General features: G+C 39.6%; 1 protein-coding gene across 3 annotated transcripts; it reads left to right on the plus strand.

Annotated features, from left to right (window-relative positions):
* Positions 1 to 57771: 57771 nt before the first annotated feature.
* On the plus strand, positions 57772 to 423560 carry Pdzrn4 (PDZ domain containing ring finger 4). 3 transcript variants are annotated; one of them, XM_036209001.1, is made up of 10 exons: positions 57772 to 58359; positions 60874 to 60960; positions 62779 to 62886; positions 348671 to 348927; positions 351942 to 352044; positions 401246 to 401344; positions 403545 to 403607; positions 409900 to 410001; positions 414447 to 414563; positions 421246 to 423560. In XM_036209001.1, exons 1-10 carry the CDS (start codon positions 57772 to 57774, stop codon positions 422764 to 422766), a joined length of 3045 nt encoding a protein of 1014 aa, XP_036064894.1. In that variant the 3' UTR covers positions 422767 to 423560. The 3 variants fall into 3 exon arrangements, with proteins under 3 accessions (XP_036064894.1, XP_036064895.1, XP_036064896.1); XM_036209002.1 differs by lacking the exon at positions 60874 to 60960; XM_036209003.1 differs by lacking the exons at positions 57772 to 58359; positions 60874 to 60960; positions 62779 to 62886 and adding an exon at positions 268424 to 268734.
* The last annotated feature ends 153156 nt before the right edge of the window (positions 423561 to 576716 follow it).

Raw genomic sequence — 576716 nt, forward strand, 5'->3', positions numbered from 1 at the left:
ACTACAGGGGCACCTGCATGTGTCTGAGATGAACAAACTCTTACCCAGGCACATACACATAAGAACAACAATAATAAAATTTTTTAAGTATCTAAAAATGCAAAGAAAAACTATACTCAGAAACAGTCAGTTGCACACTGGAAACACTAATGAGTATCAATTGGTCTGCAGCTGAATATTAGGACAGGATTCTAGATGCCCGGAAAAAAAGTCTGTTTAATCTCGAGTGTGAACTTCATGGAGGAATTTTCCTAAATCCAAGAATCTAAAGACAAGGAGTCTGAAACAGATAAAATCTTTTCAGAGTCTGGAGCAAAAGTGAGCTTAGAATTCTGTCACTTGAGTTTCCTTTGCTTTTTTTGTTGAGTCCTTTTAATGATTTCTTCCTCCATCATTCTGATCTCCCTTCCTGGTTCATGAAGCTTGCTTCATTCTGTGTTTTTATTTTCTTTTTTAAGCACTGCCTCTATTTCTTGAACCTAAGTGTTATGTTACTTCCATTTTAATATTTTGCTTTTGATGTTCAAAAAACAAAGTTCAAAAAAAGTTGACACTGTTGCAGGCTTTGGATGATCCAAACTTTCAGTGAGGTTGGGTTCCACAGTAGAAGTTGCCAATCTGGATACCTCTCAGGGTCAGCTGGGGAAGTAGAAAAGATATGATGGATTCCTTTGCCTCCTATCTAGACTTACCAAGTTAGAATCTTGGAGTAAAGAACAGGAAGCTATATTTTTGGAGTGGTGTTTGGTTAGAAATCAGATTTTCATATACTAAAGATTGGTTACCTGAGAATTTTAGCTAAATCAAAGCACAGTTCAACTTTATATACACATAATTTAAATACATCTTAAGAAAAATGTCATTTCTACCACATTCTTGAAAATGTTGATTTATTTATAAACATTCTTTTCTTGTCAAAAACAGTAGCGTTTTGTGTAACAAAACATGTTCCAATTTGTTTGTTTGTTCCAAGAATCCAAGAAGTCAAGAGAATGCCCCTCTGATTTCTTTTATGAAGGAATGTAGATTTTTTATTTTCCTTTGTCTTTTTTTATTCCCCCATATGTTTGTCTCGAAATAATTAATTTTAATACCTAATATTACAAGACTATAATTTTCTGGAAAGTGCTAATTTAAGGAGTTGATGAAATATGCTCCTGTTCCAGCCTCAACATTTTTTTTTCTGAATAGAAGCAAGATAGTTTTTAATGAGTTAACTTTATAAATTAGTTTATAGCAAGCCAAGATTATGTTGCTACATTGGTTATCATATTTTAAAAACAGATTTTGCATGTTATTTTCTAGAAATAAATTTACTGCTCCAGGTAATATATGTCGGGTACTACAGTACTCTTATTCATTGGCTAATACTGCTCTGTCAGGATGACCCTTGGTTGAAACGGTGGTTGAACAGATTAGCTCTCCATCCATCTTGTGTTCTCATTTGGCTCACTGGCTTTCATGAAGAGCAACATCTTGGGAGCAATGCCCAAAGGCATCATATTTCCTTCTGATAGTTTCCTTGGACTGTAATTTATTCTATCACAATTCTAGAAGCTAAGTTAACTGTTCATCTTGGGATGGCGGTGAGGGCACATCTGGTCCTTTCTCCTTCTCCAATGCATTACACAAAGTGAAAGAGACTGGCTTGATCCACTTATATGACATTCTAGAAAAAGCAGAACTCTGGGTACAGAAAACAGGCCAGTGGCCAGGATTTAGGTTAAAGGAGAGGGCCTGATAGCACAAGAGCTACATGAAGAACTGGAACCTACACATTGGACAAGACACAAAACTGTTAGCAGGGTAAGTTTTACTATGTGTACATTCAGACTTTTAACTATGGGGACCCAGGAGGTGCCTCAACTGTTAAAAGTAGGTACCGATCTTAGCAGAGGACCCAACTTCAGTTCCCAGCACTCAAGTAGGTAACTTCATCAGGGGCTGGAATGTTCTCTTCTGGACTCCTCATTCTTGTGCACAGCCCCTCCTCTTCACACACACACACTCACAATAATTTTTTTAATGCAGTTATAGGAGGCTCAGGTCACTTGAGAGATCTATTTATGATAGTATTCTAATTTCCTTTTATAACCTGTGGGATTTTAAACAAGGAACATAACATTTTGCGGTTGTTTTCTTCCTTTGCCTAACAGAGATAATATTCCTTCATCATTCCAGATTCTTTCAGTTCCAAGTGATGATCAATTCAAATAAACCCAAGAACAGAAAGCAGTCTGTTGACTTAAGTGGTAAGTGGTTTACATGGCTTAGGTGATGCTTTTGGGGAGCCTCTTTCCTCTGGAGACTCTGGGTTTCTGGCATGCTGTTCCAGTGGCAGAAATCAGCAATGATGACAGCTCCAAGCCCAGATCCTCGTGTGTGATTTAAAGCAACAGCACTCCCTCTTCCTAATTTAGTGTGCATATCATACCTATTGAGACCCATGTGTCCAGCCTAGGCATCCTTTATTATGAGCTTCTACAGGCCCCTGCATTGGCAAAAAAAAAAAAAAAAATACATATTCAACCCATAAAATTATCTACTGCTAACAAGGATATCTAGATAAAGTAATATCACATACCAAATGGCCAGGAAAGAAAATATCCCAAACTACACAAGGTTATTTGAAAAAGTTGTAGTCCCTACCACTACGCAGTGAAACAAGCCATTATGAGCATAGACTATCAGGAGGTAAATGAAGTAACTCCTCTACTCACTGTGGTGTCCTAGATGCTGTCACCTTAGTAGAGAAGTGCAGCTGCGCTCAGGCATCTGGCGTGCTCTCATAGATCTGGCAAATACTTTTCTTACCACAGCTGTGCTCCATGAATGATGGTTTTGCCTTTACATGGCAAGGGTGACAATATCCATTCAAGGGACGATTAAGGAGATTTTGTATAATGCTAGAGCCTGAGATCACAGCACTCAGGATAGAGACAGGAAGATCACAAGTTCAAGATCAGCTTCTGCAACATTCCAAGTGAGAAGCTGTCTCAAAAACAAACCAAGATAACAACAGCAAATAACTGTGTTTATCTCCTTACAGATGCTGCCAACAAATGGTCATGAGTTTGGTGGTTTAAAATAATACACATTTGTTCACTCACAGTCTAGGAGTCCAAAGGTCCTAAACCATTATCATTGAATTACTTCTGGGATTCCAGCTATGCTAAAAGCTATCCTCCCTTTTGAAAGTCTGGGGAGCTGATAGAATCCTTTGGCTCCTAGCCAAACACCTACAATCTTTACCCTTTTGGCCACATTCAATTCCACTGTTCTATCTCCCTTTTAAAAGGGTTCCCCATTACATTTGGAACCAAGCCTTGTGAATATAGGTCAAGACTCCCATCTCAGTGCACTTAATCATACTTGCAAAGTCTTTGCCACATAAGTCAGTATTTGCAGGTTTCATAAGTTATTATAGGATATCAGTGTGGGAGGATTATTGAACAATCTACCAAAAAATGTCTTCCAACAGCTCTCTTTTGAGAATGTCAATCATCTAATTATCACAAGTGATTTAATTTTTCCATGTTTAATTGGATGTCAACATTCTGTTCTATAAATTACTTGGTAAAATTTTCAAACAGTTTTGGCATAGTTGTTCCTGGAGGTGTGATATTACAAATGGCTTGTGTCTATGTAGCTATTTCCTTCTAATTGAAATATTTTGTCTGACCAAAGGACCATAAGATTCAGTAAGCAAATCAGATTTACAAAGCCCAGAAAGCTCTTAAAACTTTCAAGACTCACAAAGCTATTCCCTGAGGTTATATGAGTAGTCACAACATCTAGGGAGATGAGATCCTTGGCTCCTGGTTGAGCTGCTTGAAGTTATACAGGGTGCCCATAGATGAGGCTTATATGACTCATAATGCTGATGCAGGCCCTTTGGTGTTTATTTTGGTTGGTTTTTAATGTTGACATGCGACAGATTGGAAACACCAGAGTACAGATGTTCACTTTTAGAACAGAACTGATTACCTTGATCTGATACAAGAAGAACCACCCACATTGTGGGCAGCACCTTCTAGGAGCACAGGAGAAGCCAGGAGACATGAGAGGAAACAAGAGGTGCAAGATGGAAGAGAGGTAACACCACGTAATAGAATGCAGATTAATATAAATGGGCTAATTTAAGTCACAAGTGTTAGCTAGGAACAAGCCTAAGCAATAGGACGAGCTTTCATAACTAAGAAGTTTCTGTGTCATTAATTGGGAGCTGGCTGGTGGGACAGAAAAAGACTTGGCACAACTTTGCTTTACTGGTTTTTTTTTTTTTTCTTGTTTGTTTTCTCCTGAACATAGATGAAATAAGCCACAAAATTTTGCACTTTTTAAAATCATCTTTGCAATAGAATAATTCTGTTTATAATAAAAGTGAATCATTAAATATGTAGCTTCTAACCCTGAATCTCCTAACCTTTAGTCTCTCGGGCACCCTGAGTCCTCTCTCTGGTCTACAGAATGCAAAATCAGAAAGGAACTAGTTCTTGTATTGACACCTCAATCCTTTCTAGACAAATGGCTTCCATGAGATTGTGACTCATCTGTTCCCAGAGAGGATACAATGTTACAGTCGAAATGCACCACAGGTACTTTCTCAGACTTGTTCCAGTTAAACATTCCCACCATGGCCTGGTTCTTGGCATATCACCCAGTTCCTGGCACTATACCTTGGTTCTTGGCAATGTCATCTAGTTCCTGGCACTTTCTTTCTTCATCCATCCTTGGATGCCTTCCTAACACACTGTGCATGGGAAAAGAACCATACAAACCCTAAAAAAACAGATTTTTTTTTAATTTACTCCTATATAGCAACAGACCTTATATCTAATCTAAGTGATTGGTTGCCCCCACAATATTTGTGCTGCTATTACACCCATGGCTGTATCTTGCCATAGTAATCATTATTGCAGTTTACAGGATTCACCAATGGGTAATACTCACCCTCTCCCCAGAAGCCTGTATAACAATGTCTGGTTCTGTCGTAAACTAGCTAGTAAGGAGGAAGCTTCCTGGCTAGTACCAATCTGATCTCCCCATATCCTGTGACCAAAGTGTGTCATGTTCATTTTATCATCAAGTTCTGATGGGCACAATAGTCTCTTGCTTTGAGAGTCTCCCAGACACCACTGGCCAATAACCCCAAAGAACATGTCTTATATCTAGCTTTGGACTTTTTATTTAAAAACCTGTATCTCCTGGGGAGAGTGTAATCCCCCACACCGGTGAGTTCATGAGCATCATAAATGGAAATCAGTGAGCTTCATATATAAACAAAAACAAAAGGACACAAAGTCAGGATGGAGGGAGAGTGGATCTTGGAGAAGTTAAGTGTTGAATCTAATCAACTTACACTGTATCCATATGTGGAAATTTCTCAAAAAGTCAAATAAAATATTATATTAACAATAGCTATATAAAATTTCTCTTGAGAGGAAACGTAATTCCTTAGTTGAGAGGCTCAGTTTCTTTTCACCTCTTCTGTCACAATGTATCCAACCTGTACTCACTCTGTTTATAACATATTCTCCTGTCTGTCTTCTTTATCTACCACTTGGAGCAGTTTGTGTAGAGTAACCCATTGGCTCCTTTCTGATAGGGAGGAAGTAAAGCTCCCTGAGGAACCAAAGCAAAACACCTAGCTTGCCTGCTTCACAAGTCAGCAAACTATAACAGTGTTCATGAAATAAATAGGAACATTGGTAAAAGCAAGCCACAGCCAGATTAAAGTTCATGAATAGCCCAATGCAGGCAGGTACCACAGCCTAGTAAAAGGACAGGAATAACCCAATGCATGCCACAGCATTTCTGCTGTTACGATGCTACCCTGCCAACAGCACTTTGAACCTGTTCTGCTAATATGCTGATTTTTCCAGTGATAAGTCAATCTTGTGTTTGTTTATGCTGGTAGATAGTCTATTTTTATATGTAGTTGATTTGATTGAGTAATATGCTAATAGGGATTTTGTGTGTGTGTGTCGATATCCATGAGGGACAGTAATTTCTAATGTTATCTTCTTTTTATAACTGAAGTTTCAGTGGCTTTGAAATCTAGACCTTGTTAAGTAAGTCAGAAATACTGCTTTTTCAGATGTCACAAAGAATTTAGGTAGGATTGTCATGTTTTTCCTTTCATCGCTGCAGTCCTCCATTTCAGTTTTTTTTGTTTTTGTTTTTGTTTTTGGAGACAGAGTTTCTCTGCGTAGCCTTGGCTGCCCTGGAACTCGCTCTGTAGAGATCAGGCTGGCCTAGAACTTATAGAGATCCACCTGCCTCTGCTTCCTGAGTACTGGGATTAAAGGTATGTGCTACTACCACCAATGCCCAGTAAAATAAACATTAGTGGACTAAGATAGGCTATAGGCACCAAAACTTGCTGCATCACTGTAAGTGGTGTGAAAGAAAGCACCTGAAATGGTAATACAGTTTGTTGATTCCCCTTTTTTTGTGGCTCAGAGAATTAAGAACACTGAGAAGCTGGATCCAAGGTGATTTCCCAGAGAATTCTGAATCAACATGATTTACGGGGCTGTGAGGATGGCTTGGTTGGCTGAGTGCTCCTGTTGCAAGCACAGAGCCCTGAGTTCAGTCCTCAGAATTACAGTAAAAGAATGGTGGCATTTAGCAGGGTACTTAGTAGCTGTTCTGGGAAGGTGGGTGCAGAAGGATTCCTCCGGTAACTGGCCAGCCAGTCTAGTTTAATTGGAGAGCTTCAGGTAATTGAGAAGCCCTAATTCAAAGAACCTGGCTGGTCTTCCTGATACAGACACCCACATTTATTCTCTGTCCTCCACATAGACAAGTGGGCGTCCAAATACAGATGTGTGTCTGCTGGCATACACATGCACATACAGACCACCACATTCATGAACATGCACAGACATGCACATATGCATTACAGATTCATAAAGTGAGAGGAATTTAGCTCAACATTTTTCACTTAATTTGCAAGAGTAATATTGTGACCAAATTTCAATGCACTGTTATGCTATATATAAAAAGCCTATGTTACAAGACATTATCCATATAATGAGAACTTTTCCCCAAAGGTTATACACAGTACTGCTATAACTTACATATAACATTTTATATGAGACCCATGTAACATAGAAAATAACTATTTCCTTAGTAGCCAATGGTTTTAGATTCTTATAAACTATTCAATGTACAAGGGGGGGGGGGGGAGACATGAGTAACTCTTTGTTTCACATGCTGATCCCATGTTCCTGAGAAGAACTGGGTAGTTTGCGACAGAAATTAAAAAAGATGGGACAGCCTTCTACAGAACATCTATCCTCCAAACAGATCCTCTGGTGTGCTGACCTCCAAAATGGCCAACCCCCTGGAGATCTCTCCACGGAGTCAGCAGAGGGGCATGTCCCTTACAGGTGGCAGTCTTTTTTTATTCCTCCTTTCCTCCTTTTGGGAAACAACAGTACACAGCAAACACCTTCCACTAGGTCTTTTGATACTTAATCACTCTTCACCCTCAGGGAATACCCAAATTCTGGACAGTGTGGAATCCCTTAAGACCTTCAGGACTTTATAAACAGTTCACATTTACCCCAAACATCCTGGTCCAGCACTGACTTCTTGCTTTTATTTCATGAGATCTTTGGAAAGATGGCATAACACATATATGGAACTTGGAGACATCTTGATTTTTTTGTTTGTTGTTTTTTGTGAGAGCTGAACTTCAATCTTGGGAGCAAAGTCCTAATTTTCTAAGAACAGCATTTACCCAAGTGATGGTTTCAATATACAAAACTGCTGAAAGAAGTGGAAATTCTGTATCTATAACTTTTGATTTGGAAAATAAGACCAATCATCAACCAAAACTTTTGACTTGCTGTCTTATTTCTCTATATAATTTGATTTCACATTTTTACCTTTGATTTGTTTTTTGGATTGGTTTATTTGGGTCTTTAAACAGATGTTGAAATTGATAAAAAAAAATTCACAAGTCCAGAAATACAACTTAAAGGTAGATTTTTATTTATATAACATGAAAATGAAATTATGTCTTTATTATTTAGGCTTTATATCAGAAATTTTTGAAACTATATAATTTGAAAATATAAAATCAAATACATGCAATGATTCAGAAGAGAGGGATCATTTCAAACTAAAATGTGCCAAGCATATTCAGAATATCTATGAGTTCACACAGTGTTCAGGAAGCATCGGCAAGCTCACACATAATCCATCTTAAGTGATCATGAATATGATTTGTGTGTAATGCAAGAAGCCACAAATGCTATTATTTTGGAAAAGCAACTAGCATAAATCATTGGTATTAAGTGAGTGCCACCATAGTTACCCTGCTAGTCTAAAGCTTATTCACATTTTGGGGAGAGGCATTGTTTATCCTTAGGCAAAGAAAATTAAATTAATTCTAATATCTAGGGCCATGTCATTTTACTTGGTAAGCAAACAGGAATCTTAAAGTAATCCATAAGATTGTTCAGCTGACTGAAGTTATTAGCTTAGATCCTCTTGGGCCAGTGGGAAAAGTTAGTTCTAAGAAAATTCATGTCCCATGGAAGCTTTCAAGGTGTCGATGCAGATACCATTTACATTCCAAGAATCATAAATTAACAAATAGTTTTGAAGGGTTCATAAAATACCTCATGAAATACTGAAAATACTGGAAAAGTTGATATTCTATCTGAATTATGAGTTAGGTGACACCTTGTTGTTATCTAGCGTTGGAATTTTATGGTTAAGGATGGTGGGTTCGAAGACAACAGTGTAGAGATTGCTTCAGAGCTTTTACTGCATTGTCATGGAACACTGCACACTGAAACCACCCTGCAATTCCACCTTAATTCCTAAGCACAAGGAATTTTTAAATTTTTTGATATCAAGTTCAAAATTCTAAAACACATATTGAGACTATCTTGCTTTTTTGAAGACTAATCTTCAAAAACTGACCCAAGAACTAAACAAGAGAGCATATTCTAGATAGTCACTGTAAAGAAGCATCCTGAGGGAGCAAGCTAGTGTCAAAAATATTGTCTTCTAGTGTGTTCTGAGAGGACAGACATTTCCTTTGTGTACACTGTGTCAAGTGCCTGGAGAGTGAAATGCAGCCAGGATAATGAAAAGCTGATTTTAAGTTTTACTTAATTTTAATCAGTTAATAGCTTGGTGTCCTCAGGTGATGGGTGACTATCATATTGATTGCAGAGCTGTAGGCTACATCTAATTATTAAATAGTCAAATTGTTGATAATCATAGGAAAAAGGAAATAATGAAATTGAAGCAATCCAGCTCGTCTGGTCTCAATATATCATGAACTCTACTTAGTTCATAATGGGGGAACTTGCAGCATGGCTTGTTGATTTGTTAACACACCACAGGTGTCCAGGTAACTCTGTGAAATGCTCAGCATTGGTCCAGAGGCTGTTCACCAATAATGGAGGTCCTTCATCAGCACACCCCCTGCCCCATTGTCTGACTGCCGGTTCAGTGACCAATGTGAAACCAGAGAAGCGGTGAGTTGAAGCCATACTTATCTTGATTTGCTTTTGTGTGAGAATGAAATATCTGCATCTATTTGGGGTTGATGTGCTTACTAACCTCATCATTGGCAAAGTGGTGAGCAACAGTGATGTTGCTATGGGGATGTTTGCCTACCTGGGGAGATATTCTGAAAATGCCGCCTAGATAAGCGAACCCTGCTTCACATTCTAACAACTGCCAACAAAAATACCTGTATATTTCTAAAGATTGAAAACTTAGTCCTAAGAAGAACTTACCACTCCACTCATATGTCAAAGAAGACAGCAGTGAAAAGGATTATATCTAAATGCTGATGTCTATATCTATAAAATCTACATCGATATAATTTGTAGAAAAACTGAAGCTTCATATCGCCTCCACTGAGTGAATTGTCTCCGGAAACATGAGGTCTGTGCAGAATTGTTGCCCCTTTAGGATATTTAGCAGTCTGTATTTTCTATGGTAATCCATCATACCTGTTCACTCACCCTGAGAAGTTCATACATATGTATCAACATATGGTGAAACCATTTTTTCAGTGTTTTAAAGATGTATTTATTATTTTTAATTAGCCTAGAAAGTAACAAGTTTCCTTGTAGCATTTTTATACATACTATATCTTAGCTAATCCTCCTCCTCCTCCTCCGATCCTTTTCACCTTCCTTTCCCCATGCCTGTTTGTATCCATCTTGCCCTCAGTATTCCCATTTCCACCTTCATGTCATATATGAGCTATTACTCCTCCTTAAAACTATTTGTCTCTTTTATAGCCCTCTATCTAACTTTATAACCTATACCCACACATACCCATAAATGCATATATATATATGTATATATATAAATTAGAGGTATATCTGCAAACAAACAAGAACGTATTTTCCTGAGTTACCTCACTTACTCTTCCCACTTTCATCCATTTGCCTATAGATTTCATAATTTCAATTTTCTTTACAGCCAAGTAAAATTCATTTTTGTATATTTTATATGTCCTACATCTTCATTATCTATTCATCATTGATAGATGCTGAGGATAATTGTTTTGGCTATTGAGAATATAGCAATAGTGAATATGAATGTGTGCATATCTGTTGTAGATAGAGAGTTCTTTGTGCATATGCCATCATAGGTGTAACTGGGCCATACAATATTTCCTATGTGATTGGCATTCCATTTACAAAGATCTCCCTCCTTGAGGCAACACCTCCCATTTTGATCTCTGATCGTCAGGTTTTCATTTAGCAAGAAAATCATTCTCCCATTGGTCTATATTCCATTTGACTCTTTACCTATATTCTATTCATTATCTTCACCACTATTTATAATTTACTATGAAATGAGCTCTTGGACCTGCCTCTGCCTCTTGCTTCAGCCCCTCCTCCAAAACTTCCTCTATTCTCTTGAGACTTAGACTCTTGGTACAGACCCAGACCCATTGTCCCCTTAGTTTTTCTTTGCTGACTTACAGCCACTCATGCTAGCCCACCCCCATCCCTTTCTGACTTCCCACCCTTCCACCTGTACTACTCTCTCTACCAGGGACCTAACAGCCACCACACTTGGATGGGACCTAGGTAGGTTACCTGTGCTTACCTTCTGATCTTCTAATACATTCTCTTTAGGGTGCCCACTCTTGGGCAGCAGCTGTAGTTACATTCCCCGGCCCCTCCTCTCAGTCCAACTCTATACCCATGGGACCTATCACCTTTCATGCCTAGACCCATGGAACCATTAGTTCTGCCTCTGCTGACCATTGTGGAGCCATACCCCAAATCCTACTGAAGAGTTCTCTAGAGTCAGTTCCCTTCTCTTATCTGCTTGCGTATCACACACTCCAACCTCTGGACCAACTATGGACTCCTTCGAATCTGAGCCCAGAGTTCCAGGCAAAGCTTCAGATATGGGACCAATCAAAGTCTGAACCCTAAAATCCAAAGTGGCTTCAAGACTGAAAACTGAGCATCATTTTTCTGATTCACAACCTGTCAGATTGAGGCAACAGCAACCAAAGAAGTGAACTCCAACCCAATGAAGGAAAGACCAGATATCTATACCAAGCAACACCACAAAAAGCGTAACTACAGATGCCTGGATCTCAGAGAAATAATGGAAAAATGAAAAATCAAGACGACACATCTACCCAGAAACAGGACCCATATTGTATATCCTCTGAGGAAAACAATGTAGCCAACACATAACACAGGAACTTCAAATTGCAATTATGAATAAGTTCAAGAACCTTGTAGAAGATGTGAATACATGCCTTAATGAAGACTATGAAGATACAAACAATTAAAAATAATAAGGTGGAATTTAACAATGAATTAGAATTTATATAAAACAAAAAAGAAAGAAAGAAAAGCCAAACTACATGAAAAACACTCATCAGGTCAAACAAATAGTTCATAAAGAAATGAAAAAGAGAATTTTAGGTCTTATTTGCAGGTGATATTATTTGTATATAAAATGCCTTAAGGAATCTACCCAGAAACTCCTACTAAACACTTTCAGTTAAATAGCAGATTTCATATTAATACACATAGCCAATAGCCTTCCTATATACAAATGGTATACATACTGAGAAAGAAATCAGGGAAATAGTACCTTAAAAAGTAAAATAAAATAGCTTGGGATAACTAAGAAATTGAAAAATACCTGTCTAAGGAAAATTTTTAGACATTGAAAAAAGAAATAGACTTCAAAAGATGGAAATACCTCCCCTGTTCATGGAATGAGGACATAAGTATTATGAAAGTGGAAATGCTACAAAAAGCAATATACAGATTTGATACAATCCACATCATACATTTCCAGCACCACTCTTCAGTGAAATTAAAGACACAATCTAAGATTTCATATAGGAACACACAACAATAATAACAATGACCCTGAATAATCAAAGATACCACCGCCCTATATTTCAAGTTGCATTACCAAGCTATAATAATAAAAACAGTATGGTGCTGGGCAGCAGTAGCACACACCTTTAATCCCAGCACTCTGGAGGCAGAGCCAGGAAGATCTCTGTGAATTCAAGGCCAGCCTGGTCTACAAAGCAAGCTCCAGGACAGGCACCAAAACTACACAGAGAAACACTGTCTTGAAAAAACAAAAACAAACAAAGAAACAACAACAACAAACCAACAGTATGTCATTGCCATAAAAAGATCATTGACCAGTGGAATCAAAATGAAGATTCAGACATAATTCCACAGACCTATGGATATCTGATTTTTCTTTACCAAGAAGCCAAAAGTATACACTGGAGATAAGAAAGTTATCTTCACCAAATGATGCTGGCCAAACTGAATAGCTACATATAGAAGAATGGAAGTAGATCCACATATATCAGCTTATACAAAACTCAAGTCCAAATGCATATATATCAAGAACCTCAACATAAGACCAGATATCTTGAATCTGACAAAAGAGAAAATATAAAATAGGCTGTAACTCATTGGTAGAAAAAAATGACTTTTCAGAAAGTGACCCTATTAGTACAGGCATCAAGACCAGCAATTAATAAGTAGTACCTTACAAATCTAAAAGTCTTCTGTACAGCAAAGGACAGCATCATTTGAGCAAATCCATCATCTGTGGCAGCCTACAGAATGGGAAAAGTATTTACTGATTATACATTTGACATAGGGTTAGTATCTAGAATATACAAAGATCTCGAACAAAACAACAGACTAAACGTCAAGAAAACAATCCAGTTAAAAACTGTGATATGTTCTCAAAAGATGAAACACAAATGGCTAAGAAATACTTAAGAAGTTCAATAAACTTAGAAACTGGGGTAAAGCAAATTGAAATTACTTGGAGATTCCATCTTCACCAGTCAGAATGGCTAAGATAAATAAAATAAACAGCAACAGATGTTAGTGAAGATGTGCGAAGAGGGAAATACATATTCACTGCTGGTGGTATGGGAATCTGGTATAGCCACTATGAAAAAATAGCTGAGATACCTCAAAAAGATGAAAATAAATTTACCAGTAGATATAGCTATACTGCTCTTGGGCATATTCCCAAAGGATGCTACATACTACTACTTGTCCATCTGTGTCCATTGATGATCTGTACATAGTAGCCAGAAATTGGAAGAAGCCTAAGACCAGTAGTTCTCAACCTGTGGGTCATAACCCCTCTGATGAATTTCTATCACCAAAAACATTTACATTACAATTAATAACAGTAGTAAAATTACAGTCATAAACTAACCACGAAAATAATTTTATGGTTGGGGGTCACCACAACATGAGAAACTGTATTAAAGGATTGCAGCATTAGGAAGGTTGAGAACCACTGGCTTAGATGATCATCACCTGATCAATGAGTAATTAAAATGCACATTTGTACAATGGAATATTATTCAATTATTAAGAAAAATGAGAATTTTCTGGGAAATAGATGGGGCTAGAAACAATCATCCTAAGTGAAGCAACCCAGACCCCTAGAGACAAACAGTGTGCTTTCTCTTATATGTGGGTGGTGGCTTTTAAGCTTTAGGTATGTGTGTATTATTTAGAATATTCCAAATAGAGGTTAGGTAGTCAGTGAGAGACTAGTGGAAGCTTCCTAAAATATACAAAAGGTATTTAAATGTACTTATCATGTAATTCAGGAGACAGCACCTCAAGTAGACATCATGCATCATGTGTTACCAAATAAAATCCCTGCTATCAGTAATGGGTTACATTTTGTTTAGTCACTGGCCAAGCAGTCCCCAAAGACACCCTCCAAACAATGTTACAGACTATTGCCAGTTCTATGATTATCCTCCGCAACATGAGAGTAAAGCCTTGCTGCTGAAGATACCACTTACTTATGTCATCAATATGGAGAAATCAAACCTGTGCTCAACCAAAAGCTTCACCCCTACTGACTAGAATTCAAAATACTAGAAAGTGTTGTACATGCTACTGTAAAAGAAAAGTAATCATCAATCTCACCCAGATAGTGTAAGATATCAGGTGCAATAGTAGCACAAATATTATAGGAGTAATCAAATACTTTTCAAATTGGCGTTAAGGCCCACAGCCTCCATGAGATGGGACCTTTCTACCTGACATTTCTAAAGTGGCCGAGAATCTGAGAGTAGCTTAGGTCATGGGCCCAAAGGGAAAACCAACTATTATATTCTGCTAAGAAAACAGCAATAAAGTGTTTCCTAATGACATAGTGCTATACCCATAGATCAATGTATCCTTCAAATCTCCTCAGAAAATCTTCTTTCAGTATATGAGTAATTAACATAGAAACCCACAGCTAGACAGTGTGCAAACAGGGAAGAGCTTTGGAACAGTCCTAAATGGGATATCTTCATCAAATCCTTTCCCTTGAGGATCAGGGGTCTATGAGGGAAAGGGCGTAGAAAAACTGTGAGAGCCAGAGTTGGTGGATGACTCCAAGGAAGCTGTCAGTGTCTTTCTGACAAAACAGGACCAATACACATATGAACTCACATGAACTCACAGAAACTGTGACAGCACACACATGATCTGCACAAATTCAAGCCAAACAACATCCTAGTGATGAAAAGGGGAAGTGAAAACCAAGTCCCACCCCTGACTAAGAAGGTATCTGCAATCAATGCCTGTTGGAAGACAGAAAATCCTTTTTCTCAAAATGAGTGACACTGGGTATAACAACCATATTCCAGGATAGGTCTCATGCTCTAGAGTAATTGGCTAACAGAAAACAAATTCCAAGTTTTTGTGTGTGATTTATTTTGTTATGGTTTGATGTGTTTTGATTTTCTGATCTTTTGATATGTTTGTTTGTTTGTTTGTTTAGAGAGAGAGAACATGGAGTTGGGTAGGTAAGGAACTAGAAAGAATCTAGGAGGGCTTGGAGAAAAGAATGGATATTAGCAATATATGTTGCATAAAAATATTAAAAATAAAAACAAAAATGAGACAAATAAGATGAAAAGACAGAGAATGAGTTATTATAATTCACTTCATCTTTCCCATAGATGTGATCCCATCCCACCCATACATCATCACATGTGTGTAATAATTTTTCAAATGAAATTTTATGTAATAGACTTTTACATTTAATATGTTGAACAGTTTTAATTATTTGTAACAAAACCTGCATAATTATGTTAATAACTACACCTTAATTCATTCAGTAAATAAGAAGCAATTGTCTACTATCCTTCATTCCAGTATTTTAATATGGCTATGAAGTGAATGACTGTGTTCCTTCAAACTTGATATGCTACAATCTAATTTCCAAAGTGATAAGTTTTAGGGGTTATATTTGTAAGTGGGGATTATACATCATGAAGATAAAGCCCTAGTGCATAAAGTTCATGTTCCTATACAAGATCTCTGAGAAATCCATGGCCCCTTTTACCAAGCAAAGACCTAGTGAAAAGGCAGATTCCAACTAGGCCTGGTTCTACAGGCTATAAATTCAGCTGTTCTGGAGGCTGAGGCAAGAGGATTACAAGTTCAAGGCATGACTGGGAAGCTTAGTAATAAAATAAAACAGAAAGATATCCATGCCAAAAAGTGGTGCCTCACCAATACCAAGTATGCTGCCCTTTGACTGAGGCCTTTCCAGCTCCCAAACGTCTACTATTCAGAAGTCATACAACCTTAACATTCTTTTACAAAAGCCTAAACAGAGATCAATATCTTCTTATTTGGGAAAAACACAGAACACAAATTAAACACACTGTTCTTATTTTCAGTAATCTTCTAGGTTTTTAAAATACATTATACATCAGTGTCTGCCTGAGGCTTGATCTATAATAATTAAATGCAAGTGTGGTCTGGCCTGTATGAGTAGAACACTTTCTGAAAAATAAATCAATAGGTATTTTTAAAAGATGTTTCTGCCTCCAAGAGCCCTACCCACATGGTCAACTTACTTCTCATGAGGACCACTTCTAAACAAAAAATCAGAATTATTCTCTATCATAGCAATTTCAAAAAAAGACGGGCATCTAGTTTGTTCACAGTGATAGTAAGCACACAGTAACATTGTTTTCCTATCTTATTGCCCATAGCTACAGCACTGGTCAAACTCTTCTGCCCCACCTGGCCTGAAAGTTGCTATGTGTACCAGGCTGGCTTCACACTCACAGAGATCAACCATTTGTAGAAATAAAAGAATTTCAACGGAAGATCCAGATCAAAATGAGCTAATCTGTAAGCAGAGAAAAAAGAAATATGGCTTCATTACGAAAGACACTGGCTGTGGCCTACAGTGTGAATTCGTTGAGATCTCAGGACCTTGGAATCATGTTATATAATGAAGACAACTATGTTCAGATGCAAATGGAAGCCTGGAGATATCGTTGTCCCACTATAACAATTTCAAGATTAGGGAGATTGTCTTATTCTCACCATTATTGATGGTACATTGTTGAGATTTGGGAACAGAACAGAAGCCAGAAACCAAAAGTCATGGCCAAATTGAAGCAGGAGATCAAACAGTGGCCAGCATAATATAGGATAAGTAATGAAATTTTTTGTCTGAGATTATCAAATGTTACTGGACTGAACATTGTTAATATATATAATGAAGTGTTTCATCTGAACCTGTCAAATGTTAATGGACTAGACATCATTAATGTAATTCTTGACTATATTGCATATACTTATTGGATATAGTTTTTCTTGTATTAGTTATAAGCTTGTTTAATTTTAGACAAAAAGGGGGAAATGTGGTGGTATTGTATTCCCTGAAATATTGTGCACCCAAATAAACTTATCTGGGGTCAGAGACAGAATAGCCACAATATTAAACATAGAGGATAGGCAGTGGTAGCACACCCCTTTAATCCTAGCATTCTAGAGGCAGAAATCCATCTGTTCAAGGATACAGCCAAACATGGTGACTCACGCCTTTAATCCCAGGGAGTGATGGTATAAAGCAGAATGGTATATAAGGCATGAAGACCAGGAACTAGAAGCATTTGGCTGATTAAACATTCAGGTTTTGGTGTAGCACAGTTAAGCTGAGATTCATTCTGGTAGAGGACTGAGAGGCTTCCAGTCTGAGGAAATAGGATCAGCTGAGGAACTGGCAAGGTGAGGTAGCTGTGGCTTGTTCTGCTTCTCTGATCTTCCAGCATTCACCCCAATACCTGGCTCAGGTTTTATTTTATTAATAAGCCTCTTTAAGATTCATGCTATACAGTGCATTCTTAACTGTTCTGAATAATGCACACTGCAATGCCATACACTTGCCTACCTTAGCAGTGTCATGAACTACTGCTGCAGCTGCATTCCCAACTCTGCAGGAAGCACTGGACACTGATTTCCCAGTGTAATCTGTTATAATGGAAGCTATTTATTTGTAAAGACAGTTAACTATGACTGTCTTGGCATCCACAATAGTACCTCATACACTGTCATAAATAGAGAAGAAAAACATTTACAAAGTTAGTGAATTCCTAGACAAGTTCCATGCTCCTGATCAATAATGGTAGAAAAGCCCTAAAACTTAGTGGCTCTATTTCACTGATTCCAAAGCATTTCCAGGAAAACATGTGCAAACACGTTCTCAGAAGGGTTCCTTCTCTGCAAGTGCCCAGGGTTTGCAAATAATTCTGTGAGCAAATGAATGTCAGGGCACAACACAAGACTTGGAATTAGACATGCTATCTTTACATCTTTCCAGGCTCAAAATTGCATTGTTCCTATTAAAGAATTGCCATCCTAGAAGATTTAAGAGCCAAGAGTTAAGGAGGACTGCTGTGAAAAGATGTCTGCTGGATATTAACAGAAACCACCACATTCATGAGCTCATGGCACATGTGATTGCCTGCATCCTACATGTATGATATCAAATCAGTCACATCCATGCATGGATGGAAGGCCCACCCTTAGCTCAGGCATTATTGACACCTGATTGCTGCTGGGGGAGAAAGAGCCAGTTTTCCAGAGGATGGTCTACAAGTATCCACATAACACTCATTGAATTGGAAGACAAGAGGAAGAGAGGAAGTCATGGAGTTGAAAGGGATGTAGTGGGATGTCTAGGAAGTACTAGTATAGAGTGGATCTGATCAAAAGACATGTATAAAATTCTCAAGGAATGAATCTATTTTTTTTTAAAATTAAAACCCAAAATAATCATATTCTCATAGCAGCCAGGTGAAAAGCATGTGGAGTTCTAAATAAACAAATGGAATTTTAAATGAGCCTGGGGACTATGCCAGAAAAGCAGAACCTACGCTCAAACAATAGAGCTGTGCCAGATCTCAGAGCTTGGGGAACTTTGGCTGTGCATCTCTAAGGACAGTGCCAATGAGGAAAGACTATAAAGTATAAAGATCAGCACCTTAGCCTAGAGATGACTGAGCAAAATGCTGCAAAGGAATGGTCACTACGACTCAGCAGTTACCAGGAATTACTGTAGAGCTGAGCGCCATATTTTAACATCTCTTATGGTCTATCAAAATATTTTCTTTTTTTTTTTTTTCAAAATCTTTTCAATATACATTGATAAGAGCTCTCGAAGGCTAGATTCACCATCCAGGAACTTGTGTCTTATTCTTATTTTCATGCTTGAACAAATCTCTTTCTCCTGTTCCTGCCTATAAAACAAAGCTAACCTTTACACAAAGTCATAAAAATTACTTCTAAACATCAAGTACTGTTATTGTGGTGGTCATCAAGGAACAGAATGCATTTGGTAAAATAATGTGTAGTCCCCGGTATGGCAATAGATCATAGATAGCAGGCAAACCTGTGGTAGAGGGTGCATGCCTGTCTGATCAGTCAGATGTCTTGAATGCTTCCACTAGGCTCCTTTTTCAGGTCATAGTAATTGAGACTGTCTTTCTTTGGTTTTCATGACTTTCTAGTTATTTTCTTTACATTTAATTTCTCAGTATAATTGTTGTCTGGGACCTCAGAGGAGCAATCTTCTACCTGACTGTGAGACCTGATCCCACATTTTGTCAATTCCAACCCAGCATGTCAGCATTTTCCACAAACAACTACTTACTAGATAGCCTACACATCATTACTACTAACAGCTTACCATGCTACATCCATCCACCCATTACTAAGATATAGCTATAGTTTTCCTGGTTCTGTTCAGCTCCTGTGGCCCTGTGGCCGGCCACTTGCACCCAAGTAAACACACAACTTATACTACTTAGAAACTGTATGGCTGTGGCAGGCTCTTGTTATCCAGTTCTTCATACCTTAAATTAACCCATTTGTATTAATATATAAGTTGCCACATGGCTCGTGGCTTACCGATACTTTACATCTTGCTTCTCATGGAGGCGGTGGTGGCTGACAGCATCTCCTGAGTCAGCCTTCCACTTCCCAGAATCCTCTTCTCTGCTTATCCCACCTATACTATACTTCCTGCCTGGCTACTGGCCAATCAGCGTTTTATTTATCAATCAATCAGAGCAACACATTCACAATATACAGCAAGACATCCCCAGCACTAAGATTATAAAATCTTTTCTTATCTTCTCTCACTCAGAAATCTGCAACTGTGTCCCATTAATCTCTGTCCAATGCAAACCTTTCTGTTTCTGAAGCACATTCACAACCAAGTCACCTGTTTCCCAAGGTTATTCTCTCTTTCTCTTGCTGAAATTTAATTGTCTTCATTCTTAACATTTTTTGTCTGCCAATCAAAAGCGGGTAGCCTTTATGTCTTTTTTCAGTTATGAGTTTTCCCATCATGATTTCACCATATCATCTGATTTTGATTATATTTCACCACATATGTTATATTTCAAGATGATTTAAGCAGGTGTAATGAAGCACAGAAAACTCCATTCCTGTTATGTAGAAGACAGCACAAAGCAATGCCTGACTTACAGTTACTAATTAGGAATGACTCTGAAAAGTGATTCAGAAGACTACAAACACAACAAGACCACTCCTGTCTGAAATTCAGACTCACAGACTTGCCCACTGTTGCTGCTCATTAAACTCCACTGGATGTTGGACTACTTCTCAAAATCAAAGTGAACACTCATGGAGATAAGCTACTTGGGATTCAGTCTGTAGGCTTACTAGTCATCATACTAAAGGAAAGAGAATCAGTTTAGACCCGTGCATTGTGTCTGCAGAAGTACATAACAGAATGAACATGAAGCGTCTTCTGATTTAAATGAACAAGGAGCTGCTAGAAACTCAGCAGTGCAACTTCTGGAAGTCAAAGCTATCCACCTGTGTTAGAGAGAACTGTATGCATAGGCCCTGCATGCATTATTTATATACTAAATAATGTATTTAGATTTATGAGGAATAAGAAGTCACACCACACCTAGAAGGGTGTGAACATGGAATGCTACACTCATGGAAAGATCTGGATCAACAGTATTTTTTATTCAAAGTTGTTCCCATAGTGATAACACGCTCTAATTTATCTGCATTTTTTCATGTTACTTGGATACTGAAATATGAAATGTATACCAAAGGCAGATAATGGACATGAGTTATGAAAGAGGCTATGAAGCTAATTATTTATCTAGGTCTAACTCTGTCATGGATTTTTATTTTCTAGTGGTGGATAAGTACATAAATATATTCAATGGTGGAAGTGTAAAACCCAGAATAAAGCCCCACAGCCTCAGAATGGTTATTCTAACTTTATAGAAGTCCTCTGAGATGCTATTGGGTCTATTAGAGTCACTATGTGATGTTTTTTGTATTTACAAGTTTTGTAATAAAGGGTATTTTGTGTATATATTTACATAGAACAAACACAAACCATGATGAATTTTGTGTTATTGAAAAAGACATACTACACTAAAGTTTCATGTTATTTATTCCTATGAAAATAGGTAGGACTGGATCTATTTTGAGATAAATTATCCCTCATAAAGATTATTTGCAGGACTAAGTTGTTCAGTAATATTTTATTTCATGTAAGTTATTAAATAAAATAATGCTCTTAATGTAGAAAAATGAATCACTCTACATTTTCAGAATTCTATTTTCTGATATAAAGATTATCAACGCTTTCAAAAACACTTTAGGTCTGAATTTCATAGTGAAATCTGAGAGGTGATGAAAAGCAGAGAGCAGTACAAAGAGGGTCCCACCATGCTTTCTGAGGATCCCCAACTCCACAGTTTTCGCCTGATACGTGGTGAAGATCCAGAGAATAAAGCCAGACTACAATGATGGCCTATCCAAATGAAAGAGGACCTGACTGATGCCTTCAGGCTGAAGAATGGCTTCTTGGGTTAAGTGACCCGAGCAACAATTCAGTACAACACAATTGCTTGAGATTCAGCACACAAAACACGGAAGATCAGTAAGTTATGCTGAGTGAAGGAATGGGCAAAGCTGAAGAGGAGGGGATGGTGGGAGGGTGTGGTCTCCCCAAACCACAGCTTGGCCTGGCAGACACGTCCATGGGGAACCAGCTCTCCATTAAATCCGAGAATAGTAAGTGGTGTACTAAAATAGTCTCCACAGTCTTGCCCTCCCAAGAAGACACACAAACAATTGTCCTCGAAATTCTATTACTCAAATAGTCTTATGATATGTTTTGGCTACATATTTAAATTAAAAATAATTGTTATGAATATCAACAAGTAATCATAAAGCTTATATAAATTAGTAGCATAATGTAAAGTAGCAATAACCTGAACCATACACCTGTCCATGTCAAGAACCCAAAGCAATTGTAATTTTACAACCACTTCACCAAAATTCTATGTCAAACTCCTAGTAAGTATTTATATAAACGTCACTCTAATAACACAACCATGAAGTCAAGCCAGCTAAAGCACTTCAGAGAGTCAGGTAAGTGACTTTCATGTTATAATTATATATTAGAAAAACTACAGGTCTATTACATCTCCATGTTTATTCTCCATCTGGTCACATAAACTATTATGCGACTTCATTTTCCCAAAGGAAACTTCAATTTCTCTGAATAGAATTATGAGAGTTGTGGCACTATTAAATCATAAGCATAGTTACACTTGTGATTTATTGATTTGGATGAGCTGTATGATATACACTGCCTTAACTGAGCTGGATAAAATCCAGAGTAATAAAATACTCATCTCCTCATCCTCCTAGATAAGCCATGCATTCATGTCTATGAAGAACATTATTTATTAGCACATTAGACTATGATCTGAAATACTCAAAAGTCTGTCAGCACTTTCTGCTAAAATCTTTGAATTGAATATCCCTACAAAATCCAACTTGTCTGCTTTTTTAGGGCTTCTCTCTCTCTCTCTCTCTCTCTCTCTCTCTCTCTCTCTCTCTCTCTCTCTCTCTCTCTCACACACACACACACACACACACACACACCATACACATACACAAACACACAATATTAGAGAGAGAGAATAAGAGAGAATGAAAAAGCACTCTTATACTTCCTAGTTTCAAGATGTAGTTTGTAAATTTGCTTTTGTAAATTTGAGTGCTCAAAGGGCTATCTGGACATTTTATCATATTTAATTTGGTGCTTGGCTTTTTAAACATTCTGATGAATAAGCAATCCATTGGAACTATATTTCTACTGGGACTTGATTCTCTGATTTCAAGAAGGAAATGCAATTTTCTAACCATGCATTCTGACAGCAGTGCTGTCGTGAGGAATTTTATGCATTTATTTCATGTAACAGATAGCTATTGCAGCACAATCAATAATCTCCTTCCTGTATCTACTCAAACTTCACCCTGGCAGGAAAGTCATTGAAATGAAGCTTATTTCCCTAAGTTACTTTTATTCGTGTCACTTATTATTATCATCTGACATATTTAGATTTTGCTGGATTATTTTTGCCCCATCTCTATTACATAATGCATGGTTAAACTCTTCCATGCCTCTCTAACCATATCTAATTACAATGCTAGAGAGAGCAGTTGACACCCAGTAAAAGCAAATAAATATATGCACAGTGAATGACTACATAAGTGGCTGACCTGTGGGTAATGAGCAACAACCACGGTCTTTAATGTCCCTGGAGAGGACATTGGTTTGCTATTGAGAGTGTGGCCTTGAGGTCACCATCTGTTGGCAATGTGGCCTTGGACAGGGTATTTAACATCCCAGGGCTCCTGTTTCAGTGCTTGAAAGATGGAGCTAATGATACCACCTCTCTCTTGAGTCCTGCATTTAACCAATGTATTTTTCCTTGGAAAAGTCTCTGATGCTCCACATGAAACATTTTCACTAACCCCAGGTCTTTGAGCAAGGTTCAGAGAAGGCACACGACGCTTGAAGTAGTAAAACAGAGCTTTAAAAAGAGGAGCTTCTGATCCTGGAGATAGTCTTTCCCTCTCTGCTTGCTATTTTGTTCTATATAATTTTATTGAATAGCACTGAACATGCTATTATTGAAAGCAATAATTGAATGTTGAGTTATTGCTGAATGTCAGTATTAGACTTAGCAAATAAAATACACTCCTCTTTTTTTAGAGAAGTGATTATGAGGAAAGATCACTTAGATGCGACATTACATTTGGATATGCAGTTCTCTCTAAAACCTTCGAATGCTGATCTTCTCCAACAGGTAGCCTCCCACTGCTTGTTTAGAAGCGTTACAGATGGGAACTGTTCTGTGAGAGCACTGTCATACAAAGGCTTTAGCAGTGCTCACAAGGCGCAGTAATTGTTGGCTTTATTAACATTATATTTGTTCTGTTATGCAATGACTTTTTCGGCTCTGCAGATTTTAAATGTGCTGTCACATCTACCTTCTACCTTTCATTCTGCATGAGGGTCACAGGGCAATATCTTTAGTGCTATCAATACAGTTTTGTTTTGTTTTGCTTCATTTTGTCCAGGGAACCTTCCAGAGAACAACTCGTTACAATGTACAATATACATGATATTGAAGTGAGAATTCTCTGGGTACAATCAAGATTAGCATCCCATCCAGTAGCTTCCTCTTTCCTGCCCAAATGGAGCACTGTGGCGCCCAGTTTCTTGTGCCACAGAGTAGACTCTACTTAAAGGACATGTTAGTAAGAAATGCAAAAATTTAAATGGACAGATCTTAGTAATTTACATGTATTTCAGTCCCAACAACCCACAGAGAAGTCATCTATAGAACCCTTTGCCACAGACATCTTTCTGAAGAAGAGATTTCCTGGCCCAAAGGAGAAAAATCTATGAAAAACTAATATGGAGTATGAAAAAAATGATCCAAAGACACAATAATTGGTAGGCACTCTAAGACATTTTTTATCTGTGTATACATCATCATTATTAACATATATACACAGTTTGATTTTGGTTCACTGGTTTTGGTGTTGGCAGTGTCCATGCTTTGCTATCTGTACTTTAGAAACCACAGGAAGCAGTGTACATTTCAGAAGCCTGAGAAAGCAATGATGTGGCCTCCAGCACAAGTCTGCAGCCTGAGGATCAGGATCCCAGGCATAAAATAGAGAAAATGTGGCCAGCTCAGTTGCCAGAAGATATCAGATCCCACCCACCTTCCCCTTTTGTTCTTCAGACCCATATTATAGTATATATTTACATGTACCAACTCAGGAGCTGGTCTCTTCCTCGAACACCCTACAAACATGCTCAGAAATCATGCTTATTGTACCAGCTTTCTGGGGACCCCGAGACCTTGTGGAAATGACATACACATTTAAGCATCACACTTCAGGTGAGTGTCAACTAAATTTTCCGTTTTTTAGTCTTCTCTTCCCATGGGCTGATTTGTTACCTTTTGCCCTGACGATCTCTAATGAATTCATTATAGAAGTCTCTGCCGGAGACACATCCCTGCCTTCTGACCTACTTAGGAGTGATTAGGAAAACGGCTGAAATATTAACCTATGTTTATTCTCCCTAGGTGTTTGCCACTTGCTAGCCTCCCACCAAAACCTACCGTACTTCCATCATCTTCCACATTTCAAGCATAAGCCCATCTCCAGTCTGTGTTAAAGTGGGAGAGAGTATGTGGATGGAAGAAAGGTCAAACATGCAGCCAGAAGGCAAGTTATTGTATTCTTAGAACAGTAATTTAGACTTGTGAGTGGAGTGAGTACTAGGGCCATGCTCCCCTGTCTTTAGAGAAGCTGAAGGAGGTATTAGTGTTCCATGTCTGATCCTAACTCACATTCTCAGAAAAGGACAACGCCACCACAAGACAGGGGCTGCTGGAAAAAAAGAGTTTCCTGTTGTGGAATATTATTTTAGCTAAGCAAAGACGTGCTACATTTGTTTATGCTGTGGAATATTACTTTAACTGTGTCAAGGTGTGCTACATTTGTTTATGCTGTGGACTATTACTTTAACTGTGTCAAGGTGTGCTACATTTGTTTATGCTGTGGACTATTACTTTAACTGTGTCAAGGTGTGCTACATTTGTTTATGCTACATTTGTTTAGTGCTCTAAGGCCCTGTATTTAATTATGTAAAGATGTGTTGCACTTGTTTCACCTTGCCTGGCTAAGACACCTGTTGGTCTAATAAAGAGCTGAGTAGCAATAGCTAGGCAGGAGAAAGGGTAGGTGGGGCTGGCAGGCAGAATAAATAAAAGGCGAAATCTAGGATCAGGGAAAGAATGAGAGAAGAAAGGAGGAAAGAACAAGAAAGATGCCCAGGGTCAGAAGCCAGGCAGCCACCAGCCAGCAGACAGGAGACACAGTGAAAGTAAGATATACTGAAGAAAAGTACAGTAAAAAGCCCTGAGGCAAAAGGTAGTTAAAGAAAAAGTAGATTAAGTTAAAAGAGCTAGCCAGAAACTAGCCTAGGCTAGGCAGAGCATTCATAACTAATAAGAAGCCTCCAGGTCTCTTGCAGGCTGCAAGAATATATCATAAAGATTCAGTTGTGTATTATAGCTGAACTTTGACTGGCCAAGGGTCTGTCAAAAGGCAAAGCCATTTATTATGAATATTTGGTGTTACCCAGCCTTTAATATTTCAACTGTCTTCTGCTATGAAATCATTGTGTGTCCAGACCAATTGGTAAACAGTTCAGCTCCCCAGACCTGCTGAACTTACTAAGTTAGTAACTGCCTTGCTGAGCTTAGGAGACAAGCTGACAGGAGACGCCTAGCTTTGTTTCCTGTGCTAATAAAGCTCAGACCATCCCCTGGCCTTGAGGGGGCCTAGTGGTTCTCCAGAGCACTTTGAGAACAAAAGAGGTTTTTACAAATCAAGTGAGAGATAAAACAACATTCCTGGCGAGGCAGGGAACCACTGTGCCCAGGGAAAGAAAAGGCAGGTATTTTCTGTAGAGAGAGAACAGCATGGAGAAGAGAAAAGGGAATGGAAGAACTAGATGGGTAAGAACTTGAGAGGAACAAACTGAGATGGGGAAGAACTAAATTGAAGGACTAGAAGAGAGTACTAGAGGAACGAACGAGATGGAAGATGAGGAAGAGCCAGATGGGGAAGTACTAGCTGGGTAAGAACAAGCTGAAAAGGACCTAGGTGAGGCAGAATTAAGATGAGAGAATTAAGATAGAACTTAGAGGGAGCAGTAGATAAGTATAGAGAGAAATCAGGCAAGAAAGGAGCTAGGCACAAGAACAGAACTGAAGCTGTGTATATAGGATGTTATGCCAGAGGAATTAAAGCAAGTGGACTATAGAGCTCGGTGTGCTGAGATTCTATTTCCCCAAAATAGTCCTCGCCGTTAGTAGTTCTCTCTTCTGAGCCCATGGCATGTATAATAGTAAGGCTGGTCCCTCTAATATTATACAAGACAGGTCATGATTTGGAAGATGGTTGATGGCCATAAAGAAAAAGCCTGGTACAGTTCAGTGTAGAGCCCTTTGCCTAGTAGAGTCCTGTCAATCTAGATGATGCTACTACCGTGACTAAGCATGGCTTTTCCCAGGTTCAGTACAATCCAAACTACTCAAAGCAAGCCAAGAGGTGGGGTGTTTGGTTCATTTTGTGCATGGTGTTTGTAGTCTAAAGTATATTATCTCTGCTGCAAAGCATTTACAATATTTACTTTAATAGTGGAATGTATTTCTGATAACGTCTAAGGTACACAATTAAGAGTACAATTACGTATTGTTTTCTCAAGGAGAATTATTGATAAGTTTCACTAATAAGTCATATTTCTAGTCACACCCATGGATGTTAAGGTTGACAGTGAATAGATGGTTTGCTGGTTAAGTTTTTGTCAACTAGACACAAGCTAGAAACATCTGAAAAGTAGAAACCTCATTTGAGAAAATGCTTTTATTAGATTGGCCGGCGGGAAAATCTGTTAGCCATTTTCCTGATTGATGATTGATGTGCAAGGGCGGGGTCCTAGATGCAATAAAAAAAAAAAAAGTAGGCTTATCAACCTATTGGGAGCAAGCCAGTGAGCAGCACTCCTCCATGACCTCTGCATCAGTTCCTGCCTCCAGGTTTCTGCTTTGCTTAGGTTCCTGCCTTCTTTGACTTCCCTCAATGATGGACCAATCTCTGCATGTGTAAGATAAAATAAAAATCTTGCCTCCCTAAGTTACTTTTGGTTATGGTGTCTATCACAGCAATAGAAACAAAGTGGGCACAGAAATTTGTACCAGGATCATGGGGTGTTGCTATGAGAGACTGAACCCTGTTGCTTTGGGAGAACTGTGGAAGGAGTTTGGACCTTTGGGCTAGAAAAACCATTTACTGTTCAGAGTTTAATGAGAGTTTGTGGGACCTTGGAAGACAATACTGACAGCTATGCAGACTATACAGGCCCAGTTTGTGAAATTTCAGTGTCCCTTAAAGACTCTATCAAGGGCCAGGCAGTGGTAGCCCACCTTTTATCCCAGCACTCGAGAGGCAGAGCCAGGTGGATCTCTGTGAGTTCAAGGCCAGCCTGGTCTACAGAGCAAGATCCAGGACAGACACCAAAATTACACAGAGAAACTTTGTCTTGAGAGAAAAAAAAAAGACTATCAAGGCCATTACATGGTATTTTCAATTAAGAATTTGTGGTTCTGGTCATCTGGCGCTGAAGAAGCAGCTGTTATTACAAAGGGAGCAGTGACCCTGAAGTGAAAACTTTGCTTTACTGGGACAATCAACAGCAGCTAGCTGGTGCTGGAGAACCAGCTGTGATTAAGAAGGTACCAGCATCCTTGAGGCAAATGACCAAAATCTTCTTGGAAGTGTTTCTCAAGTCTGTACACAGAAGCTGTCATCCAGAAGGAGCCAAGGCTTCACCTCATGCTGGCAGCCAAACTTGGAAATATGTCAGAGTTTCCACCTTTTACTGGTTTTACAGGTATTGGAGGGGCCTTGGAGAGCATCTGAGGTTTGGTACTGTGAGACATCAGAAAAGGTCATGGCTAAAGGAGTGGTCTCTCTTGCAGAAGAAGGCCCAGGATAGAAGGAGTCATAGAAAGGTTGAGGCTTAGCACCGTGTAGCAAGGTTGGGAGACTGGAAGAGAGGCCTGCAGAGGCTATTGGTGAAGGCGTAGTCTATAGAGACACCACTGTTTTGGAGATGCCAGTATTATGAGATGACCACCAAGGATAGAAGCAGCCACCATGAAGGAAGCTGGCTTGAGCCTTTGAGAGAATTTGTGTGTAATATAGATGGCATGGCCAGAGATGTAAAGCTACTCAGGCCTCTTGGAATAGAGGATGGGGAGTGGGTCCCAGATGTCAATGAATGAAGTGAACAAACATTATCAGGTGTATGTTTAAACTAGTTAAGTTTTAAGGTAATGGTAGTCACCTCTACCATTGTCCATAGACAGGAAGTAGATAACGATAAATGCTTATGCTCAGCTTGCTTTCTTCTTTTAATGTTGTCTGGAACCCTAGCCTGTGGAATGATGCTTCAGGGTGAGTCTTCCCACCTCACCAAACATAACCTAGATAACCTCTCACACATTTGCCTAAAGGTTTATCTCCTAGGTGAGTCGATATTCCATCAAGTTGTATTAAGCACCCATTATTTAATGATGAATGTCTTAGAAGTCATAAAACTAATGTCCAGCACTTCTGAAGAAATATCTGCTTCCCTCATCTTTAATAAATTACTTTAGATAATAAATAACTGTAGAATGGATTTCTACTTCATAAAGGGCTTTCAAATGTATGCACACATTTAATTGCATAGCGATTGTGGGAGGCACTCAAAGGAAGGTGGTGTTCTTATTGTGCAAATGAAGACACAGAGATAAAGTAAGTGACTTGTCCAATAGCACTGTCTAGTCAATGTTAGAACTAGAATGGACCGTCAGCTCATGGCAGCCAGCCACTCATTTTAGAGATAAAACACCATTGGGGCTATGTCTCTACTAGCTCAGGATTGGAATGACAGTAGCCAGCCCTTCTATTTCATGGCTCCCAGTTTGATGCACTTCTAGTAACCCAAATTATTTATCATTGTTTATATCATCTGCTATGAAATCATCATTTTCATTTTTCTTTATGCTACCACTGATAATATCTCTGTCTTAAAATATCACACCTCATCATCTTATACCTGGGAGGTGTTGCCTGCAGAAACCCTGGCTTGCCTGGCTTCTACATATCGATTTCTGCTTGCCTAGTTTGGGAGAGATTGTCTATCTGAGACAAGGGTATGTTTCTGTGCTTTTTCTACTTCATTGGTAAAACCAGGGCAATGAGGCAAAGCTTGCATATAAAAATAAAGTTGTGATCATGTCGTTTGTAACAAGAACATCCTCTTCAAGCCTGTCCTTGTGGCTGTTATTCCTTAATAATTATTCCCCAATAGTTACATTACTGAGGAAGATGTGAAATTGAAGAAAACATTGCACTTACCTGGTTATATACAATGTAGATGTATGCCTCCACCACACAACACCAGCCTCATCCAGGCACACATCTGTATCCATGATTAGAATACCTTCCACTCATCAGCTACCACTATTACCTCTAAATATTTCAAGAAACACATTCTTGATTATTCAAAGAGGTGATGTCTATATCTAATAGAAATGATAATCCCACACCTAATGCCTTACTCTATTGCTAGATTGGCTTTAAAAATGTTACATATTTTTAGATGACTAAAAGTAATGTAGAAACAATCTACTTTGAGTCTGTGGAAAATGTATAATTCACTGGAGATGAAAAAAGAAAATTTAAGGAGAAATATTCCTTAAAGGATTGTTGTCAATATTAATGGGTTGATGTTTATAAATCTTGCTAATTGATACTCTATCTTAAAAAGGTTCGCAGCCAAAAAAAAAAAAAAAAAAAAACACCAAATTTTATTGCATAGCTCTATTTCATGATGATAAAAGATGAATTTCATGTGAATGCAATGGAAAAGACACTGGTCAGTTCATGAGTTCTCCCCAAACTTTTCAAGCTAGAATTGAGTTTCAAGGGATCAAGCTGAACTCACAGAGGGTGCAGCTGGGCTGATCGTGAAGTGATCAAGACCTCTATCCATTTGTCTCTACTATTTTAAATGAAAGGTGTTGCTTTAAAGGCTGCCACCCAGAAGTGGCATCAAGGCCAGAAGGTTTGTAAATGAACCACTGGCTTCTGTACAGATTGTTCACTATGCTTGATTCCTTTGGATTCTGCAACTCAGCTTCCATTTATCTGGTACTTATGATCTATCAAAAAACTCAACTCAAAATGGATCAAAGACCTCAACACAAGCCCAAATATAAGCCTTGGACTCCTTGGCACATTAAGACTTCCTGAACAGAACACTGAAACATAGGACTAAGAACAATTAATAAATGGTTCTCATGAAACTGAAAATGTCAAAGGACACTATCCTTCAGACAAGCCACAGCCTTGGAAAAGATTTTTAACAACGACACATCTGATAGAGGGCAAATATCCAAAATTTATAAAGAACTCAAAAAATTAGACATCAATAAAACAAATAATCTAATTAAAAATTATGTATTAAGCTAAACAGAATTCTCAAAAGAGGGAACTCAAATGGCTAAAGAAACATTCAAAGAAATTTTTTTCATCATCGCTTGTCATCAGGAAAATACAAATTAAAACTAGTTTGAGATCTTATCTTACACTAATCAGAATGGCCCAAATCAATAACACAAGTGAAAGCTCATGTAGAGCAAGTGGAACACTCCTCCATTGCTGGTGGGAGTGTAAACTTGTACAGTCACTATGGAAATCAGTGTAATGGTTCCTCAAAAAGCTGGGAATTGATCTACCTCAAGTAAGATCCAGCTATACCATTCTGAACACATACTCAAAGGAAGCTTCATTCTATTACAGAAATACTTGCTTGATATATACCCAAATGTCATTATGAGTCATTTTATTGCTATGTTTCTTTAGAAGAACAATAAGTGTTTGATTTTCATCTAGGTCCCTGAACTATCCAGTCTCAGATTCCTGGTGACTCAAGCAGTATCTAGTATGGGTTTCATCTCATGGAGAGGACCTTAAATCAAATCAGATATTGGTTGGTTACCAATGTCAACTTTGATGTAATTTTCATATATGTATATGAATTTTCATATACACATATATATCAGGAAGGAGGAAGGGGAACAACAGAAAAACAAAGCCTTCTAAACACAGCCTTTCATTTTTACACACACACACACACACACACACACACACACACACATTATATATATACACACATACAGGGGCCTAGATTAAAATCCAATACTATTATTTTGCTAAGGAAACATAGTAATAAAATGACTCCTAGCAACATTCTGTTATTCTCATAGATCAGTTCCTTGTTCAGTCATCATCAGAGAAGCTTCTGCCTGCAGCAGATGAGAACAAATAGAGACTCACAGCCAGACAATGTACAAAAAGAGACCTTAGAAAACTGAGCTCTAAATAGAATGTGTCCGTTAAGTCCCTCCCTCAGGGCTCAGACAACTCTGCAGAAGAGGAGGCTGATGCTAAGAATGTGAGAGCCACAGGGGATGGGGAACAGCAAAGAAGCAAAGCCTTCTAAACACAGCCCTCCTTGTGACCCCAACAAACACACTCAGTTTTGCTTTTGTTCGCTTTTTCCAAATGTTTTCATGGTTGTCTTAGTTTATTTCCTGTTGCTATGATAAAATACCTAGCAAAAGCCTGTTTAGGCAGAAGAAGTTTACTTTTGTTCTCAGAGTTCTGTGAAAGAGAGTCTATCATAGCAAGGAAGGCATACAGCAGAAGCGTGATGCCAACTTACCAAGTTGCATCAGCAGTAGGGAAGAGACGGAACAGAAAGTGGGGCCAGACTTCAAAAACCCCAAAGCCAAGACCCAGTGATATGCCTCCTCCAGCAAGGAACCTTCTAAAGTTTCCATAATCTTCCCAAACTACCATCGGGAGACCAAGTGTTCAACCACATGAGCCTATGGAGGACATTGCATGTTCGTCAAACCACAGTAGTGTTGAACTGGCATCTTAGTTCACTCAAGCTGCCTTCATGACATCAGCTTGCTTTCTATTCAATGAACAAAATTAACAGGTCTCCTTTATTTATGGCTCCAGCCTGGTTCTCTGTGTCTAAATTTCATCAAGTTGCTCAACTTTGGGTAAATCTATAATTCAGCTGCCATCAGAGTGCTGTGGACTGCACAATGCTTAGATGATGTCATTTCTCATTACACCATTGCATCCTAAACTACTGTTAGGATAGCCAAGTGCCTTTCTGTGTGCAGGTTCAGGTAACTGTGTACAGAAACCATGATGATACTTAAGAAGAACCTGTGAAATTCCTTCCCCTCACATGTCCTCTTCTTGTTTACTTTCTGGGAAGTGATATTTTCTGGTCATAATTCCCATGGTTTTCCTTGTCCTCAAATCTCCACACTGTTGGAGTAGTCACCACTGAGCTTCTTTCTGCTTTTTGTTTTATATCCCACATTGTCTTTATCCAATATGTTGGATATTTTCGTGGGCATCAGGGACTGAATCCTCTACTATTATGTCTCATGGGTGCCTTTCACTGGGCAAGGATAGGTACTCATTAAATATTCATCGAAAGATTTTTTATTGACTTGGTGTGGCTTTTCCCACATTTTGGATTTGACTCATACACCATTTAATACATAACCCTTTTTAGTAAAAAAGAAAAAAATTACAAACTAAGATTTTTTAATCTGACTATATGCCTTTAATTATGCTTAACTGCCACTGTTCAGTTCCATTGCTGACCCAAAAAAAATACTTCATGTCAGTTATTTTCTGACCTGTGATTGATGCAATGTCATTGAGCAGCATTAGCTCATACCCTTTACAGACTCTGACTGCAAGTCTGGCAGCTACACCATCAATTAGCAATATTGATGATAACCTGTATTTTATATAGCAAGTCATTTGTTTTTCCATAGGAGCTTGGTGAATAAGAGGAGGAAATGGCAGTTATTTGTTGCCACAAACCATGGATAGTAAAAGCAATGTATTCAAAATCTTACTTAAACCTCCCAATCATCTCTTAAAATCTTTGTGGTTACATGAATGCATGCACACACACACATGGCCGTCTTTAAGAATTCTGCTCTAAATTAAGTATTAATTTAGTTTTATTACCCATTTTTAACCTAGCTATTTATTGTACCATTTTTTTAACTTAAATTTTTGGTTAAGCATGAAATATCTGTGTCACCATGGAAATGCCTCTGTCTTGAGATTCAGGGGCATTGACACTGCCAAGCTCAGGAGCTGCTAACTTAGCTTATTTTTTATTTCCCTTTTCATAAATGCATTATATTGGAGTACACTCAGTCTTCAGTGCTTCTATTTCATACTGTAAATTGGTATAAAGTCCTCATTTAGTGACTACTGGGAATCACATGATGTAGCAGGCACATACACATCTACAGAACAGGAAAATATAGACTGTAAAGTACTTGGAGAAAAATAATATATATGGCTGATCACATGCCAATATGCTTTCAATTCTTTAAGCATTTTCACTCACAGCTACTCCAGTTTCCATCACTGATGCAGACATTATAATCTTCCTCCACCTCCTTGTAGATTAAAACTGATGTTGACATCTGTATTTGTTTGCTTTTTCGTAACTATGATAATATACTCACTAAAACCAACCAGTGGACAGGGAAGATGGTTTATCTTTAGCTTATAGGTTATAGTCCATCATTAAGGGATGCTAAGGCAGGATCCAGGCAAGAACCCAAAGGCAGAAACTGAAGCAGAGATCATAGAGCAATAGTACTAACTGGCTTGAATAGACCTACTTTCTTATATAACCCAGATCTACCAGGGATGACACCACACGGTGTGCTGGGCTCTCCCATGTCAATCATCAATCAAGAAAATGACCCACAAACATGCACCATGGTGCCATCTATCTGATAGAGGCAGCTCTTCAACTGAAGTCACATCTTCCTTTGTGACTCTAGGGTGTCGGGTTGACAAAAACTAAGCAGCATAGCCTTGGGAGGTACACATTAAATAAATAGTCTGAGCCTGCAGTACTATAAATCCATACCCATAATTTGGAGTGGTTAATAATGCACTGGAATAGCAATGACTCAATATGTAAGTCTGAAGTACTGTCAGCAAACCATACCCAAAGGTCAACTTCCTTTAAAAAAGTGAGAAAAAAAATACCTTAAAACATTAGCATAATATCAATGTCTAATAGATTAAAACTGCATTTAATTCTCCTCAATAATTAAATGAACAATAGTAATATACCTTATTCCATTATGACATGTTTAAAACTTGTAAATTGCCATCAAATGTAATTCATATTCTCACAAATTCACATCACATACCTGTGACCAGTTGTGGAAGCATTTAACTGAAGGTAAGCATGAATCCACTAAAAGGTTTTATAATTCCTTGTCATGTGCCATATACTCCCACTCTTCCCTGTGGAAGGAACCCCACAGCTTTTTTTGGGGGGGGGGCAGGTATAGTGGTGGCACATGAGAAACTTACAGACAGAAAACAACTGGTTTCCACAGCTGCTGACCCCATGACCTTTCCAGATGGGGCTCCCCAATAGGAAGTCACTCATCTGGTGGGTTGACTTGCCAAACACTAGTTATTACCTGCTGTATAGTCCCACGGCCCTCAAAAGGCATGATTTATACTTTGCAAATTTAAAGTAATTTTGTTCCATAAACATTTAAAAAATATCCAATAAATAAGAAGACTCCTTGTTTCGATGTTATGTCTTCCTGTTCCCATCTAACTTTCTTCATTCTGCTATTCAGCATCATATGGACTTTTACATCCCCTTTCTGTTGTAATGTGGACACTTGGCTGGTTTTGATTTAAGAAATACTGGTGCCTTCTTGAAAACATTTTCACCATTTTTTAATGTGGATTCTTCATCTTCTAAGCTTTTGGGGATAACAAAGGCAACACACATTTATCTGCAAGCTGTTAGTGGGTTACTCAAGGGTTTGGCTATACAAACAATAGTCTTCCTCCATCTAGCTGAGGCATAGAGCTACATGAGCCTTGGCAATTACTCTAATGAAAGCGATGCAGGAGATTAAGGCCTCCAGCCAATGACTGACTGACCAAAATGTACAAAGCTTAAAAAGATTTTAAAAATGTGAAAGAAGAGGCAACACAATTCTGCTGACAGTGATTGTGCAGTAATCTGATCCCAGCGATATTAAAGTGGATGCAGTGCTAAATATTTCATAAGATGGATTATAGAGTGGAACATGATCCAGTGAGAGTATGTTTACCTAGTCCATGAGGCCCTGGATTTGACCTTGATACCCAACATACACACAAACACACACACACACACACACACACACACACACACACACACACACACAAATCCCACATCAAAATCAAAATGATTATAGAATAATCAGTAAATTCAAAGAATATTAAAATAAAATGATAAAATGCTCATTGATAAAATGGAAATAATGCAGAATATGAAAAAGAAATTTTGGGGATTCTGAAAAAAAATCAAATCTGAGAATAATGTTCAAAAATCAAATAAAAATTGGAGTGAAAAACCTTCAATGAGCTAGATTAGTTGGAACACAGGAAACCAAAAGTCACGTTTCAAAAATTTGAAAATGATACACTTAAAGGAAAAAATTTAAGTAACATGTGAACAGAACATGTAAGATGTTTGGGACATGATTAATAGACTAAACATTGTGTGCTTTCCTGTCATGTCTAGAAGGCATGACCTCACAGCAGACTTCCTAGTCCTCTGGAGCTTCCCTGGGTCTCTACCCTCTTCTACTGTGTTCCCTGAGCATTAGCTGCAGGCTTTATGCTGTAGATGTATCAACTAAGGCTAGGAAATCCAGTCAGTTGTTCTCTGCATTTTGAGCAGTTATGGCTTTCTGTCATGGTCTCCATGTTCTGCATGGTCTACAAAAACAAACAAACAAATAAAAAAAACAAAGCTTCTTTGATATGGGATGAGAGTTATAATTATCTATGAGTATAAAGATAATTAGAATGCAGTTAGAAATTATACTGGTTTGGGAAAATAGCAGTAACGGATTATCCTTTAAGGTCCATGGCCTCCATGCCAAAATGAATGGGAGAACTTCAGCGGTAGATGAAGAGCTACAGGCAATTAATGACTCTGAAAAAGAACACATTAGTCTTCTCTAATTGATTATCCAATATCAAGTGGTCAGTCTGAAGACCGTATGTATACAAGCCACATTAAACAGACTTATCAGGTTATAGCCAACTACTTGAGGCTAGTGAAGTCGTGGATTATAGAGGAGAACCCACAACCACCACTTTCCTAAACCAGCCTAATTCCTGGTTGCATTCTAAGTATTTATCCTTATACTCCCAGATAAATGTGGCTCTCACCCCAATTTATGCACAACATGGGAACTGTTGCTGAAAAACACAACTGATTAAAATTCTGAAAGCAGCTGATGGTGGGATGTAGATACATCTATAACACAGCACCTAAGTCTCAGGAAACACAGTGAAAGAGGAATGGAAAGATTGTAAGAGCCAAAAGACCAGAAAACACACTATGAGATTGAGTCTTCTAGGTATGATAGGGAAGCTTCATCCATGATACCTCAACAACATGGAGGCCTAAACAAGGACTGAAAAAAAGAACAATATGAATAGACATTCTAACATGGAACAAGGAAATCTCTCTGGGCCCTCATCTAGACAAAAGAACTACAGGTATCCTAGTTTCTCTTTCATTGTTGTGTAGAGACACCATGACCAAAGCAACTGATAGAAGGAAGCATTGAGTTGGGGGCTGGCTTACAGTTTTAGTTAGTCCAAGACTACCATGGTAGAGGCATGGTGACAGGCAGGAATTGCGGTGAAGCAGTACCTATAATGTACATCTGCTTTTTAAAACTTTTTATTTATTCTTTGTCTTTCACATCATGCATCTTGATCTCATTCATTTCCCCATCCCTTTATATCTGCCCTCTGCCCTTGCAACCAACACCCCCAAAATAAAATAAAATTTAAGAGAAAAAAGGGGGGAGGAAAAAAATCTCATCCCAGAAGCTATAGTGTGACACAGTGAGTCACACAATAAATGCTTTTGTCCATATATCTTTACTTGCTAGTGTTCATCGCAAAGGGTCATTGGTCTGGTTCCCTCCTCAACACTATCAATCCTGGGGCCTCACTGGGACTCCTCTTGGATATCCTATTGTTACCCTGTGCCATAAAGATCCTACAGCTTAGGGTCTTCAGGACCAGCCCCTTTATGTGCTCCCACAAATCATAGATGGGGTGGATGTTGCGGTGGGCCAATTCACAACCCTGGCTTTGGGACTGGGTAGTTGCAGGGTTGATCAGCCCATCAGCTCTTCCTGATCCTCATCATCAGCGTGAGCTCTCCAGCATTGACCCAGCTAATTCACATCTTGCGGCAATGAGCAAGGGGCAGTCAGTGGACACCTCTTCCACTTTTATGATCTCAGGGCCAGCCAAAGGTGGAGGAGAGTGAGGGGTGAAGGGGGAGCAGAGAGGCAGAGGCATCTCTCCCACACCCACACCACCATATGGTAGGGGAGAGGTGGAGCCAGAACCCTCAGAGAACATACATCTGATCTTCTGGGAGAAAGCAGAGAAAAGATATGAATGGAACTGGCATGGGCTTTTGAAACCTCAAAGCCCAACCTTGAGGGACACACCTCCTCCAACAAGGCCACACCTCCACCAACAAGGCCACACCTCTTCCAACAAGGCCACACCTCCACCAACAAGGCCACACCTCCTAATCCTTCCTTAATAGTCTAACTGGAACCAGACATTCAAATATATGAGCCCATGGGAGCCATTCTCATTCAGACCACCAGAGCAGGCAACTAAGGAACGCTGAGAGAGGGGTAATTCGTCTTTCACAGGTATGAACCCCTAACAGGTTATGTGATACAATGTGTTCAGTGCTGAAAGCAGATGCATACAAGCAATACTAAACAGACTCAGTTGATTGTAGTGATATATTTATGCTTATATTATATGTATAGGTACATATATATGGAAAAAATAACCAGAAAAGAGGTTGTGTATTTGAGAGGGAAGGATGAGGGAAATAGGAAGAATTGGAGGGAGTAGAGGGAAAGAGAAAACTGATGTAATTATATTAACTTTTTAAAAATAACAAATATTACATAAAAGTAGTTCAATATCTCTTTAAAAATTCAACATTTCTTCGTTGTGCACACCTATCAAATAAATACAGGTGAAGTGTTTCTTTATTTCAAAACTTGGGAATAAAAACAATCATCTTAAAGCAAATCTAAAACACAGCAGTATAAATCCAGATCCTATAGCTCAATGTCTAATATCTAGAATTTATTCATGATCTTCTAAGAGAAAATAATAATTTTTATTTATTTATACTTCCTATATGTCTAGGAAATTGGCATTACCCAACCATGAGTTATATAATCTTTCTGCTCTAATCATTATTTTATTCATTTTTAAAGATAAAATAAATATTGAGAAAAATTGCATAATATCTCACAGGACTGCAAAACAGATTAGCTAGTGTTTAGTTTAAATGGCCTAAGTAATTTAATCAAAGGACTGTTTGTCCTATGTGAGAAAGCACAGAGCCCTAGCAGTTATTGATACCTGTCATCCAACCCTAAGAGGATCCCTAGCAAGAACCATAGAGGTAGAGAACCCATTCACAAGGTATTCTGTGGCCGCCTTACAAATCAAACTTGCAGCCTGCTTAATTTATAGCTTCTCGCTAATTATGCATAACAGGATGAGTGGAATTTTCAGTGAAGAGAATTGTGAGTGAATGTTGTCATGTGAGCAGACTATGAATACCTATGGTTTCCTTGTCTACCCTAGATTTCTGGCTTAAGGACAGTAAACTACTTCCAGTTGAGAAGGAAATTGGGTACCAGGGGAAATGCTCACAGAGGAGATGTCAGACACATAGTTCCTTTTACAAAGAATAATGCATGCTCTTTTCAACTTGCAAAGATATATTCCAAACAGAACTTATCCATGCTTATCAAAGAATATGCTTCTCCTTCTCCTCCTCCTCCTCCTCCTCCTCCTCCTCCTCATTTTCTGAGATAGGCTTTCTCTGTGTAGTTTTGGTGCCTGTCCTGGATCTCATTCTGTAGACCAAGCTGGCCTCAAACTCACTGAGATCCGCCTGGCTCTGCCTCCTGAGTGCTGGGCTTAAAGGCATGTGCCACTGCCACCTGGCCAGACATGCATCTTAATATCAGTAAAACTCAAATCTTTAACAGGAATTCTAATAGGTCTTGTAATTAAAAAACAAAAACAAAAACAAAACAAAACAACAACAACCAAAGCCAGATATTGGGGTGATGCTGAAAGATCAGAGAGACAAACGAATAAGCCACTGCAACGTCCTACCTCTAGGACTACACAGCCTTAAAAAACCTCAGTTCCTGTCTTCCTACACATTATATACCTTTTTCTGCCCAGCCATTACTTCCTTCCTAGTACTAGGATTAAAGACAAGTGACTCCCAAGTACTGTGATTAAAAGTGTGTGCCACCTATGCCTGGCTCTCTTTCTCTCATAGACTGAGTCAATCTTATGTTGTCCAGGGTGGCTTTGAATGCACAGAGATCCAGATGGATCTCTGCCTCCCAAGTGCTAGGATTAAAGGTGTATGCCACTACTGCCTGGATTCTATGTTTAACTAGTGGCTTGTTTTGTCCTTTGATCTTCAGTCCATTTTTTTAGGGTACACAATATATCACCACACAAATCAATATTTAAAAGACATATATTATGAAAGAAAGGTATATAAAAGTATAAAGGGTAGGAATAATAAATCTATAAAGAAACATGTATTAAAGTACATGTTAAATTATTTGACTTATGAACAAAGAAGCATGCATTAACACAACAATGAGCTTTTTTGTTAGTCTTTGTTGGGTGTGTGCTGCATTTGGAGGGGATGGCATGAGACACCGTGTGTAAGTTGATAGAGTATTTCTGAGCTGCAATAGTGAAGGTGTTGTCAGATGCATGTGAAATGTCCATCAGAATCAACTGAGGGTTGGTAGCACCATTGAGAGGCGAATGGGCTGTAGAGTTCTGAACGCATGTATTAATTCATTGATGGATTGATAAGTTGACAGCATTATCATGATCTGATAGATGATAGATTATGTGAGACCTTAGTGGAGGAAGTATGTTATTGCGGTTTGCCCTTGAATGGTAGCTATGTCCCTGGTCTTACTTTTTCCTGGCTGACAAAAAAATAAGCAGCCTCCTCTGCTATGACAAATTGCTGTCCCTAGGAAACTCTACCTTCTCTCAAACCAAAAATGATGGAGTTTGCTGATCTTGGAATGATATCATTGCAACCAGGAGCCCAGGTGAACCCTTTGACCTTGATGTTATTTTTCTCCTGTGTTTTCTTCCATCAAAAGCAGACAAACGCAACAAAAAATACTTGTGTAACATATGCTATGTTTCAAGTATCTGTATTATATCCACTAACATACAAGTAAACAACTCAACTGGGTAGATATAATCATTATTCTCATTACACTAGTGGCAAAGCCAGGCTTTGATCCAAGCATTCTGACTTCAGAATTTACACCAACCCTCAATGTGATTTTTATAAGAATTATTAAAAAATTAATATCCACACCATTAATCTAAGTTCCCACTGACTGAAAATTTTCTAGGCATAAATATGACATGAGAAAAGACATAAAATAATGCTTATTACAGTGTTACTTATAATATATAAACCTAGAAGTAAGCTAAATCTATTCATACGTGTGGTGATACATTTTCTGAAAAATTTCTCTTGCCTTCAAAGAGACTGAACTTTTGCAAAGCCAAGTTAATAATCTGCCTTGAGATCATTTAAGACTATGTACTTAACCTGCTATCCTACTGTGTACTTGGACTATTTAAAGTTAATATGTCTTTAGGAGAACAATGTAACCAACCTAACTCTGTCTTGGATTTCCCATGTAAATATCAAATTATGTAGTCTTTCATACCCTTGACTCAGAATAGTGTGTGTGTGTGTGTGTGTGTGTGTGTGTGTGTGTGTGTGTGTGTGTGTGTTGTGGTGATTATTTGCAGAAAGTGGCCAACAAGCTGAAAGCAACCTGAAACAAAATAAACACCCTACAAATGTTGAAGCAACACATAGGTAAAGGTTGATGACATCTGTTTGTGGTGTTGAATGTTATTCTGGGTAAGTTGAGGGGTCAGTAAAATAACATTCCTTTGTAAAACTCTGTTAATTATTTCTGTAAAAATGCATCCTTCATTTCTTTTCCATACCATGTCAGTTCTGTTCACTAAATACAGATCAAAGCCCTTTGTTAGGGACAGATACAAATCACAGGCAGGTCATACAGAAAATAATGACAGACCAGAGACACAACAGATAGGCAACACAGACAGGCCACAAACCATAGGTGGATGGCAAGGGAAGAGGAGTAGAGAATTTCAATTTGTTTTCATTCTTGGTCAAACTATTGAAAAGGAGATTTCTGTTTTCATTCCTTAATAAGACATTGACACATTTTGGTGCCTCTGAGGTTTCTTTAGTGTATTAATTGACATTATGGATCTAACTTTATAGTATCTATCTGTATACAGATTGGTAGGGGATAATTTAAAGATTACTTTTCATTTTATAGTATGAAAACATTCTGAGTCTACATTGTGAAGTGAAGAAATACATCATACTTCCAGATAGATCATTTGATGTCTCCTATTTGGGGAGCAAAACTTCATAGCAAAAGCACAATAGTAAAGAAGTTATACAAATTATAATGGTTGTTATTTCTGTCTGAAGATAATTTTCAACAATAAATACATGCTTTATATAATCAGATATGACATAAAATAAGAAATTCGGTTTTTCTACTTAAGAAAAAAAGAAAAATGTGTCCTTCCTTATATGGATAAATAGGCTAAAATAGGCTATTAAAAATAGGCTAAAAGAATCTGACTTCGATTGATAGAAAATTCCTCATGAGTACAAAAATGACCTTTGTATCAATCTTTCTTTTAGTAGATTCATATTTCCATGAATTTATTTTAGTGATAACATTCTTACTGCAAGTTTTTATAAAAACAATTTCTGTCATTTAGATGATTATGAGATAAAACTTTTCTTAAGTATAAAGTTAACTTAATAGCCTATACTATTCAAAAACTATTTTTTGAATTTCTTGATTTTCTTGATTAATGACTAATCTATTGTAGGGAGTCTTTCTTTCTCCTGCCAGCCAGCTTCAAAATAATAACATGGAGACTTACTATTAATTATGAAAGCCCAGCTGATAGCTTAGGCTTGTTTCTAACTAGCTCTTATAACTTGAATTAACCCATATCTTTTAATCTACATTCCTTTACATGGCTTGGTTACCATACTCTGTATTGTCCATGCTGCTTCCTCTCCTGGCATCTCAGCCCTTCCCCTTCCCAGCATCCTCTGGGCCTGGAAATCCTGCCTAGCTATTGGTTGTTCAGGTTTTTAATAAACCAATCAGAGTGACACATCTTCACAGTGTACAAAACAATTATTCCATAGCAATCTATCATGTGTTCTTTGACCCTTCTACTTCATATGTTTTGTTTTGGTTTTTAATTATCACATGTTAGTTGTACCTATAAGTTGATTTCTGTGGGATGTTCTGCACATGCATTCAGTATTAACTGGTCAAATTCAGCTTTCCCTCTTTTCATATTCCACCCTTAACTATGTCTGGCAATTATTATTGTATTTTCAAGTTGATATCAGGTTTCCTTGTAAGTGAGGAAACAGTGTTTCTTTCTGTTTCTGGACTCTTTCACTTACAATGCCCTGGAGTTCCACCCATTCATTCTCTTGTAAATGACAGGATTGCATTCCTTCTTATGGTTTTAAAAACCTCCATCTTATGTGTCTACGTGTATCACATTTTCTTTGCCCATTAATTTTTTTGGTGGGCATCTAGGCTGAGGTCATATCTTAACTACTGTGAATAATGTCACAATAAGTATGAATGTGGACTGTTTTATTTCTTTGCATGCACACCAAGAAGTGGGACCACTAGGTTATATGGTTTTGTTCTGTTTGTTTGTTTTATTGGGAAGAAGAACTTCCATACTGTTCTCCATAGTTAGAACACTAATTTACCCTCTCATATATAGTACGTGAGAGCTTATTGTCTCTGCATATTTTACAGCATTTGTTACTGTCTTCATTAAAGTTTCTACTGCCGTGAAGAGACACCATGACAACAGCAACATTTTTAAAGGAAAAACATTTAATTGGGGTGGATCACTTACATTTTCAGAGGTTTATTCTGTTATCAGCATGGTATGACATGGTGGCATCGAGGTATATATGGTGCTAGGGAAGTAGCTGAGACTCCTACTTCTTGACTCAAAGGCAACAGGAAGTGGTCTGACACACTGGGTGTGGTTTGAGCATATATGAGACCTCAAAGCCCTCCTGCCCAGTGGCACACTTCCTCCAACACGACCACACCTACTCCAACAAGGCCACATCCCCTAATAGTGTCACTCCCTTCAGGGGTCATTTTCTTTCAAACCACCACACTTATTCTCTTGATGATAAACATTCTGATTGAAGTGGGATGATATCTCAATACACTTTTAATTTGCTTTTTCCTGATTGCTAAGAGTATTAAACATAATTTTTAAATATATTTTGGCAGTTGCATGAATATATATACTTGTGGGGTGTGTGTGTGTGTGTGTGTGTGTGTTGAGTCATATATAGTCACATAATTTGTCCATGATTTAAATTAGATTACTTATTTATTGTAGATACTTTCTCTTTGCCAAATGTTTCCCAATTCTGGGTGTTGTCTGCTTACCCTTTTCCCATGCTGTGCAGAAACTTCCAAGTACCCAAATGCCACATTCATTACCTTTCTTGTTTATTGTGCTTTAGGAGTCCTGCTTAGTAAATCATTGCCTGTACACTCTTTCTTTTCCTAGCTTCATAATTTATACCTAGGAATTTGAACCACCAGATTTTGATTTTTGTATGTGTTGAGAAGGAGGCCTAGTTTCAGTCTTCTGCATGTGTATATCCAGTTCTTCTGGCTTGTTTTTTTAATAAGCTTTCCTTTCTTCAAGGCACGTCTCTTGTGTCTTTGTTGGGATGTGGTGGCTGCTGAAGTGTGTGCTTGTTTCTAGGGCCTCTGCTCAGTTCCATTTGCCTGCATCTGATCTATTGATAATGCCATTGTGGGGCTCTGCATTGTCTTCACAAGGGGTTATGACCTGCCACTTTCATTCTTTTTCTTCAGTATTGATTTTATTATTTGGTGTTTGCAAATTAATTCTATACTTTTTTCTAATTCTTAAAAAAAAAATGGTATTTTGATGGAGATGTCACTGAATTTGGAGGTATCTTTTGGGCAGTATAAAGCTTTGATAATTTCCATTAATCCTAATCCAAATTTATGAACATGAAAGGTCATTCCATCTATTTTGTGTGTTCTGGAATTTTGCTCATTAATATTTTTAATTACCATCATTGTATTTATTTCTAAGGATTTTTTGGTAGCTATTGTGAAAAAGATTGCTTCTGTGATTTCTTTTGAAGAAAAAAGTATATTATTAGTGTATAGAAAACCTATTGTTTTAATGTTGATTTTTTATTTTAGTCTGATATAAATGAATTTGTCTTGAAGTGCTGTCTGGTTAAATCTTTAGATTTTTTTAATATGCAGTCATTTTTGTCAATGTTTATAAATGGTGGTAATTTGACACACTCATTTCCTACTTGTCCTTCAATTTCTCTCCTTAACCTGATTGATCTTGCTAAAATTTTAGTACTATGTTTAATAAGAGTTGACAGTTGACATGCCATTTTTATTCCTGATCTTAGGAAATAAAATACTATCATTTTGCCCATTCTCTATGATGTTGGCTATGGGTTGTAACACAGGACAGTGTGTGTTTGGTTTTGAGATATGGTTTCTTGGTGTTACCCTAACTACTCATAACCCTGAAATTTTTCTGCCTCTGCTGGAATTACAGGGTTACACAGTGAGACTGGCTCACGTGTGAGTTGCAATTGACTTTAAAGAAAATATTAAGCTTCTAAAGAAGTGGGAAGTAGAGTGATTGTGTTTACCATTCCCAGTCACTCTGCATTTAAAGCATATGACACTCAATGGTTTCATGTGAACCTATTTTAGAAATTAATATAACTATGTATAGTGATATTTTATTTGTATTGAAATGTGATTTTATTTATATGTTAATAAAGTTGCCTTGAGGTCAGAGCAAGCCAGAGCAGAAGCTGGGTGGTAGTGGTGCATGCCTTTAATCCCAGCACTTGGGAGGCAGAGCTAGGTAGATCTCTGTGTGTTCAAGGACACAGCCAGCATGGTGACACATGCCTTTAATCTCAATACCAACCATAGAAGACCTGGAGGTCTGTACAAACAGGCAGTGATGAGGAGGTCATATGGCTGGGTTTACAACCAATGAGAAAACAGAACAGAAAATCTATAAAAAAAAAAAAAAAAAAAAAAGGACACACAGAGGTAGCTCTCTTGCAGAGAGGAAGAACAGCAGAAGCAGTGAAAGGTAAGGTTTTCCCGCTCTTGCTCTGACCTTGTGGTTTTTAACTCTGCAATTGGTTCTGTGTTTCTTATTTAACAAGCCGGTTACATCTACAACTATGGAACAATATCATAATACATTTGCACAGAAGTGCCTGTAAACACATGTAGACAGCAGCAGATAAATTACCTGAGACTGAACTGGAAGATAACTTTCAAATAATTACAAAGAGCAAAAATTAGAAAATCTTACCGAAATTATCTAGGCCTTCATTCTGGAATGTTCAGTGGTCTCTGTATGTCATGGCTCAGCACTAAAATGATCAAAACGCATAGCCATATTAGTATTGCACAGAAAAATTATTAAGATTAATAATATCCAGATCAGTTTGTTGCAAGCTACTAATAAATGTGACTCTGGAAGTTCTCCCATCAAAGAAAGGGTAGCAAGAGAAGAGGGCTTTTAAACAGTGGAATTTACATGACTTCAGATTTTCTTTAACTCTCAACAGGATATGTCATGAAACCCATCATAAATTCCAAATACTATAACCCTAAAGCACATTTAGTATTCTCAGCCAACACCCCTGTCCACTTGTGCACAGAGCGCTATTCAGGCCATTGGTTTACTCTTGTGGTTGTACGGTCACTGAAAAAGTGGCTGAGTTCTGAGATCAGAGGCTCGTGCAACCGTGCCCAGCTCCTGCAGTGTAGCGATCCAGCTCAAGGACTCACTCATGCTAGGCAGCAACCTAGCAACTGAGAACTGCCTCCAGACCCTGAAGGGATAGATACATTTAAAGAGTTTGGGGTTAAATTCTGCCAGTTTCTATTTTTGTAGGCTGGGTCTAGGCATGGAGATAATGACAGTGTTCCTCCAAAGTGGTCATGGGGAAAATTGACTGCGATGATGTTTCTGACTAATACAAAGCTGGAGCTATAGCATTATAAAATTATTATTGTTAGATACTGGTTCTTGAAGTCAGACTTTGTGCCATACCTCTCTTTTGGTGACTATGATCTATAATGATATAGTATGAATTTATGGTTAACTAAATGTAAGATTTCCTACATATTTTCCCCTAAAAAACCACCTCTGACAATAGCCATATCTTAAATAGAATGATTAGTATACCTAAAATAATATCTCAGTAATGTGAAAAAAATCTGTCTATAATCTAATTAAAAGGCACCATACTTTTACTGAAGAAAAATATATACAACATTCTGACCATGTGTTACCCTCCTCCTCCAGCTCCTTTCAGAACTCACCATCCTTCACATTCTTTCTCTCTCTCTCTTTAAAATCCAGACAAAGGTAAGGATGCAAGGACACACACACACACACACACACACACACACACACACACACACACACGAAACACATACACAAGAAACACACACGATACAAAACCAGAAACCATAATATACAAGCAAAAAATCAGTAAGATAAAAAATATTGCCCAAAAATATATGACACAAAAAGTACACAAAACACCATTGAATTTATTTCTGTGGGATCATCTTCTATGGGGCGTGTTCTACCCTTAAATATAGTTAGCATACCTAGTGAGACTTCACTGGAGAAAATTAATTTTTCCCTCGAAAGTAGATGTCAATTAAAGAGAGTTTCTTGGTTAAGGGCAGGATGACTTGTCCTCTTTTCCCTTTCCTCCCCCTGGCCCCATTTGGCCTAAACCTTTGAAGGTCCTGAGCATGCTGCCACTCTCTCTGTGCATTCATACATTAGTCCTGATGTATCTGGAAGACACTGTTTTCTTGGAGTTACCCATCCCCTCTAGTTCTTACAGTTTTCCAGCCTCCTATTCCTCATAGATCCCTGAGTCCTGAAGGGAGGGGTTTGGTGAAAACTTCCCATATAGGACTGAGTGGTCCAAAATCTCGCACAATTGTCCAGTTGCAAGTGTCTGAGTTATTTCCTATCTAATAAAGAGGAAGCTGAGCTATGCACTAATCAAAAGGTACAGCAGGGTATCATTTGAAGTCATTTTATTGCTGTTTCTTTAGCAGAACAGCAGTATCTGTGTTTCTCATAGGCCCATGGTCTATCTAGTCTTAGGTTCTTGGTCATCTGAGCAGTGTTAGGCATGGGTTCCATCAGGGGCTGGTTGATTATTCCAAAAAGGTTTGTGCCAAATTGCACCAGCATATCTTGCAGGTAGGTCACCATTTTCGATCACAGAATTCATAGCTGGGTTAATAGTTACCGTCCTCCTCTGGTTGTGTGTGGAGTATGTCCCAGTAACATGAACACTAGTTAGTAGGGGTGAACTCAACTTCGCTGGGTTCAGTGAAAGATATAAATGTTGTCTTCAACAATAGGGCCTTAACATCACTTTATGGAGTGCAACGAATAGCCTTGGCAATTGTCTGAGATGTTTATGGGGTTTCCATGGACCCCTTTGGCTAACAACTCAACTGGATGTAACCCATCCTTGTCACTAGATATTTGACTTGGTGGCAAATGCTGAGTTGGGGCATTACCTTCCTCATTATTTGGCAACTCTATTTATTTCTTTCATCTATGTTTGTACTTTAGGAAGCCTCTACAGTAGTAGGTTTCTATATGACCCCTCAAATGACCCTTACTATTAGTTGTCCCTCACCATTTCCCTCTCTCACACCTTCTCCCTCCCACACTCTATTTAATCCCCCACACCAGTCTCCCTTCTTGTCTCCCCATAAATGTATATTCTAAGCGCCCTTACTTGGGATATCTTCTCCTCCCTTTTCCCTTACTCAATACCTAACCTCTATAGTTACACATATTGTAGCACACCTATCAAAGGCTTAAAAACTAACCTCTACATACAATAGGAAACAGAATATTTGTCCTTTTGGGTCTGGGTTAACTAACCTCTAGATTTTTTTTTTCTAGATCCATCCATCTAGGTTAATTAACATGTACCACATTTTCATTACCCATTCGTCAGTCGATGGGCATCTAGGCTGTCCAATTTATGGATATTATGAATAGAAAAGCAATGAACATAGTTGAGCAAGTATCTCTTCAGTAGTATGTAGAGTCCATTGGGTATATGCCCAAGCACTGTATGGTATAGCTGCATATTGAGGTAGTTCAATTCCCAGCTACCTTTAGGAACCACCATACTGATTTACATAGTAGCTGTACAGGTTTGCACTCCACCAGCAATGAATGTGTTCTCCTTTCCCAACATCCCTACAAGCATAAGCTGCCACTTGCTTTCTTGCTCTTAGCCATTCTGACTCATGTGAGATGAAATCTCAAGGTGGTTGTGATTTGCATTTCTCTGATGACTAAGGATGTTGAACATTTCTTTAAGTGTTTCTTAGCCATTTGTGTTTCACCCTTTGAGAACTCTCTGTTTAGGTCTAATTGGATTATTTGCTTTCTTGATATCCAATTTCATTGAGACCTTTATATATTTTACATATCAATTGTATAATTGGTAAAGATATTTTCCCATTGTGTAGCCTACCACATTGCCTGAATGATGGTACCCTTTACCACACAAAGACATTTCAGTTTCATATTGTCACAACTATTTATTTTCACTCTTAATCCTGTGTTGTTGTTATTCTATTCAGAATTCTTTTCCTGTGCCAGTGAGTTAAAGACTATTCTCACTTTCTCTTCTATCAGATTCAGGGCATCTGGTCTTATGTTTAGGTCCCTGATCTGCTGTGGGATATCTTTCTGTACTTTGTGAATATGCATTGCTCTGATTGGTTGATATTAAAGCTGCATTGGCCTATGGCAGGGCAGGATAAGGTTAGGTGGTACGTTCAAACTGAAGATGGGAGAAGAAAGGAGAGTAAGAGGAGATACCAGTCTGCAGCCCAAGGAGCAAGAAGGTGCCAGTAGACCAGTAATGCACAGCCACATGGCAACATATAAATTAATAGAAATGGGCTGACTTAATTTATAAGAGCCAGCTAACAAGAAGCCTGGCCCATAGGCCATACAGTTTGTAAATAATATAAGCCTCTGTGTGTTTACTTGGGAACAAGTGGCTGCAGGCTGCAGGTGGGATAAATTTGTCCCAATTGCAGGGCCAGGCAGGACCAGAGAAACTTCTGGCTACACTGATCCATTTGGAGTTGAGTTTTATGCAAGGTGATAAGTATGGATCTACTTGTATTCTTCTACATGCAGCCAATCAGTTTAACCAGCACTGTTTGTTGAAGATTCTGTCTTTTCTCTAGTGTATACTTTTGGCATCTTCATAAAAGTCCAGTGTCCACAGCTAAGATTTAAAGTACTATAATGAATAAATACTGAGAGAGATTGAAAAAAAAAAACAAAGAGCCTTGTCTTATTACTGATTTTAGTGGAAATGCTTTGTGTTTCTCTCCATTTAGGTTGATGATATCTGTGGGCTTGCTGTAAATTGACTTTATTATTTTGAGCTATGTCCCTTGTATCCCTAATCTCTCCAGTATTTTTATCATGAAAGCATGTTTGAGTTTGTTAAAGGCCTTTTCTGCATCGAATAAGATGATCAGGTATTTTTTTGCCTGATTTTTGGATTACTTTTATTGATTTATGTATGTTGAACCATCCCTGTCTCTCTGGGACAAAGCCTGCTTATTCATGGTGGATGATTTTTTTCAATGTATTATTGGATTCAGTTTGAAAGTATTTTTATTTAAAGTTTTGCATCTATGTTTTTAAGATAATTTGGTCTGTAATTCTCTTTCTTCATTGAGGTTGAGTCTTTATGTGGTTTAGATATCAGGGTAACTATGGCCTCATAAAAATGAATTGGGCAATGTTCCTTCTGTCTCCATTTTGTGGAATAATTTGAGGAGTATTGGCATTAACTCTTCTTTGAAAGTCTGTTAGAATTCTGTTCTGAAACCATCTAGCCTCAGGCTATTTACATTGGACTTCTTTGGTTGCTCCTGTTTTACTAGGAAGTTACAGGTTTGTTTAAATTACTTATCTGATCTTGATTTAGAAATGTCTTTTCCTTTTCACCCATTGTGATTGAAAAGTTTTGCTGGGTATAGTAGTCTGGACTGGCCTCTGTGGTCTCAGAGTTTGTAGAACATCTGTCCATGCTGTTCTGGCTTTTATAGTCTTTGTGGAAAACCCAGGTATTATTCTACTAAGTCTACCTTTGTATGTTATTTGGTCTCTTTCCCCTTTTAGCTTTCAATATTCTTTTTTGTTCTATATGTTTAGCATTTGATTATGTATCATGTAGAATTTCCTTTTTGGTTCAGTCTATTTGGGGTTATGTATATTCATTGTACCTTAATAAGCACCTCCTTCTTTAGGTTGGGTAAATTTTAGTTTTTAGGATTATGGAAAGTAATTTCTCTGCCTTTGATTGGGGTTTTATTTTATTCTTATTCTTCCTCTATTCCTGTTTTTCTTAGATTAGGTTTCTTTCATAGTGTCCCTGGTTCCCTGGATGTTTTGTTGTTTTTAGATTTGACATTTTCTTTGACCAATATATCCATTTCTTCTATCTTGTCTTCAGTGACTAATATTTTCTCTTCCATCTTTTGTATATTGTTGGTGAGCAAGCCTCAGTTCCTAAATTATTAATATCTGGTTTTTCTTTAGGCTAGGGTTTTTTATTGATTCTATTTACACTTTCATGCCTTGACCTGCTTTCATCTCATTCTTTTTTGTGTTTTAACATATATTATTAAATGATTTATTCATATCCTCTAAGGACCACTAACATCTTCATAAAGGCTATTTGAATTCTTTGTCTTGTGATTTAGCTATATTACATTTTCAGGGCCTATTGTAATAGGGTTACTGGGTGCTGGAGGAGACACACTATCTTGAACATTCAAATTTGTGTTTTTGCACTGGTGTCTAGGTATCCAGAGTTAGGATGATTGAGGTAATTCTAGGTGTTGTAGGTGTTGATATCTGTTCTTGTCTTTGTTGGTTTGCTGTTCTGTTCCTTGGTTTCTGCTACCCCATCTGGATCTTAAAAAAGTGTGGAGGCTTTGATTTCCTTGATAGAGAACTTCTTCTGGTCAGTAAGTGGCTGGGAGGAATAGAGATGTGCTGGAAGGGAAGGCTGAGATGGGCTGTGGGAAAGAGCTAGGGTAATCCTGTCTAAGCCAAAACATGGGCTCCTCTGGGAGTTGGAGCCATGGCGGGAGGAGAGTTTCTGCAAATATGCAGTAGTAGGACAAAGAGTATGTCTGGAGACACAGGGATGATGGGGCTTTGGAAACCCTGGGTCTATACCAAGAATTGGAATCTCCAGTGACTGGGGTTGAGGTGGGAGGAGGGACACCTTCGAGCAGGCTCCAACATGGTTGAGGGTGAAACAGGAAAGATCATAATGGATGACAGGAAAGATAGGATCATTTATCTGAGTCCCAACCTGGTATGGCCACCAGATTTCCCTGGGGAGATTGTTTCTAGGTATAGATGGCTGACACAGAGGAATGGAGTTGAGCTAAGCAGGAATGCTGACAGGTTCTTCAAGAAAGATCTAAGTTGGGTCCCAAGGAGGAGTTGTAGTCTCCAGGGAATGAAGACAGGCTAGAAGGGAGGCCTATAAAGGTTTGAAGGAGGGAGCTAAGCTAAATAGGGACCAAGAGCAGTTGCCACACTATTAAATTTAATTACCCCCCATTTCCTTCAGTGTTCTTTGATTATTTGTTCTCAAGGGGACTCAATGATTGTTGCAAATCATTTATTCTTTTTGGAGTGTGGAAGAGTTTTGTTCAGACCACTTCATTTCCCCAAACAATAGCATTCTGTGCTGTCATGATGTCCTTCTATGTCTTCATTTTGCCCAAAATCAGAAAAGCAAGATAATAGCAAAGAACTGATAATGTCAGCAGGCAGGGAGTGTAAGTGTTGAGAATGCTCTGCATTTTCTGGCTTTAACTGGTTCTTAATTTTTCTTAGAGTAAAGCATATATCTAAAATGTATCTCTCATAAAATAGTTCACATTGCTACTTTCTTGACGATTGTGTTTTCTGGGTCACGGTGACCTTCTTATTATCACAAGTTTTGTGAACACATCCATTCATTCTTCAAAGAACAACTCTGATCTTTGGTTTTGACATAAAATGACCAAGAGAAGAATATGTGTGCATGGTAAATTCAATATGAGACATACATGCATGATGTAGGAACTATGCAGGCCTAGAGTATCAGAGTATTTTGCCTCAGTTATTAAAGTGATTTTATAAAGTTATAGCTTCCATTTAGATCACTTTGAGAAAAGATGAAGATGACAGACAGGCTTCTGATATAAAATAAAACCAGAGAATTAGAGAAAATAAAATAGAAAAATTAAATTTCCTTTCAGAGACAATTCTTATGGGTAATTTAAAAATATTTTTATGTTAAAAGTAGTAAACTGTGCTATATTATATGTTAAATAAAAAACTTTATTTATTTAAATTATCATTTGAAATGTTTCCTCAAGCATTTTTATTTCATGGCTCTTAATCAAATGCCAAAGTCATAAGGAAAAACAAAATGTCTTAGGGTTTCTATTGCTGAAAGGAAACCCTATGACCAAAAAGCAGGCTGGGAAATAAAAGGTTTATGGGTATACACTTCCACATTGCTGTTCATCATAGAAGGAAGTCAGGACAGGAACACAAACATGGCAGAAACCTGGAGAAAGGAGCTAATGCAGAGTCCATGGAGGTGTGCTACTTTCTGGTTTGCTCAGCCTGCTTCCTTATAGAACCCAGGACTACTAGTCCATGGATGACCCACCCACAATGGTCTGGGCCATCTCCCATCAATCACTAATTTAAAAAATGCCTTACAGCTTGATCTTATGGAGGCCCTTTCTTGATTGAGCATCCCTCCTTTCAGATGACTCTAGCTTGTGTTAAGTTGACATAAGACTAGCCAGCCCACAAAACAAATTGCAAAAACTAGTTGGTTTAGGTTTAGTTGGTGGAGGGAAATTATTTCCCATTTCATCTACAGGTGTCACTTATCTGTCTTAGGATAACGTGCTTAGATGTTGGGTGTTCTAGGTCTGTCACAGTAACTTATGATTCCCAAATTCCCTACTGCTCTTTGGGAGCAGGTTTCCCTCTAAGCTGAGTTGGAAGCCTGCCTCTCCACACAAGAACCAGCCTAGGCACAGCCCGCTTTCACTGCTGTTCAAGAACAAGTACAGTAAGAAAGCAAATCAACGCTCTCCTTCATGAGTGTTGATGACTCAATGTTGGAATTAAAACCCAGTTACCAAGCTGAAGATCACGCAACCAATATGGTGTGCTTACAGGTATCTGGATCCATGCCAGAATTCTGAGTGAATCGGTTGTGTTTCCTTTTTCTGTCACCTTAGAGAAGCACATTTCCAGGCTGAATGAATGCTCATGGGCAAAGCACGTCTTGGCCACAAGTAGCAATACATCCAGAGATTACCTGCGCCAAACGTGAAACCAGGGACTTCATTTCCAGTTCTTCTACCACCTAACTATTCCGGCTGCAAATTTCACCATCTCTAGGTTCTCAAAAGATAGAAAATGCTGATTAGTAAAGGAATAAGCATATGCCCAAGGTTATGGCATAAGAACTTTTGCCAAAAGAGATCAACACGCTCCTGGATCTATTTTTGCTGAAATTTGTGTTTGCATTTGAAACTCATTCTGAGTTCCTTTGCTGACCTCAGATAATTCCTCCTTTTAGTGATTTCTCTTTATTTTTGATAATTTTATACATGTACACAATGTAAATAATCATTAATCATCTCCATTTTCCTCCTACAATTCTCCCTGAATCTACTGCAACCCGTCTCATCCAAATTTCATGTCTTCATTTTTCTTTCTTTTCTTCTTTCTGTCCTTCTCATTCTTCTTTCTTATAATCCACGAAGTCTAATTGTTGTTGCTCGTTGTGTGGTGTGGGTGTGGGGCAAGCTACTAGAGCATGGAATACTACCAGTGGGAACATCCTAAAAAACAAAGATAGCCCAGCTGCTGTCAATTGCCGGCAGTCCTCAGGTAAGGGGTGGAACATGAAGAGTAAGTACCTCCACTATCTATTCCAGAATTCTGGATGGATTGATCTTGTGCAGGAGGTCTTGTACAGGGAGTTATAGTTGCTGTGAGTTCCTGAATATGATAGCTATGCCATGTCCAGGAGCCAGCTTTTCACAGCACTCCTTCTATTCATTGACTCTTCCGAAGGCATCAGAGGAACATTACTTGTTTGCTTTTTTTAACAACCGAACGTCTCTATTTTTGAGTATTCCAATGAGATCATTTTAGATTCCACCTCTTCTTGCCTGGTCTTTTACAATGTTCTTGGCACTATCCTGCTTACTGTAAAACAGATAAATTACAAGACATATCTATAGTCATATCTATAAGACCAGGATATTATATGCTAGGAAAAAAACATTTTTTCCCACTCAGAACTGTTTGAATAATTTTTATAGTATTATATGCTTTCATACATATTATTTTATTTGTATTGAAATGGGATTTTATTTGTATGTTGCCTTGGGGGTCAGAGCAAGCCATAGCAGAAGGTGGGCGGTGGTAGTGCACGCCTTTAATCCCAGCACTTGGGAGGCAGAGCTATGCAGGATCTCTGTGTGTTCAAGGATACAGCCAGCATGGTGACACACACCTTCAATCTCAATACCAACCATAGAAGACCTGGAGGTCTGTATAGACAGGCAGTGATGAGGAGGTCATGTGGCTGGGTTTACAACCAATGAGAAAGCAGAACAGAAAGTATATAAAAAAGAAAAAACACAAAGAAGTAGGTCTCTTGCAGAGAGGAAAGACAACAGAAGCAGTGAAGGGTAAGGTTTTCAGCTCTCAGCTATTGCTCTGACCTCTTGGCTTTTAACTCTGCAATTGAATCTGTGTTTCTTATTTAACAAGACGATTACATCTACATATTTATCCATTTCACAAAAAAATGTTCTTATAAATAATGCTGCAAATTATTTCAGAGATTTATTGTTTGCCTCTTTGTAAAAAGATAAGCTGGACATGGAAGGGAACACTGAATCATAGCAGCAAATAAACTTTATCATATTTCCATATAGAACATACAATATAGCATTGTACTTTGACAAAAAAGAGAGGAATTATTTCAGATACCTGGAATATCACTTGTGGATTTCACTAGCTATTGAAGGTTCAGAAGGTTCTTCTGAGAAGCTATACTGTTACTATCACAAAGTCTGGAGTCTTTTTCATTGATGCTTTTCACATCTTACAGGAGCAGTATCCAACTTTCAGTGAGGGTGACTTATTTAAGAGTCCCTATCCCAAGCATCTGTCATGGTTTCTGGGTAACGATGGTAAGCAGGGTGCATCTATCCCAGAGTGAAGGGCTCTTTTTATGCCTAAGTTTCAAAAGAAAGTGAAGAAAACATGACCAGAGGGCCTGGAGGAAACTCCTGTGTGTTTTTAGGAGAGTCTGGCAGGCCAAACACTTAGAGCCGAACTGGGAGGGAGCCGTTCGAATTGATTCTGTTCTGGTTGAGTAGAGAAAGGCCCCGCTAAGGTTTTGGGTTTTTTTTCTGTTATACCACTATTTCATTCACGATTATTACCTTTTCTTTTGCTTCTAAGTGCTCAAAAGGTCACACCCCGTTCCCAGTATTATATAATATATAGTATATAATACGTCTGGAAGTAGAAAATAGTGTGAGAACTGAAGTTGAAGGAAAGCCGCAGCATTTAGTCTCTCCACTAAACAGGAGGCCTGTATGGCTGTTCACTGTCTTCCCCCGCCGAGAATAAGGTGTCTTCAGGGCAACAATGGGCCTTTCCCCAACCCTCGCTGACTGTTCAAAGATTACCCTTCTCTACATTCACCTGACTTCTGTATCTTGATTTGAAAGGCCTGGCTCTATGAAATTCCTAAGTGATCTTTTTGAAACGTGAAACTAATTTAGGATCACAGTTCTTCGCTGGTGATTTTTTTTAGTTAGCTCGTTTGAAAAAAGAAAAAAAACAGTATTTGTATTTCAAACATGGTTTTATTGAGGATCTGCTCAACAAGAAAGATCCTCATCTCTGGAATCTTCCATCCTGGTAGGTTTCAAAGTTCTCAGTATCAGTGCTGTACCCATCACCAGCTCTGCTCAGGCAGAACACCCCAGGGGACTTGAAGCTCTTGGCTCAGGGGAAAAATAAAGCTGACCCAAAGACCACGGCAAACTCGCCTCATTCGCAAGGATAGACTTGAAAGACCTCACATTGCAAAACCACAAAGAAGGAGGCTGGAGTGGGAGAGGATTCACCCAGGTGGCTTCTATTAGTGTCAGTATGGAGAAGTCAGAGGACCTAGCCAAAGCCAGGAAACGCCAAGCCAAACTTAACTCTGAGATCACACACACCTCCCCACAGAGTTCAGCAGCGGTGAGACCGCTGCCCCTGTCACTGCCTGGGGGTGCTCAGAAGAAACAGACACCCGTTTTGGCTCCCCTCCTCCCCCAGCGCTGTCATGGGCTTCGCTTTGGAGCGCTTCGCGGAAGCTGTGGACCCCGCTTTCCATTGCCAGCTGTGCGGCCAGGTTCTGGAGGAGCCCGCGTGCACGCCTTGCGGGCACGTCTTCTGCGCCAGCTGCCTGTTGCCCTGGGCGGCGCGGAGGCGCCGGTGCCCGCTGCAGTGCCAGCCGCTGGAACCGGGCGAGCTGTACCGGGTGCTGCCGCTGCGCAACCTGGTCCAGCAGCTGCGAGTGCAGTGCGACTACCGGGCTCGGGGCTGCGGCCACACCGTGCGGCTGCGGGAGCTGGCGGCGCACGTCCAGAGCTGCGCCTTCGGCCCTGCCAACCGCTGCGGCCGCCACTGGCCAGGCAGCTGCGGAGGCGGCGGGGAGGAAAGGCACCCGGCGACCAAGACCCGCCCAAGTGGGGACAAGCGTGAAAGGCCACCCGGGTCCGGCGGTCGGCCTCGGGTAGCCCCCTGCAGGCGGTTGAGGAAGACGCTGCAAACGCAGCTCGGCTTGCTGCAGCGCAGGTACCAGAAGTTGGCCCGGTCCATGGCGCACACACGCAACTTCGTCTTTGGAGATCTAGGAGGCCGCGGCTGGGTAAGCACAGAGGGAGCGGGCCCCCAAGCATGATTGGGGTGGGGAGAGAGGGATCTTCACGACCGGTGAGGATTCCTTCTAGGGGTGCCGTCCTTTTTCCCAGAGCCGCATGAGACATCCCCCCCCCCCAACCCCCCCCCCCGAATATGCTCTGCTGGCCTCCTCAGCACCTCTGCCCCAGAAACATTGCTTTGGGTGAAGGGAGTTGAACTCAACTCTCTCCCGGAGAAGGAGGAATTGAGAAAACTCTTCTCCTATCCAAACTCATGTTCCCATCTCCCACTCTCTTGCCCACCATCGCTGCCCATATTTTGTATCCTTGGCCTGTGCCTGAAGCAAATTCCACAAATAAACCAATTAGCTGTGAGCGGCTCATTTTCTCTGCCAAAGTAGGTCTATCATTTGTTTAACTACCCTTTGGTCAGTTCAGGGACCTCAAGGGATGGTGGTGTCAGGGAACCAGGGTGAGATTTCTTTACATCCCTGACTTTCTCTGATGATCCCTCCCTCCTGACCTCACCTGTGCTTATTGGTGGTGAGTGTGCATAAGGTGTGACCTGGGGACTTGTCCCAGGACAGAAACATTTGCGTGCTGTCACAATGGCCCATGAGCGCGCCAGGCAGCAAACTGTCTTTCCTACTTCTTGGAAGCTACTGGTCCTGAGCCACAGGCTGCAGCAGCCTGGGTCATCAGCTGTAACTTGCCCTCAGTACATTCGCACAGGTGTTTGATTTGGCTGGTCGCTGGCATAGCAAGAAGGGATTTAACTTGCACCCCCTTTCAGAGGGCTGTTATCATTCTGTGCTTCTTGGGGAGGAACAACAGAGGGCTTCCTCTTGAGGACTGGCTGCTTAGCTCTGACTCCGATTCTGGTCCTAGGTTTTAAGCTTCCTATCCCTAGCTTGAAAGCCACAGTCAAAATGAGATCAGCTGCTCTGATGAGGAAGCATGTAAGAAGAACCCTGTGCCCAACACACAAATTATACCTGTGTGAAACAGAATGCCATGAGCAGACAGTTAATGGAGAAATTTTTTTTAAAAAAGTCTGGATGCTGTATGAGTTCCCTAGTCTGCTTGTGTATAGAATAATCTTCAGATGGATGACAGAGAGAAAAGCACACAAATTTGATTTACACTGCCAGGTCAGGTTTCATCGTCGATGGAAAGGAACCAGCCTTAGAATTACAGGATAAAGATGTTCAGCATCAGTCAAGCTGTGATTCTCTGCCCGCGGTTCTTAACCTTCCTAATGCTGCAATCGCTTAGTGCAGTTCCTTGTGCTGCGGTGACCCCCACCCCCATCATAAAATTATTTCTTTGTTGCTTCAGAACTGTATGTAGTTTTGCTACTGTTAAGAATCATAATGTAAATATCTGTTATGCAGGATGTCTGATATGAGACCCATAGGTTGAGAACCACTGTTCTATGCAGTGCTTGGTTGACTAACTTTCAAATGCTGCCAGTGGGTGGTGCTTCTCAAAATTGTTTTCCACCTGCCTCTAGGGGCTGCTGTGGGCTCTGGAAAAGCTCGTGTGTGTGTGTGTGTGTGTGTGTGTGTGTGTGTGTGTGTGTGTGTGTGTGTGTGTGTGTCTGTGTGTGTGTCTGTGTGTGTGTCTGTGTGTGTGTGTGTGTGTGTGTGTGTGTGTGTGTGTGTGTGTGTGTGTGTGTGTGTGTGTGTGTGTGTGTGTGTCTGTGTGTGTCTATGTGGACTCTCACATGCGCAGGGGGGGGGGGGGGGGGTGGGGGTGGGGGTTGCTGCCTGAGGTTGCAGTGGGATGCAGTGAGCTTTCATCCCTCAGCGTCAGATGTAATTCCAGGTATTACAGTTCCTCAGAGAAGTTAATGTTTGTAGTGGTAACTACAGCCTATCTTGTCTAGCTACTTCTGTGACTGTTTAAATGGATCTTTGCTGACAAGCGGGGGACTGATATAATTTATATATGCTTAAATATTATTGGATCATCTAGAAAGAAATATACACTACTCTACCTAGCAAAACTCCTTTTGTTTACTTTGTAAGAATTATAACAAACCCAACAGGGATATTATTTAAAATCAAGACTGCTGCCTTCCAGTAGACCCTGTATTACAGGAGCTACCTGGATGTTCCTGTTGAGGGAACTTTATAAATAGCTCAGCATTTCTACAGTGAAAATTTACATAAAAATGTTTCTAATATCCCCTAACAGTTTATTTGACTTTTCTGTCACACAAGGATAAAAACACAGAGCCCTGCCTGGTGGATCCCAGAAGTCTGTTTGCAGTTGAGGTGAAGTCAGAATGAGATGCTGCCTGTGTGAAATGCAAATCCATATAGTCTTTTAAAAAGTCCTTTCCTTCTCCGATGCACTGCCATTTCCTTCAGGTGCATGCTTTTGACTGTGTTCTGGGAGAAATTTTGCCAGAGCCAACCATTCTTAAAATGCTGTCTGTTTACAGTAAAATGTCACTGTAGTGGTTAATTTTTCCTTGTATTTTTTTTACTAATCCACTTCTCCCCTTTTTCACTTAGGGTGGAGAACAGAAGTCATTCACTGTTGTGTTAGAAAGAGAAGATGATACTTTGGGATTCAACATAATAGGAGGCAGGCCAAACCAGGTGACTCCTTTGTTAATACAGTATTCGTTAAATGGACAAACAAGTGATGTAATCCTTAAAAGGATGCTTTGCCCAAATACCAGATTCTCAATGTAGATCTTCCAGTCCATATTCAGATTTTCTTTATGAGAGAATTTGAAAACAACAGAACCAAAACACCCCACAGTTGACCGTTTTGATTCTCTTAGCCATGGTCATAAAGGAGAGAGTGTGTTTTACGTTTCATCCACTTTTCTTGGAAAGCACCATGGGCAGATCTCTTGAGTACTCGTGTAGACATTTTCCATTTGCTCCACTCTTGTCTACTTCCTGTTCTCAAATGGCTCCATCTTTAAATGACAACCAGAGTTGAGAAACTGACAGTGTTCATTGAATGCAGAGTCAAAGTGAATTTAAATAAGAGAAAAATGAGGTAGGTGTGTGTGTGTGTGTGTGTGTGTGTGTGTGTGTGTGTGTGTGTATTTTACAGGAGTGTGTGTGTATGTGTATTCTCCTTCCCAAAATTTCTTAGGAAACTTCATACTAAAAAGACTTGATGTGAAACATTTTTGGGTTCCCAAATCAACTCATTATTTAACTGGATGAATAATCTCTACTTACTGTTCTCAGAGTGCATATTAAGACTTTACATACTGTAGTTACAAAATCCTTTGGCATCCTGCAATCCTACACTGTCTTAATTTTTAGCATAACTGGACAAAGTCATTGAAATTTAATAAAGAAATCACCTTCTTTAACTCTTTAGTTAGCTGCTCTGAGACATTACTGTCCCATGAGGCACCTGCTGTTTGAGGACTTTCTAGCCTGCTCTAAGCTGGGGTTAGGATGGTGGTGGACTATGCCATCCTGTGTCTCCTATGCAGCTAGCAAACCCAGCTATTAAAGACCACTGTTTTGCTTATGTTCTGAAAAGGTCCCAGTTGTTATAAAACAACAGAGGCATTTCTTCATATTATTTTCATTCTCCCTTCTCTTGGTGGTTATTTATAACTTCCAGTTAAAAATTTGGCATTGGGCATTTAAAAAAAATTATTTCCAATTCTGGTTGAATCAGACAAGTAAAGGAGAAGTTCTGGGGTTAATTTTATTTATCCCGCCATCAAACCAACTGACATTTAAGAATGCCCAATGTATTGTTACATGATGATGGACATCTACCTAAGCAAATCTTACAGGATTATTGGTTTCTTATGATGGGCTCACTCGCTGTTAGTATCAAAGGCAGCTTGTTTGAGGTGTGCCTATTCCCTGGGAAACTTGCACCTGGAACCATGTAATGATCAGATTTGATTGGGTCTCTTGGCCATGTAGAGTTGCTATTTTGAGATTTTAAAGCCACTTTCTGTCTCCTAGGTGGTCAAAACTATGATTCCAAATTTCTCACACTGGAAGCTACAATATATTTTAGGGCTATGACTGCGTCTAAATTGTTATATCCTGGAGGGTAAATTTGATTTCTTTCTCCTATCCTCCTGTCTTTTTTAAAATTTCCTGTATCACTTTATAGGTGAGAAGTTTTTTACAGCAGCACTGCTGATCTCACCTTGTATGTGCCCTTCTCTAAAGCTTTTCATGTGAATTCAAAAATGTAAAGTAAATAGATGGTCTTGTCAGAGCCGCTGGCCTCCTTCATTATAGCTGTCATCTTGATTAATGACTAGTTGGCATTAAGTGGGTTAATTCTGTGCCAAATTCCCAGCTAAGAGAGTTGCATGTTGGAGCAGAATTACTACTGTTACAGTTAGAAAAATTATCCATTACAAAATTGAAAGTTTGCTTAATATGTTTTTTTTTTCTGCTAACAATTTTTTCCTGTAGAATTGCCAGAAGCAATCAGCAACTGAAGGAATTTATGTTTCAAAAATTGTAGAAAATGGACCTGCGGACAGAGCAGATGGCCTGGAGATTCATGACAAAATCATTGAGGTAAGGCAGTAAAAAGGCAGGTGCACGTTTCATGATTAAGACTTTGTAAGGTGGCACCCACATTGCTCACCTTCTTATCAGAGTATAAATCTAACTGCAGTGGAGACTTTGCTGTTTATTTCTTCCTGAAAATGTAAAACTCTTTAGTGGTTCTTTATCAGTTAGTACACAATGGGATGAAAGTACAAAGTACCTTAAGTTTCCAGGTATATTAATGAACATCTGTATTTTAATACATTCCCTCCTCAGAAATCAAAGGAACTTCTCTGATTTTCATGGGATTCATTTTTATAACATTTCAAAAGGTGGCAAATCTGTGCTTGGGAACAGTTTTGAAAAGAAAACAATGCTTTTTAAAGCTTGTGATCAGTATGTACTTGTGAACACTGGTATTACCTATAAGGTGCCTTTTATCATCCTTTGGTGCACTCTGTCTTTTTGAAAGTGAGACAAATGAAGAAGTGTTCTTGCCCCTGGAGGGAGGAGCTGTGGGAAGCTCTTGTATGTGCAGCTGTGTTGTTGTGTTTGGAGTTTGTGCTGGGAATTGGGCTATGACAACAGAAGACTTAGTTCTATCTCTCTCTTTTCGATGTTCATTCACAGCTGGAGATATGATTATTTATTATTACCAAAAGTGACTAGATTATTTTTAATCAGTTAATTCATTTCCAATGTATTTATAAAGGCATAAATAGAAATTAAGAAAGTTTATTAGACTCCACTGTATTTTAAAAATGAATCTGTTTATCACTAGCATCACCTTTCCTGATTCGTGGCTCCTACTTCTCTTTATTAAACTTCAATACACTTTGGATTTGTATTCATTGCGTGTATGCTAACAAAGTTGAGTTTTGAAGGCATTGAGCTAGACTAAGAATAGAAGACAACTTTGCCTAGAAGAAAGCTTACTGGACACGTGAAGAGTGGGAGTTACCTTTGGGTGGAGACTGTGTGTTGAACTAAACGTGTCTCCAGATGAAGAGTGCTAACTGTGTAGCCAAGAAAGCACAGACAGCCTTCTGCTTGCTGTCCAGTTTGCTTCAGGTTACCTGCAGTAAACACTTATACATGGCAGTGGCTGTCATCAGAAGATGTCTATTCTCACTCCTGTGAATGTGCTTGCAAGGTATGTTTCCAAGGGCATACTCATTTAAACAAGAACAAAAAATTCTCATCTTCTGCATCATCTCCTAAGCATTCTAATGAAATGAAAGTCTGCATCTGACACTATTAAATCAAATAGTGTCTCATTGAATATATATGCTCAAACACACCCATAACCCATTGACAAAAATCACGAATGGGGACTTGAATTATTCTAGATGTTTGACAATGTTACATATGGTTTGTTAATGTTGCAATAAAAATGTAATGGAGTGAGAAAAGGGTGTTCAGCAATTAAGATGCACACTGCTCTTGCAGTGGCGTGAGTTCTGTTCCCAGCGCCCGTATCAGGTGGCTCACAACTGCTTGTAACTCCAGATCCCGGGAGTGACCCCTCTGGCCTCTGAGGCACCCCTCACACTTATGTGGAATACATTCACACACACACACACACACACACACACACACACACACACACACACACGTAATAATAATAATAATAATAAATATGCCTTTTTTAAAGGAAGGAATTTTCTTTATTTGGGTATAATACTTTTAAATATATATATTTATATACATATAAAATATACACAGTTGTCTGCCTGCATGTGTGTCTGCACACCAAAAAATGGCACCAGATCTCATTACAGATGGTTGTGAGCCACCATGTGGTTGCTAGGAATTGAACTCAGGACCTCTGTAAAAGCAGCCAGTGCTCTTACACTCTGAGACATTCCTCCAGCCTGGTATAATGCTTTTTTAAAGCACTCATTTATTTAGGATTGGAAGTGTGTGACTATGTGGTACAGTGTTTGGCTTGTATGCTCCATTTCAGGGGTTCCATCCACAGCACCAAAATTAGAATAAAATCAAATGTACAAAGTCTCATTTGTTTTCTTCCTGAGAAAAGTAATTTTACTTTAAAAAAAAATCTATGCTTCATAACAAGTTCATCTAGTGATCCATCCAATGTCTTTACTAATATTTGTCAAGCTAATCTTATTTAAACTCTACTAAGATAAAGTGAAAAATTGACTCATTGATGGGGAACTGATTGAAATTCATAATAAGCTGTGGTACTATTATTATTTATCTTGGTTAATAAACTAACAAGCAAAAGAAAGATCTTGGAATTTGTCATAAGGATATAAATTTGAGATTTCTTTCAGGAAATGAAAAATATTATATATAAGATACTTGTACATATATGTGTATATGTATATATATGTATGTATATGTATATATGTATATATATGTATATATATATAAAACATCTTGTCCAGTGCATGAATTATTTATTTATTTATTTATTTATTTATTTATTTATTTATTTATATCAGAAACATTCTGGTTCTGCAGTGGATTGATGAGACCACATTTGTTACCAAGAACTGAGTAAAATGATTTTACTATTTATAGCATTAACTTGTTAATTAGTGTGACTCTTTTAGAAAGAAGATGTCTAGAAATAAATCTCTAACACTTGGCTGCTTAGTGTTCTGTCAGCTCCTGGAATAGATACTCAGCAACCTTAGTATACATTCCAACAAGTCTTAAAGACACAGATGTTGTGGACAATCCTTACATGCTAATAAGAGTTAGAAACAGTTGATGTCTGTCAATCATTTTAATTCCTATGCTGAAGCTACTAATCAATATTATGTTTATATCTAATAGGAAACTGACAAACTATATTGATTAAAATGTGCAGGGTTGGATAAACAGATTTTTTAAAACAAGTCAAAAATATTTTTCTGCTTTATGATTTGATGATTGAAGGAATGCAATGAGAAATTAAGCCAGATTTTGAATTTATAAAGGCAATGTTGCTTTAAATGTTGTATGCAAATACATTTTTTACAGTGTAAGATCACAAAGAGGTGGTATATTATGAAGCTGCCCAGGTGACTTAACTGTGGCAATTTGACTTATTCTGTCTGAATGCTTTGAAATGAAAATAGTCAAAGCTGAAAATGTTATTTTTACCTTATATTCAAAATATGCCTAAAATATTGGGTGTGGTTATTAACCTAAAATATGCATGACAAATATAAGAACTGTGCTTATTAAAATACTCACAAATCACTAATTTGAATATAAAGTAGATATGTTAATATTTGGTTCTGTTAATGGTTATAGAGACTTTACTAATTCTAATACAATATTAGTTATAATGTTTTTGCCACAGTTCAGCAACAATCACCAACTCAAAAATGACTGGTTTTGGTATTCTATTTTCACGGGAGTTTATCACATTCAAAATCATTGAAGGATAAAGCAAAGTCAAAGTCATAAGGTAAACCCTGTTGATACTTTGGACATGATTCAAAGCAAGCAAATTTTGGAGTCATTTTCCACAATATCCATACTAGCCAGTTTCTAGTTACTTTTCCATCTGTGTCTTTGAAAAATATTTGTGTGTATTAAAAACACATTAAATTTTATATTTAAGTTATAACATTAAGTGGCAAAATATTACTAAAGTCTAAAAAGGTTGAAATGCTGTTGGCAGCATCAGAAATTAAGGTAAACAAGTTCATTACATACACGAGATAGAAGGCAACTTGTCTTGTTTTTCACAGTTAAGAGCTACCTTAGAAGGCCCCTGGTCCTATTGGAAGAGGCAGTATCAATACTTTATTTTCTTTAAGATACCCATGAAGAGTGTGGGAAGAAGTGGGGGGGGGGTCAAAGTTCACTGCTGCTGTGAGCAATATCATTCTATCATAATTTTGTGACACTGGTAGGCAGCAAGGAGCTCATAACTCCAGAGTGAAAAATGGTGCCTCATCATCCATGGCTTTTTGCTCTCTTCTGGTCCTCCTACCACCTTCTAGCAATGCTGGTAACAGAACAGTGGCATGCATAGTTGTGCACACTTAATTTCTCAGGATTGGAATTTGAGTCTTTAGAGTCTGAGATGAACACATTGAAACAGAATACAATGCTTGTGTGTGTGTGTGTGTGTGTGTGCACGCGCGCGCATGTGCATACTAAAATACCCTCTACTTATGAAGCTGAAATTCAACCTGAACAACAGACACAGAAGCAGTTTCTCTTGCTTTGTAAACAGTTCCTCCATTGAACTTTCTCCAGGTGGCACTTTCCATAACGTGCTGTGTTTGGCACTGGAGGGAAGAACTTTCCCAACCAGGAATTCTGTCCTCAGGCTGCCAGCTGCATTTTCTTCTAATCCTACATTGCATGTTATACCTTCTGCATCTTCTCTCACCTCTTGATGTGGCCAGAGTGAATTCTCTGGTTATTGTGTGCATTCACCTAAGGCTTTGGGCAGTGCTTTACAGCTGTCAAAGCAGGACCAGGACTACAGACCAGGACTAACCAGTTAGAAATATTAAGAGACAAATCTATAAGGTTCCACCTCAGATCACCGCTGCTAATTAATTCACATAGAAGGAACACTTGCAAGTTGCATGAGTACCTGTAAACCAGTGGGCTGTTAGATTTACTCTTTGTTTGAACACATCACTGCATACCTCAATAGAAAAACATCCTTATTGTCAATTTTAAGGTGTATTTCAGCAGCAACCTGATTGTATATAATAATTAGGAAAAAACATGAATGAAACTTAATCAACATCAATGAAGAATTCTGTTCTGCTGAGACTAGTAGCCACCATTCAGTGTTACTAAAATGAAAGTATAGTCATCACGTGTTTTACTTTCTCTTGAAACATAATGTGGTATAATGGGGAGAGCCTGGGCCACGAGTTGGAGGAGGCTAGCTGGAATGCCTGCTCTACCTCTTAAAGATGGAATGAGTCCCTCCTTAATTTCTATGTGTAGTTTCAGCTTATACAAGCAAGACGTTTGAGGAAATCTAGGCCAGCTGCTGCCAGCATTCAGTACTTCTAATTCCTGAGGATGCCAGAGTCTGCTGACGATCAGCAGATGGTAGCAGCATTGGGATTTCTCTAGAAGAACACTGCAGGCAAGAAGAGCTGTCGTTGGGGAACCTGTGGTCTCTGTGGTATGGTTTGTCAGAAGCCATGCTTTCTGTTTGCAAGAAGAGCACCTGCACTTAGCTGGCTGGGGAAGCAGAGCTCTCTCCTGCCGTTTAGTACAAACACACCGTCCTGTGACACTGCTCCTTTATCTGTTAAGGATGTAGATGGACCTTAGTGGGAGCACATTCTGAGTTCCCTCTCATTTCCTATTGCCCCAGAGTTGTTTGCTTCATTTTGGGAATCATGGCATGCGGTCCAGGACATGTAGAGGACAGTAGAAGTTATAGAATAAGAAATATTCTTATGGTTTCTGAAAGGCCCAGGCTTGGAACCTTTGAATTTCTGTTGGGTTACAACAGACAACATCCCAACCTTCCTTACCCTCAGTGTCTTGCCTTTAAACAACAATGAGGTGATGTGTAGTCACTGTTGTTTGGCTCTACTTTGGTCTCCAAGGATTCCTTCCTCTTAAACTTGGTCCCATTGTAGCAGAACTGAAAGGGAGGAGGAGTGTCTGCTAAAGTGGTCACACAATGTCAGTCTTGGAAGGCCTGAAGTGATTCTGTGGGAAGGCTTGTTAGTTCTTTCAGGAGTGTTCTGATAAAAGAGCTGGTGCTTTCCCCGTCTTTGGCTCCCTGTCTGGCTATGAGAGTCCTCCCTTTCAGGTGCTGCTTCTGTCACCTTCTGTCAGCGTCTCACCAGAACCCAGTTGGTGGTGGCACTGTGCTTTTGAGCCTATAAAACCATGAGATAAATGGCCTCTTTTATTTAGAAAACAACTGGCCTTTGATATTTTGTTAGAGCAGTGGAACAGGGACTAATCTTGTAGTTGCTTATACTGTCAATGAGCAGAGTATTTTTGTCACTCTACTGCGTTAGAAAAGCGATCTTAGAAGGCTCTCATTGAGGTACAGTATGTGGAACGCTTTGACATCATTTAAGCTTGTAAAACATGAGCATAGTGTGAGCTTTGAGTGGTAAGTTTCCAAGAAGAGAAAAGGGCAACCACATAGGACTGTAGGGTTTGTACACTGTGGTACTGACTGTGGGCTAGAGAAAGGTCTTGGGGGTTAAGAGCACTGGCTGCTCTTCCAGATGACTTAGGTTCAATTCCCAGCACCCACACAGTGGCTCACATCCTTCTCTAACTGCAGTTTCAGGGGACTTGACACCCGCTTCTGGAAAAAAAAAAATCAGACACATAAAATAACAGTAAATAAAATTTACAAAACAAAAATAGATGCACAGGCGCGCGCGCGCGCGCGCGCGCACACACACACACACACACATACACACACACACACACACTTTTACAAAAAGGAGTCTGACTGTGCTTGATATTTCCAAACCATTCTGTGCTGTGACTTGCTTTAAAATAAGATGCTGGTTGAGTTTTGAAGTTTTGATAACATTTCAAAATGAATCTTAATAGCTTTGTTCTCATTTTCTCTCTCAATTATCTTTGTTGTCTGGTATCTTCTTGTTTTTGTCTGATACACAAAGAAAGAATGATCTTCAATTCCTTGCACGTTAACAGCTTGCCCCAACAGTCTGAATGTGGCTGAAGACACAGTACCTTAATTCCAAGTTTAGTCACCTTCCACAAATGATCCCAGTGGCTTCCCGAGATGTTCTCTTCACCCAGCCTCTGCCATTTTTTTGTTTGTTTGTTTATTTCTGCTCCCTGGCTGAGGCCTCTCACTGGCAGCCTACTGTAGGTAGATTAAAATCTATTTCTGCTGAGGAAGCAGGTATGACCCTTCAAAACATTCATGTTTCAAAAATCCTTTCCATTTTACCCCATTTGTACTGTACTCATGTGACTTAGCTTTTCTCTCCCATCTTTAGGCATCTCTCCTCGTATTTCAATCTCTATTTTCTCACATCTTCTCTTCTAGTTGGCAATCTTCCTGAAAACCTTAACTACCCTCAAACCCTTGAAAACCTCTTAATCTCTTTATAGTTCTTGAAAACCTTCTAAATCTCCAGAAAACTTTTACAATGTTTGCCTGACTTTTCATGCCTCTTCAAGTCCTTCATGACCCCTGAAACCCTGCACAAACCCATTACTCCTTCAAAAAAAATTAAAGAGATAAAATAATGTTTACTAATTCTTACAAACATTAGGGTTTGTTTTTTAAATAAAAATTTTTGGAGAACATTTTAGAAAATAAAATTTCCAGGTAGTATACATGTAAAACAAATGGAATTTCTGACATTGTTTTTTTATTTCCTGAGAAGTTAGAACTGAATTAAGTTGCAGGAGGCTAAGGAGGTGTCTGAGCATATTAATATGTCTATGTATGTGTGTTTGTGCTGTGTCTCCGTGAGTATCTTTCCATCTCCTTCCTAGGTCTAACGGTAACATATCCACACTCTCACACCATGTTCACGCTTATTTTGGAAAGGGCTCCTACCTTATTCTGGATGGCTATGTTAATGAACCACAGTAGTAGCACATTTTGAATTAGAAAGCATTTTTAAAGCCCGTTGACATGTCTAGCCTTCTACTGTCTGAGCAGGAGGCCACTGACGCCTGAGCAGGAGGCCTTGTCTTTGCTGCAGCAAGCACATTAGTGCCAGGCTTTCTGCGTTCATTCAGGAAGCAATATGTAGCTCAGTCATATTACTTTAGTAATGCCTTTCATAATGTGCTTTAAATGCAATAATAGTATCACTTTAAATCACTCATTTTTAGCAAATGATGAACTTTTAAAGATATTAAAATAGGCATCGACCACCTTGGAATAATAAAAAACTAACAGAGATCATGAATTGGGGGAGGGTCGTAGAAGGAATTGTAGGGGTGAAAGGGAAAGATGGGTTCTCAAGAGATAAGGTTATTAAACAAACAAAAAAAAACTTTAAAGTATTAAGGAATACTTAAATCATTATATTTATAAACAGTTGAAAAGTGATGCTCTGGCATCAAATATTGGAAATTGTCTTCTCTTTAAGGGCAATGTGTCTAGGAAATTCTGGAACCCACATTCGAATGTGAACCTACACAGTGCTTAGCACGGGAAGCCTGGCTGTCTGTGCTCCTTGTGTAACTCCTAGTGTGCACTGGTAGGTGTAAGGTTCCCTAAGGGCTGGAGCTGCAGAAACTATATCAGAATTTGAAATCTACGAGTGTCCTTTGCAAAAGAAAATAAAGCTCCAGTGAGTCCGCTTTGATCTGAAAACACTGAAATCTATTTCTTGGCTTTTCACTGTAGTACAGACCTGTAAACCAGTACCAGGGAGACTGAGACAGGGGGATTTCGAGTATAACAACTGAGAAGCTGGAGAGCAATATGAAGGGCTCTGATTCATGCAGCATCTCACAGACAGGTGGCCACATATCAGGAGTGCTCTGTGTAACCCCGCTAGTGTGGACAAATGATTCACAGTCTACCTACTCATTCTAACGAGTGCCTTGATTGGATAGTGACATATATAGTGCCCCTGTCTTACTTAAAATAATTGGATTTGTTAACTAGTTTTGTTGATAGCCTAGTTCTAGGCCAAACAAAATCGTAAACCAGAAATTGAAGGATTAAGTGGCAGGAGGAATTTTTAAATTTTGAACAGTGCTAGTACTCTATGGGTAAAACACTTATTAGTGAAAGAACCCTTCATGTAAATGGTCTAATTAGATCCCTGCCATTCTCTGAGATTTAAGGAAGCAGTAATACTAAATAAATTCCATAGCAGATGAGGGTGGGGGACAGGCTTAGCATATTGATGAGGTTTCTTTAGAGTCAAAGTTGTTCAAATCAGGCAAGCTTTAAACTTAGAGCATTACGTTAGATCAGTATAGAAAGATAAGAAAATCTGATAGAAGACAAGGGTGAAGAATGAGATGACTAAACAGGTTTTGCCTGCTGTGAAAAAATTTGCATGTCACACCTCATCGGGATATATTAAGTAGTGTAAAAAAATTCTTTGAATATATATGTTGTCATGGCAGACAATCTGCTGAGACTCCAAAGATAGTGAACCCTCCATCAAGGCAGAGGTAATAACTGAAGATGCTTTTACTAATCTAAGAGTAGGGATGTTGGGTTGCCTTCATTTTTACAGTTTTGCTTATTGCAATTGGAGATAATAAAACACAGATGCAAAGCTTATTGAGAAGCACTATCCAGGCATTGGGGTAAGTGCTCTCCCACTGTTGTCACAAATAATGGCTGACATCAGTGCGTCTCAGACCTCAGCATAAGGGAGTGTGACTTGAAGCACTTAAGACAGGGCTTCTCAAAACAGCAAAGAATAAGGTGTTAAAAGATCTGCATCATCAGTCTCTTGGGAATTATTTAGTAGCTCTGGGATTAATCTGATGGTTGTGCTCTGAACAGGTCTCTTAAGAAGTGGTCATGTGTGACCTCTATGCTGTAGATCCTGTGTTTCTTCTATACCATAGCTTGAGAAACCTCCCAAGAGGACTTTAGCTGTTGTAGCCTGACGTGAAGACAGCTGAGCAAATAATGCACAGTTTTCTAAGGACCTCAATAACATGAAAAATCCTTAAATTAAAAAAACAAAAAACAAAACAAAACAAAACACTGATGCTAGAAATGTAAGGTGGTTGATAAGCGAAAAGGGGGACAAGTTCAGCTATTTTCACTTAAAATTTAACCCTGATGCTGGTCAGTGAGATGAATTTCCATGAGCCTCATGAAAATTAAGTACACGTGGCTCCTGTGTGCAGTGTATGGTATAGAACATTATGGGAGAGACGGTGAGTAATTAAAGAGGTTTTTGTGTTTTATAGAAGTCTTACAAAAGAGAAAATAAGATATGAAAGCACAATGTGCATCCCTGTGTAACCACTGCCTTTATACAGATAGCTAATGTGGGCTGCTGCTTTTTAAAGTAAACAGGAATTTATTTTGAGGAAATCACAAAGGAGTCTGCATGACTTTGACAAATATGTTGGATTCCTGGAATTGGCTTTAGAAAGCTTCTCTTTATCACAGACAAAAATAACGTCTTAACTATATATTGGATGCATGTTTTAAATATTTAAAACTAGAAAAAATATTGAGTACATTTTCTTACCTATTATTTTTTACTAGCAACACATGTCATTAGGTCTGCATACTGCATTTTCAGAGTGTTAAAGTAATAGCCTGCCTTATATTTGGTATTTCTGTAGTGGACAAAAACTGAGTAAGTTATTGACAACCTATTTATTCAATTGTCCATACACACAATCCATCTCAGATCATAGAACCAAATATTTTTATGTCTTCAAATAATTTTCACATAATCATTAAACATTAGATTTTTGAAAAGTCCAATAGTCTACTGAAGTCCAAACTAATGTTTTTTATTCTGCTAAAAAGGAGCCCCACACTTTAGTGACATTCTTAGCAAGTTCTATTTGTTTTATATGGCAATGACTCTACCATTTTATCTGTCCTAAAGCAAATAAGCTGATTTCATTTCTTTTCTGTGTGGCTCCTGAATGATTCCTTCACATTCTTCTCTTTTCCTTGCATTGAAGCAGGGGTAAGCATTGAATGATACAGTCATATTACTCAGAAAAGGGAATACCCATAAACATCCAGGTTCATGTGATCTTTGCAGAACTTTTCTCTCTTATACGGTGGATGGAGTCACGAAACATGTGCTTGTACAACCTGAGTTCAATTCTCTAGCACTATAAAAGAAACCAAAAGCCAGAGACAGCACATATTAACTTTTCACAGGGTATGGCCTTTACAAGCAATGTGGACACACACTGGGACTGGGGATGAGCATGCCAGACAGCAACAAACTGGGAAAATGTGAAATGACATCATCTGCAAGCCAAACCCCTGTAGTTAGGCAGCTTCAAAGAAGCAGTGACTATGGATGTCCAGAATTCAGTCTGCTTCCCTTGGGTAATGCAACTGTGGAGGCGATTAAGCCATCTTCAGGAAGCAATAGCCACCCTCTTGTCTGAACTGCCAGGGGGACGATAGCGACCATCTTCCTGTTGTGGATAGAAAGACTCTGTTCCCTCAATGCACTGCTTCCTTTGATTTACTCTTCAGTGAACACCTTGAAAGGACTCCCTAAGCCAAGGGGGAACCAGCTAAAGTAGGTGATGCCAGTAAGTGAATTTCTGAGAGAGGTTAACAGAGAAATGAGTCAAAATCTGGACAATAAGAATCCCTTTTAGGAGCATTCCTGAGTATGGGTTCTGGAAGTTTGAAAGGTGAAAATATTCTTTCCTAGGAACTGGCAGTACACACTCACTTCAGATGCATGTGTTATACCCACAAGCTTTCATTCCAGACTGTATTGTATGTGGCTAGAAAATTATTATGTGAAAATGGTATTATAGCTGACATATCTGTGCAGAGTATTCTTTTTAATGAGAATAATTTGATAGCCAAATGATTTACTTGCATACACTATAGTAAAAACAGTATCAAATACTTTTCATTAATTATAGCTCATTAGCAAATGTATATCATGTGATATAAAATACATTCAAACATTTAATATATTTTCATTTAACTTGTACTTTTGTGATAAGTTTAAAGATTTGGTTAAAAGTGAATGTCTTAGATTAAACTGAAACTTTGGGTGTCTAGGGATAACAGCCTAAACTTATGAATTAAAAAAAATGCCTCTTAGTTGAGCATTCATTTGTGGAAGCTATACTGGGTACACAGACACAGCCTATGCTTCTTAGGGTTGGAGGTGCTTCAGTGAAGCTATGAGCTAGTCTAGCCAGGAAAATGAAGAGGCACTAACGTATGGGAGGATGTGATCACTGCCTTGTGTTTTGATGATTGAGTAGGAGTTTAGTCAATATTAAAGACAGAAACAGCAAAGAGAAGAAAAACCAGGTGGTACTGGATCTCAGAACATGTTCACTGTAAATATTTTTGGTGAATTTTTTAGGGAAGTAGGGATCAGGGGGAAGAAATGACCTCATGGTAATACCTTAGGAGTTGTATTGAACCATTCTTTGTAGTGAGAAGTTCAACTTCTTTCCTAATCAATTTAGTCTTGAGATGGTTTTTAATAATTCTAATTATTAAATTATTATTTCTGCACTACAGAAATGCTTGTAAATTAGAATACATGTTAGGTGAAGTGTTGAAGCTGCTAATGGGCAGACATTAATGTCTAGAGGGGAAACAAGGGTTTCTATTGAAAACACACACGTGTACACACACACACACACACACACACACACACACACACACACACACGCTTTATTAAGTTTAGGAACCAAGACTTGACCTTGACATAGCATAAAAAAACTAGCTTTAGCTATGTGCTCTTTTTGCATAAATGGATTACTTTTCCTGGAAGGAATATCCCAATGCCATAACAGTTATTCCAAAGTTTTTATTAGGAACTTTACATATATCAGGCACAATTTCTACATGACAAATCTTGTTCTGATGATGTACTAGATATCCTTGAATGGGAAGTTTCTAGAGCTCTTCTGTGTGTAATCCAACAACCAGCCTGTGTCTGATCTCATGGTTACTCTATGTGTGCCATTCCTCTCTGTAGTGGCAGTCGGTCCAAATGTGATTTCAGAGGACAGGCAGTTTAGAGAAATGGATGTACGGGAACAAGGTGAGGCTGGAAGTCACACTCAGAGCAGGCACAGGAATTTCATGCTGCTTTGCTTTAGCTGTGTAAAATCTGCATTTGTTTACCAGGGTTACAATAGCAAAGAACCCAAACTAGATGACTTAAGCGAATGCTGGCTGTTCAGAGGCTGTGAGTTCAAGATCAAGGTCTTACAGCTTGAGTCCTTCTGAGCCCATTTTGTCTTGGTATGTAAATGGTACCTGTCAGCTTTGTCATCCTCTAGCTTTTGAATGTGTTCATCTCTGTCCATCTAGTCTCACAAGACAGATTGGATTGGGGTTGATGCAATGACTTCGTTTAACTTTAATTAGTAGAAACTAAAATTTCAATCTATGAAATTTTGGAGGGAAATTAACCATTAGCTCAGTGGCTAAATACCACTTGCTGTTTTTGTAGAGGAACAGCATCTGGGTTCCCAGCATCCATATCAGGCAGGTCACAACTTCTTGGAACTCCAGCTGGAGGTGATCTAACACCCTCTTCTGGCCTCTGTGAGCATTGCATTCACATGTGCACATGCACACAAATAAGTAAATCTTTAAAAGAGAAAATAATGATGTCTCACCTTTGATAATGATATCTCACCTCTAGGAATGATGTCTTACCTCTAAGAATGTCTCACCTTTATTAATCATGTCTCACCTCTAACTTGAATATTGTTGGCTAGTGCACCCATAATTTGGAAGGAGAAGAATACAATCAAGAAAGAATCTGTTTTACTCAGAGTCTCAATATTTCTACATATTTTATACTGAATATAGTTTTAACTAAAAATAATAATACTGTGCATTTCCACATTGCTTCATTTTCCTTGAAGACACAAAAGGTTACAGTTCTCTGTCCCTTTGTCATGGAAGTGGGGCCATGCACCTTTGTTTCATGTAGAGGAATGCAAATTGAAAGAAAAATCCTTCAGACTTAGCCTCAGAATGTTCATGCTAAACGTTACTGCTCCCCTAACCCCTGTCTCTTAGGCCATCCTAAGAAGCAAAAGGAAATAGAATCAGAGCTACATACCAGAAGAAGGTAGAATTCCCTCAGGAAAACTGTTGGGACAAGAATGCCCATATCATTCTTGACATGATCTGAGTTTATGTGAGGTCACTGAAGTTTGAGGGTTATTGGTGACAGCATTTAGTCATTAATAAGGGTCTGGTCTGAATTCTGGACCATGGGACTTCCCATCCTCTCTATTGAAGATTGGATCTTAGGAGTTTCTTCTATCATTTCTATCTTTCTCTTATTCCTCACTGTCCAGTTATTCCTATAGTGTGGTAGGTATTGTGTTCCCCACAATATTGTGCATCCTAATAAATTTATCTGGGGTCAGAGAACAGACAGCCACTAGAACAGAGCCAGAAATGGTGGCTAGAAAATGGGTCAGAGCAAGCCATAGCAGAAGTTGGGCAGTGTTGGTGCATGCCTTTAATCCCAGCACTTGCGAGGCAGAGCCAGGTGGATCTCTGAGTTCAAGGCCACTTTAGAAACAGCTAGGCATGGTGACACATGCCTTTAATCCCAGAACTCCAGCCTTTAATCCCAGGGAGTGATAGCAGAAAGCAGAAAGGTATATAAGGCGTGAGGATCAGGAACTAAGTTAGTTAAGCATTTGGCTGATTAAGCATTCAGGCTTTGGAGCAGCACAGTTCAGCTGAGATTCATTCTGGAGGAGGACTCAGAAGCTTGCAGTCTGAGGAAACAAGACCAGCTGAGGAACTGGTGAGGTAAGATAGCTGTGGTTTGTTCTGCTTCTCTGATCTTCCAGCATTCACCCCAATAACTGGCCTCAGGTTTGTTGTAGCAAGAATCTTAAATGGTCTTATTAATAAAATCAAACCCGAAGCCAGTTATTGGGGTGAATGCTGGAAGATCAGAGACACAGAACAAGCCACTGCTACCTCAGCTACTTGCCAGTTCCTCAGCTGGTCTTATTTCCTCTGACTGGATGTCTCTGAGTCCTCCTCCAGAATGGATCTCAGCTGAACTGTGCTGCTGCAAAGCCTGAATGCTAAAACAGCCAAATGCTTAGCTAAGTTAGTTCCTGGTCCTCACACCTTATATACCTTTCTGCTTTCTGCTATCACTCCATGGGATTAAAGGCTGGAGTTCTGGGATTAAAGACAGGTGTCACCATGCCTAGCTGTTTCTAAAGTGGCCTTGAACTCAGAGATCCACCTGGTTCTGCCTCCCAAGTGCTGGGATTAAAGGTGTGCACCACCAGGGCCTAGTTTCTGCAATGGCTTGCTCTGACCCATTTTCTAGCCACCATTTCTGGCTCTGTTCTAGTGGCTGTCTGTTCTCTGACCCCAGATAAATTTATTAGGGTGCTCATTGGCTTTCTAAGTTAAACATGGGTGGAATCATTACTTTGTTCTGTCCTTGGTGCCTTTTGCAGATGAATTGTTTTCACTTCTCCTACAAAAGTCATACAGCACAACTAGTGCCTGAACAAAGACTGATAGAACTAATGATGAGCTGGGGAGGAGTGGTTGCACCCTCACTGCATGTACAACCTTGGGGGCAGAACCCTGTGGAACATGTATGTTTCAGGGCTGTGGAATAACCCTTCTGTACACTGTAAATGTGTATTACTCTCATTGGTTGATAAAGAAACTGATTGGCCTATAGCAAGGCAGGATAAATTGAGGCAGGACAATTAAATTGAGGATACTGGGATGAAGAAGGGCAGAGTTAGAGGACTCACCAGGCAGACCCAGAGGGAGCAGGAGGTGAATGTGCCATGCTAATAAACTACTGCCATGTGGCAGAGCTTAAATAAGGAATATGGGTTAACTTAAATTGTAAGAGCTAGTTAGTAATAAGCCTGAGCTATCAGCCTATCATTTATAATTAATATAAGCTTCTGTATTGGGACTGGTGAGTGGCATTGGGAAAGAAACATCCACCTAAATTTTATTTATTTTTTTTTGAAACTTACACATTTTGCTTACCTCCTAAGTTTTATGACCCCTCCCTCCAGGATGAAATGCTTCTATGCAGAGGAAATTGCTGTACAGCACTCAATTAGAAATCTCATTCAGATAGCTATTCTCTATCCAGCTTGGCAGAATCATTCAAAACTCACTGACAAATGTATACAGTTTTTCAGGGACAATAAGCAATTTTCAAATGACCTGTCTTACTGTCTGATGATGTACTATCATACCCAGGATCTCTGCAGGGCATATTTACATGCAGTATGTACTGCTTGTTGCTCAATTTACTGTTGCCCACATCTCTCCTCTGTGAAGTGTAGCAAGGAAATAAAATGGAAGGCAGCAAAATAAAACAATGCCTTAAACAAGCAGAAGACACGTTGGGGTTGATAGCATGTGTGGCCATGCACTGAAGGCATAATTGCTTTCAGAGAAAATGTTTACCAATTGTTTATAATTGACTGATTTAGTATCCATGAAATAAATAAAGGTAGTAATTTCATCAGAACAAGTGTGGAGTCAGAACCCTGTGTCTCTGGGATGTAGAAATTGTGAGCAACTCTTCAAAGTCTGTAAGACCCGAGCACTGGCATTCTCTAAGATTCCTCTAGCTTATTGGATAGTGGTGACCATTCACCACAATGTACGTCATCATAATCATTTTAAATTACAGAAGGGGGATTCATAACGTCCTATTTAAGATAAAGGTGAATTTTAATTAAGGACTAAAGCTGGAGTCAGACTTCCAGACTACACAATTCAAGACTGTTCACAATAATATAAGTATTACATGAATAGTCTGTTTAACTTGGATAGGATAGGTTAAAAAAAAAAAAAAAAAAAAACTCACTCTGGTCTCACAGCAATTTTGAAAGGCCCCTGGCTGGGAAAGAATATGCTGTGGGTTAAAGTGTTAATTAGGGGTGAGGGCAGGGGAATTTTATCTTCCTAAGTGAAAAAGAAACCTATGTTTGGGATAAGTCACACAGCACACTGTGACACTCCAGTTTTTATGAATCAGACTATTGTAATGCCATTGAGAAGTCTAAATGTGAGTTTTTGTAATGAGAAAACAAAGTTCTGATTGACAGCTTCCTCTGAGTTCCTCAGAGAAGCAGTGCTCCTTGAAATATTTTAGGGAACCATATCTAATCTATGCAAGTTAGTGTTATGGAAAATGACATGAGGTGATTTTCTTGGCCTCTGAATTTTGCATGTATATGAGTTTCTTCCATCAAGATGGTATTATATAATGTGCCATACTAAAAACATCCAGTGCTGCAAGGCCAGTCTGGATGGAGTTTAACATTCTGCAAAATCAAGTATGATATCCTTATTTGCAATAACCTAATTTTTCTCCCCAAATGAGAAGTCAGTCTATTGTCTGAATCCAACTGGGCATTACACAATGCTTTATAAGTCTGTTATTTCATTCATTGATCTAGTGAAAATTACTGCACCTAATGTTAGCACTGAAATCTGAGACAGATGGTCTGGAATTCACCCATCTTTCTCTCTGATAACAGCCCCTGCACAGCATGGAAGATGGGCTGCTACTATGACAGGCATTCAGGAGTTGATCTGTAAATGAAAAGTTAACTGCTCTGAATACGATGCACAGTTTTAGAGAGGAGTTTTCTAAGGATTCCTAAGCAAAAGTAGAAATCCAGGTCACAACTGGAATTTCTGCTGCCTTTTTGTTTTGTTTTGTTTTGTTTTGTTTTGTTTTGTTTTGCTTTGCTTTGCTTTGCTTTTCAAAACAGAGTTTCCCTGTGTAGCTTTGCACCTTTCCTGGAACTCACTCGATAGCCTAGGCTGGTCTCGAACTCAAAGAGATCCGCCTGGCTCTGCCTCCCTCCCGAATGCTGGGATTAAAGGCGAGCGCCACCACCGTCTGGCTCTGCTGCTTTCTTACACTCAGTAAATCTGCCTTCCTGGTTATTCTTGATGTAGATAGCAGGATAGAAGTGCTCATTGAGTTGATGCTGATCTGGCAGATTTGGACTCTTTTCTTTTCCTTTGTTCCTTGTCTGCTGTCCAGTCTTTAGAAATGGGTACCCTTCCATTCTCCACATTTGCCTGCTTTTATGTTACTTTTTCAGATCACCCCATGACCGTTGATATCATGGCTGTAGTGTTTTTTTAAGCCATAATCTTCCTTGTCTCAAGCTTCAGAAGCCTTGTAACATCTCAGAGCTTGAAGACTGAGAGATTTCTCATTTTTAAGCAGTTTTTCTTGTCTGTGAGGTTCTCTGTAAAGTCAACAACATTCTCTGTATTTATCACTAGAAATATGGCCTCATTTCTCAGGCTATAAGTATGTGAATGAGCTACCTGTGCATTTCATGAAGGTAAAATTTTGCTGTGCACTGATTTTTATGTATGTAGCAGTTCCTCTCAAGATTTTACAAATGGTTTTTGCCAGAGTCCATTTGTCTTGATTTTTATTGCTATTGTGAGGAGCTCCTGATAACTCAACTTTAGTCAAGTATTCCTGTCTGTCTGAGAGGTGAGAAATCAAAAACATGATAACAATTTTAAATCCAGTGGATATTGTTCCTGGGAACAGCACTATGCCACAAAACTTAGAGTGAGAACTTCTGTATTTTAAGTTGACAAGTGTTTTATGTATGTTTCTTTGGTTCCAAGTAAGGGACAGTGTATAAGTAAGGAGACTTCTGCCAGCTGATATGAGAAACACTATGCTTACATCATCATTTGAAAGTCTTAAGCCCCCAGAGCCTTTGCAGATTGTCCCTAGCAGCAGAGAAATTAATAATAATGATTATTATCTTGAAGACGGCATCATTACGAGAGGACATCTTTCAAAATGAAAACCAACCTCATACAGTATACAGTTGGGAACACTCATGATATCTAGACTAGCAAATAGCACACAGCCAGGTTAGCTTTACTCTATGACACTGGCATAGAGCCAAAACACTCAACATAGCTAAGAGTTAAAAGAGCAGTAGTGGCATTCATGCCTTGGAAGTAACCAACAGCTATCTAATTGGACTTAAGGCCAGTCATCAAAAGGGATTATGCCAGGTACTAGAAACCTAGCCAATTAACCAGGGCTAGTGACGTCATGGATCTTGGAGGAGAAACTCCAACTGCCATTTTACCAAACCAGCATTATTCCTAATTACATTCTAAATATTTGTTCTTATCCCTACAGAAAAGTGTTGTCCTCACCCTTCGTCAAGGAAATGTCTCTTTACAAGGGAGAAAAACCTTTACAGAAAATCACATCCACCAAAATACACAGATGAGAGGCCCAGTCCCAATTGATACATCTACGACATGACTCCTGCATCTAAGGCTCAGAGATCATGTGGAATAATAGGCAGAAAGATTATAAGAGCCAGAGAAACAGGGACTTTGCTGTGAGAGTGTGTCTCCTGGAACTGTCAGAAGCTACACCCTTGAAGTCTCACCATTATGGCTGCCTAAACATGAACTGAACAAAGACTATACTGATAAATAAGCTAATGTGGAAGGAGGAAAGGAAGACGCAGGAGGCCTCGACACTAGACAAGGAACTCCAGACAGCTAAGGAATGCCTAGAGTGGGAGAAACAGTCTTCCCAAGCAAGAGCTCCCAAACTGATTAGCCAATGTCAAGTGGACAGGCCTGAAAAACATACATAAAGAAGTGATATTATACAGATAAAGCAGGTTATATTTATGTATTTAGGAATACACACACATACATGTATCAACAAAGAAAAAGAGTCTATGGATTTGAAAAAGGCAGTACATGGGAGTGTTTGAAGAGAGAAATTATTTAATTATAGTCTCAAAATTTAATATACATGTATATTTAAAACAGATAAGAAAAGCAAAAGAAGAGCATGTTATAATAATACAGTGAATAAGTAACACCCCATTTTACTACCTTAGAACTGAGAAAGCTAAGTAGCTCTTTATCTTATCAGTGAACATGTGAACTCTATCTTTGCAAATTGCATTAAAACCACCTGTGCTATTTGAAATATCTGCAGAGAGGTAGGATTTTTACTTTCATTTGTAATATTTATTTGTAACAATCACTCAGCAGTTTATTTAGTCTACAGAGAGAATTTATACAGGGGACAGGAAAGCTGTCTTCACTCACCTTCGAAACATCATCATGTCTCTTTGTTTGGTTTCTGAGCTGTCTAATCCTGCTTGGGCACAATTGATTTAAATGATTCCTGTCAATTCCCCTGCAGGGTAATGGAGGGGGGAGGTGTGCTCTGCTTTCATGGGTGAGCATTCATAAAGAGAAAGATGGGGATATAGGACAGAAGCCCATTCATGACTGCTCATTGCCTTGTCAATGTCCCATTCATTTTAAGTAAGAAATCCTGACTGGAGAAGCACAGACATGGGAGGAGGGCTGTTTTAGATCTGGTAAGCATGGAGCAACAGGGCTCTATTATCATTAATTGGTTTGCAAGTATCTACATTGCTTTGAGAGGAGTTATTAGGGAAAATATATGAATGTTGAAAATGTCTTCATGTCATCAACACTAATACCTCATTTGTTGATATTGTATTGCATAATTTCCCAGTGACACCAATTATTCAGAAAGGATTGGGCTATTTCTTTTCTGATAATATGATGGCAAAACCCTGCAAAGTAAGCTAACTGACTTGCTGATTTGCTTAATTTGACTCCCCTGTTTTTAGAATTGTGGCCTCATGCAAATAGGATCCCTGGAGATGTGATTATTCTACAGTGATGGTGTCCCTAGTTATCACATACTATACATTGCCTTGGGCTTTATACAAAATAACCTAGCCAGCTTTGCCATTTTGAAATCGTACTTTGTTCACTCTGTGCTGAAGACAGGAGCCTGAAGTAATGATCACATGGCTCCCTGCCCATATACTGCCCAGGTCGAGTGGCTATGACTTCCTGATAAGCCAATTGTGGTAAGCAGAGCCAGTCAGGGAACTAGTCAGTAAATGGTCAGTAACAAGGCTCTGTGAAAGCCTTAGAGTCAGAGTGCGCAGCAAGGCCAGAGAAGTCTAGAAACATCTGCAGAGTATGGGGAATCACTCTCAGCATAGGGCAGTGAGAAAGCATTGTCCTCCAGTCTTCCCTTCCCTAGTGTCTGTATGTGAAGTTGTGGCATGGGTTACGTGTTCACCAGCAGTCAGGCCTAGAGTGTGGCAGTGGATTGCAAAATTTGCACAGCTTCTGAGTGTGGCACATGGGGACATAGATACCAAAGAGACACTCCAGATCTAGCAGGACCAATGACTGGGGCAAGCAGTGCTGACCCTTTGGATAATACTCAATGTCATTAGCTTACTGATCCCTGGTAAAGAGAATCCTTTAAAAACCCAAGCATGGAAAACCTTTGGGAAGCATTTGCTTGACTGTGGTTCTCCCTCACTGGTTTCATTTTAAGCCTCTCGGATTACAGAGTCTCTACTGCTACGGTCCATGTCCTTTACAAAATCACTCTGCATGAGTTGGGACCTGTAATTGTTTTTTTTTTTTTTTCTTTCAAAGATACGCAAAGACAGTAAGTCTCTGAATTTACATAGTTAGGGTTCTCATTTAAATTACAAATGTTTATGGTGTCTGGTCAGGATTAGCCTTGGACAGGAAAGTCATGCTAGAAAAGCTCATTGTGGAAAGGGCTTTTTGGATATTCATAAAAACAAAAACCCAAGTCCCAAGCATCAACTATAGAGGTGTTACATTCACAAAGGGGACATCCATAGTCATAGTGGGAAGGACTGGTGGAAAGGTCTGGATTTATAGTTCATTCAGTTAATATAAGCATCTCTCCAGGAAGACAGGGTGGTGAGTGGCAGCATCTGCATCTCTAGGGGGAGAGACTGTGGTCCCATCTGGGCACAGAGGCTTCTTCAGCTCATCTAAATGTGCAGAGGTGTCTTGTGTGCCATTGAATGTTCATTTTCACAGAAACTTGAAGGACAGTGTTTTCTTTTTCCGGGTCATTCTTTACTGGTTATATGAATGGGTCTTTACATACCAATTGCATCAGAGTTGTGTTTTCTATTCATTGAACTGCCAGAAATCAGGGATGAATATTTAAGCCAGTGACAGAAGGAGACAGCCTGTCTCTGTCTTCAAAGATGAAACACGAATGGGCACAAGTGAGTAAATATGAGACTAATTGAATTGACTGAGAGACTGAGGACGGGAGCATTTCTGCCCCTGCTTACCCCCTGGCTTTGAAGCCAGTCACCAGGCTGTGCAAATGATCCCACCAACCTGCACCAAATAGGCTTAGGAAGTTATGAAAATAGTCTTTCATAAGGCGATTATTAATGACTTTAGAGTGCTAGCATTCCTATGCACGCTAGTTCATCCATACTGGTTATAATGTCAGAATGAAAGAACGCTGGTTTTAAGACAAGACTATGACTTTACACAGACAAATATCTAATGTGTTATCAAATGTTACACTTGCAGCCTGATAACAGGAGCAGCATTTCAAGCCTTCAGCTTGAGCTCATTTGATGCATCATTATGTCCTGTGTTCCTTTCCCAATGATATTCATTTGCTAGGAAGCATTTAAGAAGCCGCAGGAAGGGCCAGGCAGGTTACATACATAAAGAAATCAGAAACTGAGTCTATAGGCAGGCACATGCTATGCATCCCAGCATTGACACTCAGGGAACCTGATGCATATACAACTAAAAAGCATGTGGCTCCAGATAACCTGCATTTCAGAGTCTTTAAAGGAAGGCTGTAGTCTGATTTGTAACTAAGGTATCTTAGTTTTTAAATGTTGGTTCAAAAGTTCAAGCAATCTTCTGTGAGCCATATCTTTTACACACACACACAAATGTTATGGCCTGTAGACACACAGATAAGCAGTTACAAGCACTGATGAAATGTGTACATGCACAGACATACAGCGTGGACCTAATGAGGCCTCCATCATACTACATCTACTGTCACCATACTGAATTTCATTTTCAAATATATAATACACATTTTTAAGTTACCGAACTTTCAGAAGTCTAGTTAAAGCTGAAATATCATATTCTGCTGAGTTAGTAGTAACCATTTCAGGAATTGAATTAATCACAGAGTAAATAAACTCTGCGGCAATTTGAAATCAACCAGCATTTGAAAGTAGCCCATATTCATTGAGCATCTACATTTAAGGGGATTGTGGAAGTGACTACAGTTCCTAACAAAGAGAGGTTTTTACTGCTGTGTGTGAGAAAGACTAGCTTTGGTGTTGTATAGATGTCCAGAGAACAAATAACTGTCTCCCATGAGCTTTCATGCAAAGGCAGGAAAGATATGTATGAGAGAATGAGCCACTGCAAAATCAGGGATCAATGGTTTTTCTATTTTGGGCTAAAGCAATAGACATAGTCTGGCATTGCTAGTTCTTTGAGGAACCAGTGAGGAGAAGTGGGAAGTTATCTTGGGGCAATGTTATAGTGAACTCTGGATGTTGTATTGGAGTGCTCAGGGTTCATTCTTTATGGGAAGAAGATAATGTTAGTGCACAGTAATGCCTAGAGATAAAGATATCATTTCCAAATTATTTCTGTTGTTTAGACACAGGGGGCATGGTAAACTGGAATGTGGTTCAGGACTCTGTTGTGCGATATTTTTTATTGCATTCTGATGGTCCCGAGACTAATCAAGTTTGTTTTAAATCAGAGGGTAGAGTTAGCTACTAGCTGAACAAAATTAACCATAGAGATTTTGGAGGACTGAGGACAGATAGACCTAGGAAGTAGTAGGGCAGGGCTTAGTGTCTCGGCCCCCTTTGGATGAAGGAACTAGGAAGATAAGAGGTCACTGGTTGCTTCTCCACTGCTTTTTTTGATCATTCAAGTTCTTATACCAATAACTGACTCCAATGTGGGGCACCATTTGCAGGTAGACTTTTTCTGTCTTTCCTGCCAGCTCCCAAATCACAACACAGAGACTTCTTATTAATTATAAAAGATTGGGCAATAGCTTAGGCTTGTTCCTAACTAGGTCTTATAACTTAATATTCATAACCCATATTTTTATTGATCTACAGTCTACCATGTGGATTTTACTTCTATCCCATTTTGTGCATCTCACTCATTCCACATCTGTCTTGCTTCTCCATCCTTCTTCCAAGCATTCTCTCTGCTCCAAAAATCCTGCCTAGCTATTGATCATTTAGCTTTTCATTAAAACAATAATAGGGTGCCTTGGCAAAATATATCTTTACAGTGTACAAAGGGATTATTCCACAAAAGGACTCTGAAGAGGTGATGGATTTGGGTGTCATATGGTATTTGATTCTAGGGATTGTTTTCCTTTTCTCCTACCAATACATGTGGAATCCTTAGACTTGGCTCTCCTTTTCCTTCCTCTTCTGTTAGTTCACCATTTTCTCTAAATTTCAACATAACCAGTGGCATGTTCCTGTGTAGCTAACCTGAGTTATACATCTGAGAAAGCTGTATAAAAAAAAACAGGCACATTCTACACACAAGGAGACCACAGAGAGTGAGTTTGGAGCAACACCTATTTTTAGATTCTGGATCTATTTTATTTCTAAATGGGCTTCTAGGGAGGCAAGGACAGAGGAAATTAGAAATGTTTTTAAATTATGTTCTAAATGTAAAATGCTAATCAAATTTTTTCACTAGTAACATTTAAAATAAGTAGCACCAATGATTACAAAACAAGACAAGAAGGATTAGGTTTTGCAAGACTTCCTTGGGTTATTGGAAGAATAAAACATGAAAATGAAAACATTATGGTGACATCAAATTTAATAGTCACACTTTCTTAATGTTAATAACACTTACCTAAAAAGAAATCTCATATACAAATAGCATACACTTCAGAGTCAATTGACAAAATGATATAATTATTCCTAATAGTTTTAAAATAAATCTATTTTCTATTTTTCTCATGAAACTGACTTATAAAACATCTGATACCATTTTGATCACCAAATAGTAACATATTTAGTACAAATACCTTTTAGATCATATCTCATTCAGCCATGATTTTTCTACAGATGGTCAAATAAATATCTGGACTATTTTTATGTTCTCAGTGCTATTAATAGTATAGTACTCTGTATATATACTTCTATAGTACTTTGCAATGTATGGGATAATAATTTAATGCTTAGGATATATGTTCAACATCTTTTCTGTTTCCCAGTTCTGTAACAGTGTATTGACACAAGAAAGTTAGATGGTCTACTTATCTATGTTTAATTCATGTACCAAAATAAACTGAGCACCTACTAGGCAAAAGGTGATTGACACATACTGTCATTCCCTACAGGGCTTAGAAAGATGACAATAAAACCACCAAGCAGGTAATTTTTTTGAGTTTTTAATTTTTAATGTAGCTTTGCAACATCACATTAGCCTTGATTATAGTGTTTACCTTATGTTAATTCACTAGACAGGAGATGGCCTGCAGGGAAGAAGGAGTGAAGATAAAGAGTTATATCAGTTTTTAAAACTTTTATTTACTATATTTATGTGTATGGATGTTTTTTCTGCATTTATTTCTATGTACAATGTGCATGCAGTGCCCCTGGAGGCCAAAAGTAGGTATCTGATACCTTAGGACTGAGGAAACAGACAGTTGTGAGTTGCCATGTGGGTGCTAGGAATCAAACCTTGGTCCTCTGAAAGAGCATCCAGTACTTTTAACAACAGAATCATCCTTGCAGCCCCATGATGTTGAGTTTTTAAGACTACAGAAATCTCTGTCTAGACTGCATAGATGGTTCAGAAGTTGAGAGTGTTCATTGAGCTTTCTGTGTACCAGAGTTCAGTTCCCAGTATCCATGTCAGGCAATTTCACAACCACCTGTGTCTCCACCATCAGGTGATCCCATGCCCTCACACAGGGCAGATACACATGCATAGATTAAAAATAAAATAATTCTTAGCAATTAAAAAATAATTTTATAGGTAACTACTAAACACAGACCCATGGAAAGGATTGATCTCAGAAGTAAGTACTCAGAGGAAAAGGGATTGAGTAGTGTTTAAATCTTGTTTGCCCTAATAAAGAATTCAAAGATTTGCATTTATTTATGATTTATTTTTCTTTTTACATTATGTGTATGTGTTTTTGTGTGTGTTTGTTTGCTTGTTGTGTTTGTTTTTTGTTTTTGCACATGAGTGCAGTACCCCCTCAAGGCCAAAAGTGTTGGATTCCCTGGTGTGGGAATTAAAGGTGGTTGTTAGTCACTCAACATGGATTCTAGGAACCAAACAATGGTGAAGAGAAGTTTCTCAGACCAAGACTGATGTCAGCACTAATTTCTAGGCACAAACATAAATATTTAGATGGCAGTTTGACAACAAGTACATTAAGCAAAATGACAATAGAAGGTTCCCCTTTAAGGTTTGGGGTGTTCTCAGCCATATGTTTCCTACCAGGTTTAGAATACAAACCATGAGTTCCCAGCTGTGAAGCAGACATCAAATCTAATCAGAAAGTGATGGCTACCTCTATAATGGTCATGTTCCTATTGCTCCAGTAGGCCCATTTTACCTGGCAAGTTGATAATGGAGCATGCAACATCCACTATTGGATAAGTCCCTTGATAGCTTTTGTTCTTCAGTAGTCTACATTGTATCTTCTGACACTGTGGATGCTACCCAGTACTAAGTTACCCTCCAGTTCCAACTTGATTTCTCTATGTCCATGTTATAGTGGGTCTTGGATGTAATAGAATTGAGGTGTGTAGTTCAGAAAATAATCCCTTGATCCAGGAGCTTAGGTTGCCTGTATAAACCACATTACACCTTCAGTAGAATATTGACTTCAAGAGCAACCACAATTGTTGTCTATTGCATCTGTGCAAATGTTGTTCTAGCTAGCTAACCATGGTGGACATGTGGACTTTGCTGTTAGAGGATGGACAACCGAGGTTGTTAGGTAATATACCATTATAGGCCACAGATTTTAGAGATGTATTATTGAGAATAGAGCTTGTTCTGTATTGCCTTCACTTTTTTTCTTGAAATTTCAGCATGTAAATAAGCTTTTAATATGTCATCTTGCCCTAAAGTCCCAGGAGGTATCCTCTGATTTATTTTATTTGACAATAATTGGTTCAAGTTGGATAACTGTTACAATGAATAATTAGTTTTTTTTAAAAATAAGTATAGATTTTGAGTAAATAAAGAAAAATGGATCTTAAGACATTAAGTCAAATGTTTTGTTTAAATATTTTTCAGTTGGGGAGAATTGGATAATAAAGCCATCAGTTATTATTGGATTGGAGTTAACCTGTGTCTTTACACATAGTAATATTTGTTTTATGGAATTGGGTAATCTCATATTCCATGTATATATGTTTGGAATTGTCATTACTCTTGATGGATTGCCCATTAACCAGTATGAATTTGCCTTCTTTATTTCTTGTGACTAGTTTTCATTTGAAGTCTATTTTGTTACATATTAGACCAGTGACACCTGTGTGTTCCTTAGTTCAAGTTGTGTGGAATATTTTATCCATCACTAAGGTAGTATCTATCTTTGATGATGAGGCACATTTCTTAGAGGAAGCAAATAAACATTTTTCAGCATGGCTTATTTCTTCCTAAAGCCTCATTGATGTTTTTTTCTTTCTTTCCATCTTGAGGGATTCCTCAAGTATCTTCTAAAGTGCTGATTTAGCAGTTGAGAAATATACTTTTTTAATCATAGAAAGTGTTTTTTCCTTCTTTTGGAGTAGCTGGTCAGTGAGGTCCCATATACCCTCAAACATTATAGGCTATTGCTAATGTTCTTGGCTGCTATCCAGAACTTGACAATAAGACTCTATTGTGAAGATCCAACACACTTGAATTATACATGGAGAAATCATGTTAGTACTCCCCTGGACACTTCATCCCTAATGGCCAGCTGTCCTAGTGCTGTGCATGTTACTGAAGAAGAAAAGTAATCATCATAATTACCCAGCAGTGAACTCTCAGAGCTACAGTAATGACCAGCCTTGTAAGACATGCTCACTGGTGCAGGAGTGACAGGTATATCTGGGAACACCTAACTACTTTCTGATTGGATTTAGGTCCCATTCAATAATAGGAAATCCATACCTGGCACTGTTATTGGGGCCAATAAACTGTGGTTTGATAGGTCATAGATCCCAGGGAAAAAAATCCACTACAATTATTCTGATAAATACACATCATATCAAATCAATTAGTAATTGTTATAGTTATATATTAGTACATCCCTCAGCCCTCATCAAAGAAGATTCTTCTCTTCAGCAGGTGTATATTAATACAGAGACACACAATTGGTCAAGGTGAATAGATTAGGAGACTGCAGAGTGCTTATCCCTGAATGAGGCATCTATGTCACATCCCTTCCTACAAAGGATCAGGAATCATTGCATAAGGAGGGGCAGAAAGACTGTAAGAACCAGAGGTGGTAGATGACTCCAAGAATATTTGTCTGGACACAGCAGGGCAGCTACACAAATGAACCATAGCAGTAGTAACAGCATGCACAAAGATGTGGGCAAGCTCAAGCCACACAAAATCAAATCACTGCTTGGAGAGGAGAGATGGCCATGAAGCCCACCCATAGTGGAGGGGGTTATTGGCAATCAATAACAACTGTGAAAGGAATAGTCGGTTTTCTTTAAATGTGTAACCATTGACAATTGAATTATGCCCCAGTGAAAGGCCACATATCCCAGAGTATATGGGCAGCACATTTCATGTTTTAATAAAAGTCTTTCACTTTGAATTGGTATTTTTATAAGAGGTGAGATGTGGATATATTTCTGTACGTAGCTATTCAGTTTTGACAAGACCATTTTTGTATGGTCAGTCTTTACTATAGCACATGACTTTGGATCCTTTGTTCAAAATAGGTGGTCATAGTGTTTGGGGGATTTATTGTTAGGTGCTCTATCCCATTTTATTTTTGTGCCAATATCATACTGTCATGATCAGTATGACTCTAGTGTTACATGAAGCCAGGTGATAGCTTAAGCAGTGTTTTTGTGCTAAAGATTTATTTGGATATTCATCGTATTTTTGTTTCCATATGAATTTGGAGATTGTTTTTTCTAGTTCTGTGAAGAGCACACTTGAATTTTGATTAGAGTTGTATTGAATTTGCAGATTGCTTTTGGCAGTCATCATTTTCTCAGTATTAACTCTGCCAACACAACAGTGTAGAAGATATTTCCATCACCTTTTATTTCTTCTCTTTTTTTTAATGTCGTAAAGTTTTTATAGTATATACCTTTCACTTCCTTAGTGAGATGTGTGTGTGTGTGTGTGTGTGTGTATGTGTGTGTGTGTGTGTGTGTGTGTGTGTTTGGGTAGATAGATACATGTATGTGAGATAGATGCCAACAAAGGCAATGGATTCCTTGAGCTAGAGTTACATGTGGTTTGTGAGACACCTTACATGGCGCTGGGACTCTAACTCAGGTCCTCTGGAAGAGCATCTATCCAGCCTCATAGTATTCCTAGATAATTTTTTGAACTATTGTGATTTTTTTTAATTCTTTCTCAGCAAATTCATTATTTGTTCATGTGAAAGCTACTCATTTTTGTATGTTGATAATTTTTTTTTTTTTTTGCCCACAACTTTATTGGAAATGTTTTATTCTAAAAGTTTCTGGTAGAATGTGAACGGTCTTTTAATTACAGAATCATATCTGCAAACATTGATAACCTGACTTCCTCCTTTTCTACTTGTATCTCTTTTATATTTTATATTTTTCTCTTCTCTTTTTTCTCTAGCTGAGTTTTTCAACACTGGAATGCATAGGAGTGGATGGAGTAGACATCCCTGACTCTAAGGGAAACGTCCTTAGCTTTTTTTGTTAGTGCACTATTGCTTGTAGGTTTGTCATATATAGCCTTAACTGTACTGAGGAATATACTGTCTACTCCTAAAATCTCCTGGACTTTTATCATGAGGCATGGTAAGCTTTAAGAAAGACTTTTTCTGCATCTATATAAATAATTATGGATTTCTTTTTGTGATATGTATATTGATCTGCATATATTGAATCAAATTTGTGTCCCTGGCATGAAGCCCACTTGGTCATGGTTCACGATCCTCTTGATAGGTGTGTGGTTAGAATGAGAAGGGCCCCCGTAAAATCATGTGCCTTCAGCTCTGTTTGATCAGAAATAAGGATATTTTAGGACAAACTCAAATAGTTGATAAATTTTCCCTCTATATATTTGTCTTTCTTTTCTTCCAGTTTACTATTTCATTCACTTTGGGGAGCCTCTTGTGAAAAATCGTAGATTCTATTAGTTGGTATATCAGCTTATTTGAAGATTTTATATGGTCATTCATTTTGTCAAAGTAGGCGTCTGGATTCTTTCTTAGATATTTCAACTATATGAGTGATTTGGGCTTCTATTACAGAGCAGTTGTGGGATGTGAAATGGGTTATGGCAGGTCATCCCATATTCTCTGTGATTCTTTGTTGTATGTTGTGCATCTGTTTGGATGGTTTGTCTTCCAGTTTCAACGTTACCCTTTTCCAACACTAATTGGTACTTTACATTTCTGTGAGTCCTCCTGAAGGAGTCTTCAATAGGAATAGCATTTCCTGGAGCTATTTAGGGGGCGGTGCATTGATGCCACACACTTACTTATCTGCAGTCTTGACTTTTCCTAGCTGTAAGACTCTTTTGCATTATGCTTCTTTATGTTACAGAGAAAATGGTGTGCTACTTTTTGGAGACAGTGTGGTATGGAGAATGCTGTTAGAGCAAGGGCTATCAGCATTGAAGCAGCTGAATGAAGAAGGGGCAAGGAAAACCATCAGGAGGAGCACAGTGTGAGAGGGGAGGAGTATAGGCATGAGGAGGAGGAGCACAGTGTGAGAGGGGAGGAGTATAGGCATGAGGAGGAGCACAGTGTGAGAGGGGAGGAGTATAGGCATGAGGAGGAGCAGGAGTCCTGTCATAAAGTTGGAAACAGAAGAAAGGAATTTTATGGGTACTGGAAAACGAGGAGCAGTTAGTTGTAAAATATCTATTCTGATAGGATGGAATAAGATGGAAGTTAGAACACAGTTGGCTAAAATGTACAAAACTACAAATAGCTCTATAAAAAAGTATCAGAAAAACTAGACTAGTAAAATATTAGAGGAAACAACAAGAAAAGGTTGCAACATAACATAAAAATCAGGGTCAGGATAAAAAGATGCAAGGATACCAACTAACCAAACAACAGACTAACCAAAAAACAAAAAAAAAAAAAACAGAAAATAAGCAGGAGGTAGAGGAGTCAGCCTGCTTCTCATCGGCGTTCTTTCCTTGCTATTCCTCAACCCAGGGTTCTGACACGGGCTGGCGTGCAATGGTGGTGAGTCTGAGCAATAGTGTGGCACACCAAGAAGGAGGTCAGCTCTCGTGCCAGTACTCCCAGTGGCTCACTAACGATGTCTGGACATTTTCCTGCAGTTGCAATTTTTCTCCACCTTTATTCTGTCATTGCCTGTCCTCATGACTCAGTTACTACTTCTTCAAACCCTCTGCAAGCTTGCATTCATTCCCAGTGTGTGAGGCATTTTGGTACATCTGTCCTGTACAATGTCATCCCATTAGTTGACTCTGTAGACATCAAGCTGACGTGCAGGTCTACACCTCAGGCATTGGTGTGCATTAGTTGTTTTGAAAAGGCTTCTGTTGCCCTTGGCCATGAACAAATCAAGGTTTGGGAAGCTTTGAGTCAGGTTAGGTATCTGGTACATTTTATTGCTGTGAAAAAACACCAAGACCAAGGCAACCTGTACAAGAAAGAGTTTACTTTGGGCTTTTAGTTCCAGAGGGCTAGGATTCATAATGTTGGGGACTGCAGGCAGCTGAAATAGCAGCTGAGAACTCATGTCTTAATTTACAAAAGCAAAGAGAAATTAGCTGGAAATGTCAGGAGTCTTTGGAAACTTTAGCATACTCCTGCTAGTAACATATTCCCTCCAGCAAGGCCATACTCCCTAATCCTCCCTAACAGCCAAGAGCTGGGGATCAGGTATTCAAATGCCTGAGCCTTAAGGGGACCATCACATTTAAAGCACTACAATGAGGAAAATGACACCAATTAATATATGGGAATATATAATTCATACACTAATACCTTATGAAGTAACATATAATGGGTTTGTCTTAGTTTCTGTTGCTATGAAGAGACACCATGACCACAGCAACTCCTCAAAAGGAAAACATTTAATTGAGTGGCTTACAGTTTCAGAAGTTCAGTCCCTTGTCATAGCAGGACATGGTGGCATGCAGATAGATATGGTGCTGGAGAAAGAGCTGAGAGTGGAGAAGGAGTTACATCTTGATCCCATAGGCAACAGGAAGTGGTCTGAAACACTGGGTGTGTCTTAAGCATATATGAGTCCTTAAAACCCACCTCCACAGTGACACACTTCCTCCAACAATGCCAGACCTACTCCAATAAAAAGGCACACCTCCTAATAGTGCCACTCCCTATGAGCTCATGGGGGCCAATTACATTCAGACCACCACAGTAGTCTTAAAAGTGTTTAAGGTTACTGTAAATCCATACATGGGAAAATGCCATTGGGAGGATTTTTAAAGGAAGACTGTTTTCTTTGTGTTTATTTATTTACTATATGCTGGAGATCAAATCCAGGGCCTCATGCAGGAAAACCAAACATTCTACCAACTGCACTATATTCTCAGCTTAAAAGAATGGTTTTTGAATAGGTAAAACTGTCACTGTTCAATAACTGCCATCAAATAGAATCATGCCACATATATAAATATAACAATTTTAGAAGTTGAATCTCAGTTTGATCTAGGTTTAAAAAATTAAATGCAGATCATACAAGCAGGTAATTTTTTTCTGAGGTTTTAAATTTAATTGAAGACAAGTCTTAAAAGATTAATGGATAACAAGGCCTTGCTGATGAAGGCATGAGACACTTCAGACACAGGGCTTGGAGTAACGTAGCTCAACTGACCCAGAAGTCTCATCCCTGAAGAATGTCTAACAGCATCATAAAGTTCTATGCAAGATGTTAAGGGGGAGGACATATGGTAGTCTTACGTGGTTATTTACTCTATGAACCACAAAAATAACTGGCCTGACATAATTTGCAATGATGAAATATTTTTTTTATCTTGTGGGTTATCAACAGCAGTGTAATTGAATTTCAGTCTTGCTCAACAGGAGAAAAATCATGTATGGTACTATAAACCTAGCCAGCACTCATGGCTAGAACGGTCATAGATCTGAGAGGAAGAACCTACTACCACCACCACTTCCATTAGCCAGTATAATTCCTAACTCTAAATACTTAGCCCACAGATTACTGTAGATCATACCTTGTCAATGAAGGGGTTTTGTTTTGTTTTGTTTTGTTTTGTTTGTTTGCATGAGTAGACCATTGCAGAAAGCTACAAGTGGTCAAAATGTAAAGGACAACTGACTTTAGGGTGCACAGCCTTAACAGACTCATCTACAATACAACTCCTCCATATAAGCCCCAGGAGCCATCACTGAAGAAAGGGCAGAACAATTGTAATAAGTAGAATGCCAGAAGTATGATGAGAGATTGTACTTTCTAGCTATGCGAAGGAAACTACATCCATGAGATCTAACAACATGGCTGCCTAAAAAGATCTGGACAATTCCAGCAGTAATTGACATCTAAACATGCAATGCAGATATCTCATGGGGACCCACATTGAAGTGAAGAGCTACTGGCAATTAACAGCTACTGAGGAAGGAAGGATGAATTAGTCTTCCCTAGGAGTGAGCCCCATAATTGGTTATCCAGCACCAAGTTATCAACCCTACAATTATATCCATGCAAGCACCACTAAACAGACATCAGCAGGTTATATTTATGTATCTATCCATTATGTGTACATGTAGAAAGAATAGTTTAAGAAGAGAGGGTGTGAATTTTGGAGGGGGAGTCATATGGGAAGTGTTGAGGAGAGGAAAGAGAGAGGGAAATTATATGATTATATTTTGAAAGGTAAAAGCAAAAAAAAAAACCCATTGCATATATAGTACATACATGAAGCATATACATGTATAGTATGTATGTTCTATATGTCTATTCTAAGCTGCATAGTATACAATATTTAGCAAAATATATGTAATGTTAGAAAATCATTCATGCCTACCAGTAACAGTCGAAAAGAACTAGGCTATGTTTCTATAATAGGTAAAGGAAATCATGAAGTATCTAATTTATTAACTTGAATTATTCCTCAAAACTATTGCTTATTCCTATAGTGAGCTCTCAAAGCAAAAGTAATGTATTTGCATGGAAATATACCCATGATGATACACAGAAAGGGAGCTCTCCAGCCATGCTGAAGGGAGGAAAGGAGGTGATGAAGTGAATCTTTTCTGAATTACAGTCATTTAAAGAAAAATGAAAATTGAGGTTATTAACTAGGATAAAATATTAATGCTGGTAAGAAAGAAGAATAATCATTAATTTTGTGTTCAAATTAAGTTCTGATTACTAGCTCAAATTATGCAATAAAATATTTGCTGTATGCAATCACATATCTTAAAACACACACCTCCCCTCCCCCAGTATTAATTAGTAGGCTGTTATCTATCAATATGCTGCTGTGTCTGCAATCAAGGATTACCCCTGGTGTGCACGCATGCGTGCGCGTGCGCGTGCACGCGGAGACACAGACACACACACACACACACACACACACACACACCAGAAACAGAAGCAGGAAGAGAAGGAGGGATAGAGGAAAGGAAGGAAGGAAAAGAAAAATCTGACTGTGAAAACCATACCCTTGACATAATATTCCAATCCTTTGATCTCAGCAATACTTGAATAAAAATATAGCTAGCAATATGTTTATGATTCAAAATGTTCAGATTTGGAGAAAGAAAAAATGCATAAACTCTATCAAAGCAAAGACTATCAAATGATTTTGGCCTAATGAAACCCAACTTCAACCTGAATATACATATGTTGTTTTTAATCAATTATCACATCAATTGTCTTCTAAGTCATCAGGAACATGATAGTATGATGTCATACCTGTAGCAATTAAGGCAAATTTCATAGTCCTTAAAGACATTTCCTGTTTGTAGTGGTTCAAAAAATCCATTAGAGGGCGGTATAATCTTGTGTTAGGCTAAGCAAATGTAACAAAAGGCTGAAATCTCTGCTTCTTAAGCTCTGAATTCCTTTATTTTTCTGCAACACAAACTTCAAACTGAATTGTAAACCTCTGTTATTTAGTTCTGGAGCTAGAAAAGACACCCGCCTCAGTCAGGCTTTCTCTCTTATATAGTGTGCTTTGTTATGTATACAAATTTGTGATGTAGCAATTACCCTCAAATTTTATTTTAAAAGGTCACTTTCCTCAGTATAATGTAATGCATTCTTAGAAGCAAGTAGCAAGCCTACCTGCAATTTAAAACTTTAATGCTATACTTGTTTTTAAAAGTTGACTTAATTTTAAAGCACATTTTATTTGCATCTTATTTAAATTTGGATTTACTGAACACAGCTTACAGAGTTGGCTTATATAATTAAGGGATAATCTGTCATTGATACCATTTTATCTAAATAAATTTTCTATGACACTGGAGGGATGTCAAGGACCCATCTCCAGCCCTGTCTATAATCCTGTGCAGTAAATTAAAAATTTTCACCACAGAGTTTTAAATTATGCATTTAAGAAGACATGGCATTAAAGAACCATTAGGTGTGCCATCTTCTCCAATAGTGAATCAGCTCTGTAATGCTCTCAGCAAGGGGTAGCTCTGGCTGGCTCAGGGGGGAGCATTTGATTCCATAGGAAGACTTCTGCCACAGAAGCTGGAAAAGGCTGATCATCAGTGCATTGCCCAGGTCAATTGGAGTCACTGTTTTTGCGACTTGACTAGAATAATGACCTTCAAACCTTCTTCTTAACCACAACCATATGTCCCTTGCAGTATCTTTTATTAACTGGACTGTGTATTTAACTTAAATCAATTTTCTATAAAAGATGACATTAACATAATTCGGAATCATGTTCCTTGAGAATCAGTGAAAGAGAAAAATGAATACAGGAAAATATTTCAAATTATAAAAAACAAAAATGTAAATAATGAAAAAGAGATTATGATGGATCTAATATCTGTTTGAAAATGTAGACCTGAAAGTGTATTTCTCTTTACAAAGCCTTTTTATTAGCAGCTCCTACCTAGGGGTGAGCTTTGGTGCAGTGTTCTATTCTATTTCTTTTATGTGAGACCTTTCAATAGTCTTTCACTTTCCCTTGATGTCGACACCAACAAGAATGAAGAATCTCGTTTTACATGTATAATAGGAACTGGATTACCATTTACATTTTTTTTAATTGTATTACATCTGTGTGCCATGGCATGCCCACAGGTATGCCATGGCCTGGACAGAAGTCAGAAATTGGTTCTCTCTACTATGTGCAACTCCAGGACTAAAGGCAGATCATCAGACGTGGTGACATGTCTCCATGAATTATGTGCCACATTCTATTTACATTTTTGATGACAGCATATGGTCCTCAGGGTAACATGGATCAGGGAACATGATCAGAGATTACCAGACACTCATTTGGAGAAAAGATCCAGTTAATCATCAAACAACATGTACGGCCTCATTTCTGCCCTGTCTGTGGATCCACCAGAATCCTGTCTGTAAGCTGGAGAGCTAAGGAAGAAAATGCTCCCTGACCCAGCCTCTTCAGTCTCCACAGAAGGACACACCAATCCCCACGCTAGGCAGAATTCTTTACTTTCTAAATTCTACGTGTGGTATACATTGAATCAAAGGCTATGGAAAACACTAGAGATACATAAACCAGAGAGGCAAGGCTCAAAGAACAATGCTGGCAGGCACACCTGCAGAGCTAGAAGCTGGCTTAAATATCATTTAGCTTTCTATGTCCAGTCCATCACAGCTTTCCATACATCCGTTTGCTTGTGTCAATATGGCCTTTGTATTCCCCAGAAGTTGGTTGGTTTATTTGTTTGAAGGGAGAAAAATGATTCTAAAATAGTAAATTGCCTTTTGAGGATTAGATCTCAATCTCACATCATTTATATATCTTTCTATAACACACTGCTTTCATTCCATATTACCAGAATTCTATTAATCTGTCCACCCATATGATTAGACAGTCAGCTTGCCACATCCACACCAACTCCTAGTTCGTTTAATAGAATCCTTCATTTCTAATGCCACACAGAGGCTAAAAATAATTTTGAGGGCTGTGGGAAAGTAAGGTGATGTCATAAAAACAGAAGGGGTGCTATTGGGAAAGAGTAGGACAGGAAGAGGGGGCAGGGCAGAGGAGTAGAAAGATAAAGAAAAACAGGAAAACCATTCTAGTGCTGAATGTGGAATGTAAAACTGCTAGTGCCTTCCATGATATAACAAAGCAGAAATATAGCTGGAGTGGGATTTGGGTAAGGATTGGAACAACTCGATATACATACTTTATTTCCCCTTCCTGTGACCATGGCAGGCATCACTAATTGATCTTGCCTACCAAAACTGGTGAGACCCCCATCTCTGGACAGCCATGATAACACTAGATGAGTTATTTCAGACCTTGATATCAGTCTTCTGTTTGCAGAGAAAAAGTAGAAAATGATGAGGATACTGTGGTGTTTTGAATGAAAATGGTCCCCCATAGGCTCATAGGGAGTGGAAGTATTGGAAGTGTGGCTTTGTCTGAGTAGCTGTGGACTTCTGGGAAGAAGTGTGTCACTGAGAGTGGACACTCTCTCTTCCTCCTGTTTGCTGATGGGGATGTAGAACTCTCCTCTGCCTCTCCAGTACCATGTCTACCTGCATGCTGCCATTCTTCCAAACATGATGGTGATGGACTAAACCTCTGAGCTGTAAGCCAGCCCCAATTAAATATTTTCCATTCTAAGAGTTGCCATGGTCATGGTGTCTCTTCACAGCAATAAAACCCTAAGACAGAAGTTGAACAGTAGAACTTGGAAATCCATCTGAGCTCTCACAGTGGGCCAGAAACATGACATTATTTATCTGTGTTGATGAAAACCAGAGTGGTGATGAAGGGAAGACAAGATGATATGCAGAAATGCAGAAACATTGATGTATAATCCATTCACCCAATGGAGAAGAATGCCACACAAGTGCCCAGTTACCAAGCTTCTAGTTACAGCCACGATGACCCAGGGGAGCTCAAGACCTCTACTATAGGCTACTCTGACGTTGTTAAACTAAACCTCACTATGCATTATGTGACATTATGCCTCCTGGATACAGGCTCCTACTTTGCTAAGTTTGTGGTGGGCACAAAAGAGGAATCTTGAATATTTAATGCCTGTGATGTTGGAAGTACTATACCAAATTGTTAACATAAGTAATTTTATTTAAACCCCCAGCACCTTCGTGTTGTCAGCGTTACATACAAAGGGAGACACCAGGGAAGTTAAAAATACCAAAAACCAAGCAGCTACCAGTTGAGACTCTGTCTTGCACATTGAATTTCACATTGCATTGCCTCCAGGAGCCACTCGGACAGGAGGCCTTGTGCACCTGTCTATTTCTGGATTCATTGGAAGCAGCAGAAGAGGGAAGGAAGGCAGCACCTCCCCTTGATAGTCCTTAATCAAGACTCCAAAGTTCGAAAGGAAAATAAAGGCAAATAGCCAGAAAAATGAGCAGATGCTGAAATCCCTATTCTGAGCTTGTAACTTAGTTTTCGCTTATTTCTAAGTCTGAAAACTTTGACTTTTCTCTTGAAAAATTTTTATGTGGCAAAATATTGTGACTATTGTTTTAGAGCTATAGCTAACACATCAAGAAATCACATTCACTTAAACATGCCATTCTTTCTCATAATAGAATTTGGAGTCAGCAAAACGAGAGCTCCACTGTTATTTAAAAATGATACTGATATTTTGATTGAGTGCCTTACATCTTAAAAGTGGACACATTTTTCAGTGTGAAAAAAGTTAAACCGGAGAAAGACACATAAGAGGTGTGTGAAGAATGAATCATTAAGGATAAACACAGAGAAGATTGTACATTGGAAACTTTGTGCCCTGCCTTAAAAATGATCGACTGGACAGGGGGATTCAATCTAGTCAACTTTGGTCATTAATTTTTGAGTTGAAATGTATTGTCTCCTTCACCTTGAGCCTGGGGAGCAAACATGGGTATTTGAGTTTAGCCTAAAGCATTGTGGAAAGAGATGGAATGCAATCTCTGGACCTCTGTGTAGCTGGTGCCTACAGCAAAGAGTTGAGGTTATAATGGTTCTAAAGCTCAGAATGGTATTCCAAGTGTCCAAGAGAATGGAAAGCAACTATAAAAAATGATTGACGTCTTCTATAAGGTAGACTTCCACTGCCAGTCATCTAAATATGATTCATTAATCATACTACAAGCGCGTGACAGCTGACTGACAATAACAGATTCTCCCCCCGAGAAAGCTACATTGAAACTTAAGAGCAGCTTATTAATGTTGATGCTATTTAAGCTGCATGCCATGCATCATACAGAAGGCAGGGAGCTTCTTGCTGCCCTGCATAATTGATTCCAGCAGACCTTGTTACCACAGTGTGCATTCCAGTCTTCTGATGCTGCCCCAATTACAGAGGGCTGATTAGTTTTACAAGGGAAGAAAAAACAAGGAAGTTATTTCTGATTTAAATTACCCAAATTATTAAGAGATTTTTTTAATAAAAAATAATTTTAATTTATTTCTCCAACTTGAGGACTTCAATAGTCAGGATATAAAAGCATTGTCAATTGAGTGTTGGTGCCTCCACAGCTGCCACAGTGTTGCAGACTTCAGGCTTTGTGTGCTGTATTTGACTATTTTCCATAGCAGTCGACTCTGCATTTAGTTGTGCTGTTTCCTGAGATAGCCCAAAGGAAGAAGAAAAGTCAAATTTGAAATAAAGTGCAAGATGAAAAGGTAAGGGGTATAAGAGGAACAACTTGTTAGGACTAAACCTACAGGTCAACCTGGGGAAGACACCAAGTTACCCCACAGCCAGGTTTTGAAATTTATGAAGCTCCTGACACAAAAACACACCATGACTTTGCAGCTTCTAGGATGACCATTAATGCTACCTGTGAGGACATGCCTCTGAGTCTTTCTTCCTAACATCTTCCTGTGTATCACACCATCCCAGCCCTCTCCTGGCCCCTATTTCTCTTCTAGTTCTCTGGATTTCTGATTTGACTCTAATGGGTCTAAAATAAAAGAGCTAGGGTTTAGATCCCGGTTTCAGCTTTGCCCAGTAGACAGCTGAGGCGGAGTAAATCAGTTGTCTCTAAAGTGATGATACATATTTTCTGTCTCCAGGGTTGTGTACAATTTACAGGCACACACAGACATCAGAAAAGTTTTCTGATCAGTCAATATTGTTAATGTTAGGGATTGGTTTTGGATTTTAACTACTGTGTGTTTAGAATTAGATTTTTTTTGATACAGGTAATCTGGCCATTATTGATGCAACAGATAAGAATTTAGACTGAGAAAGTTTTCCACTGAAATGGATTGTTAGAGATAATCTAATTCCATAGTTCAACAGTAGGGAGAACTCAGTTACAGGCACTCTTAAATAGCTTGCTTAAAAAAAAAAAGTTTCTGTAACTATGAAGAACAAATGTGTATTGAATGTTGACTCCACATGGCCTGCTTGTTTCTAGTGAAGGATATAAAATTGAGCTCTTCCTATGCATTCCCACGTTTCCAAACACTGCTTGATAATTCATTATTTTGTACTAATTGACTGGATTTATGTTAAATGTATTAATATATGTATAGTAATTATTTCTTGCTGTTTTCATATCTCAATATGATAGAAAAGAGGTATAGCCTATTGGGAAAACAAGATATAAAAACCACTTATTGACCTCTATAAGGAAACTGAAAGTGTTCATTGTCACAGTACATGTGTCTATGTAGGGGAATTGAGGACTCTCTCCTATGTGACTTACTGGTAAAGTTATACTAACAAAAGAGAGATTTTAGTGAGACTGATCATTAAGTGGTCCAATCGTTTGCATCATTGAAAGTTTAAATTATTATTTTACAGATCTGAAGTTTAAAGTCTTCTAACTTCACATGGAGGATTATAGATCATGCCACCTGACTTAGAGAAATTGCTTTTGCATCCTTGTCCCTTTTGCGGTTTTTGTTATATATACTTCGAGAAAAAATAGATATTCTCATCTCATCAGCCTCAGCTAATATGCCTATTTTTTTCCTTGAGTGTTTTTATGGGTATTTTTTTTTTTTTAAGAAACTGATTTAATAGATACAGCTCCTCCCTCAACACAAAACACAGAGCCCAGCAGGAGCTGTTAAGTACCTTCTGAGTTTATTGTTTTATGAGTAGCTGATTCTCATTATACTTAGTCAGCTTCCCCTAGGTGCAGAAAATATGGGTCAAGTCCTATTTCCGTGGCCTTATTAAGTCAGGTAGCATTTTTAACCATCTATGGCTTGTTTTCAAGACACTTTCCCCAAAGATGTTTTAAAAAGCCACTTTCCCTGTATTTTGCATGATTATTTTCCTACAAACCTCAGAATGTTTAGTCTATTCTGCTGTAAGCATTTTGCATCTTGCCAATTAAAATCCTAGCCTCTTGGCCCCAACTTCCTTCCCCCGCTTCACAGGAGCATCTGTTTTCTCCACATTCTTGTGTAGTTAAACTGGAAATGCCAATCAGTGATGATTGATCACACTTTCAGACAACAGCCTGGACCGTGGTATGGCACTCCACATGCATTTGCCATTTTGATTAATGAACATGAATCAGGGGTGACAATTCACATTTGCGAGTGGATGAAAGGAAGATCAGGAATGCATGTGAGGAAGCTGCAGCTCCTATTGCAATTGCACTGAAAACAAACGGGCCTCAGAGACCCCCTTGCCTGTTACCAGGGAACATCTGGAACGGGAATTAAAGCACAGGCTGTCCCAGGCTGCTTCCATTATCTTGATCTCATGAAAGATCTTTACTTTGAATGCACACAAGCACCAAGTGATTTTGAAACATCATTTCTGCGTTTACACATACTCCTGGAGGCTGTTCCCTTCACTACCAAATAATGAAGTCCTAATAATTCTGTGAAAGAGAATGGTGAACACATTTAAGTGTGTTACCTTAACTTACATAAACAACAAAACTTAAGTATTTCTTTGGTGTCTAGTCAAGGAATTTTCTTTTTCCTTTCATCAATATTACCTTTAATAACATGAGCTCATCAATAAATAACCTCTTTTAATTTTGAAGCCAATGTAACAATGACATATGACAAATAAGCCTAGCAGTATATACTAGGGACATCTTATTTGTTTGCCTGTGAATATCTCTGGTCCAAGTGGGACTTTCAGGTGTGAGTCTTCAAATGAAATATACCCTAGGTGAAATGCATATAAATATAATTTGTAAGTCTTATGTATTCATTCTAATTGACCTGCTTGACATTTATTGCTATTTGGTTGGTTGTTTTTATTGTTATTGTTTTAGGTTTAGTTGTTGTTGTTTTAAATGGATCTTGCTATGTAGCCCCGCTAGACCGGAATTGCTATGTAGACCAGGCTAGCCTTGAACTCATAGATATCACCTACCTCTGCCTCCTGACATTAATCTTAAAATACTCTAATTATAATGGCCCAGTCACTGTACTAAATGAACATTAAATCTCTGTAATTACTTAAAACTGAAACAGTTACAGATCTCATTGCCTCAACAAAAACATACCCAGCCTTATCACTTTCTTTATCTTCCCTGAGGCAGAAGCCACACTGTTTCATTAAGTATTGCCACTCTGATGGTAAAAACCTAGGTCAGAGTTCAAAGAATATGTACCAAGATAGAAAACTTTCAGAATTATATTACCACTTTGAAGTTTATAAAAATACATGTCATTCTCAGGGTTTGTTTCTGTCTTCATTTTATCTTACTTCCTTAGAAAATGGATTATTTTACTTTTCCTTTGTAGTTAAGCATCCTTTAAAGCCAACTGTAAAGAAGCCGCTGGAAGAGTTGGTTAAATTGATGTCCATTTGCAAGAACAGCAGACCATTTGCTATTGGATGGTCATCTGAATTTCCAGGAGTCTCAATAAAGTCCCAAATTAAAGAGGAAGAAATGAATGTTTATAAACAACATGAATTTTAGTATCAAAAGTCATGCAATCTCTACATTCCTAGTATTGTCTTCAACTGGTCTGGGCCTCAATTAGTCTAAATTGAAGCAAACGCAGATGTCGAAAGTGAGTGGTGTGTTTGGTTTAATATTTCCAAAAATGTCTTATAACGAGACAATGTGCTAGGTGCTGTGGATACATACACCAGAGAAGAACATGAGTAGGGGAGAAATGGGATAGGTGTGAGATCATAACAAGAGCAAACTCGGGTGTGAGATTGTGCAAAAAGTCACTGGAAATGAAGGCCCTCAGAAACAGAAAGAAGTAACAGGTGAATAGAGGTTGGAGAGACATGAAGTAGTGTGGAGGTCAGAAAATGCAGAATCCTCACCAGCTACTGAAGCACCTGGGCGATGGGTGGATAATGCCAGGTGAAGCTCACAAGGAGCTCCTGTGACTGGAAGGACACACATAGTTCTGAAATCATTTCGATGAAGAAAAAGTACACATAGAAATAGCAAATATGTGATCTTCTAGGATACCTAAAAGGGCATGAATACAAAAATCATACTTTATAGACTATTTTGTCAGGACCACCAGCAAAAAGGTGGTTGATTTTTAAGACATGGCAGAGTGCAATTGAAAACAATTAGATGTATACAGCTGACTGTGAAGTTGATCTTCAGTACAGCAGATACCAAAGAACTAGGTTGGCAGATGGGCTGTAAGGTCATCCCGTTGTGCCCCATCACGTGTGCTGATGCATCAAGACCTATAGTCCAAGTCTACAAAGACAAGCATAGCCATCACCTACAGCATCTGAAGTTCATCTTGACATTGCCCTGCCTTGTCATAAAAGGGGCCTTGCCTTCTCATACATGGAACACAGCTTTTAAGTCAAGTTCATATAACCTTGTGACTGCATTTTCTTTTTTTGATTTTCAAATAGACTAACTTCATCTCCATTAACTGGTGAAATAAATTGTATCCATTTGTCAAAATGTAGGTCCTCCTAATGAGTATCTGCAGAATAGATATTTTCCTGTTTGGAAGTGTGTGTGTGTGTGTGTGTGTGTGTGTGTGTGTGTGTGTGTGTGTGTATGTGTGTGTATGTGGTGTGTGTTTGGTAATAATGGCTTTGTGCATTGTGTAGTTAAAATTATTTGTTTCATAAGTTCTTTACTGCCAAACATCTATGATAACCAATACTTTAAAAGATGACAGGACATCAAGGAACAACACCTATGGAAATGTATAGAACATGTAACTGTCAATGCTGAATGTGTCCCTATCATCATGGAATAGTCTCCAGTGTAAACCAGAAAGAAAAATGTACCCACCAACCCCACAGCTCCCCAGAGTTTTCTTGAGTGTGAGCAACAGGAAATATTAGACAGAAGGATTTATAGTGCAGAGATAAACAGATAGAAAATAAAGGATAGCCTCGAGAGGGCCTGGAACCTTTTCCAACGCACCCTGACTGTCTCTGCCCCAGGGTATTTACAGAGACGCCAAGGGGTGGAGCAAAAGACCTCCTCCCCCAGCACAGCCAAGTGCAGACCATTTCAGACACCTGCACTCAGGCCCGTGGTCCTAATCAGTCTCTATGTGGACCTGCTGGGTAAAGCCACCAAGGAACCTGAAAACGGGCTCCCACACTGAGCTGGTAAAAGTTCTGAAATTAAGGTTACTGCAGAAGCGGATTCAGCTCTGAAGATGCTCAGGAACACTCTTTGAAAACCACATACAGTGTATTAATGGTTACTTACACCTTCTCCACTTGCTGCCTCCAAAACTCCACTAGAGCTGAAACAAGAGACCTCTTGAAGCAGCCCAGGACATCTTCAGATGACTGCACTAACAATGTTTCCTTTATATTTTGGCAACCCTGTCTCTTTATAACCAACATTTTCTGGCCCCAATTTTGCATTTTATAACCACACAGTCTTCAGATGCCTGAAGGCATTTAAGATTAGTTACCATCTAGTTTTATTAGGTCTCTGGACTAGGAGTTGGAGAAACTGAATCCAGCCACTGTTTGCAAAGTCTCTCACTGCATTAGTACATGCACACAGAGAATACTGGCTACTCTTGTCATTTGGCCCATTGATAAGTAGAAGCTGATTCATGTCTAGTGTTGACCTGAAAACATGGCTCAGCAATGCCTTTCTTGTGTCTCTGGAAACTATGCTACATGGGACTGTACCTCAGAACAAAGTGACCATGTTTTAGTTATGATAAAACCTACAGGATCAAAATGACTTCAGAAAAGGGAGGGTGTATATGCTTGAAGACAGTCAGGCAGAACACCGTGTAGTGCATATTTTTAGATAGCTTGTCTTTGATTTAAGAGTACACATTTCAGATAGTTTGCCTCCCCTTATACAAATTACCATTCTCCCCCATCATAGCTGTCTTATATTTCTCCGTAGTATTTATCACCTGTTCTATATTCATCCCTTTGCCTGAAGTATTTTACTAGAACATAAATCCCAACATTATTAGTTCCCACTGCCAAAACTTTAAATCCTCTGCTCTTCCCCTCTAAGTGATGTTCAGCCAGGTCTTTGTCATGAGTGTGGTACGAGTCAAGGAGAGATTGTCAGGGAGGCAGGAAATACATTCCCTCCAACATACATCCTTTCGAGTTCTGTGCTGGCATCTGTACTGACTGCATCTTTACTGTTACGTGTCTTCCCCAAAGATGTATTAGAGGTCTTAATAACGAAATGTGAAAACCATAAACATACAGTAAGTGGAGCAGATGGGATTCGAACCCAGAGAAGACTGTGAGGTTAGGGAAGAGCTTTACTGTTTAAGTCCCAGTGCTAATTCTAAGGGAGGCTTTATTGGAAAAAAAATGGAGCATACTTGGGACTAAGAAAATGATGTTTGGGAAATGTACAGGCTTGTGTGGAGATTAAAGGAGACCTCAGAGAGATGCAGAGTTAGACTAAAACAGGAGAACTCATTCATGGTTTAGGGGTAGGGGCTCCTGGCCTGGAAAGTGCCAGTCTTACTGGTTTCTTTCTTGGTAGATGTGCTTGCCCAGCAGCAATGACATGATTATTAATAGGACACTTCAATGGTGTGATGAGCCTAGAATACTTTTTAAGGTGGTATCAGTCACAATTGTATAAAATACTTCTTAGAGGGAAGGATGTTCAATCAACAAAGTTGGATTATTTTTATTTAAAAAAAACTTCTTAGAAGGGAGAAAAACTTCTACATTCTAATGGTCTGTGGCCCTCCAAAGACATGCTGGTAGACAGTCTTTCTGTGGTATTAAATTTTCCTGGGGAAGAAACCCTTGTGAAATGACACAGGATCTGATGCAAGAGAGTGGAAGCCAGAGAGAAATCTGTTTCCAAAATTAGCTGTTTTTTCAACTTTTTTTCTTTTTTTTAAAATTTTCTTCTTCTTCTTCTTCTTCTTCTTATTATTATTATTATTATTATTATTATTATTATTATTATATTTGTGTTTTAATTTTACACATCAGCCATGGGTTCCCCTGTCCTCCCTCTTCCCACCCCCACCCCCACTCTCCCTTCCTCCTTCCCCTCCCCTCCATTCCCATCTCCTCCAGGGCCAAGACTCCCCTGGGGATTCATTTAAACCTGGTGGATTCAGTACAGGCAGGTCCAGTCTCCTCCTTCCAGGCTGAGCAAAGTGTCCCTGTGTAAGCCCAAGGTTCCAAACAGCCAGCTCATGCACTAAGGACAGGTCCAGGCCCCACAGCCTGGATGCCTCCCAAACAGTTCAAACTTTAAGGAGTCTCCTTAGCGGGCCATAGTGAATGCAGGGTAGTAGTATTTAAGGATAGCCTCTGGGAACATTTAGATCTAGTTAGACCTGGAATTATTTTGTGTTCAGCATCTACCATCAGCAGTTAGATGTTTTTGAAATATCCGTGAACTAAAATCTTGCAACAAATTTATGAGAAATGTATGAGAAATGCCATGACTAAGACTGGCCAAGCCACACATCATTCTAGCTTTATTTATTTCCCTGAATGGAAGAAAGACACAATACCCCCTTTGTAGATGTGTGTGTGTGTGTGTGTGTGTGTGTGTGTGTGTGTGTGTGTGTGTGAGAGAGTGAGAGAGAGAGAGAGAGAGAGAGAGAGAGAGAGAGAGAGAGAGAGCACAAAAGATAACATTCACAGGCCAACAAGGACAATGCTAGGCAGAAATCGGAACTGCCCAATACCCACCTGTGGATAAGGCCCTGTGTTAGTCTTGATAAATTGTAGTTCATGGCTTTGGGACCTCTCAACAATTCTGTTCTCTTTTAGCTCATAATGCTATTACCTGCCCTGTAGTTACTGTGGCAAATGAGATAGAATATAGTGTTATCAATGGGAATCTGGGTGTGGGCATATGCATACTGTGACACACTCATACCTTCCTGAGTGTGGATGCACGTTAAAATGAAATTTATTTTGAATGTGTTCACTCCCACCAATGACTTACAACCTTTTAACTGGCAATCTCCTAAGATCCAACCCCATCAATTCAGCTGCACAATAAATGTCAGGAAATCTCCACACTGAGAGTGCAGAGGTTGAAACATTGCAGCCTGAAGCCAGCAGATGGCAGAAACACCCAAGCCTCTGAAATGGGACCTGAAATCCTGTTTCCCATAGCGGAGCTTTTCATTTTCCATGGAGTTTCCGCTTATTTATAATGCCAAACATATAAAATCTGCTGCTGCTTAATATACGGCTCTCTCTGAAAATAAGATGAGCGTGAATGTGGGGTGGATGCCACAGCTCAAAGGCACGGCCTGCACTGTCTTCCCCACTGAGGGAAGGAACAGTTTTCATTCTGAACACTGGAGGATCAGGAGCTCATGCACTGTCCAAGTACATTGTCAACAAACAGATGGCCTGTATTGTCATCCCATTTTTGCGTTCACCTGATGCTCATCAGCGTGGTGAGAGCTTGCCTGGTCTATTTGGGAAGTGGGAGGACAGTTCTGGAGAGTACTCAGGGGCCATCGGCTATGCTGGGTGTAGTTAATAATGCTTGGGGCAACAACTATGGGGCTCCACTGCTCCCTGGTTTAAAGGAAAAGCTGAGGCTACAGTGCACAGGGGCTTCTCTTAGGCAGATTAGTAGCTGCAGATAGAATTCACATATGGACAAAGATGGATTTTTCTTACGTCTGGGAGAAGGGAAGATAATTTATGTGGGCAAGTGAAAGGTTATATAGAATAAAAGGGATATTAGTTAGACATTTTAGGCCATAGCAAGGAATTTAAGGCTAATGGGTTCCATCTGATCCAAAGCCAATTATGCTAATGATTCTCCTAGCTAGAAGAACCACAACCATAAGTCAACATACACCCTTGGCACCCTGTATTTGCATGGACACCAGAGTGCTGCTTTGCTTCTCATTTTCTGGCTGCACTCAAACATAAAATCTCCCCTACTCTTTGATTTATTTGTGGCCTCTGGGGTAATAAGACTGAAGGAGTGGATAGTCCTACATGCTGAGTTTCATGTTGTATTCAGTGGCCCTGGAAGGAAAATAGACACAGAAAGAAAAGTTATCTTTCTATGCAGGTTACTGGTTTTCATAAATTGGAAAGAGACATTCTTATGTGCAGAAAGTTAACAAATGTGGCAGGCTGGTGTTCATAGTTTAATTCAACAGTTTATTCACTTGCTGATGGTTACCTGGAAGAGAGCAGAACTAAACATGGTCTGATCCAAAGCGTTCTTTTTCTTGTACTTTCTCAGAACCTGGCCAGGCTGGCTAATCATTCAGACCCTGTGGGGGGAAAATTGTCTTTCATTGACAAAGATAGGCACTGAGTAGTCAGAATCCCACACCTGATCAACCTCAGACCTTCTCAGTTATCCCACTGAAATTCCTCTTCCTGGAACTTTCTAGAAACTGTGCTTGCCGTCTCCCAACTCTGGTGAAATTCTGTTCTAAACTGAGGAATTCTATAGGCTTCTAATTATAAATGTTGCCAAAATACAGATTCAGATGAAGCTCTCAGATTTGTTTGGGATGCCAGATTTCCCAGTTTGCTCTGGTGATCCAGTTTAACTTTAGAATGTAGCCATGATGGCCCCTACCTCTTGTATCAGGCCCACAGCCGAAACACAAAGAGAAAAATCCAAGCTGAACTCCCTAGTACATTTAAAACATGTTAGCATCACATGGTAGCATATGCACGGCTTATGCTTTTGTATATGGAGAGCTGAAAATGGTACTTTTTCATAGGTGACAGGACACACTTGACCTAAAAGCCTTTCTAATTACCAAATAGAAACGTCAAACTAGAAGAAATAGTCCCAGAGTTCTCTGCCACTCAAATTATTTAACGATCATGACCAGACCAAGAAAATAAAAGATAAAATTATATATATATATATATATATATATATATATATATATATATATATATATATATATATCTTTTGGTTTTATTTGGTTCCCAGAGTCTGCAGATATTAAAATCTAAGGAGCTAAAGCACCTTGTATAATTTCCAAACTGAACTGAGATGCAAATGTTTGCTTTGTCAAAAAGGACACTTATATGGCAGTAAAAAGCCAAGTTAATTGGCAGCTTTTATTAAGTTGGTTAGGGTGTATCAGGGAAACTAGAGTGTAGCTTTAGGGGCTTTGTCTCTGTCCTCCTTAGGTGAGTCATTAAGTCCTGGCATGAAAGTATGGCTGAACCTGGCTCTAATCTGTGTGAAATGTAGTTTAAAAACAAACAAACACTGAAATGTAAGAATGAAGCTTATTACTGCTTTCAAGTGAATATTAACAATTTGTGTGCAGGAAAAAGAATTTTTGAGACAAAAGACACATTAAAAGAGTGTTGAGGGGTGACTGTGTAAAGGCTATGACAGTTTGCCTCCAAAGCACCTAGAAAAATTCCCAAACCTTTAAAATGTTCTTCCCCCACTGCTCTGCATGGCTACCATCCACGTGGGTAGAAAGTAGCAACATAAAGTCACAGTTGTGGATCTAGGGTAAATAGTGAACAAGATATTGGCGGCTTAAAAAGTTCTCCTTTTCCCACTGTGCTTTTTTTTTTTTTTTGGCATGAAATGCACTGTAATATCAGCAGCCAAGCAAGGGTCAGCCACTTATGCTTCAATAGCTGAGAAGCAATGTCTGTTGAAAATTTTCCTCCACCTTAGACTGAGCCTGGTCTGACTGGCAAGCAAAGCACAGATGCTAACTAAGCCTTGCTGGGGCGTCAGTGACCATGCTATGGTACCTTTGCATGGAATAAGGAGAAGGCTGTGGGAACAGCATTTCCTTTGACAAGGGGCTGTGTGAACAGCTCCCAAGAGGCACAAGTGGCCTCTGGATGGGAAACACAAGCACAGCAACAGTAGAGGCAGATGTTTGGATGTTCACTAGGAATCAGCTTGATTTTTTCTTTTTTCTGTTGTTTGCAGAAGCCCCCCAGAGTGGATCAAGACAGTGGTTCTGGACTTCTCTATGGTGGGTGGGTCTGATGGACCTGGCAACATGCTCCATATACACACAATGATGACTGTTTATATCTTAAAATGTGTGGTCAATTCAGTATTTTATTTCTTTTTTTGGTAGCCTTTCTTCCTCTAGTCCAATAAAATCATTTGATTTTATTCTTTAAGTCAGTCAATTTTCCCAATTTAGACATAAAAACACAGGAAGGCAGCCTTGTTATCTGTTTTATTGTAGCTTGATATTTCCAATGACTTGGGGCAGCAACAACATATTTTGGTGTTGTTAAATGGAAATGGATCGTTATATCCAAACATTAAGTCTTTAGAAGAAAAATCTCATGTACAAATTTGCATTTTAAACTCCAGAAAGGGCACTTGGAATAATAGACTAAATTAGGAAACAAATTTGTGTTCTAATTGGGGTTCTCTAGAAACATAGGCTGGCACAGACATCACATGGGCTCAGACGTCTAATTTGCGATTGAAGCAGTGAAACTGAACTCCTGCAGTCTGTCATCTCGGAACTGTATCTATTGAAATCTTGATGTCTAAAAGCAACTTGGCCTTATTGAGAGTCTTAATTACCCTTTGATTAGCTTTTATTCATTACATCTCAACTACTGTTTGTAAATAGAACAGAAAAGGAGACTACTGAATCTATTGCAAGATCTGAATACCACTTGGCTACTGACGTAAAAAGTAAGTTGCAAAACTGAAGACTGCAGAGAAGGTGGGAATTGGCAAGAAATCTCAAGGCTTCATCGATGTCGTGTTTTTAGAATGAGGCATTTTACCATCAATGATAAGAAAAGTTTAAAAAAGATACCAAATAAAATCAGAATTTTCCTTCATTAATCAACTTTGCTATTCTTTGGGATGCTGTGTATATCACACAGAGCCACTGTGCGGAGTGTAGAAGACCCTGTACCTTCAACGGACTTGCAGTAGGAATTTCTGTGTCTCTCCAGGCTTTCCCTCAAATTTCTCCTTTATGCAGCACTGACATTTCTGCAGATCTCCTCTAAATATTATGAGAGTTAGAAGTGGCTTTTTATTTGCCATGCTGGCTATGACTTAGGATTGTCTGGGTAGCCCCTTTGGGCTTTATTGAGACGTGTCAACGGCCTGCAGCAATAACATTTGCCCTGCCTGCTGCAATGTGATGTATCGATATGTATATAACAATATGTTATAAATTGAAATAAAATATACATTTTTTCATAATTTATCAGCATTACCGCAGCACAGAGTAGGCAGCCTTATGAATAACACAGAGCTCTTCAGCGGGCATTATGTACTGTAGGTGATGTACGCAGCCTCTCCCCTGGCCTGCCAGGAGAGTTGTAAAGCAGAATGCATTACTTCAGCCCCAGGGTAATAAATCATTTTTGTATGGCAGTAGGCCCCGGCTAACTTTTACTCTGGGGCCTGAGAGAGCAGTGTGCCATAAGGCCCTGGATAGTTTCTGGGGTGTTTAGACTGGCTCCAGGTCCCATGGGTAATGTTCTGAGAGAGCAAGATGGTTAGGATTACAAGTGGCAGTATTTCTCAGGTATTGATACTGTGATGTCTCCTGTTGTTTTATTGCCTGCAGTGGATGATTTTTGTCCTAATTGGAGAAGTAGTTCTTCTTCATGTCTCTATTTGCAATATGGCATGGTGTCTCCTTAAAAAAAAAAAAAAAAAAACAGAACTCGGTCTGTGATCCGAAGCACCTGCTCTTCATGCCGCCCCTAATTTCTCAGTTCTCAGTGCAGAGATGAGAAATCAATGTCCTTACTGTTAACGTGTCCTCTTGAAAAATACAGGTGTCCTTCCAAGAGCTACTTGTCTTGAAGCTATATTGGCCACCAGTTCATATTTTAAACAGGGCAAGCTGGCTTTATTAATAACAAGTCTCAATTAATTATACATATATAATTTGAGGAAACACATCTGCATATCTTTGTTGAACTAAAGTCATCTATCTATATGTATTAATTTCCCCTACAGCAGGGACAATGATTTGGACATGTGTGGAAGAGGACAGTTTTCATTATTTTGACTCAGAATATGCACCTGACTTCTAACATGTAATCTCCTCATGTGGTAATTAACAAAGATCTGAGTAGGAACTATAAGAAACATTTGATGGAGAATAACAGCTGTTCAAAAGGAGATGAGGCAAATATTCCATGTTTGTCCTTATTTTCTTGAGTTACAGCTATGTAAATTAATTCTAAGAAAGCACTTCAGCTGTTTGTTTTATGCCCAGCAAAGCTTACCAAATCTCTGCTACATTGACCTAAATACTCACATTTTAGGTTCATGCTAATCCACAAACACTAAAGAGTTACTTGATGTGTCTGCTGTAACTTTCACAGAGGTGTATACCACATGGTTTAAAACTAAAGCTCATTTTAAAACTTTGAACTTATGTTGGGAGGTGATGGTGCATGTCTTTAATCCCAACACTCCAGGAGGCAGAGGCAGGCAGATTTCTGGGAGTTGGAGGCCAGCCTGGTCTACAAAGTGAGTTCCAAGACAGCCAGGGCTGTTACACAGAGAAACTCTGTCTTAAAACAAAAACAAAAACAAAAAAAAAAAAAAAAAAAAAAAAAACAGAACAACAAAACAAAGACAACAAACAAAACCTTTGAACTTATTAGAAACATAAGACTATAACAGTGAGTTTTAACCCAGGGGTCTACTAACCTACATAGTATGGGGCTGAGCTTCTTATACAAATGATACTGAACTAGTCCTAAAGAAGATTTAGACTGAATCAGGTGGTAATAACAGTGAGGACCATCACTCCTTTGCATAAGTGCAGTATAGATGCAGAGACAGCGAGGAGCTGTGTAAAGAAGTCCTTTTAGACCACATCAAGTTCACTTTATTTGGAAGTAAATAGGTCACTGGTATAGCTTACAGGCAAGGTGTCCTCGTCATCCCCATTCCAAGTGCCTTTCGTGGCCCTTATTCAGCACCAGCATGTCCTCCAAGCAGCTTCCACAGAAGATTGCCATCACCCCACCTGGGGACTAAAAGGGCATGGAAACTCTGGTTTTAATTTTGAAGACAGATGCCTCCTATTTGTCTTCAGATGACCAGGAGTGCATACAACAGCAATAAAAAGTCCTTTTCCTGGAGCTTAACCCTGGGTGCTTGCTTCGAGAGTGGATCTAGAGAAGAGAGTAGAAAACTGCCTTTAGGATATAAACTGAATTTCCTGGGCTAGTGACAAAGGAGCTAGGAGTTTTGATACCAAGTAGACAAATGCAGAACATAAGGGTGTGTCCTGAGAAAGGACCACAGCCAGCGGTAGGCTTTCCTTTGGATGCCTGTGCTGCTGGAGATGGTGAGATTTGAGATTCATTGTGCTTCATAGCATCCCCACTGTGAGAAACAGTGAAACACAGTTAAAGCAAACCACATTGTTTTTATGTACAGATTCTTAAGTAAGCCAATACAAGACCCAGTATTTCAATAGAAAATTTAATATTCAAAGATTATTTTTGGTCTAGAAAATGGAAATAACAAAGCTGGTCACTCTGGTATAACACTTTTAAAATAAAGTTAAGTAGGTCACTAATTATCACATTTTCTATGAAATTCCTTTTCCCCATTTATTTTAGGAAAACATAAAATAGAAAATCCTTTTACATATGTGTGTGAAAAGTCAGCTTTACAGAATATATCATTCTTTTCTCACTTCTGGGAAAACAAAAGAAAACATGACCAGAGGAACTTCAGACAGGGTTTATTTTGTATTATAGTTTAGTGGGCTATCACCTGCCATGGCTTGGAATCCTGGTGGCAGAAACATCAGGAGGCTGATCACATTGTATCCACAATCAGGAAACAGAGAGTGATGACTGCTATTTCTCAGCTCGCTTGCCCTTTTCTGTTCCCTCCAGGATCTCAGTCCATGGACGCTGCCACCCAAGGTAAGGGCAGGGCCTCATATCTCAATGACCTCTATCTAGAACCTCCCTCCAGAAATGCCCAGAGCTTTGACTCTTAAAAAGATTCTAAGTCCATTCAAATTGAGAACTGATACGAACCTTTCCATGGATGACACTTCATATACAATCATTAGAAATTTGGACACAAGCACAAACATTTTAACCTGGGGACACCGTTTAGGAAAACCTATAAAATCCAGGAGTGACATCACTAGGGTTAAGGAAGTGGCTGGAATAAGAACTGTGAGACAGATATCTAAACCTGTGAGGGATCATTTCATATGTTTACCCAAACCCAGGAAAACAGATTTCAAAAGAGCTAATATCCTGTCCTTGTTGTTAGAGTTTTCCTACCTGGCCCAGAGTCAGGACAAATCTCTCTCACCCACCAGGCCCATAGACGCTCAGACCCAACCAAGAAAGCACACAGAAACTTACATTGTTTAGAAACTGTATGGCTGTGGCAGGTTTCTTGTTATCTACTTCTTCTATCTTAAATTAACCCATTTCTGTTAGTCTATACTTTGCCACATGGCTTGTGGCTTACCAATGTCTTTACATGTTGCTTCTCATGGCGGCGGCTGGCGGTGTCTCTCTCCAGTCTTCTACTTCCCAGAATTCTCTTCTCTCTTGTCCCACCTATACTTCCTGCCTGGCCACTGGCCAATCAGAATTTTATTTACACAGAGCCATATCCACAGCACTTCCCCTTTTCTTTTTTTTTTTAAGGAAGGTTTTAACTTTTACATAGTACAATTACATATAACAAAACAATTATCTAGCAAGAATTACAGTTACAATATTAAAGAAGATATCCTATCTATCTTATATTTGTGAGTCTAAGGTTTTATATCTAACTTATCTTGTATCATAACTGAGGAAATTATAACTATCTAGTCTTCAACCACATCAAAGACCTCAGAAGGATATATTACCTGAGAACCGGGAGAAGGTTGCAAGCATTTTTCGGGAGTCTTGTAAGAGTAGACAGAGACAGCTGGCAGCCTGGACAGTCACCTAAGGTTTCTCCACAGTGTTGGGGCATCATCTTCAGCCTACAGGCTTAGCGTGTCTGACAGACTCTTTTGTGAACTAAGATGTATACAAGGTCAACAGTTTGACCTCACATTTGGTGAGAGCAGTCCATGTACCAGAAACACCTGAATTCCATTAGTGTCATGTCATGATTCAGGATTTTAAATTCTGGAAATTAATGATGTCTTTTCAATTCAGCTGTCCATTTTTCTTGGCTGTGTATATGTGGCTTCATCTTGGCATCCTGTTCTTCTCCACATCTCTCTATTAAACGCCAGTCTACTATTGAGAGAGGTGAGCTTAGTTATTCTTCAAGAACAACTGTTTTATCTGCTGTTCCATTGCACATCAGAAGCCATTGGCCCACTCCCTGTTCAGCTGCCTTCAAAGAAAAGGGCACGGTACCTTTTACAGATTGCAAAGGCCACTCACTTCAGGGATGGTGCCATATTGTCCTGGTTTCAGAAGATGCCTTTTGTTAAAGCCACAACCACACTTGTTTTGGCAAGAATTGGTAGTCCTTGGTTTCATGTCCTGTCTGTCCTGTTTGTCAGCAGTTGATTCGAGGATACTTTGTTGTCCAGTGGCTGACTTTTGTCACAATGAAAGTTAGCTCCATATGCAGTTTCTTCAATGCCCATATTTTCTCTGAAGTAGATTGGTACTGCCAGGAGCCGTCATGTCTCATAGTCATAGCAAAAAAGAAAAATTCTTAAGTTATTAAAACATTTTAAATGCCATATTCTGTAGATCTCTGAAGGGTTTGAAGATTACCTGTCTATCTGAAATATCTCTGTGTATACCTAGAAGACTTAACTAACATGGCTATGAGTATGATTATCATAGATGACCAGTTATTAATCTATTTTTAATTATCCATTACAATTTAAATGAGCTATACAAACATAATACCTTAAACATGATTAGAAATATACACACAATATAACAAAATTAACTTTAAGTTTGTATCAATAGACTAAAATCTATACAATGTAAAACATTTTAAACAAGTTGTTGCTCTTTAGAAGTAAGTTCTTTAATCTATCCTTTCATCCTATTATATCTATATCATATCCCCTTTTCTTCTTTAGAAAGAGATCACATTTATAATCAACCTGCTTTAAAGAAAAATATTGGTTTTTCTCTGTCCCACACCAGAGGGCTCTTCTGATTTGGGACACAAGAATATCTTAACTTTTCCTTTTAACAATGTGCTTGGGTTTAGAAAAGGAGTGAGCCAATTCCATTTCCAAAGCCAGCTTGATAATTTTGGGAATGTGGGCGTAGTTTCTCTTACTACTTCCTGCTGGAGGGGGGCGCTGTATCTTATGGGGACATAAAGAAAATTTTAGGATTATGAAGTAGTCCATGAGGGTAAACCTCTGAGTCAGTTGCCTTGAAACCATTCTGGATGTTGGATCATCTGGGCCATGGTGTCATCTGAGACCTTTCAGGTGGTCTTGGCTGATCAAACCTGATGTATCTTAATCTGGAACAAATCCACAGCCTCTGGCTTTCTGTGGAAACAAAAGCAGAGACTCCTTTCCAAAGCAACATATCCTTATATCCAAATTTCAAAGTCAAGGTATCTTTAACATTTACATTTTTGTTTAACTCAACAGCTTTTATGATCAAATCCTTTTCTGTAGTTAAAAATCCCAAAGACAATATAAACCAGATTCTCTGTGTAATATCCATCTTTGTAAGACTGAAACACCGCTGTGGCTGCTGGCTCCACCCACCTCAGCTTCCCAACATGGCAGTGGTACAGTTTACCGCCAGCTCTGGGTCTGGAGCCATGTGTACCATCAACTATCAGAAGCAGTTCTATCAAAGCAGTGCATAGCCCAGAAACTTTTTTTCTTTTTTTAAACTAGCAAAGCCTAATCTACCACGCAGCAGAGTAAAGCGTAGCTTGTAGACTCCTCATTCCCGCCACACTGCAGGTCAGACGCACATGCCAGAAACCCGCCATTAAAGCTCAAAACGGCAGGCTGCCGCTAACTGGAGAGAGACAATTAGGAAGCTGTTTTTAGCTCCGTCTTAGAATCTTTTTTTCTCAGGTTTTAGGTGGAAACTCTTGTCAACACGTTGGACGCCATTTGTTGTTAGAGTTTTCCTACCTGGCCCAGAGTCAGGACAAATCTCTCTCACCCACCAGGCCCATAGACGCTCAGACCCAACCAAGAAAGCACACAGAAACTTACATTGTTTAGAAACTGTATGGCTGTGGCAGGTTTCTTGTTATCTACTTCTTCTATCTTAAATTAACCCATTTCTGTTAGTCTATACTTTGCCACATGGCTTGTGGCTTACCAGTGTCTTTACACGTTGCTTTTCATGGCGGCGGCTGGCGGTGTCTCTCTCCAGTCTTCTACTTCCCAGAATTCTCTTCTCTCTTGTCCCGCCTATACTTCCTGCCTGGCCACTGGCCAATCAGAATTTTATTTACACAGAGCCATATCCACAGCATGTCCTCCTTATGGTCTTTCATGGATTCAATATTCTCCTAGGCCTGGTATGGATACTTTTCAACCTTTAATGTTTGTTCATAAAACTCATAATTCTCCAATTTAATATAGACTGAGCCACACCTTTCTACTTTTGTGTATGTGTGCTACTGGGAATGAATCAATGACCTGTGCTAGGCAAGCACTCTACCACTGAATTATATCCCTGAACCTTTCAAAGGGTGGTTTTCATCTTGAGACAGATCATGATAGTTTGCCCAGTTTGATGTGATCTCAGTCTGTAATCCAAGCTGGCCTTGCCCATGTTCTCCTCCTGCAACAACCTGCTGAACAGCAGGGGTTATAGGCTAGGCTTTTGATTCATTTCTTAAACAGTCTTTCATATTTTTCATATTTTTCTCTCTGTGCCCATTGGACAAAGCACACGTCTAAAGGAAAGAAGAAAATGACTTCATTTTTAGGAAATGAGATAGATTTTATTTGTATCCAAAGTTGCCCTTTCTTTCGCCTTCTCCAGTTGATCCTGAGGACTATGAACTCTGCAATGGAATTTACACAACCTTGTCAGGATTTCTAAATGTGTTGTGAAAGGCAAGCTGTAAGGACCTTTCTCCAGATTTAGCATAAAGGCATCATTGTACCTGGGTTCTAGGAGCATTATGGACATAGAAGTTCTGAACGGTTTCTCAGAAATGTCATCATTTGAAACAGTGGTCAAGTGTGCATAAGCCTGGGCTTTCTCACAAGCCCCACATAAAAAAGGGGTGGTGGTTCATGCCTGGAATCCCAGCACCCAGCAGGTAGAAATATGGGATCAGGAGATTAGGGTCATCCTTGGCTACTTGAAATTCTTTTGCAAAAAATAAACAAACAAACAAAAAACCCAACAAGCAGCAGTGGCTGAACTCAGAAAGTCACAGGCTTGTCTCATGTGCTGAGACTTTGTGACCAAGCAGGGTTTCTTTGATGCAACCAGAAATAGAGTTCTCTCAGTTCACAACTGTATTTATGTGATAAGACCTTTAGTCTGTGTCCGTTCACCATCTGTACATTGACAAGAATGATTCTCAGGTTTACCAGTAGATTTAAACATGCTTAACTTTATGGTGTATTCATGTTTTATAAAAGGGTAGTTGATTCTGGGTCCTCAAAAGTCAAGGTAAGACTACATAAGTACCACTCCTTGTTCTTCACTACAATGTGGATATACCATGTTCATAGTTCCTGAGAAAACCATATCATATGACCCTTGATTTTCATACTGCATGAACTCAAACCTTATGAGCAGGTGTTGTGAATCTTATGAAGGGAATGTGAAACCCTGTGTACACCCTGAAGAAGGCCTATGGGTAGACAGGCAAATGATGCAATTATGCTTCCATGAAGACACCATTCCATCTCTGATATTTGTAAGGATAATTGCGAGGAGGAACTATTACCCTAAACCTGGTACCTTGCTGAGTTTCGGTCCAGGAAGCCTGAATAACAAACATGGGAGGAAGCCAAGACAAAGCCTGTAAGAAGTTTGCAGACTGAAGAAGTCTTGTACACCTTTACATAGTATTTGGTCCTCTTGAGAAGTAGCAGAGCAGCTAATCAGTAGCCAGGTAAGCACAGAAGCAAAGCATGAATATTGGAAGTTAGCAAAACATGTTAGTTAGGAATGATGGTTCTTAGGTACCAAAGAAATGTTATCCATAGCTACAATGAAGAAGCTGTGGGCTACAGTGCACCAAGAAGAATGTGCAGAATCCATACCACTAAACAGATTTCAGAAACCCACAGCCAAAGGTTCCAAACTCCTGAGCAAGAAGGAAAACATGCTGTAGCACATGGTCTTTCTAGAACACAGTGTGTGAAGAACTGGCTCTCCACCCCTGAAGAGCCATCTCAGAGATTTCGAGCTTCCTATTGATGGAGTAGAAGTCAGTGGGAATGTCAAAAACAAGGAAAAAACTCTCTCCAACTTTTTTATGTCAAGGCCTAGAGAAAGTATGTGTGACTTTCATTCACATTTCATCATCCAGAAGTTGGCTACAGAGTCCCACTTATATACAAAATAGCCAGGAGATGTCTTCCTAATGGGTACACAGTTATCTATCTATAGGTGCCTCAACCAAGTTTAGCCATAGCCGTGGAAGCCTGGCAATCATCTTCCACATTCTCAGCTCCTACAGTTTTGTCCCACTACGTTTACTTCTGTCCTGGGATGACTCCACTGCCAGGGCCTTCTCTCCACTTAGATGGGCATCACTAAGAATAAATATCATGGCAAACTGCTAGATATTTGGGGATATTGCTGTAGAATCTTTATATGCTTTCCTCCTGTTTGGGGTAAGTAAACTTTGAATGTATATACCCAGTGTGTTATAATTCATGTGGCAGAAATAATTTATTTTGGCCAAAGGAAATCGCCCTGGAAATTACTAGACGATATGGCATGGATTATTTAGTGGAATGGTTGAAGGTGTTTCCAGTAAAATGCAGTGTATGCTGTGTTTCCCAATCCCATTTGTCCTCTTAAAATTAATTTCTGTAGTGCTTCACAGTTACCTGTTTAATTATTCATTCTAGACGTCACAGAGAATGATGCAGTACTCCAAAACAAAACCAATAAAACACGTTTCTAATGCTAACAATCAAGCAAGAAAACATGATCATCACAAATAAGCGGGAACTTGCTTCCCTCTCCATAGCTGTACCACACAAGGAACAAAGATTGTTTGAATTAATGTGAGGGTGTTTACATAAATATGCTCAGAGTTTTTAATTCTCTTTCACTATAGTTTGTAACCATAGAGCTTGTGATTCGCAGGAAAAGTGTTCAGCTTATTGTTTGATGGTCTGAAACTTCCACTCCTGTTTGCATGTGGTGCTGTGGAACAGGCATCAGCTTTGCTGCCACAGCCAGGTCTGTCTCTGGCATACTTGCTGATCGGGTTTCTTGACATTATAAAGACTGTTCCCCAGGTATAAAGTATACTTCACCAAGTCGCTATGTATGTGTACAAAATAGCTGTCATATGAAACCTGTGTTTTTGAAACATGTCTATAACAACTACAGCTGATTGTCTCTTATGTATGTCAGAATTCTCTAGAGGAAAACAGTTTATATATATATGTATATATGCATTTATTAAATAGTTATGTAGTTGATATGTATTAAAGGGGGATTTTTTTTAAGATTAGCTTATATGATAGGGTCTGGGTAGTTCAACAATGACTGTCTCATCCAAAGAGGCTTAGAATCACATAGTATCTTGGTTTATGATGCAAAAGTGGATGTCTTGGCAGTCTCTGTATTGGAATAAAGGCAAGGAAGATTCCTGGAGAGCTGCTGATATTCTATCTATAGTGGAAACCCAAATCAACAAGTTCTAACATCAGTTAAGGAATGTAGCAGTAATAGCGGTATGATGAGTGGACTTGCCAGCAAGAGTGAAGGAAAACAGGCAAAAAAGCAAAGTTTACTCCTTTCATGTCCTTTAATCTAGGCTGCCTTATTGGTGAAATTATTAAGGCCACTCTATGTAGTTAAAAGGGAGGTTTATTTTGTGGGCTAACTTACAAATGAAGGGGTAGGTTGCAGGGTCTGGCAAAGGTATAGTGCAGTCCGGCGGTGTTCTCTGGAGAACTCTGCTCGGTCTACCTCCAGCGTCCAGGGTCCGGGAACCAAACGCGAGACCTCTTCTCGATCCTTGGTCTTCCACTTCCTCCTCTGCCCTGCCTTGTGGGCGTGACCATTACCGAAGCCTAAATGGGGGTTGGAACTTCCAGGCCAATGCTGGGATGGCTATCCACTACACTGCCTCTAGAAGGTGCTGTCCATATCTGGGAGGGTCTTTCCACCTCAAATAATCTGATCAAGAAATTTCCCCAAAGGAGTGCCCAGCTGCTGGTGCTTTAGGTGATTCCAGATCAGTCCAGTCAAGCTGACTCCAACACACTCTTAGAAAGTGACTACTTTCTATTAGTAATGTCAGCTGAATTATAAGTGACAAGTTTGATTTGAAAGATTAAAATATAAGATGGAGTAAAGTAAAGGCTGTTAAATGAGAAAGAAAATCCATTTTAAATATTTAACATTTAAAATTATTTTACTTAAAAAGTTGTATCAAATAGGGCAATTCTCAAACCATTTCTCTATTAAAATAGAGATGACTGGAATTTTATGAACATAAAGATTGCTTTCTTTCAACTCTGAGTTTACTGAGTCACACACCTCACAGGAAAAAGCAGCTGACAATTAAATAAAGATAGCCAACAGTGGTACAATCTGTTTTATGTGCTGAAAGATAAAGTTGAAGAGACCTTTTAAAGAAGAAAAATGTGAAAATAAAAACAAGTTTGGGAGGCTAAATATCCTTTACATCATCCTGAAAGGCAGAAATGAAAAAAAGGAGGAGGGTAGGAATTATGAGAGAATAAACCTTACACAGCCAGAGCAGAGAAGGCACAAACTGTTAATAACATCATACTTCCATTAGTCCTGCATCAGAGACAATGGGGGAAGCATCTCAGACCTAGGAAGGCAAAGCTTCAAAAAGAATCAACACTGAGCAGGGTTTCAGCTGCCAGGTTCAAGTCAAGATGGCCTCTGACACACAGTAACCAGAGTCCAGCTCCTGCTCATTCCTCCTGGGAGGTTTCTTTGGAAGTAGGGCTCCCAGTGTGGAAAGCGGGAGAGACCAAAGCTTGAGATGTAAAAATATGGGTTCTCCCATGGAGCTCAATTAGAAGTAACTCCTCGATGGTCATTGATAAATTAGCCCAAGTCAAACAGAAACCATGGAGAGAGGAAGACACAGAAGAAACTGATTGAGTTCAAAGCAAAAAATTACTGAAAAGCTAGAAGCCATTTAACAAAGAACACATAGACATAGGTTTCTTCTCCACAGATAAAATAAGACAAAAAATTCAACAATTAGGAAGCATAACGTGTACATGAGTGTATGTGTACACACACACACACACACACACACACACACACACACACACACATACATATATACATAAAAAGGTTCTGCTGAATTTTAAAATATAGTGTACTTTTGAGCAGTTCATAGAATGACCCAAAAGGAAGCTGCTCATGTTACAAAAATTTTTTTATTTTAAATAATACTGAGATATTTAGGACACACAATAAATGAATAAATATATAATAATACCATTATCTGAGTAACATGTCCCACTAGCTGTAGCTCTGGCCCTGGATGTTGCCTTTGACTCTGTCTTCACTGTTCACCATAGAACTTTCTCCAAGTATTGTGATTGTTTGCTAACTATAGTACAGACAAAGGTTGGATTGTCGAAGCTCATTTTAAACTTATTATGGTGACATTAATATCTGGAACTATGATATTATCTGCCTTAGAAGCAGTTACCACAGTTTAAACGGGTCCAAAATGTTTAGGTTCCCTGGTATGATTAGTAGAAAAATACAATATATTCTTCTTTGAGGGAGAGAAAGATAGTTTTCTTCCCCATCACTCTCTAGCCATCCCAAGTAGAAAAGAGTGCCCCATAGCAATTGTGAAACTTTGTTCTTAAAAATTATAGCAATACTTACTCTGTTTCTGTGTTTTTTCTCTAATGTGATATCCTTGGGATTCTCAATTATATTATTTTATAACATAAAAGTGACTGTTAATGTTAAAAACATATTAGGACCAAGAAACATGTATTGATTTTATGACTACATAGGACAGATTGGACAGTGAGAAACCTACATTGGGAGATTTCATAGATTTACTGAAAACCCTTTCTCATTGGATTCCCAAAGATTCTGCTATTTAGCATTTAATTAAACTACTATTGGGTCAAAAGAGAACACATAACATGTTATTATAGTAATCCATGAAGAAACATGGGAACAGAGTAGGGAGTAGTCACCAATGCAAGAAATGGTGATTCCCCCACTGCAGGCTGAGTTCCAGCAAGACAGTGACATCTATGAAACCTGCCCAGATGGCTTCACCACTGTCTATCTACCCAGTTGAGTAGTGAAAGCTTTATTTTCTTGCCCACATATATTTTTAACTTCATTTTTACATTTAAAAAAACTAAGATAGAAATGATTATGGAAAACTAAGTCAAGAATGTTTGCGCAGAGGAAAACACTATTAATTGATGTATTGAGTAGAATTTCAAAATCTAAATTTAAAAAGATTTCCAAGTGACAATTTATAGTTTGCATATTCTTGTGTCTTCATATGTTCTATGACTTCTGCATTATATATCCCATGTCTAGATTTTAAGCTTATTTGTAGCCTTGTGGTTTTATTTCATTTCATTTCATTTGAGACAGAATCTCACTATAGTCATGACTGGTCTGGAACTATGTAGACCAGGATTGGCTTGAATTCACAGATATCCCTCTGCCACTGTCTCTCAAGTGCTAGGATTAAAGGTGTGTAATACCATAGTCAACTGCTTTGTGAATTTCTAAAAATATGTGTCAGGAATACTCATTTATAAATTACCTTATAAGGACTGGGTAAGGAAAGGTGCCTCCTATACCAGGAATGTAAAGGAGACTGAACTCAAAGACATGGAAATGAGCCAGTCTAGTGGAGAAGACTGAAAAGTATCTCTCAGAAGATAAGCTAGCCCCCAGGTTACAACTGACATTTGAATTTCCATTGTGTATCATGGTAGATAGAATTTAGAGTTAGTGGTTCCTTTCTCAAGGAAAATACACTGGCTTCATGAAGATCAGTTCTTCTTCCGAGACCCTCTGAGCCCTTCTATAACTAAGGATCCCCAGCTATATGTGACCATACATCCATTAGGCGTTCTTTTCCAAATCCTATCATGTGACCACCCTTCAGGGTCTGTGCTCTATGGCAGCGTCCTGTGTCCCTCACAAGATCTGTGAGTCATGTGGCCTTTGGTTGCAGGATGAACCAAAGTCTTCACTTGATAGCAGTAGGGGTTTGAATCTGAGATGTCCCATGAAAGCTCATGTGGTGGCCTGAGGGATTAATAAGCTTTTGAGAAATGATTGGAGCCAGTGGGCACTGTCCTAATCAATGGCTTAAACAATCCATTGATTAATTTATAATATGATAGCTTAATTGGGATGTATGGCCTGGTTGGGAGAAGTGAGCCACTGGAGATGGGCCCTGTGAAGAAACGCCTTGTCTATGACCCCTTTCTCTCTATCTCTGTCCCTTTCCTCTTTTCATCTCTCTCTTCCTCTCCATCTCTCTCCTTTTCCTGTATGTCTCCCCCACCTCCCTCCCTCCCTCCCTCCCTCCCGGCTGCTTTGAAGTGAATAGACTCCAGTGTTTCATAATACATCTCCATGGTGTTCAGCTCAACCTCAGGCCAGAGGCAACAGGGTCAAGGGTTCTTGGGCTTGAAACTTCAGGAACTGTAAAACCAAAGTAAATATACATGTTTTAAAGTTGTCCTTTCAAGTACTTGGCACAACAGCTAAAGGCTTGACTAATATGATACTATTATAGTGTAAAAAGAAACACACTACCACCACCACCAATAATAATAATAACAACAAATTTAATATGGACAAAGAATAAAGAGAGCCAGAACATTCTTCTGGCTTCTTTAGACATGGTTGTCAAAACTTTCCTGGAAATGGTCTGAATTTTGGTGTCATAGTGGAAAGAAGGAGAGGGTGAGAGACTGTGATTGAGACAGGAGCTGCATGCTCTTCCCACACCTTTGTCAGGATTCAGATGCTATGTTCTATTAAGCCACTGTGATTTGTGGCACCTCAGAACTACCCTCTTGGGCATATATGTAACTTGGGAAATTCATTTCAATTATTGGTTCTGACTTTAGATCCAAATACATATTTTATTCCCTCAGAATGTATTTGTTTTATAAGCCCCAAGGTTTAGATGTTATCCTTATAATGTTTATTTTACACAGCATCATTCAGAGATAAGCTTGCTGTAAGTTTTCAAAGGATAGTTCTTACAAAGAAAAATTTTCAGAGCAATTGTTCAGATGATAAATATATAATAAAATTTTTATAATCCAATCTGTTGAGAATTAACTATAAATAATCCTACTATGTGTTCACAGTTTTAAATTTCATATCTTCCTGTGTTTCAAATAAACAACAGAAAATTTAGTTAATAAAAACAACTTGAGACAAAAAAGATGGATTATATCTGTGCAATTTGTATTGTCTATTTCTGTGGTGCATCAATAAAATTTGGTGAGTATTAACGTTATTATATCATTAACAGATACCTTTCAATAGTAGACATATGTCACCCCATAGAAATAAAGTGAATACCTAGAGATCTTTAATTGTTTAAATAGTTTCATCTCTGAGTATCTATACTTTTATTCAAAGATTAAACTGATATTAATTTTCTTATGCTGTATTTATAGGATATATGTCATTACATACACTATTAATATATTATAAAATGAAACTATTATATAAGAGCAATGCTCCATTTGTTTCCATATAGCTCTCTTTGGTGCTTTTGAAAATATGCCTTATTTGATCTTTCTCAAACCTTTTGAAATATGCATACATGTAATAATGTACTTCATTTATTTTAAAAACAAAAATAAGATGGCAATAAGTAAAAGAGTGAAAGCCTGATAAATTCAGTGCTAGAATTAATACAGTGTTTTCTAAATCTGAGCTGAGTTATATTTCAAATGTAGCATTCAACAAGAATTTTTTAAAAAAACTAAATATCTCTTAATAATTCCACTTGGACTATGTATATAATTTTGTGTGGAGTGTTTCAATAAACCATCTGGTATACCCTGAAATGCCCCAATTAAAATCAAACACAGACTGGAAATATTTCATAATATGTACGTTTATTTTTTCCCTAGTGTTCATTATCTCTTCTTTGAGAAATGGCCTCTAATAAAGATATTCATTTGGCCTCAGGATATGTGTGTATTAAGGAAATAAAAACCCCGAGAGTTTTCCCTATTATATCTATAAGCTATTTGTCAAATATCCCCTGGGCCTTTCACACACTGGCCAGTGATTCTCAGCAAGCACAACAGAAACTCCACGGAGTTTTGCAGCATAACTTCAGGAGCTTTCCAAACAATCACATATTTTAAGGCTTCCTTGTGCTTTATTGAAGGCTTCAGGGAAAATAAATATGTCTTCCTAGACCAGAACTTGAAATGACAGTAGACTCAAGAGATTGGGGTTATCAAAACCAAAGTTCAGTGTTGTGACTTCTGCTTCTTTGCAGAACTGCAGCCAAGGTGAAAGCTGCTGTTGTTATTTTTGCAGTATTGAGTTGTGTGGAAGAAGAGTTCTTATCAGTGCAGCTTATTATTGTTCCGAATTTTAAACGTTGACCTTATTTTTTGATATCATCTCTGTCCTGTGAGTTCTTAGCTCGTAGATGATTGCTGGGAAAGCTCCTTGACCTCCTTCACATGTGTGATGATTAAGATTATTCCTTGTTTGTTTCAAAAGAAAAATTATGGAAAAGGAAACAGACATTACACCTCTCAGAGAATGTTCCCAAGCACTCACTCGGCATTTAAAGAATTCTCTTTGTTCCTTTGTGCACCCATGGATAACTGTATCATTGCTCTGGTGAGGATTTTGTTTATAAGGTACAAGGGAACATGATTATATAGAAATTTCACAGGTTTTTTTTTTTTTTTAAATATAGAAGATCTGAGGATATAACACACAAGACTATCATCCTGATAGAATAGGGAATTTGGGCTGTGCTGTTTATTGGGATAGCTCTATTATTTACTACTGTACAAATCAAAAAATTTTTAAATCATAACATGAATAAAAGAGAGTGCTAAGTATAAAGGTGAATTCTCTGAGTGATAGTTCTCAGGCATTTTCTTCCATGGTAGCATAGCCAAGGAAGACAAAGCCAGAGAGTAGAGTACAGAATTTAGCTATTAGGTGGCAGTTTATCATGTCTTATCTCTAAAAGCTGCTTAGTATTAACTTCCATATTTGCTCAGTGTCATTTTTGTTAATGTCCTTAAAATGTACAGCACCAATCTGTGATACAGTTTCTGTTAAAAAGCATTCTATTTCTTTTTAATTATAAAATGCACAGAACGCTTCATGAGACCTGTATGTTGTTTGCGGGTAGGTAGGTGTATAAGCATTCATGTGCATGCATGTATGTGTGTGTGTGTGTATGTATTGAGGGTGTATGAGCATGTGCATTATGTATATATCTTGTATCTTATTTGGAAAGCTCAGAATGTCCATGATGTTTCTTTGAAGTTGCTATTCATAGTAAAAACTTGTGTATAGTTTATATTTTATAAATCATCATGTATTTGTAAATTAAAAAATATTATTCACTCACTACATTTTAAGATAGAATTGTCCATACCAAAAGATTTTGTGTTTTGTGGGGTTTTTTTTTGTTTGTTTTTTTGTTTTGTTTTGTTTGTTTTTGCTTTTTATTAAACACTACAGATCTAAGTGCAAATTCTAGTTTTCAAACTGAGTTGACTTGTATTTTGAAGACAACAGTGGCCAGAGGCTTTTTACAAAAGAAATATGAAAGGGTGTATAGGAGCCATGGTACCCTATAGTACACCCACAGAAACCTGGCTTTCTCTTTAGTTGCTGCGGAATCAGGTTCCTAATTCTGAAAGAAATAAAATCTCTTTCATTCATGCTGACTTGAGCACCCCAGATTTTCCAGAAACTTCCTTCATAGAAAGTTTTATTCAGTCAGTATCACCACCTTGACAAAATATTCTCTGTGGCTTTCTTAAAATCCTTGTTTTGTTGATTTGTCATTTTACATCATTCCCAAACTGCAATGGTGGCACTGGTGTGACTCATCAGTCTACTGGTATTGCATAGTGCAGCAGTATACTTTAAATTTTTTACAGGTATAAAATTGAATGAGTAAATATTCTATTTGAAAACAATTTTCTCAGTTCTTGGGAAATGCAATATCAAGATACCATCTGTCTCAAGAAATTAAACAAAACTATAATAAAAACAGAAAGAAAAAACATAAGTCCTATGTTGGGAACAGGAATGTTCCTTCTCAGAATGATGTTGTTAGTCTTGGCCAGGTTGCAATATGATCCAGACTAATGGATACAGATCAGCATATGTAGGCATTCATAAAAATCTAAAGCTACTGCTAACCCATAATATTGGCCTCAGTAGTCACAGGAGCTATTAACTGTGACTTGTAAACAGGAGAATTATCCATTGGAAGCCACAAATTCATGGCAGGATACAGACAGTCTACAGGGAGGCCTCCACAGCAGTTACAGTGATTGTGCAAGCCCTCCATTTTCATAACACTGCCCTGTTGCCTAGTAAATCAGCAAAACCACCAGCCAGACCATGCCCTTGGCAAAGTAGGATGCAATGTGGCATAATTACAAAGGAAATGGTTAGAGAAAATTCTCCAGAGTCCTCTGAGCTCAGTGCCTCAGGGTGATTTCCTGCTGGCCTCTGATTGGATCTGAGTCACGTAGCATCATGCCTAGAGACTTCCTGATGTTTTCACTCTCTAAAAACTATATTCTGAAATTTTTGCCTCTCCTTGTAAAACAAAGATTACATATAGTCAGTTATAAAATGTTGTTTAAAATAAAAAATATTGAAGCACTCACCTAATTGTTCTGGAATCCCTTGTGCAACTAGGTTTCTATGAGATTTGCTCCCATCACTCATTCACTCCACTATTATTTAAATGTGTATGATTTTCATGAGTTAGTCATCATCCTGACTACTTGGAAATGATGCTGGCACTGCTACTCCTTGAGCATGTGAAAGGAAAAATGGCTGCAGAACTGTGGCCTGCTCCTCTTGCACCTTGCATCCACCAAAGTCAAGTCGACTTTCTCAAGGTTGGGTTTGTTGAGACTGCATAAGATCTGAGGAAGGCTGGAATTCTTAGTACTAATATGTTAGGATCTTCGCTGCCACTCCTAACAGCAGTCACAGAGGAACCTGACAGGCTGTTCATCAAGGCAGACGATGCTCGAGTTGTTATCATTCACCTGATTTTCATCTAGCTACTTACTGTGAACAAGATGCAAGCTCTGGGCTCAGACTGATCATACTTCCAGGTAAGGACTAGAAAGCGCAGACTTTTCCCTTATCCTAGAACCCAGGAGGTTATAGTTTAATGGGTATATTGGATTTTACTGAATAGAAGAGGTAAGGAGGGTCTTCCTGGGGGCAAAGTCTCAGATCACTGTATTTGCCTGGTGAAGGATTAAGGCACATGATGTGCTAGGTAATGTAAATGTCACATCTAGTTTCAGGGTTTTCCTGTATATTATATACATAAGTATTGTATATAGCCCCCTAAATAATAACCATCAGACCAGAGTTTACATTCATTCCTTCCTCAAAAAATTTGTGATTGAGTGCTTATGGAAAAGTTACATTTCTCACAGTTTTCACGATTCCATCTAAGAAGATTTTTAGACATTTGTCTTTCTCCATTATTCTCTTCCCACAGATCAACAACTCAGATATACTACACGTATGTCCTGCACTGTAACTTTCAGATGCACTGTACATATATCATGCACTGTAGCTCTCAGATGCACTACACATGTGTACACACTCTAACTTTCAGAGGCACTATACATTTGTTCTGCACTGAAGACTTCAGCTTCTCTAATCATCTCCCCAAGGACGGGATTTGCTACCTTGCATGACGGCAAATGATGATATCCATTTTGATGAGAAATCATGACTTGGACAGTATCGGATGCTAGAACTATAAAGCTTACTGTCATGGTGTCCCTTTTCTGAGTAACTAGTGGATGAGAAAAACAAGCAAACATCATTCTTGAAGAAAGTAATGATTTCCATATGGTCAAGAGAAAAAAACAAGAAGGCATGAAACACTTCATCTTTGGCTGCAACAGTTAGAGAACAGTTGAGAAACTTCACAGACATGCTTGAAAGCTGCACACTTCAATGCTCCCACATAAGGAGATGAGGCAGTAGTCAAAGCTGGCAGTAGAAGGATGTGCTTAGCAGGTGGACAAGAGCTGAAGGACATGATAGGAAGGAAGAACTGGTTGAAAGCAAAGGAGGCAAAGGAATCTGGCTCTGAGGAAGCAAGGCTGGGCCAGTAAGGCACCATGCTGTAGATGGTAGCAGTGCATTTTGTCATGTTTGTAGTGAGGAGTAGCACAACCAATTCTGTATTTTAGAGAGATCACTCATTGTTTTATTTCTTGTTCAGGTGACTAAGGAAAATTAAGTTTTTCTTCTTCATTCCTGCTAAGTACTACTGAATTCACATGAAACAAAACTGTTGTGTGCCCCTGGATATCTGGAAGGATGCTGTGTCTGTTCTCTTTCATGACTAACAAAATACTTCAAGCTTTGTAAACTACAGCAAGGAGATTTATTTAGTTTCAAAGTAGTCGATACTTTCAAGATTAGGCAACCTTGTGTATTTGGTCTTTGGTGAGGGCCTTTCAGCGATGGCATCAGGGCAGGTCTGTGCAAGGTGCAGAAAGCCATGGCGGGGGTAATTATCATTAATCCTTTTATTCATTTATCCTGTTTTGAGAATTAACCTAGTATTCTACAGGCGTGCTAATCCCTCTAAATCCAAACCTCCAATAACCTAACCAGCTCCCACTAGCACACACCCACAAAGTTTTCACAGTACCTTCCAATATCACTCTACCAGAAGCCAGGTAAGAGACCCATGTAAACCATATCCAAGCCATAGGTGTCATCAGTGGAATAGCACACAACAGTGTCCAGGATCTGTACGATGTCACTGGCTTGTCTAATTAGCTCAGGCTGCCATAACAAAATCCCATAGACTGATGGATGAAACACAAATATCTCCCATAGTTCTGGAGAAGGAAAGTCTGAGACCAAGGTGCCAGCAGAGATCCTATCTGATGAGGATAACTTTATGTGTTTTTCTCCTCTTTCTCTTATGAGGACACTGATCCTGTCCTTCCTACCCAGGGCTTCACCTAGATCCTAAAGGCCTACTTGGGGTGAGGCTTTTAACATAGAATGTTGAAGAAGCTACAAGTGCTAAGTGTTCAGGCCTTTCAAATCCATGTCCTTCTCCAATATAAAATATAATTCTCAAATGCTAGCTAGTCTACCCTAGTCAATCTGGATTTTTTATATTATATATCATTTCAATAATATGCTAGCATGAGGAAAAGAAATGTGTGGGCTTTCCTCAGTTACCTCTACCTTAATTACCAAAGTTTATCTGTTTATTTATTCTAACTAGCTTACAAAGTAACAAATTTCCTTAAGGTATTTTTATATATTCTCTCCTCATCCAGGCTCCTCTCCTCCATTTCCCTGCCATATCCCTGCACCCATGCGCTGCCTCCTTCCACTCTTGAATAAGGTATTCTCAGAAAGGCATCATTTAAACCAAACATAGCCAAGTGTCCATATCAAGGCAAAATTCTATAGCTGGGAACCTGTGAATGCCATAACTCTGTGCTTCCAAAATGCAATTATAAGCCAAGTATGAGATAGACTTTTCATTCCTAAAAGTAGACATTAGAAGGAAAAAAATGGATGAGGCTTAATAAATCAAATTTCATGAGATCTTAAAGCTGACAAGTACTCAACTTTAATGAAATACTCAACCTTCTGTGCCAGCTGAAGTCACAATGTCACCTCCATATTCAGTGAACCCCACTCTCAAGAGACGGCTTTGAGTGGAGGCCCTAGCTCCTTTATGGCTCTTGGGTGTGAGGGTTACACCCCGAGCTCCCCGTCAGCTTCTCTTCAACCGTTTTGACCAGGGGATTCCCAAGCAAAGGAAACAGAGTTTCTGAAGACCTCTGTTTCCTTTGCAGCCATTTCCCCCTTCTGTCGAAGAATTGTGCATGCTTGAAATCTGAGGGTTTTTGTTTGTTTATTTGGTTGGTTGGTTGGTTTGTGTGTGTGTGTGTGTGTATGTGGAATATCTGTTTATTTTCTTTTTTCCCCTTTTTTATTATATTTGTGTTTTAATTTTCCATATCAGCCATGGATTCCCCTGTCCTCCCCTCTCCCGCCCCCACTGCCACATTCCCCCCATCCCCTCCCCTCCATTCCCATCTCCTCCAGGGCCAAGACTCCCCTGGGGATTCATTTAAACCTGGTGGATTCAGTACAGGCAGGTCCAGTCCCTCCTTCCAGGCTGAGCAAAGTGTCCCTGTGTAAGCCCAAGGTTCCAAACAGCCAGCTCATGCACTAAGGACAGGTCCAGGCCCCACAGCCTGGATGCCTCCCAAACAATCCAAGCCACTCAACTGTCTCAAAAATCTGAGGGTTTTTATCAACCTCGCCTACAGATGTAAGAAATCTATCAACCATTTTCATCCTGTCCCGTTTTCATGAGCCTCAGTTCAAACTGGCAGCATTTCAAATGGGTTGTTAATTAGGTCTGTGGGTGACACCCCCATCCATCTTCTGATGCAGGGGTCCGTCACTCACCAACTTATTGTTCTCTTATGAACATATTGTTTAATTATCTCTGATGCAGACAGGCTGAGCACTTTCTGAATTTTTCAGGTTCTAAGTCCTGTTGTTGACAGTGACTTCTTTGATTCATTTCTTGCTTCCTGAATTTGTTATAAGCCATCTGGAGGATGCCAGCCACTCTTTTATCACTTGGGTGAGGAACGTCCTTATTAACTACCATCACCCTCGTACTTACAAAAACACGGCATCACAAGGACAGTACAGCCAAGTTCTTCCCTGCTTTCTCCATTGCTCATATGAACAGAAGTCTGTTAGCTCCTGGATCTAGAGGTGAGGAAGTCGAGTTTTTAGGACTTGGATACAGTGACAATCTCTCTGTTGTTCCATCCCATAACTACACAACAGAGAGTAAGAACAGAGGAAACATGTTGATCCCTTTCTATGGGACACACCCCTATCAATAATGACTCCCCCTCCTACTCACAGTGATATTAATCCATTTGCTCCGACCCAGTGACTGATCACCTCTCTGGAGTTTTCAGTTTTCAACATTGTTGAATTAGGCATGATTTTCTAATATATGACTTGTAGAGAAAAGCCAGAAACAACTGTAAGGAAAATGAAGGTTTAAAAATATACTTAAAAGAAAATTCTTTAACTTGGGGATAACAGATAAGGTTAATGTCTAATATGCATAGACATAACATAAATAGATGAGGAAAGTTAATCCAGTGATCCAGGCTAGAATAAGAGGGTACTGACTAATAGTTTTAAAAAAATGGAGGAGAGAAAATGAAAATTCTTCAATGTTTGAGGGGCAGACAGAAACCTGTGTGTGTGTGTGTGTGTGTGTGTGTGTGTGTGTGTGAGACTATGATTTGCATATTTTAAGAGGCCATTCATGAATTAAGCACAATAAAGTAACAGTTTCACATAGTAACAGTATCTACAATCTTTCCAGATCACTCTCGCTCTTAACCCTGTTCTTCGCCTTGTGACTTTATGCTATTGTAGGCTCTGCTCAGCAGCTCTTACCCCTTCTGGACCTCCAAAGAGGATTTAGGCAGGATCCTGTTACATTTGCAAATGCCATCCTCAGGACCTAAGTACATCTTAACAGCATTGACAGTTCCATTATCACAGCTTGACCATGCCAGGCTTTACAGCATTGCTAAGTAATCTGTGTCAATTTTTGCTCTTGAGAATAAAGGATAAAATATCTCCTAAGATAAAAAGAAATCTCTAATTTTTTTTTTAAAAGCTACCCTCAAACACACACACACACACACAGTATCCTGGCTTTAAAACACTGCTAAGTTATAATATTTTATTCACAAGACAATTTTTTCCAATATTCTGTTTCTTTCTTTTGTAACTTTGCTGTGGAAACCAGTTCTGTTTAGGCCAAACCGTTCTAGGAAACATAAAAGGGGTGTTTGCATGCCTGCCCGCTCATGGATTCATGGAGCATTAAGGGAAGTGCACAGATCTGATGGCTAACACTCAGGAGCCTCTGGATGCTCAGCAATGAGCTTCCTCTGATCTGAGATGTAAATTAGGCTTCCTGCTAATAATATATTGACTTCAGCATACATAACAACTATTAAAATCTTTTTATATATCTGTAAAATTCCCTGCTCTGGAAAAGCATCAAAAGCAGATGAAAGTATTGAACAGTTTGAATAGTCTTGTCAACAATTTAGTATATTTGATGTGAGTTTTCCTTGCAATGAACTCTCTGATGCTATTTCATTATAGAGCTTCATTTGGCTTCAATGATTTCTCAGATATCACAGCAGTCAACACACATCTGTATGACCAGTATAATGTGTGAGTCTCTCTCTGAGTCTCTCTCTCTCTCCCTTTCTGTGTGTGAGAAAGAGAGTGAGTGTGTGTGTGTGTGTGTGTGTGTGTGTGTGTGTGAGAGAGAGAGAGAGAGAGAGAGAGAGAGAGAGAGAGAGAGAGAGAGAAAGAAAAGAAAGAAAGAAAGAAAAGAAATACAATAGAGGATTGAAGGAAAAGAAAAGCAACATAAGCAATACTACTGCTTATTGAAGATAATTGGCAATAGTCTCACACAGCTTATTACCCAGGATGGGGCAGGGCAGTATCCTGTGTTAGAATTTCTGGTATACAAGGACACTTTCTGGCTTCCATCAATTCAGATGTGTTTAACAAAATTCTAAAGTCCCACAAGGTGATTTTGATAGGCACTGTGCTTTGAGAGCTACTGTATCTAACACATTAAATTGTTATCATTGTGAAGGAATAACAATGATACATTAAGTCATTAGTCCTTCAGGAATCTGACTTTTCAATTTACTACCTACTTGGACTGAACACAACATGTCTTCATAAAATGTCAAAATCCTTTTGGTCCTCTGTTAGTATACACAGCCAACATTCATATTTAAGAATATGTATGCATCCTTCATGGTCTTCCTTGTTATTGGGGTGATTAATGTCCTGTAGGAACAGAAATAAATTTGAATCAGATGAGGAAATATGTTCATGTGACAGCAGCAAGAGGAATAGGATGACTTTTAAAAGAAGTTATTGGAAATGATGGTGAGCATGATGAAGGAAAGCTTAGCTCTATAAAACATTATTGCACTTTCTGTTATGTATAGTCCCTATCAAATATTCAACTTGGAAAAGAGAAAGCAGATTTTTGTTTTAAAGAAGACATTGCTACTATATATACATAATACTTTTTCAAATTAGTATGCTCTCACACTATTTCTTTTGTGAATTTATTCTTTGAGAATTTTATATATGTATATGAAGAGATACAATCATATCAATATGCAATACCTCCCTTCTCCCCAACACACCCTCCTACTTTTTCTTCTTCATCTTCTTTTACTTTTTCTTCTTTGTCGTCGTTGTCTTCTTCTCCTCCTCCTCCTCCTTCTTCCTTTTCCTCTTTTTTCCTCTTCCTCTTCTTCTTACTCTTCCTCCTCTTTCTCCTTCTCTTCCTCCTCTTCTCCTTATTCTCCTCCATCTCCTTCACATCCCTCACCTCCTTCTCCTCCTTTGCCTTCATGACCCAACAAGTCCAGCTGCTCCTGCTCATATGTAGATAGATGTGGGACTATCAACTATATTATGGGAAACCAACCAGTGGCCAAACCACTGAAAAAAGAATATCAGCTGTGGATAATGCCTCAGTTAAGAGTGGAATTTGTGAGCTTCTCATCCATCCAAGCCATGTCACTGTGATGGGCTTGACCTTTCTTGGATCTTGTGCAAGTAATGAGAGCTTCTGTTGAGTTCATGAATGCAACACTGATGACCTGTACAGCAAACAGCATTTCAAAGCCCCCTTCCAATCCTCTGGCTTTTACAATTTTTCAGTCCCCTCTTCTATGATGCTCCTTGCTACTTGAACCTTGTCAGAGGTAAGGGTATGATGAGCATGTAATAGTTAGGGCATGTAATGTTTAAGGTGACCAGGAATAGTCATTTATTATTAACACAGTGTTAAGAGTCTCTCTGTGTTGACTGCTTCCCACTGCAAAAGACTCAAAGATAGGAGAAAGAAAGAGTAGGCCAGCCAATAACTCAGTTCAGTTTTAGACCTTAGAAAGAACATGAAGCTTTGGGAGAAGGCTGGAAAACTGCTCCCTCGTGGCTTGATTATTAGGCCTCTTTTTGTCCTGCTTTGTACTATAGTCTCTCTCCTTGGGGTAGAGTTATCTTTGTTTATCTTCCAACCAAGACATTAGAACTCTTCACTACATTTCTGTAATATCTCATCTTGGTTTCCTCTGGTGTGTGTCTAGCTCAAGTCTTGAAATGCCACAAAGTAAAGTACTTCTTGGCAAATTTAGGTTCATGAAAAACAACTTAAAACTCACCAAAGTCCCCCAAAGAATGTTGGCTTGTGCTGACTGCCAGAGTCCATGGCAGAAACCAAAACTGCATTTGCCTGAGTGGGAACAGTGGCTTGAGGTGTGCTGCAGTCTCAGAATTTGTTGGCCTGCATTGTTCATTTTTCCTGTTATAGTATCCATGTTTCCATCTAAAAGCATGTGAAGCCCTACCCCCAGGAAATCAGTGAGCGAATATTTCATTGTGAAGTGACATTTTATGAACTCCACTTGCCTTTGTTCTTATGCATGCCCACTTCATAACCAGGAGAGCCTCCTCTGCCTACCAGCATATAAAATTAAGTTTACTTCTCTACTATCGTGGTCACGACAGTGAAAAAGCCAAATGACATTTGAGGGTTTTCAACTCTTCTTTATTATATTATGAAGCCTTGATCCACACTACTGTCATTTGACCTTTGAATTTGATGAAGATGCATAGGAAAGGTATGGACAGGCGTGAACTCTGTAAATCCTTTGTTCGAAAGAAATAAATATGAACACGAGTCTTGATATTGCTTGGTATAATGATGGCTTGATTTTTAATCTCGGCTAGTAAAGAACAATAATTCTTGTGCTCTTCATTGTAAAATAAATTATAAGTGGAGTTTTGATCTTAGTTTGTAACTCTGGGAAAATTAGGTCTCACCAGTCATAGGATCTATATCTGTGATGTTTGCCACTTGTAAACTATAGTAATGATTTTACAATCATCTAATTACTGCTTAGGTAAACTGCCCTTATAGTAATTTATTGTGCTCATTTATATTGCATGAAACTTGTTTTTATTTTGTGGTGGTTCTTGTTTTTCATATTGAAGAGGTGGAAAAACCTTGGACAGAACTTAAATTTGCCACCTAACATAAATCAAAGCTCCATTCTTCAGTCTGAAGGCACCTGCCCCCACCTCCATTCTCAGTGACCCTGGGAATGTAATCTTTTCAGAGTGAACCTTGAATCTGGTCTAGACAGCATGTGACTTATGAAATGTGGAAGGGTGAGGTGTCCAGGGAAAGAGGCAAATCCTGCAGAAATGAGCTTCACAATAATGCATTTTCTTCCTTGGAATCTCAGTTCAGGTAGACTGTGACCTTTTTCCTTTTTGATCAGAAAGCTGTTGCTCACATTTGAATGCTACTCATCCCTTCCAATATGCAAGCCTTGTAGCCATAACCCAGGATTATAATACTTCTCTTGTTCATCTATTCACCCTTTAAGTCCAGAATCTGGGTAGAAAAAAAGGTCTATTAAAGTCAAGCTAGGAAAGCAATAAATAAGAGGGTCTGCTGCCTTTCTTAATAGTTGGAGATCTGATCCCTATGTGTGAGTAGTATTCATCACAAAGAAATAATTTAGCCTTCATTGCTAGTGAGGATTTCTGAGACTAGTACTATATTGAAAGAAAAAGAAAAGGTTAATAATAATAATAATAATAACAATAACAACAACATAAGCAGGAGCCTCAGAGAGTGAACCCCACAGACACTGTTAAAAGGAAGCTATGAGCTCATTCACAGAGTCACTGCATGGAGCCAGTGAAAGTAGTGAAGGGCAAGAGCACCATATTTGCACTTACTGGTCTTGATACGCCAATTTGTTCATATTTTTGAACAGTTTAATCCAATCAGCTCCAATAAAAGAAACTGAAACTATATTCCATATAGCATTCAATAATACAAGTTTGGTAAATATTGGTTTAAATCTGTTACTTTCACTCCTTCATTAAAATCTAAAGATAACTTTCAGAGACACTGATGCCATCTCTTGACCCATTTAAGATTTCTTGTAAACTCTGTCTGCTTCCTGCCCAGAAGAACTTTAAACTTTAATCCAGGGCCCAGAATAATGCAGTTCTCACTCATGTATTCATATTCATTCTCATTCTCTCTGTCTCTTTCTCCCCTCTCTCCTCTCTGTCCCTCTCCTTTCTGTCTCTTTCTGTCTCTTTCTGTCTCTCTGTCTCTGTCTCTGTCTCTCTGTCTCTGTCTGTCTGTCTGTCTGTCTCTCTCTCTCTCTCTCCATCTCTCCTCCTTCCACTCTGTCTTCTCTTTGCTCTTTGTGTCTTTCTCTCTGCAACTCTTGAGAGAGAATGAACTGACTTGTGATAATCGGTGATCTGGCACTGCAAGGCAGGCTGATGTTGCCAGGAATACAGGAATACTCGATCCTGCTGCTCCCAAAGAAAGTCATTCTGGAGTCAGAAGAAAGAGTGAGCTAGGATTTAGCCTCTTCTGCATCTTTTATTTTCCTGTAGACATATTTATGCAATTACCTATAGAGAACTCTATTTGCTATCATTGCACTGTGGCCGCTCAGCTGAAATCATTACCACATCATAATAATTCATTAAAGTGTACTCAAGCTTTTATAACTATATTTATGATTGGAAATGATTCATGTTTACTGTGGGAAACTGGGAAAGCAATGAAGAAATTACAAATGAGTTCCAGTCCCAGAATAGACCTGCATGAGCTCCATCCTTGTGTGGAGTCAGCACAGTGAGATGGATTGCCCTAACCATGCACCCTGAGCCATGATCCCTCCAGGCCAGCAGCATCTGTAGCATGCTGTGCTATCTTTAGTATCTATAATGAAGAGAGAAGATAGACGGCCTATCCTTTTTCAAACTAAGCATTCTGATTATTTTCTACTACTGTCTGTGATTGTTCTGGGCACCTGGTTAGGTGACCTTAGGGTGTTCTGTGGAAACAACATGTCTACATAGAGACCATTGACTAAGAGAAATCTCATCTCATGTTTTGGATGGCAATCTATGAATTAAAACTCAGTAGATGGTATGAGTAAGTAATTCATATAAAATCTAAAAAGTAGTTTCATTCTTAATTTTATAAGTGATATGTGTACAGATATAATAGTACATGTATTATTAGAACTGCTAGAAAATGCAAGCAAACAAGACAAAAATCTACACACAACAGGCTGGGGAAAAAAATTCACCTCCAATTAAATGTTTTCATTTATTTTTTATTTTAAGAAGTAATCTTCTGGCTACAAAAATAGAAATAAATCATATAAAAGTAGAGCTGTTTTTTTTTTCCCAGCCTGTTGTGTGTAGATTTTTGTCTTGTTTGCTTGCATTTTCTAGCAGTTCTAATAATACATGTACTATTATATCTGTACACATATCACTTATAAAATTAAGAATGAAACTACTTTTTAGATTTTATATGAATTCAAATAGATTTTATATGAATTCAAATAATCATAGTCCTAAAAGGCTTAAGCATGGGTAAAATCTTCACTTTTCTGTGTGAATTTTTCTAAAAGCATGATCCCAAATTGGGGAATCATGCAAAAAATAAATAAATGAATAAATAGGCAATCCCCCACTACAGACACCTTTTAAAAATAAAGCATGTAGCCTGGAAAGGGAAAATTCTCATAGAGTGCCTCAAAGACAAAGACCTACAGGCATCTAAGGATCTTCCCCAGGGATGAGTCCTTTAGTTGATTATCCGGTAGCAATTGGAGAGTCTTAAAATCATATACATAAAAGTAACATAAAATGAACTGAGAAGGCAGTGTTTATATATTTACAGGTGTATGTGTGTGTCTGTGTGCATGCATTGACTGTGTGTGTGTGTGTGTGTGTGTGTGTGTGTGTGTGTGTGTGTGTATGTGTGTGTGTATAACGATAACAGAGAAAGAGGCCATGATTTCAAGAGGGAGCAAGGTGGTACATGGGAGAGATGGATAAGAGGAAAGGGAAGGAAGAAATTTATGTGATTACATTTTCATTTGTAAGAAACAGTACAAGTGAATACATAAATAAAAACACTAATGTGGCCTATATTAAGTAGGCTAGATGTAGTACTAGTAACAGTACCTGGAATATAAGAATACAGAAAAGAATAAACTTCAGAATATTGCAACTCAGAGGGAAGGAACCCATCTGCTGTTTATGTCACAAATGCTAGTCTATGCAGATAAACAAATTGCTCTCCAGTGTTTGAGTCTTCCATCTGCTCCCTTACTAAACTGGGCCAGTCATCAGAAAGCAGAGTGCTTGGACCGCATTCTTATCCACACAGCTGACCTTGCTGAGGACTCACCACTGGATTGGCTGTTTCTGATCTTGGAACCACATTAATATAGTTTCTGGCTTGGTTCTTTAATATCACATCTTAAAATATTGCCATTGACCTACGCATATTGACATAGAAATCTGCTAGGTTTCTATGGGAAAATGTTGCATACCTCCTCACAACAAATGGACACTTGCAACCCAGTATACTCTCTTCTGCCTTAGTCCTGAGAAATCAAATTATTTTAGTAACTACTCTGCCCACCAATAGCATCTTCTTCTGTGCTTCATTGATTGTTCTGCTTTGACATTTGAATGGAATCTCACCTGTCCAAACCACTATATTTTGAGTAACCATACAGCTTTACCTTGCCTTAGAAAGTAGACACTACAAGAAAATAATCTTATGGGCAAATGCAATGAATTATCTCTTTGTTTTCTTGAACAAAGATGATCCCATTAACCTGCATGTGGTGGTTTTGATAGATATGGCCCTCATAAACACATGTGTTTGATGGTTTGGCCCATAGGGAGTGGCACTATTAGGAGGTGTGTTGTTGTTGGAGTTGGTGCTGCCTTGTTAAAAGAAGTGCATTACTGTGGAGGAGGGCTTTAAGGCATTATGTGCTCAAGCTATGTCCAGTGTGGGCCACAGACTCCTTCTGCTATCTGCAGATCATGATGCAACTCTCAACTCCTTCTCCAGCACCATTTCCGCCTGCGTACGGCTATGCTTCCTGCCATAATGATAATGGACTAATCCTCTAAAACTGAGAACCACATCCAATTAAATGTTTTCATTTATAAGAATTACCATGTCATGGTGTCTCTTCACAGCAATAGAAACCCTAACTAAGGCACTTTAAATTCATTGTTAACTTTCTTATTTGAACAATTAAATTGGAGATTGTGTTTTTAAAATTTAAAATTTTATTTTCATGTGGTAGTTCTGTTAACGGGAATATTGAAACTGCCTTCCACCCTGCAAATGCATCAAAGTTTATAGATTTGAAATTAGTTTTTAATAAGCCACAGAAACTGGTTTGCCAATATTGAGATTTACTCCAAATTTTTGTAACTAGGTAACTCTATTTCTCTCTCTCTCTCTCGCTCTCGCTCTCTCTCTCTCTCTCTGTGTGTGTGTGTGTGTGTGTGTGTGTGTGTGTGTGTGTGTGTGTGTGCGCGCGCGCACATGCTCCTCAATAGACCTGACTGCCTATCCATCAAGCTTTAGGAAGCTTCTTGTCTCTGCACTCCCATCATTAGGTAGTAGACGTTGCTACTGCTCCTGAAATTCAAGTGGACTCTAGGAATCTGTACTCAGGCATTCATGCTTATATGGCACAGATGTCACCAACTAACACATCTCTCCAGCTTCAAGATGTTGAGGATTTTTTCTTAATAGAATTCATGCTAGGAAAAGACTTCAAATTATGTAGCTGGAGTTCATTATTTACAGTAAGTATATTAAAATTTGTAAAATTAACTTTTAAGCTTTAGTTTTCTTGATACCACCAGAAACATCTTCCCTTACAGGAATTCAAGATTAGGTCCCTCCACATACTTCTCTCTGTCTTATAAATCTTGAAAGAAAAAAAATAATTCTGTCACTGTGGTGTGTGTGTGTGTGTGTGTGTGTGTGTGTGTGTGTGTGTGAAAGAGAGTGAGTTACTCTCTTTTATATATTCTTTCTCCTAGAGTCTTTTATTGATGGAATTTGTTCTTTAGCAATTTTGTGCATATATATATATATATGTGTGTGTGTGTATGTATATATATATATATACATATATATATACATATATACATGTTCTATTTACTCCCCACCCTCTTTTTTTGCCCTCGCACCTCTTATTCCCCCATTACATGTGTCTTTTCTACATGTGTGCCTTTTTGTTGTTTTAGGACACTCTGGTTTTAACCAGGATCATCCCTATGGCCACTAACTAATGGAGTCCAGTGGGTATGCTATTTGATATGTAACTGAAGGCAATGACTGTCCTTCCCTCAGAACCTAGTGTTTGCCAATGTTCAGAAGGGCCTATATGATCCTATGAAAACCTCTCTGACTGATTCTCTGTTGGCATACCCAGTCTTGGACCATCCCAGCACAGGCATTCCTTGCTTTGTGTGTGCAATGGCTGCGTCATGTGTGAAAGACAACATTCTACATTTCTTCTCTCTATCTTCTGGCTCATACATTCTTTCTGCTCTCCTGCAATGGTTCCTAAGCCTTAGAGGAGGTAGCATAAATGCTCTGTTCAGAATATAGCACTAAACTGACATTTATTCTAAGCATCTCGAACGTCCACAAGTCTCTGCATTTACTTCCATTCACTGAAAAGACAAGCATTTCTGATTAAGGATTGGAATAACATTTGTCTGTAAATACACATATTTAGACTGAAGTTTGGTGCCATGTCAACTTAGGAAAAGCAATGTAGTACTGTCCTACCCTAGGATCTATGACTTCCCTAGCCAGTGGTTTTTTTTTTTTTTTTACTAAGTTAACAATATCAAACATCTATTCCCTCCTGTGTTGTGAGCCTCAAATCCAATCTGAGATTGATTAGTTACTCCAATAATGGTCATTTCTTTATTGAACCAGTGAGCATAGCAGGCCTGGCAGCTCGGCTTTGTTCGCATAGGGCTCGCAGCTATGTAACTTAATGTGTACTATCAAAAGCAATGATTTTAGAAGTTTTGAAGTTTGTATCTACTACAGCACTAGAATAATGAAAATCATGGCAGGAAGTAAGTACTCATGGTCCAGTAAAGAAGTTGAGTTCTTCATCCTGCCTGGATGACAATCGAAGAAGAGGCTGGACTGGTGGCTGCAGGGCTTTTCCTTAGCTGTTTTCGGATCTTATCAAGACAGGACATTTCTTTTAAGACTGGCCACACGGAGTGCTCACCTTGCTTTACCCCAACGTGAGCGTCTCATCTACAACCTCGGATGGACAGCACAGTCTTCTGTGGATGGGGTATGTCTGGAAGAAAACACATAAACGACTTAACTCCTCTTTGTTATTGCAAAGGAAGATCCAAATCAGTTTAAAAATATAAGTAGGTCAGCTTCTTGGTATTCTGTGGAAGCAGTGACCCCTTTCTTAAATTTACATAAGACCTTTAGTGGAATTTGATAGGCATCAGGGGAAAAAAAAAAAAAGCATGTGATAAAAGAACAATGAAATACAATAACGCCCCAAAGCAATGCAACTATTGGAATCAGGTGCTTCCAGGACAAACAAGCAAACATATTATTTTTTTCACGAGATGAAGAGATTAGCCTCCTTATTGTGATATCAAGAAAATGAAAGCAAGAAATCATCATAAGCAAGTGATAGAATAGAAAATCATAGAAAGAGTAAGGGGCTTCTGTATCATTTGAAGATTCTATTATACTTTCAGTCAGTCAGAAAGTGATTTGTATTATAAAAAAATACATCACTTATATAGTCACCATGGTGATAGTTTAGACTTTTAGGTTTCTTTCCTTGTAATGAATTATAAAGTATCTGAAATATTTTGTTATATGTTAGAATCATACATATTAATTTCATTTTATTAATAAATATGCCTAATAAGTTTTGCATATAAATGTAATTCATATTAATTTTAAGAATTTTTCATGGTAATACACCATATGGGAGGCTATTTGGGGCCAACATAACATAATATTAATCTCGTAAAAATGCGATCAAATACTTAGCTGGTTCGGCTATTTCCTCGGAGTTTTCTCTGGCAGTCACACATCCACATCCTTGTAGCTTAACTTGAGAAAGTCACTGATGCTCATGACTGAACCGACAGACCACACAAGAGAGACTTGGTTTTTGGTGTTGTGGTGATGCTTTTATTAGGATGTCACAATACACCTTGACCCAGAATGATCCCTTTACTAAAACGATCTGAATTAAAATGATTTCCTTCTGTTTCTCTCATTGTTCCTCATGGGACCTTGCAGGCAGAAGCAGTTCTGTTTCTTTAATCATTCTCAACTTTATTTCTTCACTTTACAGAAAAAAAAATCTTAATGCAAATATATTTGTTATATGCAAAGTTTGGAAAAATAGCTCATCAATTCAATTCGGTAAGGATATTGCTGATTTTATGAGTAATTGTTCAGCCCAAAGAGCTATTAAACTGAGCAACTGGACTTTTGAAACTAGTGCCTTTTGAAAAATCTTTTGAGAGAATAAGTTCAATGGCTTATATAAAGGACATATTTAAATCCAAAACCAGTGTATTCACATTTGTTTTGTGACTTTTAAATTGAGTGTATTAATATTTTTCCTATAGTGAACAGAGGTTTCTATAATCTAGTCACTGACTTATAATGACACATCCACTGAAAGCAACTAGCTTTGAGGTGCATGTTCAAGATCTGTGCCTTCTAAAACAGTGGTCACTAGCCTTACTTGACAGTTAAACCATTAAATAGCTAGTTTGAATTGAAAAGTTATGGATTTAAAGACAGTATAAAATATGTTTAAAATTTTGTATTGACTTCATGTTGATTTGAGAACATGTGGGGTTACATTCCTTTTCAAATTAGAGACACTAAAATACTGGAAAGTTCAAGTTACATATGTAGCTCTCTTCTATGTTCATATTAATTTTTTATTGAGGTCCACTGGTCTAGATATCAATTTTATGGTTTAATGTACTAGACAGATAACTTCTCTCTCTCTCTCTCTCTCTCTCTCTCTCTCTCTCTCTCTCTCTCTCTCTCTCTCTGTGTGTGTGTGTGTGTGTGTGTGTGTGCATGTAAGCATGTGCATTCATGTGTACACATGGGTGTGTGTGGTCCTGGAGGCCAGAAGTAAATGTTGGGAGCCCTCCTCACTTGCTCTCTGCCCTATTTTTTAAAACTTGGTTTTTCTGTGAGCCTGGGTCTCTCTAATTCAGCTGTATTAGAAAGCTAGTAATCCCTAGGTGTTTGCCAGTCTCTACCTGCCCAGCACAGGACACACCACTGTGTCCAGCTCTGGGTGTGATTGCCAGAGATTCAACTCAAGTCCTCATATTTGTGCACTGCATTTTAATTCCTGAGCCATCTCTGCAACCTACCTATAAAGAAGATATTTAAAGAAACATAATTATCATTTATGAAAGACTACATAAGGAGTAGCATATCATTACTAATTTAATGTCTAATTAAAATACAAATATTCTGGTGTCTGAGTTTTGTTTATATGTCATATTGTTGTCTGACAATCCAGAGACATTTTATTTTCTTAAAAAAAACCACAAAAAAATAGAAAACTATATATTAGAATTAATCTTTCAATGCATATTATTTGCACAGTTTGTTCTGTGTACTATAGTCTATAGATTTTTTGAACTGTGGATAGTGTGAACTAATTTTAGTTTGTATGTCTCATACATACCCTTCATGTTTACCTAGATTTTCCAAAACAATGTAAGAATTTAATGCAACAAACTATATGATAAGTAGTTCCTGAGGAAATGAACTCAAGTGAACCATACTAAGACAGGGAAACCTGGTCTTGGAAACTCATCTCCATGGAGTCATGACAACCCAGTATAAGACTCACTGTAAGGACAGCCAGAAGGGCCCTTGTGCAAAGTGCTAGCTCCAGAACTATACCCAAGTCCCAAAAGTCAATGTGCCTGTCAGTGATCACCAGGAAGCCTGACCTTTGATCTACATTTAATATTCTTATTAGAGCATAGATTTTTTTTTAAGGGTGTGAAGAAAGCCATGGTGATAAAAATCATTTTTATTTTAGCCATCAAATGTATTATCCCTTCTGTGGAGTTATGGCCAACAGTCATGTGATTATACTATCAGTTAGATAATAATAAACACTAAACAGGTTTAAAGTACATCACTTACCAAAAAAATGAATATAAGACACATATCTGGAATAAATTTGGCACAGAAAAATAAGTACAGTGTGATCGCACACATTTGTGGAAATAAAATGTTGACTCTGTGGTGCAGGGAATCACAGTTACTAATGGCAGAAAGCAGGTAGAGTCAAGGCTGGTCAAGAGCTGGTCAAGGACTACTGTTAGGCTGGCTATAGATAACTACAATGAAATGTATGTTTTGATTGGCCTTGTTTTTAAGGCTAAAGAAACGAGTTTGAGTATTTTCATGAGAAAGTAGCGAGTGAGAAATGTTGGAGGAGTTTGATGTCATGGCTTGAATGAGAAATGTTTCCCATGAGCTTGAGTCTTTGAACACGTGCTACTCAGTTAGTGATGCTGTTTGCAGAAGGTTATCACACCTTCGGGAGGTGTATCTTTGCTGGAGGAAGCACATCACTGGGAATAGGTTCTGTGAGTCTGCAGCCTCAGCCCACTTCCAGTTTGCTTTCTGCTTCCTATATGTGTTTAAAGATGTGATCTCTTAGATTCCTGCTCTGCTTGGCTGCTACCTTGCCTCTGCCCCCACCATTGTGCAGTCTCCCTCAGGATCCATAAGCCAAAGTAAACTCTGTCTTCCATAAATTGTCTTTTATCGCAACAACAAAAAGGTAACTAAGGTGATGGGTATTTAATTGATTTAACTTCATGTAATGTTTATATGTGTTGAGTATCCCATTCACAATTTTTCTAAATCTACAAAAATAAACAAACACCTTATGAAAGAAATTTTAAAAGCCTGTAGAATAATTTCTGTGCTTGACTCTTCAGTTTTATAAGTAAACATTATTCTATATAGTAGCTTTCAACATTATCCAATCATAATATAACAACATAGGTATAAACACAGTTATATTGAGTTGGCAAACTGATACTTTTGGTCTCTTCTATCTGATTGCATTTTCTAGTCATGATCTATTAAGCACACCCCCAAGTCCCATTAAAAACTTGCTTTATTTAAAAACCTAAACCCACACTTTACGCTTTGTGGATATCAGGCAGCAGGAACCAGGGGCAAGCTTGAAGTTCAGCAACAAGGGGCAAATAGAAGTCTTGCCTGTGAACCCTAGTCACCCTGGGCATAGCAGGGGCGTGGAGAGCAATCTCTGTCTGCTTCTCGTTGAGCAGAGTTAGGATACAGTCATCTTCTACCCAGTAAGCTTTCTCCCATAAATCTCCAAGATCTCCAACAGATGGGAGATTAGATGATGTTTATTCTTCTACAGTCAGAAAACATGATGACAAAATCCAATCCCCACAGAACAGACTACAGCTGAAAGTGTAATGCAAAAAGTCAGCTAAACTGAATGAATCATATACAGGATAACTAGGGTCATTCTGGATTTAACCAAAGAGGGAGTCCTAACTTCAATTAAAGTGAGCACAAACTAACAATGCTGAATGATGACGTACTCAGTCTGGGACATCCAAATTGAATTATTTTTCTCCCCACCTTTCCATTCTGGTTCTTGGTGAGAAAAATACACGTTCATTTTGGCACCTCCACCCCCAACTCCACCCCTATTTTCCTTGGTACTCTTCTCTTGGGGAGCATGCTTTGCTTCTTTCTAGCTGGAGAAATCTTCCTTCTCTGGCAAGTTGGGGTGGTAAGGGCAGCCTCACTCTGGCATTGTACAGGCCATGTCTTCTTTCTCTCCCAGAGCCTTTCTTCTCCTTTTCAACTGTTAACCTCTGGCCTGAAAACTTAAGTACATCCTCCTACAGGTTCTTCCTTATGGGATTTTCCTTTTGCAGTTAATCCATGGTGCAAAAACACAAGCTGTGTCTGCACATTTGATGGTAGTTCTTTGCTAAATCACTCCCCCTACCACTCCCCACTAAGATATGAGATACCTGAACTGTAGCACATTGGTTGAGATTTAAAGGGCAGCCTTTACCACTTCCCCAGTGTGCTCCTGGATTTCTGTTGCTTTAATTTTGAGGAGGCAGTTTGAACTGTGAGCATCAATCAACCAGAGAAGCTTGTGGAATTTGTGTACCTTGAGAAGGACAGGCAAACAGTGGCAAGCCTGTGAGCTCCAACTATATCCCCAACTAATGGGGAAGGGTGGTGGCTTAAGGCTGGCTAGAGTACTGTCTCCTCTTGTGTTTAGTTGGTAGAGGACTCAAAATGACTTGTAATATTTCCAGTGGTCTTTCTTTGAAGATGATCTTGCCTGATATATAACTGGGATATAAAGGAATTAACTTCTCTGTATATGTTGTTGCAAATATGTATAAGAAAATATAGATTTGTATATTCAAGACACATTGCCTATCTTTCACTCTATGCCCAGTTGTTCACTCAGATATATTTGGTTAAGCCAGTAAAACAATAAAACATATTTTTGTGCATGCTGGAGCACAGTTAATATTAGCAAAACTGCATTAAAATTTCTAATGTGAACAACAAAACCCTGCCTAGTAAAATTAGAAATACAACCTATGTAGATTGATTCAGAGATAAGAACAGTGTATTCCCAACTGTATCAGCTGCATATTTTTAAAAAGGCAGTAGAGTTGGGTGGTGGTGGTGGTGGTACATACCTTTAATCCTGGAACTCGGGAGGCTGAGGCAGGCAGATCTCTGAGTTTCAGGCCAGGCTGGTCTAACGAGTGAGTTGCAGGACAGCCAAGGCTACACAGAGAAACTCTATCTTAACAAACAGAAAAACAAAAACAACAACAAACAGGACAGCAGAAAATGAAGTTATAACCCAAATCTAACTTTCACTTGTCAATAAAGATAGGCTGTTCTTAATTTTTCATCAGCATCTTTGATGCACAAAATGCAAAGATAGATACTTAGATGTCCTTCAACATATGTTGGTGGTATACTAGATAAAATGTACCCAGAAGAAAAGATGAATTCTATATACATAAAACAAAAATACAGACTATAGATTTTAAAGATTTTTTTTAAATAAAAAGCTTGGCTTTATTTTAAATATTATATCTTCCTGGACTCCTTCTAAGAGGACGCATGCACACTCCTTCTAGAAGAAGCCCATAGCTCACAGGGTGGTGATTGCTATTTCCAAGTCACAATACTATCTTCAGAGAACTCTACAGCACAGCTGGGGTCTGGAACAGACCAGTCTTGTGTATTATAGGATGCATGAGAATGGAAGACAGACCAAGACAGTTCTTGTGAGGGACATCTGGATATAGCTGAGTGAGTGTTGTTTTGTGACTGGAAGTGCGCCTTTTGTGATTTGTTGCTTTGCTTTTTAGAGTATTATCATCATATTAAGAATCAGCTTTCAGAGTTTCATTAATGTGTTCTTGAACTTGAGCAAATTTGGGTCTTACTAAACACATGGATTCATCTTGTTGGAATACAGATGGTGTCTTCTCTTTGGGTATTGGACCTGTTTCTCACCTCTATTTCATCAGTTTAGTTCTTTTGCAAATAAAAGTAACACCCTATTTAGAATTATACTCTACCTTCTCCAGAACATCTGCTGTGTATGGTTCAGAAAGGAAGTGTCCCTCATAAAAGCTCATGTACTGGGGCTTGGCTCTTATTTGGTGGTATTATTTTAGAAGCTTCTGGAAATGTTAGAAGGTAGACCCAGCTGGAGGAAGTAGTTCCCTGAGAATGTGGGTCTTGGGAGGTATTGTAAGGGTCAAAGGTTACCTGTAAGCCCCACTTGTCCAAGGACAGATACTTCCTGAAATGTTGGTGGGTCGTGTTTATGGGAGGTAACAAGCCACATGTTTTCACTCCCCTAATCATGTTTGACCCAATGACTTTGGATCTGCTTGATCGGATGTAGGCAGGAGGTATATGGGCAGGAAATATGTCAGGATATATGCTTGCCCTTGATTGTACCTGATTGGAAATAGGGAAGCCTTGTGGGTTTGCCTTTTTAAACCTCTACAAATCATGGCTAAGTGACGTACTCTGGGAACCCAGAAGTTGAGCTGGCCAGAGTCTATCTTCTTGGCCAGCATTTAATTAAAGCTTGTTTCAAATTTGACTCAAAATTATGGAACTGGTCTCTCATGATCCTCAGGTTTAACAGTATCCTAGCCCTCCCTGCTTCCTACCTCTGTCCCTGCTTCTTGACCTGTTGTGCCTCCCCCAACTATGGTCAGCTGAACCCTTTTAAACCATGGAGCAACATAAGTCCTTCCTCAAGTGGTTTACCTAGGAATGGGCACATCTACTAGAAGAATAAACAACACATTCTGCTTGGCATCTATTTGGTGGGCCTGAGACATGCAATCCTCCCAGCTGTGTATATCCTACATACCAGTGTTTCCCATATAGGTAAAATATTAAAATATATTTTTAGCATGATGCTTCATGGCTAAAGCCACCTCTACTGGTTTTACATTTGAGGCTAATGCTTTCTACAAGCCAATAGAGTTGTCTCTGTGTCATGAAAAAGAGAGTCCCTCAAAGAGCATGGGTTTGTCAGTCACATGTTTACTAATCCCATGGCACTTAGTGAAATTTTCTTCTGCTTAGTTAATTCTGTCATCTCACTTTCGATCAGCCCCTAATTATGGGTCACTAGGCACACTCTCCATGGCCGTTGATGCATCTGTTGACATTTAGTAATATAACATTAATGCGCCCTCTTTATTATAATCTTGGAAGAAAACTAAATAATAACTAGTAAGTACAGGCAAAATGAGGTTCTTAATTGTGATTAAGTTACCTTAAAATATTTTATCTGCCATTGCTTATACAATTTCAACTCTGTTAAATTTATGAAAAGTCACATAAAGCCATAAGGCAAATAAAAGATTTTAGGAAGACCAACCCTCAAGCCAAGTGCTCTTGTCACTCAAGTTGCTAAGAGCTGACTCAGAAAGTTGACACTTGTTCCTCCCTTGGAATCTTCTGTACTAACTAGTCTCTCCCAAGCCACAAGATGGTCTTTGTGTGGGGGCTGAAATTAATCATAGAATCATAGCTCAGAGATAGTGTGCTCTTTAAGGCTACCTCAAGAGATAAGCTAAATCATTTAAAAAATCCTTTCTATTTTTCACTTCATTGAATAGGATTGTTATGTATTGTTTAAAGGATTACTTTACTCTCTTGCTTCTAAACTCAGCACAGTGGGTATCCCCCTGGGGGCCCAAGTACAAGGATTTATCTGATCAAATCTGAAGGAGCAGAGCCATTGGCAGCCCTGTGTTGCAGAACTTGAGTTCTCTTGGATCAAACGTTCATTAGAGACTTTAAAAGAAGAAACCTTAATTCAGTACATTCAGTACATTCTGGATTTTTAATCTATCCAGTGAGATGAACCATAGGCTCAACTTCACCTTCTTCTATTTCAGAACCCTCATCTGCAAAACAGGATATTAAAATTATGGTAGATCAAATAAGACCACTATCCCTAATCCTGAGCATAGGTAACAAGAAAAGACAGCTAGTTTCCTATGAACTAGCTCAAATAGTACTTCTTCCATGGGCTGGTGAGAATATTCAGAGAAGCAACTTGTATAGGCTTGTAGCATGGTGCTCACATGCTATGTAAACTTCTGCCATGTTTAGTTACTCTTCTTCTTCCATGAAATAGCTCTGACCTTGCCATTCTTCTATCAATTTTAGTTATTCTTTTTTGTTAATAAGAGATGGCAGTAAGTGTGGTCAATCTGAGCGCAAGCAGCAGACATTCAAGATAGCATGAATCCACAGCTCAAGCAATGCTGGGGATGTGGGAATGCACCATCCAAGTTCACAGGCAAAGAACAATGTGTCTCAATTTGCATGTGTGGCAGGGTACCTCTGCCTCCTCATAGGCATTTATTGCATTATCCAAGCAAGACGCCACCCTTACCCATATAAAATATTTTGGATACTGCATTTAGCCCATATTGTCAAAATGTTTTGATTATCTGGTTTTGATTTGTCATTCACTGTGTAGTGATTTTAAGGTCCCTACTAACTACCAGAACAGTTGAAACCAAGCACTTGAGAGAATGGATGAAGTGGACTCAAACTCAAACTATCTGAAACAGGACTAGATTTGGGGAATGATAACTTGACAAGTTTCAAGTTTTCACAATTCATTTCAGAAGCACAGTCTTTTCCAGAAGTATTCAAGATAAATACAGAGGACAGTTAAACCTTGAAAACTTAAATATGGTAGTTATGAAAGTCACAGACATACTAGTGTATTCAAAAATACTTAACTTTTCTATTCCATTTAGAATCATCTCAAGTCTGTAGAAGTGTTAAAGATTCTAAATAGTTTCTACTATTGCAGCAGGTCTTTCTAACCATTTATTGGTGAGCATGACTATGTATAAATATTCCAGAGACCATAAAAACTTTAAAACAATCACATCCCCCCAATCTTTTTTAATACATATTTTAATTTTATAATTAATTTAATTTTACATATCAGCCATGGATTCCCCTGTCTTCCCTCCTCCCACCCCCCCAGCCTTCCCCACCCAATCCACCCCCCATTCCCACCTCCTCCAAGGCAAGGTCTCCCCTGGAGATTCAGCCCAGCCTGGTAGATTCTGTTGAGGCAGGTCCAGCCCTCTCTCACCTACACCAAGGCTGAACAAAGTGTCTCAGCATAGGCCCTAGTTTCCCAAAAGCCAGCCCATGCATCAAGGACAGGTCCTGGTCCCACTGTCTGGGCGTCTCCTAAACAGTTCAGGCTCATCAACTGTCTCACTTACCCAGAGGGCCTGGTCCAGTTCCAGGGGGGCTCCCCAGGTATTGGTTCACATTTGAATGGATAATACTACTGGAACTGACTTAGAAACACAGGACTCAATAGCCCGAATGAGAAGCTTACTTGTGAATAGATTAGTATTTCTTTTTCTTATATATAAAAGAGAGACATGGGGAAATCTGTGAGTTTGTAAATCTAATTTTAAGGAAGCTAACATCTACTAATTTCTATTTTTAAAGTAAAATAAGGGAGTAGGACATTAGCTATGAATAAGCGGAGGAGCTGGGGTGTGGGAAAAGGATCACATTTAAAATATTCATGTCAAGTATGTGAAGGTACACATAACTGAGAAAGGAGATCACTGGGTAGTATTAAGGCCTATCTGAGATAAAAAGGGATGAGGTTCAAATGGAGATAGTTTCCTTCATCAATCTTCGGGTTCTCAGGAGGAGAGGGTCAGGGAAGAAGATGGTGAAGGTCAACTGGAATGCAACTGTGATCACTTAGCAGCCAAGCTTTGTCTTGTGAGGAAAGGCTTGTGCTTCCCAGCAAGGCACAGCAGCAGGGAGAAGTGAGGGGATGCATTTGCTTGTAGAGAACACATAAAGAAGAGATAGTAGAATCAAGGGTATGACGATGATGAACTTCTGTCTATAAACTAGAGAAGTGAAGATAAGAACAGGTAAAGGGAAGATCAGAGATTTTGGGTTCAATATTCTGAAGGCCATAACATAAGGAGAACACTAGTTTGAATGTGAGAGAGAGAGGAGAACAGGAAAGTGGGCCTTAGGTGGTATGCTTGTATTTTGGATTTGGAGATGAGCAGATGCTGCTTCTGAAGTCCCGTGTGGCCTCACTGGGGTGTCCTTAATGGGATGATCCTCAACATCAGGAAGCAAAGAGCCCGAGACTCCAGGGATAAGGAGACATGGGGTCACATGACAGTCATTCCACTCCTTTGACTTAGAAGTACCTGAAACAACAGTGACACCAACAACTGTGAAATACTGACTGGGAGCTATCTATGAGCCAAATGACTACTTCAAACACAGTTAAGTGTAGTGGAGCTAATGATACTAATACTATGGTTCAAAGTCTGGACTTGAATATTATTCCTCTAAGCCATTGAACAGTTTCCTTAATCTTCAGCTAATAATGGGAAGAATCAACACTTCTGTGGGTTATGTTCAGTCAGTGGAACATAAGACTCTTAATCTCAGGGTCATAGGTTCAAGCCCCACGAAGGGCACCATTTATAGTTGGAGTTTTCCTATGTCCACCCAGCTCCTGCAGCCACTTAGAACCAAGTAAACACACAGAGATTTATATTAATTATAAACTATGTGGCCTTAACAGGCTTCTTGCTATCTAGTTCTCATATCTTAAATTAACCCATTTCTATAAATCTGTACCTTGCTACATGGCTCACTGGTATCTTTACATCTTACTTCTCATGGTGTCGGCAGCTGGCAGTGTCTCCTGACTCAGCATTCCACTTCCCAGCATTCTCCTCTCTGCTTATCCTGCCTGTACTATACTTCCTTCTTGTCTACTGGCCAATCAGTGTTTTACTTATCAACTGTGTAAGTAATCAGAGCAACACATTCACAGCATACAGTAAGACATCCCCAGCAATGTTCATTATGGGATCAGTTGGTAGTGATACGCTGTGGTTCTGAAGGTTGGCAGGAATCTCCTTGTGCCATGCTGCAGGCATAGAGAGGCAGCTAAACTCTCCTGCTAAGCATTTCTGGCAGCCAGGTGCCCAAGCACCTCAGCATCCTCTAACTTCTCCCTGCTACTGTGTTTTGCTGGGACCCACAGGCCTTTCCCCACAAGAAAAAGCTTGACTGCTAAGTGATCTGCTAGAATCTTTCTTCCAGTCTCTGACTCGGCCTCCTGTCCAGGCCATTTTGGGCCCTCCTTCATTTTATGTTTACTCAGTTCTCCATGGCAAATCCTTGGGATAGTTTGTAATCTGACAGAATAACAAAAAAATTCTATAATATTTGTTAGTCTTCATGCTAAAGACAGGAAGATCCCCATAGATGTAGGACATTAGCTGTTTATATGTCATCTTCTTTGCTATATGAAAGCTAATACATCATGATTTTGGAGACTTTATCGTATTTCCCTGTTTTTGATCTAAGTGTGGTGGTTCTCAAAGGATCTTAGTGGCCTCAACCAGGATACTCTCCATATTAATCAGTTTGTGTGATGCACAGGCCTAACAATGCATGATTGCACATCTCTCAAATTGTAAAGACAGCATTTCCTTCCATCTGGTTCTTTCTGGCCTGCATTTCCTTGATGTGGCCTGGGATAAAAGCTGCCCATCCACTCATCTACCACTTTGTTGGCAGTTATTCTGTTTCTGCTTTCCTTTATGCACACCTCAGCAAAGGCCACGTTTTTCTCTGGAAGAGTCTGGAAAACCTTTGGCTGTCATTAACATTTGAATTCCTGGGAACCAGCAATACAGCCTTGAAGTATATCTCACCAACCTGTCCATCAGACAGAACCCTCCTCAGGAGCCCCTTTGCTGTCTTGCATTCTTCTCAGTCTTTTGGGTCTTTTTTTTTTTTTTTTTCAGTTTGCTGGGTTTGTTTTTGAATAGCAAAAGCATGATTTTGTCAGCACAGTAAATGTAATGAAGCTTTGCAGCATTGGGGCGGCGGCGGGGGGGGGGGGGGGGGGGGGGGGGGGGTTGTTGTTGTTGTTGTTGAAAGTTTCAAAAAGGAAGAAAGAAGCCACCCTGATGGCTTTTGTTCTAAATGCAGATGGCACTGATTGTCCTGTGAGACCCCTCTGCAGCACTCACATCACCATCACCTTATCTCAGATCAGCCTTCCTGCCAGCAGTGATGACTGAGACAATGCAGATGGTTCTCAAGTAGGGGCTTCTCTCAGAACCCAGTCCTTATCTGGCTTTGACTGGCACAGGCTGTCATTCATGCTGTCACTCAACCTAGGAGCACAATGGATCATGTCTGCCTTGCACATCACAGATAACTGAGCTAACCTAACCCAGACTGGATTTAATTCCTTGGTTTAAAAATAAGAAGAAGGGAAAAGATAAATCATTGATTATAGAATATCTGATTTTCCTTTAATTCACTTGTCACAGAAACTGTGACCTTGTATTTGGTGAAATTTGTCAGCATTCCTAATAGAAGCCACTACTTCAATAAGATTTTTTTTTCAAACTGCCATCTATTTCAAAGTTGGAGTAAAATGTAGGTGAATCTCCTAACTCAGTTTGTGCCAATCTTTTGTTTAAAGCATAGCGTACACTTTTGATATGCTTTGGGATGCTTGGTTTTTTTTTTTATTATTCTAATATTTTAAAGTAAAATGTGTGTTAATGATCTCAAGAAAGCATTCTTTGAAAAATTGCTTAGGTAGAATGCCATAAAGGTGTTTTGTGTGGAAGCCTACTGTTTATGCCAAATCCAGAACAGTGACAGCACAGGACTCATTTACACATCTAAAGCAGCTTTGTATGTTGACAATGAAGGGTTTGTCACAGCACTTTCATGGAAATCACTATTTGCCTGTTTTCCCACATCCTACATATGCCATTGTGTGTCACATGTGGTATACTCCTTACAATGTACTAAAATAATCTGATAGGAGAAGCAGTAATTCTTAGCCAGATTAATTATTGAGTTATTTGAACAGCCTATTAATGTTGTCAGGCCGGATTTGTGCTTACTGTTGAAAAAAGGTATTGAAGATTTTGAGATATGCAAACACTCCTTGGCATACAATAAGACATATTTCTAATGTGTACCCAGGATATTAGTTTTTCCACTGGGTTATCACACTGGCTAATATTGCTTTGTGAGTCTTTGCTCAGTCTTGGGGAAAGAGCGTGATGGTCAGGAAAACTGTGGAGTTATGTGTCTCAGAGGAAGCAAGAAATAATGAACTGTGGCTTAGCATCATAACCAAACAACATAACAGCTTTAACATGGCATCTTGTTTATAATCAAGGCATGCTCTTATTCTGGTATCACTCATACCAAAATGTTCACCAAAAAATGGCAGTACACAGATTATTAAAATAATACTGGAAAACAAAGACTAAATTTCAAAATTTGCATCCTGATCCTTATGAGAGCTACTTTTAAGAGGAGATGCCAAATATTCAGAAGTAATCATAGCTTTTCCTAGCTTATACACCTGCATGCCAATCCAAAACACTCAGCTTCCTTTAGGAACTCTCATTCAAGAGTGCTTACTACATGGCTTTGTACAGTCACCATACATTGGCCTTCCTCATCAACAAATGTGACTGGGCTTCTTCCAGATTCTACAACTATCTCAGTATTTCAAGTATCTTAACCAGATCTTATTGTAAACACCATCCTGATCAGTGTCCTGTCTTTCAAAGAAGAAAGGCAGCCTCTCCCCCAAAGACTAGGATAATTGGACAGTAAAACACAAAATCGTATGTTGTCTCCAGCCCTGCCCTAGTTGATGATAGTGAGCTGTGTGCATCTGTCTAGAAAGGAAGAGTTCCAGCGATGGGCAGGCTAGGAGACAGATATATCCCTGTTCTTCACGGGAGCCCAGAGGAGGTGCTTACTCTTCCAGAATGCCGTATGATGGGCTCTTTTCTTCTTTGCCCTAGCCCTTCCTGTGTTCTCCCCAGAGCTTGTCTGATGACCTTCACATTAAGGTTCATCCTCTTTGGTCACCTACCAGGATGAAAATGAAGTCATTCCTTGGCATTTAACTAAGAACTGTCTTGGACCCTAGTCCTGTCCTTAAATCAAAACTGTAAAGGATAGTGGACAACCAACATAGATGACCTCACAGAAACCACAGGGACATTTTCCCCTTACTGTGAGAAATTTTGTAGTACCTCAGTGTCTTAGAAAAATAGATCCCACCTATATTTATGGCTACATTAAGACAGTAGCTTTTCACTTCATTGTATTCTGCTTGTTCAGAAAGCATCAGACTTCCAAAGAACAGTAGTGGCTCTCCAAGAGGATAAGGGGGTGCAGAATTAGAAAAGCAGGTTCACTATTATAGTGCCATTTTACACTTCAGAATGAGAAGAGACACTCTGCTTTCATTATAGACTGCAGAAAGTCAAACTTAACTAACATTTCTTTCCTTAAGAAGGAATCCACAATGTAGGTGGATGGACGGCTTGGTGATTAGGGAGCACTTGATCCACATCTGGGCATAGCTTTGGTATGCTTATCTTTTAATGAGGGCTATGGTTGTTTTTAACACTAAAACTATGACCAAAGTGGGAACTTTGGGTGAAAGTATGAACTGAGTTATCAGATTCATTATCCATCATTACTGTTTTATCTCAACAAGATCATAAGTTTCACCGTTCCTTGATGATTACCATTGCACCTAGGTCTTAAAAACCCAATTGAAATCTGTGAATCCTTTTTATTTAAATACATCAGGGATTTCTGGCAGCCTTATCGTTTATGAGACCTAAAACTAAATCTAAAATATTGCAGACTTTAATTATTTTAGTCTTAAAAGAAAGCCACTCCGAATGCTATAAAATAGTGGACTTAGACGTTTGCTCATTAGGAGCCAAGCTGTTTCATACTTCTTTTCTTATGCCAAAATGGTTTTCCTGAGTTAAAATCCATACCAGAGATCAAGGAAGCTGATTGTATCTTCCTGTTAGTGGAGCAGCAGGCAGAGTTCAATGATGTTTTTTATCTTAAATTATATTTTCAACTTGACCTCATTAAATTCTTTCCCTTCTGCTTGTCATGGCTGGGCTTACTATTTTTCTGCATTTCCTCTAAGCCCTTTTTTATTTTAAGATGTCTTTTAGAAATAATTCTTGCATGCATGGTTTGTTATTTGCAACAGTGATCACACAGTGAATGTCCTAACACATGAATAGCATGACCCCACACAGGCAAGTCAGTGTTGCTGGCTGAGTATTGTCTTAGGAGGTCATTACATGTCAAAATATATTTTCATGTTTATATTTATTTTCAAATTTATTTTTAAACTTTTTTTTTAGGAAAGATGATAGTAAAGTAAAATAAATGAAAAGAAATTCTACTTTTTTGCCTTGATTTTGTTTTTAGAGAAATAAATAGAAAACAGAAAATAAATGCGTGAACATAGGACATAGGTCTCTGTTGCAGTGAAACATCTGTTTTTAAATATATTCTTTGTTTCTGTGTAATTTGTGATAATAATCTTTTTCACTTTCTAAATATGCAACAGTAAGAATATAAATACTTATTTTGTGTAATTACAAAGACAGGTATAATTTTGATTTAATATAAAGCAAGTTAGCTAAATAAAATGCAGCTTTCAAACACCTTTTTTTTCTTTTCTTTGTTAAATTACAATTATATTATTTCCCCTTCCCTTCCCTCCCTCCAAGCCCTCCTACACACACCTCCCTTGTTCTCTTTCAAATTCATGGGCTCACTCTTTACTAATGAAAGCCTGACTGAAATGTGTTACATGAGCCAATGTTATGGGGTTAGAAAGACCAAAGCGTCTCATGATAAATGGAATGAAAGGGGTCCTTATGCCTGGGACCCCCCAATGACCACTGGGGGATGCTTCAGGCCAAATATGTTGTCATGGTCAGCTTTTATGAATGACAGTTACATTTATACCAACTTTAATTTGTTTAATTTTTGTCCTTAAAGAGTAAGAGTGGCATTGAAATACAAATTCCATCTCCTCAGCTGTCTTTAGGAAGCACAGGCAGGCCAGAGCGATCTCATTACCTATGTGGACCAGTTAGCCAATGATTGATGTCACATTTGTGCACAGCACGGCTGGGTTCCTTTTGTTAGTGGATATCAGACAAATTAGGTCTTACAAATTCGTGACCCACTCTTCCCTAGTTAGTATGTCTTTCTCCTCCCACTTCTCACTCCCAAACCCCTCCCACCCCCTGCTTGCTGCTGGCACCTGACCATTATTATGGATAATTAACATTGCTGATAACCTCAATGGAGGCCCTAGAAGGGGGAATTTGATGAAGAAAGGGCAGAACAGACACTCTTTCCTACATTCCCCAGAAAGAATGGGTTTGGATGACCTTCCAGGAGACCTCATTGCGGGGGGTGGGGGGAGGGGGGGACAAATGGATGTGTCCGTGTTACACCCCAAACTAGTTTTACCCCTCACTTTATGTGGGAACCATTTGTCTTTTCAGGCACTTTGCATTTACTTCTGTCAGGATGAGCGGAGATGAGCTGTACAATAATGATTTAGACAGTTACTTCCCCCCATGCTGTGTGCTGGTAGTAGATACACCTTTCTTCCCCCTGCCATACATGTTGCTGTTGGGATTCTTCATGGAGTTTTGAAATGGCATCCGTGATAGTGATACTTCAGGTAGATCTGGGAATTCTTGGTGGCATATGTACATACATAATGTGTATGATATATGTATTCATTTTAAAAGTGCCTACCTTGATTCCCAAATGTTTGAATTCCAAAAATATATTATCACATGCTTATTATATACGCTAATAATATTAGCAGCTCCCATATTGTTATAATAAAACTTGTGTTTTGAGAATTTACTGGTTATTCCCCCACTAATTCACTTCAAAAATGCCTTGTTTTGAGTTGCACATGTGATGGAGCTGAAGCACCAGGTTAAGCCCTTCCCAGTATTTCCTAGTTTGAAGCACATCTTGTGCATGTTCTGCAAAGATACGGCATGATGTTTTCCTTTTGCTTTATCAGCAGCAGCTAACTAAAATTGATAGGCAAGTATTAACATGTGTTGGTGATGGTGATAGAACTCATGTAGCCAGAAGCTGGATGGAATGTTTAATTCCTTTATATAAGTGAACAATTCAGGGGTTTGGGGCATCTTGATATATTGCCACAATCTAGGCTTATAATATTTTTGTTTCCCCAAAAGGAACACTACATGGTGAGCTATTATTCTCCATTCCCAAGTGACTCCCCACAAACCTTCCTGTCTCCATAAAAGTGTCTGTTCTGGACATTTAATATGAAGGAAGCCCTGTCATATGTGGTCATTTGTATGTTTTCTTTCCCTCAGTGTAATGTCTTTTTAAATTTTTAAAATGTATTTGTCGTGTGTGTGCGCGCGCGCGTGTGCGTGCGTGTGTGTGTGTGTGTGTGTGTGTGTGTGTGTGTCTGTCTGTCTGTCTGTCTGTCTGTCTTGGGCAAGTGTCTTTACCCACCAAGCCATCTCACAAGCCACCAGCATGTCTTTAAGTTACATTTTAGGGTTTTTTGTTTTGTTTTGTTTCATTTTTGTTTTTCATATCTTGGTACTTGGGTAGTCTCTATTGCTGAATAACATTCCATTGTATAGGACATTCCTGTTGATTGACAGGCTTTATTTCCTCCTTTGAGGCTGCTGCTACAAACATTTCTGCTTTCATCTTCTGTGGATATTTGCTTTTATTTCACCTGTGTGTATACTTAGGAGTAGAGTTGTTTGGTCATATGACACCTGGGTGAAAACTTTGAGGGAATTTTCCAGAGCTGTGTTAGGCTGTATCACTGTCTGTGAGGAGTCAGGTTCTGACTTTCCAACACTGGGTACTGTCTTTCTTTATAATGCTCTCCGTCTGGCCACAAAGAAGTGTCTCAAGGAGGCTTTCATGTGCATTCCCCTAATACCTCAGGACACTGAACATTTTTCGGGTGCTTACTTACTAATTGCATATCCATAACTCATTTTCATATTGTAGTTTGAGGTTGATTTCTGTTTATTGTTGAAATGTAACTGTCCTTTTTGTATGGATTAAACACAAATCCCTTGTCATTTGCATTCTTTTGCAAATACTTCCTTATTCTATTGGCTACATTTTTTGGTTTCCTGATGCTTTCTTGATCTGTGTGTTTGGTAGGGTCACTAGAGGGTACACAACTGTCTACCCAATTTATATATTCTTTTGCTGCCTCTGTTTTAGCTGCTACACAAAATCAAAAGGATTTATTCTTGCATTTTCTATTAGGAGTTTTGTAGCTTTAGGTTTCTATACATTGTTAAATTGAACTTAAAACACCTGTGAAGGACCCTTTATGATATAATTCTTCTTGGGTTTGTAAGATATATTAGTCAGCTGAGCAAAGCAAATATTTGTTGTGACTATTACGTATCCCCAGTGCTTTCCTAGAATCTGACACTAAATCAAATCTGTCCTTGGAGAACATTGCCTAATAAAGAAAAGCAGATATGATATAAGTAACTAAAGTACAAGGTAAAATGTAACAAGTCCCATATGGAAGATCCCAATTTTGTTTCTTAGGGAGTCAGAGAAGAAAATATGTCTTTGGTAGTGGGAAATGATTTATTCATATTGGATTTGAAAAATGAGGCTATGTTTTGACAGTTTTTTTTCTCTGATCTCAACAAAGATCAGGGAACCCAATGATTGGTCCCAGCCCAATTATAATCTTGTTTCTAGAGTACACAGTATTTTTTATGTAGACTGTTTTGTGATGTAGAACAATGTGTGTGTAGTCGAATCCTGGGAGTCCTTGAAAGCTTTATTGATAGTATACAAGGCCAAGATAACTTATATACTATTAAAGCATAATGTGCCATTTTCATTGTATGAACATTTTGCCATTTATGGTAGTTTTAATCAGAGTGGACTCCATGAGTTCATGTGTCTGAATACTTGATCCCCAGTTCATGAAACTGTATGGCAAAGATTAGGATATGTGGCCTTGTTAGACAAGGTATGACACTGAGAGAAGAGTTTGCCATTTCCAGGGTACGCTGTCTGTCTCTTTCTTGTTGATCTAGATATGAGCTCTCAATTTTTCCTGCCACCATACCATGACTTTGCTCCATCATGGACTCTAAGCGTCTGAAACCATAAGCCCCAAATAATTCTTTTACTCAGTAGTTCCTTGGGTCATGGTATCCTAGCACAGCAATAGAAAAATAACCAATAACACTGATTGTGTCCAAGGAGTAATTGATAACTATTTTATGTCTCAGCATGACTTCAGGTAGTGGCACCAAGCTGGGGTAGTGTCCCTGTATTCCAACAACTACAGGCTTGAAGAAATAGCTTAAAAATAAATTACTGGAATTAATATACTAATAAATACTGTGCCAGTTTATCTTAAGAATGTGGATGATGAAGTAATCATATACTCTTACTAAATCCATCCCTGAAATTCATTGTTTTCAGCCACTGTTTTGATATATGTGGGGATAGGTATGGTGTGCTCTTCTGTATACTGAGGCATGATAGCTGATCAAAGAACACCACTTATGGTTGTGTGGAAAGCTGAGCAAGTCGAGTTTTTGCAAAACACCAGAACAATTGGAAAGTCTGTGATTACTCCCTTGACATTTAAACAGCATGTTCGGCCTAAATGAACATCTACATCATGTCTATCTCCCTAAAAGGCTCAGGCATCATTGCAGAAGAGGCATCAGAAAGATTGTAACAGCCAGAGGCAGGGATAACTAACTGCCAGGAAATAGTGCTTACAGGACACAATGTGGCAGGTGCACCTATGGATGCACAGTGGTGCTAACAACATACATCAGCTCAGGCCAGAGAAAAATCTCAGCATGGAGGGAGAACAGGGTCCCAAAGCTAGATGAGAAGCTATTGGTAGTTGCACACAGAAGAAGAGTTAGTTTTCTTTAGGGGTGTGGTTGCTGGTAGATCCAGCATATAGGCAGCACTCATGGGATACAATAGACTTTAAAAAATGAGAATGAAAAGTTGAATGGGTATAGGGATTGGATCTGGGAAGAATTAGGAGAGGAGGATGAAAATGTAAACACCATGACTAGAAATGTTCTCAAAAGTAAGGAGTTAATATTCTCATCTGAAGCCAGGCGGTGGTGGCACACGCCTTTAATCCCAGCACTCGCGGGAGGCAGAGGCAGGCTAATCTCTGTGAGTTCGAGGCCATCCTGGGCTACCAACTGAGTTCCAGGAAAGGCGCAAAGCTACACAGGGAAACCCTGTCTCGGGAAAACAAACAAACAAACAAACAAACAAACAAACAAAAAACCCCCAAATATTCTCATCTGAAGAAAACATTGGTAGTTTGATAGTCATAAAATTTGGACTTGTAAGCAAAAATTAAGATTTTTAGAAAGTTGTGTCTGTCACTTTGATCTTGAGTGGTGGTTCCAGTAAGCATGTGATTTGGGTATTGTATGATGAACTATGACAGCATATAGAAGCTCTGCATGACTCAATAAATTAATGAATTCCCATGATACATGAGTGATTTTTATAAAAACCATGCAGGAGTAAAATACTTAGTCAAGGTACAAAGTAAATAAACAGGTCTTGGTGAAATATAACATGAAAAAGTCACATATATAAATTCAGATTTTGTGTTGTACCTGATTTTAAAAAATATTACATTTTAATTTTTTTCATAAATGTTTATGATTGTATTTTTCCCTTCCTTTAATTTCTCCCAGATCCTCCCAACCTTCCTACCCTCAAAACTTCATGTTCTTTCTTTCTCCTTTCTCTCAAAAACAAAATTGGGGCAAAAAAACAATAAAAGCAAAAATCAAACCAGGAAAACAAACTCCAATAAAAAACAAACACAACAACAAGAAACAAAAAGCAAACACACACACTAGAAAACCAAAAAACCAAACAGACACACAAAAAAACTAACAAAAATAAAAGCTACTTAATCTGTTTTGTGTTCTCCAACTACTCCTAGGCACGGGGCTTGCCTAGTAGATATACCCAGTAACACTACATTGAAGAAAACGGATATTTCATTTTCCAGAAGACATCAATATCAAATAACTTCATGGTTAGAGATGGGACTTTATTTCTACTTGTCTTTCCCAGTGCTGGGATTTTTCTGGTCAGAATCCATGCAGGTTTTGTGTGTGTTGCCACAGTCTCTATTAGTCTATAGAGTATAAGACTGTGCAATAGTCTTGTTATGTCTGGAAGAAGCTGTTTCCTTAGAGACATCTACTATCTCTGGCTCTTATGATCTTTCCTTATCTTATGCCTAGATCCTTTATCCTTGAGGGAGGGTATTAATACAGACATCCCATTTATGGCTGAGTTATCCAAAGTTGAACAAGGTACTGATCTATGGCCATAGCAATATGTTATCAAGAGTCATTTTATTGTTATGTTCTTTTAGCAGAATAATAGTAGTAGTTTTCTCTTTAGGGTCTCAGGACCTATCTGTTCTCAGGTTCTTGGCCATTTTAGAAGTTTTAGGTATGGGTTGCATCATACAGAGTTGGCCTTAAATCCAATCAGAAAGTGTTTGGTGACTCCCATAATATTTTTGCCACTACTGCACGAGTATATCTTGTAGGCGGATCCTTGTTGTAGGTCACAGGGTTTGTAGCTGGGTGACGTTAATAATGACTTTCTTCTCTTGTATATGCCAAGTATCTTCCAGAACCATAAATGCTAGTCAATATTCCAGAACAAGAAGCTTCTAGTTAGGCACAAGCTTGATTTTGTGACATATGGAAATGTTCCCTTTGGCAATGGGGCCTTGCTGTCAGGTTATGGAAAGCAACCAATAGCCTCAACAATAGCTTATGATGTTTGGGAAGGTCTACAGGACCCATTTATTTCCCAGTGACTCAACAAGTTGTAACCCATTCCTGGCACTGGAGGTTTTACTTGGTAGCATAAGATGTCTAGTTGACATATTGTCTCCTCCATTATATAGTTACTTCATTTAAGTTCTATATGTATAGATGGATGCTTCTACACATGTGATATTTGTCTTTTAAGGCCTGGGTTACCTCTCTTAGGATGATTATTTATGGCTCCATCTATTTACCTTTAAACATCATAATTTTACTTTTTTCACAGTTGACTATTGTATAAATGTGCTAGATTTTCATTATCCATTTATCAGTTGATGGATATCTGGGTGTTTCCAACTTCTGGCTGCTATGAATAAAGAAACAATGAAAATGGGTGAGAAAGTATCTCTGTAGTAGTGTGTAGAGCCCTTTGGATATATACTCAAGAGTGGTATAGCTGGATCTTGTGGTAGATCTATTTTTAGCTGCTTGAGGAACTGCTACACTAGCTTTCATAGTGGTTGTACAAGGTTTCACTACCACCTACACAAAAGTCAGTTCCAAATAGATCAAGGACCTCAATGTAAATCCAGATACCCTGAACCTGATAAAAGAGAAAATAGGGAATAGGATTGAACTCATTGAAACCAGAAAAGACTTTCTGAACAGGACAGCAATAGACATAATAGTGCAAGCACTAAAAATAACAATAAATGGGATATTGTGAAAATAAAAAGCTTCTGTGAAGCAAAGGACATAGTCATTCAAGCCAAGCAGCTACAGGATGGAAAATAAAAATCTTTACCAATTACACATCTCATAGACAGCTAGTATCTATAATATGTAAATAACAACAACAACAAAAATGAATATCCAGAAAACAAATAACCCAATTTGAAAATGGGCTATAGAACTAAGCAGAGAGTTCTCAACAAATGAAGCACAAAAGGATGAGAAACAAAAAAAAGGAAAGTTCAACATCCTTAGCCATCAGGGGAATACAAATAAAACAAAATTATTTTTTAATTTTAATTTTTGGTAAATTCATGTCAGAGTACTGCATTTACCTCGTTTCTTCTTTTCCTCTCTTTCATCAACTTCCTCCAATGTCACTCCTCCATGCTACTGCTCCCTCTCAGATTCTTGACTTCTTTTTCTTTAATTGTATGTATATGTATACACAGAGACAGAGAGATATACAGATATAAACCCTTCCAAGTCCATTTCATCTTGCTCATTGGTGTATGTTTTCAGGGTTGACCAGTTGGTACTAGATAATCGGTGTGCTCATCCTTGGGGAAAATTCATTCTCCATCTTCTCTCAGTCATTAATTGACTATAGTTCTTCATCTAGGTGTGGGGTCCTGTGAGATTTCACATATCTATGTTGACATGCCAACTTGGGTAGTCTTATTAAGGTCTTGTTTGGCAGCCATATTGTTGAGATTTAATGAGTGGAACTTCCCTGGCATATTGAGAGGACAAAAATTGGGGAGCAGACAAGCTCATTTTCTGTCTCTCAGAATCTTTCCTACTCTTCTTTCTTGATGTTTACTGGGCCTTATAGTTGAGATTTTAAGACACTCTTAACATCTGATCTTAACGTCTATAGAATTATGTAAAGCTCTTTTTTTTTTCATCTAAAAATTTAAAGAAATATACCATTCTCGTAATTTTGGGATTTGAAAACATGTTTTCATTAAATGTTACTTATAGTGACATGTAAAACTTTGATTAATGTTAATTTAGTAAATACAAATTTAATTTTATTTTAATTTTTATGTAATATCAATAGTTATTGCCTATATTAACAAGAAGCTCTTTGGATCCTCATGGTACTGTGGAAACAAAAGCTGGAGTACCCTTGTGATAAAAGCATATCCTTTCTCTGTCACTGCAAACATGATAGGAAGGGGAATTTGCAGTACTGCTTAGTAAGTAGAATACTTTGTTAAATGAAGTTATATGAATTGGACAAAAGAGGACACTGACTTTAAAAGATGCTGTGACACTGAAACATTACTGTGTTATCTCTGTTCAAAGCATGAAGTTGTAACAAGAGCCTGTTTTAACACTCATTTGTAATTCTCTCTAATTTTACTTTCCATAAATCAACTATAAGACAAATGACACATAGGTATGAAAGAGATAATTTATCATACTAACTGAAAATAATGGTTACTCTAGGTTTTCCATTTAAAACTTTACCTTTAATCATCTATGTATCCTTCATAAACATTAATAAATATTGTCTAATCCAGTACTACACCCAGTACTACAAGATAGTCTTGTAATACTTCATAAGGAGCCTTGTTGCTGGGGCGAGGAGACTGTAAATACAAAATTACAAGGAAGACTCTGTGCTAGATGCATGAAGATGTTATTACTATGCAACAGCAAGAATACAGTGCTTATTCCTTTCTGAAAGTGCCTAGAGGAGCTTAGAGTCAAGAAGCATCCTTGAACTAATTAAAAGGTAAATGCACATTTGTAAGGAACATCCTAGAAGTGAAGAAAGGGAATAATATCTCATATACATCACAGATTTCAATTAACTCACCATGATTGGAGCAAATGGCCCAGCAGTCACAAGGTAAGAAAGGAGTTGGCAAGGCATGAAGTGACCATGCAGAGAAACTTAGCTGTCCTGTCTACAGTATGAGGTTGCTGATGAGGTTTGAACAAATTTAGATTGCATTCTGTGTTACAGCAGTGTGATGAAGCATTTCTTCATTCTACAAATATTATCTGAACCTCTCTTCTGTGAAAGGTATTTGGCTCCATGCTGGAACTATGAAACTAAGCAAGGAAGCTGCCCTGCTGCCCAGCTCTAATGGGCTCTTAGACTGCCAACGGGCTCCTCTGGCTCACCCACATGAATACTGCCAGCTTCTAATAGTATGGCTGACTGAAGCAATTCCAGAGTTCAGGTTAACTTGCAATTGCTGTGATCTGCATATGTAGATAAGATGGCATAGGTATGGCAATCATTTGCAATTAATTTCAGTGAATGTCTTTAGGAAAGTCAGATTAAAAAAAAAACACTCATGATCAAAGAGGATGAGAAACAAACAGACAGAAAGACCCACGATGCTCTCAGACATCTAGAATTAACCTCATTATCTATGAAGACTTTGCACAGTTGTTAGTTAGGAAAATGTGAACCATGACAGTAGTAGGACTCTGCACACAAATTATTCTGGTTTTCTGGTTTAGTAACTGTCTCCAGGAGAGAGGGCATGTGGAGTTTCCTGAGATGCATTCTGTGAACAATGACTTTTCAGTGCACTGAGTCCCTTGAAAATGTACTTGGTTTTTTAATATAACTCCAGTCATGTCGCGTGTGTTGTTTTTGCACATGTTTTATAAGCATGAGAAGTGGAGGTTTGAAACCAGCGCCAATGGGTGTGAATGTGTCTGACCCAGCAGCAGCCTTCTTACTGTCTAGCTGTCATCAGCAGAACACCCAAGATGTGTCCATAACACCAGAGATGGTTAAATCTTCATTCTGGTGTTAGGCAGGTTTCAGTATTTAATAAAAGTTATCTCTCTTTCAAGTGGAAAAATTAGAAAACAATGTGATACAGAGTTTTGGACCTTAAATAGTCAGAATCCGTAATATCTGATTAGAATATGACGTAGATTCCCAGAAAAATCTCAGATAGCATAGGTGATTTTAATCACCGCTCTGTGTGTGAATTTTTTACTCAGACTTGACATTGTATCCAACATCCACATTTGGTTATTCATTTTATAAAAGGAAATTTGGCCGGATGGTGGTGGCGCATGCCTGTAATCTCAGCACTCGGGAGGCAGAGGCAGGTGGATCTCTGTGAGTTCGAGGCCAGCCTGGTCTACAGAGCTAGTCCAGGACAGGCTCCAAAGCTACAGAGAAACCTTGTATCGAAAAAACCAAAAAATAAAAAAAAAAAAAAAAAAAAAAGCAAAGAAAGTGGGAGATAAGATTCTGTATCAGATGACAGGGGTGGCTTATGGGTTAAACAATTGTAAAACACCTGGAAGGGCAACAGGATAAAAGGACGATGGGGGATGAGGAAGGGAAGCAGAGGAAGAAGCAATCAGGATGCCAGGAGGCTTTTTTTGAAAACAGTGGGAGGGTACAATTGTGAGCTGAAAACAGAGCATTTGGTTTAGTCAATGAAAGTAATCCAGTGGATTCGGTAACAGGTTGAACAGGGGAATGGTGCCAGCTTGTGCCAGGCTGAGAATACAGAGAGAGTCATGGACTGCACTTTCCACAACATGGCTGTGAAAGGGAAGAGAAAGGACGAGGACAGCCACCCTGAAAGAAGACAGACTGTCAAGAGAGCACTTGTCTAGATCTCAATAGGGTAGACATCAGTGTCTCAGAAGTTGAGGGAATGAGCCTGGGGTTGGGGAGTGAGGGGTGATTCATTTGGTTGAATGGCAGCTTCTATTCTACTCTGGCTAAGAGACCATGGGTTCTTTTCATTCATCATGGCATTTCTGCCTCTGGTAAACTCGCTGTTGTCAGTTCTTTTATGTTATGCCTTACAGAACTTTCCTTACGTGCTTTAAAGTGAAACAAAAAAATTCCATGAGAACAGAATTAATAATTCCAGAAGCTTATTGATGATAGTGATGATATAAGACAACTCAACATTATTCTTCTGCAAATTTTTTCTTTAAAAATGAAGCATTTTATGAAAACTGTGAAATACATAGAGGTGGTTGGTTAAGAATTTAATTTTGTATCCATTTCAGGGGCTGACCAGGCAATTAATAAGCAATGTTTATACTTTTCCTCTGCCAAAGACAGAAGGAGCTTGCTACAGTCCATACAAAGAATTACAGTGAATGGCCTTCATTGTTATGAAAGCTGAACTCTGAGGATATAAAACTATAAACAAGAAAAGATGCTATCAGTGTGCCACTGTATTTACTGAAACAAACAACATAATTAATGAGTGAAATGAAATGTAAACTTAGAAAAATAGATGACACTAATTTGAAGTGTTCTGGCTTCTTCGACAAGATGGAAATCAAGCAGATCTTCAGGCTGAGTGGATGTGGGCAGGAGGAGACACACACACACACACACACACACACACACACACACACACACACACACACACACACACACAGAGAGAGAGAGGGGGGGGGAGGGGGAAGAGAGGGAGAGGCGAAATTCTCACAAATTACAGGCAACTGTTGGTTGGTAACATACTCAGTGTTTTTATTGACAGCATCTTGTGGAGGTAAATATAACTTGTTTCAGGCAACTGAGCGCATTTAGCTTATTAGGACACTTTAGAATCACAGAGGTCTCTCACATACTGTCTCCTTTTTACTGTCTAAGCCTTTATGGTTTTTTTAAATCTTATATTCTTCTTGGCATCCACATTTTCCTCAATGTTCTTAGGGCTTATCATCCCATGATGTAGGTGATAATCACTTGGAGAATCCAGAAACCTGACTTCCTAGCCCCTTTCCAACAAAGATAGGCCATAGACTTTTGCTCAGCCAGGGAGATTTTCTTGGCTCTTGAAATCCAAACCTAGCTGGCATTTTACCGAGCCCTCAATCTTGGCAGCAGGGGCATCCAAATTCATTCAGTGGTCCTTATACACTAGAGTTGAGACCCAGTAGTGTCCAAAAGGTGGCATCTGCTATTTGGTGATGGAGGAAGCAAGGTCTTCATCAGTGTGGCTGAGAGCTGGGAAGTGGTTATGGATCAGGCTGCCCAGCTTCTCTTTTCATGCTTATTTCTGAACCAGCTTCTCGTGATTCCCCAATAATTCTAAAACCAACCCATTAATCCTAACAAATATCTTCTCTGCTTAAAGAAGCAACATTTTCCATCTCCTTCATCTAAGCATCATCACAAGGTTTTCCATGTCCACATAAGGGGTTTATGTGCGCACAGGGTTCACACTGATTTCAAAGAATTCTGTGCAATAGAGAAGTGATGCTTTATGAAGATGAATGTCAGTGTTTCAGAGGAGAATTCTTTGAGAGAGAAAGCCTCTAACTAGTGCTATGCTTTGGATGTTTATTTTCCCCCACGTTCTGTATGCTGCAGGGTATGTACTCTGGTCAAACTATTAGGAAGTGTGGATATTTAGCAGATGGAGTCTTGGGAGAACTCTTCAGGACTTTGGAGGCATGTATTCAACGTTTTGCTACACTCTCCTCAGTGTCATCATGTATAGCCATTTGAAGCCCAAAGCAATGGGGGTGCCTGATCTTATACTGGAGACTCCACAATTTGAGATAAAGCAAACATTTCTGTCTGTAAATTAATTATCTGGGGTTATTTTTTTAAGTGATTGGAAGCCAACAAATATGGGCAGACAAGTAAGAGAGGGACCATGGATCATATTAACTAGGGAACTGGTTTGTAGGAAAAAAAGTTTATACAGACTGAAATAGAATAGATGTGAAATATGTACAAATAGGCAATAGCAAGATTGTCCAAACCTAGCTGACATTTTACCGAGCCCTCAATTTTGGCAGCAGGGGCATCCAAATTCACTCAGTGGTCCTTATACACTACAGTTGAGACCCAGTAGTGTCAAAGAGGTGGCATGTGCTATTTGGGGATGGATTAAAAGAAATGAGAATCAGAACTTAAAAGCAGTGAGCTGTGTATATCTGGTACTTTTCTAAATGAGTTATCACTCTGATAGAGGAGCCTGAGGCAAACATGTGGGCCACACAGTGGTTTGGTTTGACAATGGTTCTTTATTTTCAGCTATAGATCACCTGCAATATACACTTACATCTGAGGTAGGGAGTTGACTGTCTACTGAGAAAGAAATATTATTAAATGAGCCAGCTCCATCTCCTACTGTCCTCCTTATGTATTTACCTAGAAGTCCCTCTTATAAAGTAAATAGAAACAAGACATTCAGACATGGATTGTGTTTTTATTATGATATGGGCTCATAGAAAATAAATTTAGGAAGTAAACAAAACTTGAGTTATCCAAAAACCATCATGATTACCAGGCAGCTAAGCCCCCTACCCTATTTTAGATAGTTAGTAGGGGCTGTCATAAACACTGTGGAATCCCAAATGTAGATACTAAACTCTTCATATATTGTATTGGAAATCTATGATTTGATGGATAAATGTTTTATCCCATTCCACTTAAACATTTAAGGATGATATTATTCAGGCAGGGCATCTTCTACAACATTCCTGTAAGAAATAAAAACATCTAAAATGTAACTTTATAGATCTTCTGGAAGAAAAGCCATGTGATCTCAAATCATTTTAAGGCAATTAGAGATTTCCAGATGTTTCCACCACAATGTATAGATTTATAGAAATGAGTTAGTTTAAGATATAAAAGCTAGATAACAAAAAGCCTCCCTTGGCCATACAGTCTCTGTATGTTTACTTGGTTCTGAGTGGCTGCAGGCCTGAGCAGGACTGGAGATAACTCCAGCTACAACTGCCCTCCAGTGGAGTCAGTACACGTTATACTCCATGGTCCCAGATAAAAAGCACAAAGAATGGTGTGAACAAATGCCTCACTGCTTTGTCACTGACCAATAGTTTGCATTAAAGATTGCCTGACCTTCTCTTGGCCTCTGTTTCCTTATCTATTAAGCAAAGGTATCATAGAGCATCCTCTGAGTAAACACTTGGGAATGGAACTATGGTCTAGGAAATAAAATTGGCTACCAAAGGATATGAACAGAGGATACTGCAAGAGACAGTTGTAGCCTTCACAGCAGAAGCTGGGAACAGTTGCTACTTTCCTTAAAGGTCATTCCCCATATCTCAATAGGAATGGTGTGATGGAGACACAATGGGGTCCTGTTGTTGTTGTTTAGGATGGTATCTACCCTTTCTAGGAGCTATCTGTTTGCCTTTTAATATAATTAGGCAAACCAGATTGGTATTTAGTCTTGTTCTGACAACAGCAAATTAGGCTTAACTCTTTAATTACAATGAGAAGGAAATCACCTTTCTGATATCCTTCAATTAGCTCAAGCAGCTGTTAAGTTATAATTAAAATTTCACATGGATCATTTGAGTTCTTGGAATGTTTCCATTTAATAACAAAACATTTGCATATATGCATTCAGTCTTCAACAACCTTTTCAAATCTGTCAGTGATGAACCAGGAGCATGGATACTGTATTAGACAAAATCTTTGTAGTCTTATAAGCAGACAGCTGGGCCCCACAAAATGAAAAATGGAAATGGAAGAAGGTGATCAAAAAGTATTAGTGCCTTCAAGTTTTTTGGAGCTTGTTCAGAGACTCAAACTTTTGTTTCATTTGTAGCTACCCAGGAGGGAAGAAAAAAGTAATCAGGAGAGAGTAGTTATTCAGTGCTGTCTATGAGTCTCATTATTCCAAACAATGACAAGTGGCCCCACTGTGACTTTATATATGGCTCCTTGCCTCAAATTTTCAAAAGTGAACATGTGAGAAGAAGTGTCACATGTGAAATTCACATTCTGTTTTGGTTATACTGAGAATGGAGCTTAGCAACTTTGAAATGTTGTGGGGTTTTTTGCCACTATTTATCTGATAAAATTATGGGTTATACTGTATAGGCCAAAAGAAAGAATACACATATTTTAACTGTACTCATACATTAGTAGTTTAAAAAATACTAAATGCTAGTTAAATTAAAGGGGATTCACTTGAGTAAGCATTGAAATTCATTTATGTTTGAAAGTCTGGGATTATGGCATCCCCATCAAATGTCAGGGAAGTAACTAAAACATGGGGGAGTTAAAACCATTTTCTCTCTTTTTAAATGTAGCTCTATTTTCTACTCTTTGACATTGGTAGAAGTAGCTAAGAAAATGGTATATTAACAGCAATGTTGGAATATGAGAGGTTTCACTATCTTTGTTATTGGCAAGCAACTCTAGACTTTATTCAAGTTTATTCATTGATAGCCCCCATTGACAAAAAGAATCCTGTATTGGCGAAGAATCTAATGGTGCCTTCCTAACCATCAATCTGTATTGTACACTATTGAATTTCAACCACCAGGATAATTGTATCTCTGGGAATTAAAGAATGCATGTGGAGAAGGAAGAGAGATGAAAGTGCAGTGCCTGATGTCCTAATTACACCAGTGTGCACACTTTGGGGGGCTCCCAGCTGTGAGCAGCACATTTTCCATCTGCCTTTACTAATTTTATTATGACCTTTCAGAACCGATTTCATCTGGAAGAGAGTTGGCTCAGGCACCTTCACTGTGTCAATTTTATCTCTGAACAACTGAAAGGAAGGATTAGTAACAAGTGGCATTCTGGCAGAAAAATGTCCAACTAGTACCTGCCTCTTTCAGTGGGAGATTGCCTTGCTGCAATGGGAGATTGGGAGATGGCACTGCTGGGTGATTTCAAGGTCTAGTTTAAGTGTCACAGCTTGGGAATCAGGATGGGATCTAAACTCTCAAGTGGAGAGAGTTCTTCAGAAAATGTTTAATACTTTTTGCATGTCATAGAAATGAGGAATGAATCCTAAAAGATGTTTTTATTCGAATTCTAAACTGAAGGAAGATAGCCTTCTATGTCCTTCTGTCATCTCTTTCAGCCTACTTTAGAACAAGTATTGAATACTCTGTTTTACTTGCATGCATTAAAAAACATATTCATCCCAACTGATACTTTATCTTGAAATATACATCTCATGTAAGAAAAGAAACTGAACCCATATAAGGTTAATGAGTAGTGATCAATAAAGGGCAGAGTCAGAATATAATTCTATGTACGTCTTCTCCTGAAGTAGTCTTTTAACTAGTGGACAATTACATTCATTGATTAATTAACTGGACAATTACACCTAGGTCTCAGACTTAGGAGCTAGGAGTACAAAACTGAGCCAAAGGAATGTGGACTTGACCTCATGGTGTTGACAGAATCAGGATAATATTCTCCTTAGAAGCCAATCTTGCATGTAGAATAATCCTACATGTTGATAGGCCTGCAGTAATACGAGCATGTTTGAACATTCTGTGAGGCAATATGTATGCACTGGTCTCTCATGGCCCCATTAACCATGACGGGAGTAGCAATAGCTATGTGTCCTGTAGCATGTTCCAGCACCCAACTGTTAGACACGGGATCAGAGTCTCCAATTGCTCTTAAATTTCCTTTGGCATGTACTAGACTGCACTCCACGTAGTCAGTTTCTCAGAGGCAAATCTCTTTTCCAGGTTCTGTTAGAAAGCAGCAGTCAACATGGAAATGTAAGAGGAAAGGATTAGTACTTCTCTGTCCCACCAACAGGGAAGATGATGCCACTTTTCTGAGCACTCTTTAGGGGCAGTTGTGAATGAGAAAGAAAAATTGTGAAACTTAGGACAACTACTGGTTCTGGAAGTTCCATTCTGTGCAGTGTGCATTTGTATTTTTTGGTAATGACTCAGGATGTCTAGTTTCCGAGGCATAGAAAGAAGGCAAACATCCAGCCCCAGTGGTCATCCCTCTGAATAGACTTGTGCTTGGGTTGCCAGAAATCTCACAGATAACTTACTCATACAGAATATTCTGTTTATACTCTATATTCCGGTGTTTAGCCAGGCATTTCTCTTTTAGTTGTTCTTACTAATAGATTCATCATGACATTCATTATGAAGTCTTTTATTGAAACTTTAGAACGTCCCAGGAAATGGGCTAAATTATTTCAATTTATTCCCATTCTACTACTCCTAACTTTCCTGCAATTGGTAGGCAAGAAACTGGAGTTGAGAAGGTTGGTTGATTTCACCCAAATCACTGAGCTAATGAGTAGCTGAAATAGAGCAGAGTTGGGTCTCTTTGGCATCCAACTACTTACCTTGACTAATCTGGTCACGAGAAAATGATCCTCCAATTATAGGTCACACATATTGGACCACACACGTAGGTTTCAGGACTTCTCAATGTACCTTAGAAAGGTTTTTCTTTGACTGGGAAACACTAGTCCACAGTTGTATCATGCGTAGATACCATCACCTTCCAGTTGCCTGTGTGATTTGTGTGTGAATTAGGATATCTTAAGCAGGCAAGTGAAGCTGGGTTACAATTCCTCTTTCAAGAATAGCCTCCTCTAGTGATTATTTTTCTTCTGGGTCCCAATACTTAGCACTTCTAAAATATATCTTTACTTACTAAGTTTATTTGAATTATTTAACTCTTAAGGATCTAGACTAGATAGTTTTTTCAAGACAGGGTTTCTCTCTGTAGCCCTGGCTGTCCTGGAACTCTGACCAGATTGGTCTCAAACTCAGAAATGTGCCTGCCTCTGCCTCCCCAGTACTAGTATTACAGGGTGTGCCACCATGACTAGCTTGATTTACAAATTTAAAAGATCATCTATGATATATGTCATGTCTGTCTATATTATCTGTGGGATTTTTGGGGGCGTTGTGATGGGTTTTGTGTTTGTTTGCTTTATTGTTTGGTTTTGTTTTACCGTGTTAGGGATCAAACTCAGGGTCTCATGCTTAGGAGCCCATGTAATATTTGTTATGTTTTATTTCTAATCTATTCCAAGCTCTTCAATTCTTCTGACCTTTGCATTGCTTCTATATAAAAAAAAATGCCCCAATCATTCTTCATATGTGTTTTCTGTCATATAACTGGAACTAGAAAGTTATTCTAGTGGAGATGGATATTTTAGATGACTCTTAAGTCACACCTTTAGAATGCTTTTAGGCAATGTTTACACATCCCACCTACTCAGTGGGAACTTTCTTGAAAAGTATGGATGGTCACATGTGGATGTTCCATTTCAGCATGTTGTGAGTAAATAACATTTGTCTTTACTTTCAGAAACACTACTAAAAGGTCCCTAAAGTACAGCCAATTGGAAAACCACTAGTTTAGAATGATCAGGACAAAATTCATATTTTGGTGAAAAAACAAAAATGGAAACTACTTTTTGTATATTTTTCATAAATTTAATAAAGCCCAATTGTCATATTAGTAGAAAAATTAAAATGGTCTTCACCATAATATACTTGTGTGCATAGTTTGATCCATCAATCATATAAGAAAACCATGACAAAGTCAGGATCCAAAGCAGCTAATATCCACTGACAATGATCTGCCTTAGATTGCCCAAGGTCTTGTACCCAATGTCAGGCATATTAAGAAATTAAAACTACAAGACAAAAATTATCTATTGTCTCAAGAAGAATATAGTTATTTATGACATAGATATGAGTATTATGTAAATGTGCATATGTGCATAAATGCATTCTATATGAAGAAACCCATTCATGCATACTTTTATGTTGAGGGCTTAGGAAGAATCTTACACAGGTATCTCCCTGGCTTTAAAGCAGAGGTTATCTCCTTGTGTGTTGTGCAACCTGCAGGTGCATGGAAGGCTTGCATGTTACTATATAGACCTGGGTCACACTTTTCAGGTTCTAATTTTGCCTTTTAACCATAATATCTGAACAGAGGCAAGATATATAAATGATGGATTAATGATAGAATTAATTTTTCAATAACCTTGTTGTGAGATTTATATTTTATTATAATTAATTTCAACAGAAAGTCATTGAGAGTGCTATCAGAATACATTTGAAATGTAACTTCTAGTATCATGTGTCCAAAACCAGGACCATTTCTGCATAAACTCCAATTTGTTTTCATTTTACTTCAAACCTTCAGAATAAGAGGTTGTCTGTAAGATGGAACTGAGCTCGCTTGTTATGAGTTATGGATGTTTTAGTGATAAAATTTGGCTTTCTGGAACAAATGGGTGTTCCAACCTGATTTTATTAGTGCAGTTGAACATTGGGGAACTAAAGCAAGGAAATTCCTGCATATTGCCACAATTTGAGGCCATATGGATCATAAACTTTTCTATTTGTATCTTACTGGTGGACATAAACGGCATGATCTCATCAGGAAAAGAAGAAAGGACCCACAGCTGACGTGTAGGGACTGTACTTCTTGCTATGGAATGTCAGATAAAGGTGAAGCTTTTAAACAAGCGGCCCCTTGATTTAGTGTCTTTAATGTGCCCGCGAAGGGATGTGCTCTGTGCATCATTAGTGTGACAGGGTGAAGGGGCAACACGTTTCTTCTGTTCCTGTGGAAAAGGATGAATCTGGCACAGCTCTGATGTCAGAACCTCCATCCCCTTTCTCACAGATGATGTAGATTTTAATTGTACTCGGGGCCTTCGCGCACCGCACCAGCTCCTACGTGACATTGAGACAGATGAAGCCATTTGTTGGCATTATCAGAGCCAGCTGTGTGCTTGGCTGCAGCTACAGTAGGCATTTTATCTCATGCATAATCCTCTCATTGAGAGGGGATCACAAGCGTCGGAACCATATGGCAAATAATTTTATTATGATCAAAAAAGGACTCTTGAAACTAGTTAACGGAAGAGTCCTTGAAATTCAATCAGAAGAACTTTGATTTTCATGTCACACCATCGTCCTAAATTAATTGTTAGTACTGCCCTAAGCAAACAGAACCAAGACTTCCCTCCCCCTTGCAAAATGAGGATCCACTTACCATCATCTTATGCCACTCAACATTTATTTTGATTCTTCTCAATTTGGGAGAATTTATTTGGATCAATATTGTTAAAGAAAATCGGGATTTCAAGCCTAAAGCTTGTTTCTAATTAAAAATGGTAATAATTTAAAACAATGTTCTAAATAGCATAACAACACCGGAGGTAAGACAAGCTTGAGTGAAGATCCTAATTGCTACTCTCTTAAAATATGTGAAAGACACGTTGTATCTTTTTTCCTTTAGGGAGGAGAGTCTGGTTTTTGTTTTGTGTTTTGGTTTGCTTTTGACGCAGGGTTTCCTATGGCTCAGGCTAGCCTCCAACTTCTGATCTTCCTTAGTCTGCCTCTTATCTGCTAGGATTACTGGCATGCACCACCATACCCAGCTCAAGGAAGCCCTAGAATAAAAAGAATACATCTGTCCTTTTGCCAGGGAGGTACTGATTCTGTACATTTAACATATGTCTTCAAAAGGAAGAAACAAGTATGTCTTTTCCATGGGGAGGGATTTCCTGCACAAATCAAGGAGTCCCCTTCTCCCTACCATCGGCCTCTATCCAGGCATGTGATAGGAATAAGTGACTGGGAAACAGAGGATTCCAGTTAGGAGGGCTTTAGAGGCTGGGGAGCACCTGAGTGGCTGCCTCATACCTACATTGCTTCTAACCATCATAAACCTGCATTAATTGGATTTTATTAATCACAAAGGATTTCAAACTCCCAGTTCACATGTTACAATGCCACCAAAGGGTGATTTCCCTAGCCTTGCCTTTAATGAATATATGCTCTTCTTTTATTATCATTTTTCTTTCTAGATTAAAGTATATAGAATCTGGACTTTAGGGTGCCTGTTAGTGGTGGGAAGGCATTGTTAGCAATAGGGTGAGAGTATACACTATTCCAGAGTCCAAATGCAGCAGCTGCCATATCTTGAGAGTAGGCTTTTATTTGATATTTTATTGACAAGTAATAAAGCTAGTTATTGTACTGGGAGAGTCATATAACCACCCAATCTATAGAAAGTTTAATTTCTAGCACTAAGTGCCTGCAGCAGCTTTTTTTTTTTCTTTCTTATCACATCCCCTCATGGCCAGAGCTGAGTAGCTGGCCAAGCTGCTAAAAATGGTTTAAAATGTGTAGTTTTCTTTTTGTTATTTAAGGCCATGTTTGAAAAAAAATATGTTTGGTATAAAATGTGCCAATGGCTCCTCTAATAAACAACTACAAAATCCCACTGTGGAATCTTGATGGTAAAGTCACACTGAATGTGTTCAGCAGTTCCAGGTCCCTAGCCAAGATTTGTAGAGCAGGGCTGGATGCACCAGAAGAAAGGCTCAGCAGAAAATCATGGCATCTCCAAGTAGGTGCCAGAAATGGGCAGATAAGCATCACTCCTCATCCTGGTGACAGCTTCAGTTCAGTAGGCCAGTGGTCCCCACATTGAGCACACAGGGTCCTCTCACTTGTCTGTTAATAAGTAGCTGTTGTCATGACTGTACCTTTGCATTTCTCTATGATCTCCCACCTTCTGTCACCATCAAGGGAAAACATGGAGATTGGATTGCTATGGTGGGGGTCTTACAGTTCCACTCAGGCAAACCTTGTTCATAAGGAACAGCCAACACATTGCCAATCTCAGAGGTGTGACCTGTTTATTCTAGGATTGCTCTAGTACATTTTAGAGAAACCACAAATACCATTTCACGCTGTCTAGGGATGATTATCCAATATACTCTCTGAACGTTTAGCTGAGTGGTATAACTTCAGTCTTCGATAACATCACCCTATCCACTTTACAGGGATTTCACTGGCAAGGAAGGTGGATGGCAGGGTCTGAGCACTCAGGACTTGACAGATTATCCTGTGATGTATTACAATTAGGAATGCCTCCATCTCTCTTCATTTATTCAGCTAGTGAGAGCACATAACTCCTTGGAGGTAGATTTGTTGAGAGCTTTCCTCGTGTCCTTTTAAAACTTAGAATCAAGTTTTGTAGCTTTTATGAAAACCTCTACTGAATAAGTTAAAGTTTGGCTTGCATGCTCATTTGTACTCGGGGCAGTTTCTGGATGATGGATCTCCCTGTCACCACATAATCAACAAACCAAGTGGACCTGAGGGAGGAGATGGCGTATGAGTGTGACACGGGAATCATAGGTGTCGACTCTCTGTGAAGCAAAGAACAACAAAGGGGACTGGATTTCCAGTAGGAACTGGGTGTAGACACATTATAAACTGGCACTGGCTTATAATTCTGGAAATGAGAAGATACATCACAGATTTAGGAAGCCTTTAAAAAAATTGTTTCTAATTTTACACATTGAGGTTTTCTCAGGGTTTTTTTTTGGGGGGGATGACATAAATTAGCAATAACTGGTATGCATAAGCCCCAAACTAAACCTAATCCAAATTTTATAGGCTTACCACTTACAACAGAAAGGACGTGGGAAAGGAAGAGGGAAGGAAGGAAGGAAAAAAGGAAAGAAGGAGGAAGGAAGGGAAGGAGAGAAGGAAGGAAAGAGGAAGAGGGGTAGGAAGGAGGAGAGAGTGAGGGGGAAGGAAGGGAGGAAGGGGAATAGAAGGAGGAAAGAGAGACAGAGACAGAGAGAGAGAGAGAGAGAGAGAGAGAGAGAGAGAGAGAGGAAGGAAGGAAGGAGGAAGGAGGAAGGAAGGAAAACAAGAATAGAAAGATATTTCTCACAGTATTTTCTACACCCCCCACCTGATTCCCACTTTTCTCAACACCACCCCCTAGTCCCTAGTCTCCTGGAATTGTGAGGCATTTCAGGTAGGGGAGTCAAGGTGGAAACCTAGCACAATGGAAACTCCATGGAATTTAAGAGAGTAACCCTATCAAAGACTCCTAGTAATGGGGGATACAGAGCCCAAACCTGTCATCTTCTGTGATCAGACAAGTCCTCACTTGGAGGATTGGGACACCAATCCAGCCACAAAACCTTTGACCTACAGCTTGTCCTGCATTCAGGATATTCTGGAGCTGGAGCTTAGCAGAGTAATCACCAAAGAGACCATAGACTTCATCCCACAACTGACAGGAGCAGATACAGAGTCCCACAGCCAAACATTTAGGCAGAGCTCCAGGAATCCTGCAGAGGAGGGGGATAAGGATCAGAGGAGCCAGAGCAGTCAGGGACACCAAGAGAACATGGCCCACAGATATCAACTGACTGGGACTCTTGGGGGCTCACAGAGATGAGGAAGGCTATAGGGGTCTGATCTAGGTCCTCTGCTTATATGTTATGGCTGAGTAGCTTGGTGTTTTCCTGGGATTCCTAACAGTGGGAGTGAGGGTGGTGGCTGACTCTTTTGCCTGCTTGTGGGACCCTTTTTCTCCTACTGGGTTGCCTCATCCAGCCTTATTGGGACGGGATGTGCATTGTCTTGTTGTTGCTTGTTATGTCTTATTTGGTTGATGTTCCTGGGAGACTTGTTCTTCTCTGATGGTGGGGGGGAGTGCAGAGGAGGATGTGGATGAGGGAAAAAGGGAGCTGGGGAGGGAGACTAGGGGGAGAGAAAGGAGGGGAAACTGCAGTTAGGATGTAATATATGAGAGAGAAAAAAGAGGACATGAAGTTAGTAGGGAGGTGTGCTGGGGAGGCTGGACAGAGTTGAAGTGGGAAGTGGAGACTGGATATGACCAAGACATAATGCATCTATATGAAGTCCCCAAAGAATAAATTAAAATACTATTTTTTTAAAAAGAAAGTAAACTTGAAGCTCCTGATTTAAAAAGAGAATAAGAAGGAAAAAAAAAAAAAAAGCAAAGAAATTGGGCAGAGGTTTGTTTAATTTTATTTCTTTTGGTTTTGGTTTTGAGACAGGGTTTCACCATGTAGCCTAGACTGGCTGAGAGCTCACTATGTAAGTTCAATCTGGCCTCAAATTTATGATCTTCCCGACTGAGCCTCTAGAGTGCTTGGCTTGTTAGTATGTATTGCCATACCCGGTTAAGTTTTGAATTAAGCTTTTTCTGGAATACTTAAATGTGTGGCAGTGTTTCTATTCCTTCTGTGGAGCACAGTAATATGAGCAATGAGAATAAAATATGGCCAAAGAAAGAAGAGTGGCCACTGGTTAATTGAGTCAACTCTTGTTTGCTTGTTATTAGAGCCAGAGTTTCCAGAAAACTGATTTTCACATGTAGGTCAGGTCATGAATTGTCCACATCAATTGTTTCCTCAACCTTGTATATTCTATGTAAATAGATATTTCCAAGATAGTCTACATGATTGTACAAGCCCCCATGGTTTAAATTCAGCCCAGGGAAAGTCATTCCTTAGATTCATGAGTCCCTCCTGTATTACGATGAAATCAATTATTTTGTTGCCTTTTGAAGCTTCAAGTCTGGCAAAAGAGAAGTGTCCCGGTCAGCAGATGAAATCAGAAGGAACCCAGGATTTTAAAGCTCACTAGCATTTTCTGTTCCCCCGTTTTAAGCTCAAATCCCTCACCCTAGGGGTCTGAATAAAGAAACACGCCTGTCCCTGTGGGACAACATTCACATTCTTCAGATAAGGACTCTGCTCAGTCCGGGGTCAAATTATACTGGTGGTAAAGCTGATGAGAGCAAACAAGGTTTTGGAAGATTCAGTCACTCTTGTAAAAGCTGATTATAATTGATGAACGACCAGCTTGCTAGACCCTGACAGGCTGGCTGCCTGGCCTTTGCTCTCTGCCAGTTCAAGCCTTACGAGTGTGAAATAGCCAATTACTGGAATACCTATTGAAAGTAATAGGCCAATGAGCAAATTGCTACTATGGGATGCCATAGTGGTGTAGATGGAAGGAGGCCAAGATAAAGTTCTGCCCCAAGCAGCTGCTCCCACCACAGATTGCTAATACTATTGGATGACCAAGGGATGAGAGTGAGGCACTTTCCCATTCAAACTGCAAGTGCCCTGCCTTGTATTGACTTAAAGTTTATGATGCATGATACCATCTTGTTACCCAGATCCTAATTTGCAGAAATAAATCCTCCTTTTAAAAGGTAGTTAAATAGGTAATAAGGAGAGTCATGGCCATAGATTTTGTGCAAAAGCATTAAATACAATTTTTGCAGGGAATGAAAAGTCATACAGTGTGCAGAGCGTTAATACTTGCCAGCCATTTGCTATTGACAGAACAATTTATCTTGATAAAGGACAGTGAAGAATTCCAATCTACTCACTGCCATCACATTATCAGCAGTAATATATGACTGCATCTAAATATAAGGGTGAGAACTGATACAGCTGAGGAGTTCTTACTAATTTGCCTGCAAATATATCATGTACTGGACAATGAGCACGTGACACATTTACCATGTCATTGCAAAGCCTATTTTTATGTGGAATTTAAAGTTTTGCTGTGTTTAATGGAATATACCATAATGTTTCCTTTTGGAAGTAGCATGACTCTTTAGTAAGAAATTTGGCGCTGGTTTAGGGACTACTAGATATTACAGAGAAGACAGGACACAGAAAGGTAAATTCTAAACCTGTACAAGAGGTGGATTCTCTCAGAATTTATCACCATCTCCCTGATTCTTTGCTATTAATTTTCACGTTGCAGTTATTACAACAGTATGTACTTTTTTTGTACGATTATAAGCCCGGGGAGTGCTTCTTAAATGATCCTTTGAAAATGGATCTAAGGTAACTCTGAGTTATCTGTAAGGCCCCAAGAAGGGCGCAGTGCAGAAGGGTCAAGTAGGACGATATGGAGCTTGAGTGGTGTAGACTAGGGAAGCACTGGGAGCCATTTGAGCCCATTTCCCCCTAGACTAGAAGCCATGCAAGTTCAGCTCACTATGATTATGGGAGGCAGATGTGTAGCCAACACAATCACCTGGGCACATGCCTTTGTCTGCCCCATCCCCAAGTACCTACACGTCTGTAAGTTTCAAAATAAGAAAAATTCATATCCCTCATTGCTTAACATCTGCATCTTGAGTTTACTGGTAAAAACTGTTGTGTTTCCTAGGAAACTCTTCAATGGCTCATCAGTTTCTACTTGTCTTTCACGAACCCTTTCACAAGAGAAATGAGAGCCTGGATCAGTGATAAATAGCTTAGGAGTGATTTGTATATTCCTTTTAGGACTTTAGCTGTGAACAACTAAAGTAGCTGCTGTTTGTAGCATGCATTATCTCTATCATAATTAAAATATGAAGGACCTGTAAAAGATATTAAAGAAAATCACACTATTTCTAATTTAATTGTTGAAAGCAAATCAAAACAAGAAAATGAATTCGACAGCTGTGTCCAAGAAACAGCAGCCATCCAGTCTTATGCCACTAAGATAATCAAAATTTCTAATTTTAACCAAATTACTTGAATTGCCTACCACTCTAATAATCAGGACACTTTCTTTCCCTCTCTTGATCTCCTAGTGTGAAAACAAAACAAAACAAAACAAAAAAAAGTATAGATTAAAAAGTCCAGCATTAGCTTTAAGATCAATAACTGAAAAATACTTGTCACCATTTTCTTGACTTTACTTTTCTGGCCACAAGGTGTCACTGTTGAACACAGGACCTGCACAGTTTGTTGTTCCTGTATGCCCCATCCTTGTGGATGCTGATCCCTGGGCAGTACAGAGAGGCTTCTCCACAGTCTACCCAGCATTTGTTCAGACTTGAGTTTACTGTGGTAACCATTGGACTTCAGACTCACATCACATCAGAGTCAAAACACTTTTCTTCACTGAGTTGTATGAGGATGAGCATTTTGTGAGACATCAATTAATCACACACACACACACACACACACACACACACACACACAACACACATACATACACACACACATATATACATGCATGCACACTCATGTTCATGTATATAAGGCTTAGAACTAAGATTATCAGCAGTTACCAGTTTTTAAACAACTGTTACTTCCAGACCACCTGAGATTAAGCACACAGAACCTTCGGCTAGCCTCTTTTGCTGGTCCTGGCATAAGCTGTCCTTTGGAAGCCTTAGCACCTTTCTTGTTTGCAGATTTCACTCAATCCCTTTGAAAGATTCCAATAATATTATTAGATTAAAATGATGCTTCTTGCCAGGCGGTGGTGGAACATGCCTTTGATCCCAGCACTCGGGAGGCAGAGTCAGGCAGATCTCTGTGAGTTTGAGGCCATCCTGATCTACAGAGCGAGATCCAGGACAGGCACTAAAACTACACAGAGAAACAAACAAAAATGTGATGCTTTTTTCTTTATCTCTTCCATCTTGGTACTCTGTATCAACTGCATCATCTTTCCCTCAGTGACCAGCTGTATCTGTGGGGCAAGTGACTACTTTGGGCAAGAAAACAAAGCTTGGGCTCTGATGGTGCCTCCTGAGTCAATGGAAGCCTACTGTTTGACATTTAGATAAAAGAGTGAAGTATATGCAAGATTGAACTGGTCTCTAAGATGAATTTCAATTCTCAGTTTGTAAGGAAAACCAGCCAGCCCTTATAAGTTTTAGTGTCTCTTGTTAAATGTACTAATGAAGTAATGTTTTTTATAGTAAAATCTTCATTTTTAATTTCTCATAAAAAGCAAATGATGTGATATAATGACTACATTTGTTATACTTATTAAAAGAACGTTGTAAAGGAGGAAAAAAGTGTGTTTCTGAGTGATATCAACAAAACTTCTCTGTGTTACAAAACATTAATGGGAAGTGGTATTATCACAGCATTTTAGGTGAGGAATCCATCTTCACAAAATTGATAATGGTTACATGCCCAAGGTTTTCAGGGGAAAAGAAGCTTGAACACACAAAAGCCAGACTATAAACACAGGTCTGTATGTTTTATTTCATGAATTTTATGTTCAGAGTTTGCTGAAATCTTTTTAATAGTTGCTAGATTCTGTTGTTGGTTTTTTGTTTGTTTGGTTGGTTGGGTTTTTTTTTTTTTCTCTTTTGGGAGCCTGCCACCCAGCTCCTTCTTTCTTATAATGACCAGCCTTAACTTGGCTTGTTTCTTGTTAGCTTTTCTTAAATAATCCGTTCTACCTTCTGCCTCTGGGCTTTATCTATTTCTATATATCTTTTCTTTCCTTATTATTCTGTGTCTGGCCACTTATTTTCTTGCTCTTTTACCTCCCCAGATTTCTCCTATTTATTCTCTCTGTTTGCCAGCCCTGGCCATCTTTTCTCCTGCCATGCTATTGGCCCTTCAACTCTTTATTAGACCAATCAGGCAAAGTAAAACAGCATCACAGAGTTAACAAATGTAACATAAAAGAACACAACACATCTTTGTATCATTAAAACAAATGTGCTGTGGATATGGCTCTGTGTAAATAAAGTTCAGATTGGCCAGTGGCCAGGCAGGAAGTATAGGCGGGACAAGAGAGTAGAGAAGTCTCCATTGGGCCAGGCCGGTCACCCCGGCTTTGCCCCCTGCCCCCAGTGCCTCCCGAGTGCGCACGGCGTGTTTTTTTTTTTTTTTACCCCCCCTTTCGGTGGCAGGGTTTCTTTTGAAGCTAAAAGGCATGACTTTTTCCCGTCTCCGCGTTGTGTTCTCCCGCTCTCTGGTGTGGGACAGAGAAAAACCAATATTTTTCTTTAAAGCAGTTTGATTATAAATGAGATCTCTTTCTAAAGAAGAAAAGGGGAAATGATACAGATATAAAGGATGAAAGGGTAGATTAAGGAACTTACTTCTAAAGAGCAACAACTTGTTTAAAATGTTTTACATTGGTATAGATTTTAGTCTATTGATACAAACTTAAAGTTAATTTTGTTATACTATGAATATATTTCTAATTGTGTTTAAGGTATTATGTTTGTATAGCTCATTTAAAACTGTAATGGATAATTAAAAATAGATTAATAATTAATCATCTGTGATAATCATACTCATAGCCATGTTAGTTAAGTCTTCTGGGTATACATAGAGGTATTTCAGATAGATAGGTAATCTTCAAATACTTCAAAGACCTTCAGAATATGGCATTTAAAATACTTTTAAAATTTAGAATTTCTGGACAGTGAGACATGTCTGTTCCTGGCAGCACCAATTTACTTCAGAGAGGAGGATGGGCAGTGAAGACACTTCATATGGAGTTTATCTTCACCTTGGCAAAAATAGCCATTTGGGCAAGAAACTGTTCTTGCCTGGACTGCTTGATCAACTGGACATGCAGGACCCATAGAAAGGTGACCACTAAACTTTGCTTGACAAAATGGTCCTCAGGCTCCTGCTTCACAGAGAAAACCGCCAGACATTCTACAGGACACTGAGAGAAGTGACCGACAGACTCTAGCCCTGTGGGCTAAAGACAAATGCCCCAACTTTACAAAGGAACATTAGGTGACTGTCCAGGCTGCCAGCTGTCTCTGTCTACTCTTGCAAGACTCTTAAAAAATGCTTACATCCTTCTCCCAGTTCTCAGGTAATATTATATCCTTCTGAAGTCTTTGATGTGGTTGAAGACTAGATAGTTATAATTTCCTCAGTTATGATAAAAGATAAGTTAGATATAAAAAACCTTAGACTCACAAATATAAGATAGATAGGATATCTTCTTTAATATTGTAACTGTAATTCTTGCTAGATAATTGTTTTGTTATATGTAATTGTACTATGTAAAAGTTAAAACCTTCCTTAAAAAAAAGAAAAGGGGAAGTGCTGTGGATATGGCTCTGTGTAAATAAAGTTCAGATTGGCCAGTGGCCAGGCAGGAAGTATAGGCGGGACAAGAGAGTAGAGAATTCTGGAAAGTAGAAGGTTGGGGAGAGACACCGCCAGCCGCCGCCATGAGAAGCAACATGTAAAGACACTGGTAAGCCACAAGCCATGTGGCAAAGTATAGATTAATAGAAATGGGTTAATTTAAGATAGAAGAAGTAGATAACAAGCAGCCTGCCACGGCCATACAGTTTATAAGCAATATAAGTTTCTGTGTGTTTACTTGGTTGGGTCTGAGAGACTGTGGGACTGGCGGGTGAGAGAGATTTGTCCTGACTGGGCCAGGCAGGAAAACTCCAACTACACAAATGTTCTACAGCATGAACAAATGTGACACATCTTAAAATAATATTCTACAACAAGATTCTCCCAGATTTCCCATTCACAGAGTTATATTGTAAACAAATGCAAAAGTTTGTCTCTTTTTTCCATTTGCCCTGCTTTAACTGTGTAGGTTTTGTGGTTTAAAGAAGAAATGTCCCTTAGAACACTTGAATGCAGTGTATTTAATCCTCAATGCAGTCAAGTTCAGAGGTTACATCTTGAAAGGTGACTGGGTTAAGAGGACTCTGATTTTATCAATGAGATGATCCACTGATGAGTTCATAGCTGAAGGATCCTTCTTAGGGGAATAGGTCATTGGAGGTGGGCCTTTAGGGAGAACATTTTGGTCCATGGTCCCTTCCTCTCTCCCTGCTTCCTGGTTGCCATGATGTGTGGGCCATATGTTCTCCTCCATGGTTCCCTGCCTCAGCACAGTCAGAAACAAAAGAAGTAGCAACACAGAATGAAGTCTCTGACACCATGAGCTAAAATTTATTTTTCACTGTGAGTTGATTTTGTCAAGTATTTTGTCATAGAGACCAAAAACTGTCTATTGCAAAAAGCTAACTGTGATCTCTGAGTCTAGTAACATTTGTAAGAAAATCAATACTGACTAACAAGCTTTTTTTATATTCTTGATTTTCAAAAAGGCTTTTACTTTTTAGCAGGTTATTTCTGTGAATAATTTCCATTGTGTTTTGACAGAATAGAAAGTTAAGTTTTAGCCAACTTTGAAAGAGTTATTTTTTTTAAATGATAAATGAAACTCGGTTTTCACTTGAAGAATTTTGTATTTTCCTTTGAAATGATCATAGTATTTTTTACGTTATTTTCACTTGCGCATATTTTTTAAGATACCAAAGCTTAAAACAAATTTGAATTTATAAAATAAATTCTCTTTGTTCATAATCAACAGCTTCTTGTTCATTTTAGGATTGCATTTAGCATCAGGTTATATGGTACCAGACTCTTTATAGCAACATGTTAGAGATAAGGATTGGCCATGCTGATTTTTAAAATTCCCTAGTGAAACTGCCTAGGACTGTTGAATGTCTCCTCCTTTTCCTGTGGATTTCATATGTTAGTTACTTTCTCTTAATTTATTATTTACATTTTCTGTTAACACAATCTATATTGTAAATGTTTTCATGTTATCAAGATTATGCCCAGTATTTGTCATTCCATAGAGGCATCTGGTGTTTATAGACTATCTACTCTGCCACTTGCAAATAGCAGCCATCCTGATATTTCTCCTAATCTGTATTTGCCCCTATTTTACTCAGGTTCAATCTGGCCAACTCACTTGAGTGAGCTAGTCCTTTCACATAGTATTACTTTTATTTAATACTTTTAATCTTTTTGTGACTCATTTCAACAACTTCAATTCATATATATATATATATATATATATATATATATATATATGTGTGTGTGTGTGTGTGTGTGTGTATATATGTATATATATATACATATATACATATATATACATATCTATGTAAAATATGGCTACTTGTATTGGACTTACTTTGTTACTATTTTGCTTGATTTGTAAGTTAAATATTTCATTACTTTTTCTTTCTTCCTGCTCTGGTTTTTTCCTTTCATGTATTGCCTCAGCTGCTGCTTTAATAAGGGAAGTATCATTGCTAGACCAAGCAAACATTTATAATTTTATTAATAATTTTTGTTCATCATGAAACTTTCCAATTCATGTAACATGTTTGTATTCTTTCATAAGTTTTAAGAATCTATTGAAAAAATATTTCTGTAACTTGAATATATAGAATTCTTTACTTACATACAGATGTGTGTGCATGTTATACATATGTATTCATATTATACATATTTTCACACACATGTAGTGCTCCACTGATACTTATGTGATTGATCATTTGTTAAGTGTGCAAATCTATTTACAATAATCACACAACTGCCTCACCTCTTCTGTGATGAAACTTAAGGAGTAATTGTAGATTTTCAAATTCTTCCTGTTCCTTTTATCACTTGTGAGGATCTGTGTTAAGTACATGTACAATCCCATATGACTTCCTTTACCTTTTGCACTGCTCATTTTATTTTCAAGTAAAACTTTTTTATTGCAAATTAATTGTTACTTTAAATCTATATTGTTCTCACTTAAAAATTATTGTAAGCCAGGAGGTGGTGGCGCATGCCTTTAATCCCAGCACTCGGGAGGCAGAGCCAGGTGGATCTCTGTGAGTTCGAGGCCAGCCTGGTCTCCAAAGCGAGTTGCAGGAAAGGCGCAAAGCTACACAGAGAAACCCTGTTTCGAACCCCCCCCCCGAAAAAATTACTGTAACAAATTGCCTTTTTTTTTTTTTTTTTTAATTTGGCGTGATTGGCCTACCATGAGCCACACTGTTAACTGATTCTCCAGTCTTCAAAAGTCAGTTGTCCATAACTTCTAGTTAGGAGTCAAGGCTTGTGAAACAGTTCTGACCATGTTAAAATTTGGGCAGAATATTATTTCCCTGATGTCTAAGGATGTTGAAATTTTCTTTATGTGCTGCTTGGCCATTTGAGATTCTTCTATTGGGACTTCTTCCTTTAGATAGGTTCCCCCAATTTTAATTGGGTTTTTTGGTTTGTTGATGTCTAGTTTCTTTAGTTCTTTATATATTTTGGATAGTAGCCCTCTGTCAGATGTGGGTTTGATGAAAATCCTTTCCCATTCTGTATGCTACCATTTTGTCCTATGGATAGTGTCCTTTGCCTTACAGAAGGTCTTCAGTTTCATGAGGTCCCATTTATTAGTTGTTGATCTTAGAGCCTGTGCAATTGGTGTTCTGTTCAGGAAGTTTTCTCCTGTGCCAATGCATTCAAGTCTACTTCCCACTTTCTCTTCTGTCACATTCAGTGTATCTTGTTTTATATTGAGTTTTTTGATCCACTTGGATTTGAGTTTTGTGCAGGGTGATAGATATGGATCTATTTGTATTCTTCTACATGTAGACATCCACTTAGATCAGCACCATCTGTTAAAGATGTTTTCTTTTTTCCATTGTATGATTTTGGCTTCTTTGTCAAAATTCAGGTGTCCATAGGAATGTGGGTTTACTTCTGGGTCTTTAATTGATTCCATTGATCCACCTGTGTGTTTTTATGTCAATGTTATATGGTTTTTATTACTATATCTCTGTAGTAGAGTTTGAAATCAAGGATGTTGACATCTGTGGAAGTTCTTTTATTGCACAGGATTGTTTTAGTTATCCTGGGTTTTTTATTTTTCCATATGAAGTTGAGTATTATTATTTCAAGGTCTGTAAAGAGTTGTGTTGGAATTTTGATAGGAATTGCATTGAATCTGTAGATTGTCTTTGTAGATGGCTATCTTTACTATGTTAATTCTACTGAGCCATGACCATGGAAGATATGTTCTTCAGTTTCTTTCTTCAAAGACTTGAAGTTCTTGTCATTCAGGTCTTTCACTTATTTGGTTAGAGTTACACTAAGATATTTTGTGGCTTTTGTGAAGAGTGTTATTTCCATGATTTCTTTCTCCATCTATTCATCGTTTGTATATAGGAGAGCTACTTAATTTTTTGAGTTAATCTTGTATTCATCCTCTTTGCTGAAGATGTTCATCAGCTATAGGAATTCCCTGGTAGAAGTTTTGGGGTTGCTTATATGCACTACATATCATCTGCAAATAGTCAAACTTTGACTTCTTTTTTTCTAATTTGTATCCCCTTGATCTCCTTTAGTTGTCTTATTGCTCTAGCTAGAATTTCAAGTACTGTATTGGGTAAATATGTAGAGAACAGACAGCCTTGTCTTGGACTTGATTTTAGTGGAATTTCTTTGAGTTTTTCTCCATTTAATTTGATGTTGGCTATGGGCTTGCTATAAATTGCCTTTATTATATTTAGATATGCCCCTTGTATACCTGATCTCCCCAAACTTTTAACATGAAGAGGTGTTAGATTTTGTCAGTCTTTTTCAACATCTTAGGAGATGATCAAGAGAGATATTTTTCCTTTTAGTTTGTTCATATGATAAATTACATTGACAGACTTTCATATGTTGAACCATCCTGCATCTCTCAGATGAAGCCTACTTGATCATGGTGGATGATCTTTTTGATAAGTTCTTGGAATCAACTTGCCAGTATTTTATATCAATATGCATGAAGGAAATTGGTTAGTAATTCTCTTTTTTGTTAAGTCTTTGTGTGGTTTGGATATTAGGGTGACTGTGACCTCATAAATGAATTTGGTAATGTTCTTTTGTGGAATAATTTGAGGAATATTGGTATTACCTCTTTTTTGAACATCTGGTATAATTCTGCACCAAAACTGTCTAGCCCTAGACACTTTTTGGTTGGGAGACTTTTAGTGACTGCTTCTACTGCCTTAGTGGTTATAGGTCTATTTAAATTGTTAATCTGATGTTGGTTTAACTTTTGTAAGTGGTATCTATCAAGAAACATGTCCATTTCTTTTAGATTTTCCAATTTTGTGAAGTACATGTTTTTGAAACATGACCTAATGATTCTTTGGATTTCCTCAATGTCTGTTGTTATTTCCCCCTTTTCATTTCTGATTTTGTTAATTTTGTTATACTCTCTCTGCCTTTTCATTAGTTTAGATAAGTGTTTGTCTATATTGTTCATTTTTCTCAAAAAACCAACTCTTTACTTCATTGATTCTTTGTATTGTTCTCTTTGGTTTTGTTTTATTGATTTCAGCCCTGAGTTTGATTATTTCCTGCTGTCTATTCCTCTTGGGTGTGCTTGCTTTTTGTTCTAGAGCTTTCAAGAGTGCTATTAAATTGCTAGTATAACATCTCTCTAATTTCTTTATTTTAATATGTTTTTATTTTATTTTTATGTGAATTTATGTCTTTGCCATGGGTGTTGGGGACCCCTGAAACTGGAGTTACAAACAGGTGTGAGCTGCCATGTGGGTACTGGGAATTGAACTCAGGTCCTCTAGAAGAAGAGTCAGTGCTCTTAACCCCTGAGCCATCTCTCCAGCCCCTCTCTAATTTCTTTAGAAGGCACTTAGTGCTTTGGACTTTCTTCTTAGTACCATTTACATAGTGTCCCATTAACTTGGGTATGTTGGGCATTCATTTTCATTGAATTCTAGGAAGTCTTTAATTTTCTTATTTCTGTCTTGACCCAGTAGTCATTCAGTAGAGAGATATTCAGTTTCCATGAGTTTGTAGGCTTTCTGTTGTTTCTGTTGTTGAAATCCAGCTTTAATCCATGGTGGTCTGATAAGATACAGAGGGGCTAATTCAATTTTCTTGTATATGTTGAGATTTGCTTTGTGACAGAGTATATGGTCAATTTTAGAGAAGGTTCCATGAGGTGCTAAGAAAAAAGTATATATTTTGTGTTTGGGTGAAACATTCTGTAGACATCTCTTGGGTCCATTTGAGTTATAATGTCTGTTAGTTCTAGTATTTCTCTGTTTAACTTGTGTATGTATGACTGGCCCATTGGTGAGAATGGGATGTTAAAGTGTCCCACTATTAATGTGTGGGGTCAAGTGTGTAATTTGAGCTTTAGTGATGTTTCTTTTACAAACATGGGTGCCCTTGCATTTGGGGCATAGATGTTCAAAATTGAGACATCATCTTCGAGAATTTTTCCTTTGAGTATAAAGTGTCTTTCTCATCTTTTTTGATTAATTTTCATTCGAAGTCTATTTTGTTAGATATTAGAATGGCTACATCAGATTGTTTCTTGGGTCCATGTGCATGGAAAATCTTTTTCCAACCATTTACTCTGAAGTAATGTTTATCTTTGATGTTGAGGTGTGTTTCTGGTATGCAACAGAAGGGTGGATCCTGTTTTCACATCCATTCTGTTAGTCTGTGTCTTGTTTGTTTGTTTGTTTGTTTGTTTGTTTGTTTTTCAAGACAGGGTTTCTCTGTGTATCTTTGCACCTTTCCTGGAACTCACTTGGTAGTCCAGGCTGGCCTCAAACTCACAGAGATCCACATGGCTCTGCCTCCCGAGTGCTTGGATTAAAGTAGTGCACCACCACCGCCAGGCAGTCTGTCTCTTTTATTAGGGAATTGAGTCCATTGATACTGAGATATATTAATGACCAATGATTCCCCCTCTCTCTCTCTCTCTCTCTCTCTCTCTCTCTCTCTCTCTCTCTAAGACAGGGTTTTTCTATGTAGCTTTGGAGCCTATCCAGAAACTTGCTGTGTAGACCAGGCTGGCCTCGAACTCACAGAGATCCTCCTGCCTCTGCCTCCTGAGTGCCTGGCAACCAGTGATTCTTAACTCTTGCTTTTTGTTGTTGTTGTTGGTGGTGGTGGTGGTAGTGTGTGTGAAATTATTCCTTGTGATTTGGGGGGGGGTGTAGTTAACCTTCTTGGGTTAGAGTTTTCCTTCTAGTATGTTCTGTAAGGCTGGATTTGTGGATAGATATTGTTTAAATTTGGCTTTGCTATGAAATATCTTGTTTTCTCCATAAGTGGTGATTGACAGTTTTGCCAAGTATAGTAGTCTGGACTAGCATCTGTGGTCTCTTAGAGTCTGCAAGACATCTGTCCAGGTCCTTCTGACTTTTAGAGTCTCTGTTGAGAAACTGAGTGTAATTCTAATAGCTTTGCCCTTATATGTTACTTGGTCTTTTTCCCTTGTAGCTTTTAATATTCTTTCTTTGTTCTGTATGTTTAGTGTTTTGATTATTATGTGTCAGGAGGACTTTCTTTACTGGTTCAATCTATTTGATATTCTGTAAGCTGCTTGTACTTTTATAGGCATCTCCTTCTTTAGGTTAAGAAATTTTTCTCCTATGATTTTGTTGAGAATACTTTCTGGGCCCTTGAGCTGGGAATCTTCTTCTATTACTATTATTTTTAGGTTTAGTCTTTTTAGGGTGTCTCAGATTTCCTGGATGTTTTGTGTCAGGAACACTTTACTTTTAACATTGTCTTTGACCTATGTATCCATTTCTTCTATTGTAACTTCTACACCTGAGATTTGCTCTTTCATCTCTTGTATTCTGTTGGTATGCTTGCATCTATATCAGCGTGGCCTCTGGGATTCCAGGTACCTGTGTGGCATCTAGGGTTCTGGGTACCAGCTCAGTTTCTGGAGTTCCTATTACTGGCTTGGCCTCTAGCAGAGCAGGGGTCTTCTGCCAGAGTTGTGGGCTTGGATTTGGACCTCAGGGGAAGGAGTGCTGTTGGGGACTACTGGGCAGTGCTTTAGGCAGGCACAGTAACACAGCTTCACTGAGTTAAACAAATACATAAACAAAAGTAACACACATTAATATTCTACAACATGTGGCCTCTGATATCACCAGAGGTTTCTCTGTGAATTGGCCAACTGGGAGGCAGGATGTTTGTGTTGAAGAGGTACAACTTCAGACCTGAAAGATGGGCAGGTTCTCCCTTATTGTTGAGGTCTTAGGGGCTGGGGTATCAGAGGACAGGGTACATATGGCCTCTCACCTGACAAGCAAGCCAGTACTCTGACCCAGTTCCCTTTTATATGCCTATTTACCTGTTGTGCCAAATGTTAGAGTACTCAATGATGCTGGTGTGAAGTGAGTTCTATTCAACGTATGGAGCCTTTGCTTACAGATGATAAAAGATGAGTTCACTTAGTGCTTCACCAGGCTCAGGAGTGTTCATAGATCATCAAAATCAGGTCTGAGTATACCCACCCTGGTTTATTTTCTCTTATTTCTACTTCTTAAGTAGTCTTAAAAAATGTTCTTTATATTAATTTGGTTTCTCTTAAAAGAAAGGTGTAGTACCTATGTGGGACTTAAAGAAAAAAAGAGATCCTTAAAGTGATTCAAGCTAGATACAGATAGCAAAGTTAACAGAAAAGTAAAGTGTGACTCAGCCTAGTAATTATGAAAATGTGATTACTCAGCATTTATCTATTAATCAACTATTGAATGTACTTATACTGTATCTGGAGACCAGCACAGATCTTACTAATAGTGAAAAAATTGAAAGCCCAGAAAAGAAAATCATCAAGCAAAGGAAATATAGTAAATGAATAGGAAGTCACAAGTCTAGATGATAAATGTTGGCATAGAAATATCAACATAGCTCAGACAAGGTATGGTAGCCTTTCTAGAAGTAATATTAGAATTAGTAATTCTTATTGAGGTACTGTCTTAGTTAGAGTTTCTATTGCTGTGAAAAGACACCTTGACCAGGGCAACTCTTTTAAAGAAAAACATTTAATTGGGGATGGCTTTCAGTTTCAGAAGTTTAGTCCATTATCATCATGGTGTGGCATGGTAGTATGCAAGCAGACATGGTGCTGGGGAAGGAGCTGAGAGTTCTACATCTTGATTCACAGGCAATGGGAAGAGTTCATGTCTACACTGGGCATAGCTTGAGCATAGAAAACCTCAGTAACACACTTCCTCCAACAAGGCCACAACTCCTAACAGTGCCCCTCCCTATGAGCTTATAGGGGCCAATTACATGGTGCTGGGTGCACGCCTGTAATCCCAGCATTTGGGAGGCAGAGGCAGGCGGATCTCTGTGAGTTTGAGGCCAGTGTGGTCTCCAAAGCGAGTTCCAGGAAAGGTGCAAAGCTACACAGAGAAACCATGTCTTGAAAAACCAACAAAACAAAACAAAAAAACCCAGAAGGGTGGTTGGGAGTGAACCAGATAAAGAGTCTGGTTATAACAGAGAAACAAATCCAACACAAGGAGGGAGACCTTTTAATATGCTTTTGAATTCAATACATAATTGCTTTGTTTAGAGTGATTGTTACTATGTCTACCAATGACAACAATCTGCAGTTTTTTGTCTGACTTATATCAGTATAATGTTTGCTTCACAAAAGGAGTTTGGAAGTATCCCTTCCTTTATAAGGATTAATATTAACAAGTGTGGGGGGCAGGGTGTGGTGGTTCAGGCAAGGTATGCCTCTGTAGACTGTGGTTCCTTATATAGGCCTGACTGGTTGACTAGTTTGGAGCTCATTAAAACAGGCTAACTTCAGATTTGTCATCCTCCTGAGTGCTGGGATTAGAGAGGCACATGTTAGCATGTTCCAACACACTCTTTTTAAATGTTGAGTAGAATAATCAATGACACCCTCTTTATTGCTTTTTGATTACTGATTAACAATTGTACTCATTTTTTTTCTTTTTTTTATTATTATATTTGTGTTTTAATTTTACATATGAGCCATGGGTTCCCCTGTCCTCCCACCTCCCGCCCCCACCGCCACATTCCCCCCAGCCCCTCCCCCCATTCCCATCTCCTCCAGGGCCAAGACTCCCCTGGGGATTCATTTAAACCTGGTGGATTCAGTACAGGCAGGTCCAGTCCCCTCCTTCCAGGCTGAGCAAAGTGTCCCTGTGTAAGCCCAAGGTTCCAAACAGCCAGCTCATGCACTAAGGACAGGTCCGGGTCCCACAGCCTGGATGCCTCCCAAACAGTTCAAGCCATTCAATTGTCTCACTTATCCAGAAAAGTTTTCCATGATTCAATCTTAATATAGAACTTCTGGAATTCAGCCATTCATCTTTCTTGTGTATTAGACTTGCTGATGTTTATGTATTTTTAGTGAATTCTTATTATCTTGTGTATTTCTGCATTATTAGATGATGTCTCCTGTTTCTCTCACAATTTTATGTATCTGGACCTCTCTCTTTTTTTTTTTTTTTTGTGATTATCCATGCCCAAAGTGTGTCCATTTTACTTATCATTTTGAAGGAAACCCCTTAGTATCACTGACCTTTTTATGATTTTTGATTCTTTATTTCACTTAATTAGTAAATTACATAGTGTTTGGTTTTTCTCTTCTTGCTGATAAGTTGGGGCTTGATGTATTCTTTTGTTTTCATAGTTTCTAAAGCTGTAATATTGTCATTTAAGCCTTTTGGTTTTGTTTGCTTTTAGGAGTGTGTTTCCTTTGAGGACTTTGCCATGTTTATTCTTTTATTGGTTTCTTCTGTCTTCCCATACGAGTTTTAAGTTCCTTGGCATTTCTGATGTCTGCTTGAAATTTTTAGGGTTTATTTCATGGCCTAACAGGATCCATTCTGTGAATGTTCCATGTGCAGTTGAGAGGTGTATCCTGTTGCTGTTGGATGAGAAGGTTCTTCATATGTCAGCTTTCTATTTTGTATCCAGTGTATTCTAATCTTCTCCTGGCTGAATGGTCCTGTTGTCAAATGTTTCCTAATATTCTGTTATTGCTCTGTTTGTTTCTTCATTGTTCAGTTACTCTCGGTTAGTATTTCAGCACTCCAATATTTGGTACTTGCATTTTATGATTATTATATCTTTTTGATAAATTGGCTTTTTGCCATGATATAATGACCTTCATTGATTGTGACTTGAAGTGAATTTCACACTCATTTCACTTGTAAGAATTATTTTTTAATTCCTTCATTTCCAATCTATATGTCCTTAAAGACAAAGACAAAAATATCTTCCAGAATCAAATCCCTAGATGTTATTTTTAATCTATTTTGTTATTTAATGCTGCTTTATATGATTTGATCTACTTGCCTTTAAAGTAACATTCATCAGTGAGGCTTCATTGGAATCATTTCTTGACTATTTGCAGTTTATCTCTTTCTTCCTCTTTTGTTTCCCCATGTTAATTAGTTGCCTTTTGTAGTTTTATCTTTTGATTTCTGTCTTGTAATCTTTAGAGTACTTAATAGATTTTCCTTTGAGGTTACCATATGGCACATATGATATATCCATACATCTCCCTATTTTAAGCTGATAATCAACAACTTTGATCATGATGATACTACTGATTTTCAACTTGGTAGAATCTAGAACAACCTGGGATATGGGTATCTGGGCATGCCTGTGAGAAGTGTTTTAACTATAAAAATTGGTGTCAGGACCATCCTTGGGTGGGGATGCTGCACTACAGAAAGCGGGCTGAGCATCAGTCTATATTCATCCCTCTCTGTTTTCTGATTATGGATGTGATGTGACTAGTGGCTTCAAATGCCTGCTGCCTTGACCCCCTGCTATGATGGACTGTGTGTTGAACTGTGAGCTAAAATAAATCCTTTCTTCATTAAACTGCTTGCTAGAATAGCCAAAGAAAACAACTAAGAAAATTGTCCAGAACAACTCTATTCCTTTATTATTCTTCATGTGTTATTATAGTTAATAACTTTTGTATTATATGCTCTATAAAATTATTTTAGTGATAATTATTTTTATATGTATTTTAGTTTTCATAAAAAACGTTTAAAATGCTCTAACTTAATCTATATATTTCACATAATTAGTGAGTTTTGAATACTCATACATTTCCCATTCGTATTTATTCCATTTGAATTTTGAGTAACTCTATCTCATGTATATTACAAAGAAGGACTAGCAATGATGAGCTTCTCCATTTTGGGTTTGGTTTTGTTTTAGAAAAATCTTTATTTACTTTATTACTGTAATTGTTGTTATTTGTTTGTGAAGGTCTTAACCCAGGGTGACACTCATCTGTAATTAAGGGTGACCTTGTACTCCTAACCATCCTGCCTTCACCCCCAAGTCCTGAGAGTATACCATGCACACCTTCTACTTCACTTCTGATGGACAATTGTTGATCTAGAACTCTTCATTGGCATAGCTTTTTTTTCCCTCAGTGTTTTCTATATACTCTGCCACCCTCCACCAGCCTGTTAACTTTTTTCTAAGAAATTCTCTAATGATGAGAGTCTGCTCTATATAACCAATTGTTTTTCTCTTGTTTTTTTTTTTTTTCCTATAACTAATTCTGCTTGCCTTTGACTTTCAACAATTTAGCTATATCTTGTTTTAATATAGATAGGCATTTTAATTTCAACATATATGGGATCATTTGGACCTGGTCAATCTGTATTGCCACTTCCAAATTTTGGGGATTTTCAACTATTTGTTCTTCAAGTACATCCTTCTGGTCATCATAACCAAATATATGGTCGTTCCATTTCTTTTTTTTTTCCTTTTTTAAATTTATTATATTTGTGTTTTACACATCAGCCATGGGTTCCCCTGTCCTCCCCCCTCCTGCCCCACCCCCACCTTCCCCCATCCCCTCCCCTCCATTCCCATCTCCTCCAGGGCCAAGACTCCCCTGGGGATTCATTTAAACCTGGTGGATTCAGTACAGGCAGGTCCAGTCCCCTCCTTCCAGGCTGAGCAAAGTGTCCCTGTGTAACCCCAAGGTTTCAAACAGCCAGCACATGTACTAAGGACAGGTCCTGGTCCCACAGACTGGGTACCTCCCAAACAGTTCAAACTATTCAATTGTCTCACTTATCCAGCTGGGGGCTCCACAGCCCCTGGCTCACAATTCATGTGCTTCCATTCGTTTGGCTATTTCTCCCTGTGCTCTTCCAATCTTGGTCTCAACAATTCACGCTCTTACAGTCCCTCCTGGGGCCTGGCAGAGGATCTCTACATCCACTTCCATCAGTTATTGGATGAGAGTTCCAGCTCAATTGTTAGGGTGTTTGGCCTTCTGATCACCAGACCAGGTCAGATAAGACTTTCTCTCGATCATTGCCAGCAGTCTACAGAGTATGTATCATTGTGGATTTCTGGGGACCTCTCTAGAACTCTGCCTATTCCTCCATTTCTTTAGGATTAGTTAATGCATCTTCTTAGCTGCTTCAGGAGTACCCTATCTCCCGATCTTGATCTTTGTTATTACTATACATAGCTATCTGAGAGTTTGGGGAAGTGACAGTTTCTTATAGGCTCTGAAGATTTGTTTGAACAGTAAAAGACTTTACCCAATCCTAGGTGTCAAGGGGAATTGTGTTTACCTACTTTGCTATTAGAGTTTCTCGACAGTGAAGTCACTGGTTTTGTGCTAAGATTCTGAAGACCCACTGGCCAGAGTCCTCAATCTTAGCAGCATGCATAGATAAACTTCACTTTTGGTAGACGCACAATCTGGGCTTTGTGATGTTATGAGTCCTCACATGGACCCACAGTTCAGTAGAACTACGGACTGTACCCTATAGTTGAGCACAGGCCACAGGGTGTCATGGTAAGAAAGTTAGGGCAGAAGGAGCTGGATGTAGCTGGTCACATCATATCTGAATAGGAGAAGCAGAGAGCGGTGAATGCTTGTGCTTGACTAGCTTTTACATGGTCCAGGATCCCCATTCAGGGGTGCTCCAGCACACAGCTAAGATGGATCTACCCTTATCAATTAACTTAATCAAAGTGATTCCCCATAGACATTCCAGAAGCTAAATAACCTCTCACAGATGTGCCTGGAGGCTTGTCTTCTAATTCCAGATTTTGTTAAGTTACAATTATCATCATAGACTATCATGCGGCTAGTTTCTCTGTGCCTGTCTACTGGCTATAGAGAAGGCAGAGGGACTCACAAAAAAAGGAACTGGGAATTTAGGGGCTAGGATTTCATTGAGAGTTTCTGGAGGTGAGAATCTTTTATTCATGCCTTTATTCATTTATAAATGCTCATTAAAGTTCATCACATTTCCTGCCCACAATCATGGATTTTAAGGGTTGTACCTTGCATAGTATGTCTAGCCTTTGTACAGAAGAGGTTCTTGAGACTTGCAGAGATTAATTGTGTGGCAAAACTCACATATATAATAATATCAGCAGTCTCTCTTCTCTTCAAAGCTATACTTTCCCCCTTTACTGCTTAGTAACTGAATGAGAGGTTGGGCCAAAAGTTGATTGACTGAGAGGTTGGGCCAAAAGTTGAAGGGAAGCCAGGTGTTGGTGGTGCACGCTCTTAGTCCCAGCACTTGGGAGGCAGAGCCAGGCATATGTCTGTGAGTTCGAGGCCAGCCTCCTCTACAAAGTGAGCTACACAGAGAAACACTGTCTCAAAAAACCAAAAAAAAAAAAAAAAAAAAAATTGAAGGGATCTAGTTATAAAGGTGATTATCTTTTGTCATGTAACGTTTTTCTACAGTTATTCTTTTAATTGATACCTTTGTAGGTGTACATCGTGACAGCACATGAAGAAAAGGCTACTACTAAAAAGCAAACAATTTGCTCAATGTATCTGCTAACATGCATTTATCCCGACACAGATGACAGCTCATCTCCTTTGTCAGTTGTCTTTTTACAAAAACTAAAAGATTCACGACCTCTCTGTACGTCTCTCTTCCTTGAAGTTGCCCCATAAAGATGGTTAGCAAACAAACAGAATGCATTCATTTAAATGAAATGTAAACTAATACCAGTCTAGTGAGTCTTGAACATGGAAATAGACTGTTTGGCACTGGATTGCACCAAAGGTCCACATGAATGATGCCAACGAAGCAAAACCTTTTTGGTTTTTTTTTTTTTGTTTGTTTGTTTGTTTGTTTGTTTGTTTTGTGCCTTTTGCTCTTTTGGGCACACTTTGGGTGTGTTTAGAGATTTAAAATGTGTTTAAAAACAAAAAACAAAAAACAAAAGAAAAACTCCAGCAAAGCTGTTTAGTAGAAAAATTCTGGAGGAAAAAGTCAAGAAATGTAAAAAGGGACCTAAAATGTAATGAGCATTTGTAAGTTTTTGCCAGTGGAAAATCACTCCTTCCATATTAAAAAACAACAACAACAACAACAAAAAAAAAAAACATAGATTTATTTGTTCTACTTTCCGTGTAGGTGTATTTTGCCTGCATGTGTGTATGTGAACGGCATGCATGTCTGAGACCACTGGAAGTCACAAGGTATCAGACCCCCTGGAACTGAATACATGCGTGTTTGTAAGCCACCATGTGGGTGCTGAGAAACTGAATCCAGGTCCTCAGGAAGAGCTGCAAGTACCCTGACCCACTGGACAATCTCTCCACTGCCCCCTCCTCTTACTTTTTAGAGATTTCTTTTTATTTTAAATGTGAGGGTGTATTCCCTCGTAGTATGTAAGTTCACCATGTGACTCAGTGCCCTCAGAAGCCAGAAAGGTTGTTGGATTCCTTGGGCTTGTCGTTCCATATGGTTGTGAGGCACTGTTTGGGTGCTGGAAACCCAACCCACGTCCTCTACAGAGCAGCAAATGCTTCTAACTCCTGGGTCATCTCTTCATCCCACCTCTTTCATATTTTTTTTATAGTGAAAACATATCAGGATCAGAGGTGAGTCTAGAGGGCACAGGTGTCTAGAGGGCACAGATGAGTCTAGAGGGCACAGGTGAGTCCAGAGGACAAAGGTGAGCCTAGAGGGCAGAAACTTGAGTTTCCATGCCCTTATGCCTCTGTGCAATGAATTGCAAAAGGGATTGAATTGCAAAGCTATAGGTGGTTTATTAAGGGGGAGATACAGAGAAATCTGGAGATGTGTCAGGCCTTCCCCATTGCCTGGCTTCAACAAGGCAAGAAATAAAAGAACCAAGAGGAGGTCTACAGTAACCTTTTATGGGTTATTAACACATAGCAACACCCCCTCCCGTGTTCTTTTTTTTTTTTTTTTTTTTTTGAGCTGAGGATCGAACCTAGGGCCTTGCGCTTGCTAGGCAAGTGCTCTGCCACTGAGCTAAATCCCCAACTCTCCCATGTTCTTATAGTGGGGGCTTTTCTAAGCATTCTCCCTTAGTTGAATGAAGCTTGGTTAGACTAACAACTACCCATCTTTCCCCTGTTGTCAATCTCTTGGTTTGTGCAATCCTTTGGTAAGAACTTAACAGGCTGAATAGTATACGGCAAAGAGGGCAGACTCCGCTAAAGCCACTAGATCTGGCTTCGAATCATGCTGCTCCTGAGTTGTACTCACTTTCATGCAAAAACAAACACACAAAAAACTAGTGACACCAGAAGGGATGTCACCAGACTTGGGGGTCTTGGTCTGTATCTCAAGAAGCCATGCTCAGCTGCCTTTTCTTGAAAACCAATTAATACAGCAAAATTAATAGTAAACAAAAAACAATCAGGAAAACTTTTTTTTCAATGTAACCAAATTGAAAAGGAGAAAAAAGAGATCTAATGACTCCCTCAAATCTATCTTTTGGGTCCTTAAGTGAGATTAAAGTTTAAACAGAGGTCCAGGAAGATGCACATCTAAGCAGTCTGGTCAAGATGTGATCTTGTCCTCCACTGAACACCCGTTGTCTGGGCTCCAGCCTCTCCAGCAAATACCTAACAAGTTGTTGGTGCTGTGTGAAATACCTTTCTGGGAGGCAAGTTCCCCCTCTGGCTGGCACCAAGTTTCCTACTTCTCCTTCTCCTCCTAGCATGAGATTGCTGGGACTAATTCTAGCATCTCTGGGTGGTTCTCTCCTTCTACCATAATGTGGGTTCTGAGAAGAGAATACAGGTGTTGCAAAAATATTTGCCAACTGAACCATCTACTGGTCCAACTTACATCATGTTTTAACGTGAAAAATTTGCTCTAGTACAGGAAGCTAAACAATGAGCAAAATGCATAACTATATAATAAATTATAGCAGAAATGGATATACGCTTTGGAGAAATCAAGTGATTACATGGGTGTTATTTGAGTCAAGAGATGAAGGAGGCGGGAGACATAGCCAGGCAGAGCCCTGGGGAGGGATATTTTAGGAGAGAATACAGCAGGCAAAAGGAAGTGGGCATGTTATTGGCATTTTAAGGTCACTGCTCTAGAACAGAGTAAACAAAGAAAATGTAAAAGCAAATGAGGCCAGGAAACTGACCAGAGCCAAATTGTGAAAAGTTTTGCAGGCCATTGTCAAAACTTAGGCTTTTACTCTAATTGAAAAGAAAGCCATTGTGGGGTTTGAAGAACCTGTTGTGATAAAAGACACCTTTTATCTCCTTGATTACTCTTTTGAGACTCACTGTAGGGAAACAAAAGCCCAAGCAGGAAAACACTTACAAAACTATTTCAGTCCAGTAGGTGAGAAATTACCAAGTGGTAGTGTGTGAAGGTCGGAGACAAGTTCAAGCTCTTGGATATCTTTGGGAGACAGCCAGGTTGTATCAGATTGCATGTTGTATCTGTGAGACAGGAAAATGATAGACATCTATAGAAAGTTTCAGAATTGGGGACTTGAAAGGATCAAATTTCATTTCCTAATTTTATGCTACCTTAGTTGATGACCTTGAAATGTTAGACATCTCATAAAATATTTGTCTATTTCTTCAGCTACTATATAATTTCTATGAGCAAGGTAAGCTACCATTCACTCATATGCACTCAGTATTTTCTCTGTGTATGGTAATTAGCAAATATTGATGACTGGTTAGCTGGTTGTCTATGGTTCATTAGTGGTAGCGAATATACTTTTCCTAACATTAGTTGTGATGACTGATTTAATTTAATGTTATAGTCATAGATTCTTATGTCTCGAGATATTTAAGATTATATGAAAACATACAGGAAAATGCTTGTTTATGCTAAGTGTTTTGACTGCTTTAAAAATTCTTAGATCTAAGATGCAGTGAATATATTGAAGAGTCTGGGATAAAGTTTTAAACAACACCATAAATGAGAAAATCAATACATTCCTAAATACAGCAATGTCTAATTATAAACTATTGTAGCTAAATTAATGTTTGGAGTTTGTTGGTTAGGAGTGTGTGGGGGTAGGTGGGTGGGGATTGTCACTTCTGTGTGTGACTGTTCATGTGTTCATGTGTGTAGATAGAGGTCAACATTGGGACCTTCCTCAGATACTCTTTATTGTTTTTTACCAGCAGCAAGAATGGACCATAAATACACAACAAAACCCACTTTAAGAGTTTTATTAAGAGAACAGGGAAAGGGTGAAAGTGAGCAGGCCTGCCGAAGAGAGGTGTGGAGGAAACGGAGAGGGAACAGTTTTAAGGATAATCTCCTGCATGCATATAGGGGTTTACATAGCCACATCACAGAAGTGCATAGATTATGTGGCCATGTTGTGCAAAGATTACTAGGACATGAGGCCCTTGGGGTGACTAGGCATTTTGCCTGAATACTGACAATGCATGCATAGCCCTGTAACTCAGGAAATGCTGATATCTGGGATGACTAAACATTCTGCTGGACTACTGACAGTGCACGCATGTTGTGGGACCCTTGAAGCAGCTAAGAGGATGCAGGAAATGATAACACTCTTCACCTTATTTTTTGAGACATGGTCTCTCTCTCAACCTGGAGCTTACCATTTCAACCAGTCCAGCTGACTAGCAAGCACAGTAAGGCTCCAGCTAGTCTCTGCCTGTACACTACTGGGATTAAAGGCTCATGCCACCACACCTAGTTTTTGTTCATGAGTTCACCGGATCTGAACTCAGATCTGCAGCGAGCAGATTACCATCATGGTCATGTCCCCAGCCCCTGAGTTAATGTCTTATGCAGTAAAAACAAATCTTATTTTGTTACTAAAATCTTTTTAAAACATTCTATAGTTTTGAAGTCAAACCAAATGAAGCCCTAATTTTGAACAAAATCATTAGATATAAACATCTTTCCCATCCAATCCAGAAGTAATGGTTTAATTAGCTTGGTGTTTACAGTGGTGGTAATGAACCCAAGGCTTCCAATATGGGAGATAAGAACCATTGCACTGAGCCATATCCATAACTGCATCCCTGATCTAGAATTTATAGATGAAGACAGTTAATGATTCTGGAGGGGTTAAACTCATATCTCCTGGCACCTGTCATTGTGGTCCATTTAACATGTTTATGTATTGACTTTAATCAGATGTTCTTAATATTCATGAACTGAGGCAACCACCCCGGTTCCGACCCCTGGGCACCATCCTGGGAGGACCTGCCCAACTTGGACCCAGTTTCTGGCCTATCTGCAGGTCCTTTTCTAAGACCGCAGGCAGACACTGCAGTCCCCACACCTTGCCCCCACACCCATTTGCCCAAGACCCCAGCCACTTTCTGAGACCCAGAGACCAGCCCCCAGCTCCCATCCACCCTGGAACTCCCATCTGGACCAGAGAGACCCTCCAGTGGACACTACAACCTCAACGCCTTGCCCCCACACCCATCTGCTGGAGACCCCAGCCACTTCCAGAGGCTTAGAGACCAGTGTCCATCATTCCATCCTGCCCCTGAACTCCATCTGGACCAGAGAGCCCCCAGCTCCCATGTGCCCCAGAACTCCCATCTGGACCAGAGCTTCCATCCTGTCCTGGAAGTCCCATCCGGACAAGAGGAGCTCCCATCTGGACAAGATAAGGAGACCCCAGGGACTTCCTGAGACTCAGAGTCCAGCCCCCGAGCTATTATCTGGCCAGCACTCTCATCTGGACCAGAGCTCCCATCTGGCCCAGAGCTTCCATCTGGACCAGAGAGAGGCTCCCTAAATCTGTCAGCTCTCTCTGGACCAAGTACACTGATAAGACCAAGAAAGAAGCCACAAGGAAATGGGCAGATGACATGGCAGAAGTATATACAACAAAATAAAGAGCAATACAGCATCACCAGAACCTAAACCTTTTCCAACAGCTAGAGGTGAACATCACAGAATGGAAGAAGAAGATGAAAACAACCTTATAAGTAACATCATGAAGAGGCTAGAGCCTTATATAGAAGAAATCAAAAATGAAGTAGAGAAACAGACAAACAAAAAATGGGAAGAACGCTATAAAAAACTAGAGGAAAGGACAAATAAAGCAAAAGAAAACAATAAGTGCCTGAAAGAAAATCATGAAAAAGCAAGGGAAACAGTCCAAGATCTGAAGAGGGAAATAGAAAAAATGAAGAAGACACTAGCAGAAGGAATGCTGGAAATAGAAAATCTGAGTAAACAAACAGGCACTTCAGATGCAAGTATAACCAACAGAATGCAAGAGATGGAAGAAAGGATCTCTGATGTTGAAGATACCATAGAAGAGGTAGATTCATCAGTCAAAGAAGACACTAAAACCAACAAAGTCCAAGAAATGTCCAAGAAATTTAGGACACCAAGAAAAGACCAAGCCTATGAATAATAGGGATAGAGGAAGGAGAAGAATACCAACACAAAGGCACAGAAAATATATTTAACAAGATCATAGAAGAAAACTTTCCCAACTTAAAGAAAGAAAGCTTAGGGGAGCAGGAGATCTCAGCTGGATCAAGAACAGAAAGGGAGAACAAGGATTAACAGACCATGATAAATGAAGACCACATGAGAACAGGAATTGGCAGAGTGCTGGAGACGTCCCCTGAAATCCACAATGATACATCCTCTGTAGACTGCTGGCAGTGGTGGAGAGAAATCCTGATCTGACCTAGTCTGGTGATCAGATGGCCAAACACCCAAGAATTGAGCTGGAACTCTCATCCAATAACTGATGGAAGTGGATGCAGAGATCCTCTGCCAGGCCCAAGGTGGAGCTCCAGGTGTCCAATTGTCAAGAAAGAGGATAGACTGTAGGAGTGTGAATTGTTGAGACCAAGATTGGAAAAGCACAGGGACAAATACCCAAATGAATGGAAGCACATGAATTATGAACCAAAGGCTGTGGAGCCTCCAGCTGGTTCAGGCCCTCTGTATAAGTGAGATAATTGAATAGCTTGAACTGTTTGGGAGGCATCCAGGCTGTGGGACCCAGACCTGTCCTTAGTGCATGAGCTGGCTGTTTGGAACCTGGGGCTTACACATGGACACATGCTCAGTCTGGAAGGAGGGGACAGGACCTGCCTGTACTGAATCCACCAGGTTTAAATGAATCCCCAGGGGAGTCTTGGCCCTGGAGGAGATGGGAATGGAGGGGAGGGGATGGGGGAAAGGTGGGGATGGTGGTGGGAGGGGAGAGGACAGGGGAACCCATGGCTGATGTGTAAAATTAAAACACAAATATAATAATAATAATAATAATAATAATAATAATAATAATAATTTTTAAAAAAGAAAAAATATTCATGAACTTTAGAGACTATCTTGTGTAATACAGCCAATACAATAAGAGTATAGATGTAATTTTACAAATAATGAGATTTGAATGCCAAGGGAGAGCCTTGACCTTTTTTTATAATATCTCACTATCTCAGGTCACCATACACTATTCCTAGGTCATGAATTTTGACCTATAACAATTAAGTCCTTCTTAGCTGGTGCCTTTTGTGTTAGCCACACAGAAACCCAATAGAACCCTATCTTCACCTGGAAGTCTTTTATAAAACACAGAATACAAGCATCCCAGTCTCCATTAATCCAAATGTACAAGTAACACAGTTCTAAGGACTTTCAAACCTTAGCAGTATTTTATACTACATGCTCAAAAAACCCCATAGATTATTATAACTTTTTTATTATTAAGCCTTTGAGAATGAAATAAGAGGGATTTTGATAATATTAAACCCTTCTACCCCCTAAAGCCTCCCAGATTCCTTTTCCACTTTTTTAAAAGCATCCCAACTTCATATCTCCTCCTGCTCTTCCTCCTCCTCCTCCTCCTCCCTCCTCCTCCTCCTCCTCTTCCCTTTGCTGCTCATATACTCCTGGATGTGCAGCAATCCACTGAAGCATAGTTAACTTACTAGGAGCCATAACCTTAAAGAAAATTGATTCTACTTGCCCCCAAAGCCATGGTCTGTCAATAGCTTCTCACTTAGGAGTAGGAATTTTCAGGAAGCTTGTGAACTCCTTCCTCCACACTGGAATGTTAATTGTCTTGATCTTGTTCAGGAATCCACTGTTGCTGTGAGATCATGAGCACAGCTGTCCTGTCATATCCAGGAGACACTGTTCTGTTCTGGTTCTCCCCAAACTCCGATTCTTAAATCTTTCCACCCCTTCTTCCATGATGGCTCCTGAGTCTGAGCAAGAGACTTGGTCAATGACATAGATGCCACATTTGAGGATGAACACTTACACTTAACTCTCTTGCACTTTGAACAATTGTAAGTTTCTGTATTGATCACTGTTCACTGCACAATGAAAACTCTCTGGTGAGGAGACTGACTGTTCTGAAAATTCACAGCAAATGCCAACAATTCAGCCTTTATTATGGCTGTTGTTTTTAAGGAACAAGTAGTAAATCTTGGGTAGATGCCTGGGATTGAACCTTGTTTTGTATTTGATGACAGTGGCAATTGTAATAATGTTATTTTGTAATGACAAATTTTATTTTCAACACTGATATCTAGCTATTTATTAGACTTTAAGAGCAAGGATAATTAAACATTACTACTACTCAGAAGAGTTGCTTGTGTTATTTATAGCCAAAAAGGGCATTAAAAAACAAAACGTTTTATATTCAAATAGATGTTAATTCTTGTTTCATTAACTATAGACTAGGACATTTGTCTTGATGCCTCAGCTGTACCATCTCATTTCCCAAGTATCTAAGGCAGCTGCCTTGTCACTGCTATTTTATTTTGTTTTGTTCTCCACCCCAAGACAACTCACATGACATCCAAATGATAAGAAGCAACCAAACAGTATTTTCAGAAGGAATTGTACCCTATGTTCTCCATCATATAATATAGGTTCTGTCTTTGTAGCCTGGTGCTTATAAAGAAATTCTAAATAAAGAAAGAGAAAAGCCTTTTGAATATTTCTAAGCCAATGATACATGATGTTCAGATCATTCATGTTCTTTTAATTGGGCTAACATGTCATTATCCCATCAACATTTGACATACTGTTAAATTCCAATGTGTTTTCTGATGAGAAAATTGTTAACAATGGCCTTCCATACTGAGGTTTTTGCCAGCCCCTGTGGTGCAAGCAATTTTAGATGCTAGTAAAATGAAATAGCTAATGCAAACAGCTTGGCAATAGTATTTATTGTCTTTTACTTTAAAACAAAGAACAAAGATGCCATGGAATAGTCTTATTTTTCCTAATTCTAGACATAAATCACAGAGGTGGGAGAAAATATGATTCCATTTTGAACAATAAAACAAACTTTGCAAATTCTACACAGCACTGGAATTATGGGCGCTCACCACTATTATATGTATAGTTTCGAGCATTGTAGGAATATTGCTACTTACATCTTCTCTTCTAAGGTGCAAAGACTGTTCCTTATTAAGATTGCAGACCTACATACTCCATACTTTTGTGTCCCTACCTACTAAGTCACTCTCACTCTTGATGGACATTTATTTGGATAATGTCTAGAAGCAAAGCATCCCCCCTTCTCGGGGCAGATTAAGGCAGAGCACTCTGTCAGTGCCTGACAGGTGTAAATTCTTTAATGTATGAGCAGTGTATGAAAATACACATCAATGTGGAGAACACTGAGAGGCTGAGAGGCTGCCATGAGCAATTTTCAAAAAGTATGAGTTATTTGGTTGCTCTACAGAGGAAACATCTCTATAGGCATAAATTTGTGAATGGGGCTTGACAACCTGAACAAGCCCTGATTTCTGTCGAAATGTGATGTATGCCCAACATGTGACATGGAATTTCAGGTCACCTACATTCTTCAGGAAATGGAGAACTGGCATGGTAACTGGGGACATCTTGAGCCACATTACTGAGGTACTTGCCAAGGAAGAAATTAAAAAGTCTTACAATGTAGAACGTTTGAAGTGACTTACTTGCCAAAGTATGTTTTCTTGTGGACCCTCTCCACTCACTATTCCCAACAATTTCTTGACCATGTAAATGTGAAAAGATATATTAAAGTCTGACATGTGCATTCCCAATTTTGTCACTAACTCATATGTTCTAATATTGTAAGGTTGTTTTTTCTGTAGTTGGCCCCAGGTTCCTTGAACAATCTTTAGTAATGAAATAAACGTCTCCCTGGTGTGAGCTCGGTGACTTCAGCCAGAGTGCCTGATTGACGAGTCAGTTCTAATTGAATAAGTGTCAAGGTCAACAGCCAACAAGTGATGAAGATGAGGAACCCTGGAGTAGTGTTTGTTTCAAATCCCATTATATGTTTTGAGGAGCCCAGAGCTTAAGGGAGAAATGTAAAACTGGAAAGAGAGAGAGAGAGAGAGAGAGAGAGAGAGAGAGAGAGAGAGAGAGAGAGAGAGAGAAGAAAAATGATAGTAAAGCTATATACTATGGGTATGAAATGGAAAACCTGCTTATTTTATGGTTTTTAGCCACATAAAATATACCACTATCATAGTTCTTGTACATTCAACATTTTGCACAGATTAAAATATAAAAATGTTCTAAGTGTTCTGCTGTGAATCAGGAGGGAAATAAAGGCTCAGCTCCTGCCATTCATGGACCTAGGGCTTTCTGTTGATATTTCCCTAGGGCCCTGTCCTAGAAAAACAGTTGGGGTACTTATTGGGGTTCATACAGTCAGACATTTCACATCAACATCTGAAACAAATGCTACTTAAAACCTGCATATATCTATTCATCTCAGCAATTTGTTTTTCATATAGATATAGAATTTTATTCCAGTTTAATTTCATCTAAAAGGTCCATTCATCATTATCATGATGCTTACTAAAGAATCACAAATTACTCTTTAAGATATTTGCATAGAGTTTCCCATGTCCCCTAAATATTCAATGTACATTCCTCCCATCCACCGGGGTATACAACATTATTCCTATCAGAGTCCTTTCCCTTCTGCTATATCCTAAATGTCCTGGAAGTTATCATTCAAGAAGTATCACCTACTGAATCCTATGGAAGTAGTTATGAGACTAATAGTACATGGCTGGAGGACGTAGAAGAGCAGGAAGCCTGTCCATGGCTTTCACAAAGGTCTTGATGAAATTTGTGTGGTTTGCAGTGGGCACTCATGACATGTGTTTTTATCACAAAGCTACAAATGATGTGGCTAAGATAATATAGAATGAGTTCTTTGTCTAAGTTTATTGTGAGTTTAGAATGAGTCAGGACTATGTTCTGAGTCACTACATTGTACCACCATATTCTCAAACATCAGCCATTCATTTAGAAAGACTTGCTGGGTGTCTGCCTTGTACCAGGCATCATTGTGTGTTTAGTGTTGTAACAGTAGGATGATGTTTCTACTATCATTAGTACCTATGGTGGTAGACAGAGTTCCTGCTCCACTAAATCTCTCCATTTCTCTTCACTTCACTGAGGTGCTATTCCCAGTTTATAAATACCAGATACCAAGCAGGGAATATTTAGAAGTAGTATCTTCCTCTCTCTTAACTCATGTAATTCATATACTGCCTAACAATAGACTTTGTTACCCAATAATAATTTCCTCTCTGAATATTATAATTAGTCAGAAGCTAATAAATACTTGTTGAATAAGTGCACAGATGTTAATTTTATTGAAAAGGATTACTCTGTATAGTTGGAGAGCTTCTCTCCAGGTTCCACCAAGCCCCTGTGGTCCCACAACCCACAGATAAAATAATCATACAGACACTTATATTATTTAAACTGCTTGGATTTTAGCTCAGGCCTACCATTTTCTAGCTCTTACTCATATATTTAGCCCATTTCTGTTAGTCTATACTTTGCCACATGGCTTGTGGCTTACCGGTATCTTTACATGTTGCTTCTCATGGCAGCAGCTGGCATTGTCTCCTCCCTGCCTTCCTGTTCCCAGCCTTCTCCTCTTCCTTGTCCTGCCTACCCTATCCTTCCTGCCTGGCTACTGGCCAATCAGCACTTTATTTATACAGAGTGATATCCATAGCATTTCCCCTTTTCTTTTTTGTTAAAAAAGGAGGGTTAACTTTTACATAGTAAAATTACAGATAACAAAACAACTATCAAGCAAGAATTATAGTTACAATATTAAAGAAGATATCCTATCTATCTTATATTTGTGAGTCTAAAGTTTTATATCTAATTTATTTTGTATCATAACTGAGGAAATTATAACTATCTAGTCTTCAACCACATCAAAGACCTCAGAAGGATATAATATTATCTGAGAACTGGGAGAAGGATGCAAGCAACTTTCAGGAGTCTTACAGGGTAGACAGAGACAGCTAGCAGCCTGGACAGTCACCTAATGTTCCTTTGTAAAGTTGGGGCATTGTCTTCAGCCCACAGGGATAGAGTCTCTCGGTCACTTCTCTCAGTGTCCTGTAGAATGTCTGGCAGTTTCCTCTGTGAAGCAGGAACCTGAAGGACCATTTTGTCAAGCAAAGTTTAGTGGTCACCTTTCTATGGGTCCCGCATGTCCAGTCAATCAAGCAGTCCAGGCAAGAACAGTTTCTTGCCCAAATGGCTATTTTTGCCAAGGTGAAGATAAACTCCATATGAAGTGTCTTCACTGCCCATCCTCCTCTCTGAAGTAAATTGGTGCTGCCAGGAGCAGACATGTCTCATTGTCCAGAAAGTCTAAATTTTAAAAATATTTTAAATGCCATATTCTGTAGACCTTTGAAGTGTTTGAAGATTACCTGTCTATCTGAAATATCTCTGTGTATACCTAGAAGACTTAACTAACATGGGTATGAGTATGATTATCATAGATTACCAGTAATTAATCTATTTTTAATTATCCATTACAATTTTAAATGAGCTGTACAAACATAATACCTTAAACAAGAGTAGAAATATATACACAGTATAACAAAATTAACTTCAAGTTTGTATCAATAGACTAAAATCTATACCAATGTAAAACATTTTAAATGAGTTGTTGCTCATTAGAAGTACGTTCATTAATCTACCCTTTCATCCTATCATATCTATATCATATCCCCTTTTTATCTTTAGAAAGAGATCGCATTTATAATCAACCTGTTTTAAATAAAAATATTGGTTTTTCTCTGTCCCACATCAGAGGGCTCTTCTGATTTGGGACACAAGAATCTCTTAACCTTTTCTTTTAACAACATGCTTGGGTTTAGAGAAGGAGTGAGCCAATTCCATCTCCAAAGCCAGCTGGGAATTTGGGCGTAGTTTTTCTTACTACTTCCTGCTGGAGGGGGGCACTGTATCTTATGGGGACATAAAGAAAATTTTAGGATTATGGAGTAGTCCATGAGGGTAAACCTCTGAGCCAGTTGCCTTGAAACCATTCTGGATGTCGGATCATCTGGGCCATTATGTCATCAGAGACCTTTCCGGTGGTCTTGGCTGGTCAAAAGTGATGTATCTTAATCTGGAACAAATCTACAGCCATCTGGCTTTCTGTGGAAACAAAAGCAGAGACTCTTTTCCAAAGCAACATATCCTTATATCCAAATTTTGAAGTCAAGGTACCTTGAAAATTTAAATATTTGTTTAACTCAACAGCTTTTACAGTCAAATCTTTTTTTGCAGTTAACAATCCCAAAGACAAGACAAACCAGATTCTCTGTGTAATATCCATCTTTGTAAGACTGAAACATGGCTGTGGCTACTGGCTCTGCCCACCTCAGCTTCCCAACATGGCAGTGGTACCATAGGTATCAGAAGCAGTTCTATCAAAGCACTGCATAGCCCAGAAACTTTTTTTTAAAACTAACAAAGGCTAAATCCAACATGCAGCAGAGTAAAGTGCTGCTTGTAGATTCCTCATTCCTGCCACACTCAGGTCAGACGCACATACCAGGAACCTGCCATAGTAGCTCAAACTGGCAGGTTGCCGCTGACTTGAGAGAGACAACTAGAAAGCTGTGTTTAGCTCCGTTTTAGAATCTTTTTTCTCAGGTTTTAGGTGGAAACTCTTGCCCCACATTGGGTGCCATTTGTAGTTGGAGAGCTTCTCTCCAGATTCCACCAAGCCCCTGTGGTCCCACAACCCACAGATAAAATAATCATACAGACACTTATATTATTTAAACTGCTTGGATTTTAGCTCAGGCCTACCACGTTCTAGCTCTTACTCATATATTTAGCCCATTTCTGTTAGTCTATACTTTGCCACATGGCTTGTGGCTTACCAGTGTCTTTACATGTTGCTTCTCATGGCAGCAACTGGCATTGTCTCCTCCCTGCCTTCCTGTTCCCAGCCTTCTCCTCTTCTTTGTCCTGCCTACCCTATCCTTCCTGCCTGGCTACTGGCAGCACTTTATTTATACAGAGTGATATCCAGAGCAGCTCTGTTTTCATGGGTTGGTGTAACTCTTCTATAAACTGATTACTTATAATAAGTACATATTTGGAAAACTGAATGGTGGGATGCTGACTTTTAAAAGTGGTACAGTCCATTTTCTAAGCACAGATATTTTCTTTTGTTCTCACAACCTAAAGTGTACCCACTTCTACCATGGTCCCAGAGTATCATGTTACTATACTATCAGTTTTAAATTCATAACCTCTTCATGTAACCTTTAGGTACAGAATAGGTCATCTCTACTGTGAGTCCTTTAACAAGTATAATCTCTGTGAAGTCCGAGGCAAACCATGTGCTTCTCACACACCCCAAATGCAAGCATGCCAACCCCTGGGATAAGGTGACCAATGCAGGTGGGCCTATCCACAGTCAGAGATGTGGAAAGGTAAGGAAGCTGCTCTGCCATTTCAAGGCTGTTTGGTAGATCTTAGGGTGGGAATGGTTCTCCACCTCCCTCAGCTCCAGCTCTAGGACTCTGTCATTCTTTGTTTCTGAAGATGGTTAGCAGTGTCTGCCATGACACAGTTTTCTTGCTGGCTTGCAACACGTGGAATTTTAGATCAGAAGTTGTGTATATTTCTGCCTTTTCCAGTGCTAGCTGGAAATAAAATATGCATGTTGACAATTCCACTGGCACTCAGTTCTGCAAATCTTACTGGTGTCCACTCTTTTACCCAAGGGTCACATCCAAAAATACCTTTGAAGTAAACCCTTGACTACCTTGGGCTTCTGTTGTGAAAACAGTAGGTTCTTAGACCTGCCAGAAGACTCATTGTTCATGGGAACATGTGCCTGGGAGCACATCAATCTCACATGTCTAAATAGTACACAAAGGCACCCTTCAGGCTTTTCTAAGAGTCTTAACATGAGATTTATTGGTACAGCTTTCCCTCTTGGTCTGAACCAAGCTATCTTGGTAGTAGTCATTTACACAGAGGCATTCTCTTAACATCCCATGTCCCATGGAAAGGATAAGAATTTTCAGTAACCCTTAAATTCAATCTCTCTTGTGTTTAGCAGTCTTTATATTCTTACGTGGGTTAATCTTTAATCTTTTGACTATTTCTATAATATCTAAGAAGAAAACAGAAAGAAATCCAATACTTCGTTTGAAATGTTCTTGGCTCATTTCTAAGTTATTTCTGCTCAAAGGCTACCAACATCTGGCACTCTGAAACCATGACCACCTTCCTGAAAGCACTTGCCTCAATTTTTAAAACGATGTTCCTGACAACTCTATCAAAGGCCATGTGAGAGTTCCCTAGAGGTGTGCTACATTTGGGCTCGTCTTTGGAGCACATGCTGCTTCTAAGCTACTCCCATGTTAGGGTGCCATCTACCAGCCAGGTACCAATATCTCTAGTCTTCTTTCAAATCACTACATTAAGAATATCCAATCTATAGCAGCATTACAGTTGTCTTACTACTTGTGTGAGTCAAGAACCTAGGAATAACACCTTTGGCTAATAAGGGCTTGCTTGCAGTCACAAAGACCCACTCCTAAGCTTGAATTAGTAATTAACACAAGCAACCCTTTATGGCATTTTCTCTTACTTATATCCATGTAATCACTTAACTAGAAGATTTAGCATGGAGAAATTTTAATTTCCTGTATTTGTCAAGAATAATTCTGGAAATTGGAAAACAATTGATTTCTACATTTTTTTTCTTTCTTTCTTTTTTTTTTTTTTACTATGTGTTTTAATTTTATACATCAGTCATGGGTTCCTCTGTCCTCCCCCCTCCCACCCTCACCCCACCCTTTCCCCACCCCCTCCACTCCATTCCCATGTCTTCCAGGATCAAGACACCCCTGGGGATTCATGTAAATCTGGTGGATTCAGTACAGGCAGGTCCTGTCCCCTCCTTCCAGACTGAGCATGTGTCCCTGTGTAAGCCCTAGGTTCCAAACAGCCAGCTCATGCACTAAGGACAGGTCCCGGTCACACAGCGTGGATGCCTCTCAAACAGTTCAAGCTACTCAATTGTCTCACTTATCCAGAGGGCCTGATCCAGCTGGGGGCTCTTCAGCCGTTGGTTCATAATTCATGTGCTTCCATTCGTTTGGCTATTTGTCCCTGTGCTTTTTGCAATCTTGGATTCAACAATTCACACTCTTGCAGACCTTCCTCTTTCTCGACAGTTGGACACATGGAGCTCCTCCTGGGGCCAGGCTGAGGATCTCTGCATCCACTTCCATCAGTTATTGGATGAGAGTTCCAAGATGACTGTTAGGGTGTTTAGTCATCTGATCACCAGACTAGGTCAGATCAGGCTTTCTCTCCACCATTGCCAGCAGTCTACAGAGGATGTATCATTGTGGATTTCTGGGGACCTCTCCAGCACTCTGCCTATTCCTGTTCTCATGTGGTCTTCATTTATCATGGTCTGTTATTCCTCTTTCTCCTTTCTGTTCTTGATCCATCTGGGATCTCCTGCTCCCCTAAGCTTTCTTTCCCTCAAATCTTGCCCTTCATTATTCCCACTGTTGTCTAGGTTGTTCATGTAGATATCATCCATTCCACTGTCATTGGGCAATCCCTGTGTCTTTCCTAGGGTCCCATTTTCTAGGTAGCCTCCCTGCAGTCGTGAGTAGCAGTCTAGTCAGCTTTGTTTTACATCTAATATTCTCCTGAGTGAGTACATACCATGTTTGTCCTTCTGAGTCTGGATTACCTCACTCAGGAAGATTTTCTCTAGATCCATCCATTTTCCTGCAAACCTCATGATGTCATTGTTTTTCTCTGCTGAGTAGTACTCCATTGTGTATATGTACCATATTTTCTTTATCCATTCTTCAGTTGAAGGGCATCTAAGGTTGTTTCCAGGTTCTGGCTATTACAAACAAAGCTGATACAAACATAGCTGAGCAAATGATCTTGTGGTATGATTGAGCATTCCTTGGGTATATTCCCAATAGTGCTACAGCTGGGTCTTGGGAGAGATGGATTCCCAATTTTCTAAGGAAGCGCCATATTGATGTACAAAGTCGCTGTACAAGCTTGCATTCCCACCAGCAGTGGAGGAGAGTTCCCCTTGCTCCACATCCTCTCCAGCATAAGCTATCTTCTGTGTTTTTGAACTTAGCCACTCTGACAGGTGTAAGGTGGTATCTCAGAGTCGTTTTGATTTGCGTTTCCTGGATAATTAGGGATATTGAGCAATTCCTTAAATGTCTTTCAGTTATTTGAACTTCCTCTGTTGAGAATTCTGTTTAGTTCTATAGCCCATTTCTTAATTGGACTGTTGGGCATTTTGATCTCTAATTTCTTGAGTTCTTTATATATTCTGGATATCAGCCCTCTGTCAGATGTGGGGTTGGTGAAGACCTTTTCCCATTCTGTAGGCTGTCACTTTGTCTTGTTGACCATGTCCTTTGCTCTTCAAAAGCTTCTTAGTTTCAACAGGTCCCATTGATTGATTGTTTCTCTCAGTGTCTGTGCTACTGGTGTTATATTTAGAAAGTGATCTCTGGTGCCAATGTGTTCAAGAGTACTTCCTACTTTCTCTTCTATCAGGTCCAGAGTAACTGGATTTATGTTGAGGTCTTTGATCCACTTGGACTTAAGTTTTGTGCATGGTGACTGATATAGATCTATTTGCAGCCTTCTACACATTGACATCCAGTTATGCCAGCACCATTTGTTGAAGATGCTTTCTTTTTTCCATTGTATATTTTTGGTTTCTTTGTCAAAAATTATATGTTCATAGGTGTGCGGGTTAATGTCAGGTCTTCAATTCAATTCCATTGGTCCACATGTCGGTTTTAATGCCAGTACCAAACTGTTATTACTGTAGCTCTATAATAGAGCTTAAGGTCGGGGATTGTGATGCCTCCAGAGGTTGTTTTATTGTACAGGATTCTTTTGGATATCCTGGGTTTTTTGTTTTTCCATATGAACTTGAGTATTATTCTTTCCAGATCTGTGAAGAATTGTGTTGGTAATTTGATGGGGATTGCATTGAATCTGTAGATTGCTTTTGGTAAGATCGCCATTTGAATTATGCTAATCCTGCCTATCCATGAGCATGGGAGATCTTTCCATTTTCTGACATCTTCTTCAATTTCTTTTTTCAGGGACTTAAAGTTCTTGTCATATAGGTCCGTCACATGCTTAGTTAGCGTAACCCCAAGGTATTTTATATCATTTGTGGCTATTGTAAAGGGTGATGTATCTCTGATTTCCTTCTCAGCCTGTTTGTCTGTTGTATATAGGAGGGCTACTGATTTTTTTTTTCATGTATCCTGCTATGTTGCTGAAGGTTTTAGCTGTATCACTTCCTTGGTTGAATTTTTGGGGTCACTAATGTATACGATCATGTCATCTGCAAATAGGGAAAGCTTGACTTCTTCCTTTCTAATTTGTATGCCCTTAATCTCTTTATGTTGTCTTATAGCTCTGGCTCGAACTTCAAGTACTATATTGAATAAGTAAGGGGAGAGGGGACAGCCTTGCCTTGTTTCTGAGTTTAGTGGTATTGCTTTGAGTTTCTCTCCATTTAATTTGATGTTGGCTGTTGGCTTGGTGTAGATTGCCTTTATTATGTTTAGGTATGTTCCCTGTATTCTTGATTGCTCCAAGACCATTATCATGAAGGGGTGTTGGATTTTGTCAAATGCTTTTGCTGCATCTAGTGAGAGGATCATGTGGTTTTTTTCTTTGAGTTTGTTTATATGGTGTATTACATTGACAGACTTTCGTATGTTGAACCACCCTTGCATCCCTGGGATGAAGCCTACCTGATCATGGTGGATAATTGTTTTGATGTGTTTTTGGAGTCTGTTTGCCAGTATTTTATTGAGTATTTTTGCATCAATGTTCATGAGGGAGATTGGTCTGTAGTTCTCTTTCTTTGTTGCATCTTTGTTTGGTTTAGGAATCAGGGTAATTGTAGTCTCATAAAAGGAGTTTGGTAATATACCTTCTGCTTCTCTTGTGTGGAACAATTTAAAGAGTATTGGTATTAGGTCTTCTTTGAAGATCTGGTAGAATTCTGCAGTGAAACCATCAGGTCCAGGGCTTTTTTTAGTTGGGAGACTTTTAATGACTGATTCTATTTCTTTAGGGTTTATTGTACTATTTAAATGGTTTATCTGGTCTTGATTTAACTTAGGTATGTGGTACCTATGCAGAAAATTATCCATTTCTTTTAAACTTTTCAGTTTTGGGGAGCAGAGGTTTTTGAAGTATGACCTGATGATTCTCTGGATTTCCTCATTGTCTGTTGTTATGTCCCCCTTTTCATTTCTGATTTTGTTAATTTGGATGCTCTCTCTCTGTCTTTTGGTTAATTTGGATAAGGGCTTGTCTATCTTGTTGATCTTCTCAAAGAACCAACACTTTGTTTCATTAATCCTTTATATTGTTCTCTTTATTTCTATTTTATTGATTTCAGCTCTCAATTGATAATTTCCTGGCATCTGTTCCTCCTGGGAGACTTTGCTTCTTCCTGTTCAAGGGCTTTCAGGTGTGCTGTCAAGTCACTAGCGTGAGATTTCTCCAGCTTCTTTATGTGGGCATTTAGTGCTATGCATTTCCCTCTTAGCAATGCTTTCATAGTATCCCATAAGTTTGGGTATGTGGTGTATTCATTTTCATTGATCTCTAGGAAGTCTTTAATTTCTTTCTTTATTTCTTCCTTAACCCATTGGTGATTCAGTTGAGCATTATTCAGTTTCCATGAGATTGTAGGATTTCTGTAGTTTTTTCTGTTGTTGAAATCTAACTTTAAACCATGGTGGTCTGATAGAACACAGGAGGTTATTCCAACTGTTTTGTATCTGTTGAGATTTGCTTTGTGGCCAAGTATGTGGTTGATTTTAGAGAAGGTTCCATGGGGTGCTGAGAAGAACGTATATTCTTTTTTTTTTTGTTGTTTGGGTGGAATATTCTGTAGATATTGATTAAGTCCACTTGAGCCATAACATCAGTTAAGTCCATTATGTCTCTGTTAAGTTTCAATTTGGCCGAATTGTCCAGAGGTGAAAGTGGGATGTTGAAGTCTCCCACTATTAATGTGTGGGGTTTTATATGTGATTAAACTTTATTAATGTTTCTTTTACATATGTGGGTGCCCTTGTGTTTGGGGCATAAATGTTCAGAATTGAGACTTCATCTTGATGGATCTGTCCTGCGATGAATATGTAATGTCCTTCATCATCTATTTTGATTGATTTTAGTTTTGAAGTCTATTTTTGCTGGATATTAGGATGGCTACACCAGCTTGCTTCTTAAGACCATTTGATTGGAAAGTCTTTTCCCTGCCTTTTATTCTTAGGAGGTGTCTGTCTTTGAGTTTGAGGTGTGTTTCTTGTATGCAGCAGAAAGACGGGTCCTGTTTTTGTATCCATTCTGTTAGTCTATCTTTTTATAGGTGAATTAAGTCCATTGATATTAAGGGATATTAATAACCAGTGATTGTTTGTTCCTGTTGTTATTTTTATTATTTGGTGGTAGTGTGTGTGTACTTCTCTTCTTTGGGGTTTACTGCTGTGGTGTTATCTATTGCCTGTGTTTTCATGGGTGTATCTGCCTTCCTTAGGTTGGAATTTTCCTTCTAGTGCTTTCTGTAGGGCTGGGTTTGTGGATAAGTATTGTTTAAATCTGGTTTTGTCTTGGAAGTTCTTCTTCACTCCCTCTATGATGATTGAAAGTTTTGCTGGGTATATTAGTCTAGGCTGGCATCCATGGTCTCTTAGTGCCTACATTATATCTGTCTTGGTCTTTCTTGCTTTCAAAGTCTCCATTGAGAAATTGGGTGTTATTCTGATGGGTTTGCCTTTACAAGTCACTTGGCCTTTTTCCTTTGCTGCCCTTAATATTCTTTCTTTATTCTGTACGTTTAGTTGTTTAATTATTATGTGGCGAGGGGACTTTTTTGGGGGGTCTAGTCTGTTTGGTGTTCTATAGGCTTCTTGTATCTTCATAGGCATTTCCTTCTTTAAGTTGGGAAAGTTTTCTTCTATGATCTTGTTAAATATATTTTCTGTGCCTTTGTGTTGGTATTCTTTTCCTTCCTCTATCCCTATTATTCGTAGGTTTGGTCTTTTCGTGGTGTCCCAAATTTCTTGGACATTTTGGGTCATGGCTTTGTTGGTTTTAGTGTTTTCTTTGACTGATGAATCTATTTCTCCCACCATATCTTCAACACCAGAGATCCTCTCTTCCATCTCTTACATTCTGTTGGTTATACTTGCACTGAATTTCCTGTTCATTTACTCAGATTTTCTATTTCCAGCATTCCTTCTGCTAGTGTCTTCTTCATTTTTTTCTATTTCCCTCTTCAGGTCTTTGACTGTCTCCCTTGCTTTTTCATGATTTTCTTTCAGGGCCTTATTGTTTTCTTCTGCTTTAATTGTCCTTTCCTCTATTTTTTTATAGCGTTCTTCCCATTTTTTGTTTGTCTGTTCCTCTACTTCATTTTTGATTTCTTCTATATAAGGCTCTAGCCTCTTCATGATGTTACTTATAAGGTTGTTTTCATCTTCTTCTTCCATTCAGTGATGTTCGGGTCTAGCTATTGGAGAAGGGCTAGGTTCTGGCGATGCTGTATTGCTCTTTATTTTGTTGTATGTACTTCTGCCTTGATGTCTGCCCATCTCCTTGTGGGTTCGTTCTTGGTCTTATCAGTGTACTTGGTCCAGACAGAGCTGACAGATTTAGGGAGCCTCTCTCTGGTCCAGATGGAAGCTCTGGGCTGGATGGGAGCTCTGGTCCAGATGAGAATGCTGGCCGGATAGGAGCTGGGGGGCTGGATTCTGAGTTCCAGGAAGTCCCTGGGGCCTCCTTATTTTGTCCAGATGGGAGCTCCTCTTGTCCAGATGGGAGTTCCTCTGGTCTCTGTTCCAGATGGGGGTTCCAGGGCAGGATGGAAGTGGGGGTGGGGGGCGGCGGGGGGACTGGTCTCTGATTCTCAGGAAGTGGCTGGGGTCTCTGGCAGATGGGTGTGGAGGCTGGCTGTGGAGACTGCAGGGTCTGCCTGTAGTCTTGGAAAAGGGCAGCCTTCCCACAGTGCCCGCCCATTAGCCAGAAACTGGGGCCAGGTTGGTCAGGTCCTCCCGGGATGGCCTGTGTCCAGCGGTGGGACCCAAGGGCAGTTGCCTCTCTGGCTATAACCCCAGGCACTCACCTCTGGTCCAGATGTGAGTTCTGGGGCGGACAGGAGCTGGGGGTTGGTCTCTGAGTCTCAGGAAGTGGCTGGGGTCTTGGGCAAATGGGTGTGGGGGCAGGTGTGGAGACTGCAGTGTCTGCCTGCTGTCTTAGAAAAGGCGACTTCTACATATTTTAAGACACAAGAAAAAATATGAAACATACTTAAGGTCAGCCTTATTATTTACTACTATTAATTTTTTTTTTATAAAGGGCCCTAATTAGAAAGCATTACAGTATAATAGAACAGTATTTGGGTAGTTTCTTTTGTTTTGTTTTTTTTTTTGTTTTTTGAGACAGGGTTTTTCTGTATAGTTTTGCGCCTTTCCTGGAACTCACTCTGTGGCCCAGGTGGGCCTCGAACTCACAGAGGTCCGCCTGCCTTTGCCTCCCAAGTGCTGGGATTAAAGACGTGTGCCACCACTGCCCGGCTTTGGTTAGTTCCTTTCTTGAGTGATTAGTTGTTCCTGTCTATGTGAGGCAGCTTTAAAGTGGATTTTATTGTTTAATAGGCAACTAGAGTCTACTAGTGAGTAAACACTGCTTATATAAATGCTCCCTCTTTGGGGGAGTTTTTTAAATCCAGAGCTAAGTGTTTATTTTAATAAGTCTGTAATACCTTAAAAGAAGCAGGAGCCTAACCCTCAGGCTGCTGTGACTCCTCCCTCTTCTAGATGCAGCTGTGACATGTAAGGTGTGTTCAGTTTTGTCCTTTACTACCCTTCCATCCCATTCCCTGTCCTCAAAATGGACCCAACAAAGCTCCATGCTTGTAAATGACTGGAGAATGAGTTTATCTTTCTAAAGTAATTTCTACCACTGTAACAAGCTGGAATCAAAATGGCCAGTCAGTAATAAGCCAACTCTTATTAGCTTGCATTAAATTATTTTCACTTGGCAGATAAAACTGCCACTTTTCCATTCTCAATTAGCATTTGGTTTAATAGGATTGAGAGGCAAGCTGGAGCCGGGGTGGATGCCGTATTTAATTGGTTTGAAAATCTAGTAACTTTTAATAGATCAAATTTTGAGAGTGTTCCAGAAATACTTAGAACATCTATATTTTGCTTTCCAGATTAATCAGTCTTAAAAGGAGGGACATTGCTGGTCAATAAGTACCTTTAAATTGTACTGGTGTATTTTGGCTTTTATATACTTATGAAACTTAGAAAGTTTTTATTAGAGAGCAGAATGTCATTCCTAAGCCACTGGATTCTTTCTTCTTTTGAAAGTTGTTCTGCAGCTTGTAGTAAGTCATATCCTCAAGTGCTGCTTATAGGAAAGCAGGGACTATAGAGAAAAGAGTAGTGCAGACATCAGAGTCACAACAAGTTCAAATCCCATCTCAGCTGCCTACTGACAAGATAACCTTGAACATGTAATTGAATTGCCAGAGCAACGGGGATGATATGAAGCATAGAGGTGTAAATATGTAATGTATATGGTAGTAGGTGCTCTGTAAATTTTGCCAGTTTTGCCATTAAGTATTTCAATACAACACTAAATTTTAAAATATACTCACTTAGCCTTCATCCAAATTCCACAGTTCACAATGGAAATGGCTGAAAATGGTAGAGAGGTCGGCCCCCATTGGTGAGCCTACTACTAATATGCTCCTAGTCCCAAACTGCCCTATAAATCTTTATCTTCATGTCCATAGATTAGTATGCTCTCATTCCTCACCAGAAAAAGGCTTCTTTCTTCCTTTCTTTCTTTCTTTCTTTCTTTCTTTCTTTCTTTCTTTCTTTCTTTCTTCCTTCCTTTCTTTCTTTTCTTTCTTTCTGCAATACATGGTGATTAAACCAGAAACTCACAACTGGTCAAAGTACAGAGAATAAGACACTGTATGATGGTGCTGATCCATGAGTGGGTTATCTAGACTATCTCCTAGTATACTTTGAATGAGAATGCTCCCCATAGTCTCATTCGTTTAAAGACTTCGTCCCTGGTTGGTAGCACTGTTTGGGAACGTTGTAGAACTTTTAATATGTGGAACTTTTCTGGAAGAATACACAATTAGGGGAGGGCTTGAGGGTAGACAGCCCCTCCTCTCACCAGTTCTTGGTCTCTGTTTCCTACGTGGAGTTGAGTTGTGAGCTCAGCTTCTTGCTACTGTTGACTTGCCTGATGCTGCCATGCTGTCCCCACAACTATGGACGATAGATAGCCTCTGGGACTATAGGCCAAAACAAAGGCTTCTTATATGTTGCTTTTGGTGATGGAATTTTATCACATCAACAGAAAAGTTACTAATTCTGTGTGTGTGTGTGTGTGTGTGTGTGTGTGTGTGTGTGTGTGTGTGTGGTGTCTGTCTGTCTGTCTGTCTGTCTGTCTCTGTCTCTCTCTCTCTGACTTAGGGATCATCACAGAAGGGCCAGAAAGGTTTGAAGAGCCATGGGTAGTGAAGGGCTACTGTGAAGCAATGTCTTCTTTACATAACAGGGTAATCTCACATATGAACTCACAGACCTGTATAAACTCAAGTCAGCCAATATTGTGGTATGCATGGGGAAAGGACACTCAGAGCTCTAGCTGAGGAACTACTGGCTATTGGTGGATACTAGGGAAAGGAGACTCAGTTTCCTTCAGGGATGTGATTCTTGGAAGGTTATCCATGCTCCAGTGACTGGGTACATACCCAAGAACACACTGGTATTCAGTGGCTTTCACAAAAAAAGTTAGGAAGGAAAGGGGTTAGGGGGACTGGAAGGAGCTAGAAAGGAGGAAACAGACAGTGGGTTTGATTAAAATACATTATAGACATGTATGAAATTTTGAAATAATAAACTCAAGCTTTAAATTAAGTTACATAGAACTTTCCCAGGTAACTGGGAAACTGTGGAATTTGCTACAGATGTTATTAAGGAGATGGATAGGGCAATCTGTAGACTAAGACGGTGGCTAGTGACAAAGAAATGGGCCAGTTTGGAAGGAAAGGAGGAGAGACAAGGCATAAGGGAAAGATTGTGATTTGTCCTTTCCTTTCTAAGAGAAAACACCTTGAAGGTGTGACCAGATCAAGTCATAATCATGGCTGCACAGTGTGTCTTCATGTGTTCTGGACTAAATCAAAGACTACAATGACTTACAAATGACATAAGCTATAACATTTGTTTAATAAACTTTTTTAATTTTTTTAATTTAATTTAATTTTACATATCGGCTATGGGTTCCCCTGTCCTCCCCCTACCACCCCCAGCCCCGCCTTCCCCCCAGCCCCCTCCCATTCCCATCTCCTCCAGGGCAAAGTCTCCCCTGGGGATTCAGCTCAACCTGGTAGATTCAGTCCAGGCGGGTCCAGTCCCCTCATTTCAGGCTGAGCAAAGTGTCCCCACATAAGCCCCAGGTTCCAAACAGCCAGCTCATGCCCTAAGGACAGGTCCAGGTCCCCCTGCCTGGGTGCCTCCCAAACAGTTCAAGCTATTCATTTGTCTCACTTATCCAGAGGGCCTGATCCAGTTGGGGGCTCCACAGCTTTTGGTTCATAGTTGATGTGTTTCCATTAGTTTGGCTATTTGTCCCTGTGCTTTTTCCAATCTTGGTCTCAACAATTCATGCTCTTACAATCCCTCCTCTTTCTCAGAAATTGGACACCTGGAGCTCCATCTGGGGCCTGGCTGAGGATCTCTGCATCCACTTCCATCAGTTATTGGATGAGAGTTCCAGCACGACAGTTAGGGTGTTTGGCCATCCGATCACCAGAGTAGGTCAGTTCTGGCTTTCTCTCAACCATTGCCAGTAGTCTACAGCAGAGGTATCATTGTGGATTTCTGGAGACCTCTCTAGCACTTTGCTTCTTCCTATTCTCATGTGGTCTTCATTTATCATGGTCTGTTATTCCTTGTTCTCCCTTTCTGTTCTTGATCCAGCCGGGATCTCCTGATCCCCTAAGCTCTCTTTCCCCTGACCCTTGCCCTTCATTACCCCCACTCACATCCAGGTTTTTCATGTAGATCTCATCCATTTCTCTGTCATTGGGTGATCCCTGTATCTTTCTTAGGGTCCTGTTTTCTAGGTAGCCTCCCTGGAGTTGTGTAGCAGTCTAGTCATCCTTTGTTTTACATCTAGTATCCTCCCTCCTATGAGTGAGTATATACCATGTTTGTCCTTCTGAGTCTGGGTTACCTCACTCAGGATGATTTTTTTCTAGATCCATCCATTTGCCTGCAAACCTCATGATGTCATTGTTTTTCTCTGCTGAGTAGTATTCCTTTATGTATATGTACCATATTTTCTTTATCCGTTCTTCAGTTGAAGGGCATCTAGGTTGTTTCCAGGTTCTGGCTATTACAAACAAAGCTGATATGAACATAGCTGAGCAAATCCCCTCACACTCCAATTTAGCTTCTGTTATAAATAAGCTAATATCAAGGAATTCATATCAGAATTCATGTAAGTACCTGATGCATACTAGATATTTGGTGTTGGGGACTATGTGAATGATGGAACAAATTATTCGAAAAATCTTTTAGCAACATGGTTGGATTTTGCCAGTTTGACCCAAACCTAGGCTCATCTGAGGAGAAGGAATCTCAGCTAAGAAAATGCCTACATCCAAGAAGGAACCTTGGGTAAGAAAATTCCTGTATCAAATTGGCCTGTAAGCAAGTCCATATAGCATTTTTTGAGTGATGATTGACATGAAAGGGTGCAGACTGCTATGGGCAGTGCCATCCATGTGTGTGCGGTACTGGGTTCTATAAGAAAGGGTGCTGAGTAAGTCTACGGGGTAGTAAGCCAGTAAGCAACATTCCTCCATGACTTCTGATTCAGTGTCTGCCTTGAACTCCTGCCCCAAGTTCCCTTCATTGATGGACTGTATGAGAGGAGGTTAAATAAACTCTTTTGTTTTTTTCCCATGTTGCTTTGGTTTTATGACAGCAATAGAAACCCAAGCCAGGATACTTAGTAGGAAATCTAAGGTGATTTCATTAGTGTGAATTCCAAAAATTGTTTTTCAACTACCTGCACAAACATGTCCATAAAATAGTCTAGTTTACAAAATAAGCAGACATCTTTCAGAGCTTCTGCTTAATCTGTTATTCTGAAGGATTGAGTCAGTGGGTTTTTAAGAAACAGTAGAAAGTTGGTTGGGGATTTAGCTCAGTGGTAGAGCGCTTGCCTAGCAAGCCCAAGGCCCTGAGTTCAGCTCAAAAAAAAAAAGAAAAAAGAAAAAAGAAAGAAAAGAAAAGAAACAGTAGAAAGACAAGACGAGAAAAAGATGGGAGGCTCTAAAATAAATTCTTTATTAGATGTAGTAGAGTATGCAGTTAAAATCTTATCTTGGATTTATTATCTAATACAATGAATAAGTGATAAAAAGGAATGAAGAAAAAGGCATTTATGGTCATTGGGAAGTAATGATGGCTAATACATACTTGTAGCTGGAAGCCTTCTCTCCAGCCTCTGCCAAGCCCTGTCAGTCCGACAGCTCACTTATAAAATAAACACACAGATGCTTATATTATTTAAACTGTTTGGCCATTAGCTCAGGCCTACCATTGTCTAGCTCTTCCTCTTATATTCAGCCCATTTCTATTAATCCATACTTTGCCACGTGGCTCGTGGCTTACTGGTACCTTACATCTTCCTTGTCCTGGCAGCTGCTGCTAGTGTTCCCTTCTCCCTTCCTGTTTTCTCAGTTCTCCTCTCTGTTAGTCCTGTCTGTACATCCTGCCTGGCTACTGGCCAATCAATGTTTTATTTACTAACCAATCAGAGCAGCGCATTTGACATACAGAACATCCCACAGCAATACTATATGCAAACACTAACACACCCACACATATGATAAAAGAATATGATAATTCATATTACCTTGTCCTTATTACTCCTTCCATTTTTACTAACTTACTATAGTTTTGTTCACTTTTTTAGTGTAATCACTGAAAATTTTACATAGAGGAGCTTTAAAGTTATTCCAACACATAGTATTGTACATTTAAAAAGGAGAAAGGAAAAACAAGCAATTCTCCCCATATCTCTTTCTTAATTGTTCCAAAAGAATTAGAGGAAAATACAGTTCATCCTGTTGAGTCAAAGTTATGCCTTCTTTGCCTTTTAAAGATGGTGCCTCGGCCTATACCAAAGCATAAAAACACAGATGTGGGTACATGTGTGTCCACAACAGCACGTGCATGGGTTCATCAACATTGTACTGCCCCTGCCTTCTGAAAAGTATCATTCTTTAAACTTAGCTATTATGTAACATTTAAGCAGCTAGTGGAGCCACCCTCAGTTCAGATCAGCTCCTGCATACCTCAGGTTCTGGTTAATGAGCTTGAGAGGAACACACAAATGCATTCTCTTTGTTTCTGTAGCTTCTAAATTTGCAGCTTCTTTGTGGCTTTTTCCTCCCTAGTGTGCATTTAACTTAAGCTTGACAGAAAACATGGATGGATTTTGTAATAGACACTATTTGGTACTTAAATCCCACAAAGGCATTTTTGGATAGGCTAATATCAGCAAAATTTTAGTAGGTGGTGAGGGACTGATGCAAAAAATATGTAATTGGCCTCTGTGTAAAATAGTCCACTAATGCTGTCCTGAAGGAGCTTTGGCTTCCTCTGAATCAGAGGAATTTGTGGTAAGTGATTTGTAGCCCATTTGAGGCACCACCAAGGGGGCATTTTGGGCAGAAGGCATACTTTGGAATAGAAGACCTCCTGGGGTTGCAGAGCTTTTACTTCCATATGAAAATACACAACATATGCTTGGTTTTTGTTCTGGGACCACCATCAAGCCTTAAAATGTTTTTAGCTTTCAGTTGGGGGAGAATGAGAGGTTAGAGATGGGAAGCAGGCAGGGGAGTGGATGCCAGAAAATCGCCCCACACATCCCTTTGTATTACACAACACTGCTCCACTGGAATCTAGTCTAGTCCTTAATGGCAAACCTTCTCACTTAGATGTCTCACCTGTCCTATAAAAGTGCCCATCAGAACAGGCATTGGTTTGCAGTGATGCAAGAGTCTTGATTATAGAAGTGTTCAGGAAGTTAAGATTGTTCTGGAGAACTAACCTACCTGAACACATTCCAGCCTCATTGGATTGACTTTTTCTTCTTCCTCTGTGTTCTCTGCATCTTGAGATTTCTCTGAATCCTGACTTCTATTCATCATTTTTATCGTATTGTTAAAATGTAGATAATGTATTGTAGCAAGAGTTCTCACAGATTCAAGAAGGAAGCATTTTTAAAAACCCTTACTAATAATTTAAATGTGGGATTTCCAAAGAGGTAGCTAGCCACAGGGACATTTATTCGCAGTAAAAATTCACCCACTCACATTTCCTCTTCTCTTGTTCTATTTCCCTTGCTCTATTTGCTAAGTAAATTAAAAACATCCATGCAGGCATGCACTACCACCAACATTTTGCACAGCAGTCAAAATATCACTTCAGGAAAGGTGTGATGAATGGCTGCTCAGCCTGGAAGGGAGCTGTTTGAACCTGAGTTTCTTCCCAGCATCTATAATAAGATACTTTAGTTTTCTTCCATATTTGCCCTCATAATGGGCTCTGTACTAAATTTACCATTTTTATTGCATGTGATTTTTAATGCTTATATTGTGGTTTGAAGATTGAGAAGTTGGAAGCCTAGCCCCATGTGTCTAGAGACAGGGTCTTTAAGGAATTAGCAAATTACGTTAGAGTATTTTTTCTTGGTGAAAGAAACCTGGTCAAGCAGAGAGTCCTACACTGCATGCTCTCTTTCTAATGAGATGCAGCCAGAAAGTGCATTGCCAGAACCTGAACCATGCATGCCCTTTGGATTTCTTGCCTTGAAAACCAGGAGCCAAAAGTCCTCTGTTCTTTAAAGAGTATACTGCCTTGCGCATTCCAAGACAGTCATGAAAAACAATCTCTCCCCTTGAGTTCATCAACCATTTGTAAGAAATGTCAAAGTCCTTCTTAGAATCATTCTTCCTTGCTGATCTGTCTTTCCTGAGCAGAGGCTGCCCCCAGAGGGCTTCCGCAGCCATGTTACTTTGTCATCTAACTGCCGTTCCTACAACCACTGTGCTGCTGATGGCTTCTGCACATTGCCCACCTTGCTACAGTATCTTTCCTATGAACTATTCACTCTGGCATTTCCAGTGTTTAGATTGTCTCCAACACAAACCAAGCTACGTTATCTGTAAGGTAATGTTCAACATCTAATAGACCATCCCTCAAAGACTAAAGCCTGTCACCCTTATCCACCCTCCTATTATCCACTCTGTGTTGACTTCATTGCAAAGAATTATTGTAAGGCAGGAAAAGCCACTAGTAAGAGCAAAAGTAGAGTGGTGGGCTAAGAGCCATTTTCCATTTACCTCAACAATTGTTTGACAAAATATTTCCTGCAAGACCTGTGTGATGGGGAAAGTATACTGGGATTATTTGGAAAAGATGGCACAGGTAGTTCATACATGCATTACAGAGCCTTGAGGAGAAACATGATTCATGATTTTTTGGTGCAGAGAATTTTTAATTCTAATAGGTCTAGAATATCCCTTTGATGGGATATATAGACAAATGTACAGGAAATAGAACATTGTTTTGAGATATTACAATGAAGTATATAGACAACTCACACAAAGTTTTGAATTAACACTGAGCAGGCCTGAGATTAACTTTCTAATTGTAATAGTATTAGCTACAGGTCTCCTGAAATATTAGTAAAGGTTAGTGCTAGCATAACTTAATCATTCAAAAATTGGTAACTGCTTCTATAAATAAGGCATCACTAAGAATGCAATGTCAAACAAAATATACACCAGGAGGTAGACAAATAGGTGAACTGCAACCAGCCATCTGTGCCAGGGTGGGAGGAATAGTGTAGCCTCTCTGGGGAGCTTGGGAGATGACAAGGTGCACTCTCCAGAACTTTGCATCATCTGGGAGAATGACAGTTTAACTAATGTGGTCATTAGCACCCTGACTGCCAACCCATACCACATGAGGGAACTTTAAAACAAGGTGGTGTCTGGGTCCTACTCCTGGATTTTGGCTTTTGTGAGTCCAAGACATTATTGATCTTTTAAAAATAATACCATATTTAGGCCAGGCAATAGTGGTGCATGCCTTTAATCCCAGCACTTGGAAGGCAGAGGCAGGCAGACTTCTGTGAGTTCCAGGCCAGCCTGGTTTACAAAGCAAGTTCAAGGACAGGTAGGACTGTTACACCAAGAAACTTTGTTTCAAAAAAACAAAAACAAAATTAAACAAAATAATCCCATATTTAAAAACATCTTTGCCATGCCATGTGTTGATGATTGCTGTATTTGAGAACCAGACATAAGGTTTCATTGTGCTATTTTCTTTACTTCCATTTTTGAGACATACTAAAATTAAAAAAAAAAAAGATTTTTAAGGAAAGAACAAATGTTCACCTCAGTTACTTAGATGCATGTCAACATTGAGAATCATTGATGCTGGTCAAGAGAGAGAGGGATTAAATCAGACTAATATTAATGTGCAAACAATGCATACATTGAGGTCATTAAGGTAACTTTTTCCCATCTAAATCAACTTAATTCCTCCTTAGTACTCTTCGATAAAAACAAACTGAAGGCTTAATCCCAGTCAGATGAGTGCTCTAGCCTACATTCTCAAGATGGGGTCAATGTTGGAGCTTCTATTAGTGTCAGCCACAAACTTGTAAATGATCTTTCATGGCTTTTGTCTGTCTGTCTGTCTGTCTGTCTGTCTGTCTGTCTTACTCTGACCTGGTTTATAGCTGACAGTTTAAGAAAGGCCCCGTAGAAAAGATCCTCATTCATTGTGAAAGGTCTTTTTAGGCTTTGGTCTTTTTCATTTTCTTCCTTCCCCTTCTTGAATTAATTCTCTCAAAATCCATTGTCTACTGTCTGACACTTTCTCTCATTTATCATCTACCGCACCTGCAAGATCCAGTTTTCCCAAATCAAATGCTAAGAAGTTACACTTTAAAGCATTTCTCAATGTCCCAATTTACTGTATCATTTCTTCTTAGGAGAAAGAGGAGATCCCCCATGTAACCTAAAAGCTGAGAGGTACACAGAATTGCAGTATGTGGGGACACAATATTTACAATTTAAAGTATAACACAACAAAAATGGTGTATGAAAAATCCAGAAATAAAATAATTCATATTTAGATCAGAAGAGACATAAAAATAAGTAAGTCAATCTAGCTAGAGTTTAGAGGGATACAATTGTAACCAGCAAGGCAAGGAAGAGGAAAGGATAGATGATGAACAGTGTGCATGTCATGTGACTGTTTTATCTTAAAGGCAATGGAGAGGCATTGAAAGTTAGTGCCTCAGACAGGCAATCTCACCAGATTTATGTCTAGTAAACATTAATTTGGCTGAGTTATGGATTCTGGATAGGACAATGAGATTGAATGGAGGCAGGCTGCCACTTTGCTATTATGTAAGAAAGATAATTGTGGCCTTGTAGGAAAGCAGTAGAAGCAGAAATTGAGAAAGCTAGGCAATATTCAGTAGAATTAATAGCACTTAGGGGTTGAGTAATGTAATTAATGAGTCAAAATGGTGTGTTAGAGATGATGGCAGGGCTAACATGGGTAGCTGGGTGAATGGCATGCCATTTAATATGGGAATTGTCAACTTTTTGAGGGAGTAACAATGTAAAACAATGAACTCACTGTGCTCAAGATAGAAGGTGCTCAATCAGTGGTTCTTACCCTTCTTAACACTACGACCCTTTAATCCAGTTCCTCATGTTGTGCTGACCCCCAACCATAAAACCGTTTAATTGCTACTTCATAACTATAATTTTGCTACTGTTATGAATTGTATTGTAAACATTTGATAGGCATGCTATCTGATATGTGACCTCCAAAGGGGTTGCTACCCACAAGTTGAGAACCACTGTGTTAGATTTAAAGTATTTTTTGACCACTCCAACAGGAGTGCCCAGTACACTGTTGATTATGTATATATAAAGGTCTAAGTAGAGACCTCTTCTACAGAGAGAAAATTTTCAGTTACCAACATAAACAAAGGTAATTGAGGTTTTCTGTGATTTAAAATACTCAGATTTGGAATTCAAACCATTTAAACATCCATTTTATTTTAGATCCTTATTTTCCCAACCTTCAGTGATACTAATACTTCCTTACATCTAGCAAAAACCAACCAAGTAACTGGAGCTGTATCTGGAACTATAGCACACTATTATTGCTTTAGTATGTTTATTTGATATACTATCCCCTTTTATATGTAAGAAAAACATTAAATGGCATATATTTATTTTGTTAATTAAGATGGATTAAAATTAATTTTGTTTTAGATACCCACTTATAATAGAATTCCATAAACTAGCCTCATGCTATATATACTATACTATACTATACTATACTATACTATACTATCTTAGGGTTACTGTTGCTGTGATGAAACACTATGACAAAAAGCAAGTTGGGGAGGAAAGGGTTTATTTCATTTATATTCCCAGGTAATAGTGCATTTCTGAGGGAAATCAGAGCAGGAACTCAACAGGACAGGAACCTAGAGGCAGGAGCTGATGCAGAGGCCATGGAGGGGTGCTGCTTTCTGGCTTGTGTCTGACTTGCTCATCCTACTTTCTTACAGAATCCAGAACCACATGCCTAGGAATGACCCCATCCATAATGGGCTGTACCCCTGTACATCAGTCAGTAATGAAGCAAGTGTCTTACAGGCTTTCCTGCAGCCAGATCTTATGGAGGCGTTTTCTTTAATATGGCTTCTGGCTTTTGGATCGATGAGACTTCCCTAGTATCAAGTTGACATAAAAAGTATCCAGGACAGTTGAGCCCTTGTCAACTTGACACATCTCTACAACCCTATTTCACAGTTAACTTTCCCTTTGTTTTTTGTTCATCCTCAGATCTCATATTAATAAATCTCACAATATGAAACAGATTACAATGTTAAAAATCCCACAGCCATTACAGACTCAAACACTTAAAAATCCAGTCCTTTTTAAAAATTAAAAATCCCTGGAAAACTCCAAAATCTCTTTAAAAGTTCCAAATCTCTCAACTGTAGACTCCTGTCAAATGAAAATTAGTTAAATACTTTCTTACATCAAGAGGAAAGGACCAGGACACAGTCACAACCCAAAGCAAAATCAAAGTCCAACAGTATAAGTGACTCTAGTGTCCACTGGTAAGGGCCCACTTGTGATCTTCTGGGCTCCACTACAGTGTTTTTGTCATTTCTTCAGTTCCTCCGTCTTCAGCCTACATGGTTTTGGCTGGCTCCACTCCTCCATGGCTAGGTCTATGTTTGGTGATCACAGAAGGGTACTAGCATCTCCAGAACTCTGGGTTCTCCTTCACCTGGGCAGCACTTTCACAAGTAGCCCCTCCTGGTTTCTCTTCTTGGTGACAGTTCTTAAATTCTCTCGATGACCCCTTCAACCTAGGACTTCAAATGCTAACTGAGGCTGCACCCTCACAAATGGCCTCTCCTGCCTTACCATGCCAAGCCTCAGCTGCTCTCCATGATCCCTTCTTGCCTTCAAAACAAGTACCACCTGGATGACTCTTACACTACTAAGTTTGGCTTTCTGCACAGGGTACAAACTCATCTGCCTCTAGAACAGAGCTTTTCCATGTGGACTCTGAGAAAACGCTTCCCAGAAGATTTTACCTCAGTGATTCTGGTTTTTTTCTTGATCACCACTAATTTCTCGGCTCCTGCTAATCGGCATCAATTGTCACAGTACAGCAAGGGTTAGACTTTAACGATTCTTATTAACCATAGCCTTTTTTTAAAAAAATCTTGATCAGACACCACAGATTCTTCATACAAATAGCCCAATAGTCTTTGCTTCTCTCTAAAACTTTACAAGGGAGGCCTCCATAATCTGCCCAGTTTTCAACATTCTTACCTCCCAAGCTCCTACAGAACAGTTCATTCTGCAGTGGGCTGGGCCCTTCCACATCAATCACTATTTAAGAAAATCCCCCATGTTCTTGCTTACAGTTGGAGTTATTTCATAGTCGATGTCCCTTGGTCTCGGGTGACACAAGCTTGTGTTAGAAGACATAGAAGGTCATTACTATAGAATTGGGGTTAGAACCTTGAAAATGTCACTCTGAATGAATAATGTGGCTTTTCGTGTTAATTTCTATGAACCAGTTAATGGATTGAAAATACAATCTAACTTGGTTTTTATTTTTTTTTCTCAGTAACAATGTATTCTGCAGAAAGACTAAAATACAATCTCCAGATGAGTCTAACAAGGTATTCTGGTTTGGCATTAGGGATGTGGCTCAGTTGGTAAAATTCTTGTCACACAACTCTGAGGACCTAAGTCCAGATCCCCAGTACCTTATATAAAAAGCAGGATATGGCAGTGTACACCTGTAACTGGGGGATGTGAGAAAAGAAGATCCTTGGGGATTACTGGACAGCAAACTGTCAGATTACAGGTTTAGTGAGGGACCCTACCTCATAAGTTGGAAAATAGATGAGGAGATTCTCCATATCAACTTGTCACATCCATGCAAACATGTGCATGCACACATATATACCAAACAAACTTGCATACACAGAGGCACGGATGTGAATATCTACATGCACACACGAATACATAATTAGGAGAGAATGTTAAGGCACTCTAGCTTCTAGAGTGCTTAAAAGCAAAGAATAGACAGTTATCTGCACAGGACTTAGCATGCACAGGACTCTGAGTTCAGTCCTCTGCATCAAAATGGGAGAGGGAGAGAGGGAGAGAGGGAGAGAGGGAGAGAGGGAGAGAGGGAGAGAGGGAGAGAGGGGGAGAGAGGGGGGGGTAATAGGATTTCCATCAATTGAGAGAGGTCCTATGTGATTCTTTTATCTTGTAACATCAAGCTATCTTAGTTTGTAGAATCATAATCATATCATTTGCATAGTTATCACTAAGTGACACATTGTTGTGTGATGTATGACTGCATGATCATATTTAGCTGAAAGAAAATGAAGAAGTGAAATGATAAACCTGAATTAGATAGGAGGGGAGGACCAAGCGAGAAAGAAGAGACCAAAGACTATTGTGGGAAGCAGATGTCCCCATCTGCCTTAACTATGCTAGTGGGACACCCCTAATTGGCCAGAAGGTATATATTTGGCCCTAATTCATGTGAAGTTGTTATTTTATTTTTTTCCTTAGCTGTACCAGGGTATGATCTTAGTTTTACTATGTTGAGTGTGAACCCAACATTTCAGAAGAGACCTAGGAACTAGAAAACATTAACTCTTAAGAGTATTTTATTGAGAAAGGTTATTCTAATTTGAAAATGTTCTATTTCCCCTGTGTGCTTGTCAATGAAAGAAAGATAGGAAAATTCAGTTTCCAAGCCCTCCTCACAGTATACATACTATGTTGACCAGAAATGCAGGGTTTAGTGTCTCTTTCCTCCTAATGAGCAGCTTGTTGTGATGCAGAACTTATGTCCCCAGTGGATTCTGTGCTCTCAGAGCTACTAATTTATCTTCTAAGAATTAATACTGTCTTTGTTAATATCCTAAGGTCCAGCCCTTTAGTGAAGTCCTCATTCATGTGTGTGTGTGTGTGTGTGTGTGTGTGTGTGTGTGTGTGTGTAAGTGTGTGTGTGTGTGTGTGTGTATGTGTGTGCGCGCGCTCCAGGCTGAAATACTTCAATGTCATTTTAATACTTCCTATGACAAGACAGGCCCATCTACAAGAAAACCCTTCTTTTCTTAATAAGAAACCTTCCATGTTCTCTGTTTTAACACGAGCCTGCAGTAAGCTGAGAGCTATTTGATGCTGAATTCTGAGCAAAGGGTTCTTTGTGGGCAGGTCTGTCAAACAGCATAGTTTCCATGGCAACTCTGGCTAGATAACCCATTTGGGAAAATACTTGTAGGACCTAACACTCTATCATCTGTCATTCAATAATTTCATGTTCATAATAACTAGGAAATCAATGGCTATCCTCTGAGACAGTTTGTGGAAAGGGCAGGCATGCTATTGGCAGCACTGGGGTTTTACATTTGTGTCTATTTGTTGTGATTCCAGTGCCAAGTTAGGAGTGTGAGGAATAATGTGTGTGTTTGGACTGGCACAAAGATTAAAGGCAGGATCAGTTTTCAATCTAATTACAACCACAGTGTTTACATGTACAAAGGGAGGAAACCAAATGGCGTAGTAGTAAAGCATTTGCTAGACCATCGGGAGGGAAGGCTCACCTAATGCTAACATTTCACATTTAAAATTCTGCAAGAAAATGCAAGCCCCGGTCACCATGAGACCGGCATGAGCAAACTTAGTAACGTAAAAGGCATTTTTTCTTTCTTATCTCAGCTTTCTAATTAAACTGCTTATCACTGTGGAAGCTGTGTTACCTGAACGTTATGTACAGAATATAAAGTGATCATAGAAAAGTAATTAAAATTCTTAAGCATGGGACCTGTTGACTTGACATACGATTCATTTTTGGAGCGAGGTTTGATAATAAGGCAAGTTAGCTGATTAGAGAAATATACACTTAATAATTATTACCTTGACAGTGTTCATCAACTGAAAAAAAATGTCAAGAATAATTTCAGCAAATGGACATTATAAATAAGAATGCATGGTGAATTGACCATAAATGTGAGTGGAGGAGAAAAATTAGGCATTTTGTATTCTGCAAAGAAAGGGCTATTTCACCTTTATAAAATTATTTAGGAGTTGCCAATTCATTCCTTATAAAATGGCGATTGTTTTCAATCTAAAAGCGTTTCTACACAACAATAAATTGCTTTTCTTCAGCACAAAATGATTTTAGAGCAAGCCACCCCTGCTGGCTATGTGCAGTGGCGGCACCTCTCTATAAGTTTATGGAATCCAGGTTTTGTCAAAGTGGACCTGTGGGTGCAGATTAAAACATCATCATTTTCAACATGTGAGAGCAAGTTGTCTGGAGGGAAATAGAATTTTATTCAAAGGAAGAGTAGTTCTCCAAAGAGTTGTGCTAAGGATAAACCTGGGAAGTGAATAGATTGTGTGACCTCTGAGATCTTCAAGCCCAATCTCCATTGAAGACTATTACAGTTTAAATAATTGTTGTTATGTGTGTGTGTGCACACGTGTGCACACACAAATACACAAGCTTACACATGTACACACTTGTGTGCCAGCTTCTCTGTGTGCACCACGTGTGTGCAGGTACTTGTCGAGGCTAGAAGTCACAGAAGCCCCTGGAACTGGAATTACAGACAGTTGTGAGCTGCTTCAGGTGGGTGCTGGGAACTGAACCCAGGACCTCTGGAAGAGTAGCAAGTGCTCTTAATTGATGTGCTATCTCTCCAGCCCCTACTGAAGAGTTTTAAAGTCAATTTTATTTATTTATCTATTTATTTTTTGCCTTTTTGAGACAGGGTTTCTCTTTTTAGCCCTGGCTGTCCTGGAACTCACTCTGTAGACCAGGCTGGCCTCAAACTCACAGAGATCCTCCTGCCTCTGCCTCCAGAGTGCTGAAATTAAAGGTGTGTACCACCACTGCCCAGCTCATAAAGTCAGATTTCATATACTTTTAATAAAAAGTGTACAATTTTTAAAAATCTGCTTGAACAAACAGGATTTTTACTCTGTTTTTCTTGCTTTCTTCTGAAACGTTCTTTCCTTTCTCTCTCTACTTTTTTTCTTCTTTGTATTACTTCTGGTTCTGAGGGCTATCTATTGCTATTGCATTGGTCATTTATATTTGAATAAATAATGAGCATTTTTGCTTTCTTTGCCTTTAAAAATTTCCTCAAATATCATAGATTACTTAGATACATAGGTGAATTTCACATGGTATCAAAGGCAAAGCTATTACATTATAGAATAAAATAATAAATAAAATAAAACTATTTTTACAATGTTTTCATCAGAGCATATTCACTGCACAAAGTGATTAGCTTCACAGTGATATTTTTGTTCAAGTGTATCTTATACTTGAACCATATTTCCTCCTTATTACCATCTCCCATCCCTCTCTCTCCTGCTAATTCCTTAGTTTTCCAAAGTATGACCCTGAGTTCTACATAGAAGAGGAAGCATACAATATTCTCCTCCCTGGGTTCAGATTATTTTGCCTAATGTGATGGTCCCCAGGTCAATCCATTTTTCCTGCAAATAACAAGTATCTTTTTTTCTTCTTTAGGATTTAATAAAATTCCAGTTAGCATATAATAATTTTCTTCATGGAATGAATTCAGACTGGAAAGAGTTGGTTTTTTGGTAAGGATGTCAATTGCATATCTAAATATAACAACAGATAAGAAATCAGATGAGTTGAAGAAGACAAAATATTTCCTACAAACCATAAAGGGGCCGTGGTCAGTCAACACACCCAGCTGGCCATGGTTCTGTTGTAGGAAGCAAATTTTAAGTATAACTCATTTCTAGATTTGTAAAAAGTGGTTACCCTCTATTCAATTTTGTTACTCCTTTAGTTATCTGTCATGAATAGTCATTGAGTGTTTACTGGGTTTCCAGCATTGTACTAGGCTCAGAAAAGACAAGGTGTCTGCCCTCATGCCTCCTGGGCCATTAAACAAAGAAAGAAGACACTGGAGGGATTCATATTGTGCCAACACAGGAAAGGTTCTGTCCATCATTCTTAGCACTTATTCCTATTATGGTAGAACTTTCTGAATTTAGATTATTATTACACTTTTAAGACATAATGATTTATGACTTTACAAATTACTCAAAAGTAAAAGTCCATCAAAAGTTCCATGCTTTCATTGTTCCATGCATTACACAAGATATTTTTGTGTATTCTCAAAACTAGTATCAGAATAGACATTAATTTCATAGGGCTGGGTTTTTTTTCCTGTGGTTTAAAACAACAAAAATCTATTGTTTCCTGGCTTTAAAGACTAGTGGTTGAAAGCAACGCATCAGCTGGTCATGTTTTTTTCTTTAGCCCTTGTGTGGAGATGCTACCTGGTGCTTGTAGCCTTTGCTGCTCTGGATTGGAGACAGAGGTAGAGCATTCCTATGACTGTATTACACAGACAGCAATTATATTGAAGTAGGAGCCCACCCTATTCCTCATCTTAACCAGTGACATCCACCTGACCTTATGTTCTGATAAGGTCATTTTATATAGTGCAAGAGCTCAGCGTTTCTTTCTGGAAGTAATACTCAAAATCACAATAGCATCTAACTTTCCATTTTAACTTTTTAACTCCTAGAAAAAAACCCTTTACAATATGAACCATAATATATGTGATTTCTATCAGAATAATTTCCAACAGTCTTTCTTTAGTGTTTTGTTGAAGAGAGGCATGTTTTTCCTTCCTGTTTGTGCTTGAAGTGTCATATGCATGCCTTTCCTAAAAGCAATAGATACTGCAGATGCTTCAGAATACACAGGTAAAACTCCTGCAGAAGTAAACATGGATATTCTGGAAATTTTGCATGATAATCCATCTTTTAAACACAAGCTGTTGCCTAAAATTCCTTATCAGAGCAGAGCTAGACATACCATATCTACTGTTAGACTGTTTTCCTCTTGAGGCTTCTGAAGTAGTTCTGGTCTAGCTTCCAGGGAAACATCATAGTCACAGTTTGGGATGTAGCTGGAGGGCTCAGGGCATCTTCCCTTTGGTGCCTTCTGTAGAAGGAAAGAGGTTGCCATGAGATGTAAAGGAAGAGTGATTTAATTTGGAATCCTGTTCTGGCTTAACAGCCTGACAGTGGAAACTGACTGGACCTTAATGTTCTCATTTTCAAAAATGAAAGGGCCATTGTCAGGATGAACTGACACATCACTGAAGAGTGCCTTTTTCATGGTCAGAAACATGGGCACCACCTGCAGAAAGGCTAAGCCATGGCCAACTGGTAGTCTGCAGCAAGGGAGCCTGGGCTTTCACAGTCTATTGCCTGAGATGTGAGAACAAAGAGTCTAGTGTTACTCTCGGGTTTTGTACAGATGTTGTCTTTCCAGCCTTACTTCATTCTCCTTCCTGTTAGAGAAAGGAGGACCAAAGAAACAGGAAGATGACAGCCCCTGCGCCAGCTGCAGATACACTAGCCCCAACTCTTGTTCTGTGTTTTTGACAGTGGGCTGTATCGAAACTTGCACCTACAAGTGAGAAGTAATGTTGGTCACCTGTACTTTTCTCATTGGGTGAAAGCGGAAACAGTCACGGGTATGAAGCTCTGTTTCTCATTGGGTGAAAGCTAAAGCAGTCACCGGTATAGAGCTCTGTTTATTGAGGCTCCCAGGTGGAAGCACAGATGAGGCATCTTGGGTTGGACTTCTTGCATCAAACAGCAAGGAGGACAAGAAAATTCTGGCTTACATCGCGCTACGGGTTATTGTTGCTTGAACACTGCTTAACTGGAGCAAAGATACCATTTCAAGCAAACAATATCAAAAGGCCTTTCATTTAAACCTAGTTAAATCTGTCCCAGTCCCTATAGTGAACAAACAGAGTGGACAGAACTTTTACTCTTCCTCAGTTTCTTCACCTGTTAATGTTAGTTCTTCCGTGATTGGCAAGTTTTATCTCAGGTGGCTATGCCCAAGAACACAACTTGTTAACAGAAGGAGACAAAGAGATTGAGAGGTTAGAAACCAGCTGTGGGCTGAAGAGCTCAGGTTTAGGCCAAGTCTAAATACCATCCATTTCTCCATGACCTGGGGCAGATGTGTTATGGGACTCCCTCACTTTCCCTAGTCCTTAAGTGAGGAGATTTTTCTAGATCAATTGAATTTGCATTTCTAGGGTAAAGACCACCTCACTGAAAATCTGATGATTCCTGTGGATTGTTTTCCCACTACAGGTAAATATACATACAGAGAGTGTGTGTGTGTGTGTGTGTGTGTGTGTGTGTGTGTGTGTGTGTGTCTGTCTGTCTGTCTGTCTGTCTGTCTGTCTTGGGGCAGGGGAGTTCCTATCAGACATTGAAGCACTGGCATGTGTATTTGGAGTTCCTGGCCTCCATGCCTAGTCATTTTGTAGTCCAAGTCATCAATTCACCCCAGTCATGTCCATTTTATTCCTACTGGAACAACAGCAAAAAGGAGAAAAAGATAAAGATGGAAAAAAAATGAGAAAAAGGTAAGACTACAGCAGTGATTAAACAGAATTGATTTCATTTTTCAACTCATTGCTTACAAAGTTGGCCACACATAAGAAACAGGGTCGTCTTCTTGCATAGTCATAAGCCAAGTTAGAAATAGGGTGTTCCCTTATTATCTATATGAACGTGGGTAACTGACAGCACCAGCAAGTTCTTTTTAAATTTTTTATCATTTATTTTTTGAGATTATAATTGCATCATTTTTTCTTTCCCTTCCTCCCTCCAAAGGCACCCTCTTTACTCTTTCAAATCCATGACCTCTTTTTAATCAATTGTTGGGTGTGTGTGTGTGTGTGTGTGTGTGTGTGTGTGTGTGTGTGTGTGTAATTACATTGATCCACACTGGGCTAACAGAGGGAAGTCAACATTAACTCCAAGAAAATAGAAATTATATTATAAGAAGGAAATATAATACATGACATGGCTTCCCTGTAAGGGTATGGGTATATGATGGCTACATATTGATTTAACACAAGATATGAAAGAACAATTAATATTAAATGTTAGAAGGTGAGTAAAGAAACTCTTGTTATCTGTTGTAGAATATTCATTCTACATTCATTCAGTAGAAGATCTAACTTAATGAAGATGGTGAATATTAATCAGTTTTATATAAAACTACAACTATGGTGAAAACTCACATACAGCTATAAAGATGATTACCATGAAACAACCTCAGCTGGAGGCTTATGAGTAATAATCTACAAGAGGTGATGTTATAAAGTGAGGGGATTTCCTTGTTCCAAGGCTAGCACAGTCCCCAGTGCTGAGGGGCCAGATAAAGAATGCATTGATAGATTTGAATGTCAGCTGATAAGGTCAGGGGAACTAAATGGATCCTGGCTGGAGAGGCATGGCATGGCAAAGAGTGTGAGGACTGAGGTATTAATCTTCACGTACTAAAAGTTCCACACAAGTAGGGATATGTATGATGACATTTCTATGGAGATATGCTTCCAGCCTAGATGAATGGTAGAGAACACAGAGTAGAGGCGCCAGGGAGGGTGGGACATTGATGATAATGTCAACTTGGTTGGGTGGCTAAAATAAGGACATTTAGGAGGCCTAATCAAAAGGACTCTCCATTTTCTATGTGTCACTTTGTAAAGTTGGGGTCCTGTCTTTAAGAGTTAAATGAACATGCATATTGGCCAATGTATAAGAAAATACTGACATTACTTATGTAGAAGTTTTTGTTGGAAGGCAGCCAACATTTTGGTAAAGTTTAAACTTTGGGAAAGGATTATAGTTAAGTACATCAACATTTTTCTCCTGTATTTAAAAGCAGAAATCGGTTACCTTGTGCTAGATAAAACATAATTATTTGAAAACAAGGAATTGTGTCCAGAAGGCACACTTTGCCATAGCAACCTTCACATTGAACTACAGTGTGTCTTTCAGTTTTGCAGAGGCAGTTTATCATTCGAGACATGTGCCGAATGTGTCACATTTTACTATCCGATGATTTAGTTAGATAGCCAAGATCATGACTCGAGATTGGATTATTCTAAGTTTTGTCTTATTTTTATGCTTGCAAGTATAATATGCTTACACTTTAAAATCATTTTAAATTTTTAAATAGAATAAAACAGACTGTCTGGCAAGCACGTATGGGGCCAAGAAATAAAGCTATTTATCAGTGTTCTCCCATGATTTTACAACCATATGTCTGAGGCAAACACAAATATTTTCTCCGAGATTGACAAATATTTTTTTTCTTAAGCTGAACCATTAAAATGTGAGGGTTTGAATATGGTACAGATTGGAGGAAGAACTGAATTAAAATATGACTGAGTGCACAAAATGTATGTCCACATTTGTCCCCACTTTCGCTATGGACTATGGAGCTGGTGCAGCTTACAGTCTGAAAAACCAAGGTTGTTTTTATTTTATCTTTCATATAATTTCTCTTCGGTTTGAAACAAGAAAATCTTAAGCAAGCAAGCACACACACACACACACACAAAGACAAAGACAAAGGAAAATGGAGTCTTTCTGCTTATAATCATTTAGTTTTCGAACTCACTATGTATTTTTATACACATCTAGATATTTGGATAGACTTAGCCACAGGAAGAGATAGAGAGAAGGAGTGAATTGACTTCCTTCCCCTGTAGAGATACATTAAGTTTTGTCTCCCCACCACACCCATCCCCAATCCCATTCGTGGCCTTAAGCTTTTCTAGAAAGTAAGAGTGATCCTGGGTCAAGTCTATCCTGTGTCAGAGTCAATGTTTTGGTTAAATAACAAAACTCCATCATTATTCCCTCTTTGTTAAAGCCTCATGGGGTCTCAATGTTTAAACACTGTGGTAAAACACACAAAGAACATATTCTTAATGTGAGACTTGCCATGTTAGCCCCCTCTGGTTGTTCAATGAAGAGGTTGTGTAACCTCCTTTTTTTAAAAAACCACTTTTAGAAATGGAATACTGAAATGGATGTTGTACCCCCAGACGTGATCTCTAAATATCGTACTTAGGACAGAAGTTGTCAAACTTACTCAATTCTAAGCAAGATATTTACATTTTACCATTTTATTTTGTTTTCAATATAAAAAGTTGTTTAATATTCCTAACAGTTTAAATATTGTATGTCTTTCTTTTGTCTTCTGTTCCTAAACTAATACCTAATTGATAGTCACTTTATACTCAATGCTACCTTTGGCCAGAGGAAGGTTGATGCATGCTATTACCAACATCATTTGTTTCAAGGGAAAGAGTGCAAACTCAGTCTAAGATTCATGGATTGTTCTTCCTTCATTTTACCAGGAATTTGGTTTTCCATGACTGCTCAGTCATTCAGAAGTGCTGTGGGGTATCTGTTGAGTGCTAGCCAGTAAGCACGTGCCAAAAGACAGGAATGGTGCTTGTTTTCCAATATTTCACAATCCAGAAAGCTCTAAGAATGCAGTGTCCAGAGTTCTTGTACTAATTCTGGGATGTAGGTGTAGAAGAAGGGGTATTTGATTCAGCCACAGAGAGGAGGAAACACTTGGAGAAGCGAAAGGTGTGAATTTTCAAATAGATGATGAGTCTACACAAACGTGGACAAGTTAAAGAGGGTTGACACCATAGTACAGTACAGACTATCAAAAATTTTGCCACAGTACTTATCACACATATACACACATACACACACACACACACACACACACACACACACACACACACACATACACACTCATACACTCATGCAGATACATATATCTAACTTAGTCTAACATATTATCTCTCAATAGTCATGTAACATATATCTCAATTCATTAATTTTGAATCTTTCATCCAGGAGCAAATAATAAGCAACCCACATCACACATATGCAACATAACATTTGTGTGATTACAGGTTTGTATAATTTCGCAAAACTATGCAGCATGGAATACAGAGCAGGATTTATGCAGTTCTAACAGGGTTATTTTTCCTGCTTCTCTGCACACCCTTCTGCAGCACATTATCATTAATTTGAATTTATAACTGACAATGACAAACAACAAAAGTACACTGATACTGCATACATTCATTTTTAACAGAAATATGCTCAAGGTCTAACATGAAAAACTTGGAAACATCACTTTCATTCTATAGAACATTAATTGGAAATAGTGTTATCCTATGTGAATTATTGGCATAGTTTTGGCTTTATCTGAAAGGAGTAATTGGGAGAAAAGATCCTATGAAATTCATTTCACAACACCAACAAAGAATTCCTAGTTTGTATCAAAAAAAGGAAGTAGCTAGAGTCACTATACAGAGATACCAGTTTTATAAAAATTGGCCCCATGGAATTTTATGTCTGGTTAATTTTTTTTAAAACCTGATTTTTGATAACTCACACACTCACATTTCATGCAAAGGCAAAAGCAAGTTCCAGCTCTATAAATAGTCATGACTTTAGCATGCTTTTAATGACCAAACAGGAGATTCTGTGAGATTCATTGCATTTAGCCTGTGGCTCCGTTTCTACCATAAAATTTCCTCCGAGTCGGCTGTTATGTAAAACCAAGTGATTTCACTGTGGCCCTCCTTGGAGGACAGCCTGATGCATAAAGGAGGAGCCCTGCTACTGTCTCCCTGAGGATGCAGCAGCAGCAGCTGGGGCAAAGGGTCCCACTGCAAAAGAGTGGTTAGGGACCAGTGTAGGGTGTGGATGTCTGGGGTGACTGCTGTGTCAGGTTGGCATGTAGCTGGAAAGCCACTGCCTGAGAACCAGTCACATGTGACAAATCTCCCTTTGCAATTTGATAGGATGCCCTGCTCGGCTTCTCATGGCCAGCAGAAGAAAAGAAGATTTCAGGTTAAGGCGATGTAACTCCATTCTGAGATAAAGCAGGATTTTCCTATGCTAATTTGTATTACTTCCCATAAGAAACGAGAAGCGAAGAAGTCCTTTATTAAAGGGGGTTTCTAGTGATAAGCATGTGTAAGAACCCTTCATTTTCTCCTTGTCTTTTTGTCTCAAATACTTTTTCATATCTGGTGGTTTGGTTTTATGTTTTGTTTAAAAAAAAAAAACAGTGATGGAGTCTATGAGAGTCTATATAAAACAGTAGTTGGGGGTTGGGGATTTTAGCTCAGTGGTAGAGCACTTGCCTAGCAAGCGCAAGGCCCTGGGTTCGATCCTCAGCTCAAAAAAAAAAAAAAAAGTAGTTGGATGGCATCCTACTTACTGGCTCACTTGTGTTTCCGTGTGCTGTAATCCTGCTAAGGACTCATACAATGGCGTAACAGCTGGTGCAGGCTTTGGGAGGGGTATTAGTGTGCTATGTTGAGACTTGAGATCCATGCAGTGAATGAGCTGGGTCAGCTTTGAATAGCCATAAGTACCCCTCAGACAGCTGGCCCAGTGTCTACACACCAGCCAGTCTTGGGAAAGAGCGTCTTCAGATAGCATTCATTTTCTTCTCCAGCAGACGGCGAGGTAACAGGAGCCAGGTGGACTGTGCACCTTGGGACTTTCACCTAATGATCTTCTGGAAAGCAGGTGCATTGGCAGGGAGTTTAGGCTCCTGAAAACCCAACCAGTATTAAAGAGTAAACCTTTGCTACCATGGGGCTTTTATAGGAGTGGGGTGCATTAGCGTTAGATCATTATAAAGCATTTTGCTGACTACTGCAGAATTAATGGCCCTTTTACAGCTCACAGTTAATGACTGTCAAGAAACAAGTTTATATCTGTTCGAATTGTAATGTTAAATCAAAGTAGCCAGCTGCCAGATGCATCCAACACATACAGAGTCCTTCTTGTATAATAACATTTGATGCTTTCCTAACACCCAGCAGCTTATTGGATCGCTGTTAAGAACCTAAATTGCCTTTCATGTGCTTGATATACATTTATCAAGGCAGAAGCTCGGCAAGCGGTCCCTTTAAGAAGAGATCCTTATAGGAATTTTGTTTCTTTCAATATAAAAGTACACAAAAATGATTATTTATTCAGCACCTTGTTTTATGTAGTTTTTTCTTGCTTCACTGAATGCTCACGAAAATTGTAACCTCATTTTCTCATTACTGAATGTCAACACCTGATGTGAACCCATTCGGGTCTCACTCCCTTTTGTAGGCTATGAAATTGGCCATGTTTTTATTTACTGTGTACTTCTGCCTGAGAAACAAGAGAGAGAAAGTCTTCTCCTCAGCAGCTGCTGTCTTCGCTGTGAGCTTCCTCTGGCTAACTCTTCCCTCCTCTAGATTTGTTCTGTGGGGCATTTCAGCACCTTCAATCACTTCTTCCTTGGATTTATTTAGTTTAAGACAGTCTAGCAAACCAGCCCTTGAGTACCACTGTCAACTGTAAAGGCATTTTATCCCTCTCTTCTTTCCATTACACACTTCTGCTGTGGGATATTCAAGTCTGTCAAATGTGTTGCTCTGATTGGTTAAAATAAAACACTGATTGGCCAGTAGCCAGGCAGGAAGTATAGGTGAAACAAAGAGAGAGGAGAAGTCTGGCAAGTAGAAGGCGGAGGCAGAGAGACACTGCCAGCCACCACCATGAAAACCAAGATGTAAGGTACTGGTAAGCCATGAGCCACATGGCAAGTTATAGATTAATAGAAATGCATTAATTTAAGATAGAAGAAATAGATAGCAAAAAGCCTGCCACGGCCATACAGTTTGTTAACAATATAAGTTTCTGTGTGTTTACTTGGTTGGGTCTGAGCATCTATGGGCCTGGCGGGTGAGAGAGATTTGTCCTGACTGTGGGCCAGGTAAGAAAACTCTAGCTACACACTTCCTAAAAGACTGCCCTTCCCCCATGTCCCCACCTCATCAGCACCTCTGTAGACTGTGCAGCCCACTGCCCCAACTCCTCCTTGGGTTCTGCAGCATTCTCAGAATGACAGATGTGTTCCAACCCCAAATACATGAACCACTCACCTGCCCTTCTCAGCCCACTGCTCATAAGTCCCTTGTTTTTCAAACCTCAATTCTGTGGATTCACAATTCTGTTTGTCCTTGTGTTTCTACTCATGACCCCTCTTCTGGCTCATTTCTGCATACATACACACATATGTGTGTGTGTGTGTATATATATATATATATATATATACACACACACACATATATACATATATGGACACATATAGAAACATGGACACATATATACATATATCTACATACCATACACGCATACATAAACACATAATATACTTACATGCATGTGCACGCACATACATATATACACATATACATAGGCACATATATACATATACATTCACACACACACACACACACACACACACACACACACACTTCTTCCTTTCTTTGGATACCAAACTCCTTCAATTTCAAATAAAAGTGGTGACCTAATGTGGTGATACATTGTGTACCCTAATAACTTGTCTGAGGATCAGAGGACAAGCCACTAGAGGATCAGCCACTAGATTTGACATAGAGGTCAGACAGTGGTGGCACACACCTTTAATCACTCGGGAGGCAGAGATCTGTCTGGATCTCTGTGAGTTCAATACCACACTGGGCTACATGAGATTGATTCAGTATAGGAGAGAAACAGAGCCAGGCAGTGGTGGCACACACCTTTAACCCTACCACTTGAGATCTTATGCCTTTGCTTGGTAAGTACACACGTCTTTAATCCCAGGAAGTAATATGTCAGGGCAAAGAAAGGTATATAAGGCATGAGGAAACAGGAACTCACTCTCCTTAGGCTGAGGATTTTGTAGAGGTAAGAACTCGTGGCTGGCTGTTCTGCTTCTCTGATCTTTCAATTTTCACCCTGATATCTGGCTCTGGGCTTTTATTAAAAGATCATCTAAGATTCAAACAATGGGCCGGGCGGTGGTGGCGCGCACCTGTAATCCCAGCACTCGGGAGGCAGAGCCAGGAGGATCTCTGTGAGTTCGAGGGCAGCCTGGTCTACAAAGCGAGTTCCAGGACAGACTCCAAAGCTACAGAGAAACCCTGTATCGAAAAAACAAAACAAAACCAAACAACCAAAAAAAAAAAAACAAGATTCAAACAACAACCTTCAGATCTTTTCCCCCTCTCCTCAAAATTTCATCTCCATGAAGGACATCTTTGTTTTCAGAGGTTGCCTGATTTTACTATACCCAGCTCGAATCTGTTTATATGCCTGTCCATAGTAATTTTTTTCTTGCCTTTTTTATTTATATTAAAGAAATAGCTTATACTAAGACACCCAGGGCAGTCACCTTCACTTCCTTTCCTCTTACTCTTTGCTAATCCCAAATCCTTCCATCCTCCCTTGTTTACTATCCCCCTGACCTATCCTGTATGCCCTGTCTCCCCCTTCAAGACCACCAGCACTTCATCATGAGAGGTTAATGGTTGCTTTGCATTGTGAGCACTGTTATTGGAGCCCTTCAGTGAACCATGAGAAACTGAAAGTATAAGCCAATTACTGACACTCCCAGTGCAGAAACTTCAGTGACTGTATTATCTACTGCAAGAAACATAAACACAGAGCCTCAGAAACACTTCCCATGTAATGAGGCTCACTTGTCCTGACAGGCTAGGTGTCACTTTTAGACACTGGATTATGGGCTATTCCCTTAACAATCCAAATTTATTTTCTTTTTGGGGGCCTCTTTTGCTTCCCTGCTCCTTCCTTTAGGATTTATTTTTTATTCTAACTACTCCATCTCAGATATATATATATATATATATATATATATATATATATATATATAGATAGAGAGAGAGAGAGAGAGAGAGAGAGAGATTTCTCAGAAAAAATTAGTCAAAAATTATGAATATTAAAATACATGGGCATAGATCACATATTTACAAGTAAAAAAATAGATGAAATAGGTATCTCAACCAGTTAATATCCCATAATGATTAGTATAGTATATTTCTACTGAAAATTCTGTTTCAATAATTTAATTATTTAAGTATAGCAAAGTAACCATTTGTTTCAATAAATACTTGCTGAATAAGTAACCGAGTTTAGCTAATTGTTTTTAATTAGTAACTCTTGGATCATTACCTTGGTATTTCTCAGAACTGACAAAGTTATCTGTTTTGTTTTAATTTGTAATTTTGTTCTTGCTGATTTGCGAACTATTTTATATGCTACACCTATGGATGCAGTGAGATGAGTTTATCATTTAGGTGGAGGCAGGAAATGAAACACAATATACCTTATTTGCATATTGCTAATTAATATTATAAATGAGTACTATATACAGTCATGGCATGACAACATTATAATAATACATTTTCAGTCAAATGAGCTCTCTATCCCAGGTACCACACAAATCATCTGGCCTGTCAGTGAACTTTTGTTAGTTCTAATTATAATACATTTCCGGTAGTAACCTTACTACTGGTTGTATTAGTGTTCCACAATATATTTCTAGACATAAAATGTACACATGCATGTCAGTCTCTCTATGTGTGCACCTTGTGTGCATAAGAGAGATTTCTTTTGCCAATTTGGCATCTATCTAAGACATTTACAACATGATGGGTGGTGCTTTTGTTTCACGATTTCTTCCTGTCTATCACATGTACCGATCCTGCTTTTATCAGGCCTTTATCTCCTTATTTCTTTGGTTCAACCTTCCTCTTCTTTGGTGAAAGACTGGTAACATGGGCCTAATTCTGGGTTTTTAGTGATTTGGTTTGATTTCATTTAACTCAAGCAAATCTTTAATCTCCAATACTAGTTTCCAGAAATCCCCCTAGCTCTGTGTAGTCCCATGCCTGTGACCATCTGCACACAATGTTGTATTCTTAGCAGACATATTACTATGAATATTTTATACAACTTCTAAAATTAGTTCCATATTTCTGAGTCCCCCAAACAGACAACTTCATCTTCCTTGCTTCAGTAGTTAAAAAATACTAGCATGAATTTCATATCCTGCTTGTTGAAATTTTGAATAAGCTAGCCAATGAATCTCTTCCAAGCCATTCAGAAAGTGATAAGACTCTTGGGAGCTCATGTAGAATGGCTTATATGAGAGACAATTACTTCAAGTAATCAATCCTATCAATAACACCAAGAGGAGCAAGGGCTATTAACTCCATCTCACAGGAAGTTAGGCATGGCTCTCTCACTCAAATTGTGGAGCTGAATTTCAAGGACAGGCTCTTGAAATTTGCAGCCCATGCTTTTTCCTCTACTTTGTGTTGGGAGGTTCCTCAAGATCTGAAAATGTATAGTGGTGTTTAACATAAAAAGCTGCCCTTTTATTTTCCTTTATGCAAAAGTAGGTATTTATCGCTTGATTAGCAAGCAGTGTAACCTACTTATCCTGCACTTGTTTTCTATGGCATTGCTTGTTAACCCAGTTAGAATGTGCAGCTCCTCTGAGAGCCTGGATTGCTGAGGTGGGCAAGAGGTTTTTTTTGCAGGGATTGGAGATCATTGGCTGTATATGATCACAACATGCCTACACTTAGTCTGCTCATACAAAAACATTCCTGCTCACATCAGCATTGTTCGCCTTTCTTCAAAAAATATTGCTTATGAATATATAAGCAAATGACCTAATGAAAATAAGGGTGACTTGTAGGTAAACTTGACAGTTTTCATGCTCCCATTTCTAAATGTTCATTTGATTATAAGAGCTAATGTTGCTGTGTCTCTTCATACAAAATTGCTCCAGTCCCTCAATGTCATCATGACCTGTCACTGAGCCACCATAGGCTGTTTGCTTCATACTAATTATAATTTGTTTAAATTTGTGTACTCAGAGGTGACATCTTTGAGTCTTAATTGTGCTAAATTATACTGAAATAATAATCTTTAAATCCTTTTCAGTTTAACATAGTAAAGGTACCCATCCCTTTATAAAGACTTGGCTACAGGTCCATAAGCTCCTATGGCTGACTTGGTTAAAGACAACCATTGGAGATCTAGGCTGTTTTCACCGTGTGGCTCCATTACAGAGGTATTTTTTTTTTACTAGTATCCATTTTGTGAGTTGAAAGAATTTGAGAGCAGACTTTAGAGGTCAGACCTGACAGTGGTCTTGACTAGGACTTCTATCCCTATTCAGAGCATGCCATATCATGGCACCTGAAGATGACAAGACTGGCAAGCACAGTTTTCTAGTTCTGTAAAAATAAAATGTTAATATACCACACAGACCCTGCCATGTAGAATAATTATATGAACCAAAATTATATTTATAATGCATGATGAAAAGTAATTCCAGTAACAGGCTTTTAAAGTCAATTATGAGAAAAAAATAAAATGAGATGTAAGTATTTATATGCACCATGCAAGTGATTACCTAGCTGAGTTTTAGTATATAAAACATTAAGTTGACCCCAACTGAAAAACATAAGTAATAAAACCCTGTAAACAAAGGCAACTTTCCTATATGGGTGAGAAACATGATGGTGGCATGGTAGGCTAACAGCCAGACAGCCAGTCATCATTTACAATTGGCCATGCTTGGGGGAAAGTGGAGCCCAACATAGGAAGTGAGCTCCGCCCTGGCCAATGTAAAAACAGCAATAACAACAACAACAAAACCTAAATTCATTGTCCCAGGAAAGAATCTGATGACCTGGGGAAAGTGGACACTGTCTAAATAGGTAATTTTGTACTATATTCCTCCCCAGGAATGGAGCTGGTATATCCAATGTAAGTTGAAAATGTTTTCTGATGTTTCAACACCCACTTCTAGATGAATACCTTGACTTTGGATACCCAAGCAAGGGATGATGGGAAAGGATGCTCAGCAAACACTAGGAGACTCAGAGCATACCTGTCTCACCCAAACTGCGCTTTGTATAATCACTGAGCCCTTCCCCATTCCCTCCTGGCTGCCACTCAGTACCACAGCAGCCATTGCTTACATCAGAGAAATCCAGCCCCTTCCTAAGGAAAGATGAATCTTTCAAAGTGTTTGTCCACACAATTGCCAAAATGCATACAAACAGCATGTCTACCTGCTTAAATATTTTCATGATAAGAATTATAAGCTGTAAAATGTTATTTAAAATTTATTGAGTACTTACACAGTGTGGTTACCATATAAAATCATGTTCTGAAAACATCTTTGGACTGGGTTCTGACATAGCCAATTCACAGAGAAAAATACAGACACTTCAATATATTTCAGTATGCAACTTGTTCAAAAGCATATTGCAAATGTGTTGGGTTTTGTTTTTCTTTTATTTTTATTTTATGTATGTGGGTATTTTGCCTGAATCAGTGTCTAAGCATCACATGCATGCAGTGCCCACAAAAGTCAGAAGAGGGCATTGAATATCCTGAAACTTGAGTTACAGAAGGTTGTGAGATTTGGGGTAAATTGCCATGTGGGTATTGGGAATAGAACATGGGTCCTCTGGAAAAGCAGTCAGTGTTCTTGACCCCTGAGCCATCTCTCCAGCCCCATATTGTAAATGATTTTAGGACGGTTAAAGACTTCTAAATAATATCAAAGTCTAAAAATAAAATAAAATGAAAACCAGTCCTTAGATGCAGGAGGAAGCAGGGCAGATTCAACCCTCAGACTGCAATAGTCAGGCTACATGTTCACACAGAGATTGACAAAGAGCCACAGTTATGGGGAAGTCCATTGTGAGTTTTGATACAATAGACTTGAATGGGTTATGTACAGTCTCAGTAGATAGATCTGCTAATGAATGGGTTCATCTGAAGCGCAAGAGAAATTAACTGTGGCAATGTTTTCTTTGATTTTTTTTTTTAAGACAGGTCTCACTATGTAGCCTTGGTGGCCTGGAGCTCACTATATAGAACAGGTCAGATTCTTATTCACAGAGATCCACCTGCCTCTGCCTCCCAAGTGCTGAGATTAAAAATATGCACCACCACACCTAGCCCTAAATCTAGAAATGTAAACTTGGGATTCATCAGCAGATCTCTTACTTTTCCCAAAACTACCAAATGTGCCTCCCTTAGGTAGCTGCCTTTCACAATCACTCAATATAGACATGTAATATGAGTTTCTGAGTATTCCCTACCATTAAGTACTAAGAAGGAAGATACTGGCATATATTAAGTGCAGCAATATCCCATAGGCAGCCGAGTGGAGTGAAGTTAGGAAATTGCTTAGGTTTTATTCAATCTATTTTATGCAGTCATGCTTGAGGATGCAACATGGATCCTGGGAGTTAATTTTAGACTACACTTCTGGCCCTCAGGGAAATTTTCATATCTCAACATGCTACAAGCATCACCAGAGTTTTTTCTCCTAAGCATCTACAAATGTGTTAGAATGATAACTCTCTCGAAGGGACAAGCTGTATAAGGTACTGGCGAGCTAGTCAAACCTGACTGGCCTCCTGAACACGAGTCCTGGCTGGCTACTTACTAATCTTTGATCATTTATTGCTCATGTCAAGAGGACTAATCACCTCAGAGCATTAATATGGGGAAATTGGTGGTAGCATGGAGTACTCAAGCAATAGAATCAGCAAGTACTAAATCAATATTAGCCTGTGTTTCCAACTGGTCTGTCCAGTAATTACCACCTTGCTTTATTCACAGTACTATTCAATAAATAATGGTTGAAAGTATTTAACTGAACATTTGCTGAAAACGTTTTACAGAAGTAAAATCAGTGATGATACCACTCACAATAAACTCTAATTCCTATATTGTTGCTGAATAGTGTGATATTGTCAAGACAAATACTTTAGCCTCTCACCAAATCAGGAAAACTGAGCTGGGCTAGACAGGTACTTAATATTTCCCTCAAGAAGTGTTGTTAGGCTAGCTGTTCCATGAGTACATAACTTGCCTCATGCTGTCTTGGTTTCTAGTGCACTTGTGTTCACAACACGTGATTATTATGCAGAAGAGGAACAAGTATAACATCAGAGCTATTACTGCAAATGAAAATGGGTACTTCCCATGCCACTATTTGTATAATACAAAGAGCCAGTAAACAAGACACTAATGCATAAAGACTCAGGAGCAAGCAAGGTGATCGACAGGATTGTAACAGTTCAACAAATAAATGTCTAGTAATGTGGAGAGGAATTGCAATGTCCATGTATAATTAGAAAACATTACAAACATGTTCTTGAAGTCTAAGCTAGATGTCATCATTATCTTTATTCTCTTTACTGCTATGGTAGTCATAGGCAGTGGACATATGATGGGCCAGATAAACCTAACACACAACATTGCAACTTTATCTCTTGCAAAAATCACATAGCATATGTTACAGTTACACTCATTTTAAAATAAGAAACGCAGGAAAAAACCATAATATTTGTAATATATTAGTAATTCATTTTATGTTACATGAGTAGAAACTGAGGCAATATAAGGCTAGACTTTGACTCCAGAACTCACACATACCAATATGGACAAAGTCCTCCCTAGCTCAGGAACTCATGCTCATGTCTGTCACCATATTTAATCTTCACAATCAACTGCAAATTAATTAGTATCTCAGACTTGTAAATTGTGCAAAATCACACAGGTAATAATGACAAGGTTCAGGTGAGAACCTTAGTGTGAACCCTTCTGCAGTCTGTCTAGTAATGAGTCTACTCTCAGACATGTGGAGGTTGGTGGAGCACCCTAGTGACAGCAGACATTGACATAGGAACAAATTGAATATGGCCAATAAATGAGTACACTGTGGAAAGGTTCAACATGTTGATATGTCAGGCTTTAGCTGAGTAAAGCAAAGACACTCATGTGAACTGTCAATGCCACATCTTTCCAAACTCATGATATTGGTCAATATCTCGCAGTGTAGAGACCAATACTAGATTAGAGCTAAGGGAAGGGCTCTAGGATCCTGAGAATTTTAACATCAGATGATTTCTTCTGTAGTAAATATAGGACAATAGCTAACACATTTAACTCTGAGATGTTGTAAAAGTGAAACACATTTCTCAAATCCTCCCATTCATACAGCAGTATTATTCAGAGAATAATTATTCAGAAAGTATGTGCATAATAAATATCACATGAGCCAGAATGTTAATTTAAAGGGAGAGAGAGATATTTTGTCATGCAAATACACGAGTAACTTGTAAAATACATGCGATTGGGCCTTATTCATTTATAGACCTATCACAGATATTTTTAAAGGCTCTAAAATTTATGTTTGTTGAATCAAATTAAATATATTCTATGCTCACAATTTTTCAATTTTTTAATGTTCTTAAAATAGTCCAGTGGGGGAAATGTCATCCACCAATCAGGCATTGTAATGCAAACCTAAATGTATGCCCCTTTGCTCGACCCAGAAATGTCACCTCCCAATTACTTCTATTTATTCATTATGCATTGATTGAAATCCCAGAGTATGGAAAGTACCATGCTGAGAATTTTAAGATCTTAAAAAACATACATTATTGCTGCCCTCCTATGTGTTATAGTTCAATAAGAGAGATAAAACATGATGTGATATGTGTTATAGTATGTGTGGCTATGGATAAAATATATGAAGAACTTAAAATTGAAGACATCATTGCTAGTTATGAAGTCCCAGAGGAGAATGCAATGATTTGCCTAGTGTTTCAGTAGTTTATTTCAAAGGACAAACAGATCCAGTTAGCATCTGGGACAAAGACAAGATGATATAGATTATACACTGAAGTGCAGTTTGTCTGAAACTCAAAGTAAGAAGAAGTGGGTTTCAAGTGCCCAGTTGCATCAGCTTGAACACCTCCTGGATCTGGAGTCTTGCATGCTAAAGCCAGCAAAGTCCCTGACACACGTAGATAAGTTGCATATCTTGGTAAGCATCCAGCTTCTGTGCCTGAACACAGGCTTCTGTGGGGTGTTAGCAAATTAAATTAAACTCTGACCTATGAAAAAAATTTCAGTACTCTGGTATAGAGAAGGTGTATATTTTTCAACCATGGACCACCTCTTTTATTCTAGGTTAAATCTTAGCAGTTATCCCCCCCCCCTTTTTTTAATGTCAGGACTTTAGAGTTCTAGCTTTCACTTCCTTGGTCATTTGGTAGAGAGCTCTTACTTCCTGTGAGAGAGAGAGAGTGAGAGCTCAGCACCTAGCTGTTGATTCAACCACAGAATTTGTAACTGGAGAAGCGAATATGGATCTCTTTACTCAACCTGACCTTGAATAGGACAATCTCTGAACTATGGGTTCTCTGTGTCTGTGGTTGAGTATAAGATAAGTGAACTGTAGAACCTATATGTTTTATAGTATTGCCTAAAAGGATCAGAACTAGAATGGAAAAGCATAGCTCATGTGTTAGAAGGCTTGCCTTTGACAATGATCAATAGAGGGACCACATGGGCAAAGAAAGACTGCTTCAATATAAAGGTAGCAGCTAGATTATCCACTGCTTACGGCAGCTGTGAGAGACTCAGAGTATTGCTGACACAGAACAGTTCCATTTGACCATTACTTCTCTTAGTAAGGACTGAAAATGTGGGCAGTCACCCACTTTGTCCATAAGTGGTACATTCTGAGACCCCCTAGAGGATACCCTAAAACTGCCATTGGCACACACATGTACATAGGCACTATGTTTCTGCCTCTACAGAAACTATGGCAGAGCTCAATTTATAATTTGGACACAGTAAAAATGTCATAACTATAAAAATACACCATAAGAAAAGCTTTGTGAATGTTCTCTCTTGGGATGTCTTGACATAGCATCTTCACCTTTGAGAGCATGGATAGCTTCCCTTTGGTATATCTAATTGCCAGCCTCACCCATGTTGGGCCTTAGCAATGCTTTCAAGTAAACTAAAAGTTCCTTGAACACAAGTGACATGGTACTACCCAATTGGTCTGACAAGGAGACGGTGACTAAGTAACAAAGAGGTGTGTGGACACACTGGACAAAACCAATTCATTTCCCTAGCTTGATGAAAGGAGAGGGCAAGGGTTTTCCAGTGCATTATCTGTGAGTCTTTCTGGAACTTAATACTTTCATTTGGGGGTTGCAGTTGACCCATGATAACCAAACCAAAGAAGGCAGAACAAGAGAAATCAAAACCAGATACAATGGTGCTGAGTTGTGTGGCACAGATTCTTGGCGAGTTTATTTCCAATAAATCTTACTGTGAAATACAACAAAAATACAGAGACCATCTATAGCAAAAGTCCATCTGGTGACTAATTTCCTAGAAAAGCCACCACCGAGGTCAGAAGCTCTGACTTTTCCTAGTTGTAACTGTCTGGTGTCCCTGCCCAGTTATATGCTCGTTCCTTAGAAATAGCCATGACCATGACTTGTTGGCACTCAGTTTCTTCATTTTATTGATAATTGTGTCAAGTAAATCATAGGCATATTAAAAAATATAATATAGCAATGCCCTTAAAGTCTCTTATGACTCTCTCTCTCTCTCCCCCTCCCTCCCTCACCCCTCCCTGCTTTCATGTCCATCTATACAATGCTATCTGTAGTGTCAATGTAGTAATGCTTGCTTATGGTGGTGTTTAACATGCTCCTCTGTTCTCTGTACTCACTTCAATGTTTGCCTTTGCAAAGCCTTTGAGTGATCATTTTCCCCTATCAGGTGACACAAAAGATCCATGTATCCCTGATATGAGTGAGAATGGGTGTCATGTGGGGAGCCAGTAACTCATAATACCTAGACTGGTTTGAGGACCTACTGGCATGGGCAGAGTTTATATATCTCACCTTCCCTTGTTAGTATATTTCTATAAAGATAATGATAAATACCTTCTCAACTATTCTGTTTATTTATTTGTTTGTTTGAGACAGAGTTTCTCTGTGTAGCCCTGGCTGTAATGGAATTCACTTTGTATGCCAGGCTCGCCTCAAACTCAGAGATCCACCTGCCTCTGCTTATCGAGTGCTGGGATTAAAGGCGTGTGCTAACATGCCTGGCCCTCTCAACTATTCTTTAGCTGTTCAGTGATACAAGTTCAAGGATGAACTTGAAAGTGGTTGATTCTCTTATTTCACTACCAGCTTAAGCTTTGAAATTTAAATTAGATCTTGATGAGCACATGTTCTGTTTGGAATGATGTGTGTGGAGGATAATAATTACAATAAAAGTAAATAACTATACATTAAAATGCACCATGGATACACACACACACACACACACACACACACACACACAAAAAAAAAAAAAAAAAAAAAAAAAAACAAACAAAAAAAAAACACACACACACACATTGCTAAGATTCTGTGCAAGGATAATTGGAAAGGTACTTCTTATAAATACCCCCAAATAGCTATATCTAATCTACTTGTGTTTTGAAAATATTCAGATTAATGGTATTTCTCTTGATTTCCAATTTTATGTAATTTTCCAATACAAGATAGGCTGCTTAGTCACTAGAAAGTCTGGCCCTCATATTCCAGTGAAATTTAGAAGACTCTGGAATTATGGCTTTGTTCTGAACACCCTTTCATTCTTTGGGATAAGCCCATCAGCAGCAGAGGTTGGAACCCTTCCAGGGTAGATGGGCCAAGGGCAGCATTTGATAGATGACTAGAGAAGCCACACTTGTTTCCTCAGATGGAAACAAAGGAGCAGAGGGTCTAGTAATGAATAAACACAACAGCCAAGAGCAGCTGCAGAACTGGACAAGCAACCTCAATGGAAATTGCCTACTTCTGCTTCACTAGAATGCTCACCTTACTTTCTAATCACTGAAAAAAAAAATTAGAGCTTGGTTTATTTTTTGTTAAAAGCCCACCTCTAAGATATGGTGAGAGCTCCAAGTGAGCAACAGTTTAGATAGTTTACATACCCAGCTTTCAAAACCTTCCCCAAAGGAGATTAGTCAGTCATGACACCGAACCGTCTGAAATGAGTGAATGAGCCATCCTTGTCTTATTGTACTCTGATCCCTTGACCTGGATATTTAAGTACTGAACATCAGTATCTGAGAATCCATAACTCACTTAAATTTAGCTTAGAAACTTCCAAATAAAATCAGTGTGTGCTTGGAAGAAAGAGATGAGCTCCAACATCTTCAATCCTGATAATATCAAAGGTATTGTTTCTTCTACACTTAGAATATTTGCTTCTGTTTGTGGGCACCATAGAATTCCCTGAGACAAGTGTATCTTAAATACATTTGTCCCATAAAGAAATCAAGTCTTAATTAAAGTCTCCTACAAGTGGTTTCTAATTTGCAGGATGTCCTGGCAAAATTCGTTCACATGAGTACCGTTGATTATAATTCCACTTTCAGGAAGGTCCCGAATCTTGGCTTCCATCCAGGCTGTTAGGTGAAATGAGGCCCAGATAATCAGATTATTATCTCCCCAAGGAAATGGCCAACAATGACTGCTCATCTCAGGCTACTTGCTGGAGTTGAGGTGCTGCTAGTCACAAAGCTGATGTGTTAAAAATTAGTACTCATTGGATTGATTTCCTGTTAACTATTCTAAACATTTGACAAAGCACTTTTAGGAATTTAGACTCCAAAAAGTGTCTATAGAGAAATGTTCAGAAATTAAACATCTCCAAAATCCACTGTGATCCCTAAACAAAGGCATGAGTATATTTTTTTCCCTTTCAAATGTATCTGATATTCTGTCCAGTTTAAAATGCACTGGGACAAGGACATACTTCTTAATTAACAGAGATTTTAGACAAGTCAGTGTTGCAACAAAAGGAATTGTCTTTTACTAATCTGCTTTGGCTGTTTGTAGTATATTTTTAAAGGACCCAAAACACTACTTACTACCTTGGGGCCCAAAGTAACTATTTGTGAGTGTGGAATTAAGTGGATTAATTCTATTATTTGCAGATCTGAGCTTCATCTTTAAGTCTGTGTTCACCTTTGCATCTTATGAATTCCAAATACAGAATCACAAATGGAGTTATTGTGCATTACAGTAGAATGTAAATATCTCCAATGTCAGCATCCTGAAATATTATATATGACTTTAATAAAATTAGCATAAATACTATATATGTTGGTAATTTATCTGAGGAAGTACATTGTATTTATCTAATTTTTAAATATAGATCTACATGCATTATGGTGCTTCAAATGTCTATTTAATGGACATGCCCTTATTATCTAATTAAAATATTTATTATTTGTGCCAGTATCATGTGCTTAAATGATCTTTCTTTGCAGTAGGAGACTGTGCCTTGCATTTTCTCAGGGTGCTGGTCTTTACAGATAATCCACTCAATCATTTCTATAGGGTAAAAATGAAAACTGAAAGAACCCCCCCCACACACACACACATAGACACACATAGACACACACACTCTCATCCTTTCCCATATCAACTCCATAATTTTCATTTGTTTCTGGGTTTGTTTTCTTAATTTAAATAATCCCTCTTATTCATCCTCCCTATATTAAATAATGTTGAAAACATTTCTTTGTTGCAAAACACAGAGTTGTGAACTAAGTAATTTTTGTTTCTCAATTTTTTATTACCATATTAGAAGCTTGTATCAATGGAGAAATTAAATGTGTGCTCTTTTAAAATGCCCTACGTTCAACCCCTGTATCCTTAATAAACAGAGATGGTATTGACACAAGTGAATTTTGTTTAACCACACTACATTTGCCTCTTAATTAGTGAATATTCATCTGTCATCAGCAGCAGCTATGACACCCCACCCTGCTAACATGTTCTGTCATAAATAATCAATGAGGCACTATTAATATTCATGAGCTGGAATCTGTGTAGTCATGTGCACTGATGCAGAGACAGGGGGAGTGTTGCCATGAACTGACTGGAAACTCTGTGTGTATCGTGAGCGCAAGATACTTCGGGAACGCGGAGAGCATGCACCCTGGCTTCTGCCTTCAGCTAACAGCGGTTTGTCTGTTTCTGGACCGAAGTGACTGATGATAAACACTAGTCAAGACTGGAGGGTGATTCCCTTTCAGTTCACTTGCCTTGCAGTTCTGGGGAAACTGGAAGATTTGTGCTCTCTCTCTGCTTCCTAGAATGGGCTGCAATTTGTGCACTTTTCAGAAAAGAGAGGAACACTACAAACTGCTGTACGAAGTTTCCCAGGTGAGTGCAGGTCTGCACGCAGCAGCAACCAAAGCAGCCAGGCTTTGTGTTCATCTGAGCAATGGGAAACGATTTCTGGCTTGCTTGATTTTTTTTTTTTTTTTTTGTCTTTCATTGCATTTCGGAGTCGAGGGCAGACTTGCTGTTTGGGGGCTTTTTATTTGACATTTGGGTGGCGGTTTTCAGTTTTCTCACCACTCCCCCTTCAGATGACTTCCTGTGGGATTCTTTTAACATTTTGAGGATCTGCTGCCAAGATGTCTGTCAAGTCAGAGGAACAGCTCTGAGATCCCTGACTGTAATCTTTTAAGAGACCTCTTTGGTTTGGGGATCATGTTGACATTTGAAAATCAATTGTATCATTGTCTGCATAACTACTGGGAGTTAATAGGTCTGTGGTCTCAGTGATTTTGAATAGACAGGAAAAGTTTCTTGCCAAATCTGGTTAGCCAGAGGAAATTATTTGATTAATGAGATTTTTTTTTTTTTTTTTGCTTTGGTTTAAGAGAAAGACTTGGTATTTTTGTATAAAGGAAACAACATGACATGTCATAAGAAAGATAAAAAGGAATTATATTTTACAATCTATTCTTGGAGCCTAGTTCTATTATCTGTCTATTTAGCACTATAAATCAATTGCAAGAGTGTGCATTGCAGTGTGCATGTATGACTTAGGGAAAAATCATACAAATTCAACGTCTCTTTAATGCATATCTGAGGGCTTTTCTGGCTAAAAAAAATAAGGAACCTAGTCAGCTTCCATAATTTTAATGTAACTGTTCATTACTATTTGTTCATTGCTCACATGCAAATGTCTCATCTGGCAGAATAAAGTTTATTTTTCCCCTTTTCTGGTCTGCCCCAAATATGACAGGGCCACTTTCGTTTTTAGACAGTATTGCTGTGAGAAGGCACTGCTTGGGACATTGGTGGTCTATGGCCCAGCAGTAGCCAAGTGCCCACTGCTTACTGGCTCCCTCTGATGCCCCCAGACGTGATTCATTTCACAGTGGGCTAATTACAAAGTGGATTTGCTACACATGAAACAGCCTCCTCAGTTGCAATGTTAATGCACATTTTCATGGTAATGTGATCAGAGGCTCATTAGGCAGTTTCCAAAATGATCCTCTGCATTAATTAAATATAAAAAATGATTCCTTTATCACCAGAGAGAGGAAAAAGAAGATTAACATTGTTAATTACACTGGGGGGCTATACCTTTGGCTTTCCCTTAGAAAAGAAAACCTATAAACTTGGAAGAGTGAGCTGAAGTAAAGCCTGTTTCCTGGATGCTTGCCTTCAACTCTTGAAAACAGTCTCCAGGTGGAGCACTCTCCTTAGTTTGCTTCTTAGAGTTGGACTTCCAGCGTTGGTTTTTCTGTGGTCCAGGAGCAGGGAAGTGGGTTCATCTATCTGTTGGTGGTGGTTTTTACATCTCAAGTCCAAATAATATAAAAGCAAAGTGTGGTGGTGATGGTGGGAACGCGCACCCCTCCCCAATTACGCCTGGCACATGATGTTTATGTCCTAGAAGGGCAGGGATACTGCATCCAGCACGCAGCACTGTGCCTGCTAGGAAGCAGGAGCCTTTGTTATGGATTTGGAGAATGCTTCTCTGTGAGTTTGCCTTCAAGTGCTTCCCAAACCATGAGCAAACAGCTAAGCCTCCTTCCTTATTGCTTCTGCCTGTACTCCATCCGTTTATTTTATTCTCTCTACTCCCAAGCTGTAGTACTTATGGTCTTTAATAAAAGGGTGAAATGAAGGATTAGCTTCCATTTAACTGGCTTTTATTAGATAAGTTAAAACCTCAGCTTAAAGGTCTTGCCTGCATTTTCCAAGAGGGGCCCTCCTGCAGCGCATCCCCAGCTTTGCTGTCTATTTTATTGAGTTAATGGATAGATAAGGTATCAAAGGAAAGCAACGATAGGCTCATATAATACACTGAGGGGCTGCAAACTCTTTTCTGTTTTTATTTGGAGGAAAGGCAGCTCAGAACATGAAAGTCTGTACATTCTTAACCAGGTGTTTGGGAGAGCCCTTAGCTGCCCCTGTTAGAGAGGATACAGTTCACAGAATCTCCTCGAGACTGGAGCCTGATTTCTAGCAAGTGCATTGAGATGAAGCAGTGCGCACCTGCCTGCCCCCAGACTGTATATTTGTATACTTGTTATTCCCATATCACCTGCGTCTTTGTTTCTTTGTAAGTTTTAATAGCTGAGGAACATTCTGGCTTATGTGGGGAGGAGGGTGTGATGATGCAAAATTAGCATTGACTATATAATGTGTTCCCACAAGATGCAAGATGCATGTTTCTTTCTGATAGGCTCATTATGGTTTGGAACTTTCTGCTTTTCCTCTCTGGATTTAGTGAGCTGATAAGCAGGGTTATGACTTTGGGAAAAGAGGTAGTAAGTGTGCTCCCTGAGGAGCCCAGTTGAGGCAGCCTTAACAACCTACTCAGGCAGACGGTGTCCTTTCTATTTTGGTGATATTTTTTGCTTTCATAGAGGAGCCACGACTTGCAGTTGGCAGAAGAGATGGAATGTCACCTCAAGAAAATTATTTTCAGCTGTGGTTGGGTGGGTCAGGGTCTAGCATGAAGCCACAAAGGTGACTCCAGGGCTGGGACAGATAAGGTGACCTTCCCACCAGGCAATGTCATGTACCTTTCATCTGATAACTTTTTCATGTGCCAGGGACACTACTGTTTTCTGCAGTGATTTATTTTATGCAAAGTAGGTTATTCATTAACCTCTTAAGAATTAATAAGTGGGGGCTTTGAACAATGCCCTGCTATTGACAAAAGCTGAATCGCCCATTTTGTATTAATGTGATTAAAGGACCACCTGCACCATGCCAGTGCTTAAGCTGGTCAGGCATTTCCGTCCCTATTAGCACCTGTTCTCTTGAGTGACACCCAACACTGGTGCCTAATCTAACAGTTTGTTAACCTCGTTGTTCGTATAAACTCAGTGTAACTTTTTGATTGATTAAATGATAAAAGCATCAATGGCATGCTTAGTAGCATTGAGCCAAGTCTTAAAATGAAGAGCTAATGTTTAAAAGTTCATGTTCTTTCTACCAAAAGGTATGTATAAAAGTTTTTATTTAATGTTTAGAAGGGAAACAAGGCAAAGCTCTGTTCTTCCTAGCCACATTAGAGGAAAGAAATTAACTTGCCTTCAACTTCAGGAAGCTAGAAGTGAGGTAGTGTGGGTCTCTGTGCAGAGCCACAGTTGTGAAACTGTTCCCTTTTGAAGGGATAATTTTATGCAAGACAGGGTTCTTTTATTTATTTGAATAACTGGGGCCAGCAAAGAGGTCTGCCTCCTTGCCCACTGGCATCTGTGAATCTGCCACATGAACTGGATATAACCTGAGCAGAAAGCAACACAAACACCACAGGGCATGGAGGCTGATGCCTATAATTCAAGTATTTGGAGGCTGAGGCAGGAGGGTTGCTGGAAGTTTAAGTATTGTATAGACTGCAGTGTAGTAGCCTTACTCAAAAAAACAAAACAAAACAAAACCCTAAACACTAATACTAATGATCTCTTCCTGTGTTCTAAGTACTGTCCTGGGTGCTTTCTCCAAAACGGAGAAAAATCCTTTTCTATCTCTTAAGAACTTTTTTGTTTGTTATGTGTTTATGTCTGTCTGCCTCTCTGTGTGTATGTTCAGGCAGGTGTGTACTATGCCATGTGTGGCAGTCAAGGGACCACTGAGGTTGGTCTTTCCTTCTATCATGTTTTCTGGAGATCCAACTGGGGCCATCTGGCTTGGCAACAGTGCTTAGCTGTCTCACTGGCCTTGTGTCCTGTAGTTTTCAGTATTAATAGGCTATGGTCTTTCTTAGCTTGCAGTGATTCTCGAATCCATATACGTTCATAGTTCCCTTTCTCTGGGACCTACTGGGGAACCTTCAGATACCTTTGCCTCACAGTATGCAATCCCAACTTGGAATTCTTACCAACTCTCACCATATTTCCAAACTCTAGTCTCATTGCTTTTAGAGCCACTGACTGGAAATAGATATCAATGTGGTGTTTATTCACACAGTGGCCTTCCGGAGGATTATACTTCTATGTCACCCTGGCTTCCACCTCCTCACCACACCTTTTATTTACTCTCTCTGCCATTGCACTAAGAATGTCTACTTTAGGATTAGTTAGTGGGCTGCCTACCCTGACCACTATGCGGTTATAATTTTCTCCAACTTGAATGGTTCCCTGTGACTAGGAAATGATACAGTTGTCTCATTGTTCTTCTCCAGGTACAAAGTGCAATTCCTGAAGACCCTTTTCCTTGCTTTAAATCAGTTTCCCAATCTGTGCCCTTGGAGCTTAGTACCTTTGGCCACCCCCAGTCATATTTCCTTATCACTAACAATTCAAATTCATCCTTGAACATAAAAATTTTAGAAATTATCAGTGAAAAGAAATTCTGCACCCCCACCCCACAAGGTTGTAGGAAACCTCAAAGTTCGCTCAACATACCATAAGACCAAGTTGTCCAAGGAGATTTAATTGCCCTAAAGGGACAGAGGGCAGGGAATAAGATACAAAGACAAAAACCAGAGGACAAGGAAGAGGGGGACAGGAATAAGGGGGAGGGGCAGTGGCATTTGTCTTGGAGGACAAAGGACTGCCTCTGGATAGAGAGGAGACAGACATGGCACATAGGAAAATGGCAGTTTATAGAGATACAAGGAGAAGTCTTGTGTTAGGATTAGGTGCTTAATTTTAATTGGGCATGTTAATTGGGTGAATCAAAGGGGGCTTCTGATTGATGGACCTTGTTAGTCAGCCTCAGGAGGAGGAAATGAGCAAATAAGGGACTAGACCTTGGTGGCTAGCTTGGGGAATGTAATCAATTAGGAAGAAGGTTAAGGCCTAGCAGAGGCAGGAGCTCAAGTGAGCTAGTATCCCTGCAGGGTGCTTAGGGTAGTTCTTTGTACCATTAAAACTCTTTCTCTATGTCTGTCTGGCAGTATGGTCACCTTTTTATGAATGAATTGGAAGTTTGTGGAAGGCAGGTCAGGTGCTCTTGTGTTCTTATGACCCATGATGCCTTTCTAACCCACGGCTTTAGAATCAAACCATCCCATTCACAGCCACATCCATGGAAGCTGCTTAGACCAAGGGCACGCACATGATTGGAGGTTCATTTAAAATGTTTTCCAGTCTCTGAGGGTTTTTTGTTTTGTTGGGGTTTTTTTGTTTGTTGTTGTTGGTTTTTTGTTTGTTTGTTTGGTTGGTTGGTTGGTTGGTTTTTCAAGGAAGGATTGTATGAGCGAGTGATATTGAGACCATGATTGGAAAAAGCACAGGGACAAATAGCCAAACTAGTAGAAACACATGAACTATGAACCAATTAGCTGAGGAGCCCCCATGGAACTGGATCAGGCCCTCTGGATAAGTGAGACAGTTGATTAACTTGAACTGTTTGGGAGGTCCCCAGGCAGTGGAGCTGAGACCTGTCCTTCCTACATGGGCTGGCTTTTTTGGAGCCTGGGGCCTATGCTGAGACATTTTGCTCAGCCTTGGTGTAGGGAGGAGGGGACTGGACCTGCTTTGGCTGAGTCTATCAGGCTGGGCTGACTCCCCAGAGGAGACCTTGCCTTGGAGGAGGTGGGAATGGGGGGAGGAGGAATGGGGGATGGGAGGAGGGAAGATGGTAGAATCCGTAACTGATATGTGAAATTAAGTTAATTATAAAATAAAAATACTTTAAAAAAAAAAAAGAAAGAAAGAAAATGGGTATTTAAAAAAAAATGTTTTCTAGTCTCACAAATATAGTCTAGAAAACAGATCATTAGTAATAGGAGTGTAGCAGGAAGAAATACATGGTGTTTTGCTTAGACTGAGGAGCCTAACACATATAGTTGACTATAAAAAGCAGGCCATGCCAGGCAGTGGTGGCCCACACCTTTAATCCCAGCACTCCAGAGGCAGAGGCAGGCAGATCTCTGAGTTCAAGGCCAGCCTGGGCTACAGAGTGAATTCCAGGAAAAGCGCAAAGCTACACAGAGAAAGCCTGTCTCAAAAACAAAACAAACAAACAAAAAAGCCAGCCACACATGAGAATCAGGGACATCAGGGAAATCAAATAGGTGGTTTTTTTGCAAAGAGAAGCTCAAAGAATAAGTCCTGAGTTGTCAACAAGTGATCTTGTTTTGCTGTTCTCAACACATCCCTGTAATAAACATCCATTTTATTTGCCAGAAGAGTAAGTGAACACATGTTCCAATAATGTCTCACTTTTGTTGATTATCTAACAGGTAACAAGAACTCTAGACATGCTATTCAATTCAATAAGCTTCCTGTAAACAGAGGCTTCTTAAAAATATGTCAAGAGCTGGCCTTTATGATTGGGAACACAAAGAGAGTCCTTTTGAGAAATACACAGACTGACAGACAGCAGAGGGGGGACTTGTGTGTCTTACACAAGCATAGTGTTTTATCATCTTTTAAGTGAAGATCCACCAATGTGGGGCTGAAGGAGGGCAAAGGTGTCAGAACGACAGAGACGGGGTCAGGTGAGAGGCAGAGGAAAACTGAAAATGGAATAATAGAAGAAATCCACAGAGGTGACAAACAGGTGGTGCATTGGAAAATATCTGGCATAGGAGAGCTCTAAGCAAGTGTTAAAAAAGCCGAAAGAGGGAGGGGGACTCTAGAATGGCCTGAGAATGGGTTAGACTAAACTGGAGAGTCCCTGTTGTCTGATTTTTGTTTCCTCCTCCTCCTCCTCCTCCTCCTCCTCCTCCTCCTCCTCCTCCTCCCCCTTTTCTTTGGAGGGAGGGAAGAATGAAGGGTAGAGAGAAGTGAGAGGTTGGGTTTGTATTTTAGACTGGTGGATGGTATGCCTCAGCAAGAATCCATCAAGCGAAACCAACTAGGAAGCCATTGCCAGGGGCCAGTCTGTGTAGATAGAACATGTGAAGAGGGAACCTGGAGACCAGGTGGAGACAAAGCCAATAGGTGTCTGGCTTCTGAGAGTATATGTGCTCATGCTGACAAAGAGGGCAGTAAGAGAGGTAAAGTGAGTCCTAGAAATGGAAAGGAAGCTGTTAATGTGACTTCTGGTCTCAGTCATGAGAGCCCAAAAGTGGAATACCAAATATTGTAAGCAAAACCTTGACATACACCTATTGGAGCTGTGCACCCAGGCAAGAGAGCAGAACTAAGAAGAGGGAAGAACTCTTCGAGACTCATGGAGAAGTCATGAAGACACCACCGAAGAACAACAAAGGAGAAGAAAGTAAAACAGAAAACAGAACTTGTTGTGGGCTGAGAATGACCCGACTTGTGGGAGGAGCTATAAGAAGAGGGAGTTAGAAAGCGACCAGAACAGACAGTGCTTTGGAGTGATGGGGAAGAGCAAAGAGTTATTTGTCATGGGTTCCCACAGCCCTTCTCCGGAAGGACCATTGGCCCCCGCTACTGGGAGTCCAGACAGCTAAAGATGTTACTGCTGGCCCTTCGTGGGCTTCTTAGCTATAGAGCCCACCCAAGGTCAGTCCTCTTCCTTGAAGCTCCATATCCAGAGATGACAGATGAAAACATAAAACATGCAAAGGGGACCTGCCATCTTGGTGGTCAGACCTGGAACACTGTGAGTGTCATTTGAACTCAGGTGTTCCCTGCAGCTGCTATTGGTCCTACCTCACAGTTCAGCCATGCTGCCCAATCCAACTTACACACACACACACACACACACACACACACACACACACACACACACACACACATACTTCAAGGGTTATACTTGGTAAGGAGCACACTTCATTCTGTCTCAAAGTGCACTTACTGAGGCACCTTATATAGTGATTACAGAGCATGTTAGTATGGAAATGAGGAAGAAGAATCCAGAAAGAGATTAAACAGCAAGGTAGATCTGCTGTACATCCCTGAAGTTAAGATAGGGCAGATTACCAGAGATAGAGTTGCTGCTAACATGTGAATGTAGTGTTTCTCTTTGGATTACAAAATTACTTAAAATTGCAATTATTAAAGTTGAAAGTTTTCTTTGCTTTCCTTTTAAAATTAAGATCTCCAGCCACCATGTTCAGATAGTGGTGGGTTAAATATGCAGCATGGAGAATGGGGAGTGTTGCTCAGTGGCAACATGCTTGCCTATCATGTCCAAGAGCCTGGGTTCAATCCTCTGCACCACAAAATATATCTTAGTTCCCTTATCTAGACCCTCTTCAATCCAAGACATTTAAGAATACTTCAGTATTAGTTCTAGAAAAGACTTTTTATAAAAAATAAATATTTTGAAAATCAGCAGGATGTCTAAAGGTGCCTGCCACAAATCATGATGACCTGCATTTGACCCTTGGAACCCATATGGTAGAGTAAACTGGGCCAAGATTGTCCTCTCATCTCTATACACACACACACACACACACACACACACACACACACACACACACACACACTATGGTTGGCACACATGTGCACACACACACTGAAAAGCAAACAAATAAATAAATGCAAGAAAAATTAAAAGTATTTTAATAATTCTACTTAATTTATGTAAGTTTAATAAGTAAGTGTCTTTCCCTACTGAAAAGATCAAAATAGCACATTTCACTAAGATGTGTATCGTTACTTAAATTCCTGCCACTTACTTAATTGATCTGGACATTGGAGGTCAGTCACCTCTAATTGCACAGCTATTTAGATGAAAATACTTTCCTTGTTAGGTTACACACGGGAGAGACATGTTACTGAAAACCAAATTGTAGGAATGCCAAAATATTGTACTATTCAAGTTGTTTGTTAAGGTGAGTAGGATAATCTAATTAGAAAACTCCTTTAATTTCAGTTTTTATTGAAAAGATTTCTAAGATATATTATGTGATTTACATAATTATTTAACATATGTACAATTAGTATCCATTTCCAGGCATGTTAGCTAGTAACAAATGACTGCATATCTTTAGCAAATAGTAGTTTCTTAACTTTATAAGAGTTAAGTAATTAAGTATAAAGATTAATTGATAGTGAAAAATCCTTCTACAGCAATCAGCGTTCAGTACATTCATTTTATATAAGTAGATTCTCACATATTGAATCTTCACAAGTCATTTAATTGGGTGCTCAATCAATCTTACTAAATGATGAAGGAAGGCAGCAGAATTAAATCAGTAGGCAATCAAGAAGAGGCCCTGGGTTGTGGTTCTGTGATTGATCTGTGCCCTGGAAATGTTCAGGATTCATGACTGGGAACAGGAGCCAGAGCAGGGTCTTCCCCCTCAGTTAATTATCCACCAACAACTTTCATCTTTACCCAATCTAGAGCATGCATCTTCAGAAGTTTGCGCATCATTCTTAACAAACGTCTTCTTGTAACTCATAGATTGAGGAGCCACTGGGTGACAGTTCTGTCTTCACATTTACAATTCTAGTAATGCAGGTTCAGCTGTGTTTCCTAAGGACCCATTTCTATAGACATCATTATAATCTGTCTCATCTCCTTTATACCATAGCAATTTCTTCTTTCTTAATCCTATCTCTCCCAATATGGAATACCAGCTTTAAAGGGTTATTATGAAGAGTTCATTGTTCCTTCAATAAAAAGCTTAAACAGTAGCAGCCCCATGTTGTCTGGTGTTTCCACACATAACAGCTAATTGCTAATTTGTGCTACTCTGTAACAAGCTGTAAATCTCGCCTTATGGTTCTTTATGCCATTGTAAAGCCCTTTCTCCCCCTGCCTTATGTAGCTTTATAGAAAAACTGTAGCTTAAAAAAAAAAGCTTGCTCTCATCTCAATTAGATATTTTTTCTGAACTAACCACTCATTCCCAAGTCTCATAAGAATCAGTTCCAAGTACCTTTATTTAAGAAAATGATGCTTTCAAGATATGTGAACAAAGAGAAATTTCTGAAACATTACAGCTTAATAAATCATAAATGAAAGACCATCATTATAATCAGTGTTCATATTAATCTTTTAAGTAAAAAAAAGTTTGAGAGAGTGTACTAAATAATCCTGAGTAATTATGCTACACTTGCGTTGTGTTCAACATTCTAATAGACTGTATGGAGAATACAAAAGAAACATAAGTCAAAAGGCAGTCTTCAAGGAGTGGATCAGCATGATGTAATAACAAGGCAGACTGAGACACCATAGCATGCTGAAAGGCATTTCTACATGGGATAGGCAGTCTAAGGAACTTTGGGAAGCAACATGGCAGTGATTACTATGGGATCGTAAGAGGATGGTCTTCATTAAGAGCCAAAGTCAAGCTCACACTCATGTTCTGCCTGTAAATCCATTCAGTTGAAGGCATTTGGAGACTAGGATCTATTGTAAAAGCAGTCATGAGAAGAAGACTGATAAGGCATATCAAGAAAAACTTGACTGAAGTCTGAGATGAGATTAGCACTGATAGCCTTGCCTTGCAAAATAAATGGCCCTGGTGATATGATCACAGGGTACTATGCACCTGAAGGATGCAACCAGAAACAAGCAAATCAGATCATAGAACATGTGGAGACACTTAAAGAAGTACAAGTATGCCCAGCTGATCAACAGTGGATGAGTGTATCATCCGTTCCTCAAGCATTCTCTGTACTTCCTTAGTGACTTACATTTCTAGTTTGAAGGTGGTTTTGCCTATGCAAGTGTGACCCCAGTGAGAAAGTTCTTCTAAATTGTCTTGTGGGGTATATTGCAAAATATTTAAAAATTGCCATTTAGTTATACAACTTCATTAGCCATTTTTTAATGGATTAATGTCAACCTTGAAGTATGTGGTTGAGGATTAAATAAGATGATAAGTTTAAAGAGCATAAAATATTCCAGGAATGCCAGAAGTACTAGCTCTTGAAGTTTTAATCTCATTTCAATCTAACAATGACCTTGGGGGATAACAACACTGTACCCATTCAACAGGTAAGAAAACAGAAACACAAAGTAATCTCAAGACAAATTCATAATGCTAGCAAGGGGAACAACTTGAATTTCAAATAAATATCTAGCTAATGGTAATGTCCTTGTTAAGGTTATTATAGAACCACATGTTCCATTCCTTTTGAACTGATCCACAACTACTGAGCAATTGGTGAATATCTGATTAATGAAGGAGAAAATGAAGGAGTCAAGTGTGGCGATACAAGCCTATAACCCAGCACTTGGGAGGCTGAGACACACAATCGTGAGTCTGACACCGTTTGAGCACCATCTAGCAAGACCATTGTGTGATATTTTGGTTGTGTTCTGACAAGTAAAGCTTGCTTGGGGTGAGAGGGCAGAGCTAGCCATTTGCTGACCAAAATTAACCATAGACGTTTGGAGGACTGTAGACAGATAAGAGGCAGGAAATAGCAAGGTGGGGCTGAGAGAAGATCTTGACCCTTTTGGAGGAAGGAACAGAAGAAGAAGGGAGTCACAAGAGGCTGTTCCCCTGCTTCTCTGATCTTTCAGATTCTTACCCCAATACCTGATTCCCAATTTTTTATTGATAATTTTATGAATAATTAGTTACGGCTTCAAAAGACCCCATCATAAACAAACAAACACCAAAAAAAAACCAAAAACAAAAACAAAAAAGCCAAGAATGGTGATATGGCATGCATGGAAAAGAGGAAAAAGGAAAAGAAATAGGATAAGAGACACTATTTAAATTTTTCATTCCACAGATTCACCCTAAATCCTCTTCTGATGTATGGAGAAAAAAATACCTATTTTCTATGACCAATTTCACCATTTCTTTGATTCACTTAAATCACATTCTCTCCTCTATGAAAGACTATTAATATGAGAGATTGACTCTCTTTCCTGACTTTCTATAAATCCATATCTGGCATACATATCCTTCTCAGTCTCTTGACTTCCTCTCCTAACAGCCCACGTTTTAGCCAAACCCAACTGTAAATCCCTATTTGCAAATACAATAAACTTTCCCATCTTGTGGTCCTTCAACAGAAAATCCTTTTTGCCCACAGTGTCTAAACTCATTCAAAAAAACAAAACCCTTGGTTCTTGTGACTCTGTTCCAGGTTCACTTCCTGAAGCCTTTCTCTGACCCAACCCAGAGACTCTCGCTCTTCTCAGCCCTACTCTTCAGCAGCGCTCCACAGTTCAAACACAGCCAGATATTTCTGTTTGTGCTTAGCTCTGCTTCAATGTGGCCATGTCACCATCTCACATGGTGTCTGAGCAGGAGCAGGTACCTAAAACAGGCTTAGTCTAGGAAAGCTGTTCTCAATCTGTGGGCTTCAACCCCTTTGGTGGTGGGACTACCCTTTCACAGGGGCCGCATATCGGATATCCTGCATATCAGATTTTCATATTACAATCTGTAAGAGTAGCAATATTATAGTTATGAAGTAGCAACAAAAGTAATCTTATGGTTGGGCATCACCACAACGTGAGGAACTATATTAAAGGGTCACAGCATTAGGAAGGTTGGGAACCACTGGACTAGGAAGAGGAGAGGCATCCCCAGTACTCTTTAAGTAAGTTGTCGAACTCTTCAGGGTGTGAGTCTGGGATAATTTTTCCCAGGTAATCTTCCTGGGAATACTTGACATGAGTAAACTCACTTTTCTCTTTCCAAAATATACAGTGCTTTCTATTTCTGCCATGACAGATGTTAAAGGCTCACTTTGTTTGTTTGTTTGTTTTTTAATATTTTTAATTTTATAATTAACTTAATTTCAAGTATCAGCCACGGATTCCACCATCCTCCCTCCTCCCACCATAGCCCTTCCCCCAATCCACCCCCAATTCCTCCAAGGCAAGGTCTCCCCTGGGGAGTCAGCCCAGCCTTGGTAGACTCAACCTAAGCAGGTCCAGTCCCCTCTTCCCTATACCAAGGCTGAGCAAAATGTCTCAGCATAGGCTCTAGGTTCCAAAAAGCCTTCTCATGCACCAAGGACAGGTCCTGGTCCCACTGCCTGAGGGCCTCCCAAACAGTTCAAGCTAATCAACTACCTCACTTATCCAGAGGGCCTGGTCCAATTCCATGGGGGCTCCTCAGCTACTGGTTCACAGTTCATGTGTTTCCGGTAGTTTGGCTATTTGTCCTTGTGCTTTTTCCAATCATGGTCTCAATATGTCTTGCTCATATAATCCTTCCTCTTTCTTGCCAATTGGACTCCCAGAGCTCCACCTTGGGCCTGGCCATGGCTATCTGCATCTGCTTCCATCAGTCCCTGGATGAGAGTTCTATCATGACAGCCAGGGTGTTCAGCCATCCGATCTCTCTTTGTATCTGCATGATTTTCAGTGGCCTCCAGATTTCTGCAGACTAAAGACTGTGTCTTCTATCTTGGCATCCTGAGAGTCAAACCCAGTGCCCACACAGGTGCTTCTTGACTCTACAACAAGTAACTAGGTGATGTCAGCAGAATGGTGTGATGAAGATGACACAGAAGTCAAATGAGATGGGGTTTTGTCCCCTCTGTGTGGCCAGATCTAGTAATATGGGTTGTTCAAACAACTGCAGAGTAGGTAAAAAAGAATCAAAGGTCTCGGGTGGCTTTCTGTGATGATTTGCTGTGGTATAGACGGACATTTAAATTGAGTACTTAAGATAGGACATGTCTCCTTTTTACATAATAAAAGAACATTCCTCTGTGCATGATTCAATGAATTGATTATTGATTTGGTATCTATCATCATTTTTGTTTTGCTCCCTCCCATGCTGTAAAATTGAATGAAATATTTGGTGTGAGGGTAGTTTACTATGTTTGTTTTATTTTAAATTATTTATAACCACGAATGGGATAGTAAAATGTGCTTGGATGGTTGAACTATTTATCTTCACACGTGCTCATCTTCAGATTAACAAGAATTTAAGGTGATGACGTAAAATAAGGTGTAAACTGCCTGCAATTGCCTTAATGATGATGCCTTTGGGTTTCAGCTAGTCTAGCACTGATGTGAAAATTTATTCATTGCTAATATGTTAGTTAAGAACATAGAAAACAAAGGCCATGAAAATATTTTTTAAAACTTAAGGTATACATAAAATCTAATTCCATTTAAGAACACATTTTTTTCCAAGAACAGAAAACTATATTTTATTTATTGTAGCTATGATTTTAAAAGCCAAGATTTTTCAATCCATGAAGAATGTAGTTAAAGTGAAGTTAATCTACCTTAAACAGTGAGAGTCAGTCAAGCTTTGCAGGACAGGGGCTCATGGCCCACAGATAACTTTATGTAGGCCATTCATTCAGAAAGGGTAGAAGTTTGTGTTTTAAGTCCAAGTTTCTGATCCCATGATTAACTCTGAGATAAATGCTAACAAAATACCAAGCATATTTGCTTTGCCAAAGCAGAAGCTCACCCTACTCCAGGAAAATCAGGAGGGGTGGGAAAGGGTGGTGCTTTACTGGAGGTGGGGATTGGGAGGGTGGGGGAACAGGGGGGATAGGGAGGAGGGTCATGCTTTACTGTTTTATTAATAGTAACAATTTGAGAAGCTACATGTAAAGGTAATGTCCCTGTTTGAAGGTAGATTTATCCAAACTTTACAGAAGTTTTCTGACCACTGAAGTTAAAATGCTTACATTTTATTCAGCATTGAATCATAATATACTGAGTAAAGTTAGTTGATACAATCAAAAGGTAGGTCAGGACAGTTTCCATTTAATATATTCATGTATAAAGTTGGGAGTAAAAGCTACATAAAAATAAGCTCCACTTTCACTGGCACAGACTGACTGGTTAGCCCTTTCCAGTCCCATGTGAGCAAGGATCAGTGCCCTCCAGAAATGTATAAATGTTATAATTATTATATTAATAAGTATAGCTAAGAGTGACTGACATAGAATAGATATCTTTGTCCAGGTTTCTAGCTCATTTTGGATGCACATTGATACAAAATAGACCTAAGAATCTCTCACAACTCTCTCTGCTCTCAACAGACAGCAAGGTGACCAGGCCCTGTTCTGCAGGAAAAGAGAATTGAGATCTCATAACTGACCCAAGAGAGTAATACAAGACTTTGAAGGAAGTGGGTACATGTAACACAAATTGCTAAATGGTCTTATTAATAAAAAACTCAGAGCCAGATATCCGGGTGAACGCTGAAAGATCAGAGAAACAGAAAAAGTCACAGCCAACCTCACCTCTCCAATTCCTCAGCTGATCCTGTTTCCATGAATCCTCAGATTAAAATCCTCTGAGTCCTTACCCCTGAGGGTCTCAGTTGAACTGCTCTAAGCACTGGATTACCTCTATGAAAATCCCAATCTGAAGAGAGAGCTACTTCCTGTATATTCACACTTATATAACTTTCTGTGTCCTGCCATCTTACTTCCTCTCTCTGCCCAGCTACATCACTTCCTGTCTATCTGTACAGACCTGCAAACCTCAATGTTTGACTAGTGCTGGGATTAAAGGAGTGTGCCACCACATCTGGCTCTGTTCCCAGTGTGGCCTTGAATGTCTGCCTCCTGAATGCTAGGATTAAAAGCATGTGCTACAATTGCCTGACCTCTGTGCTTAATATAATGGCTGGCTTTTTCCTCTGATCCCCATGCAAGCTTTATTTGTTAGAGCACAAATAAAATATCACCACAGGTACACAAATATCTTGCCTGCTATTTCTAAGGTGATCATACTCATGTGATAATCTTAGCAAACTAAAGACTTCTGACTGAGACACTGGCACTGTCCATACCATGTTTTTGAGCACATCAGTGACTTTATCATCAGCATGCTAATGGCTGTGCCCAAGTGTGCCCCTCCTCTCCCTGCCCCCCACAAATACCCAGTTGTCATTTTCTGCCACATCGCCAAAACAATTTCAAATCTGGTTCTGCCCTTTGAAGTTTACTTTGCTTTGGCTCCTTTGAAGTAGTCACAGCATCCTGGCCAGAATGATCTGTGGTTCAGAAGTTGTGGAAAATTCTAAAAGAGGGAAAGATACTTACTCATTTGAGTTGTAGACTCTTCTATTGATCTATTTCATGAAGGTTTAGTTTTTGTGTTTGTTTGTTTGTTTGTTTGTTTGTTTGTTTGTTTTTGAGCTGAGGATCGAACCCAGGGCCTCGCACTTGCTAGGCAAGCGGTCTACCACTGAGCTAAATCCCCAACCCCTAAAGGTTTAGTTTTTAATATCCTGTACCAAATCACTGCTTTTAGAAAGTGCACAAGCAACAGAGAGATGGCTAATAGGACCTTAAGAAGTATCTATTTCTACATCAGTACCATTATCTCAGTAGTTATAAATAGCATGCAATAAGTGATCATATCATCCTGGTGTTATCTTGGGTCTACTGAAATGGCCCATGATTCCTAGCAAATGAGGCCTGCCTGGAATGTGCTGATATCTTTAGTAAGGCCTACTAGACTCAAACTCCTTTCTTAAAATATTATGCATATAATGCTTTGATTTTTAAATGTAAATAAAAAAATCTTTTCATCTGTGCAAGTTCAGTACAGAAACAATGTACAGCATACAGTGTCAGTAACAACAGCAGATAGGGAAAGAGGAGAGGACTGGGCAGGGGGGATGAGAAGGAAGAGAGGCTGAGGCTGAGCTAGCCTTACAGAGGTCTTCAGCCAGGGAAAGCAGGCAGGCCTCTGCATAACTGCCTTACCTGCTCCTGGATGTGCTTGCCCAGTTGAGTGGCAGCAGCTTTGAACCAGGTGGCTCCCTCAAGCTAAGCACAGTGATGTCAGACCTATGTCTCAGCTATGAGGAGAGAGTACTTGGTTCTGAAGAGGGGATCTCAGCACTCAGCATCCCTCAGGATATACCAGTTCAACTTGTATCGTGGGGCCTACTTTCTGGTCTGTAATAAAATGTTCCTTCTGAAAGGATTTTAGTCACTTACAGGGGATACTCTGGCTCCTTAAGGTTAGAAGATTCTTCTCCTCTTTATCCATGCCATGGTTAGTTTAAATCATTTTCTGAAGCATGCCACTAGAGCATGTTTGGGGAGAGTGACTTTGAAAGTGTGACGTGTGGAAATGTGATGAATCATGTACGGTGCTAATCCCAAGTCATACAGCCGCACAGTCACACTCACTAAATATGTCCAGGCCATATTGTTGAACTCGGCACTGCCACAATCACCTCCTCAGGATGTTTCTGTCCTGTGACTAGTGGCTTCATCCATCTTCTTGTCCCATTACATTTTGTGTGACGGATGTCCTGTACCCATTAAAATTGATGGGAAAGAACAAAGAAAAGAAAAATGTGCCCTTCAATTGATTATCCCTCTGAAAGAGCAAATGAGAATTTTCTAGTACCAACAGGAGATTTAGAGGGTGGATTCCTCATTTGTTAAGTGCTTTAATTAGCCAGGTTTACCAAACAGTCTCCAACTCACAGGGGCATCAGTCTATTTAGCTTTAAAAGTCAGTGCCCTGAAATGTTTGATCTTTGCAAGATGAATTTAGCTCTAACATTGTTTATAGTCAAGAGATATTTTGATGAAGTCTCCGGAATAGAATCAGCAAGATCAGGTGCCTTGCATCTTAGTTTTCTTTCCTTCCAGGAGCTATTATAAGGGTTCATTTTATGCTCTGTGATAGCTGATAATTGAATTTATCATTATTGTAACCTGAAGCCAAAACCATAGTGATTGTGGAAGGCCCGGTCTTCCAAGGTTTTTCTTGGATCTGCTGAATATTATCTTTCAGTCCAACAAATTGCAGAACAGCAAACTATTTCTGAAATGCTCCAAAACATTTGTTTAATCATGTTATTCACTGTGTTGTAGGGACAGTGAATCCTGGACCCTTGCAGCAGTAGCTACGGGTGATGGCCTCTGCCCCACTTGTCCCCCGGGAGGTTCTTGTGCTGTGTTAAAGAAATAGGGAAGACTTGTTGCTTTGGAGACATGATAGAATCACCTACTTTAAAGTGTGTATGTGTGTTTATGCGTGTTGCTGTTTACAAATTTCAAGCAGAAATAAACTCCAACAAATAATATAAAATAAAGTGAATTTCCTTGAGGAAATTTGACACCCCAGGGGCCTACAGAATAATTTCAATTTCAAAGGAATAATATGGCCTCTTGAGGGTGGGGATGGAAAAGTAAGAGTCATTCTCCCCTACTGACCTTGGTCACAGGGATGACAGAAGCTATTCTTGGGTTTTGACCATGGGGTGTATCTGTGAACAGCTGTCAAATTGGCTTAGCCCGGCTGGTCCACATTTTCAGCAATATTAATGATCATATGCCATACAAACACTTGGTCTGACTGTGGAGTAAATGGAAACATCCGGGCTTGAGGCAAGTTCTTTCATTTATGTGTAACAATTGTGTTAGCTAGCACTGTACACTACACCTTTCTGTGGTCAAAGAAATGGTCGATATTCATGTGGTCAAGTAGAAAAGCCACAAAAGGCCTACACAAAGGCCTGCTCAGCAGCTGGCCCATGGACCTGAAGACCTGACTTTATGGTTTGATTAATTATAGCTAATTTAAATTGTCATAGCCACATGTGGCTAAAGGGTACCATACTGAGCCACACAGGTCTGCACATTGTTAAGGAGTTATACTCCATACTATCAAAATGATATGCTTAAACCTTCAAGCCTATAACAGAGTTGTTATTCTCTTGGCATTTAAAATTATCTCTGTGACTTGTTTTGGTAGTGAATTAGACTAAAATATCATGAAATGTGAAATGCATCTTTGCAGACTGAAATAAACTATAAATTTCAAAAACAAGCATAAAAATTATTCCTCAAAAAAATAAAGAGTTTAAAAGTCCTAGAAGAACTTGATTAGACAACACCATTAATAAATAATCTGGGCACAGAATTCTGCAGAAAATATAATCTTATCACTTCATAAGTTACAGACCATGAAAGCCAGAAATCTGAGCCCTCCTGTCAGCAGGAGACAAAACATGGATCCACGAACTCTACAAAGGGGACCACCATGTTTCCAGGTCTCAGAAATGCTGCCATCACCTTTTGGGGTCATGATGAAAAAGTCAGATCCTCTTTCAGCCCTCTCGGCAGAACTAAAGAAAACAGCATGAGAACAATAGCCTTCGCAGAGCAGGACAACTGGGATGGCAGCCTCTATCATGGCTCTTTTAGCATCTCTGTGATGTTAGGGTTCTGTCCATCAGTCACGCACATGAACCTGGAGAAATCTTCATGGGCGGCCATCTCTTCAAAACTCTTAGCATATACTTTTGTGGATCAGTATTTATTTTTCATATATATTCAATATGTTCACCAAGATATGTGTATTTCTGAATCACATTTCAGTATCAAACCCATTTTATTTTAATGGAAAAGCACCGCCTTCCTTGGTATAAATAAATAAATAAATAAATACATACATACATACATACATACATACATACATAAATAAAAGCAAATAAATTAATGAATAAATAAATAAACAAATAAATAAGTAAGTAAATAAATAAATAAATAAATAAATAAATAAATAAGCATGGCTTTCCAGTGCAATTCTGAGGGGACCACATTTTTCTCAGCTGAGTCCCTCACCTGCCCCTACTCCACTATGAGGTGCAAGTTGCTAAAGCCTGGAGCTTCTCCCCTCCAGCACTTCTTCCATCTGTCTCCCTTCCTCACCCCTTCTTCTTTCCTTTAGTAGAGCCCTTCAATAAAGCCCAAGGTTTATTGAAGCCTAGCTTTCTCAAACTTCCTTCTGCTTTCTATGCTTCAGATCCTTTCTAACCAACTAGCACTATCTTGGTTTTGTTTGTTTGTTTGTTTGTTTGTTTTAGCTTCTTTGCCCCAGAGTCTTCAGTGTCGGGTGTGTAAATGTCTGCAGAACAACATCAGTTATACCTGCCCAGACAGTCCTGTGTACCAATAGCCTCCCCCCATCACACAACTGGAACCAATCATTCTCTTCTCCAGACCTGTTGGCTTCGTTTTTATCCAGGATATTTTAAAAGTTTACAAAGGAATTAATGATTATGTCTTTTGTTATTGCAAAATGTTTTCAGTCCTCTTTCCTATGGCTCCATTTAAGTGGGGGGCAGGCAGGGAATGTCCCCATTTTATAAAGACTGAAACCAACTGAAGATGGACAGGTGAGTTATCGCCTAACTATCCAGCTAGTAAGTGACTCAGTCCTGCCGTTCTCTTGATATTAACAAATTAACAAAAGAAATCAGTGAAGATACTATGTGTAGAAGTGTTCCTGGCATCTAGGTATTAAGCAATAAGTATCAAATGAGTCAACAATGAATTAACAAGGCATTGAGGGGAGAGAGAGGCAAAGGGAGAATTAAGAATTACTGCTTTTTAGCAGACTGAATGTAAAAGCCAAAGTAAAAGGCAGAGCTGAACATTGTACCTAGGTTTCTAGTATTGTATAGAGAAAGGGTGGCACTTGTGCCCATCAGGGGGAAGCTTAGAGGAGCCATTTCCTTTGAATATAGATGAGCCTTTATCTGTGTGAAGCCCTCTGGATCTGATTATACTGAATACAGTCTCATGTACTTGGTTAGCTCCATGTCTAATTATTCTCATGTGAATGTGCTGTTTTCATCTCTTTTAATACTTTTTATTCTTGTGGGGCCAATGCCCACTCCTGGAGAAAAGGTAGACCCTCCAGGAAATAGGGAGAGACTGGCTAATCTGAAAATATCATGAAGTGAGTGTGTGTTACTGATTTTGCGGTCTTCCTTCAAGAATGTGTAACATGTAAGTTACATGTACAGCTCAAATATGACTTCTTGGAAAATCATCTCAAAAATATGGACTGCATCGTCCTCTATGCCTTCTTCTTCAAGTATTTATGAGTGGGATGGGAGTGCAAGGACAACATGTACTGTTTTCCAGGTTGTAAAAATGAGTTTATTTCAGCCCTTCTAGTAGATGCTGAAATAAACACTTATTTCCCCACCACACACACTTTATAACAGAGAAACACTCAAGCCACAAAATGATGAATAACATTTTCTCCCTACTCCCTACTTTCAGCCAAAGAGAATAAGGGTATAGTGATATTTTATTTGTTCTGAAATGTGATTTTATTTGTATGTTAATAAAGTTGCCTTGGAACCAGAGCAAGCCTTAGCAGAAGCTGGGTGGTGGTGATACACACCTTTAATCCCAGCACTTGGGAGGCAGAGCTAGGCAGGATCTCTGTGTGTTCAAGGATACAGCCAGCATGGTGACACACACCTTTAATCTTAATACCAATCATAGAAGACCTGGAGATCTGTACAGACATGCAATGACGAGGAGGTCATGTGGCTGGGTTTACAACCAATGAGAAGGCAGAACAGAAACTCTATATAAAAGACAGGACACAGGAAGTAGCTCTCTAGCGGAGAGGAAAGACAGAGCAGCAGTGAAGGGTAAGGTTTTCAGCTCTCAGCTATTGCTCTGACCTCAATTGGCTCTGTTTCTTATTTAACAAGACATCTACATAAGGGGTTGGGGTACTGTACCCATTTGAGTCATATATTTATAACTAATTTCTAGGGACCCAAGATCCATGCTTATTTTTATTTTTCTGATACTAGAACCATGGATTTTGTTTTAAAACACAATAGTTCAATTTATGAGTTTCAAATATAGCTCTTATAAGTAATTGAAAAGCATTAGTAACTTTTTGGTAACCTGAGAAATAATTCATCGAGTATGTGGAAGTTGCCATCCAGTTACATGCCCACATTTGCTGGAATGTTTTCTAGGTGGAAGGGAAGGTGATAAGACAATGGAATTCAAGTCATGAACAAGACTCTGTGGGGACTTCACATCTTCAGAAATATGTCATTGTGCTCCGAGACAAAAATGCAATGAATTGCTAACTTGGAAAGGAAGGGGAATAGTGACTGAAGGAAGTACAGAGAAGTGTGAGAAACAGTCCAGCCCAGTATCCTTTGAATATCCAGCAGCAGGATGTGGGACAGTCTAAAGACCCTGAGTTATCTTTTCTCTGAAGTGAGAAGCTTTATGATGCATTTGGGAGCACTAATGGTTTACAAGCAACTGAAGTATGCTCCCCAAAGTTTATGTGTTAGAAACTTAGTTTCCAGTGGGTACAGGTGGAGCAACCTTATGAGGTAGGCCTGATAGAATGTGTCCTGTCACCAGCGACCCTCAGAAGTGATTTAAAAAGGTCTAGCAGAGAAAGTGAGTTCTCTGGAAGATGTGTTGTTACTAAGTGTCAGGCCCTTCTGTACCTGGCTGATTGCTGTTTTGCTTGTCTGGCATGTTCTAATGTAGCCAACAGGAAGATTAGAACAGATGGGCATGCCTTAGACTCAGTCTCCAAAGCTATATGATAAATGAACCTCTTCTCTGTATGAAGAAGTAAGCAACACTCAGATATTCTATAATAGCAAAGACATTTAAGAGATGGCTCAATAAGAAAGGTGTGAGGACCCAGGTTTAGATTCCTACCACCTACATAAAATCTGGGCATAGGAATGTGAAAAGGCAGATCCCTAGAACTTACTGGCCAGCCAGTCTCATTGAATCAATGAGCTCCAGAATTGGTGAAAGAACTTGTCTTTAAAAAAAAAAAAGATGGACAGCAACTGAAAAATACACCCAACATTAACCTTTGACCTCTAGATGCATGAGCATCCACGTGCATGCACACACCCACCCATGAGCTCTCTTAGCAAAGAAGATTTTTAACCCTAGGTTTTAGGAATAGAACTGTCTTGTTTTTCATTCAAATAACATAAGGAGCTTCAAGACACAAAGTTGAATTGTCTGGAGGAATCTGGAAAGCTGCAGAAGATAAAGCAGATTCTGTGTATTCAGGGTACCCTCTAAGACTCCTAAAGATGCTAAGAAAAATATGAGCTTTGTAGAAAATCCCAATATCTAGGCAAGAAAAATGAGAATGGGGGCAGGGAGTTGGCTTGGGAAGGAAGCTGTGAATGGACCTGAACATATGATCTAAAATGATGCAATTTTAAAAAATGCCTTTTCACATGTAAGTTAGTAATGTGCAACATAGAGAGTTGTTGAAACTCCATATGCCTTTTTTGGCGAACGCAGTAATGCAGCTTTCAGAAATAGAAATGAACATTCAGAAATTGGAAAGCATGCTTTGGTCTAAAATCTGGGATGTATTTCAGCCTTCTCACATAGCAGCCTTTCAGCTAACCATTACCAGACATAACTGTGGAGGTATTTCTGTTGCTTGGTGCTTCATCCTGCCTAAAGCTGGACCATATTCTATGGCAAAGTATATATTGGGTTTTCAGTAGCCTCTACAAATAGACTTGTGTGCCACAGGATTCTGCTACTCCAGAAAGCTCCTAGGAACAAGACTCTGAGTTCTGAAGGCTTATTAGACACTATAAATCATTTTGCCTTGCAACAAACATCAATTAACTGTAGTTCATATCCCGCAATTCATGAAACAGATTGATTTTAGAGGGGGCAGTGTAGCTCTGCACAACCTAGATCTAGAGCTGTTGGGAAAATTACCCATTAAATTAACATTAGTTTAAGAAAAGTGGAAATCTGTGGTCTGATTACAGTTTTGCTATTTTGACTGAAGGGAGGGAAAAATCAAATGGCCTTTGTTACAGAAGATGCAACTTCAACAGTTCTATTCTCCATGAAACTGAGACATCGACGGTATTCTCCGCTTGCTGGATGGAATGCCTGCCATCCTAACTGTGCTTCGTTAGGCTCTGTGGATGAGTGGTAAATATTCTCTAGTTATACATTTGCTGTCAGAAGATCATAAACATAGCCTGCCTTGCATACATTTTTTACTGTTGATCTTTTTGTTTATAAGTTAGTTGCAGCCTTGACAAGACCTTGCTCACGAAGTCAATAAATACCCTGGTTTTCAAATATCTAAGTCGAAATTAAAAACAAGGAAATGGCCTGGTTTCTACTGTTGGTAGTGCTGCTTATCAAACACACTTCTCAGGTTAGGATTTCCCAGTGGTGAGAATAAACATGTCCACCTACTCTCAAGCTTCCTATTGCGTGGCTTTCCGTGTACTGGAAAAGAAGCCCAATAGAGACGCAGTTCTTCAACCAAACGTTTGGTTCTTACTCAATTCTAACAAAACAAACTAGAGCAGGAGTTCTCAACCTGTGGGTCTCGACTCCCCGCCCCCAGGAGTCAAATGACCTTTTCATAGCAGATGTCTAGGACCATTGGAAAACACAGATAATTACATTGTGATTCGCAACAGTAGCAAAATTGTAGTTATGAGGTAACAATAAAAATGATTTTATGGTTGGGGGTCCCCACAACATGAGGAATTGTATTAAAGGGTCGCAGTATTAAGAAAGTTGAGAACCACTGATTTAGAATAAAGATAACGTCACTTGTATTTTATGTTTAGAAAAAAATGTTAGAGCAGGCAATCTACCTCCACTAGCCTTCAAACCCACCTGCAGAATAAATGAGCAGTTGACTAGCTAGAGCACTCCCAACTTCATCAGTAAATTTGTTTTGGGGGTGTTTTGTTTTGTTCTGTTTTTTCTTTGTATGATTGGTTTTTCAAAACAGGGTTTCTGTGTGTAACAGTTCTGGCTGTTCTGGAACTCATTTTGTAATCTAGGCTTGCTTAAAACTCAAGTACCTCTGCATCCTGAGTGCTGAAATTAAAGTCATACACTACCACCATCCAGCTAAATTTAATTTTTTTTCTGTGTGTGTGAGTGTTTTGCTTACATGTATGTTTGTGTAACATGTGTGTGCAGTGCCCATGGAAACCAGAAGAGGGAGTCAGGTCCTCTGAAATGAGAATTATAGATGGTTGTGAGACACCATTGAGGTGGTTGGACTTGAGCCAAGGTCCTCTGAAGGAGCCATCGAGGCACTCAATCATTGAGCCCTCTTTCTAGCCTCTGCATTTAAATTTTGACACATTTTGTTGTGTCATAGAAGTTTTAAAGTACTCAAAAAGTTATATATCACTAATAATCTCATAAAAGTATTTACTAGCCACAAATGATATATATGTAGTATATACATACATACATATATATTAGATAACATCTACATTGTGTGTGTATGTGTTGAGACATTAAGTCATCCTATGACTATAACTGGTATGCTATTACTTTATGAGGAGAAAGGAGAGAAGAGAGCAGTGTTGAAATATAGTTACACATGTAACTAATTTAATCCATTCATGGAGATGTGTTGCTCATCAACAGGAGAACCAGCTCCATGGTCTGGGCTAAGGTAGAGCCCCCTGGATATGCAGACTCATTGGAATTTCAAGTGGTCCATTTACACCCTTCATATAGATGGGGGCTCTTTGACTTCTGTAGCTGTTGTCTGCAGAGCTCTTGCTTCCCCTGTATAATAGATGATGTTCTGCAGAGCATCCCTGTGCAAAGCGGAGTGCTTTATGGGCTTATGGCTGTTTAAAAGAACCTGGTTAACTGACCAGGACTGTAGAGAGTCATTGTGCCCGTTTATGCCACCCACTGCATGGGACAACCATTATGCCATACAATGAGACAACCATCTGCCATATGCAACTCCTTAATAATTCCTTTCTTCAATATCCATATGTATTCACCAGAGTTTAGCCATAAAACAACATTGGTGAAAATTGGGATGGCGATCACTGTGATTGTCTCCTTATTCTCCACCTTAGAAATCCTATTCTCAGACACAATTAAAATGCTATCTGATTTGTGATGTTTTCTGAAAGCTCTAAAGAGAATAAATGGAGTCTCTTTCAAAAATCCATAATGTTGTCTGGGCCTTGCTAACTCAACTTTTCACAGGTGTTTTGCACTCTAATAAAATGTGTGGCAGGCTCTCGGCTCTATAGTAAGGCTTGCTTTCCTCCCTCGTTAAAGCCCTAGCTTCCTGGAACAGTGTTTTGCAATTATGTTCACATTCAAAATCAGCCTTATGTTGAGCTAGCTTCCATGAGTTTGAGGGATACTGCACTGACTATATTCAGCCTATATGTGTGTGTAGCTTTTTTCCTAACTGGTGGTAAAGTAGTCCTTTTGGACTCATTTTTTATATATTTAGATTTAAACATATGCAAACTAGTAACTATATTAAACATTCCTTGAGAAAAATATCTACTTCATATAGACATAATGAAGTAGGATATATATATATATATATATATATATATATATATATATATATATATATATATATATCAGTGTTTAACACAGGGCTTTTAACAAAATAGATATTCAGTATTTGCAGAACTGAATTGTTAAGTCAGGAATGCCTATAAAAATTCAGATGGAGTCACTCAACTGCTGAGCATGCACTTCTTATATATATTTCTCATAGGAAGTTAATGTACCAGGAAGGCTTCATTAAGTTTCCATTATCCTTTAACTATAAAAAGGTATTGACATGGTTTAGAAGTCATTGATCATTAGCCACAAGATGCTGCTAATCTCTACCTGAGTTAAACAGATGAGGCTGTCCAGGTGAAGAGCAGGTCATCATTCAGCCATCCCTTCAGAGTAGTTTAGCCTGCCCTAAAGATGAGTATGCAGTGACCAAGGCAGTACCCAGCCAGGATCCCAACCTCCGAATAAAAACCAAAATAGTGGCTACTGTGGACTTTGACAAAACAGGAGAAATATGGGTTGTAAGAAGGCATTATTTATATAAAGACAGTGTCCGCAAAAAAGTGATTAATACAATTATGAATCAGTAATTCTGACCAACTTTCCAGAAAATGAAGAATAATAGCAATTTATCAGGGGCATTGGTATTAGTTAGGACAATTGTCTAGATATACAGGTATTTAAGGCCTGTCTTCTGCCAGGTTCTAGACATACCTCCCCTTCCTCAAGGCCAAGGTGAAAAAATAGTATAGGAGACCTTTGAGATCAGTCTATCAATGACAGGAACAGGAATCTCCCTTGCAAATATGTGTTCCTTAGGAAAAATCTAAGCAGATCATTTCCTCATTACAAAACCTCCAGCAACTTGCAGTTATCTGTGAAATCACAAATCAGGTGTGATTGGCATGTGCTGTAAGTACTGTAACCAAAATCACCTTTCTCTCAAACCATGCTTTCTTTTTCTTTCCAATGTCAAACTGGAAAATTATGTGATTTTGAACATGGTCCGTTCTGTACTGTCTGGGTGGAAATGCCTGTCTCTCTGGGACACCCACTTTCCCTGGAAGGCTTTCCAGAGCTCCTCAAAGCCTGTGCTATTTCTTGTCACTTTGTCCTGAGTTCTGGTGTTTTTCCTTGATGATAGCTGCTCAGGTTGTTTGCTCTCATTCTGTGATCTCTGACAGCAGCAGCCCAGTGTTAGACTCTCTGTTTTCCTTTTGCAATATCGCATGCATCAGTTTATCTATCATGGATACAAATGACTTAGTCACAAATCATCCAAAGGAATTCACAGCACATTTTAGGATGCAATGTACATAAAAAGTGCACAGAACAATGCAGGGGAGAGTCATATTCTGTCTGTGACTCCTTTGGTTATTCAGATACAAGTCTAAACAGAATCTGTATATAATGTAACCCATTTGGTATCAAAGTTGATTTTGTTTTTTTCTTCCTGTCAAACTGATCAAGAGACATGTAAGGGCAGGTGAGATGGCTGAGGGGGTGAGGGGCATTTGCTACCGAACTGGATTATGTAAGTTCAAACCCCTGGGTTCAGATAGTGAAAGACATAACTTGACTCCTGCAAATTGTCAATTGATCTCTCTTTGGCTGGCCTTAGCATCACCACAACTCAGGGAACAGAGGACAAGCAGGACTGTTGATCATGGAAGGAGGATTTGCATCCTCAAGAATGTTGTGAAAAAGAATTCAGCTACTCCAGGAGCTGCTGCTGTGTCTTGTGCTTGTCATAGGTCAACAGTCCCCCAGAACAGCCAAGCGGTCTGTGTCCATACAGCCTTGGACAGAAACAGGTCAGCCAGCAGAGCTCAAAGAATCCCCAGATTCAGCCAGAGAGGAGCCTCCTGTTAGATGGAAGGGGCTAGACCAGATGCCACACACTGAACAACACATTCAGTGGCCCAACTGCCACTTTGGAAATGCAGCAGAAGGACAAGATAATTAGTCCCATTCCAATTTTTCTCCCTGCTTGCAGAAATGAAAAAAAAAAAAAAAAATAGAACTTGAGTCACACGCGTTGGTCAATTGAAACCAGAGAGCTCAAGTTTGAATGAATAGAATGGCCACCTGGGCCGGCTTGCATTTCCATTTTGATGCCATTCATGGAAACATGAGTTCCATTCGGTAGTTTCTATGGAAGCCCCAGTGTAGATATAAAAACAGAAACAGAAAATCCCAAATACAATTGCTGTACATTCAAAACGAGTAAGCAACACAATTTGCCTTCATTTATTTTATATATTGCTACTTCACTTCTAAACTAAAAACCATTTTTTACAACAGAGTTGACATGTTAAAATTTGTTTTGTTTTGTTTCCTAGTTTTGTTTTCTTTGTTGTTGTTGTTGTTTGACAAAATCTCCCTCTGTGGTTCACACTGACCTCAGACTTTCTATATAGCCCAAGCTGGCTTCCAAACTCTTCACAATTCTTCTTTTCCAGCCTCCCAAGTGCTGAGGTTATAGGCATAAGTTACCACATCAGCTTACATATGAATACTCATGAAGGAAACAATCCATACTTTTATACTCTTCTTATGATTCACCTGGCTCATGAATTCAGTAAGTACAGGCAACACATGGCAGTGGAGCTTTGTCAAAGCAGGAAACCATTTAGAAGCATTTGGGTTGAACCTTGTTGTTTTTTAAAAGAGAATGTTAATGGGTGCCCCTTGGGTTCCTGAGTAAGTGTGAAGGGGCATGTGTCTTTCCTTAGAACCTTGCTTCTCGTTCATTGAGTCATGACCCATACTTTGATCTCTTCAAAGTAATGGAGACACACCTTACTTCTAGGCTAGTGGAGAAGACATAAGAATGTTTCAAATTTGGCTTTCTAGTGTATCAGTAAGCAGCCACAAACATTTAACTTATAGTTGCTTTTCTATATGTCAAATCACTACTTTTAGTCTCTCTGTCTCTGTCTGTCTCTGTCTGTGTGTGTGTGTGTGTGTGTGTGTGTGTGTGTGTGTGTGTGTGTGTGTGTGTTTTGGTTTGGTTTGTTTTGAGACAAACTGGCCTATAACTCATCATGTTGACTAGGCCAGCCTCAAATTACAATCCTCCTGCCTCACCCTCCCAAGTGTTAGGATTATATGTGCTGCCAAGTTCATTGTTTTGTTTGTGCTTCTAGTCTTTTTCCTAAATGAATAAACTAAGAAAATACATACATCTGAATACTTGGTTACCTTCCCCCCCCAAAAAAAAGCTATGAAGATAGATTGTGCTAACAAAATCATAAACAGAAAACTTGAAAACCTATAAAATCTCCTCAAGCGCTTTGGTTAAGGTCAACATGGACACCATCCACAGGCTCTGTTGGGCTCTAGCAGCTCTGCATCTAGTTCAGCCCCCTTTGTCCTCCTTCCTTGCCCCCAGGACCGCAGTCTTCCATTGTATCTGGACAATTCTAGACCCTGTTCCCCTTCCTCTTCCTCCTCCAATTCACTGTACCAGTGTGGGTTTAGAGCAGGGGACGGGTATGAAAAAGGCTTCAGTTCCCTCCAATATGCTTGGTGTGGCATCTCGCCCGCTGATACTGATGTAGCTTAAGTTATAATGCCACAGTGTTTTCACAAAATAACAAGTGTGTTCAGTAATCTTTAAACAGGCCCTGGTTTCAGTACATTGTTTTTTTCCTTGTCCAGCACGACTGTCTGATAAAAAGTCCTAATTATTAAGCATCTGATAATACTATCTAGCCTGTTTTAATTACAGCATGCTCATGCCTTGTTTTATTACATTTCATGCTAGAATGAACCTAGCCAGGATCTTTAATAAGGCCATATTAAATCCAGGCTAGAGGTTAAAACTCAGGAGGCTGTCTTGATTCTCTGCTGTTGTGTCTGGAATCTCATCAGAAAAACCCCAAACTTCATTAAAGATGGCTGGTTGTGGGCACTCCTATATTGCCATTTACTTTAAGGGCTTCACTCGGGCAATTATTGGTGTGCTCCTCATGATCCCTGTTATATTAAGGCAATTTCTACATCCAGGTTAGGCATTAATACCGCCATTATCTCCAACACAAATCCCCTGACAGTTGGAAAAGCAGGAGAAATTACAGGCAGATTAATCTCTAGTGCCCGTCTACAAAGAAAACCTTTCCCCAGAGAGTAGAGAAGGGTATGTTGAACTCAGTTAAGCTGTGTTAGTTGTAATGAAAAAGAGCCCCCTGCGTCCAACTTTGCTGGCCATGTCAGATGATCCTTTTTTTCAACTGGTCAATATCCCTTTTGGGCTTCCCTCCAACCACTTCAGGTACGCTTCTTTGAGTTTTATGACATCTTTAAATAATAATGTTTGCATTAGAAAATAAATTTAAAAAACAACAACAACTGAGCTTTCCAAGTATGAAGACTGGAGAAAATAATCCATTTCATACAAAAATAGGGAGCGGGAAGGGGGGGTAGACGATAGCCATGTAATTTCACAAATCCTTTATATTGTGGGTCTCACAGTGTGAGCTATACCGAGGAAGACAGCTCGTAGAATAAGGACAAAGCAGCCCACTCTGCACAAAGGAAAGAAGAAGAGAGGATGAGCCGCTTGGCAGGTCATTCCCAGCACACCCTGCTTTGCCTGATAAGAAACCATTGACAGGGGCTGCGGTGGCTGTTGACGTACCTCGGTGCTTGCTACCCAGTCTCTGGGCTTTGCGGAAGGGAATGATAAGAAACACAATGAATAACTAACAAAGCCGCTTTGATGAATGCAGTCATTTGCATCACAGCACAAAATAGCTTTGCTCCTGATGGGAGCCACGAAGACCTAACCGCAAATATTGCTTGCATCTTTTCAATGACATCTAAGGGCAGTGGTGGACAGGGTGAGAGTTTGGAGAGTCGGGTGCTTCAGTCGAGCTCTTGGGAACAGCGTACACACTGCCAGGGATGAGTTTCTTGTAGTATTGGCTTCAGAAAGCAATTAGAATTTGTTGGTTATGAGGGAAAAAATATTTGTAATTAAATAGTATGTTATTTCATGACCCATTATACTTGAAATTGATATGGCCTTCACATAAACTTGTTAAGGAATAATTCCTATGTGAACCGTTGGCCTCGGTGCTTCAGAGATGAGTTCCCTGAACTGTGCTCCTCCACTACAAAGTTGGAGGAGGTGGAGACAGGCCTGAAATGAGGAACTTGCTGAGTTTGATCCTCCTTTTGAATTTGCCGATGGCATGCCTTTGCTATTTTCCTAGAGGACAGTGGAGACTTGCAGACTGAATGTATCTGCTCTTACCCATGAACTAGAAACACAAAATTGTGACCCAGAAGCTGACTAGGTTCAGTACGTTTGGCCAAGAAAAAGCTAATTGCAATCAGGGAGTCTCTTACTTGCCTAGGCATCCCTAGGTTATGGTACATTCTCTGTTCTATGGATAATGTAGCTGCTATTTTGACTGAAAGGTGCTTTTCCCTTTAGATTCTAAAACTAGTGTATTGTGGTGTGGTGCTGAGAACAGATATTGTGCTTGGTTAACGGAAATGAGAGAGCGGCAACTGGAACTCCAGGCATCACGTTCCTCCCTCAGTTGAGGAGGGAACAACATGTAAATATATAAAGCCTTTTTTGAGATGTGCTCTAACTGTGGCTGGGAAGGGTGCAATGCCATCAGTGCACATGATGGAAATGCAAAAGCAGTCTTTGAATAGAGACAGATTCCCCAACTCCACTCTTGTTTAAAATGAGTGATTGCATTTCAAGGAGTACTGAGAAACAACATCCAGGCCCTCACTGAGGAATGTCTGACCTTCCAAAAGATACGGAGTATTATTGGTCTACATAACATGCCCTAAATATTGAATTGAATATGAGCTAACTTAACATGAAAGATATGTACTCCTTACTCAAGTTTACTCAGAAGGGAAACCACTAGAAAGACCAATATGTCAGTTTTCTTTGTTAAAAATGTACTTCTTTGCTTTCTTCCATCCACCCACTCTACATATATATCCACCTACTACACACACACAGCCACCACCTGCACATATACATCCATTGACTACTCATATAGGTGTACCCATTACACATACACATCTACCCATTACACATATATGTCCACCTACTAAACATATATACCTACCCACTACACATATACATCCACTCACTACACATACATACCCACCCACTACACATATATACCTACCCATTATACATATATGTCCACCCACTACACATACACATTTACCCACTACAATACATATCTACTCACGGCACGCATAGGTCTACCCACTACAAATATACACACTTAGATAGTAGCCACATTTTCCTACATAAATTCTCTTCCTGCTGCTGTCCACTGAATTATATGTAGGAACTTAGTTGAAACTTTCGTTAACTTTCTGGATCTATCCCTCACAAATGCAGTCTAATCTTTGCATAAATATATCAAACAGAAACAAAAGATTCCCTTTCTATCCACAGCAACTAGTTAGAAATAATAAGAATCGATTTATCACCAACAACCTAATAAGTTTCAGTTTCTCCTTTTCCTTCTACCTTCATCCATGATTGCTGGTCAAGGAGGAACTTGGTCTCCTGAATGTCAGAGCAATGGGGCACTAGGTAGGGAAATGCTTTCTCTTCAGAAGTGGTAAAATCACATAGAAAACTCTTTTCTCCTAAATACTCTGTATACTCATTTTGCCCAAGTAGCTACCTAAAGATTAATGTCGCTGAAACAGGTTAGGTTTGAATTCTAAAAGGATACTACAACCAGTGGAAGAATGAGATGATTTCCATTTAAAAAAAAAAAAGTGTAACACTAAAGAACTTCTACATAGCCTGTTGCTGCTGGCTTCAGGTAGATGCATCTTATTCTGTGTATGCATAATTATTTTCTAAACTCAAACTTGGTTGTGAGCAGAAAGAAACATCTAGCTAAATTACCTGCAACTTGTATTGTTGCACTCCCCCAAAGTGAAACTCGTCATTTCTGATTTTTTTCTGTTTAATTTTTGGAGTTTGTTTTTCTCAAACACTGATCAGTCCATTTCTACTTCTTGTAGGTGGCTATCTGTGTTTCTTTTCATTCTTGTAACCCAGGCTGGAGATGAGGAACTTCTGAAGCCAGGCTACCAAGTAGCAATAGCAATTAGATAGACTTGTGGTTGGGTCTTTAATGCTGCCTAGTGAAGGGCCTCTAGTCCACTTATTTTTATTACTTAAGGCCTTTGAAAACTTATTGGTAATATCTTCTGTGCTTTACAGATGTTTGGCAGGAAAATATATGAATGTAAGATTTGTGACTTCGATTGAGATTTATACCTATAATCTTTCAGCAAGCTATTTACTCTTTTGATAAATTTATGACAATTGTGATAAAAATGTGAATGAAGTGCTACTGCATGTCTGTAGTTGGCAGAGGCATGACCATGTCAAGGAGCCCAATACTTCAGCATCATGGGAAGTATCAACGGTAGCCTTCCTCCGGTTTAACTGTGGACATGGGTTGTGTGTGCAGAAAATATTCCCCATCGATTTCTTTCCCCTGGATATTTACAGCCTGAAGACTGCTCCCTACAGAGACTAGCCAAACTTTCCTCCTTGATCTAGCTGTATACCACAAGCCCTGCCTCCTTGTTTATCTGTATGAAGTAACCTTACCTCCCTATTCAACTGTATATGATCAACACTCTGGACTTCTGGGGTTCTGTGGCTTCTCAATTAGAGAGCCAAGTCCACCCAACTCCAGCTTTTCTGTGTATCTCTCTGTTTTATTCATCCCCTGTTACCGGAGCCAGGTCAATCCCTGATGCCATTCAGGACTCAGCAAGATCACTCAGACACAGTGAGAACTCTTCTTCCATCTGAGTCAGAGAGCCAATATCCTCCATCCCCTGCCCCATCTTCCCTGTTTCCTGGTCCTGTGTTTCCAGCCTGCAGAACAGAAGCAGGAGTAAAAGTATCTGGCTTTTCTTATGCAGCCTGCAAGGGATGTTACACTGCTCTTATTCTTTGGTAAGAATTAGCTACATGGTCACATTTCAGACAGAGGAGGTCAAGGGTAAGCCTGGGAAACCCCTTCAGCCTCAACTTTACACTAGAGCAGCACAAACTTTGGTATATAACTAGCAATCTTAGCATAGGCCTAGACATTCCGGAAAATTAGAGTAAGTATTAGTCATGTTTACTCACACATGCATGAGAGAGGGACGGAGGGAGAGGGAGAGAGGGAGAGAGGGAGAGAGGGAGAGAGGGAGAGAGGGAGAGAGAGAGAGAGAGAGAGAGAGAGAGAGAGAGAGAGAGAGAGAGAGAACACACATTATACAGGGAAAACATCATTCCATTCCAGTTATTCCACAGGTTACTAATGACACTCCTGAGTGAGTTAACCATATATATCTGACTATGAGTGTGAATTCAGCAACAGTCATGGTACATGCTGATCCTTTTCCCTCTAAGAGAGTTGTACATTCAGAGCCAAGGTAAGAGAACTTTTCTTAGTGACCAAGCATACCTGCGTGGCAGCCTGAGTCAAACAACTCAGATTTTCTGAAAACATGTGAGGAGCCAAAGGGTCAAAGTAACTTGGTGACACAGTCCTGCAGGCTCCCTCCTCCTCTCACTCTCCTTGGAGGTCACAAGAATGAGTTGGCTACTGGTTCATTTGTACCTGCTATGTCTAGTTTCGTCTCAAGGGTGAAATGCAGGATGCGGTGAATTCCACAGCGGAAATGTGCTAGGATAGCTCACTAGCCCTCAGGGAAGGTTTATTCTTTGCTTGGGCAGATATGAGGATTGTATCCATTGTTTGCTATTCGACTCATCGCTTTGTATCTAGCAGGTATTTAGGAAACACTGGTGAATTTAAATTGAGCATTGATGGTGTTAGTGACAATAACTGTCACAATTTTTATGCAGGAACTCAGAAACTGTTTATAAATTGGTGAGTCCATGTTGAAATTACCTTCGCTGTTATGATGGACTGTTATGATAAGACCATTATTAGAATGATAATCATTAACTTATTGACAAGAGGATATTGAAAATAATATTCCATCTAAAATAGAACATAGGTCTAGTACATAGTTATATCACTGCAAATGTACCTGATCTCCTCTAATACAAAACATACCTTCTTTATGAAGGTCTCTTTTTAGAGATCAGTTAGTTATTTTAACACTGCATCTTAATGCCTGAAGATTCCTTTGACCATGATTGATTGTACTTCCAATAATCTTGAATGTAATTGATAAGTGACAAATGGTATAACGTTAGATCAAATAATAAGTGCATGTGTACTAAGCGTTCTGTATGGCTTCAAGGATAAAATTCTATTTGAAATATTTCTTTTCACATAATGGCATTTGTTAACCACAGTGAACAAGGAGAATAAGAATTTTTTGTGGATGTGTATCTTTGCTCAGATCCATTATCCATTTTTAAGTGTTTTTAAGCGGAGGTGTTTTGTGCTCACCACAACCTTTCTCCCACAACTGTGTTAATGATGGTGCCAGCAGCATCCAATGAGTTCTAACTAAGTAACAGACATCATTTTACAGGTTTTACAGGTATGAATGTGTTAGTTTTCTCGGGAGAGATATGAGGCAGTAGATATATTATGTCCACTGTGACTGTGAAAACACTTCGGCATATAGTCAGCAATAGCTAAATCAGCTGCCCATACGAGTAACCCACACTAACTGGTAGAATAAGACTAAATTTAAGGAAACAAACACTAGATGTTTTTGAGCATTGGCCCGCACAGGATGAAAGCTGCCTCTCTTTCAGCTAAGCAACTAAAGTGTTGCCTTTCAGGCATTACATTTTTACAATGGTGCTGCATGTGAGTGAGCACACTGTTCCCCAGCAGATGAATGGAATGTCTGTGCCCTTCACACTGCAGAGAGGAGACCAAATTGATGGTTACCATTATGTCTTTTGAGTTAAGAAAGTTTTACTCATTCTCAGAAGGTTTTACTTGTTTCCAGAAGATTCTCAAAACATTTAGTGCTGGAGGGAAAGGGAAAAAGAAAGTTTGAGGTAACTGTCATCCACATCCCATAAGTAACTTAGCTAAGATAGAACTTCCTTTGTGCATTTTATTTTGTTTTCTAGTAAGACAGCCTAGACAAGAGAACATGAAATCTGGTTAAATTACCACAGGAAATATCCACATTTTATGCCTTGAAACTGTCCCCAAGTTGGCAATCCCATATGATTCAGCCTGATAACCCAGTGTCACAGCATTTGCTGAGTTACAGTAACTTACCATGCCCTTCAGACAAAGCACTGGGAGCTGCCCATATACTGCTTATGATGACATAAGTCTGTTCCCCTGTTTGCTGTGGTCAGTCATAGCTGGACCCCAGCCAGGGTTTGTGTCTTGTTCATAAGGCACCAGTTGCTCTCTACACATTTACCGCTGTCTGCTGGGCTCTGTAGACTTGACCTACTTTTAAATGGGCATGTTATAAATACCATGTTATAATGTCTTTCAAAGTGACAAAATAGTATAATTGTAAGGATAGTTCCTGAGACTCTCGTTACTTAGAAACTTTACTGAAGAAGAGTAAACAATGAAGGGAGACTGGGACTTAGGGAGGAGCACAGATAATGAGGTATGTAGGCTTAGGATATGGTTGAATAAAAAGAACAGTCTGGAGGTACCACATTGTGTGAGGGGATAAGAATCCATCCAGTCAGGGTGAAGATTCCAGGAAGTGGAAAATTAAAGAGATGAATTAAAGCACTTTGTGACAAGTCCTTGGTGTCAGGAAGAGGACTGAGAGTTACAGTTCACCATGGCCACTGCACGCTGAGCACCTCCCAAGTGCCAGGCACTCACACTTTTCCACTTCCACCGAATTGGAGAAATTAATTATCAGTTGTATAACTAAGAAGCTGAGATCTCACAAGATTAAGTGTTTCATCAAAGGCTAAATTTTTAAATTATTTTTAGGTAATCCCTTTTAAATCACTTACTATGGAATAAGCTCAGACCTAGATACTTAACAAAGATTAGCACACTGAAATTACACAGCAAATCAATGAGGGACCCACTATTACGGTTACTGTTTCCTTTAGAGCTAAGTGAGGCACCCACAAGTCAATTACCTAACTCAAGGTCTCAGAATATGCAGATGTGGAGATGAGCTGCACAGAAAAGGCCTCTACAGAATCAACGTTCTCATGCACTTAGGTAATAGCTATAAAAAAAATAGTTGGAAATGGGGGGCTGACCCCAGAAATGCAAGGTAAGTCCCTGTTGCTGAAGGTACTATGCACTTCAGACCTAGGGCCCAGAGACCCCTAAACTATAACTGACCTGAACGCCTCTTTCCTGAAGAAGCTTCCATGGTATCAGAAGGTCCCATGCAAGCTTCCACAGGAATGAGGCAACTGGCAGTCCTACCCCACCTCTGACATCTAATGACCATATCAAAAGACAGCATGGCATAATAACCTTAAGGATAAAGGAGCAGTATGCAGTATACATACGTTGGCAATAACCAACAGCTTTCTAAATGGACTTAAGACCTGCTCAACATGAGGGAAACTATGCCTGGTACTGGAAACCTAGCCAGCTACATAGGGCTAGTGAAGTTGTGGATGTTCGAAGAGAACCTATACCCACTTCTTCACTAAAACAGCATAATTCCTAATTACATTCTAAACACTTGTCCTTATACCCACAGATAAGTGTAGTCTTTGTCTCTTTATCAAGGAAATATCACTTTGTAACAAATGGAGACCATTACAGAAAATCACAACCAATCAAACTGAGGAGTTGTGGTGAACAATCACAACGGAGACACCTATAACACAATTGTTGTACCTAAAGCTCAGTGATCATTGTAGAAGAAAAGGCAGGAAAGATTCTAAGAGCTAGAGGAACAGGAAGTTTGCTATGAGATTGTGTCTTCTCAAGTATCAGAAATGACACCCATAAAGTCTCACCATCAGGACTGCCTAAACAGGAGCTGAACCAGGACACCAATAATCATGCTCATGTAGGGCAGAAAGACACCAGTAGACATGCTGTCATGAAAGGGAGAAAGTTCAGGAGGCCTCAACCCTACAAAAAGAGCTACAGCAGACAAAGGGATGTTACAAGTGGAAGACATAGTCTTCCCCAGTGAAAAACACCCCAATTGGTTATCCAGGATCAAATGTTCAGTCCAGAAAACACGTACATACAAATAACATTATATTGTCTGAGCAAGTTGTGTGTGTGTGTATGTGTGTGTGTGTGTGTGTATGCATATAGTATATGTGTGAGATTATAGACATATACATATATAATATATATGAGAATAACACATATATTCATGGCTTTCTCTGTATGTGTAATAACAAAGGAAAGGAGGCTATAAATGTGAATGAGAGCAAGGGAGCTGTATGTGAGGGGTTGGAGGAAAAGGAAGGGTGAAATGGATGTAATTACACAGTAATTTTTAAAATTGGGATCTGAGGTACACTAAGAATTATGAATAGAACAAATTACCCGAATGACCTATGTTAGTAAATACTTCAATAGAAAGTCACATAGAAGATCATGGCTAACATTTTAATCTGAGATATCCAAGACCTAGATGAGAGCAGCATTCTTGGGGGTTTAGAAATATTATTCAGGAAAATAGATGTAGGAGTAAGTAGATATGGAGATAAGGAAGGACATGAAGAAAGAAAATACTCCTTTAACATTGTACCTCTGAGTATCTAGAGTCTCAATGTCATGGTCTGAAATAGAAAGAGTTAGAGGATGCATTTTGAGGAAAATTTTGTGCCCAGTGTGGAAAAATGCAAGTAGACGTATCCAGTCAATGACTGGATGTAGGTGGTTGGAGTGCCCATCGTGAGTTAGATGCACTTGTACTGTATTGTGATGGTGTGTTTTTTCATCTATTTCTCCTCTTTGGGCATGATTTCTAAACTCTCTTTTCCTTTGGTATCGCGGGCCTATTGGAGAGCCTACTCCAAGGCCACCTCCAGGGTAATGTGAGAAAATCCACAAAGGTGACAGGGGCTAGATATTTTCTATCTGAGAGTATTTAGAAATAAGTTTCTGTCTGACTGGTAAAATAAGAAAACATACATACTTTCTGATGTTAGCTTTCTCTTTTACTTCATCTTAAGAATGGCCTCTGACTCTTATGTCTCCACACAGCTATTTATCTCCACACTGCTACATTCTATACAGCTATAGGTCTTTCTTTACATACATATGGCCATACATCTCTATATACAGTTATATCTGCTTTCATATATCTACACATCTATATGTTACATATATTTCTCTTCTGTTTTCTATACAGCTTCATCTTCCTTGCCTCCAGTTACAAATCTCCACACAGCCACAGCTAAACATCTCATTTTACATAGCTCTCTCACCATATAGCACTTTACACAATTCCTAGGTACAGTTCCTCTACATAGCAGCCGCTCTTACATACAGCTCTCTCTCACACTCATTCATACACACATACTACTAGATCATTCACTCGTTCTTTACTCATTCACTCTTTCACCCATTCATTCCCTCACATTTCTCTCAAGCTTCTTCTTTTTCATCTCTCACTACACACACACACACACACACACACACACACACACACACACACACACACACATTCTGCAGCAGCTCTTACACAGCCATCTCTCTCCACACTGCCTCTGCTCACAACCAAAACTCTGGACAACTATAAATTACATTTTCAGGGCCTACCCATTCTCAAAACACAAGATAAGTCACCTAGTTTCTTTTAGGTTAGTAATGTCACATTGACCCAGGCATGTAGCTCTAAGTTGGTGAGGGGTCCCAGACATTAAACAATTGGCTGAACCTTGAGCTGTCAGAGTATGTGCAGAAAGGGAGCTACTGAAAGGACTACATTGTGATATAAACAATAAACAATACCTGGGAATTAGTCTTTGTGTATATTCTGTAGGGGCAGCTTAGTCTGTTTTGGTCTAGGTCTAAGGTCTTTAAAAGGCTGTTTTTCAGACAGAGAATAGTGTTACTTCCCTGTGTCAGTAACGAAGAATATTCTGGTAATATTTGTGCTCATCAGAATTACACAGCATAAACAGAAATCCACAAGTGTGCCCAGAGATGTAAAACACACTAACTACCAAAGGGCTGTGGAAAGCACCCTACAGCTGTTCTTATAGGGAGGTATAATGGTGGCACATGAGAAAGTTACAGACAGAAAACAACCAGTTTCCACAGCCAGTGACCCCATGGCTTTCCCAGGTAGGGCTCCCCATCAGGGAGTTATATATCTGGCGGGTTGGCTTGTTAAACACTAGTTGTCTCCTGCTGTATACTCCCACGGCCCTCAGTGGACTTTGGGATCCTTAGCACCCAATGCAGGACTTTGGTGTCTATTAGATGTTCAATAAACAGGACTGGCAGAGTAAAAATTATTCAGCTGACATCAGCAGGTGTGGTCTTGAGCCTCTTAGGAAGACCAGAGAAATGAGCTCTGGCATTGATTTTTCTCTTTGTTCGGGAGACTGAGCTTTCAATGACATCTTCCCCTAATAGAATCTGGAATTTCCATCCTGAGAAACTGCTGTGTGAAATAAATCACCAGACGCTTAACAAAATATTACCTTAGAATTCTCTTAATGGTTTAGTAACTGGAATCAATATATGTCTATTACTTTTGTGTCTTTAATTGTTTTTATCTGGAATACTTGATAGTGAGGCTGTAAGTGGTATGGAGAAACACATTCTTCACAGCTTTAAATGGCACTATGGGGAAGTTCTCATGAGAACACTTTTGTGCAGAGAACAACTTCTAATCCTTAATGATAAAGGGCAGTTTGACCCTATTTCCACAAGAATCTAAACCACCCTAAAATGAGCATATTGCTGGCATATTAATAGTTTGAGTTTGGTTTGTTGATCCCTATTATTCAAGGCATGTTTATTTTGTGGCTACAGTGTTGGAGATGTATTTTAAAGGTGGCATTGCTGTATACACCTGAAATTGTGATTATCCTGCTAGCTTTTTTCTCCCCAATTTCTTCTCTGGATTCCACAGGTTTACATTGTGAGTATCATCTTTTTTTGGCATTTGCTACTTGATGCCTTAAACTATAGTTACAAACTTGAAAGATTTTAGATGTGAGCAATTTGGGTTGCAAACTTCTGATGATCCCTCATAGGTCCTTGCAGCCCCTTATCCGTCCCACACACTCATACTGTGGCTGCCCCCAAAACACCAAAAAGCCAGTCAGTCTTTTAGAACTGACTATAGGTGTTAATATTATGAAAATTGTGTATATGAAGAAACAAAATATTGAAATGAAATTATGTGCAGAAATAGGACTGGCAAAATAAAACATTTCAGAAGTTTCCCCAATGTAATTGTTTTTTCTTAGTAGGCTGACTTTGAACTTGTAATAATTATCCTTGCAATATCTTCATATGACATATATACTCATAAAAAACAGCATAGCAAACTGGAGATATAATCACAAGTACAAAATTAAAAGCTGTATTCTAAATTGTTGGTGATGATGTAAAATGGAGAACTTGAATGCCATGTTTCATAAAGTCACAAGGAGGAGACCAGTCAGACATGAAACACAGGACTATTTAATGATAACTCCATCCAGATGACCTCCTTCTAATGTTTTTTCCCCCACCTGGCCAAAAGGTCTCAACTTTGTTTTAATTGTAAAATGCTGTCCTGGATGCTTCCCTTATCCAGATGTGTCTTTCAGGAAGGTATCACCATGTCCACAGCCCTGAGAGTGAAAGATAACTGAAAACCATGAGCACCATGTCCTTAGACTACCTGCTAATGATTGTGGTGCCCATGCCTGCTTGGCAGCCTCGAGCTCCAATTAAGCATCTGTGGACACTGGAAAGCAGCCTCTTAATTGGGAAGCTGCAGATACTAGGGAGGTTGCAATTTCTGCCAAGACATTTATCAGTCAAGCTAGGCAAGCTCCCTTCCCTCTTCTTGACTCTCACACTTGTGTTGCAGTGTTCTACCATGCCCCTTCCACCCCCTGTAAGACAAGGAGGCTATTTGGCAAGTGTCTGAATCCAGCAAAGTCATTTTAGCTCCATAAATAACATCCTACCGAACCAGGACCCGTGACGAATTCTGTTCTAATTACACTTATTCTCACCCTTCCCCCAACCTCCCATTAAGATATATTGTCTAGGACACATGCAGGAGATCTGTTTGCAGCTATCTTTTACATAGAACTGATTGTTTAATTGCAGATTAAAGATTAATGCAAGTATAATGATTCCATGAGGACACTTCAGACAAAAGCATCCTGCATCAGGCTGCCTGCCTCCATTTTTCAATTTGACCATAAATTTGGCTGGGAATTAAATAGTAAGTAGCCGTGATTGCAACTCTGGTCTCTGAAGGCACTCACGGGAATGAAAATAAATGAACAGGCTCTCACACAAAGCATGTTTCATTATGGTCATTAGTGGGCAGATTCTCGGCAGTATTGAAGGTGAAATTGTCTAGGAGAGTTGTTGGCACATCTGTTAGGAAGATCCAGAAGCATGGTACAAAGGATGAAAGTGGTGTTGGTTGAAAAAAATGAATGCAATATACTTTTGAATTTTAGCTCCTTTGTGTATTTCCATTGGTTTTAAAGGCATCAAGCATCAGTTGTAGGTTAATGATACAGAATTACACATATATGCTTCTTTGGTATGAATTTAAATTGGCACAATGTTGAATATGAATATGAGTATCCATGATGGCAATCACACCAACTCAGCATAAAACTCCTAATAAAACTGCCAGAATAAATATAACACACACACACACACACACACACACACACACACACACACACACATACTCACTCACACACACACTCAAACAAGGGCCTTCTCTAGACTTGCAATCATGACTCTGAACATGAAATTTTGGCTTTCTTTTGTGTTTTTGAAGTAAGAAACTATTTATCCATACTTCTTTGGCCTTATTGAAAGTTGCACATCAGTATTACTATATGTAAATATGTTTGAAAACATTTTTTACCTATTGATAATTTGTATCAAGCCAAGATATAACATTGAATAAGACATCAGCCACTGACCCATTTATTCTCCACAGCCTTCATGTTCCTCTCACACAGAGGAAGACAGCTGTGACAACAGTAGTCACACATGTAATAGTTTTAAAATATAAATGTAAACTTTCCACAGTCACAGTGAATGTGATCCCATAACCAAATGGGTAAAAATAACACAGTATTTTTTGGGATCACCAAGGTCTTCTGGGAACAATCAAATGGAGCTATGCTAGGACCTGACAAAGACTTCATTGAATCATGTTGCCTCAGGAACTGGCATTGGCTGGCGAGGTGTAATCACTTATAAGGATGCTCCAAGTTAGAATTCCACAGATGTTACTAGTTCTTAGTTGCTCATGAATTAAGAAGACAAAGAATAAATTAATTCCTATGTCTACCACATTTCTCCAAATAAAACTAAGTATTCATGAAAAGAGTAAGTTATGAAAAATACATCCCAATACTCAGTATCATAATTAATACATACATTTCAGGATAAGAAACAAGGGCTCTTAGTGATGGGCATTACTGAGATAGAGTTAGGGACCATAGCAAATCAGAAGAATGTGATCAGACCCTTTCTTGGATGTGAGTTTGCATTGTGTACAGAATGAAGAGGTGACTTCCTCCTGAGATGAAGACGGTCATGATTTTTCAGGAAATTTAAGCAGATGACACAGTGTCTCTTCTGTTTTATAGCCCTTAAAGCAATGGTTACAGTGAGTCAGTCACATGATAATTAATATCCACCCACTTTTCCTTGCTTCTATTATTCAGACTTCTATTATGGCTGAAAGAATACTGAATACTACTCATGTACATGAGATTGTGTTATGAAAAAGGTTAACCAGCTGTTAACTATGATTACTGAAGAGATTACCAAGGAGAAATAACAAATTAAGGCAGCAGGTCTCAGAGTTGCATGGGGGTCATAATGATGATGAGTGACATTACCATCCATCAAAGCTTCTTCCCATCCAAGCTCTCTGTCACAGAGAATAAAGCTTCCTTCCTAGGAAGGAGGCAAGATACAAACAATCAAGAAAACTTTCTCATATCTGACTTTATAAAACAGAGACATGGGCATGTTCCTCTGTCAAAGTATCTTATATTAATGAATGGGAGCATCCAAAAGGCATGAAAAAAAATGTGATGACTGATTCGTGCACAAGTTTAAATATTTTCCCAACCCTTAAAAACTATTCATTTGACCCATTGTCTGTTTCATACTTTCTGAGTAACTATTCTATTAGATGTATGTGGACACCACTGATCCGTGACTATGAAAACAGATAAAAATGAAATAGTGTCATATACATGAATAAAGACCGTTCTTCCTCTGTGGTTAAGTAATTTCTGTGTGTCAGGTCTGAATGTTTTGTGCTCGTGGGACACGGGTGCAGAATTCGTCCTCTCTCAATGCTAAGATTAGAAATTTAAGGGCATGATCATGAGTATGTCAGCAATTTCTTTTCTTGCAATAGCCACATCTGTGACTAGGCACCTGTGGTGACAGTGGCTAGGCTATTATTTGTCTAAATGTCTTTGGTGTCCTTTATTGGTGAGGATATTTTCTATCCTCTTCTTGTTTTGATACTGTTCATAAAACTTGGAGGACTGACTAATATCAGGTCAAGGCTAGGTCACCACATAGCCTAGATACTTACATAATTAAGTCAACTCAGTTGATATTTGAAATTCTTAGGTAAAATATATTCACAACCATATGTGTATGTGAGAGAGCAGTGTGTGTGTGTGTGTGTGTATCTGGGTCTGGGTCTGGGTCTGTGTGTCTGGGTCTGTGTGTGTCTTCATATTATACTAAGAATATAAGTTTTCAATGAAGTAAGAAATCTTGTTGGGATTTCAGTTTTGCTGACACTGACTTAACATTGAGTCCTAAAGCATAGCACGGTCTGAAGACAAGTCGCTCCTACTATAGGCTTTACATTATGGCATGTGTTGTGAGAAGATTTACGCCCACATCAATGTACCTTTGTGAGTGAAATTCAAAACAAATAAAGCAACATTGCTGTTTAACTTTTCTGCTCCCAACCTTAGCTGACAAATAGAGACTTAGACATTTTCTGATCGTCAACCTAGGCAGAGTAAGATGCGAGAGATGACACAGGGAGACAGTGTCACTCAGTTCCATGAGAGCTCCAGGCTGATGATGCTGGTGTCCTGTACAAGGATGAACACATAGGGTTTCAGCAGAAGGTGGTGTGGAGAAGATGAGAAGTGGTACTGCAAACACACCTAACTAAAATATAATTGCTATGGTAAACTGAGATGCTGCAGGATTTCAAGCCTAAAGTATAGAAGTTATATTATGGTTTCTGGTGTAGTGTTTTTAGGAGATTTCCATGTCTGTGAATATGTGAGTCTCTGTGCCTATATCTGTTTCTTCTTGTTCTTTGTTGGCTTTTCTTCTCTCTGTTTGCTTCATCCTATTCTAGTTTATTTGTTTTTATTTTACTTTATTTTATCATTATTTAAGTCTGTATTGTAATGAGAGAGAAAGAAAGAGTGTAGATTTTGGTGAATAGGGAGTTTGGGAGGATCTGGGGGAAGAGTAATCAGAATATATTGTATAAAATATGTAAATTTAAAATACTAACTTTTGATAAGTACTTATTCTAATAGGTAAAATTTCAAAACTAACTCCCACCCTTCCCTGTGTACATGAAGATATACTTGGTATTGAAAAGATGTTCCCAACAATGTGCCGCCTAAACATTTCTCTTTACAATTTCCCAAGGGCCTCAATTTTACCTCTAGCTATGTGTCATGGTCTCTCATCTACCAATATCACTCATCAGACATTGGTCATCTCTTCCTTTCTCTTCCAGCGCTAACCACCCATCTCTGGACACTTAATTCAGCGACTCTCTAACAGTCACATTTTCCTTCCCAGAGCTACCAAAGGATCCTTTCTCAGGCATGAGATAACTTACATGTCTATTCCCAAATCCATCTTGTCTACACGCACAAGACCAATTTGCTCCTTTGGCATTGCAGCCTCCCTTGTGCTATTCTTCAACATGAAAATGAATCTGGCAAACCGTTCTCTTCACATTGTAGCCACAAGCCTTCTTGCCAGCGTGCCTCAGATCTAGCCATGTTTTCCTGGCCCCAATTATTTTCTATTTGGAAATAGGTCCCTTAAATCTTCCTTCAAAACAAATTCAGGTCCAAGGCTTCTGTGGAATTTTCCATGATCATTAATAATAGTGACGGTTCTTTGTATTCTCATGAGAGTCATTGTTTGCAATGCCAAGTTAGCAACTGGGAGAAGCTATGTGCAGTTTTGTTTATCTTTTGTGCATGCATGCTCTATCTCTACAAGTAAAACCAGAGAGCCTCTCCACACAGAAACCAGACCCCATGCCCACTTACAAATCTAGCACTAATTGCATTGCTTTACAAAAGTTGAACATTTGTGCACAATCAGTATAACATGTAAAAAGTATGATGATATAGCAATAGTTGATCTAGAAATTTTTATTTTTATCATTTAGATGAAAGTAATACCATAGCCACACAATGTGGATTAAATATGTAATGTGTACTTCATTAAAACCACATCAAAACATTCCAAAAAAGCTGGGCAGAGTGGCACATACTTCCATTCCCCCATTCTTGGTAGGCTGAATAAGGAGGCCGCTGAGTTTCAGATCAGCCTAGGTTAAATGAAACCTTGTTTCACAGCATTCTCCAAACAGGCCAGGGATGTAGCTTAGTTAGTACTGACCTAGCATGCCCAAGACCTGGGTTCTACTACTCACACTGTATAAACTGGATATAGTGGCATATGCCTGTGGTCCCAGCACTCAGGGGGTGCAGGGATGAAGATCAAAAGTTCAATGACATCTTATACCTCCTATGATCAAAGGCAGCCAGGGAGATATGAGACACTGTCTCAAAATTGTGTTTATTAAGATGTAATTGTTATTTATTTGAGTTTGTGGGTTTACAATGTCTGGACTGTAGGTTAGCTTCTTTCTCTCTTAGTCTTCTGTTCATTGTCAAAAATGGATGCCATAGCTTCAAGCATATTCTTTTTAAATATTTATATTGATTGCTTTAAAGTATTATATGCCTATGTTTTTAATGTATGGATATATGCATATCAGTACATGTGCTGGCAGAGCCCAGAGGGTGCTGTGTCCTCTGGAGCTGGAATTAGAGGCCTCGTGACAGCCCAGTATGTGTGTTTTGAACTCAAATTGGCCCCTCTAAAAGAGCAGTTATATTTCTCGCCTCCCCTACATATTCTAAAGTGGGAAATCAGAAACATTTTTTTCCTTTTCCGGTCTTTCTTTTATCAAGATATTTTTTAAAAATGATTTATATGTTACATCATTAAGTTGAGAAAAAACTTAGTCATGGTGTATGATCTTAATATGTTCTTGGACTTGACTTGAAAATGTTTTCTACATTTATGTTCAATGAGGAAATGGGTTTATAATTTCTTTAGTTATATCTCTATCTCATTTTGGTATCAGGGTAATACTGGCCTTAGAGGATGTGTTTGGTAGTGTCCCTTTCTTTCCTATTTTGTGGAACAGTTTGGGCAGTATTGGTTTTAGATCTTTCTTTAAAAGTTGGTAGAATTTGTCCAGTCCTGGGCTATTCTTTGCAGGGGAGATTTTAAATTTAATGTCTCTTTGTTAAAGGTCTTTCAGTTCTTCATAGCTTCTGTATTTAACTTTCATCATGTAAATTTAGAAATTTATCCAATTCATTTAGGCTTTCTGGGCTTGGGAAATTAAGTTTTTAAAGTATTCCCTGTTGATTTTCTGGATTAGATTGGAATCTGTTGTAACAACTCCCTTTTCATCTCTAGTTCTTACTTTAAGTCTTCTCTCTTAGCAGTTTAGCTATAGGTTTGTTAATCATGTTAATCTCTTGAAAAAAACAATTCCTTGATTAATTTTGTGCATTTTGGTTTTGGTCTAACTTCTACCAATATTTATTTTTTCTTGCCACTTAGTAAGTCTTACTTAATCTTATTGTTTTTCTAAAGCCTTGAGGCGCATCATTAGGTTATTTATTTGCGTGTTCTCTCCAGTTGGATCTCATTTTTTAACTGGTCACTTCTTTTGGTAGTTTATTTATTGGTAAGCTCAAGCTATTTTCATATAAGGTTATTACTGAGAGAGACTTGCTGTTCCCAATGATTCTGTTAGTTGATGTTTAAGTTGAATTGGATTTTATGTATTTCTCTTCATCATCTGTTGTCAGTATTAGAGATTTTCTAATTTGATGTGTCAGAGAGCATCAGTTCTTTCCTAGCTCTTTCCTATTCATCCATTCCTCTAATGGAATATATTCCTTGCTATGCTTTCATGAATGAGTCATGAACATTCATCTGTTCCCTAAATGGAATGTATTCCTTCCTATGTTTTCATGAATGAAATTTTCATTCTTCTTCCTTCATGCATAGTATTTCTTTAAGAATTTTCTGCAATGATTTCCTTCTATCGCTTCATTTGTCTTTGTCAGGAGATGTCCCCATTTCTCCTTCAATTTTAAGGCATAGCTCTGCTAGGTTTAGAAATTTGGTTTGGTAGTTTTGGATTTTTTTTTTTTTACTTTGGGTGCTTAAAATGCATCATAACATGCTTTCCTGCTTTTACGGTTATTGATGAAAAATATGATGCTATTCTGCTGTTGTGTGTGAGTTATACCTTACAGACTTTAACTTTATTTCTTTGCTTTGTATCTTTGACATCTTGACTATGATATGTTGTGGGGAAATTCTTCTCTGATCATGTCTATTTGGGGTTCTAAATAACGTGTGCTTCTCAATTTACTTCTCTGGGTTCTGAGCAATTAGCTACTATAGTTTCATTAAATTAGATGTCTCTTCTTCTATACCATGGAGTCTGAGGTTTGGTGTCCCAACTGTATCCCAGAATTCTTGGAAGTATTGGTCATGTTCAATTTCTTTTCTTTATATATGTCTGGAATTTATTGTTATATCAGTTTTTTTTCCTTCATCCCTGAAGTTTGTTCTTCTGCTTGGTTTTGTCTGTTGGTGATGCCTTTCTGCTGTGTTCCCCTCCCCCCACTTTGGTTTATTATTTGTGACATCTCCATAATTTATGTTAGGTACTCTTTCAATGTTTCTATTTGCTTGTTAAATTTTTCTTTACTGTTTTTACAATTTTTTTCTCATACTTGCCATTTTATTCATTTGGTAATTGTGTTGCCGCAGTTGATGGTCTCAGTTCATTAATCTGCCTATTTGAGTTATCAATCATTTCTTTTTCTTTTTCTTTTTTTAAGTTGAACTCTGAATTCCTTTTCAGTGATTTAGTTTTCCATTACTCAAGGTTTGAGAGGTTGGAATGTATTGTGGTTAAGTCTTACATTGATTGTGTTTCTTAGTTGTGTTTGCAGATTTATTGAGATGTATGTGTGTCCTTTTTTAACTTTTCTCCTTTTGTCTACTCTTCGGCTTTATCCTTTTTGTGAGTTCCCTTACAGGATGATTTGCTAGGAACTACATTTCCTGGTGCTAGTTTGGGTGGATGGAGATGACAATAATACTCTTCTCTAATTTATCAGCAGTCTAGGATCGGCTTTGCTGTTAGAGACACTGTCTGCTTCTTGTGTGTCCATTTAGGGTTCAGAGATCTCAGTATTGGGATTCTGGTTAGAGAAAGGGTAGATACTTTTAGTGGAGTAAGTAATATGTACATTTAAATAGTGAAACAAGGAAGGAATACAGAAATGAGGAGAAAGAATTTGAAATATGAATTTAAAATGCTGTATGTGGATTGGAGGTATGAAAGGTGGTAAAGGTATGATGGGAAGCTTGTTTTTAGGTGTAGAAAAGCACACAATGGAAAGTCACAAAAGTCTTCTCAGGAGAGGTAGAAGTTGAAATATAGTGGCTTAACAATTATCATATGATATTGTAAATAGTACTAAAAATTTGGGGGGAAAACTAAAACATTCTATAAAATTTCAAGAGGCAATAACATGAAATAGATGACATTATGTTCTTAACACAATTTTTTCCCCTCATTATGGTGAGGCAGCTTCCCTCTCCCCTGGTCCTGTCATTTGTAACAGTCTCACAATTGGGGAAATGATGCTTTTCTCAGCAGTTGAGACATGTGGGTCCATGTGTCCTCCTGACAAAAGAGACTTTCGTGAACATAGACAACTTTCTTCCAGAGTTTACTCTTATTGCTCCCTAGTAAGTTACAACCCCACCCCTGGTGAATTAGGGCTGAAATGTCCCACAGCAGTACTTCCTGTGATTTGCCTCTGACCGGATATGAAAGCCTTCCCACTGAAGTACCTTTGTGTGCTGGTTCTGGGCTCCATAACACAATGCTCCCTTGCAGTCAGTCACCAGAGTGGCAGGGGATGGGGAGTCATTTTCTCTGCCTGGCAGTCTCATGTTCAGGATCTCTGGTCACTTCTATACTCAATCTCTTGTGTTTTCTCTGTTCTAGTTAGTTCTTTCCACATGGGGTTCACTGTCCAAGACAATCAACACTGATTTATGGTGGTCAATGAGGCATCTTCAGGGTTCACCAGTTGTGCCATTTCCATGGACAATTTACTGGCAGAGACATTTAAGGGTCATCAGAAAAGTGTGTATGGCAGCCATGGCCCTGTCGCTGCATCACTGGTGGTAGCATTGGCAAGTACCCAGGTCCATTCATGGGAGATGTTTGTTGGAACATAGGAAAAATTCTGCTCATTCAGTAGGTTAGGGAGTCAGAGGAAGCAGATTGACCCCTGGTACAGCAGCCCTGTTATTTCTCCTTCCCTTGCTTGCTCAGACATGACCTATGGTCCACCATCTTAGCAGAAATGCTATGTTTCATGGTTATCTTTGCATCTCTTCTGAGTTTTGAAGTTCCAGCTATAAAGAAGTAATAAACCTGTTAATAGGCTGAGGAGACACCTGGTACTTGTGAAGCCTGACAACAGTGAAGCCCAAGTACATTGACCTCTGACAGGTGAGGCTGTGCATAAGGACATGTGGGAGCAGGAGAGGCCAGTGGAACTGAATCCGAGATCAGTTCTACTTAGTAGGTTCATAATTTCCCTAACTTATATGTTGCTTTTTGTTTGTACAAATGAAAAAAAAAAGCAAAAAACAAAAAATATGTCTCCTTGAGAAAACTCACATCAACATTAAAAATGATGTGCATTTTGAGGAATCAGTAAGAAATAGAAATTCTCGTGAGATATATATGCAGCCTCAAGAAGTAGCCTTGATTTTGGCTGACATTTAGAAGATCTTAATACTTTTCATTTTTATTCCTTTGTTATGTGATTGGTCGTAAATATAGTCCACAACCTAACTTGTTGATTTCTATCATTTTTTTTAAATTGTGTGTGTGTGTGTGTGTGTGTGTGTATGCACGCTCGCTCGCTCATACACACACACATGCAAGCATGTTATGGCTCTTATTATGGTGATATTTTATTTGTACTGAAATGTGATTTTATTTGTATGCTAATAAATAAAGTTGCCTGGGGGTCAGAGCTAATAGGGAGCCCTAGCAGAAGCCAGGCAGTGGTGGCATACACCTTTAATCCAGATCACATGACAGACAGAGCTCTGTGTGTTCAAGGATATAGCCAACATGGAGACTCACGCCTTTAATCTCAATACCAACCATAGAAGACCTGGAGGTCTGTACAGACAGTCAGTGATAAGGAGGTCATGTGGTTGGGTTTACAACCAATGAGAAGACAGAACAGAAAGTCTATAAAAAATGACAGACATACAAGAAGTAGATCTCTTGCTGAGGGAAAGACAGGAGCAGCAGGAAGGGTAAGGTTTTTAGCTCTTAGCTATTACTCTGACCTCTTGGGCTTTCATCTCTGCATTGGCTCTGTGTTTCTTATTTAACAAGATGGCTACATCTACAACTTAGGGAGGTCCAACAACAATGTGGAGTCAGTTCTCTGCTTCTGTCTTTACATGGGTTCCAGTGGTTGAACTCTCAGGTCATCATACTCGTGCAGTAAGTGGCAAATGATTTTCCCTACTGAGCCATCTCTCATGCCCCCGTCTTCATCTTGATATTTCCTTTTTAAGGAAAAATACCATTATTTTTTCAGTAAGCTTGCAAAGACTTCAAAGACAAAATATCAAGACGAGAAAAAATTATATATGTCTCTTCTGAGATTTTCTTGGATTCTTCTGGCACCTCGGGACTTTTGGAGAGCAGGATATTAAATATTTCTTTTCCTCTTTCAAAGCGATGGGAGGGAAGAGTGAGTGGCTGAGGTTTCTCCCGCCCCTGTGCGGGGAGCTTTAGAGAGCATGTAGCATTGATGTGTGACATGCTGCTCCTTTCTAAGAGCATCAGGAATATTAAAACACTCCTATTATCTGTGCTTAGCCTCGAGTCTCCTTTAATGATCCTCCCAGATCTTGCAAGAACTCAGACTAAATCGACTCTATGAGTTCAAATAGTAGAAACATCGTGTCAATTAATGGCTCTTGTCAGGACCCATAAATTATGGTACCTGCTAGCCATTTTTATATCTGCTAATGGTAGCTGGGCAGCTCATTAAAGCATTTCGCCTTTGCACTGATGTGCTCCTTAAAAGAAAAACCAGCCAATCAGATAGATCTCCATGGCTGACCTCAGAGTCCAGTAGCACACACATTACATGTCTATGGGTAGAACTTTCTTCTCTGATATTTGAATTTATGTTCTTATCTAAAATTTTTATACCCATTCTTAGCTGTATCCCAATCTTAAAACATACAATTTATAAGTTATAAGATTAAAACACAGGAAACATTCATCTGTAAAATCCTACTCTCTCCTTTGTTCAGATATCCGTGAAGTTTAGCTCATTTTATGTGAGCGAATGCGGATCAGTGTAATTGGGAGGATCCATACCTCTTTTCCTACTGCCACATGAAAATTAAAATGATAGTTGGGAATAATCATTCATAAATCCTAGGATTAAGAGTAAATCTGGGAGAGTTCTCAAATCTGAATCCTCTCTCCTCAGAATCACCGCATTGAAGCAGTTTGTTTCTAGAAGAACTGACTAAACTTGATATTACTAACGATAATGCCATTTCTTATTTTAGTACAGTAGTCAAGAACTTGGGGTCAAATCCTGCCATTCATGAACAAACTATCTGAGACATAACATTTAAGATTATTTACCCCTATTTCTCACCTACTCCAAAGCACAATAGAGAGAACCTCGTGCCACTGCAAGAAATGAATGCTTGCAATGACCATAAACACTTTATACTGTGTGCTACATAAATGTTGACTAGAATTGTTTTCTATATTCTGTCTCATATAATATAACCCTGACTGATTGAGGATTATGAAGGCCAAACTGTTCATAACAGATATGGTGAGAGATCTGTCTGCATTGTCATGTCTTGGCACAAGACTGTGTGCCCTACTCATCCGGAAATGACAGGACCTTAGTTTAGAGGCTGACTGTCCCTGTGGATTAAATCTGGTATGGAAGTGACAGCTCAGGAAATTCCCAGCATGCCATGATTCATAGAAAGTGTTACTATTTTTACTATGACCTGTGTGGCTACAAAGAACATTTAAGTCTAGACCTTCCCCACCTCATTTTATTTACACTATAAAAATATATGGAAAGGGGAAATTAAAAAATCTCCTCAATGCGGACAGAACTGAATCAGTGCTTATAAGTTTATAAAACCATTATAATTGGACCAAACTATTTTAAGTAAAGGACAAGTCGGTCTGTATAATATCGAGAAGCCAGAAACCATTTTTTGGGTGGGAAGTTACGGATTATACTAGTCTTGAACTGGAACTTGAGGCAAGGCAGATTACCCATGCCAGTGCCTGTCTTTGCTATGATTCAAGTTCAACAACAAAATTTAGTCAAAAATATACCTAAAAATGTGCTACTAACTGACCGTGTCCTTTGCCCTGCAAGAGCTTCTCAGTTTCAAGAGGTCCCATTTATTAATTGTTTCTCTCAGTGTCTGTGCTACTGGTGTTATATTTAGGAAGTGATCTCTGGTGCCAATGCGTTCAAGATTCTTTCCTACTTTTTCTATCAGGTTCAGAGTAACTGGATTTATGTTGAGATCTTTGATCGACTTGGACTTAAGTTTTGTGCATGGTGACAGATATGTATCTATTTGCAATCTTCTACATGTTGACATCCAGTTATGCCAGCACCATATGTTGAAGATGCTTTCTTTTTTCAATTGTACAATTTTGGCTTCTTGTAAAAAATTAGGTGTTCATACATATGCAGATTAACGTCAGGGTCTTCAGTTTGGTTCCATTGGTCTACATATTGGTTTTTATGCCAATAGCAAGCTGTTTTTATTACTGTAGCTTTATAGTAGAGCTTGAAGTTGAGACCATGATTGGAAAAAGTATAGAGACAACTAGCCAAACTAGTGGAAATACATGAACTTTGATCCAATAGCTGAGGAACCCCCATGGAACTGGACCAGGCCCTTTGGATAAGTAAGATAGTTATTTAGCTTGAACTATTTAGGGGGGCCCCCAAGCAGTGAGACCAGGACCTGTCCTTAGTGCATGAGCCAACTTTTTGGAACCTAGTGCCTATGCTGAGACACTTTGCTCAGCCTTGGTGCAGGGAAGAGGGGATTGGACGTGTCTCAACTGAATGTACCAGGCTCTGCTGACTCCCCAGGGGAGACCTTGCCTTGGAGGAGGTGGGAATGGGGGGTGGGTTGGGGAGAGAAGGCTGGGGGTGGGAAGAGGGAGGACAGGGGAATCCATGGTTAATATGTAAAATGAATAGAAAAATCTCTTAATAAAAAGAAAAGAAAAGAAATTAAAAATAAATAAATAAATATATATATATAAGCAAAAAATAGATACACTACTAAATTTTAGGATGAAACGCTTTAACAATTTAAAGCTAAGAGAGGGAGCTGGAGAAAGACTCAGTGAAATGAGCATGGAGATGCAAATTTGGATCCCCGCAGTCCAGGCAGAACTCCAGGAAGTATGTTGATAAGCATCTGTAATGGCAATGCTGTGCAGACAAAGACCCCTGGAGCTCACTGAGCAGTGCTGTTATATCAATGAGCTTCAGGTACAGTGAGAGACCCTGCCCTGAAAACAGTGGAAAGTGATTGAAGAAGATATTTGGCATTGATCTCTGTTCTTCACACATACAAATATACATTTACACATGCACACATATTTGTGCACACACACATATAAACACACTTGCACACATATACATATATATGTATATAGATATAAAGAAAAATTGTATTTGGAAGAGAAAACTAAAAAGTAACGGTAGCTTTGTCAATATTAAGTAAAAAAAAAAAAAAAAAAATCAGTTGTTTCCAGATTTACATAGAGCAAAATAATGAATACCATACACCTATGAAATAATATTGTACTATTTTTAAAAAAAATTTTATTTTAGATTCTTGTTACTGGCCATTTTCAACTACAGTCTTGATGACCACTTGGCACAGACACTACAAAAAGAGATTCAAATATAGAGACAAGAGTAAACAGAATTGCTTCCAAGCCCCCCTCTTTTTTTTACAGTGTAAAAGGAAAGAAATATGTACTCAATTTTGTTAAGTACAATTTTTGAAACACTTCCTTAGGGGGATGGAGATTCCACATTCTGTGGTTATGAACACCTCTTGCAGAGGACCCGGGTTAGGTTCCCAGTACCCATATGGCAGATCCAAACCTTCTGTTAACTCCACTTATGGGGGTTCTGATTCTATCTCCTGGATTCTTAAGGCACTTATGTACATATGATGCACACCATACATGAAAGCAAACACTCATACACATAAAATAAATGCATCATTTAAAGAAAAAAAATATATTGGTGTGATGGTTTAAATGAAAATGGCCCCTGTAGGCTCATATTATTAAATACTTGCTGTGGATATGCTCTGTATGCGGTGAATGTGTTGCTCTGATTGGTTGATAAATAAAATGCTGATTGGCCAGTAGCCAGGCAAGAAGTGTAGGTGGGACAAGCAGAGAAGAGAATTCTGGGAACAGGAAGGCTGAGTCAGGAGTTGCCAGAGAGAAAGCGAGCTATAAAAGTACCAGTAAGCCACAAGCCACGAGGCAATGTATAGATTAATAGAAATGGGTGAATTTAAGATATAAGAACTAGATAGCAAGAAGCCTGAGCCATTAGGCCGAACAGTTTAAATAATATAAGCATCTGTGTTTTTACTTGAGTTCAAGTGGCCAGCCACAGGGCCACAGGAGCTGAACAGAACCAGGAAAACTCTAGCTACAAATACTTGGTCCCTAACTGGTGGGAATGCTTTGAAAGATTAGGAACTTTGGCCTTGTTGAAGGAGGAGTGTCACTAGAGGCCAACTTTGAGATTTCAAAAGAGTTATTGGTTCCCAGTGATCTCTCTCTGCCTTGTGGTTGTGAATTAAGATGTGAGCTTTCCCCTGTTCCTTCATTCTACTATTATAGACTCAAGCCCTCTAAAACTGTAAGCCAGATAAAACATCATGACCAAGAAAGTGTTTAATCACAGCAATAGAAAAATAACTAAGACAGTTTGTATTAAAAAAATTTGAGACATACTATGCTTAGTGTTGGGTTTATGGTCAAGCCAACTGTTTCCAAGTCCCATGGCATATAGATATTCACAGAGTAATACAAAATACTTAATTTTTAATAATCCTAGTCTAATTTTTTTTTGACTAACCTAGTTTTAACTTTTAATAACGCCTAGTTAGTGCAAGAATGGTATAAAAAAAGAACATTCTAGAGACAGTTAAGGGCTCCTTGGGGGTTGTTTTGTCAGTATTGCAAGGGAAATAGAAATTGACATAAAGGTAACAGCTGGGCAGGGATAACAGAGAAGACATAAGACAGTTTGAACAAACCGGAATGAAAATACAAAAATAAGTCAGAGTAAAAAACATAGGGGAAAGCTCTACTGAAAAAATGTGCTTCTTGGAAAAGCAGCCAGGAGTAAAATTCCAATTTCATGGTCACTATGAGGTCATAAGGCCCTTTAGTGGGAAAGTGGTCACAATGAGTTCACAAAGCTAATTAGTGGGTGCTTGGTCACTGTGAGGTCAGATTGAAGCTTTGTGAGCTCATTGTGAATTCACAAACCTGCCTAGCAAGCATGTAGTTGCCATGCTGAGTGCATTCCCTGCCTATCTCTCAACACTCACGTGGTCTCTAGGCCCTGTCCTGGCTATCCACAAACCCATAAGAAATGTTCCTACTCTGAACCTTTGTAATGGTTTGTGGTTCACTACTTGGCTTGTCCAGATGGACATAGGAACATTCCATTTTCTTCTAATTAAAGCATTGCTTACATTTACTGTGGTGGTATTGTGTTCCCCACAGTATTTTGCACCCTAATAAATTCATCTGGGGTCAGAGAACAGACAGCCACTAGAACAGAGCCAGAAATGGTGGCTAGAAAATGGGTCAGAGCAAGCCATAGCAGAAGCGGGGTGGTGGTGGTGCACGCCTTTAATCCCAGCACTTGGGAGGCAGAGCTAGGTAGATCTCTGTGTGTTCAAGGATATAGCCAGCATGGAGACACACACCTTTAATCCCAGAAATCTAGCCTTTAATCCCAGGGAGTGACGGCAGAAAGTAGAAAGATATATAAGGCATAAAAACCAGGCACCAGAGGTCGTTAAGCATTTGGCTGGATAAGCATTCAGGCTTTGGAGCAGCAGTTCAGCTGAGAGTCATTGGGATGAGGACACAGAAGCTTGCAGTCTGAGGAAACAAGACCAGCTGAGTAACTGGCGAGGTGAGGAAACTGTGGCTTGTTCTGTGTCTCTGATCTTCCAGCATTCACCCAAATAACTGGCCTTGGGTTTGATCTTATTAATAAGACCATTTAAGATTCCTGCTATAATTTACTTAATGAATCTTTACTTACTGTGTACCAAGAGAAAAATGGTGACCCCCTTCCTTCTCAAGCCTTCTTCTCATGATCACCCTTTTTCACAGCATTTGACACATAACTGTCTTCCCAAGAAATGAAAAGTAATTGAATATGCATTCCCTTCACTGGTTTTCTCAGTTGTGAATGCCATAAGGTCAGGGATTTAGTCTGATGCCCTGATACTTCCTTCATGTATAAAGTAATAGCTGGCACGGAGCAGATAATTCATGAATGAACATTGAAGGGGGGGGCTAATCTTGGGCTCAAGAAAATTATTTTCTAACTTTCCATTTTAATTAATATTTTAGGTATTCTGACTGGAGCATAATGCTGTACAAGAGAACAGTCTCAGTGTCTAATTATATTTTAAGTTATAACAGTTTTAATAACATCATTTGCCTTCTATCCTTTTGTAACCAACTCTCAATAGTCTAGGACTTGAACTACCAGGGAACTTCAGCTTTGTATTTTAATATATTTAATATTGTAGACTCTAGAAATATAATTTACAAATAGAATTTCAAAAATTAGGTATTATGCAAAATACATATTTGCGTATTTGACCATATATTTACATATTTAACTCTTAAGACTCATCTATTGACATCTGGATTATCCAAAGCCTTTTTGCTTAGTAATTAAAACTGTGGAAACAGAACAAGGCTCAGTCTGTGTCATGTTCTCATCAGTACTTCCTCATTGAGCTTAACCCTTTTAACAAGGTTAGGCAATGTCCCACAAACAAGAGATGAGGGTGTTCTCAAATGGGAGTTAGAAAGCAGAGCTCATTGAGTAAACATAGTAACTGACTTCAACAGCCTTTTAGAAAACAGGAATGTGATGCATCCTTTCTTAAATCTAGAAAACATGATTAAGAGGAGGCTTTATGTAGTGATTCTGAACTGAGCACAGTCTCACCTTGAAGGGCTATTCCATCATGTCTGGAATCATGTGGTCATAAACCACAAATCATGTGGGAGAGGTCATCTGCTCCTAGAATCTAGTGAGTGGAGGTTAGAGATGCTACTATGTGGCCATAATACACAGCATTGTCCCTCAAAGGAAGAAAAAGGACTACCTACCACAAAACACCTCTAGTGCCCCAGCTGAGAAATGCCTTAGAACACTGTGCTCTTCAGTTAACAGCTCAGTCATGCAGGAAATCTCGTCCACAGTGGGGAAGAACTGTCGCCAGGGTGGTGAAGCAGTAGATGAACTTACCTCCCTATCTGGAACCTCAGCAATGTGCTCAGTGTTTGGCCTAGGCACTGAGAGGAACCCACCACTCTCTAAAGTAAATTTATCATTTTATCTGGAAAGTAAAGACTTCATCCATTTGGGGTATTTTTCTGAGAGTTCTAATTTTCCTCCTTAACATAGAAATCTTAGCTTGTTATTTGATAAATCTAGGTCACTGGTAAAATTTTAATGGTGTCATCAATTCTCCATAGTTCTCAGCATCCTTAAGGCTTCCAAACAGGGACCTATTGTTCTGTGCTCTGGCTTCTAACAGACTCAGACATACTTAAAAGGCTTGAAAATCAGTAAGAGTTTCTATTTGCTATCATTGATTTGGATGATAAGTGGTTTTCCCCTCAGAATATAACACCCAAATTTTAAGTTAACAATCATTTTGTATATATTATACAGTGATTAACTAACTAATGTAGGTACTAGATGGAGGACAATGGAGAAATATTTCCTGGTGGTATAAGGAGAGGGCTGGGAGGCAGTCAGGACTTTTAATCCCAGCTCTACTACTTGTGGTGTGACCTTGGTAAAAATCAATTAAACCAATATTTATCTCTCATTGAAGATGTGGATAATACTTAAATCTCCTGTGGGCAGGGAGATAAACGCTGGTGAGCTAATTAATTTACAAATTGCAGGATAGATTGTAAGTATGAAGCACTAATTCCCCTCATTAGTAATGACTTCACGTAAATTTCTCACACTGTAGATTGTGGGCTCCAGAATGAGAAATCCAAATTTAACTCTAGAGCAAACTGTAGGGCAAAACTGAAGACAAGTCCTCAGACAAGTAATTCAATGTTCCTCTTAGTGTGATGTTTATCCTTTAGACTTGTACAGTGAAAAAACAAAAGCCAGCAAACATTCTCTACATGTGTAAATTTCCCAAAGTTGTAGTTCACAGATACAATGATAACCACTGAATAGAATCCTTTAGAATTCATGTTGATAACAAAGTTGAAGAATAGCTTATATAGTTTACAAAGCTTTAGCTTAAATACCGTTTATTCTTTATATGTGACTTCCATATTATTATTTTATGAGAGACGGTTGGAATTCAGAACATTTAAAAATTAGATGTATTTTCTATTACCCTGCCCCCTTACAGGAACACTATCTCATGAGTTCACCAGTGTGCAGACTCTCCTCTCTTCAAGATTGTCCCACCACCAGGATTCTGAACTCCTACCACACAAATCGCCACACGTATTTCAAGATCTTCTTACCACATGCATAGTGGTGGGGTCATACCTCTCCCAACCCATCTTCTCAGTATCAGAGTAGACTTCAGACTCCAGCCTGAGTTATTAGAGGAATAGTCTCAGAGTTTGAAAAGAACAGGGCAGAGTAGCATTCTGCACTCAAAGTGACATGCTATGCTTCAGAGAAAGCATGGGTACCATCAGGCTCTTTAACATGTCCCTATATAGTATCACCACACTACCATACTTGCCACTTTACCGCTCTAAGTTTTACACACACACACACACACACACACACACACACACACACACACACACACACACACTCAGGAGAAAAAATTAAAAGAGAAAAGGCTATCTTGTGTTTCTAATTACCACTAATGCTTTTTGTTCTCTCTGGAAATTGCATGCTCTGATTTAGACATGCTAAGCACTAAACACATCATCATGTATTTCATAAGAGTTATGTTTGGTCATGTGATATTAATGGTGGCCTTTGAGAACCCAGCAAAATTTCCTTTCTATGTTTTGTTCTGTTCTTTGGTTCCTGGGCCTTCATTATGCCCACCAGCATAGGATGAATAAAATATTTTCACTTGATATAATTTTAATGACCCGATTCATATCTGTTGCTTTCATACATATTCATATGAAGACCACATAACCCCAGAAAAGATGGAACTTATGCTATGAATTGATTAGCGTATTAAGCAATTGTATCAGATGCATACAAAGTAATATGTTCTCTATTATCTGAAATGATTTTTTTTTTAGGTTAAAGCTTTATTTATTCAACAACCTGTAAGTCCAATACCGTACATAACCATCTTAAAAAATACTAAAGATAGAGTGCTAGTTCAGGCTCACATCATGAAACACCTGTACAAGGAAGGGATGCCTACAACCTAAGAGTCATTTATTTCTTAGACTGTCTCTTTTCTATGCAGAGTTCTTAGAATTTAAATCTTGCTTTCTGGACAGTGCAGAAAAGGAAGCCTTAGATCGTGTGAAGCATGCAACTACCTCCCAATTTACAGTATCTCTCACAAATGTTAATGAAAGGGTCAGAAGAGCAAACATGTACTAAATACTATGCCATGCATGAATTCTTGAAAAGTAGAGGGGTATGCACATGAAAGTATGTGTGTGTACGTATATGTATGTATGAGAATAATGCAAGTTTACCCCCTCTAAGCAATAGCTATGTTGCTTCAAGGAAGAGAACAGTTTTCACCCTGTGATTTCAAGTTGCAGATAGTGGAAATCTCTGAGCCTCACCCTGACCTTTCAAGGGGAAGTGAGGAAAAGACTCGTTTAATGCCAAGTCTCACCATCCCAGCAATGTTTTCTAGATAGGGCTGCTTAATGCTCTTTAAAGTATGAGATTCCTGCCCCCACCCTCGCCACACACACACACACACACAAAGATCAGCATTCACTTAGCATTATATCTGCCACTCTGGATTGTTCTTATACCTTTGAAATGTCCGAGTCATTCTGGGATAGCTGCTTATAAGCTGCCACTGTGAGATGACATTTAAATCAAGTGAAAGAGATAGAGATCCTACCCTCTCTAAACAAACAGAGCCAGTCTTGCCCAGAAAGCCGGTGTGGGATGCTAGGTTCTGTCTCGCTCTTCTGTGCATACGGCATCCCACAAATTATAAATTCTGTTTCACAGAACTACAATATTTACTACCAGAGGAAAATAGATTATTAATTACCGCCAAAGGCTGCTTTGATTAAATATACAATTAATTAGCTATGCTAAGCCCATCCATCCCAGAGCTCCTAATATTTTCAGCCTGATGATTCTTCTAGTACTTTTAATTAAAATTGTTCTAAAAAACCACAAGTTGGCTGCATGTGCTCTTAAACTGAAGTTCTCTTGCAATGTTTCACCGCTTTCCGTATGCCACATAATTAATCTTTAGTGATTAAATGTACATAAAATCATCAGAGATGCAAAGCAATTTGTGCAGACATGGAACAATGGAGAGCTTTTACCAGGCCTTTGGCAGAATCATTTTATCTGCTGAAAATTATTTCAAAAGCATAAAGATGTTAATTGTTTGAAGGAAGCAAATTTACACAATTTACCCCTTTCCACATTCTTCCAAATACAGCAAAATAAAATACACAGTATTAGTACTGAGATGTTTTGTGGCAGTTTAAGAACATGATGACTCTATTTGCTGTTACATCCAGCCTGTTGCCTTGTTTTGTTTGCTTCCTAAGGCATATGTAGAGCCTGTTAAGACACTCTGTTCACAAAGACAGAGTATGTATGACAATCCCATAGTGTATGCTGCACAGACACAAAGTAGTAGGGAGAAGAAGCCAAGTACTCACAAAGTGCCTCTCCCAAAATCATTGCCTACTTGTTCCTGCACACACCTGGATAGACCCAGAGCCCTGAGTAAGTGCATATCTGCCTGCAGTCCCACTGCTGTTTCCTTGATGGACTTTCTGTTTGAATGCCACACTGACTGTGTCTTCTACAGAAAAGGGATGAGCACCCAGGTAGTATTTACATCTGCACTTCATTCCCTCTGGGAAGCTGTCCCAGCTGACAGTGTCATGCCACACATGCTCCAGGACAGACCTTGAACAGGCATAGTTGCTATTTTAAATAAATATCTTCACTTTTGTCTCTGACAGCATTCTATATTCTCTTTTTCAAAGATTTATTCCATTTATGTGTGTGCGTTTTTACATATATTGTACATATTTGTCTGTCTGTCTACATATGTATACATCTTTATGTAGAAACACACACACACACACACACACACACACACACACACACACACACACAACACATGTGTCCACTACTCACAAAGGCCAGAAGGAGAGGCCAGATTTCCTAGTACTAGAGTTACAGGATATTGTGAGCTGTCCAGCATGGGAGCTGGGAATAGAACCCAGGTCCTCTAGAAGATGAACACGCATTTTTAACTGCTGTGCTGTCTCTCCAGCCCTTCTATCCTTTAGTAATATAAACAATTTCTTTTCCAAACCTATGAGTTTAAGAAAGTGGCAAGGAGGACATTGAGCAGGTTTGACCTGTAGATGGCAATGATTTGAAACTCCCCTATGGACCTGGCCTTTTTATAGTGGGTTTACATCATAGACTGAGTTCTGGCAGGTAGCAGAGTATATTTGTGTCAGAATTGATTATTTTAAATGATTTAAATTTCCTGTCCCTCCTAAAATCATGGCAATTTATTCAGATATGGGCCCATCCTTTCACATTGGTATGAAATCCCTTTTCTCCTTTAGGCTCTAGGCTAGAGATACCCCTGGTGGAGAAGTCCTTTCTAGTGATGCTTCTCTTGTTCTAAAGCTATTACATATTCCACTTGGAACAGTTTACATATCCACATGGAATATATTTTGGAAGAGGTTCTCATAAAGCATGTGGAAAGAGGGAGGGAAGGAAAAAAGATAGATAGATAGATAGATAGATAGATAGATAGATAGATAGATAGATAAAGATAGTCTTAGAGTGTGGCAATCTCCTACTTAGCCAGGTGGATAAAAGTCAAAAGATCAGAGTTTAGGCTACTAGAAGTAGTTATTTTTCACAAGTATATATTTTCTAAAGCGGCCACTAAAGTTGGAAGCCTGCAAAAGATACACTTCTATATAGAATACATTTTTGGTTTTATGATCCGCTTTTAAATTTCACAGTTCACACTCCTGCTCAATGTGAACTTAACTTAACAGAGGGCAAAAAGCAGCAAGGTTGCACGGAAAGCTGCTTATGTGATTTGACCCACAAGAATAAGATGAATGGGAATATCCAAGCTCCATTTCACAACCCTTTCAGTATCTTCTCCCACGTGGAGTTTGCTATGCTGCCTAGCCTCAGCACAGGCACATATCACATCTCCCTAGTTCCTTCCTAGTGATTTCTCTGCTTCCATTCAGTTACTTCTCACCACAGCCTTTAGGGTGATTCTCCAAAATATAAATGAGACCATGTTGCTCTCAAAAGAAAGGCGTTGCAAACAAACCCCTCAGCGTGGCCTGTAGATGGCAATGGGATCCTTGTCAGCCTCCACTCTTGGCTTCTCTGTACCCTCCACACCATCCTCAGAAGACCTGCCCTTCCATGCCTTCAATCCAGGAGTCCTTCCTTCCCTTTGTTTCGGCTGTTTATAAATCTCTTCACTGTTCAAGATCTATCTCCTGGGTCAAAGGTTGGAGTGACACCACGTTGTCCCAAAGAATTGTTAACACTGCCATTAAAACCTTTGCAATTTTATTCCTACTATGCGTCTCAATTCATTAATTTCTTGAAATATAAAACTTGAGATTTGAAGATAAGCAATAAACAATAAACTAGGCGTCATTTTGGACAGAATACATTTAAGTACATAATATACTTTGATCATATTTCCCCCATTACCCTCTCTTATACCCCCATAGCCCTTTCTTCTTCCCAACAAGTCCACTCCCAATTTACATGTCCTCTTCCCCCTTTGGTGGCCTAATGCCTTTAATTACGGTTGCCTACATGAACATGGGGGCAAAGTTATTTACTAAACAAGGCTGGCTTACCAGTAGCTACCCCTCTAAGAAATATCACTCACCTTCCCTCAGCAACTACTAACTACCTGTAGCTCCAGAGTGTGGGACAGTCTCCTGAATCCCTCCCTCACCATGGTACATGTTGATGGTCACAGTCTTGTGCGGGTCGTGCCTAGGTGGCACAACCTTGTTGGACTTTGTTGTTGTTGTTGTTTCACAACCATTTGCGCTCTCATTACAAAGATCAGAGCAAGACTTCCCTCAAGGGCCAGAAGCATACGTCCTTTTCCTTAGCACACTGGGAAAAAAAATGAATTGTTCTGTTGAAACCTTTAGCTATTCCCAGCTTTTTAATGGGTGGTTTAGCTGCCATGAAATGTTGTTATTCGTGAAAACTTTGAATTGGTTTTAACACTGTCTCCCTTGTTCATGACTTTGGTCTTCTCATTCTTGGACCTGTTTCACACAATGCCATGTCTCCAGCAGAATTTCCCATTAAGGTTGAGATACTTGGATCAGATATGTCAAAGACTCAACAGATTGGCTATTAATAACCACCTGCATGAGCTGTACATTATCTTAGGAAGTGAAAAGTCAGGGCATGGTGGTTATCCTATCATTTCATCAGTGGACTCCTCTCCATGGACCTTCAGTCATTACTCACTGCTTATAGAGCCACTTGAGATATAAAACGTCTTTTTGTAGCAATGAGAGAACTCCCACAATTAGCCAGGAGGCAGCCATTTATCTTTTTAAACAGCTTAGCTTGGAGAAGAACAGGATGCTTGGTGATATTCACCGAATGAATTGTTACGACAGTGATAAAGTTGGTGATACCAGTTTTGGATTTTTGCCTATAGGGATGTGAGTTTGTGCCTGTGCGTGCATGTTCACATTCATAGAAGATAGAAAATCAATTACAGGAATGAGGTTGTATTTCTTGAAAGGCATGCAAAAAAGGGGGGTTGGAGATGGCTCAGCAGTTAAGAGCATTTACTACTCCTCCAGAGCACTCTGAGTTGGGTTCCCAGCATCCATTTGGGCAGCTACATAACATCTTGTAACTCTAGTTCCAGAGGATTCCACACACTCCTCTGGCCTCAGATGACATCTACGTACATACAGTTGGCATGCGTGTGCGCACACACACACACACACACTACTTTAAATCTTATATAGTGCCTATGGTGAGATAGTACCTATGGTGAGACACCTTGTGCAGCCTTGGTGCAGGGGGGAGGGGCTTGGACCTGCCTCAGCTGAATGTGCCAGGCTCTGCTGACTCCCCATGGGAGACCTTGCCTTGGAGGAGGCAGGAATGGGGGGTTTGTTGGGGAGGAAGGCTAGGGGGTGGGAGGAGGGAGGAGAGGGGGATCTGTTGTTGGTATGTAAAATGAATAGAAAATTTCTTAATAATAAAATTCTTATCTTGTTTGTTTGTTTGTTTGTTTTCCAGAGCTGAGGATTGAACGCAGGGCCTTGCGCTTGCTAGGCAAGTGCTCTACCACTGAGCTAAAAAAAAAAAAAAAAAAAAAAATCTTATCTTAAAAATATTTAAAAGATATGTGAGAAAAGAAGCAACTTGGTCAGAGGCTCTTCACTAGCCAATTCCTTATAATTATTTGGGAAATCTAAATGGTTTTAGCATAAATCCATTTTTAACTAATGACAAAACAATAGTTTTGGAACAGTTCAATCTTTCATAATCTTTACTCATTAAAAAGTTCCAAGATGGAAGTCAATTCAGAGCTTTGTGATTGGTCAATGTGCAAAGAATACATGCCTGTTCAGTGCTCAGTCCTAACCAGGACATCTATATAATATCCCCCTTCCCAAGGCACGGGGAATACTAGGGAACAGGAGATAGAAAGATTGTACAAGCCAGTGGTCATGAAAGACTACTGCAAATTAGTGTGCTCATGCAACCACAGCAGCTATGACTGCCTACTCAAAAGCAGGCCAAGACCAACCCAGTCAGCAGCAGCATGGACAGAGGAGGACTAGAGGGGTGGAGCCCTAGCTGAGGATATGGCAATCAATAGGCGGCTAAGGGAAGGAAAGTCAATCGTCTTTAGCAGTCTTGTTTTGTTTTGTTTTTCAAGACAGGGTTTTTCAACATAGCTCTGACTGTCCTAGAACTAGTGCTATAGACCAAACTGGCCTTGAACTCACAGAGATCAACCTGCCTCTGCCTCCTGAGTGCTGGGATGGAAGGCATGTACCACCACAGTCTGCAGCAGTGTTATATATGGTAGATTCCAAGCCCTACTGGATGGCCCCAGACCCATGCACATATGAACAACAATAACTGAACTCATTATATTGTTACTAAAATAGGCACAAAATTGGGAGAAGGTTGGTGGGGAAGGTGTTTGGGGGACATGATTTAAATATATTGTATACATGTATAAATTTTGTTTTAAAGTTCCAAGAAGCACACAAAGAATTCTCAAGTATCATTCACTTACATTCCCAAACTTTTGACATTAGTTAATATTGGCTTTAGATTCCCCGCATCAGGTCATAAAGGTTGACTACCAGTAGCAAACAGATGTAACTTGGCTCCTAATGGGAGGGACGGAAAAGGATAGAAGGTGGTTACTGTGGTATTTCTGCTAAGAATACATAATCTGAATCTAATAAAAGGAGATACCAGATGAAATCAAATGGAGGAATGTTCTACAAAATAACTAAACATCATCTCCGAGAGAACTTCAAAACTGCTATATAATCTCAACAAGAGTTACATGTTGGCGTCCATTGACATTGTGACTTCAGCAGCTGCATTTTAGCCATTAGAAATTTTAACAGTGAAATTAAATCACACAGACACACATTTCAGCTTTCTCTGGCCTTCTTTGTTGTTATTGTTTAAATTAGAAATTTTTCAAAACACAAAGTCTTTTATTGGTTCGTTTGTTTTTGTTGCTGTTATTTTAGTTTTTTTGACAAAGTCTCATTGTGTAATCCAGGTTGGATTCGAACTCATAATCCTCGTTTTGCTTCATCTTCTGAACTGCTGATGCTTCAAGTTGTGCCACTATGGCCAATCTATGGGGCTACTTATATTGGTCAGAGTTTTGGACAACCACAAATAAGTGGAAGAAGATGTGATGGTACAGAAAATGAAGATGTTGGCAAATAAGAAAAAAAATTAGGGAAGAGCAGTGAAAGGAGGTCTTTATCTGTTTTTTGTTGTTGGTGGTTTTTTTTGTTTTTTTTTTTTTGTTTTTGTTTTTGTTTTGTTTTAGTTGATAAAGGATACTTGTACCTATTTATGGGTTATAATACAGTGCTTTAGTATATATTGCACTGTGGAAAAAAATGATTTAATCTAGTTACCATATCAGTTGTGGAATGCATTTGGTTTTGTGTAGTGAGTTTTTTCAGTATCTACTTACAACTTGGAAATGTGCAATTCATTTTTATCGTGTGCCCTATTATCATCTGACAAACTTGGAGAAGGTGAGAGGAATAGGGAGATGCTCAGACAAAAGTCTTTTTTTATCTGTAGACCTGGAAGGTGAGCCAGGGATGTGAGCAAAACACAGCAGGCACTGGGAATCTGAAAGCCACACAGGGAGAAGAAAGTCTCCTTATCAGTGGTGAGCAAGCCTCATACAGGAAGTGGGAAGCTTGCAGAGAGGCCTTGTTTAGGACTTGGGATGTGTTAAATACCAAATGTGGCTGCATCAAGTTCAGCAACTAGGTAAGAAAAGGACAGAAGAAATGATTGATTCAAATATAAGACAAAGAAAAACAACAAAGGAAAAAGTGGTTGTGAAAAGTGTGGCCCCAAGAGGTTTTGCAAGCATGCTTATGAATTGATTCATGAACAGTTGTTAAAAATCACCACAGATTCCTTACATCTGGAAATGAAAGAAAAAGTGAGCATTGCTTATGTCTGAGAAATTCTGTCAGAATGAACTGTGGGTAGGTCAAGGAGCAACAGGCTGGACCATTGTGTGATGCTGTGACCCCCACTGGGGATTTTTGAGACCAGGTCTTACTGGGTAGCATAAGCCTAACAAGAAGCTGATACCTTCTTGCTTCAGTCTCCTGAGTCATAATTTTGTGAAAGTCTCTCTGGATTGCTGGAAGTCTTCAATAGGATCACATATATAATTTATTTGAACCTTGTCGTTTTTGTTAGGTTGTCGATGTGTAAGGTGTGTATCCTAGTCAGTGCTCTATTGCTGTGAAGAGACAACATGACCATGGCAACTCTTACAAAGGAAAGCATTTAATTGGAGCTGGCTTACAGTTTCAGAGGTTTAGTCCATCCTCATCATGGCAAGAAGCATGGCAGCACACAGGCAGACATGGTGCTAGAGAAGGAGCTGAGAGTTCTACATAAGGATCTGCAGGCAACAGGAAGAAGAGAGTGCCAATGCATCTGGCGTGGGCTTCTGAAACCCCAAAACAAATCCCCAGTGATACACTTCCTCGAACAAGGCCACACTTCCTATTCCCTGTCAAGTGGTGCCACTCCCTAATGACCAAGCATTCAAATATATGAGCCTATGGGGGCCACTCCTATTCAAACCACCACAGTGCTATACAAAGCATTTAGCAGGTGAAGATCCAAAAATATCAGAAGTTATAACTTAAGCAATGGTCTTTATTGGGGTAGCATACAAGTCCAGAGCATGCAGCACACACAGAGACATCCAAGAGGCCAGCAACTGTTGACTTGACAGAGTCTGAGCCCAACCCACCATTACTCTTTTCTGCACAGAACGCTGCAAATCAGTGGACAGCACAAGAGGTTCCAATGTAAGGAATTTGCATTATCTGGGTCAACCATGTGCCTGAAACCTGAGCCTTTTCTCTGTCCTGCTTGGGCCTGCAATAGTTTATAAAATAATCAGAGGCTTAATATCAATTACAAACTGTTTGGCCTATGGCTCAGGCTTACTACTAGCTAGTTCTTACATCTTAAATTAATTCATTTCTAGTAATCTATGTATCATACATGGCCAGTGGCTTACTGGTACTTTCACATCTTGCTTCTGTGTCTGACTGGTGACTCCTGGCTCCACCCTTCCTCTTCCCAGCATTCTTGGTTTGGTCATGCCACCTCACTTCCCACCTGGCTACTATCCAGTCAGCCTTTTATTAGACCAGTTCAAGTGACAAATCTTTACAGTGTACAAGAGAAAATAATCTGTGGCAGACTCCTACACAAGAAGTGACGCTAGCCCTCCCTCAGTGTCCAGACTAGACAAAAGAAGTGTCAGGCCCACTTCGGGTAAGCCTGCTCATTTTATCACATGGATAGTTACTATATAATCCTCCAAAAGCCCAACCACTGGACTGTCTGAGGAGAACACCGAACACAATGGATGTAGAGTTCAATGCAGTCTATGTTTTTCCATACTAGTTACATGAATAATGACTATACACCTACTCAGCACAAATTGTTTCCCTCACTGATAACATTTTTTTATAAAAAAATAAAATAAAATAAAGTTAACTTTAGTCACTCTCTCAAGAGGTTTTCTTCATATTTTTTTTAATGTATTTAACAAAAGATCTTGCTTGTGTATCTGTGGCTGGCCTCAACCTGGCAACCCTTGCTCATTCTCCAAAGTGCTGGGTGTATGTGTATGTACGCAAACATACCCAGCCTTCAGTGTATGACTTCATACATTCTGATTCATGAGTTCCTTTTACTATGCTTTATACCGTATATGGCACTCAACTTTCAAAACAGGTGTCCTCAGGGAATCAACATACTAAAGTTCAGAAAAGAAAAAAAAATGTGCTGAAATTATTTCAAGCTAATTTGAAAATTATGTCAGAAGTATTTTAATCAATAGAGATTTAGTTATTTTGAATTATTTTCATGCCAACCATTTTAATAGAAATCGAAGTATCACTTCCCATTTTTGTGACATGTCACTAAAGCCTGATTTGTAGCACCCCTCTAGTTAGCACATAGAGAGTTTAACATCAATAAAAATAAATACTCTCACTTTTGAGCTTTAGGCAAAATTAATGAACTCCAGTTAGGAGAAAATGTAAAAGGTCCCATAAGTTAACCAGGTGAAGTATCATGTGCAAACAGAATTATAACATTCTGGTCTTTTAGATTTTTAATCTGAAATTGGGTAGGAGCTATACATAAGCCCTGGTATTTTATCTATACTTCCCTTTTTTAAGGTTTTTTTGTTTTTGTTTGTGTGTGTGTGTGTGTGTGTGTGTGTGTGTGTGTGTGTGTGTGTGTTTGCTTTGTTTTTTAAATTTTTTAGACAGGGTCTGTTTGCCCTGGCTGTCCTGGAACTTGTTATGTAGACTAGGTTACCTGCCACTGCTTTCCAAGTGCTGGCATCAAACACTTTGCCTCCAGGTGCAGCTTACTAAGTATTCTTACATTTGTTCTCTCTCAGATACAGATTCTTAGAAACCTTTATTTTTCTTAAGAGGCATGGGGGGTTGAAACTCTCATCAGCCCCAAATAACTAATTCTAGAACTGGCCAGTCACTGGTGACTTCTTTGAACTCAAAAGTAGGGAGTCGGTTGTTTTCCTGGTATTCAAGAGAATTGTGTATGAGGTTGGATGTCAAGGGAAAAAAATCAAAGAGGAACAGCTTGTATCCAGGTATCCAAGTGGAGACAATCAGCCCCTAGGAAGTGTCATAATGAGTGATCAATTTTTGCAATGCATCCAAAGTGTAGATGATCCCACTAAACAGCAGCCTTGTCAAGCATTAGCATACTATGGTTTATATATGAAAAGCTGCCTTTTTTACTTACATTCACAGGTTGCTATGGATTAATTAGTCCATCTGCCACAACAAACAGATTCACACATCTTTTGCATTGACTCCCAAAAAGTAAAGTTTTTTTTAATCCACTTAAGATTGTGCCACCAATATAATGAAAAACTAATTACTTTTAAAAACATGACATTTATTTTTCATACATCTAAAAATGTCTCTGTGCTTATTATAAGTCATCACTCAGATACCTAATCTTAGAACTATTTGTCAATGAAGAACTGACTGGGGGAGGAACTTTGTGCAATCAGATTTCAGCATCCCATCACATGTGTTCATTGGGTCATCAGAATATACACTTGATTCAGTTAAGAATAGTTACTGGCAACCAGCCCCCAATTTAGTCTTCATGAGCATATCACCACACCACTATTTAGTCTGTATGAGCATAGCCCCATGCCCACCAATAAAGAGTCCTCCATCATTATTTAATCTGCACGAGCATAGCCCTCTCCAACTGTCTAGTCTGCCTGAAGATAGCCCCATTCCAATATTTAGTGGGCATGAAGATAGCCCCATGCCTCTGTTTGTCCTGGAACTTTATGCTGGGCATCTCCACTCCTCTTCTTGGCTTTGGACTATCTGGTACCCTAGTTTTTCATAATGTGTCTCCTTAGCCACTTACCTCGAGTCAAGTGGCTTACATAGCTCTTCAGGTCATAGTCCTCACCCTCTGAAAATGGCCAGCCTGTTATCCAATGCCAACTAAGCTGATATTTGCAGTTGTACTGTAATTGAACTGAAATTACTTCATTGAAATAGAACCGTAGCATGCTTGAGATAGCCTTATCAAACTTCCAGTTATTAGAGTGACAGATGCAATTGTACAATTCGCTTTACAGCAAATTTCTCATTCATTCTATCTCAAAAATCCCTTCACAGAAGTCCTCTTTCCTACAGCATGCTTGAATCAAACTGTAACCCCTTATGAAACCCCTGTGCATGAAGGCTTCGCACTCTGACCTGTGACTTGGCATATTTTAAAATCACATCTTACCATAAGTTTTTCTTCCAAGCCTCTCTTGTCTCCTTTTTGTCTTCTTCAAAATCAGCATTCCTGTTTCTAACAATGAAATATTACCATGTTTACACTTAGCATCAGGATTAGCTGTATACTCAGGTAGTTACCTTCTCAAGAGGGCTTCTCTACTTCCTGTCCCAAATTACAAAACAAATAAGCACTGTGCGTTTTCCATACAAAATCATATTTAAGATTGGACTATAGAAGGATCTGGAAGGAAAGGAGGAAGAAAGCACAACAGTGAATTATCAAAATCATAAGGGCGGGGACCATGAAACACCAAAACCCCTGATGGTTTGAAAACTCACTACTTGAAAAACTGGTCTTATACTAATTATTTATTGATTTGCTGCACAGTTTTCTCACAGAATTAATGTTAGATATTATTCCTCTAATAGTATTCCTTTTAGCCATACCTGCAGATAACTGAGCAAGGCCACTGCCAGGAAAAAAAAAATCCTAATTAATCTATTCTTTCTTCTGTTGTGAAAGCCATAATTTATAAAAACAGTGACCTTTTGGAAGGCTTACAATATGTTGATGAACTTCAAGTGAAGTGAAAAAAAACTGTGTTTAGTATTAGTAGTCCTCAAATTTTCTAGGCACTCACGTGGGGCATCAGAGCCTTTAAAGGTCAGAGATCTCCTTACTTTGAGAGATACTAAAGGGCTTATGAAAATAGAGGCCAGCCATACGGTAACTGATAGAAAAGGGCACCACCCAATAGACAAGTAAGATACTTGAGATTACACTGACTGTCCTTTTTAAAGATTGCATTTGACTGTCCTTAGAGCAAAGAATTAAATTTGCATATAAATGCCATGATTGTGAACAAATAGGTGTAGAGGTCATAGAATCAACAGCAAGCGATCTTACTGTATAAATGTTAATATTATTGGCATACTCTGAATGTTGCCATGGGAACTAGTGGGTATTTTTGCATCCTAAAATACTTTTCAGTAAATTTTACACTTCTTCATATTTTTATTATACAAACTAAAATTGTCAAAATTAATCTTAGCCCATAGGTACACAAGGAATGATTATGGAAAGAATCTCATTTTAATATAATATTTATTTTTAGAGAGTTTTATACATGGGTGAGGTATATTTTTATCATATCTACTCCCCCCTTGCCACCATCCAACTTTCCTGGAATCTCCATAACATATCCCCTTTGCTACTTTATGCCTTCTTCTTTGTTTTTAACTCACTGAGTCCATGTGCTGCCCATATGCATACATGTGAGGAGTCACAAATTGGCCTGCTGAGCCCCTCCTCTATCCATGCTGCAATTTTGATTGGCTGGATCTTGCAAAGCTCCTACACTGGTAACCACAGCTACTTAAGTTGGTGAATGCAATGGCCATGTCATATCCAGAAGCCAGAATTTTACATGGCTCCTTCCCTCTCCTAGCTCTTAAATTCTTTATGTCCCTTCTTCTGGGATGTTTCATGAGCCTTGGGATGGGAGTAGCATTTATGGCTAAGCACTCATAGGCATTTTTTCTCAGTTATGTCTCTCTGTAATAAGTAGTGCTCACTATAAAAAGAAGCTCCTCTAACCAAGATTGAGAACAGCCCAAGTCTATGGATCCAAACATAAATATTTAGATGGCAGTTTGACAGCCATGGCCATTCAGTAGTACAGTAATCTGTTTCTTCCCAGGGCCCATGACCTCCCCATCTACTGACTTTTGATCAGGTTTACAGTTTCACAGTTTCACACATAAAGTCACCACTGTGGAGCAGGCTTCAAACTCAGTTAGAAGGTATATGATGACTTTCATACCATTTATGACACTGTTGTACCATTAGGCACATTTTTACTAGAAGGTCAGTATTGTGTCATTCAGGGTCTACCCAGGGGCAAGACCACTGACATTTGTTCTTCCCCGACAGTCGGCATAGCACCTCCTCACACTATGGAAGCTAACCAGCAGAGGGGAAGTTTCCTGGTCATTTCCAGCTCAGTTTTGCTATGTCCCACCACCCAAGTATGTGGTACCAATTTGTCATTTTTCACATCTTTGGTTAGTATTACTCTAAGGCGTTTGTTTTTTCTTTGTGAGTGGAATTGTTTCCCTGATTTCTTTCCCAATATATTTGTCATTATATATTGTGACATTACTGATTTTTGCATATTTGTTTCATATGCTACAATTTTGATTAAAGTGATCATCTATTCCACAGGGTTTTCTGGTGTTGTTAGTCTTGTGTGTAAAATTACATCATTGGTAAATAGAAATACTTTGACCTGTTCCTTTCCTATTTGTTTCTGATCATTGCTCTAGCTAAGACCTCCATGGCTATATTGAATATGAGTGCAGATATTGGACAACCTTGTCTTCTCCCTGATTTCAGTGGAGAAAAGCTTTAGGTTTTACCGCATTTAATACAATGTTGGCTAAAGTACTGTCATATATAACCTTTACTAGATTGAGATATGTTCCTTCTATCCCAAGTTTCTTCAGGGCTTTATGATGAAATATTAGATTTTGTCAAAAGCTTTTTATGTGTCTATCAAGATGACCATGTGATTTCTATCCTTGAGGCCATTTATGTAATTTGTAACACTCATTGAATTATATAGTTTGAACCACAACTTCACATATGGAGTAAAGCTGATTTGATCATGGTGAATAATCTTTTTGGTGTGTTTTTAAATTAAATCAGCAAGTTTTTTTTATTTTTAGCATTTAAAAAGGGCTTTTTATTATATATACATGTTTTGTCTGTATTTCTGTGTACCACATGAATGTCATATCCCTGGAGGCCAAAAGAGTATACTGGACCCTCTAGAACTGGAGTTACAGTTAATTATGATCTGCTACGTGGGTGCTAGGAACTAAACCTAGGTCCTCTGTGAGAACTTGGAGGTAGGAGCTGATGCAGAGTCTATAGAGGAAGGCTGCCAACTGGCTTGCTCAGTCTGCTTTCCTATATATACGGAGACCACCTACTCAGGCGTGGCACCACCCAAAATGGGATGAACCCTCACATATTACTCACTAAGAAAATGCACACAGATTTGCCTACAGCCCAATCTTATGGGTGCACTTATTTGAAAGTCTGTCCTCTCATGTGAGTCTAGATTGTGTGGTTGACAAAAACCCAGCCAGCACAAGGTGCTTCAGCATTTCTCTCTAGCTGCTTTCAAGAATCGATTTTTGTTCTGTTTTAGGAGTCATATAATGGTAAAAGATTATGTTTTTGTTTTTCTTGTATCCTAAATATCTCTTACATGTGGGTTGGCACCTCTTTCCTTCTCTGGGAAATGTTCCCTTATGAGTCTTTTGGAAATATTTTCTATGCCTTTAAAACAAGCTTACATTTCTATGCCTAATAAACTCAGGTTTGTTATTTTCAGAGTGTTACTTGTATACTGGGATGCTCACTGGTGCCTTATTATTATTATAATATCTTTGTCCTTATTAGATTGCTCCAGTTCCTCCACCACATGTTCAAGCTCTCATATTCTTTCCTCTTTTTAATGTATTCTATCAATGAGATTTTGGAAAGTTTTTTTTTTTTTTAATTCATTCACTGTGCTTTTTAGTGCCAGCATCTCAAACTCAATTTTTTTCTCACTATTTCTTTTTGTTGAATTCCTCTTTCATATCATCCAAAGACTGCCTTATTTCATTAAGCTCTTGTGAGTTTCTGTATGTTTATATATATATATAAATGAACACATTTATAATTATTGAGTTCCCTGTGCTTTCATCTAACTTTTTTATAGGAGTTATATGGTGTAAGTTATTTGAGGAAAGGGGGCTACACATATTATTATTTTGTTGCTTGGTTTAGTTTCTTATAAACTACATTTATTTCAGGTGGAATATTTTCAGTTGTCAAATAATACTGGGATATAGTAGAGTTGAATATGTTGTTCAGAAAGTAATTTCTCAGTTCAGGAGCCCAGGGTGTCTGGTGCAAGCTCTGGGTTATTTAAATATGATACTAACTAAAAGAGCAATCCCAGGTGACATCCCTACTATCCAAATATCATACTAGCCAATTAATAACAGTAGCCCTTTTGACTTCAATAACTGTTGGAAGATAAATAACAAGGGATAATATGGAGTATATTCTGATTTTAGTTAATAAGATTAGGAGTATGAGGAAAGCAGGGTGGGTAAGGATAAAGATCAAGTCTTGGGTCAACTTTGTGAAGTAACAAGGAGGGAAAAGTTGGAATACTGTTGAGGAAGGTCACCAAAGTGAAGAGAAGGGGAGGATGTGAGGATTAGAAAGCAACAGAAAAGAAAGACATATGAATGGGGGGGGTGGGTATGAGATAGGTTGAAAAGTATAATGAAGAATGCCTTCTAGTGAACTAGGTGGAGAATCACAATGGTCACAAAACCCCAAGAAATATACAAACAAGAGCAAAACCATCATGACACATGTTTGCAAGAGTGGAAAAGTAGGAAAAAAAAAAAAAAGAAATAAAGAGAAGATGGTGTGCTGGTAGAGCTGAGCTGAGCTGAAGGATGAGGTCTCAAATCCTCTGTCTCTAGCAGGCTCTATGTGGTACTGGTAGTTCGCTAGGCCCCTGGCCTCTTCTAGTTCTGCAGATCTGGTGTATATGAGGAACAGAACTTCTTTTTCCCATCATACTGCTCTCCAGGGCAGCTTTCTAGACAAGCAGTATGGTACCAATTGGAGAGGGTTTCCAGAGCAGCTGTGGTTCTCAGCCTTCCTGCCTGTTTCTCTGAAGAGATCTCCACTAGCTTCAATCTGACATTTGTCGACATTGTCTCCTTACAGAGCAAGAGCTTACTCAGCGTGTTTTAAATTATTGTTCTCTTTCACAAGTTTCAGTGACGAGGTTCCTAGTCTGGTGCATCTTATCTGACATACTCCACAGTCTCCAGAAACTCAATTTTTAAAGTCATTTTTGCTTTGAAGGTCACTAAAACAAATATGAATACTGAACATAAAAATTAGGTTAACACATAAGCAAGACATCCAGCCACCTCAGGGAAAAACTAGATTAATGGCATTTTCTGTCTCCTGCTTGCTGACAGACACACTTTATGCACCAATAGACTTTAATGTATGATTGAGGCAAGCCTGACCACACATTTCTCCTTTCTTTAGACATTGCTTGAAGCTCCTTCCAAGGGATGTGATGCTTCACCCTGTCACTGTCAGGTAGAGGTTTTTTTGTTGTTGTTGTTTTCTTTTTCTTTTTCTTTTTTTTTTTTTTTATGCAAGACTCATAAAGGTAACATAGCAACAAAGTTCCAGGAGAGGGTAAATGGGTAGGAATACACTGGGAGTTCTTTCAGGGGGAAATGGTGTGGAACACAGCAGGAAAGAGTTCACTAAATTTAAGGATAAAAGATGGAGATGTGTGGGCAACTGTCACTTCTGTTCAGACCTTGAAGCTGCTCATTGCTGCTTGTTCTTCACCATAATCTGAAACTCATAAATACTGACCATACTGGAATACATGGAGGATTGACAGTGCTCACCATGGGATTGTACTTGTACATTCTGGCCTCTATGATTCTCTGACTATCTATCCTCGGGGAGATGATGGCGGCCCTGGCCCTGGGGTACAGTCATCCAGAACAAGCTCAAGGAATGAATTACTGTGTGTTTAGGGGGTCCTGTGTCCACATATCCTATCTGCCCAAGTCAAACACTCCAAGTTGGTATCAATGTAATTTTAGGATCCTTTTCAACATTCTGTACACAGAGACAAGAATCAGAATGTGAACATGCAGGTTGGTGAATGTGTGTGTGTTGCTAAGTGCCAATCAGTTATCCATCTGAGTCTCCCTAGTGATCCAACAATGGAACTAGGGGGTATTTTGCCAATGTGGAAACTTAATTGCTCATTTTTTTGAGGGCACATTAACTCTTTCAAGGTCCATTGAGCAAATTAGCTATCCTCGGTCATTAAACTTGTCTCTATATGATGTGATGCTTTCACCTGGAATTGTATCATTTCCCTATTGCCCCACACTTGTTCTGAGCAGACACACTTTCTTTGTCTACTCAGAGAGAGAGAATGTGCTCATCTGAATGTCAGCCATTGTTCCACAGCCAACATGGCTTCCTTTCCTTGTGAGACACTCGGGGCTCTGTAAGCGTTTGTCAGCTCATGAAAGTTATCACTGCTTCACCAACAAACCAATCACTTAGATAAATGTCTAGGAATGACACCATTTATGATATTTTGGACAGTATTTTTGCAACTAAATATCTCTTTATATTGGGAAAAGCCAAGATTAATTAATTTCACAGAATTTTGCAGTCTAGAGATATTTATTAAAACAACCTGTACTGACAGGGTCTGTTATCAGGACTTATTTGAGGGCAATAGTTTGGCAACATTTAAGATCAGTCTGGGCAAGAATTAGGAAACTATGAAGAAAGTTTGGGTTATATAAACACTGGGGGACATCACTGGCCCTTAAAAGACAGGTGAGGAAGAGTCCCACAAAATGCAAATGGTCTGTTATTGTTGGCAGATAATAAGGGAGAAGAGATGACAATTTCACCCATCTTTTATGTCTGAAGCTACCTTGAAGAGTTAGGTGCTGAAATGGGTGAGGATCCTGAAGGAGTGTGCAGTCCTCTCTCAAAGGAATTTAGAATAGTGCTCATTTTGAGCATGTCTGAGACATCTGGGAGCTTATCAAAATGTTAATTCTGATTCAGCAGGTCTGGGATAGATTCAGGGGCTCTGCATGTTCCCAATCTTTTCTGTGATGTTGATGCTACTGGCTGATGGGTTATGCTGAATTGTTATGGTTTAATATGATGCATGCATTCGATAATATGGTCTTGACTAAACAAGAATATAAAGAAATTGGGCAATATCCTGAACAAGTAATTTTCAAATGGATTTTCAGTGAACAAAAGATTGATAATTTTTAAGTGTTATATGCATACATAAGCAAAGTTTCTGTCTAGCTGAAGATTTTCACCAACATTTTCTGATATAGTGTTTAACCATTAAAACTTTATTAATAATTATGATGGTGTTTTATTAGTCAACTCCAGGTACTTCATAAAGAATGTAAAAGTGATTTTTTTTTTTATTCCCAATTTGTTGATTCCTTATATTGACAGATAGTTCAACAAATGTCAGTGTCTGATTCAATATTCCTTCAAACGATTCCTATGCATGCCGGTCAGTCTGTGCTGGAGGCTCTTTGTTCTTTACTCTGAAATGTGCACCGTCCTTGTGTCTTCTCAGGTCAATGGCAAGGATCTGTCAAAGGCCACCCATGAGGAGGCAGTGGAAGCATTTCGAACTGCCAAGGAGCCCATTGTGGTGCAGGTGTTAAGGCGGACTCCCCTCAGCCGACCTACGTTTGGCATGGTCCCGGAAGTACAGCTCATGAACGCCAGCACACAAACGGACATCACGTTTGAACACATCATGGCCCTGGCCAAGCTTCGGCCCCTCACCCCTCCAGTGCCAGACACCTGTCCATTTCTGCTTTCAGACAGGTATCTAGCTCTCTCTCTCTCTCTTTTTTCTCCTAAAGCCCTGTTTATTAGGTGTTCACCATTTATGGCAGGCATTAGAAAGAACCAGACACCCCAGAAGTTGACAGTTCCAGGGACAGGTTCCCAGCTCTGTTCAGAAATATCTCCCTGCTGTCTGTGTGTGCTCTTCCTAAGTTCTTAAGCTGTCCCTGCTGCTACCCTTCCTGGCCACACAGTTAGCTGTGCTCTGAAATCAGACTTTCCAAGGCACAGTGAAAAGCCTGTCTCTGCTTCTCTTGCCTTCCTCTCCCTACCCTTCAAGGCTCAGAATACTAGTCAGGGAAATAACTTTTCTCACCAAAGCTGCCAAAAAGCCTCATTAAGACTCCGGTGAAAGTGACATGCTGGCACCATGGTCTCCTCTGTGAGTCACCCCTCTCTCCCTTGCCTTGCCTTTCTTTACACAAGAATCTAGGAAATTGATTTAATTCAACTACAATTCTGCAAAGGAACCAATTACCAGATATACTGAGATGCAAACAAAGGGTCCTGGCTTTTACTGGGCGTAAATACAACACTCTGAAATAAGCAGCAATTAAAGGAATTTTCCTCCCAATTTTACCAAGTTGAAAGGTGGGGTGTTTTATTTAAACAATGTCACCTGTCTGTGTTGTTCTCTGTAATTTTCACACATTGTCCAGAGTTTGCTGCCTGAGAACAATGGTCCCTTCAGGCTGCATTTTCACTGATCTCTCTATTCCAGATTCTAGTTTGTAAAACACCCATGTTATTGTGCCCAGTCCCAGCCTGTTAGTTCCTTCCTTAGCCTGTTCCAGTGAGTCACAGGTACACAACAGGCTTACCCTAAGGAACACTAATAGAGCCCCGGTCTTGCCTTGAGCCAATTAATTATGAAATTTTAGAATGGACTCAAGCAACAACCATTTTTCTTTTTCTTTTTTTTTAATTAAGGAATTTTTCATTCATTTTAAATACCAACCACAGATCCCCAACTCTTCCCTCCTCATACCTCTCCAGCCTCCCCTCCCCCCCTTACAATCCACCTCCCCTTCTCTCCTTTAAAAAGGTAAGGCCTCCCTTGGGGAGTCAGCAGAGCCTGGCTCATTCAGTTGAGGTAGATCCAAGCCCCTCTCCCTGCACGGGGCTGTGCAAGGTGTCCCACTATAGGTAATACGCTCCAAAAAGCCAGCTGATGCACCAGGGATAAATCCTGATCTCACTGTCAGGGGGCCCCCCTCCAGCAGATCAAGCTACACAACTGTCTCACTTACACAGAAGGTCTAGTCCAGTCCCATGGAAGCAACAACCATTTTTCCAACATTCCTCAAGGTAATTCTACTGTACCAGCAAGTTTTTGAAACTACCTTTTAAGACTCCAGCTTGCAAAAAAAAAAAAAAAAAAAAGACTCCAGCTTGCAAGAGGGCCTAGGCTGTGCATTTAGGTATCTGTGTTCATTCCCCCACTATGTAATCAGTAACTCTTGTATCAGGCACAGTATTAGCCCCCCCCCCCAAAAGAAGAAGTTATGAACAGATATAAAGCCAGTAGCCCTTAGTGTTTATATTCTGCAGTGGGAATGAACAATAAGTAAACAAACAAGTGAAATTCATGAATACACCCTGACACATAGTAGCCTTGCAGAAAATACTTTCTTGAATAAACAGAAAGTTAGCTTTTATTATCTAACTTTAACACATTTCAGGTAATATTCCAAGTGTTTTACATTACTGCCTCACAGCAGCCTTAGGACAGAGTGCCTATATTATTAATATCCCAGTGTTGCAGATAAGGACACACACATGAAGGTCCTTGGCCAAGATCACACAGCAAGGAAGTTCCAGACTACAGCTTCTACTCTAGGTGAAGACTGGCATTCCTTAACTTGTGCAGAGAGATGTTTGCCCTAAGTGCCACAGCTCTCAGCTTTGCTGCACCATCCCTGTCCTCACCATGTGATTCCCCCCAGTGTCCGTATTTTCCTTTTAATTATTTCCTTATACTAAAAATTGCCACTCTGCTGCTTCCTCATTTAATGGAGCAAAAATTGGATTTTGTGCATGAGCATGTTTCCATCACTTGGCACAGAGCCTGGCATCTGGAAGGCACTCAGGAAATGTTTGGGAAATGACTAAGGTCTTTCTTGTGGCAGTGTGCCCTTCTTACTAGCTGAAGGGCAAAGGGAACACATCTGTGCCCCAGATGAGAGTTTTCACCTTCTCCTCATTTGCAGAGAAAGGGGGACACATCTACCTGGTAGACAAGCAGGCAGGATGCTGCCTTGGACTGCCTTTGCTAGTTGGTCTCATATGGCTTAGCTTTAGCAGCCCAGCAGCAGTAAAAAGATGCAGGGGAGAACTTAATCTGACCTTGCAAGAGGACATGGGCATAGGCCTCACCATTTAGATGGAGAGCTAGTTTATGCTCATTGAGTTTACTGGACAGTGTCCACAATGGCAGAGAGCTGTCACCAGGAATGTTTTTACTGTTTGTTCGCATGCCCTTTATCAAAGGTTTGGGCCATGAGAGAGGATGGTGGGGTGGAGTCTTGAGAAACAGGCAGTAATATGGGTGTATATTTTATAGTCTGAAAAATATGTGCTTTTGAAAATGCCAATGAACCAGTTTGAAAATGCCACTTTGGATCTGGAATTTTGCCCCAGAGTAGGTTGCAATTCTAACTGTGACACACCTAGGCAGGTATTGTCACACTCAGTGAAGTAGAAGCAAGTCAGTGAGCCCATGAAGCACTAGGGACCCTGGGAAAATTCACATTGGTGTCATTGCAAAATGGAACTAGAACCCAGAGCCTTCCCCTTAGCCGTCAGAAATAGGACATTGACGGGCTTTACCAACAGGGAGAGAGAAAAGCCAGTGTCTCTATTGAAGGCAGGATCCCTTTAAGCACAGACAGATCTTCCCCCACAGCTGAAATGCTAAGGTGCAATTCTAAACATGTTAGCCCTGAAAGCCATCCTTGTGACCCACTGCTGACTTGCCGCTGTATTCTCCACAGCTGCCATTCTCTCCATCCCATGGAGCACAGATTTTATGAAGACAATGAGTATGTTTCCAGCTTGCCCGCTGATGCAGACAGAGCAGAAGACTTCGAATATGAGGCAAGACTATGTCCTTCATGTTTCCTCATGAAGTATGCTTGAGGGGGTTTGCGTAACAAAGACGTTCATTTAGTCTCAGAACTAGCATGTCTGCTGTATGCCTAGAGTAAGATCTTTCAAATAGTTTAGCGTTAGTTACTCATCTATATTTCAAGTGTATTGCAAAACTATTTGCACAGCGGTGTCAGCTTAAAAACAATTTGCTTACAACTTTATTGTTGCTGTGTGTGTATACACACACACATACACACACTTTTATGGCAGCTACATTCACCCCTTTTAACATACACGAATTCCTGAAGTTTAGAAAGGAAATTGTTGTTTTCCTCGTGTAGTCTGGTATTAATTGGTTAACTGTATTGAATTTAGTTTAATTCTCTTTCGCAAACCTATTTTCTCGTATCGTGATTCAGGTGTGAATTGCAAAGAGCAGTTTCAGGCCTGTTTTAGAAACGACAGACTGTGCAGCACTGGTTAAAATGTTGGACAGTCTTTACACGGAATACTGGGCATCCCGTGTGCAACCCATAACACTTCACAAAGCCCAGCTATCTAATGACTATTTAAAACATTTCACAATGCCAGGCAGTGGTGGCGCACACCTTTAATCCCAGCACTCGGGAGGCAGAGCCAGGCGGATCTCCATGAGTTCAAGGCCAGCCTGGTCTACAAACAGAGTTCCAGGAAAGGGGCAAAACTACACAGAGAAACCCTGTCTTGAAAAACAAAACCAATAAACAAACAAACAAACAAAAATTTCACAAAAGCTAGAGGGTTTCTCCTGATACTTCTTTACTTCTGCAGTCTATGAATCTTGGCTTTGGCATACTTTGACATTTGGAAATGCAGTGGGTTGAGGGGCAGGAGATGCTGGCAAGCAGACAAAGCTCCCACGATTATCTGCCCTTTAATGCCTCAGATGATGTCACACAAGTTCAGCAAAGTGTTCGTTCCGTTTTACAAGCAGGAAATCCTGAAATCTCTTCCCTTAGGAGGAGCTGAAATCAAATAAGGCCAACTCAGTGGAGCTCACCTAAAGCAAACAGACATTTATTTGAAATCTTCCCTCCGCAAAAGTCATCACTAGTGGTTATGGAAAGTCATTATTTCCGTGCACCTGGGGTTCAGAAAGATGGGCACTGACACCTAGTATCTGACTTTTGTCATTGTTGTTTGTGCTGTTCCTTAAGAACAATTTCAGAAACTTGTTCACATATAGGTACGCACTAAGACATCCATTACATATCATCTAGTAGCGAAAAATATAAAAAGGTCAGCATTGAGTCATCTACTGAAACAATTTAACATAATTTTTTTTCAGTTAATGCATATTGGGTTTAGGAGTTGGGATTGCCTACACAACTTCAATTCTTCATTTAGTTTGTGTCTTATAGCTTTATTAAAATAAGACAATGTTTTAGATAGGCCTGGAAGGAAGCTAAGCATGTTAACAGCAAGGAGTCTTTTAATTAATCAATATGTCATTGAAATACCAGACGGATTTTCTTCCAATTCTGTAGGGCTTACTGGGGCTGAACCATGCCCCCATTTTGGTCAGCATCTATCTTTAGTACATGCTAACATCAAGACAATGACATTGTTAAATGTTCATACAAGCTCTCCATAGCCTGCAATCTCAACTAATCACACCACTATTGCAGTGAATTTGCTATCAACTGTGATTTTTGTTTCCAAAGGTACCTTTCTGAACGATTGAAATAAAGAATTTCCTTATGCCTGGTGGTACACACCTTTAATCCCAGCACTTGAGAGGCAGAGGCAAGAGGATCTCTGAGTTCAAGGTCATCCTGGTCTACATGAGTTCTAGGACAGTCAGGGCTACACAGAGAAACCTTGTCTCAAAAAAAAAAAAAAAAAAAAAAAAAAGACAAAACAAAACAAACAAAAAAAAAACCCAAACAAACAAAGAATGCCCTTATGGATTTAAATAAGGAAGTGAGACATGTGCTATGGCATTCTTCATCTATGAGAACACATACACATGAGAACATCATACATGGTTAAAGATCAGAAGAAGACATGGGCAAATGCCTGAAGGATGTCACCCAATGTAACAGAAAACAATTGTTCTTCCCAGAACTCTTCAATTTGCTATGTTAACATACAGGAGTAGCAACCTTGTGGCACACTTCAGGTTAGATTATAAAATCGAGTCCCTCCACTGCCGTCAGCAGAGCCTGTCCTGACCACAGCTTGCAGTGGGAAGATGGAGAAATGGCAATCCCATTTTCATCTTTTGCATAGTTACTGTTGGACCTGAAAGCTGCCAGGTGGGGTGTTTCTGTGACCAGCTGAGATGAACTAAATTTCTCTGGGGTCTCATCACCACCCTCTACATCTGAAAGTGAGATGAATGTGAACACCAGGATTGAAGAGCCTTTGCCAAGTATCGGAGAGAGACTCTGTGGTCAAAGAGAAGGCTCCAGCTCAGAATGAGAGTGTTGTTCATCTTCTTTCTCAACAGGCATGAATATCATCCCGACAGTCCAAGAAGCAGGAAGTCCCCTCACACATACACACTTACATATACTTTCACACACAGTCATTTGAACCAAGGAACTCAGCACTGCTAAGTACAAGCCTGATGATGCTCCTGTTCTCCTGTCCCAGTGCAGCTTAGTCTCTAGGGAAGAAATGTGGACAAGAAGCATGTGAGCATGCATTCTAATGGAGGATGAGAGGAGTCGTATGGAACAGTAAGATTAGGTCACTGAGGAGGGAGAATCATGGGATTGGGACAAGCTGTTCCTACATTATACCTGGTGGTCAGGGAATTCCTCTCTCATGAGATACCCAGAGAAAAGGAGAGATGGAGCCATATGGAAGGAACTTTCCAGAAACAAGGAAATGCAAGCCAAAGGCCAAAGTGGACTTGTATTAGCGCTTTTACATCGCCATGATAAAATGTCATGGCCAAGACAACTTAGAGAAGACAGGGCTTATTTGAGCTTGTAAATACAGAGGGTGATAGCTCATGACTGTGGAGCGAAGGCATGACGGCTGGAACAGAGGCTGAGACCTCACATCCCAAACTGTAGGCTGGAAGCCAAGAGATAGGAGAGGCAAAATGTCTTAAACTCTCAAAGCCTGCCCCCAGTGATACACTTCCTCCAGCAAGGCCACACATCCTAAGCCTCCCCAAAGCATGGCACCAACTGGAGACCAGGCATTTAAATGCCCAAACCAAGACTATAGGGAACATTTCTGACTCAAATCACTGCAAGACTTACAGCAGGGAACTTTAAAAAAAAAAAAAAGAGGCCATTGATCCAGCTAAAGGCTACACTTATAGTGGGCAAAGGTGAGGCAGAGTGAGAAGGTGCTATCTGGAGTGGCCTTGTCCTGTGACTCTGAGATGGAGTTGCTGCAGCAGAGCAGGACACTTTGACCCCTGCAAGAACACTCTGGCAGTGGGGCGGGCATGGCAGGGGAGGAGCAAAAGATTCAGCAGGGAAGCCAGTTGAGATGGAGCAGTGGCTTGCATGTGGTTGGCAGTGTTGGAGATGGGGCAGGGCACAGTTTGTAAGGATAACACCCAAGCAGAACTGAGGCTGTGTCCATGTATCTATGTGCCCAGATCTTACCTCAGCGCTGTCTAATAATTCACAGTGTAGTATTAAACACACACACACACACACACACACACACACACACACACACACACACACACACAAGAATGAAATCTACATTCACACAGCTGCAGGCATCCCTTGAAATGATCATAATAGATTCACCCTTTAAAAGCATCATTTGGGGTCTATAGATGGCATTCTGTGCTTGCTCAAATGCAGACCATGCCGCAAGGATTTAGTCATATTTTTACAGACCAACTTAGGGCTGACTCAGAACCAGAGCTTATTATGTATCTTGGAAGTACATATAGAGAGATTTCAGTACATGAATTATTGAGCCAATAGAACAGAACTTGTCTTACTATTTTATGAATGTATATGTAGAATATTTTTAAACATGCAGATCATTAACATTGATAGATTACCAGTTTCCCTGAGAGCCAAGTTGGACAGGGACTATTTCTTTGGGGATGTTGTAGACCATGTCAACATTATGGTGACTTTGGTGAGTTAGGGATCTCTATAAAATTTAATAACACCTGTACCTCACCATGAGTGACCACTGGTTTCCCCAAGAAAAATACTTGGCTGGGTTTTAAATCCCCCCACTGTACTTCAGAACATCTCAGAGGACCAATCTGCATCAAAAGATTCACAGCTTGAAATTTGTTCTCTATAAAAAAAAAAAAAATGATGGCACTTGTACTCTAATTAAAAAAGATGTATGATTTTAATTTTATTTTTTGAGGGGGAGAAAGAAAAAGTATCGAATTTAAACATTGTACCTATCTTAAGAGTTAGGCTGCTTCCTGACAGAGGACCACAAAGAGCTAGACTTCTCTTCTTTATTTTCACTGTTCATTTTTTCCCCCTTAGAGCCAGCCAAGGTTGAAATAAATCATAAACAGCCCTTAGCAAGTCAGAAGCAGGTCTCGGATCTGACCTCCACCAGAAATAATTTAAAGGGAAAGCCTCCAAGAAATAGAGCGTTCTCCATCTAACTCCTAATAAAGATGTGTTTGCCTCTGCAGGGAGAAAGCTGGCTTTTGTTGTTCTTTTGTTGTGTTTCGTTTTTTTAGGATTTGCCCTTAAATTTTAAAAGTCAGAGCTGGTGAAGAGTCAGAAATAACTAAAATTTTAGTAATACAGCACATTACAATACAAGGAAAAATTTCATCAACATTTTGGGATCTTCAGGTGTTCCTAAATTAGCTATGCTAACTGAAACCACATACACTACTCCTCTCCCCAAGATCAAGGAGAAGTAACATACAGGTGTCTGAATTAAGTACTCTTCCTGTGTTCGTTATAAAATGAAAGCAATAGGAATTCTGAAATTCATTTGGACTGAGATTAAAAGTGGAAAGGAGAAGCCAAATGTCTATGTACATGTTAACTGAAAAGTGCAACACTCTAGCCAGTGTCTCAAACTAACAACATGCATTTAGTATATTAGTGTCCCTTGGCAATATTTATACAAAGCAAAAGGAAAACTTTGTACTGGGTGTCATCTTGCAAAATGCCACTCTTGGTGCTGGGTATTTGCCGAATATTTGTGAGCATTTAAGTTTATTTTATTTTTCTCACAGTTAAATAATGGTTATGAAGTATGCAGAGCTTCCTTAAACACACATGTACATGCACATACACACACACACACACACACACACACACACACACACACACACACACACCAGGATTACCATTTAACAGTCATGCTTCTGGACAGCTTCATGATTTGCATAGTTGCCTCAGAGAAAAATCTCCCTGGTTGTACTGTGTAGAGCACTAAGTGTTTTTCTGGGTGAAAAGCAGAACTTTGCCTCATAGTGGGGCCTCAGTAAATATTTAAAGATGGGATAAAGGAGGATATTTAAAGCCCATAGTTGTCTGGATGGACTAGCTTCTAAGGAATTTAGACCCGTTCTGCTGCTCTGTCTGTATGAGGGAATTTAAAGGGAACTGGGGCCTCCATGCAGTGACAAGAATGTTCTCTCCCTTTCCAGAGGGCGTTTGCTCCTTGAATCATTTGTTTTAACACTATTATCTGTTCTGATCCAGTAAGTATTTCTAAGGAGGGGACAAAAATGGTGTAAAATAAGAAATACAGTTAAAATAAACATATAGCTGTTATCTATATTAATTATCTTTATATGAAGTTATAAAACTCACACATGGTATAAATTTCAATTTTTTTCCTATGGGTATGTGTGTGTGTGTGTGTGTGTGTGTGTGTGTGTGTGTGTGTGTGTGTGTGTAAATTGTTGACATTTATGGAATGTGTGTGTGGGTCCATGTGCATGCAATTGTGTTCACCTGCATGTAGAAGAAGTTGACCTTGGGAGTCATTGGTTACTTTCTAATTGATTATTTAAGGTAAGACTCTCGGTTGAAATCAAAGCTTGTAATATAGCTAGAGCTAGTCTGGCTCCAGGGATCCCCTGTGTCCACCATGTGCTGGAATTGTAGATGAGTAACCATGCCCATCTGGCATGTATGTGGGTTCTGGGGATTTGAACTCTAGTCCCCACACTTGTACAGCAAGCACTTTAAACACTGAGCCATCTCCTATAATGATATTTTATTTGTACTGAAATGTGATTTTATTTGGATATTAATAAAGTTGCCTTGGGGTCAGAACAAGCCATAGCAGAAGCTGGGTGGTGGTGGTGCACGCCTTTAATCCCAGCACTTGGGAGGCAGAGCTAGGCAGGATCTCTGTGTGTGCAAGGATACACACGCCTTTAATCTCAATACCAACAATAGAAGACCTGGAGGTCTGTACAGACATGCAGTGATGAGGAGGTCATGTGGCTGGGTTTACAACCAATGAGAAGGCAGAACAGAAAGTCTATATAAAAGACAGGACACAGGAAGTAGCTTTCTTGCGGAGAAGAAAGACAGAGCAGCAATAAAGGGTAAGGTTTTCAGCTCTCAGCTATTGCTCTGACCTCTTGGCTTTTAATTCTGCAGTTGGCTCTGTGTTTCTTATTTAACAAGACGTTTACATCTACAATCTCCCCAGCCCAAATTTGAAACATTTTTTTAACCTACCATTGTGGCTCCTTCCTTCATAACTGCTGCATGAATGTGCTCATCAGCATGAGTGAGACAGCGAAATGAACAGTGGACTAGTGCCTATGTGGGAGCCTCATGATAACCAACAGTGAGGACATCTTATCCAAGAGCTTGCAAGCCAGTGTTGAAAGGAACCAGTTTGGATCTGAAGGATCTTGGATCAAGAGGCCACAAGGAGGATGAACTATATGTTGCAGCAGATTGAGAACAGAGAGAAAATAAGGTCGGAAACATCAAAAGTTCATTGTTCAGAACTGTTAGTACACTGCAGGTTGTGTGTGAGCTGCCTCTTTCTACCTGTCAGTCACCGTTCACAGCCATGAAATATCCAAAAGTACTTTAGACCACTGCCCAAACAGACAACAAAATCAACGTTTAGAAAAATCCCCTTAGTAAGAGTCAGGCTATGAAAAGTTTTTAACCGTGATCTAGATGAAGCATGGAAATATTTTCATTACTTGAACACACAAGGTCATATGTTAGTGTGTCCATAGAGAATTGACTCATTTGGGGTACCTGTTAATAGTCTTCTATGCCCATCTTCTTAATTATGCCAGCTTAAATCTTGCAGGCCAGTTCAGTGATTTGTCTTATGTTAGGACTTGTACTTCCAGGCAGTGTGACACATTTCTCCTTTCTACAATGGCAGTTCCTTGCCCTAGACGATATTCTGTCTCTAGTGAGGCTCTGGCCTCACTCAGATGGTGAATCGTTTGTCTCTGTAGTCATCAGCAAAATTGTCAGATCAAATATAATTTATGTGTTCTTCAGATGGATTGTTAGCTGTTCACCACATTGACCAACTCCCCAAATTTTCAAATCTATCTGGTACTGAACATTCTGTGACCACTGTCTCTCTCTCTAGGCATGAGGAACACAGACTTTCAGGCCAACAGTACTCGGGGGAAAGTGAGGGCTAGCCATGCTTCATGGCTTTGCTTGTGGGGTTGTTCATCCCTAGATTCCCCTTCTGATAGTCTCTGCCATTGATTCAAGACAAACCAACCATCACCCCCTCAGGAGCATTCCACAATATCCTCCTCACTTAGATGGCATTCTCGTCCACCTGAGTTTCGGTGCCTCATTCTGATTCAGTTTCTGCTTTTTATTTTCTTCTCTCAGTTCTATCCATATGCACTTTTTTGTCTGTTTTGTGAGTCAGGGTCTTGTTCTAGCTAATGCTGGCCTCAAATTCCTAATCCTCCTGCTTCAACCCTTTGAGTTCTACAGTTACAAGCATGTATTCACATAGTTGTATTTTGTCTTGAGAAAAGTTCTGGTGATTTTATTTAACTTATTTTTATGCTGTGTATGTGTGTATCTGAGTATAAGTATGTGCGCCATATGTGTGCAGGAGCCTTCAGAGATCAGGAGAGGTATCCAGTGCTCTGAAACTGGAGTTACATGTGGCCATGGGCTACCATGTGGGTACTGAGAAGAAACTCTAGTTGTCTGTAACAGGGCTTCTCCAGTCCCAGTTCCCAGTTTCTAGATCTTTACATCACCAGAAGAGTCTTTCAAACAATGAAGAGACATTGGAAGGAGAAAGATAACTGAGACTAGCAATTTGAAATACAATGTGGAACTCTTTGTTTTCCCCACAACACTTCAGCTAATCTAACAATGAAAGTAAACCTAATTAAGCATATGCTTTTTGCCAGATAATAACTGAAAAATTTTGTCACCATGTTCACAAGAAAGATGGTTTCCTATGAAACTTTTAAAGTAGTAGAATGTGTTAAATAGATGTTCAAGTTCATACAGATGAGAAAGGACAAGGGTCCAGTGCCACTAGGACCCTTTGTCCTGGTTTCTCCTCAATAGTCTTGGGATATGGCTAATATTTCAGTGCAAGTATGAATATAGCATCTTTCACATTCACACATATTTTAGTTGATGAATATCTTGTAAGGTTGTTTTAATTTTCCTACCTGTCAAAGTTTAATTAAGGCTGACGGTTTAGAATCACATGTAATACAATCTTAATATTACATGCAGAAATAAGTCAGAGCCTTTTAATTTTAACACCCATGTTTATTAAATTGAATTATTTTTCTAAATTGTAAGAGCCTATTAGGAACAAGAAAACGTCTTCCTTCGAGCATGATTATAAAATAAGGCCACAGGTTGAGAAGTCATCGAAGTTATTGTAATTCTTTGAGCTTTCTTGCAGAATGAAATGAGATTAGTATTGCTGTTGATTGGGTTATATTATTTTATAAAACAAACATGAAGCAAATCTACGTTTCACCTCACTGATTATAACAGCACTCAGCCTTATTTGAAAAGCAAACAGCAGAAAGCAAATTGAACCTTCCAAGTTAGTTATTCCACAATGCAACCATGGGCACGTGCACTGCACTAGGAGTCTAGCTATAAAATGAAGACCCTGTGCATTGCATGTATAAATGATATCTAAGTGCTGACATTCTCTTTGTGTTTGAAGATGCCCACATACGCATGCAGAGGGCTGCCTTGCACTTGTGAAGTGCATCTATGAAAGGCTGTGTTTGAGGGGAATATTTGCCTCTCACATTTTTTTCCACTGACTTCTTGTACACTCCACTTTCACCACAGTGGAAAACTGAAAACTACCTTCTCTAATGTGAAGCAAATGTGCCAGGATTTCAGTGTTCCTTTCAGACACCACAGGATCTGTAAGAGGAAAGTAACAAGCAGCATGGGTCTGGCTTAACTCCATTTCTTAGATGAACCTTGGGGCTAATGTCTTGAATTCCAGTGTCTTATATGTGAGCATCTCAGAGACACCCAGGATTGGCTATGGACTCATTTGTCAGCACCTTCTTCTCAGCAGCAAACTGTAGCTTCTATAAGCAATATGAGACAAATGCATGATCAAATCCTTTCAATTTTTACAGTATTTTAACATTACCAACAGATCAGGCTATATATGTATAGAGGTAAACGTATATGGTTGGTATAGAGGATACCATATGGGGTATTATACAGTGAGCATGCCACTCACATGAGTACATATTCTGTGTCCAGGACTGTATCATATCAATAAGGAGGAAACAGCATTTTCTCCATAATATTTCTGAACTTATATTTAGGATCAGGGCACATTTATGCATAACTCACATATATTTGCTAATTTCCAGTAGCTGGTATATTCTGTAGTGATTACAAAACAATATTTATTTACATACAGCACTTGGATTTTAACCAAAAACATATAGAAAACAAATTTAGTTTGTTTTTTTTCCTACCATACTATACTGTCTTTAAAAATGAATATTTGGAACCCTCAAGGCAATGTGATTTGCCTGAGAATAATAGTTTCTTACCTCATCCCTGGAGAGCATAAGCTGCTGATTCAGGTCCTGGTTTGTGTTTGGTTAGCAGTGTTCACTCTGTATTAAGTAATGACATACATGTAATGTAGTTTATACAAACAAAAGGTGTGTCATTAACCAAATATTATACTAAATGCCTTGTATCCAGTAGAGGCCTCAAATACAAACTGTTAGTATTATCATCTCACTTGTACACAGCATCCTATGTGCATGCCCCTCTTCTGTAAATGACCATATTCTTACTATGATCATACTACTGTGTTGGGTGTTTATGTTTGGCCTACTTACTGCATGAACCTTTGTCTATGTTTCTGAATTGTCTTCGTGGGAAAAAGCTTTTCAGAACTAAAATTCATATATTAGTGTAATTATTAGTTAACTCTTCAGACAAATATATGTTGAAATGAATGTTTTCAAAATATTGTGTCGGATTATATTCTTACAAGTGACATATGTATGAGAGTGGTCTTACTAATAGTCAGTGACTTTCTTTCCCTTCTATCTGCCACTCATGATATGGTTCAAGAACCTAGAAGAAACTATTTTGAATGTTTTCATCACAAGAAATAAAATACCCAAGGAAATAAATTTACCCTTATTTGAGTGTTACACAATATATGTGTGTATTGAAACATTACATGGTACTCAAAATGTGTAAAATCTGTGTCAACTAAAACATTAAGATTAAAGTTTAATGATTCTTGAATTAAATATTAAGTTTATGAAACTAACACACTCCTATCAGTGTAGCCAGCGGGATTAACATTATAGATAACATTTTCATATACCTACTTCCATATTAGCTGTACATGGAAATATGAGCCCACAGTGTACTGCTGATTAAAATCCTGTGATGAATAATAGTGGGCTCAGAGTTTCAAAATCTGAAGGTGTTTCAAAGGAAACCAGGGATTGCTGCCAGAGTAAGTTTTTTTGTTTTGTTTTGTTTTTGTTTTGTTTTTTTGTTGTTGTTGTTTTGTTTTGGTTTGGTTTGGTTTGGTTTTTTTGGCTTCCCTAATCTGCTCGCCTACCTGGTGTTACTCAGTGATTCCTTCAACAGCACAGCTCTGTCACTGGGTACCCACCATCTACTGGTTTGCCTAGACTCCCTTTTGGGTACTTCAAGATCTCAAGCCCTTAAAAGAAAACTTTCTAGGTAAAGTGACACCCACCAGAGAGTTGTCTGTGGCTCTGATTTCTTCCTGCCTTTCCCTCCATAGTCAGGAAGGCACCTCAGTTCTGCCTGGAGCATCTTTGCAGGAAGCCCACCTGCTTCCTCTCTTCCTGTTTTGTCTCCATTTTACACCAGCATGCCATGATGCTGAGGACTCTTCTGCCATCCTTTGCTTCCAGAAGCACTGCTCAGTGCTGTTTACTAGAGGAGTAATAAAGTCCATGAAGTGATAGGCCATCATCTGTATGCACAGCTTCAAGAACAAGTCTATGTATGGTTTCAACTTTACAGGGTTTCTCTGTGTAGCTTTGGAGCTTGTCCTGGAACTCACTTTGTAGAGCAGGCTAGCTTTGAACTCACAGAGATCCACCTGCCTCTGCCTCCCAAGTGCTGGGATTAAAGATGTGCACCACCTCTGCTCGGCTCAATTTTACTTTTTACAGTGGCGTGAAGTTTATAGTTCATCCTTTAGTAGACACATTGTGGTTTTGGATAACCACAGATTTTAACTCATCATCAGTAGCATGTTATTTCCATCCCAACGACTCACTTCCACCAGCTGATACCCCTGAGAAGGTACATATGGATATAGCAGAGCTGCAGCTTTGTGGATTCTCCAATGTTCCACTTTGAAAAAATCCAAGGCTTTATTATGAAATGTCAAGTCCATGGTACACGGAGGCTCCTCCTGTCCCCTTCTTGTGTGCACTTGCCACTCATCCAGCACAATTTAGAATGAGATGCACATGTACACATGTACACACACTGCATGGCATTCACCAAGCAAGCTCTTGACTTGGATTGCTCTTACATTTGTTTCCCTTCAACTGGGATAGTCCTTGTCCTCTGTTCCGGTCTTAATTCTCTGTATCAAGATACCTCTCATGCAGTGGAGGGAGAAGTAGGAAGATAAAGAGTGAACTATTGTTGAACTCTTAAATACGTAACAAGCTATAGTTGAAGCGGCCCTGCATCTTAACTTCTAGCTCTCATACCCGTCTCTACTTGCTAGACTGTGTGATTGTGCTTCAGTACCACTGTGAGTTCCCTTAAATCTCTGACCTTCTTCAGCACGCCGGGTCTTGTCCCATGCTAGAGTGATTTAGATGACTAAACCTTAAATACACTTGCAAGCAAACAAATGCCAGGTATAAATCTTTAGAGGGATTATATGAGAGAAGGATCTACTTTCAATACAAAATATCATGATTAAAAAAAAAATAAAGCTGCAACTCTTCAGGTGTCCCCACCTTTTTTCTAAAAGTCATTTGTTCTTCAAACTAACTGCGAAGGAAAATATGATATTTTTCTACTTGAAATTTGAAATTATTGTTGAATGTTTCATTAAGCATCAAAAAATATAACACAAACATACTCACAAACCCATGACTAACTCTTTGTCCAATAATATTGTGGTAATGGAGCAAATAGCTTTTTTGGCTCACATTAAACCCAAAATAGAACGTCCAGGGCCATAATGAAGTGAATAGATGAAGCACTGGGCAGTGCTATTTTGAAATGCAACAAGAAATACTCTATGATAGCACTTTTGCAGAACTGAGATGTGGCAATTATGTAGATCATTCTGTTCTGAATGACAAGCCTCATTACTGAAGACAACACACTTCAGGCAGCGTATTTATATTTGGTGATGGTGGGATTTACTGCAGAAGCCACTGCTTGGCACTTACCCATGTTGGAGCTGGAGCTCCACAGAAGAATCACTAGCCAGCCAAAGCTCAAGTTGCACAGCCCTTCTGTGCCCCTGCCTATGGTTTATATCATTGTTCCCAGCCTCACCCCCACAGTCATTCACTTTCCATAGCTCTATTTGTTTTTCAGAATCTGTTGATTTTTCTTCCCCCTTTCCTGAGTGAAAAGACCAGATTTGTATATTTTTGGTTGTTATCCTAACCTTTAACAGCTAACCCATCTCTCCAGTTCAGGAGACGACACTTTTTAAAGACAAAATTTCACCCCAATTGATAGTGAAAAAGATTTTAGGACAGAGCAACCAAAGAATTTACTATATAAAGCTTGCATCTTTAAAGTATTTCTTATTGAAAATAGATACTTTTCATACAATAGATTCTAATTATGACTCCCCCCTCCTCTCTACCCTTTTTTTTTCCTCACAGTAGAAAAGAAAGAGGCATCTAAAAAAATAATAAGATCAAGAAAAACAAACACAGCCAGGTGGTGGTAGCGTGCCCCTTTAATCCCAGCACTTGAGAGGCAGAGTCAGGCGGATCTCTATGAGTTCGAGGCCAGCCTGAGCTACAGAGCAAGATCCAGGATAGGCTCCAAAACTACACAGAGAAACCCTGTCTCGAAAAACCAAACAAACAAACAAACAAAAAACAAGAAAGTAAAAAAAAAAAAAGAATAGGAGAAAACAAACAGAAAAAAAGAGCCCCCCAAAAGCACATGAAATACATATAGACCCAGAGACAGATATATTCATTCATATTCTCTCTTTCTCTCTCTCTCTCTCTCTCTCTCTCTCTCTCTCTCTCTCTCTCTCTCTCTCTCTCTCACACACACACACACACACACACACACACACACACACACACACACACACGGAAATCCTATAAAAACAAAATCAGAAACTGTGATATATAAAAGCCAAAGACCTGACGTGGGAGGAAGCCAAGACAAAGTATTACAAGACAAAAACAAAACAACAAAAAAAAACAAACAACCAAAAACACCATTGAGTTGAGTTCATTTTGTGTTGGCTTTCTAACTGCTAAAAGCAGGGCCTACCCTGAAGTGTCATTTCTGTATACCCAATGAGTCTGTGTTGGAGAAAATTGATTTTTTTTCTTTACTAGCAGTTTGCAATTGGAGATAGCTTCTGGGCTAGGGATGGCGTCATGTGTCCACTTCCTTTCTCAGCACTGTGATCCCACTGGCTTGGCCCTGTGCATGTTGCCACAGTCTCTCTGAGTTTATATGTGTACCAATCCTGTTGTGTCTAGAAGACATTGTTCCCTTGGTGACTTTCTTCCATGCTGGCTCTTATAATTTTTCTGCCTTCTCCTCCTGAGAGTTCCCTGAGTTCTGAGTGGAGGGATTTGATGGACACACCCCATTCACCCCATTTACAACTGATTGTTCCAAGGTCTCTGATTCTCTGCACACTGTCCTGTTGTGGGGCTTTGTAACTGTTCCCATCTACTGCAGGAAGAAGCTTATCTGATGCTGGCTGAGACACTGGTCTATGGGCATAGTAGAATGCTATTAGGAATCATTTCATTCCTATGTTCCTCTAACAAAACAGTGGTATTTGGCTTTCCCCTAGACCCATGGCCTATCTAGTCTCAGGTTCTTGGCTATCCAAACAGTGTCTGATGTGGGTTCTATCTCAAGGAATAGGCCTTAAATCCTACCATTTAGTGATTAGTTATTCCATAATGGTTGTGCCACTACTGTAGCACAATATCTGTTTTGGTTTGCTTTGTTTTTGAGACAGGGTTTCTCTGTTTAGCCTTGGATGTTCTGAAACTCACTCTTCAGAGCAGGTTGGCCTAAAACTCACAGAGATATTCCTGCTGGGATTAAAAGCATATACCACCACTGCCGGACTAGACCAGAATATCTTGCAAGAAGGTCACCATTGTAGATTGAAGGGTTTCTAGCTAGGCTGGTGTTTACTGATCTCCCCTTGTAGCATACAGAGTGCCTTCCAATACCATCAACACCAACCAGAAAGGGGGAAAGTCCCAGTTAGGCACCAGCTGGACTTCTCCATGTTCAACTAGACATGGAAATGTTATCTTCAATAACAGGCCTTACAATAAGTTTGTGGAGAGCAACCAATAGCCTGAACAGTAGCCTTGTTTGCTTGGGGGTTTTCATGGGGTCTCTTTGACCAACTACTCAGTTAGGTATAACTCATTTCCTGCACTGGAGGTTTCATTTTGTGGCAAGAGATGTCTAGTTGTTGCTTTGTCTCTTCTGTTACTTGGTGATTCCATTGAATTTTCTTTCATATATGTCTATATTTTAAGAAGTTTCTACTATAGTAGGTTTCCATATGAGCCTTCCAAAGGTCCCTTTTTTTGCTGTACCTCCTTTTTACCCTTCCTTCCCACCCCTTCTCAGATTGATCCTCCCATTCCATTCTCCTCTATCTGTAACTATTCTATTTCTCCTCCTTTGAGAGATCCTTCCTTCCCACCAATCCCGTACTTTTTACATAACCTCTGTGGTTATAAGGATTGTAGCCTGCTTATCAAAGCATGTGTTTTTAAAGGGAAAAAAAACTATACAGTGAATGGAACTTGCCTTTCAGATGTAAAAGGCTTTTTGGTAACCAGGCTACAGAAATCGAGACTAGGGACTGAATAAGAATGTAAATATGGACTCATGCTTTAGGATAATAGCAAGTAAACTGAATTTGGACAGGAGAGAACTCAAGTAGACCTCTTGACAAGCTGAAAAATGAACAGTTAAATGTAAACAGATGTGTCTCTGAATTGCTTGACCAAGGAGTGTGAATCCCACGTAGCTCAAAATTGACCTCAATAGGATCAAGGGCAGATTCTGGGTGGGAACACATTTCTTTGTTAAACACTTTTTAAATATCAAACATAATAGAGCCACATCATTGGTGTTCCTTTATTCCAGTTCCACACTGGCATGTGACTGGGTGCATAATTTTTTAGGGTATAATTGTCAAGGGTATGTATTTTTTCCTTTTATAAAACCAACTAAAATGAATGTGTCCTCCAAACTGTGGTTTCTTCTTATCTACCTACTGAGAGAGGTCTGAAACACAAACAACCTTTGGAGGGATACTGTGCTTCCAAGTATTCATGAGTCACCAGAGGAGCTACTGACAGCTGTTGAGCCTTTTCAAAGCCAGGAAGCTCATAATCATTAAAGGTTTTTTTTTTTCCCTCTTCCTTCCTTTGACTTGTCTGTGGATATCTGCCAAATAAACACAGTTGTGGATCCTTTTGGCAAAAGTTGTAACTATGCCTTAAGAATAAAGAGCAATTTAACTGAAATTTTCAAAAGAAAGCCTGACTCTCTAAATAGAGGGCCCACTAAGTGTGTTTCATTAGGAACAGATTAAGTTTCCTTCTTTCTAATGTGCAGAGAATATAATCAAATATCATCCTCCAAAGAAAGCAAAATGTTTTTCAGGCTTCTGTCCCTCTTCTGCCAGCAACCCTGAGGACTAGATGTTTACAGTATCCAGTGCCATCTCTATGTTGTTCAAATGAGATGCTTTGGGGTTTTTTCTCATCTATTTATCTATCTATCTATCTATCTATCTATCTATCTATCTATTTACTTATTTATTTATTTAGCCATCTAAGGCAATGAAACCTAGTATAACATCAGTTCTCAGCCAGTGATACTTTGGGGATCAAATGACCCTTTCACAGGGGTCACCTAAGGCCATTGGAAAACACAGATATTTACAGTTCATAGTAGTAGCAAATTACAGTTGTGAAGTAGCAACAAAAATAATTTTATGATTGGAGGTGGGGGTCACCACAACATGAGGAACTGTATTGAAGGGTCTCAGCATCAGGAAGGTTGAGAACCACTCCAGTATAGACTATGGAAACAATCTCATAGTCCTACAGTACCTCATACAGATAGCAATACTGAGCAGACAGCTCTCTTTGCTTGCTGCCTCTCTGAAGGAGACAGGCATAAACATCAGAACAGCCTGGCCACTCCATAGGTAGGCTGCATTCTTTATGTTTGCCCAAAGCCGACGAATCCAAATGTTCTCTCAGGGATTTCTCTCCAATGTGCAGATATTGTCTTAGAGTCAACTGCCCATACTTTGCGTAGTAATCTTGACTCTATGAAAAAAGTAGCAACATGATATAGACCTCCTTATAAAGTAATTCAATGTGACCAATAACCTGACAGGTAATAGATCAATCCTACAAAAGGGATTCTAGATTTTCTAACACCTACATTACTTTGCTTACATTCCAACCATATGAAATAAATGCCTTTCATTAAGGCCTCATTTATCATCCTTTATGAAGGGCCAAGTCATTGATTTTCACAACATGTCTTTAGAAATTTACTCCCTCAAACTAAATATTGAATTATATCATTTTACCAAGAGAAAAGCTATATCTAGGTAGATTTACAATCAACCACAGGTAGTTTCAAATCATATTCCACAGCTTTGTGTTGTGAAACTCCTTCAGAGCCTCAAGTTTCTTATCTGTGGAAAGAAAATAATGATAATATTTATTTAAGTTAAATAATATATAAGGCATGTATTACGGCATCACACAAGATGGATAGCCAGGTAAATGTTATAATTTAATAGCTCTGAATGGCTTTTAGACTTCACACTTAGTTGAAAGATGCCTCACCTCTGATGGAGATTACATTCTATTAAGGAAGCATATTGATAGGTCTGCTTGTGGACAGTTAGAAAACTGGAAACATCTATGTAGACCTATCCAGAAAACAGGAGGAAACACCTAGAATCAAACCTGGCATTGATCTCTGAAGTTGGAGTACTGTTACCACTTAGGTATTAACAAGAGCCTGTGACTTGACATGCTGCTCAGCTAATATCTATTGTGCATCTAATTCATACTAGAGACTGAGAATGGGAAGGCCATCAGCACTGTTCTTTGTATTCAAAAGGAGAAGAAAATAATATTACTTAAGAAAGAAATTATCAAATGAAGGTAGGTGTTAGGAAGAAGTATGTGAAAAATTCTTTAAAATAACTGCAGAGGTGTCCCAGAAGACTGCCCTGGAAGCCTAGAAGAGAGCCACACCATGATCTCAGAATGACCAGCCAGCAATGAATGTGCCTTCCTACCAAGCACCAGTGCCTGTGAGCTGACTTTTAAATCACTCTATACCAGTGCAACTGACAAACAAGTTGTGCATATTCAATGTAGACAACTTGATCAGTTTAGAAAAACATGCATATTGATGGTACCATCACCATAATTATATCAACAGCATATTCAGTAAGGTTTCAGGCTAGTAAATCAACACACACACACACACACACATCACTTGAACTTCTATACACGAAGGATCTGAGGAAAAAAAAACAAGAAAACACTATCATATACATGAAAAAGATTGAAGTATCAGCTAAACCTAACCAAGGTGAAAGACTTGTACACTGAAAATTATAAAAATCAGTTAAAGGAAGAAAAATAGACACAGAAAATAGATGTCCACATTCATGAATTAAAAGAATGAATATCAATTAGAAGTCTATATACCCAGGGCAATGTATATCAAAGTCTTAATAGCACTTTAAAAATGTATTATTATTATTATTATTATTATTATTATTATTATTATTATTATATGAATGTATGTATCTGTGTGAGTGTATGTCACATGCGTGTTGCTGTCCCTGGAGGCCAAAAGAGGGTACCATCTTCCCGGGATCTGAAGTTACAGGCAATTTTCAGCTGCCCAACGTAAGTGCTGAAATCCAAATTCAGGCCCTCTGGAAGAGCAACAGTTGCTCTTAATCACCTGGCTACTTCTCCAGTTCCCCAGTGATATTCTCATACTACCTCTTCTGAGCTTTATTTCAACAGTCTATAAGCAAAAATATAACTGTCCCCATTTTGCATGTAAGGGGACTGAGGCAAGAACTGATGAAGAACAAATGACAGCTGTCTAAGAAAGTCCGGAAATGGCATTTACATCACAGTGACCTTGCCACAGAGCCCCTGCTCACCTGCACAAAGATAAGTTCTGAAGAAGCTGCTTGGTTCACAATTGGAACAAAGAAGTCAGACTCCATTGGAGTGTGATTTTCATAAGGCTGACTAAGAGTCAGGACCTTGTCAGTCACAAAACTGATGGATTTTATTCGAAGTCCAATGACGATATTAAAGGTGTTTAAAGAGAGGCATGGCATAATCCAGGCAGTTGTTTTTAAAAAGGGTTTTAAGATTTGTTTTTATTATTTACAATTGTGTGTATGTGTATACATATGTGTATGTTTGGAAGGGAGAGTGGACATATCAACACAGAGACCCAGGAATGTCAGAGGCCTTGGATCCCTTGGAGCTAGAGTTAGAGGCGGCTGTAAGCTGCTTGATGTGGGTCCTGGAACCCAAACTGAGGTCACCTCAATAAGGTGCTTTTGCCCACTGACCCACCTCTCAGGTCCCCTTACCTTCTGTTTTCAACATTACTTTGGAGTTAGAAAGATGAATTTTTGGTTAAACACACTTGTTGCTTTTGAAGAGGACCTGGATTCAATCCTCAGCACTCACATGGTGGTTCCCAACCATCTGTAACTCCAGTTCCAGGGGATTTGACTCCCATGGTGCACTTACATACATGTAAGCAGAATACACATAAAATAAAAATTAAAAGGAATAACTCTTTAAAAAACAATCCAAGTATTGCTTTGGCTTCTATTTGGATAATAGTTTGATAAGGATATAGAAAAAGGTAGCAGTAAATGGTTGTGTGAATCCAGATGAAAGCAACAGTTATTTGGTTAGTTGGTAGCGCAAAATTTTTAAACAGAGCAGACATGACTTCGGATAACCTAGTTGTAGGAATTGGTATACTAGAAATCAAAAGGATGACTTTCCATCTGTGAAGGTTAATATGACACAATCCAGAATACACTGGAAAGGGAGTCTCAGATATTGTCTAGATTAGGTTGGCCTGTGAGCAGGAGAATTTACTTTGATTACCTGAATTGAACTAAGACCTGCCCACTTTGGGTGGCACAGTTCTCTAAGCACTGACTCCCATGTTGTATAAAAGTGGAGAGAATGAGCTAAGCACTAGCATGTATGTGTGTTCATTCATTCATTCATTTTGGCTGTGGATAGGATGCATTGTCTCGCCCTCCCCACCATGAGGGACAACACCTGGAGCTGAGAGAGCCCAATAACTCTTTCTGCACCATGCTGCCTTTGTCGGGATGTTCTGCCACAGCTACTGAAATGAAACTAAGATGTACATGAACAGTCTGAGCTACTAGGTAGAGAATTCATCACCTGCTAAGGTTTGGACTATGAAGAGGGGGGACAGTGTGGCAAAACCAAGGAGTTAAGGATTAGGACATGTTAAGTTTGAGATACTTTGTAAACTTTCATGTACAGATACTAGACAGAGCATTGTTCGGATACAGTGCTCTGAGAGCACTCAGTTATAGATGAGCTATCCCAGGAAGGATAGGATGGAATTTAAAAAAGGAAATGATCCAAGTCAAGCCTTCAAAAACAATTTGTTTTCAACAAACTAGAGGTGTACTTGAACCACCGACTTGAGATAGTGTATATTTAGCTATTTTTATAATTAGCTTTGAGTGGGCTAAATTAATTCACTCAGCTATGTGTTTGTGGGACCCTCTTGACACTCAGGTTCCTCATCTGTACAAAAATAATGGTAGTAATATATATATATATATATATATATATATATATATATATATATATATATATATAATCTTTAAGAATGAAGTATAATAGCTAGAAGGTAGATATTTATAAATCAACATTCCATCTCACCCCTTACAAGTGAAGAAAGAGAGGGAAACAGATAGAAATGTGTCTATGGACACATGTTAAGTACATACAAAGGAAGGGGAGGAAGAGGAAACATACCAGTATTCCCTCACTGAACCATGGCTAAGCTCAATTCAGTTCAGATGGCACAAAGTGTTTATAGAAGAGATAAAATGAATCTAAAGACAAGAAACTCCACCGTTTGGATGGGTGGAGCGTATGGATGATAGGAGTGGAAGCTCCTTAAACATGGGCTTTGAGCTGCACACAGAAAGTGTTGTAAGTCATAGAAGGCTAACTGTATTCAAGCAGCTTTGATGGTTTAAAAAAGGACCTTGAATTAAGCCCATTTAGACCTCTTATTTCCACCATCTCTAGTGTCCCTTTTCCCTGGACTCCTTAAAAGAACAGCTTGATTCTCTCTCGCTTTCCAAGGGTTTCATTCATTTCTCCAACTGCTGAGAACCGATTGGAGGATACACTGTGGTGACTGACCTCATCCGGTTGCTTCCTGAGTCCTTATCCTCTCCACAGCATTTGGTTTCTGTGCCACGGTCCCACTGCATCTTGTTACCCTAACACTACACTGCCTGCATTGTTTGTTTGTTTGTTTATTTGTTTGTTTCAAGACAGGGTTTCTCTGTGTAGCTTTGGAGCCTTTCCTGGATCTCACTCTGTAGACCAGGCTGGCCTCGAACTCACAGAGATCCACTGGCTCTGCCTCCCGAATGCTGGGATTAAAGGCGTGTGCCACCACCACCTGGCCTGCCTGCCCTTTTATCTGATTATAGAATAACTCTTCCTGGACTTAGTTTGGGGGCCACAAAACCATGTGTCTCAAGGCTGCAGAGAGCTGCATTGTAGCTCTTGGTGTGGTAAGCTGGCAGCAACCAAGGCTGGAGAGGAAACCTGAGTATGCATGCCATCCCAATCCTTCTAGGGGCTGGAAGATCCTAGCTCTGCACCTGGATTATTGTTCCTGTAGAGAAAACCCCTTTATTCTCTTTCCTTCTTGGCTGAGCTTCAAACTTTAACACAGTCTGTTCTAAACTTTGTCATTCAGAGTTTCTCCCTTTCCAATCCATGAAGAGTGGCTATTCTTATTTTGAAGCATGATTGATTGTGAATCTTTTCCTGTAGATACTTTTCTCACATACTCAGGTTTGGGAGCCAGATGAGGGTCTGTATGACTCTCAAGGCACAGACACCCTTCCCTTGGGGTTTAGTTTTCTCCCATTTTACATGTCCCTCTATTAGGCTTATGTTCAGTCTGTGTCCATTGAGTGGCTATTTTGTATTGAAAAGTGAAGTATCCATTCTTTGGGAACTAAAGACAGAAGTGAAGCTAGAGCATATGTATTAGAATTCTGCTGAGCTCCAGTTCCATGTGCAGATTAGGAGCTAGACAAGGGTTTTGCATCTTACATCATCCATGTGCACTGATGACTATGTGCATGGTCACGCAATCTGCACATGCGTGGTGTAGCTCTGTAGGCCCACCTGCATCTTAAAGAGCCATGACTCAGATCCCACCCTCTCTCTCTCTGTTCTGTTCTGTCTTTCCCAGGCCTGTTTCTTCTCCTTAACCCCTCTCTTCCTCCTAATAAAGCTCTGCTACTAGGTAGTCGTGGCCATGGCTTGTGACCTTTTTGGGTGATAACCAGCGCCAATAATCAGCACTGCTTATCATTCATCATTAAGAATAAAAGACTCTAATATATACTGTAACTTTCATTGTTTTTCAATTTTCATTCAAACGCCATCACCATGAACTTGTGTGAGTCCTGCACTTTATAACTTCGTGCACAGGGTAGCTAACGATTAAGCTTACAGTCTGCAGTCTCATATTTATCACAGATTATGGGACTCCCCTACAATGGGATTAAATGTACATCATATATACTTTTCATTTCTTGTATTACATTAGACTCAGCTTTGGACAAAAATTTCAAAATAATGCTTTCCTTTCCATTGGAGAAAGAGCACAGTGACACAATTAAGTTGGAAAATAACTTTTTGTTTCCAGTACAATGTTTCAGATTCTATCCTGAGCATAGGGAAACTAAAAATAAGTGGGATGCTGCCATCCACTTAGGTGCTCACAGTGTAAATGTGAGTGCAAGGAGGCAACATAATTACCCTACTATGAGACCTTCACAGTAATAAAATAGAAAAGTAGTGTGACAGACTCCAGGGAATGCCAGCCCACCGGCAAGACCCACACAGAATTTTGAACAATGTCTAAGGCACCAACAAACACAGCAGGATTGATGAGCAGCAGAGGGGTCTATCTCTCCAGAGATTGTGTTGTAAGAACTAAGAAAGGATATGGAATGAGGCCAGTACCTATACAAGGGCCAAACAAGGAAAAACCTTTTGTGTCATATGAGAAATTTGAATTTCATTCTTCAATTTCTGGGAGGACAATTCCATGTCAGAAAAGAAATGATGGAGGTCAAAATGGTATTCCAAAGAGGAGGCCCCCCCCCACTTTTGTAGACACATGAAAGATAAAGCTGGAGGCATAAAAACCAAAGAAGACAGACATACGAGGGACCGTTTTTATAATCAAGATGTGATACACACAGAATTGAGATTAGTAGAGTTGGGTAGATGATTATTAAAGATAAAAATATTTATGTGGCCAACCAACTTTCCCCCTACATGATAGTGACTATAAGCCATTTTTTTTTTAATAGCCAACTGCTGACCAAAGTCATTCTAGCAAACTTGACATTCAATATGATTTGTCTTCTTTGATAAATCCTCAAGGGAGTCAAGACATCACATGTCAAAACTGTTAAGTGGGACCACAGCAGGGATGTGGTCTCGTTTGTTACTACACAGCTTCCAGCATTTGGCACCTGTTCACCTCTGGATGTGTCTCTGTTGCCCCAAGACTTCTCTGTTCCCACTGAAATAGGGCCTAGCACCAAGCAGCTATTCTTTGCAGGCGGGTATGCTTGAGTGGGAGGCTGAAGAGGCAACATTCATTAGGTTATTTTCGCAACTGAAAGATTTCAACAGCTTTCCACAGGAAAGCATGAACTTGGCGAATCCTCCAAATACAGTTTGCAAAATAGATACTAAATTCTGTGAAACAGAAAAGCTCTTGGGATTACAGGGAATTGTGCTTCTAAAATCCCAAAATATTCATTACTTCATGCATGGAAAGTGTCTTCTGGGGATAAGGAGCCATTTTCCTTTTTTTTGTTTTGTAATGAAAGGATTTAGTTCTGAACAATAGAGTGGCTGGTATCTTTAAGTTCAATACACAAGAAAGCATTCAAACATCATCTGCTTTTGTGAGGGCTACCTGTGCTGAGTGGCTGTGTTTTGCTCTCTATAGCATAGCATTCTTTTCCTTTCTAAGGGGATTATGCTTACCAAGGAAGATGACACAGTGCTGGAAAACCTAGAAAGGACCGAGCTGGAATGTGAGTAGAGTAGCAGCAGGGGTCAGATCTGCCTACTGTGTGCTCATTAACAAAACTTCTACTCACAGTAGAACATTCTTGAATGGTTCCTTTAATTGAGAATCTTGGAACAGTTAGACGAATTCTAATTACAGCGGGCATGTACCTATTGCTTTTCCCTGATAAATCATCCTTCCCTGTGTACAGTCCCTGTAGGAAGCCATATTCTTGAAGATTAAATGGATTTTTTTTTCCTGGAAAGCAAACCGATTCTTTCAAGCTATTACTTTTCAGCACACAGCAGTGAATTGGAAGGCTTGCTTTTTCATAACTTTTCAGCAGTTCTTAGAACCTAGTAATGTTCCCAAGGCCTTAGCATTGATCTGCTGCCAACATCTGCCTTGTTTATGGTTTAAACCAAAATTTTCACTGAGATTTAAAGTATTTCCTCCAATACAGCCTTCACGTCTTCCTATGAAGATGACCCCAAGACCTAATAGACCCATCATTAGAAAACATTTTCTAGTACTCAAATTGGCTTTTCCTGTGTTGACTTTCATCCAGTTTCCCTCTATTGCCTTTTACAAAAGTGATTTGCAGATACTCTGCCCTGGAGCCAGCAGAGCTCAGGAGAGACTTCCTGGGGTGCTAGATACCAGTGGCTGGCCAAGCTGAAAATGTCTGTGCTTTCAGGCTGGCATATATTCAAGTGTGTGTGTGTGTGTGTGTGTGTGTGTGTGTGTGTATGTATGTGTGTGTGCGCCCTTTTCCACACAAACATAAGATATTGAGTTCAATCTGCAGAGGCTTAGTCGAAATAGGAGATGAAGAGAGACCCCTTCTACATTACAATGTGTCATGTGCCTTCTTTTGTTTTTAAAAACAGTGTCCGTGGTTGTGTAGCTTGGTCTGTTTGTGGGGCTCTTAGCAGTAAGATCAGAGGTTGTCCCTCGTTTAGCTGGCCTTGTGGGGACGGGTAGATGGGAGGGGAAACTGTGGTTGGTATGTAAAATAAAAAATAATAATAATAATAATAATAATAGTGTCCCTGATGTACAGATTAAGGCACACTTAAAGTTTGTTCATAAAGAGTTTTGTTGGGTTTATGGATCTTTGCAAAATATCATTTATACCATGTAAGCAACAATGAGCTAGCATTCATTATCCAATTTAAGTACAAAAATAGTAACTACCCAGTTTTTTGTTTTTTGTTTTTGTTTTAGAAAATACCTATCTTTAAAATAAAACACAGACGTAAGATCACAGCATTTTTTGACTCTATCTCCTCCATTTGGGGGAGGATTTCCACAAGTCACCTTTCAAGTCCTTTCAGAATATTCTAGAACTCCTCCTCTAGAACTTCTCCTATGGGATTTCAGAATGCCTTGTAAAATCTGGCACTGCCTTCTTCATGTTCTCCTGCACCCTATATTCTGATGTCTGCTCTCCCTCACTCTACTTCTTTCTGAGTGGTACGTGTGTGGGCGCGCGCACGCGCGCGCGCACGTGCACGCACACGCACACACACACACACACACACACACACACACACAGCTCAGATCACTGTATACAAACAAGCACACCACATTCCACCAGTGACTGGTAGCCTAACTGTGCTACCAGTTCCAAAAGGATCTAGACTAAATCTTTGTGTTTTCACTTCTTCTCTATTGTATTTTTCTTTTTGTTTTAAGATAGGGTGTCTCTATGTAGTCCTGGATGTCCTTAAACTTGCTTTGTAGACTAGGCTGGCCTTGAACTCACAGAGATCCTTCTGCTACCTCCTGAGTGCTAGGATTAAAAGTGTGTACTATGATGCCTGGCTCTCTCTTACACTTTTTAAACAGGCCTATGTGTCTGGTTAGAGGTCTGAAATAGTCTGAGCAGGCAATCCTGTTCTATGTCAACTTTCCCTAAAACAAAGGCACAAAGAGTCTCTATAGCCAATACCCAATTCATGACAAGCATTCCTGTGAATGACAGTATTGAGCATGCTCTCTCTAGGCCTATCCCTCACCTTTGCTCACAGAAGTAGCCAGTGGATTTTGTGTTTATAGTCACCCTTCTTTGCCTTGTTGCTCTGCCATGCCTGTGGCTCTCAACAGTATGTTCTTCACCACTAAATACATCCTGAATGTGTGTCTCTGCCACCTATTTATTTACAGTCTCAAAATTGTGAACCTGCTTCCAAGTTTATCCCGGTAATTGTATACAGCTGTCACCCGTATTCAGTACTGTGTGCATTTCTGAACAGGGCAGTTTAAGTATGTACCAAGCTGTCATTGCAGAGTCCTGTGTTTGTTCTCTTAGGAATTGACTGACAGATGTTAGGAGAGGTGGAGGAAAAACACATGATAAGATTTACCAGGCAGCAGGTACCAATGCAGTTCTAACTCACCAACATGGGGTTGATCCAACACACTGCACTTGAGGATACTTGTCATCTCCAGACTTAATTTTTCCCAGTTGGTTTGAAAGATCTGAAATCTCCATCCCCTTGGTAACAGATGATGCTGGACATTTTCCTATGTGCTGATTGGGTCTATTCTGCTTTCTTTTCCCTTATCATCTTACACCAAGTCTTTTGCTGTTTTCTACATTATTTTTTCACTTAAAGATTTTTGTCTTTATCCTCTAAGTATTGTACTTTTTATTACAATATATTGGCTGTATGTATGAAATAATGGTTTCATTAGGACATGTTCTAGACATATATAATGAATATTTATACATACATACATATATATAATGAATATGAACATGTCCTGATGAAACACATTACATATATATAAACCCATTATCTATATATTGGTCATTTTCACTACACAATGCTTTATGACAAATATATTTCCTAATTTATGAAATTATATTTCTTATAGTATCTATGATAAACAGAAGTTTTTAGTTTTTGCTTTGGTTTGTTTTAGGTTTTTGGTTTTCTGAGATAGGGTTACTCTATGTAGTCCTGACTGTCCTGGAACTCACTATGTTGACCAAGCTGGCTGGGAATTCACTGAGTTCTGCCTCCTTCTATGCCCCACATAGTGCTATGATTTAAGTGTGTGCCACCATGCCTGACAGAGGTTCTTAATGTAATAACATGTATTAGGAAATTCATTACAGTTCATGAATCTATATAGTTCAAGAAATCCTTGCTGCTCAAATAAAAACTTTGGTTCCTATGTGTAGTCTAAGTTTTAAAAATAATCTTCCCTTTTACTTTAGCCTTTCATTTACAGAGTTGAGTTGTTACCACAGTGGGAGCATGGGAAGCAGATCAGTTTAGTTTTAGTGTCTGTCGTATTCTTTCAGGCCTGCTACTGGAAAGGCAGCATACCGCCTGATATGTAATGACAACTCCATCATCAATCATGTTTTTGCACGTATGCATCTGTCTCTGGTCACCGGTCATAGGAGTCTTGTGTCTATCACTGTATCTCAAGCAGTTTCGTAGCTTTAGACATCACCCACCCTCTTCTTGACAAGCATCTCTCTATGCTCAGTCCTCTGCTAGCTTGTGTAACTTGGTGAATTAGCTTTGCAAGCCCACAGCAATGTTCAAGAGATTTTGAATCTATATATCAATTTGGGAAGAATAATGTATTTACACCATCGATTGCTCCAATTCTGAGCACAAGCTCTCCATCTCTCAAGGACCTTGTTAATATTTGCCCAAAGATCTTATGCATTTCTCCATAAGGTACTTACACATCTCCTCATTAAACGCATTACTCCTATGTAAAATAATTTGACCCTTGTGTCTCAGTTTTCTCATATGTAAAATGGGAATGCACATGTGTCAAGCCCTTAGAATTGCTGTGAATATTAATTATATTAAAATAACTAAATAATAAAAAGAATTAATAAAGGCAAGTATGACATATAAACTATACACACACAAACTAAGTCAGTTTGCCATTATTATGATAAAAGGATAATTCTTAGCCAATCATGTTTTATATGGTAGACAAATATAATCCCAAAATTGGGGAGGATGAGGCAGGAAGAACATGAGTTTAATGTCAGCTTAAGTAACATAAAGGGACCCTGTCCCCACTTCCCCCAAAAAGGGTTCAATTCATGTTTGAAGGTAAGGTGTGCATTTGACATGCTATGATTATAATATTCAAAGACTGTGATCCATATTATTAGTCATCTTGTTCAATACTGTGTACTTGAGGACACTCTGCTTGATTTATCCATTAGTTACCATCACACCGCAGTCCCATGATATTTTTCCTCTGTCATTTTTCTACAGTTTGGAATCATGATTCCAGATGTGCCTAAGTCCAGAGCATCTGCATTTCTTCCTACTCATTGTAACTTTGTACAGATATTATTTCTTGTGGTACTTCTTGTACCAAAATCGGTTTTGTATGATAATGTCGCTACACGCCAGCGTTATCTTCGTACTCTGAGGCTTGTCTTTTGTCATGTTTCCATCTGAGTGGTGTAGATGTGTTTCTTACACGCTCCCATTGCTCGTGTTTGTTTTGTTTATGTCCTTCAGTGGAACTGGCGCATTTTTCCGGCAGGAGTTTGCATTTCTGTTTGTTGCTGTGCTGTCAAATCAGCATAACCACTTATGTTTGGATTTAACTTATTTGGATTCATTTTATACTGGCTCCCCATGCTTTTTTTCTTTTCTATGTTTCTGATTTCCCACTGTCTTATCTTTTTGTGAATGGATTATTTTCCTCATATTATTTTACTCAGAGAAATTTTTAGCTATTTTTATTCTTTTAGTTATATATTAGAAATTTTAATTGGCTATTTATAACCGATTATTTTCCTTCTCTTGAGCAATAAAAATGAAGTGTTTAAATTGCCTTCTCAGGTGTACTACTTGGTAGATAGTTGGATTTTTTTTTCTGTAGCTCTTTTAACTCTTCTTGAGATGCCACCCCATGTGTAATCAGGTTCCCTTTCTCTGTGTTTCTGCCTGAATCTCTTACTGTCTACCCCAGTTTAACTTCTGAACTGGATGCTCAAACTTTAGAGTTGTCTTCAGTCACAGTCTGCTCTTGCCAACACTCATTTTGCTTGGTTAGTTCTTTTGTACTGTTTTGTTAAAAATATATATATATATATGTATCCTTATCCTTGTCCTGGAAGACGTCCTTGCTGGGAACAGATTATAGGTCGGCATGTTTCACCACAGCGCATTAAAGAAACCACTTGACTGTCTCTCTCTCTGACCTCTCAGGTGCTGTGTGCAAGGGAGTCCGCACCCCTTGTCATATTCTTAGCCTTCTCTTGCTTTCATGATCACTGGCTTCCATTCCGCATTCTTGTGTACATTCTGGGTCATTTTTGTCAAGTCTGCCTTACAGTTCACTACTGTTGCTGAATCATTCTACCCTCCCGTATGCCTACCTGCTTTTGAAAAGCATACTTAATCCCTGCAATCTTCATTTCTCTAAGTTCTTACATTTCTGTGGCTGCTCCATGTGCAGTGTCTACTCACGTTTACTGTGACTTCTTATATTCCTTTAGGTTGAGTATGTTCTGGTGGCTGGGCTGTCATCATGCTTGTTTTATTATTTTTTTTATCCTGGTTCTCTCTCACAGTCCACCATTTTGCATATTCTAACAGGATCTCTGGAGTACTTGGAGAACTAAGTTTCTCTTGTCATATACAGTAAGTTTCTTTCTGCCAGACTAACAGGACTATCACCGTCCAAGGACTAGGTCAAGCCCAGTTGTCAGCTACAATAGATTAGATTCAGTTCATAGGACATTGAGCTCCAAACATGAGCATCAGCCTTGTGACTATACATTCTCAGATGAGGCTCATCTCTTGTACTTGGACTAAAAGTCATGCTAAGTAATTTTCTTTACACTCTTTTGGATGGGGTAATGTGTTTCTTGATAATCTATAAACTAAGTCTATGGTCTTGGGGTTCTTGGCTTTATCCATCTCGATCATCTTCTCCTATCAGACTCTTCACCTGGAGTGTCTCTGGACCTTATACTTCTGTCTTTCACATCCAATGACACTGTCAGTCAAGTAGCCCAAGTGCCCTTAAATCACTAAAGAACTGTCAAGATTAAAATTGGCTTCAAAATGAGTGAAACTTGGGATTTGAGATGCTCCTCAGTAGGTGACTAGATCTACTGTGGTTCATCCACAGGACAGATTATTATTCTGCATCAGAACAATGAGTGAGCAAGTCTTGAAAGCACATGGAGGAGGCACTTGAAAAGGATAGGTAGAACACGATTTCCACCAAGTGAAAGGCAAAACTGTGATAATGTGCATGGAGAGGCAAATTGGCAGAGTTCATTTTTAGGGCAGTGAAAATACTCTCATCTGTACTCTTATGATGATGGGTAAATATCATCATATCTTTTTTTTTAACCCATAGAAAGAACATAAATGATGAATCCTGATGGCATCTATGGGGTTTGGGTGTTGATATGTGATTGTAGGCTCACTTATAAATATCCTGCAGATAGTGATAATGGTGAAGACTATGTAGGCATAGGAAAGGGATTGTTTATATGGAAATATCTATATCATCAGGTCATATCAATATAAAACTGCTCTAAAAATAAATATCTGTTGAAAAAGATGTATAATATGCTTCCTGAGTATTCTCCAACTTCTCACATTTTTGTCTTCTGAGTGGTTGATTGTGTGTGTGTGTGTGTGTGTGTGTGTGTGTGTGTGGTCTCAGTAATATCTAAGTTTGTCAGTAGGATTTGCTGTTTTCAGCAGGATTCTTGGCATACATAGCTTTAAATATAGCCTGAACCCCTACAGAGGCCAGACTTCCAGACAGGCTCAGATATCACAAATCCTACTGGGCAAACACAGAGCCTGAAGATTGGCCCTGTCCTTCATAAGAACAATGTTGGCTCACAGGTGAGCTAGGGAGGCCAAGGCCTGTTTTCTCACAAGGCTCAAGAGCTCTGATGATGAAGACTGGTGAAGGTGTAGTTTCAGTGCATGCATTGGACTCAACACATGTGCCTTAGACAGTTACTCCAGCCAAGGGTCCACAGCAACACAGCTTCCTTCATTGTCTCCAGCTTTGGAAGCTCCTAGTTCATTTGATTGTCCATCCTGGCTATGGTTTTAGTTCAGATAGGAAATGAAGTGCCATTGTTTGCTCTGAGGAGAAAGCTGGTTTAGTTGATTTGGAAAATGTGTCCCAGTCTAGTTCTGCTACACCAAAAGATCCCAGAGTGGGAAAGAAACCATGGGGGAACTGTTTGGGTGATACTAGAGAGGCTTCATTCACCACAGGAAGCATTTAGCTCAGCATGGCCTGATGTGTTAAGATGTTGATTAAGGAGAGTAATCAGACAGACCTGCAGGTGTAGAAGAGTCTGTGGAGAGCTATTGTAGGCCTGGATTATAGCAATGGCAGATGGAGTAGCTAAGGAAGGTAGAAGAACTGGCAAAGGTCAGTTGTTGTAAAGACACTTAAGCTGGAGAATAAAGAAATAACTGTGACAACCTAAGCTGGCTGCTAAAATCTTAAGAGCATGAATGAGCTTGGCCAGATGAGACTTGTGACTTAAGCAAGGCCCAGCTGTCAATGGCGACTCCAGCTCTGCTGTCTGCACAGAGAGCTCCAGGAGCCGGCCTGCCAGAGCTGCAGAGCAGGGCTACACTCTAAGAAAGCAAGAGTCAGAACGTGCCTCTCCTTCACTGAAGATGAAGTCACCTCCTTTGCTTTCCTTAGCTCTGTGACATTTTGAGATTGTAAGTCCTCACAAGCTGAGCACATTGCCTGCCTTGCCCCTTAGTAGCCTCGGAGGCGCATCTGGTGTCCCACATTCCCCTTTTCTCCCCGTGGGAGGCATGCGATTGCCCACTTTGAGCTCTTGCACGGGGCATGGGTCTTGTGTGGGCTTTTCACCCCAGTGGATGGTATTACATTTTCTTATTTTTTTAAATATTGTTTTCCAGTCAACACAATGATGAGATAAAAGAGAAGGGACAGAAATTTGCAGACTCCTGTGATGTCTGAGGTATCCAATATTTACCTTTTTAATACCAAATGATTACTATCTATATTTTAAAATATTTATGATTTGAAATAAATATCTACTCCAGAGCAAAACTGTCGGAAATACAAGAAAGCATTAAATAGAAAGTAGTTATTATAGTAACAGCAGTAGTTGCCAACTACTCTTAAATTGACTTTACAAGAATTTTCCTTTGAACATAAAACCTTTTAGTGGGCTGGAGAAATGATTCAGACACTAAAAACAGTTGCTGCTCTTCCAGTTACCATACCCACATCAGCCAACCCTTTGGCTGCCTGAACTCAAGTGACAACATTGTAAACACACACTCACACTCGCATACACACGTTTACACACTCACTCATGCACACACACATAAATATAATAACTAAAAAAATTGTAAACATCTATAAACAACTTCATGGGTTATATAAATCTGAGGCCTGTTTTATTATTCAATGTTTTATCTGGACCATTTCCCCTTTAATAAATGTTCCTTAAAACCATTGTTTAGGACGTAGACTACAGGACACTTCATTGTTACCAATGACATAGGGCTGGCCATGTACCTCAGAAGGATGTACTGAGCATGTTATAAGGTTCTGGGTTCAGTGTCCAGGGTTACCAAAAAACAAAACAAGACAAAAAAAAAAATCTTAGTTAAATGGATAGATATAGAGAAGATAATAATTGTATGGTAGTGAGAAATGCTGATAAATGTTCAATTAACTTCAGTGGCCTATGCTTAATAAAAGAAAATGCAAAATAGATAATGCAATGCTTGAAATTAATTTTCAGATGACCAAAGTGATCAGATTAACTCATCACAGAGCAGAGAAGCATGCTGACTATTTAGAAGGCCAGTGCAAAAGCAATTTATTATACAGTTGGGCAAATAACCATAAAATAATCTTAGTAAATGGTTAGGAGAAAAATAGCTTTAAATTAATCAGATAATTCATTTAATTTGTCTATTCAAATATTTTTAAAAATACTACTAAATTTCCCTAAAATTGCTAATAACAAACTCCAGTTGACACTGCATACTACAATTTAAAACTGATATGGATATGGATATATGGATATAAATACTTCCACAGGAAAATCTATTAGTTCACAAAAGTCTAGACCATCGCTTAGTTTTCAGGTTGTACAAAATAGATAACATAATGACAATGCTAAACATTACACAGAACTATTACTAGTGAGCATATGAGTGTAGGCAAAAGAGCTATGACCTAATTGGAAAGTCCTTGTCTATGGCATTTTTCTAAAATAAGGCACATGCATTTGGTAGGAGCTCCATTGGATATTAGGGATGTGCAAACCTCCTCATAGTGAGCTTGCTCCCTTCTGGAAGATTGTACCTAAAATGTACACTGTTGTGCTTGAATAAAAGCTCCACTATCTCGACAGTATTGCTATCTTTATTTGCCTTTGAGTAAGGGAAAAACCTGTGAATAAAACAAAAATGTTAACATAGGCATTCTGTGACTTTGGTTATATTTTTTAATGAATATATTTTTAGAGTTTAATTTCCTTTGTTAAATGGAAAGTATTTACATACATTTAGCTACATTAAGAATCTTGAACTAGGCACAGTGGCTCAGGCCAGTTATCACAGCACTCGTCAAACTAATGACAGAAATATTATTAGTTCAATACCAGACTGAGCTACAAATTAAGACCCTATTGCAAAAAAGAAAAAAAAAAAAAGATACATAGATTAGATATAGTTAGAGAGAAAGAAATAAAGCGAGAACTTTACTTTGTGGAGTTAAAAAAAAAAAAAAAAGAGTTAAAAAGTTGGTCAACAGTTACTATGGCGTTGGTAGGTTCTTGACAGCCCTAAGTATCGAATGTCATTTCCTGTTATAATGACCATGGGAAAAACTGCCATCCATGGTGTAAAACAGCTGAGAAGAAATGTGTAATAAGAGCCCAGTCCTTTATTTAAAAGTCTATTTCCAGCTCCGGAAACCGGTGGAGGGAAGTGGAGTTTATCTGTCAACAGGTTTATTTATTTCCTATTTCCTCCTTGTTAATCTTCCTTTCATGTTTCCTTAATAATTCATGCTGAAGAACTTCCTGAATTTTTTCAAACAAAGAGAAGCTCCGGGGGAGCGTTGACAAATTTCTGTTGTGTCAACACAGACCAGGGGCATCTTCCAGTCTGGAATTCAATGTATAATATCTGAAATAGATAAATGTAGACCCTGTTTTTTCACGTTCATCAGATCTGCAGATCCACTGATTGTTTTTAGTGAGTGTTAGTAGAAGTGTTTGGCAGTGTAAGTGCCAGCTCCAGAGGGAAGGAACAGATAGAGAACATCTAGAATGTTTTGTCAAATGAAGGTATCGCTGGGATGATAGTCAGTGAGGAAGTGTAGAGGCAATAAATACAAAATACTATGCAAATATGGATCAGCCCATCTCCCTACGATTAATTAATGTATATTTAATGCAAAATTGTTGCTATTATGCACTGTGGTGCTAGTACAAAATAAAAAATAGCAAGGTTCTTTTAATAATAAGTTGTATGGATTAATTTCCTATTGACCACTGTATTTTATAGTAAAATATGATTTTTAGATTTTCACTGAAAATCCTGGAGAAATTTTAAATTATTTCCTGACCATAGCCTTAACCGGTACCTAAGAAATTAGTGTAAAAATAGGATATAAGAAATATAAAAGCATGAATTCCAGAGCAGAGGTATATTCTATATAATGTTTACAAAATAAAAATCCTTTTAGTGTTGCTGTGACATTTATAATTAATCTAAACCACCAAGGGAAAAACCTGAGTTTATAGAATTTTAGCTATGGTTCACATTGCTTGACAGTATGTAGCTCCAACATGAAGCATCTATGTGGACTGATGAATTTAGATCAACATTTCTACTGAAGTTCAAGAAATAGATTTTGTTAATTACCATACTCCTGTTTGTTTGTTTGTTTGTTTGTTTGTTTGTTTGTTTTCCTTTCCTTACCTTTTAGTCCAAGTTAAATAATAAGCCACCATGTCCATGCTATCTGGGTCAGACTTTCAGATCCAGCTACAACCAAATCTACTCCCTGGGTTTATTTGAAAGTGCAGCACTTGAACTCTTAACTTCTCCTCCTTTATCCTTCTCTACCTGCCCTACTTTCTATTTTTTTTTCCAACTTCTGTCCCATGTACTTAACATGGTTTCCTGTCCATCAAAAGACTGCCAGCCAGTGCCATTGTTTTCCATTGGGGAAAGCCCACATAACACTGACCATTTTATCCTACTCCTACAATCCCATGACTCACCAGTTCTCTAGCTCTGTGGCCGTTCTGTGAAGGCTCGTGTTTCCCTCTGACTTCTGCACAATGCTCACCCTGATGATAGAAGAGCTATAGATTGTCTGTGTGCCTGTCTCTTTGATAGAGTGTGTTGCCTTTCTCAAGGAATGCCTACAGCTCCTCCATGTTTTGTTAGGATTGTTTGTTACCCTACAGCAGCATTCCCAACTGTAGGTCTAACTGCTTTAGCTCATCTCCTTGACTGAAAAACATGGCCAGTGCAAGTCAGAGACAACTGTGCCCTGGCCTTACCAACAAGTGACTTCATAGAAGATGCACAACCAGAGTCAAAGAAGTGTTGCTGCTAACACTTTCTTTGGGAAAAACGCATTTTTGGTAATTCAGAGAGGACAGCTTACAATTGTAGAGAAGGAGGCACAGTAAAGACATCTAGGCCTCTGAACAGCAGTGCCCAGTTGAAGTGACAAGAAGGACTGAGCCTCTCTTGACAGGCAGAGCTTGGTTACAAAAGTCTAGTCAGCTCTTTCTCCTTCTAACATTTGCTACAGACACTCAAGCCTGAGAGAACACAATAGTGTTTTCAGCTCAAGTCTTTTCTCTGGTCATCATCCTGACCAGGTTGGCACTGCAGCTAACACTGAGTTCTCAATGGTGGTGCTCTGCCTGCACCATTCACCTGGGTGGCAGGTGTCCTTCACTATCATTTGATCCCTTAAAGCATTCTGCTACACCTAACACACACTTTGTGGCACCCTCAGTCCAAGCTCCTATGTGGTAATTAAAGAATAATAAGCGAGCAAGCAAAAAGCAGTTAGTACAGAGTAGTTCAGTTGGATGACATCTAGGAAGCCCAAGTGTTAGACTCTGAGCTCTGCCAGTAAATTACCACCTCAATATGAGAAAGTTACTTCTGCTTACAAAAGAGGGAGATTTAAATTATCTCTAAGTTAGCTTCAAATAATTTCAAAAATATATAAGTATGTCAATTTCCTAAAAACTCAAACAATAGTAAAGTTAAAATAGGAGGAATTTTTTAGTCTGCCTGAGTTAAATACAAAAAGGACAAGTCCTTGCTTCCTCTCAATCATCCTAGTTTATGATTTGGATCCTATGGAGGATGAAAATCCATGCATTTGTATCCTGAGCACCTTCTTTCTCCTTTGACAAGAATTTTGATTATGAGTCCTTCCCCAAGCACCTTTTTTTTCTTTTTCTTTCTTTCTTTTCTATTTTTTTAATTTACTATATTTGTGTTTTAATTTCACACATCAGCCATGGGTTCCCCTGTCCTCCCCCCTCCCGCCCCCATCCCCACTCCAGCACCTTTGGATGCTGCTGTGCTAGACTGCTCCCCTAGCAAACAGTGGCTCCCACTGTGACCTTCCCTCTCCTGGCTCATCTCATCCGACTTTGACTTCACAAAATTTCACTGATTTCTTGTCCTGAACTCTCCATCTATACAAAGATCTCAGTGACCATTAGACTAGAAATGTATTGATTAAAAAGGATTAAGCCTTCAAGTTCCAAGAAACAAAGAGAAGATATGTGTTCCATTTATGCTTCTGATTAGTTTCTGCCCATGAGTGACCACAAATTAATATTCATGCTGGTTTTCTGTTCTCTTGTCTATAAAATAAAGTTTACAGTAGGTCTCAGAATCAATTAAGTATAATTCAAGAGCCAGGCAGTGGTGGTGCATACCTTTAAGCCCAGAACTCAGGAGGCAGAGCCAGGTAGATCTCTGTGAGTTTGAGGCCAGCCTGGTCTACAGAGCAAGTTCCAGGATAGACTCCAAAGCTACACAGAGAAACCCTGTCTAAAAATAAATAAATTAATTAATTAAAAAAATAAAATAAAAGCACCACTAAATAAATAAATAATCCAAGAAGAGAAGACCGAAATATGTACTTAAGGAAAAGGAGCCTTTCTCTTTCCTAACTGGGAATCACAAAGGTGTGCTGGTATAGCCACAGGAAGGGGTACAGCGATGTCCCCACACTTTTGGACTTCACCTATATTTTGACTTTTATCTGCTCTTTTTAAGAATCTCTCCCAAGACGCTACATATTGTGGCAAGATTAAGCTTGAGCTGCTCCTGATCCATAGTCTTACAAGTTCATTTGCAAAAAGGAAAGACAAATGTTTTATTCTGTGTTAGTGAAAGTCACTCACGATCTGTTTTTGATGAGCTTGAATGAGACCCAGAACTGCTCTTGAAAGGGTCGCTTGTGCTAATATCTGGGTTGTGTGTCCATTTCTCAAGCTAAATATTGCCCCTAAACATACACACAGACTATGAAAGGAACTGTAATTCTAAAAAAAAAAAAAAAAATAGCATTTCATTTCCTGAAAGACAGTGAAGGAATACTGGACAGGCCACAAACAACTGCTATGTACACAATTGCTCTGCTAGGTTTCAGATTAAAGGAGGCATTATTTGCAACACATTTTAGCATAATGTTTATTTGTACAAACTTTCTAAAGCCAAGGAGGGATGAAATATTTGGAAAGGATGCAGGGAGGACAAAGGACCCATGGACATGAATAAAGCTATTGTTTACATAGTCAGGCCTCGCAGAGGGAAGTTATGTGGTTGGAGACAGATCTTTGAAGGAGTTCTTGAGACCCCAGTTCTTTCCTGCCACTCCTTTCTTTTGGACTGCCATGAGGTAAATAGGCTTTGCCGGCCCTCCAACCAGAATGTCCTATGTAGCTAAAGGCCCAGAAGAAAATATGTCAAATAATTATGGACTTAAAGTTCTAAAATCCTGAGCCCAAATAAAACCTTCAGTTTTAAAAGGTGATTAGCTCAGGCATTTGTCACAGTGGTCGAATATTAACTAACACAGAAAAGGACTCAGATTATTTCACATATTGCAGTTGGTTGTCTTGTATAATAAACACACCCTGGCCATTGCCTATGTTTTCAGTTTTATTTTCACCATGGCCCCTCCATCCAGCTCAGTTTTAAATGCTCTGTTTGCAACACATTAACTACTGAAAGTTTCTCTGACACGACGTATTGTTCCTTGTCTCTGCGCCTTTGCATGGTCAATATTTCTCTTTTTTGAAAATTCAGTCTCCTTGATTCTAAGACATTTTGATGGGTTCTTCTAGCCCCTAATGTCAAAGCAACCAGCAATTCTTTGAGAGTTCTCTTCTACCCTACCCAATAAGAGTAAAATTGTGTGCGTGCATGCACGTGTGCATGCCTGTGTGCCTGCCTGCATGTGCACATGCACATTTGTACACGTGTGCCCTCATGAATGCATATGTCAAAGGAAATATTTCAGAATGAAAAAAAAGGGAGTAACAATAAGATTATAGAACTAGTTTCATAATGCAAATCTTAAGAAAACAGTTTTAGGCCTGGTTTCCAGGACACGAATGGAAGCATTTGCCTCTGATAGGGCTGGGCTCTTTCAGCAACGGAAAAGCAGCAGTGAGGGTAGATATGAGTCATGTCCACAAACACACTGACTGCAGAAGCACAAGTTTGCATCTTGTGGCTTCCTTGGCTTTCATGAAACACAGAAAAAGCTGACTGGTAATCACGAGAAAAGAAAAGGTACCACAACAGAGCTGCAGGAGAGGGGTATAAAGCGACAGTTTGGGAGAGTGGGAAGGTGGGGTGTGCCTAATCATAACATAGTAATAGTCTGAGATGAGATATCAGTGAGTGGAGAGAAGTCACTATTGGAACTTGGAGACAAAGAGAAAAACATCCCAACAGCTTTTAAGAAACTAGAAAAGCAATTGCCTTAACCACTCATCTACTTCAGCTCCTTGGAGAAGGAGAATCGGTTTTCTTTAAGAGTTTAGCACCTGGGCCCATACTCCAGTGGAAGACCACACATTCAAGAGAGAAAACTCTCTCTCTCTCTCTCTCTCTCTCTATATATATATATATATATATATATATATATATATATATATATATGTGTGTGTGTGTGTGTGTGTGTGTGTGTGTGTGTGTGTCCTCTTGCAACTCATCACAGTGCTGCTATATATGTATATACATACACACACACACACACACACACACACACACACACACACACACACACACATATATACCAAACCCATTGTACAAAATTCTCAAAGGACAAATTTGAAAATGGGAATGGAAAAAGGAAGTAGAAGAGCAACTTGGCATGGAAGGGGCAGTGGGTTTCAAGCAGCCTTGACTGAGATTTGCCCGATGGGTTTCCACAGAGCCTCCACAGCCACTGCAGGGTCTGTTCTCTTCAAGGACCATGCAGCCTCCCAGATAGGAATACAAAGAAGCAAATGGATAGACTTAACAACAATTGACCTTGTTCCGCATGATGCAATGCAGGGAACAAAGGAAGGATGAATTTTTATAAAAGATTACTTTGTCTATGTGGGGATTCAAAGCAATATAAGGACAGAGGTGAAGTCGTGAGAGAATTATTCACAGAGAAAAGTAGAAAGGTCATAGACTCAATATTGAATGTGAGAACAAAGGAGATAAAGGGGTAAATTTGAGAGCATTTGAGCTCCTCAGACAATGGAGTGATTAAAATTGTTATTTTAAAATTAAAATGCATGTACTGGTTGCCTAGACTAAGAGATGGTCAAATTGTATTTTATACTAGTACGAAAATGTCCATTTGAAGCCCACTACCATACATAATGTATATATGATAACAAAAAGATTACTTTAAAAACATAAACAGTAGAAGAATAATTCAATCAATTAATGAACAAATGAATCAAACAGACAATTCACAAATTGCATAACAAATACAAGAAAAAAATGTTCACCATCTTCAGTCATAGGGAAATGCAAAACTATGCTAAGACTCAATCTTACAGTCAGAATACTGTCATCAAGAAAAGTTTTTTAAATCTTGGAAAGGATACAGGGAAAGCAGAAACTTTATACACTATTGGTAGAAATGTAAATATTACAGTCACTATGGATATACATATGGCAATTCTTCCAAAACCTAAAAATAGAACTGCATATGATCTAGTTACTCTTCTGCCAGGTATATACTTTAAGTCAGCAGACTGAAGAATCATCTGCTGTAGCATTCTCCACTGTAGCAATGTCAAGGAATGAGCCGAAGTGCCCATCCCAATGAATAAAAGCCATTGGTGCACACACCCCACTCAGAAGAATAAGAACATGTCTTCAGGAAAAAGGATGGAGCTAGACAACATCCTATTGAAAAACACTAGACTCGTGAGAATGAATACCACATATTATCTCTCATGTGTGGAGCTAAACAGCAACAAAGACTTGAGGGCAAAAAGGGGTGAACAGTGTTAGCAGACCAGTATGAGCAATGGAGGTGTAAATATGCTAAGTACCTTGCATATATATCAGAATATATAGAGAGCATGATTACCATATATACATGCATGCAAGTCTTACATACATACTTTATAAATATACATGTTATAAAGCCTTTTCTTGCATACAATTAATATGTGCTAATAAAACAACTTACAATCACATTTGCAAATAGTATTTCTTGTACATTGTGTTAGCATTTTAAGTTGTTCTGGTGTAAAACACCCAAGAATTAATTATCACAAATGATTATGATGGTTGGCAATGCCATTAGAAAGCTAATCAACAATCATTTCAATCTCTACTCAACTCTGAAATCCTTGGATTCCTTGATTTTTTTTTTTTCTTTTTTTTTGGTTTTTCAAGACAAGGTTTCTCTGTGTAGCTTTGCGCCTTTTTCCTGGAACTCACTTGGTGGCCCAGGCTGGCCTCGAACTCACAGAGATCCGCCTGGCTCTGCCTGATACATTGATTCTTAAATGATTACCTCTGAGTAGCAGCAGTTTCCTCAAAAGACCCAGCAAACATCATCTGTAGCATGCAGATTTTCCTTCATTTTCTTGTACACCTTTGTGCTCACTGTAGAAAGTTCAAGGTTTCTCAAAGACTATCTTATGACCTACCTACTCCACCCATGACTAGATGTCCAAAAGGAAGTGAAATCAGTGTGTCATAGAGATACCTGCCTCCAATGCTTACAACAGCACTCATCATAATAGCCAAGAAATGGGGATCACCCAAGTGGACCCCAAGTTGCATACAGTCACCCGGACCAGCAGAGCAGAAGTAGAGACATGATCATAGGACATGACTATCATGACTTAGTTTTCCATTTCTACTTGTATGCCTGCTCTAGAATTCATGATGGAACCTTCTTATTAAGAGCATTGTGAACTTGCCTCCGCCTCAGTTTTCATACTGGGGAAATAAATGTGTTCTTTAGTTTAAAACCTAATCAAAATGAGTATTTTTGACTTAAGAGGATTCACAGCCCACAGTGAGGAGCAGACAACCTGGGGCTATCTCAAGGAATTCATTAAGTCTGTACTCAAATAATAAATTGAGTGATAATCCCAAGGGAAAAGAGATTGCTGATAATGGACCAGAAGTGAGACATTGGCAAGAAGACCTTGCTGTCCACCTTACCTCCTATGCCGTGTGCTGAGAAATGAGATTTAATTGTTGTTGCATCATTTGCTCTGAATGCAATGTCATCACTGGGACTTGGGCATTCCAATGGTTTTATTATTTATATTCCTGTAAATGTGGTGTGGGCTTCCATTGCCTGGAAGATAGTGGGATTGAAATGGTAAAGTCTGGGCTTCCCTGCAGGGGTTAAACTTCCCTCAGTTTCGTCTGATTCTTTTCTTCAATACTTTTCCTGGCATTTCCTTAGTGCCAATATTACAAAAGTAAGTGAAGACAGCGATGTGAAAGAACCCCCCCCCCTTTCTCTTCACCATCTCCTTTGAGATGACATCCTGTCTGGTCCTGGATATTCTTCTGGCTTGCATAATGGTGGCTCTTGACTTTTCACCCATGCTGGGAGGCCACTATGCTTAGAGAGTCCTACCAATGGAACAAAAGTTCGATTGTTTTTTTCATTGTAAGTTCATGGTTCCTTCCTAGACTCAATCATAAAAGATAACATTTTTTTCACAGTGCTCTAATACGACTGATTTCTGTATAACTTCTGATGCTTTGAAAAGTAAATTATTCTTATTTGAACATAACAATTGCACATATTTCTGGAGTCAAATATGATATTTAAAACGTTTATATAATATGTGATGATTGAGTCAATTTAATTACAAATCCATTGCTTAAGACATTTGTCATTTCATTATCTTGTGAACTTTCAAAATTTGTTTTGCTAACTACCTTGGAATATTCTACCAGTTACTGACAACCACAAGTATTCAACCATGCTGTGGAATTATCCCCCTAGCCCACTGCTGTGCCCTTCAATGAACTATTCACTCTTTCCTTCTCCCATACCCTTTACAGGCTCTGGGAAACACTCGTCTACTTCTTACTTCTATGGGATCTATTTTTTTATTCCCATATAAATAAGAACACTCGCCGGGCGGTGGTGGCGCACGCCTGTAATCCCAGCACTCGGGAAGCAGAGGCAGGTGGATCTTTGTGAGTTCGAGGCCAGCCTGGTCTACCAAGCGAGATCCAGGAAAGGCACAAAGCTACACAGAGAAACCCTGTCTCGAAAAAACAAAAACAACAACAACAACAACAACAAAAAAGAACACTCAATATTTGTTTTAGTGAGGGCCATTTCACCTGCCATAATGGCCTCCATCCATGTTGCTGCAAATGACAGAATGTTTTCACAGCTGAGCCGTATTCTGTGGTGTTTATAAACAGCATCATCTTTATCCATCCATTTGTTTCTGCATCACGACTGTTTCTGTACTTTGGTGATTATGATTAGTGTTGCAGTAAGCATGGGAAGCAGGTGCCTCTGTGACACACTGATTCCTCTTCCTTCGGGTATTTACTACATGGCAGGATAGCTGGATAATACTAACACGGGGGTGTTGCGAACCCTTCATACTGATTTCAAATCCTGTACTAGTTTGTATTCCCAACACTGTGTGATCTTCCCTTTACCTGCAGCCTCAGCTTCTCTTTGTGATGAAAACAGTGACTCTAGCTAGGTGAGAGGATATCCCATTGTTAAAAAGGCTCATTCTTGTCCTAAGGCCAGGATGGTTTGCAGCAAGCTCTTCCGACTTCTTTTTTACCCACACACAATCAAATCCCATGGGAATGGATGCCATGGTTTGATGTGACAAAAAAAAAAAAAAAAAAAAAAAAAATCTTATCCATTCCCAGAACATGGTATTTTGAAGCGTGGCATAGTGAATGTGACTGTGCCAGCTGCATGCAGCATCGATTTCAGACACAATGATGCCCTTGAAGTTAACACTGCTGTCGACAACAGTGCAGGCGGCCGAAGTATGCAGGCATCCTTGCATTCTTTCTGTGGAGGATTCAGTAGCAGCTTTAAACATTAATGTTTTTCAAGTAGATTCCTGGTGACAGAGAGATGGTATGAAGATACAGGGCAGCATGATGCATTACTGGTGGTGACAGATGGGTGTGAAGATGCAGGGCTAGTATGATGCATTTCTGGTGGTGACAGATGGGTATGAAGATGCAGGGCAGCATGGCACATTACTGGGATCACTTCTTCAGAAGCCAGCTTGGGCCCTGCATAGGAGTGCTGGATGAAGCTTCTGCTGGAGAATCATCTCATACTGTCTAGACAGCTACCCTAGCCACATAGAAACATGCTGCTGGTAGCTGCTTCAAACTCACTTTGTCATAGAACTCCAAGAACCTTCCCTTGGAAGTATGTGTTTCCATGAACCACTGTGAACTGTGCAGCCACCACAGGAAGAGGTGCAGGTCCACATTGGTGCTGGGTTTCCTGGGTTCTGAGGTCCATTACACTTGGGTCTTCCTTGGTGCCTGAAGTTTTATCCCTGGAATGTCAGTCCTTGAATGAAAGCAATGTGTGGCTGAGGAGCCAGCTCAGTAGGGGAAGGGCTTACCATGCAAACTCAAAGACTTGATTTTGGAGCTCCAGCCCTCATGCAAAGAAATATCTCTGCCTGAAATCCCAGTGCTGAAGAGACCAAGACAAGAGCATTCCAGGGGCCTGCATCCCAACCGATCTAGTCAGTCATGAAACTCTGGCTCAAAAAAAGTCCTGTCTCAAAAAAGGTGGGGCCAGAAAGATCAGAAAGATGACTGAGCTGGCAAAGGTAGTTGGCTGCAAGCCTGACTACCGAAGTCCACCCCCCCGAAACTACAAGGTAGAAGGAGAGAACTGGCTTCCCCAAGTTGTACTCTGACCTATACACATGCACACATTAAATAAGTAAATATAAAGAAAAATGGTAGAACCTAATTGAGGAACAGAATGACGTTCATCCTTGGCTTCCAAGCACCCTTTCACACACATAAACAGGTGTGCACACACACAGAAAGCTGTGTGCTTTCTGCCTGCATTGATATGAACTAACCCCTGTTGGATCACATATTACATGATCTTTTAAAAAATCATTTTATTGTTTATGTGAAATCAGTGTTTGCCTGTAGATATGGCCACTGATAGAGTTCAGAAAAAAAAAAGTGACAGATCTACTGGATCTTCAACTACAGATGGTTGTAAGCCACCAAGTGGGTACTGGGAAACAGGAGTGCTCCGGAAGAGAGGGCAGTGTTCTTAACTACTGAGCCATCCTTCTATCCTCACAGTTTGTCAGTGAATGCATTAAAGATAACCCCAGAGACACCAAAAAATGATGATGAGTTAAGAAATGAAAACATAGCATTTTATCTTGGATTAATTTGACCAAGAGTGAGCCCAAGTCTGAATTTTTCATCCCTCTCCCTGTGTCTTCCATCTGTCTGTAGATCATGGTTATTGGTCTATCTGTGATTTGTCTCTTATGTGTGTCTGTCTGATAGCCTGCTGCCCCTACTTTCATCTCTAACTATGGGCTTTTCGCTGTACTTACTGAACAGCACAGAAAACATGGCATGGGAAGGAAATGAGGGACTTCTTACAGAAGTCTTTAATGGTTTTACAAAGGAAGAGGTAACTCCCTGTGGTGGTATTGTGTTCCTTGAAATATTGTGTGTTCCCCAAAATAAACAAATCTGGGGTCAGAGAACAGACAGCCACTAGAACAAAGCCAAAAATGGTGGCTATAAAATGGGAAGAGCAAGCTATAGCAGAAGTTGAGTGGTGGTGGTACACGCCTTTAATCCCAGCACTTGGGAGGCAGAGCTAGCGCGATCTCTGAGTTCAAGGCCACTTTAGAAACAGCTAAACATGGTGACCCACGCCTTTAATCCCAGAAACCCAACCTTTAATCCCAGGGTTTGGGGGCAGAAAGAAAAGGGTATTTAAGGCGTGAGGACCAGGAACTAGGAGAAAAAAGCATGTAGTTAGTTAAGCATTTGGTTGGTTAAGCATTCAAGCTTTGGAGCAACACAGTTCAGCTGAGAGCCATTGGGATGAGGACTCAGAAGCTTCCAGCCTGAGGAAAAAGGATCACCTGAGGAACTAGCAAGGTGAGATGGCTGTAGCTTGTTCTGCTTCTCTGATCTTCCAGCATTCACCCCAATAACTGGCCTCGGGTTTGGTTTATTAATAAGACCTTTGAAGATTCCTACTACAAGTACCTTTAAGATTCATGCTACAACTCCCCTGACTCCAAATAGTAAACAACACTAAGTACAGATGTTCTCAAGCTATGTCCATGTTTTGGGAAGCATTTATGGTAGATATTTGTTTTGAGGTTGCTTTCAACCACTGGCTGCTTCCAGCAAATGATTGCCACAATACACAGACATACACACATATATTAGTCTTGGCCAGGGGCATGGAAGAGTATCTAATTTAAGATTAAAGTCATGCATTATCTTAGTTTGGAAAAGCCAATTATATAGGCAATCCAAGACATAGTAAGGTTGGCTGCTCCATGGTTCTCTCAAAGGAAGGTTAGCTTTAAAGAGGCTGAGTACACAGTAGGACAGCAAGTTAAGTACATACTCTATTTTTGTATAATGTTTTTTTAATCTTTATTCTTCACATACTTTACATCCCGGCTGCAGTTTTCCCTATATCCACTCCTCTGTTTTCCTTTCAGAAACAAAACAAAACAAAAAGACCTCCCAGGGATATCAACCAAACATGTCATAACAAATTACAATTAAAATAAGGCCAGGCATGAACCCTCATATCAAGACTGGACAACGGGACCCAGTAAGAAGAAAAGGGTCCCAAGCACAGGCACCCCACATTTCCACTTGGGAGTCCCACAAGAATACTACACACCTATAACATATATGCAGAGGACCTAGCTCAGATCCATACAGGTGCTGTGATTGTCATTTCAGACTCTGTGAGCCTCTATCATTCTGCTTAATGGATCCTGTGGGTCATGTTCTCGTGGTGTCCTTGACCCCTCTTGTTCCTAGAATCCTTCCTCTCCCTCTTCTATGAGTTTCGCCTGGCTTCACTTAGTGTTTGGCTGTGGATCTCTGCATCTGCTCCCATCAGTTTCTGGAGGATGCCTTTCTGATGACAATTGAGCTAGGCACTGATCTATGAATATGATTAGGAATCATTTAATTGACATTTTTTCCCAGTCATATTTGGTTCTACTATCCTGAGTGTCTGGGGCTGCCCAGCCTCTGGTTCCTATCCATCCATGTGGTGTTAGGTGTACACTCCCTCTCATGGTGTGGGCCTCAAGCTATACCAGTCATTGGTTGGCCAGCTTTATCCCAGCACATTTTGCAGGCAGGACATACTCTAGGTCGAAGGTTTTATGGCTGGGATGATGTCTCAGTCTTCCTGCTGGGTGCCTTGCCTAGTTATAAAAAGATGGCCAATTTGGGCTCTGTACCCCCATCACTAGGAGACTTTACTAGGGCCTCTTTCATAGAGTACTAGGTTTCTTCATCACCTATTAAGTGTCTCCCACTTCTAGTCATCTCTCCCAGCACTTTCTTCCTCCATCTCTCCCCCAAGTACATAGTCTTAAATGATCTCATGGTGTAGTATGGACTTGGCGGTAAGCTCTGCCAAGGTTCAATTTTTTTGGAGGTCAAGAGATAGTTTTCATAAAATTGTACCATTACACCATATTTTACATGAATTATAAAGAGGATTTATTTATCAGTTTTATTTCTCCAGTACACGTGTAAGAGAACAGAAGCTTACACCCAATGCCAGATTTTGCTGGTGGGGTGATTAAATAGGAAGCCTAAAACACCTGTGCAGAAAGACAGGTGCAGGCGGCTAGACATGGGAGGGTGTGGGTTGTCTCCAAAAGTAGTGTAGAAAAGAAACCTAGACTAGACAGACAATGTTAATGCCCGCCTCATATAGTTTGTTTTGCTTTGTTTTTTGTTTTTTCAAGACAGGGTTTCTCTGTGTAGTCCTGGCTATCCTGGAACTAGCTGTGTAGACCAGACTGGCTTCCAACTCACAAAGATTTTCCTCTGCCTCCCAAGTGCTGGGATTAAAGGCATAAGCCACCACCGCCCAGCTCACATAGGTTTAATAGTTTGAAAATATTGAAATATTATTTTTAACCTCAAGGTCTTCATGTTTTTCCTTTGAATTCTTGGGTAGCTAATGTGACGTTTTAGGGTATGGACACCATGTGGGTAGCTCGTGATCCTGCTGTGAATAGATTCATTCAATCCTATTGCACAGCACTCTGCTATGCCACTTGTAGACAGACCATAAAGTGTATGGATAACTGAGAATTCCAAGCAAACACTGAGAAGTGCACCATGTGCAAATGCCTCCCCTAGCATGAGACATTTTTCCTTCCCTTTGACCAGACAGTGGAAGTCCTTATCGAGGACCTTTGATAGCCTTGATTTAAGGGCTCCAAAGGCAGCTTTCTGCAATGGGCCCAGGTTTCCTGGGAGGCCTCTTAGGAATGGCAGGCTTCTTTGCTCTCTACACTGTTGCTGGAAGAGACAGCTCTGTGGCTGTGACCACTGCCTAGAAAGACAGGTTTCATTAGGGATTCTCAGCCTGTGGAGCTATGAACCACTGTCAGTTTGGAAGAGACCCTCGCTAGGTATATGGATTCCCCTTCCGGTGACAAATGGAGATATTTCCTGTTCTTCACCAAGACTGATGGATTTCCCACCTTTCTCTGCTCCCCGGATTATTTAGAAATAGGCCTTCGTCCTCCACAATAGGAACAAGTTTCCCCAGACTGTAGCTGTAATTTGTCTTTCAACACTCAGAATTGGGCGATTTATCCCAGTTTGTGTCAGAAAGTGGCACAAGCCCATTTCATTAGATGAAACTGAAATTTATTATTATTTTTCTGAACATAAATCAGGAAACAGGTTCAGTACGCATTACCTGGGGCTGGCATTCCCAGCCCCTTAGCAGTGCCTGTGAGTGAATGTAGCTTCTTGCTCATTCATTGTTGTGTTCTCAATCTTCCTCTCTCTCCCATATGGTGGCTGATGTCTCTCCCTTCAGCCGATGAACTCCTTTCTTTCCAAGGGTGAGGGTTTCTGTAGAAGAATAGAAAACTTTAACCTGACCTACACAAATCCTCTGTACGCAATTCAGAGGAAGAAATGACAGAAAGATTGAGTGTATTCCTTTTTATGGCATTTTACTACATTACAGAGTAAAATACAGTAACAGTGTTTGTGGAACTTCTCTACCTTCTTTGATATTCTCAAATACTTTATTATTCCAACTTAATAATCTATGCAGTTTTATGTATAAATTCATGTGATTCTGCATATTTCCAGCTACAAAAGGAAAATTTGAAATGCTGATTGGACTATGCAGAAATACTTGGTAAACCTCAATGATTTGGGCTACAAAAGTTAATTTCAGATGTTAAACAATAATGTTTTTAAAACTTCTCACGGTGGCCAGAACTGCATCTTTTGAGTTTCCACTCTGAGATTAATGTCTCACTATGCATGCCATTCTCTCAGGAGGTCGAGCTGTGTCGTGTTAGCAGTCAAGAGAAGCTGGGCCTGACAGTCTGCTACCGAACCGATGATGAAGAAGACACCAGCATCTATGTCAGCGAGGTGAGAGACCCTGTGGGGAGGACCTGAAGGGAGCAAGAAGGGGGAGATGACTTGAAAGGGCTCAGGAGGAGAAGGCCTCTTTGCGAGGCCTGACTGTGAAGAACTGGCCGCCTTCCAATTCTTGCCACTTTCAATTAGGGAAGCAAATTATGCTGCCCAAGTAATGCAATTATCACCAGCTTGTTTAGTGTGGAGGCTTTCCCTGCAGAATCCCAGGAAGGAAAAGTGTGAAAGTGGTAACATTGTCTAAATTTGAATAAATTCCCGTAAGACCCCATAAGAGAGCAGCAGGCCAAGCAGAGCTCTGGTCCCCAAACATTTGTCCTTCCATTCCACTGCATCTTTTATACTCTGCTAACAACAGTATTGGCTAATTATTTTAAACTAACAGTCATAATAATCACCACTTTTACTCTATGGGTGGGGTGGATAGATTTGTATACTCCAGAAGTACACCACTTCTTTTATTCAGGCACAAGTTCATTTTCAAGAGGCAAAGAACTACATTTGAGTCACCATTTTAACGTTAGCTTGAAACACTACCAAGCAGAATTTATTGCGATAGATTTCAGAAAATGTAGATCATTTTGGAAAAAGTAAAATGGTATGCATTTTTTAAAGTTAACAACACTTATGGTTTAACACTATGCATGTAGCCACCACACCAAGATGTGCATGTTCCATAGCTTAGTTTTAACCTACAGAAACTTCTGTAGGGGTTAGACAAACTAGATACTAATGTTCTTGGCAGCCTGAGCTTTGGTGTATACAATGTTAAAATGGTACCTAACAAACTCCGCCAATAGTTTTCTACAGGGTGGCTTAGAATACCCAAGAAACCTACAACTAACACACTTGGAGAGCAACACAACTCTCAAAATACAGAATGGTATTTTTCTTTATCACTTTACCAAAGGTTGTGCTGCCTCCCTCCCACATGGAAAATTCTCCAGAGTGAACTTCATTTGGCTACTTCTGTAACATGAACGGCTCCAATGATCCCTGTCACCCAGGAATGGAAGGAGTCAAGAAACACATACTGAAACCTCTTCTGTAATATGTACAGAAAAAGGCAGTTTGATGGGTGGTTTGATTGCAGGTTTGAAGACAAAGCTTTGTGTGATGGATGGCTTTTAAAAAGGGACACACTTCATGAAAAATCTAATCTTTTTCATTCTGATTAAGTTACTGTTTAGTATTTCCATCTGTCAGATTTGAAGCCTTTCTTTTCAGTGGTAATAAAGAAGCCATAGGAACCGAACATGTGCAGTTGGAAAGAGTTGTCTTTATACCGCCTGAGGATGAGCATAGGGCCTTCTGTGCTATCCATCATCTTAGTCTCAGGTTTTGGATGGGACTCCTGGAAGGAAGTAACATGTAACGGTAGAACTGAACAGATCAACCTCATGCAGGACTTGAAATACTTAGACAAGAAGCTTGGATGGAACAAGCCTATATCAATAGATTGAAACTATCACAGGGACTGAATCAATAAAATTACCCTCAATGAACTGAAAACAATCACTCAAGTTTGACCAGTTAAAATACTGGAACATTCTTAGCAGAGCTTTAAATATCTATTGGTTCTATTAATGCAAAGTTCATATAATTAGCACTATATGTTATGTGGTACTGAGTAACAAAATGTACAAATAGGTTTTTTTTTTAAAATTCTTGAACAATATAAATTAAAAATCTTTTAAAATAATATATTTGTTGGTCCAAAATCCCTTTAATAAGTATAGGCATAATATATCTATCAGCTTCCCTAATACATCTTCAGTATCATTTACAGGTCACCTTAGTATAAAGTAAATTTCCTGGGTCCAGAAAAATCCTGGTGTTAATGACATCAAAACATCTTGTCAGCAAAAGACTGGCAACTGGACATCAGAAATGACTGAAGGGATGTGAAGAGGGAAGGCAGGAATGGAGGGAGAGGGTATGGGAACTGGCCTGCCAATGAAGCTCTGCCCCAGTCCATTTTATTATTGTTAAACTCTAAAAGAATTCATTTACAGCTTTAGAATTAGTGACTTTGACAGAGAAAAATGGCATGCACCCTGTCCTAAGTCAATAGTGAATTGAGCCAATATAGTCTAAAACTACTACCTCTTAAGGTAGTATGTTTTAGAACTGCACTTTAAGCTCCTAGAAGGATATTGTATGGCACTGAAGATGTATACTTTCTCTATTACAGGTTGACCCAAATAGTATCGCTGCAAGGGATGGACGGATTCGAGAAGGGGATCGTATTTTACAAGTATGTGATGTGGTTATTTCCTCAAGTTTCCCACAGGCTGTCTAACAGCTTGGATTTTATCTTGTTTCTTATATAATGTTAGGAGGAAAGGAGCTTGTCATTGCTTTTGCATATTATCATCCATAAAACAGAAGGCTACCCTTTGAAACACTTTCAAAGTAAAGCTGGTATGGTACCATTTCTCAAGAGGTATTAGCTAGTAATTATTGAGATACACTCCATGGAATGAGATGGAGGGGCTTTACCTTCCAGCTTTGCTATTGGTTCTGGCACACTATCTCCCTCCACGGCAAGCCCATTTCCTTATCTTGAGTTGTAACTTGCTATTGTTGCAAAGGTTTCAGGAGACGTGCGTGGTGTACTTAGCACAGTGATGTTAAGTGACTGGTCAACAGCAGTAGTTGTTACTCTTAACCGCAGCAATGGCAGCCTTTTTCAGAGTAAACTACTTGAACATGAATCTGTGCGTACCTTTACTATACAAAAAATCTAGAAGTCCAAAACAGCCTTAACCCATGACTTAGGAGTAAGCTACCGAGGCCAGATGGAAGAGCTGTGATTTCTTCTCCGTAAAGAAGTATAAAAACATTCCAGTTGATTGAGGAATATGAAACGGTGAGCAGATCACAGGGAGGGTGAGAACCAGAAAGGGTTCCACAGCCTGATGAGGGTTAACAGAAAGGCCAAAGCTCTGATCCAAACTGCCCCTGCTTCTGACATCTCTTCTGAGTCTTTGCCTTCAAGAGTGAGTGGAAGAATCCACACAAAGTCTAAAGTACAGGTCAACCCCCAAATGAAACCACTGAGTGGAGTTCTTAGTCACAGCTGTAAAATGGGGTGAGCAATAATAGCATGGTAAATTGAAGGAGTGCCTACTTAAAAATCCTCAGAATTCTAGATCTGGGAACATATCCAGAGTTCCCATCTCTCCAGGCTAGGCGTGCATGTCCAGAAAATGCTGCTGCAGTCTTGATTGTTTGCTATAACTCTGAGCTTGAGAAATATGTAAGATGCTCTTGGGGCACCCAGTCCTGTCTAAATTGGAAAACAGCAGCCTACACAGAATAGCACAGCATTATACAGGGGTCCCTGAGCTGCTTGGTGTCTCACCCTGCCAACCTCCAGGGAAACCTTGCTAACCCCCCATCATGCTCACACTCCTTTTTCTTATCTTGCTACCACAGATCCTTTCCCCCAACAACCCTCTACTCAGGTTCTAATTAGGAAAGAATAAGAAGTATGAGTTTGTGATTATTTAAGGGTCCAAGAAGTTTCCAAAAAACTTCAGGAGTATGCAATGCAGGAAAGCTTATAAGTGGTGGCCTCTAATTAGGCAAACAGAATGGTGTCCATTGTTGGATACATTGGGGGAATAAAATGTCTGGCTGGCAATCTAGACATGGCCTTGTTTTTTGGGTTTGTTTGTTGTTGGTTTTTTTTTTTTTTTTTTGAGACAGGGTTTCTCTGTGTAGCTTTGTGCCTTTCCTGGGACTCACTTGGTAGCCCAGGCTGGCCTCGAACTCACAGAGATCCACCTGGCTCTGCCTCCCGAGTGCTGGGATTAAGGGCGTGTGCCACCACCGCCTGGCAACATGGCCTTGTTTTGAGACACATGTTCAACATCTTATACACACGCACAATGAAACAGGCATTCAGAATAGATGAATAAAATCTGCAGAGAAGTTTTGCTAGGGTAACGTACTTAAGAAGCTAATATTTAACATAGATGTTGAAAGGTTCAAATATTCCATTTATCAAATAAAATGAAGTATTAACTGTATCATTGCTTTATTATTATCTCCAAGACACTGAAATCGTGTGGCTTCTTGGCTCTCAGAGGCCATCAGACACTAACACATAGTCAGATGTTAAGTATCTGAAAAGTACAGAAGGTTTTGTAGCCTCAAAGTAGCCGGCCTATTCAGGCACAGTTTTGATGTGTTGAATTGTCCCATCATTTTCTATGCTGTTCCCCTGCCGGCGCTCCTCTTCCTCCTGACATCTACTCTCCACACCCGGCCTCCCGTTATATCATCACCTGGCTCCCTTCCAGCTTTCCAGCTAGCTATGCTCCCATAGGCAAACACCATTTTCAAAATTACATTTAAAAAATTACATCCTTTTAGTTCTGTGGCTAACTGGATAGAAATGGGGGCGGGGGCATTGAGGTGCATGTGTTTCAATGAGACTGCGTATTTCGAAGCTTCTAAATTCTAAGCTAATTCGTATGCAGATTTATTTTTGAAGAAAACTGCCTACGGAATAATAAGGAATTCCTTAATGGAATTAGTTCATTGAAGAAACAATGGCAGGGTTGATAAAGTGCTGTTTTCTGGCAGATTACTTTATATTCTGTGACAAATACTGCAGACTGAATGAATACACACACATCACATTAAAAAGCCTAGAATTCAATCTTGTCTCACACGCATAGGAAACAAAGTGTCTTAAGGGTGATGTGAAATTATATTAAGTAAAACTGTGACAAAATTGTACCCACAGACAAATAGCTCCCATCTGTCTGGTGAGGAGATTATGGGATACCTTATAATGAACAATTAATGACTCCTTTCCCAGGGAGAGGGCAATGGAAAAAACAGGAATTACTTCTTATCCGTAAGGTTTCCTGGTTGGCTTTTATTTAAATGAACCTCTGGAGGGCAACTGTGACTTTAATTGTCTCTTTATGATGACCTAAGGGGAGTGTATTTATGAGCCTGCCCTCATTGTGGAGCTAATATTTTCTTCATCTAGCATACCACAGACTTCTTAGATGACTTCCTTATGGTATCCATTACACACACACACACACACACACACACACACACACACACACACACACTCACAGGTGGCAGGCATCGGAAAGGGAACATGCAGAAGGAAAACCACAAATCAACCTCTCCAGATTGTTTCCTGTCCTCATATGTTTTCCTCCCAAAGTGCTGGGTGGTTCTGTGTACAGCGCCATTGACAATAACTTAGATCCAACTTGTTCCTGGAATTCACCTAAAAAAATTATAGAGCTGAAGAAGGTATTTCTGAGTCGGACTGCAGGGGTTAAATGTCACACAAATAACCAGTCCCCCAAAGGAGAAAGTACCATGTCGAACTGTCTCCTTAGAGTGATAAAAGCATAGAGGAGTCCCCATAAGCAGCCTACTATTATGCTGGCCAAAGAGCCAGCCCTGTGCCTGTGAAATGCTCCTGTGAGGCTCTGTCAGAAGGTATGGTGGGATGACAGCATTAGAGTGAGCTGTCTGCCTTCTCCGCACTATACCTGAACTGCTGCACAGCATGGCTTCCTATGTGTTGATTTTCTCTCCTTGAGCAAGGGTTTTCCCTGAGTCTTTCCCAGCCCACGTCTCTATTGGTGTATGCTCCTCCCCGCTCCCCTCTCTGTTATTAAATACACATGAGATGCAGTCCTCGTCTTTTGCTCGAGATACTTAGGTTTTCCTGAGATGTCCTAAGTACTTGGGTGCGAACGTTTCCGATGTCCATCTGTCTCAGGTACAACACTACTGAAGCCTACATAGTAGTATATTCAAGCAGACAAAACTATTATTGTGCTATATACAGACCTTTGGGCCTTTCTCCCCCACACACTCCCTCTCTTAGGAGATCAGGCCTAAAGTGAGATTTGTGATTTATTTATCTCACCCAACACAAAGACATGCCTACTTCCCCCTGCCCCAACAATACCCATTTTGAAAGGAATATTTGTATATGTTCATGCACAAAAAATATGAGGTCTGCATCTATTATCTACAGAGATTAACCTCATTGTGAACAAATCCACATGTTGTTTCCCTTGAGGCTCTCATCCCTTCTTTCTTAAGCCAAATGTCCTTCAGGAACTGAGGGGGACAGACTGGCAATCCGGTTCCTCCTTGTGATGCTCTACATCTTCCCATTTTCCCACTAGCAGCCCTGTCACCACAAGCCATTATTTCAGGAACAGGAGCAGCTGAAGGTTGAAAGCTCTGTCTTCTTCCCTCCCTCAGATCCTTCATTCTCTGAGAGGACTCCTTGCTGAAATACATGGCTGCATCTCTTGCTTTTTTGTCAGTTTGGACATCAAACTAAAATCCAGAGTACACAAAAATCTACCAACCAGTTGGATAAAATGGCCCTTATTTTGGAAAAGAAAATATCAAATAATATTTTAATAGCCAATTTTTGTGGTGGTCTCCTTTCATCCCATCTGTGATCCCGAAGATGAGTGGCTTCCACAGCAAATGATTTGTGTTTCCTGGCAATCCTCGAAGCCAAGACGCAGACCACAATGAAATTACAAAGAAGAAAGCCGAGTGCCAACAGCAGAAAGACTGAAAGGCAAACATGCCACCGGGTTGGTGGCTTCCAAACAGTTAAAGCTACATCTAAAATAAGTACCTGTCTAGACAAAAACAGGCCTACTACTATGGATTTGTTTGTAGATTTTACTGTTTCCTTTACAGATAAAGTTTGCCTTCACAGTGGATTAAAATAGAGAGAGGGTAAAACATGTACATCTGTAGGAGTATGTGCTGAGATTATGCCAGGCACATAGTTAAGCTCTTTACCACAAGCCTCTGAAAAAGCCACTATGGGCCTCTAGTCTAAGTTCGCAAACATGGTAGCAACATTAGGGTAGGAGAGATGAGGCACAGATTGAGAGCAGGTGAAACTGGGCAGAGAAAGGGAAAGCATGCATGAGTTTGTTTGAGTGAAAACCAGAGGAGGAAGTAGTGAGTATTAAATCCCAGGCCAAAAAAAAAAAAAAGATGTAGAGTAGAACAGGGCAGATATTACATATTTAGAACCAAATATGCCTAGAACAAGACAGAAACGTTGCAAATCAACTAAGAAGTACCATGAAATGGCCAGAGGCCCTTAGGTCAGAGGAAGTAAGGCCATAGTCTTTTAAAACCATAGTCCTAGTTGGAAAAGGGCTTATTTGAGGATTGGGAATAAGAAGGAACGCACATGAAACCCATGAACATTGGAGCTTCTGTCTACAGACAAGCAAGAAATGAAGGTGGTACCTGTTTTGATCAGAGGTGTGTGATTTTCCTCACCTGTGGTCTGCTCTTTCCAGCATCTATAATCAGAGTTTAGGGATAAGGAACCTTCTCTGTTGTCCAAAGGCAAATTCTAAGGTTGATTTTACTGTTTTTCTGGTAACCCTGTCTATCCTTGTGCATCGGCCAGAATCCCAGAGACCCACAAGTGAAAAATAGGAAACCACTGGAGAAAAAAACAAAACAAAACAAAACAAAAAACTGGCTAGCATCACCACATCACCTCTCCATTTAACTTACATAATTAGTGTTCATTTAGGCAGCTTCCTCTATGAAATTTCCACATATTTTGATAAAATGCTAGAGATAAAAAAAAAGCCTCTATGAATTTAAGAACTCAGTAAAACAAAATGATTCTTAGGCATCCAAAGGAAAATATGCTAAATTAAAAATGAATGCATCTGAACATGAAAATGTAGTTTAAGGATGCTTACTCTATTTTTTAAAACCTAGGAATGTTTGAGTGCTGTAAGATTTTTTTTTTCTACACAATAGAAAGCTCACAAAAGCTTGGTTTCTTTCCATCATTTTGTAAAGTCAACTGTGCTTGATGCCAATCTTTAAATTTTCAAAGTAGATTTAAAATATTGCATGTTTTTTTCAAAGAGGAAATGGGTAAGTCTTGGAAGGAGTCAGTGCTGGGAGCAGGGTCCTAAAGAGCTCTTCTCCTTTTGGATTAGACTCCTTTGGGATATAGCTGGAGTGATGTTCGGACAACTGAGTCAGACTCCCACACAAATACGAAGTGATGAACTGAGCCCGGGTCAGCAGCAGTCTGGGAGCGCAGTCCGCTCAGGGGCAGTCTGCAGCTCTCTAATTGGCTCCCGGGAGCTTGCAGGATGACGGATTTCAGTGGTGGAACTGCTGGCCGCTTCCCCCAGCGCTATTATCTCAGAGTGACACTTCCATTACTCTGAGCGGAGAAAGATGAACGTCACCTGTCAGGGGCTGGTTAATTGTGTTGCTAGATGTATGTTGCCAGGGCGCAGGTTGGACATTTATGAACATAACTGCTTCCTGTGATGTCCACCATCCTTCAGGGATCGATAGGGCTCTTACAGCACGCGCGTGTAATTGAGTGAAGGCACTTTCCACGCAGGGGCGAAGAGGAGCCCATTGTGGGAGCTTCATTGTCCATACATTCACCATAAATGAGCTGATATTTGCCATTTATTGTGTGCAGCATTGTGGAAATAGAAACTAATGTGCCGCTTCCATTTGTTCTCTAGATAAATGGGGAAGACATCCAGAACCGGGAAGAGGCCGTGGCTCTGCTGTCTAGCGAGGAGTGTAAGAGAATCGTGCTGCTGGTCGCCCGGCCCGACATGCAGGTCCGAGCAAAGGGCAGGGTCTTCAGCCTGGACCTTACATTCACTGAGTTCATGAATGAATGTGTATGCATTCTTTGTAGGCGACATCGACTCACTTCTGTGGCTAACTGTATAACCACGGATACACAACACTGGTCATCACTGCCTCACCTCACCCCAAAAAAGGTCTGCTAAAGACTCCACAAAAGGCAGCTAAGCATCTAAGTTTAGGGGAAAATATAAAATGAAAAAAAAAATGGAATTCTATCTCTCTCTCCTTCTGCTTCACAGTTTCTTAAATGAATTACCAAGTGAGAAATAGTTGACTTCAGATTATTTTAAATTCTATGTAGACCCTTCCTTTAGGCGTCCATCTAAAATACATAATTGGCATATTAAGGCATCACGAAGGATTCTCTAATGAGAAAACTATTAGCATATGTAGCTATCATCTTAAATCTTCCTAAAGTAACTCTCAAATGAAGTCTCTCTAGTGTAGTTCCGTGGAGGACATGAGTTCTTCTCCATAATTAATGTGACAAAAACATTTTTTTTTCTGCCGCCCCAAAATGATGCTTCAAAAGGAATACTTTTACGTCTTAACAGAGGAAGATGCCATCAGAGTAAAGGAGAGGTGATGGTGGGAAAAAGGAACTTAACTGATGTCTCTTTTCACACTCTTTCCTGTCTCATCGAATGCAAAATGGACGGGGGACTGTCACCACCCTTTCCCCTGTCAGTGGTGTGAGGGAAGTTGGTTATGTCGCCATTTGTCTCCTAGGTTATTGATCTGATATTTTTCAGACTCAGTAACTACATTCTCCCTATAAATTACACCAAGTAAGTGTATTTCAATGTCAGGCTGGGTCCTGACTTGAATATAGTGGTTATAAAAGATCACTCTTTCCGCATATATTTCCTTTATGCCCTTGACCATTCTAAATGGTTCTCATAAAGTCTGCTGTAGCCTGCAGCAGGGTAAAGCGCCACGCCTGAGGTCGTGGTGGTGGGAAATGAGCCCATATGACAGGCTGAGGTGCCACCTTCCTGGGAGGGAATGTTTAAAATACATCTAAAATTGCACCAATTATCTGGAAGATTCTTTAGCCAATTACCTCACTGATCCCATTTCCTGGAACAGAATAAAAGGGATCTATGTATCAGTAAAGTTCATGGCAAGATGAACGAATTGGGTAGCCATGCCTCTTGTGGAACGGTTTGTTAGAAGGCAGTTTCCTGCCCTTCCATGTAGCTGCTGGGGAACTCATGAATTGAAAATTGAAGCATTTTCCAGAGTGGTCATAATAAGCAATAGAAATAATAGATTTTAATGTCTTAAGACTGGAACTTGATACTGTTTGTCAGATACACCTGGCTGGCAGAGGGTAACGATCTGGCTCACCCTCCTGAGCTTTCCCTTGCAAGAGTGAATGTTGGAGGGCAAACCATCAAATCAGACTCTTTCTGTTTTGATGACAGTCTCCAATGCCACAGAACACCATGCCACCTGTCCAAACCAGGATTGCCTTCACACTTGGTCCTGGAAAAAAGGCTCTATATGCCACTAGAAAAGACACAATTGCTTTGAAACTTGGATTTCCAGTGAAATCATCCAAGAAAATTCATCTTCACACCATACCTTTAAAAATAGAATTTAGAAGGTACACGCTATGAGGGGAAGCAGACAAATCTTGTTTTTCTATATGCTATCTTTGTCTATCAGATTCAGGGTATCTTGTTGCATCTTGAGTGTGCATTTTATGCAGGGAGAATGAGGAAGCACACTATTTGTGTGCTTTCCTTAACATGTTTAAAAATGTTTCGAATGCTCTCCAGATTCTTGGAAATGATCTATGTGCTTGCTGGGGGCAGTATGGTGCATCTGTGCAATATTTTTAAATAACTCATTTCCTTCATCCCCTGTCACCTTTCTTTCATTTCCTGCCCATTTTCTTCCTCAGACCATTAAAGATATTGCTTTTCTATCCCATTCCCCTCGGGAGACAGGGGCAGCAAGGGCTCTCAGAGAAACTTGGAACCACTACTTTTGAGACAGACGGTGTGTTCTGTCCTTTCTCTGCAGTGCTGTGTCTGACCTACTTTGTGTAGACACAGTGCCCTGTCCTGGGGAGGTGATCCTTCCTTCCTTGCAGCTCAGCTCAAGTAGCACATAGACCACAGATGAATGAGTTTGTAGAGCTGCAGCAGGGGGAGAGGGAGCAAGGGGAATCCCTCCATTCCCACTGTGTTGTGTGCCCCAACCTGGAAGACTCACAGGCACCTACAGATGGTGACTTAGCCAGAGGGAGTCATTTCTACCTCGCTCTCAGCTTTCTCACTACTTCATTTAAGCCTCAGATGACTGTTCCTACATAATAATTAAGAAGTATCTAGCTTTAACCTGATTAAAGGAAACCATCCTTGCAGTGTTTGTAAGAAGCAAACATTCTTAGCTTGAGATAACTTTATTTTGAGTTGAATTCTGCAGCTTCATGGCTCATAAAAAAAAAAAAGAACTAAAGAATAAACAGTTCTTAGTTAGCATAGTCATTTGGACATCCTTTCTCGGCCACATTAAGAAAAATGAGGACAGATAAATTCACCCTTACTTTGACATAGAGTTAAATCTGAGGTGATGTAAGTTCTGTGTAGGCTTTAATGGCCAGCATGGATCCATATGTTCTAGTATGCTTTCTGTTAATGTGATGAACACTAGAACCAAAAGCAAGGCAGGACCTTGGAGGCAGGAGCTGTAGCAGCGACCACAGAGGATGCTGCACACTGGATTGCTCAAGTACCTTCCCTAATACAATATAGGCCCACCTCCCCAGGGATGGTAACAACCACAGTGGGCATGGTCCTCCAACCTTAATCAACAACTAAAAGAAATGTCCCCACAAACATGCCGATTTGGTTGAGGCAATTCCTCAGTGGCTTTTCCTTCTCCTGGGTGTTTGCCAAAACAAATGTTATCTACTTATGACACCATGATCTGCCCTCTATTAACTTAATGAACGCCATTCATGTGTGTGAATGCTTATGGTACCATTTAATCTCCTATTTTCAAGTTGTTTAAGTTTTAAGACATTCATTTGTCTTTAAAGGTTTCTTATTGAAAACACCTCCAACTGTTGTCCTTTTGTGCTCCTTAGACACCTATTTTCTTTGTAGAACAGAGTAAAGCAAAGTTTTGATGACAGTACAGGTCATTGAATGAGCCTAAACAGTTAATTTATGTACTCCAGCTCCAGATGTCCACATGGAGGCCAATTAGTTCCATTGGCTGTCAACAGCAATCATATTGTGATGGTTATCTATGGCTTCCTACTTTACTTTGTATGAGGAAGCCAACAGGGTTTGTCTGAGTGAGTGCTGAATGAGCCTCACATGAACATTGACATCTATCACCCACAAATAAAATTGTGCACCATTCCATTACCTTTAAATACCATACTGCCCAGGATCCCTAGGACTAATAGGCATGATGGGAGCTGGAGTATTCATGGTACTGTATGTGCTTAACATATTTGAGGCCTTGAGTAATTCTCAGAACCCTGTGAATAAACAGGCATGGCCATAATTGGGTTTTTTCCCTTAAAGAATTTAGGTGCCAACAAGATGGCTCAATGGATAAAGTCACTTATCACCAAGCCTGATGACCTGAGTTTGATTCCCAGAAGCCACCTGATGCCAAGAGAGAACTTAGTCCTACAAAAAGATGTCCTCTGACTTTCCTATGGACCCCATGGCATGTGAACACACATACACACACACACACACACACACACACACACACACACACACACGCAATATGATAGAGACAGAGTAAATAAATAAATAACCAAACAACTAAATAAATGTTTGGGTGATTGGTTTTTAGTTTTTGGAATTTTTAAAAAAATTTTTTCCTCCTGTTTTTTACAAATATAAATCATTGTTGTCTATCAATTCTTTTATGACAAGCTTCCACCTTGCTAACTTGAGTCACCTGATGAAAAATATAAAAAGCAGGATGAGGGTAAAATCTGCTTGTTGGGGCCACTCTGTATACAGTCGCACTGGGGGGCGTTGTTAAGGGTAAAAGCCCAATTGTCTCATAGCTCTACCAGAACTACCTCAGTTCTCTGAACCCAGGGCTGCAGGAGATAATGAGCATACCAGCTGTGGATTATGCAGTATGCTTTTCATAGGTTTTGAAAGAAGGTAATGTTCTGTGCTGTGGGATTTACTCAGTTATGAGAGAAAAATCTAAAGCTGTTTCAGTAGAGGATAAAAGGCCTAAGAATCCTTTTCGTTCTTCCTTTTTGTCTCACCTTTTCTTCTTTCTGAGAGGTGACTATAGGGGGCTGCAGCTCTGAAGAGAATCACTGATAAAGACAGCCGGTTGGCAGTCAGCGCCGAGGCTTGCCCTATTTTAACATGGGTCTCACCAACACAATGTAATGTACTAATGTGCTCCTTTGCAGCTGGATGAAGGCTGGCTGGAAGATGAAAGGAATGAATTCTTAGAGGAGTTAAACTCAGAGATGTTGGAGGAAGAACATAATGAAGGAGCCCAGCGCACAGCCAATGAGCTGCAGCAGGTAGGGCCACCCATCTGAACAGCATTATTGGAAATGCTGCTAGTTTGCTTTAATGGGGAAGAAAACACAGTCAAAAGGTATGATCAAACATCTCTGTCATCATAATCTTTTTGAGCAAATGATCTTCTCAAATGAAGTAGAAGGAATAGGTATCTTTTCAATTAAGAAGATTTCCAGGTTGGCAAGCCAGAGGACTATTGTTAATACAATAAAGTAGCTTTAAGATGTTGAAATAAGTAGTTTTCAACATAATTTGCAGAAACTTGATAGTAAGTGTGTGTGTTGCATTTGGATCTGCTAGCTAGGAACAACCAGTTGTCAACCACAGGGTAACTTCAAAAATGTAAGTTTGAACTGTACAATATAAATGTTTCTATATGAATACAGTCAAGCTGTAAACAGAAGAAGGTGTGATGTGAGGGTGTGTGTACTTCATGGGTTAATCACACCTGTGTACTCCTGAACAACCACCAAGGTGACCTTTGGCCCCATGGCTGCTATATGCATATCCCACAGCATAATTTGAGGTGATTGACATCATATTGTCTTAAGGTCACATATTCATTCAACAAAAATTTGCACTCTTAATATGTTCCAAGTACCAGTTTTGCTACTGAGAATGTTTAAAAAAATAAGAGTTCCTGACCTTAATTCATATGAGGGAAGATCACAGTGTGGCTATGGCAGAGTGAGTCTAGGAGTCTTCTTATTTTTATTATTTTCACACTATGTCAAAACAAGACTATATGACCTAGATTCTTATTCTAATTCATGTCCTTCATCAGCCTGACATGATCTTGTTAACATTTCCCTGTCAACTTATCAATTTCTTTAATTATCATCCTATTCCCAACATTAATTACTAACTCATCCTAAAAGATTTAAAAAAAAAAAAATCCTGACAGGTTTAACCATGTGAAGCGTAGACATTCTAATACCTCACCAAACTGAATAATGAAATATGTTTTCATGCTACCATCTCAAGCAAAATGTAGTAACTAAACCTGGAGACAGCAAACTACACCGTCTACACAGCCAGGAGTGACGTGGATTGGAATTGTTCCTGGCCACTCTACAAAAGTCTGTGCTTAGAAATGCTGCTGCCAGGTGTTTGTTGTTTTGCAGCATAGGTGGGGTTGGAATTTTTATGTATGACTTCAACACCAGCCACAAATAAAGATATCTTTTGTTGGCAGCTGCTGCTTACAAACAAGAAAATCCTTGCTCCAGGCTTTTTCTTTCTTCGATACAAAATGTACCCTGATACAGAATTGACAAGGGGATGTTGGAATAAAGAAGTAAGGGAGAGATCCTGTCTAGGTAAAGTGATACAGTGCCAAATGCTACCTACTCATCAGGTATAATACAAATGTGAGGGCTTGTGAAGGAACACCAAATATCCCTGAGGGTAGATGCTCATTGTGTGGAAATTTTTCTTCAGCATAAGACTGAAAACCGATGAGAAGTACAGAAACCTTTAAAAATGCCTTTTGCCCTTCTAAGCAATAATATTGCATTAGAAATGTCCTGTCAGAAACACTGTCTGTCACAGTCATAATTCCAGAGGGTAGTGATAAATGACAGCAAATCATTATGTTAACAGCAAGGAACTCTGGGATTGAAATAGAGATTCTCATTTTCACAGTTTTTCATAGACAGGGACAATTAATGCAAAGTTAACTTAATTTAAACTTGGAGACACATGAATGAATGCTTTCTACATGAATAAATGCTTTCTACCAAGGTTAACTTTCCACACTGTCTTGGGTTGGACAGCTGCTGTGAGTCACTGTAAGGCGATTCTCACAGCATGGTTTGTATCTTTCCAACTATATGTAAAGTACCAAAAATACTAGTCTTTCTGCATTGTCTCAAGTCCTTATAATATAATATGAGAATGTTCTTATTTTAAGGACTGTTACATATAAGCTGAAACTCTCAGAAGTAATATGTCCATCAAGGGCATAGTGGGTGAGGCACAGCATGTAGCCCTTCTCAGACAGAGTCAGGTGTGGGGCTGAGAATGGCTTTCCTTAGATAATTATAGAATTTTTTTTTTTATCAGTAAGCATTTAAAATTAGTGTGCTCATAACAAATAAGGGAACTTACTGTTGGGAAAGCTTGAGAATCCTAGAATTAAGAATAGATGGCTATATTTTCCTTATTATTTATATGATATTACTTTTGGGAAACAAAATAGCAATTATCTAGAGAGATCTTTTAAACTTATTTTAGAGTACTTTTATTAATCCATCTATTCTTTCTTACCATGAGTTTAATTGTATTTAGTTATGTAGTTTAACTGGCTAAAGTAAGGAGATGGATCATGTAGTGAGTAGATTCACATGTAAGGAAAACAATATAGAAAGTGCAATGTGGAACACTGATATGTGGTGAGGAAAGAGTAATGGGCCATTGATAAGTTGTTCCATAGGAAAGTAAAAATTATCATGGAGTAAAATTATATGTATACATATACACAACATATATGCATATTAGGTATGTCCATATATGTCAAAACATATTTTTTATATTATATGCATGCCTGCTAATCAGTTGCTCAAAATTTCCTGGAACCTATCCATTTTTCACTTGTGTTATTGGGAAAGGGATCACTGTTCAGTGGGTACAGAAGCCGATACTATGGCTTCAGACTTTTACAGAATAAAAAACTGTATTGTCTGGGCAACCAGCGAAGAGGCCAGAAATTAAAGCAGGGCTCAAACCTAACCTCTGTGATGAATTAATTTAGGGGGATTTCTAGGAGCTAGGAAGGAAGGAGGAAGTTGTCCTAGTTAGGGTTACTATTGCTGTGATGAAACACCATGACCAAAGCAACTTGGGGAGAAAAGGGTGTAATTTAGCTTACACTTCCACATCACTGTTCATCATCAAAGGGAGTCAGGACAGGAACTCAGAGCAGAAACCTGGAGACAGGAGCTGAGGCAGAAGCCATGAAGGGTTGCTGCTTACTAGCTTGCTCCTATGGCTTCCTCAGCCAGTATATTTTTTAATAAAACCCAGGACTATCTGACCAGGGATGGTGGCACTACCCACAATGGACTGGGCCTTCCCACATCAATCATTAATTAAGAAAATGCCCTACAGCTAGATCTTATTGTGGCATTTTCTTAATTGAGGGTCCTTCCTTTCAAATGTCAAGTTGACATAAAAATAGCTATGACACTTACTGACTAGATAGCATGCCTCAACATAGGCTACACAATTCTGTGTGAGCAGTTACTTTCTATACAAGGGATCTTGAGTACATGACATGGTAGTACTAACAACCTGAATCCTTCTGCTCATATCCAGTCTTAAAGAAGCTGGTTGCAATGCATAATCGTCACTAATGAAAGACTTTAATTCTTTTTCTAGAAGATACCCTCAGAACTTTATTAGTTAAGAAAATTATACCCAGATGTATCCAGGTCAGAGTTAATTTCAGTCCTTTGTCTTTATTCATTCTTCAATCTTGAAAGTTTGGTGAGGACTACTATTGTTACTTCCTGTTGAATTAGGGTCTGGTTAAGGGGTTTGATTTGGGATTGAGGAGTAATCCCTGTGTGCAGGGAAAGCATCATAAATTGGTGGTCACCATTTTGTCTGGGCAATCCATACAAGTTATGAACCTTAAAGGAAGTCAGGATGCTCATGCCTAGAGATAGAATCATCATAAACAACAGGGAAGAGCACAAGAAATGAGATGGGAAGCCAACCATGGTAGAGGGATAGAGAATCACCTTCTGGGGCTATGCTAGCTTTAAAACCTTAGCTGCTTCTAATTCCATTCGTTGAGGTATGTTAGTAGTATACATATGAATGCTAGTGTTCAGCCTATCACAGACTACAGTGTGATTGGGAAGCTACTAAGTCTGGCACAATTATTTTCAGAGAACCAATAGGTGGGGGGTTCATCACGGACCTGCAGGCCTTTTCATTTGGGAAATGTTATACTGGTATCTTTCTGGAGCCCATTTTTGCCCCCCTTCACTAAGCTCTTTAGCCAGTGAGAGATGTGACATGGATGCCAAAGTTATTCTTCTTCCTGAGAAGCAACTGAACTCAATAAATCATTCACAATAATATTTAGAATAACAGATCCCTTTCTTGTTTCTAAAAACATATAGTGTTGTGCTGATGTTATTTAGTTGGCATTTATTTTTTTTCCTGAGCTGTTACTAGAAGAGCAGAGAGTAGTGTGTGTGTGTGTGTGTGTGTGTGTGTGTGTGTGTGTGTGTGTGTGAAGGCACAAGCCTCTTTCTGGCTTTGCTCTCATGGCAATAAGACATTTAGAAGAAATTTTCTCAAGCCGAGGATGTTGTACCTCCTAAGTCCTATTTGTTCTTCTTTTCTGTTGATAACAGGCACTGTGTCAAGGCACTGAGCAAGCATCACTGTGTAATGAACTGAAGACCTATAGAGTTTTGATATGCACAACAATAAAGTTTTAAGAGGGAAATATGAAATAAATAAGCAAAACCCCATGTTACAGTCTACCTTTAAACAAAGAAACATAATTTTCTGTAGCCATGCCAATTTTTATCAAAGAAAACCCAACTTTTTCAGGAATTTAGTTTTCTCTAAAAATTGTATTTAAAAGAACTCCTCCCCCTAAGGATAAGGGCTCCTTGCAGAAAGAGGAAGCAAAACTCATGTAAGAGCCTGTGGGCTAGATGGTCTCCTGTGAGACAGCATCTTTATATATGGCAAGGAAGCTGTACTTGTGAGAGCTCACTAACGTGAGCATCTCAGTAAGACTTGCATAATGACAATACCAGGTAACATGCCACAGCAGACTGGGGAACACTCACAAGGCCTGACCCCAAGATGAAGAGCCACAAAGGTTGCTGAGTGATAGAGAATCGTTCTTTCCAGTCCCCTGAGAGGCTATCAAATCTTAAGCAGTCAGCCTGAAACACATGTACACATGAGCAACACAAATGGAGCCAGAGGTTTTTGTACACATACACACACACACACACACACACACACACACACACACACACTCACTCACACACACACCCCTAACACTACAAATGAAAAAAGAATAGGTCGTGAAGTTGAGAAGGAGTGGTAGGGAGGGGCACAAGAGGAGTTGGATGGGAAAGAAGGAAGGGAGGAAATGATGGAAAACAATCCTCATATATGCAATTGTAAAAAATAATAGTAATAACACTAAAATTTAAAGTAAGGAAAGGAGAATTCCTTACCAATCTTTTTAATGTATTTGAATTTAAATATTCTGGAGGAGAAGCAAGTGTAGGTGACTAAAGACAACAGTAACCAGTAGAACTTTGGTAGGAATTAACTGTTGACCAAAAAAAAGTAGTTACTTTCACACATACAGCATTTTAAAGTAATAGTCATGATTGGTAGGAAAGTACCAGGACTACCCAACTTTTATAGACTAAGAACAAGTACAGAACTTGAGACTCTTGTTGCAGACATAGAGAATTGAGATTCAGGTTTCCTATCAGTGTGTTAATGTTCATCTTTTAGAGATGTATATAAACAATCTCTTCCTAACTATAGCCAACCTGGTAAAACGCAAATCCTCTACAGGATTTCTCTGTAGAAAATTTGCCCTCTACGAACTCTCTGTGACTGCTCAGAGCCTCTCTGACTTATTTAGCTCACCTGTTTATCTTCCTTCCTTCTTCCCATCCTGGACCAATTTGGTCATATCACCTAAAATTCTTTCTTGTCCACAAACAATGTCTTCTATTTTTCTTGTCAAAAGATATCTTAATTTTGACAGGGATAGAGTTTGGGGGGTTGCAACATGGCATATTAACATGGGTCTAATATTTTGTGACGCCAGCCTTACTGTCTTCAGTAAAGTTTTCCCTGAATTTACATTGTGGGAATCTTCTGACATAAGCACTCTGACACCAATGACAGGGACAAGAGGATATGCCACTGGTGGACCAAAGCTAGGACAGAACCTGAAAGGCTTTGATCCTGGGTCCAGTCTGTACTTTCATTTTATACCCTAAAACCACAAGGTAGGGTGGGCAAGCAAATGAGATTCTACAGAAGCATATAGGGGAGTCAGAAGGTTGTTAAGGGCAATGGCCCATTGTTTCAGCTATTTCTCCAGGTCATCCTGTATCAGGGAGCAAGTAAAGTCGTGCTCGGCAAATGGGCAGGACAAGCTGTGCTTTAAGTAAATCACTAAATAAGTCAATAAATCAGTGCTGGATAATTGGTCCTTTCTACCTTATTCTACTTCATTTAAGGAAAGTTAAAAAGCAGTAATAGGTAGGTGACTGTGACTCCCAAGCACTAGACCACTAAATTGCTAAAGAACATGAAGATATTCTGTCTTCTCTCCTGTGTGTTTTCACCTGAAAAATTCAGGTTCACTTCATGTATATTTTCATCCCTGTTTCCCAGACAGAAGAAGCCTGAAGGTAAAGATCCTTTAGTTTCTAGGTACCCTGCCTCATTTATACCTAGCGAATGTTATAGGCATAATGAAAGAAGTGCTTATTCCCTCTGTGTCTCTGCACAGAAGGCTGCCATGAGCTAATTGTCTTCATTTCTAAAATTAGTATGCATGCTGCAGTTAGAGCTGCATCTAGGAATCGCGCCTTAGCAAGGAAGCAATGTTTTCAGGCAAGTGTACAACAGCCTGTGTCTTTTCACAATGACTTCTTGGGATCTCTTTATTTTCAGCCAAAGAAGCAGGAAGAAGAAGAAGGCACAACAGACACAGCGACATCTTCTTCCAACAACCAGGAGAAGGACAGTGGAGTAGGGCGCACCGACGAGAGCTTACGGAACGACGACGAGAGCTCGGAGCAAGAGAATGCGGTGGAGGACCCCCACAGCACATCTTTGAAGAGCAAGAGAGAGCTGGGGCAGAGCCAAGACACCCTAGGAAGCCTCGAGCTTCAGTGTCAAGAGAGCTTTGCTGGCGGAGAGTGCTTGGACTTGGACTGTACCAGCAACCGTGAGGTATGTGAAGGGTTCCAGCAGCTGTTGGAGCTGAAGATTCGAAACCACGGAGACTATGACCTGTACTACTCAAGCAGCACAATCGAATGCAACCAAGGGCAGCAGGATGGGGTGGAGCATGAGCTGCAGCTGCTTAACGAAGAGCTGAGAAACATTGAGCTGGAGTGTCAGAATATCATGCAGGCTCACAGGCTCCAGAAAGTGACGGACCAATACGGAGACATCTGGGCACTGCATGACGGAGGATTCCGAAATTACAACACCAGCCTGGATACGCAAAGGGGGAAACTGGATGACATCATGGAGCATCCAGAAAAGTCAGACAAGGACAGCTCAAGTGCATACAACACAGCCGAGAGCTGCAGAAGCACGCCACTAACTAGAGACCGATCCCCTGACAGTTCCCTACCAAGAATGATCAACCTTGCCAATAAGAAAAACCTAAGAAGCACAATGACAGCCCATCAGTCCCCCTCCAGACCGAGCACCAAGGAATACACATCTACCAACGTCAAAACCACCGACGAAGGTTGCAGCATTGAAAGCCTGGAGAAGAGTCTAGAAAACCACCAGCTTCCGGATCAGGAAAACACAGTCAGTGAGCGCACTCCATACCTCTCTCCCTACCACAGCTCCGCCTACAGATACGCCAACATCCCGGCACATGCCCGGCACTACCAAAGCTACATGCAGTTAATTCAGCAGAAATCTGCCGTGGAGTACGCCCAGAGTCAGCTCAGTTTGGTGAGCATGTGTAAGGAGTCGCAAAAGGGCTCAGAGCCCAAGATGGAATGGAAGGTAAAAATTAGGAGTGACGGGACCCGGTACATAACCAAGAGACCAGTGCGAGACCGTATTCTGAAGGAACGTGCCTTAAAGATCAAGGAGGAGCGGAGTGGCATGACCACAGATGATGACACCATGAGTGAGATGAAAATGGGGCGCTACTGGAGCAAGGAGGAGAGAAAGCAGCATTTGGTGCGGGCCAAGGAGCAGCGCCGGCGCCGGGAGTTCATGATGCGGAGCCGGCTGGAGTGTCTCAAGGAGAGCCCGCAGAGCAGCGGCGAGGGCAAGAAGGAGCTGAGCATCATTGAACTGAGCCACAAAAAGATGATGAAAAAGCGAAACAAGAAAATTTTGGATAACTGGATGACAATCCAAGAACTGATGACCCATGGAGCCAAGTCTCCCGATGGCACCAGAGTCCATAATGCCTTTCTGTCGGTGACCACCGTATGACCAGGCGAATGGGACAAGCGGCTCGGAGCGCACGCAACGCTACCTGTTTCGGTAGAGTATGATTGCCTCGTTCAATGTGGCATTTTTATATATATTTTGTCACTTTACAGTTTAAATTTTTTGTAAGCAAAAAATACCTGGTACTTTTTAATTTGTTTTTCATATGCTGGTACCTTCTTTGGCTAATATCTTTCCTTAACTTGTGATATATTCATAGCAGTCATTTATAGAAAAAAAAATAAAACAATGAAAAAACAAAGGAAAGAAAAAAATTGAACAAAAAACTAAGGATCTAATTAATTTCCTATTTTAATGTATCTATTGTAAGTTAAAATCTGGATTTATTTCTCTAATTTTCTTATTTTCTATTTTAATAATTCAATGCCAAAACACGTCTATGCTTACTTCCTGGCATAGTGTATACTAAGTCAAATCTGCTAATAAACTACATGCCACATCTTGTCTTATACATGAAGTACACGCCTTCTAACATCCTGTTGTACATTTAACACAGTAATGGCAGTTGTCTTTGTCTTAGTAAAGTGTGGGTGGACAATCTTCCTGTGATATGTAGTGACACTGGTCATGTAGCTAGATAATCGTGGTAATTTGTGACAATAAAAAATAAATTATTGATTATCCTTAAGAAAAGCTATCGAGGATTGTTATTTTCCTTGTCCACTGTGGTTAACAAGTTTAGTTGTGCATATACTGTTAGAAGACTATTAATTGTGAATTACAAATTGTGCACTTTTTCTATCACCTTTTTTTAATAAAGTTGTTTTGAAACATGACTTATGGATCATTGTATCACATATTCCTACCTGGAACAGATTAGGTAATAAATGCTGCAACTTGGTGATGCTAAATTAACCTTCATGACCCTCTAGTCAGCCTTTCACATGTGAGAGAACAAAATAAATATTTGGGGAAGAATGGAGAAAGAGTATTAGTGAAGGATCTCCTATTGACATATCTGTTTCACCTATAAAACTCATACCCTGAGAGGCTTCAACAGTGGGACCTTACCTCTCACAGCTCTGGAGTCTGCTACATCATTCAATGTCAGTAGGACACAGTCCAGTCTATAACACAGAATGTCCATTTAATTGATCATCTAAAAACAAGTTTTGGGGAGTCATCTTTGCAGTAATTTTCAGCACATTCAATTAAATGCCTTATCTGTCTTTATTAAGGGGTATATTGTTAACTAGCTAGGCAGATATTTTTTAATCTAGCTTTTCATCATTTAAACATTTAATCATAATACATGTCAAGCATAATGCCTACAGAATGGATGACAATGTTAACTACATATGCAAAATTTCATTTAACCCAACAGTTTGTTTGCCATAATGAGGACAATGCATCTACATATTTCTTGTATATTTCTGAAGATCATTCCCTGCCTGAAAACATAAGTGTCTTCCTATTAGCTCTTGAATCAGTCTCTGGCAGCAGCACTATGCTCAAGCCTCCCCATAGCTTGCCCAACTCACCCTCTGCTCTGTCTCCTTAAATCTCCTGAGCCACTCCAGCCCCATTCTCACTGAAGTGAGTACCTGTTACTTTTCTGAGACATCTGGAACAAATCTTATACCTTATTAGAATGGAACATACAGGGTTTTTTTGTGGTAACTGTGTTGACTGGCAACACATCTTCATAGCTCTTTAGCATGCACTGTTATATGCCCATGGCTTTTTCTTGGGAATTTATTTATAAATAAATCACATACATAGGCCTTACTGCCTCCCTTTGTAGATTTAGGGTCATAGAGGGACAGTCTTGAAATCTCAGTTGTGCAACTCTCTGGTTAAATTCCATTTGGATATAATGAGTACTATTTGCCTTAAATTATTTTATAAATTTGTATTTCCCTCTCTGATGCTGGGGCTTTCATTCTGTTGCTGTGATTGAACACTCTGACCTAAAGAAACTTAGAAGATGAAAGGGTTCATCTTACACTTGCAAGTCACAGCCCATCACTGAAGGAAGTCAGGGCAGTAACTTGCTTGCTGTCTTGCTCTCTGCCTCACTAACTCGTTCAGCTAGCTTCCTTACACAACTCTGGACCACTTGCTCATGGAATTGTACTACCCACAGCTTGACCCTTTTACATCAATTACTAGTCAAGACAGTCCCTCAAAGACATACACACATACACACACACACACACACACACACACACACACACACACACACACACACACATACACAAATACACACACACACACACACACACAAAAAAAAAAAAAAAAAAAAAAACCCAACCAGATAAAAGGAATTACTCAACTGAGATTGTGTCGAATTGACAGGTGATGCTAAGTAGGACAGCCCTACATATTGGTCCTTTTGCTACTTACTTCTTCTACCTTTCCATGTGGGCATCTTTTTGAAGAGCTATCAATTACAGGGAAATAAACTTATTTTATTTCCCTATAATGAAAAGCTGGACTCAGATTTTGTAATAGTGATAATCATATCAAAGTAAGGAAATTGAAGATTTCCTTGTTTCCTAACTTTAGCCATTGTTAATGAAATTGCTAAAACGATTCCACATACACTTCAAGAATCTCTCTTTCTTTTGTAGTGATGAGTATTGAATATAAGACCTTGCACATGCTAGGTAAGCATTCTACTAAGCTGATCCCCAGTTCTAGAGGTCAGTTTTTGTTTTAAGATTTTTTAAATTTATTTTATGTATATAAGTTTTTTATCTGCATACATGCCTGCAGGTCAGAAGAAGACACCAGATCTCATTATAGATGGTTGTGAGCCACCATGTAGGTGCTAGGAGTTGAACTTGGGACCTCCAAAAGATCAACCAATGTGCTCTTAACCTCTGAGCCATCTCGGCAACCCCTTGAGTTCAGTTTTGTCTTAAGGTCTTCTCTAAGAATGCCTGATTCTCCTGAGTTCAGTTCTTTCCAGTTCAGTTCTAATACTGGCTGTCCCTTCTATTATCCTACATGCATGATCCAACATGTACATTTTCCAGAAGAAATATAGGCACATTTCCCAGAATTTAATGTTTTGCAAATTACCAGTTTTATTTTCCTTCTATGAAAGTCAAGAATACTTACCAGATTTCTAAAAATGTGATACATTTTCATATCTGTGTTTATATAATCCTACAAGTTGAAATACCTCCCTTTGAGAATTGTTGAAAATCTGAAAAGTGTCGTGTTCTATCTCTATAATCCAGCTTTGTGATAAGCTTGATTTTTAATTGTAAGTCTGTTGCTCGCCAAATATATTTCTTGGTTATATGTGGGATATTTTATTTCATTTCAAAAGAAATATCTGGATATAAAGAAGAAAATATTTTACTTTGGGTTATCTTGAAATTGTGTTTTTATTCTTGCTTTTTTATGCTGACTGGACAGGATTAGTATTAGGATCCATATGACGAGGACCTAAGGGGAGAGAAAAGAGTCTAAGTGCAAAGACTATTTTGTCTCATGTTCCAGGAAGGAGGCTGCCTTTGCCCTCCTGGTTTTCCACACTGTCCTTTCAGAAACACTTACTGTGTGTTGAACATGGCCTTTCTGTAGCTACATCTTGACTTGGTCCATGTACTGCTGGCCTGTCATCTTCCGTCTGACCTGTTTGTTTTTGCCTCTTGAGCATCAGCTCTCTGTCTCATCTTCTCTGTTACAGCGGTATTGTTCCCTTGTTCTCCTGTGTCCGTCACCTGCAGATGCTACTCTTTAGTTGATGTTTTCCCTGTTCATTTACAAAGCACTAGGATTTCTTTTTCCAAATGCATAGATTGCTTCCAGTAGTCTTAAGACATCCAGAGACTACACTGTCATTGTCCATGACTAGTTACTCAAGCCTGAACCTTATCTCCAGATGTTCCCTCTTCATCCCATCCTGCCTGTGGCAGCAGCATCTGCTCTCCTAAACACTTCTTTCCTCTTTGTACTTGGATAACTTTAAAATCTGAGTTCTTGAGAATGTTATTAAAGGGTTTCTGTGTCTTTCCATCTGATCTCTCATGAATCTTCATTAAGCTTCCAATTCAAACTTTCAATTCAAGTGAGAAACGTATGCTTTTGGTAAATAGTTTTTCTGATGGTCCCTTAAACTAACAGTCTTCAAATTTTAATGAATATGTAATGCAATGTATGTGGTGTTTTTATTAATTAACTCATACATTATTTCTATGAATAATTATCAATGCAATTAATTGCAAATATAATAACTGAATAGCTCCTATTATTTATCAATAAAGTGAAGCATTACATAAGACTCATTGACTAATTTACTTCTTCCAGTTAAAAAAAAAGAAGTAGGTTTCCTAGAAATTCTTGACCTTGCTGCTTATAGACTTACAGAAGTTCCCCCAAACCTACCTGCTACTCCACAAAGGGAAACCAAAGCCAACAGGGGTGGAGCGGCATTTGCATGGAAAGGCTGCAGAAGAACACCAGAAGTGTGTGGGAGAGAATCCAGAACCTGGTAAAATACAGAGATCAGAGACAGCAGTGTACAAAGGGAACGTGAAATAATCTGTTACTTTCCACCCAGTTCTACAGACTGAGGGAGGGGTATCTCTGCTCTGCAGGGGTAAGAGTTGAATGGAGCAGATTCCAGAAATACTGTCAATGTGGATGCTAGCAGCCCTAGCTACTGAAGAGTTATACAATCCTCTGGGGCCTTTATCATGATACTATAAACAAGCTGGTATTTTCAGAGAAGCCTTGTCTTTCCAGAAGGGCCTCTTAGCACCTCTTAGCAAGTTCTGTGTCAAAACCAGAAGCTATGCCAAGAAGGGACAAGTTGTCTTAAGTGAAACTACTCCAGGGGTGGTGGGAAATCTGCCTATCACTGTCTTGGGGACCCAGTAGACATTCCAGTGTACTAGTGCAGTTGTAGGTACCTCCAGAACCAAGCTTGGTATTGAAACACAATACTGAAACAAATCTGCAGGATGCCTTGTGCTCTAGGGAACAGGTATTTCAGTATGGAGGGTAATGGAAGAAATGTGCTGTCCTCAACACAGAGGATATGACGCTTGCCTGCTGGCCAGGCATACACAGATGCATGGCAGTGGCAGGAAGAACATGTAGTACATCCTGAGATGCTACCACTACATTTCATGGCTGCCACACACAGGGGCATGCTGCGATAGCCTTGAACAATACAGGAGCTCCAGCTGTAACCATCTTGCAAACACATAGCCTAAGACAGTCTGAAGAGAAACTTTGCTAGTGCTGGCCCTGTCCCCATAACCTTCTCGTGCTGATAGACACTAAGCCTGAAAGAATCAGGAAAGTCTAACCATTACCCTGCCTGGCTAAAGGAGACCCAAGAGGAAATTTGCCCATCTCTGACCATCAACCCTTTCAATTTACACCCTGGAAGGCACCAGAAGAGAAAGAATCAGAGGAAGAAAGGAGGCCCCTAGAGCCATTTTCTGGCTCTGGTGGCATCTTACTATGTCCACCTTAGCTATTGCTTAGTCACCAGTGCCATACAACTTGGGGGCTTCTGTTGTTCCACTCAGTCACTGTCCCTCAGGAGCAGCAGATAGGAGCACCACATTATCACTGCTGCCATACCTACATGGTCCCCAGGATAGGTCAAGCCTACATCTTGTCTGACCATCCACTGTTAGAAAGACTAAGCGTGTGACAAAGGCCTAGAGACTTTCCTTATGAAAGTCACATTGTCTGGTAAGAAGACAGTGTTTCAATCCCCACAATACTAATGTTGTTACCAATGCCAGAAAGCCCAGTGAATAAAAAAGGTAACCGTGCCTAAGGTACCCCCATTGCCTGACTAGAGGATGTACTACCATCTTAGGTATAAACACACAGAATGTATTTCACATACAGTGCTGTCCACATCACACCTGCCTAAACTACTACCATGTTTCCAATCTTGGATGGCCAGCAGAAACAGAATACACTGTATACAAACACACCAATCATAGGCAAAGAAACAACAGGAGACTGTACTTCATGCCCAACTGGAAATAATGACAAGACTGACTAATGTATCAATGCCATCAGACAGACACATGGAGAAATCTACTGATTCACAAGAACATAAAATGGTAGTGACCGCTCATCTACTACATGTACAAATTTCAACATAGGAACACAGGAAATATTTTTTAATTGGGTCGTATGATATCACGAAAAGGTCAAAACTCTTAACTAATGACAGTAATACATTTTAAATACTTGAGAGGACTGATAGAGAATTCAAAGAATGGTTTCTAAAAAGCCATTTATGCTTAAGATCTAAGTGACTAAAGATAAACCATTCACTGAAATTGATAATAAAATGCAGATCCAGCAGAGAAGTGCATGTTTTGATACAGACCCATATAAAAATTGAAAGTTCAATAATTCAAATGAAAAACTCAGTTGAAAGCCTAAAGATATATTAGATCAAACAGAATAAAGAAATCTGAGAGTGAAGATGGGCCTTTTAAATTTTCTTATTCAAGTAGGAATAAAACAAGAAGAGAAAGAAAGAAGAAAATACTCCATCTTTGGGACACCACCGTTCAATGATCAAACACCAGCATCATCCAAAGGCTGGGAAATAAAGGTTAGTGCTTAAGGGTCAAAAAAAAAAAAAAAAAAAAAAAAAAAACTAGTCAGTGTAGTAACAGCAAAGGGATTCTGTAATCCTGGGAGCTACAGGGACATTAGCACACTTAGGCTCATTAAACCTCAAATATACACAACCAGAAATGATTCTCATCATGGCATATAAAAATCAATGCACAGGACAAAGCATTGTGAAATCTGTGAGGGTAGTCACTGAAGGATAACCCCATTAAGAAATGACTCCATGACAAACACCCTCCAGGTCAGAGGACATAGCCTGATGTATTCTAACCCCAGAAGGAAAATAACTTTCAAACAAGACTCCTGAACTAGAATTGAACCTGAGATTAGTAAAAATGGAACTGACTTATGACCATCAGAGCAGACTTACCAGCTGTACTGAAGGGAAATGTGCCTACCGAAGTATATCAATGAAAATTATCTTCTAACAACATATACAAGTATCAGTGTTGCTGCCAGCGGCCATAGGAGATCAAATAGCATGTAAGTACAGGATGTTGCTTGTCTCCCTATATGTTGTTCATTGGGGGTCCCCAAAAGCCCCTAAAATGACACAGGCTATGCTACTGTCCTTGGTCACCCTGAACTAGATGGTGTGATGTATGTTATTTGGGGGAATTACCATATGTAGTTTGAGTTCACTGAAAAGGTAGTTCTAAAAGCAAATTTTGCTGCCCATCACATCAGATCCATTATATTTATGTCAAAATAGCCTCAAAGGCCCCTGGCTGGAGATGGACCCCTCAATAAAAAGGAACACCCCCCCCCAATAAAAACATCATAACAGCCTAGGAGTAAAAACATAATGTCCTTATAACAACTAGAAGGTAACCTGTTTCCAATAGATTCTATTATTATTTACCCAATTATATAAAACTTCCTTATAGCAAGAAAGAGGAGGAAGTTCAGCCATAGGAAACTTAGCCATAGAGAAAAGGCTCAATCTAGTATTCTAGCTTACTGCCTCAGTTTCCCCAATTCATTTCTGATGGACATTTATAAGCCCCTGATTTGATGGTGTTATCCTCTGCTGTTATTTATTCTTTTTTTTGTGAAAGCCTCATCCAATGGGACACTACTCTTCCAGTGATTCCATTTTGAATTTATATCTGACTCTTTAATAGGGCTTCCCCATTGATTTCTGTTATATGTCTTGAGTGCCTGATTTAATTATGTTTCACTATCCATCTGTTGCTTCTATCTATCTCGCAGTTGCTACTGATTCTCTTACTTTTGCTTGCTATGTGCTTAATAAACTCATTCAAAACTGAAAGCATGGCTATCATAGACCATCCTCTGGTCTGTACAAAATGGTGATAATTTATTGCTAAAGACACTACACACTTCGGTGCATAATATAGAGAAATAAATTTTGAACCATATGAACTACTGTAATGACCTGCCAGTACTGGTAAATTGTGACATGACTATTAAGGGGATAATCAACTTTCTGGTTGGTTTTGAGACCCGTTACATAAGAGGAAACCCTTGCCTGGTGCTATTAACTTTTCAAAACCTAATGGACAAGATGGTCACATGCCGTAAGGGGGAGCTTACTACTGCTTTTTGCTAAAGGTTACATTGTCCAACTGTCCTCTAAATACCTATGTTTATGACTATAGATTGGTGCTGCTCTGAGCCTTTATCCAAGAAACTTCTTTGGTTGGTAATTATTTCAGACACTCATAACTGGTCCAAGTATTGATGAGTGACTATTGAGTGCTCTGCCCTAAGTGAGACATCTATAGTACCCCTTCAAAGGCTCAGAGAACATCATGAAAGAGGAGATGGAAAGAATTTAAGAGCTGGAGGAGGAGAACAAGTGATAAGAACTGAAGCAAGAAACACGGAGGGGGGGGGATTTAAAATTTCTTTTAAAAAAATGAGGGAAAAATTAGAAACACAACATGTATTTTCTGCGAGAAGTATCAAAAGCAGTATTCACTGGAAGTTTACACTCATTACTGCCTACATCAAAAAATAGAACAATTTCAATGCTGCGGATATAGCTCAGTGATAGTGTTGCCTACCATGTACAACCCTGGTAACATCCACTTTTGGAAGACATTGCTGGCTGGTAGAGGTCAAAGTCTCCCCAATAGCCTGGCAGCTTATCTCAATAGCTCAGCATCATGAGGCTCCTTCCCTCCAGCAGAACTTCTTGCCTTACCTGCCCTTATCTGGAGAACGTCCCTGGGCTTGGAGGGCTGACCTTATCTGAAAACTGTCTCTAAACCAGATGCCTAACTTTTCTTTAGCTTGACTCTTGGCACAGATCCCTGCTAGAAGTCTTCCTTAATGCACATGGGATAACTAAGACTGTGCTAGGAGCCTTATGATAGAAGCATGTCACTTAATGCAAATGAGGGCTTGTCCTCAAGTTCCCCAATCCTACATATTCCTTATACTATGGAATAAAGTTGAGCTGATTCACTGAAGTCTATCTCCGTCTCCTGGAGGGCTGTCGCCATTCATGCTCATGGGCCATATACAAAGCTTTCTGTTACCACTACTGCCTCTTGCCCTATCAACCTGGTGGCCAACAGGCCAGGAGGGAAAGAGGACCCCCACAACACAGTCTCTCTCTCTCTCTCTCTCTCTCTCTCTCTCTCTCTCTCTCTCTCCCTCTCTCTTCCTCCTTACCCCCTCCAAAAATCTAATAATACATCTCAAGGACCTGTAACTATAATAAGAAACCAAACTCCCAAGTAGTATAATAATCCTCCTGAACTCATTTTATGAGAGCAGTGTCACTCTAATAAAGACATTCCCTCTTCCTCTTCCTCTCCCTTTCTCTCTCTCTCTCTCTCTCTCTCTCTCTCTCTCTCTCTCTCTCTCTTTCACACACACACACACACACACACACTAAAAATTGAAAGAAAAGCATAAGCCAGTATCCTTTTCTTAGTCTTTCTTAGTTACTTTTTACTGCTGTGAAGATATCATATCTAAGGCAACTTATAAAATTAAGCATTTAATCATGAGCTCACCATTCCAGAGAGTAGTAGAACCCAAGACAATGGTGCCAGACAGCATGGCAGCAGCAGGCATATGGCACTAAAGCAGTAACTAAGAGCTTACAGCTAATCCACACGCAGGAAGCATACATACATAGAAAAACTAGAAGGTCCATGAGAAGGCTGTTCAAACTGATAAATTCAATATGGGAGGACGATGTGAAATCAACAGATGCCAGTAGCCTTCTACACAGTGATAACAACTTGCTTTAAAAATAATAATGAAGAAATCCCATTGATTGATGAAAGAAATAGAATAATACATCTCATGTTCCTGCATTGAAAAATAGGATATTGTGAAAATGATAATTCTACCCAAAGTTATCTTCAGAGTCAATACAATCTCCTTCAAAATACCAATAAAATCCTTCACTAGACTGGAAGAAACAATTAAATGTCATATGGATACTCAAAAGACCTGGCACAATGAAAATAACCATGAAAAGGAATATACAGACTAGAGTCATCATATCTGATTTAAGGTTATGCTACAGAGCCACATTAGTCAAAGTAGCATTGAACCAGCATAAAAGTAAACATACAGAGTATTTGAGTAGAATGAAGGCATACTATTTGAATAGAATCAAGAACCCACTAATAAACCCACATCTACCAAATGATTCTTGACAAGAAGGTCAAAACTGGCCATTAAAGAAAAACAGCCTCTTCAGCTACAAAACTGATTATCCACACACAGACACTGGGAACTTTTATCATCTTCCCACATATTTCTCACACATTTTCATTCTGCATATAAACAAGGTCAAAATGTGTCATTGACCTTGATGCAATACTGGAAATGCTGAAGCTACCAGAATAAGACATAAAGTTAATACTCCATGATGTTGGCATAAAGAAATCTTTTACTCAATACGATTCTAATAACTGTTAGCAAATACAGGAATTAAAAAATGGGACTTCAGTATTGGTGGAATTATTAAGGCCACTCCACATAGTTAAAAGGGAGGTTTATTTAGTGGCATAACTTACAAATGAAGGTATAGGTAGGTTGCAGGGTCTGGGAAAGGTATGTCGCAGTCCGGTGGTATTTTCTGGAGAACTCTGCTCTGTCTACCTCCAGCATCCAGGGTCCAGGAACCTAGAGAACCCTGGCATCTGGAACTCAGGTCTTCAGCATTCTCTCTCAGGCCCGTCTTGTAGGTGTGACCATTACCGAAGCCTCAGTGGGGTTTGGAACTTCCAGGTCAAAGCTGGAATGGCTACCCACTATACTTCAGCAAAGCAAAACACTTCCATACAGCAAACCAAACATCAGGACAAACAGGAAACCTGTAGTATTAGAGAAAATGTTTACCAACTATTTATCAGACAATAAATTAGTACCTAAATAAAGAGAGAAAGCTACAAAAAGTTTTCAGGAAACAAGAAACTAGATTTGCTGAGAAAATAATCTAAATTGACACTTCTAAAAACAATACAAGTGCCCAGAAATATATGCAAAAAGCTCAATATCATTAATCATCAGGAAATAAAAATATGGACTATAATGAGATTCATGCTCACTCTACTGATAATGGCTATACAGAATACTAACAGTAATTCCTGATGGAGATGTGGAGAAAACTTTTCTTGGCAGGGTAGTAATTAGTACAGTCACTGTGGTAAACTGGATGAATGTGCCTCAGGAAAGCCAGAAAAACAACTAGGGTCCCACTGAGGCCTCATGGATATGTGTCCAAATGAAATGAAGTCAGCATACAAAAAGGATATCTGCGTGTCTGTGTTTGTTTTTATACCAACTGTGGTAGTTGGGAGTTAAGATATGGACCAGCCTTGATAAGAGGGCTTGTGCCTAGTCTTATTGTATCTTGTTATGCCATGTTTGGTTGACATCACTGGGAAACCTGCTCCTTTCTAAAAGGAAATTGAGGAGCAGTGGCTCGGGGGGAGAGAAAAGGTAAGGAGGATCTGGGAGGAGTGGAGGGAGGGGAGGCTGTGATCAAGATGTATTGTATAAAAGAAATTTTTTTAAAAGGTATGGGTTTGTTCTAGGTGCCCATCAACAGATGAATACACACAGAAAATATGTATGTAAAGTACTAGTCAGCCATAAAGAATAAAAGGCTGTGGCTTATAGCTAGATGGCTAAAACTGAAAAATGTTATGTAACCTGGAATGAGTGGGGTACAGAAAGACAAGTACTTTATCTTCTCTCTCATATGAAGAAACTAAAAACTAAGTCCTGACAGTAAACTGGTGATGCTGTGTAGCTCTTACCTCCAAACTGAAATAGTCCATCTTAAAGGAAGGACAAGGGTCGTAAGACTCAGGACACTCATGTACCTTAAGCATGTTGAGAAAGTTATAGGATTAATAAGACCCCCCCACAACAAGGTTGTAAAAGCAGTAAAGAGTTTCTGGGAAGAGCAGACTAGTGAAAACAGCCTTTGAGTTGAGCAGGGAACTCCAGGAATGCAGTTTTTGAGAATCATCATCCCTCTAGCATGGGCTTTTCTGGGATGAAACTACCTTTGTGTCTTCCATGCTTCCGTAAGTATCCCCAAGAAACTCACTGGTTTACTAAGTTAAACGTGGGTGAAATCATTTATTTAATCTGTCTTCGATGCCCTATCTGAGGTAAACAGACATTTGGTTCCACTTCCCCCAGGAAATGTTACACAGTGCAATTGGTGCCAAGAACAAGAAGGGACAGAACTGGATCTGACTGGGGGAAGAACAGCTGCATGATGTCTGCCATGGGTGACAGGAAATGAAACCAAGACTAATCTGTCTGAGAGTAGAGCATCCACTGGGACAAGTTCAAAACAGACTTTATTCACGTGATACAGAATGCAGTGTCTCTCATGTTCCCCATAATGAGAGATAAGACCAAGGCCATGCTGTCTTTGCGTAGAGCCTCCTTGAAGGAATCTGATTGGGGGGGGGGGGGGCTATCTTCCTCTGTGGTACAAGATGATAATTCTCATTTATGAGTGTGGTACATCTCATAAGTAGAAGGATACTTCCCAAAATGGCTGATGGACTTGAGAACTTATCAGTATTTCTGAAAGTAATATACACTGGACAAGATCATAAACATACTGTACTGTCAATAGCATGGCCTTTACTGGGTATAACATGTGCAACTGAGGTTGACCTATCTTCCAAGAAAGCACTTGCCCACTTAGGAATTATACTGGGGAAACATTATAAAGATTCTCTCATTTAGGAGGAAGAGTGAGAAAAGGAAAGGGAGTGTTACGGAGGTATTGGCTTGCCATTTGTCTGTCCGTTCATTTGTTCACATTCACAGCTCGCAGGACAGAAGCACAAAGGATATCTGTGCCCTTCCTCGCCTCCTAAGACCAGGAAACCATGGAGAAGAAAATAGTAAAGAGGGAGAGAATGAGTTAACAATGAAAGACAATATATCTCCCAATCTTTAATAGAGAGGACAAAAAAAAAAAAAAAAATCCATGATTCAGCCTGCAGAAACCTGAATGATGGTCCAGGACAAGAAAGCACAGAACAGTGCTCAGGAAGTACTCTGCACTCAAAGTCCTTGATTTGGGAAAGACTAAGAAGACTGTCTTATGCCGCATGAAGAAGATGGGATCAAGCTAAAGGCTGTAGAAGCAAAGAAGCAAAACATACCCCTAATTGAAACAAAATCTCTGTAAACTGAGTCAGGATGATAGAAATTAAGTCCTTATGTACTGGCTCATACAAGCCTTGAGAGATGCCTGGTTACCACCAGCCAAAGCCCCCATGAAGCCAGGTGCTGGAAGACAGCAGAGGAAGGACAGGCATCCCTGGGAAAGTTGGGCATGGGAGAGGTAGTGTTGGATGCTCTGCTCATTCCCCATAGGACAGTACTTCCAGAGTTTGAAATTCCAAAATGGTTTATTCATAGAGGGACATGGAGGCTGAAACTGGGTTTTAGAGGCTTTGCTGAGTCCCATTATGGGTTGAGACCCTTCTAAAGGAGGAGAGGTCCTGACAGATCTGAATGCTTTAGGAAAACATGTAAATTGGGTTTGTGAGTTTCTCAAGTAATCAAGAAGAGGGCCAAGCTGACAAAGCATCTGTTTGTGTCACTTGAGGACAAGTATGGCAAGGTTGAGTCCATCAGAGTTTCTTGAGGAAAATCTTAAGGAAGTCCAGTGCTGTGTTGAGTGAGTTTGGGGAAGGCTTAAAACTTGAGCAGGAGTTCTGGGAAAACATAAAAACCAAATGATACAAATGACGAGGACTCAGCATGTCCCCTGTTGGGCAGTTATCCCCCAGAGTACAGGGTATTATTTTCTTCCCTTAATGAAAGTATCCTGGGAGAGAGGGATGCAGATCATCCACAGAGCCCTTGGAGCCAGGTTGTTCAGGAGCCAAAGATGTGGCCAAAGGAAAGTCAAGTCTACAGAGCTGGTCAGGGACCTAGCTCCACACCAAAATTTGGGCTTGCCCTCCCAACGACTGAGCCATGGGGAACAATGCAGGCTAGCTAGGCCAAAGACTCAATAGATATTGACAAAACTGAAAGAAAAAAAATGAACTTTTCTATTATTATTATTATTATTATTATTATTATTATTATTATTATTATTATTTTGGAGCGGAGGACCGAACCCAGGGCCTTGCGCTTGCTAGGCAAGTGCTCTACCACAAACTCTTATTATTTTTACTCATTCAAAATTTGTATCTTGCTTTCCAAAATATGTCTTCAGTGATAGTCCAAAGTAATTTAATCACCTTTGAAGATCTTACATTTTTAGAAACTATTTAGCACTAGAAATATGCTTGATACGATTTCAGAGTTTCAGTAAATAGTGACTATAGGAAACTATTAACAAAAATAACTATCCAAGACAGGTCACCTCTTGAGAGGAATATCAAGGATTTTGGAGTAGGATGTTAAAGGATGTTGAGGGCCTTAAATTCACTACTTTTATGTTGCTATAATAAAACACCATGACGAAGATAACTTGTAGAAGGAAGGATTTCTTTGGCACTTATGATTGTAGAGGGTAGGGTCCAGAAACGGTAGGGACGCCATGATAGCAGGCAGTTTACAAGGCAGCTGGACCTGGAATCTGAGAGCTAAGGGACTGAATGGCAAACCGCAAGCAGGAAGCAGGGAACTGACAGGGAATGGTGGGACTCTTTGAACTTTCAAAGCCCGCCCCCTATGATGTACTTCCTCCAGCAAGACCACACCTCCTACACCTCCCAAACAATTGGTGGCAATTGGAGACCAAGGGTTCAAATGTCAGAGCCTCTGAGGTACAGCCTCCAACCAGGGAGAAGTCATGTGTTTAGTGGAGAACAGGTTTGATTTATACTGTAACATGTCCATAGACTTCTCCTTGTAGATCTGAGGAAATGGACACCATGTTGCTGTGCTAAATGTGTGGAGGCTTTTTATGCTGCTTCTAATGCCTCGTGACAGCTCTCCTCAAGTTTCAGGCTACTCCTCACAGTGTCCAAGCTGGCCACTTTCAATTCTAGCAGCATTTTTGCTCTTTATTTTTGTGTGTTTGATAAACCTCTATGTGCATCCCTCTTTCGATATTTATTTTATGACTTCCCACTCATGCCATACTGTTCTACAGAGTTAGGAAAGAGTGCCAAGAGTGTACTTGTGACAGTCCTTCTCTTTTACTGACTAGCAGCTGCTTGATGTGCAGGAGGCCTTCATGCATCCCATCCCACAGTGCTACCTTCCATTGCTATAATCCTAGGCAAGATACTCAAGCTTTCTACTGCTTCTGCAGTGACAACAAAGTTAGCTTTCCTCACAGGTTGAGAATGAAACAGTTAAGATACAAAAAGCTAGTAAGCTGGACTCAGTAGGGGTAACAAGTAGATACTAGCTGGTATTTTATTTTTAGGTGAGCAAACTGTCTAATACAATTGCAGTAGTCGGCCACAGTTGGCACTGATTCTAAGCAATGGATTTGCTGGAACTCGTGCTGTTCTGATGTACATGTTCCTCTTCTGTCTACGATTTGTTGCTTCCACACTGATGGTGAGTCTAAGTGTCATTTCACAGTACTCCAGTCAGCTCTGCTTCCAACAGAAGTACAGAAAATGACACCTTTTTTTTCCACATCAAACATGTTGGCTTTCTTAATTTGGTGCTGTTTTATAAGCCAGTCTCTGTTTAAATTGCACATTGTCTGTGACTGGAAATTATAGTGGGGTATTTGGTTTAGAATCTGTTGGTGGGTCTTTGACAGTTTCTCTGGAAGTATCTGGTGTGTGACTTCATTCTACTTTAGATTCATTGTGTATCTGTCCTTTGTGCTGTCTGGCACATCCATGAGCAGAAATGTGACATTATTCTAACAGTCACCCTAAATTGTGTGTGTGTGCATATGTGTCAAGGAGTGTATGTTGTATATGCACATCCAAGGCCAAAGGAGAATGTTGTGTATCTTGCTTTATCCCCTTCAGTCTTATTCCTTTGACATAGGGTCTCTCAACTAATCTCGAGCTAGGCTGGTAGACATTGATCCTCCTGTCTCCACCTATAACAGCACTAAGATTATATGACAACCTAGCGTTTTATATAGGTGCTGGGAATCAAATTCCGGCCCTTGTGCTGTACAATAAGCACTCTTGGGGGCTGGAGAGATGGCTTAGCAGTTAAGAACACTGACTGCTCTTCCAGAGGTCCTGAGTTCAATTCCTAGCACCCACATGGTGGCTCACAACCATCTGTAATGAGATCTGGCACCCTCTTCTATATACATAATAAATAAATAAATCTTTCAAAAACAAACAAACAAACAATAAGCACTCTTATACTTAAGGACATCTCTCCAGCCCCAAGCCTGCTATTTTTAAGAGAAGCATAGTTAATATTTAATTGCCAAGCATGTTTGAGTATAGAATTTAATAAAACAAAGCACACTTACTTCACTTTTCTCATGATGCCGAGAACAGTTTGAATGGGATCCTAGGAATCCTTGTGCAGTATTTCAGAGAGGAAAGCCAACCCAGTGTGTTAGGAAATCTGTCCCTTGTAGGTATTTCCATTGCAGCAAGGTTAGTGAGTACAGCATTGATGTCTATTTGTGTTGAGTCAACTCATTCAGACTTAATTTTGGAACAGAACACTGATCAGGAAATCAATAGGTATTGCCACATACCATGTGAGATGCACAAAGAAACAAACAGCACCAAGCTGTCAGATGAAGAAAACATGTTTGAAATCCCAAAATGTCCACTGTGTTAGACTTTTCAGGGATCATTAATACACTTCTTGTCTTGGGCAAATGAACTAAAAGCACATGGAATTCAATCTATCTAAAGCTGAGCATGTAAACTCCGTAGGGGGACTGAGCACAGTGAAGTCTCGGCAGGCGGTCAGGTCACTAGCTCTGCAAAGCCTTCCTGGCCTTACACCCTTCAACCATGGCTTGCCTACTTGACAAGTTCCTGGCAGGTCTCTGATTTTAAACATGTTACAAACACTACCTCAAACTCTATTTCTCACCCACAAAATGGGGATATTGGAATTAACAACCTTCAAAGCCCATTTGATTTCTAATTGTCTAGAAATTTGCCAGGTGTAAAAATTCCCTTTTGATGTAGCCATATAGTTTGTTACAGAGCAAATAAGTATATTTGAAAGTGGAAAAATTAAAAAGCAGTAATTCTTATAAAAATAATTCTACAATTCCTTCTAACACCAATTGCCACATCATGAGTTTTCTCTTAGTACAGTGGTTCTCAACCTGTGAGTTGTGACCCCATTGGGGGTTGAATAATCCTTTCATAGGGGGTTGCATGAAACCATCAGAAAACACAGATATTTACATTATGTTTCATCACAGTAGCAAAACTATAGTTATGAAGTAACGATGAAATAATGTTATGGTTGGGGGTCACCACAAATGAGGAACTACATACATTAAAGGGTGGCACCATTAAGAAGGCAGAGAACCACTGTGTTTGGAGCTAGGCTTTGATAATTACATCTTCCATCTCTCCAGATCACCTATCTTCTGACCCCTCATGTCCATCATGGGGTTATGCTCTAAAAGAGAGATGAGTCTTCAGATGCATATTTGTAGAGAGGACGGAGAAAGGAAGGAATTATCTACCCGTGAGGATGATGCTGAGCTTTGCAATCAAGATACTTCCCTGTGGAGTGAGTGGCTTGCTGTTGAGCTACCCCAGAGAGAAAACCTCTGCAATCATCTAGCAGACACACTGGCTAGTTTCTGCAAATACTGCATGACTTAAGTGAAAAGAAGCATGAGGAGTTAGGCAGGAATTGGGTCAAGAAGGGTCACACAGAACTGCAGCCATGAATAGAATCAAGTCTGTGCTACACATAACTGCGTCTATATGCAATTTGAGCATTTTGAGGGAAGAAAGGCATTGAGGCCTGTTAAACCGACACTATTAAACAGGAGGTTAAATGTGAATGGGAAGATGCTGTGTGGAAATAGTGTCTGCACTATACAGTCTCAGCAGCTGCTTCCTAAAGCCTCAAGTCTCTTGGAGTGTCTCTCTAGGTTCCCTGGGCCGTCGGTTGCAAGGACAGGTAACATATAATGGTTGTTTCTTCACAAACCGGGTCATAGATGGGTACACTTCTGGGTAGCCACTTCAAGAGTCTAGATGCAAATGCTGATCTCACTCCTGGGCTGTCCCTCTTGGAGTTGAGCACAGCACCTGAACTTGGATCTGTGTTCCACTAAAGACTGTCTCTGATCAGATTTGTGAGGGGCTCTGAGGCAAAGCTTCTTCCTTGTACTCTAGAGGAAACCTCACAGGCAAGCTCAGTGTAGAGCAGTGGTCTCAACCTTCCTAATGGTGCAATTTTTTAATACCGTTCCTCATGCTGCATTGACCCCCCAACTGTAAAATTATTTTCATTGCTTCTCCAAAACTCTAATGTTGCTACCGTTATGAATTGTATTGTAAATATTTGATACGCAGGATATCTGGCATGTGACCGTGTGAAAGAACAACTTATGTATAGGCTTGTGACACTTGCTCTGAGTTTCCCAAGAGTGTGGCACTCTGAGGGCTTGGGGCCACCAAGCAGTCAACTCAGTGGGCGTCTGTAAAATCCCATCTTTTTTTTAGAACAACAAACCACCCTGACACAAACCAACTCGGGGGAGAAAACGTTTTAGTTCCCCATCACAAATTACAGTCCTTCATAGCAGGGAAATCAAGGTGGCAGGCACTTAAGACAGCCAATCACATGGCACCCACAGTCAGGAGCAGAGAGAAATGAATGCACTCATGCCTGGTGGTCAGCTAGTTTATCCTCTTCCTATACAGTCCCGGGCCTCAAAACCGGGAATGCTGCTACTGCATTCAGGCTGGGTCTTCCTCCATGAAGACAATCAGGGCAACTCTCCACAGACATGTTCGCAGACAAACTCAATGGCAGCAGCCCCTTGGTTGAGATCCATTCCCCAGATCAAGCTGACAATTCGACCTCACCATCACAGCTTCTCGCTGCTGCTCCAGTCCAGTTCTGACGTCTCCCTCTGCCTATCATCTTCCATGTCCCCACTTCCTTTTTCTCTTTAAAATGCTTGCTGCCAGAGGACAGTGTGGTTTTCTGAGACTCTCTGCTTAAAGTATGGCTCTATTCCCTCTCACTGAGATCGGAGGAGCCACACACTGACAAATCCCTCTAAGACAGAATCTAGATTCTTCTTGTTCTTCTTTTTCAAAGTGTCCTATTTCATTTTGCTCTTAGACTGGAGTTTGAGCTGTCACCCACATCTTCTGATGCTGTTCTCCAGATCCCCAGTTTCTTCCCTGGGGATATAGCATCCTGTGAGCATGTGCGTCATCTGCCATCTTTGAGCTTTCCAGACAGTGTCTTTTCAACAGTCACGTACCTGACGGCCCATGAGAATATTCAGTCCTATGAGGTGATGATGGGGAAGACAATCTAAAGCTCTCACGACCTCTCACCATTTCCCTAGTTCTAGTGACTAGACATACCCAGGAAGTCAGCCCATTACTGAGGCAGCAATTTTGCAATGAATTGACTCTTGAATATAAACATGCTTGAAGTTTTTTCAATAATCTGATGGATTAAAACTCCCTGGAAACACTTACTTCCAGCTCTTTTCTAAGGACATAGTCTTTGCTTGCAAAAGCATCACCAGTGTCTTTTTGTGTGGAATTTATTCCTTATACAGTTTCAAAGTCCTAGTACGTATCTACTTGCTGTTGAAGACATACTCCAAAAAGTAGAAAATAAATGTTAGAAGTGGTATATTTTAGTTGTGTAGATATGGACCATGTTCATAAAAAAAAAAAAATACTATCAGTGTGTAAATAGTATGTCTGAAACTTTGAATGGACAGATTCAAGAAACAGTGTGATATAGAAGGAACAGTGAAATGATAAACAAAATACCAGACCCACATTTCTATTAATTCCATGAACTTGGACAAATGACTTCCCTTTAGGAGTCAGTAGGATAAAGCATAGAAGTACTTCCTAGCTCTTAAGTAAGAAATGAATCAGTGTATCTCAGAAAGTGAGAGCCCTGGAGTGTTTGACTCAAGTATCAGCAATTAATGTCTGATTTGTGAAATTTTAAGAAAGTGTCCCTTCTGGATGACCTGCTACAAGCCACATGTGACTGTGACGGCTGGCAATGGCCAAGAACCTCAAGTTCAGCCCTGTGGCCTCACAGCATGGGCCTGATGCAAACATGGCTACTAAGCTTTGCCTTAGTGGGATCCCTGCTGGGAAAACCACAGGCATCCTCAAATATCCTGCTTTAATTCGGTGTTGACAGTGTTCCACAGTGTGAGAGGAAAAATCTCATTCATTGGCCTCATAAATGAGGAACCTTTCCCAGGGAGCTGAATCCTCAAGCTAGAAGACAAAACTTGGCATCTTATTTGTGAGCCCCACCCCCACACACACCTCCTTTGGCAGGAAGTGTAGGAAAAGACTAAAGCAGGAAGTTGCCCGGCAACAAGACCATGAAACTCACTAAGGAACAAAGCATCCTCCCTGGGCACCCATAGGCTCTCTTCTTATTTTCTGAGATTATTTAACCCCACTGCCAATCTCAATGCACAATATGTGTGCATAAATATTTCGTGGCTTTGAAATCGCCACCCTAGCATCACATAGGTGCTATACATGGGCATGAAGTGTATAAATATTCATATCAGTCAAGATGCTGTCATCCCAAAGACAGGGTGGGCTCTCCCAAATTAAAATATAAAGAGATAGGCTGCTCCTCTCTTCTCTTTGTCTTTGGCTTCATGCTGAAATCAATGCTGGGGATAAAGAAGCGGTCCCTGAAATTCATACAAGGTTCAGGTGTAAGAAATTAAAACTAAAGACCGGTTCAACCCTGACAGTTTAATTTACTTCTCTTAAGATCCTTAATACCAAACTTATCAGCTCTCTCTGTTAAGCATTAACTTGTTAAATGAGTCTTAATTATACATAAGCAGATGGAGATTTGAATTAAAATTACCTTACACTCGAGTGGCTTTAGTTCATTATAACATATCTTCCTCTTAATCATTTAGGCAGTCTCATCATCTTTCATATAGAAAGTTATTAAAATATTCCAATTTCCATATTTCTTCAGATAGAGCCACTATTAAATGGCAAGCAATGCACATTAGTAAGTGACTTATGCCATTGGAGAGTCGGTGAATTATTCATGTCAGGAACAATTTTGGTACTTTTCTGTCATCTGTAGCATTTTCTTTTAAATACTTTATATTTACTTGCTCATGGAACCTCACCTTATTTACTAAGTTCCAATTTTAATTCCATATCATTCCTAGAAGTTTGGGGACAGAACCTTACTGAAGATCCTCTGCCCTTCTGCTCAGGAGTGTCCCAAGAGCTAGCGTTTCAGAGATAAAAGCCAACCACTTCTCTCAATCACCTTCCAAAAGGCTGTGAGAGACACTGGAAAGTGTTGAGAACACACAGCACTTAAAACCAGCTCTGGTATTGCCACATTCTGAGGCATAATTCAGTAGCAAGTTTATCTTGGCAACGAATATTCCTTAGCCTAACAGATGAACCCAAGATTTGCTCTTCTCCATAGCCATTAAGACCACACACGAAGTTATTACACCTGTATACTGTCACACCAACAAGTAAATCTGGCACCTAACAGGTTAACCTGACCAACGCTGTGGCATCTTAGTATTCCTGAAAGTAACAAAGTTACAGCTATTCTCACAGGTACTCCCTTGAGAAAACTCCAAAGCCCTACCCTGCCATGCCTTCCTTTAGAAGCAACACCCCCTCGGGCTGTTATTTTATCCAAGTAGTCAATCAGTATCCAATAATGTTCTGTTCCAACGGGCGTCACTGAATTTACAGGCAGCAAGGACAGTGGCAATGGAATCAAACTAGACAGCTGACAAGACAGGAAGGTCCTGCGTCTGGGCTGAGTCATCAGGATGAGAGTTCAGTCTTGTCAAGCACTGGCATATTTTATTTATAAAACACCATTGAGTACCGTCCTTTATGTTGGACAAAACTCAATATTCAGTAGGTCTCTTTCCAAACTGCTTAGCCCGAGTGAGTGACGACAGATGATTGCTCCAGTAAGTACACTCACAGTTTGAAAAGTAGGGGAAACAGGGCATGTGTCTCAGAGGGAGTTGTGAGAGTCTCAAACAGGATCCCATTAGCTCTGCAGGGGAGAGCAGGGATTCTGAGAGGATCTCTCAGGACAAGGATGCTTTTCTCCAGCTAGCAAGCAAGACATGGCTAATCTTAATTAAAGCATATTCACAGTAGGACATCACAGCCAGCTAATTTGTGTTTCCATAAAATTGCATAGCTAAAAGAGAAATAACATTCAGACCTAGAAAATACATGGTAATTTAAGATGGAAACACTAATACCATTTTTTTTCTTGGACAGAGAACTGTCATCCAGTCATGTGTGCATGTGTGTATGTGCATACTTATGTGCATGTATGTGTGTGTGTGTGTGTGTGTGTGTGTGTGTGTGTGCTCATGCGCGTGCATTTGCTGATACCCAATGAAAGGAAAGAGTCCTTTTATTTTCCATTTCCATTTGTATAATCTACCTACTGTCTCATACTACTGCATTACTTGTGAAATAAATACATAAATATAACGTACTCTCAAGAGCAGTTTAAATTTAAATAATTTTAGGAACTTTGGGAAATCATCTAGAAATCATCCTGGAAGGCTGGTAGATTTTAATGTGGTCACTTTCCTAGTGTACACCATTTGGGTATCCTCTAGCCAGCTCATGCTCCTGACTCTCACTAATTAAGTTTTCTGCTTGCTGTCATTGAAAGCTTCAGTCAGGTGTAATTAAAACTGAGCCGGTGACAGCCATGGCATTTGTCAGAATCATCCAGCGGTTCAAATACCAGTTCTGACAGAAATGTCAAACTGATAGCACTCCCATCTTCCCAGTGTGTGCTGGGGGAAACACGAGGACTTTTATTATAAATGCTTGCCTGATAACCTTTCTGAATCCCACAACACCAAATGCCTCACACAAAAATTTTATTATCCTGGAAAATAAGTCAGCTCAGAGCTGTTCCTGTGCCATGTGGTAAAGCTCAGCCTAATGCTTTGCTCTTCTCTACTGGTAGGTCTTTCGGGTAATTTTGAAGTAAACGGGGGGGGGGGGGGGGGAAACAAGTCACATAGAAAGAAATATTCTAGTTAAAAAGACATTCAAGGAAATTTCTCTCTTAGTTGAAAGTGTTTCCAATAAATTCCAAGATTTGTTGTTAAGTGTATACTTTGTCTTCTGCTTTAGGAACAAAAGATGGCCAAAAAAAAAAAAAAAAGTAGAAAAAGAACATTCTGGAAAGGGGAAAACTACAGATGCTCATGAAAAGAGGAAAACTCAAGTTTTGGAATCTCCAACTAGCACTGTAACACCATAGCACACAGCCCCTGGTGAGCTAAAATGTTCCTCAGCCTCTGAAGATCTGATGATGGTTTCAAGTGTGAAGAAATGAGTACTGCATATGTCTAAGAAGAGAGTGTCTCACTTATCCCACAAAAGCTGTCATGGGATATTAGAATGGGAAGATCATTTATTATTTATTTTAAAGAAAAATGAGCAATGGGTGTTTGTGCCTTTTTCTTTATATCTGAGTACATGGTGGGCTTTAAATAAAAACACAGTGCTTTCATGAATCGTGATGTTAGAATGGCAGGATAATTTATTATTCATTTTAATGAAAAATGAGAAATGAGTAAATAAGTATTTGTTCCCTTCATTTCTTTGTATTTGAGTACATGATGGAAATTAAAAACAAAGTGCTTTCATCAGTCTTTGGCACAGAGAAAAGGTAACATGTCCACACGCCAACAAAGCAGCTATGAAGTAAACAATCAGGTTCAAACACACTTGAGGGGTTGAATCGGAAAGATGTGATGCTGTACACAGAAAGTGTCCCAGCTGCACATTTCTATCCACTTCATAGCATCGTTTCTAATTATATCTTGAAAGAAAGGGCTGTGTTCGGTGAAGACTTTGAAATACTTACCTCTGTACGTTCATGTAAAACGTGTTTCTGAGAAGTGGGAAGAGGAGAGCATAGAAAGCCTCAAGGACACAGAACTATGATCCAGAGAAATCAAATAGGCTTTTGTGTTGAACAGTGAGGAAGAAAAATGAGTATGGAAAACAGGAATTGTTTTAGAACATGGCTCAATCAGTCTTTGGCGAGTAGACAATGAGGCCCTAGATCATACAGGGAAAGAAACAGGAGATGAGTAGGGCTCTCTGTGTAAGATGTAAACAGAATGCAGGGAGCATATACACACATACAGAAGCAGGAGGTGCTGCCCACAGAGGACAGTATGACTTCTCAGTGCCAACATTCAAGTAGTTTTTGGAGTTTGTATTGCTACGCCTTAAATTACCCAGTCAACCCAGAACTGAGCAAGGTCTGTCCCACAGGCTGACAGGAAAGACAACAGAGGGTGGCATCCAGCTTTGTTCAAAAAAGAGGAGCACCCTCAGGAGATGAAAATTCGAGCTCAAGATTTCTGCCAAACAGATCGGGCCTAGAAATGTGTGAGGAGAGCAGGATTTCTTCAAACGGAGGACAAGCACAGAAAAGCGTTGGGAGGCGTCAGATTCGGTGAATGTTTAAGTGGTGCTCTAAGTGTTTAGTTAGTGAATGGAGTCATTTTGTGATGGTTTTATAACTTACTAGTCTTTCATTTAACAGCTCCACAACCAGAATTGCTGTGCATTAGTGTCTCTCAAATTTTTCTTCAAGAAAGATTAGTTCTTCATAATAACACATTTATTTTTCTTTCATTTGTTGTTTTGTTTGTTTGGCTGGCTGGTCGGTTGGTTTTTGTTTTGTTTTGTTTTGGTTGTGTGTGTGTGTGTGTGTGTGTGTGTGTGTGTGTGTGTGTGTGTGTTTTGCTTTGATCAAGTTCGAGAACAAGATTTCAATTCCTTTTCAAACTTCATTCCTGGGCACTAAGATAACCAAACAATCTTCCAGAAAAGCCTTAGGTATGCTAATTTCTCAAAGATGGAGGGTTTTTTTAAAAAGAAATTTTCTATTCACTTTACATACCAACCACAGATTCCCCCCTCATCCCTCCCCCGCCAGCCACCCACTATCCCCTCCTTCAAAAAGGTATGGCCTCCCATGGGGAGTCAGCAAAGCCCGAAGCCCAGGCACACATTCAGATGAGGCAGGTCCAAGCACCTCCCCCTGCATCAAGGTTGCACAGGTGTTGCACCATAGGCAATGAGATCCAAAAAGCCAGTTCATGCAGCTGGGATAGGTCCTAATCCCACTGCCAAGGGCCCCTCATAGCCTTCATCCAGAAACTGATGGAAAAAGTTGGGTTTTGTTTAACAGTGTTACCTGAATATATTTGACTGTGGACCCTTGTTTGCATTAGACATCTGAAAGGCTCACACATACTCGCTGAAAAATGCTGTTCAGTATTGGCCATCCGATGAAAAAGTAAAGCCTCTGGGTGCCTTAGAGAATGATCTGAGAGCTTTAAACCTGCCCCTCAAGAGGCATCCTAACACATACAAAAGTACACACAGTTTGATATAGTAGAGAATGAGAGAACCTGAAATTTAAAGGGCTTTTAAAATATTTGGAGGATATTTAGCATAAATATAGCCATCTATTCTACTGATGAGCACACGAGTTGTTTCTTGGTTTCATTAAGAATGATGCTGTTGCTGGGTGGTGGTGGCACACACCTTTAATCTCAGCACTCAGGAGGCAGGGCCAGGCAGATCTCTGTGAGTTTGAGGCCAGCCTGGTCTACAGAATGAGATCCATGACAGGCACCAAAACTACACAGAGAAATCCTGTCTCTAAAAACAAACAAACAAAAAAAAAAAAAAAAAAAAAAAAAAGATGATGATATTACAGACATACTTATACACAAATGTAGTTAGAGTTTTCCTGCCTGGCCCAGTCATGACAAATCTCTCTTACCCGCCAGTCCCACAGTCGCTCAGACCTAACCAAGTAAACACACAGAAACTTATATTGCTTACAAACTGTATGGCCGTGGCAGGCTTCTTGTTATCTACTTCTTCTATCTTAAATTAACCCATTTCTGTTAGTCTATACTTTGCCGCACAGCTTGTGGCTTACCAGTGTCTTTACATGTTGCTTCTCATGGCTGGCGGTGTCTCCCTCAGCCTTCCTATTCCCAGAATTCTCTTCTCTCTTGTCCTGCCTATACTTCCTGCCTGGCCACTGGCCAATTAAAATTTAATTTACACAGAGTGATATCCACAGCACACAAAGATATACATATCTGCTAGAAGAAAAATCACTGCATCATAGAGTTCAACTTTAGTAAAGTGTACCAAATACTACTGGGGATGAACCAATGTATATGCTCACGATCTGTATAAATGTTTCATTATTCTGTCCTTACAAACATCTTTAGTACATTTCACACCCTAAAGCAGATGTAACTCATATACTGGTTCATGTGAAGCACATAATTTAAGGGCCTACAGCATAGACAAAGGGTTTGTAGCTGTCACAGTCAGGGGTGTTTTCACCTCTACAGAAGAATCATTCCAATTCTCTCTTATCCTCTCAACGCCAGGCAGCAGCTTGTGTGCTTTCTCTGTGGATCTGCATGTTCTGTACGTTTCCTGTAAGAGGGATTGTATGCTGTGCGGTCTTTGGGGTCAGTTTCTTTCACTGAGCAGAAATTCACTCCAGAGTCATCCATTAGAGCCTGTGTCCACCACTCAGTCATTACATTAGATGGTTATACGCCACATTTTATTCATCTGTTCACCACTGGATGGGCTTGGGTGGTGTCCAGCCTGGGGCTACTGAGAACAGCACTGTTATGAGAATAGTGTTCACGTTTTATGTAGATGATGTTTATTTCCCCTCGAGTATAGACACAAGAATAAATGAGATGGTCACCCAACCCCAGTCCTTTAAGGGGTTGCTGCTGCTCATTTCTATAGTAGTTTCATCATTTTAAATTCCCAAAGCAGAGTAGGAAGGTTCCTTCCTTCACATTTAGATTTTACTCTGCCCTTGGATACAGGGGGGCATGACATGGCTTCTCATTAAAGTTTTGCTTTGCATTTCTACAACTGTAAGGGATGCTAAGTGACTTTTCATGTTTATATTGGTTATGTGTGTGGTATGATATATCAGTTCCTGTATATGTGTGTGTCATGAGGGTGCATGTGTGGTGTATGTGTGCATGTGGTATGTGGTGTGTGTGCGCATGTGTATGAGGTGCTTGGTATGTCATGCATGTGTGTGTGGTGTATGTGTATATGTGATGTGTGTATTGTATATTATGATCCTTTGACAACTTTTAAGTTATATGAAATTTACTATTAGGTTGTAAGATTATCACAAATATTTTGGATAGATGGTCTTACCAGATGTATGACTGTATGACTTGCAAAATAATTTTTTATTCCCACTACTTCAGATTTTTGATGGTACCCTCTGACACACAAAATTACTTAAATTTTATTTATGCTTATTTTTCTTCCTGTTATTTGTACCTTCCATGTCATATCTAATAAACCATTTTTGAATCCATAATCATGCAAACTTATGCTTTTTTCCTCTAAGTTTAATTCTTTGAAATGTTTGAAACTTACTTCTTGGTCCAAAATTCAATCTGGCCTGGAGATTCTCCTCTGTGCATCTGCAGACAAATGTTGGCTTACCAGTTTTTATGTATGTGAATTAAGTCACACTTGTTAAACATGTGACTCAAAGTTAATACATAGTATTAGTAACCATTTTGGTTTTTTCTACGTTATTTTTTAAAGTTTGTTAAAAATACCCTCCCTGTTATCTTGTTTACTATTTGTACTTTTGTTTCTGCCTCTTTTTGTCTCATAAATTTTAACGTTAAGTTTGGGTGGAAAGACACTTTCACAACAGTCTTTTGAGGGGTGGGTATTTTTACTTTCCTTAAACTTCATCCTGCTTGGTATTATTGAGCTGCGTTCTTCCCGGATGAGAGTGTATGCACAGTCAAGATGGGCCTTTTCCCCGCCTTTTTCTCTCATTTGTTGGTATGTTACACCAATTAGCATTCAGATCATGTTTTTGGTTTTGCCCAATCCACTCTCTCTTATCCAGCTTATATTTGAGTCTTATTCTTAAATGTGCTTGAACTTATATCTTTGGTTGTGAGCCTAGGCTTTAATGGCTGAGCCATCTCTCCAGCCCAAAAGTTTGTTGTTGGTGGTGGTTTTTTTTTTAAATTATGTATACAGTATTCTGCCTACATGTGTCCCTGCAGGCCAGAAGAGGGCACCAGATCTCATTACAGGTGGTTGTGAGCCACCATGTGGTTGCTGGGAATTGAACTCAGGACCTTTGGAAGGGCAGTTGGTGCTCTTAACCACTGAGACATCTATTCTGCCTTTGCTGGGCAGTGGTGGCACACGCCTTTAATCCCAGAACTCGGGAGGCAGAGGCAGGCAGATCTTTGTGAGTTCAAGGCCAGCCTGGTCTACAGAGCAAGATCTACAGAGTGAGATCCAGGAAAGGTACAAAGCTACATAGAGAAACCCTATCTCGAACCCCCCACACACAAAAAAAGAAAAGAAGATACCTGAACTTAAAATAAGAAATACAATGGGTTTAAGTGTGTTGCACATATAGGCTACAACACAATGGTGAGAAATTTAATCACCCCTCTTATCAATAAAGAGTTTAGACAAAAAATTAAGGAACATCACAGTTCATCATGTTGTAGACATGCAGCTCTATAAAACACATCATTGAACAGCTTTGAAATACACATTTTTTCACTAATACACAGAACTTTCTTCAAAATGGATCATATATAATGCTACTGAACAAGTCATAAAATGGTTTTAAAATTAAAATCATACCCTGTATCTTTTTTATCACAATGAATAAAGTTAAAAATCAATTTCAAGAAACTCTAAGAAATTATACAGACACATGGATGCCAAACAACATGGGCTTTTAAAAGATTTATTTTTATTTTTTTTATTTATATGTTGGGTGCCAAAAGAGGGTGTCACCATAGTATTCTGCCTAAACAACAGCCCACAGCAATGAGACAAAGCTACCATGGAATGAAAACATGGCTCAAAATCTCACCTTCTTTCAATTGATTACACAAGATATTTTATCAAAGCATATGTATCATAAAGATCACAAAAGAACAAATTGGCTTTACTTCAGGAACAAAAGGAGGACTCATCACATGCAACTCAATAACATAACAAAATGAATGAAGGATAGAAATTCTATGGTCATTTGAATAGACATCTGTAAAAATTCAACATGCCTTACAGAAGTAAGAAAAGTAAAAAGCTCATAGGCAAAAGGTAGACAGGGTAATTTAAGAAAAGCTAGCTAGAAATAAGCCCAGCTAAGGCCGGGCATTTATAAGAAAGAATAAGCCTCTCTGTATTTATATGGGAGCTGGGTGGCAGGCCTCCCTAAAGAGTAAAGAGCCAATGAGTAAAGAGTAAAATAAACAAACAAAGCAGGGCTGGAGAGATGGCTCAGTGGTTAATAGCACTGGCTGTTCTTCCAGAGGACCTGGGTTCAATTCCCAGCACCCACATGGCAGTTTACAACTGCCTGTAACTCTACCTCCCAGGGATCCAGCATTGACTGACATACATGCAAGCAAAATATCCACGCACATAAAATAAACAAATCATTAAAAAAAAAAAAACTACACAAAACACAAAAGAAATTCAGCATGAGAAAAAGCCTAAGTGACTCAATTTTAAAAGGACAAATCATCTGAGGAAGACCTTTCTGAGAAGAGAAAATACAAACACTCTTAGCCATCAGGGAAACGCAAGTGCATCCACAAATCAGGTACATCTCATCCCAGTTAGAGATGCTGGCAAGTATGTACACTGTTGAGACTGTAAATTAGCATGGCCACTGTGGAGGACAGAAAGGAGATTTCAATCAAAAGAACTAACTAAAAACAGCAGTACCAGATGATCTAGCTACCTGACTCCTCTGTGGACAGACCCTAGGAAATGAAGTCAGCATAGAGAAGCAGCACCTATGTACCTGTGTTTACTACTGCACTATGCACCATACCTGAGATATGTAATTAGCCTGTGTCCAACAGATGAGTGCACAGCATGAAGACACACACAGATGGAGTAGTATTGTCAAAACTCAAATAGAAATTCTGTCACTTGAAGCAAAGTGAATGGAACTAGGGAATAGCGCATTAACTGAAATAATGTGGACACAGAGACAAGCATCCCCTGCTCTTGTGCATAATCTGAACTAAAAAGTAGGTACGGGGAAGTGTGCTGAGATGGGGCCAAGAGTGTATGAACATGCTGCACTGCATTTACTAGCATGTATAGTAGTGTAGATTGACAAAGTAAAATTAAGTTATACAATGTATAAGTGTACTGAAATACAACCCATTAATATACATAAATTGTATGTTTTTATGTACCTGCTAAAAAAGATTAAATCAAGAAATTTAATCTCCAAAAAATGATGTGTCAAAACTTTAATTTTAGACTTTGAAAAGCACAGGGACAAATAGCCAAACTAATGGAAACACATGAATTATGAACCAAAAGCTGTGGAGCCCCCAACTGGATCAGGCCCTCTAGATAAGTGAGACAACTGAATATCTTGAACTGTTTGGGAGGCACCCAGGCAGTGGGACCCGGATCTGTCCTTAGTGCATGAGCTGGCTGTTTGGAACCTTGGGCTTACACAGAGACACTTTGCTCAGCCTGGAAGGAGGGCACTGGAGCTGCCTGTACTGAATCCACCAGGTTGAAATGAATCCCCAGGGGAGTCTTGGCCCTGGAGAAGATGGGAATGGAGGGGAGGGGCTGGGGGGGAAGGTGGGGGCAGGGGCTGGAGGGGGGAGGACAGGGGAACCCATGGCTGATGTGTAAAATTAAAACACAAATATAATAATAAAAAAAGACAAAAGATAAAAAATAAATTTCTTATAAATTTTCTAAAGAGATTTACAAATTATTTTCCAAATGTATATGTAATAATACAGTTCTGCAAACACAGAAACTAAAGGGAGGTGGTCCATTTGCCAGTAGGTTTATATCAGAGAACATGAGTCAAAGAAAAACTTATCTCAAAGCTGGTCTTGTTTATATGCAGGTTCCGTTATGTACATATATGCACACACACACACACACACACACACACACACACACACACACACACAAATGGCAGTTAATTTACATTAGCTGTGCACATTTAGATTAGCTGGGGGCCTTCACATTCAAATAACCTGGGTTGTTCTTAATCTTGGTCAAAAAAGTTTCTGTTTTGCAACAGGCAACAGTAAATGCAGAGACTCATAATTTATCAGAGAAAGTATGAGATTGTGAGCCAGGTATGGTGGTGTATACCTTAAATCACAACACTCAGGAGTAGAAGCCAGAGAATCTCTGTAAGTTGGAGGCCAGTCTAGTCTACATAGTGAGTACCAGGCTAGCCAGGGCTACAAAGTGAGACATTGTCTTAAACCAAAACTAACAAAAGTAATGAATGTGAGTTCTCAGTCCTGACATCTTTATCAACCTGCCCACACCCTAACCCAATAAGGTCTCAGGGAACTTCACAAAAGAGGAGACAGAAAGATTGCAAGAATTTGAGGTTGGACAGAAGTGCTGTCTTCTGATTGACATGGCTGTTGCACTTGGACTCACAGGAGCCATGGTTACCACCAGAAGACAAAGCCAGCATGGATGGGCTTAGCTGCTTTGCAGGCCCTACCTCTTACTGCAGGAGGTACTGGTAGTCACTCACTGAGAGGGAGAATCACTCTTTGAGGATGTGACCACTAACAAGTTTTCCATGCTTCAGTGGATGACCCCACACAATGTACATATGGACAGCACTCATTGGACTTAGTGAGTTAAAAAAATAAAGATATGAATTAGGGAGACAGATATGTTGAGGGGATGTCTGGGGGCGAGTTGGAGGTGTAAATGGTGTGATATGATCACATTTTTGTCTTGTACATGTATAAAATCTCAAAAACTTTAAAACATATTATTATATGGTTCCTTTCTCCTTTTTGAGAACCAAGCCACAAGCCACAAATGCACTTGGTCTGAATCTGCAGATAGTAAAAGTGGGAGCTGAGAAGCTTCTGTCTGCTTACCAGCTCACCACAGACCCCAGAAGCACCGACTTCATGGTTCACACATTTCAAGTGTGTGAATGACCTCTGTAGGCCCAGGAGCTTGTGACCCATAAGCTTGGCCCTCAAGTAAATGAACATTGACTCTGGTCTCAGAAAGCTTCTGGCAAAGCCTAAATTTTCTTTTTCCTCTCGTGTTGAAATTACACCTAGGTCTCTGACAGGTTCCAAACTCATCCCCTGCTCTCTGAATTCACTCAATTTTTTCCAGATACCTTCCAGTTGACCTCCCACTATACTCTTTGAACGAACCATGCTCCCAGAAGGAATGGCGGAGAAGGGGTCAGGGAATGGCGGAGAAGGGGTCAGGCCTGCTGCTGTAGCCTCTCGGCTCACAAAGCTGCAGAGTTCCCATTTCTGCACCAGACTCCTTGTTTGTTTGTGTTTTGGTGGTGGTGGGGTTCCCATTTTGATTTTGAGCTGTATTAGAAAGGTCGATGGGTTACGTAGCGCTGAAAGCTATATCTGGAAAGTGTGCGTTTCTTTGTGAAAATGTCTTAGAGATCATAATTAGCAATTGTGGCAGGGCTGGGTTAAAATTAACATATTGCAACAGCTTATGTCAGCCTGGGTCTCAAGCTTGCCACAAGGAAGGGGAGGCAGAAAGGTCACACTCATCTGCTGACAGTACAAGTTGCAGAATCCCCAAAGATGATTTCTCTTTAATAAGTCACTGCTTCCCCTTGCTCCAGTCAACACCTCTACCCTCACATAGGACTTTCAGACAAACAGCTGCTCAGCAGCAAGCATTCACAGCATCTGTTCCATCTATTTCTGTGAATTTGGTTCTGAGTCCTGACCCGATCACATATCAATTCTTTTTTCCTGCTTAGTTACTATTACAGAATTAGGAATTTATATCATTAAGAAGATGCTAACCTAAAGCTCAGTGAAGATTGCAATTAATACAAGGTTACCTCTGCACTGCATCTTATGTGAGCCTCACCTCAGGCGTGATCTGCTAGTCACGGAAACTTGAACGTCTCACCTCTACACAAATACAATGGGGAAGGTTCTTTCTCCTTTCAGTCTCTGCTTTGCAAGCTGTGGTCCTGGACTTCACATCTAGACCAGAGCACCCAGCTGGGATGAGAAGGTAAAATAGGTACTGGTTACAATAGAAAATACATGCTCAGTGGAATCTGTAACAGCTGGGAGGACTGGCTGACTTGGCCACTCCCTGCAGCAGGTTGTCGGAAGGACAGGCTGTTTTCTGATACTTGACTGTTGTTGTTGGCTTTGTTAGTCCCAAGGTCACTGAATGAAAGTTATCCTCACTTTACTAATAACCTTGCTTGTACTAATTCACCTTTCCAGGTGTGTGTTCAGAGTCCGACAGCCCAGTGGTATCTTGAGAAAACCAAGAACTTCGACCACTTGGCTGAAGACTCAGCAGCAGTCTCCACTTTTCCACTCAACCCCACATCACCACCTCAGAGCAAGTCAGTATCTACCCCAGCCCCCAGACAGCCAACCCTGAAAAAAATGAAGCAACCTGAAGAAATTCTGAACTATGTCAATCTTGGGTTAGTTCAGGGTTCTGTGTCAACACAAAGAGTATTTGCATAGGCCACCCAAAGAAAACCACTTGATTTTACAAGGGGGTATCCTTATCACTGGGGTCCTGCCCATTTTATAGACCCTTTGTCTCACACCACCAACAACGCTCTTGTTACAGACAGGTCTCTAATCAGTCTTCCTGTCTACCTTTTCCCTCCTTTCTCTCTCCTTCAAAGCATGCTGTCTTTCAATTAACATATTGATGACCCATTGTCGCCCATCACCATGCTAATCCTGAGCTGGTGTGAAATTACTTTATAATAAACACTATGGAGTTCTGACTTTCAATTAATTTTTCACATGCTATGCTAAATCAGATTAGCGCTCCCCCATCACCACTCTTTGACCACAGACGCAATTCCTCCCTTATAATGAAATGGGGGATTAATTTATATGAAGCATATCTGCACACATTAGCAAATAAATGTACAGATACACTCTGTGGCATATTTGCATTGTGTGCTGCATCAGGTTGAATACAACTGCTCGGAGATGCTACATTTTTTTGTGTTTACCGGGGTGGGGAATGATATCACTAGTTGTAATTGTTTCTCTGTTAAATTTGAAGGAAATGCCTTCACAGAGAACAAGCAAGGAAATGCTCACAGATGTCACTAGGCTGGAGGGACATCAGCCAATCATATGCTATCACTTTAGGGGATGTGGAAGATCATATGGAAAAAAATGTAAACACTCTAAGATGGGAACAAATCAACCACTAGTCCTTGCTCTCTCTGGCTGTGCAGTCAGATTCACACAGGGGAAACAGAGGAGGCAAAGACTTTAAACGACCTGAAGGAAGCTGATGCCAATTTTAAGCCAATGGACTTGGGCCTCTTAAGAGCTGATCTAGGTCCTGCATGAAATCATGTTCCTGGTGAAATAATTATTCTCATCTTTGAAAATCATTATCACAGTGGAATGATGGGAGATGAATGTGAGCACATCCTAAATGAACACATTTGTGTGAAAAAATATAAATCATGCTCCCCAGAAGCTAGGCTGCATTTTTTCTTCTATCCATCCTCCATGTATTTCATTCGGCTTCTTTCATTCCTGCAAAATATTGATAGAGAATTTTCCCCAACACATATTTTCTTTTGACACCAAATGAGAAATACTGTCAAAAGAACTAAAGGTATAGCACATATAAAAGATAAATGTGTACTTCTCAAATTTTTCTAAACCAGTCTTTCAATAACAATAGCAGAACTAAAATCTTGATGGCTATCGCAATAATGAAAACATTTTGCCATTCAGTTATTATAAAGCAGAATAAGCAAATTATGCTTTGTGTACACCAGAAATTTCATTTTATTTTATTATTTGTGTGTGTGTGTGATATGATGCATATGTGAATATAGGTTTGCATATTTGCACACATGTATACTTACTATGGAATAATCCTTCTGTACACTGGGAAGATTGTCACTCAGATTGGTTTAATAAAAAGCTGAACAGCCAATAGCTAGGCAGGATTTTCGGGGCAGAGAGGATGCTGGGAAAAGAAGGGCGGAGAAGCGAGACAAATGAGGAATGAGTTGGATGCACAAAATGGGATAGAGGTCAAAACCATCTGGTAAAACATAGATTGATAAAACTGTGGGTTAAGTTATAAAAACTAGTTAGGAAAAAGCCTAAGCTATCAGCCAAGGTTTCATTATTAGTAAGTCTCCATGTGGTTATTTGGAAGCTAGAAGGTGAGACAGAAAAATCTGCCTATATATACTGATATACATATACCTGTGTGTGACCTTTAAAAGACAAAGGTCAGCATCTATGTACCATACATTTTATTCAACAGGGTCTTTCACTGAAACTGAAGCTTCCTGATTTGGCTAGACTGGCAGCCAGGGATCTCTGCTCCACCTCTTTCCATTCCCCTCTCCTTCCTCTTCAGCACCAGGGTTACAGGTTCGTATGCTGCCCCTGACTTTTGCATGGCTGTTAGAAACCCAAATCCATGTCATTAGCAAATATTTTACTAACTGAGCCATCTCCCCACTGGAAGTTTATTGATTGGTTCACTCAACAGATATTTAATGCCTTTTGTGCTAACTGCTGCTCTAACTACAACTAATAAAACTTCCCTACCCTCACAGAGGCCTCAACTTACGTGGGTGAAATTTTGAAACTAAAAAGAATATATCTCCTTGCTTGTGATCATTTACTTAGCTCTGATGACACCTTCACCATGAATCCCCACATTTAATACATGTATAGGGTATTAGCATATGTATTTTAAAGATAAATGCCTAAAGCTGAGAAGCTAAGCAATTTGTTCAAGACCCCAAAACACATAGGCACAGTAGAACTCAAACTGTGGCTGCAGGACTAGGAATCCTGGGCCATTTTTCACTTTATCCCACTTCATCTGTTCTTGGTCATCTCAAAAGCATTCAGCATAGTTGTGCTGGCTGGTTTTATGTCAACATGACATAATCTGGAGTCATCCGAAAGGGTACCCCAAGTAAGAAAATGCCTCCATAAGTTCTGGCTATGGGGAATTTTCTTAATTAGTGATTAATGGGAGGGCCTAATCCATTATGGGTGGGGCCATCCCTGGGTCCTATAAGAAAGCAGCCTCAGAAAGCCATGGGGAGGTCATCAGTTAGCAGTACCCTCCATGGCCTCTCTCTCAGCTCCCGCCTCCAGGTTCTTGTATTGTTTCAGCTGCTGTCTTGACTTCCTTCAGTGATCAACAGTGATATGGAAGTGTTGGCCAAATAAACTCTTTTCTCTCCAAACTGCCTGGGTCATGATGTTTTATCACATCATCTTAGCACCTAAGACAATAGTCTTCAGTTTGTCCAAATCTTAATTTTACAAGTGGTAAGTGAAAGAGGGGAGAAAGTATGGTCTTTGCCCCATCTTCCAATGATTTGAGAGGACATTAGAAATAATTTCTCTTGAAATTTCTTTGATGCAGGTAGGTTTATAGGCCATAATAAACACTGAATGTGTGTCATATGGCCTGAGGGAAGCAGGAGTATTTGCTGTTATGTGTCTCCATTTGAATAGCACATCCAACTTCTAGGACATTGTTCGTTATTAAGTGAGTTAAGTTCACCAAAGCTTTTACAGAGAATGTTCAGCAATGCCACCTTTAATGTATCTACCCCTCCTCCGTTTCCCTTAGAACAGATCAGGACTCCCAGTGATTGATATCAGTTTAACTCAGCATAACAAGATTCACTAAGACTAGTTACAGACCCTTATATCAAGGTTGGATGAGGCAACCAAGTAGGAGAAAAAGGGTCTCAAGAGCAGGCATAAGAGTCAGAGATACTCCTACTCCCACTGTTAAGAGTCCAGCAAAAGCCCCAAGCTGAAGAACCACAGCACAAATGCATAGGGCCTGGCACAGACCCATGCAGGCTCCATGGTTGACGCTTCAGTCTATGAGTCCTTCCTAGTTGTGGGCTGTGTTCTCCTGGGGTCCTCAACCCCTCTGCTTCTTATAATTCTTCCTGCCCCTCTTTGGAGTTCCCTGAGCTTTGCATAATGTTTGGCTGTGAGTCTCTGTATCGCCACCAGCTGCTGCAAGAAGCCGCTCTGATAATGATTGGGTTAGGCACTGATCCTGAGTATAGCAGAATATCATTAGAAATCATTTCACTGGTTTTGGTTTGTTTGGTTTGGTTTTTGTTTGTTTGTTTGTTTTGTTTTGTTTTGTTTTTTGCTTTTTTTGTTTTTGTTTTGTGGCCATCCTGTTTGGTTCTACCCTACGTCTCTGAGCCATCCAGCTTCTGGATCTTGGCCATCTAGGCAGTGTCTGGCATGGGCTCCCTCTTATGGTGTGGGCCCTTCCATTGCCAGTTCTTTAAAGAATCAACCCTTTTTAAGACAGGGTCTCTGTATCCTTAGCTGGCCTGGAAGTCATTGTGTAGACCAGGCTATCCTTGAACTCAGAAAGCTCTGTCTGCCTCTGCCTGCTGAGTTCTAGAATTAAAGGAGTACAGCACTACACCCAACCAAATCAATATGTTCAAATAAGATGAAAGAACTATGTACTGATCCTCAACCAGATCTAACCTAGATATTTGTCATATCTATATGACAATAAACATCAATAAAAACAGCATAGGGTGGGCCTTGTGTGGAACTTCCAGACACTCTGGTAGTGATACAAGTCTGTCAGAGGAAGAGGCCCCTCAATGATTTCTGTCCCAGCACATACAGTAGATGCCCAGAGTACATAGTAGCCACCAAGAAAATGGCAAAATTAATCCTCCTCTTGTAGCTGATAAAATTAACCACATTACAAGGCACAAATAATAATATCCTCATCAAATATGACAAGACAACCAATAAGTGAAAATGTGACTGCTTTTACAAAGAGACTTGTGGTCAGTGTGTCAATAACAGATGTCTGTTAATATTTCTGGGCATTTTGTTTTGTTGAAAATAACCACATAATTCCACATTCTATTGAAAATCTGTCTATCTACATATTTAAAACTGTTTGGGACATTTTATAACTAGGGAAAAAACCTTCTAAATAGAATTGTATTGAGTTTAAACAATGAAAAAACAACATCTTCTGTTTAATTCTTAGAAACAATTGATTGGCATGTGGGAAGATGAAACTATATGAACTGACATTAGCTTAACTATTGATGTCAGGAATGAACAGTATTGTGACTTAGTAAATTTAACTAGTATTGAACTTCTTGAGGTTTTATGTTTCTCTCTGAAGTATCTTTCTAAAACGTACCATGTAGAAACATTGGGCTCTTAAATTGTATTTAGAAGAGACAATTACTCAGAAATAAATCAAAAAAGTAAAATCATGTAACCTCTGTGACCACACTGTTCTCATCCAATACATTGGGGGACAAGTTCCAAGCAATTAACACATTTCAAATGAATGTATTTAAATATTTACTCCACATCAGAATGCCTTTGCTCCTTTTGGTGTACATTTGTTAATGTTTGGTTTTATCACTTAAGAGTGTGTTACTGTACTTCATTAAATATAAGTTGCCAGCCATTAGAATAGGAACATAATTATATGTTCCACTAAGAAAGATAAGAACACTGTAATTATAATGGTAAGACCTCATTAACTGTTAAAAAGCTTCCCAGTTTCTGGGATATTAAAATCTGTGTGTCATGGGCTAAGCACACCTAGAGTAATAATGGTTAAGTTTCTAGGTGAATAACAGAAAAAAAACACTGAGGTTTTGCCTCAACCGCCCCTGTGCCCCTCTCATATTAAACTGTGTCTATGTAAAGCCTAGGCTAAGCAAAAACATTAAGTCAAGTGCCCCCATGTCTTTGCAACATCTTTCCTACCTAAAATATGGTCCAAACTGACTTCTTGTGAAATATAAATTCCAGTTCTCTCTCTGGGAAGGGCTCCGAGGATTTCTTAAACATTTTTATTTCCATTTCACTAGGAAACTTTGGTCACTTGGTATAAATGTGAGGGAGGCACAGGAACATGTTTATGAAACCATGGCTGCAGCCACACTAGCTCTGTATGTGGGAGGGGGTGAGTGTCAGACACTGGAAGTCAACTAAAGGTCTACTCAACACATAACCTACCAGCCGAGGAATGTATGTGGCTAGTTTATACATACATAGACATGTGTGCTGATAGTTTGTTTTGTAGATATAGCTTTCTATGTGACTGCTATAGAAAACTCTTTTGGAGGACAATGGAGATCTTAGTTTGGATTGTCTAGATGCAGAGTCTAGATAAATTCTTTCACAATAAATATACCAATTAAACAAATAAAGACTGCCTTCAAGAGCAACACAGATCTCAGTGCAACAAGTTGAATGGAGTACAAGAGAAAGCCCAGAAAGTAAGACTATGGAACCAGTTCATTGGTGGTTCCTGAAGGCTGCTTTGGAGACAGATTCCACCATAGAGTTGATGCTACCTTGGTGCATCCTTCCTGAGGAAGTCAGTGAGTGCACAAGGGATTAGAGGATGGGTGTCTGGAGTCTGGTAGCTCTCCTTTGGTTTTAAGTGCCTCTAGGAGAACAGCAGCTACAGTTATCTAGGGCTTTGCAGTTCACAGCTGCTAGAGGATGCCTGCAGCAATCACTGGTTTCCCATGATCCTATCCACTGACAGTCTCTTTCAATCCAGTACCTTTGATCATTTGCTTTGTTTATTAATATCTCCATTCACCGATTCATTAAGCCCATATTAAATGTCTCCTATGGTCTAGGCTTTCAGAATATAGATGAGAATAGTCAAGACTATCTTATTGTTACTCAGGTGCCCTAAGAGGGCTGCTGTTGGATGTCAGCTCCCTGGGAAACCTTGCATATTTAGGTATCTGCTCGCTTTACCTTATTTGACACTGTTCATTCCAAACCCTGTTGTTACATTTCTGATAGGAAGCCAAGGGTGAGCTATCTCACAAGCTTGCTGGCTCTGTGCCTGTTTCCACCCCTGATGCATCTGTGATTGAAGACTTCATGACTCAGATTCATCAGTAAAAGTACCTTAGTAAACAACCAAACCATTAGTTGTAGTGAGAACTAAATTACACAATAAACCTGGAGCCTCACACACACAGACAGCAGCGTTTTCCAGGTGTGGTGACTCACACCTGCCATTCCAGCACTTGCAAGTCTGAGGCAGTTGCATTGCCGTGAGTTCGAGTCTAGCCTGGACTACACAGTGAGTCTCGGGTCAGCCTGATCTATAGTAGAGTATCTATCTTCAAAAAACAAAGGAGGGAGGGAGGGAGGGAGGAAGGGAGGGACGGAGGGACGGAGGGATGGAGGGAAAGAGAGAGAAAGACAAGAAAGAAAAAAAGAAAGAAAGAAAGGAAGGAAGGAAGGAAGGAAGGAAGGAAGAGAAGGAAGGAAAGAAAATAACAAAAATTAGACATAAAAAGAAAAGAGCAGCACTATGCACTTCTTAGGAAGCATCTTATGAGTTCAGCCTCCAAACACATCTCAGATCTACCTCTCCATCATCAGCTCAGCACCAAAACACTCAACCCACTACCAGTCCCAGCTTCAACTACTATAATAGGTCCTAAATCCTTCTACAGTATCATCACTTAAACTAAACCATCATCTCCATTAGGACTCATTCCTCTTTACATGCTCCATATATTCTACTTTCCTGAGTAAGAAGTGTTACCCAAATTCACATTCATTGAATGAATGGCTTAGAGAACAAAGACAGCCCAGCAAACTGCCCTCTACCAGGTCTACCATGGCTGGACGGTCACTGTGAAAGCATCTACTGCAGTTGGCTTTAACTTTTCAATAATAGACTCAGTGCTTAACTCTCTGAAGCCGGGTCTTAGAAAGTCCATGACTATTCAGAGTGATTATCAGAGCAGTGTTGGCCCCTGCGGAGAAGGCAAGAACACCGTGGGGAGGCTCTGGCAGACTGAGGTCTTGGTCTGTGGCTGTTCTGGACAGTTCGAGAAATGAGGCGAGGAAGAGTGGGAAGAATCAGAAAACAAGAGAGGGGCGGGGGAATGAGAAGAGAGGAAGGGACTGAGCAAAGGAAGAATACAGGCACCAATGAGAGGAAATCTTTCCAGCACTATGTAGTTACCTTTCTATAAAGAAAGAAGTTGGTTATAGAATACATCCCTGCCTTCCCTGGTGTTTTACATGGACATGCATAGTTATGTTTAATTTCTTGTCAGTTCCAGTTAAACTTTTAATTGTAATGATGTATTAGGGTGTGTGTGCGCGCACGCGTTCAAAAAGCAATCACTTGCTCATAAATTGGCCACATTCGCACCCTACTTACTATATCCAAGTGACCATTCTACTCTAAACAATCCAGGCATTTACATGACGTTGCATGCCAGGGATTCCTTCATTTCACTGTCCTCATATCCAGGAGGGTCAGTCCTCCCAGATGGTAGAGTTACACCGAATACTAAAGAGTGGTTCCAAGCGACCACTCCACTCCTCCCTATCCTGATAGTCAGGCAGTGGTTTTCATGTGAAATGAGCTAATCTGTTACCAGATACTGGGGAAAATGAAAGGGAATACATACTTGTGAGATGGCATTTCTTTGATTGATTTTACCCCCGATCTAGAATGCCAATTTAATTACTATAGCATCTGCATGCCCTAAAAATACATTAGTGATTACTGGGTAAAGGAAAGTTTGCAGAATTCTGTATTTTCAAACATTAAAGCAGAGTTTTCTAACATTTTCAGTATGTCTCCACCGCCCCGCTCCCCTTCCACCTCTCCGTCTCTCCCTCTCATTCCCTCCCTCTCTCACGCACGCACAACACCCTGAGATCAGTCTTATGTCATAAAGAACAGTGGAGGGAGACTGGGTAGAACAATGATATGGAATATCGCATTGTGACAATGACAATTACTTAGCAGTTTTCAGAAGCCACAATGAGCCTTCATTAAGAAATAGATCAAGATGTCTCTTTCATCGCTCTTCCACTCTGTCTCACCCCTAAGTCAACCAACCTGATCCCTCCTCCCATCCCCTCCACTCCACGCACTCCACACCGCCCCTAGTTTACCCAGGAGATCTCAACTATTTCCCCTTCCCAGGGAAATCCATGCAGCCCTCTTAGTCCTCCTTGTTTCCTAGCTTCCTAGCTTCTCTGAGGCTGTGAACTGTTATGTAGCCTGCTTATCTTTCACTTTACATCTAATATCCACTTATGAATGAGTACATACCATGTTTGTCTTTCTGGGTCTGGGTTACCTCACTCGTGATGATTTTTTTCTAGTTCCATCCATTTGCCTGCAAATTTCATTGTTTTGGGGGCAGGGGTTGCATTTTGGGGTTAGGGAGAAACCTAGTGCCAGGGAAACTCCCAGGAATCCACAAGGATGACCCCAGCTAAGACTCCTAGCAATAATGGAGAGGGTGCCTGAACTGGCCTTCCTCTGTAATCAGATAAGCAACTAACCTAATTGTTAAGAGAGCGCCTTCATCCAGTAACCGATGGAAGCAGATGCAGAGATCCACAGCCAAGCACTGGGCTGAGTGAGCTCCAGGAGTCCAGTTGAGGAGAGGGAGGAGGGATTATATAAGCAAGGGGCAGGTCAAGATCATGATAGGGAAAACCGCAGAAACAGCTGACCTGAGCTAGTGGGAGCTCACAGACTCTGGACGACAGCTAGGTAGCCTGCATGGGACCAACATAGTCCCTCAGCATGTGTGTGGCAGTTGTGTAGCTTGGTCTGTTTGTGAGGGCCCTAGAAGTGGGATCAGGACCTGTCCCTGGCACATGAGCTGGCTTTTAGAAACCTATTCCCTATGCAAGGATGACTCACCCAGCCTTTAGGCAGGGGAAGGAGCTTGGTCCTGCCTCAAGGTGATATGCCATGATTTTTCGACTCCCATGGGAGGCTTGCACCTTTCTGAATGGAGGAGTGGGGGCGGGGATAAGTAGGCAGTAGGGAAGGAAACAGAAAGAGAAGAGAGAGGGGACACTGTGGTTGCTATGTAAAATAAATGAAAATTTTAATGGAACAAAAACAAAACCAGAAATATCACCAAGAATAGGCAGGGTAATGTGGCTTTTGCACATTGCCCACTGTTGAGGAAGGCACTGCAAATACATATAGCTCCTGAGTCCTTCTTCCTAGGCAATGGACTTAGGAAAAGCTACAGCCTTACAACTTCCATTCAGAAGTATGTAACCATCACAGACATCATTCCAGCTGTGCTCACATTCATTACAGTGGCTCTGGAGATCCGCACTAACATGCTCTAGAGATGACTGTATACTATTCATTCGTACTAAATGAGTTTATTCTTCCGGGTTTGTGATAGACGGTAAACAACAGTATCATGGAATCACACATGCCAATAAATTTGAGTACTAAGCCAATTCCGCCTAACAAAGGTAATGATAATCTGGGGGGAAAGGGAGCTGCATCTAATTAATGAAATGCCCTTTGTATTTTCTAATGGTTGAGGCATTAACTTGAAAATGGCTTTCCCGGTAATAATTTACAGACAAGCATTCTTTAATGGGAAAACAATTTAAATTTATGTGCAATTGAACTACAATTATTTGATTAACTTTATTAAATTCTTGTTGATTTTACAGTCTGCAAGAAGTGTCATTTTTTACAAGTTCCATATGTGGTGGTGTTGAGGTTTTCTAGCCTCAGGACTCAATTGATGCAGACAATGCATCTCCTTTAGGAACCTCCTTGTGCCCCATAGCTATGTCCTAGACAGGCAGGTGTTTGTGTTCAGGTGTTTGTGTTCAAATGATTATCTCATTTTCATATTCAAGAAGCAGTGGAATAACTTCAGCAGCAGAATTTAAAGGATTCCCCTGTAGGTTACATTTATTTGAAAGCGTGGAAGTCACTTCACTGGGGGAAGCCCCATTCAGCTGAGTGAGATCTGTACCCACATTTAGGTTTGATTAGCAACTATCCTCACACAGCATGGACAGCATAGAGAGTGGGAGAGGCTCCAAATCTATAATCAAACTTATGCCTCAAAAATTAGCAAAGGATCCATGAGATGACTTAATGGGTAAAGGCGCTGACCACCAGGCATACAGATCTGAGAAGGATCCCTGGGAATCTACATGGTAGGAAGAGAAAATTGCCTCACCAAAGTTGTCCTCTGACTCTCACATATATGTCCTGGACACATGTACAACTCCCACATACTCACACTACATAAATCAGTACTTTAAAATATTTTAAAGAAATAACAAACAAAAGAAGGAGCAAAGTAAACTTGACCATTCAGACAGTAACAGCTCTGAGGAAGACACTGTGGGCTGAAAAGATGAAGCCTGAAGAAGAAATGAAATCATAAAAACAGTAATAAAAAATGAAAGTAGAAAAATGTGAAACCAAAAGATAATTAGTTGAAAGAGCTGACAGAAAAAAAAAAAAAAAAAAAAAAAAACAACCTTGAAATGGTCAAGGTAAAAAGAATATACAAATACCCAATACTGGGGATTGAAAGAGAGATTTTCATTACTGATAGAATGCTATTATAATATCATTACTAAAGAATACTATTAAAATATTATTACTAAATATTAAGATATTATTAAAACATTATGTGTGTTCTATGCCCAGAAGTTCAACAAGTTAGACAAAATAGATTCATTCTTGCAACAAAACAATGAAAACTCATCCAAGAATAGAATTTGGGATTTCCATTTGGCAGCTAGAATAATCCATTCTAAAAAGTAATAGATTAGATATGTAGTTTAAAAACTTTTGATCAACAACAACAAAAAAGCCATAGGCCCGGGTAATTTCACTGACAGTTTCAATCAAGCATTTAAAGAAGAATAAAAAGAAAACACAAGCACTATTGTCCATCGAGCACTGTGGAAAATACCCCCTCATCGATCCTGTCAGGACAAGACTACCTGGATACCCAAAACAGTTAAAACAAAACCCACAGACCAATGTCCTTTGTCAGGGTCAGTGCAAAGGTCCTTAACCCCCTAGGAAAGCTGAAGCCACCATCACGCAAAAATGAACAGCACTACCACAGTGGTGCACAACAGAATACTGGGAAAGCAAGGCTGACTCCGAATTTTAGAAAATCAACATCAATCAGAAATGGACAGATTAAAGAAAGCCAAATGTTTACTCAGTATGTGTAATAACCATTGACAAAGAAACACTGGTTCATGATTAAAATTAGCAATATTGTTATGGTAAATAACTGTAGCAGGAATCTTAAAAGTTCTTATTAATAAAATCAAACCTGAGCCAGGTATTGGGTAAATGCTGGAAGATCAGAGAAGCAGAACAAGCCATAGCTACCTCACCTCGCCAGTTCCTCAGCTGATCCTGTTTCCTCAGACTGGAAGCCTCTCTGTCCTCATCTGAATGAATCTCAGCTGAACTGCTGCTCCAAAGCCTGAATGCTTAACCAGCCAAATGCTTCTAGTTTCTGGTCTTCACGCCTTATATATCTTTCTTCTGCCATCACTCCCTGGAATTAAAGGCTCACTTCTTGGTATTAAAGGCATGTGTCACCATGCCTGGCTGTTTCCAATGTGGCCTTGAACTCACAGAGAGCCAGACGGATTTCTGCCTTTGGAATGCTAGAATTAAAGGCATGTGCTACCACTGCCTAACCTGTATGTTTAGTATTGTGGCTGTTTTGTTCTCTGACCCCAGATAAGTTTATTAGTGTGCACAATATTTCAGGGAACACAGTACCACCACAAATAACAACCCTATAAAATGCACATCTAACTCAGAACTTACTGGAGAAAATCAAGAATTCACTGAATTGGGACAAATCAAGAATGCCCCTTCCTACCTAACCACCAGCATAAAGCAAAATAAATGAACAGCATGTGCATGAAAATACAAGTTTCACATAGAAAATTCCAAAGTCTCTGCAAAGTCTTACAGGATTTATACCTGAGCTTTGTAAGGGTATATAGAATGCAAGATTCAACTAAAAATCCAAAGATTTCTACTGGGCATAAACAATGAACACTTAAAAAAATCAAATTATAAAAAGTACCTATTGGTGAAATTATTAAGGCCACTCCACGTAGTTAAAAGGGAGGTTTATTTTATGGGGTAACTTACAAATGAAGGGATAGGTTGCAGGGTCTGGGAAAGGTATGGTGCAGTCCGGCAGTGTTCTCTGGAGAACTCTGCTTGGTCTACCTACAGCGTCCAGGGTCCCGGAACCAAGAGAAGCCTCTCCTCTTGATCCTGGGTCTTCAGGATCCTCTCTCAGCCCCACCTTGTGGGTATGACTATTAGCGAAGCCTCAATGGAGGTTGGAACTTCCAGGCCAAGGCTGGAATGGCTACCCACTACATCTCCCCCTTTTGTCTAAATAAGAAGGTTCTAACCTAATACAAGACTATATACAAAGAAATGGTTATCAAATATTGTCCAGGAGTAATGAAGGATAATGACCTAGATAAGTTGGAATTACAATAAATGCAAACAATATCAAGCAAAAAACACATACTAAAATCCAGGGAAGTCTAGAGTGTGGGTAGGTGGCATGTTACAAAGATCATTCCAAAAGGTGTCCTATCCTAAAGAACCTAAGTCTAATAATTAATATATTATATCTAAGATAATATATATATATATATATATATATATATATATATATATATATATACACACACACACACACTAAGTTGTAACTATAACTGCTAGTCTTCAACCTCATCAAAGACCTGAGAAGGAATATAATACCTGAGAAATGGGAGAAGGACGCAAGCAACTTTCAGGAGTCTTGCAAGAGTAGATAGAGACAGCTGGCAGCCTGGACAGTCACCTAATGTTTCTCAGCATCATTGGTGCATTCAAATTGGCTACAGGCTTAGTATCTGACAGACCATTTTCAGAAACAGGAATTCTGAAAGACCATCTTACCTTGTCTTGGCAAAGTATAGTGGTCACTTTCTTTGTGTCCCGCTTGTCCAGAAAGGACAGCATTTGTACTGTCAGCAGTTGAGGCAAGGGCAGTTCTTTGCCCAGTAGGCCATTTTGTGCCAAGATGACAAACTTCCAAATGGAAATGTCTTAGAAGCCCAACATTCTCTTGGGATCAAATTGGTGCTGCCAGGAGCAATTGTGTCTCACATCAACAGAATTCTAAGTTTTTTAAATGCCATATTCTCTGAAGTGTTTGAAGATTACCTGTCCATCTGACCTATGTATTTATAAATCTGCATAACCTAACTAACATAATTATAGAGATGACAAGCATAGGTGACAATAAATCTATAAGTCTTATCTACCTAAACAACCTAAGGACTAAGGCTTCATATAAATAAGGCAAACAGTCTGAAAGCAAATGTACAGTAAAGGGACAATGACTTTAAATTGTGACAATACACAAAATATCTTTAACAGAGGTAGGAATGTATAGTGCAATATGCAATATGATAATAATCCTAAATATATATTAGTATAAAGAATGTCTTAAACAGAAGTAGAACATACATACAGTATGACATATATAAATTTACATTTGTATCAATATACAAATATTTCAAATAAGAGTAAAATACGTGTACATTATAACAAACATAGTTCTGTATTTGTATCAATATACAAATGATCTTAAATAGGAATATAAAAAGTTTATATTTGTATCAACATAAAAGAATTCATAACAGTGCAAATTGCAGTGCAAATTATCTAAGGCTGCTATTTTACTAAATTTGTTTACTAATGTATATGATAGTCTACCAAAATATCTTATACCTATCTATTCCATTTCTTCTTTTCCCTTTTTTTTGAGACATATTTTCTTTCTTTAAGGAGAGTACTGAGTTTAACAATTTCTTCCACCCCCAACCCTAGAACCATCATCCATAACCCTGAGAAATATGAAACCTTAGGGAGAAGGGGCGTCATTTTCTTAGAATTGCTTCCTGCTGTTTAGGGGGTGATGGTATCTCTGTTGGGTATTGTGAGAAAGCTCAGATAGTTAAATCTCAGTTAGACTAACCGTAGATTCTGCAGCAACTCTCAGAGTAATGGGTAAGATTCTCTGAAATTCTGGCAAGAAGTGAAGTATGATGATGATTACCATGGCATCATTCTGGATTGGGTAGAGTTGTTGTTGGAGCCCCATCTTCCTTCTGGAGACTTCAGAGATTGCTATTGGAAAAACTTATTTTTTATCAGAATGGAAGGTTTGAATTTAAAGATGACATGACATGTAAGAAAGGATTCCAAGAAATCAAGAGTAAGCATGGAGAGAATTAGAATCTTGAAGACAATGGTCCCTTACAATTGGTTTCCTTCTGTCTCACATCAGAGGGCTCTTCTGATATGGGACTAAAGAATCTCTCAACCTTTTATCAATATGCTTGGGTTTAGAGAAGGAGTGAGCCAATTCCATCTCCAAAGCCAGCTTGGTTTATAATTGAATTGGAACCACAACTATTCTAGATTGATAGAGATATAGATGTTAGACAGTGATATTTTACCCTGTGTAGATTGGTACCAATAGATTCTTTCTTTCTGCTGTAAACATCTGGATATCCAAGGCCTTATGATTTCTGGAAGATGGGTGTTTCCATTATCCTGGAATGACAAAAACAGAACCCTACCCCAACCTTTGATTGTTAAATTTTTCTTACAACTTGAAGAGATGCCACATTGGTGGATGATCTTTTATTTCTCCTCATCAAGGGGTTTCTCCTGTTTGAATCGAATTTTTATTAATTTTGTTGGTATCCATAGCTTTTCTTCTCCTGTGGAAATGAAAGCAAAACCCCTTCCCCAATGTAGGACATATCCAGATTTCCATTCTGAGGTCAAAACATCTTTGAAATAAGCCAGTTGGTTTAGCTCAGTTTTGTCTGTCGTCCAATGTCTCTCTGCAGCTGTTGTTCCTTTCTCATCAGCACTGAGAAAATTCAAGGTTAATAAAGCACTATGCAATCTATTTCTAGGAGTCATTGTTTCCTGTTGCTGTTTATTTAGCATATCTTTTAAAGTTCGATTGGATCTTTCTATTGGCCTGTGGGATTGTGTGGTATACCTGTAACATGCTTTATATTATAATAAGCAAAGAACTGTCTCATTTTATTGGAGACATATGCTGGGGCATTATCTGTGTAAATTTGTACAGGTATTCCCATGATGAACATAACTTCTAATAGGTGTATAATCACAGAATCAGCCTTTTCAGAACTCATAGGAGTTGCCCACTGAAATCCTGAATAGGTGTCAATAGTATGGAGAGATGGCTCAGAGGTTAAGAATACTGGCTGTTCTTCCCAAGGTCCTGAGTTCAATTCCCAGCAACCACATGGTAGCTCACAACCATCTGTAATGAGATCTGGCGCCCTCTTCTGGCCTGCAGGGATACATGCAGGCAGAACACTGTATACATAATAAATAAATAAATCTTTAAAAAAAAAAAAGCCCGGCTAGCTCAGGAGACTCTTAATCTTAGGGTTGTGGGTTCATGCCCCATGTTGGGTGCCAGATATTGGTGAAATTATTAAGGCCATTCCACGTAGTTAAAAGGGAAGTTTATTTTATGGGGTAACTTACAAATGAAGGGATAGGTTGCAGGGTCTGGGAAAGGTATGGCGCAGTCTGGCAGTGTTCTCTGGAGAAATCTGCTCAGTCTACCTACAGCGTCCAGGGTCCTAGAACCAAGAGAAGCCTCTCCTCTTGATCCTGGGTCTTCAGCATCCTCTCTCAGCCCCACCTTGTGGGTGTGACCATTACCAAAGCCTCAATGGGGGTTGGAACTTCCAGGCCAAGGCTGGGATGGCTATCCACTACAAGTACCCTTTTAGAATAGCATCAAAACAAAACCATAATAATGAATCTAACTATAGATCTCTGCTTAACAACAACAAAAAATATCTATACAATATTATGAAAGAACATAGATATGTTCTATGCTTATAGTTGGAAAGCTCATATCTAATCATCTATTTAAGATATCAGTTCTCCAAAAAATTGAGTGGAATTGTGTTGAAATAGGACAAACTCCCAATACAATATTTCAAAGTGATTCAAAAACTAGTCCTAGGTTGCCAAGATGGTCCAGCAGTAAAGGTACTTGTCCCACAAGCCTGGCTGAGTTTGATCTCCAGAACCCAGCTGAAGATAGGAGAGAATTAACTCTGTAAAATTATTCTCTGACCTCTCACCCACTGTTGCCTATGCACATACAATAATAATAAACAGATGCTTTTATTTAAAACAAAAAAATAAAAACTGCTTCTACATTTTTTGTCTGGTTTGGGGAAATGGCTCAGCAGTTAAGAGCACTTGCTGCTCTTCTAGAGGACCTCAGTTTGGTTCTCAGCAACCACACTGAGTAGTTCACAACTGCTTGTAATTTATCCAGGTCATTTGTCACCCTCTTATGGAGACACACACACACACACACACACACACACACACACACTGTGGAGGTGGGGAGGGAGGGAGAGGGTGATCTTTATAAAAACTTTGGCAAAAATACAAATAATCTAAAATCAATATTTGTTAATTTGGAGGACCGACACTATCTCATTTAAAGACTCACTACACAGCTAGAGTCATCAAAATAAGGCAATGAGATTAAACACATAGACCCATCAGAAATAATAGCATTTGGAAATAGATTCATGTAATGATGGTCAGTTGTTATTTGACAAACATGTAAAATAAACTGCAGTGATAAGCAGATGCCCCTTAATTGAGTCGTGTGGGAACCAGTGGACAGCATAGTAGCTCTTCACAGCTCAGATAAAAATCTATTTCAAATGGGTGATAGGCCTAAATGTGAAATGTACAGTTCAAAAAGTTTTTTTTTTAAATCTTTAAGTATAAAGCTTTTATTACTATGGATTCAGAAAGAAAAAAAGATATAAAAAATCTAAAATCATGAAAAAATTTAAAACTCAATCAGTAAAATGTAAGATATGGACCTTTAATCCATTAAGATTGTCATAATGAAATGTCATAAGCTTTTATATGACCAGAATCTGTTCCTGCTGGTTCTGGCAGCTGTGCACTTTCATGACAGAAGGGACAGGACAACTCACTGAACCGTCTTTATGAAGGTCATAATCCACTCACATGGGCTGTTTGATCACCAGGCAAAGCTCCACTTCCTATTACCATGACAACATGGGGAAGGGAGATGCAAACATCCAGTTTAGCAAATGCTCAGAGAACGGTGGTTCTGTGAACAGAAACAGCCACTGGCTGATAGAATTCACATATCTCATGAAGCAGGTTTGTTCAGCCTCTCAAAACTTGGTGTCCTAGTTAGGGTTTCTATTGCTGTGAAGAGACACCATGACCACGGCAACAACTCTTGGAATGGAAATCATTCAATTAGGGCGTCTTACAGTTTCAGAGGTTTAGTCCATTATCATCATGGTGGGTGGTGTGCCAGCAGACATGGTGCTGGAGAAGGAGATGAGAGTTCTACATCTTGATCCACAGGCAACAGGAAGTGAATGGTGTCTGCACTGAGCATAGCTTAGCATAGGAGACTTCAAAGCCTGCCCTAATAATGACATACTAGCTTCAACAGGACCACACCTACTCCAGCAAAGACACACCTCTTAATGGTGCCACTTCCTATGAGTTTATGGGGGCCAATTCCATTCAGACTACCACACTAAGTAACAAACTTAATTTTGTTCTTGGTGCTTTTTGGTTTGGTGCGGTTAGTTTACCTTGAGGCAGGACTTACGTAGTCCAGGCTAGCCTTAAACACTTAAGTCTTCTGAGTCAGTTTTCTGATGCTAGGATTGCACCCTAAACTCAATTTAGAAGGAAATAATTGTGGGTCTCCTGGGTTTCCCTGATCACTAACTCCAGGGGCAGCTGCTATTTGAGTATTTGTTGGATAGTCTATGACTTCTTCCAAGATACAAACTATATACATATCATTGAGTAAGCTTATAAAGTAATATTTCACTATGACTTTTATAAGCATCTTTGACTTAGTAGTTATCTCTCATTCTGTGTTAAACTTCCTAACCCCTCCCAGTTAAATCCAGTTCTGGTTTCTCTCCTTTTCCTTTTTCTACAGCTCCTTGTGGTATTGTGTTCCCCCCAAAATAGATTCCTACTACATCTGGCACCCAACATTTGAGGTATGAATTAATGAAAAAGCCTCTTGCCTGTGGCCTTGTGAGCCCCAGATCAGGCCCAAGCTACACTCGGCCGGTTGTGGTGGCACCCTGGTTGGATTTACTGAAGAAGACAGAGGCAGGAGGATCCCAAGTTTGAGGCCAACCTAGGAGAAGCTTCGGCTGGGGCCGAACCACAAACAGTGGTGGAACCATGAGGGCAGCGGCTGCTGCTCTGAGTTTCTGGCTGCTTCTCATCCTGTTGGTGACTGTGGTGATGCTGGGACAAAGGGTTTACTCCTGCTTGTTCAGAGAAGAATTGCCAGGACTATCATGTTACAAGAAAGCATCGGCAAAGGTCAGTTTGGAAAAGTTTGGCAAGACAAATGGTGGGGAGAAATTGTTAAGATATTCTCTTCTAGGGAACAGTACTCATGGTTCCGAAAGACAGACAGACATGAGACTGTGATTGCTCCAAACCACAGAGGAGGGGGAAAAAAAGTCTTCAGAGAACCATGACCAAGCTTAACAGTAACTTTGAAATCTTCAAAAGGATGATGGGACCCAACAAAGATGAATTCATGTGGACTATGGTAAAGCCATTAGTGCAACGGAAAGATCGACTTTGGACTACAAACTGCTCAGGACAATTTCCAGATGGCTGGCTGAGATGATACAGCCTGACAGACTACTTGAACAAGGACTTGAAAGAAGCCCTGCACTTTCTCATTATGCAGCAGCTGGACAAATGATACAAGACTTGACAACTAACCCAAAAATTTTCTTTTCAGGATCCCCTAAAGATGGAAGTAATTTTAAGAAGACAACACCCACATCCCCAAAAGGTGGGATGGGAGGTTTTCAGTTGTTTAATGAGTTTTGGATATTGTCATTATTTATGATGATTGGTTACAAGTTGTTAATTGTTAATGGTCAGGAAAAGAGCTGAACATGGAGATTAGATATGAAGTAGATCAATGAATCTACTCTGAGAAAAAGCATAAAGAAATAATAAGATAAATGGGTAGATCACTGAATCTACTGTAAAAAGAAAAAGGAAAAGATATAAAAATGACAAAAGGTAGATTATTGAATCTATTATGAAAAGAAAAAAGAGAATATGGATATGATAAGATAAAAAGGGAGACTATGGAATCTACTTTTAACTACTTGTTTTAAATAGGATAAGTAATGAAATTTTTTTGTCTGAGTTTATCAATTTTACTGGACTGGACATTGTTATATATAATGGAGTTTTTCACCTGATCTGTCAAATGCTAATGGACTAGACATCATTAAAGTAATCTTGACTGTGAATATTGTATATACTTATTGGATATGATTTTTCTTGTATTAGTTATAACCTTTTTTTTAATTTTAGACAAAAAAAGGGGGGATGTGGTATTGTGTTCCCCCCAAAATATTGTGTGTTTCCCAAAATAAACTTATCTAGGGTCAGAAAACAGACAGCCACTAGATACAGAGTCACAAATGGTGGCTAGAAAATGGGAAGAGTAAGCCATAGCAGAAGTTGGGCGGTGGTGATACATGCCTTTAACCCCAGAACTTGGGAGGCAGAGCCAGGTGTTCAAGGCCACTTTAGAAATAGCTAGGCATGGTGACCCACACCTTTAATCCCAGAAACCCAGCCTTCAATCCCAGGGAGTGATGCAGAAAGTAGAAAGATATATAAGGTGTGAAAACCAGGCACCAGAGTTGGTTAAGCATTTAGTTAGTTAAGCATTTGGCTGGTTAAGCATTTTGCCTGGTTAACCTTTAAGGCTTTGGAGCAACACAGTTCAGCTGAGACCCATTCGGATGAGGACTCAGAAGCTTGCAGTCTGAGGAAACAAGACCAGATGAGGAACTGGCGAGGTGAGGTAGCTGTGGCTTGTTCTGCTTCTCTGATCTTCCAGTGTTCACCCCAATAACTGGCCTCAGGTTTGATTTTATTAACAAGTACCTTTAAGATTCCTACTACAGCTCCTCACCCACAGTTTCTATTTCCCTAGTTTCTGTGGTTACTCCAGGTCATGTACTAAAATCTAAGAACTCAGAGCTGGGCTCTACAAATAAGAGAATATTCTACTGTTTGGGGGTCTGGGTTACCTCACTCAGTTATGTTTTCAAGTTCTATCTACTTACCTGCAAATGCCATAATTTCATTTTTTCTTCATGGATACTGTTTGGAGACAATATCTTCTATACTAAGACTTTTGCACCCATGAAATCTAATTATCTCCTAAACAAGATCTGTATAACAACACCAGTTGACATGCCAGCATGGATGGAGAAATGTCACAAGATCCTACCACTAGATGAGGAACCATAGGCAATTACTGGCTCCTAAGGAAGAAAGAATCAGTTTTCTCCAGGATGAGCCTCCTTCTAGAATATTAATCACTAAACAATAGTAGAGAGAGCTACCAGAGGAAAAGGTCTGGAATCCCAGAGAGTGGAGGGTATCAGGGAAATTGGAGGGGAGAGATGCAAAGATGGAAATGTTATATAGTTTACACACATACTAAATCCTCACTTTTTTAATTAAAAAGGAAATCATTCACAAACATCTGAGCAAAGATACAGGGATGATAATTAAGCACATGAAGATAATCTACATAATTAGTCACTTGAGAAATGCAAACCAAAGCCACAATGCAATAAATATTGTCACTCATCTATTTGAATGGTTAGCAGAGACAAAACAGACAATTCCAAATGCTAACAAGGATGAAAACAGCCAGACTTTTCACCCACTGCTGATGAAAATATAAAATAGGACAGTCACTGTACAGTTTAACAGTGCCTTCTAAAATTAAACATTTCACCAAAACATGACCCCAAAATTACACTCTTAGAGGTATTTACTCCAGATGAAAGAAAACTACATTCACAACAAATTTTTTTTAATGATTTTTAAGTTAGTGATTGGCCTTGTTATAACATTTTCATACATATATGTCATTATACTCTGTTCTTACTCAAACTCAACCCCCACATCCCCAACCCCGCTGATCCTCGCCAGTCTCCTCGCTTGTCTCCTTCCTCTCCAAATAGTCCTCCTTTCCATTTTTGTGTCAGGTAAATTCTATAATCCTCAGGAGCCCTACCACCCAAGGACTATGTAGAGCTGTGTGTACTTCTCCCCAGATAGTACTATCCACACCCTCATGACCCTAGCCCTATCACTGGGGGACTGCCCACAGAACCGTGCATGCCTCCCACAGACTTTTAAGGATCAGCAGCAAGAACCTGCAGGCTCTACGGAGGGTTCATTTACGTGCTTAGAATCTACCCCTCACCTGAGTTAGGGCCATTTGTTATACCACATGCTCGCACCAACAGAGTGGCTCCAAGATTGACCAGAAGCTTCGGTCATATGATCCAAACCTGTCAAGCAAACAGATCCAAATGCCCACCTGATGAAGGTGGGACAGAAAGCCATACTGAAAGATATGAGAATGACCTATTCTAGATGCTCGGGACCCACTGAAGTGACTAGGTAATCCTATCTTGTCTTGATACCATTTTGAGTCTGCCTACATGAGTCTCAGCCCTCTACCCCACCCCTCAACATCCATATCTGTCTTGGCAACACATTTGGGATTTCCATGACTCTAGCCGTAATTGGGATGTATTAACCATATGTATATGCAAACTAAAATAAGTAAACTAAAATAACTTGGAAAAAATATAAGTCAAAATGAATTGTCATGTTCTGTTTAAAATAATGACTGTCATGTGTCTAAAATAACTGCTATGTTCTGCCTAGATAAATACTGCCAGGTTTCTTTGAATCTTATCTAGCATTGCTGTACTTGAGTTTCGCCTTTTAAAATGCTGTAATTCTGAGGTTCTGCAATAAGAGACTCGGGCATTAGTCTGTTCTTGGTCACCAGACAAAATTAAGGAACTATTATACTCTTGATAGGCTTAATTAGTATGGGTGATTATATCTTTCTCACAATAAGTATCCTCCAAAAATCAGCTCTCCCATAGTAATATACTTTGAGAGAAGCAACTTTGATGATACACAAGACAATGGAGTCAAAATGGCAATTATATTCAAGGAACTTAAAGAGGATGTAAATAAATTCCAGAATGAAGACCTTGAAAATACAAACTTGAATGAAATAAGACAACAAAGGAGGAAAATGGGATTTAATAAGGATAAAGAATTTCTGGAGAAAAAAAATAATCAAATAACAAGGGTCAAATAAAAGGGTCACTGGGAAGCCTCACCTATAGAATGCATCAATTAAACAAGTGATTATCTGGGCTTGCAGGCAAGATAACTCAATCAATAGAAATAGTAAATCCCAAACAACCCATGAACAGAACATGTAGGAAATCTGGAAATAATATAAAAAGATGAACCATACAAATAATAGGTTTAGACCAATAAGCTAAATTAAAGACATAGAATCTATTTTCAACAAAAACCACAGAAGAAAATCTTCCAAACTGAGGACAAGAGATGCTAAACAAGGTCCAAGGGGCATCCAGAGAACTCCATTACCCTCAGTCCCCTTTCCCAAGGTCTTCTCACAATCCCCTGTCTACTTTCATAACCTACACACACACAAATTTAAATCTCAGTTCTGTATATGAGGGAATACATTGCCCACATGTCTAAGTCTGGTTTATTTAGCTTATCACAATGACCTCCATTTCCTTTTACATGGCATAACTTCATTCTTAACAGCACATTCCATTGTGCCTATGTCCCACATTTTATTTATCTATTCAACTGTTGATGAGCATATAGGCTGGATCCATTTCTCCAGGTACTGTGAACAAAACAGCAATTAAACTCTGTGTGTGCACGCATGTGTGTGTGCATGTGCACAAATGTTTAACAACTTTGCTTCAGTCATTTAAAACTGAGCCATCACAGAAATTCTTTAATTAGTGAATGCATAAACAAACTCCCCAGCATTACTATAGGATGAGACAACACCTAACAGACAATCCCTAGCAGCAGGAGTGGTGAGCAAAGCCAACATGAGCTCCACCCCAATATGTTTCATTTAAGACAAAAGGTGACAGTATATCCATTAGTTTTCACCACAGATGAGTAACTATGTGTTTGCTTCACAGGGGCAGAAAACTAGGGTGTTCTGGGGGCTATGAACTACAACATTAATAATGTTTGTCAAAATTTATACAATACTGCACCCAGAAGAGTGAGTGTTACTGGATACAAAGGAAATATAAGCAAGAACAATCGAGCAAGCTGGCTGGATTTCCACTTTATTTGTATTTTTATTTGCCTTTTTGTACTCCTAAATAAAATGTTGTAATATGTTCTCAAGGTGCTTCCTTACTTTGTGTCCTTGTTAATCATGCCTTCCCTACTCTTGATTTTGTTTCTTTTTTATATTCTGTTGTCATTAGTACCTCACTTCTAACCAACCACAGCCATTCCTTCCAACACCTTCCAATTCCTCCTACATCAATCTTTCATATTCACCTCTTCCTCATTTCCTTGGCTACCAGGCTTTCTTCCTTCACCATTCCATCCTCATGTCACCCTGGCTAGTTGGCTTAAATTCCCAAAACCAAAGTTTTTGGAACATTTTATTTCAACATTTTCTTTTCTCTTACTAGAAGTCTACAGTTAGTTTTCCTTTCATAAAATATCAGTTCCCAGTGCTTCAGAATTAGTGGCTTGTCAAAACATCTAAGACATAAAACAGGTATGGCAAGAAAGCTAGGCAGGTGGAGCTATTGGACATCAAGTCTGCCAACCTGAGTTCAATCCCTGCATTCTACACAGTGGAAGGAGAGAAACAAGTCACGTGTATACACACACACACACACACACACACACACACACACACACACACACAAAGTAAACAAACTTTAAAAATAATATGTCCACTCTTATAAACTCCTATTCTCGTGCCTTATAGGTCTCCCTTCATTTCAAAGTATCAATACTACTAAAAACTGTTTATCAATACTTTATCAGCACTATATTCTGGGTACTCTCTCATTTCTTACTATTTCTATCTGACCTTGAGACTCACCTTGTGAGATCTGCTTTTTCCCCCCCACTTTACAAATGAGGATGCTATGATTAAGTAGTGACTGAGTGGACAGCTGTCCAAACTGGAATTCAAGCCAGATGTAACTCAGAACCTAAGCTTTTCATTTCCAAAGCCTTTCAATTTACTTGATTTGACTCTATAGCAACTCTCTCAAGTCATTTGTTCTTAAAGATCTTCTTCCTAAGGAATCTTTGCAAAATTCTTCAAGGATGCTTTCCTCACCAGCCACACCATTTCATTATCCTTGGTAGATACTTTAAAGATTGTTTTCTTGCCACCAATCACAAATTGTCCCATAATAATTCTCTAAGGTATCATCTATGCATGAAGTTCATGACCCAACATTCTTAGTTATACACAGGAGAAAGTATCTAAGATTTAATGAGCACCCAGCTCATGCCTTGCAGCCACAAAGATTGGTCACTGCTTGTGGAAGCTCACAGCAAACACAGTATGAGCAGACACAGTATGAGCAGAAATTATGTCGCCCCCTTTTTATCCTTCACCCAATTTTTTATAAGTAGCTGTTAAACTGCACCCCACATGTTTTTAGGACAGAAGTGTTAATACACTTGTTTGTCACAGTCCTAGATACACAGATCCAAGAGTTGAGAGGGAGCATCACACACAAGTTTTGTGTTGAAAACTGCTAATGATGCATCAGGCCCCGTGTCCTTCACGGCAGAAAATGAGCACAGGAGGCAAAGGTGCAGACTGCACACCACATGCAATCAAAAAGCCAAGTAGTGAGAAGGGGCGCTTGCCAAGCTGAAGGACCCAGTGTTTGTAATGAAAGGATGGGATTTCGCTGGAAATCATACTTCCCTGCCAGCTGGATGATCTCATTGTCACAATGAGCTCTGCTGGCTGATAACCACAGGGTCCCAGGAATTAGGCAGACTCACAAATCACCTGCATAGCATTCTGGCTACATGTTAGAAAGTTGAATTAATTGCCTGGAAATAAATGAAGGGGCAAGGCCAAGAATTGCCTCATTAGTATGCAGCAATGCTGCTGTCTTCTGAAGAAAGGGAAAGAAATTGGGCGGGAGGAAAGGGGAAACAATGGAAAGTAGGCAGGGAAGGGGGATGGAGAAAATAATGAGAAATTATTATTTTACAAGCAGCTCATGGCCCTGTGAATTGGACTGGTTGCAGGATGTTCTGGTCTAGCGAAATTCAAGATGTCCACATAGAGTCCACCCATGTACAGCAGCCATGCTCAGAAGCCTGACGACTACTCTGTATGCAACACAGACTGAACAGCTACATGAACATTTCCTTTTTATTCCCCAAATGAAATGTAGCAGCATTCAGGTGTTTTTCTTTGGCAAGAAAGATGGCAATCAAGAGAAAACAGTGCCCAACAGGTGTACCGCTCAAACATGCTCATCATTGTCTTGATTCCAGCATACTCCACAGCTAAAGCTGGATTCTCCAGGCAGGGTTGGACTTTCTTTCACAGCACCTTTTATTTGTGTAGTTAAGAATTCTGTTTAGTCTTTAAAACCACATCATAAAGCCATCTTCGGGATGGTTATGAACACTGATAGTTTCTCCAAAGCTTGTACCTGTTATGTCGTTAAGGAGCCCTGCTCCTGGGCAGATCCTTGAAAGAGGCCAAGCAGAGATCATGGCACAAAGGGAATTACAAGAATTACAAGGACTACTTTGTGGCCAGGGTGTCCTGAACATAATGGTTGCATGTGCTGTCTCGCGCGTGTATACACACACACACACACACACACACACACACACACACACACACACCTAGTTTACATTCAGAAAATACAATCCCCAGTGGGGGAGGTGGTCCTTGGTGGGTGGAGTTCGCCTTTTGGAAATGAATGGAGCCCATCAGAGACAATTAGTGCCTTAAAAGGAAAGAGGAAAAGAGTCCCTTCATCTCTGCCCAACCAACACTTTCACATTGGATTTCTCGCCTCTAGAACTGAGAAATAACTGTTGAATGCATCTGGTTCTATGGTAATTTGTTATAGTAATTCAAACTCACTAATGACTACCAGACACTGAGCTTGGTGTGCAGATCCTATCAGAGTTTACCATAAGGTTGATCAATAGGAAGGAGTCACAAAATCCTGTATATAAGGTGCATTTTATCCATGAATAATTATAAGGGGGGATTGGCTTAAATAACCAGAAACTGGAAACATCCCACCATGGTCAGCTAGACCTGGAGAGTCAGAAATCCAGGTAGCTTCTCAGGCCAAGAAGGTGGGAGCTTCAGAACAAAAGGTATAGTGCAAAAGAGATGACTCGGTGTTTAACACCACTTGGGACTCATGCAGAGCACCCTGACTGGCTTCTCAGCACCTACATCACATGGCTCACAAGTGACTGGAACTCTGGTCCAGGGGATCCAACACCTTCTTCTAGTCTCCACAGGAACATTCACACATGGTGCACATGCTCAGGCTCAGACATATGCATATACTAAAATAAATCTTTAATAAAAGAATTAAAAGCACATATGGCAGAGCCCCTCTACAGCTCTGGGGTTCATGACGCCAGCTCCTTTCTGAGGACTAAGGAATCTGGACTCTGGTGTCCCTAGGCAACAAGAACTGCACAAGGACACCATTCCTGCTCACACAGAGTCCACAAGTGAGAATATGCAAGCTTCTCCTACTCTCTATTCTTTCTTACATCCCTGCCTCTAACACTCATTTAAGGAATGGTCTTCATAACTTAGTTTATCAACACAAGGTTCAGTCACTGAAAGAATCACCCTCCCAGACACACCAGAGATGTGGTTTACAATAGGTATCCCTGGTCCAGTCAAGTCAACTACCAATACCAACCATCACAAAGCCCCAGAGAGACAAATGGTGTAATGATGTTCAGTCTTCTCTTCCTGAAAACCTGGGGATGCCTCTGGTCTTTGAATACCAGTCACACTCTAATTCCTGTTCTTTTTTTCTGGATTGCTGACATCCTTTAAACAAGCCACTGCCCTGGCTTTCTTTCTCTAATCCCTTTATATGCAGCCCAAAACCTAAGGCAAAACAGGTACTGTGGCGGTTTGAATAAGAACGGCCCCCATAGACTTGTATATTTGAATGCTTAGTCACCAGTAAGTAGAACTGTTTGAAGGGATTAGAGAGATTAGGAGGTGTGGCCTTGATGGAGGAAGTGTGTCCCTGGTGGTAGGCTCTGAGGTTTCAAAATCCCATGCCAGGCCCAGTATTGCTCTCTCTGCCTATGGATCAGGACAGAGCTCTCGGCTACTGCTCTAATGCCTGCCTGCATGCTGCCATGATCCCCACCATAAAGATAATGGACTAAGCCTCTGAAACTGTAAGTGAGCCCCAATTAAATGCTTTCTCTTAAAGATTGCCTTGGTCATGATGTCTCTTCACAGCAAAAGAATATTGACTAAGAACAGTGACTAAGACAGGGACAATTGACTTCATCTACTTGTGGGTCACGTTCTTTGCAGCACGTTTTATGGTCTGTGGTCTAGAGTATCCTCCAGAATTCCTCTTCTTGAGAACTAAGAATATACACCCCAGGGACCCTGCACCCCCTACCTGAATTCCCTTACACCAGGTTACCGGAGCTCCAGCTCTCTGTTACCTTTTTAAATTACACAGCGTTTTGACTGGACGTGTAAGATTCTTCTGTTTTTCTCTTGTGTCTTAGATAGGGCTTCTATTGCTGCGATGAAACACCATAACCAAAAAGCAAGTTGAGAAGGAAAGGGTCTATTCAGCTTGCACTTTCAGATCATAGTCCATCATTACAGAAAGTTAGGACAGGAATTCATGCAGGGCTGGAACCTGAAGGCAGGACCTGATGCAGAGGCCATAGAGGAGAGCTGCTTACTGGCTTGTTTCCCCTGGCTTGCTCAGCCTGCTTTCTTATAGAACCCAGGACCACCAGCCCAGGAATGGCACCACCTACTATGGGCTGGGTCCTCCCCCACTGATCAATAATTGAGAAAATGTCCTACATCTCATGGAGGCATTTCCTCAGCTGAGGCTCCTTCCTCTCTGATGACTCTAGTTTGTGTCAAGTTGACACACAAACCAGCCAGTACACCCTACCTCTTTCAAATGTCAGAGTGGCCTGCTTTGTTCACACTTTTTTTTTTAAAGATTTATTTATTTATTATGTATACAGTGTTCTGTCTGCACATATCTCTGCAGGCCAGAAGAGGGCACGAGATCTCATTACAGATGGTTGTGAGCCACCATGTGGTTGCTGGGAATTGAACTCAGGACCTTTGGAAGAGCAAGCAGTGCTCTTAACCTCTGAGCCATCTCTGCAGCCCTTGTTCACACTTTTATATCTTCTCCCCAAATATAGGCATACACTAGCAAGAGCAAAAGATCCTCTCTGGCTCACAGTTTGTCTAGGGTAAAGGATGCCTGCACTATAAAGGTGAGTGTGGCTTGTCTTCTTTCTTTTTTAATTTTTGGGAGGGTTGCATGGTGAGGGTCTCACTATATTTCTCCGGCTGGCCTGGAACTCACAGAGAGCCACCTGCCTCTGCCTCCTGGGTGCTGAGATTAAAGGCGCACTTCCATCATCCCTGGAGGAGTAGGTCTTTTTTATCATATATAGAAAAATATGTTCAGCTTTACTTCAAGACACAAAGGTTTTTGAGATGGGAAACCAGTCTTGGCCAACTCTACCTGAGAATCCACTGGGGACACTGGTGTGCAGTGTGGGTGACAAGGAGAGTGCCAGAATGGCACTAACCAGTGTGTGTCATAGTTACATTTCTCTTTGGCTTATTCGAAAGAAGTTGGGCTTGATAATTATACCCACAATTTAGAAGCTGCCACATCTTTAGGTATCTTTCTAATCTGACTGTATATTTCTGTTTTCTCAGCTCCAACCTTAAAGACCTCACTGTCAGCAGTCCTGGGAGGAATATATGATTACAACTTTGTTTTCCTAGCTGCTGAAATCCTAGATAGGTTGATGTGCATTGGGCTATAAATATAAGAAGATTCATCCTAGAGCAGTTTCAACCATGAGCTGTGAGAGGACTTGTGGCCCTCAAAGCTGTATGCTGAAATCCTGATCCTCTGTGCCCCAGACCATCAGTGTACCTGTAGGCAGTCTCCTTACAGAAGTAACGGGTTAAATGATGTCATTAGTGGGAGCCGCTATTAAAAGATTGGTGTCCTAACTGAGAGGGGGGTGTTAGAGGCAAACACATCCCCAGGAAGAGTGCTCTGTGAACCTGATGGTGAGGATTTGGGCTGTGCTTCCTGAAGCCAAGGACTGCTGAAGATTGAAGAAGAAAAAATAAAAACCAACAACAAAACACCATGGGGTAGAAAGAGGCATGGATCTTTTAACACTCTGCTCCCCAGCCTGGACATCCCTTCTTGCCTCCCCACCCAGGAGCCTGGAAGTAACTACTACCTCCTGGCTAAGACACTTTGTTTTCACTACTTTGTTATAGCAGCCTAAGTAAGCCAATATACACAAGAAGAGAGGAATAATGTCCACTGCCTCTGAAGGGTCAATATGCATCTCTAATCCCAGTGCTCAGCAGGCTGAGGTCGGGTCAGCTTGGGATAAATAGCAAGCAGATCCCTCAAAAGAAGGGTCACTAATAATGTCTATTTCCAAACTATAAACTTCCCTAACTGGAAAGTCCCCTTTAAGAACCCGTAGAAACAAAATTCTCTTAAGCCTGTATGTGAATGGTAACTGTAGCCTACTGATGCTATATAATGTACACTGCATCTGGAGTAGAAATGGTGCTGTCTCAGACAGCACAAAGCCAATGAGGTGCACACAAGCTAAGTGGTCTAGAAGGCTCTGCCCAATGGCTCCCTTAGCTGCCCTTCTCCTTAGTCTGTGGGCCCTTTCTGGTTTCTGTATATCTATCATCTAACTCTAATAACTAGAGATTTGTGTGGACTTAAATGGCCTCTCTTTTAAAACATACCATCAGATGAGAAAATGGAACCACACAGAGTCACCACCAAAGCAAAATACTTGGGCTAGGATTGTAGTTCAGTGGAAGAATACTTTCCTAGCTTGTTCAAAAGCCTGGGTTTGCTCCCCAGGACCAAAAAAGGGAATGATGTATAGTGGACTTGATAGCAGCTGAAAATGCCAGACCCAGCCCCCAGGCTGCACATCTAAGATCTAAGGGGTCTTCGAGGTTTTATAAGAATGTATAAGAGACCTGCAATCTGCTTTAGAGTGAATCTGGGTCAGTTTGCTAAGCTCGGATTTGATGAGAGGAAATATTCAGTCCCCCATCTCGAAAGAAAGTATGTATGGGAGGGCAACAGAGGCTGGTCATGAGGATAGAGCCATCAATAGGCTCACCCCTGAAGAAGATGGGATGAAGGAGCAAGAACAGATGAGACTTATCACTAAGAAAGATGATTTTACCTCAGTCAAAGCCTCACTCACTACCACAGTTTCATTGCCAGTCATTCTAGGAAAGCCAAATTGGCCAGGGCAAAATAGAAACCTGTGGAAAGGAACTGTCTCTGTGAATGTTAACACCACTGCACAATGGCTGAGAAAAAAAATAGTACTGTCACCCACAGTGATCTGCCAAACTACAACTGTTTAAGGCATGATTTGAGACACAGCCCTGCTGAAGGTATAGAACAACAAACAGTATGCTTGCTCCATTTACCAGAGAAGTCTATGAAATGGGTAGCTCCTGAGGAACCACAGCCTCTACATCCACACCCTTGTGAGGGCTTCTCTCTTGGAGTCTAAGAGGAATCTATGGCTGGCTTTAATGAAGATAAGTGCCGCCAATGATGTATAAGCTGTAGGCCGGACGGTGAAGAGGGTCTGATCACCTAGACTCTGATTTTTCAGTCTTGAGAGCTTGATCCGAGGATGGTCCATGAGGAGAGGCTACATGAAGAGGAGGACTTGAGATCCCAGGAAAAGTGGGCCTAACTCCATGCCCCCCTCTCCGAATGGAGGCACAGTGCCAAGTGGAAAGGCTAGCTAAAAAGAAATGTCACTGAGTTCAGCAAAGATTCCAAAATTGTCAAAAGTAATAGCATGTTGTTTGAAGTCACATTTTGGATTGGTTTGTTGAGTGGGTCATATATAATAACAAAAGCATCATTGTGCTTCTCCTAGGTCTTTATTGCCAGAGAAGAGTGATAAACCGAGAAGTTCAGAGTGTTGCAGCATCTTCAACCCCACAGCCCCTCACAAAACCCTGGTCTCTGTTTTCAATGGTGTAAAGAAAAGAGGAAAACAGAAAAGACCAGGAGTAGGAGAGTCAACATGGCTCTTCCCACCAGCTCAGTGCACAGTCAGGAGGGATATGTCCGAAGAGCAGTGCCTCTCTAGCCCTCAGCTATATTCGATGGCAGTTTCTGTGAGGTCATATGACTGAGTCCCGGAAGTCTTTAGTGCAACGATGACTAGGAAGGACTGAAAGGTGCTGCTACTACCTACACAGCCTTCTAATTACCTCATTTCACACTCTAAGCTTTTTCTCAAGTCTTTAAGTGACTGGCGAACAACAAAATCTGTTGACAGCAGTGATCCCCCATTTGACACCCAAACTGCATGCAGAGAAGGACAGCCGCCATTCAGAGCTCTGGCCACCTTAAGGTTCCCAGATAAGGATTTTCTTGAGTCACCTAATAACAAGGTCTCTCAGGCTCCTTCCCATTGTCCCAGGAGCAAGTGCCTGTCCAGGTGCTTTACAAATAAGCAAGTCACCCTATTCTCAAAAAACTCTTGATGGAAACACTTTAATGAAGCAGACCTAATTTTTCAATCTCACCTTTGTAACTTGGTATAAATGAGCTATTCTTCATGTTCTTGTAGCTTGACAGGAACAAGAAAGTGTACCAAATCATTAATTCTCTAATTTGCCCACATAACATAAAACCAGCTGGCTTTTAATATTTAATTAAATTAGTGTGCTCCCCAACTGAGTTCTAATATTCCAGTTCCAATTTTCAGCACAAAGCTAATATAAAACCAAAAGGCACTGAGTGATGTGGAGAGGGAGAACGTGACCTTGGTAGGATAATGTGAAGGTGTCTATAGATGAAAAGATTTCAGTCTTTCTTTTTTTCTAAGCAATATAAGATGCCCAAAGTTAACATTTTGATTAAAAACATTACATTCTCTTTTAAGAGATAACATCACGTGGTAAAATGCATGTGCATCTGGGGCTGCTTCTGTTTATTGATTAGTCCATTTCTCAACCAGGCTTTCTCCACCCAGCCTCTTTCATGCAGGCATCATACCTGGCTCAGGATGCTGGATGAATCGTATTATCCTGCCTCCTGAGCAGCTCATTGTTTCTGCTTCTTGGAGACCTTGAAGCCATGTGCGTGTGTGTGTGTGTGTGTGTGTGTGTGTGTGTGTGTGTGTGTGTGTGAAGGGAGGTGTCTTGGACACATTTAACCTTCGAGCTTCAGCCCACTGTCTACAAATGAGAACCTTAGCAACTTCTCACTCATAAAGATGAATTTATACCCTGTCTTAGGCTATCGAGGGGGCAACCAAACAAGGAGAAACTGGGAGTGTTTTGCTCAGGTTTCACTGCTGCCCCGTACATTTGTTCTTACAGGGGGCACCCAGGAATGGATCATATGAGGACCACATGTTTTCGAATTGGCCACTTCTCTCACGAAGTCTGGGTGCTTAAGTCTGACCTCAGAAAGCTGGATATGGGGCCTTTTGTTTATAAACCCTATGAAGTTGTTGCCACCCCATATCAGCTCAGCATTACATGTCAGTTTGCATCTTAATCTGGATTTAAATTGGACTATGCTAAATCTAGGAAAATTATTTTCTTTAGTTTTTTCATGGTGTCTTAAGCCCTGTGGATGTTTATGACACAGCAGCAAAGAGAATGCAGTTGAGGTTTGTTTTTGTTTGGTTTTGTTTTACATACCTAATGCTATGCATTTATCTCTTTAAATATACAAATATCTTTTATAATCATCTGCAAATACACCTAATTTTAAATATCTATGTATTTATCTTGTTGATTCTATTTCTCTGTGGAAACCCTGAGTAATGCATGTATTTTTAATTGTCTACAATTATATTTATGATACTTTATTTTTAAATTTAATATAACATTATAAGGATTACTTTATCTTATTACAGACTCTTAATGCATGTTCTAATGGCCCATAATTAGGTGGGCTCATTAAGAACAGCAAAGGGAGCCTTGCCCCATTACTCCCTTTGTCTCAGCTATTTGGACTTTGGACTAGTTAGAGGACAGCTTGAGCTACTGGGAAAAGGGGAAAAGGAAACATGTATGAGAAGAGAGAAAGCAGGTGAGATACAAAAGGCCAATGGAGAGGAGAGGGAAGAAGGGAACAGAGAGGCCAAAATCTACAGCTCCCATGGACTCAGGTTTCTCTCTGCTGCACAGCAGTCCATAAGCAGCTGAGGGGACTCTGATGCTTCCCCACCCCTGAGTACATGCGGTAGAACCCCCCAGTCTCATCTCCCATTCACCAGGAAGTAGAGAAAGTTCCAGAGAATGTCATGCAGGACTGAAACTTGAGCAGTTACATCATTTACAATTTGCCTACTAGACAGCAGTAGCAGCATGGTACCCAGGACAGAGGGCAGTCACCAAGACACCGCAAAGGTTAAACAACACAACCAAGGCTGCAGGGTCTCTCCTAGGCAGCTGGAACTAAATCTAGGCCTAAAGCTACTGATCATCCTGCTGAAGTATTATTCCTTGATTCACTTTTTTAAAAAAAAAAACTTTTTTTTTTAATGCAAGCCTTTACTAACTCAAGAGTTCTGAATTTCTAAAATTTATTCTTTTTGAAATAAATAGCTATGTCTCCAAATACTGGGTTAGTAGAAACCATTGTTAGGTAGTATTAGACTGTGTCTGTCTCTCACTTCTGAAGCTAACCAAGTAAGTCATATTTATGACTTCCGTTGTTTTCCCATGTAATTACAATACTTACAGCTATTGTTTCTCAAATGTTCATAAAACTTAGAGAAGGAATTAACTGGGGAAAATACCACTGCTTAACCCAGGTTATTAGTACAACAGTGGTGATATTGCTTTATTGTGTGGCAAAATGAAATGAAGAATTCTCCTTTCATATGAGGACAGAACAAGAGGTTCCTGCTAGGCACAATGGTCTGGAATTGGGAGTATCCAATTTACTTCACATACAGACTAAAAAGTTTTATCTGTCACTCAACTTTTCAGGACACAGAGGCCAAATGTAGGGAGACCTACCTGTGTGACATAGTTAAGTTTCCCAAAAGAGGAGTGAAATCTCCCAACTGGGAAACAAGAAAGAGAGCCAGAGAAGAGGGCATATAGAATGTTCTTCTTTAGAGAGACCTGTCCCATAAACAAACTCTTATCTACATCAAAAGTATGACGAATTAGTGATTGGGTTATGAGCTATGTCATCCTGCACACTATGGTTTTTGTTTGTTTGTTTGTTTTTGTTTTTGTTTTGTTGTTTTTTTTTTTTTTTTGAAAGCTACGAAGGAGTAAGAAAATGATAGTAAGTAAATGGTACTTAGGTGCCATTTCTGTTGGAGACAATTCAGAACAATAGATCCTCAAAGAAATAATGGTGGCTTCTCTTCAACCATCTCTCCAGGACTTCAATTGCAGGGCCACAAAGTACAAAGGAGTGAGGGATCCATGGGCACAGAGCATGGAGAAGTGGAAGATCAGTGGACACAGAACATGGAAGAGTAGAGGATCAATGGGCACAGGGCATGGAGAAGTGGAAGATCAATGGGCACAGAGCATGGAGGAGTGGAGGATCCATGGACACAGAGCATGGAGGAGTAGAGGGTCAGTCTTCTGAATGCAGGTCACTCTCTATCACCACTCATGGTGAGTACGGAGCTCCCTTCAGCATAGAAAGCGGCTGCAAGTGTGGAAAAGTAAGGGACCTGCTGAGCACTTACAAACCTCTCACTGAGCATGGGAACAGTTAATTGAACAGACTACACAGTCATTAAAGAACATGAGGAATTTTTTTTTCTGAAATTTCAGCATTAGCGCTGAAAGGCTTCTACTGATTATGTTTTATTACCTGGTTTGTTAAGCATCCATCGTAAAGTGCTGTTAAATTATAACAAATTAGACTCCTTCCTCAAAAGTGTCACTGAAATGTACTTAGCAAGCTCATCAGTGCCACAAATATGTAATTATTTATTTTATTAAGTAGTTTTGTTGCCTTGACATATCACAAAGTGCTTTTTCATTATTTTTTTTCCTAAAAATGTTTAAATGATTATAAAGCATGGAGTTCTTGGATGTGGTTATATTCTCACAAATATCCAAAGTTCTTAACAGTTTCTTGCCCACTTGGATATTGCTTACAATTTTACCTTTGAGCTAAAGATTGAAGACCACAGTGAGAATTTTGTTAAGGGTATAAAACTTCCTTCACCCAAAATAATGCAAACAGCAGATGTTACATAAGTGGAAGTTCTATGGACATCTAGAAAGTTCCATTCCATGGGACGCTAGTAAGGAGCCTCAGAGTTAAGGGATTTTAAATGTTTCAATAAATATATACAACAATAAATTTTCTGACATGCTACATTTAACATTTTCAAGTTACACTGTATTGAGGGAAGAGGCAATTGCCTGTCTCTTAATGACAAGAAGTTCAAAGTCATCCTCAGTCTTGATTTTGTTGGTTAGAAGCAACCAAATAATATCCTATCCCCTTGCCATCTTCTGTCAACCCAAGACACATTGTCTTAGCATTTCTCGCAGGAGAACTTTACATGAGAAAAGAAATAAGTCATTGCATAGAAAAACAAACAAACAAATAAACAAATGCATCCTGGCCAGCTTATTGAGTTCAGTGCCAGACTGTACTAAGCATCTTTCTTGCTTGGTTCCATTCAACTCTCAACCGGCGCAGAAGCCACTGTTTCTATCCACACTTTACCCATCAGGGAATTGAGAAGGGCAAAAGAACCCAGTCAATAACCAAGCTGACATTCCTTTTTCTTTTCCAGTTGTCAGGATGACATTCCATTTTTTCTTTTATGCCTTGGCAGCTGGGCCCAAACTCTCAGAACCATGTGTCTTTTATCTATTTAAAGCTCTGTGAAAGAGGAATGGTTATATTTTATTTTGGAGAAACAAATGGCCTATATCAACTTCCACCTGCCCTTGATTTTATGCAGTTTTATTACAATAAATTATGAAGCAAAGGGTGAAAGTCCTCAATTCAGAGAATTTTAAATAGTCTTAAATCAAAGTTGTAACATACATCCATTGGTCCAGGAGAGAGGAAAAAGAAAAAACAGTAAATCTTTTGTACAGCAAAATTATCACAAGGGTATGTGGAGTCCTCCAGTCTTAAGGACTTTCCCCCTTTGAGTGGGGACTGCAAATCACCGGGTTATTGTGCAGCATAAGCAGTGAGCCCATCAATCTCATGTTCATCATTTGCTAGAGACTGCTTTGACTTTGTAATCATGTGCCCCTCTGTTCACACTATACCATCAGTGATGTGGGGGTCTCTAGAGAAAGCTGCAGACAGAATCAGGAAGCATGCTAATGACTAAATCTTAACAGAGCCTTAGATATGGTCAGCAATGGATACAGAAGGACAATTTGGGGAAGCATATTCAACATAATTGTGGCACCCAAGAGAACATTCATACTATAAACCAGCAATAAACTATAGATAGAAGTGAGTGCAAAGCAGACACAGAGAAAGAATTCTCACAACCACTTCAAGTGCACAGATTTTCTTCTAAGGATATAATACTTGGATACCTGCTGGGAATATAAAAATGGAGCTAAATATGCACATGGTAGTTATTCAGGTTAAAATTTAGAAATTCTAAATGGGAGAAACTTCAGTCCAGAGTCACCCAATTACTTGACATCTCACTGAAAACTGTTGGTGGTGAATGCATTCCAAGTTTGTCCAGAACTACTCATTCCTCATCTACTTACTCTTCACCAAGGCTTGGCTTTTTTCCCCCCTAAAGCATTAGAGAGCAAATATTTTGATGTAGATGTAACCGTCTTGTTAAATAAGAAACACAGAACCAATTGCAGAGTTAAAAACCATGAGGTCAGAGCAAGAGTGGAAAACCTTACCCTTCACTGCTTCTGCTGTCCTTCCTCCCCGCAAGAGACCTACTTCTGTGTGTCCTGTCTATTTATAGACTTTCTGTTCTGTTTTCTCATTGGTTGTAAACCCAGCCACATGACCTCCTTGTCACTGCCTGTTTGTACAGACCTCCAGGTCTTCTATGGTTAGTATTGAGATTAAAGGCATGTGTCTGCCATGCTGGCTGTGTCCTTGAACACACAGAGATCTACCTAGCTCTGCCTCCCAAGTGCTGGAATTAAAGGCATGTACCACTACCACCCAGCTTCTTCTCTGGCTTGCTCTGACCTCAAGGCAACTTTATTAACATACAAATAAAATCACATTTCAATACAAATAAAATATCACTATATTTTGAGCTTTGTGGGACATTTTGTCTCTGCAGCAAATACCAGACTCTGCCATTATAGCATGGAAGAAATCCAACGCATGGTGATGAATTAATCTATGTTCCAGACAGCCAGCTAGATTTTGGCAGCAAATGCTAATATGCCAACCTCTACTCTGGATTTTAAATCCAGCCCTGGTATTTATTGATTTAAAATTTGATTTAATCTCCTCAACTTTAAGTTCTTCTCAATGAAGAATGCTGTTTTTTCCCAACCGTATTATCAGTTTTTCTCAGATAAAATTATTGAAAATTGCTTCCCATAGGATATAATTCAGAGAATATCATCCTTTAGATAATATAAAAATCATGCAAAATAATAGAATGATTATATTCATGTGTGTCAATATGTGGTGATATTATTTTCCCCAAAATATTGTATACCTTAATAAACTTATCTGGGGTCAAAGAACAGAACAGCCACAATATTAAACATAGAGGTTAGGCAGTGGTAGTACACACATCCTACCATTCCAGAAGCAGGGATCTGTCTGGATCTCTGTGAGTTCAAAGCCACACTGGAAACAGCTAGGCGTGGTAACAAGAGCCTTTAATCTCAGGAAGTGATGGCAGGAAGCAGAAAGCAATATAAGGTGTGAGGACCAGGGACTAGCTTGGTTAAGCTTTTAGGCTTTTGAGCAGCAGTTCAGCTGAGAGCCATTCAGAAGAGGACACAGAGGCTTCCAGTCTGAGGAAAAAGGATCAGCTGAGGAATTGGTGAGACCTGTTAAGATTCATGCTATGGTTAATCTTGATTAGCAATTTGACTGGATTGAGAGATGCCTAGGGGAGAGTAAAACACACTTCTGGGTGTGCCTGTGGGGCATTTACAGAAAGGACTGTCATGGGAGAGAAATTCTGAGGTGGGAAACATGATGAAAAAGTATAGGCAACAGCATGCACTAGGCTAGGAACACAGATGGAATAAAGCAGGAAGAGGAAGCCGGTCAGACCTGCAAATCCCATGCCTGAGTAGTGCCCTCACCTGTGGATGGAGTACGCTAGCCTTTCAGCACAGATACCTGAAGCATCCACACCTTTGAATCCTTGATTAGGACAATGCCACTGGTCCCTTTGCTTGGAGATAACCAACATCCAAGACTGAGCAGCTACCAAGTTCTCTGTATCTCCAGTGTAGATGGCCATTGTTAGTCTACTCAGCCTCCAATTACATAAACCAACCCAATAAATCTCTTTTGATAATTACATGTGTGAGTTGTGTTAGTTCTTGTAGATATCCCTGATTAATATACATATATGATTTATTGAAAATCTGTAATGTACTAGACACTTTAGTAAGAATTTTATATATTGTCAAAACTGGTTTCCATAATTATCCTTCAAAGCAGGTATTAAGTGGCTCAAAAACATTAGGAAGCTGAAAATTGCCTAGCTAGAAGTGGCTGAAATGTAATCAGTTAGTTGCTCATCAGAATCTTTATCTTCATCTACAACCCAAGATAATGTGGCAAGGAGAAAAAAAAAAAAAAGAATAGCATCCTAAGATTCACAGAGGCCTAACAGCCCCCTAATGACTGTTCTACACAGAGATCAATGCATCCCTCAACCTGCATCTACAACACTTCTGTTTGCAGTAGACAGTAATTAACAGAGACCCACAAGGGGTCACTTGCAGAGAATAAGAGACTGCAGAATTATCAACCCTAACGGGAACATATACAGCACACATCTCCTCCCAAGTCTTCAGGATCAGTATGGAAGAGGGGGAGGAGAGAGTGTAAAAATCAGAGGCAGAGGCGACTATAAGGAAACATCTTCTGAACACAGAAGGGCAATTGCCCAGATGAACTCACAGTGGTTGTAACAACATGTGTAAGAATTTTACAAGTTCAAGTCAGACCAAATCCCAGCATGGAGATAGGAATTAGTCATGCAATCCCATCCCCAGCCATGGAGCAATTAATAGTTGTTAGCTGCAGGGAAGGAAGAAAATAATTTTCTCTAGGAATGTAGCCCCTGGCAAGTCAACCACACAGTCCAGTGGAAGACCACACATTCAAGAGTATTTGGGGCAGCACAAACTGGTCTTGATGGGTTTACAAAAAATAAATAAATTTTTAAAAAAGGAAAGGGATACAAAGTTGGTTGGGTGAACGGAGAAGGGAGTGGTTCTGGGAAGAATTGGGGCACAGTGGATACAATCAAGACAGTTATGAAACTCAAAACTCCCAAAGAACTAATGATACATTTAAAACCAAAAATCAAAATGACACCCTTACAGCCCAACTCCACACCAAACAGCTCTCTGGTTTGTGTTAGCTCTGTGACTGTGACTGAGGGGTTTCTTCAGTCACTGGCTTCTACCCTCTTGCTACACTGAACCATCTTCCTTTGAGCTCACCTCTAGTCCTCAGCCACTTAATTTAATATTTGTTTTGTTTTGTTTTGTTATTTCAAGACAGTGTTTCTCAGTGTAGTTTTGGTCCCTATCCTGGATCTCACTCTGTAGACCAGGCTGGCCTCAAACTCACAGAGATCCACCTGCCTCTGCCTCCCGAGTGCTGGGATTGAAGGTGTGCACCACCACTGCCTGGCTTCATTTCATTTTAAAATTTTCTGTTAATGTGTAGGCTCTTGCTTTTCTATATGTACCATATATGCAGGTACTCATGGGGTCAGGAATGGTTGTCAAATCCCCTGAAACAAGAGTGGCAGTTGGCTGTGAGCCGCTGTATGTATGTGCTGGATACTGAACCTGGGTTGTCCACAACAGAAGCCAGTGCTCTTAACTCGTGAACATTCTACTCAGCCTTCACTTTTCAGTTCTTGGCCCACTTGACCTTTCTAGGGTGACCCTTCTTAAGACTCTTCTCTATGACATCCTCGAAGTTCCTTTCCCCCCCTCTTACATCATAAGTCAAAACTCAAATGTCTAATCCATATGGGATGAATAACGAATAAGCACAGTTGTTCCGTTCCTAATAATTCTTTCACAGAATTATAGCAAGCATGTAATACTATCTTATCTACCATAGTACCACAGGTCTGTCCATCCTGGAAACTCATGGAAATGTGGCTTCTCTTTCACTTTCCCTGTTTTCATGGAAACGTAAGTACAAGAAAGACACCTAAGTCATAAATAGTCCTAGACATGTGATACTAAAACAACAGCTTATGTTTCACAATAGATGGACCTAGAATCTACACACTAGAATCCCTGTCTAGAGAAGTTGGTCAACACCCTGCAGGTCTAACTCAGCATGCCTGTCTGCAGTGTTTGTTCCCCACTTTGATATCTTTGAAGTCAGAGCCAGAACAATAGAATAATCTTCTCAGTGAATCCTTGTCCGCTGTTGTACCTCTGGCCCCTCCTTGAACTATGTTCTCTCTCCATTGCTATTCTTTAGTCCACCTCCTTAGCTACCTTCACCTACTAGAAAGCTTTCTTAGTAATTATTTTTACATGTTATATTATTCTCTGCATGATACCTAACTATCCAATCCTCTTGTCAACCTCAGCTGGCTAAAAGTTTATTATGATCAGCGACTAATTCCTTCCCAACCAGTACACAGACACTTTAGAATTTTGTCATAAATATATTCTGATTCCCTAATATTTAGGCTCAAAGTTTCTGTACAGGAAGTATGTTAAGTTTTGGTGTTTGTTGTTGTTTTTTTTTTTCTCAAATAGTTGTACGATTGTGTACAGCTTCCATTCAGCAGACTTCAACTCATTTTCTCCAAGTCCTAGAAAACCTCTACAGTGCCAGAACCTGGTTTGTCCCCAAGATGAAAGGCAGACATGGCTAAAAGCAAACTGGTCTCATGGTCAATCCAGTTGGAAAATTCTGGTCTAAGTAGCATTTAGCATTCCCTCTGCAGCTGTGCATTTCAGCATTTTTCCATATTCAAAGTCCCCAAGAAACTCCAGAGGAGAGATGAGACCATCTTCCTGAGCATCATTGTTGAGCTCCCATGGAACTGGAACACAGTGTGATGGTAACAGAGTTTCTTTAGGGTCTAAATGTTTGGCACATGGGGCCCTGTAGGATCTGTGCCTCGTCATATTCTCCCTATCATTTCCTACTAAGCAAAGCTTCCATCCCAGAACTCAAGTTCCCGAACACATGCACACCCACCTCAGCAAATTTTCTGTCGGCACTGCCATGGCTTAAACATTCAACCTTCAACTTTAAAGAGCTACTCTATCCATCAGAGGTGATGTAAAGAAACAAACAGACAAAAAACTCATCAAAATCTTCCCAGTGCTCTTTGACAGCTCTGCTCTGAGCAGCCTCCTCTTGTCTTTGTCTCATCCAGCCATCGGTAAATCTGGAGATCGATGCTGGCTTTGCTTTTTCCTACTCCTCAGCCTGTGCCTGTCCCTACGCTTCAGACTGCATCCCATTTTTACATGGGTCTTTCTTCACAGATGTTTGGTGAGTCTGGTGATAAATAAGGTAAAAGGCCATGCTACCTACAAACCACATAACTACAGGTTCACGGGAAAGAGGGGTAGGGATGACTGCTGGGTAGCTTGAGAGTTTGTATAGGACAAATTTCCCAGCAATTATGTGTGTAAAAAGACTTTATGTCTCTCTAGTAGAGACAGGAGTGTAGTGGGCAGCCATCCCAGCTTTGGCCTGGAAGTTCCAACACCCACTGAGGTTTCGGTAATGGTCACGCCCACAAGGCGGGGCTGAGGGAGGAAGCGGAAGACCCAGGATGGAGAGGAGAGGTCTCTCTTGGTTCTGGGTCTTCCGCTTCCTCCCTCAGCCCCGCCTTGTGGGCGTGACCATTACCGAAGCCTCAATGGGTGTCGGAACTTCCAGGCCAAGGCTGGGATGGCTACCCACTACACAGGAGACATGAATCAACACAAAGGAAGAAAAAGAACCTCCTGGAAGGAAAAGGACCCTTCTTAAGAAATAGGAAGCATTCCCTGAGGGAGAAATTCATGTCATATCCCTTGCATTGCTGAGTTGGCAGAAACCATCAACTATCATACAAGACAGAATCGTACAACTCAACTCTTACATCAGTTCAAACAGCTCAACACCGAGAGTGACTCCTGGGGTTCAAAAGGGCCACACAATCAAGGGATGTCTGCAAGAGCTTCAGACTCAGAAATGTTCTTTCTGCCCCAGGATTTGGGAGGCTCACAAACACTGATAAGATTGAGAAACAGGACGGTGCCTGAAGAGAAACCATGGGAGGGAGTGATGGGGCCCAGAAGAGAGAGGAGCCCAGGAGAGCCGCTACCCTAGAACAAACTGAAACTTTGAAACCAAATGCTGCAGCCGGAACTTGACTATTGTTCTCACCACAACTCCATCCTGAAGAAAGACAGCTAACCCCAGAATGCTGCTCTTTACACCCAAACAAAGCAAAGGCAACAGAGTCTAGAAATCCATTTTGCTTAACAGTTAGATTCCCTGGCCTATTAATCTCTCAGGGAGGAGAAAAGAAATTTGGACATGAGAAATACTTACTTATTTGGAAATAAATATGCATGGAAATGCTAACCCAAAGTATAAAACCAGTATTTATGCCCATTTACATGAATTTTAAAGCAATATGAATCAAGAGGCTGTAACATCGTCATCCCAGCTTTCTATAACGGGACAGGGAAATAATGTAATATCTGCATTCAAATTTATTCCATGTGTGAATAGAAGCATGTTCTATGGATGAATTTCTTTGTGAAATAATTGACTTTTTCTTATAAACCCAATAAAAACAATTTCATTTCATCAAAATTAAGAGATCAATCTAACGCACAACAAAGTAAAACATTCTAATCCATATATGTAAATGAGGTAAGTGCAACACATTCAACATCTGCTAACTTCAAACTATATAATATTCATTTCATACAGTTTGAAACAGAGGCCTGAGTGTGATGAGGGAGAATATCGCTGCCGAGAGAACTCCGTGTGACATTTTTCCATCTCATATTTACAAGCAGCTCTATGTGTAAATAAACAGCTAGTTTAATATCTGTGCCAAATGAAAAAAAAAATATTGCACCACTTGGAGCTTTGACGCACATGGTTTATACGTATAGTTTAATTTAGAAAAAGAAAATGATGGAGAGCCTCACTATTATCAAAGTTATACCTAGAGAAATGAGGAATTATCACCTTGGCCACCTTTCTAAGTGAGAGTCCGTCCAGAGCTGCATCTATTTTATATCTACAGAAATCACACCATCACCCATGCAAACGGCTGCAGCTCAGAAGAGGCGCATTATCCCTAATTAACACAAAGAAAGACTCGCTTCTCCAAGTCTGGGAGTTCTTTCGTGATTTCTGTCACAACTGATCTTTATTTAATTGCTCCGTTTTAAGGATTATTTATCTTGTTTTTCCTCTCTGATTACCTCCTTCCAGTGCTTTAGAAATTGGAACCACCATTAGCGACATCACTAATTTCCCCTACAGATCATCTGAGCATCCAAGTAGAAACATTGTATCAGTTTTTTTCACAAAATTGAAATGGTTTTAGATGGCTAATTTTCATCATCTATAAAGCAAGCCTCAAAGGTAGCTGTTCTTTTAAAAAAAAATAAGTAATTTCTTACAACTGAAAATTTAACTACAATATTTCAAAGAGAAGATAATGCTAAAATGGAGTTGGTTATAATCATTAAAGCCTTTTGTTCCATCAAAAATAGACTCTTTAGGTAAAGGCCACTAAACTTCACAGGGCACACAAATCATATTTCAATTTATTGAGCACAAATTTCCCCCCTGTGTTTATTATTTGTCATTTGGATATATAAATAGAGAATTAGATTCAGAATAAATTAAGCATAGTGATAATTTGTGGCAGGCCTGATAAATCACGTCTTCACGCACTGCGATTACTTGAAATGAGAGGGCCATCCACACATAAGGCTGATAAATTGTTCCAAGTCCAGGAAGGGTTTGATCTGCACACCAGCTCTTTGCCTTTCATGCAGGCAAAAAACACATTAAGTTGAAAGCCTTTACCTAATATTTCAAATGCAATTTAAAATACTGCCAGTGATAAACAACATTTAGTTATTAGGATTAAGCACAGAAAAACAATAAATATCACTTAATAGACAGAACAAAAAGCTAAAGGCATATGACACAGCTCAGTCACAGTCCCGGCCTAGCTGGGGCAGAGGAAATGACATGGTACCAAAGATTACATTGGAATAGAAAGCTATAGGACATGCACGTAGTGGATGGACGAGAGCTCACTGTTCATCTGTTGGAGTCACAGTGAATCTTGCCATGGGAGGTCCTTAAATCATTCCAAAGGGGGACTGTGTGACCCTTGACTTTCATTTTGGTGTCTCTTCTACACACATACACGTGCACCAGCTTATGCTGCCATCCATCCAAGACCCAAACCAGTAGATCTCCATTTGACCTTGGGGTTTGAACTTAATGGTAAGCTAAAACAAACAAACAAAAACGTATTTTCTTTATAAACAGCTTCGGTCAAATATTTCACTATAGTGGCAAAACTCCTGCCTAATATACCCACTCACAATTTGTGTCCATTATAATCAGCTGGTCTCGGAGGCCATTATTAATTACATTTGGTGTCATGAAACCATACAGATAAACTGCTACAGAGTGAAAATACACATTGCATTTTACATTCTGCATGGAAGGGACATGTTTAATACCCTGCCAGGTTCTGATACTAAAAGCAGGTTATGTGGCACTGCCTGGCTTCAAGGAGACAGACATTGGTGTTTAGAAGTGCCGTCTTGTACATTCTATCTTGGCTATTACAATAATTCGTATGTAGGAATAATTTTAGACCATGTTAAACAAAAATTTAAAGAAAGAACTATTGCCTTCCCTTAGATATTGATTAGCATAACCAGGTCAATGTGGGAGGAAATAGAAATTTAGTTAAGTGATAAAGAACCCACAGCTCTCCACAGTTGCTTCCCAAACATCCAATATTGAAAATAAATTCCTTCATTCAATAGTCCTTTTTCCAAGTTTCTTATGGCTGCTGTACCAAATAACCACAAACTTAGGGTTTCATGCTTTAAGAAGAGGATCATCTAAAGTTCACCTGGCAGCCTGGTATGACACAAGATGCCTGTACCTCAATCCTTTGTAGACTGAAATAAGAAGACTGAATGTCCAAGCCACCCTAGGCTACATGGCGAGACCAATTTGAAAAAAAAAAAGTAAATAAATGTTAACTGGATTTGGGACTAATGAAACATACGTCCTGAAGGAGATCTGCTCCCCTTACCAGCCTCCATTGTGAACACAATGTGGACTTTATCCATGTAGACAAGGAATATTTTGGCCAAGATCTCAAGTAAAATCAGCCAGAAGCTAAGAAAGTCTACAGATGGAGGGCCACAGTGAAAAAACTTTGGGTTTTCATTGTATCCAGCAAAAAATAATCTGTATTTTTTGTAGACCTCTAATGGAAAGGGTCCTTGATCTAAGCAATAAAGCTTCAATAGTTAAAACAGAATTTGCTGTGTTTGCCTGAACTCTTTGTTCTTGAACACTTTATCATGTGGAAGAGAATTTTAAAAAAAGACAAAGACATGTGTACATCAGAGAAGGTGAGGAGCTTTCTGTGCAAGAAAATAATAAATCCATGATACTGTATTATTTCTTTCTTAAGACTCCAACAAGTACAAGCAAATTCAAGACTAGAAACAATTTCCCTACAAAGAATGAGGCTTCATACACTAAAACCAATGACATATTCTAGATACCAGAAACTCTTCTTGAATATCTTTATGAAACATATTAAAGGCTATTGTCTTACTTGTTGGTCAAGTGTTCTCCAAGTATAATCTTACATTAGACTTTATATGTGAAAAGCATAGCATTGATGTTATTTATGTTCAAATAGAGAACTCAGACATCTCTAACTGATGGTATTTGAACAACTAAGGATGGATCATAGTAAATGCTCATCAGGAAACCAAAACCAGAGGCGAGAAGAAGTGGTACAAAACAGTCTCAATTTCTTAACATCAGTGGACAAACCTTTACATTTCATTTGTCCTTGACAGCCTAATGAGTCCTGAATTCAAAGGATAATAAACAAGGTTGTATGTAGACTATATCCTAATAATTCCCTTGAATTCTTCCTAAATGGTATAGAATAAAAGCAATCAGATTCTTCCCAGGCTTGTGGAATGCCCATGGTGAGACGTCCCAGAGCCAAAGGGATCACTGACTCTGAGTATTCTACTACTCATACTCTCACAGCAAGCTCTCTGAAACAGAGGCATTGTCTCCTCTTGACCGACAAAGAGCTCATATATACAAAGTACCAAGGGCATACACCGATTTCACAGTCCTAGTCAAAATGAAAAATTCAACTGAACCTTGACATCTGAATATAAGCAGAGTTTGTGGCAGAAGTAGATTCTGAGCTTGTAGACTACATAAACATGTTGAATACAGAAGGCCCTCATACAGTCTCATTTGTCTGTCCACACAACCCAAGTATACACTGTTACTGCTCAGCTCTGAACTCAAATGAAATCCAACAAAAACATCCAAGCCACTCTTATTCTTGTTTGTCTCTAAGAATCCAGTTTCAAATGCCACTGTAGCCCTTTAGTAGATTATGCCCACCTAGGGTAAACATTTTTAATAGCATACACTAACAAAGAAAAATCCATTTAATAACACTGCACTTTCACCATCAGGATGTATTTCCAAGAACTTTTATCATTTGATTTTGGTGTTTTTACATTAAATCTTGAACTCTCCTAATTAATTGTGAATATGAAAATATCACTATGTTAATAATCCCATGTAAATAGCAAATACTTGGGAGTGGGTGACGGCTTTCACATTAAGTGGGCATTCATAATCACTTATTTACTGCCCCTTATACCACAACAGACATAATGTCTACTTCATTTCCTAGCCTATAATTGTGCAATAAATTTATTCATCAATTATTATATACTAATGGGCTGTGTAATATCCTTTTAGGATTTTATCATAGGTATTTTATTAAAATTAATAGATTCAATTACAGAAAAAAATTACCCTTTGTCTACTGCTGTTTATTTTAATTGTAAGTAGTTAAAGAGTTTATATTTTGTATTCTTTGATTTGAACCTAAGTTATATATATAATCTAATTCCTGCTGGTAGTTTTTTTATGTATAACTTTTGCATTATAATAAGCCACATGTGAATTTCTGATGTTATTCTTTACACATTCTATTATTAGTATATTAATCAACAGCTGCCAACTTTAGAGTTTTTAATTAGAGAAAAGTAGCTTCATTCATTCATTCCATATACACTTATTACTTGTCTCCTATGTACCAGACACTATCAGTCATCAGTAGATACTTCCACGGTACTTGGAAGTAACATATATATATATATATGTTTGTACACACACATATGCATTTAAGTAAATTTTGAAATTTTAATAAGTTGGTAGTCATTCTGGGATACTATTTCTGAAGCCGCCCAAGAAAGATGAGGAAACAAGCCATATAGATACCCCATGAACCTAAAGGACATAACTGAGATGGTGATGAGGAAGATGTGTATGTACTATTCCAAGATTAACCAAAAGACAGATTGACCAGAAGTAGAGTAATTAGAGGTGAGAGAAATAGATTGAGGCAGAAATTTGTGGTGGAAATTGTACAGGATTGACATGCTTCTCTAAGGTCTTCTGTGGAGAGAGAGAGAGAGAGAGAGAGAGAGAGAGAGAGAGAGAGAGAGGGGAGTTGATGTACTTGAATTCTTCCCACCTATAATGGAGGTCTATTATTATGTTCGGCAGATGCGCTTTGTGTGGTAATTCAGCAATACAGGCTGTCTTTGCTTGTGACTCTCCTAGTCTGACACTCACCTGACAGTCACTGACAAAGGGGAAGTCCACTGAGAGCTATTATTAACACTCACATTCCATAGCCACAGACTAGTCAGAAGCCCAAGGAAAAACCAGATTTCATTGTATATTGCTTTTGTCTGTTACTATGGGCAAATGTAGACACAGTGAGGCCAATAGGAAAATATTCCTATTGGTTAGGAGAGGAAATGATGATGTCTAAACCATGGTAGCACAAGTCAGATTCTAGCTCTGTTTTAAACATAGGAGCAGGAGGATTTGTTGATTCATGGAATGTAGAGAATTGAATTAGAGAGGGAGTTGGAGAAGCACTTTGCTACTGCATATAAAAGGCTTTGGAAGCAAGGCATTAAAGAGGAACACCACAAGTTTGGTTCTGAAACACCAAACTAAAACTTCCATGAGACAGAGACATTGAAATGTAAACAGCTGGGAATATGAGTCTGGGGAAGAGAAAAGAGAGAGGTTTAGGCATCATCAACAGAGGCACAGCATTGTATAAAGAAGAAAAAAGGCCCAAGGCCTGAGTCAGACAGGCAACAACGGACTTAGTAAGAAGTGTTATGATTTAGGAGAGAATGCACCAGTGTGTAGTGTTTCAAAATCTCAGAGCAAATGGGGTTTTAAACTCACCTTTAAGGAGAGAGTGGTCAGTTTTATGGTCCTCTCAATAGGTCAAGTTAAACAAAGACAGATCACTGGTCATGGGATTCAGCAACATGGAGGTCATAGCCAACACTGACAGGGGATCGCTTCATGAATTGGTGGAAATGAAAGCTCACTGGAGTTCTTTAAGAACAGAAAGTTGAGGTCAGAGATGGAGTGGGTCCTGGAAGAAGTTTAGCATACCTATATACAAATAGAGTAATTCAAGAAAACAAGAATAGGGAAGGATACAAAGGAGAGGGAGAGAAAATGCCTGGTTGGTATCTTGACTATGTGGGGAGAGATGGAAGTTGATGCACCTCAGGATGGGAATCCTCTCTGGATTTCAGCCACTGAAATGGTGAGAAGTCAAAGTACAGTAAGTAGCTGAGAAGGTTTGGGGGCAGTGATATGTAGGACAACCTGCTGAGGGCATCTGATTTCCCCCAGGCAAGAGCTCCCAAGATCATTAGCTGAAATGAGAACGGAGGAAAACCCCGGGAGAGAGTAGTGAACTTGTCATCTAGAGTACCAGAGAGTGACAGATTTCTGTTGGCAGACTGCTCTGAGAGACACAATTCATTGGCAGTCATGAACTTCAGTCAGAGCAGATGGTTTGGGATGGTTTCACACATTTATATAACTTTTGGTTGTCTTCACCACCATTCTCCTCCTCATTCTCCTCCCTCTCACATTGAAATCCTCCTCAATAGCCCCTTCCTACTGTCATGTATTCCTTTAGTGTGTGGTCCACTGAATTGAATTAATTTATTGTCCAGTCATGAGTGGAAAGTAATAGCAAGAGAAGCTTATGAGTGTCTACAACACATACCCCCAACAACCTTCAACTTCAACTTCTAGTAGTCCCTCAGGGGAGATTGGACATCATAGACCACTCGCCCATTCATGATGAAACTTTGCTATAGCTAATCTAGGCTAGACTTTTGAGTGCCCTTTTCCCGCTCTAGCTCTCCTTAACTAGGCAGATAAATGAGGCTAAGTGCTGAGAGTTCTCATTTTCATCCATGGCCTTAACGTTAATATTTTTAAATATTAAACATTTTCAGAATATTGGTCTCTTTCCATTTGTGTTTCTGAAACTGGTGAATCATTATAGATAAGTGCCCAGAATCCAGTCACTCACACACCTTTGGCTCTGTACTCCTTCAGTTCCTTTGGTGACGGATTATTATATCTAACTCCTTAGCACCCATTCTCTCTGCCAGAACTCCTTATCTTTCTAGAAATTGCCCATGAAGGATGTAGTTCCAGTTCCCCTCTGCAAGCTCATAATCCCATAGTCCAGTTCCTCACATCTTCCCATCCTCCATGGTGTGGGGCTAGAAGTCAGTCTGCATCCTCTCAGCCCATTCTTACCCATAGTTCTGAAGACAGACTTGAGCGGAACCCTTCCACAGAGTCTGTTCCCTGACTAAGAATGAACTGAGCACCTCCATAGTCCCTTCTTACCACTCAGAGTCCCATCTGCCTTTCTACTTCATCTACCCAAGGACCCAATTCACAGACAGTCTGGATGGTGAGTGACATGGGGTGACAGATTGCAGCACATAGTCTGCTCCTTACCTCAAATTGGACCAATCCTTTCACAGTCCAGATGGTTGACGCTGCTGCAGAAAGCTGGTTAATATGTTGAGTTTACCCCCACAAATAACTTGCTTTGGGGAAAATTTGAGAAATTGGTATCGAAACAAATGGAAGGTCAACTTATTTAGTTGAAAAGAGAAAGTCTCCGTCGAAACATTTGGACAGGTTTCAGTTCAAGTAGAAAAGCACTTCACTTATTCCATTTGAACAGTCTCTGTTGAATAAGCATGAAAAATGTTTTTCATTAGTCCTTCCATACTACACCTGACAAGCAGGGGCAAAACAGGAATTTTTTTCTGTAGTTAACAAATATTCGGTAGTGAAATGGAGCAGCAGGGGAGAGGCACAAGGAATGGTAATTTTGCAAAATGAAAAGGCGCAGGCCCAAACAGCTCATTTATTCCCAAGAAGGAGCAAGAATATGCTAACAAGTGATAAAAATAAATATGAAATTTCTAACTAGAGATTATGATTAAAAACAATTTATAATCGCTCTGAAAATGAGGAGAGGCACTTGGCTTTTGTTATTCGCCTCAATCTGATTTATTTTCTCACACCCCACTCTTTCAACAGGGGACCCCCAACAGTCTTGTTATAGATAGAATTGTTTGTCTCACACCCGGGCTTATGCATGCTATGGTACAAATAGCTTATTCCGCAACCTACTTTTATTTCTGGGTCTAGGACTTTACATTAACACGATTTCCCCCTTACTTTTAATACTCTGAGAATCATTGTACATGTGGAATATCTAGTTTTGAAATGCAAATGCCTTTGACATTTTACTTTAATTCCAATTTGGAAGGTAATTTAAGGGTTTAATTAACAATAAAGATGAATCAACCTATTAAAATGAATACATAAACAGGGAGTAGCAATTTACAAAAACGAAAGGAAATTTTTCTAATGCATTCTCTGTACATTCTTGCTGGAGTGGGAGAGACTACACATCCGTGTACTTCCTCAGACAATTAAGACTAGGAATGACAAGGTCTGAAAGCTGTCTTACTTTAATAGCATCTGAGGCCAGTTAATGGCTGTGAGTACCATTTATAATAAATAGAGTGGGAGAAATCAGTGGCATTTTTGAAGAAAGAGCCAGTAAAGCAAGTAAGCAATTAATTAAAGTCAAAGAGAAATACCTGCTTCAGGTCACTCAAGCAAAAACAAGTAACTCGTTAAGGTGGAAACAGAGTTTTTAATGGACACTAACTATGGGCTCCAAAGTGTGCCAAGCGCTTGCCATGTTGTCTCATGTTTTTCTCAGACTGCTGTATGATAGTTTGATTATTATTCTTTTTATTATTCTTTTTCTTTGGCGTGACAAGACCTAAGCTAACTTTCACATCATCACTCAGCTGGCAAGTGACATGGACAAGATTCACCCTCAAGTCATTCTGATTCCAGACTTACTTTGTACAGAGGTAACTTCTTACAAGTCTGTAGGACTCCAGTTGAAAAGAGGGCAGAGGGATTATAGGAGCAAGGCCGGGTCAAGATCATGACGGGGAAATGCACAGAGACAGATGACAGAATCTATGAGAGCTTGCTGACACTAGACCGACAACTAGGGAGCCTGCATGGGACCAAACTAGGACCTCTGCATGTGGGCGACAGTTTTGTAGCCTGGTCTGTTTGTGGGGCCCCTGGCAGTGGGACCAGGATCTATCCCTGGTGCATGAGCTGGCTTTTTGAAGCCCATTCTATATGCTTGGACACCTTGCTCAGCCTTGATGAGGGAGTGGGGGGTGGGGCTTGGTCCTGCCCTGTTGACTCCCCCATGGGAGGCCTTGCCCTTTCTGAGAAGTGGAGGGGGTGGGTTGGGGAAGGGGAGGGGAGGAGCAGGAGGAGGGAAGGGAAGGGGAACTATGGTTGGTATGTAAAATGAATAAATATAAATGAATTAATTATAAAAAAAAAAAAAGTTGGCAGGGCAGTGGTGGTGTATGCCCTTATTCCCAGCACTCGGGAGGCAGAGGCAGGCAGATCTCTGTGAGTTGGAGGCCAGCCTGGTCTACAGAGCAAGATCCAGGAAAGGCCCCAAAGCTACACAGAGAAACCCTGTCTTGAAACAAAATTAAATAAGTAAATAGATAGGTAGGTAGGTAGATAGATAGATTGATAGATAAATAAACAAATACTTTTAAAAGTCTATAAAATTTTAAATTCATACCTTCTTAAGATGTGTAGAGTAGGGACTGGTGAGTTGGCTCAGTGGTTAACAGCACTTGTTGTTCTTGCAAAGGACGCAGGTTCAATTCCCAGCACCCACATGGAAGCTCACCATTTCCTCAGACCCCAAACATGCATATAATACACAGACATACATGCAGGCAAAACATTCATACACACAAAATAAATCTAAAACAAAAAATATATACTTAAAAAATGTGTAGAGTAGCAAAGTAGATTTCTAAAGTTTTGTAGGATATCTCAATACGCAGGAGAAAAGATTCTTCTGAATGTGCTGAGAATAAGAAAAGCTCTGAAGATGGAACTGTATCCTATTAAAGCCAGGTAGAAATTGTCGTCTGGGGCTGGAGAGATGGCTCAGAGGTTGAGAGCACTGGCTGCTCTTGCAGAGGTCCTGAGTCCAGTTCCCAGCAACCACATGATGGCTCACAACCATCTATAATGAGATCCGGTGCCCTCTTCTGGCAGGCAGGGATATATGCAGAACGTGGTGCACATAATAAATAAATGAATCTTTATAAGAAATTGTCATCTGATGTCAATGTGTATTCACATGAGAGATTCAAAATAAATTTATATTTCTCCCTGTGGATTTTGTGCTATTGTCAATGATAACCTTTCAAATGAATCCCAAGATTGCATGGTTGTGTTTTTTCCTTATAAAAGCAGGAAATATAAATGTCTTTTTTTAAGAAATTTGGGACATAAAGTCATCAATAAGCTATAAAGTTTTCATATGCTTCTGACACGTTATACATTGCTTTCAGATATTTTCACCATAATCCTTTAGTTGGGCAAACAGACACTAATATGTTCATTTAACACCAAGCTTAAAAAACTCAGGAAGGCTAAGATGCCTGTCCCAAGGTTACATGGCTTTTAAATACTATGGATTTAAATGTTATTGGATCCAGCAGAGGCTTTTAGACTGTGCCAAGATTTAATACAAATAGAATGTTTATTGTTTTGAGCCATCACAATTATTCCACAAAACAGGAAACACTGACATAGGAAGCCCCAAAGCGCATCCACACTAAACAGTACAGGCACCTAGGTGCCCTTCAGAAGTAGATGATAAGATGCCATGGCTGAGGACACCACATACATGGCTGAATGCATGGTGTTGAGAAATCAATAGGAAACTGAGCTGGCAATTTTCTCCCTGCTAGCTGGTTTTTTCTTTCTTTCTTTGTGTGTGTTTCTTAATTACTTATTTTATGTTGGATGTTATAGCATAATCACATCCTTTCTTTCTCTCTTTCCTTACTCCAATCCTCTTAAATACCTCTTCTTGATCTTTATCAAATTCATGCCCCTTTTTCCATTAATTCCTATATATGCATATATACATGTATAGACATAAATATTCCTACCTGCTCAGGATAATGTTACTTGCATGTATGTTTTCAGGGTATCCAATACCAAATGGATAACCAATTGGTGTTCCTTGGAGAAGACTATTTCAACTCTCTGCTGGGGGCCATGAAAGAGCTTTGGAACTCATGGAAAATGGCCCACTGGTTAGCAAAGGCACAATAGGTAAATCTCAGAGAGGCAGAGCCCCAAAGCACTATGTTTCCTGCTGAAGACCTCATGATGTTATTGAACCTTATTGCCCTCACTGGTACCACATTCCTCATAATCTATGGGTTGTTTGAAAACTCTCAAGGGGTTTCTAGCCCCTCACTGGACAGTGTCACTGGTACTTATAATAACAGTGAGTGACTTTTTCCAAGCATTGCTGCTGATTAATGATTCAACCACCAACCATAGAAAGAATTTAGAGATGTAGATTGTTAGTAAAGTTAGGTTAAGATGTTTTCATTAATGGCTTTGAATCTTGGGAAACAATTTAAAGTTTAGAAAGGCACACTTTTGTTAGTTGAGCTATGGACATGTTGAGGTCAAGGAACAAGAAAGAAGACAGCCAGATTATTACTAGCTGATGTGCCTTGCTTGCTAAAGATGGGTTGGTGACCAAAGGCGATAATTAATTTCTAGTACCCATTTTGCCCCCAGCTTCCTCATATGATTTAATAAAATAATGTTGATGAGTGGATGATCCTTCTGAGGACTTAAAGTAGAAATGACTGATTATTTTATATATATAAAAGTTTAGATTTGTGACTCTTTTAAGATTTTTTATAAGATTGGCTTTTGAGATAAATAATAAAATGATTGACCCTTTCTTTGTAACCACAAACAGCTGTCTGCCAGTACAAAAGGAACTGGCTGAAATTTACTTGGCTTGCTTAAAACTTTGTTAATCAATTATAAAAGAATCATTGCTTTGGGGATGCGGATGTTATGGTGGGAAAATTAATACAAAGGAAAATGTTTAATTACTTGTGGGCTTCTAAGAAAAGCATGTAACTTGTGATTATAATGTGATTTCCTGCCGTGGAGAGATTTCGATTTGTTCTTTGGAAACTGTGTGACTTGTGGTTGTGAGAGAATCTTTTCTCGCGTAGGACTTTTGTCTTACGAAGTATGGCAGGGATAAGAGAAAAGTAAGAGAGGTAGAAGGAAAACATCAGGGAAGAAGTAGAAGGGGAAGAAAGAGAAGGAAAAGGACAGGATAGAAGAACAGAACAGAAGAGGAATAGCAGAATGAGAAAATAAAATGAAGGCGTGACTTTGTCCCTCAGAGAAGTTCCTGGGTGTGTCTGTACATCTGTCTGGCAGTTTTGCCAACTCCACACCTCCTCTTCAGAACACGACTCTCTGGGCAACCCTCAGCATTGCTCAGTTACCGTCATTTGTCGTGTAGGGTTGAGGCCTGTTGGGCTTTTCCATGTCCACTCTGGCGTGTCTATTGCTGTCATCCATGTTCAGCTCATGTTTGGGCATTCATGTTGGTGAGACTCTATGGATGTAGCTTCTGACCTCACAAGGGGGCGCAATCTCGGAGCAAAGTCTCTGCTACTCTAGTTCTTAAACTCATTCTTCTCCCTCTTTCACAAAGATCCCTGAGCCTTAGGTTGTGGATATATTTGTTGGGACTGGGCTCCACATGTATTGATCATGATTTCTATAATGGTCTCTATATGTTGCAAAGAGAAATTTCCTTGATGTGGGTAGAAACTACACTTATCTGTGAGTATGAGGTCAACTATTTAGAATGTAGTTAGGGATTATGCTGATTTAGTAAAGAAGTGGTTGTAGGTTTGCTTCCAAGATCCATGAATTCACTATCCTAAGGCAGCTGGCCAGATTTCCAGCATCAAGAATGATTTCCTTCTGGTTGAGTGGTCCTCAAGTCTAATTTTCTTGGTTGCTGCCACAATATACATGCCATTTCTGTACCCTTAGGGTTAACATCCTATGCCAGCCATTGCTGTGGTTCACCAGCATCATAGTGACATAGGACTGTTGGTTGATTTCTACTCCTTGGTGCCTTCTGATACCATGAAAAGTATTCCTCAGAAAGGAGGCTCTCAGGTAATTCTAGCCCAGTGGCGTCTTCAGCAATAGGGACTTACCTTCCACCTCTTGGAGATAAGGGTGGGGCACTAAAGGTACTAACAAATCTGTAATGTTGTGGGAGTCTTTTGGACAACATTGACCAACAATCCAAAAGAGAGCTTCTCATGCCTGGAGTTGAGAATTATGTTAAATGTTTCTCACTCTTGGAGGGAACATTGTCAGTAAGATGAGAGAATTTTATAAAAAAACTCTATATGTATATTTATACACAGACTCACATGTATTATAGATTTTTAGGGTAGGTAATAATAGTATGATTATTTATGACTGTGGTGATATTTTATTTGTGCTGAAATGTGGTGATATTTTATTTGTGCTTTAATAAATAAAGCTTGCCTGGAGATCAGAGGAAAAAGGCCAGCAAATAAAAAAGTCAGGCAGTGGTAGCACACACCCTTAATCCTATCACTTAGCAGGCAGGATCTCTGTGTGTTCAAGGCCACACTGGGAACAGAGCCAGGTGTGGTAGCATACTCCTTAATTCCAACACTAGTTAACCATGGAGGTCTGGAGGTATGTACAAACAGACAGAAAGTGACAGAGCTGTGTAGGAAAAGGAAGTGATGTAGCTGGACAGAGAGCAAATCAGATAGCAGAACAGCAAGGCATATGTGCCTGGGTAGACAGGAAGTAAGTCACATTTGGAAGCCGCAGAGTTGGTGAGGTGAGGTTGGCTGTGATTTTTCCCTATTTCCCTGATCTCTCTAAGGCTTTCATCCCTATATTTGGCTCCATGTTTTTTTATTTAATAATACCATTTATAAATTCATCTACATATGACTATTTAGAAATCCTTACTGCTAGTATACTTTCTTTCCTTATTCTGTGTTTATCTCCCTCCTTCCTCCCTAATTCGAGGCCCCATTTGCCATTTCCTGATCAGATCGATTGAACCCCCTGCTGTTCTCCTCTCTATTGCCCCACCAACACCCCAGCAGTGGTCCATTTTTACTCTCCAGCTTTCGAAGATTTTGATGTAGGGGCCTCTGATGACAGAGGATAGTTGATGTTTGTCTTTCTGAGTTCCATCATTCAATATGACCTTTTCTAGTTCCATACAATTACCTGCAAAGTTCATAATTTTATTTTGCTTTACACATGACTAGCATTCCATATTTTCATTATGTATTTGTTGTTTGAAGGACATTTGAGTTGTTTCCATTTCCTGGATGTTGTAGATAGAATAGAAATTAACATGGATGAGTAAGAACCTATTATGTATAATGCTAAATCCTTTCAGTATGTGTCAAGGAGTGGTATCTATGGGTTATATGATAGATTTATTTTCAGCCTTTTGAGAATTCCTGACATTGATTTTAATAGTGTCAGTATCAGTTTTCAACTCTACTAATAGTGGATAAGAGTCCCCTTTTCCCCACACCCCTTCCAGCATTTCTTGTCAGTTGTCTTGTTGAGCTTTGTGTTTCTGACTGGTATAAGATGAAATCTCCAAGCTGATTTGATTGACATTTTCCTAACTGCTAGGGATGATGCACATTTTTTGACATGTTTCTTCCTTAGCTAGTTTTGTTTCTTTTGAGAGCTGTCTGCTCAGATCTCAGCTTCATTTTTCAAATGGGTCTTAGTTTACTTATTGGTTTTTATTTCTTTATACATTCTGTATATTAATCCTTTCTTAGATATATAGATGGCAAGAATTCTGTCCATTCTGTGGGCTTCCTCTTCACTTGGTTGATGGTTTCTTAGCTGTGCAGGGTCTTTTTAGTTTTATGAAGTCCCATGTATCAATTGTTGGCCTAAAGTCCTTTCCTACACCTGTATCTTGTAGGGCACTGTCTGTGTTTTCTTCTAGCAGTTTCAGTGGTTTAGGCTTCACATTTAGGTCTTTGATCCATCTGGAAATATTTTTGTGCAAGGTAATAAATACTGCTCTGGTTTAATTCTTCTGCATGTGGACATCCACTTTCCTCAGTACCAATTGTTAAAAGATGCTTTCTTTTCTACAGTGTATGTTTTGAGCATCTTCATCAAATATTCAGGGGTTAAAGTTATGTGTACTCATGTTTGGGTCTTCTATTTTGTTCTACTGGTCACCTTATCTGTTTTGTGCCAGTACCTTGTTTTTGTTATTTGTTATTATGGCATATGTTTCCTATTGTTTTTGTTACTATGGCTATGTGATATATCTTAAGACACTGAATGACAGGTATTTCTTCCAGCATTGTTGTTTATTTACAGGACTGTTTTGGCTATCAGGGTCTTTTTTATGGTTCCAAATGAATTTAGGATAGTTTTTTTTTAATATGAATTAATTGAGATTGCATTTAATCTACTGACAGTGGCTTTTGGTAGAATAGTCATTTTCACAGTATTAATTCTACCAATAATGAACATGGAATGTCTTTCTGTTTTCTAGGGTCTTTGTCTCTTTAATCAGAGGTTTAAACCTTTCATTGTGCAGATTCTTCCCATCCTTTGTTTATTCCTAGATATTTTATTTTCTTTGAAGCTATTGTGAATAGGAGTGTGTCCATAATCTCTTTGTCTATATGGTTTTTTGTTGTGGTTGTTAGAAAAGCTATTTATTTGAGCAAGTTGATTCTGTAACCTGCCACATTGCTGAATTTATCATTTCTAGAAGTTTTCAGGTAGCATTTTTGGGATCTCTAATGTATAGTATTGTATAATCTGCAAATAAGGATAGTTTGACTTCTTTTTCCCTACTTGTATCCTTCAATTTCCTTTTGCTTTGTTGCTCTAGTTAGTACTTTGAGACTAATATTGAAAATGAGTATAAATAATGGACATCTCTATCTTGTCCTGGCTTTAGCAGGATTGCTTCAAGATTTTCCCCATTTGTGATAATGTTGACTGTGTGTTTCTAATATATAGCTCCTATTATGTTCAGTTATGCTCTCTCTAGACCTACATTCTCTAGGACTTTTATCATGAGGGCATGTTGGATTTTGCTAAATATTTTCTTCTGTGTCTATTGAGATGTGATTTTTTTCTTTAAGTCGATTTATGTGGTTTATTATATCTATTGACTTGAGTATGTTGAACTATCCCTGCATTTCTTCTACAATGCCAACCTAGTCATGATGGATAATTTTCTTGATGTATGTCTGCATTCTATTTGTAAGTGTTTTATTGAGGATTGGTGAATCTACATTTATCATGGATATTGGATTGTAGTTTTCCTTTTTAATTGTATCTTGACCTGGTTTGGTCTGAGAGTGATCCTTGCTTCATAGAAAATGTTTGAGAATGTTCCTTCTGTAGGCTTCTTCTCCTTAAGTTCATCAAGCTATTTCTTTGTGTCTTTTTAACTCTGGATTCTTTGATGATGTTTGTGACAGCTCTTTTAAATTCTGTGTGCTGGAGTTCATCTAAGTAATTTTCATTGCCAAACATTGTTATGGGACTGGTAGGTTTTGCAGAGAAGATATTGACTTGATCTTTTATATTGTTTGTAATTTTGCCATGAGATCTGGGCATGTGGACTTCTTTTGTTAGTTCTAAGTCTGATATGGACAGAGCAGGTTGAGACAGAAAAGAGAATGCATAAGCAGGTTGGGACTAGAGATTAGAAATGGTTTGAAAGGAATGAAGTCAGGTAGACAGAGTAGACTTGGGTAGTATACAGGATGTGCCTCGTCATCCAAGCCTGGGCTGTAGGGTTAGAGCTGTCTGGATAGAGAGTTGGGGTGTGGCATGGAAAGGTCTTTTGTGATTGGGGGTGGGAAGTGTGGATCTTGGCAGAAGCCTAGAGATTGGATGCAGTGTGGGCAAGGGTGGCCAAAGTAGGCTCAGTCACTGGATGCAGAACCCAGGCTAGATCTGGAAAGGTGGAGATGGTATGTGGGACAGGGTTAGACCCTGGGAAAGGTTGTGGTGATCTGGGATAGTAGCTTTCCTAGTGTCAGAAGGTGCTATATAGGCTGCTGGGGAAGGGAAGGCATCAAAGAGCTTATCTAGATGTGAATTCTACAATCTGCAGTACCAATCTGACAGGTGAGATGTGCCAAGTGCAACAGTGGTGAGACTGTTATAGGGGCAACCAACTCCTTTTTTTTATTGGCTTTGAGGTCCAATCCACAAGAGATACTTTACGCCTGCTTTTGTAAACCCAGTCAAGAACTCATGGCTGGGGATGTCTTGGGCCTTAAAGATAAACTTAATATTGTTGTTTAGCTAAAGTGGCATGATGTCATGCTGATATATATATATGTGTGTGTGTGTGTGTGTGTGTGTGTGTGTGTGTGTGTGTGTGTGTGTGTTTATACCCATAGATAAATTCTACTACCAGCTTGAATTAGAGATATCTCATGCTCAGTGATTGGTGATGAATCCAGAGGCCCATGGCTGTTCAAGTTGCAAAGACTTTGTAAGAGTTGAGTGCTAGGCTCTCAATAGGACATGTATTACACCCCCTCTAAGGGCCATTGCCAAAGAGGGAGCAGAAAAATGTAAGAGCTGGAATATAGGGGAAAGGACTGTGAACTGCTGTTTTCTAGGCTTGGTACTCATTGCAATCATGACCTCACAGTACTTATGGTTGCCCATACTAGACCCAACTGACTGGCTCTGTCCTCATTCAAGCACATATCAGGGTGGGACTCACAGAATCACATTCCACCCTGAGCTATTGCTGCTGATAGATTTTGGAGGAGGGTATTGTCTTTGTCTTCTGTTGTGTATGCACAGAGGAGCCCACCAGGCCTCAGCAGGTAGTTCCAAACCCATAGTTAAACACAGATGATCCTAGAAAAATTCAGTGGCTCTCAAAAGAAATATAGAATAAAGAGGGTGGAGAGACAGAGCTCCCATAGGCCTTCCTGAAGAAAACTTGCAGTTACCAAATCTTCCTCAATGTTTCTTACTATGAAATTCCAGTGATATTACACCATCATCCTATTACTCCTAGGGAATGTGTCAGCTAGTGGCTGGTTTAACTTTAAGTTTTCATACATTAACCTATTCAATAATCACAAAATTTCTAAAGCAATGGATAGGATCATTCCATTTTCTAGAAGAAACTAGGACAGGCTGAGACCATCATAATAATACTAGTAAGTAGCTGCTTGGGCCAGTTTTGCTGCAGTTAATAATAAAACCTCAAAACAGCTATATAGCACACTTAGAGTGTTATCACCTCAAGAGCACACACAGGAGTCACTGGCTGAGGTCAAGTGTGCAGCTCCCTGCCCTGCCCCATACAGACACCAACTTGGAAAAGCAGCCCTACCACAGAGAACTGCTTACAGCTCTTATTCAAAGGCACATGTGAGCATGCTTCCTAGCCACAGTGTGGAATGGGCAAACCTCTACACATAGGGAGCATGTAGAGAGATCACATGTTTCTAGAAGATTTCACTCTACCAAAGTTCATTAATGAGATGGCAAATATTTGGCTCTTTCTTTACATAACCAAACCCAAACTTTTATCTTAACATGAGGCCAGACTTAGAATTCTTCCTCAGGCCTAGCTGTGGTTCTGTAGTTGTAGAGGCTTGAGAGCAATTAATCAAAATGTCTACTTCACACCAATGATTTGCTTTTACTTTTTTGAAAGCATTAACTACTAAATTGTCCAGTTGTTTGCAAATATATTTTTAGATTATAAGCATCCATGGTTGAAATAAAGTAGTTCCACCTCTCTTTCTATAGTTATTTAACCAATGCCAACTGCAGTGCATAAATACTCAATAGAAATTTCCAAAAGTAAATAATTCATGAAATTTCATTTTAAAGACATTTCACTTTTTCCCTTTTATTGAAAATAGATCCTTTTCTACTATAATATATCATGGTTATAGTTTCCCAGCCCTCTACTCCTCCCAGTTCCTCCCCACCTCCCCTCCCATCCAGATCTACTCCCTTTCTGTCTCTCATTAAAAATGAACATGCTTCTAAGAGATAATACTAAAATATAACAAAATAAAAAACAATAACAAAGACTATCACATCTAAGTTTGGGTGGGGCATTACATTTTTAATCACATGTATGTGTGTGTCTGTGTTGGGGTATGTACACATGGCTGCAGTTGCCCATAGAGGCCAAAGGCATCAAATTCCCTGAAGCTGGAGTTACAGGCAGTTGTGCACTTCCTGGTATGGGTGCTGGGAACCATATTTGAGACATCTTCAAGAATAGTATGTGCCACTGAGCCAACTCACCAGCTGCCAAATTCATAGGAGCATGATGAAATCTCATACAATACAGTTCCTACCTGACCAGAAATAAAACATCCCTTCATCCAGTGTTATCCACAACACGTATGTTATTGGCCTGTTAGTCTCTTGGTGATCCTTGAAGGTTTTTTGGGCCCACGATCATGGAACTGCACTGCTTGTTTTTAAGTAAAAATTACGATGATAGTGATTTGAATGAGAATGAGAGAATGGCCCCCATAGTTTCATGAACACTTGGTCCCCAGCTGGTGGAACTGAGGAAGGATTGGGAGGTGGGGCTTTGTGGGAGGCGGTGTGTCACTGGAGGCAGGCTTTGAGGATTCCAAAGACTTAGAAAAGACTTACACCATTCTCAACGTCTCTCCCTCTGCTCCATTGCAGCATCTGAAGATACGAATTCTCAGTGACTGCTTAGTGCTAACCCTGCCTCCCTGCTGCCATGCTCCCACCATGGTGGCCATGGACTCTAATGCTCTGAAACTGTAGATCCCAATTAAACACATTCTTTTTGTTTGAAAAAAAAAATTCTTCATACATTATGTTTTGATCAGCTTTCCCAACTCCTCCCAGATCCTCCCCTTCCCTCCACCCACCCAACTTCATGCCTTCTCTTTCACACTCTTTCTTTAGGGAATAAATAGGCAACCAAAAAACAAACCAAACTTTAAAAATGAACACACACACACACACACACACACACACACACACACACACCACAAAAATCAGAAACCATAATACATAAACAAAAGACCAGTAAGATAAAAATGCCCAAACAAGCATTGTTAAGACAAAATAACTCCAAAAACTACCATCCAGTTCATTTTGTGTTAGCCAACTACTGCTGAGTGTGGCGTCTACCCTTAAGTGTGAGACTCCATTGGAGAAAACTGAGTTTTTCCTTGGCAAGCTGATGTCAATTGCAGATAACTTCTTGGCTATTTCCCTCTCAGCCCTGGGGCCCCCATCTCTTGTACCTGTGCAGGTCCTATGGATGCTGCCATGGTCTCTGTGAGTTTATATGTGCGTCAGTCCTATTGCATCAAGAAGATACTGTTTCCTTGGTGTCATCCACCCCTGCTGGTTCTTACAAACTTTTTGCATCCTCATTCTCAAAGCTTTCTGACCTCTGAGGGGAGGGATTTACTGATAACATCCCACTGATGGCTGAAATTTCTAAAAGCTCTCACTCTCTACACATTGTTTAGTTGTGGGTCTCTGCCTTAGTTCCAATCTACTGCAAGAGGAAGCTTCTCTGATGATGGCTGAACAAGACACTAATCTAGGCACCAATTTATGGTTATTAAAAATGTCATTAGGAGTCATGTTATTTTTATGTTCCTTTAGCAGAACAATAGTATTTAGTTTTTCCCTGAGCCTATTCCATCTCAGGCTATTGCCCACAAGAGCGGTATTAAGCATGAGTTCCATCTCATCCAGTGGATCTTAAATCCAATCAGAGATTAGTGGGTTATTCCTACAATGTTTGCACCACTATTGCATCAGCATGTTTTAGAGGCAGGTCATCATTGTAGATCACAGGATTTGTAGCTGGGTTATTGTTTACCTTTCTCCTCCAGTGGCATCTAGAGTACCTTCCAGTACCATGAACACTATTAAGTGGGGATGAAGGCTCTGATTAGGCACCAGCTCAATTTCTCCATGTTCAACAAAATATTTAAATGTTTAGTAACAAGGCCTTACCACCAGTTTGTGGAGAGCAACCAATAGCCTTTTCTAGAGCCTGAGATATTTGGGGGTTTCCATGAGATACCTTTGCCTGATGGCTCCACTAAATATAACCCATTTCTGGCACTGGAGGTTTCACTGGGTGGCGAAAGACGTCTAGTTGGTAGGTGGGGCATTGTCACTTCCATTGTTTGGTGACTTCAGTAAGATTCTACAGGAATACATTTCTACATGATCCCTCAATTGGCCCTTAGTGTTAACTGTCCCTCCCAGTATGCCCTCCCTCACCCCTTTCTTCTATCCCTCCTCATTTTATTCTCCTGCACTGGCCTCCCTCCATCTCTCTATAACTATGCATTTTATTTTCTGTTCCTTGGAAGATCCTCCCTTCCTTACTAGTCCCTTACTCAATACCTAATCTCTGTGGTTATATGGATTGTAGCATACCTATTGAGGATGAAAATCTAACATCCACATAGAAGAGGGAAAAGGCAATATTTGTCTTTGGGGGTCTGAGTTACTTGACTCAGGATGATTTTTTTCTGACTCCATCCATTTACCTGCAAATTTCATTTTTCATAAAATTTCATTTTATGTATACAATCATATCATCTTTAAACAAGGATACTTCGACTTCATTCTTTGCTATATTCATCTTGATCTCCTTCCATTGTTTTTTTGCTCTTGCTAAGACTTCAGGTGCTATATTGAATAGATATGGAGAGAGTAGACAACCTTGTATTCCTGATTTCAGTGGAAATGCTTCCAGTTTCTCCATATCTAGGTTGACATTGGCTGTGGGATTGCTGTAAATTTCTTTTATTGTGTTGATGTATGTGGCTTATATCTCTATTCCCTCCAGGACTTTTATTATAAAGGTATGTTGGATTTTGTCAAAGGCCTTTTCTGCATCTAATGAGATAATCATGTGAGTTTTAATTCTTAGTCTGTTTATATGGTGTATTATGTTTATCCATTTATGTATGTTGAACCGTCCCTGCATCTCTGGAATAAAGCCTGTTTAGTTATGGTGGATAATCTTTTTGATGTGTTCTTGGATTTGCTTTGTAATTATTTTATTGAGAATTTTTACATCTATGTTCATAAGGGGTATTTGTAATTTTTTTGTTGGGCCTTTGTGTGGTTTAGGGTATCAGGGTACTTGTGATCTTATAAAAATAATTATTAAATGTTTCTTCAGTTTCTACATTATGGAATAAATAGAGGAGTACTGGTGTTAATTGTTTTTTGAAGGTCTGATAGAATTTTGCACTGAATCCATCTGGCCTGGGGCTTTGAGGGGGTTGGCAGATTTTCAATAACTGTTTCTATTTCGTTAGGGGTTATTGCTCTGTTTAAATTGCCTACATGATACTTATTTAAAATTGTAAACTGCATATACCAAAAAATACATCTATTACTTTACCAGTTTGCTGGAGTATAGGCTTTTAGAGTTTGTCCTTATGGTTCTCTGGATTTCCTCACTGTCTGTTGTGATGTCCACATTTTTACCTTTAATTTTATTAATTTGGATCTTCTCTGTCCATCTCTCCATCTTTTAACTTAGCTAATGACTTATCAATCTTATTGATGTATTAAAAGAAACAACTTGTTTCATTGTGGGGTTTTTTTGTATAGTTTGTTTCTACTTTGTTGAATTTAGCCCTAAGTTTTATTATTTCTTGACATCTACTCTTTTGGGTACAATTTCTTCTTTTTGTTCTAGAGATTTCAGATTCGCCATTAAGATGCTAATATGAGATTTCTCTATTTCTCTCATTCTCTCTCTCTCTCTCTCTCTCTCTCTCTCTCTCTCTCTCTCTCTTAAATATATATACTTGGTGCTATGAACTTGCTTCTTAGAACTGCCTTCATTGTGTCCCATAGATTTGGATATGTTGTACTTTCATTTTTATTAATTTCCTTCCTATTTTCTATCTTTGCTCATTTTTCATTCAGTAGCGAGTTGATCAATTTGTATACTTTTTGTTGTTTCTGTTGTTGTTGATATTCAGCTTTAATCCATGGTGGTCAGAGTAAATGCAGGGTGTTTTTCAGTCTTTGTATATATGGTGAGACTTGTTTTGTTTCCAAGTACATAATCATTTTTAGAGACAGTTGCATGAGTTGCTGAGAAGTAAGTATATTCTTCTGTGTTTTGGTGAAATGTTCTATAAATGTCTACTAGGTCCATTTGATTTATGATATCATTAACTCCAGAATTTATCTATTTTTTGTCTGAATGATCTGTCTATTGGTGAGAGTTGTGTATTGAAGTCACCCTTTATCACTGTGTGAGGGTCAATATGTGATTGATTTTAGGAATAGTAGTGTTTCATTTATGAACTCACATACCCTTGTGTTTGGTGTATAAATGTTTAAAATTGAAATAAATGTCTTCTCAGCTGGCTTTATTATCTGATAAGTAATGTAGTATGCTTCCCAATTCTTCTGATTAGTTTTTGTTTGAAATCTATTTTTTCAGGTATTAAAATGGCTATACCTACTTGCTTTGGGTCCATTTGCTTGGAATACCATTTTACACACTTTTATCTTTAGGTGATATGTATCACTGATGGTAAGTCATGTTTCTTGGATGCAGTAGAAGGTGGATGCTGTTTTCTAATCCATTCTGTTGGTCTTTGTATTTTTGTTGGGAACTTGATACCACAAATATTGAGAGTTCTCAATAAGGGGTGTTTAGTGATTCCTGGTATTTTGTTCTTATGGTGTAGGCTTTTTCCTCCTATTTATATCATATACACATATGTGTTTATGTATGTATGTATGTATGTATGTATGTATGTATGTATGTATGTATATCCTGTGTTTTCTTAGGTGTGGCTAACCACTTCAGCCTGAATATTTTCTTCTAGTATCTTCTGTATAACTAGATTAGATACTGCTAAAATTTGGTTTTACTAGGGCATGTTTTTCTTGCTCCATTGCTTGTAATTGACTATTTTTTCTTGGTTTATAGCAGGAGATAGCATCTGTAGTCTCTCAGATTTGTGGAACACAAATTTTTGGAACATCAATCCAGGTCCTTTTGGCTTCCAGGGTCTCCATTGAGAAGCCAGGTGTTACTCTAACAGGGCTGCCTTTATGTATTCCTTGGTTTTTTTCTCTTGCAACTTTTAATATTCTTTATTTGTTCTGTGCACATAGTGTTTTGATTATTATGTATCTTGGGGAATTTCTTTTCTGGTCCAGTCTATTTGGTGTTCTGTATGTTTATTGTACCTTAATAGGTAAGCATCTCTTTCTTTAGGTTGGGGAAAATTTCTTCTAGAATTTTGTTGAAAATATTTTCTGTGCCTTTGACCTGGATTTTTTCTCCTGCTTCTATTCCTTTCATTTGTAGATTTGGTCTTTTCATAGTGGCACAGATTTCCTGGAGGTAGATAGATAGATAGATAGATAGATAGATAGATAGATAGATATTATATTTAACACTTTGATTGAGGTATTAATTTTTTCTGCCTTATATTCAATGGCTGAGATTTTCTCTTCCATCTCTTATACTCTGTCAATTTTTGACTTCCTAAATTTTTCATTTTCAGTTTGGGCTTTCTTTAGTGATTCTATTTTGTTAAATTCTTTCTTGTCTTGAATTATTTTCATTATTTCATTCCACTGTGTTCTCATAGACTTCATTAAGGGGTTTATTCATATCCTCTTTAATGTCCTTGAATATATTCATGATTGCTATTTTGAAGTTCTAGTGTTTCAGCCATATTGCATTTCTCAGGGCCTACTGTATTACTGGGTTCTGGTAGAGGCAAATTGTCTTGGCTACTAATGTTCGTGTTTCTGTGTTGGTCTCTAGGCATCTGACTTAGGATGACTAAGGTTATTCTAGGTGTTGTTGTCTGGTCTTGTATTTATTGGGTGGCTGTTCCATTCCTTGGTTTCTGTTGCCCTCTCTGGAATTTAGGAAAGTGTTGTGGCTCTGTTCCCTAGTAGAAAGTGCTTCTGCATGTCAATGGGTTGCAGAAAGGAATAGAGATGGGCTAGGAGAAAAGGCTAAGAGAGGCTGTAGGAAGAGCTAAGGGGATCTTGTCCACACTATGAGATAGGGAGTTGGAGGTGTGATGAAGGGTTTGTGGAGGTAGGTTGCAGTAAGACATGTCTGGAGATAGAGAATGAAAAGGCTGGGGGACTCTGGGTCTCTACCAACAGTTGGAGTCTCCAGTAAATGGAGATGAAGTGAGAGTAGGGACACCTGTAAGAAGGTTGTTACAGAGCTGAAAGTAAGAATGGAAAGATTATAATGGAGGACAAGAAGGATAGTGAAAACCACTTATCAGAGTCCAGCTAAGTGTGGGCACATTGGGGTACCAATTAGACAGTGGTTCTACATATCATTAACTGACTAAAAGGAATAGGAATGGGCTAGAAGGGAGAGCTGAGAGGTTCTACCAGAGAATGGGATAAATTTCTTTTATGAGTTGCTTGTTCATGGTGTCTTACCTCAGTCATTAAAAAATAAATAATGTAGAAGTTGGTATTGGGACTATTGCTGTGACAGGCCTGACCATGTTTTGTTGTTATTTGTGTATTTATTGAGGAAAAACATTGAGACTTTGTGCTGGGAAAGTGTTTGGATGCTGTAACAGGGCTTAATGAGCCATCCTCATAGGACCACCAAAGGCAATAGTACTGAGAGCAATGTGGCCTATGAAGGCCCAGCTCAAGAAGTCTCAAGGGGGAACGGTATTCACTACTTTCAGCCTATGTGCTAAGACTATGCCTGAGGCAAAGTCAAAAAATATCAACTAGTTTCTTTGGCAGAGAAGATTTCAAGACAGCTCACATTGATTCTCCCATGTCATCCTTAGCAACCACTCTTATGCAGATCTGCAATGTAAAAGAACAAATGAGACAAAAAGAAATAACAAATTGTGTGGTTTGGGGCAGGGGGTGGGGAAATGGCACCAGGAAACTCAATACTGCAGCCAAAGCTTGGGCTGAAAGAGATCATATTAAAGAAAGGCCTAATCCAAAATGGAGTAATGGGAAGGATACCCTCAGGGCAAGACACTACCTACTAAACTTCCAATTTGTAAACAGAAGGGCCTGAAGAATTGTCTGTTCCTAAAGAGCAGTAACAGATCCATAAAAATATCTACCAAGAAAAGCTGCAGACAGGGAGTGGAATCAGCCTAAGGGGTGGAGGGAGAAGTGTGCAGCAACCAGTGACAGAAGTCACTGGAGCTCTCCGAGTCCTTTGACACCATCCATAGAGCTACAGGACATAGCATTTGCCCTTCTGGCTTTAGTCTTGCTTTGTTCCAGTATTTCCTCATGATGCCCCAATTCCTCCCTTTTGGAATGGTAACATATTCTGTGCCATTGTATGCTGAAAGCACATCATCTACTTTTTTATTTTGGAGATTACAATGAAGAGATGATTGCCTTGAGTCTCAGAAGAGAGTTTGGGCTTTGGACTTTTAACTGTTGAGACTGTGAAAGATTATTATTGTGGGAATTATTAGGGCAACTCCATGTAGTTAAAAGGGAGGTTTATTTGGGGGTAACTTACAACAAGTAAAGGGATAGGTTACAGGACCTGGGAGAGATGAAGTGCAGTCCAGCAATGTTCTCTGGACAACTCTGCTCCATCTACCATCCAGTATCCAGGATCACCAGGAATCAAGAGAACCAGCACATCCAGATCTCGGGATTAAGGGTTCCAATCTCTGCCCTGCCTCAGGGGCAGGCCATAGGTAGGTGTGACAGTTACCAGAAGCATCACTGGGGGTAGCACTTCCAGGTCAAAGCTGGAACAGCTACCTACTACAGACTATGGATTTGTACTAAACACATTTTGCACATTTTACATGATATGGCCATGAGCCTATGGGGACCAGGGAGTAGAATGTGATGGTTTTAATAAAAATGTTTCATAGTCATAGGTTCGAATACTTGGTCTCTGCTGATGGAAGTGTTTGGGGAGGAGTAGGGGGTATGACCTTGTTGGAGGCAGTTTGTCACTGAGGCTGGGCTTTGAAGTTTCAACAGATTCCCAGTCCCACCTCTGCTTTTTCTTTCTATCCCTGACTCATGGTTGTTTTTTAAGTTGTCAGTACCATGACTGCTGACTCACTGCCATGCTTGCCACCGTGATAGTCATGCAAAAGAAGACATAGTGTGTTTCCTTTAAACAAGAAAAATAATTGGCTTAATAAGGAAAACTAAAGTCATATCCAGAAGTTGTATTTGCAGGATCCACATTTTCAAATATCTGCTGGAGGATCAGCCTACAACATATCTCCTTGGATAAGGAGAAACTAGTGTATTTATACCATAGAAATGGGTCAACACTGTAAGTCAGGATTTTCTCATCATTGTGATTTGTTTTAATGTCGACCTGCCTCTAATTAGGATCACCTGAGTGAGGAGTAATTGTTCTGATTACTTGAATGAATGAAGGCAGACCCACCTCTCTTTTGGGCAGCCCCTGTGGTAGCAGTCCAGATAAACAGTATGCTGAAGGAGGCTGGCCTTTTGCACAGTTAGCCTTCCATCTTTACTGCCAAGTTGATTTACTCTTGTTGCAGCCGCTGATCCCTTTGCTGACACCTAAACTAGTGTTTCCAGGTTTCATTCTTGGATTAAGGACCAGAGCCCTGCACCCACCCCCAGGAGCCTTTCAAGCTTGTGGTGACAAATTGAGACTGCTCAGACACCCAGCCTCATGGACCAAGTAACTACCTGGTTTTCAGCTTTTGGGTTGTAATTCAGCTGTGGTTACTTTAGTAGAAACTGAAAATAAAGTCTTTAATATATCCATCCCATTGGTGAAAGATCCCCTACAATAGCTTTAGCTTGACTGCTGTAACGCCATTTTGCAAGGCTTAAACATAAAGAACAGGATATCTGCGGTTCAGGGGAAGAAGGCCAAACAGGAGTTCATAACTATAGTCGGCCACCCGGCCTTGGGAGAGAAACCGTTGAGTCAAAGCAGGATATCTATGATGGGCCCCCTGGCCTTGGGGAATAGACAGTTGGGCTAGGAAAACACCACTATGCCCTAGACAAGGCCAGGTCAGCCACACACACCAAATTTCCGAGAATTAAGCATATGTCCCCAAGTTCACCCTGGCCTTATTTGAATCAACCAATGGGAACCCTGTAACTATGCTTCTTGCTTCTGTAACTGCGCTTCTGCCCCTGAGATCCTATAAAAAAGTCCCCCTTTCCCTAGGAAGGCGCACAAGTCCTCCGAGAGACTTGTCGCCCCAGGTACCTGTGTATTCAAATAAACCCTCTTGCTGTTTGCATCTGATGGATGGTTTCGGCGTGTTCCTTGGGTTCGGGGTCTCTCCTGAGGAAAGATCCCCCCCGGGAATCTTTCATTGGTTATACCCCTTTATAGAACCCTGACTAATACACCCCTGTACATCACACATGGTAAAATCTGACTTTCCCCTCTATCAGCAGCTATCAAATACAATAGCCCCTCAGCTATAGGTGGGAGCTCCCACCCATGCTGTGACTTTGTCTACCTTGAGCTTGTATAATTCTTATGCATGCTATCATAATTGATGTGAGTTCATATGCTCACCTATTCTGCCTTGAAGTCCTTTACTACCTCTGGATCTTACTATCTTTTTGCTTCCTCTCCTGCATAGATCCCTGAACCTTGACCATGCCATTTAGCGCTGAGTACACTGAAATCTTTTCTTCAGTTGTGGGTTTCTCTGTTAATTGTCATCTACTGCCAAAAGAAGCTTACCTACCTGATAAGGGTTGAGTGATGAAGTGATTTATAGGTATAGCAATATGTCATGAGGATTCTTTGTATTGCTATGTCCATTACCAGAATAATAGCAGTAGGGTTTCCCATAGGGACTATAATCTATCTAACCACAGGATCTTGATTCCATTAACAATGTGAGGTATGGATTCCACATCATGGAGTGAGCCTTAAAACCAGTCCAAAAATGGTTGGTTGCTCAGTTACTTTTATGCCACTATTGTGCCAGTCAGCCTACCCTTGTCAGGCCAGTCATCATTATCGATTTCGGGGTTCACAGCTGGGTGATACTGATGATTCCTTTTCTCCTCTGGTAGTGTGCATAGCACCTTCCAGCACTATGAAAGCTGGCCTGTGAGAGACAAACTTCCAGTTGAATACCACTTAGATGTCTTCATGTCTTATGATGCAAGTATGTGGTATCTTCAGCAATAGGGTCTTACCATCAAATTCTAGAAGATAATCAATAGCGTCAGCACTAGCCTGTAGTGTTTAGGGGCATCTATGAGACACCATTGACTCAGAACTCAAAAAGAGATAACCCATTCTTGGTGCTAGAGTCTTTATTTGGTATCATGTGGTATCTAGTTGAGGTATTGCCCCCCACCCATTATACAGCAATTCCACTTAAACTCTTTTTATATATGTATATATTTTAGGATTCTCCTATAGTAGTAAGCATCTACATGGCTTCTTCAAAATGTCTTAGTTTTGCAACTTGGGTTATGGTATCACACCACCAGCAACTTGTCCCCTTAGTTTTTATTGGCCTGGTGTATAAGGGGCATAAACAAAGGCAGCAGGAAAAGCAGGGTTCCTGTTTCAACACTCAAGAATAAATAGGAATCAAGGCTGGTCAATAATTTCCAGAGTGTAATGTTATATGATTGTACTAGAACCAGAGTTATATAGACATTGAAGTCATATTTGACTCTCAGATGTTGAATTTCTCCCAAAAGGAACTTTGCATATCTTTTAAGCATCTGAAATAAAGGAAAACATGACTTAGCATAGCAGAGGAATTACTGATGTTCCAAAAGCAAAAACAGTTAATATGGCCATGTGAAATCTCTGTTCTCTTTTATTCAGATTATATGCATAATATGTGATATACAATTTACTATGTGTGAACTATCTATGCAAGAGAAGAAAAAATAATTTAAAAGTAGTTAGAGTAACAGACAATGCAGCCACAAGTCTGCGTTCTACATTAAGAAAAACAGAGGATAAATTATCATGTTTTAAGATTTAAAAACATCCTTGCACCAGGCAGAGGTAGCATACACCTTTAATCCCAGCACTCGGGAGGCAGAGCCAGGCAGATCTCCATGAGTTCAAGGCCAGCCTGGGCTACAGAGTGAGTTCTAGGAAAGGCACAAAGAAACAAGAGAGAAGGTTTCTACACAGAGAAACCTTGTCTCAAAAAAACAAACAAAAACAAAAAATCCTTGTCTGCTGGGCAGTAGTGGTGAATGTCTTTAATCCCAGCAGAGGCAGATGGCTCTCTGTAAGTCAGTTCCTAGATGGCTAATGAAAGGCCATTGTAAGGGAAACAAAGGCCCCCCCCACTAGCTCTGCTAATTGCAGATTCAGTGGAAAATACTGCACTCTGCCCCCATGCCCCATACCAGAAAAGTTAGCCCATCATACTATGCTAACAGGATGCTTGCAGGATGACCCCTGTGGTTGCGTTTGCAAGATAAATTGCTTGGGAAGAATGCTTGCCAAATAACCCCTTGCTAGATAAGCTTGGAATTCGTTTACCTACCCAGACTCTGAGAAAGACCATGGAGACATCTGGCGTCCAGGTGTCTGCACTCGGGGTGACCCCACTCCCCTGCCCTGGTAAAACTGCCTCATAAAAGGCCTGTGAGCCTCAAACTCGGGGTCACCAGCTACTCCTCGCGCTGGTGTCCCACGAACTCGTGTTAAAGTAAAGCTTCATTTGTGACCCGATATCGGAGTGAAGCTCTCTGTTTTGTACGCCGACCCTAACACTAGGGCTACACAGAGAAACCCTGTCTTGAAAAAACAAAACAAACAAAAAAGTGATTCTGTTGAATAAAACCATGAAATTGTAAGTACAGTCATAGAAGCCTGATATGAATGTCAGAAATATACACCAAACCACTTGAATTTTGCCTCAAAACATCTTTTCTCTCCCCCAAGCATCCTATGTGTCAATGCTTGCTATTTAGTATTTTTTAAGTTTACCTAAAATGTGAAAATGCCCAAAATAGCCATTCTAGTCTTGAATAATGCCAGTCACACACTCCTCCCCAGCATTGACTGCTGAGTGTTTTTAGATGCTGTATAGTGGTGCCAGCTGGTTCAGCAACCGTCCAGGGACTTAGCTGATGTACCAACACTATCTCTGGTCAACTCTCCTTTCGTCCAATCTCTGATATAAATTCCCCTACTTTTGCCACTCTGTTAACACTCTACACATCTCCTTCACTTTCCGCAAAGGATGCTCTACCTCCTATGTAATCAAGGAAAAGAATCACTTCCCATATATGAAGTCTCTCAATTTCCTCCTTCCATTGTTAGCCATTTGTCTGCACATGGCTCACCCCCTCATACCTCCCTTTTGCCCTGGGGTTCTTTCCCCATCTTGACCTTTGCAACTTCACTCACTCACACAGATCTCATTACATGTTCCCCTACATTGTCATGCGACTGTAGGGTGTTCTCAATGAATGCTTTACATTGAATACTTTTATATTCTTTTAAGTTTCCTCTGCTTTTATAGAAGTGGAGATCTATACATTATTGAGTAATTGTCTGAAGTGAGCATTTCCTTTCCTTGCTTAGCACTGAAATTCATAATCCTTTCATTGGATGGAATCTAATACTCTGCTAGATGCTTCGACTTAGTCTGATGATACACTTGTTTTACTTGGAAGCTTGCTTATGCACTGAAATGAACTTGCATTTTTTTCTGCTTCTCCCAATGACAAGCCAAATGGAAGATCCCTGCCAATAGATCTCTTAAATGATATCCTACAGTTGTTAAACCACTCTCCAGAGACAGTCTCCCTCCACTGAGGCAGGACCTACATCAAGTAGGTAGGGAGGGCTCTCTGAAGGCCACACTAGCCAGCTGTCACCAAGTGTTTCCAGGTGGATGTCTCAGCTAATTGACAGTTCTGGTGGAGAGCTGGAATCCGGATAGCGTGACTCACAGCAAAAGCAATTTACCTTTTCTCTGAGCAATGGACAGACAAAACACCACATGCAGCAGGTTGCATGCTTTTATTCATAAAAAGGAGCATTTTTTATGAAAATTGTCAAAATCACTTTATATGCTTGGGTAGAAATCTTTGGCAGGCACACATACTATTAATTTCCATATTAATTCTATATTCAGTAGTTTCATTTCATCCCCTAACTCTTTATACTGCTCAGGTGGCACGATTGTTCTTCTGTTTATGTCATCTCTCCAGGCTGTTTTCCAAGGCCAAGGCCATCTCTGTGCCCTCTGAAGTGCTCTGCGGTTCTCTCCTGTGTGCTACAACAACACTGTAGGAAAAGGCCCATTGATGCCTGACCACGATTGGGTGGCTTGCAAGGCTGAACCATACAGACCCAGAACAGCTGAGAAGAAACACTGTAGGCACAAGGGAAGGGAAGGCAAGTTTTTAACGCTGAGAATTTATTTTTTGAATTTTTATTTTTAATTTAATTTTATTTTTGCCAAATCTGTTTTACTGAAGAGGAGAAAGAGAGACTTCTCGATTTCACAAATATTGTTAAAATGCTGCTAAATTTTAGTTTCTTCGTGTATTTCAAAGTAAATCTTGGAAAAAATATTGTTAAAGCCCTTTGTTAAAAGTGATGATCTGGCTGCCAAGTCTTAAAAAAAAAAAAGAAAAAAGAAAAAAAAAAAGAATGGGGGAAAATGTGCTTCAAGGAAGAAGAAAAAAAGGCATCATTTCTCACTTGAGACACTACTATATGGAAAAGAAGCAGGGTCCTGGGCTCTGAAGTCTAAGCTACATTACTGCTCTCATTAAAATTCAGATCACATCTCGGTGTGTTTCTGCAGCACACTACCCTGCTTGATCTGATAACTTATCAGTCAGATTTCAAGTAGCACTCCTTTTACATTTAAGAATGTGATAAGGTGTCCTGCAGAGCCATCAGACTAATTTGGTTTTCTGTTTACTCTTTCCAAACTGCTTTTTGTCAAGGGACTAGGTAGCCCTGGGCAAGCCACTGGGCTCCTAGGCAAGTGCTGGCTTGCCTTAGTCCTGCTGTCCTCCAGGCTTCCTTTGCCAAAAGCAAGCCACTCCAACTCATGGCCATACGCATTCACTTCTCTCTCCCTTTCCCCACAGGAAATTCTCAGAGGGGTTTTACTCAATACCCTGTGATGCTCAAGTGGTCCAGGAGAGATATGGTAATTGTGTCTGAGCTACAGTTCAGGCTTAATGAACATTATGTTTATGAAGAATGTAGCTCTGATTTCTAAAAGCACTTTGGTAAATTATACAAATTAAATATTCATTACTTTGTACTTCATCAGCTCACATTTGGGACACTTTTTCTTCATTATAGTAGCCTGGAGTAAAAGCTTTTTGAAATACCTTTTATTCTGTTATTTTTCAGAAACTTTTACTTATATTACTAGGGCCAAACTGTATCCTCACCCCCATCACACACACACACACACACACATACACACCCCTGAACACTCAGGGCCTATGATAATCATAATTTCTTTTTTTAAATGGAAAAAAAAAAGGCAACTAGATGTTTAGTTAACACAAAGAAAGTAACCATGCATCTGTCTGTGATTCTTATTGCTGTAATCAGCATAAAAATATGCAAAGCTTTAATTCCGGTTTTCATTCAAAGTTTATCACTCACTCTTAGTCCAACAAAAGAAATGTAATTTCATTAGGATTAAACTTCAGAACTAGAGCTAAGACACTGAGGAGTTACAAAGGAGGAATGCTGTCCAGAATTAGAATAACCTTAGCATGATTGAGCAGCTATCAGGCTCCGGGTTAAAATCCTTTAAGCGAAGGCTGCTTCCTACCTACTGAGGTAGGTGATAAATGACAGCCTTTCTAGACTTGTGGATATGAAAATAGAAGGAGAACTATGATGAGGCTGCTCGATTTTCACCCTCAAATACTCTAGTCAGCTAAAAGTGCACTTCCCTGGGCATATTCAGCAAGCTGACCGTGAATCCGAGCTGGTAGGTAGGTTTCAGCCACACTGCAAACAGCTGGCATAGAAGTGGACCTGAGGACCAGAGAAATGCCCTCAAGTTTAAAACGGCTGGATTTTCTTTTTTTCTTTTTCTTTTTTTTTTAACTTGGAACTTAAACAAATGGCAATTAATGATCAGGTTTTACTAAGGGATGTTTGGGAGAGAAGTGAATTCTAAAATCGATTTTAAAACGTTACAAATAAAATTATCTCAAGTTTACGTTTAAAGAGCACTGAACTAGACGGCAGAAGAGATGAAAGGGAAGTTCTAATTGAATCTTACAATTATATTTTAAAACTCTGTGTGTGTGTGTGTGTGTGTGTGTGTGTGTGTGTGTGTGTACAACACATGTCACAACACAAAGATGGAGGTCAGAGGACAACTTGAGGACTCCCAGGAATTGAACTCAGGTTTTCAGGCATGGTGGCCGGTGTTTTTACCCACTGAGCCACCCTGCTAACCTTTTTCTTTTTCTTTTAGTCTTCATAGCATCCCTTAATCTCCTTAAACACCAATGATCTAACCTAGCAAAGGACAATAATATCTATCTCTGGCTTGCAGTGCACATACAGTGAGATTATAAAACTGATATGTAAAACCAACAAACAAAAAACCTTAGAAACTATAGAGGGTGGGAGTGCGGGGCTCAGCAGTCAGTCACTGTATGCAACCATGAGGACCAATGCTAAGAACCCAGCACCCACCTAACAAGCTGGGCACCACGGTCTCATGCACACCTGTAACCCCAGTGCTGTGGAGGGGTGGGATGGGATAAAAACAAAGGTTTGCTGGCTGCCAGCCTAGTCAAATACTCACATGCTCCAGGTTCAGGAAGAGACCCTGTCTCAAAGGGATAAGGCAGAAAGAGATGGAGAAAGACATTTAATGCCCTCCTCTACCCTGCACACATATATGCACAGGCACACACACACACGTACACACACACACACATGTACACACACACACACACACACACACACACACACACACAAAACCAGAAACATAAAAACTTTTTACATGTTAAATATTCTATAAAATCAAGATATGAAAAGCTCAAGCCATGAGTTTATGTGGGATGTTCTGTATGTCAATGTGCTGCTCTGATTGGTTAGTAAATAAAACACTGATTGGCCAGTAGCCAGGCAGGAAGTATACGCAGGACAAGCAGAGAAGAGAATTTGGGGAAGTGGAAGGCTGAGGCGGAGAGAGCTGCCAGCCACCACCATGACAAGCAATATGTAAGGTACCAGTAAGCCACAAGCCACGTGGCAACTTATAGATTAATAGAAATGGTTAATTTAAGATAGAAGAAGTAGATAACAAGAAGCCTGCCACGGCCATATAGTTTATAAGTAATATAAGTGTCTGAGTGATTATTTTATACGTATGTTGTGGGACTGTGGGAACTTGGTGGAACCTGGAGAGAAGCTCTCCAGCTACAATGAGCTTTACATGTTCACACACTAAATCATCACTAACAAAATATGAACTCCAACCAGCCATATTAGACAGACTCAGCAAGTTGTATTAATATGTTAATTCATGTATGTGTGTAATGATACCAATTAAAGAATAAGAGAAATGAATTTGAGAGGGAGTGGGAGAACATGGGAGAGCTTCAAGGGAGAAGTATGGCATAAGTATATTTTATTTAAAATAAAACAAATTACAAATTGTGATTGAAAGCCTAAGAACCCAGGAGACAATTGCGGCCAGGTGACCATCCCTTCTCGGTGCTAACAAATTGTATTCTGTAAGCCTGTTTTGTCAAGACGGTTGTTACACCATTTGGATGAGCGCTTACTCCTTTTCTTTGTGCTTTCGGCCTCTGTTTTAACTAACTTGCCTGCCACGATTGACTTTAAAAATAGTGGAGTTGTAAGAGGGGTCAAAAGAGGTTTGCAGTGAGGGCAGTAGGACATGGGGTATGAAGGTCAGGAGGAGGCTGGGGTGGGAGGGTACAAAGTGAGGCACGGGTGAGGGAGAAGAGAATCAACAACATGGAGTGTGTTTAAAAATGATGTCATGAACCTAACGGGAAATGGGAGACGAAAGACCAACACGCTTAAGCAGGAAAATGAGAGAAATGGACACATCTACCCCTAAGGGTGTTAAAAGCCGGGGGAGGAGAGGACAGAAACGATGCAATGAGCTTGGAGAATAAAACACAGACAGAAGAGGGAAAACAGAGCTGGCAAGGGGTTTGCTTGCATGACACATGATGAAGGAGCTCTTAGAAGCAACAGAGAGAGGGAATGTCAGTTATTTGGCGCTCTTACCCTGCGAGGAAATGCAGGATAAGAGCGCCAAATAACTAACAGGGAAAGCAAGCTAAGAAGGGAGGGCCCCACTCAGAAGACTGTATAGACAGGCTGGAACCAGTCTTTTGCATGTACCAAGGAAAGTGATGGAAAGATAGCTGTGGAAGCCACAACAGCAGCCTATAAATAGAGTCTGGCATTTTGAGGATAGGAAAAACTAAACCACAAAGTGTTCTTTTTCTTTATTTTCAACACAGAACGCCCAAAATCACAGATAAATGGAGGGATCTCCCCCCACTCTCCAACCAAGTAAGGCAGCAGACACCTGCTGGGTCTTCTAGTTCACTTTCTGTCCTGACACTGTTTGCTTAGCTATAGCATCTGATCCCTCAGGTCAAGGGTTGAGACTCCCCAAACTGCTGCTTCCAATGTATGCTGGTTGGTTTTTGTCAACTTGACACAAAATAGACATATCTGGGAAGAAAGAATCTTAGCTGAAAAAAAAAAAAAAGCCTCCATGGCATTGGCCTGTGGGCAAATCTGTAAATTCTTGATTAACGAGTAATATAGGAGGGCCCAGCTCCTCAGAGTGGTGCCACCACTGGGCAGGTAGTCCTGGATTGTGTAAGAAAGAAGATTGAGCAAGCAGCACAGGAAGCCGCACTCTTCCATGGCCTCGGCTTCAGTTCCTGCCTCCTGATTGCTGCCTTGAGTTCCTGTCCTGGCTTCTCTTCATTAATGGACTGTATGCTGTAAGCTGAAACAAACCCTTTTCTCTCTAAGTTGCTTTTGGTCGTGATGTTTATCACAACAATATAAAAGCAAATAAGACATACGTCAACCCCAGTTTGTGACCTCTACCTCCATCAACTAGCTGCAAATCAAGATTCTTAGCATCCTCCTCCTAACCTTGTTTAACTTGTGTTGGAACAGCTCATAGAACTTGGGAAATTTACATATATATCTCCACCTATTAGAAAGGTTGGTCTAATGGGTGCAAAAAAACAATGATATGTCAGAAAGACGCATGGACAAGCCATAAAGGAGGCTCCTGGGCTACTATCCTCTCTCTTGGAGAGACACCCTCTTGTTTAGCTTTCTAGAGCCTCTGCAAAGCCAGTCCTTTGAGGATTCTGCAACTGCTTCATTCCACAGGGGTAACTAAATAAATCATCTGCTGCTGGGATCAGCTGTAACATGAACTGCTAAATGGTCTTATAAAAAAAAAAAACCCAGAACCAGATATTGGGGTGAAAACTGAGAGATCAGAAGAATAGAACAAGCCAGCCACAAGTTCTTACTGCTAGGAAATCCTCAGCCCAAGAGAGCTACTTCCTGTATACTCACGCCTTATATACCTTTCTGTGCCCGGACATCTTACTTCCTCTCTCTGCCCAGCTACATCACTTCCTCTTTCCACCCAGCTCTATCACTTCTTGTCTGTCTGTACAGACCTCCAGACCTCTATGGTAAACTAGTGCTGGGATTAAAGATGTGTGCCACCATGCCTGGCTCTGTTCCCAGTGTGGCCTTGAACTCACAGAGATCCGATGAATCTCTGCCTCTGGAATGCTAGGATTAAAGGCTTGTGCTACCACTGCCTGGTCTCTATGTTTAATATAGTGGCTGACTTTGTCCTCTGATCCCTAGGCAAGCTTTATTTGTTAGAGCACAACTAAAATATCATCACAATCAACTCAACAGCCCAAGCTCCATTCTCTTCCCCAGAGGTTGGCAGGTGAAGCTGAAAACCTTTAACATATGGTCGCCTTGGGGGAACCAGCCCACTCTCAGCTACTAGGGACCCCATCTACTATACAATCCACTAGCAAACAACAGATGCCTTTTTCCCTCCCAAGATTCCAAGGATTTTAGAAACTATATAGCAGGGGATGAGGACAAAGGCTGGTGTCTATTTTACAAAGTCATAAACATGTCAAAAGAAAACGTGACAGAACTCAGGAAGCTGAGAAAGGAGGACTGCCCTAAGTTCAAGGCCGGCCTGGCTAACACTGAGAAACTCCATCTCAGAAAAGTGCTTTATAAAAAGGAAGGTGAGACAAAGAGAGAGAGAAAGGAGGAATGGAAGGAAGAAAGAAGGGAATAAATAAACAAAGGAAAGGGAAAGAAAAAAGAAGAAAAGAAATCCACATTTCACAATCACTTCATTTGAAGGAGAATGGTAATGGAGAAAAGTCAGATAATGGGAAAATTGGAAGTCAATATAATAGGATAACTGGGTTTTCACAAAAGATAAGAATGACAAGGTCTGATAAATATTAGGACTGATGCAGCATCGAGAGATAATGAGATCTTATTCACTGCTGATCTACATTCAGTCATGACATTAATCCCTGAAGAAGAAAAAAAAAAAATCTATTGAATGAGCTTCTTTAGAAAATCACATAATCTTGATCTCTAGCAGTCTTGGTCAGTATTCTATTGTTGTGAAGAGACACCATGACCATGGCAACTCTTATAAAGAAAGCATTTAATTGGGGCTGGCTTACAGGTTCCGAGGTTTAGTCCTTTATCATCATGGAGGGGAGCATGGCAGCACACAGGCAGACATGGTGCTGGAGAAGTTGAGAGTTCTATATCCAGATCCACAGGCAGCAGGAGGAAGAGACTCTGGGCCTGACTTGGACCTTTGAAACCTCAAAGGCCACCCTCAGTGACACACTTCCTCCAGGAAGCTAAACCTTCTAATCTTTTCAAACAGTGCCATTCCCTAAGCATCTATATGAACTTATGGGTACCATTCTTACTCAGATCACCACACTAGCTATCCCAAGGGGTTTAACTAGCCATCTACCTTTTGAGTTTCTTCACCAGCATCCTAACCAACTGGATATCTGGATTTGCCTAAACATCTCCAAGATGAGGTACTCACTACTTCTTAAAGCAACATATGCCACGCTCAGCACACTTTGTGAAAAAAGTCTGTTTGCCACACTGAAACAGAGTTCAAAAGTTTCTTCCCCTGGGGCCATTTCTAACTCCTTTGGATTTTCAGGCTGGTGCCTACCTGGTCTCCTGAGTTCCATATTATCTCATTACTCACATTGAGCAAATGTTTACACAGACATGTCCCCTTTTATTTTCAGAGTGGTACCAGAGGTCCTTACGCTAAGCTCCGGGGTTCTGAAACAAGCACACACTTCATATTACAGTTCAGATAGGAAAGGTCCCCAGAGTCTCCAGTGTTAACAGCTTGTATCCCAGGAAAGCAGTGTTCAAAGGTCTGCTTCCTAGTGGTGTCTGGATCAGGAGGGCTCTGACCTCATCTGTGAACTAACCCATTAATAGGTTTTCTGCACCCCTCACCCCACTCCTTCACCATAATAAAGTTTCTACGCTGATGCAGTAGCCAGATCAAGCCAAAATGAAGAAGTATAACTAACCCCAAATACATTTGAACACTGCAACTCCTGGGCAGATCCTCAGGTCTCAGAAATGGGGGCCAGAGGAGTTGCACCCCCAAACAAAAGCAGGGAGCTGTTACAGGTGGTAGGCAAGGAGTGATAGATAATGTGTCTGCCACAAGCTGGGTTTGTGCCCAAGTGTGGTCAAAAACTGAGTGCTCAGGTGAGGACTTGGGCAGCTGGTAAATTCAGGGGAGGAAGCCTGCAGTAGCAACCAGGAATGCAGAACTGGGCTTTTTTTTTTTTTTTTTTTTCACCTTTCCTTTGTTCTGAGACTCTCTGAGCAGACAGGATTTGGAGAGAGAGAGAGAGAGAGAGAGAGAGAGAGAGAGAGAGAGAGAGAGAGAGAGAGAGAGAGAGAGAGAGAGAGAGAGAGAGAGAGAGAGAGACTGGAATGGCGCTTCCCAGATCATACAGGGGTGAGCTGGAGGTTCCAACCTAACACCCATGTGTAGAGTCATAAGTAAATGGCATTACTGCAAGGCGGTAGAGACTTTACTTGGGAAGAAATGGATCTTCTGGAGTCTGGCGTGTTCTCTCTCTCTCTCTCTCTCTCTCTCTCTCACACTCTCTCTCACACACACACACACACACACACACACACACACTTTTTTTCACACACATGTTTACAAAATAGTCCACTTCCATGTGGCCTTTTCAAGCATCCTTAGCGTTAGCTCCTCTCCCCACCCTGTCTCTGCCCTATGCTTTCACATTCCTCAGCATTTCAGCTTCCCAGTTACCAGTCAGAGCAAGAATCACCAGTGTGTGAGCCACTGTGGGCTCTAACAAAGAGACAAAGGTTCAGTGACGACCCAACATTTCTGGATGTGGACAATCTGAGAGTTAAAATATCTGTGGGGGAACAGTCACAGAGGGACTTTTTTCTCAGTTTCCTTCTGTGAATGCTTCCAGGTAATGACAATGAATGTCAGGCAAAGATTTTGCTTCTGCCGCCCCTGCCATGGAAAAGGGGAAATTAAACTATAATTATCATCATCATAATCAGGATAATGATGATAAGTGTGTGTGTGTGTGTGTGTGTGTGTGTGTGTGTGTGTGCGCGAGCGCGCTTGGTGTGGGGGTTGGCATACATGTGTACACACGTGAAGGGCAGAGGACAACCTCTGGTGTCATCGGTGTTCAGGAATGTCACCAACCCTGGGATTTCCTACTGACCCAGAGCTTACCAATTAGGCTGGGGTGGCTAGCCAATAATCCCAGGGATCCTTCTTTCCCGACCTCAGCACCGGGATTACAGGGCCATAGCACTGCATCCGGCATTGTCTGTTGGGTTCTAGGGATCTTTACTGAATGAGCCATCTGGTCAGCCTGAAAATCAGTTTTAAAACACACCAGAGTGCTCCATTTTTCATAGGTGGTGGGAAAGAGACCCAACTCCAGACACTCTTGCCATTGTGTCCCACATAGAGGTGAGGGTGTTCTCTTGGGCTGAACTGGGAAACAGAAAGTTCAAATTCTGGCTTCCAGACCCCACATAAGACAAATGCCCAATCATAAGACAATAATGCACTTCCCTTCTCCTACACATCACCACCACCGCATTGCCAAGGAGCTACTTGCTGCAGTTCTTTCTAACACAGTATTTTGTGTCCTTTGTTCAACAACAACAACAAAAAAATGAAAACCAAATGGCAGAGGAAAACTCCTTGAAGAGAATGAACAAGTATGAGAACCAATCAGACATGGAAGGAAAGTTGGGAGGGTCAGACAAACAATTCCAAAGCAGTAACTGACACGCTGAGGGTTCCAATGGAAACATGGAAACTGACAGCAGAAGAGAGGGCCGCGCAGACATCCCAACTGCTGCTGGACAAGGCGGGACGGGCACATGGTGTAACAATGGTGCCAGGAAGAGGGGAGAAAGGAAAAGCATTGGAGATCCTAACCACTGACTGTTTCCTAAGACAGACAGACAGCCATGGATCCCAGACATTCTGAGAATAAGCACCATGGCATCAAGTCTAGGAGTTTTCTATCAAACTTGGGAAAGAGTAGAAAGGGCCAGTGTCGATGGAGACTAGGCAAATTTATTTCTCTCACAAAATGCAATTTTTGCATCCTTTCCATGGGATCTTATCTTGGAACTGTTAAGTCTTCAAGGAAATTTCTTTGAAATATCATTTCTTAGTATTGTATTTGGTAAAGACTTAAGGAAAGGACAAAAGTCATGTTTTCTCAGGAAGATGGGGATGATGAAAACTGCATCAGTGCCAGGGTGGTGGTGGCACACACCTTTAATCCCAGCACTCTGAGGCAGAGGCAGGCAGATCTCTGTGAGTTCAAGGCCAGCCTGATCTACAGAGTGAGTTCCAGGACAGGCTCCAAAGCTATACAGAGAAACCCTGTCTCAAAAAAAAAGAAAGAAAGGAAGGAAGAAAGAAAGAAAGAAAGAAAAGAAAAGAAAAGAATATCAACAATTAACAGTGTTTACTTCAGAAATAAAGTAGAGGAACAGTCAAGGCGAGGGAGAGGGGCGGGTGAGGGGAGGGCCATGCTCCTCCTGATTTTATCTGTAGATATCATTTTGAATTTCAAGTTCTGACAGTCCCTGTTGAATTTTTCAAATTATGGTCATAATAAGCTATGTTCCCAAATGGCTACGTTACCAGCTATGTAAAATCAGAGGCATAATTTCAGAAACGGAGGTAAGTGAGGCCCTTTGTTTCGCTTACATTGACAGAACAAGGCTAGTAGTGCAAAATAGAGTCCTCCGCTCGCCTCATAATTGTGCAAATCAATAATACATGAGCACACAGGGGTTCTTTTAATGATGCGAAACTTGTTGTAAAACTGTACATCCTTTAAGATTCTTTTTAAATGAAGACATCTTTTGTATATGAGAATCAGGTGTCTCAACACACCAAAAGTTAGTTTTAAAATCTGATGGTTGAAATAGAATTCACTGAAACTGATTTGAAATTTTTGAAAGCTTTCAACTATTAGATTTGAAAAGTGCATGGTAACATTGACTAGAGTTAGTTACTCTGTATCTTACAGGAATCGGGAAATTGAAACTACAAGCCAGTTCAGCTCAGTTACACCTCAAAAGCCAGTCAGCGCTTTCAACGTTTTGATCTTCAATTATGATTATTTTCCACCTAGCTTCTCCATTCTACCTAGTGACCAGATTTTCATCTTCATGAATGCAGAAGGGAAACACTTTTCTCAACCATTTTATACTTTTCCTGAATCTGTTTGTATTTCTTTGGCAGCCACAATCATGCACACATATTTGGGACAGATTTTAACACAGGTTTTTGGTTTTGTTTGTTTTTCTTTTTTAACATCCTCATCTGAGTCCTAGAGTTGTGCTCATGTATACCAGCCGGGACAGAAAACATCCTGTTTACCACCCAGTCTCTAGCCACCAGTGTTACACAAAGTCCATGCTTCTTCCAGGTGGCCATACCTTTCCAGGCCACTGTGCCTCTCTTTGGAGCATGGGCTTTCAGATGGGATTAAAACCTCCTGGGATTCAGTGGTGTCCCAGTGGTCTGGCTCTGGTCTTCTCTGTGCAGTCGTACTCTGAGGTTAAGTCCTGTAACTTCAAGGTAGTGTTCTTAATGTCACGTCCTCAGAAGTCAAGAGAGTTGACATTGATCTCTCCATCAAGAAGGGTTCAGGAATATGCCTGAAGCAGGCTGCATTAAGTCTGAAAGTGAGGGCTGAGAAGTTTCAGCCCTGGATGCACTATGGGATGCTTGCCAGTGGGTGTGAGCACAACCTGAGGACTCAGATTATATATAGCTTATATACTCATGGGTTTCTAGTGGCATGAGTCCAGAAGAGATGCTCATTTTCTTCTGCCTCAGGAAACAGGCCTTCTGGTGTTGATCAGCATCTAAACATCTAAACTCCTCACTCAGGAGTTTTTATCTCCCTGTGATAAGGGCAAGCTTCCATGAAATCTGACACTTTTCCCTTTGAGACTGTCATGCAAAACTCTTGGCCACTAATACTGCCAGGTCATGGATTTTGAAACCAAACTCAAAAGGTATTGAAACTTCAAAAGTTCTCTGTGATTCTTTTGTCTCTACCATGAATTTCAAATTGTATTGAATGATTTAAAGACTTACTATATAACTTGAAATATTCCAGAAATATAATTTGCATACTTCACATATTTTAACTTTGAAACATTTTAATACAATCCATTTGGTTATAAAATAAACTTGTCATTTAATAACCATAAATTACGTCGATAATTTCCTCTGAGTTGTCAATAAATTTAACTTCAGTATAACATTTTAGACAATGTTCTTAGAATCTTCAGGTTATTACATAATTAAACCATTGCTTAGTAATATACAATTCCTGATAACTTTTTTTCACTTATTATTTCTTTAAAGGATCTGTTTTGGTTAATCTCACCCAAACTGACTTCCACAAGGTAAGTCTGAACCTACTTTTCCAGATTAACAAATTACAAGTTAAAATTTTGTTCCACAGTATAAAAATGCCTTTACTAGTCAGTTTCTAACATGTTAACCCTGGACCAACCTTTAATAGCTCCAGTTCATACTTTTTTAAGTGTTCTTCAACTAGAGAGCTCTCCTCACACTTCTCAAAGTGCTCTTCAGTTAAACTGTTCTCCTCTTAAAAAAATACAGTGCATAAGTATGTCATCAAAAAAATTAAATAACTAATCTATAGATAATCCCTGGCTAAAAAAACCAATATTGATGGGAGTGATGAATAATATGTAACCATAGTTAAGGTATTAATATGTAAGAAATTAATGAATGGTTTACCCTAACACTCAGCAAATAGATATGTAAGTATGTACACAAGACATTTAAAATATGATTTTATTTTATTCCAATAGTAAAAACTTCTACATATATTATATATATTCATATATTCAATAGAGACAGAAATAAAATCTCCATAACATAAAGCAAACAAAAATTAATTTGGCCTATATCAATATTAGTAGATCTCATAAAGATAATGTAAGGATGAGAACACAAGATGAAATCTCAGATTAATGCAGAGTCTGATGTAAGTCAAATTTAAAAGTGCAGAAACCAAAGCAGTGTAACACTGGCATGCAGAAGACATATAGCCAACAGAATAGAACAAAAAAAAAAAAAGAAAGAAAAAAACCCTTTACTATACAGTCAGATTTTTTTTTAAGATTTATTTATTTATTATGTACACTGAAGAGGTTGCCAGATCTTATTACAGATGGTTGTGAGCCACCATGTGGGTGCTGGGAATTGAACTCAGGACCTCTTGAAGAGCAGTCGGTGCTCTTAACCTCTGAGCCATCTCTCCAGCCCCCAGATTTTTTTTTAATGAGGAAGCCAAATCATTCAGTGGAGAAATGACCATCTATGCAATAATAGTGCTAGGGAAACTGAATATTCATATACCACTCTCACCCAAAATCATATTAAAACAACTCAAAATGGAAACAACACATAAAACTACAAAACTCAGGAGAAAACATCAGGTAATTTCTTGGATATGATACCAACAGTACCAATAATAAAAAAGGAAAACAGAGCCAGGCAGTGGTGGTGCATGTCTTTAATCTTGGCACTCGGGAGGCAGAGCCAAGCAGATCTCTGTGAGTTAGTTCAAGGCCAGCCTGGTCTACAGAGCAAGATCCAGGACAGGCACCAAAACTACACAGAGAAATCCTGTCTCAAAAAACCACACACACACACACACACACACACACACACACACACACACACATACACACACAAAGGTAGGGGATGGGGGGAACCGTAGATAAACTGGAATTCATAAAATTGTGCTATTAGACATTATTAACAAAGAAGCATGTTTTATAGAGTAAGAAAATACTTGCCAATAATTTTGTCTGATAAGAGACTTTTCAAGCTTGATTTCTGTTGCTATGACAAACACCATGGCCAAAAGTAACTAGAGGAGGAAAGGGTTAACTTGGCTTACAGGATATAGTTCATCATGGAGGAAAGTTAGGAACGGAGCTGAAGTGAATCTGCGGCAAGAACTGAAGCAGAGGCTGTGGAAGGTTATGTGTATTGACTTGCTCTCTGCCACTTGCTCAGCTTGCTTTCATATACAACCCAGAACTACCTTCCCAGGGGTAGCAATGCCCATAGTGGACTATGTCCTCTCCCATCAATCACTTAATCAAGAAAATATCTCACAGATATGCTCACCAGCCAATCTGATAGAGGCAAGTCCTTGATTGGAGTTTCCTTTTCCCAAGGAACTCTAGTTTGTGTCAAATTGACAAAAAACTAACAGCACAATTGGCCCCTTGTCAACTTGACACACAAATACATCATTTTTATACCATAACAGTTTCTTTCTTATTTATTCCAAGATCTCAATGCAAAACATGGTGTAACTTTAAAAGGCCCATAGTCTTTGCAAAATTCAAACACCTTGAAACTTCAAGGACCTTTTTTAAAATATAACAAATCTCTTAGTTCCTATAAAATCAAAAACAAGTTAAATATTTCTTACTCTAAAAAGGAAGAACCAGGGAGGGAGTAAAAAGAAAGTCCTACAGCATAAATAAAATCCTGTAACTTCATATCCAGCATCTGGAACTCACTCGTTATCTTCTGGGCTCCAAGGGGTTGGACAATTTTACTTCTCTGATTCTGCTCTCTGCAGAACACATTGCTTGCCTCATAAGCTCATGTTACCTCTACTCTACAACCTGTGGTACCTTGGTGCTCATCCCATGGTTCTGCCATCTCCAATATGCTGGAATATCCATGGCAATTGAGGCTGTACTATTATAAGGCATTATCTTGGCCTCTTCAGGCACTAAGCCTCAGCTTCTCTCCATGGCCCTTTTGATCCTGCCATTTCCACTGAAACTGAGGCTTCTTTACCAATGGCCTCTCCTGGACTCTCTTCAAAGGTATTCTACCCCTGCCATACAATGCCAAATCTCAGCAGCTCTCCACAAGCCCATCATGCCTTCCAAACCAGTACCATGTGAAAGAATGGAATACATCATCTGCTGTAAAATTGATGCATAGCCTTGGTGTTCTCCCACTAGAGAACAGATTCTGTGTCATAACCCTGAAAAAAAATGCTCCCCAGAAGATTTCACCACAGTGATGCTGGCCTCTTCTTAATCACAGCTGAGTTTTCAGCCCTAACTAACCAACGTAAATTGTTCCAGTCAAACAAAGGTTTTACCTTTTTAAGTGATACTTATTCCTCTTATTCATCAAAGCTGATCCTTCAGTCCAAAATTACCAGAAACCATTGGTTCTTAATGCAAAATATGACACAAACAACTAAAGCAGAGTCTTTGAGAGATTTCCAAACTTGTCTCTGAACATGCACAAGCCAGGCCTCCACAGAACAACCCATTGAGCTCTGAGAATACAATTGCTTTTCCAGCCCAAAGCTCCAAAATCTGTCTACAGTCCTCCCAAACCACCAACACGGTCAGGCCCATCACAACAATCTACCATTCTGGGGTACCAATTTTTGTATTAGTTGTTTTTCTGTAGCTGTGATAAAACACTGTGACCAAAGAGTTTATTTTGGCTTACAGATCCAGAGGGAAGTAGTCCATCATGGCAGGGAAGCAACAGTAAGTGGCAGGCAAGCATTGTGTCAGGAGCAGGAAGCTGAGAAATCACACCTTCAACCCTCAACACAAAGCAAGGACAGGTGCCTGGGAGTAGAGTGAGGCTAGGAACTCTCAAAGCCTGCTCCCAGTGACATACTGTCTCCAGCAGCGCTACACACCATCTCCTCATCAGCACCACTAACTGGGGACTGAATGTTCAAATGCCTGAGCCTTTGGGGACCATTTTTCCCCTCAAACTACTCACCAAGCACTTGGTCTCCTGTTGCTGGCACTGGCTGGTAAGGTGATGAGGGACAAATACACTGATAAAAGTATAGATATAAAAAGTGGAATGGCCAGGGAGGAGAGAGGAAGAGAAATGAGAAGACATCGTTTAATCAAAGTAGAGTTTCTCTTTACCAGGATAAGAAGATCAAGATGAGTATCCAACATGGTAGATGTAATTAATACTACAAAGTTATACATTTAAAATTATTAAGATGGTTAAGTTTTATATAGCCTGTATTTTATCAAAAAAACTATATAAATAGCAAATTTAATATGTTAATATTATTGTCTTATATATGTATAAATATCAAAATGGATGCATATAAGGTCTTCCCTTAAAATGTAAAGTATTCTTGGTCAAGAGTTTTACTGTTTTATATAAATTAGACAATGATACAATGAATAGTAAACCTACTGGCCAATATTCCTGTTCTGCATAATTGCAAAAAATCTTCAATAAAGTACTAGCAAAGCTAATTTAACAGTGTGCTTAAAGGATCATCCATTTACTATACTCAGGTGGAGTTTATCCAGGGACGCAAGATGGTTAAATATATAATTCAATATACATGCTATATTCACACTACCAGAATGAAAGAAAAACAAACAACAAACAGATCATTTCAATAGATTTCAGAAATGCATTTGATGGAATAAAAAATCCTTCCCTGAAGAGAACTCCTAACTTAATAGGCTTGGGTGAAAAATGCACCTTAAGACAAAAGGCTATGTGATGTGCCCACAGCTGATAGCATACAGAATGGGCGAAAGACAGTTTTTCTTCTAAGACCTAGAACAAGGGTGGCCCTTTGGGCTGGACAAGGATTTGCTTTGATAAAACCTCCAAAAATGCTGTAGAGGCTCATGACTGTAATCTCAACACTTGAATGAGAGAGAGAGAGAGAGAAGCCAGAATAACTGACTCCTAGTATTGCCTATATCACTTAATTAGCACTGCTGACTGTCAGTGAGTTGTCCAGTCGGCATGGAACTTTGCAGGGGAGGCATGACTAAAGATGGCGCTTGGAGTTCCTGCTGTATTTAACGCTAGAGATTTATAATCTGCATTTCATTTCAACTCCAAGTCGTGATCCTGGCTTTCCAGCTACTTGTCCTGAGTTCACTTTTTACCTTTGTTGTAGTACCAAACAGGCTGTCTGCCCCCACTGGGCTGTAAACACATGGGACAACACAATAAACATAGGCTGCTTTAAGGTCAAACAAACAAACAACAACAAAATAAAACCCTTCCTAGAATGTCAATTACAGTTTTTAAAACAGAGTAACAAATGTCAGCTTTGTGTATTCACACATACTATGATAACTCAAGCCACACAGTTATAGGGGGAGAGGCTGCAGCTCCTTGGGCAGCTTGCCTACAGCAAATCAATAGTGGTACAGGGAACACGGTCTACTTTGTCTCAGGGGTGCAAGGGATTGATAGAACATGCACTTCGCCTTTGAGCAATCACAGATCAAATGGTACGTAACCATGACTCTCCCGCTCTCAACACAATCCTTTTGAAGCCAGTGCTAGACAGACGTGTTTCTGTGTGACTTTCAAGTTCTATTTCCACAGCCTTGCTTGAAAATCCGGTTGCTATGGTGACGTGTACCTCTGCAAGCACTCTCCTTCACAACAACTAAGTTCCACCCTATTGAGGAAAAGTGGCGTCTATGACTTAACGGTTCAGCGAAGGCCGACGGAGGATCTGTGCTCGGATTTCCAACCGAGAGGTTTTTAATAAGCAGTTTCAGCTTCTAGAATCTGAGAAGGCAGAATAAGAACAGTTCTAAATTTAGCAGGCTGATCTTAAAGGCCATTTCCTTCCAGATGAAAAGATACACACGTTGAAGTATGCTGAACTGGCGTGCCACCACTGGGCTTGTTTCCGGGCACTGGGAAGAAAGAGCAGGTGTTTCAAAATGAGCCAAAAGGGCTATGTGAAGAGCAGACACCTCCTCCAATGCTATGTTCTCCTTTAACCCTGTTGTCTGCCCCCTATTCAAACAGGTACTCATTCCACTGGGCTCCCTCCCAATTGTTCCTGGAGCCTCCCACAGACCCCCCTATGAAGAGGCAGAGCATGGGAAGGTGGGCCAGTCCCCAGGACAGGTGAGAAGTGGTCTCCATGTCAGAGCCTCTCTGAATGCATTCCCCTAATCATAAGCCCATTCCATTAGAGCATTCGATTCAGTAACAGCATGTGTCACAGGCTAGACAGGATTATTGTTGACTAGCTGCATTAATACCTCTGTATTTATGTGACAAATTACATCCCAAGTTCTGAACAACAAGCTTCAAAAAGAACTCTTGAAATGCAACTTATTATACTAGATAACTTTATAGCTTACTGAAATACAAATACCTCCAAAAACACAAACTGATTTCTTCTTTTAACACATCTAGAAATTATCATAATCCTCATTAGCATAATGAAAGGCTTGTGGTACTTAATTGTGTTTGGGATGAATATGGAATACACAAATAAATCTAATGTAAAAGACCTCTGATATGGGAAACATCTTAAATTATGCTGCACATGTTTGACATATTTCATCTTTAGCTGTTTTCAGGAAAGATTTTTCTAAAGCCTAAATAAACTACCAGTCAAGCACTCCCAAACAGTTTTTAACACAAAACTGAAAGCAAGAAATGTCTGTGCTAATAAAATGGGCCAATAAGAACTACGTTTATGATCAAAGACTCAAAGTTAAAAGGGTCACAGTCTAGAAATAAGAATATCTGATGACATAAGCATTAGCATCTCAAACTAAGGTCTGCTCTGAGGGAACCACATAGTTTGAGGAAAAGGGTGGTGGGCTTGGGCAATTCTCCAGAAGTGACAAGGCTGAGCCAGCAGATGTCTGTATCATTACATCTCCACCTTGGAGACCATGGTTTAATTGTGATCTCCATATAAAATCACAAAGCTAAACGTATGGGGCAAGTAATCACCTTTTAATAGTATAGCAGGGTTTTGGTTTTTTTGTTTGTTTTTATTCTAAGAGTTAATCCTTCATGTTCATTCTCTCTGTCTCTTTCTCTCTGTCTCTTTCTCTCTGTCTCTGTCTCTATCTCTGTCTCTGTCTGTCTCTCTGTCTCTCTCGATCTCTCTGTGTGTGTGTGTGTGTGTGTGTGTGTGTGTGTGTGTGTATGAAGGCATCTCAGTTTGTCATATGTCTCTGTTTATTTTGTTTATTTGAAATCCTTCCTCTGTTACTATTGTTAAGTAAAAACAAAAAACAAAATACACTCTCCCAACCAAAAAAAAGGAGAGAAGGAGAAGGAGAAAGAAAGAAAGAGAGAAGGGGGAGGGAGGGAGGGAGAGAAGAAAGAGAGAAAAAGAAAGAAAGAAAGAAAGAAAGAAAGAAAGAAAGAAAGAAAGAAAGAAAGAAAGAAAGAGAAAAGAAAGCCAGGTCATGTCAGTGGCCAAGCTGACATTTCCCAGCTCATCTGTAGACAATCACAGTTTCTTTGATCTTAACTTAAAAAACAAATCTTTCTAAATCATACATCCAAACATTTGGCAAAACATATTAAAACAGATTCCTAGAGCAACTAATTTAGGTGGTCTTTCTCCTTTACCTGTCAACAGGCCCAGTGTTCTAGCTCTTTCTCTGTTCTCTGTTGGCTCTTGCCATGGACCCTTTTCTCCCAGTTTCACAGTGTGGGCACTGTCCTGGGTGCTGAGCAGAACACAGTCCCCTGCACCTCCCTCTAGGGCCTGGAGTATGATGCCCAAGATCTACCTTTCTACCTTCCTTTCCAAGCTCTGCAGCAGCAGTTAGAAAGTCCAGTAAATAACAGACCTAAACCATAAAGCATCAGTCCTCCTTCCCATGGTAACCTTCTCCCATGGTCACTTAATATTAGGAATGTTTTAGGTACTGCTGCCCCAAATCTTGGGTTTGTTTTCCATCTTCTCACTCCTGCCCCCACATAAACTTAGTTCTAGCCTTCGGGGTAGGTATAAAGTTCCCTGTTTTTGTATCCCTGGTCTTTTCTAGACTGTCTTAATTCAGATTTCTCCTACCTTCCATTCACGCTAAGGCTAGAGTTGTTCAACTGGTCACTCAACCCCCTTTCTCCAGTTAACCAAACCGGTACTTCCTTTAGTGACTTAGCCACATGGTATACAACATGGCACCAAGAGGTGAGTTTTTAAGTCCTTCCACGTGTTGCAAGCAGTGGGTGCAATATAGCTCTGTTGATTGTTGATAGTTTTCATGTCCCTTGGCTTGATACTGCAAGGCACACACTGCTGGTAGAAATGCACAATACTACAGCTTCTGCTTGATAATTTCTTATAAATAAGACATATGCCTACCATACTTCCTGGTCCATTCTACTCCTATCTATGTGAGAGAATCAATTCAGTCATTTTTTTTTGACACCCTAAAGAAAATGAGCCAATATTTAAACCAATATTTTTCTACGTGTAACAGTGGTGTATACATCTGGGGTGTTTCACAGTTTTCTCAACCAAGTATTTTCAAGTGCTTGAAAGAAACAGAGCTCAGAGAACAGTGTGTTTGGAGAAGCAGGCACATCCTCTCTAATGACATTAAGGAAACCTGCAAGACTAGAGTGCCAACTTCATTATTCCCCCCAAAGAAATTGAACTTGTCTTTAGTTTTATCGGCAGACATGATGGGTGCTAAGTTTACTCACTGTCTTGTTGATCCAGCTGTTCCCTTTACAGTAGACAGAACTAATGAACGTGGGGGAAAGTGACAGCTGGGAAGTCGCAAACAGGCCTGTTAGTCATTAAATCTGTATAGACTTTGTCAAGTTCCTTCCTCTGAATACCTCACACCCTTTCCAAGTGTCACCGCCTAAACCTTTCCAACACTAATGGCTGGCTGAAGAGTCAGCACATTGCCATCTCCTTTGCAGGTCTGGGGAACCACCACCCCCCAACACACACACACACACACACACACACACACACACACACACACACACACACACAGGTCTGTATGTGAAGATGCTTGCTTCCTTGCTTACTGGATAAACTAGAACAGCATCCAAAATCCTTCTTCCAAGTCCAAACCCCAGGTGTCACCAAGGTGACTTCAGTTAGGCCAACTGCATAATGAAAGAGCGACAACTTACAATGTGCCCAATGTTGCAATGTTGCAGTCATCAGATATGTGTTGTCTTTGTGGCCTGTGTGGCTTTTTTCCTCTTATCCTTTGTATTTTTAGTAGTTTTATTTAATTATACTTAGGCAGCATAAAAGCCACCGATTTAAAATATACAGAATGCATTTTAGTAAATGCATATAGTGACAGGGCTACCATCCCATTATAGATTTACAGTACTTTGAGAAGACCCCAGATGTTATCAAGTCAATCTGCAGCCAAGGAACACTCCTTCCAAGATACTAGACAAGTGCTGACCTGTTTTCTGTTCTTACAAATTTCACATAAGTCAGTTGTTACTATATACAGCTTTTGTGCCTCTCCTTCACTCCAAATGTTTGGTTAAGTTTCATCCATGTTTCTCTACACATCATGGCTTTCTTTTGGGTGACCACTGTTTTACTGTGTGAATATTCTATCATTTTCTTTCAACAGTTGGTAGAAACTCAGGTTTTATTTTTCATCTATAATGAAAGAAGTTACTAAAAAACACGCAGGACATTCTTTGTATTATTTGAATCCTTCAACAGATTTAGAGGTACATTTTTATTACCCATAATTTGTTTAATTTTGGTAGAATTTTTTAAATGTTCTTTATCCCACTATTGGGTGTACTGTCCTATGAATGTCAGCTAAATCCAATTGGCTGAGAGCATTTCTCAAATCTCAACATTCCTAACTGAATTTTTGACTACTTGTTTGTAGTGGGTAGCCATCCCAGCATTGGCCTGGAAGTTCCAACCCCCATTGAGGCTTCAGTAATGATCACGCCCACAAGGCGGTGCAGAGGAAGGAGCGGAAGACCGAGGAGCAGGAGGAGGTGGTCTCTTGGTTCCGGGATGCGGGACACTAGAGGTGGACCGAGCAGAGTTCTCCAGAGAACACCGCCAGACTACCCTATACCTTTGCCTGCAACCTACCCCTTCATTTGTAAGTTACCCCACAAAATAAACCTCCCTTTTAACTACGTGGAGTGGCCTTAATAATTTCACCAATATCTGGCGCCCAACGTGGGGCACGAACCCACGACCCTGAGATTAAGAGTCTCATGCTCTACCAACTGAGCTCTGGAGAACTCTGCTCGGTCCACCTCTAGTGTCCCGCATCCCGGAACCAAGAGACCACCTCCTCCTGCTCCTCAGTCTTCCGCTCCTTCCTCTGCCCCGCCTTGTGGGCGTGATCATTACTGAAGCCTCAATGGGGGTTGGAACTTCCAGGCCAATGCTGGGATGGCTACCCACTACACTTGTTTGTCAGTTATTAGGTACTGGAATCTATATCTAAAAAAATACATCTGCCTACTTCCCCTTGTACTTAATCACTGCTGTACCATGTATGACAAAAAATCTCCTAGGTGCAAAATAAATAGGGCTGAAGTCCATTTTCTTCAATGAGCAGATACTTGTATGATCATGATGAGACCCCTCTCATCCTTTGATGATGACAGTGATTTTAACATTCTTTTGATGGGTGTTGAAGCTGTAAAATGTCCCATTCCTTGAACTTACTTCTCTGTGTCTTTATTAAATTTATGCCTTACAGATTCCATACAATTGAGTTTTCTGTACTTATCCCATCTGGCAGTCTCTTTTTAATGAGGTTCCTGTACCAATTTCATTGGATATGATTGTTATAAATTTGATCTTGATATTTTTCACTCATCAGATCTTTTCTCCCTCCACCTTTTCCCTTTGTTTTTAAGGTTTACTTTATTTTATTCTAAGAGTGATTGGTGGTTTGAGAGTAGTGTCCCCCATAAACTCACATATTAGAACTTGCAGTTCCCAGTTGGTAGTTGTCAGTTAGGGTTTCTTTTGCTGTGAAGAGACACCATGACCATGGCAACTCTTAAAAAGGCTAACAATTAATTGAGGTGGCAGCTTTCAGTTCAGAAGTTCAGTTCATTACCATCATGGCAGGGAGGATGGTGGCGTGTAGTCAGACATGGTGCTGGTGTAGTAGCTGAGAGTCCTACATCTTGCAGGCAACAGGAAGTTGACTGAGACATACTGGGTGGTATCCTGAACATAGAAAACCTCAAAGCCCACCCCCATAGTGACACACTTCCTCTAACAAGGCCATACCCACTCCAACAAAGCCACACCTTCTAATAGTGCCACTCCCTATGAGATTATGGAAGACAATTACATTCAAACTACCACAGAACTGTTTTAGGAAACTGTGGAGTACTTGGAAAGTGGAGCCTTGACAGTGGAGGTGTGTAACTGGAGTGGGCTTTGAGAATCCATAGCTTATCCAACTTCTTTTAGTTTGTCTTGTATTTCTTGTGCACTGTAAAGATGTGATTTCCACACTTTCTGCTTCAGCTCTCTGCTGCCATGCATCATCTACCATTATGAACCCTCCTCCTGGAACTCTAAGTCAAAATAAACCCTTCTATAAGTCACTTTGGGCCATAGGGTTTTAACACAGCAACATAAATTCTGATAAAGAGAATTTCACCTAAATGAATGTGCATACAGTGTGCATGCAGTGTCAACAGAGGGTACTGGATCTTCTGGAACTGGAGTTAAGATGGTTGTGAGCCACGAGGTAGGTGATGGGAACCGAAACTGGGTTGTCTGTAAGAGCATGAAATGCTCTTAACCACTGAGCCATCTTACCAAACCCTTCTTTTCCTTTAAACAGAGATATTCTTTATCTCCCTTACTTTATCACTTACAAGTCTTGTCCACATCTCTCTTTCATCTCTTCCTGGTGGCCCATTCATCTGAATATGTGGTCACTTGACATTCTGGCACGGATCACCAGGAACACTTTGTTCTTGTTAAATCAGCCCATTTTCTGCTTCATTCAGTTTTTTATTATTTATTCAAGCTTGTGAATCTTTTCTTTCTGAATCTATTGTTTATCTAACCTGGTATTTATTTCAGCTCATGCATGTTTACATTTTTTAATTTTTTATTTATTTTTATATCTCTCATGTCTCTACTTAATATACTTATTTTTGTGTGTGTTGTTTGTTTTGTTTTGTTGTTTTCCAAGACAGGGTTTCTCTGTGTAACAGTCCAAGATATCCTAGAACTAGCTCTGTAGACCAGGCTGGCCTCAAACATATTTAATTATTATTCTCTAGTTTTCTTCTAGTCTTCAATGTGTGGGATACAGTTAGAGCTTGCATTTATGGTTCTGTCTGCATATTTGTCTGGTCTTTCATTTCTAGATCGATTTTGTTTAGTTATTTTCTCCTCATCATGGGTCACATGCTTCTGTTTCTTTACATTTAACTAAATTCTAATCGTTGAGAATTCTAAGTTTTAGGGTGTCCTGTAATTTCTGGGATTATCTCTTTTCTCCTTTTCTATCTTTGTGTCTTTAGTATACTTGTTGGCTCAAAGAAATAACTATAATGTTGCCATCAGAAATTATTTTTAAATGACAGAATAAAACTCAGTTACCTACTATCAGTCTATTCATACCAGGGTAAAGAATAATTTCTGGAAATTATGCTGTTTATTGTTCACATTAGAGAAGGAATTGTATTTGTAGCTTTTAGGATAAAACAGAGTCGGTGGTACTTAATACAAAGTACTTCTAGCTGAACTATTTTGTATTTTGAATGGTCAGGTAAGTTTGAGTATTGGTTTTGAATGAAGAAGAGGAGAGGGAGGGGAAGGGAGAGGTGGGGATTGTAGAAGTGTCAGCATATACATGTAGTCATTTTCATTAATAAGAACAATCTGCTTCCTCTTCCAAACTTCATCAACTGTGATGCTCACTTGTCTTGTGAAAGTTGTTTTGAAATTTTTCTTTCAATATAACAGATAGATGACTAAGTCTTATATTTAATCCATATAATACCTATATAAAAAAACACAGGGATGTAGAAAATGATCTGGGAAAATTTGGGGGAGGATAAAGAATATGATCAAAACATGTTGTATGGAATCATCAAAGAATAAATAAACAATTAAAGAGATATGCACACTATGCATAAGGATGTAAGAGTTTGGTGGATATAAGCTATAAAGCTAAGCTGATCATGGTAAACATGGTTTTCTTCCCTGCAGTAATTTTCAAAAAATTTGGAAGAGATGAGAATTCCTCAGGGCCCATGCCTCTGATGGATTACTGGTTCTATTCAATTTTATAGCCACCTACAGGACTAAAGACACCAAGTTGAAAGAAGTCTGGGATGAGTATAGACTTCTCTACAAGCCTATTTTCATGAATCAGAGAAATCTAATGGTTCCAGCAGCATTAAAAACACTATATTCAGTAAATTTTCCATAGCTGCATTTCACATACTCCTGATAGAGACTATTTCTGTTTCTCCTCATGCTGCTTTCCCAGCAACTGCTCATCACAAACATTTCTACCTAGCAGATGGTGGTTTGCTCCCCTTTCCTTTGTGGCATCCCACTCCCTGCACTCCGCACTGCATAAACATCGAGTGTAATAAACATTTCAGCTGCTCAGAAACTGTTCTGAAATTTATGGCAGAGTCAGTTCAATTTGGAAAGGCAGCACAGATGCATCTATGCAAAAGAAAGGATATTATAATAAAAATACTCATTATTAACAGGGCCAAAGTTAGTAACAGCATTTCATGGTTTTGTTTTCTGCACCAACTCCCCACCTTTCTGTAAGCAGAAAAATCCAGATTATTAATCATGCCTATTGTCACAAGAGACTGAGACTTGATTAAGCACCAATGACTTCTCTAAATAATAGACACATTTTAAGAAGGACATTTCAGTATGATTAGCAAACAAACATGGGCAGCTCTGAGCATGGAGTTATGGAGGATTTTATAAGGGAAATCTTCATAGAAGAGATGTTATATGAATTGTACCATGAATAAGAGTAATAGTTTATCAGACAAATATGAATATAAGGAATATTCCAGGAAGAAAATATGCTACATGTATCAAAGACTAAAAAGCAGGAAAGACAGAAATGTCTGTTGGGTACATTAATAAGATCAAAATTTACATACAAATTTTCCAACTCTGTGACAGACTCTTAGGCAACTTCTAAGTGAAAATATTTATTTGGACTCACAAGTTTAGATCTTTCTGTCCTTGTTCATTGTCTCCCATAATTTCTGGGCCAATGATGAGGAAAACATCACAACAAGGAATATGCTGTGGAGCAAATATGTTCACCTCATTGGGTAAGGAAGGAGAGCAAAAGATGAGAAGGGAGAGGTAGAAGAGAAGAGGGAGAGAGGGAGGGAGAGAGTGAGAAAAGAAGGGAGGGAGGGAGGGAAGCAGGGACAGAGGGACTGAGAGATGGAGGGCAAGAGGGAGGGAGCAAGGCAGGGCAGCAGGGAGGACAGGATACAGAATCCCATTTAAGGGCATGTCCCCAATGACCTTCTACTAGGACACCCCCTCCTGAATTTGCCACCACCTCCAGTAGCATTAACAGCTGAGGACTAAGCTGTTAAGAATTGACCAGTTCAGGTCCAAACCACAACACAGGAACTGAGATTAGAAAGGCGAGTTGTTAAAGTGTCTGTCTCAAAGTTGACAGTTCAGCTATGGCTCAAGCCATGATAGGACGAAATTATTCAAACAAACCTAGCAAAAGTGAATCCTACAGGCTTCGTATGTGGTGTGTGAAACTTACTCAAACCACAACTGACCGCAACGAATCTTTGTTCCAGAACCCAGGAAGTCTAGACGTCGGCAAGCTCCCTCCTTTAAGGCAGCCTTTCTGTTGACAATTCACCCAATCTGATGAGTCAGACTGACGATTTCCCTCCAGAGCATCAATTCAAATATATGCATTGTACATGCCTTCTGTTTACCTTGATCTCTCAAAGAAACAATAAAACTTTGTACCTTCCTTTCACTACCCCATGACCCAACACACACACACACACACACACACACACACACACACGCGCGCGCGCGCGCGAGAGAGAGACAGAGACAGAGACAGAGACAGAGACAGAGACAGAGACAGACACAGAGAAAACTCGCTGATGCCCCAGGTCACACAGCAGTTATCTGCTATGCCTATATTTTGCCTGGCTTTGCTCATCACAGATTAGAATCTTGTCACAGACAATTAGCAGTGGAAAGCCAATGAATGCTTTCTATTAAAAGAAAAAGGATAGAGTCCTTAACAGTATCGAAGCTAAACTTCTTACCATTGAATATAAAACAAAACAGTCATCATTAAAAGGCTGGCGTTCTAAGAGTTCCAGCAATGAAACCAGCAAAATCTCTCAAGTGATAATCTGTGAGTGGCAAGTTTATACAGATTAATTAAGAGTATAAAAATATACCCAAACATAATAAAAATAGCAAGCTCTTCGGGTTTTTCTTAAATTAAATATTTGTCCAATACCCATCTTATCCTCCTCCTTCCATCCATTTATGTGAATTTCATTAATCAAATTAGCATGTGAAGCCAAGGGGAAAATGACAAGGAATGAAGGGCACAAAGCAAGATAACAAATACAAGTACTCAATTCCAGACCGCAGTGCAAAATAATATTAAAATCCAAATCTCAACAGCATGAATTTAGGGAGATTTGCATGGTATCCAGAAGTCATTTATTACTAGTTTTTCTGCACTCACAGATAAATGAAGTCAAGAACATTTCCATTCCCCAGCTGCAGATTTTCTGAGTGTGGTAGAATATTAAACAATTGGGTTGAAGCATTCTCTGCTTTAGCTGCTAGTTCTGAATATAACATGAGTAATCAGCACAAAATAGCATTCTTAGACCTCTCTCATTGTAATCAGCATGTTATTGTTACAATATTATGGTATCCAAATAAAGTGAAGTCTCCTCATTCTTAATTTTTGAATGTGTTTTAAGAATAAATTATAATAATTTCCAAATGCATGAATGACAGCTTTGTGAGATTACATCTTTCTTGTAAAAATGATAAGGAATTGACTAATGAGTCTATCACACAGAGTCCATTAAAGGTGACAGGACAAAGATCCCTTGGAGACCTCATCAAGTGGAAACAATATGCAGGATTAATTCCCATCTATTCAACTTCCCCACGTTTAAATAGGAAATGAGCTTTGAGTGACAACTTTATTTAGTGAGTCAAAGACTGCTGAAATTTTTTATGAAAAGGTGCAACTTACATGCAAAACAGCAGATTTTTATTAGGAGCTTTTGATGTGATACAGGGGGGAAAAACTCTCATTAGACACCAGTTAATAAAGGGCATAAATATAAATCACTTGCAAGTTCGAGCTGCATGAAGTCGGCTGTGTTTGCAATCATAGCCTCATCACTGTGTTTATTAATATCGATCCTATCTACTGCCGTGTCTCCTTTTATATCTAACTCATTTGAAATCATAATAGTTTCTCATAATTTGGTTTTATTTAAAACTGCTGCTGATTGTTTAGATATACATCCTTAGACATGAATTTCTAACTATAATTTTTGGAGCTTAGATATTTTGTTTCATTTAAGAAAAACAACTTAAATCATGAACACGGATCTCATATATAGGAACCAAAAAAAAAGGGGGGGGGCCACTGATACTATGTAACACAGAACATTGAATTTTAGACTTTAAAAAGGTTAGCAAAAATAGTCCTGTGTAGCTAAATTACTTAAAATCCATTGGTAATAATAATGTACCTGTGTGAGTTTTATTATAAAAACAGAGGAAATGATATTATGTACATACTCATCATGTTATATTCGACACAACCATAAGAGAAAGTAACCCTTGAAGTAAGAATGTGAAGGCAAAGCAAATTTTAGCAAAGGCATTAGTATTGTCCTGACAAGATAGTGTTCTTAGAACCATAAAAAGAAAACAGTCACTCAAAGTTTTACATTTACTTAATGTTTTACCAACACATGGGTCTTGGCGTATCAACACACATATCTCACAAGCTTTTGTATACTCAGAAGAATGTGTTAGCAAAGGAGTAGTCCTTTAATTACTAGTAAGTTGGTAATATGTTAATCACGATGCACAAAAATGTGGTTAGCAAATCCACAATAAGCTAGTTTATATTTTTTAAAATGTGCCTGCTTAGTGTTAGGTCCATTAGGAGTGCTCCAGTTCCTTTGCTATGGGTACCCATGTGTCTAACACACTAACACATCATTGGGTACAGACCAGGAAATGATCCCAAGTCCATATAACAGCACGCACAGAGCAATCCCCCAGTACTGAGACTTTGTCCTGTTGCCGTGTTGAACCACCAGCAAGTTGAGATCAAGCCAGTTGTCGGATGAATGAGTACTGTCCCAATATTTGGTTGTGTGCTGCAATCATCTTACTGATCCTTTAGCCCCAATACTTGTTGCAAACAGGCAGTAAACACAAATTAAAGATACCCAGCAGGAGTGTTTTCTGAGGGATGTTTTGTGCTCAAGCACCAACCTATCAGGAGGTCCATGATGTTGGGTTTCCCAGCTGTGAGTTTGTTAACTGAGTTAAGAGATGTGATACCTATCTCTTCATTACCACACTCTTCCCTTTGTGATTAGCAGGGCATCTAAAGGTCAACACTTGATGCCTATGAAATCATTTGCCTGCTGTCTTACCACCCAGTCTCATGTTTGCTTGAGTCAAATATTTTATAAAAGAGTTAAACTGATTATGAATTATGTCATCCTTATTCTCAGTAAGATTCACTTTTAAAGTTCCCTCAACACCCAGACTTATTTCCTTACCCTGCATCATATTCTGCTGAAAAGATAATGCCTAATTCTTTACATTTGATTAACAACTTTTAAATGAAGTGGTCAATCTAATCATACTAACCAACAGTGGTAAAGAAAGTGCGTGCTTTTTGCTTTGTGAACTTGTCACTTGCTCTATATCCAGTAGCTTTCAGTTCATTTGCAGATGGGCCAAAAGATGTCCTTTTAAATTGGTTCACATGTCACCTTTTGTTAATTGTGTATATTTTTTGCAGAGTAAGGTGGTTAGATGTGGCTGGGTTTACAACCAATGAGAAAGCAGAACAGAAAGTCTATATAAAAGACAGGACACACAGAAGTAGCTCTCTTGTGGAGAGGAAAGACAGAGCAGCAGTCAAAGGTAAGGTTTTCAGCTCTCAGCTATTGCTCTGACCTCTTGGTTTTTAACTCTGCAACTGGCTCTGTGTTTCTTATTTAACAAGACAGTTACATCTACAGTTAGATACCTGTAAAAACACAGATACCTGTAGATGCCTGAAGAAGACAATGGATCCCCTCGAGTTGATTGAAATTCATAGCCTTTACAACTGTTTGTTTTTGTACTTTTAACATACCAGTAAATGCAATCCAATCATTAAGATCATTCCCTCAGTCTGTGTGGCTCTGCTGCCCATTTGTGTCCATTTGTCCACATTTGTACCCACTTGGAAGGCTTGTTTATTTTAGTGACAGCTCTGTCATGCTTGGAGTGGGAAACCTTCTGTGACTGCTCACCTACACACCTACTAATAATATCCAACTGCTGTGTTTCTGCAGTTTTTTATTTTCTGGGTGTTTTTTGCCATTACACATAATTTGCCTTTAATTTAATTATTACAGTACACCTAGAGCATATTCTTTCCATTTTAATATTATAAAACCTTAATCCAGAAACTCGAGAATCCCCCATCACCACATTCCTTGATCATGTTCCTTTCTGATTTCTAGACATCTTTGTAAAATGGAAAAACAGATGCAATGAAAAAAACCGCAAATTATCACATGCATTTCTGGACTCAGCTGGGTGTGAAGAGGGCCTGGGCAGGAAGCCATTACCTAACACCTACAGTCTGAGCTGGCTTCCCTCTGCTCCTTGCTGGTGTGAACCAGTGGGATGACTCATGACACACTGCACAGGACCCTAACAAAACATACTCTAACTGCTGAGAGAGTAGAGTTTAAGGTACCAGGCCTGAGTGAGAAAGGGTGGGTAATGATCACCTACCTTTGCTTTGGCAGTGCTGTGCAGTCATATGAAAGACTACAGTGTTGTTAATTGTGTCCTATATTCCACTGTGTGGACTCTACCAAGTAATAACTGACTTTAGTCTCAGTACAACAGAAAATTATCAACAAAGAGCAAACCAGTACACAATTACAAATTTACTCTTGAAGCCCTAATGAATTGTATTAACTATGGACTTTTTCCCCCCAAGACAGTGTTTCTCTGTGTAATAGTCCTGGCTGTCCTGGAACTCGCTTTGTAGACCAGGCTAGCCTCAAACTCACAGAGATCCGCCCGCCTCTGTCTCCCATGTGCTGGGATTAAAGGCCTGTGCCACCACCACCCAAGTGACCATAGAATATTTTTATATGGGAGAAATTAGACAGAACTTCGAAATGACTACTCAGGTATCACAATTAAAAAAAAAATGAGGGATGACTTGCTTTGCTGTAGGGAGCATTTTTTTTTTTTGCAAGATAAATTCAAAAAGTTTATTGCACCAAATGTTGCAGAAAAATGGATTAAAATAATACATGAATGTTGTTTTAAGAAAAAATTTCCACACACTGACGTGGGTATCCATTTAACTGATTTAAAAAACAGTCCTACAAATTTCTCTTAATGAAAGTTCAATAATAATACATCCCAGGATTTTCTCATTTTTAAAACACTGAAATTTAAACACAATGCAAGCTCATGTTCCAGATGTTCACCAAATTTGACATCTTAAAAATCAACATTCAGAAGGGGCTGCTTTAGGCAAAAATTGTAGAAAATGTCCTCTCCACCAAGCGCAGTAAAAATAAAAAACAAAAAAACTGGTTCACATTAACTAAGAGAAGCTACGGGCCTTTTCAATGTAATGATTTAAAGTATGCATGAACACAATACCCGAGTGTACGCTGGTGGAAACTCCAGACATTTTAAAGAATTTAAGGGTCCTTTGATATTCTTTATGTGCATCCAACTAACAAAGAACCTGAAAAGCTATAGACTAGTGTATAAAATCTGAAGGCTTGATTTTAAAAGCCCAGACAACAATTTAGCATCATTTAGCAAGTGGGGAATTTCCTCCCTCCAAAAAAGTTAATTCTAAAAAATACGGTGAGTTAAAAAGTTGTGGTGTGTAAACAGCAGCTCTGGGAGATGGGAGAAGATGAGTTCCTTTCCGTATAAAACAGCACACTTCTGAAAAATGGCTGGATGCACACATTCTGAGCTCCTGTTCCCTGATACTCTGAGGAATAGAAGAAGAGAAACAAACAGAGTCTTTCTCTAAGTAGTAAAAAGAATAGACGGCTCCCCTTGGTTTGAATTTATGTTTAATTTTCATCAAGTTTGCTTTTTCCTGGGAGATGTGTGCACTGCAAAGTTTTCACCTCTCTGACCTGTTATGACAATCTATCTCCTTCCCCTTCATCTGAAGTCAGAATTGGCAGCACGTTCCTTATCCTGTGAACTACTTCTAAATGACATGCAGGAGAAGAAAGACACTGCAGTGAAATGTATAGAAATACATTTTCTTGGCTTACTGGGGGAGCCAACAAATATCTATGAGTAATGCCCCTGTATCACCAGCTAGCAGGGCACTTAATAAAACCCAAGCAACTGTCACACACAGGTTAGAAGGTCACTTCTCACATATAAGATAAACTAGAAATCTATCCAAAGGATAGAATCAGAGAGAATGTTATGAAGTTTGTTGGAAAACAGTGAATGAGCTTTGTGTGTTATTTCATTTCCCAAGGGTACTTTGATAAGCATGCACACATATTGCCAGTGCATCCTGGGACCCCAGTGCTGGGGCAATGCAGAAAACAAGCAAGTTCAAACCCATAAATGCCATTTAGTAACAAATTAGGTATTTGCCATGGGAGACAGGAAGACAAATAAGTAAAATAAAACTGTATATTGTTTTTACTGCCAACAATGTGGGGAATGACAGAAATGTAAAAAAAAAAAAAATCCACAAAGAAAATGAAGATACTGTCCTTCAAGAAGGGAATGATAAGGTTTCTATTTATAGCATTCACCTTAAAAGAATCACAGAGTCTGGTACCCATCAGTGTGTGATAAATGAATGGACAGCACCAAGCACTGTAGGAACTCGAGTTTGTGGAGATTGTGGGGAAGAAATGGGAATTCACAGACATGCCTTATTTAAGAAACAACAATCATATTTCCAAATGAAGTCCAATACTAAAGAAACCATCAACTTTTAACATGCTCCTACAACACTATTTTGTCCCAGAGGCACAACAGAAAATCTTTTACCTGGTGATAGTCAGATTTGAGTGTGACCCAAGTAGAGTGCTCAGCTGCCATGTTCAAGGACTGGGGTTCAATCCCCACCAATGAAAATAAATTCTAAATTGAGTAGGAATCAAGACTCACTTTGAGGGTTTGCTGAATGTGATGATTCAGATTCCAGTTCAAGAGTCCAGGTCTGGATTCATCCTTGATTCTGACAAGTGGGGTCCATGGATAATCATTGTTGCCTTCCAGTGTCAGTCTCAAAGACAGAGACATGGTCATTCCCTTTGTCCCTCGGGCCTTTGTCCATACAAGTTGTTTTGTTTTCATTTTAGTCTATGTCCCATATGACTATTCCAGAACTAGGGCTGAGTTCAGCCTTCTGAGAGCAAAATACTGTATCTAGAGTCAGAATTCAATTTTTTATTTATTTCAGGCAATCAACAGCACTATAAAAAGGCTGGAAAGTATTAGTATCTAAAATCTACTTTCTTTATACTAAAAATTAATCAAAGAACATGCTAAGGTTACCAGATGAAAGAACAGGATGATCGATTGGTTTTCAATCTCAGATACATAACAAATCCATGAAAAATCTAACCAGGTGTCTTACACTTCTGTTTGTTCAATCGGAATGGGGGATGCTCGCTCTGCAAAGCAGGCGTTTGCCTTTCATTGCAGGGAGACAGAGCAAAGAATGCGAACTAAGTACCTTTCAGTGGCACATTGACAGCCAAGGCCAAACGCCCATTTGAAGGAGCTCTTGCCCTGGGAGCTGCCATGATATCAAACACCTAGACACTTCCCCACAATTTTATCCAATCAACACAATCCTCTACCAGAAAGATCTCTTTAATCCCCACAGACCCATTTAATGAAAGATGCACAGAGTCGGTTAATGTGCATGACTTCACCGTCTTAACATCTGATCGTCTAATGACACACTGTACAGCCCACCCCTTCTCAAGTACCTTTGTGCCCTCCTGCTTTAAATATCCTTTATTTCTGAGGTGTTGGGGTGGAGCATTCATTTTCCTTTTCTCCTTTTTGTATCTACTTCCCACTCCCACCTATTCCCCCAAGGAATTCTATTTGTTTTTTTGCAGCAGTTGTTTGGTGTGTGTGTGTGTGTGTGTGTGTGTGTGTGTGTGTGTGTGTTTCAGTTGGAGCAATGCTAGCATTCAGGCATCTGTGGCTGGAATATCCTGTGTAATTCAGGACTTTTAGCAGGATTTTTGGGCCCTGGCTTTCAGATAGCAGATGCACAGACTGTGACAGCTAAAACCACATGCAGATATTGCAAAGTGCTGCTCATGGGACAAACTCCTTTCCTCTGAGAACTGCTGTGTCAGTCAGGGCTGCTCATAATACTACAGCTTGTCTTTCTTCCTGTCAGGGGAGGGAAAGGGTAGTGATCACCTCTTAACAGATAAGCAGAAGAAAATTTGAAAATTTGTAATATGCACAATAAGGCCTGGGGAGGTGGCCTAGCAAGGAGATCACCTGTCTTACAAACATAAAGATATACTTTTGGATCTCGTGAATCCCACAGAAATGCCAGGTGGTTGTGTTAGCCTGTGTAATCTCAGCCCATAAGCAGAGATCCCTGGAGCAATCTGGCTATCCAAACTAGCCAGCATGGTGAGCTCCAGCTTCACCAAGAGACACTGCCTCCATATAGAAAGTGAAGAGCAGTGGATAGAGATACCTGATGTTAGTGTCAGGCATCCACATGCACACACATACACATCCACCTGCACACATATGTGCACCCTCCCACACATGGACACACAATATACATGCATACTGATGCAAACTTACGTACATACGCAACACTAATCATACCCAAAAAGTCTTAGAAAATTTTTTTTTAGATTTTATTTATTTATTATGTATACAGGGTTCTATCCGCATGTATGCCTGCATGCCAGAAGAGGGCACCAGATACCATTACAGATGGTTGTGAGCCACCATGTGGTTGCTGGGAATTGAACTCAGGACCTCTGGAAGAACAGCCAGTGCTCTTAACCTCTGAGCCATCTCGCCAGCCAGAAAATTATATTTAAATGATGAATAATATTGCAACTAAATGATAAGCAATTTAGAAAAAAAGTGGCTTCCTGAATGCCAGTTAAAAATACTTTCAGGTTTTCTCTTACCACAATCAGAATGACCACGATGACCAAGGATTCTATCAAGGATGTAGGGAAAGTGGGAGTGCACAATGGCATATTCGCTACAGAAATCAGTATAGAAGTTCCTCAGAATGCTGAAAATCTATCTATCACAAGATCCAGCTATATTACTCTTGGATATACACCCAAAGAATTCCAGACTTGTAGCATGAATCTTAAAAGGTCTTATTAGTAAAATCAAACCTGAGGCCAGTTATTGGAGTGAATGCTGGAAGATCAGAGAAGCAGAACAAGCCACAGGTTCCTCACCTTGCCAGTTCCTCTGCTGTTCCTGTTTCCTCAGACTGGAAGCCTCTGAGTCCTCATCCAGAATGAATCTCAGCTGAACTGTGCTGCTCAAAGCCTAAAAGCTTAACCAGCCAAATGCTTCTAGTTTCTGGTCACACCTTATATATCTGTCTGTTTTTGTCATCACTCCCTGGGATTAAAGGCTCACTTCTTGAGATTAAAGGCATGTGTCACCAAGCCTGGCTGTCTCCAATGTAGCCTTGAACTCACAGAGATCCAGAGGGATTTCTGCCTCTGGAATGCTAGGATTAAAGGCGTGTGCTACCACTGCCTATCCTCTATGTTTAATATAGTAGCTGTTCTGTCTCTGACCCCAGATAAGTTTATTAGGGTGCACAATATTTCAGGGAACACAATACCACCAAATTAGACTTGCTCATCCATGTTCATTACTGCTCTATTAATAGCCAGAAATTGGAAATATTTCAGATGTCTTTCAGTTGATGAATGGATAATAAAAATGTGGTGCATCTACACAATGGAATGTTATTCAGTTGTTTAAAAAAATTATGAAATTTGCAGGTAAATAGATGGAGGTAGAAATAACCATGTAGAGTGAGATAACCCATAATCAAAGACAAATATTGCATGTTTTCTCTTATAGGTGGAAGTTAACTTTTAAGCCTTAGATAACTGTTTCAATCCAAACACCCACCGAAGTTGGGTAGCTATTAAGGGACCAGTGGGAGAAAGGGATCCTCATGGAAGGACAAATAGAATATAGTGTAATAAAGAAACAAAAGGGGGTCAGAATAGAAGGATTAAGTGGGGGTAAGGATGGGATGTCAGGGTAAAAGAGGCAACATGAAAAGGGACAAGTTATAATAAAAGCCTTTGGGAATGCTGTATTGGAATCAACTACTGTAGAAGCTTTCTAAAATATATACGTTTATGAAAGAAAGCTAAATGGAGTCTCCATTAGAGATCTTATGACACCACGTAAAACCTCCAGTGCCCATCATGGTACATCTGTTCGAGTCACAGGCCAAAAGGGTCTCATGGAAGTTCTCCAGACATCACAGGCCATTGTCAAAGCTGTTGGTTGTAGCATAAATCTTAAAGGGTCTTATTAATAAAAACAAACCTGGAGCCAGGTATTGGGGTGAATGCTGAAAGATCAGAGAAGCAGAACAAGCCACAGCCACCTTACCTTGCCAATTCCTCAGTTGATCCTATTTCCTCAGACTGGAAGCCTCTGAGTTCTTATCCAAATGAATCTTAGCTGAACAGTTGCTAGAAGCCTAAAAGCTTAACCAGGCTCTAGTTCCTGGTCCTCATGCCTTATATACCTTTCTGCTTTCTGCCATCACTTCCTGGGAATAAAGGCGTGAGTCACCACACCTGGCTGTTTCCAGTGTGGCCATGAACTCACAGAGATTGGGATGGATCTCTGCCTCCCAAGTGATAGAATTAAAGGTGCATGTGCCACCATTTTCTGGCCTCTATGCCTATCTAGTGGCTGTTCTGTTCTCTGACCCCAGATAAGCTTATTAGGGTGCACAATATTTGGGGGGAACCCAATATCACCACAATTGGTTGCTCTCCACAACATGATGGTATGACCCTATTGCTGGAGAAACAACTTACTTACATCATCACTAAAAATGGAAAAGCAGAGCTGGTGCCTCCAAATAAGTTTCATCACTACTGACTAGCACTCATGGTGTTGGAGGGTACTCTGTCTACTACCAGAGGAGAAAGGTAATCACACTATCACCCAGCTGCAAACTCTGAAACCTACAACAATGGCCCGCCTATATGATGATGCACTGGTACTGGTATGATAGTGGTACCAATATTATGGGAGCAACCAACCACTTTTGCCTATTGTATTTAAGGCCCACTCCATGAGCTGGAACCCATCCCTGACACTGGTCATGTGTCAACAATCTGGGACTCGATAAGTCATGGGCCTAGGGGATAGACTATTACTACTATTCTGCTAAAGAAACACAGCAATGAAATGACTCCTAATGACCTACCACTGTATCAGTAGATCAGTGCCTTGCTTAGCTCTCCTCAGAGAGGCTTCTTGCCATCGATGGTAACTGACAGAGATATCTGTGACTGGACAAAATGCAGAGAGTGGGAAATTTTGGAGCTCTCAGCCCTAAATGGGTTATCTTTATCAATCTTCCCTCCAAAGCTCAGTGACATTATGTGGAAAAGGATGAAAAGAAGATTCTAAGAGCCAGACATGATGGATGACTCCAAGGAAACAGCCTCTTCTGCGCACAATAGTACAGATACACATTTGAACTCACAGAGGCTGTGGCAACAGGCAACAGGACCTGCACAAATGAAAGCCAGGTGCGGTCCCAGCACTGAGGAGGGGAAGTGCACAAAGTCCCATTTATAACCATGAAACTAGCTGCAACTGGTATCTGCTGGCAAAGAAAAAAAACTGATTTTCCCAAATGGAGTGTCACTGGGTACATTAATGACATTTTAGGGTAGGCCCCACACCCAGAAGTAATTGGCTAATACAGAACAGGCAGACTCATGTGTGTGTGTGTGTGTGTGTGTGTGTGTGTGTGTGTGTGTGTGTGTACATTTTGTTTTGCTTTGCTTTTGGGGGGTATTTTTGTCTTAATGTTTTGTATTGGTTTTGTTTGCTTGCTTTGCTCTTCATTTTTTTTGTTTGTTTGGGGGGGTAGTTTGAATGAGAATGGCCTCATTATTTGAATATTTGGTCTGCAGATGGAACTGTTTGGGAAGAATCAGGAGATGTGCTCTTATTGGAAGAGCAGTGCCACAGGGGGAGAGGCAGGATTTTGAGCTTTCAAAATCACATGCTATTCCCAGTCAGCTCTTTTCCCACTTTCAACCTCCAGACAAAGATGCAAGCTTTCAGCTGCGGCTCTAGCACCAGGCTTACCTGCTGTCATGCTCCCTGCCTTGGAGGCCATAGACTCTCACCCTCTGGAATCATGAGCCCCAAATAAAATGTTATCTTCTGTAAGTTACTTTGGTCATGGTGTCTTCTGATGGCAATAGAAAAGTCACTAAGACAGGGCTCTTCTCTCATCTTTTTATTTTTGATGGGAAAAGAGAGAAAACACAAAGTTAGGTGAGGAAGGAAGTGGGGGGGGGATCCGGGAGGAGTTGAAAAGGGGAAAGAATAAGATTAAAATATATTATACTAAAATACTTTTAATTAAAATAATAACTTCCTAAATATGATTTCTATACAAAACAAATAACAAAATAATTCATAAAATAAAAGACAGAAATATTAAACTATAGATAGTAAATATCTACATAATATAAATTGGCCTAATAACAAAATGTAAATGCTGTAAAATGTTTCTTCTTGTTGAAAGGGACATAAAAGACAGAATAAAAATGTATATAGTTGCCGGACAGATGTGGTGCAGACCTTTAATCTTAGCACTCAGGAGACAGAGGCAGGAGATCTCCGAGTTCAGTTCAAGGCTAGCCTGGTCTACAGACTTGAGTTCCAGGACTGCTAGAGCTACACAGAGAAACCCTGTCTTGGGGCAGGATATGGGGAATGTATATAGTTGTAATGGAGAATATTCTAACATTCTGATATTATTCTTCAAAATATTTTGAAGAATGAAGCTATTGCAACAGGACTTAGTAAGTTAGTAAAACAAAAACTCTCTTCCAAATTATTTCTACATACCTTAAAACACCTCAGCTTAACATGCAACATATATGTGCACATGGCTCAGCAGTCTTTCCACACACAGACAACTCCTCAGTTATGAACATTAGTTCATGTATAGGAGTTCTACATGCTCCCTCTTGCAGAAACCATGCCTATCATTCATCCACAATGATATTTAGGATTGCTTTTCAATGTGAGAATAAAACACTATTAATATTGCAATTACCTAGCCTACCCTCAATTCAACAGCAGACTTCCCAAAGCAATTTGGTATTTATTCCACTTTTTAATGTCTTTGGTTTAGCTTTGTAGAAACACCTCTGCTTTCACACTCATATTTCACTGTTTTAAATAATGTGAAACTGGAAAATAAACACATATTACGAATCAGTTTCAAACAGCATGAACAAGGCTTAGGGCTGCAGCTCAGAGTTGAGCATTTGCCTAGCTCATCCTCTTGGCCAGTAGAGTAAACACTTCCCATACAAGAGCACATATTTTCTGCAGGAACCACACTTTTGCATCCTAACTATGAAATCTAAAGTCACTAAGCTTTTCTCCTGTGTGTGTTTTACAATGTCTTTACACTCAGGTCTGTCATCCATATTCTATTCTTTTTTAACACAGTTCAAAGTAAAATGGATTTGGACTGGTGGAAATATCTCCATACATGCCTTGATGTCTCATGGGATCAATTCCAGGTTCAATGCAAACATGTGAAGTTAGTCCCTGGTAGGAACAGGTATTCTAGTCTCTGTATTTTCTTATGTCATAGATGTAAGCTGACAGGATAGTTTCAGAATACAAAATGGCAATCAAGAGACAAATGCATTTGGTATTTTTTGGTTTGGGTTTGGTTTTTGCTGTTCTTGCTGTTGTTGTTTGTTGGCTTGTTTTTGTTTTTCAAGACAGGGTTTCTCTGTGTAGCTTTGTGCCTTTCCTGGAACTCACTTTGTAGACCAGGCTGGCCTCGAACTCACAGAGATCCGCCTGCCTCTGCCTCCTGAGTGCTGGGATTAAAGGCGTGCACCACCACCGCCCAGCTGAAAAAAACACATTTCTGATAGAGATGTTAGCTTTCCTAGAATACAGTCTCTTTTCAAACACATCACACAAACATAACACACACACACATGTGTGTATTTATACAGATATATATACATACATTATATATATACATACATTTTATACACACACACACACACACACACACACACACACACACACACATATATATAATCAGAGGCCACATTTCCTAGCCCCTTTGCAAATAGGTATAAATAGTTCATCAAGTTCTCACCACTAGGATGTATGCTCAGGAAATAGTTGCATAAGTGCTACTTCCCCATTGAACACCAATAGCATTGAGCATGAGCACCTCTGTTCTCCATGGAAGTCTGAGCACAGAACAGTCCATGATCTAGGATAGATAGCAGGTTAAAATGAGCAGACTTAGTAGAGATAGATCAGAAAATATCTAGTCCAGTTCTGGGCCAAGAAGAAGCAGCCAGCCATACTAAGTGAACAGGAGTCATTTACTAGGCTAAGTCTCCTTGATGTGCATCCTAGATGCTTTTTTTTTTTTAATGAAGCATTTGTTGAAGTGTGACCTCCATGTCCCTGCCAGTCAGACAAGGCAATAGACAAGGAACTCAGAGAGATGGCACAGTGCTGCAGCCCAGGTGATCACAGTGGGCTCCAGATATTTCATGCTTAAAGAAATCATGGAAGGAGTTTGACTGCCAGAGCCAGTACTGTGTACAGACGATCACCAGAAGGGCTTGTGAGAGCTTAGGCACAGCCAACTCACAGCAACTTAAAGAAAAGAAGCACTACTTTTAACCCCCCCCCACCAACCTCCCTGTCTTCAGGTAGTGTCACACATTGACGAAACCCACAGAAATGACAAAAGAAAAATCAGGATGCATGGCACCCCAGCCAGCCTCCCAAGAAGGGAAGAGAGATAAAGAGTGAGGCCAAGATTCAAATGTGGAAGGTATCCAACATGAATGTCAACAAGTACACTCAATCTGAGTCTATGCCCCACTCTGTGATAATGAGACAAGTGTCCAGCAACCACAAAACGAAGGTCCCAAAGAGTCACCATCATTGAGCCTCTTGCTGGCCACTTCCAGTCCCAGGTCTACTCCTGAGTTATTGCTACCTCCAGGAGAGATGTGCCAGGAAACATACACACAGAATTTAAACAGTAAATGAATGTTAATGTTGAAACAACAATAGCAGTTAGGGAAGCATTGTGTAAAACAAATTCAGAGACACACTGCTGCTCCCTCACCAGGATTACTACATTGTTTAAAGGCTGGTTATGGCAAATATTGGCAAGAATGCAGGACAACTTGAACTTGTTTACTCCAGTGCACTAGCGGGCAATCACCATAGAAAACTAGCACTGTTTATAGTCTAATAACCTGCACTCATGTGACTATACTAAAATGTATATTTAAAAGAAATGAGTTCACACATCACAAAGCACATATGATAGAATATTCTTAGCAGTTCTATTCACAGTCTACCTCCCAAGCAACTAAATGTACAATAATAAGAGATTGAACTGAGTTCTAGTGTATTCACCTAATAGAATGCTGCTCAAGACTAAAAATAATGAGATGCTATATATAACAAGGTGGACAACTGTCAGGGATATTATGACAGGTCAAAGAAAAGGCAAAAAACATGTATTACACGAGATTCATTTATATGAAGCTCAAGATCACACAAAACTAAGCTAATCAAAGATGAACATCACTACTCTACCTATAGTGTTTGCCTCTGGGGTAAGGGTACCGACTGCACAAAAGCATGGGACACCTCTAGGGATGAAGAGAAGGCTCTCTGCCATCATGGTGATCACTATGGTGTATACCAGTGGTTCTCAACCTTCCTAATGCTGCGACCCTTTAATACAGTTCCTCATGTTGTAGTGACCCACAACCATAAAGTTATTTTCATTGCTACTTCATAACTGTAATGTTGCTAGTTTTGAAAATCATAATGTAAATATTTGATATGTGAAAGGGTCATTCAGTTCCCCCAAAGGAGTCAAGACCCCCAGCTTGAGAACTGCTGGTGTGCAAGCCCCTAAGCTGCACACTGAGCACAAGCACACTTTCTGCCTATTGTGTGTGCATACTGTGTCTCAACTGGAGAGAGTTACAAGTGGCCAGACCACATTCCTCAATCTTCCAGAGTCAGGAGAACCTCATACAGACTTAGCAAAATTACAATGAACATAGTCTGGGGTGCCTCTCTGACATGACAAGTCACCACAGATTCCAAGAGCAATTGAATTGACTCAATGCTCTCCCATAATGAGATTCTGCAAGTTTGGATTTAGCTGAGAGCACAGAAAGTCTCCAAAGGAGCCATTAAGAATGGTTGAACAAGCTGTTAGATTCCTTTTTGAGCACATTTTTTAATGAAAAGGATATTTGAATACCTAACTGTAAATGAAATGGATATTTAAATATACCAGTTAGGTAAGTCAATGGAGATTCATTAATGTCTAATAAACTAAACCAAGGATTTTACAATGGGAAAGGATAAGAAAAAAAAATAGAAGGTGCTCTTTTTGCTCATTTACAGCCAATTCGATAGTTTTCATGCAGAAACCCAAGGGAATTTTTATTGAATTCAATCCTAGAGTTGTTTCTAGCTAACGGGCCCACTCCTATTTACAGCATCATTTTTCGTTAAAGGATAAGCTGGAAGTAAAGGAATGTGGGGCCTCTGTTGTCCTGGGATGATCAACACTGCCTTGGCTGGGTTCATGGCTCTCCTACAAAAGCAGAATTTCTATCAGCTGAGCTGGAACCTTCTAGGAACTGAGATTTACATAAATATATAGAGACGATAACCATAAAAACGTAGCCAGCCCAGAGAGGAAGCCAGCTATGACCTAGAAGGGGGAATCAGTGACTACTTCATGCTGAAAGATGGTTGAGAATGAGGCTCAGGGCCAAGCAGTGGTGGTACACACCTTTAATCCCAGCACTCACGAGGCAAAGGCAGTCAGATCTCTGAGGTCGAGGCCAGCCTGGTGTACAGAGCAAGTTCCAGGACAGTCAGGGCTACACAGAGACAAAACCCTGTCTTCAAAACAAAACAAAACAAAAATAAAAAAAGAATGAGATTCCATTATAAGCACTCCAGGACAGCACATCTCACTGTGGAGACACTTTGACTATAAAATGCAACCAAAATATCCAACATTGAACATACCTTTTGAAATATGACATGACTTGGAGGTAAGTAAGCAAAGCAGCTCTGGTCACTCCCTAGTTTTGAAAATAACACCAAAAAAGCCTGTTTTTTGTTTTCTTGGTTTTTTTTTTTTTTTTTTTTTGGTTTTTTTCGAGACAGGGTTTCTCTGTATTTCTCTGTCCTGGACTAGCTCTGTAGACCAGGCTGGCCTCGAACTCACAGAGATCTACCTGCCTCTGCCTCCCAAGTGCTTGGATTACAGGCATGTGCCACCATCACCCGGCCAAAAAGCTTATTCTTAAAAATGAGGATTTCAGAAGGCCTCATTTATGCCAGAATCTTTTTCAACTGGAAATGTATGTGTCACTGTCCCTTTCCTGTCTACAAATAACCATGAGAATATAATGAATATCCATTTATTTAGAGGCTGCGCACAAATTGAGAAAGGAGGAAAATTCACAATTCTGTACCCTGCAAACAAGGAGGATTGGCTGGGTTTGAGAAACTCAGGGCCTTCCCAGTTTAATCAATGACAGAGTCGGGACCAGAATCCATACCCTCTGCTTCCCAACCTAACTGAGTGATTCCTTTCTTCTTTGTCTTTTTAGCTAATGGAACTGGAAAGCAGGGTTGACTGTATTCCTATCTTAAATGAATTCATACCACAGAATTTCCAGAGAGAACAAAAGGTCCCCCGGGGTCCACTTGGGACGCATGCAGTGAAGAATCAGTAATGCCACAAGTTTAACTCAGGCTTTTCTCTCTTCAATCAATGAGCAATCGACAAAAACGCAAAGAAGTGGGAGTGAGTTCATGTAGATACTTCCTTGTTCAAGGTCAATATCTATCTGTCCCTGCCTGTACTTCTCTACCTACCCTTATCCCTACCCCTCTGTCTATAGCTTCACCAGTCCTGGGATGGAAACCATGCTCTTCTGTTCTCCCAGTCAGCTACATTTCAAGCCCCATATGTTTAATTCAGATCCATCAATAACAGACACCTAAGCAGAAAGAGTTTCCATGGGAAATGAAGAGAGAATAGAGGAGGAACTCTCTAAACTCACTCATAGATGAGTGTCTAGTTCAATCCAGTAACTGAAAGGCAGGTGCCAGGTCCCTATTGTCCCCTAGTCTGGCATATCAATAACCATGGCATATAAGTAAAATTGAAGATTTGTCATTATAAATATGGAAACGATCATAATGTTCACTGTTTTTGCAACTGTTCTTCAGAATTTTCAGGAGCCATAGTTAGTTCCATAGGGCCAATTGGTGTGTCTGAGGTATTGGAAACAGATTACATGTCTGCTCTCTGATACTTGGATAAAAAGAGGATTCTGCCTATTGTGCTAAAGGCAGTTAAATCCTGTGAGGTGCTCAGAAATGAATCTGT

The sequence above is a fragment of the Onychomys torridus genome, chromosome 16 (assembly GCF_903995425.1).
Source record: "Onychomys torridus chromosome 16, mOncTor1.1, whole genome shotgun sequence".
In the NCBI taxonomy this organism is placed as follows: domain Eukaryota; kingdom Metazoa; phylum Chordata; class Mammalia; order Rodentia; family Cricetidae; genus Onychomys; species Onychomys torridus.

Excerpts from the sequence above, each read along its gene's own strand:
- Pdzrn4 (XM_036209001.1), top strand. The coding sequence starts at position 57,772 with ATGGGCTTCGCTTTGGAGCGCTTCGCGGAAGCTGTGGACCCCGCTTTC. Across the intron at positions 62,887-348,670 it reads TTCATGACAAAATCATTGAG|GTCAATGGCAAGGATCTGTC; the intron begins GTAAGGCAGTAA and ends GTGTCTTCTCAG. Across the intron at positions 414,564-421,245 it reads CAGCCAATGAGCTGCAGCAG|CCAAAGAAGCAGGAAGAAGA; the intron begins GTAGGGCCACCC and ends CTTTATTTTCAG.